Below are 576,716 nucleotides of genomic sequence, written 5' to 3'. Positions count from 1 at the left end.
TATAACGTCCGTGTTGACGGGATGAAGGGGCGTTACATCGTGCGCCGATTGTATATGTTTTACATTGGGTTGCTGCATTTTGGTTGTATTCGACATCTATATTTTTTATGGGCATCTTTTATCAGCCACCTCGTTAGAGAATTTTCCTGTTGTGTCCCTTGTGTTTTATTTGTATTCATTATTACTTTTTTGCTTTTTGCCAGTGTTCAGATTATTTCCTTTACTCCATTGTTTTTGGCCAGTCTGCAAATTATTGTATTGTTTTATGAGAAGCATCCACATTTTCCTTGCGGAGTGATGGGATATTTCTTACATGATGGAATTTGTAATTTATCCTATCAGTCGCTGTAATGGAATGGCCGTTATAACGTGGGGTCATTATAACGAGCGTCGTCTGCATTTGGTCAGCAGATACTTGACCGCATGTTGGATAAAGCCGGATTTATGGTTTTGCCGCTCTGTACCTATTCCAGTCTAATTTTCTTGAACACTCATTCCTCCGAATTGGCTGCCCTAGCACGGCCGACGTTATAGCCCGCTCAGCCCCTTCCCCTAAATAAATAAGCTGCTGAAGTCATTATAATAATTTTTTTTCCTGAACTATTCCCCTCCTCCTTGCCCGTTTCCGAACATCATCCCGAGTCAAAACAGAAAACGTTAATTTCGCTATATTTGAAACTTCCACGAAATCATCAGAATTTTTTTTAGCACAAACAATAAAAAAAGACGAGAAATGAATGCAGATTGCTCAAAACAACAACAACAACAATCCCGAAGATAACAGGAAAAACCAACCAATAGGAATCGTTTCGAACCAATTTCTCTCGAATATACCGTCTATTAATCCTTAACGTGATTCCCAGTTCTCACGCGCTGTAAATAACACTTAAACGGTGCTGGGGGGGGGGATGGTGGACTTCCCCCCTCCCCCTTCTATTCCTATAAAGATATATATATATATATATATATATATCCAAAAGACATACTTCTTTCCGGAATCTCGGACCCACAAGTAAAGATTAAAGACATAAAGAATAAGAGAGAATGAAAATGGCGGAAAATAGCACTCGATTGCATCGGAGGGAAGAAGAAAGGGGAGGGGGGAAAGATGGAGAGCAATAAAGTAGGGAATTCCCCACTTGGAAATAATAAGGTTTAGTACAAAGACTTGCTCTGAAGACATTTATATATAAAAATATATTTTTATTTACTTATTTATTTATTTAAGCTCCATTATCTATCCGCTGAGATTGCCTCCGCCGCCATTTTCATTCTTTCTCTTTTTTCACAAAGGGAATATTCGTTCGTGTTGTTCTCATTTTTTTTTTTGAGAAGTAATTTACAAAATTTGTGGTCGAGGGAAAAAATTGTGGAATTTCTTTTCCCCTTTTTCTCCGCCATCTTGAATTATCGTCTTCATTTTAGTTGGTTGATAGTATTATTATTATTTTTTTGTATTATTCTTTTTTGTTGAGATAAAAAGATAGTGGTTTCGGTGGTATATGGACGATGAATTTTCGTGTTGATTGTGATAATGTGTGGGTTGTTAGTTTGGGTATCGTCCCCTTCATTGTTAGAATAACGATGATATATAATAATGTTATATATTTCTCACTTCAAACGTGTAGGGTTGGTATTTGTTGGCGGTGCAGGACTGAAAATATCGCCAATTTCTCATTTCGATATGTGTAGGGTAGTTGTTTTTTGGCGGTGTAGGCAGAAGCTGTTTTATAGTTTTGCTGTCTGTGGGCTATAAAACTTTCTCCTTACATTCTAATCCAACTTTCTTGATCACTAATTCTTGGAATTTGTCGCACTGGGACACAGCCCGCTAGCCCCGCTTCTGTCGCTAAGTCACTCTTTTGATCTCTCATATGTTTGCAGACTTTCTTGGTCACACTTTTGGTCATTCACTGACCTGTTTCCTTGCTCTGTAGGTCAAATCTTTTTGTCACTACCATGGATAAACACTCGCTAGGTCATTTTTTGTGATTCCCATGCTTAAATACTCTCTAGGCCACTTTTTGTCTACTTCCACACTTATCCACTCTTTCGGTCGATCTTTCTTTTCTTTGTTTCAAATCCAGCACAACTAAAGTCTATCACCATCTATGGGTAATTTACTACCTAGTGAGTTGTGCCGAAAGTGTAACTGTGTGTGTACCTAACAGTCTGAGTGCGTATGTAGTGTTGTGTTTGATTTTTCAGTGTCGCCATCTATATTTCAGAAGTGAAGTGAGTGATGGGTTATTATTGAATCAAATTTGTACTGATTGTAGGTCTGTTGCTCTCTGTGGCGAGACCGGCTCGCATTCGCGTCTTAAAGTTGGGAACCACAGAAAATCAACTTCAGCCAACCACCACTGTGGCGACGGTGGGGTTGGAACCCGGGACCTCACGTCGCGAGTCCGTCACTATGACCACTCGACCACCACACCGGCCTTTCGGTCGATCACTGATCTGGTCCCTTGATGTTTAGGTCATTCTTTTAAACGCTCCTACGTAGCGCCGTCTTAAAACATTGGCCCACCCGGGCCTCACAAAAATGAGATCTGGTTGAAATCTTCGAGAATTTGCCTGGTAGGGCCACATAAAAATCGCTTGGCTGGAGGAGGTGGAAGCCCCCTGATGCTCTTAAGATGGTCCTGCTCCACGCTTAACCACTCTGTAGGTTACTCCAACGCTTAGGCGCTTTTCATGTTACTCTTCTGGTCACTCACGTTCTTCCCTCAAAAAAATCCCTGAACTTTCTGAAAATCGGGACTTTCTGAGAGAAAAAACTCCGTAACCAATTGCTCACTCAATTACTTATTCAGTAGGGTTAGTATATCAGTTACCAACTCATTCACTGACTCACACACTCATTTGCTCATCTGTGCACGGTCTAATTTGGCTCATTGATTCATCATTTTCCTGCTTACTTACTCACTTATTCACTGGCTCACTCACTTGCTCACTCAATTACTTATTCAGTAGGGTTAGTATATCAGTTACCAACTTATTCACTGACTCACGCACTCATTTGCTCATCTGTGCACCGTCTAATTTGGCTCATTGATTCATCATTCACCTGCTTACTTACTCACTCATTCACTGGCTCACTCACTTGCTCACTCAATTACTTATTCAGTAGGGTTAGTATATCAGTTACCAACTCATTCACTGACTCACACACTCATTTGCTCATCTGTGCACGGTCTAATTTGGCTCATTGATTCATCATTTACCTGCTTACTTACTCACTTATTCACTGGCTCACTCACTTGCTCACTCAATTACTTATTCAGTAGTGTTAGTATATCAGTTACCAACTTATTCACTGACTCACGCACTCATTTGCTCATCTGTGCACCGTCTAATTTGGCTCATTGATTCATCATTTACCTGCTTACTTACTCACTCCTTCACTGGCTCACTCACTTGCTCATTCACTCACACATTATGTCACTTTGTCGATGGATTGGTTGTTGGTGAATTGCTTGGCGGTGAATTTTCCGGTGTTGGATTGTTGGCGATGAATTTTCCGCACACGAGAGTCAATTATACGTGCGAGTTCCTTGGAAAACAGCCAAAAAAAGAGTGACTTTTATGAAAGCACTTCCTCATCTAAAATACTACCTAGAAAAAACATACCCGGATGTGTATCCGTGAAAATAAAAAATGGGGAAAAAGGGACACCATTCATCATTTTCTTTCCCCTGGAAAACTCCCGGGAAAAAATGAAAAGGATCGGATACGTTAAGAACATTCTTAGAGAGAAGAAAAATCGGATTAATGCCTTCTCGTTCGAGCAATGTCACGTGATTTTTCATTCATCGCCCATTTTTTTTTCAGGAATGAAAAACTTTTTCCTCCAAAATAAGTTTGGGGGGTGGGGAGGGGAGGAGGAAGATGGTAAAACAGGGGTAAATAAATAAAATAGGGTTCTTTTTCCTGGAGGAAATGGTTTCTTATTGAACAGTTTGGAAGAACACTTCTTTCTTCGATCACGTGATGTGAATGATGGCCGCCATGTTCCCATTTATAACTCCTACCGTTTTTAGTGTTTGTTTTTTAATACACGAAATACACTGGCAAAAAAGGATCGACTGACTTAACCCAGGAAGAAATGTTCCCGGCTAATTTTCCATAAGCGTGGTTTATCGCCAACGTGGTGATTTTTTTTCTCGCGCCAAAGTTGGCAACGCCGACAAGCACTAGTTTTGGGCTTTTTGCCAGTTTCGGCAGCCCTTTTCAACAGCATTAATAAAACATGGGGTGACCATACGTCTCGTATTTCCCGGGATATTACCGCAGTTTCATGCCATTTTGACAATTCTGACTTTTTGGAAAAATGTTTTTCACATTTATTTTCAACGAAGTCAATTCGAGTTTTTACTTTTTATTGAAATCAAATATTGAAATTATATTACGATAATTACAGCTTTTTTAATAAGAATATTCATCTCACATATTTGTCATGGTTAATTTCATTTTAACCGAATTCATTCAAATCCACTGCAATATTGCAGTAGTGCTTCATTTCCCGTACCGGCGATTTTTGAAAGGATATATGCAATATTTGGCCACTTTGCTTAACTTTGGCACCATTTTTGGTGGTAATTGGCGTTGTCCCGTATTTCGAATCTAAATTTACCGTATTTTTCTTGAGGAAATATGGTCAGCATGATTTGTCTGCGTATTTCGTGGATTCACTTTTTGAATACAATTTTTTTTCATACTTATCCGTATTTCCTGCCTTGTTTATATTGATTTTTGCATTTTGCCAAATTGATTAATGTAAAAGTTATCATTTTTTTGTGGAACTTTATGTTCTACATTTATACTTTCTCGGCTATCTTGCATTGTTTAGAGTGAAAAAAAAAGTCGCCGCGTTGGCAGGGCCGTCTTAAGAGCATCATGGGCCCCCCAAGTCAAATGATTTTTCTGAGGCCCTTCCAGGAAAATTTTCGAAAATCTCAACCAGGTCCCATTTTTGTGAGGGCCCTGGCCCATGCCTTAAGACGGCACTGCCCGTTGTGGTTGACCACGAGTACGGAAAATTAACCATACTTCCGACGGTAATGGAACTTCTTCGGAACCAATCGAATCAACATTTAATCCACCACTGTTGTATCGAAAGGCGATGAGTAGATATGGTGGCAGCACCCATCCACAATGGTAAAAAAAAAATTGATCACGTGAACAATTTCAAATATATATATGTCGTACCAATTTCACATATTCATTGGATTAGCACGCAAACTTTTGAGATAGGGTTACCAGATTCAAAAACTGAGAAAGAAGGACGCGTGCACCGTCGGTCTGCGATTGATGACGTCATATTCCCAACTTCCGCAATAGATGGCGCCAGTTTCCTTCCAAAGAAAGAAAGAACACCACTACAAATAATTTGTCCCAATTAAAACAGAACCGCTATATATGTCATAAAAGTCCTGTTATTAGGCATAATCACTGGCTATCACGCATAGTTACTAACCATTTTTGTAAGGTTCATAAATTTCGTTTTTTACGTTTATCGGTGATTACGTACTACCCAGTAGTAAGTAGTAGCTCCGTATTGGTAAATATGTCAATAAATTATTTAAATTTACCGGAAATTTTGCTCAAATTTTAGAATAGGATGATGGATTCGATCATTGATGTGTTGCTTACGTTAAAAAATGTTGATAAATGTGACGAAAATATGCAATTTTATGTATTTGTGTGTGCATTAATACATTGAACATTGCAGGACCGGACACACCCCGCTTCCCATCTCAGAGAGATATCAAAGCTCTCCCGGGGGAAGGGTGTATCCGGAAATTTATTAATTTATGTGAAAATAACAATGATATACATATATACAATAAATAATCTGGAATAAATAATCGTACAAATTGTGATCATATAGCATCATCCACAGATAATCAGTCCGTAATCGTAATAGTCCTTATATAAATAATCAAAGAATAATTTTTGTCTTGTATGTGATAGAATCTGGAAGTGAGTTTATCCAATCTGGAATATACCAATCTCAGCAATCAAGCTGCAATAAGATATAAATTGACGTCTATATGTGGCCGGCATCTCCATTTCATTCACACCCGCCGGAAAAGGATGAAACAGTTGACCCTTGTCTTCTTGGGCGTAAATTGTATCGATTATTAGGTGTCGGTGAAACAACCGATGCATGTCTTCTTGGCCGTAAATTATACTTTTTAATAGGTAACCGTGTTACCTCTCTTGTTGGTACGTAAGACGGGTCCTCCGAGCGCGAATGCCGTCCCCTTGATCCAGCAGCTCGTGTCTTATTGTGGAGTAGATGTAGGTTGCGGTCTAGGAATCGAATCAACCTCTGCAAACGTTGAAAGTTCAGAGCGCTGTCTAGAATTCTCATCTTCCAAGCAAGCAGTCTGGACTCTGGCAGTTGGCCAAAGTGGAAGTCTCTCGTCTGGGGACACGTGGTTATATAGCGTGCATAGTGCGCATTAATACAGAAAAAGGTCAAAATTTGCAAATGCATATAAATTTGCGTATAATCCGGGCTCCAGTTATGAAAAGGTTATTCGAATTCACCCGATACGTTGTCAACAAGTAGAGTAACAAATATTAATGATATAATAGATGTTTACGAAGTAAGAGCTGCCATTATCTGAAAAAAATTAATACTTCGCGTCAAGGTCATTTAATGTTGTCGTCCATTGATTATTCCCCCCCCTTTCAGAATTTCAGAGCAGGGGAAAGGGGGAGTAGGATGATGACGGCCAAAAGGCTATACAGTAGTCTTGGAAATGAAACGTCTCGACATTTTGGCATATGTCTAGCAGAGGCGTTATGAGTTGGAGCAAAATAGTGATCTGACTCCCCCTCGATTTTGACTGCTTCACGATCAAAGGACGTAATATTGCGTCCGAATGCCAGTAAAATGAATTTTCCACAAATTCACTCCGTTTTCTTTCCCCTCTCCTGATCGTCCCGAAGCTTTGTTGGAACCTTATAATTTTTTTCCTTTTGCTTTTTTGTGTACGCTGACAGTGATTTTTTTCCTCACGTATGATGTATCATCTTATGAGAGTGAAAGAGAACTCTTTCATTTGTTCGCCCCCCCCCCCCTTTTTCTGACGTACGGTTAGGTTAGGACAAGGTTACTATATTTATAACCGATTCGGCAAATAGAGAGCATCCGAATTTCTTGCCAATTCGCTTATAAGCGAAGGTGTTAATGAGTTGTGCCCATCGTCTCTGGTCAGTTTTATTACTTCGCCTGGAGCAAGGTGGAGGTTTTCTTTCTATACTCTCAAAAGTTTTTATTTTTTTTTTAGTGTTGTTTTTTTTGCCCGAGAAATCAGCATTGAGTGTTGTTTGCATCCGGACATAGCGGTAAACCAGGTAATGATATCCAATAGTAATCCTGCGATAGCGTGCGATACAAGATTGGTTTTCACGGATGGCTCGAAGACTCCCGAAGGACCGGTAGTGCATTCGTGGTTTTGCGGCAGGATGGCTCTCGTGAAGTATCTTGGATGAGAAGGCTTGCTACTGAGACCAGTGTCTTCCAGGCTGAGGTATATGCAATTTTACATGCAGTTCAATGGGCGCAATCCGAACAGCATCCAGTGCTCATATTTTCAGACAGTGCATCAAGTCTGTGGGCCATAAAAAATCCACGTTCACCGTATTACAAAGTCAGACAAGCTGACCAACTTGCTAAGGAAGCCACTAATCTTCAAACTCTAGATGAACACCCATGGCCAAGGAGCTTTGGCCAACGCTTATTGCGCGAGGATCTGTTGAAGACGCAGCAATATAGTTGGAATTCCAATGCGGCTAAAGACGCCTATAAAGTCCAACGACGGGTCCGTTGGCAACATCATGTTTGGCCCAGAGAAAAGATAATAGTGGCTACAGAGCATGGCCCATTTCCGGTATATTTAGAACCGTTGAAGCGCTCAACTCACTCTGCTTGGAATTGTGGAGCTTCTGGATCCTTATGGCATTATGCAACTCAGTGTCCAAAGACGGTGCAGTTCCACTTTGGTAAGATGCCAGAGTCCCATACCTTAGCCTGGAAGATAAGGACCCTTCGTAGTCCTACGAACTTCCATCGCCTAATAGGTCTTGTCAGATTTCTGGAGCAGAACTTGCATGAAATGCTCGACAAAACCACCCGAACCGAGAAGGGGCACCGACCCGACGTATGTACCTTCGAGGGAGTGCTGCAGTCAGGTGAGGGAGTACGAATTGCGGCCAAGACGGAGAGGAGTTGCTGACTTCACATACCCGCCCTCGCGAGAGTGCAGCAATCAGACGAGGAAATACAACTTGCGGCCTAGACGACAGCGGACCTATGACTACTGCAGACCGATGCCGACAATCGAACTGATGTCGATGCTGGACAATCTAAAAATATGGATGACTGTGATCAGCTGACCCACTGCGATTCGAAATTTTATATTCGTTATTGACAAACCATTAGATTTAGATTATTGACAATCATTCGATTAACTGACGATTACTAGATTCTTTATGAGAATGCCATCGTACTAAGCCATCATCCTATAATCGTCGTTTATGATTTTGATTGCCTATCGGCGTTTGTTGTTTCGATTTTAATTATCTGTTATATGATCTCAGGTTGATCGTTTATATATATGTATATATATATATGAGATGGGAAGCGGGGTGTGTGTTCGGTCTTCAAAGGTCAAAGCGGATTTTTGAGCTATGGATCACGACCAAAATTTGATTCGCAAGAGCTTTTTAGGTGTGAGTCGTCCACTTACAGTCCTGTTATCAGTGCACATATTGCGTCACTGGTTTCACAAATTTTAAAAAAACAGTCCCATGGGTCGTGAAGCTGATATTGTTGTGGATTTCGGGTCACGGCTGAAAAAGGTCAAGAACCCCTGCCCTAGCGCGACGTGATTGTGCAGGGGATTTCATTCAAAAATCCAATATAAATCGAATCTTTCGACACGTTTCTATACAACGAATTGCACTTTAACCACTTAATGGACACTTTGTGTCGTTTCGTCTTCGATCAATTAAAAGACTTTTATTGTGTCTTCGATGTCATTTCGAACAGAATTTTACTTTTTATCGATTTTCCTCCTAACAATACAAGTAATATTCGATTTCTGTGTTCAAGTGGGAGGGGTTCCGAGTTCAAGGGGTAGAATTTTTAGAGAATTGGATTTTTTCCCCCGCTTCGAATCAACGCCACCTAGAGGAAAGTATCTGAGTGGAAGATCCTACGACCAAAATATATTGAACCAAATATTTATAATGCTTAAAGATGAATAATTGCTTTGGTTTTTCCTGAAATTTGATTGGTTTCGCTCGAATTTGAACGATTTTCATTGTTTGGCGAAAGATGACACCCCGTATGTAACGCAGTTTTACGTGTTGCTATCAATGACTTTTGTCACACCAGGGTTAGGGCTTTTCAGAACTGACCTAACTTCTCGTTCGTATTCGCGAATGTTGCCGAATGGCAAGAGCCTATTTGCAAATGTCACCGAATCATAAGTGTCTATTTGCAAATGTGACCGAGTAACAAGTGTCTATTTGCAAATGTCACCGAATCATAAGTGTCTATTTGCAAATGTCACTGAATCACAAGTGTCTATTTGCAAATGTCACTGAATCACAAGTGTCTATTTGCAAATGTCACCGAATCATAAGTGTCTATTTGCAAATGTCACTGAATCACAAGTGTCTATTTGCAAATGTCACCGAATCATAAGTGTCTATTTGCAAATGTGACCGAGTCACAAGTGTCTATTTGCAAATGTCACCAAATTACAAGTGTCTATTTGCAAATGCCACTGAATCAAGTGTCTATTTGCAAATGTCACCGAATCATAAGTGTCTATTTGCAAATGTGACCGAGTCACAAGTGTCTATTTGCAAATGTCACCAAATTACAAGTGTCTATTTGCAAATGCCACTGAATCAAGTGTATATTTGCAAATGTCACCGAATCAAGTGTCTATTTGCAAATGTCACCGAATCATAAGTGTCTATTTGCAAATGTCACCGAATCATAAGTGTCTATTTGCAAATGTCACTGAATCACAAGTGTCTATTTGCAAATGTCACTGAATCACAAGTGTCTATTCGCGAATGACACCGAATTTCAAGTGTTTACTCGAAATGTCATCAAACTATCAGTGTCCATTCGCAATGTCATCAAACTATCAGTGTCCATTCGCAATGTCATCAAACTATCAGTGTCCATTCGCAATATCACCAAACTGCCGATGGATATTCGCAAATTCAACAATCTGCCAGTGTGTGTTTGTAATGCCACCAAACTACAAGTGTCTCATCACCAATGTCACTAAAATTCGAGTCTACACTCTGCAGTATTTCAGAAATCTGGAATGGAGTTGGAAACGTCACGCATATTTTTCTTTCGGGGGGAGGGGGGCCTTCAGCTCTATTTTCGCTTCCTATAAACCAGGGGTCTACGGACACCTTCAATGTGCTTGGAGAAGTTTTAGTAGATCCATGAGCTTTGATGAGAAAGCAATTGATTTGTTGTTTTTATATTATCATGTGCTAATTATTATTCTTAAAATTTGTCGGTGGCCTCTTCATCTTATAAGCAAGGGGGTCCCTGTATCTCGTCTTATTTTGCGAAAGGTCTGTAGAACAAGCACAAAAGGTTAAGAACCCCTGCTGTAACGTCATAATTGAGAACACATAACCGCTCACTTCTACGGACAGGAGGATCCGTTTATCATGGTGCAGAGAGCATAGAGATTGGAGTATGAATCAATGGGCGACCGTTCTCTTCACTGATGAGTCCCGGTTCAGCCTAAGCATCGATTCTCGCCGTGCGTTCATATGGAGAGAACCAGGGACCCGCTACCCACCCTCCAATGTCCGCGAAATCTACCATTATGGCGGAGGAGGTTTAATGGTCTAGGCAGGCATCATGTTGGATGGCCGCACACCTCTCCATGTCCTTGAAAGAGGCACTGTGACTGGTGTGAGTAAAGGGATGAGGTCTTGGAGCCCTATGTTCGCCTTTTCAGGAGGGGTGCGGTTGGCCCTGAGTTCATTTTAATGGACGATAACGAGAGGCCGCATAGAGCTCTTCTGTTCGACGATTTTCTAGAGAGTGAGGATATTCGCCGGATGGATTGGCCAGCCAGATCTCCAGACCTTAACACTATAGAGCATGTCTGGGACGCTCTGGGGAGGGCAATTGCAACTCGCAACCCCCCTCCCGGAACCATCCAGGGAATGAAAACAGCGCTGCTGAACGAGTGGGACCAATTGCCACAGGAAATGATAAACTGCCTTATTTCAAGTATGAAATCACGCTGCGAGACCTGTATATGTGTAAGAAGGGACCATAACCCCTATTAACCCATTTTTTTGTTTATTCTGCAACCGCTGTTCCATACCAATTGCCACAGGAAATGATAAACTGCCTTATTTGTATTGTATCAATGTATGTACGTATCAAATTTCATTAAAATCGGTACAGTAGTTCTAGAGATAATCGACCAAGTCTGCAAATTATCTTAATTTCTTACACCAGTGTAGAACTCTCTATTGCACATTAAAATTAAATTTGATGTCTATGTAAAATTAGTATTTTAATTCTTTATCAGTAGTTCATGATACAACTACAGAGTAATCTCGAACACTTGACGTGGTGGAGGGGCCCTGGGCAGGGAAAAGTAAACAGAAGACCTCAACTTGAGAAAGAATGTCTAATTTTTTTCAAAAAAGATATTTTGTTTAGATTTATACAAATACAACACCACAACAGGCAAATTGCCCAACGAGGTGGCTGACTTAAGAACATCATGGATCCCCGAGCCATTTTTTTTTGGAGGCCCTACCTACTACTGCTACACCGTACATGCACCCGCCCGCGGAACCCCCCAACGAATCGGTACATGCGGGAATGTACATGAGTGAAACCTGACGTGAAGTTTTGTTGTTTCTCTGTAATGCTTGTTATGCGTAGTGCTGCCATCTGCCACTAGTTTTTCTAACTATGAGTGAAGTGTTATGATTGAATGGTTTATCGTTGTAGGACTGTTGCTCTCTGTGACGAGACTTTTTAACGGGGAGATCGGCTCGCATTTGCGCCTTGAAGTTGGGAACCACAGAAAACCAACTTCAGCCGACTGTGGGGTTCGAACCCGGATCCTCGCATCGCGAGTCCGTCACTATAACCACTCGACCACCACAGCGGCAAAGCCTAAATTAGTAGAGCCCATGCTTTCTATGATTATTTATTATCCGTGCCACTTGACTCCGTTGCACTTTGACTTTAACTTGATTAATTTGATTCTTTGATTTACATAATTTTTGATTTCCTTGCACTATGTGTAATCTTTGACGTATCAATAAATTTTGGTTTTGGCGGAGATGCGTTGGGGGGCCGAAGTGCTTACGTTGCTTCTTGCGACAGAGCCTGTTTCTCCAGTAGAGCCCATGCAGAAATGAGATCTAGCTTGAACAGTCTCCAACGTTCCAAATGAACTTCCCCAGCGTAACTTTCGTTACTTAAACTGTTCCAGTTGGGTATATTGGATTTTATGGTGACTTTTAAGCATATGGCGATGCTGTTAACAAGCTCTTTTTTTTTAATGGGAGCCATAAAAATAGTCTGTTTCACTTTCTCAAATTTTTTCATAGTGACGAGTTAACCGAAATTAGCGACGAGTAAACGAGGGTTTAATAACATTGTGGTCTACGAGAGCTGGAAGGGTCTGAAGGAAAATGGCGACTTAACCGGAGTAACGACTTAACGAGGTTTTACTGTATATAGGACGTTTTGCAACCTTAGCACCTCCCAAAACGTTTGCGTGTCGGCGCCTTTGTAAACGGTGGTACCGACTTGGCGACAAAAAAGAATTCACGCAAATGTTACAAACCGGAGAGAATCGATTGTCTTTAACAACGGAACTGATCATATTTTCAAGAGCCGTACTGAAGTCACATCTCATTGCCTATGAACTACAGTCCAACCCCGATTTAAAGCCCCCATTTATTTCGTAGATTTTTGGTGCTATAACGAGTTTGGTGTTACATCGAATCGTGGTTGAACCCTTGTAATCTCTATATGTATGGAAAATTTGTTCACTGAAAATTTCTGACCCCAAGCAAGGTTGGCACGAAATTGGAAGAAGTTGGGGGGGGGGAGAGGTTGCGCTATAATCGGATTCGACTGTATATTCACCAATGTCAAAAACAGCGGATCAATCTCTTGCTGACATTTTCACCGATTCGACTGCAAAATCTTGTCTGATTAGTCGAATTCCTGCAACTATCACCTTCATTGACATTGAGAGTCACAATTTTTGGCGATTTGCTCGACACATGGTAGTGATTCGTCGCCAAAGTAAGAAAACAAAGGATTCAACCAAATATAAGACGGTGGAGAAAGGGTTAAATCATGGGGTGGCCAATCCGTGGCACGTGGACGCTTTTCGAATATTTAAAGGGATTTTATTCAATTTTTCCAACTTTCAAACAACCATTTTCTTATGAATGATGGTTTTGTAGGCTACCAAACCTATATTTGGTATGGTAGGCACCCTTAAAATAAAAATTATGTGATGAGACTTTCTATTCAATGCGTTTCTAGTCGTTTTTTTAATCTTTGGGCATAGTTGCTGGACGTCCCGTGTGTACGAGATTCAAGATCGTCCACATTTGGGGGGGGGGGGGTTGGAGAAACATGCACTGTACAATATTACAATGACAATTCAATTATATTGTATATTGATGAATTTTATGGAGGGAGCAAGCCCTTTGACACAGTTTATTGGGGGGGGGGTGCAAAAGCACATTTGTTCTCATGATTACGGTATCAATGCCCAACATGGTGTAGGTAAAGAAGATGAACCTTTTCCTATCGATATTCGTACATACACAATCTGCGTTGTGTCAATCGAATTTATGACTCGAAAGCAAAAACAATTTAGAACTAAAAAAAAAGCTAAAAACAGAACATTTTTACGAGAACGGGAAGACAGACGACAGCAGTATTTTGGCAGGAACGGCGAGAATGCTCGTGATCCGTAAAAACGGTACTCATGGTCTGAGTGTTAAAACTTTTTAGAGTGGCACGACGCGCATCCAAAATGATCATGATTGCGGCACGACTTGGGATAAAGGTTGGCCACGTCTGGGTTAAACTCTAAAGCCGGGTCCACACCCACAGCGCAAAAAAGCAGTTTTGAGATGCGGCTACGCAAAATTGACCAACAAGATCACCCGCGCTGTGCTTCAACCCCCCCTTCTACAGCAGAAATCCTCCGCGCGAAGCTTTGTCGTCACTGAAGTCGTCCATTTCGCCTGTAGCCGTTGGATATAGCTATCAGAAATATGCGAAATCTTTACCTTTTTTTTTTTGCAGTATATTCAATGACTACGTGAAATGGACGACTTCAGTGACGTCACGAGCCTCGCGCGGAGGCTATAGAAGGTATTGACTGTGCTAACCACGCGTCAGAACCGGTTTTTGCGCTGCCGAATTCTGCGGTTTGTGGATCCGGCTTAAGAAGAAAAGGGAATAAAGTGGTATACATACATACACTGCTCAAAACAATTAGGGGAGCACATGGCTTTAACAAAATTACGCAAAGATGTATACCGATAAGTAACATAAAATGAATCATCCATAATTTAAAGCCTAGCAGGAAACGGAAGAAGAAAACTTCATATGCAAATCAAAGTTCATGACGTCAAAAACCAGAAAAAGGGCAGAAATCGGGATGTTGCAGAAACGTCTGTTTTACTGCCGTAACTGTGAAATTCGATTGCGCAGTACTTTTTTTTGAGACACGGTGACTTGAGGATGTCTCAACAACGTGATTTACCGGAAACCATGGCATGGCGTGTTATAGGCAGACTGGAATCCGGGCAAACACAACGTAGTGTCGCGGACGCTGTTGGAGTCGCCAGAAGTGTTGTTGCAAGGCTGTGGAATCGATTCCAAGAAACAGGAAATGTTAGACGTCGACCAGGGCAAGGTCGGCCACGCGCCACTACAGCAACTGATGACCGGTATGTACGGTTAACAGCCCGTCGAAACAGAACAGAGAATGCTACGCAGCTGCAAAGACGGTTGCTCTTGGCAACAGGACGAAGGGTGTCCAGCCAAACAGTACGTAATCGGCTTCATGAGGGAGGGCTCTATGCACGTAGGCCAATGGTCTGCATTCCGTTGACCCCACGCCACCGTGCGGCCCGAAGAAGATGGGCTGCTGAACATCGGGATTGGGAGCAACATGATTGGAGCCAAATGCTGTTTACAGACGAGTCCCGATTCAGTCTGGAGTGTGACACAAGACGTGTTCTGGTATGGAGGGACAGGGGCACTCGAAATAACCCCGCATTCGTTCGTGAAAGGTCACAATACAGACGAGTTGGTTGGATGGTATGGGGTGGAATCAGCATAGGCGGACGTACGGACCTGCATATCATTCGGAATGGCACTTTGACGGCCCGAAGGTATGCAGACGAGATACTGCGACCTCATGTCATCCCTTACGCTGGAGCCATTGGAGATTCCTTTGTTTTCCAGGATGATAATGCCGACCGCATAGAGCTCGTCTGGTGGAGAACATGCTTGAAGCTGAAACAATACAGCGTATGGAATGGCCAGCGTGCTCTCCTGACCTGAATCCCAAAGCATGAGCATGTCCCAAACATGCTCGGACGACGCATTGCTGCGCGACCAAGGCCGCCTGTTACTGTCCGAGACTTGCAGATTGCACTTCTTGAGGAGTGGAACAGTATTCCCCAAAGTGTGATCGATAACCTCATCGCATCCATGGCAAACAGGTGTGCAGCAGTCTTAGCTGTTCGAGGAGACCACACGCCCTATTAAAACTCATGCATCATGTCTAAACAGTACTTTTTTTATCGTTTACATGTAACCAAATTGTTGCCCTAAATCATCTTTTCATGTCTTTTCCATATTTTCAAAGAATTAAAGCTTAATTCCAAATTTTTTACGTCTTTTTTCTGTATTGCGCATTGATACGCGTGTACTATCCATTGTATGCCAGTACGTGGCTGTCTCGCACGGTTTTCTTCACTTTTTTGCTTGCTCCCCTAATTGTTTTGAGCAGTGTATATATATTTTGATATTCCTTCCACACACACCCCTTCAAAGAATTCTGGTTCCTATTCAAATGGGGAATTTCTCACCATATTGGAACACAAACGGATCGATGTCAATACTAGCATATATTTAAAAAAAATGAATATCTTTCGGACCAATAGCGATCGAGGAAAGAATCCATCCCGCATACAAATGAATCCATAAATCGTTGGCGAACATTATGCAAAAAAAAGGAAATCGGCAGCCACATCTCGAATTATGGTAATGGCTGCTGCATCATCGCCGAGCAATATCCATCCAATCCCAATTCATCATTTCGAGATTCTATTCTTCTCTCTCGCATCGACGTCCATTCTTGGAAAAAAAATATCCCGGATATTTTTTTCTCTCCTATTATTATTACCGACGTGCCTACGAAATCATTTGCATGTTCACTAAAATAAAATCTCTGAAATGTCAGTCAAGGTATTGGCGAGAATCACGGGTTTCTCAAACACCAATCAAAAGCTCAATAACGAGTTTTAAATGATAGCCCATGTCCGTACTCGTGGGAAGCTACATCAGTCACGTCGGAAGGAATGTTCTCTCCCCCCCCTCCACCTTTTGGGGAAATTTTGCTGACATTTTCATACATTTAAGTAGTCGTGATAACAGTCAACGGGTTAAAGCAGTGGTTCTCAAAGTGTACGTTGTGGCTCCATGGGACGTGGCCAAACTTTGCCAAGGGCGTCTGGATATTTGTCAGCATAATGATTGGTTGGCATCAGACTTTTCATGACGCTTCTCACGAGCGTCGCGAGTACATGACCGTTGGGGTGGGGGAAGGATCGTTGGTAAATGATCACTAGAGCGAGAGTGCTGCAAGCAAATGTTGCCCAAGTATGGTGCGAGAGAGCCGCAGTCGTTATTTTCATGTTATCAGTAAAACGGTGGCTAAGTAAGGCGACTGGTAAATGATATGAATGTAAGGCAGCTGGTAAGCGATGGCTAAGTAAGGAAATTGGCAAACGATACCTGGGGGTGTACCACCTTCTGATTCTTAATAACAATCATCCATACGTGAAAATCAGTTCGTAAGAATCGAGCTCCGAATGCAACCACGGTGTGATTGTTAAAAGTTATTCTTAAGGTCACGTGACGATGGACAGGCCGATAAATTTCCCTTTTTGGGGAACTTCGCCATTGGCCAATCAGCGCCCAGCTAAAAATTAACAACTTGCTGTTGACAAGATGGAGAGGAAAAGAAATTTTAGAGCAACGCTTGGCCTGAGAGAGAGAGAGAAAAAATGGCGGAGAGATTATTTCAGCAAATGTGAATACGGTTGAGAAGAAATGATAAATACATAATATTTTTTTTAACATGTTGCAGTAAAAAACAACTTAATACACTCATGTCCATAAATTGAGGATAATGCCAGCTCCGGAAAATAAAGGTTCAGAAACAAAACAAACGTTACTTATTCATAAAGCCCATTTATTAAACAAAAGATAAAGAACAAAAACGATGGTGTATGTATGATACCATTCATAAAAACTACGATTTTTGCTCCCTGGAGCAATTGTAAAAAATACCTCCTTCACAAAAACTTACTATTACATGGTTGGAATGATGGCTAATACAATGTATGTCTCCCATGCGATGAAATACAGTCCGTACAACGCCTAGGCATGCCGAGTATCAAATTATCGATCTGATCTTGGGGAAGATCACTCCACTCAGCAAGCAATGTTCTCCGAAGTTCCGGTACACATGTATGAGGTGGTTGACGGGCTGCAATTCGTCGGCCAAGCATGTCTCACACATGCTCTATGTGATTCAAGTCAGGTGAGAATGCTGGTCATTCTATACGGGTTATATCCTCAGATTCAAGGCATTCGTTTACGATGTTTGCTCGGTGAGGACGGGCGTTGTCATCCATAAACACAAATTCTGCGCCCATGGCACCCCTAAACAAACGTACATGTTGTTCCAGAATGATGTCCCGATAAATTTGGGCTTTCACGGTTCCGGTTTGAACATGCAGATCTGTTCTGGAACCCAGTACACCCCAAACGAGCAATGCTGCACCACCGTAACGGTGTCGTTCAATGATGTTCTCTTGGTGGTAACGGGTACCTGGCGTTTTCCATATGAAAGTCCGACGTGAATCAGACTGCAAGCTAAACCTGGACTCGTCGGAAAACATCACACAAGCCCACTGTGACGATGTCCACATTGCATGTTCTCTACTCCAGGCTAATCGCTGCCGACAGTGAGTTGCCGTGAGCGGAACACATCTGACAGGCCTGCGAGCATATAGACCAATATCTCCCAAACGTCTGTACACGGTTTGCCTTGAAACTGTGGTACCCTTGGCTGCAGATAGCTGACGAGACAGGTCGGATGCTGTGCTCCGTCTGCTTCTTTTGGCAGTTACTGCCAAATGCCGGTCTTCATTCGGCGTTGTAACTCGGGGGCGACCTGTACTGTAACGTCTACTGACATTTCCGTTATCTTGGAATCGTTGCCGAAGCCTAGAGATGACACTTTGGGCAATTCCAAGTTCCTCGGATACTTCCATCTGAGTACGCCCACATTCCAGGCGGCCGATAATTCTACCACGTAAAAAATCATCCACATGCGTCTTCTGTGTCATAACTATTCGCTAATGGCACTGAGAGCCTTACAGAACTCTTGTGAACAATTTCACTTCTCTGCCACCATTCCTTATATACCCCCCTCTTACACTCCTGTCATTGTGACGTACTATCGGCATCATCTGGTGGCTTCCTGAAATTTGCATATCATTCTTGCAGATATGTGTGATAATTCTACAGGTGAAACTTTTACTTTAGATTTCGATTTCCGTGTGATTCTGAATTATCCTTAATTTATGAACATGAGTGTACGTCACTATTAAAAATGGTCATTGCTTCTGTAATGTTGGCTTTTTCACGTACACCGACGCATGAGAAAAAAACAAACGCAGCAGCAGCAGGTTAATAAGGATTTTTAATTTATGTACAATTATATTTCGGCCGATTAGAGAGCTTTATCTCACATATTTTGTGGGCGAAATTCAATTTTCTCAAGTTTCAAACTAATAAAAAATTTCAAATCTACAAGTTCCCATAATGTGAAAAAAAATTGTATTTACGACTCATCGATCACATGATATTTATTGATTCAAAATTTGAGAATTATGCATAATCACTGGTAAATGTGATAAATGTAGCCAAATTTATCAAACTTTATCGAAATAATCCGATATTTTATCACTATTATCAACATATATGTGCTGTATATAGACTCTAACACTGTTTTCAACTCTCCCACACAACCTTCAGATAACTTTTCGATAACTTAAAAAGTCTGACGAATTTCTTATTTGGAATTAAAAATGCATCTGTTAATTTTTTACCCCATTTTTTGAAATATGAATCATAAAAAACTTGTATTAAAGAAAGAATTAAAGTTCTCTCTCGCATAGAAGAAAAAAATTGTTTACTAAGAATCGAGCTAAGAATTGGGTAGCCTTTGGTTCTTAACTCGATTCTTAACTACGGAACAAAAACGATTCTTAGTTAAGAATGTGGTAGCAAAATTCCCTCTTAATTCTTAAGTAAAGATCAAATCCATAGTTAAGAAGCGGATTCTTATTAAGAATCGGAAGGTGGTACATCCCCTGATCAAGACCAGTGGTAAACGACGGCCAAGTAAGGCATGAGGGGGAACGATAGTTATGAACGACAGCTGGTGAACGGTGGCTGTTTAAGACTGCTGGGAAACGATGGTTGTGTGAGGCCAATGATAAACAATGGCTAAGTAAGGCAACTGGGAAACGGTGACTATTCAGGATCGCTGGTAAAAGATGGCTCAGTAAGGCGGGGATTACACTGTAAAAGTTTTACAGAACTTTTATAGTGTAATACCCGCCTAAAGCAGCTGGAAAACGATGACTGAGTAGAACCGCAGTCTAATTATAGCTGTTCAAGACTACTAGCAAACGACAGATAAGTAAGGCCACCTGGAACGCTGCGTATGAAAACCAACTGGTAAACGATAGATGAGCAAAGCCGACAGTAGTCGACCTCCAAGAAAGGCAGCTGGAGAACAATAGGTATGAAAGACAACTGGTAAACAGTGGCTGTTTAAGACCGCTGAGAAACGATGGTCGTGTGAGGCCACTGGTAAACGATGGCTAAGTAAGACATCTGGGAAACGATGGCTATGAAAGACAGCTGGCAAACGATGTCTGAGTAAGCCCACTCTGGCAAACTATGGTCAAGTAAAATCACTAGGAAACGATGGGTATGAAAGACGCGGTTGGGAAATGATCGCTGAGTAAGGCATCTGGGAAACGATGGCTATGAAAGACAGCTGGCAAATGATATCTGAGTAAGCCCACTGGCAAACTATGTCTAAGTAAAGTCGCTAGAAAACGATGGGTATAAAAGACGGTTGGGAAACGATGGCTGAGTAAAGCCGCTGTCCAACGATTCCTGTTTAAAACCGCTATTAAGCGATGGCTAAGAAAGGCCACTGTCAACGATGGCTGAGTAAAGCCACTGTCCAACGATTCCTGTTTAAAACCGCTATTAAGCGATGGCTAAGAAAGGCCACTGTCAACGATGGCTGAGTAAAGCCACTGTCCAACGATTCCTGTTTAAAACCGCTATTAAGCGATGGCTAAGAAAGGCCACTGTCAACGATGGCTGAGTAAAGCCACTGTCCAACGATTCCTGTTTAAAACCGCTATTAAGCGATGGCTAAGAAAGGCCACTGTCAACGATGGCTGAGTAAAGCCACTGTCCAACGATTCCTGTTTAAAACCGCTATTAAGCGATGGCTAAGAAAGGCCACTGTCAACGATGGCTGAGTAAGGGCGCTGTTCAACGATGACTGAGTAAGGCCACTACTAAACCGCACATGCACCTCGTCCACATTACTCTGCTGAACTTTTAACGAACTGGTACATGTTGAGATGTGCGTGTACGTGTTGTGAACCTGACGTGAAGTTTGTTTCTGCGTAATAATTGTTATGTGTAGTGTTGCCATCTCACTCCCGCGTTACTATTCCTATGAAACCTCTAGCGTATAGGTATTGTGCTGGAAACCGGCCAATCCCCCAAGGAATCCCAGAGGTGGACCCACCGCCACAACTCCATCGGCTCCCCAAAGTTGGCACCCACCAGCGATCCACGCCAGAACATCCCCCGCAGACGAGAAGAGACCAGCCCTCAGTCAAGCCTGAGAAAGGACGAGTCCTCCAGGCCACGCATGCCACCGGCGCCAACCACCCGGAAACGAAACACGGAGGGCTATCTATTGAGCTTAACAAAATACCAAGGCCCTCTTCACCGAGGGCAGAAGACAAAAGAAACATGGGCAGGAGCGGACTGGCCACGCATCGCCAGTGATTCACAAGAACCACCAATCTGGGGGTACAATAGAAGCTCTTCTCCGTCATCAGGGAAACGACCCTTCGGCTCCCACCTGGCCGCCTGCCTGGGAGCAACTCTCCTAGCCGTCTGCCAAGGAGAGGGCGGCTCCCTTCCGATGGACCATCAGAGAGCATCTCGCGCTCCCACTCAGGAACTCGCTGAGGAGCCCATGAAGTTGAAGCTCAACCACAGGAAACAAACCTCGGCCGACCACCACTTCGGTGACTAAGTAAGGCCGCTGTCCAGCGATAGCTGTTAAAGACCGCTAGTAAGCTATGGCTGAGTAAGGCAGCTGGGGAAACTGGCTGTGTAAGGCCAATTCTCGCCGATAAAGCCAATTCTCGCATAATGTACTACATTTTCGTTGAAATTGCTCGCATTATTTTTTTTTTATTTATTTTTTTTTTTTATTTTTTTTTTTTTTTTACATAGTTCGGTATTTTTAGGGTGACCATACGTCCCGTATTTCCCGGGACAGTCCCGGTATTTTCTGTATTTTTGGTCGTCCCGACTTTTTCGCAAAAGTGTCCCGGTTTTTCCCGTATTTTACACGACGCTTACTTGAATATTTATTCTTTATTGAAGTCAAAGATTGAAATTATTTTTCAACTAATAAACTCTATTATGATAATTACAACTATAAATGAGAATATTTATCTCCCACATTTGTCTTGGTGAACGTTTTTTTCGTGAAATTCATTTTAATCCACTGCAATTTGCAGTAACGTTTCATTTCCCGCCATTGTGATTTTACCGTAATTTTAATATAATCTGGCAACTTTGCTCGGTTTTGGCGTCATTTTTAGCGATAATTGGCAATGTTCCGGATTTCCCCGTATTTGGAATCTCAATGTCTCGTATTTCTCTCGAGGAAATATGGTCAGCCTAGGTATTTGCGACAATTACACTCTTTCTTTCATGTCTTCTTCCGGTTCCGCAAATTTAACCAAGTTCTACTTCCGTTTATTTGGCTGCAAATATTTTCGTATGATTAGCCGAATCGCTACATGAAATGCTATTAATGATGTCCATATCACGGACATGACATGTCTCGTAGATAAGAAAATCACAGGTTGCAACGTTTCGCAAAGAGAGAACAAATCCCCCTTTTTTGTTTTCTTTTTCAGGTGGATCCGCTCCCTTTAGGGGGAAGAGGATCCCAAAATAAGAAAATTCCGTTTTATTAGTTGTAAAGCTTCCGTTTCCTCATCATTTTTTTTTTTCTAACTGACCCGGATGTCCGTGGATGGTGGTGATGATGAAGCTCATCCACGAGAGAGAGAGAGAGAGATAACGATCTTCTCTGAGATGTGTCAAGTCCAGAAGCAGGATCGGGAAAAGTTTTCTTGGTGAAGGAATATGCCTCGAAGGATAATAATAATAATAATAAAAGAATTTGATGTGTGAGCGAACATCGGTTGAGGACATCCTTTTTACTTCTGTTGATGATTTTGGCCATCTTTTTCCCCAGCTGCTGGTTATCGCGATCGCTGTTAATATCGTGATTTCCTTGAAGTATTAATGGCTACGAGTAATCCTAAGATGACCACATTTCCTCAAGAAAAATACGGGAAATTCGGTTCACAAATACGGGACATCGATAATTGTCACCAAATTATGGCTAAACTGCTAATTACGGAACAAAACTAACCAAAACGTTTCTGAAATACGTACCACAAATAGCGGTTGTCAATCCCCTTGTGGTTCGAAAAGATTCTCAGAATAAGTTTGTCTGAGGTGATTCGAGAAATCCGAATATCTTATTTTTCATTAATCGCGCCATTCAGATTTACATCTTGAATCCGAACCCATTCCGTCAAGTGAGGGGGAAAAGACTGCTACCGCAACATATTTGTTTGCAGTTTCAGTTGTGTTTTCTCTGAATGTGTTCACTCTGCGAATTATATAATTCAAAAATAATAATAATTTTGGTGAAATTCACATGTTCACGTTTTATTTTAAAAAATCAATTTCACGAATAAGATGATAAATAAAATCTATTACAGTAAAGCCCTTCTTAACGGACACCCCTCAGATGTGGTCACCCCTCTTTTACGGCAAAACAATACTTTCCCCTTGTATAATAAAATATGCATTTCGAACCTTTGACTTACGGTTTTTTACGGACGAATTTTCTTGTCCCACCGGTGTCCGCAAGTGAGTTTTTACTGTAAATGAATTAACTTGTTCACAGCTGCCGGTCAAATGCGACAAGCAGCAGGCCTTCTGGCAAATACAATTAAACCTCTCTTTTACGGACACGAACGGGACAAAAAAATTTGTCCGTAAAAGAGGGGTGACCGTTAATCAGGGGTTTGAAATGAATATTTTTATTATGCAAGGGTAAATTATTATTTGGCCGCAAAAGAGGGGGTGATCGTTAAGATGAGTTTTACTGTAATGAGCATGCTACTCTGTATGGTTTATGAATGTTGAGAAATGCGGCCTCACTAAATATTTCAAAATCCTTCACTTTTGACAACTCAAGTGTTGTCAGTACGGGTAATATTCAGACGTATCACTGGAAATAATGTCAACTCATCAAATACAAATACAACGCCACAACAGGCAAAATGCCCAACGAGGTGGCTGAGAAGAAGATACCCATAACAAATATGGATGTCATACATTTCAAAAATACAGCACCCCAATTAAAAACACAATCACAAAAACTATAAACAATATATACACATGATATTCAATGCCCATGAAGAATATTATGGTTGTCTTATTCTAAGTATGGCATTCCCCCGTGTGCCAATAAGGACACGCGTAGCTCTTCTCTGCACCCCTCAACCAAGTCTATGTCCTTCTGTAGGTATGGTCTCCAAAACCTTACAGCTATCTATCATTGTTGTATCAATTGATAGTTATTGATTTATGAAAGTTACACGTGTGAACATTTTCGATGAAAATAACAAATTTAAGTAAACTCTGTTTAAAAAAAGGGAATAAGCCGGGACATTTTAGTAAAAAGGCCGAAAAACAGAAAAAAAAAAAAAACCGTGGCTGTCCCGGGAAACATGGGACGTATGGTCATCCAAGTGATGCAATAAAACCTCTTTATAAAGTTGCTATCTTGAACAGTCGATCCATTTGTACTTACTGTCCAGACTAGCTAGGCCGTAGGGGAGGGTTGAGGGGAACCTAATGGTCCAACGACCCCGGAATGTGTGAAATGACTGATATGGGATAACATTATTATGTCTATTGTTCTATCGCTTTGGTCCCTTTCCCCGAAATACCAGCTGTACCCCTCCGAGAGAAATTTCTGTGTACGGCCCTGCAGACTACAGAAATGTTCTTCTATCGCTGGTCCACAGATAAGTGCCGGTCCGCAAATTATTTCTCTTATTTATGTGTGTATTTTGACTGTCTGCAAATTATTTTTTCTGCATATTTACTTATCGCCGTTCTGTCGAAAATGATTTCTCCTATATTTTTTTGCCGTTCCAAAAATTAATTCCATTATTTCGCACATGCAATTGTTGCCGGTCCGCAAATTATTTCATTTATTTTTCCAATTATTTTGCTGGTTCGCAGCTTTAAAAAAGGTTGAAGAACATCTCAACGTCGGTGAAAGAATCCATATATAGACACACATTATGTATAATATAAACATTTACTACACATAATAAAGTAAAGCGGGATTATAACAAAGATACAAACGTGCGTACGGTACAACGGCCAAAGAGCAACTGACGAATAGTTCACATTACCGCATGAGGGCGCTGTGTTCAATACGGAAATTGCATTCCATAGCATCAACAGAACATTGCATTTAAAGAATAGAAGCAGCGATTTAAATAGCACCCTCATATGCCCCGCCACTTTTCCCATTAGCCTTTACAGCGGTAATGACGAGATACCTGGCCTAACTTCATGCCTTTTATTTGGGCAATTACGAGATATCTCGCGTCATTAAAACCCTATTTCGGCAATTCCGAGTCCAGCTAACTACACTGGTGTAAGAAATTAAGAGAATTTGCAGACTTGGTCGATTATCTCTAGAACTACTGTACCGATTTTAATGAAATTTGATATGCACATACATTGATACAATACAAATATGGCAGTTTATCATTTCCTGTGGCAATTGGTCCCACTCGTTCCCACTCGTCTCCTTGGATGGTTCCCGAAGGGGAGGTTGCGAGTTGCAATTGCCCTCCCCAGAGCGTCCCAGACATGCTCTATAGGGATAAGGTCTTGAGATCTGGCTCGCCAATCCATCCGGCGAATATCCTCACTCTCTAGAAAATTGTCGAGCAGAAGAGCTCTATGTGGCCTCGCGTTATCGTCCATTAAAATGAACTCAGGACCAACTGCACTCCTGAAAATGCGAACATAGGGCTCCAACACCTCATCCTTATACCTCGCACCAGTCACAGTGCCTCTTTCAAAGACATGGAGAGGTGTGCGGTCATCCAACATGATACCTGCCCAGACCATTAAACCTCCTCCGCCATAATGGTCGATTTCGCGGACATTGGAGGGTAGGTAGCGGGTCCCTGGTTCTCTCCATATGAACGTACGGCGAGAATCGATGCTTAGGCTGAACCGGGACTCATCAGTGAAGAGAACGGTCGCCCATTGATCCATACTCCAATCTCTATGCTCTCTGCACCATGATAAACGGATCCTCCTGTCCGTAGAAGTGAGCGGCACGCAAACAGCAGGTCTTCTTGCAAACAACCCTCTCTCATGAAGTTTTTTGGAAACAGTCACCCTTGATACACGGGTTCCTGTGGCTGCATACATGTCACGAGAGAGCTGAGAAGCTGTAGCACTCCTGTTACGCCTCGCTATAATCGACAAATGGCGATCTTCTCCGGCCGTCGTGGCTCTTGGACGACCTTGCCCAGGCTTTTTCTCGATGGATCAGGTATCCTGGAACTGTTTCCATAAGTTACACACGACGCTGGGCGTTAAATTGAACTCTCTACAAATCTAGACTTGAGATTGGCCTGCTTCTAGCCTCCCCACAATTCGCCACCTCATTCCATCATCTAAACGGTGGTGGTTACTCATTTTTACTGTTACAATTTGAAATTAACCGATTGCTGCAAAATAACACCAAGAAATTGGCCGAGGTGTGCTAGCGAACGAAATGCGTCTGAACTTACGCGAGCTTATAAAGCCTGTTTCTCTACTGGCTCTACCTACACACACGTGTACGCTTACGTATTTGACGTACACGATTTGCATTTTTGTCTAGAAGCAGTGGTTTTACATTCAGTTCAGTTCTTTTCATGAAATTCGATAAAATATGCAAATTCTCTTAATTTATTTCACCAGTGTATGTGCAGAGTGCTTTTTCCGGAAACATGTTTTTCATAACCCCCCCCCCCAACCTGTCAGATCAGTTGTCAGCGAGTGGAGTCAGCTTTTGTTTCAAGTTTGATAACAGAAGGAGAGAGATTATGTTTTTTTTCTTTCTCTTCGGGATAGTATGGGTACAGTATAAAAAATAGAAAAAGACATATTATTTTTCTTTCTCGGTTTATTGTTTTCGGAGTAGGGGGGAAAAGCACTATCTGCTGCATAAAATCGGGAAAAATATTCCTCTTGAAGAAAGGTATGACATTTTGCAGAGAGTTTAGCGATTGCACATGCGGCAATTATAATGCGGATCAGGATAACTTTAAAAACCACCTAAAAGTTTAAAGTAATTATTTAAATTATTGTAAGCAATTAACCGAGAGGTATCTGATTCTTTCCTGTTAGTACTGCAAAAGTCCGTCATAACGAGAGCTCACAATCACGGACAACATTGTTGTTACAATGTCTTATGCAAGCACGCGACAAGACGAACAATTTTCGCAATGGAACCCAGGGGGTTGCATCCTACATACCCGAGGGCTACCTGCATTATCCCACTCCAGAAGTTGCCAAAATACGGTAACCTCACTCACATCATGAGAAGCGACAGAGAAATCTCTTCCTTGCAGACGCAGGCAATAACGGATCGAAGAAAAACTCGTTTCCCTCTTTCTCTCTAACGGTATTATGGGTGTGAGTAGTGGTGGGGCAGGGGTACCTTAGCTGCTCCTAAAGCCGGTTCCAAACCAGCAGAACTCTGTAGAATTCCGAACCAAAAAAAACTTGTTTTGTGGTGTGGCACTGCAAAATCGACCATACACCCATGCTGTGCTAGCCAAACCCCAAAACCGGTTTTTTTGCGGAATTCTGCTGGTGTGGATCCGGCTTTAAACAGACGAAGGTTTTCTCACACACAAGCGCCCCAGTATAGATTCTCTTCCCCTACATCGATAGCTTCGAAAGTCAATATTACTTCGTGTTGTTGCTGGTGTATACGATCCATTCGTACATACAGATTAGTTCCATCAACGAACTAATACCCATTTCAATGATTACTCGACGGATATACCGAATCGGCAATTAGGACAACCTGTCACTCTAGGGGAAATAATGGTGATTTTACCTATTAAACGTTGTCAACATTTAACTCACGCTGAATATTCATATATTGTATGTGATATCCCTCTGGCAATATCCGTAAATGCTTGCAGGATCTGATGATTACGTGAATATCCGGGATATTTCCGGCAATCGATTCTGACTTACAGTATGATGGCCGAGAAATGTGTGATTTAGACCATTAGTGGCTTCGGTTGTATTGTGCAAATGGCCAACAATCAGTTTTATTCGTTAACGATATCGTAAAGTTTGTTTCGTAATCATCGTACCGAAATGGATCGATATCACACGGAACGCAACCTATCAACAGCCATGTTTGTGAGGATGTTATTAATCGAATAGATGGATAAATGCGAAAAAAATGTCTGTATTGTGTTTTGATTCAGCTGTTGCTGAACGTGACGGTGGTGAAGCAGTGAAGGATGATGATAATAGTAGTCTTCTTAGGATGAAAACTATCGTGATTAAAATTTCATACAGCACTTATATTCATTGATATGGGAACACACTTATTGATAGGAAAATGCGGTCGATAAAACGTTTGAATATTTGTCAAATGTGATTGATTTACGGCATTCCCGCAGAGGAAGCAAAGAGTGAAGTGCTTAGAGAACAGGGTGGACTCACATTTTCTTCCATATCAGAGCAATTAAATAAATAAATAACCAAAGAATCACTTAAAACGAAATTTGGTTAAAGAATAAACAACTTTACAGAAACCAGTAAAAAATGTTCAAAAACCAATTGAAAACAACGTTACACAAATCGGCTACTAAGAAAAAGAAAGGGAATAGCACAGAAAATAAATAGCTTACAGAAATAACTTAAAAACAATCACAAAAACTCAAATTCACTAATTAATTAATTACAATTCGGTTACAGAAACGAGAGAGCAAAACACAGAGACAGAAAAATATCATGAAATATATATTGAAACCACACTTACTGAAACCACAAAGTGGGATAGATACTTCAACTTTACCGCACACCAACTCCGGCCATATCGTCATACAGCAATTTTCTACCGATGCAGTTAGAACAGAAATGAAGGCGCCGTGTATCGGTGGTCGGCTCAGGTTCGATAGAGAATGAAATTGTTTATATTTTTTCCCAGGACCTAGCTCGCAGACCTGATGGTAGCCTTCATGGTGGTCGATCATGTCACCACTGAAACCATAGATACCGAAACTATAATGGACTTGATGCAGAAACCGAAACCACAATGGGATAGATGCTGGAAACTAAAACCATAATGGGATAGATGCTGGAAACTAAAACCATAATGAGATAGCCACAGAAACCGAAGCTCACAATGTGATAGATACCGAAATCGAAACCACGATGGGGTTGGGAAACTAAAACCGAAATCACAATAGTATAGATGTAGATGTAGGAATCAAAACCACATTGGATTAGATAATAGATACTAAAGTCGAAACCACAATGGGATGGATATTGAAACCGAAACCACAATGGGATTCATAGAAAAACTGGGACTACAATGGGATGGATATTGAAACCGAAACCACAATAGAATTCATAGAAAAACTGGGACTACAATGGGATGGATATTGAAACCGAAACCATAATGGGATTCATAGAAAAACTGGGACTACAATGGGATTGAGAAACGAAACTACAATTGAAAAGATAAGGAAATCGAAATCACAATGGAAAAGATACAGAAAACGAAGCTACCATGGTAAAAAAACTGAAACCGAAACTACTACAAGATACAGAAACCGAAACTGCAATGACGAAGATTCAGAAATCGATATCATTTCTGTAAAAATATATCGATTTTTCAAGATTACTTGAATGCTCCATTCTTTACTGAAATCAAAAGTGAAGACTATTACCATAACATAAATTATGACTACAAGTGCACTAAACGCCAAGTAAACTGTTCTGGTGCCTTTATTGATTATAATTTCCCTTTTTATTTGTTGTTATTTAAGATGGTTGCAAGGCCTTTTATACACACTGGTAAATAATTAAGTAAAATTAATAAATCTCACATATTTGTCGTGTTACGTATTTTTTTCTTCAAATACATTTTTGTTCACTGCGATCGACTGTGAACTTTTATTTTCTGGCTAATCACAATTTTTCAGTAATTTCCGTCATAATTATCGGATTTCTCACGTCTGGCGACATATTTTTAGGGCGAGCAGCAATATCGCGTGTTTTGGATGCCAAGTCAGTTCCAGTATTTTTCTCGATAGAATTTGGTCATATTTAAAAAATAAGAGTTATAGAAATCTCAAAAAAGAGAAAAAAAACACGGAACCAAAAATAAAACACGGTTACGAAAACTACCTAACAAAGAGTAGTCCGATATCAACTCATGTCTATGTTTGTTTGTTTTTTTTATTATGGAGGGACGACGAAAACACTCTGAATCTTGATTGAATCTCTCTCGTACTTCGTCAATTTTCGCAGTATATAGAAAATGCTATCAAAAAACATTAGCGGAAGAAACTTTTTTTTTTGACCGGTTTCAGCATCTTTTGAAATACAAAGAACAAATCTAGTTTTACTTTCCACTCCCCCCTCGACCTCACACACTAACCTTTCCGTGTTCGAGTTTTTTCTCTCCCGTAAATGTGGTTCCACCAACAAAAAAACTTTTGACAAAAAACAACCGAAAAGAAAAATAGTTGCGAGGGCATTCAATCAGTGGCCTGTAGGTTTGAAGATGGATTGCGTTGTCCCCTTCGAACGGAAGAAGGGGGAAAAAAAATCCCTTTCTTCTTCGTGTTTTCCCTCAACCTTCAGGTTCAAGTAAGCGAGAAGAGGGAAAGAAGAAAGGGAGATACAGCGAGGAGCAACAACGGAACGAGTACAAATGGTTTTTTGTGTTTCCCTCTATTTATTTTATTTACTCCCTGGGTCCCCATCGCTGGTTAAAAAAACTATAAAAAAAAATGTTTCTTTGTTTTTCTTTCTATATTTTTTACTTGTTTTAGGTTCGTGATGTGAAAATGACTTCTATTTTCTTGTTGATACTTTGCTCTTTGTCTTTTGATGTGTTCCCGGATGTTACCACCACAAAGGAAATGTAAATGAAATCAGGGAGGAATACCTAATGGTGTTTTATGGGTTTTAAATTGTGGTAAATACTTTTTTGGTTTTTTTGCGTAGAAAAGAATTTTTTTTTCTATTTGGTTTTGTTTTGCTTCTGGAGAAGGAGAGAATGACTTTTTGATATTATCTTTTGTTTCTTTTGTGACGCGCGTGACGTCGCGAATTTGGTTTCTTCCAGGGCTGGACGAATCTCCAAAACTTTACATGCCCAGTCGGGCATGTGAGTTTAAATAATGCATGCCCGAAACATGCTCCTAAATACTACCGGACTTGATTATTTCATTGTAGGAATCATTTCTCATTGTTAAAAAGAAAGCAAAAAAATAGCTTCATATTAGGACGCTGTGGTGGTCGAGTGGTTATAGTGCCGGACTCGTGATGCGAGGATCCGGGTTCGAACCCCACAGTGGTGGTCGGCTGAAGTTGGTTTTCTGTGGTTCCCAACTTCAAGGCGCAAATGCGAGCCGATCTCCCCGTTAAAAAGTCTCGCCACAGAGAGCAACAGTCCTACAACGGTAAATCATTCAACCATAACACTTCACTCATAGTTAGTAAAACTGGGGGCAGATGACAGCACTACACATAACAAGCATTACACAGAAACAAACTTTACGTCAGGTTGCACTACACGTACATTCCCGCATGTACCGATTCGTTGGGGGGTTCCGCGGGGGAGGGGGGGATGCATGTGTGGTGTAGCAGTAGTAGGTAGGGGCTCGGGGATCCATGATGTTCTTAAGTCAGCCACCTCGTTGGGCAATTTGCCTGTTGTGGCGTTGTATTTGTATTTGTAATAGTTTACGATCTTTTTAAGAAAAACATATATCATATTGAACACATAAAATTTCTTATCATTATTGGAATCGCGGATATGATTAAAACCAGCAGAGAGTTTCCTTACTGGCTCTTTTGTCAGAAATGTTTTTAGATTTAGGGTCAAATTGATCAATTTTCGGGCTATCGATCCTATTGATGCTCATAAAAATTAGTGCGGACATTGATTGAAAAATCTAAGATTAGGCAATTATAATTTTCCGCGCTATTGGTGTCTGAAAAGAAGTCGGTGAGTTACTGTTAATTTTGCACATGAAATCATAGTCGATTTGGGTTCCAGAAGCGGACTTGGACTGGTACGCGAGACAAGAGCACGACAGGCCGCAAAATATTAAGGGCCGTAAAAGTAAAATAGGCTAAAATGCAATAACGATTTATAGTGTGTCCTGTAAATGCTGATGCGGCCTTTATTTCATCGCCGTCCGTCGTAGAGGTATGATTCTAAATTTAAAAAAATGCTCAAAAGGTGTTCAAAAATTACCCTGTACCAGTTTTCAGGATGAAATACAGAGAGAATACTGTGTATGACAAAATAAAAAAAAAATAGATATATTTTTTATAATTTTTATACGGTCCCTTGTTGCCTAACTTCCAATCAGAGAGTTGTTGCCCTGTCTTTTCTGAGCCCAAAAAAAGGGAAATCCCATGTTTTCTACTGAAATGTTCAATGAGATATTTTAATTCCAAAATTTTAGAGAAGTTAGGAAATAACAGAAAGAAACTAATAAACTGATTTTGAATTCGAATATCTATGCGAACATTGTAGTTAAAAACATAGGATCCATTTTGTTGGACTCAAAAGAGACAGGGCAACACCTTTCTAATTGGAAGTTAGGGGACAGGGGGGACCGTATAAAACTTTTTAATTTAATTTTATTTTGGGACACACTTTCTTTGAAACCGAACACGGCCCAGGCTCTATCGGTTTTAGCCGATTTTAGAAAAAAGTGATGGCAACAGCACGCGGTGTTCCCAGGTGGTCACCCTCTCAAGTACTAACCGCGGCCGATGCTGCTTAACTTCGATGATCGGACGAGAACCGATGTTTTCAGCATGGTATGGCCGTTGGCTGGGGCACACTGTATTTTCACTCCCAAAAACTGGTACAGAGTAATTTTTGAACATATTTTGAGCATTTTTGAAATTGAAACCATACCTTTACGACACACGGTCGACTACATAAAGGCCGCATTAGAACTTACGGGACACTATAATCCATCGCAACTGCCTAACAGAGTGGTTGCTGGAAATTAAATACGAATAACTAGAGAAGCTTCTAAATAGCAATCATTTGGGGAGTACCATATAAAAGTTTTGTGAAAGCTCTTTGATAAAACGTGAAAAATTCAACCAATAGGATCACCGGTTGGATTTGCTTGAATGCAACCGATGCGCCTATTGGTTGAATTTTTCAACTTTTATAAAAGATCTTTTATAAAACTTTATAGTGTGATCCCGGCCTTAAGCCCGGATTACACTATAAAATTTTTTTTACAAATGCAACCAATAAGCTGATCTTATGAATTTATTGGATGCTTTTTCCAAGTTTTATAAAATAACTTTCATAAATCTTTTAGAGTGAAATCCCATCCTTAGATTAGTCACTTCTGAAATTTCACTTTTTTTTTAGTTTATGGTCTCAATATCGTGTAAAATATACCTGTGGGGGGGGGGCACCAAAACTATTCAAGTGCTTAGGGCTTTCAAACGTCTTAATCCGGCCCTGAGTGAACGCCGTACGTGGAGAACGTTGTTTAATAAAAACATTTTTTTAAAGTTTTTTAACATATATATATACACTCATGTCCATAAATTAAGGATAATTCAGAATCCCACGGAAATCGAAATCTAAAGTAAAAATTTCACCTGTAGAATTATCACACACATCTGCAAGAATGATATGCAAATTTCAGGAAGTCACCAGATGATGCCGATAGTACGTCACAATGACGAGAGTGTAAGAGGGGGGGGGGTTATATAAGGAATGGTGGCAAAGAAGTAAAATTGTTCACAAGAGGAATGTAAGGCGCTCAGTGCCATAAGCGAATAGTTATGACACAGAGGACGCATGTGGATGATTTTTTACGTGGTAGAATTATCGGCCGCCTAGAATGTGGGCGTACTCAGATGGAAGTATCCGAGGAACTTGAAATTGCCCAAAGTGTCATCTCTAAGCTTCGGCAACGATTCCAAGATAACGGAAATGTCAGTAGACATTACAGTACAGGTAGCCCCCGAGTTACAACGCCGAATGAAGACCGGCATTTGGCAGTAACTGCCAAAAGAAGCAGACGGAGCACAGCATCCGACCTGTCTCGTCAGCTATCTGCAGCCAAGGGCACCACAGTTTCAAGGCAAACCGTGTACAGACGTTTGGGAGATATTGGTCTATATGCTCGCAGGCCTGTCAGATGTCTTCCGCTCACGACAACTCACTGTCGGCAGCGATTAGCCTGGAGTAGAGAACATGCAATGTGGACATCGTCACAGTGGGCTTGTGTGATGTTTTCCGACGAGTCCAGGTTTAGCTTGCAGTCTGATTCACGTCGGACTTTCATATGGAGAACGCCAGGTGCCCGTTACCACCAAGACAACATCATTGAACGACATCGTTACGGTGGTGCAGCGTTGCTCGTTTGGGGTTTAATTATACTGGGTTCCAGAACAGATCTGCATGTTCAAACCGGAACCATGAAAGCCCAAATTTATCGGGACATCATTCTGGAACAACATGTACGTTTGTTTAGGGGTGCCATGGGCGCATAATTTGTGTTTATGGATGACAACGCCCGTCCTCACCGAGCAAACATCGTAAACGAATGCCTTGAATCTGAGGATATAACCCGTATGGAATGGCCAGCATTCTCACCTGACTTGAATCCGTTAGAGCATGTGTGGGACATGCTTGGCCGACGAGTTGCAGCTTGTCAACCACCTCCTACATGTGTACCGGAACTTCGGAGAGCACTGCTTGCTGAGTGGAGTGATCTTCCCCAAGATCAGATCGATAATTTGATACTCAACATGCCTAGGCGTTGTACGGACTGTATTTCATCGCATGGAAGACATACAATGTATTAACCATCATACCAACCATGTAATAGTAAGTTTTGTAAAGGAGATATTTTTTACAATTGCTGCAGGGAGCAAAAATCGTAGTTTTTATGAATGGTATAATACATACACCATCGTTTTTGTTCTTTAATAAATGGGCTTTATGAATAAGTAACGTTTGTTTTGTTTCTGAACCTTTATTTTCCGGAGCTGACATTATCCTTAATTTATGGACATGAGTGTACTTGAAAATAATTTTAAATATTTAAAAAGAAAAAAAAATTATTTTTAAAAATTAAATTTAAAAATCATCAAAGTATGTAGTCAATTAAACATTTGCAATGAACAGAACGGCTTATAACTTTGGTCCCGTCAGTGGCAGTTGTTGGCAGGTTTTATTGTGTAAAATTGTAAAGTATGGACAAAAGGCAGTTAAAGTTGCTAAATCTCCTTTATCTCACAAGGAAACGGAGGGATAGACGTGTGTGGGTACATGCTATTGATGAACAGGGACCCTCGTATGCCGTTTTTAAGGGTATTTGTGGCAAATAATTAAAAAAATTTTTGCAAAATCGTCTTTAAAAAGTAGCCAGAGATGCAGATGAATTCGCTCCGCATCGTGTGAATAGCTCCGAATAACCTAATTGTCAAAACTTCTATATGCGTATGCGGAGCCCGCACTTAGGTTTTGACACATGGGGACGACGTCCGGGACCCGCACGAACACTTCGAAGTTGCTGGCGAATTTCGGCTCGTCTGTCAAAATCTCAGTATATTCCAACTGTTAAAACTTCTTCTCCGGACCCGCATCCGATCCGTGTGGAAGGGGGCCTTAGGGGGTGTCTGACAGGTGCGGTAGCACCAAGGCCCCATGTTTGGAGGGCACCGTACTTGCAATATTGATTTTCATCCATTCTGGAATTCTGAATTTTCATCTATATATTTTGAAATTGTGAATTTGCATCCATTCTGCAATTCTAAATTTTTATTTCATACGTTTTGAAATCCAAAACTTTCATCCCTTCTGAAATTCTAAATTTTCATTTCATTCTGAAATTTTAAATTTTCATTTCATTCTGAAATTATAAATTTTCATTTCATTCTGAAATTATAAATTTTCATTTCATTCTGAAATTATAAATTTTCATTTCATTCTGAAATTTTAAATTTTCATTTCATTCATTCTGAAATTTTAAATTTTCATTTCATTCATTCTGAAATTTTAAATTTTCATTTCATTCATTCTGAAATTATAAATTTTCATTTCATTCATTCTGAAATTATAAATTTTCATTTCATTCATTCTGAAATTATAAATTTTCATTTCATTCTGAAATTTTAAATTTTCATTTCATTCTGAAATTTTAAATTTTCATTTCATTCATTCTGAAATTTTAAATTTTCATTTCATTCATTCTGAAATTATAAATTTTCATTTCATTCATTCTGAAATTATAAATTTTCATTTCATTCATTCTGAAATTATAAATTTTCATTTCATTCTGAAATTTTAAATTTTCATTTCATTCTGAAATTTTAAATTTTCATTTCATTCATTCTGAAATTATAAATTTTCATTTCATTCATTCTGAAATTATAAATTTTCATTTCATTCTGAAATTTTAAATTTTCATTTCATTCTGAAATTTTAAATTTTCATTTCATTCTGAAATTTTAAATTTTCATTTCATTCATTCTGAAATTATAAATTTTCATTTCATTCATTCTGAAATTATAAATTTTCATTTCATTCATTCTGAAATTATAAATTTTCATTTCATTCTGAAATTTTAAATTTTCATTTCATTCTGAAATTTTAAATTTTCATTTCATTCTGAAATTTTAAATTTTCATTTCATTCTGAAATTTTAAATTTTCATTTCATTCATTCTGAAATTATAAATTTTCATTTCATTCATTCTGAAATTATAAATTTTCATTTCATTCATTCTGAAATTATAAATTTTCATTTCATTCTGAAATTATAAATTTTCATCCATTCTGAAATTATAAATTTTAATTTCATTCATTCTGAAATTATAAATTTTAATTTCATTCATTCTGAAATTATAAATTTTAATTTCATTCATTCTGAAATTATAAATTTTCATTCATTCTGAAATTATAAATTTTCATTCATTCTGAAATTATAAATTTTCATTCGTTCCGAAATTCTAAATTTTCATTCATTCCGAAGTTCTAAATTTTCATTCATTCTGAAATTTTAAATTTTCATTCATTCTGAAATTATAAATTTTCATTCATTCTGAAATTATAAATTTTCATTTCATTCATTCTGAAATTATAAATTTTAATTTCATTCATTCTGAAATTATAAATTTTCATTTCATTCTGAAATTATAAATTTTCATCCATTCTGAAATTATAAATTTTAATTTCATTCATTCTGAAATTATAAATTTTCATTCATTCTGAAATTATAAATTTTCATTCGTTCCGAAATTCTAAATTTTCATTCATTCCGAAGTTCTAAATTTTCATTCATTCTGAAATTTTAAATTTTCATTCATTCTGAAATTTTAAATTTTCATTCATTCTGAAATTATAAATTTTCATTTCATTCATTCTGAAATTCTAAATTTTCATCCGTTCTGAAATACAAATTTTTTCGGAATTTTCATCCGTGCTGAAATTCAAAATTTTCATTACATCCGTTCTGAAATTCTGAATTTTTATGAATTCTGGAATAATTCGCTTCATAAATTCTAAATTTTCATTTTCATTCTGGGAAATCTGCATTTTCAACTCTTGGAATCAGTTCTCGCATTTATTCCGAATTTTCATGGTTCTGGAGAGAGAATCATTTCTTTCATCAATTTCAAATTTTCTTCAGTTCGGAATTTTCATTAATATATATATATATATTTCAATTTATATTAGTCTTTTCTTTTGTATGGATATTTTTCAGCATTCCTGTATATTTCATATAATATGAATTTTTGTTTTTTGGATGCCGAATCCCTCATTTCCACAGAGTATATAAAATCGGGCCCGAGTGGCCCCGAAATTATTAACGCACCTCTGGCTCCGCTTTTAAGGGCGGCCCTGGCTTTACTCCGTTAATAAAATTTTGAAACAGAATTTTTTACATTCGACTAGCCTTTAATGATCTTAATTGTTCTCATTTGATAATTGCCAGTGATTATGCCAATCTGGGATTATGTAATATTATGATTATTTAATAGCGCTCTCTTTTCCGACCTTCCTGTACATATGCCTTGACCTCAACACGCGCGAACTTCTCCTGACATCCTGCCTCTCTCTACTACTACTACTACTACTACGAGCAAGCCTTTGCGCGCGCGCTCTCCATTTCATCCTCCGTTCTCGGTCGCCACAATCGGCTCTTGATCGCTCCCTCCTTGGCGAGATGCGAGCCGACTGTCGCCAAACTGATTTTCTTATCTCGTCTATAAACGATCCTTAGCTATCCCCCTCCCCTCCGCTCAACGTACACATGGGGGCCACCATTATCGGATGCGAGACCCGGTGTGAAATTATCAGCGGGGACAGAGGGGTCTTAATAGTAGAGCACGGGCCACTTCATTGGTTTGAAAACGTGCCGCGGTCTACTGAAGTGATCTGGAACTGTGCCACGAATGACACAAGTGATGTCAACTGCACCGAAGGTCTTTCAAATGCTTTCAAACTGTGTGTTCCGCGAGTCCCTCAAGTGATCTGGGAATGAGTCGTTGGCCATTTAACTCATGTGGAACTGCACCGCGGGTCACTTGAAAAGTGATCTGCCTAAAATTAGGTTTGAGGTGACGGACCCCATCACTCAGATGCTTCCCACAATCTCTGGATCACTCACATGCGTCCATACTCTCTAAGCCACTCTTATGGTCACACACGCTGACCTAATCCCTTGTTGTCTAGATCAGCGGTTTTCAACCGGTGCTCCACGGAGCCCATCCGTGTGCACCTCCCAGGGGCTCTGCGGCGACTCGAGGGAAATAAAATGAATCAGTAAATTTGATAGATAAGTAAATAAGAGAGGCCTACAAGGTTCTGCCATAAAAATTATGTACAAAAAAGGGCTCATCGAGTCAAACAGGGCTCCGCCATAGAAATTATATAAGGAAAAGGACCCGCGAGTTAAAAAAAAGGTTGAGAACCGCTGGTCTTTTTTGGTCACTCATATGCTAGCACACACTCATGCCACTCTTTCAATCGCTCACCTGGTCCCTCGTTTTGTAGGCAGAGGTGGATATGAGGTATTACTTCCCCTCCCGCATTCTAGTTTATTTTGCTTTACGAATCTTTTCTTAAATCTTCCACCCCCTTCGAACTTATTGCCCTGGGATATAGACCGTTTATTCCCCCCCCCTCCCACTATTAATATGAAATTATGCATATGACCCGTATTTCACGGGACATTTCTGTAATTTAGACCGTCCATACTTATTTTGAGACCCCCCTCCGACTAGAGGGGGCGTCCCCTAACTGCTTACGTGGTGAGACGGCGGTACGGAAGCCCCCGTTGGGCCCGGCCAGAGCTCTCACTAATGTGTGTGCTCTTTTTTTTTTTATTCACAAAAGAGCCCGTCACTCACGCGCGAGCAAATAAAAGCAAAATCGTTAATTAATGAACAGTTAATTCACGATTTCGCTTTTATTATGTCATAATTAATTAACGATTACTAATAGCGATGATTGATCTTTGGAAAAACTCCTTTGAATTTAGTATTCCCCCTAGAAATCGGATACTTAGTGGGAAGGTATCATAAGTATCCGTTAGTAGTTTTATAATGGAAAGTATCCATTTTTTGTGGAAGTATCAATTTCATAGTAGAAAGCATCCGTTTTATAGTTTAAAATATTTATTGTGCGAAGTATCAAGAGGAGAGAGCAAAGTATCCGTTTAATAGAAGAAGGTATTCCATTTTGTAAGGGAAGTATTCGCTTTATAGGATAAAGTATCGGTTTTGTAGTGCAAAGTATCGGTTTTATAGTGGGAAGTATCCGTTTGAGTGGTAAGCATTCGTTTTATAGTGCAAAGAATCCGTTTCGTAGGGGGAAGTATCCATTTTCTGTGCAAAGTATCCGTTTACTACATAGATCCCCAACCTTTTTTTGTCCCACCACCCCCCTTATTCAGAAATTTTTTTCTCCCATCGCCCCCAACGCAATCTCATCCATAGGTTCCTATGCTATACCCGTAGTTTCTACAGCCCCCCCCCTGGAACATTCCACCGCCCCCCCATGGGGCGTTAACGCCCACGTTGGGAATCACTGGTTCAATACAACACATTCACGCCCATTCCAACATTAAACAATTCGTTAGAAGTTCCGCAGAGCAATATGGACAAGGTGCATGTGTGGTTTAATAGTAGTGGAACCTCCTCTAACGGACACTACCCGTGTTAGCGAACGCCTCCCATTAACGGACACTTTTCTGATCCCTGGTCCCGGGGAATAGAGCTGTAATGTATTTCACTCCCAGCCATGTGCGGGGAAAAATAATTAATTGGTTTTAATGAAGAGAAGAAGGGTTATAAATTTTTCTATATTTATATCAGACTTTATTTGGGAATTATGCATAATCGTCGGTAAAAGTGATAATTGTAGTGAAATTTAATGGAACTTTCTTTATATCGGGACGGTTGATGATTCTGCGTAACCAACGGTGTACCATTTTTACATACAGTAACATATGGGAACCAATTGCGACCGAAGCTAAACGTAGTATAAATGCGAAAGCCGTATAAACGAGGTTCTAATGTATATCGTATCTTCCCAATAGCGGACACGTCCCGTCAGCGGACAAAAGTTTTGTGTCCTATGGGTCTCCGCTATCCAGAGGGTTTACTGTAGTAGGAAGTTTTTCCATGTTGAAATATTTTTTTTTCCTTCTTTCATGTCCAAATATATATTTTTAATGTTGAAATTATTTTTCCTTTTTTCATGTCGAAATATAGTTTTTCATGTTGAAATTATTTTTATTTTTTTCATGTTGAAATTATTTTTATTTTTTTCATGTTGAAATTATTTTTCCTTTTTTTCATGTTGAAATTATTTTTCCTTTTTTTCATGTTGAAATTATTTTTCCTTTTTTCATGTCGAAATATAGTTTTTCATGTTGAAATTATTTTTATTTTTTTCATGTTGAAATTATTTTTATTTTTTTCATGTTGAAATTATTTTTCCTTTTTTTCATGTTGAAATTATTTTTCCTTTTTTTCATGTTGAAATTATTTTTTCTTTTTTTCATGTTGAAATTTATTTTCTTGTTTATTCATGTCGAAGTATGTATTTTTTTATGTTGAAATTAATTTTCCTTTTTTCACGTCGAAGTATGTATTTTTTCATATCGAAATTTATATTTTTCATGTTGAAATTATTTTTCCTTTTTTTCATGTTGAAATTATTTTTCCTTTTTTTCATGTTGAAATTATTTTTCCTTTTTTTCATGTTGAAATTATTTTTCCTTTTTTTCATGTTGAAATTATTTTTCCTTTTTTTCATGTTGAAATTATTTTTCCTTTTTTTCATGTTGAAATTATTTTTCCTTTTTCATGTCGAAATTATTTTTTCTTTTTCATGTCGAAATTATTTTTCTTTTTTCATGTCGAAGTTATTTTTTCTTTTTCATGTCGAAATTATTTTTTCTTTTTTTCATGTTGAAATTATTTTTCCTTTTTTTCATGTCGAAATATAGTTTTTCATGTTGAAATTATTTTTCCTTTTTTTCATGTCGAAATATAGTTTTTCATGTTGAAATTATTTTTCCTTTTTTTCATGTTGAAATTATTTTTCCTTTTTTTCATGTCGAAATATAGTTTTTCATGTTGAAATTATTTTTCTTTTTTCATGTCGAAATTATTTTTCCTTTTTCATGTTGAAATTATTTTTTCCTTTTTTCATGTCGAAGTATATATTTTTTCATGTTGAAATTTCTTTTCTTGTTTATTCATGTCGAAGTTTCTTTTTTCACGTTGAATAAATTTGATTTTAGTGAATTCGTTTTTTCTCCCCACGCCATATATTTGTTACGAGTGCGAATTAGTTTGAATCGAAGTGGAATGATCTAAACTATATAAAGAGTGATCAATTCCATCCCGAAAAAATAACATTTCACAGAGTGAGCGAAATTGGCGATATTACGTAATCATTGGCGAGATGTTTTTCCTACATTTTTTAAAACATCCCAGCAACCCTAGCGTGACTGGGTCAAGAAGCCGGTAAAAGAGAAGAGGAGGAGGGAAAAGAGATACTAGGAAATTTCTCGCTGTCGTCTGTTTTTCGTTCCCTTCCTTTCCCCTTCGTCAGAAGACGGAAGGATCGTGTTCGGGTCGGACGCGTACCGAGTCTTATCTTTGTTATCATTCATTACAATTTTTTCGGATTTTTATGGTTTCTTTTTAACACTGCGAGCAACTTTCTTGATGATTCAACATATATTCGGATAAATATTGAACACTTTTAAAAAATAAACGACGATGAAGTTACGTGAAGATCATCTACTTCCGGAGAGAACTCGGGAAGGTGAGAGAATATATTCCGTTTATTTATTTTTAATCTTACACACACGTATATAATGTGGATGTGATCTAGTTGTCCCTTGATTCATTGACGCAAAATTTTAAGACATGATCGAGTGAGGCCTTGACTAAAAAAAAAAGAAGATTAATAATACATTTGTAATCGGACCTGTGGACTTATTGCATAATCGTAGCGGAACCTACAGCAAGTAGTGCTCAACCTTTCGGGGAGGGTGGGCCAATTCATTGGTTTGAGAACGTGTCGTGTGTCACTTCGGTTAGGGATCTGGAAATGTGCCGCGGGTCACTTAATTGAAGTAAGAATGTGTTGTAGGCCACTTCAATGATCTTCAGTGATATGTAAATGGTCTGATAATCATTCAAGTGATCAGAGAATGCGTCGCGTGCCGTTTGAGGGATTTGTAAATGTGCCAAGGACCACTTAAGTGATGTGGAACTGCCTCACGGGTGACTTAAGTGATCTGGTTATGTACCGTTTGGTTCATTTTCAAAAAAATTGGGTTTCGGGTACCGGGCCACATCGGTTGACTCCGAGGGCCACATTTGGCCCGCTGACCATGGGTTGAGCATGTATGACCAAGGGTTAGTTAGTTGAGTTGTAGGCGATGAGAGAAAAAAGTTTCTGAAGAAACGGGAGGGGGGGGGGGGCGATGGAACAAAAATTTTGGAAAACTGTGGTCTAAATTGTAGTTTGAATTCTGATTTGCCCATTAGATTGCTTGAAATGACCGCGGTGTGAAGTGCGACTAAATTTAAATGAGGACTTTTAGTGATGTCTAAATAAGTGTGATATATTATCTGCCAGCTTGATACCAATAGAGCAGGGATTTCCTAGTTTTTTTGCGTGCCTTCCCCCCCCCCCTCTCAAGTTTCAAAATGTCCACGCTCATCTTCTACGCATTCGAAATCCTCATCTGAGTAACCAAAATGATGAACCCAAGTACATCTTCTAAAATACCGTTACCGTCTTCTGAAAATTTTCAAGCTCTTACCAAATGTTCCAGCTCTCTTACCTACTAAATTCCTCACTTTCCCACATTCTAAATCATCACCGAAGTGTCCAACATCTCTGCACGTGTTGAAGCTTGTATTCTACGTGCGCAAACTACTCTAAAATCTCAACACTCTACCGTAAAAATTCCTAAGCACCTCTTATAAGTGTCCCCCCTCTCTTCTCCACAGTGTTCAAAAGCTGATCTTTTGCGTGTCTTCACTCAGCTTTTAAATGTTCACACGCATTTTTAACGTTTATAACGTACCTATTTTAAGTCTTCAAAGCTAGTCTTTCAAGTTTCTACGGTCCTTGTTTAAAATATGCATGTTTCTTTTCTGAAACATTCACCCTCTACTAAATGTCACTCTTCTGAATTAGTCGCTATTCGCTATTATTTTTCGTAAAAAGAAGAGCGTGGATATTTTAAAAATATCCACGCTCTTCTTTTTTCTAAATGCACGTGTTCATCTGACGTGTTTAAACTCCTCTAACAAGTGTACACACTCTTGTAATGATCCATGCTCCTTTCCTAAAGACATGGGCGGAGAACAGAGATACGGGGGAGAGGGGGAAAAGCAGCGTCTATGATGAAGCCAACTGATCTAATATGCATGCGTATATATGATTTGGCATCATCATAATGCTTCCCCCAGCTCGCATTATCGTGCCCCCCCCCCTCACGCCTTCCATGTCTATCTCCGCCTATGCCTAAAGAGCTCAATCTCCTCCTTTTTCAAAGGCTTTTCTATGGGTATAAGCTTTTCTTTTGAGCATCCTACCTCTTCTTGTAAAATTTTCACTGTTCTCCTCTAAAGATGCGTCTACATGTGCGTACTGCGCGTTGCCCTTGAGTGGTTTGCTGAAATTTTTCCCTCAATGTGTACGATTGTCCGGAAACATCTCATTGCGAACCAAGCAACGCGCACTGAACGAACGTCAAACTTGGGACGACCTGCCGACGGTCGGCAGAGACTTGCAGTGCATCTGTTGGATTTTGTATGAAGAAGGCTGTGATGCAACCGGTTTTTGCGTGAGACAAAAAAGAAGAGAATGAAAAAAAGTCTGGCGTATTTCTTTTTATTACCACACAGTCAAAGCGAGTAAGTATACGTAAGCTTACATTAAAATGCCCAAGCTCACCTTCTAAAGGGCGCGGTAGCCCAAGTCGATAAGATACTCGCCTAAAGGATGTTTAGAGGTGTCGCGAGTTCGATACCCAGTTCGTCCTCGTCAGTACGTTCGCCCGACTCTGGAGTTCTGTTCTCAAGTATGGAGCCCTTACAAAATCAAGGACATACAGCTCCTCGAAAAGCCACAGAGGTCGTTTACTAAACGAATACCTGGCATGAGCGGTCTATCTTATTGCCAGAGACTTAAATTTCTGGGTTTACACTCACTGGAATGGCGTAGAATCGCTGCAGATCTGAAGATGTGCTACAAACTAGTCCACCAAATTGTTTATCTACCATCGAGAGAGCCTTTCTTTGAGATCATAGACAGGCAAGTTAACCTACGTAGGCATCGCTTCCAAATAAGAATACCAATGGCTAGAAGGGATTGTTTTTTCCAAGGATATAGATGCCGTGTGGCAAGAATATGGAACAGTCTTCCATCAGAACTTGTATGTGCCTCCTACGCAAGATTTGCTTCCACTATTGGGGATTTCGACCTGGCTCCGTATGCGAAGTGCTTCCCGTACTGACTATTATTTTTTTTTTTCTTCCAGTATAAGTGCATTTCATGCCTTCTGGGGTTATTGTAAATAAATAAATATAAAACTTTCCTGACACGGGTACAACAGAAACGGCGACATGACCGCGGAAAAAATTGCTACCGCAGGAAGTCCTCCATCGAGGGGTTAGCGCACCGACCTCTCGATAAGGATAAAAAACACGCCTGCCATTGGGAATCGGCAATAAATTGCAGGTCCCGGTCTGATTAGCCCTCGTGTGCAGGAAATGACCGTGGTGCGACAAAAAGGATCAAAGGAATCATCTTCTGAAATATTTGTATCGATGCTCTTGTTCTAAATACTTGCGCTTCCCTTAACCGAACTCTTCTTCTAAAACATCTATGTTTTTACCAGGGCCACAACTTCATTAGAGGGGGTTCTGGTACACCACGAAGCAGCTCTCTGACAACTAAAGAAGCCAAAATGCGTGCTTGCCGGGGCTGATCGAGTTGCAGCCTTATGTCTAGATGTTTGGTATCGTGTCTAAATTGTAGTTTCCGGACTAATTTACCCTATTAGAATGCATTAAATAACTGGTGTGAAGGGCGAAAAGATATAAATAAAGACTTTAAGTGACATTTGATAAGTGCTTGATATGATCTCTCAATTGATAACAACAGAGAAGGAATTCCCAAGCTTTTAAATAACTTTTAAAATGTGTACGTTCATCTTTTGAGATGTCCACTCTCATCATCTACGTATTACAAATCCTCGTCCAAGTGTCCGCAATGTCCAAGTTCATCTTCTAAAATGTCCGATCTCTTCGTCTGAATTTCCGCTTTTATTCTCTGCACATTTGAAATCCCCGTCTAATGGGTGTTCAAGATCTTTTTATTTGAGTGTCAGAGCTCGTATTCTAAGGACTTGAATTCCTTTAAAAAAAAAACTCTAAAAATACCCACCGAAAATAATAATAAGTCTGAATAAGCAAAAGTGTTATAAGTCTAGTAAAATGTCTAAGTTTCCCCCCCCCCTTTTTCCAAGTGTCCAAACTTCTCTTCTAAAATATCCAAGCCCATCTTCTGCGTGAATGAGTTCTGCCTTCAAGTTCCTATTTCAAGTGAACTACGATCTTTTCCCAGTATATGTTCATGCTTCTTTCGCAAAATATTCACCCTCTTCATGATGTCACACTTCTGAAATGCCCGCGATTGTTTTTCAAGTTTCTAAGCTCTTCTTTCAAAATAACCACGTTCCTCTTATACGTGTTCACGCTCCTCTTTTCTATATGTACGTGTTAGTTAAACTTACACGTGTTTAAGATCTTCTAAAACGTGTACACGCTATTTTTCTAAGAGTCCGTGAGATAGTCTCATGAAGGGTATAAGCTCCTCCTTCAAGCGCGTCCATCTTCTTCTTTTAAAACGTCTACGCTCTTCTTTTGAGCATCCGCTCTTTTCTTAAAAATTGTCCAAACTCATCTTTCGAAGCATCCATGTACTTCTTGTAAACGTGTTCACGCTCGTCTCACAACTCGGGAATTTCTAATAACTCTCCGAGCTATGTAAGTCCATGCGTCTCTTCTAGTGCCGTGTTCCTACCCCCCTCAAATGTTCAATCTTCTCTTCGTAAATGCCCACGCTCTTCTAAAACGCCCTTCATGTCCAAGCTCCTCTTCTTTAATGCTCCGCTCTTCTTCTGAAATGTCTCTGTGCGTTTCCTCTAATTGTCCAAGCTCCTCTTTCTAAATGCTCATGCTCTTCTTCGAAAATACTTATGTCTCCTTGCAAACGTCTAAGCCTTTTGTTTCCCCTAAATGCTCCCGCTCTTCTGAAATACCGAAATACCCATGTCTCCCGAAATACCTATGCTTCCCCCCCCCCACCTCCACACTTAAGTGGCTAAGCGCCTCTTTATAAATGCTAATGCTCTTTTAAAATGCCAGTGTTTTTCTCCCAGAGTGTCCAAGCTCCTCTACTTGAATGCTCATGCTCCTCTTCTATAATTATCATGTTTTCTCATTGAAACGTCCCTCTTCCCAGATGCTTACGCTCTTCTGAAATATCCACATTTCTCGCTCAGGCTCTTTTTCTGAAATGCCCATGTCCTTCCCATAAGTGTCCAAGTTCCTGTTCTTAGATGTCCACGCTCTTCTTTCGTAACTGCTCAAAATATCCACAACTGTTCGAGGTATACACAACTGTTATCGCCGCGAGGCCCTGGTGCGCCTCCGGCAAAAATATTCGGTTTTTCGAAAATATTCTTTGTTGAACAGCTCCGGGGAGCCGGCGAAGCTCGTTGAAGATAATAAGCATTCAATGGGGGGGGGGATAGGAAGTGGCGCCTCAGATGTAAAAAGTTTGCTAACCCTGGTTTAATGTATGCGCAACTGTTTCGAAATGTCCAAGCTCTTCTAAGTCTCTAGCTGTTCTTCAGGCTTCTCTTCTAAGTGTTGAAGCTTTTTAGTAAGTTTCCTTTTCCTTTTACGGGATGCCAACGCTTTTCTCCTAAGCGTACAAGTCCTTCGTTCCAAGTGTTTGTTTAATTAAGACCAGACTCATCCCTGGCAGATCGTTGTGAAGGAAACGATTTACGCCCATCCAATGTCCAAGTAGTGCGAGATCATCTTGGCAATTATTTGACGTTTGAATAATTACTCCACGTCCTGAATGTATATTGAAAATACGGTTCCTTCGCCAATACACCACAGATTATACAAGCTCAACCCCACGGCCCAGTGGACAATGTGGCGCTCGGAGTCATCTGGTGTGGCCCGCGACCAACAACTAAATCACTCAAATGGCTTACGAAAGATTATCAAATCACTCTTGAGTGACCCCGTAGCACATTTCCATATTACTTCAGTTACTGTCGGCGCATTTAGTGATCATTCAAGCTGCCAACGGTGCATATCCAGATCACTTAAGCGACCCCACAGCACGTTTTCCAAATCCCTGGAGCGACGTGCCGCACACTTCCTGTTCACTAATAGTGGCTGGCGGCACACTTCCAGATCACTCAAGTGCAGGGGTGGGGATTTGGTAACCTCTGGCACTAGACCAGGAAGGGCGCCGAGTTTACTCTTTTCTGTTCAAAATAAAGCGTGTGTGGGTGGCGTCAGAATGGATACCGGGCGACAAAATAAATTTCCATTCCTAGTTGCGGACCTGCTCGGTGGCCCTCGCACGCTTCCAGATCACTTGAGTGGCTCGCAGAATACTTACAGTTCGCTTCAGTGGCCGTGGCATCTTTTTAGATCGCTTCAGTGGCTCTTCGTATATTTCCAGATCACTCAATTGATCCACGGCACACCTTTAGATAATCTAGGTTAGTGACTCGCGGCATATTTCCAGATGACTAAAGTGACCTACAGCATCATCTGAGTGGGCCGTGGCACGTTTCCAAACCGATGAAGTGGCCAGCATTCTCAAAAAACTTGAGCATATTTACACTATACATCATATATACTCAACCCGTGGGCCAAGTGTGGCCCTCGTAGTCACCCGATGTGGAACGTGACTTTGAACCTAATTTTGTAAAAAATGAACTAACCGGTACATAAGAAAATCATTTAAGTAACCTGCTGTGCAGTTCCACATCACTTGAGTGGCCAGCGACACATTCCCAGATCACGTAAGTGACTTTCTGCGCTATTCCAGATTACTGAAGTGTCCCGCAACACATTTACAGATCGCTTAAGTGATTTGCGGAACGACACATTTTTAGCCAACTTCGATTCCGTTTCCCAAATATCCCGCTTTTTCCGACGAAGCCTAGTTCTACATAATTTAAGTGACCCGCGACATAGTTACGAATCACTTGAGCTACCCATAGTATATTTGCAGATCACTTGAGTGACCAACGACGCGGTCTCAGAGCACTTAAGTGGCCACCGGCACATTTAGAGGTAACTTAAATGACCCGAGGCATATTTACAGCTCACTTAAAAGATACTCGGTGCAGTTACAAATCACTCAAATGGCCCGCGGCATATCTCCAGATCATTTAAATAACTCGCGGCACGTTTACAGATCGCCTGAGTGATCCGCGGCATATTTACAGATAGATCTCGAGTGACCCGAGTCACAGATCACTCAAGCGGCCCGCTTCCAGATCACTTGTATGACCTGCTGCACATTTATTGATCACTTAAGCGAAAAATTTACAGATCACTCGGCGCTGTTCCAGATCAACTAATCAAGTGGCCCGCGACACGTTTTCAAACTGATGAAGTAGCCCCGCACTCTTCAAAAGGTTGCACACATTTGTTACATATACTTGTGTCTCTCAGGCCGGCATTAAACTATAAAAGTTTGATAAAAGTCCTTTTATAAAACTTGTAAAATGCTACCAAGGAGATCATCGGTTGCATTTCCTAGAATGTAACCAATAATCTTATTGGTGACATTTTTTCAAGTTTTATAAAATAATTTTTATAAAACTTTTATTGTGTAATCCCGGCCTTAAAACTCGTCTAGGATATCATGTGACCCGTGTAATGTAAATCAACATTCCATTCATTTAACGTAATCAATTTTGTCTTGATTTGGTGTTCATGATGCATGAACATGATGCTCACATGCGAAGATTTCATGGACAAATAAACAAAACGACTCTTGGAAAGTAATCAAATCTGCTTGATCACACAATGCAAGCTTGTCTAGACGGCGTTTCTCCAATCAGCAGCTCCATATGTCCAGCGCCATCTTTAATGAGTTTCTGTTGTTGTTTATTTTGGCGTCTTTTCAAGTGCTTATTGGACCACGAAAAAAGTCTCTTTGTTTTTATACTTCAACACACTATACATTTGGAGTCGCCAAATTAATGATTGGGAAACGTTTGGCGCGTCTCCAATATTGGTAATACGTACATATGACCGTTGACGAAACTGTGAGCATCTTTGGTTCCGGAACACAAGATGGCGTCCTCTTCGACGGCGGATGAAAAAGCACGTGACCAGGTTGAACTATCTCCATGAAGAGATAGAGATGGACGGCTTTTTTTTTCCCCTCAGCCCAATATATCAATGAAACAGATATTTTACGGATTTTATGCCGAGGAAAGGAAAGTCACCTGGTCTCAGCCGAGACTCGAACCCAAGCCCCCTTCCATACCGAGCAAGCATGCTACCATATACACCACTGAAGACACCACCCTGCCTTCCTTATAGACAAAAAAAAAAGGCATCTATCTCTACCGTCCCACCTGGTAGCCATCAGCTGAAGTTAAGAGAGGCTACTAATGCTATATACTACTTCAGTGCCTCGCCACAGTGCATGAAATAAGGAAGGCAGGGTCGTGTCTCTCCAGTGGTGTATACGCGCTCCTCCAAATGATCAGTTTGCTTGCCCCTCACGTCTGGGAGCCAAAGTTCGATCGCCGTGACGACATTTGGCTCACCGTTACTGACAGGGCCGTCTAGAAACGCATAGTCCCATACGGAGGCAGGTTAATTTGCGAATGAAGCCGAGCAGGGCCGGTTCTGGACACTTTTCAAGTGTAAGCAAATAATATTTTGGTGATAAAATAAACGCTCCTCCCCTTCAGTTGGCGCCCTAAAAAAAAATCGTTGGCGCCTTCTGTGGTTCGCAGGATTCAAGATCTGGCCCTGAAGCCGAAGCAGGTGTCTTTAGCTGTGAATGGAGAAGAGAGAGACGCATCTTCACAGCTGTAAATGGAGAAGAGGGAGATATCTTCACAGCTGTGAATTGAACGGAAGGAGACATCTTCACAGCTGTGAATTGAACGGAAGGAGACATCTTCACAGCTGTGAATTGAACGGAAGGAGACATCTTCAACTACGAATGGAGAAGAGGGAGACATCTTTACAGCTGTGAGAGGGAGACGCATCTTCACAGCTGTAAATGGAGAAGAGGGAGACATCTTCACAGCTGTGAATTGAACGGATGGAGACATCTTTACAGCTGTGAATGGAACGGATGGAGACATCTTCACAGCTGTGAATCGAACGGAAGGAGACATCTTCAGCTACGAATGGAGAAGAGGGAGACATCTTCACAGCTGTGAATGGACAGGAGGAAGACATTCTCAGCTGCGAATGGAGCAGAGACAAAAATTTTCAGCTGTGAATGGAACAGAGGGCATCGTCGGCTGAGAATGGAGCGAATGCAAGAGTGTATCTAGATGTGTCATGGGGGTGGGGAACTTATTGTGTAGGTTCTTTGGCTTGTCTGGTATTTCACGGGGACAGGAAAAAGTTTCCCGTTTTACTTATTCGGCTCTTGGGAGGGGCGATCGCCTCATTGTCTTCTCTGGATCCGCGCCTGCCTCGGTGGGTCCCCAGAGCACCCACTTTGCTAGGGTGCCTACTCATAAGATGACCCTACTCATGAATGCCCTAAATTGGGCGTTCGAGGTAAAATAGCCCCAACTATAAGATAGAATTTTCCGTGTTATTCCGAAGTACCTCTTAGGCAAAGACACAGCGAGCATCTCCCCACGAAATTACCTATACGGTATCGATTTAAATAATTAAGATGAAAGTATATAAAGTATTCATTTACACGAGCTCTCGTAAAGAGGGAGGGGGGGGGGCATAATCACGAACCCCCCCCCCCCTTCTGTTCAAGAGACGCATTGTGTTCCTCGGGAGGTTTTCCAACCGTACTACACACGCCTCATATAAGACAACATACTTAAGCAAAATTAAAAGAAACTTATCGTTCCCACCACAACGCACAGATACACGCGCACGCTCGCTGCCGCCCCATTTTTAAGAAAGAAGACGCTATTATTTATGTTTGGCCCCAAAGAAGTTTCGGGGCCTCCGCTTTTAAGACTCCGTAATGGCTTCTCGGGAGAAAATTTTAAGCCTCTTTAAAACAATAATAAAAGGGACGGGGAAAAAAAACAAAGCAAACATTTTTAAAGCTCGGTTATTATTAAAATCGAGGTTACATTCGTGACGTCGGGCAATTCATTAGCCCCCCCACCCCTTCCCCGCAATTTTACCTTCTTCCTCCCCCACTCCTTCAGCGCCCCCTCCCCTCCTTTTTTGAAATTAAAAGCTATGGGGGCCCCACCGCGGCCGTTATTATTATCGTCTTTCTCTTCGACGTTGATAATTACTTTTCCCCCTTGAATTTATTTGGACTTCCGTTTTAAGAAGGCTTTTGTGTTTCCGGGTGTTTACTTGGTTCGAGAAAACATCTGGGAACCTCCACACACCCCCCCCCCCCATCTCTCTTCAACCCCCCCCCCCTTTAAATACCTAATCTTGGTTTTTTTCCGAATTGGTTTGGTTCCCGGAGGTGGGGCGGGAGGCAAGGAATAATTAATTTTTCCAGCGCCCTTGAGAGGTTTCGGGACTTAATTTGGGGACCCCCAGGATGTAAAGAAACGTTTGATTGGAGCGAGAACCTAATTTGAATGAGTCCAAGATGGTGGTATTGTTTTTCGGTTACATTGGGGACTTGAGGGGAGGTTGGGCAGGTTTAAGTTTCGTAATGATGCCCGGGTTGGTCTAGCTTTGGTTTCGATCCCGAGACAAGTGTCTCGTGTCCTAAGATGATGTCACGTTCCGCTGTTATTGCGAAGGTTTCGACAGCTGGCTAATGCGAAGATTAACCCAGGAGAGAAAATTCAACAGCCTTTGTGCTGGGAATCGAATCCGCGTCCCCTCTCACTTGGCAGATGAGAGCGCTAGACCGCTGTTTTGTTGCACGTGGGTTGCATGGTGATTTGTGGTTGTCTAGTTGTGTTGTATCACCCCCCCCCCCTCCCAACGTACACGACATCAGCTTTAACTCTTTTAAGATCACGGACGAAATATCTCGTCCAAACGCCAGTGGAATAAATTCAATCCAGTTCCCGGCAGTTTTTCTCTCGCTCTCTTCACGATCGCGAAGCTGTATTGTAACCCTATGAACCGAAGTTGTTTTTTTCCTCCTCTTTTTTTCTATACGCCTGTTAATGATTCCTTCGCACATATAATGCTATTTACACGTAAAAGCCAAAGAGAACACTTGGGGGGGGGGGGGGTGAGCGTGAAAAGTAAACTTTCCTGCATATTCTCTTATCTACTCATCTACTGTACTGTTTTCCCTCTTCTATTTATTTGTTTTTACTTCCTTTTCTTCTCTTCTATATTTTGCTTCCTCCTCCCCTTCGTTTTTCTAATGTGCGGTTAGGTTAGAACAAGGTTCCCAGATTTACCGCCAATACTTCAAATTTGTTACCAAAAGCCTGCACGTGAGAAGATGGAACACACACTATTACGTAAGCAGATGATTCACTTCACTTGTGGAATATAGATGGCGGCACTGAAAAATCAAGCGCAACACTACATACGCACTCGGACTGTTAGGTACACGCACAGTTAGACTTCCGGCACAACTCACTAGGTAGTAAATCGCCCATAGATGGTGATAGACCTGAGTTGTGCTCGGTTTGAAAGAAAGAAAGTACCACCTATAGCAGAAGGCCTCCTCGCGAAGCTCGTGACGTCACTGAAGAACCTATAGCTATTGGATATATACTACAAAAAAAGGGTAAAGATGACACATGCGGTCGGCCTGTGACATCCATTGGTTATAGGTGAGATGACCTTCAGTGACGTCACAAGCTTCGCGCGGAAGCCTGCTGCTATATATGGGGCCGTTCAAGTATTACGTAAGCAGATTTTCAGCCATTTTTTAACACCCCCCTCTTGTCAGCAAAAGTCAGCAAAACACTGATTCCCCTCCCCCCCGTCAGCAAAATTTCGTCAGCAGCTTAGAATATTTCATATCTTCAAAAAGGGGTGGTTGATGACGTAAGCAACCTTCAACCTCCCCCCCAACCCCCTTTTCATCAAAAATCAGCAAATTCAAAACCCCCTCCCCTCGATGCTGACGAAATACTTGAACGACCCCTTAAGTGCTGTGTGAAGTTAGTGCTGCCATCTATGTTTCGAGTTGTGAACGAAAAGTAATGATTGAATATTTGTATTGTTGTGTGTGTGTGTGGGGAGGGGGGACCGGTCGCTCTTTGTTACGGAGAGATCGACACGAATTCGGAAAAACAACAAAACAATAGGAAAGAAACTTCAGTCGACAGCGCCGCGCGCACCTGCGTGGGTCGAACCGGGATCGTCTTCGCATGTTTATGTGACGAATTTTGGGTAGGCTCGACGTGTATATACTACCATTCATACTTCATAGTTTTTGAGGCCGTGAATTCAGGGACACCATCATTCGATACGGAATTTAGGGTTATGGCGCTAGACCGGAGTTACGCTCGTTCCCCCCCCCCCCCATCCCTCTCGTCATGCACGAGACTTTCTCAACCAACCCCCCGTCCCGTCCCCCCACCTCCATTACATATTTACGTACATGAATATACATCATCGTTTCCAGCTTGTTCGTCATTCGGAGATGTCCTGACATTGATGTATATCCACTCGTTGGAATCTCGCGAATCTTGGAATGTATCCAGGACGTGTTCGTTCAGATATGAAGGGAAAAATTTCCCATCTTCGGATATATATTTCAGAGCCCCCCCCCCCCCCCCGTCCATACTCGTCTAATGTACAACGTAAATTTCGTGCAGGTACATACGAAAAGACGGAGAAGTCGATGGCTTTCGAATTGCATATGCATATATGTGTGCTGTAAAAAAAAATCTCTCTCTAAAGGATTATTTCGTGCCATTTATTATTTGTCGAGGGGAAAAAAACGGGACTCATTTCCGGGACGGCTCTACGAAATAATTCATTTTCTTGGATACTCCTGTTCCATATTCTATTGAGGCAATAACCCCATTCCCTGATCTTTCTAGTCATTCCCTGATAAAAGATTTCTAAACATGTTCCAGAGCTTATGTATCCTCGAATGTGTTGCCAACATCTAATCTGAAGGATTTATTGCGACCGACCCGGGTGACCCAACAGGTCTCAGTTTCTGAACGACGGGATTTGAATGAGTGACCTTCCTCATGCATAACAATCAATGTTGTCGAACAATCGTTGGCATTCCTTCAGATCGGATACGAAGGGATGGGGGGGGGGGCGACTCACTCCTGTTCAGTAAATAAAATTAAAAGTAAGGTTGAACAACTACTTTTTCGGTTGTCCCGTTATTTCACTTGTTTTCAACGAGGATTGAAGATTTTTTTCATGACTTTATGCCTTTGGCAATTTTTTTTTTTTTTTTTTGGTTGTTACTGGCAACCTTCGATAATTTTTTGCATGAATTGGTGGAGTCTAGTACGGATCCCGATTTCTAGTATTTTTGTGAAGGGAATATGGTCAGCCTAGGCGTCTATCGTGTTGTGGGTATTGAAACTTTTCTACCGGAACAATTTCTGCGAGCCGAATTGAACCTCTTGGTGAGCCACATTTGTCTCGCGAGATGGAGGTTGTGCGCCCCTCGTCCAGAGGAAGAAATGACATTTAACTACTGAAAGGTTGTGAGCTGTCAAAATGCCACAAGTGATTTATTGGACTGCCATCTTGCGGTAAGCGAGCGTAATTTCGAAATACAGTCCACGCCGCTTAAGGTGATCACGCCGGGAGAATCAGGGGTTCTGATAGCAATAACCGTTCGAAAAAGTCCCGTTCGCAAGTATGGTGACCATACAACCCATCTAGTCGAACGGGACGTATGGTACAATGGGACAACCATTTTTTTCCCCTACGTAATTGGTTGCAAAAGGTTCAATCGTTCCATTTCTTGTGAAGTGAAACTTCTTTAGGGACGTAGAGTGAAAATTTGTGAAGGGAAAGGAAAATATCACAGAAAGTGAAACGCTTTCTTTCTCCTCAAAACTGGTTTCGTAGAAAAACTGATGTGTGATAAAGTTCCGACAAGTATATGGGTTGGTGGTGGGAAGGATGTTAATAGAGACTCGGCCGTGTAAAAAAACCCCGGCGGGGTGTAATGCTGCTACCTTGCGGTAGCATTTTAAGTGTTCACCTTGTTCCTGAATACAGTAATAGAGCCCTACTTATACGCGATTAGTTTAGGAGATATTTAATGGATTTAAGAACCTAGAACTTTCACTTCTATCGCGCGAGATTCTCACGCAGTTTTTGAAGTGAAACTTCTATAGCAACATAACAATGAAGGCACATAAGAGTGAACTCCTGTGAAGGAAAGTAAATGCATCGCAAAAAGTGAAACGCTTTCTTTTTCCTCAAAAACCAACTTTCCTTTTCCCTTTTTGAGCGATGAAGGTCAGTAGAGATTTGGCCTTGTTAAAAAATAAAGTCCGGTGGGGAGGTGGGTTTGGACGGTTTGTGTCAGACAAAGACAATTTATTACCTTTCCCTACCGCCCTTGACGCCGCACCCTCCTGGCCCACACGAGAGTATATTTCGCACTCCAATGCAAGTTTTGTGACGTCACAGTGCCAGCTGCTAATTGGCTGCGCTGTGACAACGCAATTTCATTTATTTTGAATAAACTTTATTTGAAATTTTTATTTTGAATAAACTTTATTTGAAATTTTTATTTTGAATAAACTTTATTTGACATAATTTATCATTTATTGGGCTAAATTTTGGAAAATTCGTATATCTAATCATGCCAAACTTAGAAGTTTCACTTCTTTCACACGCATATATTTTTTTTCTCTATTCTAAAACGGGACCTCCTTTTTTTCGCCCCCTTTGAGCTAAAATTTTGCATTTTTGTAATGAGCCACGTGAAGCATTAGAATAAAACTGTCTAATGCGGTGGTTCCCAACCGGGGGGGCAGGAGAGTTTTTTTTTGTGGGGGGTGCGAGACGGGAAAAAATTACACGTCGGCTGATTGTTCAGGAAAATTAAAATAATGATTAAAAAAATTGAATTTTTCAATTCCTAAAAAAAAAGTTATATGAATCATACAAATGTTTTGATTTCTGCTCGCAGAAATGTGTCATACGAATTTGGCGTTGTAAAAGTTTCTTTTCCGATTAGCGATCGCATTTGTTTTCTATTTCGATTGAGAAAAAAATTCTATTATTTACTTAAAGTATTTCGTGGTTTGTTTACATTGGTACCTCGTGTTATTAGCATGTTATGCTTAGATTTGATACTGAATGAATGAACGCCAGGGTCTCTGCCACCGGACTTATCCCGTTGCCGAGATCTCTTCCAGTCCAGCTTCGTGGCAGAGTCTGGAACAAAGTGAGTGCATCTAACAGTCAGAGTGTTTAGCGTCTGATATTTCAGTGCTGCCCTCTATTCTTCAAATTGTGAGTGAAGTGTAATGATTGAATATTTGAAACGTTGTGGGCCTGTTGCTCTCTGTGGCGAGACTTTTTTGACGTTTGGAGATCGGCTCGCATTCACGCCTTGAAGTTGGGAACCACAGGAAACCAACTTCAGCCGACTACCACTGTGGCGCCGGTGGGGTTCGAACCCGGATCCTCGCGATGCGAGTCCGTCACTATGACCACTCGACCACCACAGCGGCTTAGATTTGATACTGTCTTGAACACACACGACTCAGGGAAAACATTAAAAAAATTCAGTCAAGTGTCAAAGACACATTAATTTATACAGTAGTTGTTGCGTCTGGAATCAATGAGTGAAGAACTATTCAATGAATCTCATTCATTTTTCCAAATCTCAAGAAAAATGTTTTTCTTTTTAGTTTCGTTTTGGAAACAATTAAAAAAAAAACATCATCATCATCAACCGTTTTCAATCGATTGTTGCATGAAGGTTTTTCCTCTAAAAACTTTATCATTTTACTCTGTCTGACGCTTTTAGTCAGCTTTTTATAGTTGACTCCAGCCACTTTTCCTATCTCGTCGATCCATCTTGCGCGGGGACGCCTTCTTGGACGTTTAACACCACGAGGGTACCAATCCAGACTACTTGTGGTCCATCTGTTGCCATTTCTTCTTGCAATATGTCCATTTCCATTTTAAACGTCTAATTCTTTCCATGATATCATCTACCTTTGTGTGGTTCCTTATCCAAGTGATTCGTTTTCTGTCTCTTCTTGTGATGCCTAACATACATCTTTCCATGCTCCTTTTGCACAGAGAGCAACAGTCCTACAACGATAAATCATTCATTCATAACACTTCACTTTGAGAAACATTCGTGTCTGCAACTAGATGCCGCTGTGGTGGTCGAGTGGTTATAGTGACGGACTCGCGATGCGAGGATCCGGGTTCGAACCCCACAGTGGTGGTCGGCTGAAGTTGGTTTTCTGTGGTTCCCAACTTCAAGGCGCAAATGCGAGCCGATCTCCCCGTTAAAAAGACTCGCCACAGAGAGCAACAGTCCTACAACGATAAATCATTCAATCATAACACTTCACTCATAGTTAGAAAAACTGATGGCAGATGGCAGCACTACACATTACAAGCATTACAGAGAAACAAAAAAAATTCACCTCAGGTTTCACTACACGTACACGCACATTCCCGCATGTACCGATTCGTTGGGGTTTCCGTGGGGGGGGGGGTTGTAGTGTTTTAGTGTTTTTTCCATGTGTTTTGTAGCAGTAGTAGGTAGGGCCTCCAAAAAATGGCTCGGGGATCCATGATGTTCTTAAGTCAGCCACCTCGTTGGGCAATTTTTGCCTGTTGTGGCGTTGTATTTGTATTTTGTGTTGTCCTGCAGCCCTTGTATCGTCTTGCTTGTGAGTGTCTGTGTTTCAGCGAAAGATTATAATAAAAATTTTTAAGCCAAAATTAAATATAATTCATGGCCGAAAAGACATTAAACAATAAGTAAAAGAGTTCATATAGAAATTAATTATTCGATAATTAAGGTAATCAATTACAGAAAAAGAAACCTAAATTGTTTAACAGATAAAAAACGTATCATCTAATGGGGTGCGGGAAGGAAAAAAATATGGGAACCACACTGGTCTCTAATGTACATCACGAATTACGATATTTTTAAATTTAGAGACAATACGTTTCATAGATTCCTTGAGAAAGTCTCTCGGAAAAAGAAATTGGAATCTGATCAACTAAAAGTAATTAAGAATTGAAGGAAAGTGCCTTTTTTTTTGTGATACGTTTGCCTTCGCTATAGGAAGGTTATTGCAAAACCAGCTCCACACGTATATAGATCACAGCGAATACTATGGACTGATTACGACATCAAGTACGGAAATGTTTGTCAGCAAGGGAGTGGGTAGAGACCACCTTTTAGCCTCCACAGTCTTGCAGCCTGATAACAGTAGCTTCCATGAAAAAAAAAATCAAGTGTGTTTCTCGCATTCTGAAGCTAAAATTTAACTACTGTCGACAAAAAAAAAATTGATAGCATTATCCGAAGTTTCGATAACTATGAACGAATTTTTCCCCCATATGGCATAGTATCGGTCCGTTCCTTACAAAAATGATATAAATATCCTAATGATAGCATTATCCGTGATTCTAGTAAGCCGCGTAGACTGTATTGTAGAACTGACGCTCGTTGTGTTGAGATTTTTTTTGTTTTGAGGGAGAACCAAACACGAATTTGAAGTTCGAAGTGTGGTAGACGACTATTTGGCTCAGTTAAAAGTAAATGGGCTTTTACATCAGAGAATGTCGACTTCGCACGAGGATTTCAAAATGTTAAAAATGGACTTTTACAGAATCCAGGCATTTCGAGATTTGTGTGTGTGTGTGTGGCAGCAAATGTTCGTATAATGAACCGACCAAGGAAATTGCTCTGCGTTTCTCAAACGAAAGTCGAAAAGCTTTCTGGACCACAACGAGCCAAACGCAGAAGACTATTAATATGCGTGAAGCGAAATGTGTTCTCGAAAAATCTCCTTCCCGTGACGAGAGACCGTAAAGATTGCACTCAATCCCAGGCATCCGCTTTTGACAAGTAATTTGCTGAACATTACTGTTCCCTCGTTTGGCAACACGGAGGATAGATGTAAACAATTTCCAAGAAGTCGAACACAGAACAAACACACATTCCACACTTTTTCTTTGTTGGTACAGTACAAGATGGCGGATTCTTTAACGACCCCCCGTTTAACAATTTTATTTATTTTTTTTCACTGAGATTAACTCAGTCTTTCCTGAGAAGAAAGAAGTACGTGCTGCTGCTCTCTCTGAAAAGAAATGCGATTGAAGGAGAATAAATTGGAGAGATCTTGAATCTTTTTTACCGATAAGGCGATTCATTATCTCGTTTTAACCTTCAAAGTTACGGACTTTTTGTATCGGAATATTTGTTGTGGAAATCTAAGTGTGTGCGGATGTCTTCAGTGCATTGTACTTGTGTTTTTAGATCATCTGATCATTTTTGTCGCACCACGGCCATTTTCTGCACACGAGGGCTAATTAGACCGGGACCTACAACTTATTGCCGATTCCGAACGGCGGCCTCATCGATAGGTCGGTGCGATAACCCCTTGATGTGGGACTCCCTGCGGTAGCAATCTTTTCCTGTGGTCATGTTGCCGTCTCTGTTGTACCCCTGTGTCATTTTACTGCACACGAGGGCTAATTAGACCGGGACCTACAACTTATTGCCGATTCCGAACGGCAGCCTCATCGAGAGGTCGGTGCGATAACCCCTTGATGTGGGACTCCCTGCGGTAGCAATCTTTTTCTGTGGTCATGTTGCCGTCTCTGTTGTACCCCTGTGTCAGGAAAATTTCTGACGAGGACGAACCCCGGGTATCGAACTCGTGGCACCTCTAAACATATTTTGGTACTTCAGGCGAGTATCTTATCGACGTGGGCCACCGCGTCCACCATCTGTTTTTCATATCGGAAGTGGAAATTTTTCGAAGTGTTGTGAATGATTCCACATCTGCGATTACTACCGGACAGTAACGTTATCGTTCTGAATAGCTCCACAGTGGCAGTTTCTGCCGAATAGTAACGTCATCCTTTACAATGGTTCCTGTCGAATAGTACTGTTATCGTCTTGAACTGCTCTACATAGGTGATTCCTATAGAACGCTAACATCATTTCGAAAGTTTCCACATCGGCGATTCCTACAGGACATTAAAGTAATCGTTTTGAATAATTCTACGTCAGTGATTCTTGTCGGGGACAGTGACGCCATCATCTTGAATGGCTCCACATCAGCAATTCCTGTCGAACAGTAAATTTATCATTTTGAATGGCTTCGCATAGGTGATTCCTGTCGGAAACTAATAGTTATCATTCTGAACTGCTCCAAATCGTCGGTTTCTGTAAGCCAGTAATGTTATCATTTTCAATGCTCCCATATCAGCGATTACTGTAGAGCTCTAACGTTATGATTTTGAATGGTTCCGGTCGCACTTCGGTGATTGCCTTCAAACGGTAACGTTCTCGTTTTAATGGTACCACACCTGTGAATGGAGTCGGACATAAATGCTATCATTTTGAACATTTACACATCGGTGATTCCTGTAGAACGGTAACTTAATCATTTTTAAAGGTTCCATATCGTTACAAAACATTGAAGTCATCATTTCGAAAGATTCCACATCAGTGATTCTTGTCGGATACTAACTTCATCGTTCTGAACGGCTCCAAATCGTCGGTTTCTGTCAGCCAGTAATGTTATCGTTTTGAATGCTCCCACATCAGTGATCAATCACTACAGAACTGTATCGTTATGATTTTTAATGGTTCCGAATCGGTGATTGTTGTCGGACGGTAACGTTATCACTTTGAATGGTTCCGGTCACACATCATTGATTCCCTTCAAACGGTAACGATCTCGTTTCAATGGCTTTAAACCTGTGAATGCAATCGGACATGAACGTTATCATTTTGAATTTTTCCCCATAAATGATTCCTATAGAACGGTAACGTTACGAGTTTGAAAGTTTTTCCATCGGTGATTCCTGTAAAACGTTAATTCTATCATTTCAAATGGTTCCTCATTGATGATTTCTATCGGACACATCAGTCATTCCTGTAGAATGGTAACGCCATCATTTTGAATATGGTGATTCCTGTAGAACGCTAACGTTATCACTTTGTATGGTTTCTCATCGGTGATTCCTGTCGGATGGTAACGTTATCGTTTATAATGGTACCTCATCGATGATTCCTGTCTGCAGTATCGTTGTGATTCTGAAGGGCTCCAGATCGATGATTCCTGTCTGCAGTACCGTTGTGATTCTGAAGGGCTCCAGATCGATGATTCCTGTCTGCAGTATCGTTGTGATTCTGAAGGGCTACAGATCGATGATTCCTGTCTGCAGTATCGTTGTGATTCTGAAGGGCTCCAAATAGATGATTCCTGTCAGACAGTGACGCAACTTGTCACCCTTTCGGCAAAATTGCGAAGGAAAGACAAAAGAACACAAACGGTAAAATTGGCGTTTTTCTGCTCCTCCATTAACCGGGATAACAGACCCATCTGCATACCGTAGTAGTGATCGTGAATACGACTTCTCGCATCCAATAGAATCCCGAGTGGCGCAGTGGTAAGATGCTCGTCTTCTACCATGAAGGTTACAGTCAAGATCCATGGGTTTGAATCCGGGGAGAACATCAAATACAAGTTATTTACCTACTAAGCATAGGGTGACCAACGATAGATGGCACCCTCGTTTCCAACCTTACTCCACTGGTTGAAAATTGCCGTACGGGGATATGACCGGAGTTGGTGTACGGTAAAAAGCAGCAGTATCAAATACTGCACTCATAGTTGGAAAAAGGGACGGCAGATGGCAGTGCTACACGCAATGCCGTAACTGGGCAGGTGCACCCGCACAGGACCCACTTGGAAGGGGATCCAGAATGTGGGCCCAAGAATGGGCATAAATGCAAATTCTTTCACGGGAATGGCTAAATACGGCACTGACTACACATAACAAGCATTACACAGAATCAGACTTCTCACGTTAGGTTCACTCAGGGCCGTAATTAAGATTTTTGCCGCACGGGGAAACATTATTTTGCCGCCCCCACACCTTTAAAATTACATGAGTTTTTTAACGGTGTTCTTTGTTCCCATGTAAAATTGCCCCCCCCCCCCAAATTTTGCCGCCCGGGACAGTTTCCCCCTCCTCTGCCCCTCTAGTTACGGCCCTGGGTTCACTACACATACATGCACAGCTTCCAGTATGGCCGAGATCTTCGACCACCTTCAAAAACTCTTTATTGAGGCAGAGCGGCGGGGCCATGATCTGGTTAGGAGAGAAGAGCATCAGTATCCAATAGAAGCTGCACATCACCGATACTAGACAGCACACTCCACGAAATTCTTAAGAGTTGCACACGAGTGTTATTCATCACTCTGCGAAAAAGCCACATCTTCGCGAAGAACCTTGACATTAAAACTAATTTATTCATAATCGTCATCATTCCGCTCAAATAAAAAGGAAAAACGCACACAAAATTGCTACAAAATTTTTGAATAAAATATTCAAAAAAACGGTCGTAATTAAATATTAAGGAAATGCGCTTTACGCTCGACGTTAAGTTAATTAGTCTTGCTTCCGGCGATTCTAACAAAAAAAAATAAATAAATAAAAACAAATAATGATAACAGTTTTACGTTTCTCGTGGTTGGCAACACTTGATTCCTGGATTCCCCCCTTTCTTTTAAAAGGGAATTTCCAGAATTTTTTTTTTCCCCCACTCTGTTATGTATATATTAACACATCAAAATGGAAATACATTTTTTTTTTTAAAAAAGGGATTTTTTTTCGCCTTAAAAAAATCCCTTAATGCTGTTCTAGAGAAAGTAATTTTCCTTCCTTTTAAAGGGGGGGGGGGAAAAATGTTCGCGTGCGCTTATAATTTTTTTTAATTACCAACGTAATTACGGGGAGAGGTTTTAATGACCGGGAAGAGGTTCTCTCTCTCCACAAAAACTATTAATACGGGGTTGTTGTTGTTTTTTTTTTTTGGAGAAACTAAGATGAATGAGTAAGGGTTTTAACGCCGAGAGAAACCGAACCAGGGGCCCTACCATCCCCCCATGCTTATAAAAGGATATCCGAGAGAAACTGACATATATCTAGCGATTACTATAGGTCAGTGTTTCTTAACCTTTTTCAGCTCATGGCCCCCGAAGGATCACATTTTTTTCTTGTGGCCCCCCTGTCCTATCCAGGGCCCCCCTACCCTAATCCAAGAGTGAGATACTTTCTATTTTTTTATTATGAATGAAATTTTAATAAATCGGACCAATCTCTAGAATCCTGGCTAGGCACGGATTCAAATGATGGATTATCTCTCCCATGATTCAAATTATATGGAAAAAGATGGATCTGTGTATAATACGGGACGATCCAACGAACATGCACAATAAATCGACCCTCCCAACACATCAATCGTTGCTCTGGCAGCCCTCCATACTAAGCAGGTACTAGATTTGGTACTATGATTTTCACATGTACGCTGTTCTTACATATGAAAATCATATAGTACCAGATCCCGTATAGTGCAGTCCCTCTCCCTCCGTTATAGACATGAAGATCCGGGTCATGCCCACATAGACCCAAGGGTTAAGATGACCCTGGTTCTATGAACGGATCTGTGGTGAATTCTGAAAGTATTAATATTTTTTTCAACCATGTTTCACTTTTAAACCTTTTTTCTCTTCACAGCTCTCTGACTCTCTTCACCACCTGTCGTGGATCACCTTTCTTCTGATTTTCTCCCGTGGCCCCCCCTAGAATGTCCCAGGACCGCAAGGGGGCCATATGGCCCCAGGTTGAGAACCACTGCTATAGGTGTCCATTCTGAGAGCGCATGCGCATTAGAGACAAATTCGAAAAATTGGTATGTTTCATCATGAACGGCTAGCAGCAGCTGTTTGAGCAGTTGGTACGACGACGGCGCAGAGTCGAAGATAAACGAAAGGTTCGTGGTTCGAATCCCGCTCGAACCCCCTATTCCTCCCCCCTCTACTTTATTTCTTCACAAAACCTCAAATACTTTCATTTTACCATGCGATCAGTAATGAAACGTGTGTGTGTGTGTGCGAGGGGGGGGGGGCTGATACGCCAACCCCTGCAAACAAGCGCATTGTGACCCCACACACCGCCGGGAATGTCGGGACGTTTAATAACTGCTTCGAGTGCAAGTGAAAAATAAAAAATAAATATACAGTCGAATCCCGTTATAACGAATGCCAAGAGACTGGAGGAATCACTTCGTTATAACGAAATTTCGTTATAAAGGGATTCTAGGTAACCTAGCATTGTTCCTATGTAAACTTATTTGGGGGATTAGAAAAGTGTTCGTTGAAACGAGATTTTCGCTATAACGGTACTTGTTTAAACGGGATTCGACCGTAATTCAAAAAAATTGAGGACGTGAGGTAAAACGGGGGAAAAAACAGCGTTATATCCGGGTGAGATTCTAACCATGAACCTTTCGGTTGCCTTCGATTCTACGTCGTCGACGTACTAACTGCTCAACAGTTACTGCTGGCTGACCGTAATTAAATATATCAGTTCTCGAACATCTATTTGTATCTAATACGCATGCTCTCTCAGAATGGATATCTATAGTAATCGCGGGAGCTAGACGTAAGTTTCTCTCGGATATCCTTCGGGGGTATGGTAGGGCCCCAGGTATCGGTCATCCCTGAGAATTATACAGTTGTTGAGATCTATTACAGTCCAGAGTTGCCTAACCCTTAGGATGCTCCCATCATACACATATGAGCAGAGTATAGTAGCCTGTGATCCTCTGAATTTTTTTCATTTTGTAACATCATTTTGTAAGTTATTGGAGTGACGAATAGATGGCGCACGCATACATACAGTCGATCCCGCTTATAACGTTCCCACTTAGAACGTTTCCCGCTCAATATGAGTCATTTTCGTTGTCCTAACTGTAACTATATAATTCTCATTAATATTCCCCGTTTAATGCATTTCCCCGCTTATAACGTTTTTTCAGGACGGTTTTTTTTTTTTAAAACGTTATAAGTGGAATTCACTGTATTCTAATTATTATTTCCCAAGTTTCTAACATATTTGCTTGTACTGTATAGGATGGGTGTACATTTTCAAATACACTCATGTCCATAAATTGAGGATAATGCCAACTCCGGAAAATAAAGGTTCAGAAACAAAACAAACGTTACTTATTCATAAAGCCCATTTATTAAACAAAAGATAAAGAACAAAAACGATGGCGTATGTATGATGCCATTCATAAAAACTACGATTTTTGCTCCCTGCAGCAATTGTAAAAAATATCTCATTTACAAAAACTTACTATTACATGGTTGGTATGATGGTTAATACATTGTATGTCTCCTATGCGATGAAATACAGTCCGTACAACGCCTAGGCATGCTGAGTATCAAATTATCGATCTGATCTTGGGGAAGATCAATCCACTCAGCAAGCAATGCTCTCCGAAGTTCCGATACGCATGTAGGAGGTGGTAGACGGGCTGCAACTCGTCGGCCAAGCATGTCCCACACATGCTCTATCGGATTCAAGTCAGGTGAGAATGCTGGCCATTCCAAACGGGTTATATCCTCAGATTCAAGGCATTCGTTTACGATGTTTGCTCGGTGAGGACGGGCGTTGTCATCCATAAACACAAATTCTGCGCCCATGGCACCCCTAAACAAACGTACATGTTCCAGAATGATGTCCCGATAAATTTGGGCTTTCATGGTTCCGGTTTGAACATGCAGATCTGTTCTTTAACCCAGTATAATTCCACCCCAAACGAGCAACGCTGCACCACCGAAACGGTGTCGTTCAATGATGTTGTCTTGGTGGTAACGGGCACCTGGCGTTCTCTATATGAAAGTCCGACGTGAATCAGACTGCAAGCTAAACCTGGAATCGTCGGAAAACATCACACAAGCCCACTGTGACGATGTCTACATTGCATATTCTCTACTCCAGGCTAATCGCTGCCGACAGTGAGTTGCCGTGAGCGGAACACATCTGACAGGCCTGCGAGCATATAGACCAATATCTCCCAAACGTCTGTACACGGTTTGCCTTGAAACTGTGGTACCCGTGGCTGCAGATAGCTGACGAGACAGGTCGGATGCTGTGCTCCGTCTGCTTCTTTTGGCAGTTACTGCCAAATACCGGTCTTCATTCGGCGTTGTAACTCGGGAGCGACCTGTACTGTAACGTCTACTGACATTTCCGTTATCTCGGAATCGTTGCCAATTCCAAGTTCCTCGGATACTTCCATCTGAGTACGCCCACATTCCAGGCGGCCGATAATTGTACCACGTAAAAAATCATCCACATGTGTCATAACTATTCGCTTATGGCACTGAGCGCCTTACAGAACTCTTGTGAACAATTTTACTTCTTTGCCACTATTCCTTATATACGCCCCTCTTACACCCTCCTCATTGTGACGTACTATCGGCATCATCTGGTGGCTTCCTGAAATTTGCATATCATTCTTGCAGATGTGTGTGATAATTCTACAGGTGAAATTTTTACTTTAGATTTCGATTTCCGTGTGATTCTGAATTATTCTTAATTTATGGACATGAGTGCAGTAGAGTTCCTATCTGCCTGCCCCCAATCACTCTATTTTGTCGGTGATTGTGGGTTTGAACCCAAATTCTCTGTTTCACACTTTTTTTTTCGATTGTATTATACGGTGTAACCTGTAGGAAACGGAACGTCGGGAGACTGAATATTCCATTTTTGACAGGTTATCGTTTTACAAAGGTGCACATAAAAGCACTAATCAATGAAGGGGCTATTTTATGATTCCGTCGAAGACAGGTTTGATTCCTACTGGATAAATGGGTAAAAGGAGAGTTGCCTGTTAGTTTATGCTGTTCTTTCCCAACCTTTCTCAGATTTTTTTCAATTCAAATGTTTCAACGGATATTGCACTTGGCGGCGTGGAATTTTTTTGTGTTGGCCTCAAGAGAGACAGGGAAACAACTTTCTAACTGGGTTTTTGAGAAGACAGGGTGTCCGTATAAAAAATAATACTCCTACGAGCAACGATTCGTCAGTAAAATGCAGCGGGGGGGGGGGGGGGGTTATGAAATCACACACCGTGTGGGATCTTATAGTCCAAACGGGAATAAGGAAAACGTTCCTCACGCGTTGTCTCGGAACGAAACAGTTTTTCTGCCGCTGGAATCGAACTCTGGTCCTTTTCATCACGAAACAATGATTTTTGCTTCGCTGTTATTATTCTGGCCCATAATTCATTCCACCTGTCCGGTTCACGTCCGGAATCTGAAAATAAAAGATTCTGAATCCGATTTCAATTGGAGAAATAGAAAACCGCTGATTTCGGTTTATTTTTCCATCCGAATCGGCTTTTCTTCGCTTCTCAACTGACCGAACCGATCCATCAATCACCTTTTCCTCGATCCAGGCATCTCTTCTCTCTCCATGTGTCGAAGAATAGGGTTTTGAGCACAATAAAATGTAGATAATGTTTGTGAACTGTTGATGTACACTGAGTGCTCAATGAATTACGATCACTTTTCCAAACTGCACTGAATGGGTTTGGCACCTGCCGAGGTTCGTCAGTCCTGCACTTACGCCCCCCCCCCCCCCAGTGGTGGTAACCTCGTCGAGCAAAATTACCCTAAAACACTTTTCGAATATCGGGAAGCACGTTCCAACCTGTACCATCGAATTGGTACATGTACGTGTTATTTAATCGTGAAGTTTGTTCCTGCGTAATACTTGTTATGTGTAGCGCTTCCACCTGGCATCAGTTTTTCTACCTATGAGTGAGGTGTAATGATTTAATGACTGTGCACTTGCAGGCCTGTTGCTCTCTATGGGGAGAATTTTTAATGGCGAGATCGGCTCGTGCCTCAAAGTTGTGAACCCACTTCAGCCGAACACCACTGTGACGTTCGACCCGGGTCCTCACGATGCGAGTCCGTCACTATGGGCCGAAATTTCTCCGGTCCACTTGGAGAAATTTGAACCATTTTCCCTATGAGTTACCCCCATCCTTGCTTGCGCCCAATATGCCCAATGTCAACCAATCCAATCAATCGGCATTGAGGAAATCAGCTTCCTGAAAATATGCCTTTTTCTGAACAGTCAAGGCTTTTTTTTTACTTAACTCTCCCCCCCCCCTTACGATCACGGACGAAATATTTCGTCCAAACGCCAGTGGAATAAATTCCATACAATTCTCTGTGTTTCCTTTCGTCTCCCGTCAAAAACGTGAAGCTTTATTGTAACCCCATGAACCAACCGAAGTTCGTTTTTTTTTCTATACTCCTGCTAGTAGTTTTTTCCACCACATACAGTAAAATCTGTCTATAAGGGGCCGTTCAAGCATTACGTCAGCAAATTTTTAACCATTTTTGACCACCCCCCCGTCAGCAAAAGTAAGCAAAACTCTGACCCCCCCCCCCCATCAGCAAAATTTCGTCAGCACTGCCCTCCTAACGCATATTGGTGGGATCAGAAACATACGTGGCAGGGGAGGCATAGGGGCCTCGTGTGCCTCCACCCCCCCCCCCGACAAAAAAAAATTTAGTGCAAAAAATTTCTTTTAATTAAAATTTCGGAAGAAAATACCTTTATATGAGTTATTATAATCAATTTCTGTTAATTTCAATGCTATTTGAAGAACTCACAATTTCTCTTTAAGAAATTCATTACATCCCAACTCTTTGAGCCATACATGGTAAATCCTTGCCCCGCAGACTAAATGTGGCCCTGAAGGTTATCTGATGTGGCTTTTGCTCCCTCAAACCCAATTTTGTAAAAATGAACTAAGTGGTACATTTACAGATCGCTTAAATGGCCCGTGGCGCATTTCCAGAGCATTTAAATGGCCCGTGGCACATTCAAATATAACTTTAGCAACCGGTTACACAGTACCAGAACACTTATACGATCCGTGGCACATTTAGAGATCCCTTGAGTGGCATGTGGCACAATTTTAGAACACTTAAGCGCCTCCCCCGCCCCCAGTGCGGTTCTACATCACTCAAGTTACCCGCGGAACATTCCCAGATTACTTAAGTGATCCGTGGCATAATTAGGTACGACTTAAGTGATGCGTTGCACAGTTCCAGAGCACTTAAGCGGCCCGGAAACATTTCGTGAGCAGTTGGAGGATCCGTGAAACATTTAGAGATCATTAAAGTGGCTCTGTAAGTGATTTTTCATTAGGGAGAATGTTAGTTCAGGTGCCCGCAAACTAGCGAAAGATTTTTGTCGTTTTTGGGGCACCGAGTAAGATGTCATTAAGAATATTTTACATTTTCATAAAAGGGTGGTTGTTGACGTAAGCATAATCCACACACCCCCCCCGCCTCCCCCAGTCATCAAAAGTCGGCAAATCGGAAATCTCCCATCGATGCTGACGTAATACTTGAATGACCCCTAAAAATACTGTAGAGACAAAAAAAAAAAAAAAGATTGTTATAGGTGGGTTATAGTTTTAGGCAGATTGAGCATTAGGACTATTTCCTACTGAATAGGAATTCCGCCGGGACCAACAAAAATACTGTTATAGGCAGGTTTATCGTATAGACAGTGTCGTTATACACAAGTTTCACCGTATAACGTATCTCTCACGTAGGAGCGAAAGAGAACACGTAGGTGAGACTAAAAGAGAAATATGCTGGACATTCTGTTATCTCCACTTTACTGGAGTTTTTCTTTCTATCTTTCCCCTTGGTTTTCTTCTACTTTTTCTTTTCTCTTCTCCCTCTTTCTAACGTGTGGTTAGGTTGCGACAAGGTTGCCAAATATATCGCCGATACGTCAAATATAGATCATTCAAATTTGTTTTGCCAAACGCCTGTACGTGAAAGGGTTAACAGTGCGTGAATGTTATGCGTTCAAGTGCTGCCATCTATTGAGTTTGGTGCGAGTGGCACTGTTTTAAGGTGCTCGTCTACCACCGTGAAGGCTACCATCAGGTCCGCGGGTTCGATCCCGGGGAAAGGATATAGATGATTAGTTCTTTCCGTCTCGAACTTGAGGCGACCACCGATAGACGGTGCCTTTCTTCATAGCTCAAGCCTTCATATCCTCCGGTTCTCCAGTGGCTCTTCTTTGCCTCCCCCCCCCCAATAAAGTCCATATCCTTCTGAAGATAGAATCTCCAAACCCGTACGGCGTACTCTGGGCCAGGATGAACTAGGCCTCCGCAAAGCGGAAAGATGTCTCTGAGACATACCTATATATATATTTACAGAAAAAGAGAACAATTATGGAGGAAAGAGGGCGTGAAAAGAAAGGTGAGGGCGAAAGTGAAATATATACTACAGCTGAATCCCGTTATAGCGAAAAATCTCGTTTTAATGAACACTTTTTCTAATCCACCACATAAGTTTGCACAGGAACTATGTAAAAACCTGGAATTCCTTTATAACGAAATTTAATTTTAACAAAGGGATTTCTCCGGTCTCTTGGAATTCGTTAGGGGCCATTCAAGTATTACGTAATCAGATTTTCATCCATTTTTGACCCCCCCCCCGATTGTCATCAAAACACTGACCCCCCTCCCCCCCCCGTCAGCAAAATTTCGTCAGCAGCTTAGAATATTTCATATCTTCAAAAAGGAGTGGTTGATGACGTAAGCAACCTTCTAGCCCCCCCTCCCCCTTGCCATCAAAAGTCAGCAAATTCGAAACCCCCCCCCCCCTCGATGCTGACGTAATACTTGAATGACCCCTTATAACGGGATTCGAACGTACACTAATTGTCCCCTTTCTATTTCTAACACGCGAACGAGGAAACCCCTTTTTCTTGAGCAGTAGTAGGTAGGGCCTCCAAAAAATGGCTCGGGGATCCATGATGTTCTTATGTCCGCCACCTCGTTGGGCAATTTGCCTGTTGTGGCGTTGTATTTGTATAAATACAGGTCATCCGAATTGGTTGCCAAATTCAGCAAAAACATTCCGTTGCACACCTGTAGATACACAAACCAAAGCTATCTCTATTATTTCGACCCGAATCGGTAAAACAGCGATATATTGCCCTTTTGCGAAAAGGTGAGGTTGGAACCGCCCCCCCCCCCCCACGATATCCCATAGTCTTCTGTTGAAACATATTCAGCTGAAATCAACACTCGATTCTCTCGGACCGAGATCAGCCAAAGCAGCACAAGCAATACTTCTCATTCCGGTAATTAAATGCGAAAGCCATTTTTGGATAGGGCGGGAAAAAGTGATGACCTCACGCCAAAAACATACCCAGTTAGGGGAGGGGGGCAGTGTGCTATGTTAATTGAGCGTGTTCGATTCCCTTGGTCTTCGGCCCGGAAAAAAATGGGGGGGGGGGGATCGTCGTAAAACGTTCCTGATGACGACGACGACGACGCCGCCTGGTCTCGCCAACTGTCTGATCCCGATATCGATCCAATGGCGGCTGGTGTTTTGTATTACGAGAGAGAGAGAGAGTGGAGGGTGGGGGCAATCGACGTGTCCGTTGTATTCCGTTCAATTCCAAATTAGATCCCACTTCCAGAGGTCGATGGTCCATGAGATCAAACACCTCATTTTTCAAGTCTCTGCAGATCAAGGAAAGACAATTTTTTCTGGATATTATGCCGAGGTGAACTCGGAAAGAAAAGTCAAATTATCTCCGCCGGGAATCGAACCCCAGTCCTCTTGCAAACCAAGCAAGTGCGCTATCCATATTCATCACTGACGGCGCGACCAATTCACTGAGTTTTCGTGAAAAGTTGCAAGGTAAAAAAAAAACTAATTTGCATCTTTAGGTCTCTCGGTTTCTCTGAGGGTTAACCCCTTTTACGATCACGAACGTAATATTGCGTCCAAACGCCAGTGGAATAAATTCGAACAACTTCTCGTGTGTTTTCTTTTTTCTTTCTTCATCATCTCGAAACTTTGTTGCAACCCTATCACCTGAGAAAAGTTGCCGTTTCTTTCCATACTTTCTTTTTATACTCCTGCTGATGATTTTTTCCACACTAATGTATCTTTCCGATACATACATGTAAGAACGAAAGGGAGCCGTTGAGAAAATATTCTCGTTTGTGGATGATTTGTTAATAGCGAGTGATACTTTAGATGCTCATCTAATTAAGTTGGGAAAGGTTCTTCGTACGCTTAGCAAACAATCTAAAGCTGGCTCCCTCTAAGTGTCAATGTTTGAAAGAAGAAGTATCTTTTCTATGACATAAAGTTAGTGCAGCGGGTGTAAGTCCTAGTGATGATCACCTGAAAGCTATTGAAAATTATCCGCGACCCACATCGGCAAAACAATGTTGACGAACTCACAGATTTGACGAAAAAAGATGCGAAATTTGAATGGGGGTGAACGGGAAGAACAATCGTTTCAGAGCCTAAAACAGTGTTTAATGTCTCCGCCCATATTAGCGTTTCACAGATTTGACCAGCAATTTTTTCTCAGTTCAGATGCCTCTCAAACTGGAATAGCTGCGGTGTTATTCCAGGAGCATGCTTATGGACCGCATGTTATCGGGTGCATGTCTAGGAAGTTGAAACCCCCGGAAACAAGGTATGCAACAATCGAACAAGAGCTCTTGGCAATTATAGAGGGAGTTAAATATTTTATAGAATATCTGATTGGACGAAAGTTCACTATAATTAGCGACCATCGTCCGTTGTCGTATTTGTTGTCTTTGAAGAATCCCTCATCACGATTAACTAGATGGAGTTTGGCCCTGAAAGAATACCATTATGAAATAAAACACAAGCCTGAAAAGGAAAATTTTGTCCCCGATGCTCTCAGCCGATGTTTCCATACAACTGACGTAGACAAGGATCATAATGAATTATATGACCGTGTCAAGTCTTCGCAATATGGTGATCCGACAATAATGGCCATTATAGAAACTCTGCGTGGATCAGTTAATCCCAGGAAGGTTTCTGATTCGTATTTTTTGAATGAAGAGTTATACGACCTACTGAAGAGCATTACATAGAGCAGTTGGTGGTCCCGCAGAGCATGAAGAAAGAAATGCTTGAGAAAATGCATGACAATTTAGGCTCCCGTCAGGGGTTTGAGAAGACATTTGAGCGTTGGAGACAGGATTTGGATAAACTCTTATGCGGAATGTAAGCAATATGTAACACACGTAAAACTTGTATAGAGCGTGGAGGATACAATGCTAAACACAAAGCACCTCCGAACCATGAGGTTGTTAGTTGTGATATTATTGGCCCCCTAGATCTGACGATTGCTGGTAATAGATACATATTTGTCATGGTTGATCAATTTTCCCGTTTTATGGAAGCTGTACCTCTGGCTGATACTAAATCTGCAACGTTAGAAGAAGTTTTTTTCCGGGAAATTATCTGCCGGTATGGGAGACCTGAAGCTTGTTTAACCGATCAAGGTAAACATTTGAATGAGTCAGTTTTTAGAGAAATGCTTGCCAAGCTAGGCATCCGCAAATTAACAGCCAGTGCATTCAGGTCATGCTCTAATGGTATTAATGAAAGGTCCCATGCGTCTATATTACAGATGTTAGCTTGCATGTCTAATAACACGGAGGAATGGGATAAAATGTTTCCTCATGTGCCAATGCGATAGACGCCACTCTCAGGGATTCTCCCTATCGTTGCCTTTGTGCAAGGGATATGCGACTTTTTCCATCAGTATTAAAGGAGAAAATTGCTTGGGGTTATTTCGATTACGAAGATTATATTAAAACCCTTAAGATAAGAATGCAACGTGCTCACGAAATAGTAAGGCAACACCTGGAAGAAGCGGCTGAAAAACAAGAACAACAACGAGCAAAGCATTCCATAGACAAAGACATTCAGATGGGCGATCTCGTATACCTGTATGCGCCCCAAGTGAAGAAGGACCAGGGGCGCAAATTGGCGCGTTATTCTAAGGATCCTTATCGATTTGAAAAACAATTGAGTCCTGTTCTCTTCGAGATAAAACACACTGAAGATAGAAAAGAAACTGTAACACCGTCTGCGTCTCGCGGTGTTACAACGTAGGGTGGGGGTGAGAAGAGACTTTTAAAATAATAACTCTCTTATCTACTTTACCTATTAATACCTTTTCTAACGTGCGGTTACGTTAGGACGGGGTTACCAGATTTATCGCCGATTCGTCAAATAGAGATAATCCAAATTTATTGCCGAAAGCTTGTCCGTGAAGTAGTTAATAGCATTGTTATCAGCTTGAAGTGTGAAGTGATGAGTTTGGTGCACGTTTGAAAAATTTGGCGGTATTTCGAAGTGACGTAATCAATTTTTATCATACTACTGTTGTAATTCCGGAACTATTGGTCAAGGGAAAAAAACTGAAAAGGCTTTCCTATATTAGTTTATGACAAGGAATCACGTGGTGTGGTTTTTCGGTCGGTCTATTGTATCAACCCTGTATATATTTAACAAAAATTTCACGCCGACTATAGTGTCACCTATTGACTGAAGTTGCAACTGCTAATTTTAACTTCACGGTCTGGCTGTTAAACATTCCGCTCGTTTTGCTTTTCTTATCTATCAGCGCTACGTCATTCAAAAATAAGGGAAGCCTCTCTGGAACACCTTTCAAGTATCTCTTGTACGAGGGTAAGTAAATACACGAGGGGTAACAGGTATGGAGGAAATTCTCAATTAAGTGGGAAATCGTTTGAACATTGGCTTTTTGTTTCCAAGAGAGGGGGACGGGGAAATTCCCCCATTCGCTGTCTTTAAGGAAGAGGGGAAATAATGAATGGACGGGAAAAACGGGAAATAGATGTTTCGGGAGAACTTATCATTTATATTGTGAACGGGAAGGGGGGCGAAGAGATAGAGCGAGACATCATCTCATTATGAATCGTACGAACGCATTTAAATCTTTTAGAGTGTGTTTGAGGTGCTTTTTAACTATTCTTTGCTTTTTCTTTGCCCTGGAGCGATTTTCCGGGATTGTCACGTGACTGGGGGGGGTGGTGGCAGAAAATGCTTTATCGTAGATGGCGCCTTGTGTATTGGGAGATAGTTTTTCGATTTCGGTGGTTACCTATCGATACGGTAAAAGAAACCTATCTCCACTACACCTGCCTTTTATCAACGGGTTTAGAACCATGATGTTCATAACATGTTTATTATTGACTCGGTCATTCCCAATCGAATGACAGCGCCCAAATCCTAAAGCTTAGGTGGAATCTTCATAAAGTTGGAAACCACACAGTAAGGATCCAACACACACAAGTGAATCCCCTGTTTACCTCTATAGTTGGAGCAGCATCGTTCGAATCCCAAGACTAGTGTCGGAACATATTCGCCTAATCGTTGAAATAGCAGCTTTCGACCCCCGAGACCACAGTCTACCCATTCAGATCTATCATTGAAATAGCAACATTTAGATTCCTCCGAGACGATGGTTAGAGCGTATTCAGCAAGCACCTCCTAGAGACAGAAGGCCTTTGCAGTGTTTGCCTTAATTTTCCAGGCGTGCCCGACCTTCGGGAACGCTCTGATGTCTATATCGGATGGAGGGCGGGGAGCGTCTGGTATTAAAAATAAAAGTGTTTGCCGTAATCGTCATTCAGACTACCTAGAAAGTTTGCCACATTTTGAAACACAGCATTCTATTACGTTTCTTCTTATTTTGGCGTAAAATCTTCCCGCTTGGCTCATAAATACCGTATAGTGATTTGATGTGGGGCGTAGAAATCGCCAATTCTGAGCCCGGTCATTTCTTTTCCTCACAACGATGATACTGGCCCGAGCAGGAAATTTTTTTCCCTGAGTATTCTGAGGAAAAATGGACTACTTACTGACGTCGCAAGCAGACTGCGGAGGCCTTCTATCTCTAGGAGGTGCTGATTCAGCCCTGCTGTTTGAATAGCAGCTTACGAACTCCAAAAGAACGGAGAGGTTGAATCATTCCTGTTGAATTAATAGATAAGTACAGAGATAAGAGAGTAGGTATACGAAATAGATTTTTTTCACCCTCACCCAACCTGTTCTCTTTTGCTCTTATATGTATATAGTAAAAGGATACTTCATACATGGGGACAGAAATTAGTAATAATTGTATAGAAATATATGAAAGGAAGGCAGAAAGAACAACTTTGCAGGGTTACAATATGCGATGATGGGGAGAGGAGGAAAAGCAGAGTTTGTTTGAATTTATTCCAGAGGAGTTTGGACGCAATATTGCGTCTTTCATTGTGTGGTTAATGTAACGAAAGTGCTGCTGCAATCGAATTTTGGAGTTCGGTCTCGCGTGGAATATGTTTATTAGAACAGTTTTCGAGTCCCTTAAAACTGAAGATCATGGACAAGATATGAGCGTGCTTGGCAACATTTCCCACTATTTGAGTTCGTACCGGAGTATTTCCAGTGTCCAAGTCCCCAATAAAACGGGCAGCACTCAATCGAAAGCAATATTTTCGCTCTGGGATCGCTTGCGAGTCGATATTCAAACTTTGAAGGAGGAATTAGAACTGTTACTACAGTTGTGGAAATCATCTCCAGCGATATTAAAACTCGAAACCACACGGACCCACTGTAAAGTTTCTACTCTATTCTGACCCGAGGCCATCCATCCATCCTCTGTCGCATTTGTCTTGGGGGAGCATCCGCCTCAGTTGTTATCTCTCGGCGATATGCTTTTCCAAAATGAAAAAGAGCCAAAAATCTTCCCAATAAACACACGCAGAAGCAATGGCCGCTGGGCAAACACGGCATCGTCTCGAGAATATCAACTTGACTTCCTCTGAAGGCAATATCGGAGGATAATGACATCACGCTGTACGTCGGTATTTCGAGAAAGTCATTGTGGTGCCTCCGTGACAAAAAAAGCATTGGTTTTTACTAGCTTCCATTCATTCGGCGAAGATTCTTGAAAGATCCGGAGTTTGGTTTGGTGAGATTTTTTGATTGTCTCTTTATAAGTTTCCTCCATAACATCTCCCCCCCCCCCCACTTTTTCAGAAGAAGCATTCCTCAAAGTTCCACGGTATTAAATGTGTCTTGGAAAATGAAATAGCCTTTTGAGTGGGGTTTGTGAGCACTGAGCATTGTAACGAATATTTTGGCGAGTTTTTTTTTTAACTTCACCGCCAACTAAATGAATGAAACTCCGGAAAGGTTGCCAAAAAACAAAGAAACGTGCAATTGTTAGTGTAGAGGTAGGACTTCGCTTAAAAATAAAAGTGAAGCATATTGACAGTTACTGTCTGCAGGGGTCAGCACGGATCATGGCCTCAAAATTAGTGAAAATAGTGACCAAAATGTTTGAAAAAGTGACCAAAATGTTTGAAAAAGTGACCAAATAGTGACCGAAATGTTTAAAAGTGACCAAATAGTGACCGAAATGTTTAAAAGTGACCAAATAGTGACCGAAATGTTTAAAAGTGACCAAATAGTGACCAAAATATTTTTAGAGAGAGAGACCAAATGGACAATGAATTTTTATTACCAAATTGAATGAATTGAAATTGAATTTAGTTTTAACTTTGCATTTCAATAGAAATCATTGAAATTGCTTTTTTTACATAATAGCGTGAAATAATTAAATCAAACTCAAACGCATTCTGCTAACCAGAAAAGTTTTGAATAACTTATCAAATTTATCAACAACTATGTGTGAGAGAATAACTACATTACATCCTTTTTAAGTAACAGCAGCAATGCCTTCCCCCATGTTGCTTTCCACAACCCATCTTAAAATCAATTTAAGCAGGAAAAACTTCAAAGCGGGAAAAATTTTTCCCTTTCAAAGAAGGGAAAAAAATGAAATAACACAAAATTTGATGAGAGAATTTGTCCCATCTACATTCCAGTGGATTTTTCATTCATATTATGCTATGAATGACAGTATACAAAATGTACTCAAACGTTTTTTAACTAGTACAAATTTGATTTACGTACCTAGGTTTGTATAATATGTTCCAACAAATTTTAAGAAATTTACTTAATGATTAAAAACCATAAAATTAAATTGAATAAAATATTTAAATTATTAAATTGAATAAAATATTTAAATTATTAAATTGAATAAAATATTTAAATTATTAAATTGAATAAAATATTTAAATTATTAAATTGAATAAAATATTTAAATTATTAAATTGAATAAAATATTTAAATTATTAAATTGAATAAAATATTTAAATTATTAAATTGAATAAAATATTTAAATTATTAAATTGAATAAAATATTTAAATTATTAAATTGAATAAAATATTTAAATTATTAAATTGAATAAAATATTTAAATTATTAAATTGAATAAAATATTTAAATTATTAAATTGAATAAAGTATTCAAATTATTAAATTAACTGAATTATTTTAATTATTATATGTTGAGGGAGGGGCAATCCACCCCCCCCCCCAGCGTCAATGGCAGAGCCTACTGATGTATACATAGAAGCAACGTAAGATCTTCGGGTCCCCCCCCCCCTGAAAGGGGGAGGTCCAGGGCATCTCCGGCAAAACCAATATTTATTGATACGTCAAAGATATATATGATGTATATCAATTGTCATCGTGCCACACCCCTAAGACCTTAAAGTATCTCCAGCTATGGCTGGACTGAGAAAAGTGGGCGAGTACTATTTTACAGGCGGGGCACCAAAATAATACTGTCCTTGGGTGAGGGAGAAAATAAACCAGTTTTGAAATTGTTTGCTTTTCGAGAGAAAAATTTGTAAAAATATATATTTTCCTTTTTTTTACACACAACATACACCCCTGCAAAAAAAAAAAACACATTTACTCCTTTACCCAGAAACACAGGGGTGGGATGTGACAAAGTCCATTTCGGAGCAGCTTTGAAGCAGCAAAATTCAGGATTCGGAGCAGCAAATTCAGGATTTGGAACAGCAAAATATAGGATTCGGATCAGTTTTGGAGCAGCAAAATATAGGATTTGGAGCAGATATTTATTGGAGCAGGGAAATTAACAAGAATATTTTCGTTAACCCTCATCAAAATAAAACTGCACTGTCTTTTGTTATCAAAAATCTTTTCATCAGCTTGTTTTTTGTTTTTGGTGTTTCAGGCTTTTGACACCTTGTTTGAAAGAGAGGCTGTCATAAAATTTTCCACACCAGTCTATTTAAGATGATTTTTGCTTACTGAGGGCACTATTTGCTGTCTTGAACAGCAGCACTTCAAATGAGCAAAAAATTTTCTATAAGTTTTTTATACTCGGAAAGAAATTGTTGCAAAATGTGGGAGAATTTCGGAAGAATCAACACGACCTTTGGCGATTAAGTACGCATTATTTGGCGAGATTAGCGATCTGACACTCGTTATTCGGCAAAGTTTCTAAATTAACATTCGTAATTCGGCGAAAACACACTTTTTACTTCTGGAATGGAAATTTTTTTTCACGAAACATCTGGATTTGACGCAATGGCGATCGACTGCAGTAATTTCTGCTGCTTCCAGTGGCGACTTTTTTTTAAACGGCAACTGACTCGCATTTGCACTTTAAAGCTGAAAGACCATTGCAAACTATCTTCAGTTGCACAATCGGGGTTTCACGATGGAAAGGCCGACAGTTTAAATAAGGCGTACAGTGGAATATATATATAAAACACGCTCTTAGAAAGAATCGTTTCACGGTAAGCAGGAGCAAAAAATTTTTGGCGTCCTTTAAGAAATTCTGGACATACGAAGCAAGATTAGCTATTTGGCGCAGAAAAATACGAAAACACTACTGGAGCAGGATGGCGCAAGATGTTAATTTTGGCGCAGTGTTCCTACCCTTGAAAACAGTATAATTTTGGCCTCCCCCCGTAATTTTTAACAGAAAAGGAGACCTAGCGGCCTTCCCCGGTAAATTTCCCATGAACCTTTGTAAGCACCAACGTGGCGACTTTTTTTCGCGCCAAGGAATCGCCGTTTTGCGGTAGTCAATTCAAGATGGCTGACAAAGGGCACATAAAAAATTACAAAAAAATATACAATTTATAATATGAATTAACCTAATATGCGGCAATATGCGAAAATCGATAGAAATATATCGGGAAATACGGAAAATTAGGATGAAATGAACAGAAAAATCGAATCAACAACATACGGGGTTTATAAATGCGGTTGATACAGAGTTTATGGATGCTGCTGTCAGGGCTACCTATTTTAGCGCGAAAACAAGTCGCCACGTTAGCGCTGACTCCTCCCGTAACTTTCAACGAACAAAAATAGTGAATTCGTCCCCATCTGGGACACCCGATTTACCATGGCCGTAATACAATTGTTTTTTCTGGAGGGGAAACGAATTTTACTGCCCCTTGACTGTGAAATTCGATAATTTTGCAAAGGAATTTTTATTGCCTTTTCTTAAATATACCATTCCATCAAAAACTCCGTCCAAGGCATTGCCCCCCCCCCCCCCGCTTTTGGATCTGATCACGGTATGTAGCAATCCGGGTCGCAAGTACGAACGAAAATTTACTATCGCTCGGGGCCGGTATCCACTCTTTTTAACAGAAAATGAGTAAACTCGATCATGAATGAACATCAAGAATGGCGCGCAAGATGTCGATATTTCTTGGGGGGCAGAGCGTACCGACTGAGCTGAAGAAAAACAATGATCAGAAGTTCATTTTGAACTCTTTTTCCATAAAAGTTGCAAAAACAAAAAACAAGATCATTTTCGTTCATCAAAAATACGGCCGGCAATCAAAAGGGAGAAACAAATCGAATCCCGACATACATCCATGCGGAAAAAACAGACATCTCACCTATAGAGAAAAAACCAGTCTATATATCCGTGCTCCCGTGAGGGTACGCCGCCGCCGATTTGCATACAGCGTCGGAACAACCGGTTCCCGCACGTGCATGGAGAGGAAAAAAAAGGAAAATCCAACAATATTAAGTCGACAATCAGTATCGTGAAGATGCTCTAAATTAAGTTACGGCCCGGGCATAAAAAAAATTAATATTAGGCCCTTTAAATTAGGAAAAAAATGTGAAGTAGGGGCCAAAGGCGCGCTCGGTGTGCCCATCGTTAAATCCGCCTCTAGTTACGGCTCGCATGCACGTTAACTGAGTTTTTATCAGCCTGATGACAAATTTTAATCTGATTTGGAAACCCTTGTGTTAAACTAAATGTTGAATTGCAGGATTCTGTGATCTTTTCATAAATAGTTCTCCTTTCGATAAAATTTGGGGGTACGGTTTCGTGCTGAGATTTAAATCCAGTTAGAAAAATAGTACGAATTTTATTTGTCGATAGATCGCGATTTTCAATCGGATGATTGTTTTTTTATTGTAAGTAAATTCAAAATACATGCGAGCTTCTTTAACTTTGGCCAGCTACAAGAGTATTCTCCAAAGCGTATTAATAATACGCTTCTTTAATACGCGCTTTGGTATTCTCCCGCTGCGCGTAAGTTAGTTTCTGCACGGGCTCTATAATCGTCATTTCAAATAACATTTAAAAAAATTAACAAAAGTAACGATAGAACAAACAACAAATGTAACTTGCTCGATGCTCAGAGAAAGGAATTTGGCCCCTAGGACTAAAACTTTTTAAAACAAATAAAATAAAGGATCAATTTTAAAATAAGATGAAAATGAAAGAACGAGTGAGCACGTGGGGAAATAAGAAAGAATGGTAGTATAGGGGGGGAAAAATTCTTTGTTGTAAGTACGCCTTTTATGCTAGTTTTTTTTCCGACCGGCTTTTCCATAAAATGACGATTCTTTAACCAAGGAGCTTACTTTTTCCAAGCGCCTTGAAATCAAGTTATGCTGACGTCACACGGTATGCTCCCGGGAAGATAAGATGCCTTCGATCGTGCATTCAAAGAAGGGAGGGAGAAAATTAGCGATATTGAACAGGTAAAGTTCCTCCTTGAAGAAAAGAAAAACACTGACAGCAGAAAAGCGCGCGAGACCGAGGTTTTTTTGCTAAAAAGTGGATAAAGTGACCTGGGCCTGAAAATACGTAATAAAAGTGACCAGTTTCTAAAAAAGTGACTTTTAGTGAAAAAAGTGACCCGTGCCGAGCCCTGCTGTCTGTCATTGGAGGAAAGTGAAACCTTATAGTATAGTGTGTGTGGAGTTGTATACCGTTGTTAAACATGGGCTAATCATTTTAAGCAATGCAATCTACGAACTTGAGTGTCAAGTCCGTCTGAATTCAAAAATTTTTATCCAGCCGCGAAGCAATTTAGAGCAATTACATTTACATTAATTCCGTCAGTGTTTTCAGTTTCTACGTTGCCCTGCCCTCGGAGAAGCGATTACGTTTCAACACAGCCCTCAAAGGAGTTCTTTAGCTTCATTCTACGGTCCTGAAAGAAATTATTCAGCTCTAATGTTTTTCCTCGAAGAAATTAATTAGTTTTTATACGGCCGCTGAAGAAATTATTCAGCTTCATTGTTGCACTCGAAGTTCTTGACTTTTATACGGCCCTGAAATTATTCAGCTCTTACGTGGCCCTCGAAAAAGTTCTTTTAGCTTTTATACTGACCATAAAGAAATTATTCAACTCTTATGTTTAGCGATACGTAAATTTCGTATTTACGAAATAACTGAGATAAATGCGAAATTTGCCAATACTGATGAATAAATGCTAAAATTTTATTATTACTACTTTTTAGTGAAATTTAGGTAATTTACACTTTTTCAAGTGGGAAAGTCGTAATCTTGGTCAGTACTTGTGAGCGTACTTAAAAGGGAAACCACAAGCGTCACTTCTTTCCTCTCTGACATTGTGTTTCGATGTGAATTGTGAATACAGTCGAGCTCGGTTATAACATAGCCCTTAGGTGATTCGAGATGTGTTTGTAATAAATTGACGTGTATGTTATAAGCGAGGCGTTGAAATTAGCTTACGTAACAATAGCATATATGCATTTTTGAGATTGTCGTGGACAAAATACGCTTATGCGACAAATAATTAAAATTGAAATACGTAATAAATAATATAGTATGAAAATATAGTTTTTGACTGACATCTGGAAAGTTTGAAAATTTATTAGAAAACGCAAGATATACTACAACATGCAGACATTTTTGGAAACGTTATTGATTTTTTTGAGTTTATGCAAACAGTTTTACCCTTTGAAGTTGACAGTACTGTACATTTTAAAAATTGAGAATCTGATGTTTATGAAATTTTATATCACAATACATCATACTAGCAGAGCTTTTCAACTGTGACTTAAGTTGATTTACAACAATTGTTCTTTAATCACCGTCACCAATAAAAAGATCACAAAGTAATACAAACAAGTAAAAATTCAATAATTCGAAAAGCATAGACGATACAGTTTTCACAGAAAGACGGGATTTTATTAAATGCCAAAAATTTTACTGCCAAAATAGTTACATTTATAATCGGCAGGTAGCGCTACAGTGTCATATTCCGTGCCATCTGTTGATGAGAAATATAACTGTTCCGCTCGCGCGCTGCAATGAAAAAAATTTAGGTCTTCTTGTGAGAAAACGTCAAAATATCGCCCGCATACAATAAATAATGTTTAAAAAAGTCTGTTTTTGACTATTTTTCCACGAGTTATGTTATAAGTACTCGACTATATACAACTTTTGGCATTTCGGGGCTACAAAAGCATTTGAAAAATAATAGACATTAGATTTCAATCAAGTACTTTAACACTTTCCAGTAATACGGCCGGTTTTTTTTTTTGTGAACGAATGTGAAATTTGTCATTTGGAATTCGTTATTGCGAATGAATGCGAAATTTCTGATCTTAAAACTTTTTTTTTGTGAAATTTACGTATCTCTACTTACGTTGTTTTTAAAGGAACTTTTTAGCTTTTTTTAATGGTCTTCGAAAATTTATGAGGCTGTAAGTAAAGTAATCCAGCACGATACAAGACACGCGAGCAGGAAGGGTTGTGCAGTGCACCCATTCTTCAAAGCAGTGTTTTTCAACCTGTGGTCATCGGACCCCTCGTGTTCTGCGAGTACCGTGTTTCCCCGAAAATAAGCTCTAGCGTGATTTTTCAGGATGACTCTTAATATAAGCCCCTAGTGCATTTTGTGAAGCAAAAATTTATACAAGACCGGTTCTTATTTTTGGAGAAATGCGGTACTTTGTAATGGGTCCGCGGGGTCATTTTCCTTCGATACCATTGCATGAATGACACATTTGTTGCTGGGAAAATTATAATTTATCAGTTAAATTTTTTGATATGCAAATTATCAAAAATACTTGAACTTTAGGCGGGGGACTAGTGTCTCAGAATTGAAATTCGCTACGGGGGTGGAATGGTCCTCTTGACCTGCATCCCAAGTGGTCAGCGATATTAAAAACGTTGGGAAACACTTCTTTAAAGGGCGAGTTGTGTCGGTTGAATTTATATAGAAGTTGTTAGGTCTGAAGACTGATGCCTGTGTGCATTAGTAAATGCAGCAATTTCTCTGTCCTTCAAATTAGTGAGTAAGTGTTTAATAGAAATGTTTTAGGATTTTGTGAGTCTCTGCGGTAAGCTGTGGCAAGACTATAAACGGAGTAACTTGTGCAAAAAACGTCGAATAACATTTTCATTCGATGAATGCTGTGTGGGAGATGGGCACGTGAATGACATCGCCAAACTCGCGGTAGGCAGTCATTGTCACGAATTTTGAAATTTTGAGCCAGTGTCGTCGATGGCTGACCAAAACCTGGCCACTGGGCTTACATTTAGTTAGTTGGGCTCCGGCTGTGCGAGTAATTAATTCCGCTCGGTCAGGATTGCAAAATGCTCGTTCGAGGGAAAATTGGCGAATGTTTTAACGAAGTTAAATCGTGTTGCAGAGGAGAAAATTATCAAATTAATCCGAAGTTTATTTAGGCAGGTGGCGCTCGATTAATTAATGTGGTTGCTCGGACAAGTTATGATGATTGAAGCAAACCTCTTGCTCTGTGAGAGATTAATTTTCCGAGGCAAAATTTCCTTCGGGCGGTTACTATTTTCGCAGTCATGAACTTTATATTCATGGCTTATGCGAGTTTCGAATAATGGTAACGGTAAGCTCTTTTGCCATTGTTTCCTCTTATTTCGGACTCTATTTAATAATAATCTTCGGCAAAAATATTCAATGGTCGGCGTGAATGTTTCGACCCAGTACGATGTGTTCACAAAATCATGAGCAATATTTTTAAAGACGATTCTTTTCAAGTTCCATCTGCTCAAAATTATTTCTTGCAACGAAAATGCTTTTACGAGTTGTTAGTTTCTTACAATTATTTCATTTTAGAAGGCGTTTTGACATTGCAATCTCTGTTTGTTTGTTTTCTTTTTGGATGGTTTCTGTGCAATGCTTTTTGGAGGATCGTTTGCGATGCTTTTTGGAGGATCGTTTACGATGCTTTTTGGAGGATCGTTTGCGATGCTTTTTCTGTTTGAAAGGAATTTTTTTTCTATAAAGCATTTTAGATTACTTTTACGGTGCTTTGTTACAGAATTATTTCACGCATTGCCTTTTACAATGCTTTTGTTTCGAGGATTATTTTCCGCAATGCCTTTTGTTTAGAGGATTATTTTCTACAATGCCTTTTGTTTAGAGGATTATTTTCCACAATGCCTTTTGTTTAGAGGATTATTTCCCACAATGCCTTTTGTTCAGAGGATTATTTTCCACAATGCTTTTGTTTCGAGGATTATTTTCCGCAATGCCTTTTGTTTCGAGGATTATTTTCCACAATGCTTTTGTTTCGAGGATTATTTTCCACAATGCTTTTGTTTCGAGGATTATTTTCCACAATGCTTTTGTTTCGAGGATTATTTTCCACAATGCTCTGTTATACAATTATTTTCCAGATTTTTTTTTAGTGGATGGTCCTTACAATACTGTTTAGAAGATGGTTTTTGCAATGTTTTTCACAGCCTACTTTTTATAATCTTCTAGAGCAGGGGTGGCCAACTTCTTTCTGTTCGCTGGCCAACATAATGGTCAGCTATAGCGTCGCGGGCCGCATCAGTGATGCAACTTCGGTGTATAAGCCCCCCGCTTCATTATTTATTGAATCAGTTAATTATTAAATTAATTTCGTCACTAGAAATAAGAAGTTTGTAAGCAGTTTGTTAATCAAGAAATCTGCTGTTGGAACCCTGATAGTTCAAATAATGATCACAAATTTAATTTTTTCTCTGTACTTTTTTATCTTTTTGGGACGCAGGAGATCACTTCATGGGCCAGCTGTTGGCCACACCTGTTCTAGAGGATGGTTTTACAATGTTCTGTTGGACGGTAATTGTTTACAATGCTTTCTTGGAGGATTGCTTTACACAGTAGTGTTAGAGGACTATTTTACACAATAATTTCTTAAAGGATGCTTTTTAGAGGATGGTTTTATAATGCTGTTCTAGAGGATGGTTTTTTATAATGCGGTTTTAGAGGATGGTTTTATAATGCTATTTTAGAGTATTGTTTTACACAGTACAGTGATAACTCGGCTAACGAAGACGATTCATTCTGGAATCCTGTTCGTTAGCCGATACGTGATTTCCCATTTGATTCGCTCCAGGTTCTGCCCAAAATTTAAAGACAAGTTTTTTAAAACACCAAGAAAAACGATATAAAAAATTGATTGAAGGCTAAAATGAACATCTTGGAAATTGGATAAACGAGAATCTACAGGAACATGAGAGGCATCGAAGATCTTTTTATTTTACCCTAATGTACTCGTACACACAACCAACAACCCAGTGAGTTCGTAGATGTTCCTATCCATTTGGTCATTTCTGTGTCTGATACATTGCAGATAGAAAAGATATTTTTCCTAGAATATCCAGACTATTCAGTTTGATGCTCAGAGTCGAACTGAAAGAAAGCGCGCTTTGAGAACATGGGCTCCTTTTTTTTTTTCGCGTTTTGTATTCGCTGAATCTTTCGTTTTATATGAAATGATTCAAAAATTTTCAGCAAGATAAAAGTAGGTGCTTTTGAAAAAGGAATCCGAGGGGTACATGAGTTAATTCGTAGGCGTGAAAATCCAGCTCAATACGGCTTTGTTAAGTTAGCATGTGCATCCATATCAACGAAAATATTCGTTAGCCGAATCCGCATTCATTAGCCGAGGCAGAAAAATCTCGTAATAAAAATGTTCGTAAGCCTAGGCGTTCGTTAGCCGAGGTAACACTGTACTTTGTTAGTGGACTATTTTCCAAAGAATGCTTTTTACAATGCTTTTCTTCAATACTTTGTTCGACAATTATTAACAACAGCCAACAAAGCTTTGTTACAGGATGGCTCTTGATAAGCGGCAAAAAATAACATATTTTTCAACAATGTCGTTTTCTTCACAAAGTTACGGACAATCTTCTCTGGACAATTCCGATTGAATAAATATTTTTCCATGGCTTCCACGTGAAGTTATCGTTGTCCCTGTATTGTTAAGATAATATCTACAAGATTTCGCCAACAATTTTCTGATTCGACAAATAGCACCTCCCGCGAACAAAATGCCAGAGACAATAAAGGTCTGGCAACAAAGTGGATGGTGGTGATGTCCGACGGCGACCGTTCACACACACAGAATTTTTTAACTGATTTTGACTATAAACTGTGTACCGATTTCAAATATGAAAACAGTTTTTCTCTATCGGCTCTAATGTTTGAGATTCGCCGCTGTGGTGGTCGAGTGGTCATAGTGACGGACTTGCGTCGCGAGGTCCCGGGGTCGAACCCCACCGTCGCCACATTGGTGGTCGGCTGAAGTTGGTTTCCTGTGGTTCCCAACTTCAAGGCACGAATGCGAGCCAATATACCCTTTAAAAAGTCTCGCCACAGAGAGCAACAGACCTACAAACAATACAAATGTAATTCAATCATAACACATCACTCACTTCACTTGTGAAATATAGATGGCAACACGGAAAAATCAAACACAACATTACATACGCACTCAGACTGTTAGGTACATACAGAGTTACACTTCCGGTACAACTCACTAGGTTGTAAATCGCGCATAAATGGAGATAGGCCTGAGTTGTGCTCGGTTTGAAAGAAAGAAAGTGTTTGAGATTCAGCATAGCTCAATTATGCAATAGTTTAACATTGAGTAGTAGTTTTTTTTTATGTGGATTAGTTTTCCTCTGCCTTTTTTCTTCCTGCTCCGTGTGTCCAAGTTGCCCAATGTGTGTTGCCCGGCTTTCGTAAAGCATGGTCGCGAGGCAATCCGGATCTAAATGAAGTCTTAAGGGTTATTTAATCTATTCCAGGATTTTTATTCCGCAAATCAGGAACTACATAAATTATAAAGTTCTTTGTTTTGAGGGCTGAATAAAAGAAAAAATGGCATCCAATCGAAGAAGTTGTAATGGTCACCCTGATGTATTTTGCTACACACGTGGTGCTACTACCCTTTATGAAGATGTGAAATATTCTTAATGGCATCTTACTCAGTGAGCCAAAAACGGGAAAAACCTTTCGATAGTTATTGGGAACCTGAACTAACATTCTCCCTAATGAAAAATCACTTACAGAGCCACTTCAATGATCTCTAAATGTTTCAGGGATCCTACAAGCGCTCTGGAACTGTGCCACGCATCACTCAAGTGATTAATGTATTTCGTAATTATGCCACGGATCACTTAAGTAATCTGGGAATGCTCCGCGGGTAACTTGAGTGATGTAGAACTGCACTGGGAGCCGTTTAAGTGCTTTAAAACTGTGCCACATTTCACTCAAGGGATCTGTAAATGTGCCACGGATCGTTTAGGTGTTCTGTAACTGTGTCGCGGGTTACTTTAGTGATCCTTGAATATGAAAGTGATCTCTCAGGCCTACTTCAGTGATCTGAAAATGTGCCGCGGGCTACTTAAATGCTCTGGAGTTGTGCCACGGGTCATTTAAGCGATTTGAAAATGTGCCGCTTAGTTCACTTTTACAAAATATGGTTTGAGGGGGCAAGCCATATCAGATAACCTTCAGGGCCACATTTGGTCCACGGGCCAAGGGTTTACCATATATGGCTTAAAGGGTGGATCACAATGAATTTCTTAAAGAGAAATTTTAATTTTTTTTTTAAATATTTCTTGCATTAAAAAAAATTTTTTTTCGTCTAGGGGGGGGGTGGAGGCGCACGAGCCCCATGCCTCCCCTCCCGCGTACATTTCTGATCCCACCAATATGCGGTGGGGGCAGTGATGACGAAATTTTGCTGATAAGGGGGGGGGGGGAGTTGGAGTTTCGCTGACTTTTGCTGACGGGGGGGGGGGTGAGGGGCTCAAAAATGGCTACAAATTATCCTACGTAATACTTGAACGGCCCCTTAGACAGAATCATTTCGCTTCCGTTGTGTATAAATCTAGGGTTAATGGAACAGTTCATCAAAGTTCTGATCACAGGACAGCCCTTGCTATGCATACATGGGACAAAACATGCATGGAATAAGCACAGAAACTCTTAAAGCTGGAGTTTTTGATGGTCCTCAAATCAGACAGCTCATAAATGATTTTCATTTCGTAGATTCCATGAATGAGACAGCGTGGATCTCATTTTTCCTTGTTTGTCAAGAAATTTCTTGGCAACCACGAGGCTGAAAACTGTGCTGAACTAGTCAGCAGCATTCTCAACAACTTTACAGACCTTGGTGGCAATATGAGCGTAAAGGTTTATTACTTGCACAGCCACTTAGACCGTTTTTGTTCCGATATTTAAGAAGGGTAGTAGAGAAGCGGTGTCAAATTATCGTCCAGTGAGTTTGACGAGCTCCCTCTCGAAAATTTTGGAAATTATCATCAAAAGGCAGTTTGTGAAGTGGATAGACGAGAATAATGTATTGTCGGATAATCAGCATGGGTTCAGGAAGGGGAAGTCATGTGTAACTAACCTCCTTTGCTTCTATGATCACGTGACTAAGGCTTTGGGTAAGAGCAAAAATGTCGACGTTGTTCACCTTGATTTCCAGAAGGCATTCGATCGGGTCCAACATGGCAAACTCTTGAAGCGTTTACACGAGATTGGAATTGGGGGCAACTTGCTGAATTGGATGGAATCGTGGTTAAGAGATAGGTCGCAACGAGTTATGGTGAACGGGGAATTCTCTGGTTGGACAGACGTCACAAGTGGAGTTCCTCAAGGAAGTGCCTTTGGCCCCCATACTTTTTTCACTTTTTATCGACAAACTCGATCAGGGTATCGATAGGATTACTAGCAAATTCGCAGATGATGTGAAGCTAATGGGGGTAATCGGGAATCAAAGCGATAGGGAGTTGCTCCAGACCAACTCAAACAGGATTGCAGCATGGGCAAATGAATGGGGCATGACGTTTAGCGTAGATAAGTGCATGGTCGCTCATTTTGGTTTGAACAACCCGCGGTTCTCTTACGAGTTGAATGGTGTCACTATCCCGGATTCAACTAGGGTCACCGATTTGGGAATTCTCATTGACGAGCGACTTAGGTTTTCTGAACATTGTTCAGCGGTTGTCAAAAAATCGAATAGAATGCTTGGTCTCATTTTCAAAAAGGTCTCTTCACGTTTTCCTAGTCATTCTTCCGATTTCTCGAGGCTTAGTTCGTCCGGGACTGGAGTATGCTGTAAGGTTTTGGAGACCATACCTACAGAGGGACATAGACTTGGTTGAAGGGGTGCAGAGAAGAGCTACGCGTGTCCTTATTGGCACACAGGGCTTGAGTTATGAAGAGAGACTTCATTTTTTGTATATGTTTACATTGGATGAACGCAGGTGTCGAGGAGATATGATCGAAGTGTTCAAAATTTTCAATGAGATGGATAGGATGGACCATGAACTTTCAGTACACCGCCAATCGACTGCTTTTACACGGGGATACCAGTATCGATTGGTGAGGGACAATGTAAGGTTATGGTGTCGCAGGGAATTTTTCTCTAATAGGGTTGTCAATAAATGGAATAGCTTACCCCCGGAGGTAGTAAATTGTAACACAATTGACACGTTTAAAAAGAAATACGATAAACATGTTGGGGTAAATCGAGAAGCTATCCATTCTTAGAATAAGACAACCATAAGTATTCTTTATGGGCATTGTATAATATTTCATCATGTATATTGTTTGTAATTGCATTTTTAATTGGGTTGCTGTATTTTTGAAATATATGACAACCATATTTTTAGGGGCATCTTTTTCTCAGCCACCTCGTTGGTCTGTTGTGGCGTTGTATTTGTATTTGTATCCGAAAATCTAGGCGATACTAGTGAGGAACAAGGTGAACGGGCTTTCACCAGCGCATAAAAACAATGGAGGGTGTCCGATATTAGGTCAGATGGGATACTCATATGATGGCAGATTAGTGTTGGAATCTGCAAAGAGACTGTTCACTCTTAGCTTCTTTTCAGAATTTTTTTCAGAGTGGAAAAGAATGACTTTTCCTGTCGTTTTTAATCTGATTCTTTTCGTTTCTGATTTTTAATTAAGCTATTGTAGATTTACAAGAGTGTTGCTGCGTTTTTTTCAATAAATTGAAATGTTGAAAACTAATTAAACAATTTTTTCTTCAATTTAACGCCTAATCGTAATTAATGTGTTAACGTGAATAACGCTATTTTCATATCTCACAAACAAGAGCTAATGGGCGAAAAATAATGTCGTATTCGTTTTCAGCACATGAAATACACATAAAGTCAGTTTAAAAAAAACCCGGCAAACCCCAAAAAACCAGTGTTGCGCAGTGTAATCGATCTCCAATGGAGCTTTTCACAGAGGAAGCGAGATATAATCACTGTTCCCGAGGATTATTTTCCGTATAAGCCCCCGAATCTCCCTTAATGGTTACTTATCGCCCGTCTCAATAAACCACAGCGAGGATTTAGGTCCCTTTTGTAATTGGCAGGGCAACAGATGGCGCTCGATTACGCTCTTTAATTCCGTTTGGCACAATAATCACCAACTCGGCCAAATCGATTTGACAACGGCTCTGTCTGAAGACATTCCACACTCTTCACATTTGCTCTTCTCTTTTTCAACTCACTGCAATAAGAATGGGATGCCCTAAAACGCAAACTTCAAAGCATAACTCCGATTACATAGACATGGCCTTCATAAAAAAGAAGCCTAGTTCATGTTTGTTTTTTTTTCCTTTCTTCTGGTCCAGCAGCTGTTGGCAACGCCATTACTGTAGAAGTAGTCGAAATGTGAATCATCAGCAGAAAAAAAAAAAAACAAGACAGGCCCTCTTCTTTTTACCGAGGAAGGCGATCACGTGTTATCTGGAGGGTGAGGCCTGAGGCCTACATACATACATACACACGCGAACATGCGTAGGCGAAAACACTCATCGCGCGTGAGAGAGAGAACGGGCCTCAACTTCGCTGAAATCGGCAAAAAAAGAAACGAAGTCTTCCAACCCATAGGGACGGCCTTGATCGCGATTTATTAACTTTCCGCCCGACGTCATCGGGTAGTTTCCCACGAGAAACGAATCATGTTTGTGAGTAGTGGGGTTACCAGACGTCCACATTCGGTACGTTCAGTACTTAGGGGCCGTACAAGCATTACGTAAGCAAATTTTTTGCCATTTTTGCCCCCCCCCCGCGTCAGCAAAACGCTGACCACCCCCCCCCCCCCCGTGTCAGCAAAATTTCGTCATCAGCTCTGCCCCTCTGAATCCTAACTTATATTTTCATAAAGGGTGGTTGATGATGTAAGCATTATCCAAACGCCCCTCCCCCCCCCCCTTGTCTTCAAAAGTCAGCAAATCGGAACCCCCCCCCCCCCATCGATGATGACGTAATACTTGAACGGCCCTTTATCCGTGTTTGTGTCTGTACCAGGGGCGTACGCAAAAATCGATCTTTGGAAGGGGCATAAATTTTTTTTCTCCCCCGTGTCATTTTGAGTTATCACCGTTCAGAAACCATTTAAATGAACACACACACAGAATTTGTTTAATATAACGTATAAAGGGTATTTCGCGTTTCAATTTTTTCCTCCAAAAAATATTAGTCCCCCCCCCCCTAAATTTGGTGGCTTGGGGCTGTCCCCCACTTCCTAACGCATATTGGAGGGATCATAGACGTACACGGGGAGGGGGCGCTCCCCGGACGATCAAAAAATTATTTTTTAAATGCAAATTACAATTTCGGAAGAAAATTCCTTTATATATCATTATAATCAATTTCTGTCAATTTCAATGCTATTTGAAGGCTAGGAACTCAAAATTTCTCTTTAAGCAATTCATTTCGACCCACCCTCTAAAACATAAATGCTAAATCTGTGGCCCCTCCTCCTCATACCTAATTTTCTAAAAATGAACCAAGCGGCACATTTACAGATTGCTTAAGTGACCCGTGGCGCAAGTCCAGAGCATTTAAGCGGCCCGTGGCACATTTTTAGACAATTCACAGATCAATTAAGTGACCCAGGATACAGTTCCAGAACATTGGTGCGATCCGTGGCACATTTAGAAATCCCTTGAGTGACATGCGGCACAGTTTTAGAGCACTAATGTGCCCCCCATTGCGGTTCTAAATCACTCAAGTTTCCCGCGGCTCATTCCCAGATTAGTTAAGTGATCCGCGGCATAGTTGATGGCACAGTTCCAGAGCATTTAAGCGGCCCTTGGCACATTTTTAGACAATGGCACATTCACAGATCACTTAAGTGACCCAGGATACAGTTCCAGAACATTGGTGCGATCCGTGGCACATTTAGAAATCCCTTGAGTGACATGCGGCACAGTTTTAGAGCACTAATGTGCCCCCCATTGCGGTTCTAAATCACTCAAGTTTCCCGCGGCACATTCCCAGATTAGTTAAGTGATCCGCGGCATAGTTGATGGCACAGTTCCAGAGCATTTAAGCGGCCCTTGGCACATTTTTAGACAATGGCACATTCACAGATCACTTAAGTGACCCAGGATACAGTTCCAGAACATTGGTGCGATCCGTGGCACATTTAGAAATCCCTTGAGTGACATGCGGCACAGTTTTAGAGCACTAACGTGCCCCCCCCCATTGCGGTTCTAAATCACTCAAGTTTCCCGCGGCACATTCCCAGATTAGTTAAGTGATCCGCGGCATAGTTGATGGCACAGTTCCAGAGCATTTAAGTGGCCCTTGGCACATTTTTAGGCAATGGCACAGTTCCAGAGCATTTAAGCGACCCTTGGCACATTTTTAGACAATGGCACATTCACTGATCACTTAAGTGACCCAGGATACAGTTCCAGAACATTGGTGCGATCCGTGGCACATTTAGAAATCCCTTGAGTGACATGCGGCACAGTTTTAGAGCACTAACGTGCCCCCCCCATTGCGGTTCTAAATCACTCAAGTTTCCCGCGGCACATTCCCAGATTAGTTAAGTGATCCGCGGCATAGTTGATGGCACAGTTCCAGAGCATTTAAGCGGCCCTTGGCACATTTTTAGACAATGGCATATTCACAGATCACTTAAGTGACCCAGGATACAGTTCCAGAACATTGGTGCGATCCGTGGCACATTTAGAAATCCCTTGAGTGACATGCGGCACAGTTTTAGAGCACTAATGTGCCCCCCATTGCGGTTCTAAATCACTCAAGTTTCCCGCGGCACATTCCCAGATTAGTTAAGTGATCCGCGGCGTAATTGATGGCACAGTTCCAGAGCACTTAAGCGTCCCCGACAAATTCCCAGACCACTCGGACCCGCGAAATATTTAGAGATCACTAAAGTGTCTCTGTAGGTAATTTATCATTAGGGAGAATGTTAGTTCAGGTGCCCGCAAACTAGGGAAATTTTTTTCTCGTTTTTGACACACCCAGTGAAGATGCCATTCTAAGAATATTTCGTATTTTTATAAAGGGTGGATGACGTAAGCATCATTCAAACCCCTTGCCCCCTTGTCAAAAGTCAGCCAACCCGAAACCCCCACCCCTTATTGATGCTGACGTAATACTTGAATGACCCCTTTACAAAAAATGTTCGGGTGGCCAAAATTACAGGAAACTACTGCAATACAGTACGTATGGTCATCCCAGGTATTATTACCAGCTTCCGTTTCAGAAAAGAGACAGGAGGGAAAACCCACGGTGTCTGGAATGAGCAAAGAAGAGTTCTATCTCCATCCGGACGGCCTGGATCGAGATTTATTAACCTTCCGCCCACCGTCATCTTGTAATTCCCACGAGATACTGATTCTGTCCGTAAATAGGGTCTGCTTCGCTGCGGATTTCCATTTTCATTTGAGAGCCCAAACCATGCTGAGAGGATTGGGCAGGAGGGATAAGTACTGTGCGCCCACAGAATGGTCCGGAAATTTTTACGCGTTTTCCCCAGAAAATGAGAATTCCTAGAAAACGAGCGCCGAATCGAAATGAGAATTCCAAGAAAACACTGCCTTTATCTTCTGGGTGTCCTTTTCCCCTGGCAAATACAGTACTATATCACACACACACACGCTCTGTCTTCGAATATTCTGTCTGTGATACTTTACTCGGGGTTCGTTACTGGAATGGTGTCCACAGCTGACCGTTCCTAGACACTGGATGGAGTAGGAAAAAAAAAAGGAAGTGAAGTAGATAAAACTATCTACGGACTCCCAGACGGAAAAAGAACGAATGAGAATGTATTCTGTTGCGGTGGTAAATGCATTCGCGGGAGCGCCATTTTGATGGGCGAAAACCTTCCCCCAAGGTTGTAAAAATCCCCCGACGACGCCTCGAGAAAACGACTTTTTCCCTTATTTATTTACTTATTTTTGGCGGCGACGACTTCGACTTCCGAACACTGTCGAGAAAGTGTCGTTAAAATGTCGCCGAGAGTCACTTTTATACGTGGGAAGAAAAGGTGTGTAAAAAAAGGAACAGGAATCCATTTTGTTAGATGCAATATCCATTCTGTGGGAAAAAAGGAACGGCAATGCAACCGGCAAAAGTCATGTTCATTTTCCCACGAAACTCTGCCATAAAAGTCCCGGAAAAAAAGGGACTATTTTCAGCATTTTTTTGAAAGGAAAGTGTCTGGAAATATTCGCGAGTGTGTGTATGTGTGTGGTCTTCCTCTAGGATCTGCGTCGTGTCCCGTTTTTAACGTTTTTTTGCAATTTAATTAACCCTTTGACGGTCTAAAAGTGAAAGAGCTGAATCGTTTTTGGCTTGTTGCCAGGATCGTTCCGGAAGCACCTTCGGCTATTTTGTGTACTTTTGGATGAGATGTGAAAAAATTTCGAAACTTTGTCACTGAAGCATAGGCGGAGATACGGGGGAGGGCAATGCCCCAATGTTTAAGTTAAAGATGACTGATCTAACGTATTTTCATATATATTAATTGGCATCATCATCATGCCCCCCCCCCAGACTTTCAGGTCTATCTCCGCCTATGTACTCAAGATGGGTTTTGTGTGTGTCCCGGGCGTTGACGTTGAAGTATTTGATTAATATCTTGCAAGGACCGTTTATGTGCCCGGTACGTTGCATTAATCACACGGAGGTTGATTCCGGGTACACAGGGACTATTACTATTTTTTTCCTTTCAAACCGAGCACAACTTCGGTCTACCGCCATGGGCAGTTTACTACCGAATCAGCTGTAACGAAAAAGTGCATCTGTACCTAACAGTCTGACCTATTCCATTCGTAGCTGAAGATGCCTGCATCCATTCCGCTGTCGTAGCTCGAGATGCCCGCCTTCGTTCTACTCGTAGCTGGAGATGCCTGCCTCCGTTCCACTCGCAGCTGGAGATGCCTGTCTTCGTTCTATTTGAAGCTGATGATGTCTACTTCGTCTTCATTTGCAACTGAAGATACCTGCCTCCACTCCATTCGTACCTGAAGATACCTGCCTCCGCTCCCTTCGCAACTGAAGATACCTGCCTCCACTCCATTCGCAACTGAAGATACCTGCCTCCGCTTCATTTGTACCTGAAGATACCTGCCTCCGCTCCATTCGCAACTGAAGATACCTGCCTCCGCTCCATTCGCAACTGAAGATACCTGCCTCCACTCCATTCGCAACTGAAGATACCTGCCTCCGCTCCATTCGTACCTGAAGATACCTGCCTCCGCTCCATTCGCAACTGAAGATACCTGTCTCCGCTCCATTCGCAACTGAAGATACCTGCCTCCGCTTCATTCGTACCTGAAGATACCTGCCTCCGCTCCATTCGCAACTGAAGATACCTGCCTCCGCTCCATTCGCAACTGAAGATACCTGTCTCCGCTCCATTCGTACCTGAAGATACCCGACACAATTCGCCTCTCCCATCACATTGTCCTGGATCCGCGCCTGCAGAAGGGGGAGGGGCGGTGTTGAAGTAGTTGAATAGTCTGCAAGAAACATAAAAACAAGAAAAAGATCGAATCAGCTGCCGCGCGAACGTTTGGCCATTCGTGGCCTAGCTCTCAATCATCCGACCGCTTTGCGAGCAGCGGCCTGAATCTGCGCGGTGTGTTTCACTTGCTGTTACGCGGCAATTGCCTTCGCGGCTCAGTGAGAGAGAGTTTGCCCTCTCATTACATAGGGCCCATTTCAGTGAAGTAAACATCACTGCAGTCAACCACCACTTCTTAGTAGAGGGGGGTCAACCCCCCCCCCCCCCCCGACGCCGCGAGTGCCCACTTGAGCATTCTCCTACGTCTTCATGCCGTGTCAAGCTTGCTAGCTGGTCCCGAGACCAATTAGTGGGACTTCAATTGGACTTTGGAGCGTACCTCATGAAGATTATGACCACAGAGCCAAGGGAGGCTAGAGTTTTCGTCTTCGGATGGAATTAAGAACTTTCGGAAGATTATAATATTTATTTTATATAGTAGTTAATTTTTTTTATAATTTTATTTTTATCGCATGTTATGATCCGTCCATTGGCGAGTTTTTTTTACGTGTGGGAATCGCGTTGGTTCAAAGGTCAAAGGCCCCCAGTGGTGCTCGGTTGCGCCATGTCTTGCGTCTTCAAGTCTTGCCGGCTGGACCCGAAGTCAACCAATGGGACTTTGGGAATCTCCGCGGCACTTAATCCGTTAGATTTTAAAAACATCACTCGACGAATACAATACTGCGAAGGGGAGTCCCAGCGACAGAGTAAATCCTTGGCGATGTGCATCCTGGGATACGTACAGTTATATTGGATGCCTTCGGTACCTTCCATCGAACATCATTATCCCGTGTCGTGAATCAAGAGACATTTCCTGTCCAAAGAGCTAATCACGACATTGAGGTAACAAAATGTCGCCAAATCGCCCCCTCGGATGATCTCGATTCCGGTCCAGGGGCTCATCTCGTGCGACCTTCGATAAGCCCTTCCATAGAAATCTTGCCCTCGTGTCCGGTCGTCTCCAGGAAATGATGCCGGTGGCCGTTTAATTTCCCGTTTCCGTGCCAATTCACCACAACACACAATTCAAACTATAATCCCGACTCCCTTAATAATAACCTTTCTCCGGGTAGTCGAGTTGCTGTCGAGGAGTCACGCGAGCTGCCCCGTCACCCCCTCCAACTCCATGTGAATCCTTCGAATCATCAACCTTGCAGTAGCTCTTCCAGTTCTGCTACTTGTTAGATGAACGCTACCTCCGGAAAGTTTTGTTGGAGCGCGAGTTAAGGCTGAAACACACTACGCTGACGTGACGTGTTACCACATGTTAATGCGTGTGATATAAAGTTCCCCCAATTAATATTCTGTAGGTACGTTCACACTGTGCTGACGTGACGTGGTAAAGTCAGTGATGATATAATCTGACGTAACACGCAGATTCCGCGTACACTACTCTGACGTGGTAAAGATTGTGATGATGTAATCTGACGTACCACGCAGAAATCCGCGCGCACTACTCTGACGTGACGTGGGACCAAGTAGAAATGCGTGCGATATAAAATTCTCCCTATGCGTTTTCTGTACGTTCACGCTGTGCTGACGTGACGTGGTAAAGTATGTGAGGTTGTAATCTGACGTAACACGCAGAAAGCCGCGCGCACTACTCTGACGTGACGTGGGACCACGTGGAAATGCGTGCGATATAAAATTCTCCCTATGCGTTTTCTGTACGTTCACGCTGTGCTGACGTGACGTGGTAAAGTATGTGAGGTTGTAATCTGACGTAACACGCAGAAATCCGCGCGCACTACTCTGACGTGACGTGGGACCACGTGGAAATGCGTGCGATATAAAATTCTACCTATGCGTCTCCTGTAGGTAATTTCACGCTGTGCTGACGTGACGTGGTAAAGTGTGTGATGATTTAATCTGACGTAACACGCAGAAATCCGCGCACACTACTCTGAAGTGACGTGGGACCACGTGCGATATAAAATTCTACCTATGCGTCTCCTGTAGGCACGTTCACGCTGTGCTGGCGTGACGTGGTCTGTGATGATGTAATCTGACGTAACACGCAGAAATCCGTGCTGCACACTACTCTGACGTGACGTGGAACCACGTAGAAATGGGCGATCTCAGTGACGTCAAAATCTTCGCGTGGAGGCTTTCTGCCATAGGCGTTGGCTCACTACAGCTGTCGTCGATCTGCATTTATGGTAAATCAGAGCCGCACTTTAGGGGTGTGGGACAGGTGCGGTCGCACTGGGCTCTGCGTTTTGGGGAGCGGGCGCATTTGCAGTAGCAATAAAATCCTTTCATAAATTCTGGAAATCTGCATTTCTAAATTTTCCATCAATTCTGGAATCGCAGTGGAAACTCGATATAACGATATTCTACGGACCTAGGAAAAATATCGCTATAGAGGGATTACCGTTATATCCAGATTTCAGCAGTGCAGTTTAACATTCGAGTACAGACATTTCTGAGCAAAACTTGAAAAAATATCGTTGTAGAGGGATTTATCGTTGTACCGAGTGACGTTATAGCGAGGTTTCACTATATTATTATTCTATATTTTCATCAATTCTGAAAAAAAAAATTTCTCCTTGCATTTATTTCGAATTTTCGTGATTTTCATTTTATGAATTTTCGATTCCTCTCTCTCTCTCACAGAAGAAAAAAATCGGGGCTAAGGGGCCCCAGCTATTATCTTCGCACTGGTCCCCATGTATGGTAAAGGCGACCCTATATAGGATGCATCCACATTCCTCTAGAACAATGCTTCTCAACTGGGGGCCATATGGCCCCCTAGTGGTACTGGGATACCTGAAGGGGGCCACGGAAGAAAATGGAAAAAAGGGGGCCATGACAGGTGGTTTGGAGGGCTTCAGAGAGCTGAGAAGAAAAATTAAGGTGTGAAGAAATAAAGCTTTTATATTAGTGACTATACACTTACAGAATCCAACAAAACCACCCATAAAACCAGGGCCGTCTTAGGGCATGGACCTACCCGGGCCTCACCACCTACATTTTGTAACAAGTTCCCTAGGATGAAATTTTTCGCAGGTCCCTGGCTAGATTTTTCACAGACTCCCTTCTCTATATTGAATTATAGTGTGAAAAACAAAAAATGATGAAAACCATATCAGGCCCCGGGCTGCAGCTCTGGTGGCTGTCCCACTCTCTTGAGGGGTCATGCCCGGGGCCCTCATGTCCATAAGTAAGGTGGGGACATTATGATATTTGTACAGCACAATAAATTTCGAAAATAAGTAAGAAATGTGTAGGCTGTTTATTTCCAGCAAAGTATGGGACTAACATAGCATCACTTTGCCTGGGGGCGGGGGGGGGCGTGATGTTGAGACGGTTCTGATAGAACTCGGACTAGTGGGCAGATCAATAAATTATAGGCCAGTGGTGTAGATGCCAATTTTCTTTGCAAAATTTTCGTTCAGTATAAATTCAATGAAAAAATTATTTCAATACGTATAAAGGATCTCGCTTCGAGATGAGAGTTGAAGACTCGGGGTAAGACGGGGGAACCACGAGAAAAAAAATGGTTCAAAGGGGGTCACGGGCAAAAAAAGGTTAAGAAACACAGCTCTAGAATACTTTACTGCAGCGGTTCTCAACCTCTTTTGACTCGCGGAGCCTTTTTCAGTGCATAATTTTTATGGCGGATCCCTGTAGGCCTCTCTTTTTCATTCATCTAGGGGTCATTCAAATATTACGTCAGCATCGAGGGGGGGGGTTCGGATTTGCTGACTTTTGATGACGGGGGGGGGGTTTGAATGTTGCTTACGTCATCAACCACCCCTTTCTGAAGATATGAAACATTCTAAGCTGCTGACGGGGGGGGGGGGTCAGTGTTTTGTTGACAAGGGGGGAGAGGGTCAAAAATGGCTGAAAATCTGCTCACGTAATACTTGAATGGCCCCCCTATCAAATTTACTACAATTTATTTTATTGTCACTGCGGAGCCGTTAGGAAGGGCGGAGTAACGGTTGAGAATCGCTACTTTACTGCAACAATTAATGCAACCATTTGTTCCTCGTCCTCGTCAAGATCATCCAAAACACGTCTCGCATCCATGGGTGTTTAAAAACCTTTTATGACTAGCGGAGAGTGACGCCATCCTCGGATAACTCGCCACCAGGTGGCATCGTCAGCAATTGTGAGCTTTTTGGACTGAATTGCGTTAGACCGTCCATGTATGGTCCCGTTCAGTGCACACTAGTTCCAAGAAAACATTGCGATATTCGTTGCTTCTGTAGTCTAGTGCAGCGTTTCTTAACCTTTTTTTTGCCCGTGTGGCCCCCTTTGAACCACAATTTTTTTTCTCGTGGCTCCCCTGTCTTAACCGCTAGAGTCTTCGACCCTCATCTAGAAGTAAGATCCTTTATACGTATTGGTTTTTTCAGTGAATACGTGGCTAGAATTTATTGAGCTCCCCGCTAGTCCGAGTTCTATTCAGGGCCGTCTCAACATCATGGGCCCCCTGGGTAAAGTGATGCTATGGTAGTCCCACACTTGGTTGGAAATAAACAGCCTACATATTCCCTACTTATTTTCAAAATTTATTGTGCTATACAAAATATCCTGAGGTGGGGTCACTTTTGGACCTGAGACCCCCGGGCATGACGCTCTCACAAGAGTGGGGGGACTGACAGAGCTGCAGCCCGGGGGACCTGGTATGGTTTTCATCATTTTTTTTTGTTTTTTCACACTATAAATTTAATCTAGAGGGGCCTTGCGAATAACCCCCCAGCCTAAGGAACCTGCTGCAGAATGTAGGCGGTGAGACCCGGGTGGGTCCATGCCCTAAAATGGCCCTGGTTTCATGGATAGTTTTGTTGGATTCTGTAAGTGTCCAGTCACAAATATAAAAGATTTATTTCTTCACACCTTAATTTTTCTTCTCAGCTCTCTGCAGCCCTCCAAACCACCTGTCATGGACCCTTTCTCAATTTTCTTCCGTGGCCCCCTTGAAGTATCCCAGTACCCTCCGGTTGAGAACCACTGGTTTAGTGCGTTCACCCGGAAAGTGAAAGGACCTGGGTTCGATTCCCCGCAGGGGCAGTTGAATTTTCTCTCTTTCCAAAAATATATCTTCGCATCAGCCAGCTGTTAAAAACCTTTTGTATAGTAGTAAATATCACGACCAACACATACAATGACTTCACTTTGACTGATGGCGCAGAGGCTGAAACACACTACACTGATGTGACGTGATTTCACGTCATGCCGTAGACGTGGTAAATTCTGATTCGTGGAAGTTCTGCGACGTAGGAATACCACGTCACAGAATTTCCACGAATAAGATTTCATAAATTCATCATCTCGGTGTGTTTCGGCCTTAATGCATCTCTTAAAACATCAGACCAGTGTACACACCGTATAATGTCTGATATGATCCCGCGCCTTCTGACGTGACGTAGTTACACGCCACGTCATAGTAGTGTGCTTCAGCCTCTACTCGCACGTCATTCAAGACTAGGCTTACCATATCTACTTAAATGAGAAACACGTGATTTTGGGATTCCCCACCCTAGTGTCCAGCCTCGCCCAACAGTCATTAGTAGGGCTCAGATGTTTACGTCCTAAAGATGAAACGTCGTTGCCGATAGGTTAAAAAACCTGAATTTACCGATCAGCAACGATCTTTAGAGGCATAAAAATCCGAGCCCTAGTCATTAGCAAACATTTGCTTCCAATGTCTGCCCCCCCCCCCTTCTCCACTGCAATAAAGCACCAGCGGTATAGGCTGGTTACACACTGCCCTAGCTTTGCCCAATCAATGTTCCTTGGCGAGTATCTGCTTCCGGAACACTCTCCATGTTGTGACTGTTCGCGTTCTTCGACCAATTTGTGGCCAGACGGACTACTATTAGTCTGTGGGGAGACTTTTTGAAATGGGGATCAGCTCGAATTCTCTCGCCAAGAAGTTGGCGAATGCCAGAAAACCAATTTCAGCCGACCACCACAATGTCATCATGCGAGTCTCCATAACCATGCCCGGGGTTACGCTCGGTTCAGAGCAAGACGACACAGTAAATGTGTGTCGGAATATATTGCAGTGACGACTTCGAGGCGCGAATGCGATCCGATCTCCCCGGTAAAAAGTCTCGCCGCAGAGAGCAACAGGCCTCTACAACAGTATAATTATTCATTCATTACACATCACTCACTATGAGTTGAGGAAAACTCATAGTTTGAAAAAATTGATTGCAGATGGCAGCACTACACATAACGAGCATTACACAGGAGAAAACTTCACGGACGGTTCACTATACGTACACACACATTCCGACATCTACCAATTCATTAGAAGTTCCGCAGAGGAATATGGACAAGGTGCATGTCTGGTTTAGTAGTAGTAGTAGTATCAACATGGTGCCTTGTAAACGCTAACCGATTGCCACATCAAATCCGTCTTTAAAGGTGGTAAAAATGTCGCCAAAGGAAGCCAAACAGTGTTATTTGGTGTGTGTTATCATCCGATATAGTTGCTCAAATTTTACTTTCTCTTTATTTTTCCAGGCACAAATGAAGATGAAAGTAGTTGCTTCAGACTTCTATCTTGATTCGCCAAAACAGTAAGTCTCACATTATACGTATATACAGGGTGCATAGCTCCCCTTCAAACCGTTGCTCCTAGAGGTATAGGTTCCAGTTAGAAAAGGCATCCAAATTACGTGTAGGTTAAAGGTTCGCCAGTAAATTGCCCCCATACGCCCTGTTACCTATGCACCCTGTACATATTTTCAAATTTTATGAAGAATTCAGGACCCATACAGATGTGTGGGCCTGGATTTCAACTTGTGAAATGTGACGTGGTGTGATATTGATGAAAAGCAGTTCGATTCAATAGAGATCCTCCTTACCGTGGCCGAGTAATTGCCACATGTACTCATTGATTGATGAGTCGCCGTTCTCAAAAAGAATGTACCGGAATTTCACGCAACTACGGTCCAAAATAACACCATTTTCTAGATTAAATCGTCATAAGGGGCCGTTCAAGTATTACGTAAGCAAACTTTTAGCCATTTTTGACCCCCCCCCCGTCAGCAAAATTTTGCCATCACTGCCCCCTATCTCCTAACGCATAATGGTGGGATCAGAAACGGGAGGGGGGAAGGCGTAGAGGGCTCATGCGCCCCCCCCAGACGGAAAGAAATGTTTTTTTTTTTAAATTAAAATTTTAAAAGAAAATATCTTTATATTTGTGATTATAATCGATTTCTGTTAATTTCAATGCTATTTAGAGGGTAAGAACTAAAAATTTCTCTTTGCGACCCACACTTTTAGCCATATATAGTAAACCCTTGACCCGCGGACCAAATGTAGCCCTGAAGGTTATCTGATGTGGCTGCCCCCTGAAACCTAATTTTGTAAAAGTGAACTAAGCGGCACATTTTCAAATCGCTTAAATGACCCGTGGCACAACTCCAGAGCATTTAAGTAGCCCGTGGCACATTTTCAGATCACTGAAGTAGGCCTCAGAGATCACTTTCATATTCAAGGATCACTAAAGTAACCCGCGACACAGTTACCGAACACTTAAACGATCCGTGGCACATTTACAGATCCCTTGAGTGAAATGTGACACAGTTTTAAAGCACTTAAACGGCTCCCAGTGCAGTTCTACATCACTCAAGTTACCCGCGGAGCATTCCCAGATTACTTAAGTGATCCGTGGCATAATTACGAGATACATTAATCACTTGAGTGATGCGTGGCACAGTTCCAGAGCGCTTGAAGGATCCCTGAAACATTTAGAGATCATTGAAGTGGCTCTGTAAGTGATTTTTCATTAGGGAGAATGTTATTTCAGTTTCCCAATAACTATCGAAAGGTTTTTCCCGTTTTTGGCCCACTGAGTAAGATGCCATTAAGAATATTTCATATCTTCATAAAGGGTAGTAACACCACGTGTGTAGACTAAAGAAGCCTGAAGCTTGAAGCCAGATCACTAAAGTAGTCTGAAAGATCACTCTCATATTCAAAGTTCACCTAAGTAACCCGCGACACAGTAACACTTAAACCAGTGATTCCCAACGGGGGCGATGAAAAGTTCGTGGGGGGGGGGGTGGAAGAAGTTCCGGATGTAACAGGATCCTATGGGCTAGATTGCGTTGGGGGGGGGGCGATGGGGGAGAAAATTTCTGAAGAAGGGGGCAATGGGACAAAAGGTTGGGAAACTATGACTTAAGCGATCCGTGGCATATTTAGAGATCCCTTGAGTGACATGTGGCACAGTTTTACAGCACTTAAGCGGTCCCCAGTGCGGTTCTGCATCACTCAAGTTACCCGCGGGACATTCCCAGATTACTTAAGTGATCCCCGGCATAATTACGGATCACTTGAGTGATGCGTGGCACAGTCCCAGAGCACTTAAGCAGCCCGGAAACATTTCCAGAGCACTTGAAGGATCCGTGAAACGTTATTTGGCAAATAACCAGTCTTTCGATCAATCTTGTATTGACAAGTGGAGAGGTTTTTGACAAGTGGTTTCCATATGCATATGGCCACCTGGTTGGCCTTTGTCATTCACGAGCTGTTATTTGATTGTTGACGCCGTCCATGTACGGTGACTTTCAACATATATATACTCTCCAAGGTTGAAATATTCTATCTGTTTCCATAGCTTAGATGGTAGAGCACTCGTCCGGGGTTCGAGTCCCCGTGGGGGCAGCGATGAATTTTCTTCCTTGTAATGTTCATCACCAGAAATAACCAGTCTTTCGATGAATCTTGTATTGACAAATGGAGAGGACGTTTCTATAGGTGGAATGTTAGTTCAGGTGCCGTGTAATTATCGAAAGGGTTTTTCCGTTTCTGGAGCACCGAATAAAATGCCGTTAAGCATATTTCATGTCTTCGTAAAGGGTGGTGGTTGACGTAAGCATCATCCAAACCCCCCCCCCTCCCCCCTTGTCAGCAAAAGTCACCAAATCGGAAACTCTCTTCGATGCTGACGTAATACTTGAATGGCCCCTAACTTCTGTATTCAAGCCATTCAAAAAAAATTTTTTTTTTTTGCTGATATTGCCTGTGTAAAAAGATCAAGCATTAATATTAAACACTTTTTTCATTCCTTATGTAGCTCAAATATGGATTTGTTAAAAATTAAATTTTGTACCATAGAGTTGCGTTATGAAGTCTCAACTATATTCCATCGTATATTTCGTGTTATGAATCGCTTACAAACCATAGTTGGGAGAAGGAACTACAATTATATAATATATCCATCTTTATCCTCTTTGCTAGAAGAAGATGAAGAAAGGGTTTTTCCTCTCTAAATATTCGACCAATAAGGGAGTCACAAGGTAGGGGGTTCATAGAGAAATCACGCCGAGCCAAAACCACTATTGAAACCATGAAATTTGGTCAGAAGTTTCATTTCATGACTGAGTATGAAGGTTTTTTTCGAAATTCGACCACCAGAGAGTCATGGGAGTCCAATAAAGGGTCGTATGGAGAAATCACGCCAAGCCGAAACCACTGAAGCTATAAATATGAAATTTAGTCAGTATTTTTGTATTGTAATATAGAGATTCACTGAGAAGGGATTTTCAAAAATTCAACCCCGTGGGGGGGGGGGGTAGTTCAAAGGTTATATGGAGCAATCATCACTGGACCGAAATAGCTGATGCCATACATACGAAATTTAGTCAATATTGTATTTTATAATGTAAATACCTACACACTAAGACGGGATTTCTGAAAATTCATCCCCCCAAGGAGATCATGAGGGGGTTCAGATGTTGCGTGGGGGGGAATCATCGACGAGTAATTTTCAGGTTACGAAACCCACGCGAGCGAAGCTGCGGGTAACAGCTTGTGGTCCATAAAAATGGTTGGGCCATTGTTGAGAGCAAAGTACAATTTTCTATTATTTTTCCTATAATTATTTTTATACGCACGCAACAATAAACATGTTTATTAAACATATGTAAATACCAAGTTACCTGTAATACGGAACATCAACAGCGCAGAACAGCTTGTTGTAGTAACTTGTAACCGAGAAAGTTTGCACTGACAAGATAACCCCAACTAACAGCTGATTTGCGGGAAAGTATCGGAGGGAGGACGTCCTAACCACATCACACTATCTATGCTCTTTGCTTTAGTAATTAAATAGTCCATTAGATGTTGTTAGCATTTCGATTATCGACGACGCTTTAGTGAGCACGGGCGTTTGGACCATAGTTGTGTGAAATTACGGTAATTTAATTAACAATTCAAAATGAAAATGGTGACGAGTGTTGCGCGAGCAACTACATGCATACTGTGAAAATAACTGACTATGTGATATAACGGGAGCAAATCCCCTTTCCGAAGATGATGTCACGCTCCGCTATTACTACGAAAGTTCCGACATCTGGCTGATGCGAATCCAGGAAAGAAAATTCAAGAATTCATCAAATTCAGATATTTTGTGGGCTTTGGCCTGAGTTAGGTCTGGCTGTTCACGTACGGCACCGCTCAGCACACACGAGCTCTAAGTGAAGAGGATCCGTTGGCTTTTTAGTCTACTGCGCGCATCCAGCACCATAGGGGTCATTCAAGTATTACGTGAGCATCAAGGGGGGAGGGGGTTTCGGATTTGCTGCTGACTTTTGATGACAAGGGGGGGGAGGGTGGTTTGAAGGTTGCTTACGTCATCAACCACCCCTTTTTGAAGATATGAAATATTCTAAGGGCCCTTTCACACGGAGCGGATGCGGATGCGGACGCGGATGCGGATGCGGGTCCGGAAGAAGTTTTAACAATTGGGATATACTGCGCCTTTCAGACGAGCCGAAAAATCTCCGCACCTAGGAAATGTTCATGCGGGTCCGGACGTCGTCCGCATGTGTCAAAACCTAAGTGCGGGCTCCGCATCCGCACATAGAAGTTTTGACAATAGGTTTATTCGGGGCTATTCAGACGATGCGGATGCGGAGCGAATTCGTCCGCATCTTTGGGTACTTTTTGAAGGTGATTTTTCACGGATTTTTAATTATTTGCCATAATGATAAAATGACCATCATAAAACACCATATGATGGTCCCTGCTCATTAATATAATGTACCTACATACGTCTATCCCTTTGTTTCGTTCTGAGATTGAGATATAGCAACTTTAACTGCCTTTTGTCCATATTTCACAATTTTATACAATAAAACCTGCCAACAACGGCCACTGACGGAACAAAAATGATAAGCCGTTCTGTGCATTACGAATATTTAACTGACTACATACTTTAATAACTTTTAAATTTAATTTAAAAATTTTAATTTTTTTCTTTTTAAATTTTTTAAATTATTTAAAAATATAAATATCTGAAATATTATTTTAAATATTTGTTATTTTTTTAAATTTTTAATCTGTTAATTTTTTTAAACTTTAAAAAAAATACTTTTATAAACAACGTTATCCCCGTACGACGTTCACTCAGGGCCGGATTAAGTCGTTTGAAGACCCTAGCACTTGAATATTTTTGGTGGTTCCCCCGATACCTACAAGTTTATTTTACACGATATTCAGTCTATAAACTTGAAAAAATGAAATTTTATATTTCAGAAATGACTAATCTAAGGATGGGATTTCACTATAAAAGGTTTATGAAAGTTATTTTATAAAACTTGAAAAAATCAACTAATAAATTTATCGGTTGCATTAGAGCAAATGCAACCGATAAATTTATTAGTTGCTTTTTTTTAAATAATTGTTATAAAATTTTTATAGTGTAATCCGGCCGGGATTATACTATAAAGTTTTATAAAAGAACTTTTATGAAAGTTGAAAAATTCAACCAATAGGCGCATCGGTTGCATTCCAGAAAATGCAACCGGTGCACACACACAAACACGCACACACATTTTGCATTCAAAAAATTCAACCAATAAGATAATATTGGTTGAATTTTTCACGTTTTATCAAAGAGCTTTTACAAAACTTTTATAGTGTAATCCCGGCCTAAGGCTGGTATTACACTATAAAACATGAAAAATGTAATCAATAAACACATCTGTTACATTCAAGCGAACTTAACTGATCGGCCTATCGGTTGCATTTTTCAAGTTTTATAAACTAACTTTTATAAAACTTTTATACTGTAATCCCGGCCTAAGACAGAATTGTGATGTGAATATTTCTAAGCACAGACATTTTGAACGTCCCCACCCCTCCCCTTTTTTTCTACTTGCAAATTCTTTGATATCTCCCGAATTTTTTTTTTAGGAACATATTAGTTTCGGATGTTTTTGGATTGGATTTTTCGAACATTGGATGTTTTTGGAATTTTTCTTTCATATTTTTCCGGAAAGACAGATTTGTTTTCAAAATCTTTTGAAAATATTTTAAGACATTTTCTCCCATCGACTACTTGTGAGGATCGGAATGAAGATATCTTTATTCCCATATTCTATGTGGCTCTAGACTAAACCACCAAAGAATACCTCTAGGCTGCATATGGGCACTGAATCAGGGGTGAAGGAGAAAAACAGTTATAAAAATTGCGAAAAAATAGTTTTTATGCACGAATTTCAACCTAAAGATGCGGGCGAAACACCCGCATCTTCAGTGCTCGTGTGAAAGGGTATGCGGACCCGCTTCCGCATCCGCGTCCGCATCCGCATCCGCTCCGTGTGAAAGGGGCCTAAGTTGCTGACGAAATTTTGTTGACAAGGGGGAGGGGTCAAAAATGGCTGAAAATCTGCTTACGTAATACTTGAATGGCCCCATATATAACAGAAGGCCTCCGCGCGAAACTCGTGACGTCACTGAAGGTCATCTCACCTGTAACCAATGGATGTTGCAGGCCGACCGCATGCATCATCTTTACCCTTTTTTGTAATATATCCAATAGCTGACCTTCCATAAGAGGACCTTCTTCAGTGACGTCACGAGCTTCGCGAGGAGACCTTCTGCTATAGGTTGTACTTTCTTACTTTCTTTCTTTCAAACCGAGCACAACTCAGGTCTATCACCATCTCTATTACCTAGTGAGCTGTGCCGGAAGTGTAACTGTGCGTGTACCTAACAGTCTAAGTGCGTATGTAGTGTTGTGTTTGATTTTTCAGTGCCGCCAGCTATATTTCACAAGGGAAGTGAATCATGAGTTATGATTGAATTACATTTGTACTCTTTGTAGGTGTGTTGCTCTCTGTGGCGAGAACGGCTCGCATTCGTGCTTCGAACAGGCCCGTCATTTAGGGGGACAGTGCCCCCCCCCCTGGCTTTGAAAATACACTAAAAATGGTATATACATATATATATACATACATTGAGTACATGTGCTTTGCCCCCCCCCCCCGGAAAAAGTTTAAATGACGGCCCTGGCTTTGAAGTTGGGAACCACAGAAAACCAACTTCAGCCGACCACCACTGTGGGGTTCGAACCCGGGACCTCGTGACGCGAGTCCGTCACTATGGCCACTCGACCACCACAGCGGTACTAGGTGGTACAATAGGCTCCTCTAACACACTGCATGTCCCTCATGACGATGACAATGACGAATTGAATTCGGCATCCCAGTCATCTACCATCTAGGTTCTACAGTAACTCCTCGAGGTCAACTATGGAGTCAAGTCATCATATGAAGAAATCCGAGAAGAGGGACTGTTTCTTCGTTCCTGAACCCTGATCTACTTTCTTTAGCCCGGACCAAGACTTGCAAGAAGATTAATCTGCATATATTTTATATTTGTAATTTAATATTGGTACTATAGGCGCCATTATGTTTTTTTGTTCATGGGTCTAGTTTACCACTGAGTGTTCTATTAACTGGGCGCCAATATGGATCATGCGACTTTATCCGAGATTATGTTAAATAAATGCAGACGGTGCTGGGGATGGACCAGACCGGATTCAGTGGTCTAGTGGCGGTTTGCGCGGCCATGTGGGGGTGAGGTTGCTCTCCGGCATACGACCCTTTACGCCTGAAGTTCCGACTGGAATGTAGGCGTGGGTGCATGTTCTGGTTTTCCTGCTAAATATGGTATTGGCTAACCCGGCAAGCGAGAGGATGTGGGTTTGATTCCTCGGAAGGCCAATTGAGTTTTCTTTTCTGAATTTATCTTCGCCACAGCCAGCTGTCGAAACCGTCGAAGTTCCGTTTCTCCTCTTTCTCTTCTTTCGCTCTCATTTCCCTGCGGTGTTTTTCTTCAGGATAGTTTTTCCCTTTGCTTACTTCTTTTTCGTGCATCGTCCTGACAATTTTTTTAGGAACCTTATTGATGCTTTGCTCAGTGTCGCATTTTTGGCATCTCGTCCATTTTGTGTACAGCCTATTTGTCCGCAACACCTAGCAAATTTTTTATAATGTATGATGGGCCAATGATCAAAATTGAATTTTTTCTGCCAGTACATTTTTATTGTGCGATATTTCATGCAGCCCATCACTATGTGAGTTCTAAACCTTTTTTTTTTTTTGCCGTTGCGTGGCTTGACACAAAATGTCGTGGCATGTGGTTCCTTACACAAAATAAAGTGTTCCGGACTCTGCCACGAAGAGATCTCGGGAACGGGGTAAGTCCAGTGGCAAAGTTCTGGCTTTCATTGATTTATTGCCGTTGTAGAGGTCGAGTGGTTACAGTGACGGAAGCGGTTCAACCCGCACCCCAACAATCGGGGTTGGCTGAAGTTGCTTTTTTATGGTTCCCAACTTCGACGAGCGAACGCGAGCCGATTTCCCCGTTGAAAAGTCTCGTCACAGAAAGCAACCGGTCTACAATATGGTACAAATATTCAATCACCACACTTCGGAAATATAGATGGAAGCAGTGAAAAATCAACCACAACATTATAAACGCACTCAGACTGTTAAGTGCGCACATTTACACTTCTGGCACAATTCACTCGGTAGTAAATTGCCCATGGAGACAGACCGGACTTGTACAGCTCGGTTTGAAAAAAAAAAGAAAGGTTTTTTTTTTGAATTCGCATGCGTTGCATCAAATTTTTGAATTCACATGCGTTGCATCAAATTTTTGAATTCACATGCGTTGCATCAAATTTTTGAATTCGCATGCGTTGCATCAAATTTTTGAATTCACATGCGTTGCATCAAATTTTTGAATTCACATGCGTTGCATCAAATTTTTGAATTCACATGCGTTGCATCAAATTTTTGAATTCACATGCGTTGCATCAAATTTTTGAATTCACATGCGTTGCATCAAATTTTTGAATTCACATGCGTTGCATCAAATTTTTGTTGTTGAATCACACGTTTTTCGAATCAAATGCTACTACCCATCTGTAAACTACAAGGAATGATCTCTATTTTCAATCTTAGAATGCAAAAATTGCTCATTGATTATAAAGCAAAATTATCATTTAGCATCAAAAACCGCTTCAAAATGATTAGAGATTTGAAAAATAGTTCAAATATGGTTATCATAAGGAAAGAAAAAAGAATGACATGTCTGAGAACTACACGTTGTATTTGGATACTTTTTTTTGTAATTGAAAGTATCAACGGTTCACCAGTAAAATGCTACGTTTCCTGATGCGGATATAAATCCAGAAAAGGAAATTCAAATGCCTCTGCGGGGAATCAAACCCACGTCCTTTCACTTTCCGGGTGAACGCACTAGACTACAGAGGCACCGAATCTCTCAATCTTTCCTTGGAGCTCGTGTACACTGAAAGGGGCCGTACATGGACGGCCGGACCAGACTCAGGCCAAGCTCACAACTGCTGACGCTGCCACCAGATGGCGACTTATGCAAGGATGACGTCACTCTCCGCTGCTATACGAAGGTTATTAACACAACTGGCTGTTGCGAAGATATATTTTGGAAAGAGAATCCTCTTTAAATGCATAAAAATTCTGTCCCAAATAGTAATAAGCAATTTCTACACAATTTCAAAAAAAAAAAAACTTACGAAATTTTAAATTCGTGCGAAATTAATTTGTTATTTTGAATTGTGATTATTAATCAGAAATTGAACGTGAAATAAAAACTACACATGCGCCTAATTTTACAATCATAATATAAAAATCAATGCACTTTTTAATTTAAAACCACGTGCACTTAACCTATGAAAAACCGAAGTTTATTTCTATTTAGGGGTCATTCAAGTATTACGTCAGCATCGAGGGAGGGGTTTCGGATTTGCTGACTTTTCATGACGAGGGGGTTTGAAGGTTGCTTACGTCATCAGCCACTCCTTTTTGAAGATATGAAATATTCTACGTTGCTGGCGAAATTTTGCTGACAAGGGGGGGGGGGGCAAAATGGCTGAAAAATCTGCTTACGTAATACTTGAATGGCCCCTTACATTAAATTTTTCCCATTGGTTGGTGCAATTATAGGCAGAACACGATATCACCACTTGCGTATGTGCGGATGGACAGCTATACTAATGAAATAATATGAAAACAACTGAAAAAAATACTCAAGATGGAAGTTTTTCCAATAGTTTAGATGCTGACATCTTGAAGATTCTTGCCCGGTGAGCGCACTAGACTATACAGGGTGTTCGGTTAATGGACCGACAAACTTGAAAGGTTGTTGGTAGACATCAAGAGGAACAAAAATTGCAATGGAACATGGTGTCGCAAACCACGTTGAGAGGGTGAAAATCGCGAAAAACGCATTCAGGCTCTGAGTTCCAGAGGAGACGAAAGGTGGATGTCAATTGATCGCTGAATGCGTTCGTGGGTTCGCTCACTATATCTGACGTACGCAGCGTCGCGAAATGCATGCGCTGGGGTAGGATCACGCGCTGCGGACGACGTAAATTAGCGCTATGGCGGTAATTTGCGTAATCACCTCGATGTTACATACCCAAGGAGGTGGAGTTGGACGCGCGGGACCCGTTGCTTGACATCCACGTTCGCCGGATCTCAATCCGTGCGACTTTTTCCTATAGGGTCACCTTAAATCACTCGTTTATGCGACGCCTGTATACACACCGGAGGATCTCATAGCGCGGATTGTCGTCGCTGCGGCAGACATCAAAAGCATACCTGGTATCTTCGAGCGCGTCCGGGAATTGTTTTTACGTCGTTGTAGACTGTGCGATGACACGTCAACGGCCGCCACTTCCAACAACTCTTGTAATAATTAATCAGATAAATCTTTTTGTAGTTATTATTGTACTTTTTGTCGTTCCAGCGTGACGTCGAAACCTGCATGCGTTTTTTTTCCGCGATATTCACCCTCTCAACGTAGTTTGCAACACCATGTTCCAATGCAATTTTTCTTCCTCTTGATGTCTACTAGCAACCCTGAGTTTGTCTGTCCATTAACAGAACACCCTATATGCAAAGGCAACGAATCCTCTCTCTCTCCTTAGAGCTCGTGTGCGCTGAGTACACGTCGGAGTCGTATGGGAGGGGAGGAAGGGTCTTACATGGTCAGCCAGATCTATATGTAGCCTTATACAGTCGCCTTAGCCAGATCTAACTTGGGCTAAAGCTCGCAATACTGACGTCGCTACGAGATGGCGACTTATCCGAAGATGTTGTCACTCAACGCTATTATTAATATTCTAATTTCTAATAGCGAAGAGTCACATCATCTCCGGATATGAGGATGTCCCGTAATATACAGGTCGCGCCCCACATTTCTGGCCTGCGAGAGTCAGAATTACCGCATATCTAGCCCGCGGACTGAAAAGATTATGTACCCCTGGGTAAAAGTAACTATATATACCAATCAACATAATTTTCCTGTATTAATTAACCTCTGATACCCATTCACTCGTGGAAAAAGGAATTGTAATTCAAAATTTCTTTATAAAAGATATCGGGTGTCTCCCTCTCCCCTGCAAAAAGAAAGATCCTATTCTCTCCCCCCCCCCTTTCGACCGCAGGGTGCGCGGACGAACTGAAACATAAATGATAATTCAAATCATAACTTTGACAAGACGCCAAACAAGTAATTAATTATCTCCAAAAAAATCTCAATCCTAAATTAATTAGATACGCCAATCAACGATAATCTAAGAAAAACAACAAATGAAAGTATTCCAGAACATTCCACACGTGAAATAACAAAAAAAGGGACGCACCTCAAAAAAGAGGAAGCCAATCTTTTTGAAGAAGGCACTTGTCGTGTCCCTTATATCCCGTTTTTTTTTCCCTCGTTCAGAATTCAGGAAAAAAAGGAAGAAAAGGAATTACGAACGAGGAAAATTGGAATTTTTCAACTCTTCACGAATACGATTTGTATTCAATTGCATTTTTTAGTTGTTGTATTTGAAGTGCAAAAAAAAAAAACAACGAAAAACGCACCGCGCGATTCCAATTTACCTCCCCTCGAATTGTGTTCGAGCCATTCCATTAACGCCCGTAAATACCCATCTAGAGTGGTTTTAGGTGGTTTTCCAATTGAGGGAAAAAGAATTTTTACATTGTTGTTTTTTTTTAAAAAGAAAGTACGTACTCGTGAGTGGAAAGACACGGGAAACGCTCCTGTTCCTCTTGTGAAAATGATTTTTCTACCTCGGTTTGAAGAGGTTTCGGAACGGAAACCACTTCGGATAGGTGATAAGACCGACCCCCCCCCCCCATTTTTTTTTCTCTTAAAGTGGTTAAAAGAGAATTCATCTCGTTCCCTTGTCCAATTTTCTCATTCTCGGAACTCCTGGAGGAAAAAAAGGAGTCCCTCCTCCCCTCCTGACAATTATTTTGGGAGTTGGTGAGTGAGTACTTGAGAGACAACCATGTTGCCAACAACTGCAACTATTTAATTTTTTTTGTTGTTGAATAAATTCATTGAAATTACGTGACTGATTGCGTTTTGGTCGGCGAAACTAATGTAACTGAGATCGCTGCGGGGCAATGACACTGAAGGAAGGGGGTGAGTTGCGTCGGAATGTCCGATCGAGTGTAACGTTGCAGTGAAAATAGTTTTTCTAGAATGTGAGAATACAGAAAGGGCCCCCCCCCGCCCTTTTCCCTTTCACTATGCAATCGCCCCCAGCCTTTCGTTCGAAGAGCCTGTATCCGATTGTGGTTGCGAGTCTGTAGATTGCTACTTTAGAATTTTTAAAGACGAAATCTCTCATTCTTGCAGTCGTGGAAACTGCAGAATCTTGAATTCAGCTGAACAGCATCGTTAACCTTTTGCGGTCCTTGTGGATGCCATTAGGAAACGTGGTATCAGTAGATACGTTAAGTGCGTTAAGTCAGTGAGAAGAATTCAGAACAAAACACTCCTCTGTTTTACATGATGTCATACCTTTCGTTCGTAAAAAGCGAGGTTGTTCATCGCAACCCATTTTGTTCATGGATAACGTGCGTAAACCTCTATGTTGAAAGGAGAAAGGCACTCAGAGAATACAAAAGTGGATGAGGTGACCTGTTTACTGAAAAAAGAAGGGCGTTGAAGAAAGCGATAAGGGATAGCAAAAAGGAAGTTGAATCTGGATTGGCAGATAACATTGGCCAAAATCATTTTTCATCATCTGACCCAAAATCATTTTTCAGGTACGTCAATAAGGGATTTAAGGGAACAGTTGGTCCCCTCTTGATAGGAAAGTCTGGGGTAGAGAGCAATGTAGAATTGTGTAGTGCTTTCAATGACTTTTTCTCGTCAGTCTTTAGTAATGAAAGCGATATACAAAGTACCGGTATAGCATGAGGGGAAAGTCCTCAACGAAATTCAAGTGGAAGATGTGGAAGTCCTAAAACTTTTCTAAAAAATGTATATGCAAGCAAAGCACCGGGACCAGATGATATCTATCCCAGGGTGCTCAGGGAATGTGCTAATGAATTATCGGGGCCAGTCGCACAAATTTACAAGAGTAGTGTTGCTGAGGGTATCGTCCCAAGGAATTGGAAGCTTGCTAATGTGGTTCCGATATTTTAAAAAGGGTAGTGGAGAAGCTGTGTCCAATTACCGTTCAATGAGTTTGACGAGCTCCCTCTCGTAAATTTAAGAAATTGTTATCAAAAGTGATCACGTGACTAAGGCTTTGGGTAAGAACAAGGATGTTGTTTATCTTGATTTTATCAAGATAACAACGTTGTTGTTTATCTTGATTTTCATAAGAGATTCGATCCGGTCTAACACAGTAAATTCTTGAAGCGTTTTTACTTGGAATTGGGGCTGTTGTGATCTGTGACGTCAAGACTACATTCCGTATGTAAATTATGTATAATTCTAGCGCGCATGTCCAAATCATTGTATAAATATGCATGCTATTCAATGTGTCGACACATTCCATCTCCGACAGAAACAGGATGCCGACTGAGCGCGTCAGCGTGACCTATCTTGGCTGTACGGTGAATTAATGTAAAATCATAGGCATTTATCATTTGTGACCATCGCAACATTTTGGGAGAAAGAATTTCGCTGGAGTTGCTTTGGTTCTGTCGAAGAGACCCAATAGAGGTGGTTGGCCAGTTACCAGAGTGAATTTCCATCTATATAAAAAATTATGGAATTTTTTAATTGCCAATATCACAGATAATGCCTTTTTGTCAATCTGAGCGTAATTGACGTAAGTGTCCTTGAAATGGGTGCCTCGTGTCCATTCGGAAGCTGATGTCTCAACACCCCCCTCCAACTCCGTAGGGAGAAGCATCGCACTTGAGAATTACTGCCAATGACTCATCGAAAGGCACTAGCACCTTTTGAGGAAGAAATCAAATTTTTCAAACGGTTGAAAGGATCAGTGTGTTTTCTTGTCCACGCCCATGATGCTTTATTGTCCAACAACCTATGCAAAGGCTTAGCGATCGAGGCTTTATTTTCCAAAAAAGCTATGGTAAAAGTTTATTAAGCCTGGAAGGACTTGCAATTGCTGCGTGTTCTTTGGAATTTGTATTACCTGAATCGCTTCCACCTTGGAATTTCGCTGGGTGTAGTCCTTCCTTATCAAAACGATAACCCAGGAACTCTAATTCTTTTACACCGTCTGTTTTGTACGACGTCATACCCTTTGTTCGAAAAAAGCGTGTTTGTACATCGCACCCTTTATGGTTCACCGGTAGCGTGCGTAACCTTTATCTTGAAAAGAAAACAGCATTCAGAGTATTGACGGATCATGCTGATCCCTTGGGAATACGTGAAGATCACGTTATTATTATTATTATCATTAAAAGTGGGCGAGGTGACCTATCATTGTTTACTGATAAAAGAACAGTGTTGAAGAAAGCGATAAGGGATAGTAAAAAGAAAGTTGAATCTAGGTTGGCAGATAACATTGGCTCTGACCCAAAATCATTTTTTCGATACGTCAATAATGGATGTAAGGGGATAGTTGGCCCCTTCTCGATAGGAGGCTCTAGGGTAGAGAGCAATGTAGGCATGTGTAGTGTTTTCAACGACTTTTTCGCGTCGGTTTTTAATGGAGATAATGATTTAGGCATCCGGTTTAGGGACCAGTGTGGGGCACCGGTGTGTAGGGTAAATCGAGAAGCTCTATCCATACTTAGATTAAGACAACCATAAGTATTCTTTATGGGCATTGCATAATATTTTATCATGTGTATATATTGTTTATAATTTTTGTTAATTGCATTTTTAATTGGGTTGCTATATTTTTGAAATATATGACATCCATATTTTTATGGGCATCTTTTTCTCAGCCACGTCGTTGGGCATTTTGCCTGTTGTGGCCTTGTATTTGTATTTGTTTTGGCTCGCAGTCCGACTTTTTTTAGTCGCTCGAGAATCACTCTTAACCGACATGCCAATTCACTAAAGAGTTTCTGCCCGAACCCCAAGACATCATCAAAATAGGGTCTTACCTCTTCGAAGTTTTCAAGCAATTGTTCAGTTAAACTTTGAAATAATCCCGACATTTACGCCAAATTGTAATTGATTCACTTTAAACGCACCTTTTTGCGTGATTATTGTTTGGTCCTCTCTATCTACTACTCGAAGCTGTAAATAGGCTTGAGCGAGGTCAATTTTTTGCGTAAAAGCAATCTCCCTTTAAGTTTTTTAACAAATTGTTTATAGCTGGAATCTGGTAAGATGTGCGGCCAGGGCCCTGTTGAGGGTGGTTTTGTAATCACCACATATTCCACCTTAGCAGATGGCTTCAATACGGGAACTGGAATTTGCCCACCTGGAATTTTCGATAGGCTCTATTACATGCTTTTCAAGAAGTTCCTTCAATTCCAGTCAATTTTCGATCTCATCGCGAATGGCTCATTCCTAGCTTTACAACGGGTAGGAAAAACTTTGGACCTATAGGCAATTTTACCTCCTCTCCGAACACTTCCGAATATTCTTCAAGGACATCTTGGATAGGATCAAAAATCGAATGTTTTTTAATTTTATTTATAACGTGATCATCACGTATATTCTCAAGAGATCATTACGATCGGTCTGGGGAATTTTTTAGCTTTAGTAGACATCTGTGCAGTGCCCGAACCGGGATTCGAACCCAGACCTTGCGATTCACGCCACTTAATGAAATTCCCAACGGTTCGAACCATGATAAATCGATGATTTGATTGCAAAATGGAAGAGTCCCTATGAGTTCCAATTTCGGAGAAAATGTTTTGAATTCACCCAGACCTACACATTCTCCTACAAGACCGACCTTGTTTTTTTGGAAGTCAGAAAGTTCGAGAAAGGTAGGCAGTATTTTCAACTTAATTGGATTTAGTCATTTTCTTAAGGTACCTACTGAAATAATAGAATAAAAAATGACCCTGAATCAACTTGCATTTCAATTTCACTGCCTTCAGTTTTGACAGTTACATGCTGTTTACAGAATTGTATTCTAACGAATTTAAACAATAAACAAAATCAAAAGAATTCACGACGCCCAAGCTAACGGAAGGGGTACGAGGATTGTTTTTCTGATCACCTCGTCTCCAGCGGCAGACTATTTGAATATGACTTTCCCTTCCCGCATAATCTACATACAGCATTTCTGAATCTACGAGGAACCGATCATGTTTTTCCCCGCACCCGAAGCATGAATTGAATCCAATAGAATCTAATGTCTTTTACCAATTAAGATTTTTGCTACGATGTTGGATGAAACTACTTCCTTTTAGTTTGATCTACTGCTTCGGCACACGAACTCTTATTAGAATTTTGCAAATGCATTTTCCTCACATGAGAAACTGCGGATTCACATTAGAAAGAGCTCTGGCTACGGCATCGGCAATTGAGAAACTGCGGATTCACATTAGCAAGAGCTCTGGCTACGGCATCGGCAATTGAGAAACTGCGGATTCACATTAGCAAGAGCTCTGGCTACGGCATCGGCAATTGAGAAACTGCGGATTCACATTAGCAAGAGCTCTGGCTACGGCATCGGCAATTGAGAAACTGCGGATTCACATTAGCAAGAGCTCTGGCTACGGCATCGGCAATTGAGAAACTGCGGATTCACATTAGCAAGAGCTCTGACTACGGCATCGGCAAAAGTCAGATTTGCTTTTGATAGCAATCGCATTTTGCTCACTTTCGTCTCTGATCCCGTATACGAGCTGATCTCGCAGTCTCTCTGACAAATTTCCACCGGATTCGCATGCCTCTGCTAATCTAGTCGGCCTCAAAAATCCGCTACATACGCATTTATTCCCTCACTAGAATTTTGAATTCGTCTGTGATATCGGGAATAAATCACACGCGATCGTGGGATTGAAAGGGTCTTTTTTAGGACTCTTAAAATATCCGAGAATGACTTTTTCAGCGATTGTTGCTGGTGACCAAATTATACCGACCGTTTTAATCCCACACGCAGCGATCAACGTAGCACGTGTTTTTTCTTTGCATCATCTGTGATTTCATTTTCTTCCAGGTAGTAATTAAATTGTTCCGCAGACGAATCCCACGAGTCAGTTACCGATGCATCGGATTCTGAAGTTGAACAAACAGTAGGCATTTTTTTCCCCTTAGCAACGGGAACGAGGACTGGATCCAACATTCAATTGCTAAAATTACAATTTCCGCCTAAGAAATTTATTTTTTCTAAAAACTACAACTTAAATGAATATACCTGCTACTAGTAAACCAGAGACACACACACATGCACCTCGTCCATATTCCATCATTGATCATTTTTGTCGCACCACGGTCATTTTCTGCACACGAGGGCTAATTAGACCGGAACTTACAGTTCATTGCCGATTCCGAACGGCGGGCTTGTTTTTTATACTCATCGAGAGGTTGGTGCACTCACCCCTCGATGGGGGACTCCCTGCGGTAGGAATTTTTTCTGCGCTCATTTCGCCGTTTCTATTGTGCCCCTGTGTCAGGAAAGTTTTCTGACAAGGACGAACCTGGCATCGAATTCGCAACACCTTTAAACATCCTTTGGTACTTTAGGCGATTATCTGATCGACTTCGGCTACCGTGCACCTCCATATTCCTCTGCAGAACTTCTAACGAACTGGCACATGTTGGAATGTGTGTGTGTGTATATAGTGAATCTTCTGTGAAGTTTGTTTCTGTGCAATGCTTTTTATGTGTGGTGCTGTGTCCCAGAGCTGCTCTCAGTGTCTGGGGCTGCCTCATGATCGTATACATGTAATACCAATTTCTGCCAATGTATGAATCAGTCATTACGACGGCCTTCATTAAAATTAAGTGATTAGGGTGAATCACAGATTTTAATTAATAGTTCTAAAAAAATTTTGTACCAAGGTAGGGGGCCGTTAAAAGTATTACGTAAGCAAATTTTTAGCCATTTTTGACCCCCCCCCCCTTGTCAGCAAAATTTCGTCATCGGCTCTGCCCCTCTGAATCCTAATTCATATTTTCATAAAGGGTGGTTGATGACGCAAGCAAAATCCAAACCCCCCTCCCCCCTTGTCATCAAAAATCAGCAAATCGGAACCCCCCCCCCCCCATCGATGATGACGTACTACTTGAACGGCCCCTAGCGAGTAGCTTGTTACAACTGCCATCTGCAATCAATTTTTTTTAAACTTAATGAGTATACCTGAGCATCAGGAAAGTCCATCGCCAGCAAAAAGGTTTCCCACGCAGTTCGAAAACTCGTCGCCAGATCTAAGATTTGGATGTAATCGTAATGAACGGAACATAACGCTTGCTATAACGAACGGTTTAATTTCACATAAATTAATGTTGATTAAAACCACACGTTGTAGGCTGATCGGCATAGCCGATGGAAGGCGTTGATACATCAGTAGCTTGCGTATTCATACAATGATCGAGATATGCGACATAATTCACATACGGAATGTAGTTTTGACGTATAGAATCCTGGTTAAGAGGTGGGTCACGACGAGTTATGGTGAACGGGGAATTTTCTGATGGGACAGGTGTCAAAAGTGGAGTCCCCACAAGGAAGTGCCCTTGGCCCCCTTACTTTTTTCACTTTTTATCGATAAACTCGATCAGGGTATCGATGGAATGGTTAGCAAATTCGAAGATTACTTGAAGCTAATAAGGGTAGTCGGGAATGAAAGCGATAGGGAGTTGCTCCAGACCAACTTAAACAGGATTGCAGCGTGGGCAAATGGATTGAGCATGTCTTTTAGCGTTGACTCTTGCATTGTCACTCGTTTTGGTTCGAACAATTAACTTTTCACTTACGAGTTGAATGGTGCCACTATCCCGGATGCAACTAGGATCACCGATCTGGGTACTGTTCCTGATAATGTCCCTCACAAGCATTGACAAAGGATATGGCAAAGCACGAATCAATTTTCAGGGCAACAAAGATTTATTTTACAGAACAGCTGTATACACGTATTTACAAGCAGCTGTTTCGACAAAACACGCTAAAGAAAGAGCGACCTGCAATAAGATCCGTCTTCCAACTAAAATTCAACAATCTGCTCGTAGTTTCGCGGAGGCAGTACCACTATAGAGACGCGAAACCTTCTATAATAATATCGACGATTCTCGTGTGATCTTTAAACTTATTTTGGTGCTATGACATCGCCAAATCATTGTTGTTGCCAAATTTGACTTCAATCTGGCGATATTCAAAGAGTGATGCATTAATGGTTATCTACAGCCGAAAATTAACATAATACATGATAAATAATGATTATTTACATAATTGTAGTAACATTCCCCCCCCCCCTTGTAATTGTTTGTCCTGGCAATTCAGTTCTCAAGTCGGAGGTTCACATTTGAAACCTCCGTATGGTAAGGAGCTGGCCTGTTAAGTGGACCACCTTGCACTTCGAAGACAGCGTCCTTTGAATCCGAACTACGACATCGTTCAGTTTCTTCACAATTCTGTAGGGTCTTTCCCATGACGAGGTTTCGGACGCAGTTCTTTCCGGCACTTCGGGTTCTAGAGCCACGCGAGTTCTCCTTCCTTGAAGTCGTGAGACGTGGCCTTCGTTTTATAGTGGTTCTTCATCTTTCCGGAGCCGATTCAGATCCTGTCTCTGGCGATTCGATGCACATCCCGGAGGCACTCCTGAAGTGCCTTGGCGTAATCTTCCGGTGGAAAAGGAGCATCTGGCGGTCACCTTGCAGCCGAAGATTCTGTCCCGTAAGCATCTGTGCTACTACTTTACCGCACACCAACTCCGGTCATACATCACCATACGGTGATTTCCAATCACTGGAGCTGGGTGGGAAATGAAGGCTCCATCCATCGGTGGTCGCCCCAGGTAAAGAACTTGCTTCTTAGGTTCAATGTGCCAGGATTCAAACCCATGGACCTTGATGGTAACCTTCATAGTGGAAGACGAGCATCTTATCACTGCGCCACTCTGGCTCAAAAAGCATCTGTGCTGGCGAAAATCCGGTGCTCTCTTGGACGGCAGTTCAGTAGGCCAGCAGAAAAAGCGGTAACTTCGAGTCGCGGTCTTGTTGATTCTGCGACACGAAAAGCGAGAGATGATTGAGGATGGTTCTGTTGAGTCTCTCGACCATCCCATCGGATTCCGGGTGGAGCGGGGTTGTTTGCGTCTTCGCCATTCCTAGAAGCTTGCACGTGTGTGCCTAAAACTGCTGAAGTGAAGTTTCTTCCCTGATCAGAATCAGAAATGGGGACTCAGAATCGGGACACCTAATTTTGCACAAAGACTTGAGTTAGTGTCACTGATTCTTGACCAGGAACGGGATGGGACTCCCTGGAGATGAGAGGCGGTGTGTTGTACCTCAAATGGGAGTCGGAGGACGAGAAAACGTTCAGGTGGCAACTCATCCTACCACGGGGCCATTAGGAAGAAGTTTTGAAAGAGTTGCACGGAAGCCCGACCGGTGGACATTTCGGCATAACCAAGACTCTCCAGAAAGTCCGCGAACGGTTTTATTGGGAGAAGTCTAGGACCGACGTGGAAAAGTGGTGCAAGAGTTGCAAGAGCGCCTGCGCCGCTCACAAAGGACGTATTCGCTCCATCTGTTGTAATCACAACCTATGCGCGTAGCAAGGCACCAAAAAAGGGCACTCGCGGGCAGCCGTTTTTCTCAGTTTTCGATTCTGGTAACCCTAATTCAATGCAAGTTCTACGCATGTATGCGTGAAGGTACTGCCATCTATCGCCTTAAGACAGATCAAATACCACACCAGAGATATCTCTATTCTGGTATTGACGGAACTGGGGATGAATGAATGTTCTAACGATCGCAGTTTAAATATTTTGGAGATGGTTGGCTCATTTTGGTGCGATTTTTTTTTTCAACCAGAAGGAACAGAAAAAAAATTCCAGTTGACCTCCTGGAACCGTCTGCAGGTATCAAACTTGACATCTGGTCTATGTGCAGATGCAGATAATACGTAGTGGTGGCGTATAATCCGCACTAAGAAACTCCGATGCTTTTCAGCGCATAAAATAAGTTATTGCCGCGGTTGGTTGGAATGCTTTGGCTCGATTTTGTGCTAACTATTTCCGTGTCTGTATCTTGCAGGTATCACCAGGGATGGCTGGAAAGACACCAGCCACCGCAGCGGGAGCAATATCACAGCGACGCATGGGCCAGGACAGTGAGAGATTTCCCGTTCCGTACCCAAGAATACGCTTCTCGCAGGCCTACTAAGTACGACTTCCATCCGGTGAAGGATCCGGGAGGCCAAATCCGCCATCACGATCACCACTACCAACACAGGCTACCAACGCACAACCCCGAAGACTTCTATCACCATCATCGAGGGCTGCTGACGGATCGGGCCGGAAACTACGCCAACAACAATTACGACTACGACGACTACTACTTCAACAATAACAACAACAATCTACAGGTCGGTCGATTTGACCAATTCGACCGTCATCACCCTAACATGAACTATACCAGAGAGAGGACGACGAGCCTGAACGACAGGAACTACCTCCAACGCGAGGACGACAGCGCCACAGAGGACGAGGAGGACTGCTGCTGGTACGCTCCGCTGAAGGACGACCGCCACACGGCCAATTCCGCCGACGAAGGGTTCTGTTCCTGGAACAGTTCATCCGAGAGGATCTGCGACACGTTCGCCGCCATGGACTACCAGGATCCGACCCAGTTGGGCGACGTCATCATGAACCACCCCGACCAGAGGTTCGTCAACAACAACGAGTTGACGGCGGACACCAGCCACAAACTGGTCCTGGAGGACGACACCCTCTGGCACACGTCAGCGTGGAGCGCGCCACGCAAATCCTTAGTCAAAACGCCCGAGACCCACACGACTCGGAACACGGTATTCGAGTCCAAGTCGTCCCAGAGGAACTTCGACAGCGACATCTGGTGTGAATACCTGAACTCGAGGACCGGAAACTCCAACGACAGATTTGACACAACGGGTAACGGAAACGACAGGTTACAACCGTCACTACCACATCGCGCACAGAAGGTGTCGCCGTACCCGCGATCCGCGAACGCGTACGGGAGGTACCACAAGGCACCTTTCATGAAGGACGTCAGGAGTCGAAGCCTGTACGACACCGACAACCCTTTCGCGCATCATCATCTGTTGATGGCGAGGTCCGACAGCTTGGACAACGTCTTCGACAGTTCCCCGACCGGTGTCGTCGTCGTACCACGCGGCGTCCCTCACTCCTCTAGGTTGAACTATTCCGACTACAGCGGGACGGTCCGCGGTGACAGGCCGGGCAAGCTGGACCAAGCGATCGGAGAGCTCCTCCACAAGAGGAACCAGGACGTCAGGGCAGTCCTGAAGCACCCACGCGACGTCCCGGACTTGGTGCCAAGGAAGCCTCCGGTGGTCATCGACAAGTCATCAGCCGCGACGTCGTGCTCGTCGTCATCGTCATCTTCCGAGACGGACGTCAACATGGTGGGTAGGAGCTTCAACAACTTCAGCATATCCTCGAACAAACAGCAGGAGATCCTCCGGCTGCTGCAGGAGAGGCGCAGGTACCTGGAAGCCAACATCCGGGAGGTCCTGCCCAAATGCTACCCGGAAGCGAAGATCCTCAACACGAGCAGGCTCTCCGGTCAGGGTGGTCCCAGCTTCCAGCAAAGACGCCAACAGAGGTACCGGAGGAGCGAGATAGCGGCCTGGGACGTGCAGGTGGCCGAAGGACTCATCCTCGAGCGAGTCCGGTACGACCCGAACTGGAAGAAGAGGAACAGGATATTCTGGACGTCAGACGAACTGGGCAGGACGTACAGCAGCAACGACTGCCCGAAATCCGTCCCGAACGAGATCCCCAGATCGGGGATCGTAGAGATCGGAAGGCAACTACCGACGATATCGTCGATAACGTCGTCATCTTCGACGTCGTCGTCGTCCGGAGATTCCTGTTCGACAGCTGTCTCGTGCTTCGAGGTGGCGTCCGAGGGAGTGGCCCCATCGTCCGAGATCGACGACACTGACATCAACAGGAACTGCCCGGTTCAGGGCGACGTCCCTAGTGGCTGCGAGGATAGAGCTACCACGGGACGCGACACCACTACCACTGGTGACAAGAACACCGGGAAGTCCGGCTCGTCAAAGACGGTGTCGGATCTGTTCGGGGATTTCGACGTGTACAACATCGAGACTGCCTTGCCCACCATTGACTGGGCCAAGATGGAGGCCCATCTGACTCGCGCGGCCAAGGAGGATGACTGGGTGAACATGGTAAGTGTCTCGATTCGTAATCTGGAATTCCTTTATAAAACGAAGTGATTTCCTCGTTGTCTTGAGTTCGTTATAACGGGATTCGACTGTACTATATAACCATAATCTTTTCATGAGCCGTGTATTATACAGAGTGCATAGCAAACGGGGCTATTATGGCATTTTACTGGCGAACCGTTGATCATAGAAGTCTACTTCCAGTTAGAAAAAGTATCCAAATAACGTGTAGAACTCGGATATGCCATTCATGTTGCAAGGGGTTTGTGTCTGTGGTTATTATAAACTACAGATTCATTATAAGTTTTCATACAGTTCCCGTGTGCCCCAAAATCTAATTAGAAAGTTGTTGCCCTGTCTTTCCTGATGCCAACAAAAAAGAGATATTCAAAAACGGAAGAAATTTGGGAAAAAAACAGCGTTAAAAATGCGGGTAAAACTCTTTTTCCGCATTTAGTGCTGTTTTTTTTCTAAATTTCTTTTTATTTTAATAACTTCACAACCCCTTGCAACATGAATGGCAATGGCATATCTGAGTTCTAAACGTCATTTGGATACTTTTTCTAACTAGAAGTAGACCTCTATGATCAACGGGTTTACCAGTAAAATGCCATAATAGCCCCCTGTTTGCTATGCACCCTGTATAATACACGGCCCATAAAAAAGATTATGGTTGTCTTAATTTAAGTATATGAATAACTTCTCGATACATCCCACTATGTTTATCGTATTTCTTTTTTAAACGTGTCAAGTGTAGAATTCACGACCCCCCGGTGGTAAGCTATTCCATTCATTGCGGCATGTCAGATTGAGAGAAGTTCATCGTGATTCGATGATGATGCAGGGCATGGGGGGGGGGTAGGGCTAACCCCGGGAAGAACTACCCCGGAAATATTTCCTCAGCCTCTGGTTGGATAAATGCAGTTCAGTTCAAAAACAAAACTCCCGATGTTTGGGGGTTTCGATACATTTTATCATATTAAAAGGTTGCTTTCGTTGATTCAAAAAAGAAGACGGTTCCCATCTTTAACATGGGACAAATGTGAAGTTCTGAAATACTTCGGAAAAATTAGTTTAGTTTTCAATCTCTTCGCGGAGCACCCAGGAATCTTTTGGGGAAGCACAGTTTGGGAACGGCAGGGTAAATACGGTTGCGTGAGCCTTTATTCCTTCTCTGGGTAAGCTTCAAGCGGGGGAGGGGGGAAGCGATTGGTAAGGGACAATTAAAGTGCTTATTTCAGAAACACAACAAGTGACAAAAAATTCGAAATTGAGTTAATACTGGTTTCTTGCAGTTGATTGATTGATAGACGCTTCGTTTGGTGCAAAAACCCAAACTGAAAATAACATTTTGTATATCCCCCATTTTGCGTCCCAGAAATATTCGTTTAGTGCAGACAAGGCCGTAACTAGGCAAGTGCAACAGGTGCACCCGCGCAAAGCCCACTTGGAGGGGGAGCAGAAGGGGCCTAAATTCTTGCACAGGGCACAGGAATGGCTATCTACGGCCCTGAGTACAGAAACCCCATAAGCGACATCACTTACGGGATTTCTGCACTAAAAATTTGTAAGAGGTAGTAGTACTGACGTTATTGGCGGGTTTTATCAGATGGTAAAAAGATCGAACAGGTCGTTTCTAATTATTCGGTGCTTTGAAAATTCTCTTTGAGGGTTCTAGTGATTATTGACGTTCTCTGTTTATAAAGTTTGAAAAAAAGTGTTTAGTAAATCGCACTAAGACGTGGAAACTGAAGAAAAGGAGTCGTTAATCCAGGCACGTACAAATGTAATATGATATACAAATCACGAGTTTAGGGCAAAGCCACTTACAAAAGTAAGACAATCACTCAGAAAACTCTTCCAGACAAAAAATTTAATATTCCACCAAGTGTTTCGAATTCGACACCAAAGTAGTTCTGAGTGAAATTCGGAGTAATTTCTACTCACTGTGTGGAAAACAAAAACATACCAATATGAGTATAGTGGTGGCCATGCTCATAACAAGAAAACTGTCAAATCTGACGAAACGTCACGAAGGAGCATTTGAAAGGAGAAAAAAAATCCTATTTCAAATATATATGTACGAACACTTTGTCCTTTGTCATAGTTTACCTGGAAAAGTGAAAGCCAAAACGTCCATTAATGGCTCGACTACGTCAACATTTTCTTTGAGAAAGACCGCTAGCCCTCTTGAACCGCCAACTATGAGAATGCCTCCTACCCTGTTACAAAAATCCCAATCACAAGGAGAAAAAAATTAACAATCTACAAAAGCTTGTTGAATACACACCACGGACTATGCTGAATTTTACAACACGATTGGGAGTTTGCCGTCATCTGAAGTTAAAATAAGAGAAGACTCTGACTACGCACAATAGCAAAAGAGAAATACAAATACAACGCCACAACAGGCAAAATGCCCACAACAAATATGGATATCATACTCTTCAAAAACACAGCAACCCAATTAAACATGCAATTACAAACAATATACATGATAAAATATTATACAATGCTCATAAAGAATAGTTATGGTTGTCTTATTCTAAGTGTGGATAGAGCTTCTCGATTTACCCCAACATGTTTATCGTTATTCTTTTTAAACGTGTCAATTAGTGTTACAATTTACTACCTCGGGGGTAATGGAATAGCTATAGAATTTTCCCCATTAGAGAGAAAAATTCCCTGCGACACCATAATCTACAATTGCTCCTTACCAATCGATACTGCATGTCCTTTTGTCAAAGCAGCCTATCGATGGCGCATTAATGGTCCATCCTATCCATGTCGCTGAAAATTTCGAACACTTCGATCATATCTCCCCGACACCTGCGGTCACCCCCATGCAAACATATTCAAAAAAATGAAGTCCCTGTTCGTAACGCAAGCCCCGTGTGCCAATAAGGACACGCGTAGCTCTTCTCTGCACCCCTTCGACCAAGTATCCCCATCCCTCCGTAGGTATTGGTCTCCAAAACCTTGGGGCCATTCAAGTATTACGTAAGCAGATTTTTAGCCATTTTTGACCCCCTTTCCCCCCTCCTCTTGTCAGCAAAATTTCGTCAGCAGCTTACAATATTTCATATCTTCAAAAAAGGGTGGTTGATGACGTAAGCAACCTTCAAACCCCCCCCCCCCTCCCTCCTTGTCATCAAAAGTCAGCAAATCCGAAACCAGTCCAGGACGAACTGAGCCCCCGCAAAGCGGAAGAATGACTTTAGGAGAACGCGAAGAGACCTTTTTCAAAATTAAACCGAGCAACGATAAAACAGTTTTCTAATTGCATTTTTAATTGGGGTTGCTGTATTTTTGAAATATATGCCATTCATATTTGTTACGGGCATCTTTTTCTCAGCCACCTCGTTGGGCATTTTGCTTGTTGTGGCCTTTTATTTATATATACGGTAAAACCGTCGTCACTCTAATAAGTCGTCGTTTTTCTTCAGGCCTGTCCAGCTTTCATAGACGACAATGTTATTAAACCCTCGTTTACTCGTCGCTAATTTCGGTTAACTCGTGACCACGAAAAAGTTTTAGAGGGGAACAGATAATTTCTATTGCTTTCTTTCACAAAAATAGCTTGTTAACAACATTGCCATGTGCTTAAAAGTCACCATAAAAAAGCCTTATGTACCAAAACGGAACAGTTCAAGCAACGAAAGTCACGCTGGGAAAGTTCATTTGCAGACTAAAGTTTTTGAAACATTAGGGACTGTACGAGCTAGACCCCATTTTTGCGTGGGCCCCACTAATTTAGGGCTTTAAATTTAAACAAATTATCTCTATTGAAACACTAGACATTTTTTTCCAGAGTTGAAGTCTGTTAATGCGTGCTTTTCCTAACCCCGGCCCCTCCACTAGTCCGTCAAAGTGTTCGAGACCCTGTGTTCGAGGTTACCTTGTAGTTAGTATGTGAAAGATTACCTTTTGATAAATTTTACTAAGATTTATCTTAAAATAAATCGTATCTTGCGTAATTTATTTATAATGCCGCTGTGGTGGTCGAGTGGTTATAGTGACGGACTCGCGATGCGAGGATCCGGGTTCGAACCCCACAGTGGTGGTCGGCTGAAGTTGGTTTTCCGTGGTTCCCAACTTCAAGGCGCGAATGCGAGCCGATCTCCCCGTTAAAAAGTCTCGCCACAGAGAGCAACAGTCCTACAACGATAAATCATTCAATCACAACACTTCACTCATAGTTAGAAAAACTGGTGGCAGATGGAAGCACTACACATAACAAGCATTACAGAGAAACAAAAAACTTCACGTCAGGTTTCACTACACGTACACGCACATTCCCGCATGTACCGATTCGTTGGGGGGGGGGGTGCATGTGTGGTGTAGCAGTAGTAGGTAGGGCCTCCAAAAAATGGCTCGGGGATCCATGATGTTCTTAAGTCAGCCACCTCGTTGGGCAATTTGCCTGTTGTGGCGTTGTATTTGTATTACCTTGTAGTTGTTTCATGAACTACTGATATAAAACACTAAAATTAAATTTCATGTATATGTAAAATTGATGAGCAGTATTCTGTTGTGAAGAAAAGCTAACTATTCTAACAGTTGCTTTGATTAGTTTAAATTAAAAATTACTAGTATAAGTCAAAAAGTATCAGCATATTTTAACACAATCAGTTAAGTAATTAATAAGAGCTCTAAAAAGGTAAAAATTTCCATTTTTCTCTTTTGCAATCTATAAATTTGATTAATATGTTGTAATATTTTAATTCATACTTTTATTGTTATATTACTTTGAATTTATACGATTTCCACAATATTGCATATTGAAACTGATGGCACTTCGCTTAAGTCGTCATAATTTTTCGATAACACGAGGTGACGACTTATCGAGGGGTTTACTGTATATATAAACTTGGGGGCCGGAAGATATTGAGCCCTCACATTGATTTTTCGGCGTTTCAACTCCCCTTATCTCTCTCTTTGTGTTGGTATTGTAAAGGCTAGAATCGGACTATAAATATTTGGTAGATAATGCAGAGTTCTTCCGATTCTGCTCCCTTCACCCCCCAGTTTCTTTTTCTCTTCGCTACTTCCTTCCGTGATGTTGGCAACATCTGGCAAGTGTTAGGACCACACGGCAAATAGCAACCCACAGGGAGAAAGTAAGAAGATAACAAACTTATAATAATTTCCTACATATACAGTATTTATTCTTTCGAACGAGACCGTTAACAACAAAGAATTTCCCCGAATACGCATTTTTCTATTTCGGTCGCCAAAAAAAAAATCGCCAAGACTTCTAGACGAGAGAAGGATTACAGATTCCATTCCGTTTTCAGATGAATACTTTGAGGATTAACGTCGTCCTAATTTGAATAATGCGACCGTGACGATGTGGCTAAGTGACTGCCGTCACGTATTTGGCGATCTTTTTGGCGTCTTTTCTTTCCTCGGGTTTTTCTGTTCTTTTTTTTCGTGCATGGGTTCAATTACTGGATGATGGGAGCCGCTTCCTGCTTAAGTGGGAGTTAATGTATTAAGTTTCTCTTCTTGCGGATGACGGTCATCCATGTTGATCCTATCGTATAATGTATTTGGTGGCGGCGGTGTCACTCATGTGACGTGTGTGTGTTGTCATCCACTTGGGGCCCTTCTCCGGTAATGAGTGAAATAACCTTCGAAATTATGTTGTTGATGATGATGATGATGATACATGTGCCCTGATGGATGCCCTACACGATATGATGGCGATGATGGACACCATTGGGGACGACGTAAGTTCCAAGTTGACTAATACTCATTCTTGATTTTTCTTGGGTGGTTAACACTAGAACTACCAGAGCGGTCAAAATGTAAAAATGCATGATGCAGCTGCAAAATTGTGGATCTATTTTTAGATTGAAACAGGCCCCATAAGAACTAGGGTTGCCTGTCTTGAAATGTTGTCACGTGGGAGTTTTCGGGGAACGAGGCCACGTAAAAATATCATGCTCATATTTTTCGAATTAATATTGCGTATTTATTCATTGATTTCGGAATGCAAGTTGCTCCATGACAACCGAGTGACACCCTTCCTACCTCCCCCGCTACTCAGGTTTACTAGGGATGCCAGATATCCGGCATATAAGGGGATTTGATAAAGCACTCAGGCAAGAGTACGAGTATTGCTTTGTATGTTCATGAATTATTGAGGGGCCCTTCATAGAAATTCTTGGGGGGGGCTCAAGTGACTTGAATATTTAGGGTTCGCCAACTATGGTACCCCCCCCCCTCTCTCTCTCCCAGCTTTAACAGTCGAGAGAATTCAAGGAAACAGATGTTTCATGCCAAGGTGAATTCGGAAAGAAAAGTCATCTGGTCTACACAGGGACTCGAACCCAGGCCCTCTTGCATTCCGCGCAAGCATGCTCATCTGGTTTCTACCGGGAGATAATCGAAAATTCTGACTTTGCACCCCCCCGAAAAAATTCTTAACGTGAAAGTTCGTTCTGCTAAAAGTTCTGGTCCAAGGGGCGGCACCCTACAAAAATTCCAGACTTATTGGCTATGCTGAAATTAGGCTTAGAGCAGGGGGTGCACAATCTTTTTTAGTCTGCGGGCCAGATATCCAGTAATTCTGTCGCTCGCTCGCGAGAAATTTGTCTATGGGTGTGTGACCATATGACCCAGAAATTTTACCGGAGATTCCCGTAATTTTCGTTGTTGCAAATTCTTCACAAAATGTCCCGTTTTTTTTCAACGAGGCTTACTTGAATTTTTGAAATCAAGAATTAAGATTGCATGTATGACTTGCATACCTTTGGCAATTTTATTGGCTCTAATTGACAACTTTACTTGCCTTACACAATTTGTTTTTTTTTTTGGCGACTTTATTTGAATTTGGATTTTTTTTTTTGGCTGTAATCGGCAATTTTACTTGCGTGACAATTTCTTCGGCTGTAAATCGCAACTTTATTTGAGTTTGACTATTATTTCGACTGTAATTGGCACTTTACTCTCCTTGACAACTTTTTCTCGCGATATTCCGTATTTTTATGGAAGGAATATGGTCAGCCTAGGCATTTATAGTGTTGTGTGCATTGACACTTTTCTACCAGAATTACTTTCGCGGACCGGATGGACCACCCCCTTTCCCCAGCCTCGACAGACCTCATTCGCCCCGTTGACCGGATGTTGTATACCCCTGTTTTAAAATCCCGGGTCGGGCATGGATGTCTACTAACACTAACAAATTCCCTGGACAGATCGTAACGATCTCTTGGGAATACGTGCTGATCATGTTGTTATTATTATTATTAAAAGGAGGGCTTCATGATAAATCCTTTCCAGGGGCCCGCCAATGAATATCTCATCGGGGTCATATGCCGCCATTCCGATTACATGCTGATTATGGGCGGCATGGTCCCCAGTGTTCAGGCGTGGGTTCCAGCCTCAAAAATTTTCCAATTTCTTTCCTCTCAAACTATAATTTTACTAAGAAATCAGTGCAGGGCCCGCTGAAATTCCTGGTCTAGGGGCTCCTATCGGGTAACCTTGGTCTTTGAATACGGCCGATTTCCCCGCGAATGTCAAATGTAGATGCGTGTCTGACGACAACTCGGTCGGATTACGACCTGACCTTGTTGCGATTGTTTCCCACGGGATGGTCGTCGAATAATCCCACGCATAATTCTTCCCCCATAATCATAGGATCGTGAACATGTAGGATTACAATGACGGAGAAACATAATGATCGTCCCTTCTTTAAAACGGAAGTAGCGTGACATCTTACTGATCGTTCGTTGGCCTCTTTCTTGGAGTGAGTCTCTACCAATGGATGAATCGTGTGTTGAAATTTGCTATCTTGACTAGGGGATGCCCAAATGCGGCCCGCCAAAGATGTTCCAGTGGGAAAATATCTATGCACACCACACGATAAATGCCTAGGATGGTCTACCCTTGTGAGTATCCGCTGATATCCCGCAACGGCCAGTGTTGATCATGTTTAGCTCTGTGTATAACTGTGGCGCAGGTCACTTAAGTGATCTGGAAATGCGGTATTGACCGCTTCGTAATGCTCTGCTAATGTAAGTGATCTATTATACAGTGCCGCTTAGTCGCGGACCACATGCTAAGCTTGTATGACCAAAGGCAACGGTATATACTCCCCAGGAAAAAGATGACGATGACGCTATTAGAAAAAGAGAGCACTTACAGGAGGAGGAGGAGAAATTCTTATATTACGTCACTTACTCCGAAATAGAAACCGCACGCACAAAGAGTACTTGACGGTCGCGTGTGTAATAAGTCCTCGTCATCTTTCTTGAGAAGAAGAGGGTCTCTCCCCCCCCTCCACTCAGTGGCGTATCACTTCCTCTCGCGCAACTTCCGAAGTCAGTGGCGTAATCAGTCCTCTCGCTCGATTAGTTTTCTTTCGCGCGTTTATCATGCACAAACACACTTTTATTCGCAGCAGCAGCGACGACGAGCACTTCGCATTGCGGTAATGTAATTTTTTCGATTATTTCAATAATCTAGGGGGGGGGGCACCCTACCCTCCACCCCCCCCCCTCTTTCCATCCACCGTTTGTATTGCAAAAAAAAAAAATTAATTTATATGAATATAATATAATTCATATTTTTTTAAATATTTACCAGGGCCGTTTCAATGACCTCGCAGGGATTTCCAAGGCCTTTTCGGCCTATTATAAAAATCGTTTATATGTAAATTAAAGAATTGAGATTTTTCGGTAATTATAGGCCCCGCCCCCACCGACGTCATCGGTGTTTCGTTGGCCCATCCGTTTAGACTTGTGTATTTCACAGATCGCTAGTTGGCGTGTGAGTTTTTGTTGAAATGTCGTAGTGTGTGTGTTGAAGGGCCGTAAATACGAATCTTGGAGAGGACGTAATTTTATTATAATCCCCAACCCCCTCCATTACGTTGTTTTTTTTCATTTTACTAAAATTTTCGGCCCGGTCAATATTGCTTACGGGACAAGTGCCCGTTTTACAGTCCCTGAAGATTACCTCCCGGAACAGTCCCCGAAGACTGCCTCCCCTAAAAAGTCCCCGTTTCTCTGAATGTCTCGTAACATGTGCCCGTTTTATAATCACGTGAAGATTTTTGCCGTAACACGTCCCCATTGTACGGTCCCCGAAGATTACCTCTCCGGGTACGTAACCAATTTAACAGTCCTGGGTTATAGCTTCCCGAAACAAGTCCCCAAGCATTGCCTCTCCGACACGTCCCCGTTATACAGTCGCCCAAGATTGCCTCCAGGAACACGTCTTCGTTCCACAATATCCTGAGAATTGTCTCCGGGGCACGTGCCCATTTTACAGTTCCCACTAGTCTCTGAAGCAGGACAGGCGCAAGGCCTAGGGTGTTATGATTGCAGGGGGGCAGCATTTTTTATGACAGATTAATTATGACGGTGCTTTCACACTCGTAAATTTCTACACATAAAAATAATTTTGAAGAGAAAGTGCGAGTGGATAATTAAGCTCAGGTAAATACAATACTTTTCAGTGTTGAAATGCTATTCAACACTCTTTGCTATTCAATGCTTAATTCATCACAACACACCTCCTTCCTTGCACTTCCAAAAAGTGTCACCTGTCTCTAGAGAAGCTGGTTCCTGGAAAAAAAAATTAGGTGCCTCCCCTTTTTTGTCAAGGATCTTTTCTCTCTTAACCACCATTTTTCCAATTGACTTTCCTTTCTTCAGTCGAATCCCAGCAAAATTTTGGATTCCTTGTTCGTCTTCCAGCGAATGCCTTTTTCAGCCAACACCATGCTGAAAGCATCTCTAGTGTGGGCTGTTGAGCGCCCGAGTGTGGTGCAATGCTACTACTACAAAACCACCACATACACCTCGTCCATATTCCTCTGCGGAACCTCTAACGAATTGGTACATGTTGGAATGTGCGTGTAGTGAAACCTGACGTGAAGTTTGTTTCTGTGTAATGCTTGTTATGTGCAGTGCTGCCATCTGCCACCAGTTTTTCTAACTACGAGTGAAGTGTAATGATTGAGTAATTAGAGCGTTGTAGGCCTGTTGCTCTCTGTGGCGAGACTTTTTAATGGGGAGATCGGCTTGCATTTGCGCCTCGAAGTTGGAAACCGCAGGGAAACCAACTTCAGCCGACCACCACTGTGGCGACGGTGGGGTCCGAACCCGGATCCTCGCGATGAGAGTCCGTCCCTTTGACCACTCGACCACCACGGCGGTAAAGTGATGCCAACAGCACGCGGTGTTCCCAGGTGGTCACCCTCCCAAGTATTAACCACGCCCGATATTGCTTAACTTGGCCATGGGGGGCCTTCTTGCTGTGCCCGGTTGAACTCATGTCTGCGACTTACGAGTTTGGAGCCCTGAGTATGAAATCAAGCATCTATCCTCAATTTTTTTTTAAGTGAGCATTATGACTCCTACAACGGTAGGGGTGGCAGGGCTCTGGAATGGAGGCACGGAAACAAACTTCACTGTTTTTTGTTTTTTTACACTATAGAGCAGGCCCAACAAGGATCTCAGTCTTGGGGGCGGGGTGCCTAGCTCCAGGACGAAGGGGGCATGATGAGTGCTGAGATGTTCGCGGTAAAAGGGCAAAATTCTATTCTTATGCGAAATGTGCCCTTTAATTAATTTTTTTTTCCCAGATTGAGGGCACATTGCCTTTTATTTCATCTGCACGGACCTGTTTCTGCGCTCCCGCAATTTCAATATCTGAGTGGAATGATAAAATAACAGGCTGTGCCTTATACAAACAATATAGGAAATCGTTTTCTGCTGTGAACCAACTGTATCAAAGTATTAGAGGTGAAGAAAGGAAACTTTTCAGATTGGCTTGAGGGCGGCAAAATATTATTCCCCTGAGGCAGCAGGATTTCTCGGACCGGCCCTGCTCCGAAAATTGCCTCCCGGAGCACGTGCCCGTCGTAAAGTCTCTGGAGATTGCCTACCAGAACAAGTCCCTGTTATACAGTCCCCGAAGATTGGATCCTAGAGCAAGTCCCACTTTTAACAATCCCTGAAGATTCCCTCCGGGGCACTACCCCGTTTCAAAGTCCCTGAAGATTGCCTCCCGCAGCACGTTCCCGCTAGGCATTGTCTCCCGGGGCACGTGCCCATTTCGCAGTCCCTGAAGGTTGCCACCCAGAACAAGTCCCCGACTTACTGCCCTTCAAGATTGCCCACGTTTCACAGTCCCAGGGCTCCCACACGTCCCGTTTTCCCTACTTCTTAGTAAAATGTCCTAACTTTTGTTCTATTTTTTCTCGGTTTTGTCTTACTTTTCCACCAAAACCTATCAACAGAATTCGTTATAATTGATTTGAATTGAGGAAGGAATCATTGATATAATGCCAAATAATGCAAATGTAACAGATTGCAATTCGTGATTCTGCCAAAGCAGAAATTGTACCGTCCTCCTTCTCGGATTTGTCCAACTTTTCCACCAAAACCTATCAACAGAATTCGTTATAATTGATTTGAATTGAGGAAGGAATCATTGATATAATGCCAAATAATGCAAATGTAACAGATTGCAATTCGTGATTCTGTCAAAGCAGAAATTGTACCGTTTTTAATATTTTTTCTTGGGGGGGTGGGTGTACGTGGACCATTTGGTAGTTTATCAATTTTTCACTTGCTTAGTTTGAGGGATAGTCAACAAGTAGAGCAGTCATTAAAACTTCTGTGTGGATGGAAAAAAATCGTTTTGTATTTTTACTACTTCATATTGTAACTAACTAACAAGTTTGCATAACAAAGCGGGTAGATAGATAGGCATATTCTAGGTTTTGTGACTCTGATGATACCCAATACCATTCAGTTGTCTTCCGTATTTTTAGGGCATGTGCAGAGGCACGAACAATATTTACAATGCTCAGCAAAGAGCTACTACTACTGTACCACACATGCACCTCGTCCATATTCCTCTGCGGAACCTCTAACGAATTGGTACATGCGGGAATGTGTGTGTACGTGTAGTGAAACCTGACGTGAAGTTTGTTTCTGTGTAATGCTTGTTATGTGTCGTGCTGCCATCTGCCACCAGTTTTTCTAGCTGCGAGTGAAGTGTAATGATTGAATAATTTATCGTTGTAGGCGTGTTGCTCTCTGTGGCGAGACTTTTTTTAATGGGGAGATCGGCTCGCATTTGCGCCTCGAAGTTGGGAACCGCAGGAAACCAACTTCAGCCGACCACCACTGCGGTGACGGTGGGGTTCGAACCCCAGCAAAGAGCTGGAAAGTGCTTCATTTGTCAAAAATGATTACACTGGCGTTGAGAGCGCTAAAATTTAAACAAATCCTTTTAAAAAAAAGGGATGGGCGACGCAGTAAAACTATCTGGTCCACTTTGACTTATTTATATCGGACCTTGTAATACATACTTAGCACTGTATGCTCTTGGAAGTAGTCTCGAAAGATTGGCATTCTTGAAATTTTAGAATTCCTACCAACTTACATGTCTTTTATAATTTGCTGTGTGCATTGTCAAAGAGAGTTGCCAGATTGGACTGTGGAAGACTACAAAAAAAAGAAAGAAAGAATAATGCGTATATTGTGAGGAGAGACAAAAGAATTATCTGCGGTTGCTAATACGTTAATGTATTCCATACTCAGGGCACGTGCCCGTTTTGCTACCCCCCCCCCCCGCCACTTTCAGGAAACTACACACTTTGTTCCAAACCGATTTGATTTTATTGGCACAAAAACCATCTACACCAAGCTGCGCCAACTTCCAAACCGAACACGGTCCAGGCTTATCGGCTAGAGATAATTTCAGCCATTGCCTTTGTCAAGGGAGAGGCGTGCCGACTTTAAAGAACTACATACTGCCCGAAATATTTTTTTTCGGCACCGAGCACGACCCCCTGTAGCATAGAAGAAAGTACTGTACACGTTCTGTCTTCCCTGACCGTCCACAACTCCGGCCCATCACCATTCAGAAAACTTTCTAGGACACAGAACGACCAAGACCTCCATCTATTGCCCATTTTTAGATGTGGCCGATCGCGAATTGCCGTGGGAGAGGGAAGAGGGCAATTTTATCGAGGGAGTGACATTGTGCTGGGATCCATTATCCGTCATTGAATTTAATTCTGGAATTTTCAGTTAATGGACGGTTCTCCATCAACGGCAACAATGGGCGAACGAAGTAAACAACTCGACACAATTCAATATGGCTTCCGAGATAATTCGGTTACATCTCGAGATTCTTTCCGGAACAAAAAAAAAAGAAATCCTTAACGTAGTAAAAGATAGAGGACATTGACTCGTATGATAATGTCAATCCGATCCCCGGCGAGGGATCGACGCTGTTGTTCAAAATCCCTGGACTGTGTCTTTTTAAGAAAATGGCAATTGAATCATTTCTTTAAAATTTGGTTTCGTTCCCCTTCATCGTTGTCATGGCGTCCTTTGTGCGCGTGGGAGCAGCCATTTCCTTTTTATTGGTATGGTCGAGCGCATGCGCTTTTCATTCGAGTGACGTCATTTCCGGTGACGATTCGAAATTGCATGTGCGGTTCGCGTTAACTAATGAGCCGCGTGTAGCTATCGCCGATGACGAAAGTGTCAAGGCCAGCAGGTTCGATTCGAGAAAGAAAAATCTGTTACCCTCACACCACCGATAGATGCCGCCACGACCGAAAAACTTTTAACGTTAACAAAAACCAAGATCGAGAGTTTGGTTACGTGGACGGAATGTTGAGACGCGTCACCCTATCCGGTGTCGGTTTTGTGTAGTTTACCAATTTCGAGATACGAATGCGAGCTGATCACCCCACTAAAAAAACACGTTTCACAGCCCTACAACGTTACAAATATTCAACCTTTTTTTTCTCTCAAACCGAGCACAACTCAGGTCTATCACGATCTATGGGCGATTTACTACCTGGTGAGTTGTGCCGGAAGTGTAACTGTGTGTGTACCCAACAGTCTGAGTGCGTACATATTGTTGTGTTTGATTTTCGAGTGCTGCCATCTATATTTAGTGATGTGTTATGATTGAATTGCATTTGTATTGTTTGTATGTCTGTTGCTCTCGGTGGCGAGACGTTTTAAAGGGGATATCGGCTCGCATTCGCGCCTTGAAGTTGGGAACCACAGGAAACCAACTTCAGCCAACCACCACCACCACTGTGGCGACAGTGGGGTTCGAACCCGGGACTTCGCGACGCGAGTCCGTCACTATGACTACTCGACCACCACAGCGGCAAATATTCAATCATTATACCTCGCCAGAAATTTTAAATATAGTTGGCGACACCACACTCATGCCGTAACTTGTTCACCCCTGGAAGGAGGTAAAACGGTAGTTAATTCCTTACATTGGCGATAGACCGGGGTTGTACTCAGTTTAGAAATAGTCGTCAGGTGTAGCTTGTGCTCCAATTTCGAGAAGTAAATAACAACCGGCTCTCATCTTAGAGAAATGTCTTCACGGCAATCGGCAGATTAACAACACTACAAAAATACATTCACTCATCCCCTCCCCCTTTTATAATTTCAGAAGCTGGATGGCAGCCCATACTTATTACATTACTCTGATTTTTCTCGTGGGAAAAACAGTCCCAAGATCCTTTGTGGGATATTTAGTAAAGTTTACCATAATGAACAGATTATCGCTAAAATCTTAGCATGTAAATTCGACGCCAAAAGGCCAATCTTCGTTAATTGCAATATCAAAATCACACCCTCATTTGTCTTGTTAGCGTGTGATATTCGCCGCTGTGGTGGTCAAATGGTCATAGTGGCGGACTCGCAGCGCAAGGCCCCGGGTTCGAACCCCACCGTTGCCACAGTGGTGGTTGGCTGAAGTAGGTTTTCTGTGGTTCCCAACTTTGAGATGCGAATGCAAGCAGATTTCCCCATTAAAAAGTCTCGCCACAGAGAGCAACAGGCCTACAACGGTAAAATCGTCAAACATTACACTTCACTCATAGTCCGAAAAATACGTGGCAGATGGCAGCATTTATACAAACATTACACAGAAAACAAGCTTCGCGTTAGGTTCACAACACGCATATCCCAACATGTACCAATTCGCTAGAAGTTCCGCAGAGCAATATGGACGAGGTACATGTGTGGTTTAGTAGTAGTAGCGTGTGATATGCAATGAAGATTATTACCTCAGTAAGTAATTCATCGCTAGGTTTATCGGCAAGACATTCGACACCAAACGAAAAATCTTCGCCAATTTAAAATGCAAATGCCTTAGCTAGCTGATCCTTCCCTGAAGAATGACAATCTCAACCATACATGCTAACCTTGGGACCACGCCTCTCCGTAGTGGCAATGTTGACCGACTGGAGGGACGGACCCCTCCCCCTTATTTTTCCTTGCATGACTGTTTTAAAAATTTGCAACTTCGCCATAGGGGTCATTCAAGTATTACGTCAGCATCGGGGGGGGGTTGGTTTTGCTGAATTTTGATCACACGGGGGGGGGGGGGGTTTGGAGGTTGCTTACAACCACCCTTTTTGAAGATATGAAATATTTTAAGCTGCTGACGAAATTTTGCTGACAAGGGGGAGAGGGGGTCAAAAATGGCTAAAAATATGCTTACGTAATAGTTGAATGGCTCCATATTGAACATTTACCTAGCCCTCACGAACATTTAATCACTTCACGTGTAAGCTTTTGGCAACAAATTTGGATTATCTCTATTTGACGAATCGGCGATAAATCTGGTAACCTCGTCCTAACCTAACCGCACGTTAGAAAAAGGAAGAGAAAAGGAGAAAAAAAATATATATATAAAACAAGAACAAAAAGTTTTTTAAGAGTCTCTTTTCACCCTAACTCTACGTGTTCTCTTTTGCTTTTACGTAGATAAAGTAGGAAGATACATTATATGTGTGAGAAAAAAATCATTAGCAGGAGAAAATGAAGAGGGAAAGAAAAAGCAACTTCAGTTGATAGGTTTACTATAAAGCTTCGCGATGGTGAAGAAAGAATAAAGAAAACACAGAGGAAACTTTATTCCATTGTCGTTTGGACGCAATATTGCGTCCGTGATCGTAAAGGGGGTTAAAATAGCCTTTTGTTTAAATCCGGGCCAGTTCGCCGTGAATATTCCTCGCGAAATCAATAATTCCTCATGAATCAATTCACTTCATTTCAAATTCAGCTCGATATTCAATCTTTGGAAATGGGGTCTTTGCGTGACATCATTTTGTATCCGATAGGATAACAGAATTCTGAGAAATCTTCAATCAAATACTTTTGAAAAAAATATTCCGTAGTTTTTTTTCGCGATTCACCGTAACTCCGTATTTTATGGTAGAAATTACGGACATTCCGTAGTAGTTGGGAAATATTATGTTAACTCAAAGGATTTGGACGCTTCACCTCATCATTTCGACATCAGAAATTTCGGTTCTGCCACAAAGAATTATGGTTTCGCCGCACTTTTCCCACATTCTAGTACAATTTTCTTGACCACTCATTCCGTCCACTTGGCGCCCCTTCCCCGCCGCCAACCCTGTAAATAGCCTCTGTCTCCAAGTCACTCTTTTGGTCGCTCACTGAGGTGGTCCCTTGATGTTTCTGTTGGGTTATTCACACGCTTGCACATGGTTTTTTGTCATTCACACGCTTGCACACGGTTTTGGTCATTCACACGCTTGCACATGGTTTTTTGTCATTCACACGCTTGCACACGGTTTTGGTCATTCACACGCTTGCACACGGTTTTTTGTCATTCACACGCTTGCACACGGTTTTTTGCCATTCACACACTTGCACCCAGACCCAGTTTTCATCAATTACATGCCTGAAAAAACTCTATTTCACTCTTTTGGCCACTCACATGCTCGCAAACTATTTTGTTTAACCACTATATTGGTCATTCACACGCTTGCACAAGGTTTTGGTCAACTACATGCCTGAAAACGCTCTATTTTACTCTTTTTGCCACTCACGTGCTTGCAAACTATTTTGGTCACTATATTGGTCATTTACATGCTTGCACACGGTTTTTGGTCACTCACATGCTTGCGAACTATTTAAATGAATAACGCGATCCTCGCATATTCCCGAGGGATCCTGTATGATCTGTCCAGGGAGAAGGATCCCTCTTTTGGTCATGCTTGCGGACTGTCTAGGTCATTCATTGAGCCAGTCCTTCGCAGTGCCGTCTTAACTCATGGGCCCACCAGGGCACGGCCCGGGGGGCCTCAAGGGAAGAGGGGCTCAGAGAAATTAGAACCGGTTGAAATTTTCAAAAATTTGCCATGTAGGGCCTCAGAAAAATCACTTGGCCCGGGGGCCCACGATGCTCTTAAGACGGCCCTGGTCCTTAATATATAATTAGGATATACAATTTTTTTATCACCTGCGGACTATAAAAATTTCCGCCCTTCTACTTTAATTTTCTTAACCAGTCTTTCCTCAAATTTACCGCCCTGGGCTATACGTCTCTGATTATAAGTCACAGCTCGCGCCAAGAAATTACACTCGCTTCACGGCAGTCACATTTGTCTCGACTCCTTGAATTATAATTATGAAACGACGCCATTTTCTTCAATTATAAAAGTATAATTACTGGCGGCTCGCAATTCAATTTTCCACTCCGAGAAACACCCCACCCCTAATGAAGATAACAAGATGGCCATGTGTAAAATCCATGTCGTTAACATTTTACAGTTATTAGAAGATGCGAGAAGGCAGAATGATGATAAAATTGTACGAGTGATGATAAAACCACCACGCCCCCTGGATTTCGGACAAAGAGATATCTCTGACTTGACCATTGCGTAAAAAAAAAAGGCGTTGACCCCGCTGGAATGGCGATAACTCACGTGACCTATGATCGGTCCGTCGCCATTTTTGGAATCGTCAGTGATAACAATAACAACAACAACAGTGCTCGTCATCGTCACAATAACGAGGAAGAAAATAATCGGCGATGTTTGGATTATGGATGTCTTTCTGAGATGTACCGTTTCTATTACGAAGACAAAGAAGATGATGATGGTGACCTTGTACCACTTGTACCGGTGAGTATTGTTTTCGTGTAACGTTATTGGTCATGCCTCTGGGCCATCGAGCAGGGCCGACTTAATAACCGCGGGGGGGATGGGGGCTCAAGTGCCCCGGATGAAGCAGGCTCGTGAAAATGAGAATTTTTACTATCATTTTTGAACGTATCTTAATCTTGCGCAACCTTTGGCCCGCAGCCCAAATGCTGCCATCCAAGGGGTGATCCGGTACTAAAGTATCAATACATACAAGACCGTATACGCCACGCTGACTATATTATCCTTCGTAAAAATACGGGGAGAAGAAATCGGGATTCATATGGGATATCGCCAATTATCGCAAAAAAAATTTCAAATGTAAGTTGTGAATTGCATCCAGAATTTGTCATAGGCAAGTAAAGTTGCCAATTACGTCCAAGAAAAAATTGTCAAAGGCCAGTAAAGTTTCCATCTATCGCTAAAATTGCCGAAAAATCGCCAATGGCGGGCAGTAGACGCAAGGGCGTAGTGGGGAAGGGGGGGGGGGGGTTTGGTCCTCTCGAAATGTGAGAAAATTACCGAAAAAAGATGGCAAAATCTATTGTTCTATCACTTTGGTCCTCACACCCGAACGAAATTTCTGGCTACGCCCCTGAGTAGAAGGCTACTGCAAGTCTGTCTCAATGGGTAAAAAATGCAATTTTTACATTTAAAAAAAAATGCACGTTTGAAAAATATGAGCGATAAAGATAAGACGGATATAAGATATTAAATTATAAGTTATAATTATTTAAATAAAGAAATAAATATCATAATTAATAATTATTAAGTCATAATTACCACAAATAGTTCGTAAGTCATGAAAATAACCTTAATTCTTGATTTGAAAAGTTTAAGTAAGCCTCGTTGAATATAAAGGAAAAAAGTGGGAAATATTCTATTTAAAATGTTGGGACGGCCAAAATTACAGGGATGCCCCGTAAAATACGGGTCATACAGTCACTCTCTACATGATTCTGGCCCGCGATCTGAAAATACTGGGCAAGTCTGTCATACAGACTATTGTTAATTTTCCTGCCACACACCGGTTTAAAAAAAAAGTCACTTCATGAATTATAACACATAATTTTTCATTTGTCTGATAGGTGGCAGCACGTGTCTCAGCTCAACTCACTTTCCCGAATGCATAACAATAGAGTATAAATATGGAAATTTATACAAATTATAAAAAGTCAAAAACGGTTAAGAGAAATTTTCCGCCGATTATTATTATTCTTTGTGAGTTGACAAATTATTTCTCTCGCCGGCCCGCAAAAAATTGTTCATTTAATTTCACTGGCCCGCAAATAGGGAAAAGGTTGAAAACCACTGACTTAGAACATTGGAGGGGGTTAAGCAAGATGGGGTCGGCACGCATGGAGGGACATACGAAGTCAATTATCGTCAAATTTGTCAGCTTCTATAAAGCATTATAACGTAGATTAACCTTAATGAAAGCGGGCTTTCTGGGTCCAGCAGGCCTACAGTTTAGGCCACCAAATAAGGAAAAACGAATTACTGGACGGCCAAAAGCGTTCTTGGTCGTTTATTACTCAACGAAAATACACAGGTTTGTAGAAGCAGGTGACTTGGTGGGAGCAAAGATACAACGGTGAAAAATTTTGTCCCGTATTTTAAGGTACAGAAGGATTATTTTCCCTATTTTAAGGGATGGGTTTGTGTGATCATCCAACCACGTGACCTAGGCGTACCCTCTCGTGATAGAAGGGCTATAAAATGATCAGCATCTTACGTCAAGATTTTAATCTTTTTATTCACCCGTAAGATGGCGAAGTTATAGAAAGAAAATCGGATCAAATCTCTGTGAGAGGAAAGGCGGGGGGGGGGGCGCTCGGAAAACAGGGGAGCCTCAAAGGAGAGCCAGTCGATCGAGCAAAAAGCTTTCCGCGAAATAAAGCTTGAATCTTTTATGACGTCTCGTCCCCGAAAACGCACGATTCAACGGCGCCAAAAATGACGCCACATATTCGATTCCACGTTCCGGAAACTTCCACAAAATCGTAGAGAAAAGGAGATTTTCCGCCACATTCCCCCTCCCCCAAATATTTTCTCTTCTGAGGGCACGACGAACCCCCTTCCCGATATTGCTATCTCGCCCCCAACGTTTTAATAATTACCTTTTCATTTGATTTCATCTCTATTTGGCCCTTGAAGAAATTATTCGAATTATTCAGAGCTTCTACACCACGGGTTCTTGATCATGGCGGAGATAGACTTGGAAGTCTGGGGGGGGGGGGTGGCACGATGATGATGTCAATTCATATATGCACATATACATTAGATCTATCCACTCCACTTTTCATGCTGCCGTATCTCTGCCCATGCGCCCCCTGTGCCGAATTTCCGACACTAATTCAGCGTTAGAATTGAAAAATAAACCAGTAGATTCTTGTTCGCTGGTTCGTGGCACCAGTGAACAAGAACCTACTGGTCCGCTAAACGGCCGCTGTGGTGGTCGAGTGGTCATAGTGACGGACTCGCATCGCGAGGATCCGGGTTCGAACCCCACCGTCACCACAGTGGTGGTCGGCTGAAGGTGGTTTTCAACTTCAAGGCGCGAATGCGAGCCGATCTCCCCGTTAAAAAGTCTCGCCGCAGAGAGCAACAGGCCTGTAACGTTACAAATATTAAATCATTACACTTCACTCACAATTTGAAGTATAGATGGCAGCACTGAAATATCAAACTTGGAAGCTCACTAGCTACACACTCAGACTGTTAGGTGCACTCACTTTGTCCCAGACTCTGCCACGAAGCTGGGCTGGAAGAGATCTCGGCAACGGGATAAGTCCGGTGGCAGAGCCCCTGGCGTTCATTCATTGGTCCGCTAAACGAAAATCTGCTCTGAACAATGATTCATTTTCTCCTAAATATATTACAAGTAATACATTACTTGCATTATTTAGAATATGTGCGTGTGATATACAACCAAAGGGTGCAGAAAGCCATAAAAAGCAATTTGAACTGCAGTCGGTCATTCGTTCGGCGAATCTCCCGCGATCGATGCATCATCGCGCAATACCACAATTTTTTTTCTCGGTGGTCCGATTGTTCAGGGGTGGGAAATGACCAAGTCCATTTCAGAGCAGCAAAATTCAGGATTCGGAGCAGATATTTATAAATTGGAGCAACGGAATTAACAATATTTTCGTATAACCCTCACCCCTTTTCAAAATAAAACAACTGCACTGTCTTTTGTTATCGATCATCTTTTCATCAGCTTGTTTTCTGTTTTTGGTGTTTCAGACTTTTGACACGTTGTTTGAAAGAGCGGCTGAGATAAAATTTTTCGCAACAGTCTATTTAAGATGATTTTTGCTTACCGAGGGCACTATTTGCTGTCTGGAACAACAGCCGCCCTTCAAATGGACTAAAAATGTTCTAGTCTTTATATAGATATTATAAATTTTCTATATGAAGTTAATTTTTTTATACTCGGAGAGAAATTGTTGCAAAATGGGAGAGAATTTCGGAAGAATCAACACGATCGTTGGCGATTGAGCACTCATTGTTTGCGAGATTGGCGCTCTGACACTCGTTATTTGGCAAGATTGGCGATCTTACTCGTTATTTGGCAAGATTGGCGATCTTACTTTGTTATTTGGCAAGATTGGCGATCTTACTCGTTATTTGGCGATTTAACGCTCGTTATTCGGCAAAGTTTCTAAATTAGCAATCGTAATTCGGCTCTTTTTACTCCCGGAATGAAATTTTTTTCACGAAACATCGGGATTTGACGCAATGACGATCGACTCTACAATCATTTCTGCTGCTTCCAGTGGCGACTTCTTTTTTTAAACGGAAACTGACTCGCATTTGCACTTTAAAGCTGAAAGACATTGCAAACCATCTTCAGTTGCACGATCACGAATATTATTGAGGTTTCGCGATGGGAAGCCCGATGATGGGCCGATAGTTTAAATAAGGCGATAGTTCAAGTACAGTGGAATAAAACACGCTCTTTTCGGAAAAAATCGTTTCGCGGCAAGCAGGAACAAAACATTTTTGACGTCCTTTCCGAAGTAACGAAACAGAAATCACAGTTCCAACCTTGGTCGCTCGTAAGCCTTTCGCGGTCTCATTACCACCTCATTTCTGATCTTGCCATCCCATGCAACAGAAACTTTCGGTGTTTCGATAGACCGAGGTTTGGAACTGTGATTTGTTTCGTTACCAATACGTCCAAGAAAGAGACTTGGAGTCCATTTTTTTCTTCAAGCCGAGCACAACTCAGGTCTATCGCCATGGGCAATTTACTAGAGTGAGTTGTGTCGGAAGTTTAACTATGTGTACATAACAGTCTCAGTTGTTATGTACACATAGTGTATACTCGTATTTAGTGTTGTGTATGATTGCTGCCATCTATATCTTAGAAGTGAAGTGTAATGACTGAATATTTGTACTGTTTGTAGGACTGTTGCTCTCTGTGGCGAGACTTTTTAACGGGGAGATCGGCTCGCATTTGCGCCTTGAAGTTGGGAACCACAGAAAACCAACTTCAGCCGACCACCACTGTGGTGACGGTGGGGCTCGAACCCGGGATGCGAGTCCGTCATTATGACCACTCGACCACCACAGCGGCGACTTGGAGTACTAATGAACTCTCTTTCTTGGACGTATTAGTAACGAAACAGAAATCACAGTTCCAACCTTGGTCTATCGTAAGCCTTTCACGGTCTCATTACCACCTCATTTCAGATCTTGCCATCCCATGCAACAGAAACTTTCGGCGTTTCGCACTTATGTAGCGAGAGCATTTAAGATCTGTTCAGATCGGAACACATTATACCATGAACTTGAAACCATCAGAGCAACTGCGATAGACAGGGGGTTCAACACCAAGATCGTTGACGAAATAAGTAGAAAATTCTTGAAACCAGCACGAGGAACCACTCAAAGAAAGTGTAGTCATACCCTACGATCCAATACTCCCACTGAAGATCAAACCGATTCTTAAAAAGTTTAATCTAACAACCATAGATGTGCCCCCTAAAGATGCTATACGGCAGAATAAACAATGGGGCATTTATTACATTCCATGTGGCGATTGCTCTCTTGGTTATATAGGACAGACAAGGAGACCCATAAAAGTAAGATTAAATGAACACGCTCGCTGTGTTAAGAATCAGAAATGTGAAAAATCGACCATCGCCGCTCACTGTTGGCAAGAAGGCCATAGATTCAAATTTCAAGAAGCGAGAGTTTTTCACAAAGTCAAGTCCACAGTTGATCTAGATTTCTACGAAGGCACATATATTCGGGCCTTCAAAAATACACTAGTCAACGATAATAAATCTACACCCCCGATCGCAACACCATGGCTAAAATTCATTTCGAGCGGGAATTATAAGAAAATTCGAATAGACCAATCGGATAGCACTGTTCCGCAAGTGTCCAATCAGGACGCTGCATTAGTATCTCACGCAGGCTCACAGCTTCATTCTGACCACGGCGTTTGAAGTGAACAGACGTACTTCTTCCGCTGAGCAACCGAGCGTATTCAACCCAAGTGGGAAACTCGGTCAGCGTGACTAGTGGTTATATTTTCCTCTAAAGATGGCACCCATTGGTGTTGAAATGCATTAGGACTTTTATTCGTTGGTGTCTTCTTAATATTCTTGGGCAAAGTTGATCAACTCTTCTATTACAATATTTAATCAGAAATCAATGTTAATAAATATTGTAATGTTGGAAAATTTCATAAGGTCAAACCTCTGGAACCCCGGGTCGAGTCAGTGTTACCCTCCCTCTACCCAGAGTGGTTCTTAAACAGGGGTCCACGGACGTCTTGGTTAGCCTTCATGTAAAAGCAATCAACTTATTGTTTCTGTTATGGGCGAATTCTCCACTTGCCCATGCAGAAATCTCCCTGCGTGTGGCCCCTCTCAGAACCGTAATATTCTCAGGTTCAGAACCACCGTGTTCTACATGATTTTCCACGCGAGGAGGGATGACAGGGCTCCAGCCTTGAGGCCCACAACGAATATTGTGTTTTTATTTTTCACACTGTATAAATTTTGTATAGAAGGCATCGCAGTCTTGACACATGAACCCATGCGGGCACTGCCTGGCGGGGTTTAGAGGGAGAGGGGTTCTCATGGAAATAAGATCAGTTCATTAAATCGAGAGTAAGCATGCAAATTGGTGGGCAGGCATTTCTAGCCGGGTGGAGGCGCTCAGAAAATATTTTTAGTCGGTGGAAACACAGCCCGGTTTTTCATAGGACAGCCCCGATAGAGGGCAAATCAAAAATCCTGGAATCGAGGCTCCATTATCAGGGGGCAATGCGTAAGGTTATGTGAATCTTATCACAGTAAATATCTTTGAAAACTGTGTTCTACATATTAGGGGTCATTCAAGTAATACGTCAGCATCGATTGGGGTGGGGTGTTTGGATGATACTTACGTCATAAACCACCCTTCATAGAAATAGGAGGTATTCTTAATGGCATATTAGTCGGTGCGCCAAAAACGAGAAAAACCTTTTGCTAGTTTGTGGCCACCTGAACTATCATTCTACCTATTGATAAGTCTGGATCACTCACGGCCCGGTGGTTGAGAAACACTGTTCCACAGAGCCACTTTTCCACTTTTAGTGATCTCTCTAAATGTTCCGTGGATCCTTCAAGTGCTCTAGAAATGTGACGCTTAAGCGCTCTGGAACTGTGCCACGTGTCGCTCACAGGATCTGTAAATGACTCACGGACCGCTTGTGTTCTAGAACTGTGTCGCGGGACACTTGAGAGCTGACGAAATTTTGCTGAAGGGGAGGGGGTCAAAAATGGCTAAAAGTTTGCTGACGTAACGCTTGAACGGCCCCCCTGTACATTCAATATCTTGGAAAGGGATGATGATAGGTTCCATCTAATGCCAAGCCGTGAAAAATCTTTAATGCTGTAGAGTTGGAGGGGGGGGGGTGGTAGGGAGATCAATTGCTTTAAAAATACAATAGAAATAGTGCAATATATATATATACACGTACATTGAGTATATGTCCTTTGCCCCCTCCCCCTTCGGAAAAAGTTGAAATGATGGACCTGCTGTAATCTTTGAATGTTGGCGGTCTGAATTCAGTATTTGTAAAATGCATATTTGGTTATCTCGCGGCACCCTGACGTGCAGCGACAGCCACCGTTTGAGAATCACTGACTTGCGCATTAATTCTTGGTTCTTTTTTCTCCTCCTCCTCAAGCGGAAGAATGACCGTGAAGAAATTCGGCGGAGGTTGGCCCTGGGTTCGGACTCGGAAGATTACTATTACCCGGGCGAGAAGGTAACAAGGAAGCCCAGCCTCAGCACTCGGCTGCAGAGTGGCATGAACCTCCAGATATGCTTCATGAACGACACCAACAGCGACCAAGATGAGTCTTCGCAGTGCAGCAGCATCAACGACGGCGAGAACTCGCCCCTGCCGTCGTCACCAACTACCGCCAACGCCTATTCGTCTGACGACGAAGTCAAGGTGAGTCATCGAGTCACATCAATTCTTTCGTAGCTTTTGGCAACACTTATACTTGAATCTACCACTTGAGATATCACTGTCTCAATTCATTGCTTAACAGGTTAAAGATGGAGACAGCATGTCATCCTCAAAGAGCTCAGACATCATGAGCATCGCGACCTCGGAAGCTAGCGCCATCTCGAACCAAACAAGTGATAGCACCTCGTCGCCAAATGGGACCAAAACAGCTGCAGCAAAAGCCCAAAGACCGTCGTTCTTCTTCGCCAAGCAAAGGAGTTGGCGACTACGATCCAGGCACAAGCACAACCACGTTTTGGACGAGGACGACGCCGCGAAAGCTCTGAAGGCTGCCAAGGAAGTCGAGGACTTCTACACTAGGCAGGCAAGGTTGCAGGCAGAAGCACGATTGGCCCTAGCCCAGGCCAAGGAAATGGCCAAGATGCAGATGCAGCTCGAGAAGCAAAAGAGCAAAAAGTCGCCAATCGCGGATATAGTACGTAATTGGACATCCTTTCTCTAAACTGTCGAGATTTGCCCGAGACAATTGTGTATGTCCATCTAATATCTGTTTTTTTGTTTCCGATTTTGGCTAGATTGGCGTCGAGATTCCAGATAACAGTTATAGGATAAGTCGCCAACTACTGAACAACATGAACATATCTCAGCTTCAGGTTATAGTCAATGATCTTCACACACAAATCGAAAGTGAGTTGCACATAATTTTAAATTGTTACAATTGACAATGACCAGATTGTGGTAGACTTCTTCATGCCATGAAATTACCAAATACAAATACCTGTAGCCATCCCATTAATATTTCAGGTCTCAGCGAAGAGCTGGTTCGCTTACTGATGTCAAGAGACGAGTACAACATGGAGCAGGATTCCATGCTGGTTGACATCGAGGATCTCACTCGTTATCTGTGAGTCATATTCAATCTCTTCAAATGATTAATCGTTAACACATAATTTTTGCAATACACAACAGCAATGATGTAAAATTTTTACAAATGAGCCAGTGCCCAGGCAATGTCTAAAAATTGGTCAAGATCGCGCAGTTCATATCTTGGCCAACTTAAGGACAATTTAGTCATCAAGTTAGAGAGGTGTTTTCCCTCTATTCAATTTAGAATTTTAGAGCTCCCACATGTTAAATAAAAAAAAAGTAGGAGGGGAGAGAGGAGTGTGGCCCCCACCAGGGCCGTCTTAAGAGTATCATGGGCCCCCGGGCCAATTGATTTTTCGGAGGCCCTACCAAACAAATTCACGCAAATTTCAACCAGATCTCATTTTTGTGAGGCCCCTCTTTGCTTGAGGTGCCTGTGTGGGCCCATGCCTTAAGACGGCACTGCCCCCCCCCCCACCCCTGAACAATAGAGCAGCATAATTTAAAAAAGAATTGCTGAAAACGTTTTTTTCATGGCACTATTTCAGTATAATGTAAGATTGACTAGAACTAAAACAAAATGACTTGGTTACAAAAACACTATTTGGCCGAAAAGAATTATCTATGGTTGCTAAATACCCTGTCTCTCCTCACAATATACATTGCATTCTTTTCTCGAGTCTTCCACAGTCCAGTCTGTCAACTCTCTGTCGACAATGCACACAGCTAATTATGAAGACATGTAAGTTTTTTAAGAATATGACACTCTTTCAATACCACTTCCAAAAGCATAGTGCAAAATGTGTAAATTACAAGGTCCGATATAAATAAGTCAAGGTGGATCAGATGGTTTTACTGCGCTGCCATCCCTTTTTTAAAGGGATTTGTTTACATTTTACTGTTCAACATCAGTGTAATCGTTTTTGACAAATGAAGCACTTTCATTTCTAGCTCTTTGCTGAGCATTGTAAATATTGTTTATGCCTCTGCACATGCCCTAAAAATACAGAAGACAATTGAATGCTATTGGGGGGAGCATCAGAATCATGAAACCTAGAATAGGCCTATGTATCCACCTGCTTTATAATGCAAACTGTTGTAATGTGTCACCTATACACAAAATGCGTACCATAATTTTGAACGATGAAATGTTAGTTGACAATGTTACATGACAATGACGTAGTAAATACAAAATTATTTCTTCATCCACACAGAAGTTTTTAATGACTACTCTACTTGTTAAACTTTCAAACTAAGCAAAAGGATACAATTTCTGCTTTGGAAGAATCATTAATTGCAATCTACATTTATAATATTTTGCAATATAGCGATGATTCCCTGCTCAATTAAAACCAATTACACAAATTTTGTAGATAGGATTTGGTAAGAAAATAGGAAAAATAGGGCAAAAACTAGAAAGCAGGACTAGTGGGAGCCCTGTTACTACTACTTTGTTGCCAACTCTAGTCATATACCACCACATGGCAATTTCCAAATAGTGGAGTTGGGTGGGAAATGAAGGCACTATATATCGGTGGTCGCCCTAGGCCTGATAGGTAAAGAATTTTCTCTGATGTTCTTTTGACTGGATTCAAACCCATGGACCTCGACAGCAACTGTCATAGTGGAAGAAGAGCATATTACCACTGCGCCACTCGGGGCGCTCATTATTTACTAGTAATGCATCATAAAATTTATGACTTATTTTCTTATTTTTCCTCTTTAGATGTTCTTTGCCACTTTCCCTTCTTTCAGTAGCTGAATCAGGGGCATCAGAAGTGTTTCAAATCTGTGGGTTCTCATCTTGAGCTTTACATTGGAAATTTTTATTTCTCTATTAATTCTGGGGGTGCTCAGACTTATACCACAAATCACCCGGGTCTGGTATGCCACCGAGCTCAATACTTATCTTGTATAGGTACATTCTTCATATAGTGAATTTGCATAATTCATGTTTACTTCCACCTTATTGCAGGATTCTATTTTCAGTTTCATGTTTTCCTTATCCTAGACATGCACCAGACATAATCTCTTTCGCAGAAAGGGATATACACTAGGGTGGGTCGACAAAAAATGAATTTATTCTCAAATCGCTATAGTGCAGAAAAGTTGCCTCCTTTAATAAGAAGAAAACAGATGTAAAAAAATTGTAAAATCGGTTGATATCTTCCTGTCACACATTGCACTTGAAGTTTATAGAAATTGACAAAATTAAAAATTTTTCTTCAATTTTTTAATATTACTTAAAATTACACGATCAGCACTCTATAGTTTGTTATGCTTAATTTATATTTCAATAACATGAAATAAGTTATAACATTGTTAATAGTTTCAAAGTTTACCAGTTGCGAAATATGTTCAAAAAATGGGAATTGATCGAATTTTTGCAAGTTTCATAGCGCAGTTTCTATAGGTGGCACTACCTCATTCCCACAATTTCCTCTCGTGACTCAGCAGTGATCAGTTAGCCAATGGCTTTGGTGCTGCATTGTTTACAGTGTGTGCGTTTACATTTTAAGTTACTGTGTGTACTTAATAAATTTGTTGCTGGTTTTTAGTCTTGGTAAAAGTCAGCTTTTTTTAGTGTTTGCTGCGTAATGTATTTTGAAAACACTCACAACCTCATGTAATGATGGATGTGTCGAAGAAGATAACTACTAAACAAGCATTTGGATGCCCCATATTTGGTCACCCAAGAGATTTTCTTCAGAGGAAACTACCAACACATGAGTGTGTTCTCCGATGCTGTTTTGAACAGAGATTCAAGTTATCTATTAAGAGCACAAGTTTTTTTAAAATACCCACGACAGAAGCAGAAAAAATTAACAGTTCGTATGACAAAGTATCTATCCCTACGGTGTCCGAATACGGAACAGTTCAACTAATCAATGCTTACAATGATTCCTATTATATGATCAGAAAGTTGTACTATCGTAATAGAAAACTTAATTTAAGCAGAGCATTGACGAGTTTAAACTGAGAGCTCCTTCACTTCATGATGTCGTTGCTTGTAAATGTGGTGTTGCTGTAGACTGCACGTGCAAAAAAAAAAAACTGGATGTGTGTGAATGTGCAATTTCAATCAACTGCTGCTGCGAAAAAGGAAAAAAGATACCTTCCCTTGAGTTGAGATTTATTTTTCTTCGAAGGGAATACGGTTTGGGAAAAATTGGATCTTTGGACTTGAAAGTGACAAGCGAAAGACTTGTGAGCTTCAGTGAGCACAGTGTGAACCCAAATTTTCCAACATTGACAAAACCTGAAGAGCACTATCCTTCTAACGTTTTGGATGATGAGGATGGTGAATTTAAAACGACTACATCGCAGGGTTTAAGCTACTGCCACATTTTTTGCAAAATGCAAAAGAAAATCTTAGTATCCCAACTAGTATCAAAAAGTATCCCAACACACTCAGGCAGTCGAGAGATGTGTCAAACTTGTTACAGAGGCCTCAACATACGTCAACCTGAAGCTAGAGATTTCTACATCAGATCTACGGTGTTATTAAGATCAGTAATGTCTGATTTCTCACAAAAGTCAGAATGTAAATGTGTGCACTTGGAACAGAATCAGTAGAAGTGTGTAACAGTGAACCACTAAATCTAGTTGATTTTGGTAACTGGTTTAAAAATTTAATGTAAATTACACACACACACACACTCGTACTTTGGATGGTTGGTTGGGTAGGGTGTGGGTGGATCTTGATGTTGAGCGGCCATATCATGGTAAGTTCTTTATCACGACAGTACAACTTTCTGATCATATTATAGGAACCATTGTACATTGATTAGTTGAACTGTTCTGCATTCGGACACCGTAGGGATAGATACTTTGTTATACAAATGATTAATTTTTCCCACTACTGTTGTGGATGTTTTAGAAAAACTTCATATATAACTTGAATCTCTCTTCAAAAGAGCATCGGAGAACACACTCATATGTTGGCAGTTTGCTCTATAGAAAATCTCTCGGGTGACTAAATATGAGGCAGCCAAATGCCTGTCTAGTAGTTATCTTCTTTGACACATTCATCATTACATGAGGTTGCGAGTGTTTTCAAAAAACATTACACAGTAAACACTAAAAGAAGCTGAATTACCAAGACTAAAAACCAGCAACAAATTTATGAAGTACACACAGTAACTAATACAAAAATAGTAAACAATACAGCACCAAAGCCAGCGGCTGACTGACCACTGCAGAGTCACAACAGGAAATTTCGGGAATGAGGTAGTGCCACCTATAGGAATGAGAAAACTGTGCAATGAAACTTGCAAAAATTTGGTCAACTCCCATTTTTTGAACACGTTTCGCGACTGGTAAACATTGAAATATTAACAATGTTTTACTTTATGTTATTGAACTATAAATTAATCATAACAAACTATAGAGTGTCGATCGTGGAATTTTAAGTAATATTAAAAAATTGAAGAAAAATGTTCAATTTTGTCAATTTGTATGAACTTCAAGTGCGATGCGGGATGGGAAGATATCAACCGATTAAAATTTTTTTTACGTTGTTTGTCTTCTTATTGAAGGAGGCAACTTTTCCGCACTATAGCCATTTGAAAAAAAAAAATCTTTTTTGACCCACCCTAATATACACCAAACAATAAAATATAATCAGTAAGTTTTTAATTTATGTGAAAAATTCCAATTAACATAATTTTTTAAAATTGGTTGGTTGTGCTTAGATTTACACTGATATTCAGCTGAATACCCAAGAATTATTCAACCAAATATTCTGCAAAAGGGCTGAAATACCGAATATTCGTCCCATCTCTAATGTAAATGGACGATGCACAGCAAATTATGAGAATATGTGTAAGTTCTTTTAAAAATGATGCTTTTTTTTGCAAACACTTCCAAAAACACAGTGCAAAATGCATTTTGCAGTCCGTCCTTTTTTTAAAAAGGGATTTGTTTGATTATTTTTACTGTTCAACGCCAGCATCATCGTTTGAAGCACTTTCATTTCTAGCTCTTTGCAGAGCTTTAAAAAACATAGTTTATGCTTGTGAATGTCCTAAAAATACAGAAGACAACTTAATTGCTGTTGTACCCCAATAGTATTAAATTGTCTTCTGTATTTTTAGGACATGCATCAGAATTCCAAACCTAGAATAAACAGACCTATGTATGCAACTGCTTTGTTACGCAAGCTGTTGTTTCACCTATACACAAAATGTGCACCATAATTTGAAATGATGAATGTTAGTTACTGTGCAACGAAGTCCAAAAAACCTAAATGGTACACATACACTCTCAAATAAAAAAAAAAAAATACAATTTCTGTTTTGGCATTAAATTGCAATCTACTACATTTGTGTTATTTTTCAATATATCGATACAAATACAAATACAAAGCCACAACAGGCAAATTGCCCAACGAGGTGGCTGACTTAAGAACATCATGGATCCCCGGGCCATTTTTTGAGGCCCTACCTACTACTGCTACACCACACATGCACCCCGCCCCCCCCCCGCGGGACCCCCAACGAATCGGTACATGCGGGAATGTGCGTGTACGTGTAGTGAAACCTGACGTGAAGTTTTTTTTGTTTCTCTGTAATGCTTGTTATGTGTAGTGCTGCCATCTGCCACTCGTTTTTCCAACTATGAGTGAAGTGTTATGATTGAATGATTTATCGTTGTAGGACTGTTGCTCTCTGTGGCGAGACTTTTTAATGGGGAGATCGGCTCGCATTTGTGCCTTGAAGTTGGGAACCACAGAAAACCAACTTCAGCCGACCACCACTGTGGGGTTTGAACCCGGATCCTCGCATCGCGCGTCTGTCACTATATAATTAATATAGTCACTTAATAATTAAACAACAAAAATTGTTTGTGCCAAAATCAATATTTTAGTTGCCATGATGACTTGGCATCTGAGATTTGTCCAGCCCTGTCTTAATGCATATTCAGTTGTGAAGCATGATTCTACAATATTTTCTTGTTGCTTAAAAAGAAATTTTGAAAATTGAGTTTTTTGTTTGTAATTTTATAACGCAAATAGTATTGCTGATAATAATAACAGTTGAAATGTGTTTGATAATAATAACAGTTGAAATGTGATCGATGTTTCCTCTTCATTTAAAAAAGTTACACAAATTTTGGAAAAAAGGGCATTTAACCAAAAAGTGGGAGCCCAGAATTTTGCTAAATAGAGATAATAAATGTCTGGTTACCAGGGTATGACTAGTCATCACTTCATGACCAGTTTTATTGTATACATGGCACACACTCATTCTTAATCTATCGATAATAACACTTCCAATCTAATCAAACTTCTTGATAGCCTGATACACAAATTATTTTCTGACTTTTTGCAAATTATACTTCAACCATTCCTTTATTTCATTCTTCTGCCAGGGGCGCCAGCAGCGACAGCGTCAGCTCGACACAACAACAGATTACAACTGCCAGCAGAATATCTTCTAAGTAACAAACGTCGATATAGAAACAGTTCGAGTGTGCCTCTTGTAAAATTGAGGTCATTAAAGTATTATCTCGTCAAAATATGTTCTAAGGAAGCAAGTTGGAAGATTACGATGCTGAAGTTCAGATGAATCTCACGAAGATACGAGTAAATAAACCAGTTGGACTTTCGGTGGAATCAGATCGCCAGAGGTTTTTTTTCTATGCTACTTTTTTCATTTCTGCTTAAGTTATGGATGACACATCGCACAATGCATTCTGACCAGAAATTAGAATTTCGTGTCTGATGTAGAACCTTTGTGAATCAAAATCTGATTGTGGTCCTAGAAGTTCTAGACAACTCTTTTTGCTCTTATATTCATTTACTGTGAATGTGTTTATTGGATTTGGAGGGTACCATACATCAAAGGTGCATCGGGGGAGAAAGAATTAAGATTGGTAACATTCTTTAACTATCTGTTCAATGACTTACCAATAACCTTATCTAGTCAGACAATCTTGTAGGTATAGTTTCTGGTTGCTTGCGTTTATAGTCTATCACTTTGACAGTAAAATTATGGTACATCAGTAGCATTATGGGTGCATTTGTATTTTGTTAGGGTGCCAGAAGGAGTTGTATTGATAGAAAAAGCGAGTTTTGGTACAAGTTTATTCAGACTCAAGCACCTCACTCACCTTCGAAATTGATGGAGAAGGCTGCAATGAATCAGACTTGAATTGCTGCCCTCAAGTCGACAGATTTTCACTCGGTTCCATGGTTATTTTCTGCGTAGAAGGGCTAATAGAAACCAAGACATCCCAGTATTCACATTTAGGCATTTCCAACAGGATGCACAAACTGAATGCAACTGGCAGATTCACAAACTAACATCAACCAAATGGGAAGTCAAAACAATGGATGTCACATACCTGCTTTCATAAGCTCGGCCGACAGGACCCCCCCACCCCCAATTTCTATGCAAGCATACGGGTAATTTGCTCAGGGCCTGCAGGTTGTGCTTGTTTCATCAAAATGATTTGTTATTGATATATTTCAAGTCAATCACATCGTAGTGAGGATAACAATATCAGTTGTTTTAACCTTGGCTGATCTCTACTCCTGCTCATAGCAAGAGTTTTGTGATAGCGCTGATGAAAATTCAGTGCTAACATTGCTGCTACTGCTATTGTGATCCTTTCGTGAGCATATTTGAAAAAGATTCCATGGGGACAAAAACAAATTGTCATGTAAAAGTCTGATACAATCCCATAAAAATTCAACTGCAGCGATTGCTGTAGAAGGAGGGGATAAAACCTTTTGAACTGTGGAAAAATTACCGAATTATAGAGATGAATGGGGGAAGTATCTTGTGTGTTTCATTATAATCAATATATGTGGTGTGGAGATGGGAAGAGAAAAGTTTCTGGCGTGTTCCTATGTTTCGTGCATTTTAGTAGTTTAGTATCGTCACATATTTTTGAGATCGTCATCGAAAGGTTGCCAGATTTTGAACAGAGAAAGCTAACTTCAAGACGTATTAATCAAGAAACGTTCCAATTTTGAAGATTCGATAACGTGTAAATAGTCTTTCGTGTTAATGAAACAAAGGTGAAAACTAGGAAGTAACGTGCAGTCATATTCTTCATTCCTCATTTGCATGCACCATGTATTAAATGCAATAGCTATTTATACATATTAAATAGATCCCTTAGGACATAGTTGTGGCACCTGGGGTTGGAAAGCACCCGGGTAGGCTATTTGATGTCTCTATCGGTATTCAATAATATATAGCATCAGAATGGACGCTCGTTCATCTCACACTGAATCCTGGCAACCCTTATTAGCAGCTTCCATATTGAATGAGTTGTGATCACGTCTCTCGCTCTTTATGTGTGTCTGCGTGTCATTTTGATGTATAGTTTAACAATTTTTTGGTATATACATGATTTCAAAAGTTATGATGTACATAATTTGTTTTTCCCGTTTTCGATGTGGAAAAAAAGTATTTTTCGTGCAGTCGCTGTATGATATGACGCCTCGTGCTTGTTTGTGATGAATACGTGTAAATATGTATGTAAACAATGTGATTTGTGAAATACGAATATATACATCAGTGTCTTCTAAAAAATACCGCTTTGAAAAAACAAATTAATGCATTCTCGCATTTGAGCTTTAATGAAAAGAGAAAAACTTTAAAAAACCCGCCTCCTAAATGCTTAGCAATAATCGCTGTCTGTGTTTTTATGTGTGTGCTCTAGTCATCACCTCCCCCCGTCTGAAATGTTTCACAATAAATGAGTTTTCGTGACACTTCATGAGATAATGAACTGCGATAGTTTTCCCCCGCCTCCCGAAAGCTTGAAATGCCCAATTTTATTATTCTTGCACAAAAGCACCGAAATCCTCAGGAATTAAAAACAATATCATAAACGACTCACTTTTTTTATTGCAGCAATTTTCTTTTTTGGATCTAGCACCGCTCGTTTCAGACTGCGGTTATTAAAATGTCTTCAGATTGTTGTTTCTATGCATTTTTTCATGATAAAAAGTTCTCATCTTTACACATATCTGTCATTTGTGACGAAAAATTGACGCAAGTACGGTAGACTCGTTCCACAATGATCTGCCAATGACATAAAGGATTGTTGAATTGCTTTTGTCTAGTCCGTTTCAATCAAAAAAAATACTATCAGTAGTTGTTAACAGCGAAGAGTTTAGATCAGATGATCAAGAAACATAATTACGATTTTAGAGAGATAGATGGCTTTTTCTCAGCCCGAGATATCAAGGAAACAGTTATTTCCCAGATATTATGCTGAGGTGAACTCGGAAAGAAAATTCATCACGTCTCCGCCGGGACTCAAACCCCCTCTTGCATACCGGGCAAGCATGCCACCATCTATACCACTGGAGACATGACCTCGCCTTCCTTATTTCATGCACTGTGGCGCGAGGCACTGAAGTAGAGGCATCAGTAGCCTCTCTTAACTTCAGGAAATGGCCCCCGGGTGGGATGGTTTTGAGAGAGAGAAATGGATTTTTCTCAGCCTGAGATATCAAGGAAACAGTTATTTTCCGGATATTATGCTGAGGTGAACTCGAAAAGTCTTGAAGTTAAGAGAGGCTACTGATGTCTCTACTTCAATGCCTCACGCCACAGTGCGTGAAATAAGGAAGGCAGGGTCATGTCTCCAGTGGTGTAGATGGTGGCATGCTTGCCCGGTATGCAAGAGGGGCCTGGGTTCGAGTCCCGGTGGAGACGTGGTGACTTTTCTTTCCGAGTTCACCTCAGCATAATATCTGGAAAATAACTGTTTCCTTGATAACTATGATTGTTGACGGGAACTCTCTCATCACTAACAATAACAAAGTTTCCCAGTGTATTGATTTTTTTTTTTTTTCAAATTTGAATATGTGTACGAAAATTTGTCGCAAATGTAAAAAAATACTGTTGTAACAGATTCGAAATATCCCCAGAAATGATCATTGTAGAGGGATTTATCATGGTAAATGATTTTGTTGTATCAAGGAGAATATAACATTAGACCATAGGTCATTTCAAATACAGTTAAAAATATCATTATAGAGGTATTTATAGTTTCCTTCGCAGTAACTTTTGTTTGCAAAATTCATTGTAATCCCCGATTTACCGATTTACAACAGAGTTTAAATTCTGACGGATCAGTGATTTTAGCAGTAATTGATAATTTTTTCACTTTTGGCATCATATTTGACTACAACTGGCCGTTTCCCTGTATTTTTCTTGATGAAAAATAGTCAGCCTGGCTGAAAAAATCGTAAGCATTGGCACTAATGTAATATAATAGTAGCTACGATTTCGCACTCGCTCTGCCCTTAACCATTTAAGTAGCACCCTGAAATGGTGTGACACACCACATGAGAAATCACCACCTCAATGATTACTTTCAGTGTAATTCTATTCTTGAAATATCTTGGGGCGTGTATTGTATCTTAAAGACTACTGCTGTTCTGTGTTCGCTAAGACAGTGCATAAACCTTTGTTACATTATACATTTTTCTGCGGCAAAATAATTGGCTGGGTTTGCTCAAAAATGCAAAAAAAAACAAAAAAACGTTTGCTTAAAGAATCAAACAAATGCGGTAGGTTATTTTGAGGCGAGTCTACGGTACATCAATCGCTCTATTATCTGTGTTAATCCCGCAAAAATTTTTATAAAAAATTTTTTTTATAGAGAAAAGCAGGAAAAAGCATTTGAAGAGTAATCTTGTTTGTAGCCTTGTTGGGTAAAAAGAGAAATGCAATACATTCGATCTCGAAACATTAACATGTACACTTCAAACATAATCAAAACTTGCAAAATCAAGTTTTTTCCTAACTAGTGTATTTTTGCAATCGTTATTTGTGTGAGAGAAAAGTATCGTTGTGTTGTGTTACTAATGCGTGTGAATGTTTCTGCTTCCCATTTCAAATGTACCGCCAAAGAAAAACTAATATCACTCTGCAATTCCTGTGTGTTCTATGTAAGAGCCAATTACTGCCAATAAAGGATATACAAAAATTATTTGAATAGTCATTTTTGTCTCTTTAAAAAAACACTATGCTATACACATTATGCATTACTATGGGTCGAACCAAATATATTTCACACATTGATGCACCCGTTTCAATCGTTAAGGTGATTCTCAGAGTAAATATGCAGAAAAAAACTTTCACATTCAATCAACATTCAGCTTTCCGTCTAGAATACAGAACGTAACTGCCCATACCCAGCGTTTGATCATCTCGGTCGTGTCCAGATTTGCTCTTCAGAGCAGAGAAGCACTGTAAGTTCTGCCACGATCGATCAATATCTTTGATTCCCAGTTTGTCCAGGAGCTGCGAGGTGGTATTCGGAATCACGGGCTGTAGTAGCAATGCACTTATTCTTAACACTTCCATAGAAATATGAAGCACGATGTTGACTTTGGATTGGCTTACAGTGTCTGCTTCTTTAGCAAGTTTCCAAGGTTTCTGGGACTGAACGAATCCGTTAGTCTTCCGCAGAGAATCCATTATCATCTCGATACCATGAAAAAAATCGCCTTCCAAATAACTTTTTGGCACAGTATCTGAAACAAAATTGCAATAAGCATTCTTTAATTTTCGTCGACCAATTAAATGCCATCTCAGTTTAATAACTTGGTCAAGCAATTTCAAAAGCAGTGCAGAAAACTAGCATACCTGGTAAAGACGATGCAGCATCGATGAGGTCTTGAACATTTCTGTCATATATCAAGTCTAGCGCTGTTTTAGAAAAAGCGGGAAATACTTGTAATTTGTTGATCGCCGGAGCGCAGCAGCGACTCAATAGATTGCCCAGGGTATCAGCTAATTCTGCATTCAACAGCCTGAAGATCTTCGTTTCGCTATAATCTGACAATAATTATGATTAAGAACCACTTCATCATATAAACACTGATTCAGTAAACATTTGGATTTCAGACCAATTTACTGTATTTACTCAAATCTAAAGTACCTGCACCTTCTTCCATCTAAAACCAAACCTATTTGTACATGGGTGTGCGTTTAAAAAATACACGTTTTTGCAGCTGAGAATTGAAGCGAGTTTCATAGGCATGTTGGGTTTGAGTAAATATGGTAAATTGTTTTACGATACGTCATATATAGGTTAAGTTCCTAGCACTTTGAAACTGAATAAATATTGAATGCACTTACTCGAGTCAGACGATGCTGTAGATGCCCTTAACAAGAAGTATCGAAGACCATCGGAACCATATTTTTTTATGAGTGCCCAAGGATCCACAACATTGCCTTTGCTTTTTGACATCTAAAGGAGAAAAAAAAAAGACTAGATGAGCATCATGGCACACGATAGGTACGGTCAATGTTCGTTTTTATCAACTCCAGGGTACGCAACAAAAAATTTGATCATTTCCCTCACCAATCATGGGGGCAAAGTGATTTTTCTGAGGCCCTTATCTGGCAAATTCTCAAAAATTTCAACCTGTTCTCATTTTTGTGAGCCCCTCCCCCCTTCTCTTGAGGTGCCTGGGCACCCAGGCACCTCAAGTCTATACATCCCATAACATGTGTTTACAATACAGGGCTACACATTTTGCATCGAATAAGGATATATTCAAAACAGTAAACACAGAATACTAGATGCTTATTTGCGGGTTGAAGCAAGAACTATGTCTATCCTATGCAAGACTATTACTATCAGTAACGGCCGTATTCACCAACACAGTTTAAAATACAATCGCAGGTTAAACGATTAGCGATCGACACGGATTGGTTGAAATCTTCAATTTAACCAATCCGTTTCGATCTTCAATTCTTTCACCTACAATTGCAGTTTAAACTGTGTTGGTGAATATGGCCATAAAAGAGCTATAGTTATATAACTGACTAACTGTATCCTGTGGATTTGATAATCTGAAAATTGTTCTGCAATGATTTCCCCCATAAAACATGAGGACCCTTTTTGGGAGTTAAATTTTCAGAAATCCCATCCTGGTGATTTCTCTTCATTCTAAAATATAACAGTCACCAAGTTTCGTATTTGTAACTTCTGCTGTTTGGACTCAGCGACGATTGTGTCATATAACCTTTGAAATCCCTCACCACATATGACCCTTTCAGATGTTGAATTTTGAAATATCCCTTTTTAGAGAGAGAGCGAATCTCTCTACATTACAAACTGAAACTCTGACAAAATTTTATATTTATGGCTTCGGCAAAGCATGATTTCTCTATATAACCTTTGAACCCTCTTCAAAAAACTCTTAGTGGGTTTTTACTTCATGAAATGAAACTATTGACCAAATTTCATATTAATAACTTCACTGGTTTCAGCTTGGCGATGATGAATCAATGAGTCAGTCTGGACATGTCATTATATATAGATTTGACAGAAGGGGCCATCTAATGACAAACACAATAACATTCTCTCCAAAGAAGGAAATATGATCCCAAATCTCAACCCTTAGACGTTTAAAATGTCAATATATAGTCTTCCCCCGTTTTTCTTAAAATGCAATACCGACTTTTAACCCTTTCAGATCTGATGGTACTTTAAAGCACACACTAACTTTTAATCCTGTACAACCCCTTACATTCGCTGTTGGGATTGTAAAGTATGAAAGCTGTATCACTACTTTACGATTACCAGATCACAGCAAAAAAGTGTGACAACTGGTTCTTTTTGTTTAAATATGACAAAGATTTATGAATAAAACTTCACTTTAGTAGTCATCATTGTAAACAGTTATAGTTGTAACTTCATAGAGGCGTAATAGCTGAAGTGAATGCATAATATATACATTTTTTACAAGATATACAGAAGACTGGATGTTGTGAAGATATTTATTATTTGAGATCTTAATATATATATTTCAAAGGAAGGAAAAAACTCATTTCTGCCTCTACCGGGAGTCGAACCCGGGTCCCTCGATTGCCGGACGAGTGCTCTGACCACTAAGCTACAGAGGAGATAGAGATTTTCCTCTGCTAGAGCGTATATATGCCGAACGGAACCGTGCAATGGACGGTGAAACCGAACAGCTAATAGCTCATGGACGACGAGCCACCAGAGGGCTATATATATGACAAGAATGTCGCTCTCCACTTGTTAATACAAGATATACAGAAGACCGGATACATACATATAAGATACACATACATATCGAGGGACCCGGGTTCGACTCCCGGTAGAGGCAGAAATGAGTTTTTTCCTTCCTTAAAAAATTAAGATCTCAAATAATAAATATCTTCACAACATCCAGTCTTCTGTATATCTTGTATTAACAAGTGGAGAGCGACATTCATGTCATATATACATTTTTTATTCATTATTGATCCATATTTTGGTTCATGTCATCTATTTTTGTAAAATAATACCTACGTTTCAAATTTGCTTGAAAAACATTATCTCTTGCGGAAAAACATTATCCCTTAATACGATTATAATCATATTAAGATAATGTTTTCCCGAAATACACTGAGAAATCGAATTTCCCGGATGCTATGCTGAAACGAATATTTGGAAAGAAAAGTGAGATTCATCTCCTCCAGGAATCAAACCCGGACTCCTCGCATACTGGGCAAGTAAAGTGACCAATATAACCGACACACTTATAACATGCATTATTAGCGTGAAATGCTGAGTGGAGACATTGCAGCCTCTCTTGGCTACAGTAATTTTCGCCCCCAGGAGGTGCTTTTTGTATTAGGAGATGACGATGAAAAAATAATGCAAATTTGAAAAAATATAACTAACATAAATAAATTACTTAAAAAAGAAGTTTTAATTAAATCAACATGCGAAAGCACCACTTCAACATTGGTAGACTGCAGTAGTAATATTGTTTATGATTTGACAAAACTTGTATTATTTTAGTTCTTTTGAAGTCCAACAGATGGCATTGATATTGGATCACATTTACTACAGAGTGATCCAAAAGTCACGCAATACATTCTGAAATATTTCATTTTTGAAATATCAAGAAATAAATCAAAAAACTATATTAATTCGAATGAAACAGCATTTATGGATACAAAAATGAAGTTTCAAAATGTCACAACATGTTTTAAATATGAGTTTTTTACGTGAATGCAAGCACATATTTTTTTTGCCAGGGGTTTCTGACCACTTTTCCCAGGGTGAGTGAACCTTTTCAATCATTTTCTTTCAGTTCATTGATGGAATGGGGATTATTCTTGCACACATTTGCCTTCAGTTGTCCCCACAAGACTCTGGATACACCCATCCTGAGGGAACATTTCAATATCTCTGAGATCAGAAACAGTGGGGGGTGTCCGGTCCTTCAATATCAATGTCTTCACAAGAAAAAAAATCAGTGGTAACAGATCTGGTAATCTTCTTGGCCACAATCCTTTTGAAATAAGGCGGTCTTGGAAAAATGTAAGAAATGCCATTGTTCTGATTAGGCATACGACAGGTTTCTCTATCCTGTTGAAAAAAGCATAGCTGCCAACTTTTAAAAATGAAAATTAGGGAGATTTTCGCCTGGACCCGCACGTATTTTATACTAAAACCACTCCCTAATAACTACGAAAGGATTTTTCCAAATAAAATAGGGATTTTCCACACATGGAAGTTAAACTCTTGGGATTAAAATCCCTACGCAAAAAATAAGTGAAATTAGAGACCAAAACTTCCAAAGACCAAAAACCTTCTTAATAATACAACAAATAAAGAGCCACTGAGAGTATCAGTGTGCATGGAAAATAAAAAAAAAAATGGCTCACCATTTTGAACAGTATAGTGTTGCTTTCTATGAAAAAATTTCGCATTTACAATCAGTAGAATTTGAGAAAAAATTTTATAATAAGTTGCGTGACTTTTGGATCACCCTGTAGTAATGCATAGAGTGATAGAGTGCCCTCCATCGTTTGATAACATTCTCGCGTGGGTCCATGGCAGACACCAAGATTTTCAGCATCCATGACTATTTGGGAACCGCTGTCCTAGACAAGAAATTTTTGGAGAAAACCTTGAAAATTTCAAAAATAAGCTATGAGCTTTCTGGGCTAGAAAACGCAATTGTCATGAGAGCAAAATGGTTAAACTCTCTTGAAAACGGTCAGATTTTTCAAGTTTCAGACCCCCCCCCCTCCCGATTTTTATCAATTTGATTTGTATATTTCCCTGACTCTTAAAGTCGATAGGAATCCTGTCAGCTCAGTGGAGAAACTGTATTTAAATAAGGAAACAAGTTCACATTTTGAACTTCAAAGTTCGAAAATATAAAACTAATTTCAAAATACTGAATGATCTAAAAATTACTCGAGACCTTCTCATGATCGACAGTCCAATGAGAATGGCAAAAGACACAAGAAGGAAGCTCTATTCCTGCAGCCATTAGAAAAGCAGGCCAGTAAATGCAGTGAAATCTGAAAAAGACAACAGAAGTAAAATAATTAAGGGCTAATGTGAGACATTAATGGAATAATATTAATATGTTAAAAAATTTATTCAGTTCACTCCTGAAATCGAGGACGACAACCAGCTTCCTTTCTTGGATGTTTTGGTTACACGAATGGAGCACGGTTTCCAAACTACAGTATACCCTAATCATTTTGAGGAGCAACCCCACCCCCCCACCCCCACATCAAGGGGTTAACGCACCAACCTCTCGATGAGTATAAAAAACAAGCCTGCCGTTCAGAATCGGCAATAAATTGTAGGTTCCGGTCTAATTAGCCCTCATGGGCAAAAAATGATCAAAATGATCATTTTGCGGCATCCCTATCCCACTAACAACAGATCTTCCCACTTTCCTGCTCAGAAACTAGAAGCCTTCAACACATTCCTATCCAGAGCCATAAAGATCTGCTCCACTCCAGATTTATTGCAGCAATGAATACATCAAAGCAGAAAATATTGACTGGGGCCACCTTCATTCTTTGACGGCACAAATTTTCAGCAAACAGCTTATTTGAGACCCAAAGTTAAGTCAAATCCCACTCACAATTTGATCATTCTTCCTTTCCCCCCCCCCTCCTCCCCAAAAAAACCAGCTTCCATATTGCCAAAATTCTCTGCAGATTCCAAATTTCAGTTGTCTTCTCACCCATTGATAAAATTTGTTTCACCCAACCTAAAGACCCTGTTGATAACCTCACTAAACTAAAGCATTTAGAGAATTTCTTGAAAACGCTGTCTCTCATGTATCAGCCAAACCCAACGCTAACCTGAAATTTGGCCTTTTGGAACATCAGCACAGGAGTTCAAGCGTTCTTCTATATCACAACATTTCTGGACCAAAAATAACCACTTTGACTTTAATTCAGCCAAAATCATTCAAAAATTTTCTTCACCTCTCGACTTAGATATCTTTGAAGCACTTCTCATTCATAATAATAATTCTTCTTCAGTTAACGATTTCTCCAATATTTGGGTCCAATTCTTGAAATTTTACTCCATCTAAAAATTGTAATCGTGTCATCTCATCGCTATCAAATCAAGTTTCTTCCTCTGCCATCATCATCACCATCATGCATCGACCTCATATCTACCATGTGTTGTGTTCAAACGAGTAGTCTGCGCTATAGCAGACTTTCTACCACTAAAGAAGGGACTATATTAGCCTCAAAACTGCTGTTTGGGGGTCTTATTTTTTGAGTTATATTCATGGCTTTTCATCTTTCTCGATATTAATATGTGTCTAACATAATGCGAAAAAACCACACATAGATACAAGATATTTTCATTAGAAGCATTATTCCGAATAGGCAGTGTATGTACATTAACCGTACAAAGGTATAGAATGTGTTTTCTTGAAAGGACTGAAATAATTTAAATATTAAAAAGAAAATGCACGTACTTCAAGATGTCCTTCCCAATGACGTGGCAAGCAGCTGGCCACGTTGAGTTCTCCTTAGGGTACCCTCCAGCTGTCAGGTAGTTAACCAGTGCATCGAGCCAGACATAGATCTGAAATGAAATTTTGTAAAACTCATCATCAAGATCAGCAGATGCCAGCGACTTCTAGCACAAGAACATTTGCTCACTTAAAGCTATGCATTACTGTAGATATATAAATTATAAGTTTATGCTGCCATTCAAGTAAAATAAACACAGTTTATGTCTGTTTGCTTAACCCCTTTACGATCAGCGACATAATATTGGGTCTAAACGCCAGTGGAATAAATTCAAACAAGTTTCCTCTGTTTTCTTTCCTATCTCCTCGTCATTGTAAAGCATTGTTGTAACCCTATGAAAAGTTGTTCCTCCATTTATTTTTATACTCCTATTAGCAATTTTTTCCCCCACATGTGATGTTTATACTTCTATTATATACATATAAGATCAACAGCGAATAGGTAGGGCGATGAAGAAAAGAGAAATCTATTTCGTACATACTTTCTTATCAACTTATCTAGCATACTGTTTTTCATTTGCTTTTTCTCCTCCTTTTCCTTTATCTGACATGTGGTTAGGTTAAGACAAGGTTACCATATTTATCTCTGATTTCGTCAAACAGAGATCATCCAAATTTCTTGCTAGTAGCTTGTAAGCGAAGGGGTAAAACAAAGAGGAAAGTATACAAAGGAATAGAACAGCTTAATATTATTTTTATTATCACAGTAATATGAACAGCAAGGAAAAAGCTGAAGAATATTGTTTCATCATGCAGGGCGTCCATAATTAAAAGACCCTATTTTAAAGTAGCCTACAGGCGAAACCATTCATCAGAAAATTGTGAAATTTTGTGGAGGACCTCATGAAGTGATGGGAATTTGTTTCGGGGGAAAAAATTAGTTGCACATGTCATCACCAGAGGGCGTTTCACTTTGAATACCTGTAGTAAGCATGTAAATTTATGTTATGTCACGCAGCATCTGTTATAAAACCTAGAAACATTCGCGGAGATCTTGTTTCTCAATGTAATTGCTGCTCACAATGACGATAAGTTTATGAGATGCGATTCTTGGCTAAATTATTTTACCGAAACAGCAATTCCACAGAAACTGCTCTACGGAAATATCGGACTTGGAAGAGGATTCGAAAAGGTCCAATGAATGATAAGAACCTTCAGAGTACGATAAAATTTGAAACCACAGGATCGTTGGCTGTTCGTCCTGGAAGAGGAAGAAAAACCTGTTTCTATAAATGCAGTACAGGATGTTTCGCTTCAGGTGGAAGAGGACAGAGCTTCAAATTCTAATGGTAGCATTAGTGTCAGGAGTGTAGCACAGGCGTTGGATAGGTAACGTTCAACTGTCCATAAGATCATGTGAAAAATATCCTCTGATATTATCTGTATAAACTTTCACTTGTGCAGCGGTTGCTTCCATATGATTATGATGCTCGACTCTGGTTCTCACTGCAGTTTCTAGCTCATGTTGAGATCGATTCAGAATGGCCTTGGAATGTCCTCTGGACAGACGAAGCACATTTTCACTTGTATGGTGCCGTCAATACTCACAATGAATATGGACGAGGTGCATGTGTGGTGTAGTAGTAGTAGTCAATACTCACAACTGCCAAATTTGGAAACCAAAAAATCTGCACGCTATCTTAGAGGTTCCACTGCATTCACCAAAAGTGACGGTATGGTGTGGATTTACTGAAGCATTTATTCTCTGTCCCTACTTATACAAGGAGTTACATTCTACAGGTTCAGTGACATGTGATTCGATCACTGGGAAAGCGATATGCATTGCTATTACAGAAGGAAATTGTTCCGGCTCTGCAAGCACACCACTGCCTTGCAGACACAATCTTTATGCAAAACGGAGCTCCTCCACGAATGTTCTTAAAACACATTTTACAAAAGAACGTGTCATCAGCCGGCACTTTCCTAATCTATGACCTTCCTGATCCTCAGACCTTAATCCATGCGATTTTTTGCTTCGGGGCATTTGAAACGTCTGGTAAGCCGTGACAATCCAAGAACTTTACCTGACTTTGAAGGCAGCATTTCACGTCACATGCTGAACATTTTCCCCACACACACTTCGGTCAGTTGTGAAACATGCCATTCGGCGATTTCACACAGTATCTGAAAATGATGGCCATCATGTGGAACACGTTTTGTCGCAGTGACAATTGTAAAAGTGTTTAGCAATTGTTAAAATTGCAAGCATTTGCCTAAATGTGTCATTTCTTAATAAAACACCCTCTGGTGGTGGCAAGTGCAACTAAATTTTCCCAACGAAACAAATTCCCATCACTTTATAAAGTTCTCCACAAAATTTCACAATTTTCTGATGTCTGGTTTCACCTGCAGGCCACTTTAAAATAGGGTCTTTTAATTCAAACCCCCTGTACATGTGGGACTATTCCGTGACACAAAATAATTGCTCTCCTGTGAAGTTAACAAATAATTAACATTTTATTAAATGAACTTGAGAGCGAAATTGTACCTGACCAATGGTTACAACAACAAAGACTCTGGAATATTATACAGGTACATGAGAATATTGGACAACAAAAACATGAGCGCGCCAGACGACTTGAGAGGGCATGCATCACAATAACAATTTTGAAGAATATTGCATCGTCACAATGTCACCACCCAGGGCCACAACTAGGAAGGAGCAGGCAGGTCTGGTGTCCCAGGCGCTGAACCAGAAGGGGGCGCCAAATTCACCCTTTAAGTGCTTCTTCTACATTACAAGGGGTGCCAAAATGCTGGCTGACCCAGGTGACAAAATATCTAGTTGCGGCCCTGGTGTCACCTGTTATGAAAATTGATAAAAGTGACACCACCAAAAGTGAGAGAGCACGTTTCCTTTTTTCTCCCAGTTTCGAAATATGGAAACCCTACTCCTAACATATTTATGTTGGAGTTGCGCTTGTTCTGCGTTCTTTCTGGTGCGCTAACCATCTGTCTTCCATATTTTAAATTGAACGTGGTAAATATTCAATTTAAAATATAAAATTACAAAATGTAAGTATGTTGTAGGTATGTCTGCTCTCTGCAAGGAGACTTTCAAATGGGGGACTGGCTCGCATTCAAGCATCGAAGTTGTTTTTCTATGTACTGTAACAAGTGGATTATTAACAAGCTGATGGTTGCAAATATAAAAATTACTGAGGTTGCTAGAGCTTGACTTTTTCGAAAAAGTCTTGTCGCAATATCAGTAGACAATATACAACTTTTCTTTTGTAAAAAAATAAAAAAACTCATTCAAAATACTCACAGTTTGTGAGGGATCGCCAGGAACCGGGATTCCCCAAGGCAAGCGAGATCTTTGACGAGAAACTGATAAGTCATACAGCCCTTCATGTACCCATTTTCTGAGCTGCTCTTCGAACATCTTTGGCTTTATCACTACATCAAAACAATATACAAATAAATGCCAATTGACGGTGTCCAGAAAATTCATCAACAGAAAATTCACAAAAAAGTAAGTTACTGTATTTTTTGGCCTACGGCAATTATGTTTTAAAAACAAAATTTCCAACTCTCTATGGTGCTTACAGTGATGCAGTGTGTACATTTAACTTCTTCATTTAAAAATAATATTCCCAAAATATGACTACGAAAATCATTTTAAGCTATTGAAAATTGCTTCTGAATATTAAGCAAGCATTTTTTTTTTATATAGTGGAAATCCTATATAACAATACTAGCTTTAATACCTGGCGCTGTCTGAGTTTTCTCTATATATACTGGAGCATTCAAGAAATGCTTTCAATACTCATGAAAGGAAATATTTCATCTATCGCAACTTTTACTGCTTGTAGACACAAAATTCAAGTACAAAAATTGTTCAGGATGATCTGTATTATGTTCTACTGGTATGTGCACTTCCCAACCCCTAACGGGATACACAAAAAAAGCCTCCTTACATATTCCATATATATTTTAAGTAATGTATATATATATAAAGAAGCGCTGGAAAAGTTTGGCCAATTAAAAACACTGCACACAGTGAAAACCTGTCTGAATTCTCCCCGTCTAAACCATACATAAAAAATAAGAGAAAAATTTCTATTCATATAAACCATTGTTACATGACGGTAAAAAAAACCAAATAGAATGATCGATTTGATTCTTAAAAAGTCTCTTCACACTCATCCTTCACTTTTCTGAGGCTTAGTTCGTCCTGGCATAGAGCAGTATGGTTTGGGGACCATCAATCTTTTTCAGTCCATGCCCCACCCCTCCCCTCCCAACCTTATTCAAGAGCCAGACCCTGTACACATCAAATTGAATTTAATCCAAAATAAATTTATAATGAAAAAAAATTTTTTTATACGTTTTAAAGCTTTATATGATTAGATTTGATTTTATAATTAAAAAAACCAGAAAGTGGGCGATCATCCCTCCCAAAAGACAAATAATACGAAAAAAATAGGTGTGCATAAAATACGGGATGATATGTTTATAATTAACTAATTGTATTCTATATAATTAGTTTGATAACTAAATCAAACCTCCCAACACATCACCCTGGGGTAGAGTTCAGTAAGCTTCATTCTTGTGAAAGTTTTATGCATGACTGCTTCAACATCGAGGGACCCACATTCAAATTGATGCCCTGGGATCTCATATTTACCAGGAAGAAACAGCTTACATTTGAAAATCATGGTACCAAATCTCATTCTGTAGGCTCCCTAATGGATATGAAGGCCCCGGGACAATAAGATGACCTTGGTTTCATGGGCAGCTCTACTGGATTCTGAAAGAAGTCACATTTTTTCCCCCCACCATATTTCATATGAAAACTTTATTTCTTCACAGCTCTCTGTGGCCCCCACTTGTCAGGACTCTGATTTTCATCTGTGCCCCCCCCCCCCTTAAAATATCCCAGTATCACAAGGGGGCAACTCACTGCTACTGAGGGAAATAAACTTGGTTGAAGAGCCACTGGAGCACTGGCAGGTGTGCAAGGCTTGAGCTATGAAGAGAAACTTGATTCGTTAAATATGCCTTCTTTGGAACAATGTAGCCATAATGGAGATATGATTGAAATATTTTAATTTTCCAAGAGGATCGATATGATGTGGATCATGAAATATGATAATAGGTAATAACTGTGACTGGGAACATACCATCTTTGCTATACCAATGAAGCAGGTCATCTTTAAACTTGGTCAGAGGAAAAACATAGTTTTCTTCGCTCATCTTCTCCAAGAGTTGGCCACCTTCAGCATATGCCTGATATTATGAAAAACATCAAGAAAAGTAATGTTTACAAAGTTTCATGACTGAAATTCAAATCCAATTCTAACGTTCGGCTGGATTCATTGCAATCAAAGAATGTATTGACATGTGTCTATTCGGCTGTTAAAATGAATTCCAGTTCATTAGGATTCATGCAATTTTCAACTCTTGGAATTACTCATAAGCGGCAGAAATTTCGTTCTTGCTAAATTTGATGACTTATGGTCGTCTTAGCACTAGAATGATGGATGCGGTCATTTGGGCAGCGAAGCTACTTTGACATGTGATTGCATCTAAGCCAAGGGTATTCAACCTTTCAGGCATGGTGGACCAAACTGAAACTTTATGCAACACCCACGTACCACCAACTTGAAACTTTATGCAACACCCACATACCACCAACTTGAAACTTTATGCAACACCCACATACCACCAACTTGAGTATAATTTAGTGACATCTCAATACAAAGGGCTAATGAATCCTCCAGCCCCAGGTTTAATACAAATATAACGCCACAACAGGCAAAATGCCCAACGAGGTGGCTGATAAAAAGATGCCCATAAAAACAAATACAAATATAACGCCACAACAAGTGTAATTATCTGGAGGTGGGTGGGTTTGAACCCATGTACCCTGAACTCTTCCCATCTCTAACTCCCTATCTTACCAACCCACCATTACAGTTTAACAGGGGCGAAAATTGATTGAAGACTTATTTGTTCTGAAATTGTTTCTTTTATTAATAATCAATTTTGATCGCTTCTGAAATAATTTTTTTCACTAATTCCGAAAAAGTTTTTAATTACTAAATTAATTAATTCTGAGATTAAACAATATTAAATACATTTGGGACCCTGAGACTAACAACATTGTTCCTGCTTTTCAACCCCAACCAGTTCTAAACCCTACTCTATCCAACAGTATTTCTCATACCCCTAATGACGTAAACTTTCACCTCTCAAATTTTCATACTCTATTAATAATGCCTCTATATCCCAGGTTTCTCAATATAAATGCCTCTGTGTCATTATTTCAGCAGACTTGTGCCGGAATAGGCATAATGATTATTTCTACCAACAAAATGTCTCAATAATCTCTTCTTCCTTCGCCGCAACCTTAAACACTCTACTCACAATGTAAGACTCCTCTGTTATCAAACCTATATTTTTACAGTTCTCTCCTGTGCCTTTGAAATTTGGTACCCCTACACTACTAGCAATATCGAGAAGCTGGAATCAATACAAAATAAATCCACCCGCTTTATCTATGACAGTTGATCCTCCTTTGTGTCTGTTTCCAAACTAAAATGTGAACTTTAACACCTCTGGTATTATCTCCAAGCCAACATATATCTCTAGCAGACTTGACCATCCACTTAAGATAAACCCTATTTCTGCTTCCACCGATTGCTTTTAATTTAGCTTCTTTCCGCATACTACAGTAGAATCCTGTTATAGCGAACTCTAAGAGATCGTAGAAATCCCTTTGTTATAAAAGAATTCCATGTTTTTTGCGTTATTCCTATGTAAACTTCTCTGGAGATTAGAAAGGTGTTTGTTAAAACGAAATTTTTGCTATAACGTATCCGTTAAAATGGGATTTGACTGTATAGCTAACTGGAACTTGCTCCCCTCCACTGCCGTTGATTCACCCACACCATTCAGTTATTTTTTCACTCATTCTGGAATTATTTTTCATTTTATTCTAGAAATATTTTTCATTTACTTTAGAATTCCTTCTTTCATTTTATTTCACATTTGCTATTTGACAACCACTCTCAAACCCCCGTTATCATCATCATTCTATGGTGTCCCATGCAGGAAGAGCTTAGGAAATTTTGCCCATTGCCCTGACACTAAGTAGTATAACATGAATTGTGGATCATGTAGATATGAAGTAGCAACACACTGTGGAGATTTCCCAGAGGTTTTGCAACAGTTTTGGGAATGGAAGGTATGGTCACTGCTACCATTTTGCCGAACCCTTGTACGTGGGATATTATAGTATAACTGCAACCGATAAAGGCCATATCTTAAGCAGATTCTTCCAGACCACCCAGCCTCTTAATTTATTTAGATAAATAAATGAGGAGGCTACTTCTGTCTTCGATACCCTTTTTAAGAAAAGGAGCAGAGGAGGTCTCCTTGGGATATGTCCAGATGAAGTTATTGAAAAAATAACACATGAGCAGAGAATAGTGTGAATTCAGATGTTTGGTATGATTAAGAAAATTTTCCAATAACGTTTTCAGATAGTATGGCTATTGCAAGTACTTCAACTTGGAAGACGGTAGTCATTTTACCAAGATATAAATGAATCTTATGGTGGTCATGATCGACTCTAGATATGCGGAAGATTGCTCCAGCCCCAGTTTTGGTTATCCTGGAGCCATCAGTGTAGCATTTGATAGCTCCAGTTGGAAAATGTTATCAACAAAACCCAGTGAGATTCTCATTATATGCCGCACTTGTTACGGTGAACTTTTACTGTTCACCGTAATGTACAATGGAAGAATTATTGGATGTTTCACAGTTAAAAATAAACTCAACATTTCTTTTGAAAGTTTATTTCAAAGCTAATGATGAACAAATAGCCAAAATCCTTCTGTCAATTTACACAAGTTGTAAAGTCAATTTTCTTTCATTTTTCAGAAGCACCGATCACAAGAAAGCAAAATAGAATTAGTTACAAACCTTATCAACTCCAAAATGGGGCTAAAAATGCCTCAGATAAGGAGTATGTTTTGGATTTGTGAAAGGCGAGGAAGAAAATGAAAAATTTCGTCAGAGGTGGAAACCTGAAAAACAAGTCTAAGTCTCATAGAAGGGTGAGGAGAAGAGTAAAGGGAGAAAAAAAGATTAGTCAAAACTTGGACAAATCTATTTTGAGGAAAAGAGTAAACATGATTGCTACGGTGGACGAGTTAGTTATCTCATTTAAGGGTTTCCCCAGCACCGATTTACTGAAAAAAAAGTTACCCCATTTCCAAAATATTAATTTACTTTTGTTGACCCGTTTACAAGACCAGTTCAAAATTTTGAAACTAGCCGAGTGGAGGCAGCCGACAACTTACTATAGTGGTAGCATGGAATTAATATGTTAATGTAGAATCGTTTAAATCATGCATTTGGTATCCCTCTACCCATGATATTCTACAATTTTTAAGGACTTTGGTCTATGTACAGAATGATTATAAGGTTGTGATTTCAAAATGCTATAAAATAAAAGCCACTAGTCAGACTGATGTGTAAAATTTACATCAATACTCCTGAAAAAAATGTAATTTTGTTTGGCGAAGTAAAAAATTACATAAAATTCACCAATAGGTGGCACTGCACTCATGAATCTCAGGAAATTCACTCATAGAATGGCCATTTCTTCAGGAGTATTCATGCAAATTTTATACGTCATTCTGACCAGTGGTATTCATTTTAAAGTCTTTGAAAGTTGCAACTGAAATTATGGTCAACCTGTATATGAAAATAAAAAGCATGATTTTTTGTCAAAAAATATGAACTTTAACAGCAGAAGAAAAAAAAGGAATACGTACCGTAACTTTCCCAGAAGAATCTTTTACCTCTTTTATTTGAGAAGGTGGAACGAATGTTTCTTCCGTCACGTTGTACCATCCCTCGTATTTTCCTTTGAATATGTAACCATTTCTTTGGAGTCTTTCCTGTGCAACAAAAAACAATTATAAACGATCATGTATCATAATTTTTAGTTAATATCCGATTAGTTATCTTTTCATAACATTATACAATATAATTAATGCAGGGTTTCTGGATGAAGTAGGATTGCATCTGATTTTTGAGAAGCTCCTCCACTTCACAAAGTGTTGCAGAAGATGAGAAAAGTAAATAAATGAAGAGCAATCATCAAGTCTTTGTGGGGAAAAAAATCAGTTTGCATGAGCTTCTACCACTTTTCAGAATGATATCCAATCAGAAGTCGAGTTCCAGTCATATTTGCTGCAACATTTCTGGAGTGACATATACCAGAGACACATTAGTAGGATGATGTGCCATGTGGAGACATTGCAGCATCCCTCAACTACTGCAATAACTGCCCCAGTTAGCAACATTATGCAGAGATATGATGCCGTTATTCTACTAATGTGTGTCATAAGGGAAAAAAAGTTGTGTCTCTGGTATATCAGTGAGCCAACTTGCCCAGCATGTCAGAGGCACTGACTTCTATTCCCAAAGGAGACAGCATGTGTCGTGGGCAGATTAAGAAAAGAAAGAAAAAGAAATAATACTTGTTATTCTGACAAATAAGTCCTTCAGATCATGAATCGTCCTGGTGTAAATACCGTACCAAATCATTAGAAATTTCGCGTGAGGTCCATGTTTGGTTAAGTAGTAGAAGTACTGTCTTTAATGTATACCTGGAACAGGATTCTTCAACCTTTCAGACACCGGGCTATATTGAAACTTCCCACTAGCCCGCCAATTTATGTAATTAGTGAAATCTTAATAGAGGTGGCCAATGAAACCTCAGAGTTTAACAGTGACAAAAATAATTGAAAACATTTATTCCCTGAAATTAGTTTTTTTCATAAATTTCAGTCAGTTCTGAAATAATTATTTTCACTAATTCTGAAAAAAGTTAAATTCGGGAGAATAGTGCTTATTAACTTGAACGGACTCATGAAATATATATTACATCATCTGAAGGAGGGAGGGAAAGGAAAGTTTCTGAGGAGGGAATCAAGTTTGTCATTGATGAGAGTGTAGGTAGAAGCAGTATCTTCACAACAAAGTGAAACTGTCTCCTGTGATAAAACCCTTTTTCCATGTCTGCTCGCAAAAACTGTAGAATGCACAATGACGCAATTATATAATTTGTCTTTTCTTTTGTTCTTTCAAACCGAACACAACTCCAGTTGCCATCTAGGGGCACTTTACTACTAACTGAGTTGTGCTGGAAGTGTGAGTGTGTGTACCTAACAGTCTGAATGCAGATATGGTGTTGTGGGTGAATTAGTGCTGTCCTCTATATTTTGAACTGTGAGTGAAGTGTAATGATTGAACATTTGTAGTGTTGTAGGGCTGTTGCTCTCTGTGGCAAGACTTTTTAACCGGAAGATCAGCTTGCATTTGTGCCTTGAAGTTGGGAGCCACAGGAAACTAACTTCAGCCGACCATCACTGTGGCGATGGTGGGGTTCAAACATGGGTCCTTGAGATGTGGGTCCATCACTGACTACTCCACAACCACAGTGGCTATAAAATTTGTCATAAAACTCTTAAGAGTTCTGCTGCCAAATTTTTTTAGCATCGCCATACAATGGGACATTACCAATTTGCACTTGCCATTTGAAACCGGACACCCTGTATAATAAAATTACAAGCATATTTTCATTACGAACCCAAAAATTTTGAACTGCCACAGCATGAGAACTGTCAGTTGTGCGCACGAATCTTGTGAAAGAAACATCAGTCTCCTCGAATAGATCCTAACATATAAATTATAAAGAAAAAGGAAAGTCAGTTACATAAAGAAAATATAAGAAAAAGAAATAAAAGCATTCAATTGAAACAGGATACATATATTCGTACCTTGAACTGTGTTGATATCTCTCCACAAAACGTTTCTGGGTCTTTACTGGCAGATTTGGCAGCTTGAAAAATCTAACAACGGGAAATTAAAGAATTAAAACTTTTGAGCCTTTGTAGAAAATTAGTTCATATCTGAAAGAGATTTTATTCTATGAATTTTCAAAATAAAACGATCAGCCCACATTGTAACTGTGCGACAATGGTGTGTGAAGTTATGACTATTTGGAGTAAACTCAGATCGGGATAGTACAGTACTTGATAGGGGCAAAACAAAATTGTCTTTCCAGGAATGCTTTGTGGTCATGAAGTTTCCACGACAAGCTTTTTGGTAACTTGAGTTGTGTAGCTTAGCAGCCAACAAATCTCATTAAAATGTCAAAAAAAAGTCAAATGCTTTCATCATACTATCAATCACTTGATCACTCACTCTTCATATGGCCAATTAGTCATTCATAAGGTCACTCACTCATACAGTCAACTGCACACTCACTTGGTCACTCATACTATCATTTTTTTACTAACAAACTTTACGTCAGGTTGCACTACATGTACACGCACATTCCCGCATGTACCGATTCGTTGGGGGTTCGTTGTGGGGGGGTTCCGCGGCGGGGGGGGGTGCATGTGTGGTGTAGCAGTAGTAGGTAGGGCCTCCAAAAAATGGCTCGGGGATCCATGATGTTCTTAGGTCAGCCACCTCGTTGGGCGGTTTGCCTGTTGTGGCGTTGTATTTGTATTTGTATTTGTATTTGTTATGGGCAGTATATTTACATTTTATAATAATTAGTTTTCCATGATTATTGTTCTTTTGTATGTGAGTGTGTGTGTGAGTTGCTGTATTTTAATTACATTTGACATCCATATTTCTCATGGGCATCTTTTTTTCAGCCATGTTTGGGCGTTTTGTCTGATGTGGCATTTGTATTTGCATATATATTCATGTGACCATTGTATTTTTGAAGGAAGAAAACTCGTAAATTACTTTGAGGCCATGTTCATCTGTTCCAGTGGAGAATACAACGTTCCTCCCCATCAACCGATGCATCCTGGCGAAAGCATCTGCATAGAGACATGACTGTAGGTGTCCAATGTGCGGAGCTTTTGCATGAAAACATAATGCATAATTAGTGGTCATGACTAATAATAATTATGGTTATTAACAGTTGGAGAGATTTCTCTGAAAAGTTTATTCCTGCTCAGAGGTATCAGAAATGTTTCAACACTGTGGGTGCTCTTCTGGAGTTTTATGTGGGAAATTTTGATTTATGAATAAATCCTGTGGGTGTTCAGAACCCCCGAAGCAGAATGTGACAAAATCTGCAATGTACATCGCAGAATAATCAGTTCCATTTTAAAACTAAAAATTCACATGACATCATGCTTTTGAGTCATATGCTGACAACGAAGGTGTTGAACAAACTCGAGGGAAAAATCATGGCCTGGCACGGTAATATTAGAAACAAAAATGTAATCTATCACAAGAAGCAAATGTACATTTCAGTGATGTTGAAAAGTAATTTTTCAGAACACTCAAAGAAACGCAAAGGAAACTATGCGGCTTCTCACTTGCTTCATCCCTGAAGCACCAGAAACACCTTTGACATAAATTTATTAATAAAAACCATCTTATTATACATCATCTTCACATAATAAGTGTAAGTGATGATGGCTCATGAATAAATGCAGTTTTGTGGATTGAGTTATCTGGCATAATCATGAATGGTAAAATAATTCTGGACCTATTTTCGTCAGCTTGGACAGGCTTTATTAACCTCAGTTGAGACAGAATTTTCAACACTTTGCAACAGATGGCACCCCGATTCGCATCCAAAGACCACTTGGATGCAGCAAATACAAAGGCGAACTCTCCGAACGACCAAACATAAACATCACCTCTCCACAACTCATTTGTGTAAATTCTGATCATGAGGTCCTGATGACGGCTCTCCATTGTAGAGCCGAAATGCATCGACGATTTGACCAATTAAATTTTATTTGTCTTAAAAATGTGCCAATTTTTATATAAAAAAGAAAAAGTAAAAGTGAGACAACCCTGCTTTGAAAAAACAGAAAATTTTTTTCAAAAGCAGGATGTATGGTCACCCACATTCTCACTTCCTTGGTAAGCAATGGTGCGGCACTTTTTTCTAAAAAAAAAAGTTAATTGAAGGGTCCCTTGGACTATAGCCTTGAAAGCTTCCTGCTGGGGTTGTCATCAGGGGGAGCGGCACATGAAGCTTTGCACACCGTGTGACAGATAAACTTGAGCCGTCCCTGTGTTTTGATAATTCTATAACTATTTTTCATTATAATTGTAGATTTTCATCAATTATGAAAATCTGTAATTATGTTTTTAGCATTTCTGTAAATTCTGTAATTATGTATACTCTATAGATGCCAAATTTGGCCTCTTGAAATATGTAGCCAATATGAAATCATGCATAGGTCTCAAAAACTGGTTTGACTCTGGATCCCCACGAATTCATCATGATGGCAGTTTTGAATGTATCAAATGCACAGCATTATTATTGAACCCGAAAGACATTTCCCAATTCTAAATACAGCAGTACAAATTCCCAGTGGCCAGAGCTCTTTAACATATTTTTTTTCTTGTTTTTTTTGGAACTTAAATCGTTTTTCTATGTAAAGTAGCTATTTCTAAAAATGGTCAGAAGGCCACATTCAGCCCACAGGTCATGGCTGAAGATCCTGGGATCAGAGTATCAGCTACAATTTCCTACTGAAATATTGTGTATGGAAAAGAAATTAAACCTTAAATGCAGCTGGAGTACACCAGTACCCTATGCCAGCATTTGCGTCTCTAGAGCAGAGGTCTTCAACCTTTTTCCAGCCATGAGCACTGCCTGTGGCCATCATCAAAAGAAGAGCACACTTTTCGCAAGTTAAACATACAAATGCATGAAATGACGATTTCATTCCTTGCAATACCTCCAAGATATTTAATTGGAACGTGACCAAGTGCTTGAGAGCACGAAATCGGACATGAGCATCAAACACTTGAGCATCTAGGCACTTTAGGAAGCACCATAGTGCTCACAAGCAACAGGCTGAAGATGCCTGCTCTAGAGACACACACTGGCAAGAGAGGACATGCACCGAGTTAGGTAGATGCCTACTCAGCTAACTCACCTCCGTTGACATAGAATATTGGCGTCGTTACAAAGTAAGGCAAGCTGCTTGAATGGCGGGTTTGGAATCCACAGAATTTCGCCAACCATCTGCTATTCATGTGCATTATTCAGACCTGGATTCAACGAGGCTGTAGAAAAAATATCATAAAGAGAATTATTATTCGAAAACTTCATAGCAAACAAAAAAATTGATTCAACGATTTTTGAGCGACTGTTTGTTTTTAATAATTTGATATCCCTGTTCTGAATTGAAATTCTTGATGCAAGTATCTCTCATTTGGAAGCCTATACATTTTTAAAAGAAGTAAGATGGCAGCCATCAAATATGAGTTACAAGTAGTTTCCGAGCTATTAGGCCATGTTTCTAAGCAAGGCATTTTCTTCCAACATTTCATCCACATCTGTGGCAGGTTTCTGCTGAGGTTAAATGTATACATCTAGGTTTTGCACATCTAGTGTCATCAAGTTGTTCTCTATGTAGACTTTTGCGACTTGATCGGTCACAGAAGAGCTGCGTGTGAGGTCTTTCTTTCAAACTGAGAACAACAAGTCTATCACCATGGGCAATTTATTACCTAGAAAGTTGTGCCGGAAGTATAAGTGTGTGTACCGAGCAGTCTGAGTGGGTATATAGTGCTACCTGATTTTTCAGCGCAGCCATCTATACTTCAGAAGTGATGCAAGTGATTGAATATTTGTACTGTTTGTAGGCCTGTTGCTCTCTGTGGCGAGACTTTTTAAAGGGGAGATTGGTCTCGCATTTGCACTTCGAAGGTGGGGACCACAGAAAACCACTTAACCTTCAGCCGACCATCACTGTGGTGACAGTGGGGCTCGAACCCGGGTCCCCACGATGCAAGTCCATGACTATGACCCCTCGACCACCACAGTGGCTGCATGTCGGGTCTAGTTGTGATTGGCTGCAGAGATCATTACCTCTTTGGCTCTCGTCAGAAGCACATCTCTGCTCTCCGTACAGCTGAAGTAATGGGACCCAAGTGGAATGCCATCTTCAACATCTCCTCCTTTCGATGTTGTGCTTGAGACGATGCAGGTGCATCCACTTGGATCCTGCTACCCCAGTGGCACAGAGAGCCAAGTTGTGCCCCTCCCCCCAACCCCAGAGGAAATAACCTGGATAACCAATCACCACTAGGCACATCCAATCCGAGCACAACACATCCACTCAAGGCAGCCAATGCTCTATGTAGGGAACAACTCGATGACACTAGACGTACGTTTAATCTCAGAAGATGCCTGCCACTGATGTAGGTGAAACGTCAGGAAAAAAATGCCTTAAACTATGTCCTACTAGCCCAGAAATCGCTTGTAACTCATTAAACGCTGGTCACGAAAGCCTCAGACAATACTTTAAGCCAGGGGTTCTCAAACTCTACACCGATACAAGATTCTTTGTTAAACTGCTCTAGAAAGCTGCGGATAAACATTGATTAGGGGAAATGGGCACAGCAGGTGGGAACATTTGAGAACCCCTGCTTTAAGCCATTAAATATGTCTATAAATGATACTGTATTCGCCAGCATGTCATAAAAATAAGGGGGAAATAATTTTAGTGGTTCCCAACTTCAAAGTGTGGATACGAGCCTATCTGGCCATCAAAAAGTCTCGCCATAGAAAGCAACTGACCTACAAAGACACAAATATTCAATCATTACACTTCATTCCAGTGTGAAAAATAGAGGGCAGCACCCAACATTCATGCATGATAATTATTATAACATGCAGGCTTCTGAAACAACTCATTCAGTAGTAAATTACCCCATGTGATAGATTGGAGTTGTGCTCACCTTTAAAGAAAGAGGACACCACATTTTTTCTTTCTTTTTTAATGTTGAAGTTTCGCCTTAACCTTGTGTGCCAAGAAAAGCAACGTTTATCAAGATTTGCTAAATGCATTCAGAAACGCGTGTGTATGATACTAAGTATTAAAAGTAAAGGAAATCGTTTCAAAAAACCCAAATGATTTTACCTTTTTAATGTGTTTTGCCGAGATTTTTTAGAAACAATATTCAAAATGGAACATTCAATGAATTATTTTTACTCACTTAATTTGCTCATTTAATAATTGCGCCAATACGAAAAACCATAATTTAACTCCTGCTTTATTACATTTCTTTTTCAGGTCCATTTGGCCAAGAAGTTGACAAGCTTATCGTTGCAGCTTCATGGAACTGGTCTTTTTCACGAGATATGCAGAAACTTTCACCCAAGCAAGCCTTGTTTTGCTATCATTACATATAGAGAAGAGATACGTTTTCCAGACACTTTATGAAATCTCTCTGCACATTTACAAATCACTCCTTCCATAAACGGTGATTTCATATTTGTTACCACTGCCAGGGCTTTTTCAACACAGCTGCAGGCATCTGTACACCTACAACTTCATTAGCCACATCTACAAAGTAGTAGGGAAAAAAATTCCCGGTTAGTTGATGAGCTGATGTTGCTCACAGTAGGCCTATGTTCTGCAGCCAAACAAGCCAACATTGGCTTTAAGCTCATCAGTAGTGATGAATGTTCAGCTTTTCATGGGGAGAGAGGGTAACCCCCCCCCCCCCCCCCACCAAGGACAACATAATCATTGTAGAATAAAAAATAATCACTCTAATATTCTTATTTTTCATTTTAATTGAAAGTTCATTAAATACAGCACCTCATTGGCAATAGAACCCGGAAAGCTCAGGCCACATGAGCCCCCCCCCCCACCTCCCGAAGCAACTCTATGAGGTCGCAGAGTCCCTTAATAATTCATGAATATTCAATGCAATCCCAACCCGCGTACACCCTTGTGGGCAGTACATACAGATGTTTAGCAACCCTAGACTCACCTCCCCATCTCCATTTTCTTCTTATCAGAGCTCTTATGACAAAACATTCTTTCTGACACAAGTTCATGAGCTTGACCATACACTGGTCCAAATTAAGCTGGGTTGACTGCTGATCCACTGCGAAAAAACCTGTGCACTCCACCATCTTGAATGACTCTAAAACCTGTTTTTAGCCGACAACATGGTGCGATTTTGATGGAAAATGAGTTCTTGTGCATTTGCACATCGAGTAGACAGGTGGATTTGGAGGCGGCTTTAAAGATTGCCTTCCCTGCACAGACAAAACAGATCGGCTTGAGTTTGTCTTCTCTCGAACTCTCACATGCACTTTACCGTTATGATAACAGGGGTAGAAAATCTGATACAATTGCTACAAGGTGATTCAATTTCCGATGTCTGCTACATTTTGCTACGATTTCTCGCATTTGCTACATTCTGCTACAAAAATGCCGAAATTCTTCAATTCTGCACCATCTTGTGCCAAATACAAAATTTTCCCTTAAGAAACTTTGACGTTGTGTCACCATAGAAGCTGACTTTCTGATAACATCATTTGTCTTCCCGGCATGTTTATTTCTTAGGGCCACAAATGGAATTAGCTCTTGAAGCCCCCTCCCCAGGATTCAGCGCCCAGGCTTCCGACAACATATAAAAATGGGGTCAAACTATGTGAATTGCCGCTCATCCACAGAACAACAAAAAAAAAAACTTCAATCGCTGTTTCTAGCTATTTTTTTCTGAAAAAAAGTTTACTCCTTTGATTTATGCATTCCTTACATTAATTATTTCTTTAATTATATTGATTTTCTTTGACTAACTGTACTTGACGAAACATTCATGTATCCTTTAACACAGCGGTTTTCAACTGGTGCTCCTTGTGCACTCTCCAGGGGCTCCGCGGCCGCTCGAGGAAAGTAAAAAAAACAGTAAAATTATAAAAAATTATTATAAATATTTTTAAATAATAAAAATAAATCAGTAAGTTTGATGAATAATTAAAAAATTGGTCTACGGGGTACCGCCATCGAATTTTTTTTACTAAAAAGGGCTCTGCGAGTCAAAAGATGTTGAGAACTGCTGCTGGCCGCTGTGGTGGTCAAGTGGTTATAGTGATGGACTCACGATGCGAGGATCCGGGTTCGAACCCCACAGTGGTGGTCGGCTGAAGTTGGTTTTCTGTGGTTCCCAACTTCAAGGCACAAATGCGAGCCGATCTTCCCGTTAAAAAGTCTCACCACAGAGAGCAACAGTCCTACAACGATAAATCATTCAATCATAACACTTCACTCATAGTTAGAAAAACTAGTGGCAGATGGCAGCACTACACATAACAAGCATTACAGAGAAACAACAAAACTTCACGTCAGGTTTCACTACACGTACACGCACATTCCCGCATGTACCACCCACCGATTCGTTGGGGGGTTCCGCGGGGGAGTGGGGTGTGGGCGGGGTGCATGTGTGGTGTAGTAATAGTAGGTAGGGCCTCCAAAAAATGGCTCAGGGATCCATGATGTTCTTAAGTCAGCCACCTCGTTGAACAATTTGCCTGTTGTGGCGTTGTATTTGTATTTAACAGAATGGAAACGTTTGCGAAATAATATATTATCGCACTGGAAAAACAGCAATGATGAATCCATCTTCGATAAATTCAGGGTGTGTACGATCATGCACATTATATAATGCATATGAGGAAACAAAAATTTCTAACTTTCCTCTGCTTTTGTAACACAGGCTGCGTTCATCTGAAAAAAAAATCATTCACGTCTAACACCATCCAGTCAAAGCAAATTCATGACAACACCAGTGAAAGGGGGGGGGGGATTACTTCCTGATCATAATTAATACTAAGGGTTGAAAAATGTTTTCAAAAATAATTCTTCCTCATTATGGCCTCAGAAATTCACTAAGAAACTTGAAACTATGCTAAAATAAGCACACATCTATTTGTGTGCATTTACATTTTTACCAAAAAAGTTTGAAAATAAGCAAAAAAAAAAGGCATTTATAGCATTTTGCCTGAACTTACGGGTTCAAGTGATTACCAAGTTTTTCAAATTATTTTAAAAAACTGAAATACCATATGTTAAAATGTCTCGTGTTAAAAGCGTCTCATTTGTTGATATTGTAGAGAATGTAAAAGCATAAATATCAAGAAGTCTCTTAATTTATTTAGATTTTTAAAACTAACTATTTCTTCTAGAGGAAATCTTTTATGTATTTTGTTTCTTGGGGGGAGCGGGCATCCACCCCTCCCTTCTCTGAGATAACACTGTTTTTTTAAAGTAAAAAGTATTCTGTGTACACTAAACTGCATATATATGTATATAAAAACTGCATTTTAGACACTGCCAAAATTTTAAAGTGCTACAAAACTGATAAATGCAGCTACAAAAGGGCTCACTTGGAGGGGTGGCCTAGAAGGGGTTTAAATGCAAATTCTTGCACAGGACACACAATGGCTAGTTACTGCACTGTTATGTTTCACATTATTTTCATGCAATCCATCTGCATTACAATTCATATTTGACACATTCACATGCTTATCAGGACATTACATGGTAACTCAGACATGAGCGATCATCATGATTTCGTATTTTCATGAGCAATCATCATGATTTCGTATTTTCAGGATGGAAAAGAATTTTTTTGTCACAAGCAAAAACTATATCCACAAATGACCAGACAACACAGGTGTCGATACAAAAAAAAATTTATTGCATAACATTTCTTTTCGTTACGACATAAACTACATAACTTTTCACCTGTGAGGGTAAGAATCAAATTTAAAAAAACGGAGCAGTGGTTACAATTGGGTTTATTTTTGTAAGAGAGTGCTGACATTTTTGTGTTGAAGTAGAGCGGAATAGACTTGCTCAAGGTAGTCGTTTGAAACCATGATATTTGCTGAAGGTTTGCCAATACCATCAACCATCCTCCGGCATACAATCCGTTTTCTAACCTGTGTCTGTGTAATGTTTGTGAGTAAACAACACGGTGATATTCTTTTTTTAGTGGGAGGAGTTGGAGTTCGTAAAGTGCATATCAGCGAACAAAAGCAGAGTACGAAGAACATGCACTGTTGTTGATTCATGTGCAAGACTGGCATAAGCATTTCAGCTGCGCATTCATTTTCCTATAGTGGAATTTCTGTTATGATGGCAAGAATGGAACCGAAACTCTATTCTTGCTGGTCTTTTATGGTGCGTCACCTGCTTTAGCTGATTATCTGGTCAACTTCTTTCACCAAAGTATGAGCAATAATGAACTGACCTTGACCAGGTTGGGTATCATCACGGAAATGTTTGTGCCAGTCCTGCACATGTGTTCACCAACACTGCCTTTGTTCGCCGATGTACTTCAAATTATAACCACTGCTCCGTTTTCATCTGATCCACCCAAAAAACATAGAAATAAACCATGGAACATATCATGACCAGACTCAACACCGAATGACAAAAAAATGTGTGAAACACTTTGAATACATACGTGACATTCAAAGCTTTGCAGTTACACAAACATAGAAAACAGTTTCCACAATAAATATAGAAAAGAACAAATACAGATGTTACGATACAATAAGTATTTTTTTCTCTGTTATCACATCAACAGCTATTGGAACAGCTGTAGTATAGGGTATATACCCCTAATCCAGAGATTTCATTGCCGATTTTTATCCAACGATAAGTCGTCAAGACTGACATAATGGTACTGTGTTTCTATATGTTTTCTAGATCTTTCTTTCTACCCAGGTGGCACTAGTTGTGCAGGCTTTTCAAAAGAGTTCCTCATTTTGAATATTTGAAACAGCCATTTAGCCATTTCATTCATTTTGTTGTTCGTTTTCCAGCACGTTAGGAGGAATGGATTATTTTCCTGTTGGTCTGGTTGTATCGTTCTTATAGGCTATATTATTATGCTGATGGTTGTTGTTTTTTTTTGTGTCAGTAGCATAGCCTCAGTTACGGCCTTGGTAACTTTTCATCAGGTTGCCAGGTGTGTTCGGCGCTGAAAAAAAAAAGTGCCAAAAAATCACCAATCTCTGGATTACACAACAGCTGTTCCCAGCTATTAAAAAAGGAACATCACAATTAAAAAGTAATGAGCAAATGAAATTGTATCAAGAATCTTTGATATCTTGGATAATGAATACATACACATATATATATATTGTAAGGTAAAATTATACTTTGACAACGGCAAAGTTTGGAGAAAAGAGTTGGAATTCACAAAAAAAGAAGCTTTTATGAGAACGAATAAATGTTTTGGTTGAATTTAGAGGTGTAAAGGATTATTTCAATTTAATATCAAGAGATGTACACAAAATACACAACACACAATTCAATACCACTACGTTCAAAAAGTTCCAGAACTTGCTTTGTTACAAAAGAATGAGAACAGATAAAATCTATTTCGCATTTCCTTCGAAGTAACTATCCTGTGAAACTATATATTTTTGCCATCGTTCCCACAAAGATGTAAATGCAGATTGCAAGCCTCCTTTTGCTACATCTTCCAGTTCCTCTGTCACTGCTAGCTACATTTCTTCGGAACCTGAGAATCAATGCCCCCTTCAAAGCAAATTCTTTATCGTTGGAAAAAAATCACATGGGATGAGATCAGGGAAATAAGTTGGCTGTGGAAGCATCGGGAAATGTGTTAATTTGACACCGGGAGGAGCCAGAGAGCTGATGCTCACAGATCACGATTTTGGGAACAATTATTTGGCACATGTGATGCATGCCAAGTGTCTGTTAAAATGGCATGGCAACTTCCAACTGAAATGCCAAAATATTTGGCAATGGCGATTTGTTCATTCATTGTGGATACTGATGGCTGTTCTGACCTCTCATCATCCTTGATACTCTGCTGGCCCTTTTTGAACCGTTGTTGCCACTCATAAACTCCTCAAACTCAACTCATTGCACTGTAGTTTAACTACTCCCACCTCCGACTTAATCATTTGAAAAGTCTAAGCAAAATATTTTTTTAAGCAAAACACAAAATTTGATAACTTGAGCACTGTTTGAAATTCAACATCTCTTCCCTGCAATGGGAAGTTGTGAATGCCTGTAACGACAAGGTATGCACATGCACTACATATATCTAAACTGGATGAAACAGGTTCTGATTAGCTTGCCACACAATACTCTTCGCTTGTTCAGCGAAAAATGACATAATTCATTCACATTTGGAAAATATTGAAAAAGTTCCAAAACTTTTGAACGTAGCTGTATTTTTATTTTCCTTGTAGAGTAATCTAAAATAATCTTTGCATAAACAAGTAATTTCTGTAATTCACCTCTTTATCTCTTAAAATATAACACCCATATCATCTAAATCTTTGGTTACCCAAAGTAGGTTCAGAACACATAAGCTTGGGTAATAACCAGGATTCTCCAATATACTACATAATGATCCAAAAGTCACGCAACTCGTTATAAAATATTTAATTTTTGAAATGCATAGGTGCCGATTCACAGACGAAATTCTGCACCAAAGGAAACATGTCTTGCAAATAAAAGGGAAAACCCAGGGAGGCTTTTTTTGGAATTGCAATGGATGACTATATATGAATCCTGTTCCCCCCCCCCCCCCAGCGATGCGTTTTTCGCTGACCTGATTTTTTTTAGTCATAATTGGTAACTTTACTTGTTTTTGGCATCATATTTGACAATAATTACCAATATTTTGGTACTGGAAATCCTCATTTCCCCATATTATTCCTGAAAAAAGTGGTCAACTTGGAATTGCAAGGACTAAAAGAGCATTCCCTTTAGGGATTTTTCATTCAAACAAAGCACAATTTGAGAACTTTGAGGGATTTTTTCTATGAAGATACCAAAAATCTGAAGAATCTGATTTCCGACCAGAAGATTTTAATTAATGCTGAAAAACCAGAATGCTTCCGAGTAAATTGGAATCATTGGCACCTATGGAAATACTACTAGTGCTGGGATTTACACTATAAAAAACACCATAAAGCCTGTTGGTTTGCACGTATTGGTTTTCAAGTTTTTATAAATGAACTTTTTTAAAACTTTCACAGTGTAATCGTGTCCTAAGAGATAAATTGAAAAGCTACACTCATTCTAATTAAACAACATTTGCGGCTGCAAAAACATCATTTCAACGTGAAAATGCCACGCATCACAAGTTCAAAATGTTAATCTCCCCCTTTTGTGTGTGTGTGAATATTTAGGATTACCAGACGTCGTCCTTTTTGATGTTATTTTAGTCATCTCCCAGCATTTCAGAAAATTTGTCCTTTCGTCTTATTTTTCAGGTTTCCGGAATTATTTTCTTTTTCCTTGGGGGGGGGGGGGGTGGTCCCACTTTTAAAACATATACAGTAAAACCTTCTCCAACAGCCACCTCTGAACATTGGTACCCTCCCAACAATGGCCATATATTGTGGGAACAATACAAGTCCCATACACTTAACATTAGAAGCAACTTCCAAACAATGGCCACATTGGAGATGGAGTCTAGAAAGAAATATGCATATCACTGTAAGTATGAGAACATATAATTTTCAAACTGATTTTTAAGGGAGTTCTCCCACTCTCGGAATTTTATGGGAAAAAACATTATATAAGCTTTCTTTTCCTGGGTGTAAATGCTAGATGTGTGTATTGAAGACAGTGGAGAGGGAAAAAACTTGGAGATAATATAGGAGAGAACAGAAGAGACCCGTTGTCAGCACTCTAATCACTAGAGGGATATGCAAGTTATCCGATTACCAGAAACCCTTTGTTTATTCGGCACTCCCTACTACAGTGATTATTGTCAATGAATTTCCTGAACACGGGTCAACTTCATTCTGTTTGAGAGCCAACATAGCAGTTCACTCCAGCATTATGGGCCACACCTTCCGACATATTAGCTACACCAGTAAAATGACCCCTCTTTGTATTGGGGGAAAGAGAGAAATGCATTTCATTGAAAGGAGGAGAGAGAAAAAAAATTGGAAGAGTTAAAAATTGTATGCTTCATAAAAGATTGCATGAGGTTTGGATCATCCTGCGTAATTTCGTTACAAGATGTGACTGGTAAGTAGGGTGAATCACCCTCCTTTCGAAAATGTGAACAGCCTGACGTGCTGCCACATGGCCATTATAAGTTTTTCTTTCCATGTTACCTAACATCTGCACTTTTTCCCTGCCCCAACTTTTCCAGCAACATTGTTGCATTATTTTACCGTAAAAGAAACGAAATTAAATTTCTTGGAAGGCGTCTATTTGTGCAATAGCTGTAACGCAAGAGTTGTTAGTGCATTGCATAATGGAGGAGAAAATCAATATGAAATTCTGTTTTGAATCAGGTAAAACTGCAAGGAAAATGCTTGTATGGTGTGTATCAAGATAAAGCTGTATCTAGCAGTACCGTATCACAGTTTGTGGATCATACTGGAAATGCCAAGTTTCATCTTCAGTAACCATTGACTGTAAAAACATAGCATTGTTATCTACGAAGTCAATCCACGACTGCATTCGCTGTTGTTTTTGTTCATCGATTAAGTGATGGACAAACCTTGCACAAAGTTTTCATTTACCCTGCATTCTCTATCACAGTGGTTAGAACAATTTTTGCGAGGGAAGATTCAATTCTTCCACTATAGTTCGGATGGACAAGCGCTGATCTTGTAACAATAACTCTCAAACTCTGTCAACATTTGTCCCTGCTCTATTCATCACAGTTCTTCCACAACAATGCTCATCTTCAACACTTTCATGACCTTCATGGAGAAGAATGTGAACCACTTAAATATCATCTTGAGATACATCTTCATCTTTGTATACATTTCGCAGCATTTTTTGCACTTCTGTTGCAGTTTTATACGATCTGAAGCAGATTTGTATTGACTGTTTGCTCCATTAAGCAATGCACTAACAACTCTTATGTTACAGCTATTGCAAGAACAAAACAACTGCCGAGAAATTTTGAAAAGCAAGCGCAGATGTAAGGCATAGAAAAAACCCATAAAGCTCATGTAAGTGGCAGCACATCAAGCTGCTCACATTTTTCAAAAGAGGGATGGTTACCCCCTTCTTCCAGTCACACCTTGTATTATCAAAATATGAGCTCAGTTCAATGGTAAAATAATGCAAGGTGTTTCAGAGCCCCATACCGAGTACTATACTGGACAATGTACAACAAAATTTGGTAGATATACACATCAGAACACAGAGTTTAGATTTCTGAAAAGGGGGAATTAGTTGCAAATTTTTTATTTTTTATTTTTTTTTGTCAACAGAGACAATTTCTGTCACTGTTTCAAGAATTAGATGCACAGATTTACATAACAACATTTCAGTGCAGGATACTGTCATTTTCGGAGAATGAAAATTAGGGGAGATATCCGTACAGAGACAAAGGGACCCTAGGCGTTCGCAGGATTTTTTCCAAGGGAGGAGGAAAGGTTTCCATAATTTTATTTCTTCACAAGGGGTTTTTTTTGTTTTTTACTGCACAACAATGCTAAAAATTCTGCTCTGCCATTACACCCGCAGCTCATATGCCAATGATCATAAAATCCATTGCCAATTATCAACAAACAACAGGGCGAATCACCTATCATTACTATGAACAAATCAACATCACATCAAAATAAAAAAATAAAAAATTGGCATCAAATTCAAAAACAGGACAGACTTATTAAGACGGGACATATTTTCATTCAACACTTATACCACCTCAACAATTCAGCACTAACGTTTTGGCGAATTTTGTTTATTTTCCCCTAGCCAAAAATTTAAATTTTCACATGATTTGATAATATGGTGAGGACTTTTTCCAGATAAATTCTATGGGAGTAATTTCCAATCCTCAAAAGTAGGGGTTTTTTTTGCGATTCCATTCCCTAAAAGTAGGGATTTTTTATGGACATTCTGGAAATATACTAATTTTCCAGGGGTCTGAGAGATAGAGAAATCTCCAGGAGCCTTTCAAATAATTCAGGAACATTGGCAACTTGCATGACTAAATGTTGCAGGCACAGATGCAATCAGGAGGGTGATCGCCCTTCCCAGGAGCCGGATAATACAAGAAAAATTAGTCTGTCCCGTAAAATACAGGACAATCCTAAGAACCTACACAGTCAGATGTTCCGATGCACCATCCTGGATCCATGCATAATATGCTGTTAGCCAAGCAGAATTCGCCAACATTAATACCAGTCGCCTTTCATGAATCTCAGAGGCTAGAGTCTTTCCTCTACCCTCTTTAGAATTCGAGACTGCATGTGTCACTGCATACACTAAACTATAGAGTTTCACCCAATACATTACTCACCAGAAGGCTCTGAACATGTTGTGCTATCTGATGGTGATAAAATCAGAAAAATAAACCTGTAAAATGTTTTTATATACGCAAACTTTTAAATATCCTGAAAACATGACAACACATTATACTTGAAAGAATATCGGTAGAATCATAATTGAATATTTGTAGCCACATTCAGGGACGACGACATCACCCTATATCCACAAAAGCACAGACGGATTCACCATTTGTGGACACAGTTTCCTCTTTCGCTGAACTATGTTTTCGAGGACAATATTTTGCTAGCACAACATACTCTCATCTCTATTAGCAGCCTGACAGATTGATTTGCAAAGAAAAATAACATTCGGAAAATGCCGTGGTGGCAAGGGCGATCCATCACGGGCAATCTGTTTCCCACCGTTGAGAGATGCTAAAGTGTCTCTAGGGGACATATCTCTGTGGAATTGGTTCTCGGAACCTGACCAAACATACTCTTTGAAATCAGGAACATCTTTGTTACAGAATTTGGCACCTTTCTGGCTTGGATTTTCCTTCTCATGCACCTGGACGTGTTTCTTCAAAGAGCTCAGTCTCATGAACTGCTCGCCGCAATAACCACAAATTTTAGAATTGTGTCGCTCGACATGCTTCTTCAACCCAGAGTTAAGAATGAAAGTTTTTCCACACACGTGACACAAATGCGGCTTTTCTCTTGTATGAATCATTATGTGCTTCTTCATATCGCTCGCCTGCTTGCAGTCCTGCCCGCAAATATGGCAGATATAAGGGCCTTTTCCGGAATGGATCATAACGTGTAATTTTAGATGATGATGGCGATTGAATTTCCTCCCACAGATGCTGCAGCAGAACGGACGGTCTTCGACTGGAACGTGGACGAACTTGTGTTGCCGCAGGTGATTCATCTGACGGAATCTCTTACCACATGTATCGCACGGGTGAGGACGATGATTCTCTTCCATTTTTCTTTTCTACAAGTACGGCTACTGATATCAAACGTTGGAATCTACAAGTAAAATAAAACATATTTAAGTATGTATAACTCTGAAATAATTTTGATAAAAATACAGGTTCAAAAAATCCCCAGTAGGGATTGCCTTCTTTACTCTTGCTCTATCTCTACACAAAAATGTCGCCACTCATACAAAAACAAACCAAATTATAGTCACTGTTAGACAAAACAAAACCTACATAAAAAGGACAGATAATAATCACATCAAGGCCCAAAGGGATGCAACGTCCATCCAGGCAACCTTATGAATAAAATTACTATATTTTGCCACCATTTCCCGAGAACTATATGTTATGTTAATAAAGTTATGTACAGTAAAACCCCTCATAAAAGTCACCCCTGTTTTGGCCAAATAAAAATATTCCAGCAGGAAAACCCCATTTTAATAATGTATTTCGAACCCATGCTCACCGGTCACGGACACCATTTTCGTAATCCGTTCAATTAGACTAAAACTGCTATGGAGACACGAATCACTGCAATTTTAGTTAAAATTATGATCGCTACTTTTAAACTAGACATGCACCTCATCCATATTCCTATGTGAAACTTCTAACGTATTGGTACATGTTGGAATGTGAGTATACCTGCAGTGAACCTTTCATGAAGTTTGTTTCTGTGTAATGTTTAGGCTAAGAACATAGTGAAAGCAGCGAGCAAAGCAACGAATGAGAAGGAAGAGAAGCGAGATGAGAATAGGCCTATAGCTGCAAGCAAGGAGCGTAGCACACATAATGGGGGGGGGCACATTTGATATGGCATAGTATCAAATAGAAACTCGCAATCAGCTTGATTTTTTAAATTAAAGAATGCTTAAAAATTTCATAATTATAAAAACCGTTGTTCAGACAACAATTTAGAAATAATAGTGTTGTGGGAATATCGCTATTTTTAAATATAACTACGGAAATATTCCACTCATGTTTTGGTCCTAGCTTTTTTCCTAGCACTTGAGTGAAAGCACTTTTCAAAAAATAAATTATATTTTCTACTGAATTTATGAGTAAAACATTGAGAAAAATATGAAGTTTATCAAAGCCCCCCTACTGTTTAAATTTGTATTATTGCCGTAGGCGGAAGGGTAAAAGTGAAACCCCCCCCCCCACTCGAATAGCTTTATTTGTATGGGGCCATTCAAGCATTACATCAGCATCGATGGGAGGTGTTTCCGATTAGCTGACCTTTGATGAAAAGGGGGGGAGGGGGGTTTGGATAATGCTTACATCATCAACCACCCTTTATGAAAATATAAAAAAAATTTTATTGGCATTTTGAAATGAATTTTTTTACTCGGTGTGCCAAAAACGAGAAAAACCTTTCGATAGTTTGTGGGCACTTAAAGTAACATTCCCCCTATTGATAAATGCCCTACAGAACCACTTTAGTGATGTTGATGTTAAATGTTTCGCGGATCCAATTGATCTGAAAATGTGTCCGGGCCGCTTAAGTGCTCTGGTAATACATCCAGGCCACTTAAGTGCTCTGGAACTGTGCCACGCATCACTCAAGTGATTCGTAATTATATGCCGTGGATCTTAAATAATCTGAGAATGTGCCACGGATAGCTTGAGTGATGTAGAACTGCACTGGAGGGGTCACTTACGTGCTCCAAAACTACATCGCATTCGACCAAATATGGCCGAATATGTGATTTATCATTATATGGCTTAGAGGGTGGGTCTAAATGAAGCTATTAAAGATAAATTTTGAGTTCATGGTCTTCAAATAACATTGAAATTAACATAAATTGATTTTTTTTTATAACAACATATAAAGGTACATTCTTCTGAAATTGCAATAAAAAAAATGTTTGCATTAAAAAGATAATTTCTTGATTGTCGGGGGGGGGGGGGAGCACGAGCCCCCATGCCCCCCCCCTCCAACCTGTGTACGTCTCTGATGCCACCAATATGCACTAGGATTCAGAGGGGCAGAGCTGATGACGAAATTTTGCTGAGTGGGGGGGGGGGGGGGGGGTCGTCAAAAATGGCTAAAAATTTCCTTAAGTAATAGTTGAGCGACCCCTATGAATATTTGTTGGTTTCTTTTTCTTACACAAGAAACGTAATTATAATACAAGAAAACGTAAAACACATAAAAATCCAGCATAAAAAACATTCGGTATGCTTCTCCAGTACAGACATATTGATGATACACAGAAAATAAACAAAACTTGCCAATTTTTCCACAGAAACATACATGATTTTTAATACAGACTACTCAAAACATTTTCCCACACACGTGCATGATAAATTAGCTTAAAACTCAAAATATAAATCATTTTCAGTTTGGTTAAGCACATGGGCACGAAAAAAGTTTGATGGGAAATATATGAAAATTATTCAGTACTTGCTGTTTCCATTTGATTGTCCACACCATTTTGAAATACATCAAGAACTTATCAACAATTCCAGTGACATTTCTAACCTTACTACTGTTTTTTAAACAGCGAAAAGAAGCCTTTCGATGGCCATTTTGAAACTAGTCACAAGCGAGCAGAGCAGCGGAAACAAAATATCTCTATTCCTTCGATATTATCATTTATCGTGGAGTTCCCATCCTGCTGTGGTGTGCGCCACTATACACAGGCGCATTGGAATCCATGTGTCTGATTTCGCTGCTCGGATTTCTTCCCTCATTGCTTTGCTCTCTGCCTTAGTATGCTTTCAGCCTTATGTGTAGCACTGCCATCTGCCATTCATTTTTCTAACTATGCATGAAGTGTAATGATTGAATAATAGTATCGTTGTAGGTCGCTTTCTGTGGTGAGACTTTTTAACAGGAAGATCGGCTCAAATTTGTGCCTTAAAGTTAGGAACGACAGGAAACCAATTTTAACCGACCACCACTGTGGCAACGGTACGGTTTGAACTTTGATCCTAGCAATGCAAGTCCATCACTATGACCAGTCGACTATCACATCGGCCAAATTATGCTCACTCGATCGCACCACAAGTTTTAATTCATCCTTTTTTTTGGCTACTTTTGAGTGAAATTTTACCTTGAAGTTGTTAATGTTTGCCAACTAAGTTTGCTGGTTGTGCTCCTATATTATACATGATTTTACACTGTTTAATACATATTTTACTAGTATATATATAAATCCTCGCTTTCTATCACTAAGAAAAGAAATTCCAAAGAGAAAAAAATTGAATCATCAAATACAGTAAAATGAATACAAGGTCGGGAGGACACAGATATATTCCGTTTTAAAGCAAAAGGAATATTTGCAAGGAGAATGGCTGAAAGCAGAAAGCAAGCTAGGGAAAATAAATTTCCGAAGACAGAAAAGAGCTCGCCACAGATGCAGTTGTGCATGATTGGTTTGTTTCAACTAAAGAACAAGAATTCATCTGTTTCCAACCTGATTCTACAAGAAGCCGCAGAAGAAATCAGACTGATTGACTTTTAAGCTTCAAATATTTGGTCGGATCACTTTTGTATGCATCTTGAAATTGTATATGAGAAATTTGGCGAATCTGATAATGTCAATGATGAAGTGTGTGAAGAGTGGGGTAAAACAAATTACCTAAAATGATCTAGGGATATTCAACCAATGTTATATACTAGGGGTTGGCCAATGTTAGAAGAGGATTGGAATACTCAGCAAAACTAACCAAACATTGACTGATCAGTTTTTCTAAAAGATGTAAATTCAGTATATGAAATTTGTGTAATTTCTTTTGCAATTTTAATTTTTTATCTATGCAAAAAGTGTGTACTTTCATGATTTAAACGTCTCTTTCATTGTCAGAATTTCATTCGTTTGTAAACAAAGAACCATTTCAAATGTTGCTAATACTGTATTTTAAGCTGGATCTCGTGGTTTGTGATGCAGGGTAAGATAATTAAAGTAAAAGATAGTAAAAGTCTTTGTCAGGATCTAACGTCACCTTTGGGCCTCGGGGAAGCAATAATTTTTATGGCTCTCAATACAAAGGCCATGGAACGGGAGGAACATTTAGCCAACAGGGAATGTTCAGACATTTTGAAAGGGATAGAGAAGGGAGACCGCTCGTCTGCACTGCTACATATTATGCCCTAGTATGTGGCGAAGAATTAGAACGTGTTGAGAAGAAGAAAATTGCAGCGCAACAGGTAGTGGATTATGTCAGTCAATAAGAGTAAAATCATCTCGTCAAACTGTATTTTATTAGTTAAATGCTTTAATCATTGCAAGAAAACCAATTACAATTTAATGAACCAAGTTAGTGACCAAGTGGTTCGCTAAACACTTATGGGGGCGGGAAGTGACGAAGTCCATTTCAGAGCAGCAAAATTCAGGATTCTGAGCAGCTTTAGAGCAGCAAATTGAGGATTCGGAAACACTTATGGGGGCGGGAAGTGACGAAGTCCATTTCAGAGCAGCAAAATTCAGGATTCTGAGCAGCTTTAGAGCAGCAAAATTCAGGATTCTGAGCAGCTTTAGAGCAGCAAAATTCAGGATTCTGAGCAGCTTTAGAGCAGCAAATTGAGGATTCGGAGCAGATATTTATAAATTGGAACAGCGAAATTAACAATATTTTCGTTACCCCCACCCCTTTTCAAAATAAAACAACTGCACTGTCTTTTGTTATCAAACATTTTTTCATCAGCTTGTTTTTTGTTTTTGGCGTTTCAGGCTTTTGACACCTTGTTTGAAAGAGCGGCTGTCATAAAATGTTTTGCACCAGTTTATTTAAGATGATTTTTGTTTACTGAGGGCACTATTTGCTGTTTGGAACAGCAGCACTTCAAATGGCCTAAAAATTTTCTATAAGTTTTAAATTTTTTTTATACTCGAAAAGAAATTGTGGCAAAATGGGAGAGAATTTCGGAAAAATCAACATGATGTTTGACAATTCAGCACTCATTATTTAACGAGATTGGCGAATTGGCACTCGTTATTTGGCAAACTTTCTAAATTAGCATTCATAATTCGGCGGACATGCGCTTTTTATTCCCGGAATGAAAATGTTTTTCACGAAACATTGGGATTTGATGCAATGACAATCGACTACAGTAATTTCTGCTGCTTTCAGTGGTGACATTTTCTTTTTCAAAATGGAAACTGGCTCGCATTTGCGCTTTAAAGCTGTAAGACCAGGACCGTCATTTCCAGTGGGGGGGGGGGGGGGGGCAAAGCACATACAAATACAAATACAACGCCACAACAGGCAAAATGCCCAACGAGGCGGCTGATAAAAAGATGCCCATAAAAATATGGTTGTCATATGTTTCAAAAATACAGCAACCCAATTAAAAATGCAATTAACACAAATTACAAACAATATATACACATGATAAAATATTATACAATGCCCATAAAGAATACTTATGGTTGTCTTATTCTAAGAATGGATAGCTTCTCGATTTACCCCAACATGTTTATCGTATTTCTTTTTAAACGTGTCAATTGTGTTACAATTTACTACCTCCGGGGGTAAGCTATTCCATTTATTAACAACCCTATTGGAGAAAAATTCCCTGCGACACCATAACCTTGCATTGTCCCTCACCAATCGATACTGGTGTCCCCTTGTAAAAGCAGTCGATTGGCGGTGTACTGAAAGTTCATGGTCCATCCTATCCATCCCATTGAAAATTTTGAACACTTCGATCATATCTCCTCGACACCTGCGTTCATCCAATGTAAACATATTCAAAAAATGAAGTCTTTCTTCATAACTCAAGCCCTGTGTGCCAATAAGGACACGCGTAGCTCTTCTCTGCACCCCTTCAACCAAGTCTATGTCCCTCTGTAGGTATGGTCTCCAAAACCTTACAGCATACTCCAGTCCAGGACGAACTAAGCCTCGAAAAAGAGGAAGAATGACTTTAGGAGAACGCGAAGAGACCTTTTTGAAAATGAGACCAAGCATTCTATTTGATTTTTTGACAACCGCTGAACAATGTTCAGAAAACTTAAGTCGCTCGTCAATGAGAATTCCCAAATCGGTGACTCTAGTTGCATCCGGGATAGTGACACCATTCAACTCGTAAGAGAACCGTGGGTTGTTCGAACCAAAATGAGCGACCATGCACTTATCTACGCTAAACGTCATGCTCCATTCATTTGCCCATGCTGCAATCTTGTTTAAGTTGGTCTGGAGCAACTCCCTATCGCTTTCATTCCCGATTACCCCCATTAGCTTCACATCATCCGCGAATTTGCTAGTAATTCCATCGATACCCTGATCGAGTTTATCGATAAAAAGTGAAAAAAGTATGGGGCCAAGGACACTTCCCTGAGGAACTCCACTTGTGACGTCTGTCCAACCAGAGAATTCCCCGTTCACCATAACTCGTTGCGACCTATCTCTTAACCACGATTCTATCCAATTCAGCAAGTTGCCCCCTATTCCAATCTCGTGTAAACGCTTCAAGAGTTTGCCATGTTGGACCCGATCGAATGCCTTCTGGAAATCAAGGTAAACAACGTCGACATTTTTGCTCTTACCCAAAGCCTTAGTCACGTAATCATAGAAGCAAAGGAGGTTAGTTACACATGACTTCCCCTTCCTGAACCCATGCTGATTATCCGACAATACATTATTCTCGTCTATCCACTTCACAAACTGCCTTTTGATGATAATTTCCAAAATTTTCGAGAGGGAGCTCGTCAAACTCACTGGACGATAATTAGACACCACTTCTCTACTACCCTTCTTAAATATCGGAACAACGTTAGCCAGTTTCCAATCTCTCGGGACGATACCCTCAGCAACACTACTCCTGTATATCTGTGCGACTGGCCCCAACAATTCATTAGCACCTTCCCTGAGAACCCTGGGATAGATATCATCTGGTCCTGGTGCTTTGCTTGCACATACATTTCTTAGAAGATTTAGGACCTCCACGTCTTCCACTTGAATATCGTTGAGCGTTTTATTACCCCATGCAACACCCGTATATCGAATATCATTATCTCCATTAAAAACCGACGCGAAAAAGTCATTGAAAGCACTACACATGCCTACATTGCTCTCTACTTTTGAGCCTCCTATCGAGAGGGGGCCAACTGTCCCCTTACATCCATTATTGACGTATCGAAAAAATGATTTTGGGTCAGAGCCAATGTTATCTGCCAACCTAGATTCAACTTGCTTTTTACTATCCCTTATCGCTTTCTTCAACAGTCTTCTTTTATCAGTAAACAATGATAGGTCACCTCGTCCACTTTTATACTCTCTGAATGCTCTTTTCTTTTCAAGATAAAGGTTCCGCACGCTATCCGTGAACCATAGAGGGTGTGATGTACAAACACGCTTTTTTCGAACAAAGGGTATGACGTCGTGCAAAACAGAGGACAGCTTCGTACTAAATTCTTCCCATTGACTTACCACCCCTACTGATTCCAACCGGTCTTTGAAAACTTCCGCTAACCTTCTTCGCAAAACATCAAAGTTAGTTCTCCGAAAACAAGGAACCAATCTTTTGTTATCAACCTTACCCGAGGAAAAGTTACAGAGAAATCTGACGATACGATGATCACTGGAAGAAAACTCTTCCCCCACCGAAACATGTTCAACTAGATCCTCAGAACTAGTAAGAACTAAATCCAAAATAGCAGTACCCCTAGTGGCTTCTGATACATGCTGATACAAAAAATTTTCGAGCACCAACTTAAGAAAGTCTCTTTCATACTGATTTCCAGATGAAAGGTTCTCCCAATCAATACCCGGGTAATTGAAATCCCCTAGTATGAGAACCCTCTTTCGCTTACACATGTAGGAAATTTCATCATGCATTTTGGCGATATAGTTTTGATCCCTATTCGGTGGATTGTAACAAACCCCAACAATAAGCTTATGACGTCTTTTGTTCTCAAGTTCAACCCATATGGTTTCAATATCACTTCTCTGCACGTTACACTCTCTAGCCTTCAAACATGATTTCACGTATATCAACACTCCACCCCCTTTCCTATCAGATCTATTTCTCAAAAAAGTATCGTATCCGGAGATGTGTAAGAAAGATTCATCCCCATCGCTTGCCCAAGATTCTGTAATGGCTATAAGATCCAAGTCCTCCACAACTATCATAGTTTCTAAAAAATCTTTCTTGTTACCCAAGCTCCTGGCATTTATTAACACACATTTTAATTTGCCCGGTGGTTTGTTGTCAATCGAGAAGCCATCCAAGTCAGAGGTGGGTAATTCCCCGTCAGTACTGTTGTGATTATCATTAACTAACCCGCATTCCCGACTACGTGGTCTGGGAGTAAAAAACCTGACCTAAGACTATCGTAAACCTCCCAGACCCCTCTCTTATTTAGATGGATCCCATCCGAACGAAGCCACCTATCGGTAAATGCGGGAAGCTCCAAGAACGTGACCCCAAGTGAGGAGCAAATGTCCTTCAGGCCTATATTGAATTGGTGGATCCTACTCCTATATCCCCTACTACCCCTTGGCAGCACTGGAATCACTGCCACATCTGAACCCCCCTCCCTAGCGGATAATAGTAAATCCCGGTATTCTGACAGAGACTCACTAATATTCGCTCCTACCTGATTTGTTCCCACCCACAGAATCACCCGCAAGGGCAACTTTCGGCGATGAAAAACGTCTCGAACGTTGCCAATCTTCCCCCCAGGAAGACAACAGCGCTCGAAACCCCGAAAATCCCTACACACTCGGTTCCCAAGTTCCCTAACCATAGAATCGCCGATGATTAAACCCCTATCACTATCCCCCTCTACCTCATCCACGACCACCCATTCGCCCTCTAAAATGTCGTTGTTCGTGGAGATTGCTTCTTCATCAACAGGTGGCTCGACGACCAGAGGGTCCGTTATAACCGGACCCTCTAGCACCCTAACTTTTTCCCGTAAAGCTTCGACCTCGTGTTCCAGCCTTTTTCTATCCAAGCACCCTTTACAATTGAAACTATCAGCTACGTACATGTACTCAGACATGTACTCAATGTATGTATATTATTATATATATTTGTATATATACCACTTTTAGTGGATTTTCAAATGCCCTAAATGACAAGCCTGTGTAACAAGGGCGTAGCCGGGGGGGGGGGGGGGACTTGGGGGTCTGGTGTCCCCCCCCCCCCGAAATGTGAGAAAATGACCGAAAAAAGGGAAAAAGATGACCAAATCCATTGTTCTGTCACTTTGGTCTCCCCCCCCCAAAATAAAAGTGGTCCCCCCCCCCGAACGAAATTTCTGGCTACGCCCCTGCTGTGTAAGACCATTGCAAACCATCTTCAGTTGCACGATCATGGATATTACCAGGGTTTGGCAATGGAAAGCCTGATCAGGGACCGATAGGTTAAATAAGGCGATAGTTTAAATACGGCCATAGTTTAAAGTACAGTGGAATAAAACACTCATCTCGAAAGGAATCGTTTCGCAGCAAGCAGGAACAAAAAATTTTTGGCATCCTTTCCGAAATTCCGGGCATACTGAGGCAAAATTTGCTATTTGGCGCAGAAAAATATTAAAATACACTATTGGAGCAGGATGGTGCAAGATGTTACTTTTGGCACAGTGCGGTGCAGAGTTCCCACCCCGACTTGGTTTGAAGCCGCACCCGTATACCTTTGCTTTTTTTCACTTTCCAAGCAAGCTTTTGGTACATTTTCATAAGCAATTCTCTTTTTTTTCTGCAAATCATCCATAAATGTCAAAACTTAAACTACTTTGGATTCTTTTCCAGGTGTTGTACACTTTAAACCTGTCTCTATGATAGCCGTTTCTGGGATCCCATATGATGCGTTCTCCTTTGTACAGATCCAAAAACTTGAAATTATGCCATTGCTCCACTGCATGTTTTATACTCAACAATAAATATGTAGCCTACTGACTAAGTATGGCAAACTGGTCAGCATGGTCACCTGACAAAAGTATAAGTGCAACTAAAAATATAGGTAAAAAATACCGGAAAAATTTTATCACGCTCAGGGATGGACCAATTGGGTTCCCAAGAGCTGTAGAGTGCATGTTTTTTTGTTCTATTGTCTTTATTTTGTATATTAGCGAACTATACCCGGTTGGTGACGGTTGTGTCGACAGATAAAGTGTGTCCAGGGCTATAACTAGGCTGGGGCACTGCCCCGGAATGAATGAACCCCCCACAAAAATATACATTTATTTCACATAATAATAACCCTTTCAAGGGGCCTTCCAAGAAAAAGTCTGACCCAGGGCTCCGAGAAGGCACATTATGCAAGGTGTTTGCTAGTTCTGCTGCGAATGTTAGTGGGTCCATGGGCTGCTCTGCACCCAGAATGAAGACTTCCGTGAGCAACCGCAGTATGGTACCATAGATCAATTCTGCAAATGTGGCCTTGAGTTTGGGTCGATAGGTTGAACGAAGGTCAAGAAGAACAAAGGGTAAGACATCCACCCATTGGTCAGTGTGTGAGTTGGCACTTCAGAGCTGCCTTTAGTGGCTGATAGAAGTTTTCGATTAGGCCTTTGCCTTGAAGATGAAATGATACCATTAGTTTTTGTATAGCAGCTGTGTCCATTCTTGGAATAACTGCGTCTCGAATTGTCTATCTATGTCTGTGGTGATTCCGCTAGGTACACCGAAGTGATAAAGCAAGCTTGACACAGAAGATCTTGCAATGGTTTCCCGGAGATATCCGAGACATACTCGTACAGGCCATACAGATTTTGCCCCATATTCATGTATTTGTGCGTCTTGTTTTACAATTAAATGAAAAAGAAAAAAGAATTTATCGTAACCAAGTATTTTTCCCCATTTAGACATGGAAAAAACGGTGGAATCTGGTTTCCGACCAGAAAATTTTTTAATAAGGCTACGAAATCGGAAGGCTTTTAAGTAAATTGGAAGTATTCCCACCTGTATTTATCAAACTTGGGACATTTCCGAACACTCTAAAGGTTGAATACGCGAGTATCTCATCACCCTGGGATCATATTTCATCAAATTTTAAAAATGAAAAGGAAAATCTAACTATATCCATAACAAAAGAAAAACAAAAAAACGATTTTAGATATTTATACCATACCTTTTCTTATCTGCTTGGGCGCTAATGATGTCCGATGACTTTATCCAGCTCCACTGAAACTCAAGAAATACGCATAAAATTTTTAAAAAAAGTTTCCGCCCTGAATTTCAAGTGCCAATGGCAATTTGTAATGGACCGAAACTCCCGGTATTTTTGCCAAGCCCCAGTAATCGGAACGTGAAATTTTAGGTGTTAAAAGTAAATATTTTTAGTTACCAATAGTTATCTGGAAGGGGGGGGGGGTAGGGGTGGATAAAACATTGATATACTTATTTTAATTAGGCCAGGATTACACTATAAAAGTTTGATAAAAGTTCTCGTATAAAACTTGAAAAATGAAGCCAATAAGTATGTCGGTTATATTTGTTCGAATGTACATCGGTTACATTCGAACGAATATAACCGACATACTTATTGGTTGGTTTTTCAAGCTTTACAAAAGGATAGTGTAATCTTGGCCTTACAAAAGTTTCACTGCTACCGCTGAATTGGCACAAATGCCGGACATATAAGTCGATCATTCAATGCAAGTCGATCTTTTCATCACTGAGAAACTGATTAATCCACAGCCAGTTATTTGTTGCGAACGTGATTACAGATGGTGCCACATGCATATTTTTGTACCATCACACAGACCTGCCAACTTTCGGAAGGTTGAAATCATGTAATTATCTTATGGAAATCCAGTAATTTACTTAAAAATACTCATGTGACAAATAATGATTTTGGTCAAACACCCGAATATTTGGCTACTTTTTTGTTTTTGCCCGAATATCTATTTTCTAAAAAATTAATTGTAATAAAATTTTCTACATTTTAACCCAGAAGAGGAATGTTTTGCATCGCTCTGTAACGAGCCCTCAGCTGACTAGAAATGTTCTGCAGCAAAAATTCTCATAACAGTATAATGTTTTCCGCATTTTTCTTAAAATGTTTCCCGATAGTTCTGCAGTAGTAGCACTGATTGACTGCTGTGGTGGTCGTGGTCAAAGTGACGGACTCGCATCGCGTGGATCCGGGTTTAAATTCCACCATCGCCACAGTAGTGATTGGCTGAAGTTGGTTTTCTGCGGTTCCCAACTTCAAGGCACAAATGAAAGCCGATCTCCCCATTAAAAAGTCTTGCCGCAAACGCAACAGGCCTAAAATGTTATAATTATTCATTCATTACACTTCATGGTCTATGAGTCAAGGAAAAAACTTGTACTAAAAAAAAATTATTGCAGATGGCAGCACTATATAACAAGCATTACACAGAAACAAACTTCACGGAAGGTTCACTATACATACATGCACATTACAACATGTACCAATTCGTTAGAGGTTTCCACAGAGGAATATGGACGAGGTTGTGTATCTGGTTTAGTAGTAGCACTGATTGCCACTGTGGTGGTCGAATGGGCATAGTGAAGGACTCTCCTTACAGAGCAACAGGCTCACAACAGCACAAATATTCAATCCCTACACTTCATTCATAATTTAAAATATAGATGGCAGCACAGAAAAATTTCACACTATATATGCACTCGGGCTGTTTGATACACATACACTTCCAGCACAACTCAATCAGTAATAAATTACCCACAGCGATAGACTGGAGTTGTGCTTGATATGAAAGAAAACATTTTCCAGATATGCAGATTGTGGCAATCTACTTTCCCGATAATGTGGAAAGTTGCCTCCTCATTGAATGGTATCATCAATGTATCATCTATCCCACAAAACTCAAATTTTTCTCTTACAGAACACAAAGCCATACGTGTTGCAGGAAAAGTCCTGCAAGAAAAATGCCAGTTTTAATGTGGAACAGATCACCTTCACAGCTAGGATACGAACGGAGGCGCTGGTGGACACGTCAAACCATTTAATAGCTGTTGTGGCATTTTTGCGGGCGTTGTTGAGGCAACTGATTGACGAGACAACTAGCGGGTTGCACCCTGAGAACTGAATTCGGTATGTATTTGTTGGATATTAAGACTGGAATTCAAAGTGATTTGATAAATTATTTGAATAATCAATTATTTTCTCCTTTTTCAGAATCGTCATGACATCCGACAATCTCGACCGGACCATCTCTACATCACTTGTTCCAGTGGCTTTGCTCACGATAGAGTCGCTACTGGCAGTAATAATGAAAATGCTGCAGAGTAAGAACTCTATATCCCTGGACGACCCTTCCCTGAGGTTTGACGTTATCACAGTCAGATTACCACGAGGAGGGGGCCGATAAAATATCGGCAACATATCCTTCGACCAGTTGACAGGGTCATCATTTCAACTTTTTCTGGGGGGGGCGGGCAAAGTGGGAGGACCGTTGCCTGCCGCCCCATTAAATGATGGGCCTGCCGGTTGACAAAAAAGTCAGTCATATGTACGCCCAAAGACGGACTCTGTTGTACCAGGGTGATAGTTATAGGCAAAGCCATCCTAGACAAACATCCGAAGCTTACAATGATTAGGAATGGACACAAGAATATACATTTTTGGATGAATTTGGACCTGTGTAGAGATGCCAGAGTACCTTGGTTTTGATGCAATCGCCAAATTTGCAGAGGCCCTGGACGTGCAAATATTCGTCAAGTCCCCCGAAGAATTTTACCAGGTAATTTTTCATCACCGAGAATTATACTAATATTATACTATTCAATGTAATATATGTTTTAATGTTTTTAAAAATGTGGAGAGCATCCGACAGTTTCGCACGTAGTCACCAGAAATCCACTTGCAGTGGATGCAAACATGCTCGCAAAAGTTTGGGACAAATTTGACTAACATATAGACATATGCCATGCATCCCAAGGTGGGCATATTAAGCACCTTTAATTTGGTTTGAAAAAAAAGAACACTAATTTTATATGACATGGCTAATCATAATCTTAAGCGTTCAATACTTTTCGTCATAGACGCATTTCAAACTGGGTGATTCTTTTTGAAACGATCCCAAAAGCAGAATGTTTTGCGATGTTCTGCAACAAGCCCTCAGCTGACTGAAAATGTTCTGCGGTAAAAATTTGCATATACATAATAGCGTTTTTCTACACTATTCTTAAAATTCTTCCAGATTGTTCTGCAACAATCATACGTCGCACATTTCGGCACATTCTGCTTTGGGGGAAACGACCCCCAGTACCATGAGTAGCAATAGTTAGGGAATTCCCCAGATCAGAATCTGGGTCGTACGCAGGGAAATTGCACATGGGAAACCAACTTGAGCTGACCCAAAATAACAAGGGAATTACAGCTAAACACGTTTCGGAACTGTATGAAGTTCTTTTTTAGTGAAGGAAAAGAAATGAAGGAAAGCAACTCTCTAAAGTCTCACCAGAATGGTCTCAACCGAAATACATTCCTTTTCAACAAAAGTTGTCAAAAATGGACAAGTGGCGGGTTATACAAAAGCTGTTCCCGTCAGAAAGCCTTGTGTTGGGGACAACACCATTTCATGATGGACACTCACAACACAGTTGATTAGTGTTCGGCACAACTTTTTTTTTCGTGTTATGGGTGTATTTCGGGAGTGTTTGAATATCTGGCGACTTTTACGGTGCTATCACATTCGATTTCTTTTCCAAGATGTTGAAAATGTTCCGCAAACAGAAAAAACAACCAGTTGTCAAGAGGGTGCGAGCACCTTGTCGCAAACGAAATTTGACAATTCAGCAGCAACCTAGCTTATGGAATCTTAACAGAAAGATATCCTCCCCCTCCCCCTTTAAACAAATTACCACACACAAATTAAACGCTTCCCATTTAAAAAAGAAAGAGAAGCGCTTGATAAAATTCTCACACACACACAAACTCACTTTAGATTGGAGCGGCTTTCCTCACGGCCAGGTGAGCGTTGACGGATTCCGGGGACAGGGTCCTGATGACTTGGAATTCGGACACGTTGGCGAACCTCAGCTTCGTCAGGGGATCCGTGTACCGGGCTTTGAGGCCGCTCACGTCGGAGTACTTCTTGACGGGCCTGACGGACGGAGCGGCGTCGATGTAGGCGTACGTCACCGAGCCGGGATGACACCTCTCGGATGCGGACAGCTGCTTCAGCGACTTCCACACCCGGTTTCTCTTGCCGGCCGCAGACGACGACGATGACTTCAAGGCCCTCAGGAACTTGGCGCTTTTAAATATCGGAGCGGCGGCGGCGCCGATCTCGACCACGCAGGAATCTTGTTGTTGCTCGGCGGGATCCTTGTCGGCGCCGCTCAGGTTACTACTGGCTGTGTCCGACTCGTTCACTACAACCACAGTTGCTTCAGACACTGGAGTGACGACGGTCGCTGTAGATCGTTTCTTTTTACCCATTGAACACACACAGAAGCAGAAAGCATCACAAAGTTTTCGGCATCATGGTTCCCGCTGAGTGGAGTTACTTATTTGTCTACAAAATGATGAAAGACTACTTTGTAACTATGGGCTTTAAGCCTGCGAAATACGAAAACCATAGGGATATTTTTGATGACGTCACTTATAGCATCTGGCTTTCCATCATACCTGCTATGACCATATGTCATCCGCAAAAGTACGAGAACTTCAGTCTGCAAATATGGCAAAATACGGGAGATCACCCCCAATTGTACTAAAATCTCCCCACAGCGCAATGCTTATTGTTCTCAATGAAAAAAGTCCCAGAATCCTTTGCGTTATGTTAAAAGATTACCTCAATAACTACACTGGTGTAAGAAATTAAGATAATTTGCAGACTTGGTCGATTATCTTACTGTACCGATTTTAATGAAATTTGATACGTACATACATTGATACAATACAAAACAAATAACCATTCAATAATTGTAATACACAAACATGATCGTGCGTAACACTCGTTGGAGTCGGAAGGTATGAAACAGCGGTTGCAAAATAAACAAAAGAATGGGTTAATAGGGGGTATGGTTCACTCTTACAGATATACAGGTCTCGCAGCGTGATTTCATACTTGAAATAAGGCAGTTTATCATTTCCTGCGGCAATTGGTCCCACTCGTCTCCCTGGATGGTTCCCGGAGGGGTGTTGCGAGTTGCAATTGCCCTCCCCAGAGCACCCCAGACATGCTTTATAGGGTGAAGGTCTGGAGATCTGGCTGGCCAATCCATCCGGCGAATATCCTCACTCTCTAGAAAATCGTCGAGCAGAAGAGCTGTATGTGGCCTCGCGTTATCGTCCATTAAAATGAACTCAGGGCCAACTGCACCCTTGAAGAGACGAACATAGGGCTTCAAGACCACATCCATTTATTTCACACCAGTCGCAGTGCCTCTTTCAAAGACATGGAGAGGTGTGCGGCTATCCAACATGATGCCTGCCCAGACCATTAAACCTCCTCCGCCGTAATGGTCGATTTCGCGGACATTGGAGGGTAGGTAGCGGGTCCCTGGTTCTCTCCATATGAACGTACGGAGAGAATCGGTGCTTAGGCTGAACCGGGACTCATCAGTGAAGAGAACGGTCGCCCATTGATCCATACTCCAATCTCTATGCTCTCTGCGCCATAATAAACGGATTCTCCTGTCCCTAGAAGTGAGCGGGACGCAAACAGCAGGTCTTCTTGCAAACAACCCTCTCTCATGAAGTCTTTTGGAAACAGTCACCCTTAATACACGGGTTCCTGTGGCTGCATACAAGTCACGAGAGAGCTGAGAGCACTCTTGTTATGCCTCGCTATAATCGACAAATGGCGATCTTCTCTGGCCGTCGTGGCTCTTGGACGACCTTGCCCAGGCTTTCTCTCGATGCATCCGGTATCCTGGAACTGTTTCCATAAGTTACTCTCTACAAATCTGGACTTGAGATTGACCTGCTTCTAGCCTCCCCACAATTCGCCACCTCATTCCATCATCTAAACGTTGGTGGTTACTCATTTTTACTGTTACAATTTGAAATTAACCGATTGCTGCAAAATAACACCAAGAAATTCGCAGAGGTGTGCTAGCGAACGAAATGCGTCTTAACTTACGCGCGCTTAGTAAGCCTGTTTCTCTACTGGCTCCGCCTACACACACGCATTTTTGTCTAGAAGCAGTGGTTTTACATTCAGTTCAGTTCTTTTCATGAAATTCGATAAAATATGGCAAATTCTCTTAATTTATTTCACCAGTGTAGCTTATCGCTTGAAGGTTTATCGCCAAGATGGCATTATATACTGTCATCCCTTAAAATATAATTAGATTCGTAAAATGATATGACCAATGAACGATTTCGCTTTTATTTAGTCTGCTCACGCGACAATAATACCATAATATAATTTAGTAAAAATATACATAATGATCATAATAATAGATTATATAATTCCGCAACACAAAAAAACGTTTCCGACTACTTTATTAGTAAAAACACCTGTACTGCGGCCTGCAAACGGCTTCGCTCCTCCGGCCGTTAAAGAGGGCCTCTGCCCCGGACTGAAATTATCAACTCTGTTATCACCACAACCAGAAACCATGCCCCGCCCCACATGGGCAGGGCTGATATAGGGCTCGCGTTCCAATTTTTTTTATTTTTCATGCTATAAATTAACTATAGAAGGGTCCGCCAAAGATCCCAGCCTAGGGGCCCTGCACCAAGATGTGGGGCCATGCCAAAACATGGCAAAACTTATAAGTTCAGACAGAATATTCCAAAAACCGGCCACGGGCAGTACTATACCACGGCCGGAAATGTTCGGAAGTTCCAATTTTTACGAGAAAGATCAGAACCAGAACAATTAAAATTAATTAGAGATCAAGATTTCATGGGCATCTTTTTATCAGCTACCTCGTTGGGCATTTTGCCTGTTGTGGCGTTGTATTTGTATTTGTATAAGAAATGAAGATAGGAAAAGAAGTGGCAGCTCATCTGAGTGGGATTCAAACCCACAACCCCTCCGACGCTAGTCACTTACGTTAACCACTGCACCAATTGCGGTCGAAAATTCGAGGTAAAAGTAAAAAAGATATTGTTAAACGTAGCCAGGTAATATGTTGGCACCAACCAACATATCGTCTTTCGCCAATGCTAAGCGCCAATTTTAAAGCAACCACGTTCATGCATTGCGCTGTAGGGAGAAACTACTCCAATTGTTATCAAATAGTCGCCAAATCACGGCGAAATTTCCGATTATGACACAAAAAACTAATCAAAATTTTCTAAAATACCACGAATAGCTGTTTTCAATCCTGAAGTTTGAAATTAGTTCGTTTGTAGCGATTCGAACATTCCGAATACAATCAACCGTCGATTTACGAATTTAATTGGTTTCTGAACTCCGTTCGTAAGGCGCCGTTCAAGTATTACGTAAGCAAATTTTTAACCATTTTTGACCCCCCTCCCCCCCCCCCTTGTCAGCAAAATTTCGTCATCAGCTCTGCTCCTCTGAATCCTAACTCATATTTTCATAAGGGGTGGTTGATGACGTAAGCATTATCCAAACCCCCCTCCCCCCTTGTCATCAAAAGTCAGCGAATCGGAAACCCCCCCCCCTCCCCATCGATGATGACGTAATACTTGAACGGCCCCCAAGCTGAATTGTGTTCGTGAACCAAAATAATTTTTCCTCTAGGAATCGATTTTAAATGAACTGATCCGTCCCTGGCACCCCCGAAGATTTCTAGTGCGAATTTTTGCCGCAGCTCCTGTGCATAACGTGAAACTATTAAAAATCTTTAAAATAATAAGTTACTGAAACGATAACGATTGTTGGGGCAACGTCCGCCACTTGAGTGGCGCTGTGGTAAGATGCTCGTCTTCCACTATGAAGGTTACCCTCAAGTTCCACGGGCTCGAATTCGGCCAAAGATCAGAATCCAGTTCTTTACCAACCGAATAAGGGGCAACCACCCATATATGATGCTTCCATTTCCCACCTAACTGCAGTGGTTGGAAATCATTATATGGCGATATATAACCGGAGTCGGTAAAGTACTTGTCATGTCTGATTTCGATAACGCTTTAAGCCTGGGCTCGAACGATTGTGATGGTGAAATACTCAACAAACATTCATGTTTTCGAAAATTTCCCGGTCTTAAAGGGTCTATAATCAAGTTCGTGGTGGCGGGAGGGTGTGGTGGCGGGAGGGTATGGTTCCCCCTAAATGTGAGAAAATGACCGAAAATGGAAAAAAATATGGCCAAATCTATTGTTCTATCATTTTGGTCTCCCCCCGAACGAAATGTCTGGCCACGCCCCTGTCTATAATCCCTGGTCCGATCTTATAATCCCAGTTTCAAAAAAAGCCCTCAAAATTGCTGCCCATAGAGTTACCAGACGTCTTCCTTTTTGATGTCACTTCGAGCGTCCTTCTACGTTTCAGAAATTTTGCCTTTTTGTTCCCTTCTCAGGTTTCCGGAATTATTTTCTGTTTTTACTGGGGAATTTTTTTCAACTCTGAAACACGTTCCTTCATTGATGTGAGTGTTTTTGTGTTTTCTTTCCCACACGCATTGACCAATATAGCCGTTGAAATTCCCAGAATTTTTTCCGTTTCCGGTTCTTTTTCTTTTTTTAGCATTTGGCACACCTTATAATGTTGAAGGAGAGGTTAAAGGGTGAAATTTGCGTCCCATATTGTCCAGTGCCTGGGGCACCAGACCCACCTGCTTACCCCCTAGTTGCGGTGCTGACCCGACTTATTCCGCTCCCCCTCCTTCCCTATTTTAATTTGACAGCCCAAAATATCACCAGAAACGTCGACACTATATTTCCGCCGACAAAGTTGGCAACCGACAACAACACCTTAAATATTTTCGTTATTCATTTTCCGTGTCTTTTCTACGGGATCGGACCAGTGTTTCTCAAAGTATGCACCGTGGGTCACAGGGGAGTTGCGAACCTTCGCTAGGAACGTCAAGCCAAGCAGTTGACATTAATGACTGTCTATTTAGTGCTTTGAAGTGGCTCTTTTTTGACTATTCTGGGGAGCCGTGGATATACGTCATCGTGAGAAGGGAGCAACGGTCGGCAAACGTATGGGAACTAGTGCCCTAAATCACCAGTGTGACACGTTCCTCCCCAGGGGGGGGGGGGGGTCACGACGCACACATTGAGAACCACTGTGTCAGGGTAACAAACGTGATAAAAACTCTTTTTAGTTAGACGTATTCAAAGGGTGGCAAAAATTATTCGCCTCAAGCGGAAAATTTTCTAGGACCGGCTCTGCTTACGAGGTATTGATACGGAAACACTCGTGGAAGTCAAACGTCAGGAACTAGTGGTCGTATTGTGTTTTTCCGTGTGATCATGTTAATCTCTTTATAATAAATTAGTTATTTTCGTTATTTAATTAATGAGTAGTTCAAGCTTTAAAACGACATCTCTGCTAAATTCCCAACAATTAACAATAATTAGTTGTCATAAAAACTCCGTTGTATTTGATATGATCATTAATGATCCTTAATTAATTAACGATTAATTAACTATTTCGCTTATATTAGGTCATAACTAATTAACTATTAGTATTAACAGCAATTATCCGTCACAAAAACTCCGTTGGATTCACTATAGTTAATTATCCTTAATTACTCAACGATTTCACTTATATTGTCATAACTAATTAATGATTAGTATTAAGAATTAACCATCACAAAACTCTGTTGGATTCAGTATAATCATTAATCCTTAGAGCCGGAAGAACGTGATTTCAAAAAACGTGTCAAAAAGCTTTTCTTAGCATGTAATCCAATCGAAAATTTCTTAGTGCTTTCCGTAGCAAGAAATATCAATATTATCGTTAATTAATTATTGAATAAAGATTTCGCTTTTATTACGATTAGTAATAACGATAACTAATCGTTACACAAACTCCGTCGATATTTGACTATTGCACTATAAAACGAATACTTACAGGAAAGTATCCGTTTTAAAGTCCAAGCGGTGAGCCGGTCAAAGAGAAAAAAATATATTTTTTTTTTCGGTTAAAACGGGTAAAAGCAGTCTGAGCCTGTGGTAAAAGCAGATAGGCGAGCGCACTATGGCCACCCCAATGAGTTTTCACGATTTTTTTCAGCCCCGATAAAGCGAGAAGCGGTTCACTATGGACGTACCCATAGGTACCGGGGCCGTAACAAGAATTTTTTCCGCCCACGCAACTTTAAAATTCGACAATTTTATGACGGTTTTCCTTGTTTCCACCTAAAATCGCCACCCTTAAATTTTGATGATTAGGACAGTTCCGGCCCTGCTAGGCACTACTAATTTTGTGTGTGAGATGCTCTTATATTTCATTTCTTAATTTTTTTCCCACAAAAAATGATTCCCACCAGCTCTCAATTTTCAGAATAAAAGCTATGTCTTTACTACAGTCAAATCCCATTATAACGAATGCCAAGAGACCGGAGGAATCACTTCGTTTAAACGAAATTTTGTTATAAAGGAATCCAGGTTACCTGGCATTGTTCCTATGTAAACTTATTTGGGGGATTAGAAAAGTGTTCGTTAAAACGAGATTTTCGCTATAACGGTATTCGTTAAAACGGGATTTGACTATTTTTTTTCCCAAATAAATTTATGATTTTGAATATTCTGTCATACACACACACTTATAACATAAATGAGATACCGTAAACATTTTAAATATTGTATTTTGTTAGGCTTCACTTAGGCTTGTTGTAACTGTGATCGATTTCATTAAACAAGCTTATTGTGTTAATCAGTTTGGTTGAATTGCAGAATTACAATCAAAAGCCACTATGCAAAATGTAAAACTTCACAAAACTTTTAAATTGCGACTGGAAAGATAATCTCATCATCGCAAAATTGTTAGCGATACTTTATTCCTATAAGAGGTAACACGAACCCCGAAGTCAATTTTTCAAACAGGAATTTTAAAAAAATATCTCATTCAAATGAGAATCAAATGCAAAATATTTTGTGTCAATCAGGTTAATTTGTTTTTCAAAATAAAATGAGAATAATAATGAATTATAGTGCAAACATGAATAAGTAAAAAACAGTATGAACGAGATTTTCTCAAATTGCCCAATTTTTGAGCTCATCCGTTAAGATTAGGGGGTAAAAAAATAAGCACCAAAAATTCCGAAATTTTGTAAGAATATTTACAGCATGTGTTGGTAGGAAAACTCCGATATCTGATCATTCGTTAGAATTTTTTGAATTTTTAGAAAGTTGTAAATTTGAAAAATCTGGATTCACAACATTTTTTTAAAAGTACTTCCAACATTAGTTAATTTCTGAATCTGAGGTTCAATTTACTGACACTTATGGTAAGAAAACTTTCATAATTTTTAAGAGCAGTCGTTTTTTTTTTTAACCTCATGGATAAATTTAAAAACTGCAATCTGAGAAAATTGTAATAACAATATCATAAAAATTTGAAACTGAATGTTGAATTTCAATCACACACACGAGAAGAAAAAACTTTTTCTTCAAAGTTATATACACCATATTGCTTACCAGTTCCAAAACCACCTAGTTATATGATTGGTGTACGTTTGGTGAATTTGACAGGATTATGAAGTGACGTCATCAATTATAAAAGCTTTATAACTCATTAATTTATGGGGCAAATCAAAAAGACTCTGCGAAAACACTTTTCCATAATAGTTTTTCCGCAAGGAATCGCGTGTGTAATTATTAGGCGGTCGATAGTTACCAACCTGTATAACAATCTATACAATTAGACAATACATATATAAAACAATCCAAATATAATTAGTTAATTATATGGTGAACCCTAACCATGAATTTTTGGGAGCTTTAAAAACAGCATTTTTAGAGCTCCCATAAAAGCAGCCCTTAAAAGCAGCATTTTCAGATGCTGTCTACTTACTGCAGAAAATTCCTCCACGGAGGGGTTAGGGCAGCAACTTCTATTTAAAGGAAGTGTGGACTGCTGCTATTCGGAATTGGCAATTTATCATGGCCAGTGACATCTTAAGGCATGGGCCCACCCGGGCGCGGCCCGGGGCCTCAAGAGAAGAGTGGCCTCACAAAAATGAGATCTGGTTGAAATTTTCGAGAAGTTGTTTGGTAGGGCCTCAGAAAAATCAATTGGTCCGGGGGCCCATGATACTCTTAAGACGGCCCTGATCATGGCTTGATTAATCTTCGTGTGCAGGAAGTGACTGTGCTGTCACAAAAAAAGGAGCTGTTTCGAGACGATTTGGGAGTTCAAAATAGAGCGTGATGGGTGGCCAACAGTCCAATCAGTGGCATTTCGAAACAAGATCGGCTGTGACTCTCAGTCATCCTTGTAATTTCGATTTCATTCAACAGACTTTTATAGATAAGAGATTTTGTTTCACTTTGAAAATTATAATACGAACCGTAGTGTAAAATTTCGTTGCAAAAACCAGTGTGGGGGAACTTTGGTCTTCTTGGATGTTTTTCTTTCTGACATGCTTTTTTTTGTACAGTATTGTACTTTATTCTAACGCGAATTAGATTTGGTTTGAAAAGACAAATTTGTGCATGTTGGACCTAATCACAGTCTGGTTTTGCCGTCGTGACCATGTTACTGAACATGACTACCATAAATACGTTATAACTGTCATATAAGAAAATAAAAACTATTTCCGTTTCGACGTTCTTGGAGACGCTTGTAATGAATAATGTAATTCTGTCTCAACATGAGCATATCATCTGCAATCATAAGATCGGACCTTTGAGTCCGATTTATGAACAGTGTTCTCTCACACTCTCTTCACATAAAGTAGCAGTGACTATGGTGGCTAATAAGTCACTGGGAGGTACTGTGCTAAGGTTTAATTCTCAGTGTGCGGGAGACTTTCAAATTCGATGCTTAAGAAATCACCGCAATGTATTCTTACGGTATTTTAAGAAGGTGTGAGCTGGTTTTTCATTATGATTCCGTAATTCGCACATTCCTACAATCGTTACGCGATGCAAAGTTTCTTGGGGTTGAAAAATTTGTATTTGTTTTCTGGAAAAATAATGCTAGAGAGAAGTCGGATCTCCTGCTCTGGACTGATAGAAATACATATGACTTCCAATGAAACTGACGAGGCAACAGCATTTCATCTGAAGTTGGCTATAAACCACAGAAGAAAATTTTCATTCGCGGAGGAGGTAGGGAATTATAGTAGGGACCAGGCCGAAAAATGACATCGTCTAGAAATGCTGACAGTGTTTGTTGCTTTTCGGATGACACACGCCTCACATCATGACCGCATCATCTAATGCAGTTGTAGATCCCATATCCGAGACCGTCCATCCCTTGAGGAAATAGATCAAACCATCCGAAGATGGTCTCTCTCTGTGGGCGGTAAGCGGTTATGTCTGTCTGTAGAACCCATAGAAGAAGCAAGCATGATATGGAAACGCGATTTCTGGTTCCTTTTCTCTGTGCGAGTTCAAACGAATGGGGTCGATCTTGATGTGAATCAGTTGATTCAGAGCAATGCTTCTCAAACTTTTGGGACCCACGGTTCCCTTGCTGTAGTCGCAGTTCGATCGCGGCTCCCCAGAATTGTCCAGCAGATTTTTCGCATTTATAAAAGAATCACTTCAAAGTACTGACAACAGGAACACACACACACATCAATATCACTGTTAGCATGATCTTTAGTGGTAATTTCGCCACAATAAACATTTACAAAAATACGAGAGATGGTGGTAGTTTGAAACTTCTGCACCATCAGTTCTATTTACTGATCATTCAACTACTCATCAAACAATACTATAGATAGTGTTGGTTTTTTCTGTGGTTCCCAACTTCGAGACGCGAATGCGAGCCGATCTCCCCTTTAAAAAGTCTCGCCAAAGAGAACAACAGATCTACAAGCAGTACAAATGTAACTCAATCATAGCACATCACTCACTTCACTTCTGAAATATAGATGGCAGCTCTGGGTCAAATCAAACATAACACTAGATGAGCACTCAGACTGTGTTAGATACACACACACACACATTTCCGGCACAACTCACTTGGTAGTAAATTGCCAACAGATGGCGATAGACTTGAGTTGTACTCGGTTTGAAAGAAAGAAAATATGGTGTCTGTAGTACTTAGGCATGTCATTCATGTTGCAAAGGGTTGCATAGGCACTGAAATGAAAATGTCAACTTTTTAGAGCCCCCCCCCCTCCCAGTGCAGGGCCGTCATTTCAACTTTTTCCGGGGGGGGGGCAAAGACCATGTACTCAATGTATGTATATATATAATTTTTAGTGTATTTTCAAAAGCCAGACCTGACCCCCCCCCCCAAATGACGGGCCTGCCCCAGTGATCAAAAATTCAATTAGCAAGTTGTTGCCCTGTCTCTCCTGATGCCATCAAGAAATAAATAAAATTCCACGTTTCCAATTGCAATATTGGCTGAGATATTTCGAAAAAACGTAAGAAAGTGGCGATAAAATAGTATTAAATGCGGATAAAACGTCTTACCTCGTTTAAAAGAAAAACCTGTTTTTTCCCAAAACTTTCCTCCGTTTTTCGAATTCAAATATCTCAGTGAATATTGCACTGAGAAACGTGGGATGGATTTTTTTTCGTTGGCAACAGGAGAGAGAGACAGGGCAACAACTTTCTTGTAGAGTTTTGGGCCACACAGAGGCTGTATAAATTTTTTTCCCCATTTTAATAACTATACAACCCCCTTGCAACGTGAATGACATGTCTGAGTACTACTACTACTACACGGTATTTTTCCATACTTTTTCCTAACTGAAAGCAATCCCTCAAGGTTCAACAGTTCGCCACCAAAACGCTATGCACCCCTTGTCACCTATGCACCCTGCATAAGTCATCGAAATAATCTTAAAAATTCAAATCAGCCTCGCTGAAAATAGGGGGGGGGGAATAACAGGATATTTTCTTAATGAAAAAGTTGGGACGGCCAAAAATACGGGAATGTGAAGCTGTGTGTGGACTGATGCGGAGATAAATCCAGGAAAGACAATTCAACCGCCTCTACGGGGAATCGAACCCACGTCCCCTCACGTGCCGGGTAAGCAGCACACCAAAGGCAACGTGAATCCTCTCTCCTTACGCCCCTTTCACGCGCTGCGGATTCGTCGACACGAAGGATCGGAAGTACTGAGACATTCCATTAGTGGCGTGAGCCAGCACCTCTTAGAGATAGAAGGCCTCTGCAGTTTGCTTGTGACGTCAGTAAGTAGTCCATTTCCCCTTAGAATATTCAGGGAAAAAAATTCCTTGCTCGGGCCAGTATCATCATTGTGAGGAAAAGAAATGATTGGGCTCAGAATTGGCGATTTCTATACCCCACATACAATCACTATGCGGTATTTGTGAGCCAATCAGGGAGATTCTACGCCAAAATAAGAAGCGAAATAGGATGCTGTGTTTCAAAATGTGGCAAACTTGCTAGGTAGTCTGAATGACGTTTGTGGCAAACAGTGCAGGGGCCTCCTATCTCTAGGAAGTGCTGCGTGAGCAGTGATGGTAACTCGTGGGAAATTTCCCATATTCGTGGGACAAATTTTGGCCAAATTTTTCCCAAGTGGGAAATTCCTTAGCATTTGTGGGAAATTTTGAGTGTTCATCGAACAAAAGAATTTTGTGAGAAAATAAAGAAGTTAATGCAGAGTGCAATACTTTTCTATTGTAAAATACTTGATTACGTATTTCCCCCGCTAGATGGCAGCACATTTTTCGAAATACACCGGAAAAATTTAGTCAAAAGGGAAATTTTGCTTTAAGAATTTACCACATCACTGGGCGTGCGCAATTAGATGGTAGCTTTCACGTGATACGATTGAGTTGCTGTCCTGCTGCTACTTTAATACGCGACTGAAGTGCCGTTTCCAAGAACACAGTGGCCTACGTGACTAAATGCATGTCTTCACACGCTACGGACAGTCGTACGGAGCTACTCTGTAATAAAGCAAAAAAGCAATTATCTCCGTACGGATGAATCTGTAGCATGCGAAAGGAGCGTTAGAGCTCCTGTGCGCTGAAGGAGGCCGTACATAGACAGCTCAGATCTAACTCGGGCTAAAGCTCACAATACCTGACATTGCCACCAAATTGCGACTTATCGGAAGATGTTGTCACTCTCCACTATTATTGATACCGTAAAACTCCTGTTAATAGTCACCCCTGTTTTACAGTCACCCTCAAGTACTGGAACGAACACCATTTCCATCATTCGTTCCATAGGACTAAAACCCCTATACGGACACCAATAGTTGCAATTTTGGCACGAATTATGCTCACAATTTTTATGTTTGGCTACTTTTGAATAAATTTTGGATTGAAGTTTGTTGATGTTTGGCACGTCTGATGTCCTTTAAGAATCTGAAATCATGTATTGCCCCTCATACGCCTTTTCTAAAGACGACCCTGGTTCGAGCCTGAAAGAGCTTTATCCAAGGGAGTCTGGGATAATTCGGATTTTTTACCCGACTTAAGCCGTATAGGCTTACTTGGCCTGCAAATTGTTCTTGGCCATGCGTGCCGCTTTTGAAGAAACTATCCCGTTTTTTGGTCGAAAGTTATTTTACCGCTTTTAATATTATGACAGATAACTTTTTCCCCATTACATCTTCTATGGTGACCATGCGTCCCGTATTTCCCAGGACATTCCCGGTATTTGCTGTACTTTTGGCCGTCCCGACTTTTTGGCAAAAGTGTCCCGGTTTTTCCCGTATTTTACACGAAGTCTACTTGAATTTTTATTCTTTATTGAAGTCAAAGATTGAAATTATTTTTCAACTCATAAATTATATTGTGATGACTACGACTATAAATGAAAATATTAATCTTCCACATTTGCTTCATAGCCACATTTGCCATATTTGCTTCACAGTAATGCTTCATTTCCCGCCATTGTGTTTTTTCCGTAATTTCAACAATATTTGGCAACTTTGTTCGGATTTGGCGTCAGTTTTGGCGATAATTGGCGATGCCCCGTATTTAGAATCCCAATTTCCCGTATTTCTCTCGAGGAAATATGGTCACTCTAATTACATCTCTTATTGATGAGCCACCATCATATTTTTTCTTCCTTTCAGAAATGAATATTTTAATTATTCTAATTTTTTTTAATCTTGTTAACGCCAAAATATCTACTCCAAGGTTTCCGAGGCGGAAATTAGGCTGGGGTGCGAGGGTTTTTGTTGCTCCAGGCCCCGGAGACAAGTAAAAACCCGAACTCTTTCTTTACCGTTATTTGACCGCTAACGAAAAATTACTGGGCGATGACATATTTATAAATATTAGACTAGAAGGGTGGGGAAAAGTTCATGCAGCCCACAGGCAGCAAAACCATAACTCTGGGTGGGGGTGGGCAAAATGCACCCTTGTCCCGTGTGATAAGAGTCCTATCTTGTTTTTGGTATAACGGCCCCAGGGCCCTCAAGTTTTTCTCAACATTTCACCTGTCAAGGTATCGCTCAAAGAAAAAGAGTGATGGGACGTTGTGTCGCGACTTTTCAGAATTCCGAAATGTAAAAAAATTTATGTTTCCAAACATAAGCTTAGGCTGCCGCCCCTTTTAACCTGCCACCCTGGTGAACTGCACCCTTTGCATTCTCACTTGAGCCGCCCCTGCTCTCTCTATTGTCCAGACTAGGTTAAATCATATATTAACTCCTATTATACTACTACAGAATTTTCAATCGAATTGAATGAATTTATTTAATACAGTAGTCTTTACCGGGGCCGTCTTTACAGCATCATGTGGGCACCCCCCCCCCCCCCCCCAACGGGAAGCAATGTTCAAATCCCCCCTTGCTTGCAAGTATCCACCAAATAGTTTATGTAGTTACTCTCAGAAATTAATTTGTACCAGATCTCATCATTATGGAGACCCCCACGTGAATCTGAAAGAGTGAGGGGCCACATATGTTAAAACGGCTCAATTATTAACTTACGTGTACGCCGACGAGACACCTGCTCAGAGCCACCCACTTCCTAACCGAAGATTGTCGACGTCCTGGGATCTATGGCAACTATTTTGAGAGCAGGGCCCACTTTCAACATGACCAAAAGCAGCATTTGTCCAGGGTTCTGCTATATTAGGGGCCTTAAGATTTGAACAACGCACATTCCCTGTCTCTCATTACACATTGGGGGAGGGGGTGCAGAGTTTATTTAGTGTCCTATAAATATTAGGGCCCTGAAATTTTAGCATTACGCACATTCACTGATCAGGAATGGAGCCAGGGCCCCAAGTATCCGCGAGCAAGGGTCTCCAACACATGGCCCGCAGGCCGCTTCCGGCCGAGATCGTTGATAATGTTTATAGAGGAGTGGTGGGATTTGCGGTCCATTTCCGGTAATTTAGCAAAAAATCATAGTTTCAGAGCCGATTGGTTCCCAACGGGTTTGGTGCCCTCGGGCAATGGTGGTATTGTAGCTTCCCGCGAGGCTTCATTAAAATGGCAAACGCATTCCTTAGCCGTGGCAAAGGTTGAAAATACTTGTCCTAGTGTTCGGGCAGGTGCGTACCCAGGATCCACTTTCGTAAGGAGGTAAACGCAGCAGGCGCGGATCCGGGATAGGCAGAATTGCGCCAGTTCATTAGATCGTCCCGTGCTTTACGGGGCAGACAAATTTACCCATATTATTTGGCTCTTGGAACGGTAATCGTTCCTATTACCCTCCCCCCACTCCCCATCCGTTCCTCTGTGTCCGCTCTTAAGTCAAAGCAGGCCCGTTCAGCTGCGAATGAAGACAAGGTAAATATCTTCAGCTGCTAATGAAGCCGAGGCAGATATCTTCAGCTTTGAATGAAGCTGAGGCAGATATCTTCAGCTTTGAATGAAGCTGAGGCAGATATCTTCAGCTTTGAATGAAGCTGAGGCAGATATCTTCAGCTTTGAATGAAGCTGAGGCAGATATCTTCAGCTTTGAATGAAGCTGAGGCAGATATCTTCAGCTTTGAATGAAGCTGAGGCAGATATCTTCAGCTTTGAATGAAGCGGAGGCAGGTGGATCCATAGCTGCGTGTCGGATAAACGACCTATTGTGTAGGTACATTGGATCATCCCGTATTTCACGGGACAGGAAAATTTCTCTTATATTATTCGGCTGTTATGAAAAGTGATCATCACCCCTTTGGATCCACGCTTGGAACGCAGAAGGAGTTTTAGTTCTTTTTAACATCAATCTTTATTCCCTTTTATGAGTTTACTCTGGCGCTGCCATACCGAGAGAAAAAAATATGACCGTGTTTATCTTGGAGAGAGAGGTGCGGGGTTTTCTCATATACTCCCACGCACACGTGTGTGCTGCGATACATATATATATATATATATTGTGCGACCTATATTTATATTACACACATTCCATTACGAGAGGGATTTGGGGGGTTAGGGTTGCATCAGAGAACATTTCTGTAGAAAATAAAAAGTTACATATAATACAACTGTTTATCTCATTACAAAATTCAGCGTCGGACACCTCTCGTACAATCTGGACCGACCATAATATGAAGGAATGCTAAACGATTGCGCGACAAATGTTGGCGTTCGACTAGCACGCCAGTCGCCAAGTAGCTCCGTTGCGTAGGATATATCGTTGCTAATATCCTAGTGTGAGGTATTCTGTAGAAATGTGCGTGTCGGTCCGCTGGATACCGAGTCTCCTATCAGTTGTCAGACTTTAGTATCCCCGTGTGAGGAGGCTGTAAGTCACAAATGTTTTCATATTGCGACTATGGCATATCCTTTCGATATAACGACCACCCGATATACCATCTGTTTCCGGTGGGAGACAATGGGGTTTTTATAACACAACTGTATATTTCCACTTTCACAAGTGTACATATGTTCACTCTTTGTTCTATAAAATTCTCTCAAATATGTTCACTTTTTTCTCCGAGACCGCCCATCCCTTTGGGAAAGAGCGAAAACCATCCCAATATGGTATCTCTGGACTGTCACGTCTGTCTATATGTTCACCGAGTAACAAAAGATCTTCGATTCTTGTCGGCAAGATTAGAACTAGAGGTGGGGGAAAAGGCAAGGGGATTGCCCCGGGCGACAAACTTCAGGGAAGAACAAAACAATTTAACAGTGGAGAGGACGGCGACAAATCACTCCCCCACAAAAAAAATTATTCCAGTAGCGGCAGTGCCTGTGGTAGGTAGGCTGACCATATTTCCTCGAGAGAAATACGGGACATCGGGATTCCAAATACGGGACATCGGGATTCCAAATACGGGAAAATACGGGACATCGTCAATTATCGCCAAAAACCCTGCCAAAACCAAACAAAGTTGCCAAATATTGTTGAAATTACGGAAAAATCACAATGGCGGGAAACGATGCATTACTGCAAATTGCAGTGCATTAAAATGTATTCCACGAAAAAAAAAAAAAAAAGTTTACCAAGGCAAATGTGGGAGATTAATATTCTCATATATAGTTGTAATTATCTTAAAATAATTTATGAGTTGAAAAATAATTTCAATCTTTGACTTCAATAAAGAATAAAAATTCAAGTAGGCTTCGTATGAAATACGCGAAAAACCGGGGACACTTTTGCCAAAAAAAACAGAAAATACCGGGATTGTCCCGGGAAATACGGGGCGTATGGTCACCCTCTAACGTCCTCCAATGGATGTTGCCGTCACTTGGCAATTTGCCAGCCTTTCTTCTTTTTCCGTTTATACAGACGTACGTTGTCCAGCAGTAGTCAACGCCATCTGCCGTCACACTCAGTTGTGTCTGCTGCGCGCGTCGGTGAACTTCGGTGGCATCCATCTTGTCCGTTTCATCTTTTTCGCGAGAGTGTGTGCGTATCTCTATTCGCTGCAAGTTTTTTTTTCTGGATACCGGTAATTAATCTATATTTCATTATTCTCTGTGCATTTGATAAATTCTATTTTGATTGGTTTTATATTTCACGGGAACCCTACAATAAATATAATTTTATGACCGGGAAGGGGTCGTCTTCAACGTATTGTGCGCCGCAGCCATTTCGGCAATAAGCTGATTTATTGTAGAGTAATAGTAAGCTTTGCGGCCCGCTAGCTTCTTTTAAGTTTTCGATGTGGTCCGTACTGTTAGAAATTGTAAACTATGTTTAAAGATTAAACACGGATTCTGAGGTACGACCCCCCACCCAATACGGTGTTTTCATTTGAGGCTCCCTCGCCCCTGTTGCATTATAATGTCGGTTGCTTTTTTTGTTTGAATTTCATATAAGTGTCGTTTTAATTTATAGAATATCGTCGTGTTTGGTGTTAAATTAATCAGAAAATTACGATACATTCGTAAGTAATGCCATTGTGTACATTCGTCTAAGATTTTAGTGATTATGCACGCAGCGCCGTTTTAACGCACGGGGCCCACACGAGCACCAGTAAAAGGGCCCTCCCAAAAATGAGATCTAGTCTTCTAGAATTTACCAGTTATTGCCTCACAGAAGGCCCGTGATGCTCTTAAGACGGCCCTGTATGCATGTGCCTATCGGAAATGTAATTGACACCAAATCCGATTTATATTGTGAACAAGGTAAAGCTTTTTTTTTCTCTTGGACGTTGAAACTGAACTCGTCGTTATACCGCGATGCCAGAAGACGACGGACGATATAACGTTATCTAGGTTATAATGCTGAATTTTTTTAATCTACGTAGTCGAATCTCGTTAACATGAACTCGGTTAATACGAATTGTATGTTCTTCATGTTAAACATAAATCGGTGCAAATCACTGCTCCTGTCGTAAAACACGAATTCGGTAACGCAACACCCTTTTTTTCGTTTCAGCAAGAAAATGGAATTCTGATTGCGGTTGTTTATTTTTTTCGAATTTGAAATAAATGCCGATAAATGTCGTTTAAATTGATGGAATATCGTCATGTTTGGTGTTAAATTAATCAGAAAATTACGATACATACGTAAATAGTGTCATTATATATATTGGTCCAATATTTTAGTAACTATGCATGCACGTATCAGAGCTGTAATTGACGCCAAATCATATTGTGAAGAAGGTATGTCTTCGCGGGGAGGGTATACACCTGAACTGTTCGTCTTTCCGCGATGTCGGAAGGATGAAAATTAGACGATATACGCTGATTTTTATTTAGGTTATAAGTTTGAATTTCTTGGTCATTTTTTGGTCGTTGACTGACCCGGACCCTCGCTTTCTTGGTCATTCCCATGCTTACACATTTACACACTTTAGGACGCGCTGGTTCACAGATTCTCAGAGTCACTCTTTTGATTACTCACTGATCTATTCCCTCGTACTTAAATCCTGCATTTGGTTTATCACATGCTTGCACATCTTCTTTATCACCTTTTCGGTCGTCCACTGACCCGATCCCTTGATCTCCAGGTCACACATTCGGTCATTCACATGCTTCCACCCTGTTTATGTGGGGACCTAGATTCTTTTGGTCTGCCCCATGTTCACACTATCTGAGTCATTTTTTTGGTACTCACTGACCTGATTCCTCACTCCCTGAGTCACTCTTTAGGCCACTCACTGACCTGATTCCTCACTTCCTTGGTCACTCTTTTTTGGTCATTCACATGCTCACACTATCTAGGCCATTTTTTGGTCACTCACTAACCTTGTTCCTCACTCCCTAAGTCACTCTTTTGGTCATTTACACACATGCTTGCAACTATTGTAGTTGACTCTTTTGGTCTTTCCCATGTTCACACTACCAAGGCCATTTTTTGGTCTCGCACTTGACCTGGTTCCTCGCTCCCTAAGTCGTTCTTTTGGTCATTCGTATGCTTCCACCCTTTCTAGGTCACTCTTTTAGTCTCCCCCATGCTCATACTATCTAGGTCATTTTTTGGTCACTCACAGAAATTGTCCTCACTCTCTAAGTTACTCCTTTTGTCATTCACTTGCTTGCATTCGCTCTATGTCACTCTTTTGGGCAGGGAAACATCATTGAGAGAAGTCGAACCAATTACGGAACAGCTGCTGCCATCTGGTGCTCATATGAAGAAAAAAAATAATAACATCTCAAACCATTCTTGAGAAATAGATGGCAGTAAGGAGTCATTCAAGTATTTCGTCAGCATCGATAAGGTGGTAGGAGGTTTCGGGTTTGCTCATGTTTGATGACGGGGGAGGAGGGGGGGGGGGTTTAATAATGCTTGCGTCATCAACCACCCTTTATAAAAATATGAGATATCCTTAATGGCATCTTACTAGGTGGGCCAAAACCAATAAGAACCTTTCGCTAGTTTGTGGGCAGGCACCTGAATGAACGCCAATACCTTTGCACGTAAGAGATCTCTAAATGTGCCACAGACAACTTAAGTGTTCTGGAACTGTGCCGTGGGTCAGTCAAGTGATCTGTAGATTTGTCACTGGTCATTTAAGTGGTCCGTGAACGTGCCACAGGCCTACTTGAGTGATCTGGAAATGTGTCACGGGCAAGGCCGTAAGGGACTTTGGGGCCTGGTCACCCCCCCAAATGTGAGAAAATGACCGAAAAAAAAAACAAAATTCTACTGTTCTATCACTTTGATCCCCCCGCGGCAATGAAAGTCGTCGTTCCTCCGAACGAAATTTCTGGTATAACGGGCCACTTAAATACTCTGTAATTGCGTCATGGGTCACTTAAGCGATCTTGTAAAGGTGTCGCTTAGTTCATTTTCACCAAAATTATGTTTGAGGTTGCAAGAGAGAGAATTTGTTGACAAGGGTGGAGGGGGTCCGAGTTTTTCTCACTTTTGTTGACAAGGGGGGTGGGTGGGTCAAGAATGACTGAAAAATCTGCTGACGGAAAAAATTGACGGCCCCTAAACTCTTCATCAAGGAGCCATTTCTCACACTGAAAATATATATGTCAAAGCCGTACAGCTATCAGGCTTGAATTATATTTACATAAGTAACATTCGGTGTTTAGAGATTATTTTGTTCTTGCTTGCGATCTAGTCAATCATTTGCGCGGTTTCTCTTTTATTTTTCAATCGCCGCCAGTTTGCTACATAAATGGTGACCTGTATCAGCAATATGGTCAGGAACCTTCCATCGGGCCGCAAATTCATCTTTGCGGGCCGTCATGGATTCTTGACATGTAAATATTTGGGCGGCTTTGACCAGTTCAGAACACGAATTTGTTGCCATCTATAGTGTAGAAATAGCACTAGTTGATAGCTTTTCGTTTGCGTTCTAAGTAATAGGCGGCAGCACGAGGCCTGTTTTTCTGTTTGCGATTCATTCTTGAAGTTTCTCAAATTTCTGGATAGATGGCCACCGGAGCTGCGGTATTTCGCCGTGAACGCAGTACAGTAGTAGGCTGATCATGTTTCCCCGAGTAGCATAGTGGAATGTGGGATCTCAAATACAGGAAAACACGCCATTGTCGCCAAAAAATGATGCTAAAGCTGAGCAGACGACAGAAATGAATCATTTGCAGGCGAAGATGACTAGAAGATCTGAGGAGACGATCTATATAATGAGGCGCGCGGTTAGATTTCCTTAATTGGGGTTGCAGCCAAGATGACGAATTCTCCGTAACAAGTTTGGCGATTTTTCATACTACCCACAATTCCCCAAGAATTATAGCTATGACAACCCTAATAGGACGGAATAATGGTGTTGACTACATAATGATTTTTCATGACGACAATTAACCGAAAAAAATTTTGGTTGTTACATATCATTATATTCCGTCAATCTAAACGGTTGAAAATAATTTATTGGAGTGATAAATTAAAATTGAAGCAGATATCAGTGATTGAACCTGCCGTAACCTGGAATTCTGCAAACGGTCGCCATGTTTGTTGACATCTGAAATAAAGACGGCTACGACCACGAAAAATAGTTGTTTTTTGTTTTTTTTTTGGTCGTGCTTGTACTCAAACCACGAATGTGGTGAGACGAGGGTACAAGCTTAGCCCCCGTGGGTCACCAAATGGCGAACGGAAGGAGCCGACCTGGTCATTGGTTCATAATGCAAATATACACTTGGAAACGAAGTATGAAGTGCGCGTTGCGGTAAAAGCAGCTTCATTTATTACGTGACAATACGTTGTACCCCTCCCCCTCACGTAAATATAAAAATAATGGTATTATCATGTAGTAAATGTAGCGGCATACCGCAATGTTTACTTTCCGAGTGAATATCTTTTAATCATGAACTAATGACCAAGAAATGCGTCGGCTCCCTACGGTCGCCCCCGTACTCCCGCTTCGCCACATTCGTAGTTTGGCAACAATTCCCCTACCCTCGTGTAACCCGCATATAATGGTGAAATATTAATTAAATATTTAATTAATTCATTAAATTTTTATTAATAAATTTTATATAATTAATTTTTAACATTAAAAACATGACTTGTTGCTTTTGAGTGACGTCACGTAGAGCTATTCTGGTACAGCTATTATATAAAGCCAAGCATCGCACGTTGGCGACGGAAAAACTCGCCATCTTGGCTGCGACTCATAGGCGGAGATAGACTTGGAAGTCTGGGGGGCACAATGATGATGATGCCAATTCATACATTAGATCAGTCGACTCCACCTTAGACGCTGAGGGGGGGCATTGCCCCCCCTCCTCCGTATCTTCGCCCATGTTGCACACACACACAAAACTCCTATTACGGAAATCTCTCTCTCTAATGGGGTACGTCTGTATAATAGATTTTCAACTTTCCTTCAATTCTTCAATTCATTGTAGCTGTTTTGAACTTTTGACGTTAGGCCCTTTTCATGATTCGGGCGTACATGGAGATACGGGGTGGGGGGTGTGGGAGCTAAATCAAAGATGGGACTGGGTTATCTGATATACGTCACAGCCAAAACCAAAAATTGGCCATTTCGCGAATTGGCTGATTTTGTTTTAAATTGACTGGCCAATTCGAATTTCGGGCTTTGACCAGGCAGTTCGCGAATTGGCATCGGGTGATCGGCCTTAAGTTCGAAAAGAAAAAGGTATGTTTCAGGGTCATCGCCAACTTGGCGAATTTTTTTGTCGTTCCCCAACCATGAAACGTTGCGGGACGAGGGTGCGGTGGCATGGGCGGCGTCGGAAGTGTGTTAGATCTGTGGGTGCTCAATTTGATCTTTATGCAGGAAATTCTAGTTTGTGAATCAATTCTGGGGGTGCTTAGACTTGTTCTACAAAACAATATAGGTGCTCGAGCACTTACAGTACTTTCACCAGTTCTGACTCCACTGCACTTGGGTCTAGGGCCGTGACTGTAGAGAGCTGCCAAAGATGTCACTATAGTGATTACCTTTGCATTGATTCACAGAAGAAGCAAATCATATCTCGGTCAAGATGCGGTAATCTTATGATGCGGTAATCCAATACAGCTATTTTATATGTGCGCCGGCGTGTCGTGGTAGTAAGATGCTCGTCTACCACCTTAAAGGTCGCGGTCTCGGGTTCGATAAGGGGAGGGTATAGATGAGATATTTTCCCTAACGAGAGGCAAACACCAATAGACAGCGCCTTCATTTCTGGCCATACCGCAGAGTTGGTGTATGGTAAGGTAGTAGTAGTTATTTTATATGGCCAATGTATCGCATATTATTAACGATAAAAAAAAAAGGATGTGGTGCCTGCTAGATCTTTTTACATCGGACTTTGACCAAGAGTCTGGAGCCACTTCGCGAACTGGTCAGCCAACGACCCCTCCCCCCCCCCCCCCGAAAACAAAACTAGTCATTTCTGAAAATGAGACTTTCGCTAAAACTCTCTGCCAATTCGCGAACTGGCCGGACTTCGGACTTACGCTGTAACATATATGCTAATATGCATAGGTAAATGTGATAAATCGGTTATTATATTCATAATAACTGGTTATTATGCGTACTTACCAATCGTCTTGTCAAGTTTGATAAATGTAACACTTTTACCGGCGAATATGCATAATACCCAAGCGTCATTGGTAAATTTGATAAATACGTGAAATTTATCGCCTTTTATCTGCGATTATGCATAATAACCTAGTGTAATTGGTGAATTTGATAAATATCAAATAAATTCCAAATGAGTCCAGTATGTATGATGAAGTCGGACCTCGAAATAATAAATTTTACGGTAGCACCCCGATGTAATGATACATGTATGAATTATCATTATATAGTATATTATTACGAAAATTATGTAAATAGTCTTATATATAATATAATATTTATTATGTAATTTTCGCTTGTAAATAGTGCAAATAGTCATTGTTCCATATATTAACGATTTCTCTGTAAATCTCATCAAATTGGGAGCATTTTTTCACTCGATTTGATTTTGAGGGGCCCCCGTTGGCCCACCCAGTGAGCAGCGAGGCCCTTGCGCATAGGTGGAGATTGACTTGGAAGTCTAGGAAGGGGGGGGGGGCACGATGATGATGATGTCAATTCATCTATACATATATACATTATGGTAGATCAGTCGACTCCACGTTTGACTCTGGGACACGTCTGACCCCGTATCTCCGCCCATGCCCTTGCGGACTAAACCATCAACCTGTATGGTCCGGAAACGCATTTATGGTTTTTGCCCGAGCATTATGGTCTTGCTACACCAATTTTGCGGCTCTTCTCCCATTCTAGACATTTTCTTGACTCACTTTCTTCGAATTCGCCACCCTGTGCTATAATCCACTTGGCCTTCCTCCTGTCCTGCAAGTACACCTATGTCCCTAAGTCACTATTTTGGTCACTCCCATGCTCACACACTCTATATTTCACTCTTTTACTCACTCACATGCTCGCACACTGTTTTGGTCACTTCAATGCTTGCATACGCTCTAGGTCATTCTTTTGGCTGCTCACTGACACGAATCCTTTGCTGCGTCACTCTTTTGAGCAATTACACATGCTGTGGGTGACTCTTTTGGTTGTTCACCGATAGGTGCCTTGTTGGATCACTTACAGGGTTCTAGGTCATTATTTTGGTCATCACTTGCGTGCAAGCACTCTGTCACTCTTTTGATCGTTCACATGTTTTCACGCTCTCTAGGTCACTCTTTTGGTCATTCACATGCTTGTACACTCTCTAGGTCATTCTTTTAATCGTTCACATGCTTTAGGTCACTTTTTTGCTCTCTCACGTGCTTGCAAACTATCTAGGTCACTTTTGTGGCCACTCCCTAGCCTTTTGCTGGCTGGACAGAGGCGGATTTATAGAGGGTTATGCAAATTTTTCCGCCGTTCTCCCATTATACATATTTGTTTGGCCACTTATTACTCAAATTTGCCCCCCCCCCCGAACTCACCGCCCTTGGATATAGCCAGCTAACAGTGTTGCGAACTTGGTTATTTTCCAACTTGATCTGGTCTGTTTTTAAGCCGTCTGGTTGGAGGAAAATACCCATCTATTTGCTAGTGGGAAATCTAGTCTTTTTTTCAAGTGCCATCTAGTTGTTTTTGAAAGTAAAAAAATCTGTTTTTAGAAACGGTACAGTGAAGTTTTTCCATGCATCGTGCTATATGTTCTCGTGTCGTGAGTGTTTTCTGTTCTTGCTACCATGAGGGCGCTAGCGTTCCCTGTATTGAATTATGAAAGGAAGCGTTCTCCCTGTATTAACACTGACCCCCTTCCTTTCATAATTCAATACACGGAACGCTAGCGCCCTCATGTTTTCTGTTTTTGCTACCATGAGGGCGCTAGCGTTCCCTGTATTGAATTATGAAAGGAAGGGGTCAGTGTTAATCATCGAGCTTATGTGGCTGGTAAGAGAATGACGCCGGCGTTGTCCGCCTCGGCAATGCTAAGGCCCCTTTCACACGGAGCGGATGCGGACGCGGAAGCGGGTCCGCATACCCTTTCACACGAGCACTGAAGATGCGGGTGTTTCGCCCGCATCTTTAGGTTGAAATTCGTGCATAAAAACTATTTTTTCGCAATTTTTGTAACTGTTTTTCTCCTTCACCCCTGATTCAGTGCCCATATGCAGCCTAGAGGTATTCTTTGGTGGTTTAGTCTAGAGCCACATAGAATATGGGAATAAAGATATCTTCATTCCGATCCTCACAAGTAGTCGATGGGAGAAAATGTCTTAAAATATTTTCAAAAGATTTTGAAAACAAATCTGTCTTTCCGGAAAAATATGAAAGAAAAATTCCGAAAACATCCAATGTTCGAAAAATCCAATCCAAAAACATCCGAAACTAATATGTTCCTAAAAAAAAAATTCAGGAGATATCAAAGAATTTGCAATTAGAAAAAAAGGGGAGGGGTGGGAACGTTCAAAATGTCTGTGCTTAGAAATATTCACATCACAATTCTGTCTTAGGCCGGGATTACAGTATAAAAGTTTCATAAAAGTTAGTTTATAAAACTTGAAAAATGCAACCGATAGGCCGATCAGTTAAGTTCGCTCGAATGTAACAGATGTGTTTATTGATTACATTTTTCAAGTTTTATAGTGTAATACCAGCCTTAGGCCGGGATTACACTATAAAAGTTTTGTAAAAGCTCTTTGATAAAACGTGAAAAATTCAACCAATATTATCTTATTGGTTGAATTTTTTGAATGCAAAATGTGTGTGCGTGCGTGTGTGTGTGCACCGGTTGCATTTTCTGGAATGCAACCGATGCGCCTATTGGTTGAATTTTTCAACTTTCATAAAAGTTCTTTTATAAAACTTTATAGTATAATCCCGGCCGGATTACACTATAAAAATTTTATAACAATTATTAAAAAAAAAGCAACTAATAAATTTATCGGTTGCATTTGCTCTAATACAACCGATAAATTTATTAGTTGCTTTTTTCAAGTTTTATAAAATAACTTTCATAAACCTTTTAGAGTGAAATCCCATCCTTAGATTAGTCACTTCTGAAATATAAAATTTAATTTCTTCAGTTTATAGGCTGAATATCGAGTAAAATATACTTGTAGGTATTCGGGGGGAACCACCAAAAATATTCAAGCGCTAGGGTCTTCAAACGACTTAATCCGGCCCTGAGTGAACGTCGTACGTGGATAACGTTGTTTAATAAAAGTATTTTTTTTAAAGTTTAAAAAAATTAACAGATTAAAAATTTAAAAAAATAACAAATATTTAAAATAATATTTCAGATATTTATATTTTTAAATAATTTAAAAAATTTAAAAAGAAAAAAATTAAAATTTTTAAATTAAATTTAAAAGTTATTAAAGTATGTAGTCAATTAAATATTCGTAATGCACAGAACGGCTTATCATTTTTGTTCCGTCAGTGGCCGTTGTTGGCAGGTTTTATTGTATAAAATTGTAAAGTATGGACAAAAGGCAGTTAAAGTTGCTATATCTCAATCTCAGAACGAAACAAAGGGATAGACGTATGTAGGTACATTATATTAATGAGCAGGGACCATCATATGGTGTTTTATGATGGTCATTTTATCATTATGGCAAATAATTAAAAAAAATTCCGTGAAAAATCACCTTCAAAAAGTACCCAAAGATGCGGACGAATTCGCTCCGCATCCGCATCGTCTGAATAGCCCCGAATAAACCTATTGTCAAAACTTCTATGTGCGGATGCGGAGCCCGCACTTAGGTTTTGACACATGCGGACGACGTCCGGACCCGCATGAACATTTCCTAGGTGCGGAGATTTTTCGGCTCGTCTGAAAGGCGCAGTATATTCCAATTGTTAAAACTTCTTCCGGACCCGCATCCGCTCCGTGTGAAAGGGCCCTAAGAAATGCTGTCCCAAACATCACCAACTAGATCACGTGACGTGTTTACTGTCTCTCAGAGCAATCGCCTTTATTTTTTGTGCTTTTAATGACATCCTTAAGAAGAAAGGAACTTTATTTTGTTCTAAGATGTGCAATTATTATTCCAGAACTAATGAAAGCAATAATTCCAGAGTCAGTGAAAGAGATAATTCTATAATTAATGAAAGAGATAATTCTATTATCAATAAACTAAATAAATCCAGAAAGAATGAAAAAGAATTCAAGAACAAATGGAAGAGATAATTCCAGAATTAATGAGAGATAATTCCAGAATTGATGATAGAGATTATTCTATAATTAATGAAAGAATTAATTCCATAATTTATGGAAAACTAATTCTAGAATTAATGAAAGTTTATATGCTAAGTATTTTTCTAGTCTTTTTAAAAAATTTTCCTGTTTACTAGAGCAGTGACCATTGAATAACGCGAAATACGGGAATGTCTTGTTATTATAGGCTCAAACTCAATTCTGGTTGTTTTCCAGTTTTGGATGAAGAAACTGTTGCCAACACTGCCAGCTAAGTCCCCCCTGCAAATACGCCACTGGTGGAGTCCCGGGGGGGGGAGGGGGGCGTGACGGACAACCAAGAACCACTAGAATGTAATGTGTAACTGAACGATAACAAACGTTGGCACCCTTCGAATGCTATTTGTTTATTTGCAGTTCCTTATTGCTATAACAGACACACTAGCAAATGATTACGCCAAGGTCATCGCCAAGTTCCTTAAGAACGTGCGCAACTCGAACGTGAAATACCAGGGCCACACTCGTGTCAAGCCTGACCTAATAGTCATTCGCAAATATTTGCTTTCAATATTTGTCTTCCCTGATGCAAAAAAAGAAGCAGCAGCGGCGTAGTCAGGCCGAACCTGGCGCAATATGTTCCTTGGCGAATACTTGCTTCCAGAATACTTCTATATTGTGATTGATGGACGGTTTTTTCCCCTCAGCCCAAGATATCAAGGAAACAGTTATTCTTTGGACATTATGCTGAGGTGAAATCGGAAAAGAAAGTCATCTTGTCTCCGCCGGGACTCACGAACCGAGGCCCTCTTGCATACAGGGCAAGCATCACTTGGAGACACGCCCCTGCCTTCCTGATTTCACGCACTGTGGCGTTGAAGTAGAGACATTAGTAACATCTCTTAACTGGAGGAAATGGTCTATGAAATTGAGGGAGGCTTGGGTTCGAGTCCCGGTGGAGTCAAGATGACTTTTATTCTCGACTTGACCTCAGCTTAATATGTTCCAGAAAATATGTTTCCTTCATATACATTGTGATTGTTGGCGTTCTTCGATCTATATATGGCCGGATGAATTGGGATATCGGGAAGGAAAGCCTTTGACTTTGGTTGGAGGATGGAAGGTACTCGACCATTCTTCCAATATCTACCAGCCTCCAACACTTGACGATCTTTCTTTCAAACCGAGCACCATTCAGGTTCTATCGCCATAGATTGGCATTAGAATTCCAGCACAGCCTAATGAGTTACGCTGGAAGTGTAAGTGTGTGTACCTAACAGTCTGAGTGCGTATCTAGTGCTGTGCTTAATTTTTCAGTGCTGCCATTTATATTTCAGAAGTGGAGTGAGTGAAGTATAATGGTTGAATATCTGTACCGTTTGTAGGCCTGTTGCGCGACTTTTTAACGGGGAGATCGTCTCGCATTCACGCCTTGAAATTGGGAACCACAGAAAACCAACTTCAGCCGACCACCAACCATTATGGCGTCGGTGGGGTTCGAACACTGGACCTATGTCCGTCACTATGACCACTCGACCACCACAGCGGCTAATAATCAGGTATTGCGCGTACTGTTGGTTGAAGTCACTTATCGTGTGGAGGTTGGTGGTTTTGGCGACGGGTTTTAAATAATCACCAAACATTCGGTATTTAGGACGTGTTGGGAAGAACTGGTGACCGAGGGAAAAATATCTCGGGATTTCAGTGATAAGGGTTAGGTAGTTATAGTAAGTATCCGGTTGTTATCCAGTATTGCGGAGAGCGCTTATATGCCCCCCATGGGACAGAGCCTGGGCCATTCATGTCTGGACTACAGTATTACAGAAAAAGCCAAATGATCGCCATATCAAATCGCCAAATCTGGCGTGCACCAGATACTACACATTAACGTGGTATTTTTAACGTGGAAATTTTCCGTTTCTCCTCCACAGGTGGAAAATGGCGCCTCCGAAATGGGCATTCATCCGCGAGCTGTACGAGTCGCCCCCCGATGACGAGCTGCTGTGTCCGATCTGCACGAACGTGCTGAGCGATCCCCACGCGACTCTCTGCAGGCACGTCTTCTGCAAGGACTGCCTGCTCGCCTGGGTGCAGGCGACCCCGATCAACTGCTTCTGCCCGGTGTGCCGCGCGGACGTCAAACGCTCGGACATACGCCGGGCGCCCTACCTGGTGGGCAACGTCATCACGAAGAGCATCATCCGGTGCCACAACAGGGATTCCGGGTGCCCGGACACGTTCCCAGTCCGTTCAGCTGGAGACCACCAGGAGAACTGCCAGTACGAGCAGGTCCGGTGTCCGAACCGTTGCGGAGGGTCGGCGATGACGATGATGCGCAGGGACGTCGCGGAGCACTTGTCGAAGGGATGTCCCGGACCGGCGGAGGATGACCCTCCAGTTGAAAGTCCCGACCCACCCGCCGCAGCAGCCGCCTCATCGGCTAATGATGATGAGTTCACGACCGACGAGTTGACTTACGAAGGCGGTGAGTTCCAGGATCGACGCCATTATTTTCTCTAATTTCCGTTGTCCTCACTTTGATCACCGCACATTCTCGATCCTGATTGGTTCTCCTTATTTCTTTTCAGATGAAGGAGGTATTACCCTTGAATTGCTGCATGACGCCTGCCTTGTCGTAGGTCCTGATGGATCGCTCCAGGTAAATATCGACAGGACTTCGATTTGTGAAATCAAATGACTTCCGGCAATGATCATTTTTGTCTGGAGGAGGGTGGGTGACGCGTTTTTGCCGCCCTTCTCCCATTCTAGTCAAATTAACTTTTTTTGGCCACTCATTCCTTGAATTTACCGCCCTAAGTTATAGCCCGCTTGACCTCCACCCCCTGTAAATACGCTTCTATCGCTAAGGTTAGTGAAAGAATAATTGAAAATTAGGGGGCCATTCAAGTGTTACGTAAACCGATTTCTAGCCATTTTTGACCCCCCCCCCCCTTTTCATCAAAATTTCGTCAGCAGCTTTGAATATTTCATATCTTCAATATCGTAAGTACCCTTCAAACCCCCCCTCGACATGAAAAGTCAGCAAATACGAAACCCCCTCCCCCGCCCCTCGATGCTGACGTAATACTTGAATGACCCCTTAATGAAAGCCTTTTTATTTCAAAGTTAATGAGAGGAATGATGTCAGAGAATAAATGAAAAGCGAAACATGAAAAGTTCAAAAACATGAATTAATGAAAGTTCACGGTTGAGGAAATGAATCAGTATTCGATGATAAGTTGATGGCGTAAATGTTTTTCAGAGTTAATATAAGGGACGATATAGAAATGATTCTAGAATCAATGACGTTATTACAAAATTATATAAAAGTATCCGCATTTTCGGGCTGTTTTTTATGTCGTGTTCGAGGCCTTTTATCAGCAGACGTTTCGTCCAATACTGCGGTCGACATCACCATAGATGGGATTCTCCACGAAATCAGAATCCTTGACGCGATGTTTGGGGATTCTCAGTCAATCAATACACCACTCGATGGTGGATGGGATTCCCCCCCCCCCCGCCAATTAGAAGCCGGCACGTCAGAACGCCGAATACAGGTTCCGCCGCGTCTTCAGTCGAAGCGTCAGTAGATCACGATGAGGTCGTTTCGTCGTCGTCGCCGCCTGCACCGGTGATGTCCAACGCAGTAGTGGGCGAAACGCCAGCTGACAAAGGGGCCTAGAACACAGCGGACCAGTCCGAAAAGTACGTGGATGCTGCTCTTATAAACACGGGCCGTGAGAAGCCTGCCCTCTCATTCAAGAATTTCTAATGAATGAAAATTCATAGCTAATGAACGATATACAGTCGGATCCCGTTATAACGAACTCCAAGAGACCGGAGAAATCACTTCGTTATAAAGCAATTTCAGGTGGTGCTTGCATTGTTCCTATGTGGGGTCATTCAAGTATTACGTCAGCATCGAGGGGGGGGGGGGTTCGGATTTGATGACGAGGGGGGTTTGAATGTTGCTTACGTCATCAACCACCCCTTTCTGAAGATATGAAATATTCTAAGCTGCTGACGGGAGGGGGGGGGGTCAAAAATGGCCGAAAATCTGCTTACGTAATACTTGAATGGCCCCTGTAAACTTATTTGAGGGATTAGAAAAGTGTTCGTTAAAATTAAGATTTTCGCTATAACGGTATTCGTTAAAACGGGGTTCGACTGTAATTGAAAATCCATGGAATTTCAGAACATAGTGAAAGCCTTCAATAGATTTTATTGAGTCGCACCCCTCTACTTGAAAGGCCCCCAGCCGCCCAAGACCGCATTTGATCATTTTTGTCGCGCCACGGTCATTTTCTGCACACGAGGGATAATTATACCCCCGGGAACTACAATTTATCGCCGATTCCGAACGGCAGGCTTGTTTTTCATACTCTTCGATGGGTTGGTGCGCTAACCCCTCGATGGGGGAGTCCCTGCAGTAACAATTTTTTTTTTCCTGTGGCCATGTCGCCGTTTGAAAACACTTCCGACGCCTCTAATTTCATGCCTTCGGGGTGGGTAGGTCAACTGTAGGTCCGTTTCATGAAACCTCGTCTTGCGCGATGTATTCAAATTACATTTTTATTCCTTTCAGATCGAAGCGATGCCATCGTCGACTGGTAGCGGTGGTGAGAAAGCACCCGCCATCTCTCATGGCACCTCTTCCTCAAATCAACAGATTGGCAGCGATGGGCCGAGCACGAGCGAGATGACGGCCATCAAGATAGGTGGTTCCAGCGGCACGTTGCCAACTCCTGGGAACGGAGACAGTACCACCGCCCCCAAGTATGATTATCATGAATCTCTCCCCACAGGTTGGGGGGGCCGTTCAAGTATTACGTAGGCAAAGTTTTAGCCTACGCAAGGTTTTAGTTTTAGAGGGGGGGGGGAGCATAGGGGAGCTCGTGCTCCCCTCCCACGACCAAAAATTTATTTTTTAAATTCAAATTTCGGAAGAAAATACCTTTATATGTTGTTATAATCAACTTCTGCTATTTGTAGGCTTCGAACTCATAAATTCATTGCGACCCACCCTCTAAGCCATATAATGATAAATCGCATAAAGGCCCGCGGACTAAATATTGCCCTGGGGGTTATCTGATGCGGCCTGCCCTCCTTAAACCTAATTTTGTAAAAAATGAACTAAGCGGCACATTTACAGATGACTTCAGTGTTCCGTGGTACAATTCCGGAACATTTAAGCGGCCCGTGGCACATTTTCAGATCGCTTAAATGACCCGGGACACAGTTCCAGAACACTTGAGCGATCCGTGACATATTTAGAGATTCCTTGAGTGACATGTGACGTAGTTTTAGAGCACTTAAGTTACCCGCGGCACATTCTCAGATTATTTAAGTGATCCGCGGCATGTAATAACGGATCACTTGATTGATGCGTGGAACAGTTCCAGAGCACTTGAGCGGCCCGGACACATTTCCAGATCACTTGGATCCGCGAAACATTTAGAGATTATTTATAGGGCACTTATCAATCGTGGGAATGTTACTTCAAGTGCCCACAAACTATCGGAAGGTTTATCTCGTTTTTGTCTGGCGCACAGAGTAGGATGCCATTAAAAATATTTCATATTTTCATAAAGGGTGGTTGATGACGTAAGCATTATCCAAACCCCCCTCCCCCCTTGTCATCAAAAGTCAGCAAATCGGAAACCACCCTCCACCCATCGATGATGACGTAATACTTGAACGGCCCCCTTGTGCGAATCATGAAATAGGCACGAACACTATAAACGAGCTCCAACCGAATTATTATTATTTTTTCTCTACCTAGGATTGTGACCGACGCCCCTGCATCGGCACCTGCTGCTACTGCTCACGGCCCGATGGGATCAGCCATATGGTTCAAAATCTTATCGTTGGGTCACGGTGCCTTAAGCTCTCTCCAGAGCAACGTGGACGGTGCGGTCTGTTCCAAGTGTCCCGCTGCAGCCGCAACAGGCTCTTCAGCCTCGTCGCCTCTTGCACCAGCACCAGGAGGCGCCACCGGCTCTGGCCACCTTAAGTTGGCTTCTCCATTCGTTCTTCCGAACAACAGCTTGAAGGTCAGCGTCGGTGCTGCTGCTGCTGCTGGGTAAGCATCACAATTCTACTTCGGCATTTGTAACCTTTTTCTTTTTCATTCTAATTGGCGAATTCATCATCGTTAGGGCTAGAGTTTTACCCCTTTCCCTACTATATCCGACAGAAATGGGGGGGGGGGTGGTAGGCATTTATTCCGTGGGTGGGACACAGTGACAGAATGACGACGTCTGCTGCTACTTATGAAAGAATGACTATTGACGATGACAATACCTCAGACGAGCTTTGAGAAAGATGTGTGGTTACCATTTTTTGAAATTTCGCCAACATTGAGATTTTCATTGAAAGTTTAATTCGGTATCTTTGAAACTCGTAGATACATAATATCACAGCTGCCAAGTCTTCCGAATTTTCCGGGAGTCTCCCGAATTTTAGCTTCATCTCTCGACCTCCCGAAAAGTTCTTGAATCTCCCGAATTTTTACGAAAATCGCAAAAAGTCCCCAATTGTCCCTAAAAATTCCCTACTTCATTTAAAAAGAATCCCCTCTTCTGAAAACAATCCCTGAGGAATTTCTTGTGGGACAAAAAGTCTTTTGCCCCTCTCTGTTCTTTTTCCCCTTTCGAAATGACGTCACATGTCGTAAATGGGGGAAATAGTGGGGAATTCTTTTTTTTATATTAAGGAAGTTTTACAAACCTTCTGATGATAACAAGGAAAGTTGTTTGTCGTAGCAATACCTTCTAAAGCTTGCTCTAGAAGGTGTTGGTCGTACTGTGCAGGGAAATAGCTTAGTAGCCAATAGTCCTGGATAATAATTGCAGATTGTAGTGACGTGCATGTGGTCATGCTTTGTGGACGTGCATTTTTGGCATACCGAGTAGGATGCCATTAAAAATATTTCATATTTTTATAAAGGGTGGTTGATGACGTAGGTATTATCCAAACCCACTCTCCCCCCCCCTTGTCATCAAAAGTCAGCAAATCGGGAACCCCCCTCCCACCATCGATGATGACGTAATACTTGAACGGCCCCTTACAGAACACCTTGTACATTGCAAAACATAATTATATGATTATTGCTTTTCCTTTTTTCAGCATGATGCCTGACGAAAAAATGTGGATCTCGATTTCAACAACTGACAGCCCTGATGAAGGAGAGGAAGAGGAGGAAACCCCTATCGCGGAGGTGGAGGAAGCCGCTATCATTGAGGCAGAGGAGGAGGAAACCGCTATCATCGAGGAGGAGGAGGAGGCAATCGCCGCTATCATTGTGGTGGAAGAGGAAACCTCCATCATTGACGCCATGGATGTTCATGAGGATTAATCTCATGAGTAAAATCAGTCACAAAAGCAGAATCACTTCGGATGAGTATTTGTTGTAGTAAGAACTTCGTGGTGATGAAGGGACTGTTTCAATTTTCTTTGTAAAAATACCTTCGATTCAGTGATGGTATGCATTTTTCTCTTTCATTTTTTCTTCTTTTTTTGATTAATTGTGGTGAAATTGAAAGCAGCAATAAAATTCAAGAAATAAAACATTCAGTGAAATTTATTTTGAGTGGTTTCCTTTGATGGTACCAGAAGAGGCAAGTATACATTGCACGTGGTATGATAAGTTTACTTTTCAGTATGATGATCCCCATTTCAAGAACTGGTGCTCCTCGGTGAAGAAGCGGAAGAGGAGGAAACCTCTATCATGCTGTTCTCGGTTTGCTGACTGAACACTGTCAGCAAACACACGCGTTACCAAATTTTAATGCGGCCTAATTACCGTGAAACCTGTGTGAAACGATATTTTCTTTCCCGTTGGAATTCCTATTCAATAGATAAAAGCGAAAATGCTCAAACTGTTTGCATTGATAACCTGTTTATAACAATGTTTTTGCCAATTGCTGAGTGACTCCGTTGCTTAGGATATTTCGTCTCCAATACGCCATTGAATATTGAAGGACCAGACACACCCCGCTTCGCATCTCAAGGAGATATCGAAGCGTTCTCGAAAGATGGGTGCATCCGGAATTTTATAAATACAAATACAACGCCACAACAGGCAAACTGCCCAACGAGGTGGCTGACCCAAGAACATCATGGATCCCCGAGCCATTTTTTGGAGGCCCTACCTACTACTGCTACACCACACATGCACACCCCCCCCCCCGCGGAACCCCCAACGAATCGGTACATGCGGGAATGTACGTGTAGTTAAACCTGACGTGAAGTTTTTTTTTGTTTCTCTGTAATGCTTGTTATGTGCAGTGCTGCCATCTGCCACCAGTTTTTCTAACTATGAGTGAAGTGTTATGATTGAATGATTTATCGTTGTAGGACTGTTGCTCTCTGTGGCGAGACTTTTTAACGGGGAGATCGGCTCGCATTTGCGCCTTGAAGTTGGGAACCAGAGAAAACCAACTTCAAATGAGTGTGTACTTATTAAATGAGTGTATACATGTATATGATTACCGGAGTTGAAATCAACGAAATAATTATGATGAATCGTGGTCTAAGAATCGATGTCTAAATTGATATTGTAGCGCCCTTGGCAAGTCTGGACTCGATAACCAAAGTGCCGTTGGTAGCGGTCCGTCCGCGTGCGTTGGATATCACAAGTTGTAGTTGTGTGGGCCGTAAAACGACAAAACGATGTCATGTTTGCGTCACATGGAGTCCTGGTCCAAGTCAGGCAATGTTTTGCTATTTCATTTTTTCCCTTCCTGTCTCTTCTACTTTTTTACCTTTCCCCTTCTTCTAACGTGTGGTTAGGTTAAGGCCGGTTTACACGCACCGTTTTGTCGTCCGTTTTGGGGAAAAGAGGGAGTGTCTGCGATAAGATGGTGTCGTGTAGACGGAAAAAATCGAAGGTCAAGTGGTTCAAGGTCGCGTCAAAAAATCTGGTGGCCGAGCAATAGTTTCCGTGAAATCCTACGATAAAAGGGTGCGTGTAAACGCGTTTCCATTTTGTCGTCAGTTTTTCCCTCCTCGTACCCTTTTTTTTTATCGAATGAATTTTCGTGTACAGTCGATCCCGGTCATAACGTCCCCATTTATAACGTTTTCGCGCTTGATGCAAATAATTTTGGGGGGGGTCTAGGTGATTCTCATTAAGATTTCCCGTTAAAAGCGTTTTCCCGCTTACAACGTTTTCTCATGGCGGTTTTTTGAAACGTTATAAGCGGGATCCCCTGTATTTTATTTTAATTTCCTGAATTTATTTTTCCCAGTCAGACCTATTTATAACGATCGCGGTTTTAATGACAATTTTTCTATAACAACAATTCTTGGCGGAATGACTAATTCCCATACAGAAGAATTTTCATGAACGTTGCTTACAACGTCGAAGAAATTCAACGCCCTCGGTTACAACGATTCATTTTTTTGTCACTCTTTCTTTTGTTTTTATGGCATGTCTTTTTAAGAAAATTCCCCATTTTTCCCAATTTTCGATAATTCTACCTACAATCGGTTATATTTTTAGCAAAAATTGGTGATGCCTCGTATTTATGATCCCAATTCACCGTACTGTTCTAGATCAGTTATGGTCAATGAACACTTTATTTACATTATATTTGATTTCATCTGATTACATTTTTGATCCAAAAAATAAGTACGTCAGCCTCGCTTGTAATGACTAGAGCCCGGAAGTTTAGGCACTAAAGATGGTCGAAATAGGCAGCCAAAAAGGCACTAAAAATGAATAAAATAGGCACAAAAAAAGACATAATTTTAATGGAAAAAAAAACTACAAATAACTAAAAACTAAGGGCCCAAAAAATAGCTGAAAAATCGATTGTACTTAATCCGTCTATTATTTTAATTACAATGTATAATAACTGCATTATTATTTAAGTTAAATGGATTTCAAGCCAAAAATAAAATGTTACTAGACCGTCAGGATTAGGTTACTAATTCCAGGGCCACGATTACCAGACGCGGGGTCGGTAGGGATAATGATCTGTGGAGCTATCTCGAGTTGCGAACGATTCTCGTTTATTTGTCGTATCATTGTGAATAATCATTATCATTTCTATAGTTGAAACATGGCTATCGTGTTCTATTTTTGTAAAAAGAAAAAATATTTTTATATTACTACGTATACAATACTACTTCAAGCCACTATACACATACAACGCAGTCGAATGCCTGAGCGAGACATATGAAGCCTCTGAGGAGAAACAAATTTCTAACTTTCCTCCGCTTTTCTAACACGGACTGCGTTCATCTGAAACAAAATCATTCACGGCTAATATCATCCGGTCAAAGCAAAATTAATACATGCCAACACCAATCTCTCAGATCACTTAGTTGCGTCTAAATGGAGCTGGGGAAGGCGGCTTTCTGACGATAAGTAATACTGAGATTTGTGAAATTTTAAAAAGAGCGATTTTTTTTTGAAGTTTTCAATGCCCGTAATATTCAAGTTTTACAGATTATGCCTCTGAAATTCACTAATAAACTTAAAACTGGTAAAATAGGCATTTATGGCACGATAATTTCAAAAAAGGCATTTTTACCGGAAAAGTTTAAAAATAAGTAAAAAAAAAACATTTATGTGGCATTTTGCCTGAACTTCCGGGCTCTACTAAGGACGAATCGTTTGCACCAAAAAAATTTCGCAGAATCTTCGATATCATTTTAACCGTGTTTGGCTGTATAAATAAAGTACTTTTTTTAATTATAACTTTGCGATCTGCAATTGCTGAACTGGTCAGAAACATTTTTTGATCAGTATTGGCACCTAAAACTTTTTTTATGTAGATACGGAATTTCGGGCTGAGGGCAGTATACGAAATGTTTTGCACGCCATAATCCATTTTGCTTATCGAGAAACTTCTGAAAGTGGTATTTTAACTCAAGTAGAGAGTGACGGCAGTCTCTCGATAATTCGAGGAGGATCGGACCGAGGGCACCTCGGATTAAGTAAACAATTACGAAGAAAACGGTCAAACTTTTTGCACATCTCTCGGCGACCCCCGAAAGTTGAAATGGTATTATAGGCTTTATAGACTTCATTCAAAGGAGTCTATAAAATCCACGTATCAGAAGACATATTTCAGGGCACTTTTTGCCTTTTACCGACCTCAGTTGTACGTATTTTTCTTGCCCTGCGCATAGGCGGAGATAGACTTGGAAGTCTGGGGGGAAGGGGCATGATGATAATGTCAATTCATATATACGCATATACATTATATCTGTCGACTTCAATTTTGACGCTGGGGGGGGGGGGGTGCATCCCCCCCAGGCGTATCTCCACCCATGGCAGTGCGCCAACATTTTTTTGTTGGGTAACTTTCGTTTTTTGTGAATAGTTCGTTTCTTTTTTTTTTTTTATTTTGATTTTATATTATGTTCCCTCCACTTCATCGATTCTTTAATATAGTAAATTATGTCTCTGACCTGCGATTTCTTTTATTTTTCTTCCTGCTCTTCTGCAACTGATACAATTGGTAAAGAGTGAATAGCAAGAGCGCGTCTTCCATTGTGGACATCCATCAACAGTCACAAGCTGGATCGCACGATAAAACGGTTGAAAAATCGTTGCGTGTAGACACCCCCAAAAAATGACACGATTTTCAGACCGGTTTGGTCCCCCCCAAAACGGACGACAAAACGGTGCGTGTAAACCGGCCTTTAGGACGAAGTTACCATATTTATACTTGTTCCTTGTTTTCGGAGAACTAGCTTTGATGTTTTGAGAGAAAGGTTAGCGGAAGTTTTCGAAGACCGGTTGGAATCATTCAGGTTGGTAAGTCAATGGGAAGAATTTAATACGAAGCTATCTTCTGTTTTGCACGACGTCATTCCCTTCGTTCGAAAAAAGCGTGTATGTACATCACACCCCCATGGTTCACGGATAGCGTGCGTAACCTTTATTAGGAAACAAAAGAACATTCAGAGTGTGTAAAAGTGGATGAGCTGACCTGTCATTGTTTACTGATCAAAGACAAGCGTTAAAGAAAGCGATAAGGATAGTAAAAAGGAAGTTGAATCTAGGTTGTCGGATAACATTGGCTCTGACCCGAAATCATTATTTAGATACGTCAATAATGGTTGTAAGAGGCACCCCCCTCTCGATATAGGAGGGCCTAGGGTAGACAGCAATGTACGCATGTGTAGTGCACTCAATGACTTTTTCGCGTCCGTTTTTAATAGAGGAAATGATGTTCAATGTGCGGGTGTTGCATGGGGTAATAGATCCTCAACGATCTTCAAGTGGACGACGTGGAAGTTCTAAATCTTATAAAAAGTGTATGTTCAAGCAAAGCAACAGGCCAGATATCTATTCCAAGGTACTCAGGGAATGTGCTAATGCATTGTTGGGGCCAGTCGCACAGGTTTACAGGATTGTAGCGTTACTGAGGGTAGCGTCCAAAGGGATTGCAAGCTTGCTAATGTTGTTCCGATATTTAAGAAGGGTAGTAGAGAAGCTGCATCCAATTGTCGTTCAGTGAGTTTGACGAACACCCTCTCGAAAATTTTCGAAATTATCATCAAAAATTGGTGGAGTGGCTAGACGAGAATAGTGTATTGTCGGATAATCAGCATGAGTTCAAGAAGGGGAAGTCCTGTGTGACTAACCTCCTTTGATTCTATGATCACGTGACTAAGGCTTTGGGTAAGAGCAAAAATGTAGGTGTTATTTACCTTGACTTCCAGAAGGCATTCGTTCGGGTCCAACATGGTAAACTCTTGAAGTGTTTACACGAGATTTGAATTGGGGGCAACTTGCTGAATTGGATAGAATCGGGGTTAAGATATAGGTCACAACGAGTTATGATGAACGTGGTATTCTCTAATTAGACAGGCGTTTTCTCTCTTTATCGATAAACTCGAGCAAGGTATCGATGGGATTGCTAGCTAATTCGCAGATGACGTGAAGCTAGTGGGGGTATTCGGGAATCCAAGCGATAGGGAATTACTCCAGACCCATTGAACAGGATTGGAACATGGGCAAATGAAGGGCGCATGACGTTTAGAGTTGACAAGTAGCCTACATGGTCGTTCATTTTGGTTCGAACAGCCCACGTTTTTCTTACGAGTTGAATGGTGTCACTATTCCGGATGCAACTAGGGTGACAAATTTGGAAATTCTCATTGACGAGTGGCTTTTTCCTTACATTGTTCAGCGGTGGTCAAAAAAAGCTGATAAAATGCTCAGTTTTCTTTTTAAAAAGGTCTCTTCCCGTTCTCCTAAAGTCACTCTTCCGCTTTTCAGAGGCTTGCTTTATCCTGGACTGGAGTACGCTGTGAGGTTTGAAGACCACACCATTTGTTGAAGAAGTGCAGAGAAGAACTATGCGTGTCCTTATTGGCACACGATGCTTGAGTTACGAAGAGAGATTTCATTTTTTGAATATGTTTGCATTTTATGAACGCGGGTGTCGGAAAGAAATGATCAGTCAATGAAGTGTTCAAAATTCTCAACGGGGTGGATAGGATGCACCATGAATTACTAGTACATCGTCAATCGGCTGCTTTTACAAGGGGACGCCAGTATCGATTGGTGAGGGACAATGCAAGGTTATGGTGTCGCAGGGGGAATTTTTATCTAATAGGATTGTTAATAAATGGAATAGCTTACCACCGGAGGTAGTAAATTATAACTCAATTGACACGTTTAAAAAGAAATATGATAAACATGTTGGGGTAAATCGAGAAGCTCTATCCATTCTTAGAATAAGACAACCATAAGTATTCTTTATGGGCATTGTATAATATTTTATCATATTGTTCCGTATAATTTCTCACAAGTCATTGAAATCAGCAGAGGAACGATTTATTTTACAGAAAAAAGCTATTTACACGACAAATAGAGAGTTCTCACATACATCATTAAATCCAACAACTGACCACCTCTTGTGATCATATCACTTTTTAAAGACTTGTCGAACCTTCGAGAGACAGAAGTTTCCAGGCAATTCTGTTTTGTAGTACCAAGTTGGTGGCACTACTTTCCAAAGGTCAAAAGAGATTTTCTAGAAGCTTCGAGCATATCTTCACATTTCCGGTCAGGTAACAGGAGATTATTCTCCCGAGGGGCTCTCCACTAATTGCGCTACACATAATTTTCGTAACAGTGCAGCTAGCTAGTTTTTGTAATTACGTTTTTAATTAGGTTGCTGTAATTTTCTATTATATGACATATATATATTTTTTCCAGTATAAGTGCATTTCTTGGCTTCTGGGGTTATTGTAAATAAATAAAATATTATAGGCAACTTTTTCTCCTCGTTGGGAATTTTGCCTGTTGTGGCGTTGTATTTGTAAATTAATTGTGTCATCGTCTTCGCTGTTATAGCTTTCAGATCTTTATGCAGCTCTGAAACCCAACATAATACTTGGATAGACGACAGTCGGTGCTATGGTTTTATTGCTATGGTTGGTGCTATGGGATTTTATAGCTGAATTGAGCTGTCGGTGGAAACTCTTGAATTGACCGTTTTCGCTTGTATGGTAGAGTGATGCCTGATGACAAGAAGTACCCAGAAACTCGGTTAATCAACCCGCTGTTCTTCAGAGTCCGCATATTGAGAGCACAAACGTTTTGTTTTCAAATATCGTAAACTGGTTCCCCAGTAGCACAACGATATAGTACAATATCTGGACCATATCGTTATATATCGAAACGTCAGAGGAATATCAGATGTCATAACTATGATATAGAACGATCTCGTCCTATATGGTGCAAATTATTTATGATATTAAATGATCAAGTCTTTAATTTTTCAGTCGAATATACATTTGATTCCATGTGAATAATCTTTACTTTGAAGAACAGCTTGGGACACAATAAATTATTTTAATAGAGTTTGAAATACTTAGATTTATATCGTGAACCTAACAAAAAGATCTATATCAGATTCACGATATAGACCTGATATAGATTTATTTTAGGAGACATAGCTCTATATCCTGAACATGATATAGATCTATATCGTGAACCTGACAAAGATATACATCAGACGCACAATATGCTGATATATCAACATATTTTGTGTGCCTTCAAATAAAAATATTGCCTTCGAATTAAAATTTGTAGAAAATTTAAAGTCGAGTCTCGCCACAGAGAGTAACAGTCCTACAACGATAAATCATTCAATCATAACACTTCACTCATAGTTAGAAAAACTGGTGGCAGATGGCAGCACTGCACATAACAAGAATTACAGAGAAACAAAAAAATCTTCACGTCAGGTTTCACTACACGTACACACACATTCCCGCATGTACCGATTCGTTGGGGGTTCCGCGGGGGGGGGGTGCATGTGTGGTGTAGCAGTAGTAGGTAGGGCCTCCAAAAAATGGCTCGGGGATCCATGATGTTCTTAAGTCAGCCACCTCGTTGGGCAGTTTGCCTGTTGTGGCGTTGTATTTGTATTTGAGTGTACAATTTTTTGTTTGAATGGAAATTAAAAATGTTTCAATGAACGATTGTTCATATGATTTGGATTTTGATAGGATAAATTATGTTGATGTATCAAAATCATTTCATCAGTTATAATTGAATCCTCACTGTGTATGTTTTACATAGTAGATGTTGGTATTTTAGGAGGAGCAAGAACTTATCCACAGTAACTTTAATTGGCACTTTATAATTGCACATAATTTTTAATTTAGAAAAATTTGCTCTTGTTTTTGTTGTATGTGTGTGTGTGTTTTTCTTAAAATTATTATTATTTTTTCTTTGTTTCCATTTTTTACCGTACTTTGAGAATTTTAACTTTTTTGTGTTGCGTATTTTTTAATTTGTATTTTTTGTTCTATTAGTATAAATTAACAATTTTAAATACCGTATATACTCGTGCATAAGCCGAGTTTTTTTTTGTGTGGAAAACTTCGTTCCTCAAGTGGGGGGATTGGTTTATACTCGGGTCAGTTTTTGATGCGAAAATATCGACCCCCCCACAATCAGTAGTCATTTTTGTAGCAGTGTTCGAGAAACCATCATTATTGGTATATGTTATGTTCAAAACCCCGATAATGTCAAAGACGAGTCAAAGAAATCGAAAACATCATTGGCTTTGATACCAGGTGGCTAACGTCGATTGTAAAGCCTTATGTGAGCATCCACAAGTTTTTCAAAGACTATTTGAGGAATCCGTGGATCGAATGGATGAGTTCCGATGATAAAGAAACTACAAAAAGTGGTTTCTGGAGAAACCCGACATTGGCCTAGTGTGGCAAAGGGTAAAGGGTACATGAGGCGTGGAATTGTTTCCACCGAAATTATTATCCGATCCTTCAAAAAGTGTTGCATTAGCAATGCGATGGACGGAACTGAAGATGATATCCTGTTTGAAAGTGACAATGGCGATGAGACAGCCCAGATGAAGATAAAAACTAAGATGCCGCAACCCCCCCCCCCCCCCCCCGATATGATGACGATCAGCTTGGAGACTCAGAAGAAACGGATTAAGGATTAAAAAGTTTGAATCATTTTCTATTACAAATTTCAGTAAGCTATCCATTTTGCATGAAAATGTAAGAATTATCTTTCTCTGAAATGCACGGATTTTTTGGGGTCGGCTTCTACCGGGTTTTCAATTTATTGCGGTTTTGGTGGTCCTGAAGTCGGGGTCGGCTTATGTACGAGTTCTTTTGTCGTTCTTGTGCATATATGAAAATAAATTTGATTGAAAAAAAACCATTACTTGTGAATTAATGTTATAATAGTAGCTTCCAGCCATTGCTGTTGTGGTGGGTTGGTAAGACATGGATTCAGCGATGGGAGGAGTTCAGGGTACATGGGTTCAAACCCACCCACAGGCAAAACTATTTTTTTTTTCCATTTCTTCTATTTGCATATATCACATTCACGATATAGATCTATTTATCTCTGACTATGCCTTTTTTAGTCAGAACGATATTGTGGCCCGATACAGATCAATATTGGATACTGAAATTTTACGATACAAATACAACACCACAACAGGCAAAATGCCCAACGAGGTGGCTGAGAAAAAGATGCCTATAACAAATATGGATGTCATATATTTCTAAAATACAGCAACCCAATTAAAAATGTAATTAGAAACATTATAAACAATATATAATGATAAAATATTATACAATGCCCATAAAGAATACTTATGGTTGTCTATTCTAAGTATGAATAGCTTCTCGATTTACCCCAACATGTTTATCATACTTCTTTTTAAACGATATAGATCTATATCTTTGTGCTACTTGGGTTCTCAAACCTTTGTTACTTGTGGCTCTCTAGCCTATTCGTGGTTCATCTGCGATTCCCCAGACTTTTTAAATGTACAATGTGCATCCATAAAAGATCCACTTCAAAGCGTAAGTAGACACACATATAAGTATTTCCAGCTCGTTGCTACTAAAGTATGCGACGTCCCTAGTAGCCGCGATGTACACTTCGAGAAACAATGGCGTAAGAGTTTGTGGTGGTTGTGCTGATGATGATGTCCCCCAACCGCAGACAGTTCCTCGGGTGGCTGAAGCGCCGAAACGATGTGATGATACCACGATTGTTACTCTTGCCAGGAGAAATTGAGTTTCCATTTGTTAAAACCAGATGTTTGGTTTGGCTCTTCAGAACGGTGGTGGGTTCACAGAAACATGGGCGATGTTTGCTGACTCATTGAGGTTCAGTCCGTCATGATGTTACGTCCTTTGTTCCGAGTGGTCATCGTCACGGACTCGCATTGCGAGGACCCGGGTGTGAACCCTACCATCGCCACAGTGGTGGTCGTCTGACGGCATTACACAAAACAAACTTCACTTTACGTTCACAACACATACAAGCACATTTTCTAGCATGGCCCAAGTCTTCTTCGACCACCTGCTCGAATTTCTTCAATGAGATGGAGCGGTGAACCATGACCTGGTTAGGAGAAGGAGGTCGCCACTATCTGAATTGATTTATTAACGTCGTTTCTCATTTTGACTGTGAGGGTAATTGATTCATTAATACTTCCGGCTTTTGCTCTGCTTCTTTTTTTTCTTCTCCTCTTTCTCCGCCCAGAAATAAACTGGTTGCGATCGCAGCGCCACCAGTCTATTCGACGAACCCTCCGTCGACGTGTCGTCCCGAGTCTGACGTTCGTCTGGTGCGCATTACTTGGCCCGCAATGAAATATTTCCTGACATCCGTACAAATTCATGAAAATTTCTGCAAACCCCTCAAGGACGATGCACAGAACGCGTATGTAGACAGGACTTGACAAGCCACCGACTAGCTTGGTGCGTTGCTTGGTACCACGTACTAGCAAGCTCAACAAGTCCCAAGAACAGTGTGCACACGTCCTAAGGAAATTATATACAGAAAGAAGACCATAAACCGGCCAGTTTGTCTGTAACTTTGAGCGAAACTCTTTTCCTGAGGGATTTCCATCCACGCAAGTTTTTTTTCGCGGTATTTTACTTCGATCGCCACCATAAGAATCTTCAAAGTACTATATCTCCTCTAAGGTGAAAACGTGGAAGGCTCCAAAACGTTGCGTTCCTTTGTCTTCAACTCTACCACTTAGTTATTGATTGACGTTATCACTTGGCATTTTGCCAACTACCGTACGGTATACGTAAACCTGATGGAGTAGCAGCGCCACCTGCCGTACGCCACAGTGGCGGATTTCGTACGCGACTGTATTCATTTGGCTACTGGTTCAATTGGTGACGCTGTTGGGAGAGAACGCTCTTGGTGGTTGTGTATGGTCCGAAGAAGTTTCACGTGTTAATTTTCAGGTAAAATTTCATTTCCTTCTCGAATTTTCGCGTGTCGATCTTTTTTTTTTTTATTACTTGGTGATTTTTATCACGTTTTAGTGACGTTGTAATAACTTTATAGCCCATTACAGTCGTGAAAGTAAATTTGGTAATGTTGGTTCCCCCCACAGTGAATTATTCCACCCAAAACAACGATGCTAATAGATTATCGTAACGATGATTGAACACGAATGAAAGTTTTGACGTTGATATTTTAGAAAAATAGTTTTGATATCGTTGGAGTATTGATATCGTATGTTCAAACAGACTTCGTCTAGTTTCTCATAACAATTTTTGGCACCTGCTTCTGGATGGTACTGAATTTTTTTCTACAATGGTTTCGAACAAAATGTATTGTTTTTCAAAAAGATGCTCAACAATATTCTCCCAATGACGATGGTTTTATTTAAACAACGCTGTGGGTGATCATTTTCTCAACATCATCGGTTAGGCAGACAAAGGTTCATATTTCAACACGATTTCATTACAAAACAATGTCTTGTTTTTTGAATTAATTCTCAACAGTGATTCGGGAGAAAATCATTTTTTTCTGAACATATGATTTGCAGCTCGATGTATCTTTTTTTTCGAAACAGTTTTCAATAATCCTTTTTTTTGGGGGGGGGGTTTAAGGGTTTATTTCATTAAATGGGTTATAAGAACAGGGGTGCAATTTAACGTCCCGTGACTGGTCACAATAAGTGACGAAGGGAAGCAATTCGTCCCTTTCGGTGAAGTTCTTGGAGGAACGTATGTTTTAAAAAAAAGAAAGAGAAAGGCTGATCTCTCTGGTATTAACATTACATTTTGTCTCATTAAGCTGGTTTTCATCATCAATTTAATTTTGTGTTTTCGAGGTTTGTGCGCATCCTTTGTGTCAATAAGACGGAGGCCAGGGACTCTCTCAGAGTTCGGACGGTGCTTTAACTTATTTAACTCTGCTAAGTTGACGATAGCGCACCTGTCTCCGTATTGATGAGACATATTTATGAAAAAAACATGTTCAATGGAGAAGTTATTGAAGATATTTACGGGTACATATTTACCTGAGATTAAGAAAGAAAGGTCACGTGGATGTATCTAACGTGCGAGCTGGAACTTATCTGGCGTTCTCATACACATGGCTCTTCGGACCCTCCGAAGTGGGAATTAGGACACGTGATCATCTCGTGCTTCAGTACAGAATGTACTGAGATTCTTTTACGTGACCAGAGCTTGCTTGGTAGAAGAGCCAATGTGCAAAGTATAATAACAATAAATAAGAATATTGAGGCTGTCCAGTACCCTCTCCCCAGTGTCAATGTTGAGGGTTCGAACCCCACCGTCACCACAGTGGTGGTCGGCTGAAGTTGGTTTCCTGTGATTCCCAACTTCGAGGCGCAAATGCGAGCCGATCTCCCCACTGAAAAGTCTCGCCACAGAGAGCAACAGGCCTACAACGATAAATCATTCAGTCATTAAACTTCACTCATAGTTAGAAAAACTGGTGGCAGATGGCAGCACTACACATAACAAGCATTACACAGAAACAAACTTGACGACAGGTTTCACTACACGTACACGCACATTCCAACATGTACGAATTCTTTAGAGGTTCCGCAGAGGAATATGGACGAGGTGCATGCATGCTGGTTCAGTAGTAGTAGTAGTAGTGTCAATGTTGGACACGATAAAAAATCCGTGAACCGGACTCGACGTCCAGATCGTGTGGTCACTGGTGGTTTCGGTTTGGTGGACGAGTTCTCCGACGTAGAGTCGTTAACTTGCGTTTGCGTCACCAGTGGCTTTGTATCATCCGGAAGAGAGAAGAAGAATACTGGGTTTTAAGCGGTGGATGGAATCCAAAATGGTTTTGCCGTTGATGTCAATCTTGAACACTTTATCATTTTTGTGAATGACAAGGAAGGGACCATCGTATGGCCTCTGGAGAGGTCGACGGACACTATCACGGCGTAGTAACACGTGAGCAGCATTCATCAGTTCTGAATACACGAATGTAGCACGTTTACCATAATGTTTTGTTGGCGTTGGACGGAGCTGCTGCATGTGGCCCCGTAACTTAGTAACATAGTCACAACGGCCAATGTTCATCATTTATTGAGTCGAAAAACTGGCCGGGAAGACGCAAGGGTGCACTAAACACGAGTTCGGCTGGCATACACTGCACTACGGCTTTGAGAGCGGCTCGGTAGCCCAGAAGTACCGTTGGCAATATTTCGGTCCAACGTTAGGTGTTACGGCATTCAGTGACCATTTTAAGTGGTCGATGAAATTCCTCAATCAAACCATTCGCTTTAGGATGGAAAGCGGTAGTTCTGGCTCTTGTTCAGTGCCTAGAAGCTGTAGGAGAGAGTGGAAAAGCTGGGACTCCAATTGTCGACCCTGATCAGTTGTTATAATCGATGGAGCACCATATACCGAGATACTCAACAATTATAGAGGACTTCCGCTACAGTTGGAACTGTGATGTCTTTTATTGGTTGCTCATCTCGCCAGCGAGTAAAACGATCCATTATGGTCAAACAGTAAAAGGCCCTCCTCACACGGGGAAACTAAAGTCCGGCAACTGATAAGAGAAACCGTTTCCAGAAAACCAGCACGCATATTTCAATAGACGCCCTCACACGAGGAAATTGGCTTCTTGGCGACGAAATATCGAACGCGACTCAATCACTTGGCGACTGGCATGCTAGTCGCTGCCAACTTTTGTTGAAGAAACCAAGAAACCGCCTCTAGCATTCCTTCATATTTTCGTCATTCGAGTAAATTGAAAAGCAATCCAGAGTAATATATTATATGTAATAAATTATCAGTTGAAAGGATATGAAATTTTGACAAATTTCAGCTCACAGGTAAATACGATTTCTTAAATTGATACTCTTTTGAAATTATAATAAAATCAGGTGCGTCGGAATTGTTTAGAAACTGTGGGTGCTCGTCTTTAGTTTTATATTGGAAATTTTAATTTCTGAATCAATTCTGGGGGTGCTCGGATCCATGCCACAAATTACCGTGGGTGCTTGAGCACCTCCGGCTATGACGCCACTGAATGAAATAGTAAACCAGGCCTGTCATTTCAACTTTTTCTGAGGAGGGGGGGGGGCAAAGAACATATACTCACTGTATGTATATATACACCATTTCTAGTGCATTTTGGAAAGCCGGGGGAGGGAATCAGTAGCCCCCTTATCCCCCCCCCCAGATGACGGGTCTGTGGTAAACACATGGGCGCACCCTCCCCGGGGGAATTTCAAAAGAAGATGGGGCATCACGAAAGTTAGATCTGGTAAAAAATTTCAGGAGTAACCAAGTGAATTTGCCAAGTCACTTCCAGTGGAGATATCACATATGTCAAATTCTCTCTGAAGTTTAATTTTTTTAATTGTAAACCATAATTTGAATCACACATCAATTTCGATAATTCATAATTCGATAATTTAATTCACAATGTCGATAATTCAGTTCGTTTCTCCCCCCCCCCTCGTTTCCTGTTGCTTGAGCTTCGGCGATTTCATTTTAATTAATTGACTTGACATTGAAATAGCACATATGCGAGATATTATATCGACTGCTATGTTTTCTGAGCCAGGAATATGGCAAATGTCACTTCGTGAATTGGGAAATGAAATCCAAGTGCCTGGTTTGGCGGGGCGAGCATTTGTCATGCTTCTGCCAAAAAGCATAGACCAATGATTTTTGATCAGAAAATAGAGTGAACTCACCTGCATCGAGCATGTGTCGAAAATATTTAATAGAAATTATTCAATATGGGGACACAGTTGTGGGTGAACTATCACCGGTATTGATATGATGTTGAACGAACGGAGTAGGTTCAAATTCCCGGTTTCAAGACATTCTGATGTTTACTTAGCAGGGCGCATTAATGTGAATTTACCAGCACTGTTAACGGAGGCTCTATTTGATTATTCTCGTCGCAGTGCGGGCTCTGTGCGTTTTCTGTGTGTGTAAGGAGGAAAGGGAATCAAAACTGCTCAGCACTGTGGACGGAGGCTTTGTTTCTTCGTTTCCCGTCGCAGTGGAGGCGCTGTATATATATATTTTGTATACATTGTGTATTTAGACCATACTCAAATCTCTCCCACTTCAACATGCCAGCTTCTTCTTCTTCTTTCTTGCCCACAAGTCTTTTCCACACTTCTTTCGATATCCTAGGCTGTGGTCTCCGGCCCTTATGTGCCACTGGGCGCACGTGCAATTTTTCTCCCTAATCATTTGGTTCAGCTGTCCATTTCAGTCAAATGTCTTGTACGTGGCATCGAGTTGATGGCTGTCTTCATGGGGAGATCTTTGCTAACGTTTCCGACACAACTCTGCTTCTTTTGAGGTAACAGAAGTAAGATGCTTTGCATCAGTCCGGGGTTGTGAGCGGTTCTATCTATCTATCCTCATCAGCACGCAATTGATATTAATGCATGAGGTTTACTGGTTTCGGTACTGCACACTCAGCCGTTGGGCCCTATGGTGATGAGAAGCGGCGATGAGGCAAGTCGCTAAAACACCAACACCTTTACTTGAGATCTATTGCGATGCCTGCTGTCGTCAGGAAGTCCAATCCCATTACCCTTTGCTTCTGGCAGCACTAAGAAAAGGTGGTTTCGACAGTTCGATTTCCAACGCGTACTGGTACCTCCATTTCATAGACACTGTTGATAGACCGGGTACCATCAGCCAGAGAAATAGTCGTTGTGGTACTGTTCATTGGTACATTTTTACTTGGTAAAAGCAGCTTGTTTAACAGTTTCCCTGCAACCGAATGCGTCACATCTTTGTCGATGCATATCAGACCACGATCTTTACATACTTGAATTTCCATCAGCGTTAGCGATACCTGAACCTTTGTGGGTTGACTGGTGTGCAAGATAGCGTTGTTGGTTGGCGATTTCACAGCTATCACAGTCGACGAACAATTTGGACATGTTGTCTTGATGAACCCTGGCATTCGATATCCATAGCAGGCAATAAAAGATTCGTCGGGAAATGGTTTGATTGTTGGAGGTTGTATATTTTTCTGCATGCGCTCAACAGCTTTATGACCGAATTCGTTACATCGTAAACATCTCGCGATCTATTTCTACAGTCCTTTGAAAGATGATTTTTTTTCCCCACCTGTAACATCTAATCTCACTCTCTTGAACAACATCTGACACCACACTTGGCCTGGGCAGCTGGTTGTAAAAAGATCTTGGTTTATGCTCACTCTGGCGTTGACACTCACTAAACGGTGTTGGATAGCGACGTCCTTGACTATTGCTAGCTTTCAGATCATCATACACCCCTAACTTCACTTTGAACTCTCTCATTGATGTCGTACCATATAGCCCGATTTTGTGTCTGTCCCCTGGAACGCAGTGCAGGACATACTCGATTATTGCGGCATCCTCGATATTGCCTTTGCTGGCGATCCCTATCATATGTAAGAAGTAATCGCAAGCTGTCTTGTTGTTCAGTTTTCTTTTGGACAACATCTTATGCATTTTAGCACTGCTCAATTTTGAATCAAACTCGGCCAGGAGCGCATCTTTCAAGATCGCCCACGAGCTGATGCCTCGTTCAACTTGGATGAATAATTTTGCAAGACCCCTAAGACACTTCTTTGTGAACACAAACAAATGTAACTCCGACCACCTAAAAATCTGAGCTATGCTTTCGAGCTCCTCGACAAACTGCTCGACTGCATAGTTGCTTGTACCATCAAATGGTTGTATCGAATCTTCGACATCTTCCAGATTCATGGAAAAGTTCATCGTGAGGGAATCTGCGGAACCAGGTCTGGGTGCTATCGACCTGTTGTCGTCGTTTACCGGAAGCACCGTCTCTGACATCTCTTGTAACGCTGAGGTTGATTCGTGAGTCCGAGTCGTCGTCATACATCGTTGACCGTCTGACTTTTCATCGTTACTGGAAATGGAAACTCTGCGATGGTCATCTTCTTCATCGACGGATTTTTCGTCGTCAGACGCCTGAAGTTCTTCATTCAAAGCATACAAGTCCATTAAGAGCTAATAAAATATTATTTGGCAGTTGATCCCGTCTTACATCACAGTCTAGTCACAGCAAATTTGCTAACAGCAAGTGATCTGTTTGCTCAGCGATTAGACCCAACCGGTTTTTGTATTCCTCCGAGAGATTCTCAAACCAAAAACCATTGAAGCTCCTGAGTCTCTTTCGATTTTACTTTATATCACCCTCCGACCTAAATACAAGTTTCTGCAATTTTATAACAATCTTTGAGACGTTGCTTGAGAGGCGCTATGTTAGCGTTAATTTGAGGGATTTCTCCCTAACAAATCGACATTTTGTTCGTATGAAACTGATTAAAACGCACTCACCGTGAACACTTCAAAATCGTCGTCGTTGATTAGCACGGTTCGTCGTCACCGAAAGGAATGGAAACCGTCGTCGTCCTGTAAAGCGGGGAAATCATCATCGTGGAAAGCGCGGTAATCGCCTTCTTGGAAAGTATGGAGATCATCTTCTTTCCTGTTGGGCTCAGCGATTAGATTTGGCCAATTTGTAGGCTCGTACGGTTGAGTATACTAAATTTATTTACAGGGAAGGAATTTAACAGCTGGCTGATGAGAAGATATATTTTCTCTTCTGTGTATGGATAGCGGAGAGTGACATCATCCTCTGAGGGAAGGAATAGAAATTTACATCGTTGGGGAAAACCGTGCCAACAGTAAGCAACACGCACATGGAAGACATCGCAACTTCTTCGTTCGAACAACTCTCAAACTCTACTCGTCGCGAGCGCGAATCCCTGGATCCAAATACGTTTACGGGTGGGGGTGGGGGGGGGGTCGACCTTTACCGTTGTAATTTTTATTTATCCCTCACAATTTCATCCCGAGACAGGGTTTTTTTTTAAAACGAACGTGTCGAACCACGATTATCCATCCAATCTCTCCTTGAAAGAGTTGCCGGAAGTCTAGAAAAATTTATGAAATTAGAGAGAAAAACACTGGTTTTTAAAAAATTGATTTTCGGATTTTCCCGGCAAGTTCCCGAGCTCGATTTTCTCCCCGAAAATCGGATTGAGATAGCCACGGCCCCTTTACTTGAATTATGAGCTCCTCATCGAGCTTTTCATCGCGAAGCCACCCCGATAATATCCGTGATCGTGCTGCTGAAGATCCAATGTTTCTCAACAATTGAATCGCGGCCAAATACCGGACCCTGACATCGGGTGATTCGCAGTGTTTCACTTTTTCCATTAATTTCTCGTTAGTTGAGTGCATGACCGGACTTTTCACTTGCACAAGAGAGATGTACCGGGCCGCAGGCTTTCAAAGGGGTTGAGAACACCACCGCTCTAGTCTACCAGCTTTATAGAGCGTAATTGTGAGGCAGTTTCCGTTTGCAAAAAGAAGAAAAGGGAAAAAGTCGCCACTGCAAGCAGCAGAAATTACTATGGTCGATTGTCATTGTTTCAAATCCCGATGTTTCCTGAAAAAAAAATTCATTCCGCGAGTAAAAGAATTCTCCGCCGAATTGCAAATGCTAATTTGTCAATTTCGCCAAATAACGAGCACTAAATCGCTAAATATCGTATTGAGTCTCCCGAAATTTGCTCCCATTTTGCAACAATTTCTTTCTGAGTATAACTAAAAAGCAAGAACCCCCCTAGAAACCATGCGTCATAAAATTATAAAATTCAATTTTAAATAATTTTTTGTGTATGTGTTGATCCACTTTCACCAAGAAGCGAATACAGTGTGTAGCTGCAAATATAAATAATTTGGTAAAGAAAATCTTTTTTAGCTTTTGGTTGGGAATGAATATGACTTGGAATTTTTATAATTTATGTGATGCTGTTATGAGTTATACTTTCGACCAAAACGTCAAGGTTTTGAAACACTGGTGACAAGAGAAAAGTGTGGATTATCTGTATGTGGATTGATTATTTTATGAATTCTTACAATGTTGGGTAACAAATAAAAAGTTGTAATTTCTGAACCGCTGCTACTTCTGTATTTTTGAGAAGAAGGAAAATTAGCAGATTCGTGTGGCAGATTCAACATAAATTTCCATATGTGCCCCCCCCCCCCACCCTTTTTTTTTTCTTTTGCTATGAAACTCGTAAGTTACGTAGTTCACCATTACTCCTGAAAAACTGCTTGAAAACTCCTTATTTTGTTTTATTTAGAAAATTTTGTATGAACCCTGTCTTTTTACTAATCAGATGAAGGCCATGAACTACTTTACAGAACACAAAATGACGAGAAAATTTTTTAATTTTGTTTCTCATCCACGCGTTCGTAGCCCCTTCCCGCCACGAAATCGTTCCAAGGACCCCCACAGTGGTCTGTGAACCCCCTAGCAATAACCATTTCTGCAAAGGTTGACTTCTGTCAGAAGAAAGTGCCTGTAACCAGGTGAAAAAGTAGAAAATGGAAAATATCGTCATTCTACCTTCCCCTTAAACTCCGCCAAGAACTCCACCAATGTTCTGTCTTCATCATTTCATTGCGACTAATCTCGTGATTTCGAATTTTTCTTCTTAGTGGAATCATTCTAGTTTGGAAAAATGCGTTCAAGAAAACAAAAGGAAAGTGTGTCGCCACTCCACCTTTGCCCTTAAACTAAGAACTCTGCTAATGGCTACTTCTGTCACTTCTTTGCTGCCAACCGCGGGATTAAAATCTTCCTCCTTACTCGTATCGTTGTAGGGTTTGTAAATATGCGCTAAAAAAAGAAAACATCGTAATTTTGAACATTCGTTTTAAAATTCGTCAATAACTCTGGCAATGGTGACGTATGGCTGAATGAATGAACACCAGGGTCTCTGCCACCGGACTTATCCCGTTGCCGAGATCTCTTCCAGCCCAGCTTCGTGGCAGAGTCTGGAACAAAGTGAGTGTGTACACCTAACAGTCTGAATGTGTAGGTAGTGTTGCGTATGATATTTCAGTGCTGCCATCTATACTTCAAATTGTGAGTGAAGTGTAATGATTGAATATTTGTAACGTTATAGGCCTGTTGCTCTCTGTGGCGAGACTTTTCAACGGGGAGATCGGCTCGCATTCGCACCTTGAAGTTGGGAACCACAGAAAACCAACTTCAGCCGACCACCACTGTGGGGTTCGAACCCGGATCCTCGCATCGCGAGTCCGTCACTATAACCACTCGACCACCACAGCGGCGGTGACGTATGGCTACTTTCATCTCTCCAATGCGACCAATCACGTGATTCGAAATTTTTTGTAACCGTATCATTGTGAGAAGTTTGTAAATATGCACTTGAAAAAAAAAAAATATCCCCATTTCACACACACATTCGTCTTAGGCTAAGAACATAGTGGAAGCGGCGAGCAAAGCGACGAATGAGAAGGAAGAGAAGTGACACGAGAATATAGCTGCGAGCAAGGAATATAGTACACATAGTGGGGGCGTTTGATGTAGCAGAGAGTATCAAATAGAAACTCGCAATCAGCTTGGTTTTTTAAATTAAAGAATGCTTAAAAATTTCATAATTATAAAATCATTACTCAGACAACAATTTAGAAATAATAATGTTGTGGGAATATCACTATTTTTAAATATAAACTACGGAAACATTCCTCATATTTTGGTCACTTTCCTCCCTACACATCTTTTCCCGCGGCACTTGAGTGCGATCACTTCTGGAAAGATCAATATTTTCTACTAAATTTAGGAGTAAAAGTTTATCAAAGCTCCCCACCGTTTAAATTTGTATTATTAGCATAGGCGGGAGGGTAAAAGTGGAAAATTCCACACAAGAAACGTAATTATTGACACCCAAAAATCCAGCATGAAAAACATTCGGTACGCTTCCAATATGGAAATATTGACGGTACACAGAAAATGAACAAACAAATAAAACTTGCCAATTTTTCCACATGAATGAATGAACGAATGAACGCCAGAACTTTGCCACTAGACTTATCCTGTTGCCGAGATCTCTTCCAGCCCAGCTTCGTGGCAGAGTCTTGGAACACTTTATTTTGTGTCAAAAAAAATGAAAAAAAACATACAAACTTTTACAACATATTTTCCCCGGACAATTGGGTACTGCTACGATTAACAAATTTTGTAGTGATTACAGACCTTACACCTTATTGGTGAGCAAATGGGTTTGATAACTTGCGGACTAGAAGCCAACATCAGTTTTATTGTGTTGAGTTCACTCGCTCCGGTGGATTTGATGAAAATATGCAAAATAGAAATATTGTGGGGGGTGGGGGGGGGGAAATATATATTGTTCCGGATAATTTCCCACAAGACTTCGAGGTGTTGCAAAACAAGAAGCGGTTCGACGGACAAAAACAGATTTATTTACAGAACAGCAATTTACACGTATTTACAGCCTAATCAGAGAGCTAACAATTTTCTCGCAAAGTTTAAACACAACTGACTGGATCTCCTTGTGCCTGTCTAGCCTGCCATCTTGTGAGCGTCGCACTATTTATAACCCCGGAGAAACTTCGAGAAAAAGAACATTCCACAAAATTCTATTTTACAGTTTCACTGTACGGAGGGGTTGAACCGATGTCTGGAGGGGTGGGACTTTCTGGAATGTTCTCACCAATAGCATCTTCCTCCGATGAACCGAAACCGGCATCAACCGATTTCGATATTTCTGAGAGCCATCGAACAAAGCGCGCCATCTATCGCCTGCAGATCGTAACAATATACAATTAGGGACCACCCGTGCAATCTCGCTTAGCACCTTATTCGGTGAGCAACATGAATACGACAATATGAGTACGGCCAATTTTTCCACAATGAATGAATGAACGCCAGGGTCTCTGCCACCGGACTTATCCCGTTGCCGAGATCTCTTCCAGCCCAGCTTCATGGCAGAGTCTGGAACAAAGTGAGTGTGTACACCTAACAATCTGAGTGTGTGGCTAGTGTTGTGTATGATATTTCAGTGCTGCCATCTATACTTCAAATTGTGAGTGAAGAGTAATAATTGAATATTTGTAACGTTGTAGGCCTGTTGCTCTCTGTGGCGAGACTTTTTAACGGGGAGATCGGCTCGCATTCGCACCTTGAAGTTGGGAACCACAGAAAACCAACTTCAGCCGACCACCACTGTGGGGTTCGAACCCGGATCCTCGCATCGCGAGTCCGTCACTATAACCACTCGACCACCACAGCGGCCCAATTTTTCCACAGAAACATACATGATTTTTAATTCAGACGACTCAAACACATTTACCCACATACGGTGCATGATAAATTAGCTTAAAACTCAAAATGTAAATATTATAAACTCAAAGTATAAATCATTTTCGGTTTGGTTAAGCACGTGCCCACGAAAAACGTTTGACGGTAGATATATGAAAATTATATTCGGTGCTTGCTGTTTTCATTTGATCGTCCACACCTTCTTGAAGTACGTCGAGAACTTATCAACGATTCTGGTGATATTTTTGACTTCACTACCGCTTTTTAACAGCGAAAACTAGCCCTTCGACTGACATCTTGAAGCTACACACAAGCGAGCAGAGCGACGAAAATAAAATATCTTGAATGCGCTGCTATTATCGCTTGTGGCGGAATTCCCGCTATGCTGCGGTGCGCGCCGCTATACGCAGGCGCATTGGAATCAGTGTGTTTGATTTCGCTGTTCTGATCTCTTCTCTCATCATTGCTTTGCTTCGTCCCACTATGTGTTCAGCCTTAATCTTCACCAAGAACTCTGCCAATAGTGACCAATCACGCGATTCTAAATTTCCTCCTTACTCGTATCATTATAAATGCAAATAAAGAGTCCACAACAGGCAAAGCGCCCAATGAGGTGGCTGAAAAACGATGCTCATTAAAATTAAGCTGCCAAATATAACCGAAATACAGCAACCCAATATAAAAGCCCATATCACGAAAGGGAAAAATCTATTAAATAATACTGTATAGGCTAATGCACTGCCCATAAAAGAGATTATGTTATTTTGTCTAAGTATGGACAGCTTCTCGATTTATCCCAATGTGTTTACCGTACTTGGTTTTTAAACGTGCCAATCGTGTAAGAATTCACGAGAGTAAGCTATTCCATTTATTCACAACCCTATTATTGAAAAACTCCATGCGACACCACAACCTGGAGTTGTCTTGTACTGAAAGATACTGGTGTTCCTTTGCAAAAGCAGTTGATTGACATTGCATTAATAATTTATGGTCCATCCTATTCCTCTCCTCCGAAATGTAAACATATTCAAGAAATCGAGTCTTTCTTAAAAGCTCAAGCCTCGTGTGCCAACAAGAACACGCGTGGCTCTTCTCTGCACCCCCTCAACAAAGTCTATATTCAATCAAAGTCACATGTGAAAACGCTTCAAGAGTTTACCATGTTGGACCCGATCGAATGCTTTCTGGAAATCAAGGTGAACAACATCGACGTTTTTGCCCTTACCCAAAGCCTGCATCTCGTGATAATAGAAGCAACGGTGGGCGGTCCTAAATATCATCTGGTCCTGGTGCTTTGCATGCCCATAATTTTTCTAGAAATTTTAGGACTTCCACATCGAGGACTTCATCACCCCATGACACACCCGTAAACTTGATATCACCTTTCTTATTAAAAACCGACGCGAAAAATGTATTGAAAGCACCACACAGGTCCACATTGCTTTTTACCTTAGACTCACTTATCAAGGGGGGGGGGCAACTGTCCTACACCATCCATTACTGACGTACCGGTAAAGTGATTTCGGGCCAGCACCAATAATTCAGTGTTATCTTCCAACCTTGATTCAATTTCCTTTTGAATTTCCTTAATCGCCTTCTTCAACGTCCTTTTTTTCATTAAATGATGACAGGTCACCTTTTTCCCTTTTGTATTCTCTAAATGCCCTTTTATTTTCAAGATAAAGATTAAACACTTTTTTCTGAAACAGAGGGGGCACGAAAAACAAACGCGCCTTTTTCGAACAAAGGGTATGACGTATAGTTTCACTGTAATTCATCGTAGTATAGTTGTAATGGGTGAACATGCATTCAGGTTTTCTTTTACCTATATCGTTAATACCAAACTTTGCTGCTGCGCAGGAGCTGGAATGTCTCGGAAGGTTTTTATCCCCCCCCCCTTCCCCGTTTCCCCAAATAATTCATGTTTAATATACGCCGTGCACCCCTGATACCCGTACACACGGGACGTAGTGTGAATCAAGGTCATGATGATAGGGGTTGGTTAGAAATATGCTAATAAGTTTACAAAAACTAAATATGAAACCAGTTTTTGAAATAAAATTTTCTCGATTATATAAAATTCTTTTTCTTTTGTGATATCCGTATAGGTGTACAATATGGCACCCCCTAAATGGGCATTCGAACCCGTTCTGTACGAGTCCCCTCCGGACGAAGAACTTGTATGTTCGATCTGCTTGCGTGTGTTTAACGAACCACTCATGACCCCCTGTAGACACGTCTTCTGCAAGAACTGTATACTCACCTGGACGCGGGCACGCTCGTCCAGTTGTCCGGTCTGCCGTTCCGGAATCACTTGGGAGGAGCTAAGCCTAGTGCCGCACATTCTCAGCAACATGATCATGAAGAACGTCATCCGGTGCCACAACTGGGATTCTGGATGCACGGAAACGTTCCAAGTGTCCTCGGCTGAAGCTCACCGGAAGCAATGCGAGTACCAGAAGGTTCGATGTCCACGCCGTTGCGGGGCACCGAAGATGATGCGCAGGGACGTCGGCGTGCACTTGTCTACGACATGCCCTTCCGCTCCAAGAACGCACCATGTTTATCGTATTGTTGATCCATGTGGTACAACTGGACACACTTTTTATTTGCGTGAGTTGAGTTTATAACATTCCCACTCCGCCATTATTTTAATTTAACTTTTTTCCATTAATGTTGGATTTTGTTAACTCTCTCCTAATTGACTTTCCTGATTTCTTTCCAGATCCTGTGTCCGAATCTAATGCTGCCCGTCATGTTCCTCTCACGGTAAATAACACAGGCTTTTGTAATTTTGAACCGCAACCCTTTAGCTGCGGGAATAGTCTCAGAGATATACAAATACAAATACAAATACAACGCCACAACAGGCAAACCGCCCAACGAGGTGGCTGTACTTAAGAACATCATGGATCCCGAGCCCTTTTTTACCCTACCTACGAGCCCTACCTACTACTGCTACACCACACATGCACCCCGCCCACAACCCCCCGCGGAACCCCCCAACGAATCGGTACATGCGGGAATGTGTGTGTACGTGTAGTGAAACCTGACGTGAAGTTTGTTCCTGTGTAATGCTTGTTATGTGTCGTGCTGCCATCTGCCACCAGTTTTTTTCTAACTATGAGTGAAGTGTTATGATTGAATGATTTATCGTTGTAGGACTGTTGCTCTCTGTGGCGAGACTTTTTAACGGGGAGATCGGCTCGCATTTGCGCCTTGAAGTTGGAAACCACAGAAAACCAACTTCAACCGACCACCACTGTGGGGTTCGAACCCGGATCCTCGCATCGCGAGTCCGTCACTATAATATATGCTTCTCTCTTTCTGCGGGAGCGAAAAAAAAGAATATTCAGAATAGTATTTTCTTTGTTAAAATGCGAGCATCTTTCACGAAAATACATACAAGCATTTGAAATAAAAGGAGAAATATTTTACAAAACTTATACAAAACTCAGAAATATTTTACAAAATCTAATACAAGGGTTGATTTAAAACTTTTCTTTCTAATTTAATTTATTTTGTTCCCTTAAAAGCTCTAAATTTTGACTAGGTATTACGAGTACAAGCATAGAGTTTACATAGTCAAGTGAATTTCAGAACAATTCATCAAGTATTTTTCCAGAAATTCGAAAAAATCTCTGAACTTCCAAAGTGCTCATTAACTAAGCTATACAGGGTGGATACTGTCGACTGCCTAATGATTACATACATGATTCCTCTTGAAAAACTAACATGGAAAACTGTTTTCAGTTTATTGATTTCATCAATTATTATGGAGTTTTTACGTATTAAAAATTCATGACGTCACTTTGGAATCCTTCCAAATCCACCGAAGGTGCACCAAACGCATAACTTGGTGTTTTTAAGCTGATAGCAATGCTATAACCTTGTGAGCAATCAAGAAAGCTAAAGCTGTGCCAACTAGTTTTTCCCCTTGTGTTTTCCTTTAAAAAATTTGACTTAAAGGAAAGAAAATTACCACACTTTGGCAAAAAAGTATTGATTTCGGGAAACAATTTCTCTTCGGCTGAGAGAGATTAACAATATTTCGAGATCAAATAGAAACAATTTCTCCAATAAATCTCGCTTGGCTACGAGTTATTTTGCATATCTGGTGATAAATTTACCTATATAGTGGGACGAAGGTAACACGTAATAACAAGGTTAACATCACTCTACGCGAAGAGGAAAAAGCACCAGTCGTGAAAGAAAATAACCAAACTTGGCTTCTAACGGGATTAAATATTTCAGTTTATTTCCAATTAGCGGCAACCCGAGGCATTGAGAAATTTTTTTGGTTTTTGGTGCGTAATTGACAGTTAGAAAAATGACCCATTACGAAATTTCAAAGCGTTTCAACTCCCCTAATATTCGCCCGATCCTAAAACGAAAAACTAACTTTTCTATACTAGTTTTTCACAAGGAATCACGTGTATAGTTGTTGGGTGGTCGATAGTATTTACCCTGTATAGTGTGTATCTGCATACTTTGCATACTTACTCTCGAAAATCATAGTACCAGATCTCATCGCGTAGATTCCCCTATGGACATGTGCCCTTTCCCCCGGGTCATGGCCGGATGGGCTAGCACCTCCTAGAAGGCCTCCGCACTCTACTTGTAACGTCAGTAAGTAGTCCATTTTCCCTCAGAATATTCAGGGGGGAAAATTCCCTGCTTGTGCCAATATCCAGACCAGACCAGAATGGAATTTTTAGCCGATTCCCATCCTTTTAGGGACGACTGTCGGCATACGGACTGGCCAAGAAGGCCTATGAAGAATGGAAAATGAAGAAAAGATTTCGAACTAAAAAGAGAGAAAGACTTCAGTATCATCATTGTGACGAAAAGAAATGATCGGGCTCAGAATTTGCGATTTCTATACCCCAAATCCAATCACTATGCGGTATTTGTGAGCCAATCAGGAATATTCTACGCCAAAATAAGAAGAAACGAAATAGGATGCTGTATTTCAAAATGCGGCAAACTTGCTAGGTAGTCTGAATGACGTTTATGGCAAACAGTGCAGAGGCCTTCTATCTCTTGGAGGTGCTGGATGGGCCCCCTTCTTTGATTTGGTTTTATGGGATTTAGTTTCATGGATTGAAATTTTTTTTTCTTTTCTGCCCTTAAAAATAGGACGTCGTTTTGTCGGGTCCGATTAGGTTAAACGCAGTATCGCAAGAGGTATTACGGGTTGATCGTAAAAGATGGCTGCCTGCAGAAGCAGTATACGAGCGATGACAAACTGTTTCCCAAGATGAAAACGAAATTGTTTTAGAATTTTAACATGAATTCATTTGCATGCTGCCCGCAATGATCTTAACTCTTCCATATTTTTCGTTTAGGGTCCCACATTGCCATCGGCTGGTCCTACGGAACATATCACACCCGGGCCAGACGCTCCTGGTCCCTCGAGATCCCATCCGAGTGCGATAAACTTCGGCGGCACTATCTATTCTCCAACGATCAGAATTTCAACAAATTCTGCTGTTGGTACAGTAATCCAGAGTATTGAGTATGGGGGATCTATCGACAGGTATGATTTTACTCAAGATTTTTTCTCGAAAATTTGCACATAAATTACCGTGATTTCACACAAGGCCACAACTATGGTCCAAACACCCGTGCTCACTAAAACATCAATAATCGAAATGCTAACAACATCTAATGAACTGTTTAAGCACGAAAGCAATAGTGTGATGTGGAGATGTGGTTAGGATGCCCCTCTCCGATACTTTTCCACGAATCAGCTGTTAGTTGGGGGTTATGTTTTCACGTTATCTTGTCAGCTGCAAACTTTCTCGGCTACAAGTTGCTACAGCAAGCTATTCTGAGCTATTAATGTTCTATATTACAGGTAATTTAGCATTTACATATGTTTAATAAACATGTTTACTGTTGCATGCGTATAAAAATAATTATAGGAAAAGTAATAGAAAATTGTACTTTGCTCTCAACTATGGTTCAACTATTTTTATGGACCACAATCTGTCTCCCGCAGCTTCGCTCGCGTGGGTTTGGTAACCTAAAATTTACTCGTCGATGATTCCTCCCATGTAACATTTGAACCCCTCATGATTCCCCTTGGGGGGGATGAATTTTCAGAAATCCCGTCTTAGTGGGTATTTACATTATAAAATGCAATATTGACTAAATTTCTTATGTATGGCTTCAGCGATTTCGGTTCAGTGATGATTGCTCCATGTAATTTTTGAACCTTCCCCCCCAGGGGGGGGGGCTGAATTTTGGAAAATCCCTTCTCAGTGAATCCCTACATTACAATACAAAAATACTGACCAAATTAATACGACCCTCTCCCCAATTCTACGCCCTTTTGACCTTAGCGGTCGGATTTCAAAAAACCCTCTCATAGTCATGAAACGAAACTTCTAACCAAATTTCATGATGAGCTGCAGCGGTTGTGGCTTGGCATGATTTCACTATGAAACCCCCTATTTGACCCCCCTTAGGGGACGAATTTAGAATAACCCCTTCTTCCTCGTCTTCTAGCAAAGAAGATGGATATATGAAACCGTTGAAGTAGATCCATCTACTACCAATCCACCTCCTCCATCCATCTACATCCATCTACTATCAATACGAACCATAGTCAACTATGGTTCGTAAGCGATTTATAGCATGGACTTTAATTTTTTTTTAAATTCATATTTTAACTACATAAGGAATAAAAAAAATGTTTAATATCGATGCTTGATCTTTCTACAGGCAATATCAGCCAAAAAAAATTTTTTTAATAGCTTGAATACAGAAGTTTCGATGATTAATCTAGAAAATTGTGCTATTTTGACCGTAATTGTGTGAAATTGCGGTATTTTTGAGGTTTTGTGTTTTCATTGGAATCAAAATCCACTTTGTTCTGTCTCCAGGTCTGCTAACGACGTCGCGTCCAGCTCTGGCAATGCTTCTCCTGGAGCTACAGCCAACTCCCCGCAGTACCCAAGCCGATCGTTGCTCCAGCGTGTCGCTTGCAGCTGTCAAAGTCGTATGTTGTATCTCCGTGGTACTCAGAGCGTTACGGCAAGCATCAGCTGCTCGTCATCCCGATCTACTCAGATGGAATTTAGAGTCGCAGAGGTTTCTGACGACCTCACGTCGAGTTCTTCCTCTGAATCTCTGAATGCAGGTCCCACGAACACGACACACATCCAAGACAGTAGTTCTGCTAGGTGAGCACAAAACGAACCACAAATTCTCTATCGAGTCGGACATCGGAGTCCCCTTTTTCGTCTTGAGACCTCTTTTAACCATATATTCCTCTCATGGAACCTCGTATTGAGTGATATCCCCCTTTCCCCCATTTTCTGCTTCTATACAATTGATTTTTATTCCCTAAATTTATTGTGAACAAAAATTTTATAAATAAGGTAGATCTCTGGACCCCTGGGCAAGAGTTCAATGAGTTTCCCTCTTAGGGGAAAAAGTATATGCAAGACCGTCACAAAATCATGTCATCATCATCAACCATTTTCTACCCACTGCTGGATAAAGGTCTACTCTAAATTTTTCCATTTCACTCTGTCTGATGCTTTTGATATCCAGTTGACTACAGCTACTTTTTTGGATCTCATCGATCCATCTTGCGTTTGGATTCCTTCTCGGACGTTTAACACCACTGGGGTACCAATCCATAATACTTCTGGTCCATCTGTCTGTCTTCTTGCAACATTTCCAGCCCGTTTCCATTTTAAACGTTTAGTTCTTTTTATGAAATCATATACCTTTGTGTGGCTTCTTATCCAAGTGATTCGTTCTCTGTCTCTCCTTGTTTGCTAAGATCTTTAGCATACATAAAGTGTTTCCTAACATGCATCTTTCTTCATTCTCCTTCATGTTGTCTGTAGCTTTTGTATCGTGTTGCTTGTGAGTGTCCATGTTTCAGCTCCGTAAGTCAGTGCTGGTAGCACACACTGGTTAGACATTTTTCGTTTCAGGCATAATGGCATGTTGCTCTTCAGAATTACAGATTTTGCCGAATGTTTACTTCATTAATGATTCCGTTGTCCATGGTGATTTCTTGTCCCAGGTGTACATAGCTTTCCACTTCTTCGATCTCTGTATTGTGGAACAAGATCTTTTTCAAAGCAAAAGAGTTGAACATAACTTTAGTCTTTTGTAGGTTTATTTTCAAACCCACCTAAATATTTGCCTTCGCCAGTTCTTGTAAAATTTCTTCTAGTTCGACTGGATTAATACTGATAATAATAATGTTGTCGGCAAAACGCAAATTATTGAGAAATTCTACATTTATTTTTAATCCTTTCTCATCCGAATCCAATTTTCTAAATACTTCTTCTAAAGCAGCGGTAAAGAGCTTTGGTGAAATAATATCACCCCGTCTGACTCCTTTTCCTTTCCTTTTTATCCAAATGAATGATTGCAGTTGCTTTGTCATATATTTTCTTAATGACATTGATGCAAGTATTTTCTACCTCAATTATATCTAGAGCTATAATACAACAGATGTGAAGACAGAGTCAAACTCTCTCCCAAAATCAATGAAGGCCATATACAATGGTAATTTGTATTCCTTGTGTCTCTCTATGAGCTCCCTGATTGTTTGGATGTGATCCATTGTACTCAATCCACTTCGAAAACCTGCCTGTTCTTTTGGTCGGGCTTCGTCCAATGTGGTTTCAAGCCTACATGTCAGCACTTTGGTGAAGATTTTATACATTACTGATAGGAGACTGATTGGTCGATAATTCTTGATATCCTCTTTTTCGAACTTTTTGTAAAGAAGAACCATCTTTATGTTATTCCAATCTTACGGCACATCGGATTTTGAGAGACAATTTATAAACAAAGCAGCTAACATGGCACATTCTTCTCCTGATTCTTTAACAATGTCTATTCAAATCCCATCTTCACCAGGGCATTTCCCTTTCTTCATACATCTTATAGCCTTGTGGACTTCTTCTTTCAGCACAGGTGCTGCTACTTGTACAAATATTCCGCTCCATTTTCTTTTCTTCCTGCTTCCTTTCCTCTGTTCTGATCTCGTATAGAGAAGTGCTTCCCAAAGTGGGCAGTATTGCCCCCGGTGGGTTATGGAATGGTTCGGGGGGCGATAAAAGCTACGGTTATAATATAGGAGTCTATGCGCTAGTTTGAGTTGAGGGGCGATGAGAGAAAAACATTTCTGAAGAAGGGGGCGATGGGACACAAAAATGTTTGTAAAACTATGGTGTAAAGTATTATAAAATTGCCCAACAAAACTAATATATTTTTTTTCAAATCAAATCAAATCTGTTGTTATCATATAACAGTACAAAAAAAATGACCGATTCTGGTAAATGCTAGTAAAAATTAGAATGGAAAACAGAATAGTCAATTTAAAAAATTCAAATCATTCAAATTAAAATAAAAATTCATAGCAACAGAGGAGTGCAATTTAAAAACAGTTCTACATGCTGTATCTAAAGAGTTTTAATCATCGAAGTTTTTCCTCAGAATAGCTTGTTGTTTGTGCACAGACTTGAATAATCTGTATCCGGCATCTGCTTGATACATATTTACGTAACCAACTTTGCAACTCTGTCATACGTGCTATTTAAGTCTCAACGATGTTATTTTCCACGTTTTATGGAAAAGAGAAACCCTACTCCACTAGTTCTTCCATTACCTGTTCCTCTGTAGAAAATACATATCCCCTGGCAAGTTCAATTTTCTCCTTTTCTTCTTACTTCACAGATGCCTAAGATGTCCCAATTTATCCTTTTTTTTTTCTTTCTTCTTCCAACTCCTGCAAACGATTTTCTGATGAAAGGGATCGTTCGTTATACGTGGCCAAGGTCATTACATTATCTTATGGCAGCCTGGTTCAACACAGTGATTCTTAGCACCCTCAGCCTTTGTATCTTGCTGGTCGCTGCCGTAACCAGGGACACTCTGAGGGCCTTAGTTTATAGACAGACCTCATGATTCTTTTTAGAGTGTTTATGACCGTAATCGTCCACGCTGGCCAGTGTGAGTTAGAGGAAGCCCATCCACATCCGTTCTGTTAAACATGGCTATTTACGGGCTGCACCACGAGAAGGTTGCGATTGGACCTCAAGCCTCTGCTCCTAGTCAATTCTTCAAGTCCTCCTAATGAAGCAATTAAAGAGTCCTCTCCTAGTTAACAGGTAAAGACTAGTCAACAGCCTCAAACATCATGTATCGGTATATATATATTCATATATTTCCCCTCGAACGCATGGGCTTTAATCCCAGTCCCCATATCGACATGAGCAACCCTCGAGCCATTCTTAAGAAGGCCCTGGTTCTATCGACAGTTTTGCTGGATTCTGAAAGTTGTCTTACGTTCCACTGCCATATTTCAGAGCTTTATGTTTTCGCAGATCTCCGTGGCCGCGCTAACCACCCCTCTTGACTCCCTTCCTCCTGATTTTCACACGACACAACTGTCTATCGCCATTGGCAATTTACTATCAAATGATTTGTGCCGGAAGTGCGCATGCGTGCCTAACAATCTGAGTGTGTATTTAGTGTTGTGCACGAATTTTTTAGTACTGCCATGTATTTTTCAAATTATGAGGGAAGTTTAATGATTGAATATTTGTACCGTTGTAAGCTAAGTAATATGTTTATAATAACATACAACATTTGTGCCCTGTTATTGCTCTCTGTGGCGAGACTTTTTAAGGGGAGATCGGCAGTTGAGAACTGCTGCCTTAATCAACATAAGTTCCGTCTAATTCACGAATCGTCCTTAATTATGGGTATTTATTGTTTTTCCCAGCTGTTTTGTTTCTGGCCGTCTATTAACTTGCATATCACATTTTACTCTCTCTATATATAACTTTTCTCCTTTTTTACTTTTAGTACCTCTCCTTTGAATACCCTCAGCGATGCATCTGGAGTGACTACGGCGAGTACTTCATCAGCTTTCAGAATACCGCCTGTACGGTTACCTCCGTGAGTATACCTATATACGCATGTTTCTTACTGTCTTGTTAACCCAGCAGCGCGCCTGTCACAAAGTTTAAAATGCGAGTGAGTGTCATGATTACTAACAAACCAGTGTTGGTAAAAAAAAAACCGGTTTTTTGTTTTAAATAGTATTAACATTAAAAACAATTATAAAATTTCTGAAAAATCATTCAAACTTCTAATAATTAACTAAAATAAAATGTTTATTAATGGTAATTAACACTATTCCCATATTAATTAATAAATATTTCTTACATTTGAACAAAAACTGCAATTTAATTATTTTTTGCTTAACTCAATGTGTAAGGCAACTCAAATTTGGAAGGCAGATTCATGTGTCTCCAGTGGTGTAGATGGTAGCATGCTTGCCCGGTATGCAAGAGGGCCTGGGTTCGAGTCCCGGTGGAGACGTGATGACTTTTCTTTCCGAGCTCACCTCAGCATAATATCCGGAAAATAACTGTTTCCTTGTTAACTCAATGTGTTAGAAAATTCTTTTAATGTTATTATTAATCACATATATAGAGATGTTTTCTCCAGTTACTTTCAGTATGCTTAATTAGGAAGCTATTTTGCAAAAACTATATTAAAAATTAAGTGAATATAATGTATTTAATGAAGCATAAATAATGCAGATTAATTAGCAATGATTTACGATATACAGGGTGATTATAACTAAGGTTCTGATTTCAAAACACTGTAAAAAAAGAATTATTGTCACAATGAATTGAAAATTGACATGAATATTCCTGAAAAAATACAATTTTATTTGGTGAAGGGGAAAAAATACTTGAAAATTAATGACATCATCCAACATGTAGGGAATTTGCTCGCCGAATGGAAACCATAGCCAGCCATGGCAAAATGATAACTTAATTATAGCATTGCACGATTTCATAATTCATGGAAACATCACAAAAAGAGTGAAGTAGTTGAACAAGTAACTACAACTTAAGAAATGTTAAATATGCTGTCCACGGTGTTCTGGCTATGAGGTGAAAGCACAGAAATTCTTGTTCAACAACAGAATCAGAGTATGCCATGGTTATGATGTGGATGTGCTTGCAATTCAGCTTTATTAAATCAAACGCGCCCCCACGTTAATATTCCTGAGGAACTTCTAACATATAGGGGATGTGTTGGAGATTGCAATTCACCAAAGTTTGCAATCTGACCACTGTTTATGACATTTTGAGGTACCCCCCCCCCCCACAGCCAGAAGTTGCAAGGGTTAAGGTGCATCCTGTCAAAATGGGTCTTCAGCTTTGCTGGTATTGCAATATGTATCTTGATAGAAGTTCTGTCAACACACTGATGCTGTGGAAGTGCCGAAATGATGTGGTTTCACAAAATAGATTATACTGCTGGACAAGTACAGCATCATCTACTTGCACAATTTTCACTACTTGCACTTTTTTTTCCTTTTGCGAAAGAAACTTCCATTGCTTCAGGAGTATCCTCGTTGGGCATTTTGCCTGTTGTGGCGTTGTATTTGTATTTTTATTATCTATGCAAATTTTCAAGTCATTCTGACCAGTAGTTCTTATTGAATGGTTTTGGAATCGAAACTTCAAATTACAATCACCCTGTATATAGCTGATTATTTTTCATAAATCTGTTATTATTATACAGTAGAACCTTGATTAACTGGGCTTAACAGTGAGAAAGTATAAAAAAAAACCAACTATTGAATATTAAGACTGGGAGGTATACAGTAGGAGATGTAGCTACTTCTAAGAAAATGAAAATGTATGTGAGGTAATGTAACTACTAGTACACAAGTCTTTGTCCTTTATTGGATGTCCTTAGCTGATGTCTTTATTGGATTATAGGACCATCTGCCCCTAGCATGATGATGTCACTACTGTTTCTGCTTCTTTGTGAAGGGAAAAAGAAACCTGTGAGATAATACACCACTACATTTAGATGTGTAATGCAAGCCTTATTTACATGAATTTGCTAAAGATAGAGCATCAGAATGTAGCCAATGGTTAGAAAATGTTGTAAGAATGAGAAATTTCGGCTTTTGTATATAACTTTAAATAACTAAGAAACTTCATATGTGAAAAAAATATATATATACTGGCCACTTTTATGAGAGAGACTTTTTGAAAAAAACCACTTATAAAATCTTATGTCATTTAAAGATATGCCATCAGAATGTACCCCAAGGATATAAAATGTGGTAAAAATGAAAAAGTTTGGCTAATAATGAACCAATATGATATTTTTCAAGGAAAAAAAATGATATTTAGGCCAATTTTATTTGATTTTTTGAAAAAAAACCACTTGGTTAAAACCAAGCTTTAAACCAAATAGCCCTGTAAAACACTGCATCGCTTACTTTGGCGTTGCCTTTGAGAATTCCTTCGTCTGTTCCATTCTTGTGGCCAAAATGGCCATTTATCGCCACATTTCTCGTCCACGAGATATAGATCCAGCAAGTATTTCAGTACCAATATTTCGAGATGATTTTGAAAATCACGTGAAAACGTTTATTAGGTTTCTGGACACCAAAATCATTGTCCAATAATTATTGAAATGACACACGTTTTTTTTCTTTTAATACAAACAGGAAGGTCACAACAATCATATTGCCCAACGAGTGGCTAAAAGTAGAATTCCTTGAAAAATATGCAGGCCCAATATCACAAAAACAATGCAACCCAAAATATAAGAGCAATAATTACGAAAAAAATTATAATAACTGCCCATACAAAAATTTGTGGTTGTTTTGTGTAAGTGTGGATTGCTTCTCGAGATCGCCAATGGCGTCGATGAACATGGACGCACGTGTTGTTTCTCTGTTTAAAAACAGGTTGGATTATGTTTATCAAGCACTCCGCTCACGTGCCACAACCTGGATACGGCCATACGTAAAGTTACCAATGCCATAGTGTGTGAAATGTTAGGTTATATATAGCTTCTGGACGTATTTTTCGAGGAAAAATGCTCATTCGTGGAAGAAGGATAAACATCTCCAACAAAGAACTGCTCATTCGTGGAAGAAGGATAAACATCTCCAACAAAGAACTGCTCATTCGTGGAAGAAGGATAAACATCTCCAACAAAGAACTGCTCATTCGTGGAAGAAGGATAAACATCTCCAACAAAGAACTGCTCATTCGTGGAAGAAGGATAAACATCTCCAACAAAGAACTGCTCATTCGTGGAAGAAGGATAAACATCTCCAACAAAGAACTATGTAAATTCAGCAATTTCCACCGTCGCCACTGGTGTAAAAGAAACGCCAACTGTGCTAACTATCCCCTGGAAGGGAGTGAACAAGTCTGCGCAACGCTCCATTGTATCCCCTCAGTCTAAACAGGATTCGTCGTCGGCAAACGTCACCACCAACACCATGACTGGAGCTGATGATGATGATAATGATGATGCCCTCATTCATCGAAGTGACCAGAAAACGTCATGAAAGAAATTTACTCAAAGGCTATCGGGAAGAAAATTGTCTTTTGTCTGCAGGTGCGGTGGTCCCTAGGGATGTACTAATCTATCTGGGAAGATGCGAGAAAAGCACTTCAGCTGTTTCAGCTGACGATGTGAAGAACTGCACGAGTTCTGAAAATATTTTTGGTTAAGGATTATGAGTGTCCGAGCTCGGATGCGGCTCCATATGCATCTTTCAGGATATCTGTACCTCCTGATGTCGGTACAAAGTTACTGACAGACAGTTCTTTCTGGCCAATGAGTGTTGTGGTACGACGGTTCTACACTCCCTGCTCACAAATGTCCAAGCAAACCCGGAAACGCTAAATGTAAGGATTAATCAGACGGCGCAAATGAATGTATGCGCAATAAGTCCAATGGTAATAGCAGCTTTATAACACAGCTTTTGAAAGCATGGGGAAGCTCACACACGGGATTGAGAGGACGAGTCTATTTTATAAAGAAGGGAAGAGGGTCTGTTGAATCCCGTTCATAGTGTGGGCAGATGCCCGGTTTTTCACTATTTTTCTCCCTGCCCCGAACAAGGCTTTCTGTTTGTCCCGGTTTTTGCTTGCTCTATGAAATATAACCATTTTCACTTTTATCTACGTTAGACATTATGCTAGGAATTTATTATTTCACCGTAATATTTTTTTTCCATTTTAATATTTCATGTAACCAAAGGACGCCGAATCAGTTTTGAAACATTGTAGGCCCCGTTTAAATGGGAAATTTTGTGGTTTGAATGGGGATGTTTTGGTGAATATGAACCTGCTCGTATTTTTTTTTTCACTGTAGGCCCGTTTAGAAATGAATGAAATGAAAAATGAATTGAGTTTTGGAAAGAATTGATTCAAGGCCTGATTGCAGGCAGAAATTTCGAGGGCTTTGATTCTGAGATTATAGATGACCCAGACATTGCCCGACCTTTGCTCCCATGTATGGGATATAAACACGTTAGCTCGTAAGATTAGGATTATATCTTCTAGGGAAAAGCGTTTTCAGTATTAAAGTAATAATTTCAATCTGTTATGCACTTAAGCGTAAAGCACTGCTGAGAAAGTTCACACTGAAAATAATCGGAGTCTTTGAAACGAATTAATCAGTTTCACGTTGATTCCTATGGGAAATAAGAAACTCTTTCGTTTTCTGAACAATTCGGTTTACGAACGGACATCCGGAACGAATTAGTAAGTTCGTAAACACAGGGTCGACTGTTCTAGAAGCATAAACCCTACAACATGAGACTGAAGTCCCGTTCACATAATAAATAGTAAAAGCGCTTTTTCACCAATGATTGCTCTCCATTTCTTTCCTTACGAAGGAAAAAAGTCGTCAAGCGGGTGCTAGACCACCCAGTAAACCATACGTGTGCCTCGTCCATATTCCTCTGCGGAACCTCTAACGTATTGGTACATGTTGGAATGTGCGTGTACGTGTAGTTGAAACCTGACGAAGTTTTTTTCTGTGTAATGCTTGTTATGTGTAGTGTGATGCCATCTGCCACCAGTTTTTTCTAACTATGAGTGAAGTCCCAATACTACCGCAATATTTGCACATGTGAACGGGGCTTATGAGTACTTCAGTTATCGCTCCCCCCCCCCCCAGTAATTTATGAGTATATAATGTAACGCATGTCACCCTTCATGGCATATGCCCTTCATTCCCGGACTGGACGTCGTCTGGCAAACCATAGCTTCTATATTCTGATGTTTCACTCGTTTTTGCGCCTCTGTTCAGAAGTAATGTGATAATATTTTCGTAATACATTAATAGGTTGCAATTTAACGCTGTAATGCCACTAAATGACAGTTTTTAAAATGACCCGGTTATTATTCATGCATGTCCCGGTTTTTAACAACGATTTTTGGGATTTGTCCGGGATTTGCAGGCATCTCATCTCGTCACCATATTCTGCGTGCGCTGCCGGGTTAAATTTGTTTAGCTTATTTTAATTTAACCAAAGATTAGAGAATGTCTGATGTAGCGTCTATTACAGTGTTCTTTTCAACCGCTGGTCTGCGGACCGGTGCTAATCCGTAAGAATTTAGTGCTCGTTCACGGAATATTTCAACCAATTTGTTTAACCACTATATAATTTTAGATTTGTTGAATATTATGTCATCTGTGTATATTGGTTTTTATTTCTGTCTCAGCCGTCAGCAAGTCTACGAATTATTTCTCCCGTTTATGTTTTACCCCGGTCCGCCAATTATTTCTCCCTTTTAATATCATTTGGTTTATGTGGGTCCTCAAATTATTCCTTTCGGTTTTGCCAGTCCGCATGTGAATTGTTCCAGACTCTACCACGAAGCTGTGCTGGAAGAGATCTCGGCAACGGGATAAGTCCGGTGGCAGAGTTCTGGCGTTAATTCATTCAGTCAACTTATGGTTTTCTCCTTTATTTAGTTTTTAACGCTCCGCAAATTATTTTTCACAATAATTCATTTTCCGTCGGTCCGCAAAATATTTCTCCCATTCATTTAGTTTTTACCGGCCCGCCAATTATTTCCATCATTTTCGCTGGACAGCGTAACTACTCATGCTCAACTGCTTTCACTGGTCCGCAACTATAAAAAGGTTGAAGAACACTAGTGTATTAGAAATGATTCCTGAAGACGGTTGTTCCTGTAAGTTTGAATGAAGTCATTCCGTTCAAATGCAGAACAGTCACTAACTTACGACCTGTTTCATAATGCAATAAGAAAAAAAATGAATTCTGTATCTTTTGTATTTGAAAATAAATGTGAATGACAATTTTTAGCAGAAAAAGGCATGATTGATAACTCATAGTATCTCTTTCAGTCGGCCTGATAGAATTTGCATGAGGCCCCGTCCGTTTCCTCTCAGCGACACAGACGCCACGGACGGTGACGAAAGATCCTCGATTGGAACTACCGAGACTGATGAAGAATCTCATGCACGAACAGGGGATGAGCAACGACATGATGAAGTAGGAGAAATTGATCAGCAACGACCTTCTGAAAGAGGAGAAGGCGATCGGCCGCACCCTTCTCAAAGAGGAGGAGAAGGTGATCAAGAACGACCTCCAGAGAGAGAAGAAGAAGGTGATCAGCAACGACCTTTGGAAAGAGGAGGAGGAGGAGATCACCAACGACCTTCTGAGATGGGAGGTGATCAGCAACGACCTTCTGAAGGCGGACATCAGCAAAGAGGAAGAGAATATTACCGACTACACGAAGTAGGGTGGAGTCAGCAACGATCCGACGGAAGAAGAGGCCATCGACGACTCATTGATGGAAGTCAGCGACGGTTCGGAGAAGGTCAGCATCGACTTAGGCGAGATCAGCAACGGCATCAGAGGGGTGTAGGTCAGCAAGGGAATGAGAGAGGGGCAGATCAGCAAGGCCATCAGAGAGGGGCAGGTCAGCAAGGTCATCGGAGAGGAGCAGGTCAACAAGGGCATCAGAGAGGGGCAGGTCATCAATCGCGTCAAGAAAGCGTAGGTCAGCAATCGCATCAAGGAGGAGTAGGTCAGCTAGGGCATCAAGGAGGGGTAGGTTACCAATTGCGTCAGAGAGAAGTAGGTCAGCAAGAGCATCAAGGAGGGGTAGGTCAGCAAGGGCATCAAGGAGGGATAGGTCAGCAAGAGCATCAAGGAAGAGTAGTTCAACAATTGTTTCAAGAAGGGCCAGGTCAGCAAAGGCATCGAGAAGGATTAAGCCAGTGACGGCCAGAAAGAGGAGGGAGAGTTCAGTGAGATGAAGGAGGTCAGTGACACCAAGGATGGAAAGATCAGTGACATGGAGAAAGAGGGAGAGTTCAGTGAGATGAAGGAGGTCAGTGACACCAAGGATGAAAAGATCAGTGACACCAAGGATGAAAAGATCAGTGACATGGAGAAAGAGGGAGAGATCAACAATGATATACGTGTACAGACGTTCCGGAGGAGAGTTAAATGTTATGGTACTGAAAAAAAAAAACCTTCAGTACTGTATCAAGCATGAATAGTACAGTAGATACACACATAGTGAAAGGTGGAATTGTTGCATGTATCTTGTATCTTATGTAGGGTTGCCAGATGTCTCGTATATACGGGAGTGTCTTGTATTTCATGTAAATTTTCAGAATTACAGAAATATTCTCTGGGACTCAAAATTATACGGCATTTTAAAATTTTTCGTCTAGCAGACCTATTTTCAGGTTAATACGAACTCGTCAACTAATAAAGAAACCGTGTGAACACATCATATAGTTTTACATCTTCAATAACTTGATGAATATTAATTTTAGAATATGGACGTTTTGAGAGTTTTGCACGGATATTTCCCCACGAGTTTTCTAAATGTGTACTTGCTTCCTAAACATGTGCACACCTTCGTTGAGCTTAATTATTTCTAAATGTGTACTTGTCTCTAATGAGCTTGATGTTCTTAAGCATGCACTTGCCTTCGATGAAATCAATATTTTTTAAATGAGTACTCAACTCTCATGGCCTTAATTCTTCTTAAATGTGTGTTCACCTTCCATGAACTTAAACAAACGTTTCTGAATATTGCTCGCTTCTCATGAGCTTAACCTTTTGTAAATGTGTACTCGTCTCTGATGTGAGCTTTCCAAAACATTTTTCGCCCCTCATGAGCATCCTGAATATATACTCGTCTCCCATGAACCTAAACTTTTCTAGATGTGTACTAAACTGTCATGAGCTTTCTCAGTATGTACTCGTTTTTTTCTGAGCTTTCTGAATGTGTATTTGGTTCCCACGAGCTCAATCTTTTCCAAATGTATAGCCTACTTGGTTACCACGAGCCAATCTTTTGTAAATGTGTACTCGCCTCTCAGACATTTTCTCAATGTGCATTAGCTTCCCATGGCCTTTCTCATTATGCCCGAGCCCTCCCATGAGCTTTTTCAATATGCCCGAGCCTCCCATGAGCTTTTTCAATATGTCATTAATAGGTCATAAAAATCTAGGCGTTGATCATCACCTGTTCAAGATACGTCCGTATTTGTATTTTTGTAAGCTGGCAACCCTAACCTTGACTGTCATTTTTGTCAGTGTGAGTTGTTTTTTTTTAGGTGGTGGAATTAAAAATACTGCAGTTTGAAAATAAACGCACCTGTATCGGTTCCTGGCTTCGAGTCCTTTTATTATTTCTTTCATTTCAAAATTGAATATAATACAAGTATATATTCAGAGAAACTTGCGACATGGACACCGTTGAAACAACACAATTAAGGTAAATTAGCCATTGAACAGGTGCTGTCTTGGATGAAGAAATGATTGATTAAAAGGATTGAAAATAATTAATGACGTATCGATTATTGTCTTCGAATTCAAGAAATTGCCGTTGAAATCGCATGGGGAAAATTTCGTCACCCAACAATACGGACAGGATAAAAAAATGAACATTTTTACAGACAGTTTAATTGTACAACATCACTCTCTCTCTCTCATACACGTCATCGGTTGCTTACGCCAGTGCAAGTACAGGGTTTGCTAAAAGTCCATGACAAGTTCGACGTCTTAAGCACACATAAAAGTGCTGTAGTGGTGGGTTGGTAAGATACGGAGTTAGAGATGGGAAGAGTTCAGGGTACATGGGTTCAAATCCACCCACCTCCAAATAATTGCACTTTTCGCCGCTGTGGTGGTCGAGTGGTTATAGTGCCGGACTCGTGGTGCGAGGATCCGGGTTCGAACCCCACAGTGGTGGTCGGCTGAAGTTGGTTTTCTGTGGTTCCCAACTTCAAGGCGCAAATGCGAGCCGATCTCCCCGTTAAAAAGTCTCGCCACAGAGAGCAACAGTCCTACAACGGTAAATCATTCAACCATAACACTTCACTCATAGTTAGTAAAACTAGGGGCAGATGACAGCACTACACATAACAAGCATTACACAGAAACAAACTTTACGTCAGGTTGCACTACACGTACATTCCCGCATGTACCGATTCGTTGGGGGGTTCCGCGGGGGGGGAGGTGCATGTGTGTTGTAGCAGTAGTAGGTAGGGGCTCGGGGATCCATGATGTTCTTAAGTCAGCCACCTCGTTGGGCAATTTGCCTGTTGTGGCGTTGCATTTGTATAAAATCAACAAATTGGAGTATGAAACGGGTTCGCAGTAGTATAGTATTTATTAGGGAGGGAATCGACTGCACTTTAGTTTTTGGATGATCTGCACTTTAAAACGGATGTTATCTTAGTTTTTTATGGTCATTTGTTTTGGTGCAGCTTGACCTAATTGGTACTTGCGCCAGTACAATTTAAATCCAATCCTTAAAACGGATATGCTTTGCACTTTAAAACGGATAATTTCCTCTAAGTATTCGTTTTACAGTGAAATAGCAAATTCTACGGAGTTTTTGTAATGACTTATAATCGCGATTACTAATCGTTGATTAATTATGACATAATAAAAAGCGAAATCATTAATTAAATAATGATAATTAATCATTATATTGAGTCCAACGGAATTTTTGCGGCAGTTAATTATTGTTAATATCAATCGCGAAGGGGCCGTTCAAGTATTACGTCATCATCGATGGGGAGAGGGGGGATTCCGATTTCCTGACTTTTAATGACAAGGGGGAGGGGGGTTTGGATAATGCTTACGAACCACCCTTTATGAAAATATGAAATATTCTTAATTTCATCTTACTCCTCGGTGAGCCAAAAACGAGAAAAAACCTTTCGATAGTTTGTTTTGTGGGCACTTGAAGTAACATTCCTCCCCCCTCCAGTATTGACAAGTGCCCTACACAGAGCCACTTTAGTAATCTCTAAATTTTTCGCGGATCCAAGTGATCTGGAAATGTGTCCGGGCCGCTTAAGTGCTCTGGAACTGTGCCACGCATCACTCAACTAATCCGTAATTATACGCCGCGGATCACTTAAATAATCTGAGAACGTGCCGCGGGTAACTTGAATGATTTAGAACCACACTGGGGGCCACTCAAGTGCTCTGAAACTACGTCAAATGTTACTCAAGGGATCTATCTCTAAATGTGTCACGGACCGCTTAGGTGTTCTGGAACTGTGTCCCGGGTCATTTAAGTGATCTGAAAATGTACCAGGGACCGCTTAAATGTTCTGGAATTGTACCAAGGGACACTTAAGCGGCGTGTGCGGAAAATTCACCGCCAGCAATTCACCGACCAACAATTCACCGCCATGCAATTCACCGCTAGGAAAATTCACCGACCGACAATTCACCGCCATGCAATTCACCGACAACAGTTCAATGCGAGTCAGTTAGCGAGGGAGTGAGCGATTGAGTTACTGAGTGAGTGAGTGACCGAGTGAGTGATTGAGCGAGTGAGTAAGTAATTGAGGAGTGACCGAGTCAGTGATTGAGTGACCGAGTGAGTGAGTGACCCAGTGAGTGAGTGACCGAGTAAGTAAGTGATTGAGTGACCGAGTGAGTGAGTGACCCAGTGAGTGAGTGACCCAGTGAGTGAGTGACCCAGTGAGTGAGTGACCGAGTAAGTAAGTGATTGAGTGACCGAGTGAGTGACCCAGTGAGTGACCGAGTGAGCGAGTGACCCAGTGAGTGACTGAATGACCGAGTAAGTAAGTGATTGAGTGACCGAGTGAGTAAGTGATTGAGCGGGTGAGTGAGTGACCCAGTAGTGACTTAGTGACCGAGTGAGTAAGTGATTGATCGAGTCAGTGAGTGAGTGACCCAGTAGGGACTTAGTGACCGAGTGAGTAAGTGATTGATCGAGTCAGTGAGTGAGTGACCCAGTAGTGACTTAGTGACCGAGTGAGTAAGTGATTGATCGAGTCAGTGATTGAGCGAGCGAGTAAATTGGTTAGTGAGTGAGGGAGTGAGTGAATTGGTTAGTGAGGGAGTGAGTGAGTGAATTGGTTATTGAGGGAGTGAGTGAATGGTCAGTAAGTGAGTGAGGGAGTGAGTGAGTGAATTGGTTATTGAGGGAGTGAGTGAATGGTCAGTAAGTGAGTGAGGGAGTGAGTGAATGGTCAGTAAGTGAGTGAGGGAGTGAGTGAATGGTGAGGGAGTGAGTGAATTGGTTAGTGAGGGAGTGAGTGAATTGGTTAGTGAGGGAGTGAGTGAATGGTCAGTAAGTGAGTGAGGGAGTGAGTGAATGGTCAGTAAGTGAGTGAGGGAGTGAGTGAATGGTCAGTAAGTGAGTGAGGGAGTGAGTGAATGGTCAGTAAGTGAGTGAGGGAGTGAGTGAATGGTCAGTAAGTGAGTGAGGGAGTGAGTGAATGGTCAGTAAGTGAGTGAGGGAGTGAGTGAATGGTCAGTAAGTGAGTGAGGGAGTGAGTGAATGGTCAGTAAGTGAGTGAGGGAGTGAGTGAATGGTCAGTAAGTGAGTGAGGGAGTGAGTGAATTGGTTAGTTAGTTAGTTTTTAACCTAGTAGTGTCACAAATGATTAAAAAATCCGATTGTTCCGAAAACGTATTTATGACGAAGTGTAGATTTGAAGACACTTGGATCGGGCGTCCTCTTCGTCGTGGTGGTCGTCGTCAGCCGCGCTTTGACATCGACATTTGGAACTGCTTTCAAGGAACGCGTAACGATTTACCAACAATTCTATAGAAGGATGGCATCGAGCGTTCCAACAGCAATTATCTGCTCACCACCCAGATATATGGAAGTTCGGATGGAGCAAATTGTAAGTGGACAAAACCATCACATTGATTAGGAGAAAGAAATACCGGGACTCTGCGCAGTGATTAAAGAATTTAGTTGATAAGTATCATCAAGGATGTGACATTAAAGACTATTTGAGAGCTCATAATGTACCATTTTAATTATGATATCAATATTTGTGAGAAGTGAATATTTTTCTCCCGTTTTTTCTTCCATTTTGCGTGTTATCTGTTTTTCTAGATTAGTAGATTGGAACCCTTTAATTATAAATATGTAAGGAAGAAAATCATGTCGAAAATTGTTAAATAAATACTGTATGTTTTGAATGAAAATTATGCCAGATATTACTAATTAAATATTGTAGGTTTTGATTGAAAATGACCAATTAAATATGCATGTAATGAAAGCTGTGTGAAAATTATCCTTCTAAAATACTCCTCTAACATTGCCCAAAAAGAATGCCATTTTTTATATCGTTTCTTGAAGCTGTGGTTCCGTGAGTTTCAGTTTTCGAAAATGTTATTTGTCACCCAAGAGGTTTTATGTCCAAGAATTGGATGTTTAAAACGAGATCATTTCACACGATTTTTGAACTCACGCATATAACTTTAAACAATATGAGGCTATGTCTTTCTTTTACCAGTTTTGCTGATTGAGAAAATTAAACTTATCTTTATATTCACTTTATTTCATTAATTTTTTTTCCAGCATCAGTAGTAGGACATAATTATATGGCCTCTACAAAACGAACTGCGTAGTAGTGAACTAATATGAGGTGGGGATCATACATAATCACCGGTAAATGTTAGAAAATAACTAAAAGAGCTCTAGAACAACATTCTAAAAGCGAAAGCAATACAGACAGACTCGGTTATAACGCCGAAATCCCGCGGAATCTTCGATGTCGTTATAACCGAGTTTAACTGTATTTAAAATACCGGTTTTAATAGGTGTGGCATCATCAACAACCAATTTCAATCCAATGCTGGATGTAGGTGTCCTCCTTAGATTTCCCCTCAAACGAAATGCGATATTTAATGAAATTTTCGGAACTTCTATATGGTAATATTGCAACAACAAATTTAACAACAAATTCAAGAAAACTTCGACTATAAACGAGTAAAACCGTGACATTTTTCAAAAAGTCTGTATGGAGAAGAAAAAACAGAAAAACCGGACTGTCACGGAAAATACGAGACAAAATGCGGGACATGTGGTCACCGATGCTTAGACTAGATTTTTAAAGATTTGTAAAATCACCCCTACCAACAGCGAGCTCTAAATCCACCCCCGTCTTCAACATATAGGCTTGTGTCATCTGCGAATGAAATTATTTTACCGTTCTACTTCATTTTACATAAATCATTAATATAAACCAGAAATAATTATGACCCGAGGGCCGATCCTTGTGGGTTTTAACCAATTATGTTTTAAACCAATATAGTACATTGCCTGCTGAGAAGTGTTTTTATTTGTTAGAATATTTAAATCAACATAATCGAATGTTCGTTTTAAGTCAAAGACTGTAAGTCAAATGTCAAAATTCAATCCCCCTAATAAAGAGGGGGGGGGGGGTTCAAAGGTTATATGGAGTAATCATCACTGAGCCGAAATCCCTGAAGCCATAAATATAAAATTTAGTAAGAATTGTATTTTATTACGAGTTGTTATCCGCGGCTTCGCTCGCGTGGATTTTGCAATCTCAAAATTACTCTCACCTCATAACCCCCATGGGTGATTAACTTTCAGAAATCCTGTCTTAGTGTGTATGTACATTATAAAATATAATACTAACTAAATTTCATATTTATGGCTTAAGCGACTTCGGCTCAGTGCTGATTGCTCCATATAACTTTTGAAACCCCCCCTTAGGGGGGTTGAATTTGGAAAAATCCCTTCTCAGTGAGTCTCTATTACAATATTGATCTAATGTCATATTTATAGCTTCAGCTGTTTCGGCTCGGCATGATTTCAACGTTGACCCCCCCCCCTCCCTTGTTGACCGAGAGGGGGGGCTCTTATGACGCCCTCAGGTTGTCGAATATGGTAAAACCATTTCTTACTGAGTAGTGAGTCTTTACGTCATGAAAAAAACTATTCACAATTCTTGTTTTGTCCTGTACATGTTTGTCTTGTGTCCAACCCCTCATTGTGGACCCCGCTTAGGCGGGGAGGGGTCCTCCCAGACGGGGCGTTGCTTCTAGCGTATGCTCTGTCTGGGACGCTGTCTACCTGCGTGTTTGCCGTGCGTGGAGACCCGTAAGGCTGGAGATGGGGATCCTGGTTAGCCTGATGCGCTAGCTTTGGCCTCGGATTCAGCCGAAACGGGAGGCTTGGATTAGCCCCGTCCAGGTCAATCGGCTGTGGTCGCCTCGGTGGCTGAAGGGGTTACACTACTGGGCAGGTAGAGGGGCCGGGCCTGCCGGACGTCGTTGAGGTTTGTTGGTGCTGCTTCACGACGATCTTGGATCTTGAACGCGTCTGCTCGCCTGCTTTGGTGGTGTATAGCTCCCACCTAACCTGACGTTGCTACTAACCTTCACCGGTTACGTGTGCGCGTCCCCTTGTAGGGCTCCATGGTGGGCATGGTGGGTGGGAGTGGAACCATACCCATTCAAATATGGGAAAAAAACAAAATGCACCAAAACGTCAAAGAACTGCTTCAAACCAAACACATGTCAATGTAACTGCTTCAAATTCATCAACTGTCTCATTTTTCTTTCTGCACTCTTCAGATGCTGAAAAACCGCTGGCCAAAGTATCACCATTTGTAATAGATAAAGCTCTCTATGGCACAGTTGGTACCTTAAAATCGGTGAAGGCCCTTCGTTCAGGAGACCTTCTCATCGAGACTAACACATCCAAACAAGCCGAACTCATTCAAAAGCTCACATCTCTCGGAGACATTCCAATAACAGTCAAAATCCATCCCACGTTGAATTATTCACGTGGTGTCATTTCAGATACTAACTTAATTAACATGGATGAAGAAGAACTAACACAAGAGCTGGCGTCTCAAGGCGTAACATCTGCCAAACATATTATGAGCCGCAAAGATGGCAATCCAGCTCCCACACGAAACATAATTCTCACATTCTCATCACCAACATTGCCGAAAGATATCAAAATAGGTTATTATAACCTCAAAATCCGGCCATACATTCCTAACCCTGTTCGATGCTTTAACTGCCAAAAATACGGTCACTCACGAACGGCGTGCCGCAGTCAACCCACCTGCGCAAATTGCGGTGAGAAGGACCACATTTCGGACAACTGCACTAATTCACCATTCAAGTGCGTCAATTGCGGTGGCGACCACCCCGCATTTGACAGAAAGTGTCCGAAATGGAATGAAGAAAAAGAGATCCAGAAGATCAAGGTCCTCAATAACATCTCATATATCGAAGCACGCCGTCGTATAACCTCTAACCAAACTCCAATAGGTAATAGATCATATTCTAATATGGTAACAAATCCATCATCAGCTAATATGACTAACAATGTCACCAAAGCATCCGTAACAACTCAGACTGAACCAATAGCTGATACATCAACTCAAACATCATCATCTAACCAACCGTGTAATAGTTGTGGCTGCTGTTGCTCTGCTGGATTACGGAGGGAGTCCACTACCTCCGAAGAAGAGGCAGGAAAAGCAACAGTGCACACATTCAAAAAACCTACGGTTACTAAACCCAAGATTAATTCTGGAAATAAATCTAAAAAGACCGGATATTCAAGAAAAGCAATACAGAGAGCAATAAAATGTCCCACCCTCAAGAATATGTCACTAATTGATGACAAGTCAATTGGTGACATGGATCTTGATAATCTATCAGAATCTGGTGGTACTCGCCGGAAACTAGACCGGAATAAATTTAAAGACCTCGAACCGTCTACTTCTACCTAATTTATGGCCAACATAATCCAATGGAACATTCGTGGTCTTAGATCCAATTATGAAGATCTCAAGGATTTGATCAATCACTATCATCCTGTTTGCGTGGCACTCCAGGAAACTTTTACGAAGCCCTCGGAGACATGGAACATCAGGCGACATTCCCTGTTTCGTATTGACTACGATGACGGGAGTAGAGCTTGCCGCGGTGTTGCTCTGCTGGTTCCACATCACGTGTCGTCGCGCGTTCTAACGCTGCGCACGAACCTGCAAGCCATCGCGGTGGAAATTTCTACTGGCCTAAGAATTACCATCTGTTCCATTTATTTGCCACCAAATGACACCATCTTACAGAGAGATCTAGAAGATCTGATTGATCAATTACCTCCACCATTTTTTCTTCTTGGAGACTTCAATGCTCATAACATGATATGGGGTTCTAACAGCAACACCCCTCGTGGGGAAATGGTAGAACGGCTGTTAGAAGACATGGACCTTGCCATCATGAATGATGGCAGTTTCACTCATTTCCATGCCCCAAACAATAGTTTCACTGCAATAGATTTATCGTTATGCTCACCTTCACTCTTGCCCAACTGGTCCTGGTCGGTTGATCCGGACCTCCACGGGAGCAATCATTTCCCTCTAGTGGTTAAGTGCCTTGATCGAAGCCATAGCATACCTGAGGGTCCTCCTCGGTGGAAGCTTGTGGCCGCCCGATGGGCAGACTTCACGGTCAAGGCTGAAATCACGGAGGATATGGTTTCGCAACCCGACGTCGACCATTGTGTCGACCTTGTGACCAGTTGTATGATCTCAGCAGCCAATGAAACAATACCCAAAGTCTCCTCGAAACTTCCTAAATTTCCTAAACCTTGGTGGAACCACGAATGTAATCTTACGATTAAAGCACAAAAGAAAGCATGGAGTAGGTTCCGGCGGTATCCTACCCATGACAACAAGTTGGCATTTTTAAAAGCAAAGGCGATAGCGAGAAGAACCAGGCGCCAGGCTCAACGCGAGTCCTGGCACAAGTTTACCACGGGAATCAATTCATCTACTTCATCTAAAGTCATTTGGGACCGGATCCGAAAAATCAATGGTCATTATCAGTCTCATCCGATCACTATTTTAAACACCAATGGCACTATCATCAGCGATGTGAGGGATATTGCGGATACCATCGCCGCCCATTTCGCCACTGTCTCCAGTGATGCGAACTATCCCCCATCGTTTCATCCCATTAAATCATTAGCCGAACGTACATCGTACACCTTCCGGCCTTTTACACCGGAGGGGTACAATTCATTGTTCACCCTTCATGAACTGACGACGGCCTTGCAGCGAAGTCCTGACTCAGCTGTAGGGCCCGATGCTATTCATTATTCCATGATTCGGCATCTCTCACCAGAATCACTGTCACATTTACTCTTTTTATTCAATCGGATCTGGCTCAGTCATTCATTTCCTGACACCTGGCGAGCAGCCATAGTTCTTGCATTCCCGAAGCCTGGCAAAAATCCTCAACAACCGAACAGTTACAGACCTATTGCTTTGACCAGTTGTTTATGTAAGCTCATGGAACGCATGGTCAACTATCGCCTTATGCACTACCTTGAGGTTAACAATATTTTATGTAAACATCAAAGCGGCTTTAGACGGTTCAGGTCCACAACATGCAATATGTTACGCCTTGAGACATCAATAAGACAAGCATTTGTGAAGAGGGAGCATATGCTAGCCATATTTTTTGACATAGAAAAGGCCTACGACCGTACTTGGAGGCACGGAATTCTTTCCGACCTCTATAATTGCGGCTTGCGGGGCAACTTGCCCATTTTCATTAAGAACTTTCTTGCTCGCCGCATCTTTCAGGTACGGATCGGAAGCACGTTATCAGCTCCCCAAATCCAAGAACAAGGTGTACCTCAAGGTAGCATTTTAAGTGTAACACTTTTTATTTTAAGACTCAACGGGGTGTTGAACCAACTCCCGTTGTCAGTCACTGGCGCACTATACGTGGATGATCTGTTGATATCATATCAATCAGTGAATATGAGGTCAGCCGTGAGACAATTACAAACCGCACTCAACAAGATCAGCAAGTGGGCTCATAATAACGGCTTCTCTTTCTCCGCTGACAAAACCGTCGCTGTGCATTTTTGCCGGCGTCGTGAGCTTCATGATGACCCACAATTATTTTTAAATAATAGTCAAATACCTATTGTAGAGAATACAAAATTCCTCGGCATTACATTTGACAAGAAACTTACATTTAAACCTCATATTTCACAGTTGAGAGCTCGTTGCATGAAGACGATGAACCTCTTGAAGGTCATCTCTTCTACATCGTGGGGAGCTGACCGTAAGTCGCTCCTCCACTTACACAAAGCTTTAATAAGATCGAAGCTCGACTACGGCTCCATTGTATACGGGTCGGCACCTCGGAGCTATCTGAGTGTGCTCGACCCAGTCCACCATCTCGCTCTCCGCATTTGCTCTGGAGCTTTCCGAACTTCTCCCATGGAAAGCCTGTATGTCGAATGCAACGAGCCATCACTGACATCAAGACGCCAACAACTTTCTTTGAAATATTATATCAAAATGAAGTCTTTACCAGGTCATCCACTTCATAATGTCATTTTCAATCCGTCATTTCATAGACTTTTTGCTGCTCGACCTTCATGTGTTCCATCTTACGGTCTTCGTATGAGGGCACTTGTAGAAGAAATACAAATAGACATCAGTCGTGTGGCCCCAGTTGCTTGGCAACTGGCACCATGGGAGCAGTCTCTGCCAGATGTCTCTCTTTCATTATCGTTATACCCCAGAGCCACCACAGCAGATGTTATATATCGACAGATATTCTTCAGGCACAGGGGTAGGTACAATAGGTACTTCCCCATATATACCGATGGCTCCAAGGGCCCTGGCCATGTCGGTTGTGCCTACATCTGCTGTGAGGAGACATCTTTCAAACTTCACGACACATTCTCTATTTATTCGGCAGAACTGTACGCAATCCTTCAGGCTCTACGTCATATACGACGCAAACGCCACCGACGATGCATCATTTATAGCGACTCTCTCAGCGCATTGCAAGCACTGTGTTCCTTCACTTTTCACACTCATCCATTCATTCATGCCATTTTTCATGAACTGCATCACCTCATTCATCACGGTACCACAGTAAAATTTTACTGGGTACCAAGTCATGTAGGAATACCGGGCAACGAAAAAGCAGACAACGCAGCTCGAACAACAACTAACATTGATAATAGCCTTCTGGTACCTGCCAGTGACCACTTCTCAATCCTCCGGGAAGTGATGCATCGCCGCTGGCAGGATCATTGGAACAATCAAAGTAATAATAAACTTCATGCCATCAAGCCCACACTTGGCCACTGGCGTTCGAGCTGCAGAACTAACCGAAAGGAGGAAGTTCTGCTTGCCCGGTTACGCATAGGACACAGTCGCCTCACACAATCATATTTGTTATTACGAGAGAGTCAACCAGAGTGCCCTCATTGTCAAAGTCCATTGACCATTGCTCATGCTTTTACTTGTTCACATCATCGTCATCATTTTACGACCGCTTTTGGTCACAATCATCTTTCACTTCGTGACATTTTATCTGACCATTGCGATGCATCTCGCATTTTTAAATTCATCAAAGCCATTGGTTTTTATGACAAATTATAGTTTTTACAATTCATGTCATTGTTTTATGTTTCACGTTGCTTTTTTATCATGCACAGTTTTTGTTTTGACATGACAAAAGGACATTTTTTTAATTTTTATATTTGTTTTGGCGCAGTTTGACCAAATTGGTCCTTGCGCCAATAAACCCAAAATCCAATCCAATCCTATTCACAAAATTTGATATTTACAGCTTCAGCGGTTTTGGCCACTTCATCAGCGTGCTATGGAAAGGGACACGTGAAAGCACCAGCTTACTGAAGAAGCGAATTTTATAATAATAAAGCAACAAAAAACAAATGTGATTCATCAAGTAACCCCAGAAAACTTCCCCATGGGGGGTCCCCAAACTCCAATTCGTTGAATTTTAGTGGGGGCCCTGACTGGGCATATATATTTCAGAAATACAGCAACCCGAATCCGTATCATCTGAATTTCTTCTCATAAAGTCATTATTTAAACTTTCCGATATATCTTTAGGATATGGCACTTACTCACTCAATAGATCACTCACTCACTTAGCAGCTCGCTCGCTCACTCACTCACGGACTGACTTACTCGCTCATTGAATCAGTAACCCACTCGCTCACTGAATCACTTACTCACTCAGTCACTCACTGGGTCACTCATTCCTTCGATAACTGACTCGCATCGAAATGTCGTCGGCGAATTTTCCTGGCGGTGAATTGTTGGTCGGTGAATTTTCCTAGTGGTGAATTGTTGGTCGGTGAATTTTCCTAGTGGTGAATTGCATGGCGGTGAATTTTCCTAGTGGTGAATTGCATGGCGGTGAATTGTTGGTCGGTGAATTGCATGGCGGTGAATTTTCCGAGCGGTGAATTGCATGGTGGTGAATTTTCCGTAAACCCTTAAGCGGCGATCTGTAGATGTGCCGCTTAGTTAATTTTTTTACAAAATTAGGTTTGAGGAGGGCAGGTCGCATCAGATAATCCACAGGGCCATATTTGCTTCGCGGACCAAGGGCCTTTATGCGATTTATCATTATATGGCTTAGAGGGTGGTCGCAATGAATTTATTAAAGATAAATTTTGAGTTCACAGCCTTCAAATAACATTGAAATTAACAGAAATTGATTATAATAACATATAAAGGTATTCTCTTCCGAATTTTCAATTAAAAAAATATTTTTCTGCATTAAAAATATAAATTTTTGATCGCGGGGGGCACGAACCCCCTATACCCCCAACCTCTGTGTATGTCTCTGATCTCACCAATATGCGTTAGGATTCATAAGGTCAGAGCTGATCACGAAATTTTGCTGACAAGTGGGGAGGGGGTCAGAGTTTTGCTTACTTTTGCTGACAAGGGGGGAGGGGGTCAAAAATGGCTACAATTTGCTTACGTAATACTTGAACGGCCCCTAATTCGTTGACATGTAATAAAAGTGAAATCACCAATTAATCGTCAATGAATTAACTATAATTAGCGATTACAATAAATCCAACGGAGTTTTTGTAATGATCAATTATCTTTTTTCTATTCGTCAATTATTTGTGACATAATGAAAGTTTAATCGTTAATTGGTGATTATTTACGATTAATTAACAATGTTACGGGGGGGTGGTGGAATCCTGTGCGAATCGGTGTAAAGATAATCACTACAGAGCAAGAGCTATGGTCACTCCCTACGGTCGTGATGACACGCCTCTCATGAATTTAATTTTTTCTAAATTCGTACTCATCTCCAAGGAGATGAACCATGTGTCCAAATGTGTATGCGTCTCCGATGACCATTCTATAAATGTGTACTCGTCTCCGATGACCATTCTATAAATGTGTACTCGTCTCCGATGACCATTCTATAAATGTGTACTCGTCTCCGATGACCATTCTATAAATGTGTACTCGTCTCCGATGACCATTCTATAAATGTGTACTCGTCTCCGATGACCATTCTATAAATGTGTACTCGTCTCCGATGATTTTCCTAAATGTTTACTCTTCTCCGATGGCCTTTTTAAATGTGTGCTGGTCTCCGATGATTTTCCTAAATGTGTATTCATCTCCGATGACCTTTTCAAATGGGTATTCGTCTCCGTTAACCTTTCTAACGCATCACCTCCGATGCATTAATCTTCTCAAATGTGTACACCCCTCCCACACATGAACTTAATCTTTTATAATTACGTACTCATCGCCGATGAGCTTAATAATTTTCTAAATATGTACCCAAATCCAATGAGCTTAACATTTTCTATATTTCCCCTTACTCACGATGAGCTTAATTTTTCTAAATGAATATTCATCTCCGATGTGCTTAATCTTTCTAAATGTGTATTTCTCTCCCCAGTGCCGTCTTAGCACATGGGGATCGGGGCCTCATAAAAATGAGATCTGATTAAAAAATTTACTAGAATTTACCAGATAGGGCCTCAGAAAAAACATTTGGCCGGGGGCCCATGATGATCTTAAGACGGCTCTGCCTCTCCGATGAGCTTTGTAAATGCGTGCAAATATTCATTGAGCTTAACCATTTCTAAATGTTCAGGCTACTCGTCTCCGATGAGCTTATTCTTTTCTAAATGTGTACTCGCCTCCAGTGGGCTTAATCTTTCCTAATTGTGTAAAAACACCTCTCATGAGCTTAATCTTTTCTATAAATGTCTAATCATCTCCGATGAGCTGAACCATTTCCAAATGTATACTCGTCTCCGATGAGCTGAACCGTTTCCAAACGTGTAATCGTCTCCGATGAGCATTCTAAATGTGCACTCGTCTCGATGAGCTTTCTAAATGTGCACTCGTCTCGATGAGCTTTCTAAATGTGCACTCGTCTCGATGAGCTTTCTAAATGTGCACTCGTCTCGATGAGCTTCTTATATGTGTACAGAGCTCGCTTGAGGTCGATAATTTCAAAATGTGTGCTCGTCTCCCATGCGCTGAATCTTCTCTAAATGTGTACACGCCTCCTATATGAACTCTTTTCTAACTATGTGCTCATCGCCGGTGTGGTGAAATCTGTTAAATGGTGAGGTTAAATAAAAAAAATGGATTTGTCACCAGAGTGAAGAATACCTGAAAAGAGAGAAGAGGTAAAATGGCAAGACAAAAAAAATACCAAGAAAAATTTCATTCCGGAAACTCGGTGTGGTTATCAAGACTTATATAAAATCACATTTAATAATTCATTACATAGGAGCACCTCGTTGGTACAGCGTCACATCTTGAATCCGCTCACGCTAGGTGCCCGGTTTCACATTTTCACACCTTGGCGATGACGAGGTCGCCAAGTGTACAAGACTGAGCTCGCCGCTGGTGTACGTGACTGTCCTTTCGTACAGTAGCGGTCACTGTAACCGGTGCTTTCTGGTTCTTGCCGTGCCTGTACAATGGACCTGGCCTTGAATTAGCGATGATAGTGCGCCCTGAGTTGGTAGAAGGTTGGCAACCCCTATTTGCTGCGGAGACATGCAGTCTGGTTGATTGTTGCGAGTTTGAGAGCGATGTATACAGTTGAATGACGTTTTGTGCCGACAAAAGGTACCGCTCGTTCTCTGTAGCGACCACACATTTTCTTGGGGGAGGTATATGAGTCAATTTTGCGATCGGAGTCGAGTACGAAAATAAAATAAAAATAATGCAAATTCATGCCTGTGATGGCATGACAGCCTTGTGTGGTCAGCTTTGTGTGAATACGCCTTCATGTCTAAGTGACTCTTTTGGTCACTCACACGTTTGCATAACCTTTTGGTCATTCCCAAGCTCACACACTCTGGTTCACTCTCGTGGTCGCTTACGATCACGGTCCCTCACTTTCTAGGTCAATCTCTCTAATCATTCATATGCTTTAGGTCACACTTTTAGTCGCTCACTGACCTGGTCCTTCGCACTCTAGATTACTCTTTTGTTCACTCACATGCTTGCACGCACTTTTGTTAACTCACATGCTCACAAACAACTATCAGTCACTCACTGACGTAATAATTCGCTCTCTGGGGAGGGGTGGATTTACAGTGAGCTATACAGTTCTTGCCGTCCTTCTCCCATTCTCATATTTTTTTCGGCCACACATTCCTCAAATTTGTCGCCCTTCCGAACTAGTCACCCCCCCCCCGTAAATATGCCGCTACAACTGAAACACCAAGAGACAAGTATTAACTAAAGCTACCTACGTGTCAGTACCTGATTCGTCCGTTGCGAAATTCATTCCACTCTTCCTTTGTTTGAGATTGGATCGATGTAGAAATGTCTCTTAACAGTCGCTTTCGTCAATCTTGATTATTTGTCAATAGCATTTCTTCCCAACGTTTTAAGAAGAAGAATGGGACCAAGCAACAACCACCTGTCACGCGCCGCTGTATAAATTCAAGCGCTCTACACCCATCTAGTCCATTTTGCAACGTCGTCTGATCAAGGAAAGCTGCTTGACTTGCTTTGCTGAACAATTAGCAGGTAAATATAGTTTATTTTTTTTCTTCCTGATCTTGAATGTCTTGATACTGAACCCGGGTTCGACGCAGGGCCCTGGCCAAAAAGTTGAATTATGGGGGTAGGGGGGGTTTCCGACTTGGTTCAATGATTTCCAGTTGGTTCGGAAACATAAACTGTTCTCATTTGCCGCCCCCCCCCCCCCACCCAAATGATGAAACTCGGCAAATGGGATGTGGGACGTTCTGCTAACATTGATTTTCTGTGGCTTTCCAGCTCCGAGAGGTGCGAATACGAGTCAATTTCAAGAATTTTCTACGCGGTGTCAAAATGTGCGAAACACCAAGCAGAAGTTATCGATTTGCGTCCAGTATTAGCTTCTAGTAAAGGCAAACCTCGTTAATGAGCCACTCTTGAGAGACCAGAAATATGACCTCGTAAGCGGAGTGACTCGTTAAACGGAGTAAGCCATGGGCGTGCAGATTCCTGTCTCGCCATTGATGTATTTATGCAGAAAATACCATATTTCAGTTAATCAAACGCGTTCAGTCATAAAATCGATTACTCAAGCTTTTTATAATCAATTAATGTTTATTTGCTACATGATTACGCATTTAAATATCACAAAATATTATCTTCTTCGATTCTTAAAAATTCGCAAAATTGTCCAAATGTTTTTGGAAACCAAAGTATTGTCGTCTTGTATCAACACCACCTGTAGAACAAGGTCTAAGCACGAAGCTCGTAACGTCACTGAAGAAGGCCATTTCACCTATTGCCATCGGATATAGCAGGCCGACGCATGCGATATCTCCACCTTTTTTTTGCAGTACATCAATGGCAATAGGAGAAATGGCCTTCTTCACTGACGTCACAAGCTTCGCGCGGAGGCCTTGCTCTACAGATGGTGTTGCTTGCATGGTAGTTTAATACTTTTGGAACATTATAAATGAAAGTAAAATAACCTTTTTGAGAGCTTGGAAAAAAAATCGTGTTTATTTTTTAACTGAAAAGAAAAGAAAAAACACTGCCGAGTTTTGTTCGTGTTGAAGACGTAGCTCAAGAAGTGATTCTTTTCTCCAAAGAAGATAGAAATTGGAAGTCTCTGTCTGTTGTTCTTTCCAGTCTCTATGCAAATTATCTTAATTGATCATTTTTGTCGCACCACGGCCATTTTCTGCACACGGGGGCTAATTAGACCGGGACCTACAATTTATTGCCGATTCCGAATGGCAGGCTTGTTTTTTTTATACTCATCCAGAGGTTGGCCGCTGTGGTGGTCGAGTGGAGTGGTTATAGTGACGGACTCCCGATGCGAGGATCCGGGTTCGAACCCCACAGTGGTGGTCGGCTGAAGTTGGTTTTCTGTGGTTCCCAACTTCAAGGCGCAAATGCGAGCCGATCTCCCCGTTAAAAAGTCTCGCCACAGAGAGCAACAGTCCTACAACGATAAATCATTCAATCATAACACTTCACTCATAGTTAGAAAAACTGGTGGCAGATGGCAGCACTACACATAACAAGCATTACAGAGAAACAAAAAACTTCACGTCAGGTTTCACTACACGTACACGCACATTCCCGCATGTACCGATTCGTTGGGGGGGGCGGGGTGCATGTGTGGTGTAGTAGTAGTAGTAGTAGGTAGGGCCTCCAAAAAATGGCTCGGGGATCCATGATGTTCTTAAGTCAGCCACCTCGTTGGGAAATTTGCCTGTTGTGGCGTTGTATTTGTATCCGCTAACCCCTCGATGGGGGACTCCCTGCGGTAGCAATTTTTTGCTGCGGTCAAGTCGCCTATTTTTGTTGTACCTGTGTGTCACAGGAAAGTTTTCTGACAAGGACGAACCGGGTATCGAACTCGCGACACCTCTAAACATCCTTTGGTACTTTAAGAGAGTATCTTATCGACCGGGATACCGCGCCCCAATTTTCTTAATAGGTTGATTTTTCACATTCCTCCGCTATAACGTTGCTTTGTCTTTAAAGGTGGTAAGCGACCTTTTTTTAGATTTTGAGATCATTCCGACAGTAGGACGAACACAGGGAAACAGATGCTTTTCAATCGTACAGCTAAGATTTGTTTAAAAAGTCAAAAAACCGACAAATATATATATATATTGAGCGGCTTATAACCTAAACGGTTTTTTTTCCCCTGTGTGTAAAAAAACAAAACAAAAACCATGGCGAATTTCTGCCATGGACACTTTTTCAGCAAAAGCTGCCCAAGAACCGCAACTCGCAAAGAAAAAAAAAACGCCGCTATATACCATTCCTAAATGAGAAGTAGACCAATGATGAAAGATAGATTTTGTGAAAAGCTTGCAGTTAAAGGGGGGGGGGGGGGGAATGGAGGCTACAGTGTCTTCTTCTCGAATTGCTAGGTAGATTTTTGACGTGGTAAGAGTAAACGTTGAACTTTATCGTGTATATTGTGCGAAGAGTTTCTGATTTTAGTGGTAATTTTCGAAAGGGTACTTTCATAAAAATGATCCGGTGAGCAGAGTGACGCATTACCCAGGTGATGCACTAAGGGGGGTTTGACTGTACTAGTTAAACTTTTATTGAGTGTTTGAACTGTTGTTACTGGGTAAGAGAGTCGTCGATACATGACAGCTTGAGACATGGGAACAAACACGACCACTAGGACAAGGGAACTTTTCTAACCACAAGAACAAGGGAACTTATATAATCGCATGAGCAAGGGAAGTTATATAGCCGCACACAAGAACAATGAAATTTATATAACTGCGAGGAAAGAGAACTTGCAAGGACAGGGGAACTTATATCACCACTAGGAAAAGGGAAACTCACAAGACCATTGGGAAAAGGGAACTTATGTGACCGCTGGAACAAAAAAAACTCTCAAAACAGCTAAGACAAGGTAACAAATAAGACTGTTCGGACAAGGGAACTTGTAAGGGAACTACTAACCGTATGATAAGGGAACTGACACGATCGCTAGGACCAGGGTATTTGTATAACCACAAGAGTAAGAGAACTTGAGTGATCGCAAGGACAAGCGAACTTGTACAACCTCTAGGACAAAACGGCTGACACGACCACTAGGATATGGTAACTTATACAGGCTTGTCCTGTAAGTGCTAATGCGGCCTTTATCTTACCAATCGTACGTCGTAGAGGGTATGGTTTCAGCTTCAAAAATGCTCAAAATATGTTCAAAAATTACACTGTGCCAGTTTTGAGAGTGAAAATACAGTGTGTCACAAAATTTAAAACCTTAATTCTTATACAACTCCCTTGTCCTCTAAGTTCAAGTTATAAAGTTGTTGCCCTGTCTTTCCTGAAGGCACCAAAAGAAGTTTCCAAGTGCAATATTCGCTGAGGCATTTGGATTCAAAAAATCGGGGAAAAGTTGGGAAAGAACAGCGTAAAAACGGGAGAAAGGAGTGTTCTTTCATAACTTTTCTCCGATTTTTGGATTCGAATATCTTGATGGATATTGCGCTTAGAAACATGGAATTTTTTTCTTGTTGGCCTTGGAAGATTCAGGATAACAACTTTCTAATTGTAAATTAGAAGACAAGGGGGCCGTTTAAAAATTTAGATTTTTTTATTTTGTGACGCACTGTGTTTTCACTGTCAAAAACGGGTATAGAGTAAATTTATGAACGCCTTTAAGCATATTTTAAACTGAAACCAAACCACTACGACGGACGGTTGGTGAGATGAAGGCCACGTTATCACTTACAGGACACCTTGTATAACTGCTAGGACAAGGCAAATTGCATGAAGCACTTGATCAAGGTAACTTATATTACTGCTTCGGACAAAGGAACAGCGGTTTCTTTGCCCGAAACGGACTTTTTAAACGGTTTTAAACTTTTAGCGGTTGCAAGGACAAAGAGTCAACGACTAAATGATTACTGGGGATCGCAAAGGACCACTGCAAATTTTTAAGGGTGAGGGAACCACTGGTAAAAGATCGATAGGTTTAGCTAGCAGTCGGTGAATTATCTCTAGCGCAAAGGTGTCGGTGCTGAATGATCACTAAGTGCCAAAGGTTTCAGAGCCACTGGAGTAAGTGGAATTCAAATTTAATTTTGCGGCTGTAATTGTGAACACATTTGATAGATAATGTGTATTACGGAAATCCACATTACAGGGAGGATGTAGAATCATATTTGACACAAGGCAGTGGCAACACCTTCTACATCAGAAAGTCTCCGCGCGAAGCTCGTGACGTCACTGAAGTCGTCCATTTCAATTATAGTCATTGAATATACTGCAAAAAAAGTAAAGATTTCGCATACGTCGGACTGCTGTATCCAATAGCTACAGGTAAAATGGACGACCTCAGTGACGTAAAAGCTTCGAGTGGAAGCTTTCTGCTATAGAAGATGTGTTGACAGTGGGGAAGTGGGGACCCTGTGAGAATATTGCCCTTCTTTTCAGAGTACAGGAATCCAACTCTAAAATAACCATTTTCGATTCAAGGGTACAGATGATCGAACGAAAACCCCCATTTTCACTTACATTCATGCTTTATTATCTTCATCCGATGCAGATGATCAAGATGGCACCTCCAGAATGGGCATTCCTCCCTGAGCTGTACGAGTCTCCCCCGGACGAGGATCTCATCTGCATGATATGCCTCCGAGTGCTGAACGAGCCAATCCTGACTCCTTGCAGACACGTCTTCTGCAGGGATTGCATTCTTCAGTGGCTGCACACCCGCGCATCGATTTGCCCCGTATGTCGCGCTCACACCTTCTTCGATATGCTGTGCCGAGCGCCTCACCTGATCGAGAACATCATCCAGAAGAAAACCATCCGGTGCCACAACAGGGATTCCGGATGCACCGAAACGTTCCAAGTGAACTCGGCGGAAGCTCACCAGAAGAAATGCAAGTACGAGATGGTTCCGTGTCCGAACCGCTGCAGCACAGAGTTGATGAGACGAAAGGATGTCGGGCTGCACCTGTCGACCCAGTGTCAAGGACCGTTGAACCTCTCCACTTTCGACGGTCCGTCTGCTTCTGCGACTGGTGCAGCAGGCTACTCTCCTTACAAGTGTGAGTCGACTAAAGTCTTATTTAAATTGTTATCTTGAACGTAATAACCATATTTCATTACTGAAACACACGCTCCAACTTCCCGGTTGAGCATTGTTCTTACTCCAATTATAATAACGGCGTATTTTCAAATTTGCCTATTTTCAAGGCGTGCCTACGGGGGGGGGGGCATAAGAACCTCTGGCTTCGTAAAGCTATGCGGTAATGTCTTTTTTCAAACTCTATTTAGATAGAAATATCGAATAGAAATAGGTGCATGGGAGAAGCTTTCACATTCAGGAACCCCACCGTGAACGAGTCCACATTTAAAGATTCTGGATGACATTGGGACGTCTCAACGTATGGGTACAGCCGGGCCAGGGGCATACCAAGTAGAGCCGGAAGGGGGGGGGAATTCTATGATAATGAGATATGGGACTATGATTTTCGAGAGTAAGTACATGTGAAGTGAAAGGTGTTTCCAGAGGGTAGGGGACCTCCGGAACACTACGAAGGGCTGATGATGCCGTAGATATGGCTTTGGACAGGTTTGTCTAAACAGCGGACAAACATTTCAGTTTGATGAGTGCCCGTTATTGGGAAGTGCAACTGTATTTAGAAGCTCAGGGGGAAAGTGAGCCTTCATGTAGGAAACTGAAGGAGGATAGTTTACATTTGCGAAGCTCATAGGAGGTGAGTAGATGGAGGAGTTCCCTACATTTATATCTGGGGGTTAGCTTTAGTGCCCGTTATCGGGAGGTGCAACTATATTTAGGAAGCTCTGGGGGAAAAATGAGACTTCGTGTAGAAAACTGAAGGAGGATAGTTTACATTTACGAAGCTCATAGGAGGTGAGTAGATGAGGGCAGCGTTACCTTATATTTAGATCGAGGAGGTAGCTTACCTGTATTCAGGAAGCTATGAAGAAAGCAATCGAAATTTACGAGGCTCGTGAGAGTCCTTACGTCACTCGTCCATATTTAAGCGGGAGGTGGGGTTGTTCACCTAAAATTGAGGGAGGCCTTACCTACATTTAGTAAGTTGTGAACAAAAAAGTCCATACTTGAATGTGCGATAAGTACACATTTACGAAGCTGATAGGAAGTAGATTGGGGGGTTCACCTACGATCGGACCGGATAGCGGGAAGGGAGGGCTTTCCCCATGGGGTTGCTCACCTATATTTAAGAGATTCTGAGAAAACCAATCGATATTTACGAAGCTAATGTAAAGTGAGTTCATATTTAAACCGGGAGGTGGTCTTACCTACATTCAGGCCGGGAAGGGGGGGCGGGTACCTGCATTTATTCAGCCGACAGGAAACGAGTCGTAATTACAGAGGTTTGGGGTGGAGAGTTCACATTTAAGTTGGGAGGTGTTGTGGGCAGTCCTTACTTATATTTAAGCCTTGTGGGGGAATAACCAAACCTACATTTAGGAAGCTCTTAAGAAAAACATCAATATCTAAAAATATGTCCACATTTAGGAAGGTCGAGTTAAGCGAGTCAAAACGAGGAGGTCGATCGTTGCAGATTTCGGGGGCTACAGGGAAGCCACTGCAGTAGCAATAAATTTTGCAAACTCTGATGTATACAGAATTCCGTTCTACGAAACACACAGCGACCTTCTCGCCAATCACCAAATATCTACATTACACGATAATTATATGAACCACCTTTTTTTTTTAATTTTCTACGCATTTGTTTTTGACGCCTCTTATGCATAGTTTTTCCTATCTCTTTTCAGATTCTCAGTTGGCCAGTGGTAATACTTCAATCGGTGCGTACTTTCCCCCCGCACCAGCAGCACCTGTGCAACTCTGGGTAAACAACCACAAAAATTAGTGACTGTTTTTTTGTTTTTTTAGTTAGATTTATAGCGTCTACCACATTTATAAAGCAAACTTTCATACTAGTGTGTGGTTTGCACCGAAAATTCATATCATAAATTCATATTTTATCTGCAATCAAAATGTAAATTAGTTCAACATTTTATTGGATAGGTGGCTCTGGTTGGGTCATCCAGGGGTTGGCTAGTGAACGAGACGCGTAGGCGGACGCCCCCCTGAAAATTACGTCATTAATTTAATTCCATAAATGGATTTGATACTAACTAAATAACATTGAATTAATTTTTTTAAACGAATTTAATAAATTAGAAAAGAAAAATTTTTTCGGAAGCATTGATATATAAAATAAGTCCCGTAAAATACGGGTCATATGGTCAAGGTTTGGCAGCACTTTTCATAGAGAGAGCTCTGTATTTTTCTTTCCTCTCTGGCCGCTTTCCGTCGCGTGTCGTATGAGATCAGCACCTCCTAGAGTTAGAAGGCCTCTGCACTAGGGTGGAACGAAAAAGGGTGTTTTTTCACTTTTTTTGGAAATTGATGTTGCCTTAGTATCCAAAAGATGCCTTTCACGATTTTAAGACGTTGTACCAAAATCTAGGAAAATATTTTAATATCTTGAGGTTCCTCACGGACCCTAAATGTCGAGCAAAAAGACTTTTCTAAGTGCACATTATAAAAATCTTTTTAAACATATTATGTATAAGGCTTATTATATATATATATATAATAAACTCTTTTTTTTTGGGGGGGGGAGACAAAACTATAACCATGTTCCAAATTATAAAAACAAAAAAAATAGTAGAATGCCTCTATTGCTTCCTCTGTTATCACACTGTTATTACATTTCACTTTTTTGCAAAATAGTCCGTTTTTTTTTTTCAAACGATGGAAGAGTACTCCTTGATTTTATTCTGGCTTGAATGAAGCCTTCGCGACTTTTGGTTGTTGATACAGCAAGAGATGCTTCAGTTACGAGTCGTACGCACCGTTCAACTGCTTGTGTGTGACACGGAAAATTCGGTATAGATGGAAAAGCACATTCAGATCATTTTTGGGGGTCCATTTCCTGATTTTTTATAATAGGTGTTTCAGTCACTCGCACTTGATCCCATGCACATAGTTCCGAATAATGCTTAGCGGAAAAGTTTATTTTCGGAACATGGAATGTACGGATTTCTGCTTCTGATAATCCTTCATTACTAATTTTCAGAATTCTCTTGATTCCCAGTTCTTTGCCCGTTCTATTTCCACAAGATATCTCTGATCTGCACTTAAAATCACTGTTGTCACTATCCATTATCGGAAGGTTATTAGAGATTGGTTTAAATTTCACAATAGGTAATCTTTCACAATTTTTCAAACTTTTTCCGATATCACCTTGAAGCCCGTGTGGACTGATGGAACATCCATCTAGATGCTTCAAAAGATGCCTTAGAGGTAACACATTGAAGTGAAAAAGACAAATAAGCCATTGCAAGGGTTGGCCTATTTCTTTGTCTATTAATCTGATAACACCATTTTTATAACCAGTATGGGTAACAGTTCCGTCGCATCCGATCGCCATCAATTCTTTCGTATCAAAATCTTACTTCAAAAAGTCTAGGGTTGATGACTTTATATCCCTTGCTCTACTGCTTCTTGGAGTTGTGTGACCGAGATAAATTGGCCCGGGTTCCTGCAATACGGTTACGTGTTCTTCAGATATGGCTCTTCTATGGAAAGAATCACCACCTTTGACATTAGCTAAGGTTTTGTCTTTTCGACCATCAAAATATATTCCTTGCACATTTGTTCTAGGAATTTTATCTTGCAAAAAGAACTCTCTGTGATGCTCTTTTACGCCTTATTTTCATCCAGTCTATTGTCATATTTCGCTTCTCCTTCGTCAATAACCCAACATCTTCCAGCACAGCATTCGCAATAATTGCAGCTGATCGATCAGACACACCAGTTCTATCACAAGCAAGAGCAACATTTGGTAATTTAGTTCTCATCTGAGAGGATGATGGTAGAACTTCAATAGCAAATGAAGTACTTGCTTCGGCACCGATTGATGGACCAGCTTCAGTACTGGTAGATGGAAATGCTAACTTCAGCGGTAAATTGTGTTTTGGCTCATATAGATCACTTTCCTCAGAATCGTAGGATATAGATGAGTTTTCAGTGGTTGATGAACTAGTTTCCGCCGTTTCTTCTTCTTAAGATGACTTCAAACGGGATACCATTTACATTTTCCTTGTTCATTATTTTCAATTTCTTGGTTGTTAGGACATCTACTCGACCAATGGCAATCTTGCGTGTACTTCTTTGATCTTGCAAGAAATCTCGCTCTAAATTTGGGACCTTTGCGTGCTGCAATGTCGAACAATTTCCGTGCTTCGCACTGAAAAGATTTCACGTTCAACTTGAAAGTTTGAGAATCTTTCCTTGCTTTCATATTTTTCTGAAGATTCTTGTATTTACAGTAAAAGTCTTGCAAAAATTTTGCATATCCATTGGTGGGAAACCGTAGGAATTGAAGAAGTTTTCCAAATATTTTCTATCTTTGGCACGATAATTTCAAGAATGTCTGCAATAGCTGGATCTTTTCTTGATTGTTGTGCCTTCATATTGCATTGAGTCGGCAAATAACAAAGCTTAACATCGCCATAGGTAGGCGAAACCCGAGAATCCAACTCTTTGGGATTTCCTAAAATGTCACAATAATAAAAGCTTCTGGTCATCATTTTGATTACTATACACCCTCTCAGTTAAGGGGTAAGATTGCAAATGAATACTGAAAACAAGGAAAAACATCGAGGTCAACGAATGAATCACGTGTTCAGGGGAATAGGAAAGCCTCCTTCGCGGTGTCATGTTACAGAATTCCACACGTGCGTAAAACTTCAGGGGCGATGAGGAACCTCAAGAAGTTTGAATTTTGGGGAAAAAAATTAGGAATGGCATTTCCTCACATAAAGGCATATTTTAAATTCTATTACAATGCCAATTTCGAAATTTTGTTTTTTCGTTCCACTCTACTCTGCACTGTCACTGTTTGCCATAAACGTCATTCAGACTACCTAGCAAGTTCGCCACATTTTGAAACACAGCATCTTATTTCGTTTCTTCTTATTTTGGCGCAGAATCTTCCTTATTGGCTCACAAATACCGCATAGTGATTGAATATGGGGCATAGATTTGCCATTTCTGAGCCCGATCATTTCTTTTTCTCACGACGATGATACTGGCACGCGCAGGGAATTATTTTTCCCTGAATATTCTGAGGGAAAATAGTGTATTTACTGACGTCACAAGCAGACTGCGGAGGCCTTCTATCTCTAGGAGGTGCTGATGAGCTACCCTTCGGTAGTATAAGAACCAGAGGAGGAAGAAAGAAAGGGGATGGTTAGTAGAGGTTATTATGCTCATTTTACAAATACAAATATACAAATACAACGCCACAACAGGCAAATTGCCCAACGAGGTGGCTGACTTAAGAACATCATGGATCCCCGAGCCATTTTTTTTGGAGGCCCTACCTACTACTACTACACCACACCCCCTTCCCGCGCCCACACCCCGCCGCCCCCGCGGAACCCCCCAACGAATCGGTACATGCGGGAATGTGCGTGTAAGTGTAGTGAAACCTGACGTGAAGTTTTGTTGTTTCTCTGTAATGCTTGTTATGTGTAGTGCTGCCATCTGCCACCAGTTTTTCTAACTATGAGTGAAGTTTAATGATTGAATGATTTATCGTTGTAGGACTGTTGCTCTCTGTGGCGAGACTTTTCAACGGGGAGATCGGCTCGCATTTGTGCCTTGAAGTTGGGAACCACAGAAAACCAACTTCAGCCGACCACCACTGTGGAGTTCGAACCCGGATCCTCGCATCGCGAGTCCGTCACTATAACCACTCGACCACCACAGCGGCAATATAAAAAAAGTTTTCCACATTTTGAACCACAGCATCCTATTTCGTTTATTCTTATTTTGGCGTAGAATCTTCCTGGTAGACTCACAAATACCTCATGGTGATTGGATGTGGGGCATAGAAATCCCCAATTCTGAGCAAGATCATTTCTTTTCCGCACAATGATGATACTGGCAAGAGCATATAGGGAATTTTTTTTCCCCTGAATATTCTGAGGGAAAATGGACTACTTGCTGATGCCTTCTATCTCTAGGAGGTGCTGCTCATCACCCCCACAGGTATATCAAATTTTTAGAATATTTTTGTAAGAAAAATTAAAATATCGAAAGAAAAATGACGGGAAGAACCCATATACATTATTCGTGTTCCAAGAGTTGGTATAGTTATTAAAATATAAAAATTAACTTTTTATATGATGCCGTGAACTCAAAAACCAAATTAGAAAGTTGTTTCACCTGTCTCTACTGGAGGCCAACAAGAAAAAAAAATTCAAGCTTCTATGTGTAATACATTCGAATCCCGTTGTAGCCAATACCGTTATAGCGGAAATCTCATTTTAACGAAAGCCCAGAGCATGTGAACGACCCAGTGAGTGACCATGAGTGATCAAGTGAGCTGGACAATTGCCCCAACATTTCACCTGCCCTGACCGAATGAGTGATCGAGTGAGTTAGACGTTTACTCTGTGACATTTTGCCTGCTGGGACCGTATGAATGATAGTCACTCATGTGGTCAATCACTCGGTCCCTCATACAGTTAATCACTCACTTGGCCACTGATACGGTCAATCACTCAGGCACTCCTATGTAAGATCACTCATACAATCAAATTTTGGGCACGCAAAAAAAGCACCGCGGGTACTCATGCTGCCATCTTTCTTTTAAATTTACTACCGTTTAAATCTGTTATATCTTCTACGTTAGAATATATTTGAATAAAAATATATATATATTTTTTAATTTTATCATAGAAATGTATACAAATGTATTTAAATTCGAGTATAATATCGGGTGTCTATACAGACTTTTTTGTAGGGTCCTGTTTTTGTGACAATTTCCCTTATTTTTGTAAAAAGGATCATTAATTTTGTGAAAAATAAGTAGTTTTACAGGAAGCGAAGTATAGATTTAGAAGTTAATCTACAAAAAAAAAAAAAAAATTTTTGGTTTCATTAATTTTTATCTAGTGAAGGCCCGTTTTTCAGGTCCAGAATTTTGTGAATGTGCCAGAAAATGGGCTCAAATTTTGTCAGAGTTCAAACCTGTGATATTGGAAGAAGAGTATGAATTTTCACAATTTGCAAAAAATTATTGCCGATGGCAACTGCCAAACTTAAATGACTCACTGCTCAAACTATTTACGTAAATGTTGCGTTGATAGAGCATCGTTATTTTTGTACTGCATAGGTATACAGATAATGTGAGAAATAATTTGATAAACAAAAATAAAAGTTTTCAATGCAGGTGCAATATTTTACTAATTGTAAATAGTACATGTACTCGATGCCGGAACTGGGGGGGGGGGGGGCAGAGAGGGCGATTGCCCCGGGTGGAAAAGTTTAGGGGTGGCAAGTTTTAGAAAGAAACAAAGAACACCATTACATAAAAATCGAACTTTATATTGGTGGGGGCGAGAAAATCAGGTTTGCCCTTGCGTCAAAAATCCTAGTTATGGCCCTGCATGTACTTGACTACATTTCATCACCGAAAGATGGCGGTATATTTTTGGAAATCTGTGTTCCCCCAAAATATCCGACTACTAGCCGTCATCTACAGGTGTCATCTCATTCTTTGGTTTGCTTTCAAGAAATAAAACTAGCGAGAACGATGTAGGATTTCTTCATCACGGACACCCTTTCACAATATCTGACGTCCCAAAGTGTCTCGCACTCTAGAAAATCACATAAAAAGCATGTTTTGTTGATGGGACAGCTGTTTTTAACGGTGATTTCATCCGCAAATCTATGTTATTGAAAACACCCTCGTATCGAGTAGAAATCAACTAATTATTCTTCCCCATTGCTAAATAGAATCCGAACTCATGACATGGTTTTTGATGCAAACCGCGAACTAGTAGGGCGATTTATTCAATGTTCATTAACAGTTTGAAATGTGTAGGGATTTTTGGATCACCCTGTATGTCGGGTGCTTGAAACATGACTACCATGGGTGCACAAATTTTCTGTTCTCCCAGTCGTATAAAAGCTTAATTTCTTCGTAGAGAGCCACGTAGAAAATAAATAACTTCATAGGAACGCGTAAAGGCTGCGTTACTTCTTCCAGGAAACGTGTAGAAATGAAATAACTTCATGGGTTACTATGAAGAAGTTAAACAGTTAAACAACTTAATCGACAAATCAGGGCTGAATTGATTTTTCTAGGACCGTGTAGCTGAATAACTTCTTCGAGGACACAGTCAAAGCTGAATAGCATCTTCTAGTATCTTTGCTTTTTCCTTCAAGTCATTCTTCCGCTTTTACGAGGCTTAGTTTGTCCTGGACTGGAGTATGCTGTAAGGTTTTGGAGATCATACCTACGGAGGGACATAGACTTGGTTGAAGGGGTGCAGAGAAGAGCTACGTGTGTCCTTGTAGGCAGACAGGGCTTGAGTTATGAAGAGAGACTTCATTTTTTTAATATGTTTACATTGGATGAATGCAGGTGTCGGGGTGATATGATCGAAGTTTTTTAAATTTTCAACAGAATGGATAGGTTGGACCATGAGTTATTCATACAACCGTCAATCAACTGCTTCGACAAGGGGACATCAATATCGATTAGTAAAGGACAACTCCAGGTTGTGGTGTCGCAGGCAACTTTTTATCCAATAGGGTTGTAAATAAATGGAATAGCTCACCTCCGGTGGTCTTGAATTCTAACACAATTCATACGTTCAAAAAAGAAGTATGATAGACATGGTGGAATAAATTGACAGGCTATCCATACTTATCAGGGAAACATTTATTTTCTGGATATAATGCTGAGGTGAACTCGGAAAGAAAAGTCTCCGCCGGGACACGAACCCAGGCCCTCTTACATTCAGGGCCCGGCGGAGACAAGATGACTTTTCTTTCCGAGTTCACCTCAGCATAATATCCAGAAAATAAATGTTTCCTTAATATCATGGGCTGAGAAAAAGCCATCTATTTCTCTCTATTCATACTTAGTTAAGACAAGCATGGCCTTTTTTATGGGCAGTGTATTATATAGCATAGCTGCCAACTTTTGAAAATGAAAATTTGGGGGATTTTCGCGCGGACCCGTATATTTATACTAAAACCACTCCCTAATAAATGCAAAAGGGATTTTTTCAAATAAAATAGGGATTTCCCACTCATAAAAGTTAAAGCGTAGGAAATAAAATCCCTACTCAAAAATTGAAGTCAAATAAAATAAGGATTTTACATACAATAAAATCCCTACGCAAAAAAAAAACAAGTGAAATTGGAGGCCAAAACTTCAATGGTGATGTAAAAAAAATATATATATATTGTGTTCAATCAGAAACGATATGGACAAACATTCTACGCGAATGACCCCAAAATCATCGGATGATGAAGGGAAAAAAGCATCAATTTTTGAAGAACAATGACTTTTTGTGACACTTGTTTGATGTTTTTTGATTTCACGTGGATGATGATGTCAGTCTTGGCTCATCATCACTCCACCATGGCCGATGCTTTCGTCTGTAACACAACTGTGCACAAAAAGAAAACGTCGGCCCTGTTCTGGAACGTTTGATGAAAGCAACAGTATTCATGTTTTGTTACCGCGCGTACGCAACTTCAACAAAATAGGAAGTTTTGACCACAGGCAGGGCAGTCTTAAAAGCATCATGGGCCCCCGGACCAACTGGTTTTTCTGAGGCCCTAGCTTGCAAATTATAGAAAATTTCAATCGGAGTCCCTCTTCTCCTTAGGCCCCCGGGCCGTGCCCGGGTGTGCCGATGCGTTAAGACGGCACTGACCACAGGTGCGTCACTATAATCTTCAATTATTATCCAGGACTAATGGCTGCTAAGCTATTTATTTCCCTGCACGATAAAACAAACAACTTTTCTTGTTACCATCAGAGGGTTTGTAAAACTTCCTTAAAAAGGAAATTTCCCACTATTCCCCCATTTACGACGTGTGACGTCATTTCGAAAGGGGAAAAAACAGAGTAGAAATTCCTTAGGGATTGTTTTCAGACGCGGGGATTCTTTTTAAATGAAGTAGGGAATTTTTACTGACAATAAGGGATTTTTTGTGATTTTCGTAAAAATTCGGGAGGTCAAGAAAATTCTGACCTCCCGAGGAGGAGTTCGGAAAATTCAGGAGACTTGGCAGCTATGATATAGTATTAATTATTAGTTTCTTTTTGTGATATATGGCTTTATATTGGGTTGCTGTATTTTTGCTATGTTGGACATCCATATTTTTTTTATGGGCATGTTCTTTCATCCACCTCGGTGGGAAATTCACCTATTGTGACATTTGTATTTGTATCGAAGCTGAATAATATCATATACAAACAAAATTTCGTATACAGATGATTGGTTTCTGTTTTTAAATTAATTCGCGGATTCTTATTTGTCGGATAAGTATTTCGAATGGGCCTAGGGATCGAAGTTTGTATCCCCACCCATGATCTAAAACGAAGTCATCTCAATGAGAAATAACCAGCCAGAGATAATTTTTATAGAATCTAAATGCTTTCAACTTCCTTTCCAGAGTCACGAACATCCGTCGTTTTTTCCTACGTTGAGTCCCAGGTACTCATATTTGGCCACTACTGGTGCCTCCGATATTCCTGGAGATCAGCAAGGTCCGTTCGATAATTCCAACATGAACCTGGCTGTGCCTCGTTGGAGGATGGGTGAGAATCCCATTGTAGTCCCTGCTAGAATCTCTCCTATTGTGAATCCCAGCAACGGAGGCAGATCCACCAGGTATATTTCACTTTGATTCCTTCTGATGTGACGCGGATCTCTCACATCCTGATCACTTGAAATGAAAATCACTTTTTCTTTTTTCCCAGAATTGACTATTTTCGTGCTTACGCTGACGCCGACTCCAGCGCTACTGTAGCTGCAATCAGCAACTATCAGCAAACTTTGAATAAGTTCGTCCGCATCCCAGCTGCATCCTCGCGTCGGTGCGCAACATGCTCTCGTTATTGTGCTGCTACGGCTGCAAGTTCCACGTCAGCCGCACCAGCTTCATCCTCTACTAGACCAGCAGCAAGAGCCGATGGCAATCCTGGAAACCTTGTGTCAACAACTACCGTAGATAACCGGGAAGATGAGTCCTCCGATTTGACGAGCAACCAGCAGAGCAGTCATGACGGTCAGGATTCTGCTAGGTGAGCCGCCTGAAAAACCACGAATTCTATTTCGAGATCTTCTTCTTTTAATATAAACGCGTTTTACCTTCAAACTCCAGTAGAGTGGCATAGACAGCTGAAGTTGGTTTTCTGTGGTTTTCCCACACTTCCAGATGGTAATGCTAGCCGGCTTTTCTTCAGAATAACTCGCCACAGCTTGCATAACACACCCGTAAGACTTGATTCCCCGCGAGAGGATATTCACTCGATTTGCAAGTTTTATATTTGGAAGCAGGCCCGTCATTTGGGAGGGGGTGGGGGGGTGTTGGTTTTAGAATATATATGTGTGTGTGTGTGTCACATTCACACATTTTGATAATTGACGTGAAGTAGGTTGAAGCAAAAGACCAGCGATATCAGGAGCAGCAGGCGGTGGTTGACTTTATTTCATGGTGACTGTAGTAAAAGGGAATTACATAACGTACATATCTCGATAAAGGATAGATGTGAAAATGTAGGCGTACGAGAGGCAGGTGGATTAACTAATTGTGATTGGCTAAAAAGGGCAGCTGCAGCTTGGAGAGGTATGCATCGGAAAGGAACAGACAGTGGGGACAAGGTCGTCGAACACCTGCTCCAAGTAGTGCCGTCTTAACGCATGGGCCCACCCAGGTACGGCCCGGGGGCCTGAAGAGAAGAGGGCCCTCACAAAAATCATATCCCGTTGAAATTTTCTAGGATTTACCAGGTACGGCCTACTAAAAACCACTTGGCCCGGGGTGCCCATGATACGCTTACGACGGCCCTAGCTCGGAGACAAATAGCCAAGAACAAAGGACAATTTCAAATGTGATATATTAAATTTAAGAATATAATCACATATACCCCCCTCTCAAGATCAGAGTTCGGGAGCCGGCGTACCCAAACGCAGAGCTTGAGAGTATGGAAGTAGGAAACATATTAACCTTGAGAATTTGAAGTGTTTAAAATTCGAGTTTGGTCAGGTGTGTGCAAAATACAATAATATTATACTAAAAACAATATCATACATTCAAAATAAGCTCTGATTGAATAATATACATATTCAAAAATAATGAATTTAATCATATATCTTTGCCCATAGTGTTTTTGGGAAAATCCAAACAATACTCCACTTGGATAAAAATACTTCTGTAATCAATTATACACAAAATGTAATAATACGTCAAAAATCAATGTGAACATCATACATCAAAAATATAAACAATATCACTTATGACTACTCATCTCACATAAGTGAATCCGTTTGTAATGTGTAAAAGTTTAGAGAATCAAAATCTCTCCACTGAGGAGATAAACATGATGATATGTTACTCTATTCATGGGATAATTTGAGATTACATGAGGCAAAAAGTATCTCAACTTACTGGAATGTACAATTTCAGATGACTTTTTAGTAAAAGAGCGTTTGGACGATTAATTTCAAAATTCACATCAGATACTTTTTTTACTATAGAGTATGGACCTGAAAAGGGTGAGGAAAGCTTACGAGTATTAGGATACTGGCAGGGGCGTAGCCAGAAATTTTGTTCGGAGGGTAACCACTTCCATTTCGGGGGGGGCAAAGTGATAGAACAATAGATTTGGCCATCTTTTTACCTTTTTCCGCTCATTTTCTCACATTTCGGGGGACCTGACCTCCCAAGTCGTCGTCCCTTCCGCTACGCCCTTGGATACTGGAACTCGCTTATATTTCACAATTTCGCGGGGTTGAAAAGGGACAGGTTGAAAACGAGCATCATATCTTTTTCGTTTTTCTTATGAAACTCCACAGTTCTAGCTATGGCTAATTTCCTAGCTTCCTCTAATACAAATACAACGCCACAACAGGCAAAATGCCCAACGAGGTGGCTGATAAAAAGATGCCCATAAAAATATGGATGTCATATGTTTCAAAAATACAGCAACCCCATTAAAAATGCAATTAACACAAATTATAAACAATATATACACATGATAAAATATTATACAATGCCCATAAAGAATACTTATGGTTGTCTTATTCTAAGAATGGATAGAGCTTCTCGATTTACCCCAACATGTTTATCGTATTTCTTTTTAAACGTGTCAATTGTGTTACAATTTACTACCTCCGGGGGTAAGCTATTCCATTTATTAACAACCCTATTAGAGAAAAATTCCCTGCGACACCATAACCTTTCATTGTCCCTCACCAATCGATACTGGTGTCCCCTTGTAAAAGCAGTTGATTGGCGGTGTACTAAAAGTTCATGGTCCATCCTATCCATCCCATTGAAAATTTTGAACACTTCGATCATATCTCCTCGACACCTGCGTTCATCCAATGTAAACATATTCAAAAAATGAAGTCTCTCTTCATAACTCAAGCCCTGTGTGCCAATAAGGACACGCGTAGCTCTTCTCTGCACCCCTTTAATCAAGTCTATGTCCCTCTGTAGGTATGGTCTCCAAAACCTTACAGCATACTCCAGTCCAGGACGAACTAAGCCTCGAAAAAGCGGAAGAATGACTTTAGGAGAACGCGAAGAGACCTTTTTGAAAATGATACCAAGCATTCTATTCGCTTTTTTGACAACCGCTGAACAATGTTCAGAAAACTTAAGTCGCTCGTCAATGAGAATTCCCAAATCGGTGACTCTAGTTACATCCGGGATAGTGACACCATTCAACTCGTAAGATAACCATGGGTTGTTCGAACCAAAATGAGCGACCATGCACTTATCTACGCTAAACGTCATCCCCCATTCATTTGCCCATGCTGCAATCTTGTTTAAGTTGGTCTGGAGCAACTCCCTATCGCTTTCATTCCCGATTACCCCCATTAGCTTCACATCATCTGCGAATTTGCTAGTAATTCCATCGATACCCTGATCGAGTTTGTCGATAAAAAGTGAAAAAAGTATGGGGCCTAGGACGCTTCCCTGAGGAACTCCACTTGTGACGTCTGTCCAACCAGAGAATTCCCCGTTCAACATAACTCGTTGCGACCTATCTCTTAACCACGATTCTATCCAATTCAGCAAGTTGCCCCCTATTCCAATCTCGTGTAAACGCTTCAAGAGTTTGCCATGTTGGACCCGATCGAATGCCTTCTGGAAATCAAGGTAAACAACGTCGGATATAACTAGGGGCGGATATAGCTCTCTATTCCCTAATGGAGGATCATAGGGGACTATTCCATATAGCAGGTAAGCTGGAGAAAATTGAGTAACCGAATGTGGAGTGTTATTGTACTCTTGGGTGACTTGATCAAGATATCTCGTCCAAGGGTAGTTTGAAGCTGAAGTGTTTACTTTGCATTTGAGACGATTTACTAAGGATTGATTTACCGCAATTTGTCAGTGGATGATAAGCTGATGTTAATAGTTGTTTCACGTTATGATGTCGTAAAAATTTCTTGAATCTTTTTGAGGTGAAAGCACCATTTCGATCAATGAGTATATTTTTTGGCACTTGTACCTGAAATATTTGGTTCAAGCAGTTTATGTAGGTATCTGTATTTTCTTTTTCTTTTTTTTTTTTGAAGTAAGTAAAGGTCCAAATATATCTAGATAGCGATATGCAAATATCTCTTTGTGGAATTATAGTGGCCAAAACCTCCAATTGTGTCAATGGAGACAATGTCAAAGCTGAGGGTACTGAAGCTAATAAACCAAATCTTTTCTGATGACATTTCTTGTTGAGCTGACATGTTTCACAATGTTTTACAAAATTTTGAACGTCAATAGTTATATTAGGCCAATAGTAGATGGGGCTGATTAAATTTAACGTTTTCTGAACGTCTAGATGACCGAATTGTTCATGCGCATTTTCAAAAATGGTTTTTCTTAATGAAAAGGGGACTAAAATTTTATTGAAACCCTCTCTCTTACAAATTATTACATCATTGATGTTATGATATTTTTTATTATCGACATTATTCAGCTTCTATTGGGTCTTGATTACTTCCAAATTCAGAAGGTGCTTGGCCTCTTTTACAAAATGACAAACTGAATTGCGAGATAACATGTCAGCTTCGATGTTGGTGGTGCCTGGTTTATATTTAATGGTACAATCATACATGCTGAATTTAAATGACCATCTAAAGATTATTTCCGTTAAATGCTTAACCTTTTTAAGCCAAACCAAGCCATGTAAATAGTGATGTAATTTATCTAAAGCATCAACAATAGCTAAACATTTCAATTCTGTGATGGCATAATTTCTTTCATAGTCTTTAAGTGTTCTAGAATGAAATGCAATTGGATATAGATTGCCATCGGGGGTTTCTTGTTTTAGTACAGCACCAACAGCATCTTGAGAAGCGTTAACAATTAAATGGCATGGAAACCTAAGGTTATACAAGGTCAATATAGGTTTAGAAACTAATGCTAGCTTAAATTTTTCAAAACTTTTTTGACATTCAGGAGTCCAATTCCAAACCTGATCTTTTTTTGACATTTTATTTAAGGGAGATATGATCTTTGCATAGTTTGGAATAAATTTATGATATACATTAATAGTTCCGAGAAACCTCTAAAGAACTTTCACATTTGTGGGGCCTGAAGTTTTTGGATTGCAATAATGTTTGCATCGTTAAGTGATATTTTACCGCCATGAATATGGCATATTAAAAAGTCAATATTGGCCTGTGCGAAAATACATTTTGATATTTTTCATTTTAAATTTGTTCCTCCTCACAAATTTTGAATAGAATTTTAAGGTGCCTCAAATGTTCTTCTACTGAGGAAGAAAATATGATTATGTCATCAAAGTAATTTATGGCAAAATTAATTTTATGTTTAGCCAAAATTCTTCGAATGATGCGTTGAAAAATCCTAGGTTCATTCTTCCATCCAAAAGGTAATCTACACCACTCATATAGGCCTGAATTTGTAGTGAATGCCAATTTTTTAGTATCATCAGGGTGTCTTGAAAATGTGCCAGTAACCCAATGCTAAATCCAAAGTGGAGAATATCTTTGCAAAGCTCAATTTGTCGAGCAAGGAATCAATTCGAGGCAGAGGTTAAGCATCTGATTTTGTTATTTCGTTTAACTTTCTGAAGTCGACACAAAAACGCGTTTTACCTTCTCCAGGTTTGTATGCTAATGTGACAAGTGCAGAATATGGGCTACAGCTTTCTTTTATAATATTGTGTTTTAGAAGCTCAGTTATCTGAGAAAATTGATATCTTTCTCATCTAGTATAGATACTCTATATCATAGTTTCCCAACCGTTTTTGTCTTATCGCCCCCTTCTTTAGAAATTTTTATCTCCCATCGCCCCCTCCAACGCAATCTAACCCACAGGATCCTATGTTATACTTGTAGCTTCTACCGCCCCCCTGGAACATTGCATCGCCCACGTTGGGAATCACTGCTCTATATGGTCGTAGTGAGACTGGAATGCCAGAGGTCATGAACACTCGCTGGGGTTCCATTCTCAAGCAACCAACATCATATTTATTTCGGGAAAATATATGATTATAGTTATACAATAGTTTTTCCAACTTCGATTCATTATTGCACATATTTTATACTTCATTCGAATACAATTCCTGATTAATATGCAATGATGTAACCTCATCTCCAACTGGTTTCGTAAAGAGTTCTCTTTTGTTAGTTTCCTGTTGGCACAGTTTATGACTGTTTTGAAATCATGGAGATGAGAAAGTCCAAGAATACCATATGGGAAATTATTATTAATCACATAAAATTTGACGTGTTTCGTTATCTCACCAATAGTTATAGTCAGAGTAATTTTATTTATCAATGAAATGGTACCATCAGTTTGGCTAACGACTACAGGTGAGCAATTTTCAAGTTCGTCTCGTAGATTAATCAATAATATTGAAGATAGTGTCAATAATATTCATTGAGATTAGTGATACCGTAGATCCGGAATCCGCTATAATTAGGAAAGATTTGTTGTAGTTAGTATGCGCGCAATTGAAAAAGTCAACTAGAGCTTTCAGGTCTTGGGACAATTGGTTCGATGACCTGGCCAGGGGCAAGAACCATCCCTTGATCTGAAATACTCTGCTGTAGGACGTAGTTCGGGTTGAAATGGCATGTGCGTGCTCAGTGAAACGCATTTATAATGCCATGATTTTGAAAAAACCTACATGGGCTGGTAGGAAGTCCGTTCATTTGTGTCGCAAAATGGCTTGAGGACCCTGGGGGTAAGGTGGTCAAGAACGTGGTGTCCATTGTCTGAAAGATTGTTGAAATTGAGGTAGAAAATTTTTGAATTCCTCTGGGTTGATAGGTTTGTCTGATTTGGGGTCGTACAATAAAAGAGGTATCAGCTACTCTTTGTTGTTGTTGTTGAGGTGGATCCTGAATGCTCAATTTGGAGGCATTTACAAGCCACTCGTGTGTACTGTAGGGGGTGTTATGACTAGAAATGGCCTTTATTTTTTTGGTAGCCCGCCAGTTAATCTAGAAATAATCAAGCTGTCCGTAAGTTGTAACTTTCTTGTCGACCTTTTTCTGGAAGTATTCTTTCAGATTAGCCATTGTACAAGAATTAAAATCAGTGAACGTCACTGTTTCTGGGGACATGAACTTCTCAATGAAAATATTTTTCAAGGAGGAATAGTCACTGATCTCGAGGCAATTATTCACATAAACCCCGTAAGTGCCTCATTTTTCAAATACTGCTGAAATTTCTCCACTCTGTCCTTCCTGTACTAGGATTGAATTGAATTTTAGTCGAATTTTGGACTGCGAGGTGGCATCATTCCAATGAGTGGAAATATTTCTAACTGTTTAGGTACAGTCTCCGGGTCGGACTGCTTTCGCTTACCTCTTGGCTTTTTTTTAATATATGAAAAATTCTCAAAAAATATATTTAGTATTATGCATAATGCTAGTACACACACCAAGTGAACATATCTGTATTTACACCCATTGGCGTACGCAAAGGGGGGTTTGGGGTTCAAACCTCCCCTCTTGAGCCAAGATTATAGTGTTATTTTAAGGAAAAAACGTATAACCCTCAGAAGGGAAAAAAAATCTGAAATTACCACCCCCCTCGAGAAAATTCTGCGAACGCCTATGTTTACGCCTCTCGCCCTTGCCTCCATCTTTTCATGTTTCATTTAATCTTTCTTCATGTCGTGGCAACGTTATGGAAAGTTCTTTTACGAACTGCACATTTGTAGACCGACATTTCGGAATGGCAGATGATGAGCATAGGCACACGCACACACGAAATGGGGAGGGGGTTTCAAAAAATAAATAAATAAATAAAATAAATCAAATGTCAAAACAAAACTTTCACATAATTTGTAGTGTTTTTGGCAACAGCAAGGAGTGCAATTTTATGAAATACACATTGCATGATTTTCAGGTAAGTATATGCAAATATAAATCAATATAATGTTGCAATGCTTAAGATCAAATAGATTCATAATTTAACTGATTGAGGAGCATAGGCAAATCAAAAGAAACTCTCGATGTCATTGATTGAAAAAAGATATTGCTTCATGTGTCTTTTGAAAGGTAATAAGTTAGTAATGTTAAGGATAGCAGGTGGTAAAGAGTTGCAAAATTTCGGGATGAGGTAAGTAAAATGCTTCTTCAGAGGAGTTTTGTGGATAAGTGGTAGAGAGAGTATATATTAGCGGGCACAGCCATGTGCTTTAGATGTGCAGTTAATGTACATGGTTTTTTTTTTGTTTTTTTTTTTTTAATATATATAAATCAAATTTATTGTTATCATATAACAGTACAAAAAGAAAAAATTTACCAAGGAGTCAATCAAAAAATGACCCATTCTGGTAAATGCTAGTAAAGATTAGTATGGAAAACAGAATAGTCAACTAAAAAAAAAAAAAATCAAAATTATTCAAATTAAAATAAAAGTTAATGGCAACAGAGGAGTGCAATTTAAATCATTGATCATTTTTGTCGCACCACGGTCATTTTCTGCACACGAGGGCTAATTAGACCGGGACCTACAATTTATTGCCGATTCCGAACGGCAGGCTTGTTTTTCATACTCATCGAGAGGTTGGTGCGCTAACCCCTCGATGGGGGACTCCCTGCGGTAGCAATTTTTGCTGCGGTCAAGTCGCCGTTTTTTGTTGTACCCCTGTGTCAGGAAAGTTTTTCTGACAAGGACGAACTGGGTATCGAACTCGCGACACCTCTAAACATCCTTTGGTACTTTAGGCGAGCATCTTATCGACCGGGCTACCGCGCCCTGCAATTTAAAAACAGTTCTACATGCTGCAACTAAAAATATAATTTTTTTTAGATGTTGGAGTGAAAGCAAAAACGACTAGATGCAGCATGTAGTTAAATTAAACTGTTACGTTATTTAAGGATTATATGAGCAAGTGAAAAAAAAACATTAAAACAAATTTTCTATACCATCTAGTGAGAATATGTATTGCTTGACACACTTTTTAAAGGATGATAAATTAGTATTGTGAGTGATTTCTGGTGGTAATGTATTGTAGAATTTTGGGATAAGGTAAGTAAAATGTTTCTTCAACAGTGTTTTATGAGGCAGCGGAAGTGAATACATATTATTTAATCGATTTGAAGATCGAGATGTATTTAAAGGCAAGGAGAAATGACCTTTGAATAGGAGGAGAATAGATTTATAGAAATATAATTGACGTAATGTAAGTATTCCAAGATGTTGATGAAGTTGTATTGATGGTGTAGTAAAGTTATTTGTGATGATTCTAATTATTCTCTTATGGAGGCTGATTATAGGGTAAAGGGTTGAAAGGTAGTCAGAACCCCAGACAGTTAGACCATATAGTAGGAGTGAATGAAGCAAGGAATAATAAAGGGTTAATAAAAACGACTGATTCAAGTAGGATTTGAGATAGTAAAATTTATAAATTGCTAGTCGTAGTCTTTTTTGCAAGTATTTGATATGACTCTTCCATTTAAGATTGTGATCAATATATACTCCAAGGTATTTAATTGTAGTAACTTGTTCGAGACATGAACAATTACAATCAGAATTAATAGTACAATTGCAATTATGGAAAATTAAATTAGGGTGAAAGTGAGTGTTAGATTGGGAAGAGAAATTTATAAACTTAGTTTCTGATGTATTTATCTGAAGGTCGTTAGCAACAAACCACTTTCGGATTTTAATTAAATCAGTATTGATTAGGTTAGTAAGAGATTGAAAATCATCAGATGAGTAAAGTAATACTGTGTCATCGGCGAAAGTTATGATATTGCCATTTATGTTTAAATTACATAAATCATTTATGAATATTAAAAATAATAATGGTCCCAATACAGATCCCTGAGGGACGCCTTTCACTATTTCCAATGGGGTGCTAAGGCTATTGTGAATTTTGACTGATTGTGTTCTATGAGTTAAAAAAGAAGCAATTAGATTCAGAGTATTACCTCTGATTCCGATATATGACAACTTATTGAGTAATATATGATGATTCACGCTATCAAATGCTTTTCTTATATCAAGAAATATTGCAATGGTTTTTTTAGATTTATCAATATTTTCAGCGATAAATTTAGTAAATGTTAGTAGAGCAGTTTCTGTGTTTTTATTAGGAAGGAATCCAAACTGGTTGTTAGAAAAGAAACTGAAATGTGATAAGAAAGAAAAAATTCTATTTTTGATAATTGTTTCAAATATTTTTGAGATAGAGGGTAGAACTGAGATTGGTCTGAAGTTGTTAAAATCATTGGGATCTCCAGATTTATAAATAGGTGTTACGATAGCTGATTTTAAAGAACTCGAGAATATACCATTAGCCATACATATATTTATTAAATCTGAGAGAGTATTCAAAATATTATATGGTAGAATTTTCAAGACCTTGGTATTGATTGTTTCTGCAAAGGATCCAGAAGTGGGTAATTTTTTAATAATTGTCAAGATTTCATCAGCAGTTGTTGGAAAAAGGTATATTGAGTGAGAATTCGATTTCATGTATTGCTTAAAATCTTCATTTATGTTGATATTGAGTGTGGAAATATTAACAAAATGGGAATTAAAGTTTTGAGCCAGAGAAATAGGATCAGAATCGGAGGAAAACAGTTTATTATGACCATCAGTTTTTTTAATTATATCATCAATGAATCTCCAGCGTTTTGTGGGAGTGTTACATTTTGAAAATTGGTAGGAAAAATATTCAAGTTTAGCAGATTTTATTTTGGATTTGACCAGCTTTACAACATTTTTATAGGCTATATTTAATGGGATATCGAATGGAAATTTTCGTGTTTTATAATACAGTTTTTGCTTAATTTTTGTCAGGTGTCGTAATTCATGAGTGATCCAAGGATTCAGCTGCGATCTATTGTTTTTACAATTGATATATCTAGCGTGATTGTGTACTATTGTTTCAAGTTTAAGTAAAAATTCTTCAAAATTATTAGAAGGGTCAATATTATTGAATGAAAAATTGTAATTTTGAAGAAAAATATGAAGTTTCCGATAATCAAGTTTTTTAAACTGACGGTTAGTTAGTTTTGATCTGATAGTTGAAGTGGATATACTAAAACATAGCTTACAAATTATTGCATAATGATCTGTCAAATCAGAGAAAAAAATAGAAGAATATATATCAGAAATATCAGATGAATTCCGTATGAATATGTGATCAAGACATGTGTTTGATCGAGGTCTAGTTATGCCTTCGATATATGGCTGAAATCCTTTACTACACAATAAGTTTAAGTATTCAGTAGTAATATTAGAGTTAGAGTCAAGAAGGTCAATATTGATATCACCAATAATTAGAACATTTATACATTTGATTCGATCAATAGTAGTTTTCAATTCGTTAATGAAATCGGTAGATAGAAATGAATGAGATCGATAAACAGATAAAATAATAAAACTTCAAAGATTGGTGAAACAATACAACAATCTCAGCTGTTTGCATGGTGATTGAAGTTAAATGTTTTAGGCTTAGGAAATCGTTAACATATACCAGTATACCACCCGAATTATTATATTGTCTGCAACAATGAAATATTTCGAATCCGGGAATATTGAAAAAGTTTATTTCGTTGTCAAAAATCCAGACTTCTGAGAGGACTAAAATATGTATGTTTTGAATATTGGTACCTAAAGTTGTTAGCAGTTGATTAAAATTCGATCTAACACTGCGTATATTTATATGGAAAACGTTGAATGAGGAAAATGTAAAGTTAGTATTATTTAAATTTGAATTGCTGGTAGAGAAGTATGTTTTCAGTTCATCCAGGGTGTTCAGGTCAGTGTAGTTTAGATTGGGATTAATAATTAATAAACATTATTTAAGTCATTTACATGAGTAATACTGAACACCCTGGAATCATCGTATTGACGCAAAAATACCTTACCATCTCTGATCCAGCAGTGATTGAAATTCCTCTGTTGCTTGAATTGTTTACAGTGATAATAAACGTTTTTCATATATGGACATAAGTGGCAATTAAAATATACAGGCACCGATTTAAGTCTGTTATCAATTGATGACGCTAACAATTTCTTTGTTTTTGTTTCTTTTAAAAATTTGTCTCTGCTGGATTTCCCATCAAACTGGACAATTATGGGCTTAATTTTGTCCTTTATCTTCGTTGGGACGCGGTGAATGGCTGTGATGGTATTTGACATCTCGGGATCTATTAGAGAAACAATAGTCATTTTCAAATTGTCGATATTTTCCTCTGGTGTCTCTGGCAATCCTTGTATTTCGATGTTGCATCTTCTTGAGTATTGTTGCAGACCACCAATTTCACTTTGTAGTTTTGTGATTTCGGTTTTCAAAACTGAGTTTTCGGATATTATTTCCTGGTGTTTGCTTTGGAGGTCAGCTATTTGAATTTGATATTGATGGTTCTGTTCTGTCAGTGTTAGGAACTGAGTAGAAATGTACGATTTCAGTGCCGTAATTTGGTTTTCGAAAGACTTGTTGATTATGTCAACTATTTGTTTTAGATCGGATGGTAAGTTTTGTAAATACTGTTCATCGCTAGATGGCAAGGCCATTTGGGTATTCACTGAAATTGAGCAATCTGTGTTTTCAGTCACTGTTGGCGGTTGGATGAGCGGAATTGATGATGTAGAGACTAAGGAGTTATTGTTCAATCTAATTGAGAAACGGGAACTGTTCAGAGGTAAAGCAAATTGTCGTTTAAAAATAATTATAGTAGATTTGTAGAAATAAAGCTGACGTAGGGGAAGGATTCCAAGACTGTGAAAAAGTTGTTTTGAAGGAGTCAAATAGTCACTTGTGATAAGTCTTATTGCTCTTTTTTGGAGTTTCATTATTGGTGTAAGATTTGAAATGAAGTCGCCACCCCAGATAGCTAAACACTAACAGAAGGGAGTGAAATAATGAGTAATAAAGTGTTAACATGAACGAGTGATCCATATATGGTTTTAGGTAATATAGTTTGTAAATTACATAGCAAAGTTTACTTTGCAGATATTTTACATGAGTTTTAAATCTGAGGTTATGATCAATATGAATACCTAAGTATTTAATCGTGGAAACCTGTTCGAGAATCTGGCAGTTACAAGTTGAAATGTTTTGGCAATTATTATTGTGGAATATCAGATTATGGTTGAAGTTTATATTAGTCATAGAAGACATATAGTACATAAACTTCGTTTTTGTTGCATTTATTTGTAAGTCGTTGCTGATAAACCAATTACGAATTATTAATAAATCGGCGTTTATCGAATTTGCAAGTGAATGGTCGTCATCAGTTGAATAAAACAATACTGTGTCATCTGCAAATGTTATGATTTTACCAGTTAATTCAATGTTGCAAAGATCATTTATGAATATGTTAAATAATAATAGTCCCAGAACAGAGCCCTGAGGTACACCTTTGATTGTTTCTAATGGATTACTAAGATTATATCCAACTTTAACTATTTGAGCTCTATGACTAAGATAAGAAGCAATTAATTTATGTGCATTACCTCTGATACCAAAAGTATGTAATTTATTGAGTAAGATACGACGGTCGACACTCTCAAATGCTTTTTTTATGTCCAGGAAAATGGCAATAGTCTTTTTGGATGTATCAATTTTTTCTACAATATACTTAGTGAATATTAAAAGGGCAGGCTGTGTCTCTGTATGGAAGAAAACCATATTGATTGATAGAAAAAAAATTTACATGCGAGAGGAAAGAAAACATTCTATTCTTAATGATAATTTCAAAAAGCTTTGAAAGTGACGACAAAACTGAAATCGGTCTAAAGTTGTTGAGATCATTCGGATCACCATCAGTAGTATTGGTAGATGACTTTATTTCATGGTGACTGTAGTAAAAGGGAATTACATAACATACATATCTCGATAAAGGATAGATGTGAAAATGTAGGCGTACGAGAGGCAGGTGGATTAATTAATTGTGATTGGCAAAAAGGGCAGCTGCAACTTGGAGAGGTAGGCATCGGAAAGGAGCAGACAGTGGGGACGGAGGTCAACGAACACCTGCTCCGAGACAAATAGCCAAGAACAAAGTACAATTTTAAATGTGAAATATTAAATTTAAGAATATTATCTCTCTCACACACACACATATATGTGTGTGTGTGAGAGAGATAATGTATATATATATAAAAGTTGAAATGACTGTCCCGTTTGGAAGGTAGATGGCAGCACCTCCAAAACAGATACACAAACATTTCCGAAAAACTTGGATTATCAGATTCGAAAACTGAAAAGGAGGATGCCTGTGCAGACCGTCACTTAGTAATAACGTCACTTTTTCCAATTTTCACAACAAATGGCGTCATTGACCGACTGATAAAACCGGCAACAACAATAATTTTTCTTATCTCTAATACAAAACCGCTAAAGAATGCAAAAAACCGAAAAAAATCTTGGAATTTCAACGTCTGTATTGGTCAATGCGTGTGAAAAAAAACACAAAAACACTCACATCAATGGAGAGATATGTGTTTCTCTCTCTCAGAATGGGAAAAAATTTTCCCTCAGAAAAAAAAATAATAATAATTTCGGAAACCTGAAAAATAGGACAAAAGAGGAAAAAATTTTCCCGAAATTTAGTAGGACACTCTCAAACGACATCAAAAAGGAGGACGTCTGGTAACCCTACGAGAATCTGTTTTCAAAAAGTCATAAGCGTTATCGTGTTACAACATGTTATGTGCGTAAAGTTAGTGCTGCCATCTATCTATATCCTTAATTTGGAATAAAGAGTAACGAGTGAATATTTTTTTAGATATAAAGGCCTGCGGCAAGAATTTTTAAAAACGGAGATCGAGACACGCATTCTCACCCTGAAGTCAGCCACCCACCACTGCATTGAGTGCAGGGGTCGAACCCAATACTTCACATTTTTACCATTATACGTCCACACAGAGCTACTGGAAGTTCCCCATTATATTGACAGGACAACGTGTGTTTCTATGTCCATCGGCTATGACATCATAAATTATGTTTCCATTCTATCCAGGAACTATTGGCCGCATAGATTGTGTGGCTTTTTGGATACATTTTATTCTGTATACTTATCCGCGCAAATAGCCTATTCTTTCTACAGAGTTCAGGCGTTAATTATGGGAAACCTTGCACGAACGTGTAATGTGAATGTGATATTTTTTTCACCAAAAGAATTCATGCATAGCATTCATGATCATTTGTGAATAGTTTATAAGGAAAATACTCATTTTCCCCATCATCTTTATTTTATCAAACTCGAATTTGAATCAACAATCGACCAGAACTGAAGGATCTTCTCGTTTTATATGTTTTCCCCATCGAGCTTATATTATAAACTGAAGAGCCAAAAAAACTGGTGCAGGCATGCGTATGCAAATAAAGAGATATGGAACCAATCAGAGTACGGTGCTGCGGTCAGCAACGCCTATATAACACAACAAGTGTCTGGCATAATTGTTAGATCGGTTACTGCTGCTACAATGGCAGGTTATCGAGATTTAAGTGAGTTTGAACGTGGTGTTATAGTCGGCGCACGAGAGATGGGACGTAGCATCTCCGAGGTAGCGATGAAATTTGGATTTTCACGTACGACCATTTCACGAGTGTACCGTGAATATCGGGAATCCGGTAAAAAATTGAATCTACGACATCGCTGCGGCCGGAAAAAGATCATGCAAGAACGGGACTGACGAGAATCATTAAACGTGACAGACGTGCAACCCTTCCGCAAATTGCTGCAGATGTCATTGCTGGGCCATCAACAAGTGTCAGCGTGCGAACCATCATCGAACGAAACATCATCGATATGGGCTTTCGGAGCCGAAGGCCCACTCGTGTACCCTTGATGGCTGCACGACCCAAAGCTTTACGCCTCGCCTGGGCCCGACAACACCGACATTGGACTGTTGAGGACTGGAAACACGTTGCCTGGTCTGACGAGCCTCGGTTCCAATTGCTTCGAGCTGATAGACGTATACGGGTATGGAGACGACCTCATGAATCCATGGACCCTACATGTCAACAGGGGACTGTTCAAGCTGGTGGAGGCTCTGTGATGGTATGGGGCGTGTGCAGTTGGCGTGATATGGGACCCCTGATACGTCTAGATACGACTCTGACAGGTACGTAAGCATCCTGTCTGATCACCTGCACCCATTCATGTCCATTGTGCATTCCGACGGACTTGGACAATTTCAGCAAGACAATGCGACACCCCACACGTCCAGAATTGTTACAAAGTGGCTCCAGGAACACTCTTCTGACTTTAGACACTTCAGCTGGCCACCTAAATCCCCAGACATGGACATTATTGAACATATCTGGGATGCCTTGCAACGTGCTGTTCAGAAGAGATCACCCCCTCTTACTCCTACGGATTTATGGACAGTCCTGCAGGATTCATGGTGTCAATTACCTCCAGCACTACTTCAGACATTAGTCGAGTCCATACCACGTCGTGTTGCGGGGGCCCTACACGATATTAGGCAGGTGTACCAGTTTTTTTGGCTCTTCATAAAAAAAAGTATATTATAAGTATATATAATATACTTATTACTATACTCTACTTATTACTTTATAAGCTCGATGGTTTTCCCTCCTTCATGGTGTAGAGGGTGAGAGGAGAAGATGACGTAGAGAGAGAGAGAGAAAACAAGTGTATAGATATACGTCACAAGTTTGACTTTATTATTATTTTTTCAGCATTTCCCAGGTGTATAGACCACGTGTCTTGCTAACGACTGATACTACGGATGACGACGAAGTTTCGTCAATGGAACACATCGAAATCTATAGAGGACCTCGTGAACGAAAAGGGAACCATCATCGTCGTGAAGGGAGAGGTGATAAGCCACGACGTGAAGGGGTAGGAAGTCAGAAATGAGAATAATGCGAAGACATGAAACTTATATTACTTAAGGTGGTGGGAACAGTTGAATTCTCGGATCGAATGTCTAACGTACTTCACATTTATTCGATTTCTGTATCCTCAAAAGATTATTCTTGTCATTATCAGTTTTGGTGGCGGAAATAAATAACCTAATTCAAAAACACGACTTTGTATATTATTTTCTAGAGATTCTCAACATGCTTTCGAAACCGAATTCATGGTTACGAGAGTCACTTGCTGCCAAGCAAGGCCATAGTGGGGGAGGGGGGGGGGGAGAAGAACCCCCTTTTCAAGACCATATTGGGGGGACCTCTCCTCAGAAAATGACTTACATATGCGTAATAATATGCATGAGTTTATTGCTTTTATCACTTCGGCCCCCAATCCACTTCTGACATGCAGTGATCCCCTGCGAAATAAATTTTTGGGTAACGCCCTGCTGCCAAGCTTTATCTGTAAGCACTACAAGCAATGTAGAACATTAGTGTTAATTCTGTGTTTGAGGTTATTGCAAAACTGGCGCGGTAGCCCGGTCGATAAGATATTCGCCTAAAGTACCAAAGGGTGTTTAGAGGTGTCGCGAGTTCAATACCCGGTTCATCCTTGTCAGAAAACTTTCCTGACACGGGGGTACAAAAAACAACGTCGACTTCACCGCAGCAAAAAATTATTACCGCAGTGAATCCCCCCATCGAGTGGTTAGTGCACCAACCTCTCGATGAGTATAAAAAACAAGCCTGCCGTTCGGAAACGGCAACAAATTGTAGGTCCCGGTCTAATTATCCCTCGTGCGCAGAAAATGACCGTGGTGCGACAAAAAATGTTATTGCAAAACATCTCTAAAAATGTTTTTGATGTAAACCTTCTCAAAGTTTGTGGAATGAGACATGCTGATCCATGAATTGCATTGGAGGAGTCCTATTTGGAGGAAAGAACTTAAAAAAAAATCGCCATTAATCCGTAAACTTCCCAATTTGTTGTTGCTCTAGATTTGATCTTTTTTTTCCCGACTTACATGTTCGTAAACAAAGACCAGTTCGTAAACCGAATCAATTATTGTTGTTAGTTAATCGAATTTTACGCAAACCGAGACGTTCGTCTGTACTTAGCAACTTTGCTGACATTTTTATGTCACTTTTTTGCCAATTCTTTGATGTTTCGTATCCCAATATTCTATATTGCCTTGAAAAAATATGGTCAGTGATATTTCCCGTATTTTTTTTACAAAAAAAGCATGGTCAGGGTAATTTCCCGTTTTTCTAATAGCCACAATATGGTCAGCGTATTATTTCCCCCTTCAGCTGTTTTTTTTTTTTTCTGAGTCATCAGCTGTTGGAAGAATCTCCCTGGACACACGTTCGTCGCTAGCTCCTTTCTCTCCTTGTCAGCCGAGGTGTGCGGTTGCGGCTGTTTTGTTGCTGTTCTTCCGCGTAGTATAATACAGATTCATTCTATTGTCAGCCAGACGACACTTTAATGATGGCCGCCTCCGCCAATAATAACAATGCCAACGGCAAGAAAAATGCTTCCCAGCAGGAAGAGGACGAGAGGAACGTCAGGACTCTCCGCGAATTGGCCAACTCCGTGCCGTCGAATAGGAATTGCTTCGACTGCCAGCAGCGGGGTCCGACCTATGTCAACGTCACCGTAGGCTCGTTCGTTTGTACGTCCTGCAGTGGAATCTTGTAAGTGCCCTCCTCCCACTTTTGTATTATTTCCTTTCCGAGTGACCCGTAGCAGTGGGTTCCCAACCAGTGGTGGGCGTCAGAGCTGGGTTTTTGGTTTTGCCGAATAAATTCAGTCTCCCTTTTCCCATTCTAGTCGAATTTTCTTTAGCTATACTTGTTCCTCAAATCCGCCTCCATGATAGAGAGCCCACTTAGTCCGAACCCCTGTCTTCAAGTGACTCTTTTGGCCACTCGCATAATTGGGAACTCTCCAGGTTGGTCACTGGCCTGCTCCCTATCCCTAGGTCACTCTTTTGATTACTCACATGTTTAGTTGAATTTTCTCAACTCATTCATTCCTCAAATTTCCTGTCCTGACCTATAGTCTGCACCCCTCTTTCTTTTGGTCACTCACATACTTGCAAACTATCTAGGTCACTTTTTTGGTCTTTCATTTAACCAGGTACCTTGCTCTCTAGGTCACTCAAACGTTTACAAACTCTTTAGGTCACTCTTCTGACTAATTACCAATATGGTCCCTTGCTCACTATTTTGATAACTCTCATCCTTGCGAACTTTGCAGATCACTCTTTTCTGCTGTGGTGGTCGAGTGGTCATAATGACAGACTCGCATCGCGAGAATCCGGGTTCAAACCCCACCGTTGGCGCAGTGGTGGTTCGCTGAAGTTGGGTTCCCAACTTTGAGGCGCAAATGCGAGTCGATCTCCCAATTAAAAAGTCTCCACAGAGAGCAATAGGCCTACAACGATAAATCATTCAATCATTACACTTCACTCATAGTTTGGAAGAAAAAAACTGGTGGCAGAGAGAGCACACTACACATAACAAGCATTACACAGAAACAAACTTCATGCCAGGTTTCACTACACGTACATTCCAACATGTACCGATTCGTTAGAGGTTCCGCAGAGGAATATGGACGAGATGCATGCGTCTGGTTTAGTAGTAATAGATCACTCTTTTGGTTTCTCACTGACTTGGGCCCTTACTCTTTTGGTTGCTTATATGTTTGCCTACTCTCTGGGTCATTTGTTGCTCATGTGGTCCTTTGCTCTCTAGGTCGTTCTTTCGATCACTTACATGCTTGTAAATTTGGTAGGGCAACAGAACCAGATTTATGGTTTCACCACGCTTGGGCTGTATAAATTCAGCTGTCTTTTTTCTATTGTCAATTTTCTAGACCACTTATTCCTCCAATCTGCTGCTCTTACTCAGGGGCGTCGGAAGTGTTTCGAAACTGTGGGTGCTCGTCTTTAGTTTTATATCGGAAATTTTAATTTTTGGATTAATTCTGGGGGTGCTCGGATCCATGTCACAAATTACCGTGGGTGCTCAAGCACCCCCGGCTCCGACGCCACTGCTCTTACTTATAGCCTTTTTAGTCCGAATCCCTGAAGAACAGACTCTATCCCTTGAGAGTCTGAATTCCTGTCTTCGAGTCATTTTTTTTGTCACTCACATGCTTTTAAACTTTCTTGGTCAATCACTGACCTGCTCCCTTGCTCTGTCTTGGGTCACTCTTTTGATTACTCACATGCAGTAATTTAAGGGGAGAGGCTGGCGGGTCTGATGCCTCCTGAAATTAGCACAAAGAGGTGAAAATTTCACCCTTTAACCTATTTTCAAATGTAAGGGGGCATCGAAATGTATGCTTGTCCCAGTTAACCAAGTATTTATTTGCTGCCATGCTCTCATTAAAATTCTAGGTCAGAGGTTCTCAAACTTTTCAATCCATTTTGTCTTTTTCTCCTAATCAGCTCTTATTCACGGCTCCCTAAAGCAGTGTAACAAAGATTCTCTTTGAATAACTTTTGTCAGGGCCACTGTTTGATCATTGGCATGCTTGTAAACTCTGCAGATCACTTTTCAGGTTGCTCGATGACTTGGTATCTTGTTCTTCAGGTCATTCTTTTAGTTGCTTACATGCTTGCAAACTCTCTAGATCATTTGCTTTATGTTGCTGCATGATCTCTCGCTCTCCAAGTCATCGTTTGGTCATTCTGTTGCTTTCACACTGTTTTGTTCACTTACATGCTTGCAAATTCACTAGTTCACTGTTTCAATCACTCATATGCTTGTAAATTTGCTAGGATGCTCTTGATCACTCGCATGCTTGTAAATTTGCTAGGATGTTCTTTTGATCACTCGCATGCTTGTAAACTCTTTTGATCACTCACTGACCCGATTTCTTGCTCTCCTCTTTATGCTTTTTAAATCACTCTTTTAGTCATTCGCTCTCTACACAGAGGTCAATTTATGGTTTCACCATCTGTGGACTATATTCATTTTGCCAGTCTGGGGCTATAGTCCGTTAAGCTGTCCTTTAAATACGCTTCTGGATGTCAGACGTGGATTTATATGGTTTTGTTGCTTGCGTGCCACAGAAATTCAGCCACCCTTTTCCCATTCTTTAATTTTCTTGACCACTCATTCTTTAAATTTGCTGCCCTAGGCTACAGCTATATCTCCCTCAGTAAATATGTCTGAGTCACTGTTATGGTCATTCTCATGCCTGCACTTTCTTAGTTGCTCACTGACTTGGTCCTTTGCCCTCTAGGTGGTTCTTTTGATCACTCATATGCTTGCGTAATTTTTGATCACTCACATAGTTGTACATTCTAAATCAGTTTCTCAACCACCAGGCCCTTTCATCAGTGAAACCGGGCTGTGAGTAATTCATAATTTTATTCCCCCCATTTATTTCCCATAAATCATGTTTATATTTGAGCCTTCCACTCAAAAAGAATTCAACTGGGCCACAGGATTCTAAAGGTTGAGAACCGCTACTCTAAACCTCTTTTTTTAGTTGCTGACCAACATAGTCTCTCTCTAAGTCACTCATTGACCTGATATCTTATTTTCTGTGTCATTCTTTTGGCGGTCGCTGACCGGTTCCCTTGCTTTCTAGGTCACTCCCATGCTCAAACCAGTCTCTCATCCAGAGGGAAGGGGGCGATCATCTCCCCCAAGAGCAGAATAATATAGGAAAATTTGTTCTGTAAAATACAGGACGATCCGATGAACCTATGTAATATATTGTCCCCCCCCCCCTGACACATTGTCCTGGATCTACACTTGACTCGCACACTATTACGATTGCACGGCACCATCAAGACAAATGTTAAAATACAAGTGGAAGAGAGCACAATCGATGCACACATGCAACGATATATATAGGAAATTTCCTGGTCTCACAGGACCATCACAGCGTATCAACTTTGAGAGATGATCGCAACATAAATCCAGCAACAATTAAGCACCAACATTGAAGACTTGGCTAGAGTCTGCAATTTAACGTTAGGCCTATTGTGAAATGAAAAGGATTAGAACTGTGTGGTGGTCGGCGGCCAAACACTGGCGGAACAGTAATAAATTATATTTAACTATTCATAGAAATATACAAAAATATGTAAACTGATGATTCAATGTGGAGTTTTTGCCAGAGGTGACATGTAATGTGTGCCGATCTCCCCGTTAAAGTCTCGCCACAAAGAACAGGTCAACAACAATACAATTATTAAATTATTACACGTCACTCATGGTTAGAAAAATCTATCGTGGCACTTCACGCAACAAGCATTACACAAACTTCATGTCAGGTTCACTATACCTGTACACACATTTCAATATGTAACAATTCGTTAGAAGTTCCGCAGAGGAATGTGGACGAGGTGCATGTGTGGTTTAGTAGTTGTATGTTTTGAAGATCTAAAAAACGAGCAAGTCTCCCATTTATTACTTTGAAGTTGGGAAACTTTTGCGAATTTGTACAGAGATGTGAATAATTAGTCAAATCTTTAAGTCTAATGTGCAGCGGCCAGCAATAAGCTTGTTATCGGAAATTCTTATTTCACAGAGAAAATAAAAGATTTATTAAAATAACAGCTATATTAGCGAATATTGTATTAGTAAAACATTTCAAATGATGAGATGAAGGAATTCAAGAATTTTTTGTTTATTTTTAATCATATCTTGTTATTGAATGAGAGATATTCAAAAATAAATTAGACCTACATATGGTATTATGAAAACAAGCGCATACATGCATTGACGTTACAGTTGCAAACCCTCCCCAAGCCGAGATTATAATGTTATTTTACAGAAAAAAATTTAACCCCCACCACATTGAGAAAATTCTGTGTATGCTTATGCATGTATGATACATTAATTGTAAATAAAGGGCAGCCTGTATGAGATTTTTGACTTTCTCGTTTTTGTTCTTGTTTCATGAGAAAGTCAATCACTTTGTTCACAAGCAGACAAATACATCTTTTGAATTCTATTGGTTAAATGATAAATTCTATATCTTGGCAAAAAACTTTTGGGTTATTCCACTTAGTAGAAATTTCGGAGTGGGAAAAAGAAAGATTTATTAAAATAATAGTGCAATTCTCTAATGTTGAATTTTCTTGCTAAATGTTAACTTTTATTACTTAATACTAAATTATATTAATGTTAAATTCTATTGATAAATTCTAAATTTTATTGCTGAATCCTATTATAAATCTTTTGTTTTCAATGTATCTCATCCGTGAAAACCTTGACTAAAAAGAAAACTTCCAGTTAAGGGAAAATTTTAATACTAAATTATGAAGAAAGTTTTGGGGCTGAGTGAAAACCTTGACTTCAACAGATATAAGAGTTATCGAGATTTGACTGTAGTTAGTGAAATTGAAAGTTCATAAATGGGGGGAAAGGTGTTTATAAAAATACAATATGGTTTTGCACCTGAATTCGAAAAATCGATCGACTGTACATGTATTGTGATAAATCTCTGGTTTTAACTATCTCTTGTTTTTTATCTAGTCAAAATCTAGTCTTGTTTTTTTTTGTGTTTTTTTTTTGCTTTGATAAAAAACTCAAAAACTGAGTTACAGGTGAAACTTTCATTAACTGTCACCGTCCGGATCAGGGCTGTGACGGATAACCGAATAGACGAATAAAAGAAATCTCTTACGGCCGTATTCACCAACACAGTTTCAACTGCAATCGCAGGTGAAAGGATTGAAGATCGAAACGGATTGGTTAAATTAAGGATTTTAACCAATCCGTGTCGATCGCTGATTGTTTAACCTGCGATTGCAGTTGAAACTGTGTTGGTGAATACGGCCGTTAGAACATATGTTACAGTATTGTAGCTTACATGATTTCACTGTGGGCTTGGGATGAAAATGGAAATCCTTTAAAAGTCAATATATACATATTGCATTTAATTTTACAAAACTATCAATATAAGAGTAGTAATGCACAGAAACGTATTGTAATACTATTACTAAACCAGACATGCACCTTGTCCATATTCCTCTGCAGAACTTATAGTGAATTGGAACATGTTGGAATGTGTGTACGTATAGCCTTAACCTTCAGTGAAGTTTGTTTGTGTAATGCTGGTTATGTAGTGCTACCATCTGCAATCAATTTTTTTGATTTTTTATTCTCGTCGCGTAGTGAGTGAAGTGTAATGAATGAATAATATCGTTGTATGCCTGTTGCTCTCTGTGGCGAGACTTTTTTAATGGGGAGATCAGCTCGCATCCGCGTGCACTGTAATACTATAAACCTATGTGATTTTAAAATCTAATCTCCTGTGTCTTAATTCAAACATGTCTGTCTGTTTAAAAAATTTAACGTAAAAAAAATTAAAAAACCATAAATTTTAGACGATGATAGATAACAAACTGATGGTTAACTGAAGTTTTACTGCATATAAGTTTATTTTTTAAACTTGCAGAAGAGGTCTCAATCCACCTCATCGCATCAAGTCGATAACTATGGCTTCTTTCACTACAGAGGAAATGGAACAGATAAGATCTAAAGGAAATGAGGTATTTTGCTCTTAAGTTCTTCTATACTATATATATTGTATAAGTTCTTATCAACTATTGTAAATTATAGCTGGTACCTCCATGTTGTTTTTATATATAAGGTGATTACATAATTCCCCTTGTTGCATTTTACTGGCGAACCCTTTATCGTAGAGGTATAATTTCAGTTCAATGACTTTTATATAAAAGGAATGAAGCACCATTAATTCAAAACTGAGAAAATGTTATTTAAAGTTATCTTCAGTTTTAAAAATAACTCTTTTAGTGGAAAAAAGTATGACTTTAGATACACGTAAGCTGTTTTACTGTTGCACATACCATTACTATTCCCCTTCCCTCATAGCTTCATCATAGAAAATGGCTGTTGGTTTCCTTAAAATAATTTCAAATTATTATTTATGTAAAAGGAGCCAAGTAAAGTTTGAAAATAGATCATTGGATATTAACACGTCATATGTATTGGTTAATATGGAGGAAATACAAGATATAAAATTTATATATATATTGAACAGTTACATAATAAAACTAATGAATACAACTTTTGAAACAATGTATTAGCTTTCATTCATCACCTGTTGTGAAGTCTGCAATTCCAAAAACACCTATGTCATCTTCAACCCGAGTATTGGAATCAAGTTTCTTATAAAAAGGCCAGGCATGATTTGGTATGAGGTGATGAATAGATAGGAAACCCCTTATGCTTTTCCTTGCATGGGTTTCCTCCTTGTTTGCTCTTGAATGAACCTGTCTTGTGATTGGTTAGTTTTCATCTGAAGGATAAATGGTTTGGTCCCCTAAAATTTAGTAGCACGAACTGTGAGCCAGTTGATAATCTTTACCTCAATTTCCATCTCCCTGTTGGTGATAACTTTTTCAGTTTCTTTTGTGTTTTTGAAGTCATCCTTCTACATTTGTGACAGGATAATTTCTTTTTTTTGTTTTTGCAACATTTTTCCATCACCTTAATGCAATCTTCCAAAGTGTACAGTCGTTGTCAGTTTTTTGGGACAGATGCTACATCACTAAAATCAGAATAATTTAGAAGATTACTGTGCCCTGAAATGAGATACTTCAACGTCAAGATCATCAAACAATGTATTCATCGTAAGCATTTTTTATGTTTAGTTCTGACCCCACATGTGTCAAACCATAAAATATCTCTCGTATTCCTTCCAACATGAGTAAGAATGTGTTTTCACAAGCAGGAACCCACTTCCTGGGCACCTCGTCTTGCAGTCCCTTTTACCCAAACATGAAAAACATTTTTCTTTTCCAGAGTGGATCCCAGTATTATATACCCATATTTGCCTCTTGTAATAAATAACATTTGTTGGGATTCTCTCTTGGTGGGGGCAATGTTTTCTCCACATAAGTTTTCCTTTGCAGTTCTCAGGTCATCACTCATTGTTTCTGTAGCTTCTAACTCATGCGTATTTATATCCTCTATTTTTCCCATATTATAAGCAATGTTGTGACTGTTCTGCATATTAGCATGAAAACCGATGCATTTATTGAAGGTATCTTCCTTCAGCTTCTTTCTTTTGATATTAAAATGTGTTTAAAGTATCCTGTAACGACTAAAACTTACTGTGCCATTCTATTTATTTTCTTCATTGTGTAAGTCATACATTGTTAATTTTGTTAGTGCTGTTGACAGATATTTTGTATCACCACTCTTCAAAAATAGTGGGATTTATATCAGGGAAACTTATTGTTTTAACTTTACTTTCTGAATATTTCATCTGGAGAAATTCTAGAGTGTCCTTCCCTGTGAGTTCCTTTCTTGTCAGTTTTCTGTTGACAGAACCAACTGCCAAATATAACCCGGTTCTGTTTAAATAAAATAAGATGATGAAAACTCAGTTTGGTAGTTGGTTCAAGTGCACATAGATGGCAGCCTAGACGTCACTTGGAATTTTTTATTTAAATAGAATTACCTTTTTTTTTCAATAGTTCAGATGTTGGTATATCTCAAAAATATTAAAAATGGGGATTGGTTCCTTTTTATATAAAAGCTGACCAATTATAAAAAAGTATCCAGATAAAATTGAATGATTGCAGCATGGGCCAATGAATGGAGCATGACGTTTAGTGTCGACAAGTGCATAGTCGCTCATTTCAATTCGAACATCCCACGTTTCTCGTACAAGTTGAATGGTAGGATTATCACTATCCCGGATGTAACTAGGGTTCACAGATTCGCGAATTGATTAGTGGCTTAGGTTTTCTGAAGCTTGTTCAGCGGTGGTCAAAAAAATGAATAGGTTTGATAAAAGTTCTCTTTTCGCATTTTTCTAAAGTCATTCTTCCATTTTCTAAGACTTTATTCATCCTGCACTGGAGTAAGGTTTTGGAGACCATACCCAGAGAGGGAAATAGACGTGGTTGAGGGGGTGCAAAGAAGAGCTATGTGCTCTTGTCTTGAGCTATGAAGAAAAGACGTGATTTCTTGAATGTTCATATTAACAAAACAATGTTGGGAGGGAGGATATAACCAAGTTGGTACCCTGTCCTATCCGTGGAAACATACAAGAAATTTTGTTGGTCGATGATGTGAGAGCAATCTCTTATCACGATTTGCCGAAAATCAAAAAGGTCAATTATTGTATTAATTTGAGCTGTTATCCACTGTGTCGTAATTATGCCATTCCCTACTTAAAATTTTTTACAGAATCCTCTTTTTCACCTATGAATTATACACTGGTACCTAAAAACAAAACGAAAAAGGTTGGGGAGTGGCATCATGGCTCCCTAGCCAAAAGTATCTCAATAGCCTATCTATTAGAAGTATTGAAAACAGATTATGTTAACCTGCCAAACAAAAGTCACAATATTCTGTTCTTAAACAATATTAGAAAATGAGGTCCCAAAAGAGAAAATACAATTTGCAGTAAATTTTATACAAATTTACATTTCAAAAGTTATTTCACAATTTGGTAACTGACAGCTATATAATACGTCTTCCTATATAATAATTGGGAGAATTTGCTGAGCACAATCAAATAAAATCATGTACAATAATATCACATGTTGGAGAAAGCACACATAACCGTCATGCTCATGAGCACCAGGCAAAGCAAGCACACAGGATTTGTTAACATTTCTCTGGATTTTGGCGGAAGATTAGATTTTATGCGAGCTTTCACGTTGTCGTGATGTCAATAACTGCTGTTGTCGTTAGGGAAAACACCCATAGAGAACAGCAGTGGTCATTTCCATCAAGCAGCCATAAAAAAAAGTCTTGGTGACCGCATTTAAGCAACTGGCAAAGACGCGACATTGCTTACATAACGTTTATCTGCAATCATTTATCAGGGGCGTGACCTTGGTTGCCAAAATCCCTGTATAATCGTTATTGTATTCCATTAACAGCCGTGCAGTAAACACAAGTTTTTTCATCAGCAACTTTGTATTTTGAAGTTTTTAAATTGTTTCCTCCAATTAAAAATGTCTTTAGAAATAAAATATAAAACTTTAAGCTATATAAAGCTTTTAAGAGTTCATATACCCAAGATAATCACTTATAGCATCTACAGAAGGAAACACTTATGTTTTATGAACAGTATTTGCTCGGAGGCAATGCAGAACCTGCCTTGGGGGGGTGGAAGAATGGACTTTTTCCTTAATTGATTTTTTTTAAAAATTCAAAAGGTTTTTTGTCATATTTTTTCTGAGTGCCGGAGGGCCCCTCTTGAGAGAATCTCAGGATTCCAAAGGTTGGCACGTCTGCTCCAATATAACATGTTTCGCTGGGGTCATAACATTTTGCAGTTGGAAATAACAAAACTCAGTCTTATCAAATAAAAACCAGCTAACAAATCATTTTGTGTTCCCAAGAGTTATTGGGATTCCAATGTGTTACTTGTATACATACAGTGATCATTCCTTATCCTGGAGGTCAAAAAAACATACAAAACACAAAAAACAATATTATGCATGCTTACAATGCAGCAATATTCTAACATTGGAGTATATATAGAGATAACAAAGCATCGTTAGTTTTGTTCTACTAATAGTCAAGTCTAGTTTCAAAATATAAATATGCTTTTGTAATTAGAAAGACACGTCCAAAATTGGACTTTCTGGTCCAGTGCTCCGGATAACAGACCTTTCTGTGCTTCCTCTTAATTGTGGACCTGCCTATAAAGAAGTCTCGCCCAGAAAAATTACCTAAAGTTTTCAGGGAAATGATATGCTTCAGATAAGCCACATAATTTTCGTTCACAGTTTGATAAAACATTAGCAATTAAATAAAATAAAAGATATATCAAACTGAACTTGTAAAGATACTGATCTTTTTGGAAAGAGTGCCGTATCACTAACCCATTAAGTAGAATATTTGTTTCTTGGAGCGTATGTGTGCTTAACTCCACCGTGGGATGACAAAAATAAGCTAATGGCTTATGAATGAAATCAAGGCCACCAGATGATATATGGAGAGAAATATGTCCTCTGTATTGCCAGTTCTCTGTATATCTTGTGTTAACAAACGAGGACTCAATAATTAAATAAAACTCAATTTTGTACTTTTCGCTTGCAATTCAAGTTTTACTCAAAGGTTTTATAATAATACTGATTAAACATTAGACATTGCCATAGACTGAAAAAAATGACAGAAATTAAAATAAGAAAAATTTAAAGTTCATAAAAATTTTAGTCAGAAAATAAGGTTATATTGTCTATGTCGGGGTGGCCAACTTCTTTCTGTTTAAGGGTCAACATAACAGTCAGCTGCAATTGCAACCTCCCTTAGGGCTACGTACCTGATTCGAATTATCCAGTTATAGCAGACAAAAAGGAAAAACAAACAAGTTTTTTCACTTTAATTTATTTATTACATTTTGTAAAGTTTATGCTTTACATCAAAAAATTAATGTTTCGACTTAGAACAATTTTCAATTAACAATTTAGTTCAGAAATTCAGAACAGTCAAATCGCATGGATCTAACCCGAGTAACTGGAACTCTGTACTCTATCGTTTTTCTTGTTAACCCAGTAGACTTGTGTTCTAGTTATATAGACTTGGTTGAGGGGGTGCAAAGGAGAGCTATGTGTTCTTGGCAGGGTTGGTAAAAAAACTGGGTTTTTTTGGTTTAAATAGTATTAACATTAAAAACGATAAAATTTCTGAAAAATCGTTCAACTTCTAATAATTAAACTAAAATTTTTATTAATATAATTAACACTATTCCCCATATTTAATTAATCAATAAATATTTCTTATATTTTAACAAAAACCAACCTTTGCAATTTAATTAATTTTGCTTAACTCAATGGATTACTTTGTGTGTTTGAAAATTCTTTTTGTTATTAATCATATAATATATAAAGATTTTTTTCTCCAGATACTTTCAGTATGCTTGATTAGTAAACTATTTTGCAAAAACTCTAATAAAAATTAGGTGAATAGGCCTATAATGTATTTAATGAAGCAATATATATAATTTTATAGATATATTAAGTAAAGGGGGAAAAAAGACTTTAAAATGTAAAATTAATGACATCCTTCCAATCCTTCCATCATCACAACACATGGGAAATTTGCTTGCAGAATGGAAACAATAGCCAGTCATGGCAAAATAACTTAGTTATAGCATTACACGATTTCATAATTCATGGAAACATCACAAAAAGAGTGAAGTAATTGAACAAATAACTACAACTTAAGAAATGTTAAATATGCTGTCTACCGTGTTCTGGCTATGAGGTGAAAGCACAAAAATTCTTGTTTAACAACAGATCAGAGTATTCTATGGTCATGATGTGGATGCACTTGCAATTCACCTTTATTAAACCAAATGTGGCCTAAAGTTAATATTCCTGAGGAACTTCTAACATATAGGGGATGTGCTGAAGCTTGCAATTCACCAAAGTTTGCAATCCGACCATTGTTCATAACATTTTTAGGTACCCCCTCACAGCAAGAAGTTGCGAGGGTTAAGGTCAAATGAACTGATGGCTGGCCAGGTGTCATGCAATCCTATTATTGTCAAAATGGGTCTTCAGCAGCTGCTTTGCTAGTATTGAAATGTGCATCTTGATAGAAGTTCTTCTATCCACACACTGATGCTGTGGAAGTGCCGAAATGATGTGGCTGCACACAATAGATTATACTGTTGGCCAAGTACAGCATCATCTACTTGCACTACTTGCATTTTTTCTTTCGCCAAAGAAAATTCCATTGCTTCAGGAGTGTCCATGTAAGTTTCTAAGTCATTCTGACCAGTATTAATTGTATAGTTTTTGAATCAAAACTTTAATTACAACCACCCTGTATATAGCTGATTATTTTTCATAAATTTGTAACTACTATATAGTAGAACCCTGATTAACTGGGCCTAACAGTGAAAGTATAAAAAAAAAATACTATTGAATATTAAGACAGATATACAGTAGGAGATGTGCTGCTACTTATGGGAATGAAAATGTCTGAGATAATGTAATGTAACTACTAGTACACTAATCTTTGTCCTTTAGGGACAGCTAATGTCTTTATTGGATTATAGGACTACCTGTCCCTAGCATGATGGTGTCACTACTGTTGCTGCTTCTTTGTGAAGGTAAAAAGAAACCTTGTGAGGTATATAATACACCATTACATTTAGATGTATGATAGTCTTTATTCATGAATTCGGTAAAGATAGAGCATCAGAATATAGCCAGATAGATAACCTGACCTAAACTATGAAACCCATTAAACTTTTTTAGAATTTCATTTAACATTTCAGCCTGACCAACTGGGAACAAGAAAATCAGTAACTTAACTCAAAACATAATTATAGTTGTTAGTGAAGGACTGAAGTTGAAAATGATCAAAGAGCAAAGTATTTATTGAAACAGTTGAGAATGCGATTGTAACAGCATGCAACTGTTATTTATGAGGAAAATTCCTGGCTGCATGTGTCTAAATAAGAGGAATAGTCTAATTTGAATAATTAGTTATTGAGTGATAATTAGTTACCTAATTAATAAAGTGATAAAAAGTGATTACCTAAGTGATAATTAGTTACCTAATTATCACTTAGATAAGTTATAGATAATTAGTTATCTAATTTTAATAAGTTTTCTGCTAGGGGCTATGTATACATTACACAGTGTTATGGGCAGCTCCTGTAAAATGACCCGAAAAAGTTAAACATTTATTTATGTCGAGTAATATGGTAAAACACATGCAATTTAGTTGTTAAACTTTTACCTTGGACATTGTATTCCCTTTCATCTTCATAAAAATATTCATTGTTTATCTGGTTTTGTTCTCAGCCACATGTAATACATAAATTAGTTTCTTCTGCAAAAATTATCCCATCAGATCCATTCATAATTTGAATTTCACAAATGAAACATTTGTTACAATTTTTCTTCAATTGTTATTTTGACAATTAAGCAATTTAACAAATGCTGTGGTGGGAAAAAATTGCTCATGATGAGCATTTTGTGTGTTTGAAAAAGGCAGTATGGTGATAACAGCAGGGTTGGGGTTTGACATGACAAATGTTAAAAACCGGTTTAAACCACCAAAAACAGTCAAAAACCTAAATGAATGTTTTTGGATAATGTTTTGAACACAATGCATATATTGTGTTATAACATGATGAAGACACCTTTTTACCTATTACAATGTTTTATTTTTAACACTAATTTATTACAATAATTAAAACAAAATATCAATTATAATTTGCAATTCTGAATTTTTCAAAGACACAAAGATTCTAGAACAGATAATGCATAATTTTATGGTTCATTTTATCTAAACTATTGATTATCTTAGTTCAATTTACCAAGTCAAATAGAGCGTTGTTTATTCAAAATGTGCGATAACGGTTTTGACTGCAGAAACAGTGAAAAACTTATCGTCAATGTTGTTTAAGTTTTTTTTAACCTGATAAATATATTAAATAAAAAACTTACTTTCAGGCAGGGTTGGTAAAAAAACCGTTTTTTTTGAAAAAAACCAAAAAACCGGGTTTTTTTGGTTTAAACCAGGTTTTTTTGGTTTAAACCGGTTTTTTTGTTTTAAATAGAATTAACATTAAAAACAATGAAATTTCTGAAAAACATTCAAACTTCCAATAATTAACTAAAATAAAATGTTTATTAATGTAATTAACACTATTCCCATGTTAATTAATCAATAAATATTTATTACATTTTAACAAATACCAACTTTTGCAATTTAATCATTTTTTGCTTAACTCAATGGATTACTGTGTGTTTGAAAATTCTTTTAATGTTATTATTAATCATATAATATATAAAGGTTTTTCTCCAGTTGCTTTCAGTATACTTAATTAGGAAGCTATTTTGCAAAAAGTAATAAAAATTAGGTGAATATAATGTATTTAATGAAGCATAAATAATGCAGATTAATTAGCAATGATTTACGATATACAGGGTGATTATAACTAAGGTTCTGATTTCAAAACACTGTCAAAAAAGAATGATTGTCAGAATGACTTGAAAATTGACATGAATATTCCTGAAAAAAATTCAATTTTATTTGATAAAGGGGAAAAAATACTTAAAATGTAAAATTAATGACATCATCCAACATTTGGGAAATTTTCCCCCAGAATGGAAACGATAGACAGTCATGGCAGAATGATACCTTAATTATAACATTTCATGATTTCATAATTCATGGAAACATCACAAAAAGTGAAGTAATTGAACAAATAACTACAACTTACTTAAGAAATGTTAAATATGTTGTCCACCGCGTGTTCTGGCTATGAGGTTGAAAGCACAAAAATTCTTGTTCAACAACAGAATCTGAGTATGCCATGGTCATAATGTGGATGTGCTTGCAATTCAGCTTTATTAAACCACTTAATCTGACCACTGTTTATAACATTTTGAGGTACCCCCACAGCCAGAAGTTGCAAGGGTTAAGGTGCATCCTGTCAAAATGGGTCTTCAGCTGCTGCTTTGCTGGTATTGCAATGTGCATCTTGATAGAAGTTCTATCCACACACTGATGCTGTGGAAGTGCCGAAATGATGTGGTTGCACAAAATAGATTATACTGCTGGCCAAGTACAGCATCGTCTACTTGCACATTTTTCTTTTGCGAAAGAAACTTCCATTGCTTCAGGAGTATCCATGCAAATTTTCAAGTAATTCTGATCAGTACTTATTGTATAGTTTTGGAATCAAAACTTGAATTATAATCACCCTGTGTATAGCTGATTATTTTTCAGAAATTTGTTACTACTATACAGTAGAACCTTGATTAACTGGGCTTAACAGTGTGTGTGTGAAAGTATAAAAAAAACAACTATAGAATATTAAGAATGGGAGATATACAGTAGGAGATGTGCTACTTCTTATAGGAAAGAAAATGAAAATGTATGTGAGGTAATGTAACCAGGGTTGGGTTTTTGACATGACAAGCGTCAAAAACTGGTTTAAACTGTCAAAAACCGTCAAAAACCTAAATGAATGCCTTTTGATAATGTTTTGAACATAATAGGTATACAACATGATGAAAAACTTACTTTTTGGCATATTACAATGTTTTATTTTTAAACATTAATTTATTACAATAATTAAAACAAAATATTAATTATAATTTGCAATTTTAAATTCTTCAACATAAGAGTCTAGAACATATAAAATATAATTTTATGGTTTATTTATCTAAGCTACTCATTACCTGTGTTCAATTTGTTAAGTGGATTAGAGCTGCTTATTCAAAATATGTATGATAGGGCATCAGGGTTAGGTTTTTGACCCCAGAAACTAACTCGGTATTAAAACTATCAAAATCTTACTGTCAATGATGTCAAATAGTTTTTGTTAACTTGTTAGATATGTTAAATAACAAAATACTTACTTTTATTTATATTAAAGGGTTTTATATTCAGAATTATAATTACTGAGGAAAAATATATATTTTGATATTTTAAATTTTCTGATCTGCCCAAAATTTTATTCCATATAAAAATTCTAACGCAGCATCTGTTAATGCACTAACTAAACTCATTTATTTTCTCCTAAAAATTTCTTAGATCAGGGTGTATAAATTCACACAGCTTTAAAGAGTATTTTCAACCAAAGCAGAGCTGACAAGACTTGATACCCAAAGCATTTGTTTTGCACGTTTGAATACAGCTTCAATTGGAAAATCATTGCATTATAAATGCTAGTAAATGTACCATATCATAGTGCAAAAGTAAGAATAAACCAAGTTTGACATATACAAGCTAGCATTGCCAAATTAAATGACATTTTAGTCCTACAATTTAGTATTTTGATCGCCAGATATATTTCAATGTTATGCGCAACAAGAGTATCGTTTTAAGTATCAGTGGTTATCTAGATAATTTAATAATAACAGAAATCAACATTACATACATGATGTAATAAACTTTTATAAACACTTATCTGTTGTAAAAAGAGTACAGCAGATAGTTTATATCAATGCATATATATAAGCAGTTGAAGAAATTTTGGAAGATCAAGAATCATCTTGAATCAAAGAATGTCAAATCGTTCCACAGTTTTCCCTTCAATGTTCATGTTATGCTTTATTCAAATTTTATAAGAAAAAAAAAACATATATTGTCCAAAATAATTCTGTCGGGAGTAGAAAATTATTTTAGAATCTTATTAAATATTTATTCTTTGTATAACATAGTCACTTTAAACATTACATGCAATTAACGTGTGCATTTTCATTGGGAATTTTTATATCGAAAAGCAATATTTGAGGTTTTTGACAGTTTTTGACAAAGGTTTTTGACGGAGGGTTTTTGACGTGACAGTTTAAACTGCGGTTTAAACCGTCAAAAACTGCCATGTGTCAAAAACCTGCCAACCCTGAATGTAACAACTAGTACACTAGTCTTTGTCCTTTAAGGACAGCTGGTGTCTTTATTGGATTATAGGACCACATACCCCTAGTAGCATGATGGTGTCACTACTGTAGCTGCTTCTTTGTGAAGGGAAAAAGAAACCCTATGAGATAATACACCACTACATTTAGATGTGTGATGCAATCCTTATTCATGAATTTGCTAAAGATAGAGCATCGGAATGTAGCCAAAGGTTAGAAAATGCTGTTAGAATGAGAAATTTTGGCTTTTATATATAACTTTAAATGACTAAGATACTTCATATGAAATATATATATATATTCTGGCCACTTTTATGAGACTTTTTGAAAAAAACCACTTATAAAATCTTATGTCCTTTAAAGATATACCATGAGAATGTACCCCAAGGATATAAAATGTGGTAAAAATGAAACATTTTGGCTAATAATGAACCAGTATGATATTTTCAAGGAAAAAAATGATATTTAGGCCAATTTTATTTGATTTTTTGAAAAAACCGAAGTGGTTTTTTTTAAAAAACCACTTGGTTAAAACCAAGGTTTAAACCATGGTTTAAACCAACGTGGTTTAAACCAAACAACCCTGCTTTCAGGTAGATTAAAGTGTATTATATTTTGAATTATAATTACTGTGTATAAAATATATATTTCAATATATTAATTTACTGATAAAATATTTACTAATAATTGAAATATATAAAATATATATTTCAATATATTTTAAATTTTCTGAGCTGCCCAAAATTTTACTCTATATTAAAAGTTTTTGTGCAGCATCTGTCGATACACTGATTAAACTAATTTATTAAAAATTCCTAGCTTAGGTTGCATAAATTCAGAATTTTAAAGAGTATTGTCAATGAAAACAGAGCAGGCAGGACTTGATATTCCCAAAGCATTGTTTTGCACATTTAACTACAACTTCAATTGGAAAAACATTGCATTATATAAATGCCAGTAAATATACCATATCATAGTAAAACTTAGTTATTCTTATTTTTGCACTAAGAATAAGTTACAGGAGTTTCTTAAGCACCATATATATAAGCCAGCACTCTAAATTATAAGACATTTTAGTCCTACAATTTAGTATTTTGAGTGCTAGATATATTTCTTGTTTTGGCCGCAGTAGGGATCGGGCATGTTCTTATCGTGCTTTGCTAGCCGATCAATAGCTGTAGTTTTATCTGAAACCATTGCCAAAGGATTATCTATGGCGTCTGTGCACCATTTTGTGTTTTCTTTGTTCTCGTGAGTTTTATTTAGCATGTTTATTTTTTAGTGTTTTCTTTATTTTTCTAAATTGTTAGTTTAATTATATATATATTCTTGAGTTTGATTTTGTCACTGGATTTTTAGACACTTCCATTGCTGGATTTGTGAGATTTTTTTTTTTATTTAAAGTTATTAAGTTTTTTTCTTATTACTCTGAACTAGAGATGTGAGGGGAACGAGAATATTCTCCTGGATGTAAAAATTGGAGAATAATCAAGAATATTCATTTTTCTTTTAAATAATTTAAATTTTTTACTAATTTTGTTTGTATTGTAAAATATAAATCAGTTTTCATTGCCTGAAACATTTACAACAAAACAATTTTTGGTATAATCACCCCCAACGACAACTTCAGTTTGAGAATATTCTCAGGGTCATGAGAGGTTTTAAAAGTTTGGTTAATAAAGATTTTAGAAACCAAGATTATCTAATTTTAAAATTATTTTTGAAGGTTTTAAATTTTCAGAAATAAGTTCACAACAAAAAATTAAACCAAAGTTGATTGATAAAGGAAGCTATTCTTATACAATCACTTTCATTCTAAGATACAGAACTGTTTTCTTCAATGCACATACACTTAAATTCTGCATCACTCACATTTCTTTAAACGTTGTTGCCCTGTTGGTTTAATTTTCTTGCTTTCAAACTTTAATACTGTGGACTACAAACTTCAATATTGCCATCTTCTTGACGGGAAGAGACAGAATATTCTCTCAAAGGACTACTATTATAAATTACTGGAGAATATTCTTATCAAAAATAATTATTCTCAAGTTATTTATTATAATACATGTTACACATATCTTCTTGATAATACTCTGGAAAGATTTCGGTAACTAAAGAATATTCTCATCGAGAATAATCAAGAATATTTTCTGGAAGGACTATATTATTAATAACTTCAGAATAGTTATTATTTTCTATAAGAATATTCCCCAGTAATTTATAAAAGTAGTCCTTCTAGAGAATATTCTCAAGGATATTATATGCAACTATATTATAAATAATAAGAGAATATTCTCTGTCCTACCAGAGAATATGCTCAAATAATGGTCAAAAATTTAATTTGATATTTTTCTTTTTTTATCAATAGAGTCAGCTAATGTCTATAAGATTAGCTGGTTAAGATAAGCTATTACCACTATTATAGAAAACTAGCATCCATATGAGGTAAAAGCTCTTGGCAGAATGTTTTGAAAACTTAAGTGTGATCAACCGTGTTCTAGTACGCTTGTAATTCATGTTTACACTCTCGATATCATTCTCATAGATGCCAATGCTTCTGATTTTTTAGCCTCATTGAAATCTTTTGGTCAGAAATCAGACTTCTGATTTTTTGTCTTTATAAAAAAATTCCTAAAAAAAATTAGGGTGGGCTGTATAGTAAACAAGGCTGCAAGTTTTGATATTAATAAGTTTTTTTTTGTGCCTTGAACCTTGTGGTAAGTACTGACGTAATGAAGTTATGTCATTATCTTTAGCTTTGTCTTTAGAATAGTTAACAAACGATAACGTCGTCTATCTTCGTAATGAACTACTCAAGATATAGTGGAAAACAATTTGTTACCAATCAGATTAGAGGGCCTGGTGCCTTGACAGGAAGGGATATTGAAACTGGAGTGATATTTTATTGGATTTTTCTTTGCCATGTGTAGTTGACAATGCCACTACTTTTGACTTGTGTTACATGTTTCCTGAGATATGAGTGTTTAAAGAATTTTTTGTCAACTTTTTACAAATGCTCCCAGTATGGTCAAATGATTTAAGACTTATTCATTGAAAATTCGAATTTTGATTCACTTGAAAGGAAAAATTGTCTTTGCTATTCCAAGCTGATCCTGTTTTCAGGGCTACAACTAAGAGGGTAAAGGTGTCTTTGGTGCGCTAGACCAGGAAAGGGGCTCAGATCATTCTTTTTTGGTTAAAAATCACGGAGGGGCACCACCGAAATGAATACTGGCCTCAGGAGACAAAGTAAATTCTTGTTTCTAGTTGTGACTCTTCATGCTTTCTCAGAAAGAAAATAGGCGATTAGGAGTTTTCCAAATACTGGAATTCAGCCATTGTCGCCAAATGTGATATCAAAAGTGAGCAAAGTTTCCAGTTATTGTTAAAATATTCAATGATGGGAAAGATAATGCTGTTGCCAATCACAGTGAATTAAAGGGAATTTTACAGGAAAGAAATGTTAATCATGAAAAATGTATACAATATTCATATTTATAGTGATTTTCTTTTATTTAGTTCTGTGCTCAGATGGCAAAATATCATTGCCACTTTCCCAAAAAATTGAGTTCACATTTCTGAGTTTTGTTTGTAAAAATTTTGTCTTTCTCTTTGTTTGTGAGAAAACAATGGAGGCAAGTTGTAATAAGTCGAAAAGCCACAGAATTGCATTTTGGCAAAATATCGTTTACAAATTTGTTATCGTGAAGTTTTGAAAAAGTGAAATAACATTTTTCCATCGGAGCACAGAATTGTCCTCTCACCAATGTTATTTTTCATTTATATAAACAATTTCAAATTCCATTAATTTATACATCAGACTTGATGATTGTGTCATCTACCAAATAGAATGAATCTGACCAAGAATCTCTTCAGCACAACCTTGACATTATATCCGAATGGTGTTCATTCTGGCAATTTCCCGAAACTCCTCAAAAACAGTTTTTTCTTAATCTATTAACAATTCTGTATTCACAAAGGTTTTTTTTATCTCGTTATAAATGTCTGGGTGTAATAGTTTCAGCAGCTACCAGTGTAACCACCATGTCGATTACATCTTTCATAAGTGTCTCCAAAAACTTTTCTTCTCAGAAATCTTAACTCCACCCGTCACCTCCATCTCTGCTTCCAGACATATCCTTCCAGTACTATCATATGCCTGTGAAATTTGGAACCCACGTACGCTCTCCAGTATAGACAAGAATCCATCCAAAATAAATCTGCCCACTTAATTTTAAATTGCTGGTTTTCCTCAGTCTCTATTACTGAACTCAATCCATTAATGCCAGTTGGTAAGAAAATTTGCCATTCGAAATTTTAATTTTTTTCTTTGCCAATAAATGGTGGGAGTGGTTCCCACTGTGTTTTTTTTTCTTTTAAAAAATCAGTCATCTTTAATGGGTTAAGTGCCAACTCAATATCCAATCACTTTTCACTTGTATTTTTCAAAATCATTCAGAGCCTTTTTCGTATACACTTCTCATACTCTAATCCAACCTTCTTACTTTTCCCAATAGAATTAATCATTCTCAAAAATTGACACCTATCTTTGCATCCACAGATTGTTTCAAATCCGATTGGAAGAACCCATCAAGCATTATTGATTGTACCAGTGCCGTCTTAAGAACAGCATGGGCTCCGGGCCAAGTTATTTTTCTGAGGCCCTACCTAGCCAATTCTCAAATTCCAACCGGTTCTCATTTTGTGAGGCTCCCCCTCTTATGAAGAGACTTCATTTTTTGAATATGTTTACATTTTAGATGAACGCAAGTGTTGAGGAGATATGGTCGAAGTGTTCAAAATTTTCAACGGGATGGATAGGATGGACCATGAACTTTTAATACACCGCCAATCTACTGCTTTTAGAAGGGGACACCAGTATCGATTGGTAAGGGACAATGCGAGGTTATGGTGTCACGGGGAATTTTTCTCTAATGGGATTGTCAATAAATGGAATAGCTTACCCACGGAGGTTGTAAATTGTAACACAATTGACACGTATAAAAAAGAAATACGATAAACATGTTGGGGTAAATCAAGAAGCTATCCATACTTAAAATAACTTATTTTAAGTACGGATTGCTTCTCGATATTATACAATGGGCATTGTATAATATTATATGGGTATATATTGTTTATAATCGTTTTGATTGTTTTTAATTGGGTTGCTGTATTTTTGAAATATATGGCATCCATATTTGTCATGGGCATCTTTTTCTCAGCAGCCTTGTTGGGCATTTTGGCTGTTGTGGCGTTGTATTTGTATTCTCTTAAGGCTACCAGCCCATGCATTAAAACTGCACTGGATTATACAACAGTTTCCGATTTTATTTCTAATATACATCGTCATCTGTCATATTTCACCATCGCATGCTCTTGTATAAGCCTGAGCCAAGCAATATTGTATAAATAAATAAATTGGTAAAATTTTGTTCTTTGATTTTCAGTGAGAGGCAAAAAAATTCAAGTAGGCTTTGGTGCATGGGCGGAGATACAGGGGTGCGTGGGGGTCCCCCCCTCCCCCCAGACTTCCAAGTCTATCTCCACCTATGCTTTGGTGAAAATATATTTTAAAAAAAAACTGGACATTTTAGAAAAATTGGGATGGCAAGAATTATGGGAATGTCCTGTGAAAATTAGGTCACCTTACACAATCCTAAAAGAATCCAGTTTTCCCTTTAATGGTATTGCATGTATTTTTTGGGCACAAATATTTCATCATGGAATAAACTACAGATTTTTCAAGTCTAGGAATTGGCATCTATGCACATATCATGTTTTAAAAATTTTAATGAGGGTTTTTCTTATAAGTGATTTTTCTATTTTTTCAGTATTGTAAGCAAGTGTGGCTTGGTAAATACGACTCTCCCCAATCGCTAGAATTAGAATACCAGAATATCCAAAAGGTCAAAGACTTCATGATAAGAAAATATGAAGACAAAAAGTATTATGTTGATCCAGAGGTTGCTATGAAAAAACCCAAAGCTCGAGCACCAGCCGTTCCAGTCATCCCGTCTGTGCACACATCTCGAAGTCAGGTGGCTCTGATGGAAACTAAAACCCCAGATCCAATCATAAAAGTATGTTTTTTTTTTTTGCTTTTGCATGTTTTTATATTCTGTTTATTTACATTTTGATCTAGAATACCTTTACAAAAAGTGTTACATTGTTTAAGATTTGTATCTCCACCTGTGAATACTATGCATCCATATGAAATATTTTTTGTCAATTATTGTCAAATGACACTAATGTGTGTTGCCCTAACATTTACATTTATGTACTCTAACATTCATGTTATTATAGTTGTGCTTGTTCTGTTGCACTCTGATACTGTTATCTGCCCTCCATGTATCAAAGACAAAATGGTGAATGGTCCGAGTCTGAGTTTGTTAAAAGTCTTGCCACAGAGAGCAACAGGCATACAACAACAAAATTATTCAATCATTACATTTCACTCAGTTTTTTTTGTTTTTTTTTTTAAACCGAGCACAACTCGGGTCTATCGCCATAGGCAATAAAAATAAAATAAAACCAAGAAGCAGTTTTATTCGGGTTTTATTTATGCTTTCTGATTCCAATCAGGAAAGTCAAGTTAAACACAACTATGAGGCAAGTCACTCATAGTTGGAATTGATGGCTGAACTATAACAAGCATTACTCGGAAAACTTCACGTTAGGTTCACAACACATACAATCACGTTTTCCAGCATGGCCCAGGTCTTCAACCACATGCTAAAATGTTTTCGAGAGAGTAGTGGGTCATATTCTGGTTAGGAGCAGAAGTTAGCTTTAGCTCTACACCGATACAGAAGATATCTTCTGTGAATTGATGTCAGAGTTCAACAGGGTTATTTGGTTTAAACGTTGGTTTAACCCAAATGGTTTTTCAAAAAAAAAGTTTTGTTTTTTTCAAAAAATCAAATAAAAGTGGCCTAAATATAATTTTTCCTTGAAAAATATCATATTGGTTCATTACTAGGTAAAATGTTTCATTCTTATCACATTTTATATTCTTGGGGGTACATTCTGATGGTATATCTTTTGATGATATAAGGGTTTTTTTTCCAAAAAGTCTCATAAAAGTGCCCTAAATCTATGTATATATTTTTTCATATGAAGTATCTTAGTTATTTAAAGTTATATACGGAAGCCAGGGTTGGTAAAAAAACCGGTTTTTTTGAAAAAAACCAAAAAACCGGGTTTTTTTGGTTTAAACCAGGTTTTTTTGGTTTAAACCGGTTTTTTTGTTTTAAATAGTATTAACATTAAAAACAATGAAATTTCTGAAAAATCATTCAAACTTCTAATAATTAACTAAAATGAAATGGTTATTAATGTAATTAACACTATTCCCATGCTAATTAATCAATAAATATTTATTACATTTTAACAAAAACCAACTTTTGCCATTTAATTATTTTTTGCTCAACTCAATGGATTACTGTGTAATTGAAAATTCTTTCAATGTTATTATTAATCATATAGTATATAAAGGTTTTTCTCCAGTTACTTTCAGTATACTTAATTAGGAAGCTATTTTGAAAAAAGTAATAAAAATTAAGTGAATATAATGTATTTAATGAAGCATAAATAATGCAGATTAATTAGCAATGATTTACGATATATAGGATGATTATAACTAAGGTTCTGATTTCAAAACACTGTAAAAAAAGAACGATTGTCAAAATGACTTGAAAATTAACATGAATATTCTTGAAGAAATGGAATTTTATTAAGTAAAGGGGGGAAAAATACTTAAAAATGTAAAATTAATGACATCATCCAACACGGGAAATTTGCTAGTAGAATGGAAATGATAACCAGCCATGGCAAAATGTTAACTTAATTATAGCAGTGCACGATTTCATAATTCATGGAAACATCACAAAAAACGAAGTAATTGAACAAATAACTACAACTTACTTAAGAAATGTTAAATATGTTGTCCAACCTGAGGTTGAAAGCACAAAAATTGTTGTTCAACAACAGAATCGGAGTATGCCATGGTCATGATGTGGATGTGCTTGCAATTCAGCTTCATTAAACCAAACGCGCCCCCATGTTAATATTCCTGAGGAACTTCTAACATATAGGGGATGTGCTGGAGATTGCAATTCACCAAATTTTGCAATCTGACCACTGTTTATGACATTTTGAGGTACCCCCCACAGCCAGAAGTTAAAAGGGTTAAGGTGCATCCTGCCAAAATGGGTTTTCAGCAGCTGCTTTGCTGGTATTGCAATGTGCATCTTGATAGAAGTTCTATCCACACACTGATGCTGTGGAAGTGCCAAAACGATGTGGTTGCACAAAATAGATTATACTGCTGGCCAAGTACAGCATCATCTACCTGCACATTTTGCACTACTTGCATTTATTTTTTTTTCCTTTTGCGAAAGAAACTTCCATTGCTTCAGGAATATTCATGCAAATTTTCAAGTCATTCTGACCAGTAGTTCTTATTGAATAGTTATGGAATCAAAACTTCAAATTATAATCACCCTGTATATAGCTGATTATTTTTCATAAATCTGTTATTATTATTCAGTAGAATCCTGTTTAACTGGGCTTAACAGTATGAAAGTATAAAAAAAAACTACTATTGAATATTAAGACTGGGAGATATACGGTAGGAGACGTGCTACTTCTTATGGGAAAGAAAATGAAAATGTATGTGAGGTAATGTAACTACTAGTACACTGGTCTTTGTCCTTTAAGGACAGTTGGTGTCTTTATTGGTTTATAGGACCACCTGCCCCTAGCATGATGGTGTCACTACTGTTGCTGCTTCTTTGTGAAGGGAAAAAGAAACCCTGTGAGATAATACACCACTATATTTAGATGTGTGATGCATTCTTTATTCATGAATTTGCTTAAGATAGAGCATCAGAATGTAGCCAAAGGGTAGAAAATGTTGTAAGAATGAGAAATTTTGGCTTTTGTACATAACTTTAAATAACTAACATACTTCATATGAAAAATATATATATATATTCTGGCCACTTTTATGAGACTTTTTGAAAAAAACCGCTTATAAAATCTTATGTCATTTAAAGATATACCATCAGAATGTACCCCAAGGATATAAAATGTGGTAAAAATTAAACATTTTGGCTAATAATGAACCAATATGATATTTTTAAAGGAAAAAAATTATATTTAGGCAACTTTTATTTGATTTTTTGAAAAAAACCAAACTGGTTTTTTTAAAAAAACCACTTGGTTAAAACCAAGGTTTAAACCATGGTTTAAACCAACGTGGTTTAAACCAAACAACCCTGACGGAAGCCAAAATTATCAGTCTCATTCTTACCACATTTTCTAACCTTTGGCTAAATTCTGATGCTCTATCTTTAGCAAATTCATTAATAAGGATTGCATCACATCTAAATGTAGTGGTGGTGTATTATCTCACAGGGTTTTTTGCTTTTTCCTTCACAAAGAAGCAGCAACAGTAGTGACACCAGCAGGTGGTCTTGTAATCCAATAAAGACACCAGCTGTCCCTAAAGGACAAAGACCAGCGTACACACTAGTAGTTACATTACCTCAGACATTTTCATTTTCTTTTCCCATAAGAAGTAGCACATCTCCCATTGTATATCACTCAGTCTTAATATTCAGTAGTTTTTTTTACTTTCACAGGGTTAAGCCCAGTTAATCAGGGTTCTACTGCATAGTAGTAACAGATTTATGAAAAATAATCAGCTATATACAGGGTGATTATAATTAAAGTTGATTTCAAAACTGTACAATAAGTACTGGTCAGAATGACTTGAAAATTTGTATGGATACTCCGGAAGCAATAGAAATTTCTTTGGAAAAAGAAAAAAGTTCAAGTAATGAAAAATGTGGAAGTAGATGATGCTGTACTGATTACCCAGCAGTATAATCTATTTTGTGCAACCACATGATTTCGGCACTTCAACAGCATCAGTGTGTGGATAGAACAACTTTTATTAAGATGCACATTGTAATACCAGCAAAACAGCTGCTGAAGAACTATTTTGACAATAACAGGATGACACCTGGCCGGCAGTCAGTTCACCTAACCTTAACCCTTGCAACCTGTTTGTGGGGGGTACCTCAAAATGTTATGAACAGTGGTCGGATTGCAAACTTTGAATTGCAAGCTCCGAGCGTCCCCTATACGTTAGAAGTTCCTCAGGAATATTAACATTAGGGCGCATTTTGTTTAATAAAGGTGAATTGCAAGTGCATCAACATCATGACCATGGCATACTCTTGATCTGCTGTCTAACAAGCATTTTTGTGTTTTTCCTTCATATCCAGAACACAGTAAACAACATATTTAACATTTCTTGAGTAAGTTATTTGTTCAATTCATTTTTGTAATGTTTCATGAACTATGAAATCATGCAATGCTAATTAAGTTATCATTTTGTCCTGACTGGCTATCTTGTCCCTTCTGTGAAAAAATTTCCCACGTGTTGGATGAATACAGTGTCGTTAAATCTACATTTTTAAGTATATTTTTCCCCCTTTTCCATATAAAATTCCATTGCTTCAGGAATATTCATGTAAATTTGCAAGTGATTCTGACAATGTTTCTTTTTTTTAGTGTTTTGAAATCAGTACTTTAGTTATAATCACCCTGTATATTGTAAATCATTGCTAATTAATCTGCATTATTTATGCTTCATTAAATATTATATTCATCTAATTTTTAATATAGTTTTTGCAAAATAGCTTTCTAATTAAGCATACTGAAAGTAACTGGAGAAAACTTCTTTATATATTATATGGTTAATAATGACATTAAGAATTTTCAAACGCACAAAAAAAAGTAAGTCATTCAGTTACGTAAAAAATAATTAAATTGCAGAAGTTTGTTTTTATTTATTTACAATAACCCCAGAAGGCATGAAATGCACTTATACTGGAAAAAAAAAATAGTCAGAATGGGTAGCACTTAGCATACAGAGTCAGGTCAAAATCCTCAATAGCGGAAGCAAATCTTGTGTAGGAAGCGCATAAAAGTTCTGATGGAAGGCTGTTCCATATTCTCGCCACACTGTATCTATATCCGCGAAAAAAGCAATCTCTTCTGTCCGTTGGTATTATTTGAAAGCGATGCCTACATGGGTTAACTCACCTGTCTATGATTTCAAAGAAAGGTTCTCTCGATGGTAGATAAACAATTTGGTGGACTAGTTTGTAGCACATCTTCAGGTCTGCAGCAATTCTACACCATTCTAGCGAGTGTAAACCCAGAAATTGAAGTCTCTGGCAATAAGATAACCTCTCATGTGCCTGGTATTCATTTAGTAAACAACCTCTGTGGCTTTTCGAGGAGCTTATTTTTGTTAAGAAATACTTATTAATATGGAAATGTAGTGTTAATTACATTAATAAACATTCTACTTTAATTATCAGAAGTTTTAATGATTTTTCAGAAATTTTGTTTTTAATGTTAATGCTATTTAAACCAAAAACTGGTTTAAACTGGGTTTTTCACCAACCCTGGAATCCAACGATATCGCCTGAGCTGAACGATATCACCATGAGAACTACCAAAGTCCAATGCATACAGTCTGGTTTGTTAAAGACAATGATGTCAGCTGCCAAATCACTTATCAATACCAAACACTGACCCACCACTAAGTTCAATAGGTCTGAGCAGGTGATACCTTGTTCATTCTTCACTTGTAATCTGTGTGATCTTTACTTACAGGAGCTTGTGCCTGAGTAAATGTGACTCTGGCACTCTGTGAACAGTATTCTAATTTTGGTTAGCACAGGCCACTCAACTTCCCTGTATAATAAATAACTTATTATAATGCCTAATAATATAACCTATAATAATAACTTACAAGTATGCCAATAATTCTGCCCTTTTTGTTATTTGCACATTGTTGAAATTACTGTCTTCGGAAAAGCATTTTGATTTGATATTTCACAGATGTGGTGAAAACGAGCAAACTCTAGACTTTTTCACTTTTTGTATCAAGTCCAACAGTATTTATGTTGATACAACATCCATTATTATTTTAAATCAGTAATTGGGGCTTAGAAGTCAAGGTTTTATACAGAAACTAAATTTGTTTTTTCATCTGGGAATCCTAGTTCTCCATTATAATGCGCCAATGCATTGCAAGTACATACTTAGTGCAGTAATATCTAAGTTTAGCTCCCCTATATTTTTTGAGATTTTTTTCATGTGCAAAATCTAGAAATAAAACAGCTATATTTCTACATTGCATGTAGGGATTAGGTTTGAGTCTATATGTATTTACGAAATCTATATTCTTTTAATGAACTTTACCACATTTCAATAATATGTGTGCCATACCACGTTATTTTCATTTTAATATCATTGAAGTTAATACAAAAGAAAAATTAAATTTAAATATTGTGATTTAAATCAATTTGTTTTTTAAATCAAGCTGATTTAAATCTGTGTATCCTGTATTTACTGAAACAAAACTGCATGACTTGTGCATTATCTATTCGTCATGGTCTGACCTGAGATAATCTTTTTTTACTGTGTTGATCAAATCATTTAATCATTTTAATTGGACACATTAAATTTTTTTTTAACCTGTAGGGGTTAGGAAACGATAAAATGAACCTTTACTAACAGTAGCCAAAAAACTCTTTCAATTGAAAACCGGCCATAAAAGTTAAGTTACTGTTTTTTATTTTACTAAATTGTTTTTCTGATATAGAAACCTACGTGGCCTACTCAAGATTTTCCTTGTGGTGAAAGGGCCTCTACAGATACTAATTTATTTAATGATGCCAAGGTTGACCCGTTCCGCCAGAGTTCAAGACAAGGAGGTAAGGAGCTCTAATAGTAGTTATGTGAACATTCTGTGTATCATAAATGCATTTGTTTTGTTTTTTTTAATTTGAGATTTTGAAAAATGACAGCCTTTTATTTTTCTAAGGTTCAATTGTTTTGTTCTTGTAAAACCAACTTGATAATAACCTGTTCTAATTTCAAAATTGACATCTTACTATATTCAGTCGTGGTCTGTTATAATGAACCCCATTGTTCCAAGTAAAATGGACATTATATTGGGCAGTGGTTATATTTAAAGTTTGTAAAGATGAAAAGCTTCTCAAGAGGATTCCACATTTACACAAAATGAAAAGTTATATTTATTTTTTTTTTAATTTAAGAAGTTGTATACACAAAATATATCAGGACAGAGAATATTAATAAAATTGTAATTAACTTTGTATATAAAACAATGCTAAGATTCAAGTGTCATGGTTATTTCATACAGCCACGTTGAATGAATGTAAACAATAAAGCCTGATTTTCATCATAAAAATATCTCTCGTTACCTGAAGAAAAGCAATTTATTTTAAATTTCCAATGGAAGACGTCCTAGTCAGAACCTTAAATACCCTTTCTCTTTGATCCAGATTTCAAGAAACCCAGTTTTTGAGAAACAATGTTTAGTCATGCAAATCACACATAAGCCCTGAAGCAGAATGTTTTGTTCTGCTACGAGCTCTCGTCTAACTGAAAATGTTTGGGTGGGTAAGGATTTCCATAATAGTGTTTTCTACACAAGTTCTTTTTCAAAATTCTTCCCTAGATTGTTCTGTGACATATGTTGCAGTTTTTGGCATGTTCTGTTTTGAGATGCATATAGGTATTTACCAGATTTCCTATTTTCTCTCACCATTCCAAGCAGGTTATATAAAATATCTAATAATTAAAGTCGAACACTTAAAAATGATTTCACTCATTTCTTTGCAGAAAAAAGGGATCTGGCTGAGCAGAGCTCAGATGTTTTATTTGATTTAATGATCTTTCAGGTTATGCTGATACAAAATAAATATCTGATGAATTAGGAAACATTTGGGATTTATTGTACTGGTCGCAATAATGCATTATGTCATTACAAAGAGTGTACTGTATCATCATAATGGACATCAGGAAAAACACAATGAAATGTGCTGATGTGTTGAACCATTGGCTTTTTTTATTTTTTTTTGAAAGCTAGAAGAGTTCATTGGTTTGATAAATTTGGTTTTAGAATTAAATCTGAGGTAATTTCAGGGCTGTTATTGCCCTGCTTGATGTCATACATTGTTTTTGGACACTCTCCCAGGACTTTGACTCCTTTAGTCTGAGTTTCAATTCCAGCTAGAGCATGGCTATTTCTTCTCATCCATTCAAAATTTGCTTTAAACTAGGTTTCAAATAAAACCAGAGTTCCTACATAAGTCTACCATAATTAAAGTTTTGTATCATCTGACACACAACAGCAGCCGTAGCCTTCATATGGCAGAAGCTGATAGAGAACCTTGGAACATCAATTGCAATAACATAGTATAATGCAAAATGATATATATTTTGAAGTTTGGATCGGTTGGTTAGTTTTCTGTTCCTTTAGCTAACCTCTATTCATAATATGGGTTTTTATAGAGAAATCTGGATCTTTTACCCAAACAATTATAAATAACTTAAGATACACAGGCAAAAGGAAAACCATGAAACCTAACATGTTTTGACACGCTATAGTCCTAGAGTTGTCGTCATAAGATAACCTCTATCTCACTGACTTGGGACCTATCCACACCCCAGTTGCTTATCAAATCTTAACTTGCTGCTGCTCAGTATTTTCATAAAGATCAGATGTCAGAATGAAGCTGAATGCCTAGATAGAAAACAGAAGCAACATCCTGACTTCTTGCCTTGTGAAAGTTATTAGATTGGGATAGTTTGGTTTGTGATTAGCAATACCAACAATATGTGCCAAATAACTTGAGTTCAAGAGCTTGATACTAATCCAAATGTCTTCACAACTCAGCTTCATTATGACCACAGTATCTGATCTGTTCATACATTTGTTTCCATTGGCAACCCAGAGTTTATATTTAGTAGCAGACCCACCTATATAGAGGATCTCGTATCTGGTCACTCGTTAACTGTTTTCAAATGGAAAAAAATATTTAAATTAAGTGTGGAAATTTGTTACAGCAAGATCATAAATTCAATATTTGACCGATATTGTTTTCTAGTAACTTCATGATTTTTTTACTTCATCTTTGACAGTTAAAACTTCACTTTTAAATCTTTTTTCCCTAAAAATAAAGCACAACACTCAGGAAAGAAAAAATACCAGTGAGATGATGATTTTCACTCTCAAATACGTGGAGTCTGTATTTGAAGTTTAGCAAAGGCTGAATTGTTTATTTTTCAAAATTCTTATTGGTCAGTTTATCTTCCTTTTACACCCATCCTTCGGGAACACTTTGATATCTCTCCGAGATGTGAAGCAGGGTGTGTCCAGTCCTTGAATGTTTAGCATCTTTATTTTCGATGCTCTTCCCTCTATTCTAAATGAAGTGTTGTTGTTCTTGCACATTCACAATAAACCTAAGGGGTGGTAGGCAACACCAGCTTTAATAGAAGAACTATTATATAAAGCTGGTGTTGTGATAGGCTTTTTGTTGAACCATTTGATTGACAGTTATCTCTCAAGAGCATTATCTCAGCATTATGAGAAAGGTAAAAGAAACTGTTTCATAGTTCTTCATGGGTCATTCCATGTCAAATCACCCAGCCATGACACCCATAGTCTCAGATTTCAATGATTTTTTTTTTTCAGTTGTTGCATTTACCATCTTTATTAACCGTGTGAAATATTATTTGTATATCTCTAAAACACTTTTTGAGAAAAAAAATGTTGAAATTTATGAAAAACTGATGCAGATGACTTTTCCGAGGCTCAATTTTTAAGTTTCATTGTTTGAGAAAATAAATCATTTTTTCACTTTTCAATATATTCACAGACCTGCCAACTCTCCCGATTTAGGTGGGAGACTCCGGATTTTGGCAGAAAATTAGATTTTACGCGAGCTTTCACGTTGTCGTGGCGTCAATAATTACCGTCGTCGTTAGGGAAAACACCCATAGAGGACAGTCAGTCATTTCCATCGAGCAGCCGTAAAAAAGTCTGTGACTACATTTAAGCAACTGGCAAAGACGCGACTGTTTTCGTAGCATTTATCAGCAATCATTAATCAGGGGCATGACCTTGGTTGCCAAAATTCCTCTATAATCGTTATTGTATTCCATTAACAGCCGCACTGTGAACACGTTTTTTCGCCCGCAGCTTTGTAATTTGAATTTTTTTTTATCGTTTCTTCCGATTAAACATCTTCAGAAAGCAAATATAAAACTTTAAGCTATATACAGCTAAATATAAAGCTATTTTTTTTTTGATCGAGTCTATTTGGGGGGGGGGCTTGCTGCCCCCCTCGGGAGAATCTCCGGATTTCTGGATTTCAAAAGTTGGCACGTCTGTATTCAAGTGAAATTTTCACTAAAGTGTTTATAAAAACACTTATTTTATGAAATTTTCACTAAAGTGTTTATAAAAACATACAGAATATGAATAAAAATAATTCATACACTTACATTTGAAATTTACATGCAAAAAAATTATGTAAACTTTGTTTTTGTGGAATTTTTTGTTAGAAAAAATACAATTTTTCAAACGTATTTTTAGACCAGAGGCACAGCAGTTACCAAAACAACTTTTATTTTAAATTTCTCCTAAATGTATGAAGTAAAATACTGGAGAAAAAAATAATGGTTTTTTGACCGTTAATGTTTATTCTGGTTTGCAACACAAAATTCATCGAAATAAGACTGGATCATTCAGATTTCAAATCATTCAACTAGATACTGAAATGCAACCCATCATCCCGGATTCCAATTATTATTTTTTATTTATTGCTTTTGCCATGCTTGTTGACCATGCAAAGTTTCATGTACATATGTCAGAAAACATTTTTTTTTCTCAAAGTTTTTAATTTCACGAATGACGTCTCTTAGGCTAACCCCATTCAAACAATATTATTTGTGAAAATATATCATAGCTTTGCAGATTTTCAATATATTCAAATGAAATTTACACTGAAATGCTCATAAAAAAATGCAGATTATGAATAGAAAAATTGTAAACCTTAGAGGAAAAAAGTCATTTAAATTTTTTTTATTTTTTATTTTTAACACAATTTTTTAAACATTTTTTTTTGGATGAATTTTTAATTTTTTTTAGTTTAATCCTATTAATATATTAAGACTAGAAAAGTAAACATTATTTTGACTGTTAATACATTTGAGTAACAAAACACAATTGTACTTATATGACTACATTAATTATATTTGTACATTTTGACTTAATATAATGATTCAATCTTTGTAGAAAGAAATTTATATTTTATTTTTCATGTACACTTATACATTTATTACAGTATTCACTAAATTAAGTTTAATGAGTAGTTAATGCAATAATTCAAAACAATTAATAAATTTTAAAATTCTAGGATTAAAAGGAATTCATGAAATAATTAGAAATGTTAATGTAATGTGTCAAATGGGAGTTGGTGGGAAAAAAAGGTTTTGGGTGAATAAAATAATTTTTCAAATTAAACCTTCATGTTCAGATTCTTAGACGTGTTCAAATTCCAAATAATTAATTTCACTTTTAATTTATCTATAAATATTTCTTATGATGCAACAAAGACAAACTTTTGCAATCTGGTCCTATTTTTGCATAAAGAATTATTTTGTATTTGATAAATCCAGATAATATTAATCATATATATAGATTAATTTTTGAAGTTTTTTAACATGATTAATTATGAAGTTATTTTACCACAACAGTGTTAAATTTTTTTTTTAAATTACTTTGATCTTTACAGCATATATTTTAATAAACATATATTTAATGTATATGATAAATATGAAATGGTTATACTTGTGTGAAAAAAAATCTACATTATAATATTTAACACAAGCTTCTATATATTTTTCCCAAGAAATAATTTAAAATTGCTGATAAAAAGCCAGAATATGAGCCATTAAATCACAAAGAATGAAATAATTATCAGCTACAACCTAATTGTTGTAGCTGAGGCAGATGGAAGAGAGTAGAATTGAAAACCTAATGTGTGTATATAATGCCTGGTGGTGATATATAAGATGTGATGTTTCTTGTTATGATGATTGTAAAAAATAGCTTCTGTGAAGATATAAACTATGACACACTGGTCTTTGTCCTTCAGAGGGCAGCTGGTGTCTTATTTAATTATAAGACTTTATCATCCCAGCAGGTGGTGATAAAGTCACTGCTGCTGCTTCATTGGAAAACTAAAACAAAAGTGTTAGAACTAAACTGCCCCCCCCCCCCCATCAAATAATGCAAGTCTCAATTATGATCTTGCTGAAGACAGAGAATGTGTTCCATAAAGTAGCCTACTCCAGGGTTAGCAAATTTTTCTTATGATAACACAATTTCCATTTGAGCTAAATATTTTATATCATCATTTTGGAAATAAAGGAAAATGTCAGAAAAGACACTTGAAATTTATAGTGTTGGAAAAAAAACTTGATCTGTCATAAAAAGTGTTATGCAAAAGTGTAAAATCTGTTACCCATTACATAATTGGACCCATAGGACATCAATATTGAGGAGTGGAACAAGTTCTGAACATTTATCTACTGTGTGTTTAAGCATCATAGAGCTTTTTTCTCAAAGTATGAAATATATCCGAAAGCATGCTTCAATCCTTTAAAATGTCATAACAAAAAAATAAAAGGTTTAAGGATAGTAAACTTGTATTTTTCATGTATAAATGAAATAAATGGTTGTACAAAATCAATTCCAGGGCAAACAATATGCCATGCCTGTAGGGACAGTGAATATAAACAACAATAAATTAGGTGAAGAAACTGAATACTGTGAAGAGATGAACAGTGATAGTAATGTAGAGAAGTAACTTGGAAAAATGTCAATTATTAAACAAAAAGCACTTGAAGAAATAAATTCATCTCTACAGAACATAGAAGAGTCACCAATTAAACTTCATAGGGTAGCTCCACAGTGCAAGTCCAACAATGCCAAAAGAAAAGTTGAATCTGCTTGCAACATTTTAAAATCAAATGTTTGTTAAGGTTTTGAAGAATTACCACAAAATGAATCTCAAAGCACACTTAATGAAGATATTAAATAGAAAGCAAATATGATTATTTTGATAAAGTTAATTAGAAATAAGACTCAATTTAACCATCACAACAAGGGGAAAACTGCAAATTTTAACTCTGGCCCCTGCTTTAAGAAATGGGAACAAGGAAAAAAAAGAGTTCAATGTCACTGAATATGCCGTGAGAAAAACAGGAGAGCTTTTGTAAATGAAAAAGCAAAGGTGAGCCATTGTGTTTTTATTATAAAAAGAATCAAAAATTGAATTTCAACGATTTTTTTGCAATCTAATTTTTTAATGCAAAGGTTTAAATTTTCTTTCCTAGTCATAATCTACATTTTTTTGTGAGCATTTTAGTGGAAATTTCATTTTAATATATTGAAAATCTGCAAAGTTATGATATATTTTCACAAATAATATTGCTTGAATGGGGTTAGCCTAAGAGATGTCATTCGTGATGTTAGAAAACATTTTTTTTCTCAGAAAGTTTTTGACATATGTACATGAAACTTTGCATGGTCAACAAGCATGGTAGAAGCAATAAATAAAAAATAATAATTGAAATCCGGGATGATGGGTTGCATTTCAGTATCTAGTTGAATGATTTGAAATCTGAATGATCCAGTCTTATTTCGATGAATTTTGTGTTGCGAGCCAGAATAAACATATTAACGGTCAAAAAACCATTATTTTTTTTCTCCAGTATTTTACTTCATATATTTAGGAGAAATTTAAAATAAAAGTTGTTTTGGTAACTGCTGTGCCTCTGATCTAAAAATACGTTTGAAAAATTGTATTTTTTCTAACAAAAAATTCCACAAAAACAAAGTTTACGTAAATTTCAAATGTAAGTGTATGAATTATTTTTATTCATATTCTGTATGTTTTTGTGAACACTTTAGTGGAATTTTCACTTGAATATATTGAGAATTGAAAAAGTTATGATTTATTTTCTCAAACAATGAAGCTTAAAAATTGAGCCTCGGAAAAGTCATCTGCATCAGTTTTTGATAAATTTCAACAGTTTTTTTTTCAAAGTTTTAGAAATATGCAAATAATACTTCACACGGTTAATAAGGATAAAATGCAAGAAATAAAAAAAAATCATTGAAATCTGAGACTATGGGTGTCATTTTGGCATTTTGCCGGGTGTGACGTAGTCGGGAAATCAGTAGGGGCGGTAAGTAAATGGGGAGAATTTAGTACGAAGCTGTCCTTTGTTTTGCACGACGTCATACCCTTTGTTCAAAAAAAGCGTGTCTGTACATCACACCCTCTATGGTTCACGGATAGCGTGTGGAACCTTTATCTTGAAAAGAAAAGAAGTTAGTTAATGATAATCACAACAGTACTGACGGGGAATTACCCACCTCTGACTTGGATGGCTTCTCGATTGACACTAAATCACCGGGCAAATTAAAATGTGTGTTAATAAATGCCAGGAGCTTGGGTAATAAGAAAGATTTTTTAGAAACTATGATAGTTGTGGAGGGCTTGGATCTTATAGCCATTACAGAATCTTGGGCAAACGATGGGGATGAATCTTTCTTACACATCTCAGGATACGATACTTTTTTGAGAAATAGATCTGATAGGAAAGGGGGTGGAGTGTTGATATACGTGAAATCTTGTTTGAAGGCTAGAGAGTGTAACGTGCAGAGAAGTGATATTGAAACCATATGGGTTGAACTTGAGAACAAAAGACGTCATAAACTTCTTGTTGGGGTTTGTTACAATCCACTGAATAGGGATCAAAACTACATCGCCAAATTGCATGATGACATTTCCTACAAGTGTAAGCAAAAGAGGGTTCTCATACTAGGGGATTTCAATTACCCAGGTATTGATTGGGAGAACCTTTCATCTGGAAATCAGTATGAAAGAAACTTTCTTAAGTTGGTGCTCGAAAATTTTTTGTATCAGCATGTATCAGAAGCCACTAGGGGTACTGCTATTTTGGATTTAGTTCTTACTAGTTCTGAGGATCTAGTTGGACATGTTTCGGTGGGGGAAGAGTTTTCTTCCAGTGATCATCGTATCGTCAGATTTCACTGTAACTTTTCCTCGGGTAAGGTTGATAACAAAAGACTGGTTCCTTGTTTTCGGAGAACTAACTTTGATGTTTTGAGAAGAAGGTTAGCGGAAGTTTTCAAAGACCGGTTGGAATCAGTAGGGGCAGTAAGTCAATGGGGAGAATTTAGTACGAAGCTGTCCTTTGTTTTGCACGACGTCATACCCTTTGTTCGAAAAAAGCGTGTCTGTACATCATACCCTCTATGGTTCACGGATAGCGTGTGGAACCTTTATCTTGAAAAGAAAAGAGCATTCAGAGAGTATAAAAGTGGACGAGGTGACCTATCATTGTTTACTGATAAAAGAAGACTGTTGAAGAAAGCGATAAGGGATAGTAAAAAGGAAGTTGAATCTAGGTTGGCAGATAACATTGGCTCTGACCCAAAATCATTTTTTCGATACGTCAATAATGGATGTAAGGGGACAGTTGGCCCCCTCTCGATAGGAGGCTCTAATGTAGAGAGCAATGTAGGCATGTGTAGTGCTTTCAATGACTTTTTCGCGTCTGTTTTTAATGGAGATAATGATATTCGATATACGGGTAATAAAACCCTCAACGATATTCAAGTAGAAGACGTGGAGGTCCTAAATCTTCTAAGAAATGCATGTGCAAGCAAAGCACCAGGACCAGATGATATTTATCCCAGGGTTCTCAGGGAAGGTGCTAATGAATTGTTGGGGCCAGTCGCACAAATATACAGGAGTAGTGTTGCTGAGGGTATCGTCCCGAGAGATTGGAAACTGGTTAACGTTGTTCCGATATTTAAGAAGGGTAGTAGAGAAGCAGTGTAAATTATCGTCCAGTGAGTTTGACGAGCTCCCTCTCGAAAATTTTGGAAATTATTATCAAAAGGCAGAGTTTGTGAAGTGGATAGACGAGAATAATGTATTGTAGGATAATCAGCATGGGTTCAGGAAGGGGAAGTCATGTGTAACTAACCTCCTTTGCTTCTATGATTACGTGACTAAGGCTTTGGGTAAGAGCAAAAATGTCGACGTTGTTTACCTTGATTTCCAGAAGGCATTCGATCGGGTCCAACATGGCAAACTCTTGAAGCGTTTGCATGAGATTGGAATAGGGGGGCAACTTGCTGAATTGGATAGAATCGTGGTTAAGAGATAGGTAGCAACGAGTTATGGTGAACGGGGAATTCTCTGGTTGGACAGACGTCACAAGTGGAATTCCTCTGGGAGGTGTCCTTGGCCCCATACTTTTTTCACTTTTTATCGACAAACTCGATCAGGGTATCCATGGGATAACTAGCAAATTCGCAGATGATGTGGAGCTAATGGGGGTGATCGGGAATGAAAGCGATAGGGAGTTACTCCAGACCAACTTAAACAGGATTGCAGCATGGGCAAATGAATGGAGCATGACGTTTAGCGTAAATAAGTGCATGGTCGCTCATTTTATTTACTTTGTACACTTACGATATTACTCAGGCTGTGTCACCCATCTCTCTATTGCAATTCGCTGATGACGTGAAGTTATTCTCTCCAGTGGAAAACACTAGGGGCCTAAGAATTGCATGCCAACAACTTTTCCAGTGGAGTTGTCAGTATAAGCTACCTATTTCATCATCAAAAAGTGGATCAATACATTTAGGGAGACGCACCGATCCTGAATATTACCAACTAGGTAATGAAACGTTACAGCAATTGGATACATGCATAGATTTAGGTATTGCAATGAGCCACATTCTGGATTTCACTGATCATTATCATGGCATAGTCTGCAAAGCTAATAGAATTTCGTATATGTTACGTACGGCATACCGTAAGTGTAATGCGCATACGTTGTCATATGCTTTCTGTGTGTACGCAAGTATGGAGCCCTTACAAAATCAAGCACATACAGCTTCTCGAAAAGCCACAGAGGTTGTTTACTAAATGAATACCAGGCACATGAGAGGTCTATCTTATTGCCAGAGACTTCAATTTCTGGGTTTACACTCACTGGAATGGTGTAGAATTGCTGCAGACCTGAAGATGTGCTACAAACTAGTCCACCAAATTGTTTATCTACCATCGAGAGAACCTTTCTTTGAAATCATAGACAGGTGAGTTAACCCATGTAGGCATCGCTTCCAAATAAGAATACCAACAGCTAGAAGGGATTGCTTTTTCCACGGATACAGATGCCATGTGGCAAGAATATGGAACAGTCTTCCATCAGAACTTGTATGTGTCTCCTACGCAAGATTTGCTTCCACTATTGGGGATTTTGACCTGACTCCGTATGCGAAGTGCTTCCCGTACTGACTATAATTATTTTATTTTCTTCCAGTATAAGTGCATTTCATGCCTTCTGGGGTTATTGTAAATAAATATTTTTCATTTTGGTTCGAACAACTCACGGTTCTCTTACGAGTTGAATGGTGTCACTATCCCGGATGCAGCTGGGGTCGCCGATTTGGGAATTCTCATTGATGAGCAACTTGGGTTTTCTGGGCATTGTTCAGCGGTGGTCGAAAAAGTGAATAGAGTGCTTGGTCTCATTTTCGGAAAGGTCTCTTTGCGTTCTCCTAGAGTCATTTTTCCACTTTTTCGGGGCTTGGTTCATCCTGGACTGGAGTGTGCTGTGGGGTTTTGGAGACCATACCTGCAGAGGGACATAGACTTAGTTGAAGGGGTGCGGAGAAGAGCTGCGCGTGTCCTTATTGGCACACAGGGCTTGAGTTGTGAAGAGAAACTTCATTTTTTTAATATGTTTATATTGGATGAGCGCAGGTGTCGAGGAGATATGATCGGGGTGTTCAGGGTTTTCAATGGGATGGACCATGGGCTTTTGGTACACCGCCAGTCGACTGCTTTTACATGGGGACACCAGTGTCGATTGGTGAGGGGCAGGGCTGTGGTGTGACGGGGTTTTTCTCTGGTGGGGTTGTTAATGGATGGAATGGCTTGCCCCCAGAGGTGGTGAATTGTAACACAATTGACACGTTTAAAAAGAAATACGATAGACATGTTGGGGTGGATCGAGAGGCTATCCATTCTTAGAATGGGACAGCCATGGGTATCCATGGGTATTCTTCATGGGCGTTGTATAATATTTTATCATGTGTATATATTGTTTATAATTTGTGTTGATTGAGTTTTTAATTGGGTTGCTGTATTTTTGAAATATAGGACAACCATATTTTTATGGGCATCTTTTTATCAGCCACCTCGTTGGGCATTTTGTCTGTTGTGGCGTTGTATTTGAAATGGAATGACCCTCATGCATTTACTTCTCATTTCATTTTTGTTTGTTTCTTTTTTCATGGTTTTCAATCCCTTGTTAATTCTGAGCTGCGGTGAAAAACCTGCTTGCTATAATTAACAATTGCTATACAGTTAGCATTGTAACAATCAATTTGCTTATGAAATCCAGACATGTTACAAGCCAGCTCGTTATATGCAGATCTGACTGTATATATCTTCCGATTAAAATAACCCGCAAGTCCCATTTACCTGTGAAATATTGCGGTAGCATTGGGAGTTCTAGCACCCACTACATGATTTTTTCCTTGTAGGGAAAGAAATGGAGAGCAGAAATTACACCACCTTTGTGGGGGGGCGGGTGGATACTTGGGGAAAATACCTTGTTTTCCTATAATCCTTTGCACTGTGAATTGAAGCGACCAACCCATGATCTGAAAAGTGGTGTTAGTGTTGGTCGATGTAAACAGGGTTTTTTTTGTGTGAAAATTCTTGATGCGGGTTTTAAACACGCTTTTTCCTTTTTCCCATGTAAACAGGAGTATAGTGTGTTGAAACATTATGATATTCATGGTTTTTATTGTATTAATGTTTTCCTTTTTACAGTCAGTGTTCCCAATCATTAAAGTTAATTCATCAGTTTTATTAATTCAAAAAATTTCTCGTATGAATTTTTTTACATATAAGTGGGAGATTCCAAGTTTTATTTACAATACAAAACCTCCATTTCAGCATTAGCACCATAATCTTTATCCAAAATCACCTATTTCACAGAATTTTTGTTTTTAATATTATAATTAGATTTACAATCTCACCCATGTTTCTGGACGTAGGCATGTCCAGAAATTTTTTTGGGTGAATTTATATGTACCACCAAACTGAAAGATCAGGAAAGGGGAAATGTGGTGTTATTATGAAAATCAGTTCAAATCTAAATTCTGCCCATGAAAGCTTATTTTATTTTCAACCTGTTTCCATCTAGTGTTCTCATTTGAGTACAGCAAGGATTAGGTTTTGTAGTACAATAATATGGCCTTGCAGCAAGATGTTGTATATTTTATCCCGTGTATATGACAACCATACTCAGAGATAGGCATCAAAAACATTTCAAAGCTATTTCTGGTTTAGAAATGAGGGAATTTTTTCCCTCTTGAAGTTAGAAGTATTTTATCTTGTGGGTACTTTCATTTTCCACTGCATGTTATCAACATTGTATTGTTATTTTCAGGCAAATGATTCTTTTGTGATCATTTAGATTTTTTTTTCAAATCATTTAGATTTTTTTTTCAAATCATTTAGATTTTTTTTTCAAATCATTTAGATTTTTTTTTCAAATATGCCATTTTATTTTTGCTGTTTTCAATTGAGGACACTTGTTGTCCAATGTCATAATTTCTGTTGATGCATTTAAAAAAATCTTTTAGATTATTCTTTATTGGTGTAATTTCAACAATATATAACATATCCCAATACTGAAATATAATTCAAGGCAAATCAAGGTGCAGGTGTTAATGGGTTAACTTAGAAATTATATAAATTTATTTGAATTTTTAAGTGGCCTAAAGAGTGACAATAGTTTTAATGAGTTTCAACTGGTTTTTTTTTCTTTATTACCAGTCATCTGGTTAATTTCTTCTTTTCCATTTTTAGTAAGCTTGAAATTAATGAAATGTATTTTTTGATTGAAGTTTAATCATGAATACACACATTGAAACTGATTTCATAATGTGATTTGCTTTTGTTCAAAATCATCAACAAAAACAAATTTAATAATTGAAGTAATTAATTAGTTTTTTAATTTGTGCCAAAAATTGGCATGAAGTATTCCACTGTAGACAGATGACTGGTTAAATTAGATTATTTTTCCTGATTGTTGGTTGATTCTATTGCTCTTATCATTTTCAATGTCTGTCCTTATCATCCAGCTTTTCGAGGTTGTGCTGAGATAGACAGGCTATTAGAAAAATTGTACTTGGAAACCGCAATGAAACGTGAACGAATCCTTGCTTCTTTCTATGGATGGCCATTGTCTCGGGATAACATAGTTATGAGCAATGAACATATATCTTGCCCTACATTTCCAAACTCCTCTCGTAAGTTAGATCTTCACGACTTATGTTGTTGCGTTCGTGTTGTATGCTGTAGATTCAATTATCTCTTGACACTCATTGAATGAGGAGTATGCTGGATAATTAAAATGATTTCGTTTTCTAAGAGCAAAGATTATTTTTTAACATTAATCTTTAAGAGAGATTATTACTAACAGCAGTAAAAGTTGAAAGATGAGATGGAAAACAATGAAAATTCTGCAGATTTTGGTTGAATGGAAACCATGGCCAGTTTAAAGTAAATCTTCATACAGTGAGGGATCCTGGCTTAAATCTGCTGTATATCAACTTCAGTTGACTAGTCACATCAATGCCTTTTATTATGATTGATACAAAAGACCACATTTATTGGTATGTGTTAAATTCATGGGGTTTACGGTTAGCCGAGCTTTTCTCTATCTCAAAACTATCAATCTTATACCCCCATATGCTTGAGGAGATGGAAGTAGTCAAGGTTGCTTTGCATTTGATGAACTAGTGATAAATTTGTTTTGATGCCATGGAATCTTCAGTAAAACACTGTGAAATTCTTTAAAAATTGCTTTTTAAATTGAAACCAAACTTTCCAGATGGAAGAAAATCTGGGGGGGGGGGGGTATTTATGTCTTGTGGTACATCCCTATGCTCTTGTAATAGTAAAATTGCACTTTTTTTGCTCAGTTCAATTCTTAGATGTGAAAATATTGATTTGTGAAACTCACAATTGAGATGTGCAACTCAACAATTATATTTTCCTTTGCATAAGCCACAGTGCAAACAATTCTTCAGTGGGACGTGGTTTACCTGAACAGTCAAGAAAGGAGGAGGATTGAGATCTTGGAAGTTTGACATGCTTGAATTAGGTTTTCAGAACACTTTAAAGGGAATTTGAGGTAGTCTGGTGCTTGACAAATCGAAAAATATTTGAAGTGCCAGCAAAATTTCTTAGAGACAATTTACATGCCGGAGTGGCACGGTGGTAAGATGCTCATCTACCACTGAAGGTTGCTGTCACGGTCCTGGGTTCGAACGCAAGGGAGGGTATGGATAAGATATTTTCCTTAACGAACTTGAGGTGACCACCAATAGACAGTGCCTTCATTTCCAACCCAATCGCATTAATGGCAGTAAATTGCAATATAGCGATGTGGCTAGAGTTGGTGTTTAGTGAAGTAGCAAAATTTCTTGGGTGCCAAACATATTTTTCTTTTGTGAAAGTAGGTAATCTATTATCAGATGGAGTCTTTATATGTTAGTAGATACACTGGCAAAGTTTTAGAATACTGTGCGTTATTCTCAGACTTCAATTTAGCTATAGAAAGTTTTAATTGCCAATTCCAATTTTTTACTCTGTGGCTACTTGCCAAGTCCTGCAATAGTGGTGATAACACGAATGAAATTGTGAATTCTTCTAATTTAGACTGGGATATCTTTTCATTTAACAATGCGCAATAAGACAAACTGAAGTGTATTCTAATTAACTCCAGATTCTCTGGTGATAAAAGGAGTTTTTTAAAAGCTGATTGTTACAGAGTGCTGAGGTTTCAAGCCGTTACAGAAAATTTAGCAAATAAAATGTGTGAAGAAGCTTCATGTGATGGCTAATTGCAGTCAAATCTGTCGAATGCCCAGCGGCCAACAAGGAACTTGGATTGTTAGTTTGAGTTATCAGAAATTCAGATTTCAGAGAGAGGGAATAAAAGATTTATTAAAATAACAACTATTGATGAATATTGTATTAGTGAAACATGTCAAACTGTACTAGGGATGAAGGAATTCAAGAAAAAATTTTATTGTATCTCTTTATTGAATGAGAAATATTTGAAAATAAATTAGGTGTACATACAATATTATGAAAACAGATGCATACATGATACTCATACAAATGAATTGTAAATAAAGTGTACCCTATACAAGATTCCTTTTTGTCAAAAAATGCAGTGATTTTTTTTTTTTTATTACTGTCTTTCTCGTTTTTGTATTTGTTTTGTGCGAAAGTCATTAAGTTTTTGCAAGCAGACAAATAAATCATCTGTATTCTATTGTGACCATAAGACAACCATAAGTATTCTTTATGGGCATTGTATAATATTTTATGTGTATATATTGTTTATAATTTGTGTTAATTGCATTTTTAATTGGGTTGCTGATTTTTTTTGAAATATATGACATCCATATTTTTATGGGCATCTTTTTATCAGCCACCTCGTTGGGCATTTTGCCTGTTGTGGCGTTGTATTTGTATTTGAAATGTTTATTTCTACAGCTAAATTCTGAATTCTATTATTTAATTCTGAATTCTATTACTTAATTCTAAATTCCATTGTTAGTGTTAAATTCTATTGTTATCTGAATTTCATTCCTAACTTCTGAAATCTATTACTAAATGTTATTTTTTTCAAATGTCTCATTCTCGAAAACTTCAAGTTAAACGAAGAAAACTTTGAGTTGAGGGAAAATTCTATCACTAAAATGTGGAAAAGTTCTGGGCCAAGTGATACTTTGACTCGAACAAATATTCGTGTTGAGTTCGACTTATCGTGAATTTCCATTGAGCCTGTTTTGTTTTTGGTTTTTCTATGTCAATCTGTATCAGTGTTCATGTGTGTATTGATATAAAATCTTTTAAAGGCAATTTATCATTTTTTGTAAATGTGTGGTGTTGCAGGGCTCTTTGATTTGTGATGGTAGCTACTGTAAATGTCCTTCACCAGTGTTTCGTTTTCCTCTTTCAGATTCGTCCACAGAAAATGGTTCTTTTGCTGATTTTGGCAGTGCCTTCGGAAAGTCCAGTAAGTGTAGTTATTTCTTTTTGAATCCAGGGACACCAGAAATGAAAATATGATTGGTGTTGCTCGAAGTGTGTATGCGTGCCCCCATATCTTATATCTTTATACATCTTCCGTGATCATACATTAAACTTTTGGTTAAATTAAAAAAAAATTCCTGATCTAATTTTTACTTCATTCTTGTAAAGCAGTTAGTGAGTCTGTAAATTTTAATAAATTAAGCAGAAATTAATTGGCACAAAATGCCTTCGTTGTGTATGATTTTCTATTGAAAAGATTCAACTCTAGCAATATTCTGCTCCAATGAAGACCTTGGGAGGAAGGAGGCTACATGGATCAATCTTATTAATTTTTCATGGTACAAAATTATTAGAAAATCAACATATGATACATGAAAAATATTGATTCAGAGGCATTTCTTCTATTCATAGATTTTAAAGAATGATTATTCTTTACTGCTGTCAGTAAATTATTTTCCCAGCTATGATTTTTCCATTTGGTGAATTGTTGGTCGGTGAATTTTCTGTTGACAAATTGCAAGTGTGAACAGAAACTTCACCGACCAACAATTCACCAAATGGAAAAATCATAGCAGAAAAAATTCACTGACATCAGTTCAACATAAGGGAATGAATGGGTGAATGAATTAGAGTGAGTGAATGAATGAGCCACATCTGCCTGTTACTAGAGCTCACTCAGTTAATCACTAGGTTGTTTATTCTATCACTCACTCAGTCACCAACACTAACCACTATCTTTCACTCACTAACAACTGTATCGTTTACAGACTCTCATTGACTTACTAGGTCACTGACTCATGTCAGTTTGTTTTTTGTGAATTTTTTATCCATGAATTGGTGGTTGGTGAATTTTCCTAGCTGTGAATTCCATGGTGGAGAATTTTCTGTAAACCTATTGCAAGTAAAAAGTATTCTGCAAAATATGATGCGCTACACTTTGTCCTTTTGCATAATTTTTTAAATTTGTACATTCCCATCATTTGTGTTGCATGTGGCATGTATGCAACCACCAAATAAAATAGACAAGTTTCACAATATTGATTCCATCATATAAACAAGTAAAAAAAGTGAAATTCCAATACAGTCCATGCGACTTAACCCATTAGCTGCCACGATCCCCATTTGGGGATTTTGGAATTTTACGTGCTTTGCGTTTTCAACTTTTCGTGCATATATATAATTTATCCAGCCAAAAATTTCAAAAAAAAATATTGGCAGTTAATGGATTAATGTGGTCACATCAAGACTCAAGAGTTCCTGATAACAATAACCGAATAACTACAGTGAAACCTGTTCAGAACATCAACAGACTGAAATAATGTTCCATTTTAGATTTCTGTTTTATAAAGGTGCAAATGAAAGCACTAATCATTGACCAGACTATATTTTGATTTCGTTTAAGACAGGTTTCCGTCTTTGACAGGTTTCACTGCATATCCGAGAAAGTCAATTTTTCAAATACGGTGACCTATATAAATTCTGTTTGGTTGAGTGGGACATGTGGTGAATGGAACAACTATTTTTCTTTCCCACATACAGAGCTGCCAACTCTCCTGATTTAGGCGAGACTCTCCGGAATTTTCATCCTTGCTCCCGCTCTCTGGATTTTGGCAGAAAATGAATTTTATGCAAGCTTTCACATTGTCGTAATGTCAATGATTGCCATCGACATTAGGGAAAACACCCATAGAGGACAGCTGTAAAAAAAAAAAATTATTAGGCTTTTCGAATAGACGTCATAATCATCATCAGCATCACTCCTGAGGGACATACACTGGATGATCTTCTTAGAGATCAATGTTAAAATTGCCAATTTTAGTGTAGAAATACGGAAATTTAGTGGGGTTTTTGAAATATTGAGCTGGCTCAGAGATGATATGAAGCCTAGAAAATTAAATATAAAATGAGCCAGACCCACTTTTGAGGTGGATATTCATGCAATAACATTGATTTCAAGTTTTTATTTATATCTTCTCAAGCGGGAAAATGAGAATTAATATCTCCACTTTGTCTTATATTATCCAATTCCGTCAATCCATGTAGTTTAGGATGTTTTTGTATTAATTGTGGGCCAAAAAAGTTACATCGAAGAAATCCCGTAGCTTTCAATTTCAATTTTTTTATTAATATGTTAGATGAATGATAACAATAAATTAGATTAGTGAAAACCACCAAGGAAACACCAAGGTCCCATACTGGTTGTTACAATGAAGTTAATTCAATAACATTTCAATTATCATACAGTGTAAAATAGTCACTATGTACTGATTTTTGGGTCTAGGTCAATTCGTCGCGATCAACTTGTCGCACGACAATTCGTCGCAATCAATTTGTCGCAGCGTCAATTCGTCGTGCTACAAACTCGTCGCGGTACAAATTTGTCGCAGAGTCAGTTCGTCGCGGTACAAATTTGTCGCAGAGTCAGTTCGTCGCGGTGAAAATTTGTCGCAGACTCATTTCGTCGCGGTACAAATTTGTCGCAGAGTCAGTTCGTCGCGGTACAAATTTGTCGCAGAATCAGTTCGTCGCGGTACGAATTTGTCGCAGAATCAGTTCGTCGCGGTACAAATTTGTCGCAGAGTCAGTACGCCGATCAAATAAATTTTCAAAATTAAATTTTCACCGTATAAGCCGCACTCCCGCTTTCTGGCGGGATCTCCATTTCTCGCAGCGAGGGGCGTTGGGCGAACACACCAAGATGATAAATTACGATAAAATAAATTTTCAAAATTAAATTTTCACCGTATAAGCCGCACTCCCGCTTTCTGGCGGGAACTCCATTTCTCACAGCGAGTGGCGTTGGGCGAACACACCAAGATGATAAATTACGATAAAATAAATTTTCAAAATTAAATTTTCACCGTATAAGCCGCACTCCCGCTTTCTGGCGGGATCTCCATTTCTCGCAGCGAGTGGCGTTGGGCGAACACACCAAGATGATAAATTACGATAAAATAAATTTTCAAAATTAAATTTTCACCGTATAAGCCGCACTCCCGCTTTCTGGCGGGATCTCCATTTCTCACAGCGAGTGGCGTTGGGCGAACACACCAAGATGATAAATTACGATAAAATAAATTTTCAAAATTAAATTTTCACCGTATAAGCCGCACTCCCGCTTTCTGGCGGGATCTCCATTTCTCGCAGCGAGTGGCGTTGGGCGAACACACCAAGATGATAAATTACGATAAAATAAATTTTCAAAATTAAATTTTCACCGTATAAGCCGCACTCCCGCTTTCTGGCGGGATCTCCATTTCTCACAGCGAGTGGCGTTGGGCGAACACACCAAGATGATAAATTACGATAAAATAAATTTTCAAAATTAAATTTTCACCGTATAAGCCGCACTCCCGCTTTCTGGCGGGATCTCCATTTCTCGCAGCGAGGGGTGTTGCGGGAACACACCAAGATGATAAATTAGGATCAATGCCCATCCCAAAGCACAATTTGCCTAAGGGGTCATTCAAGTATTACGTCAGGATCGGGGAGGGAGTTTCGGATTTGTTGACTTTTGATGGCGGGGGGGGGGGGGGTTGAAGGTCGCTTACGTCATCAACCACCCCTTTTTGAAGATATGAAATATTCTAAGCTTCTGGTGAAATTTTGCTGACGGGGGAGGGGATGGGGGTCAGTGTTTTGCTGATTTTTGCTGACAAGGGGGAGGGGGTCAAAAATGGCTGAAAATCTGCTCACGCAATACTTGAATGGCCCTAATTCACTATTGAATATGTATCTGCCATGTAGGGAATACATCTTTGAGGAATTTTTTACCGACAATATATCTAAGGCTAGCATTACACTATGAAAGTGTTCTAAAAGTCCTTTTATAAAACTTGAAAAATTCAACCAATAAGATTATCGGTTGCATTTGCTCGAATGTAACCTATGAACTTTATTGGTTGGATTTTTTGAGTTTTTAACTTGAGCAACTTATCCGGTGCAAATTAAATTTTGAAAATGTATGTGATCGCAATTTATCATCTCGGTGTGCGCCCCAACTCCCCTCGCTACGAGTAATGCAAATCTCGAGAGAAAGCGACAAGTGTGGCTTATCCGGTGAAAATGAAATATTAATTAAATTAAATTATTAATTATTTCAGGTTCTTGTGGAGATACTGTAGTGGTTAATGTTGGTGGGAGTCTCGATTCCACATGGGACAGATACAAGTTTACACTTAAAGACAGCCTCCGCTGTACTGTAATTTGGGGAATATCATAAACACCGACATTTTTTTACAGAATTTTAAAATTTTATCATAGAAAAAATGATTTTTTTAACATTTACAATAATTAAATAATAAAACATTAATATCAATTGTAATTTTAATTTCGATGTAATTTCGATGATTTTTTTCGAAATGACAAAAAAAAAAATTTAGTAAACTGTGTGCATTTCTTGATGGAAAAAAACTTTTCTTCATGTTTATTTTTTCACGTATGAGACAAAAAAACCTACATACAGATCGCGTGACGAGTTGACTCTGCGATAAATTGACGTCCCGACGAATTGGTTACACGACAAATTGTCACTGCGACGAATTTGTACCGCGACGAATTGGCTCTGCGACGAATTTGTACCGCGACGAATTGGCTCTGCGACGAATTTGTACCGCGACGAATTTGTACCGCGACGAATTTGTACCGCGACGAATTTGTATCGCGACGAATTGGCTCTGCGACGAATTTGTACCGCGACGAATTGGCACTGCGACAAATTGATGCGCGACGAGTTGAGCGCGACAAGTTGATTGCGACAAATTGACCGGCTACGCTGATTTTTGAGATTGAAAACAAAAAATCATGAAAAAAACATCAAAATAGGAAGGGTGGGGGGAAATGTGATTACACAAACACATTTAATACATAAAATACAAATATATATAAATAATGAATAATGCAACAGTCACAGGGGGGTGCTTTAGTGATCATAAAAAAAACAACTATAAATCAACATATGATTATGTATGAATTGGACTGGCAGAGCAGAGTTGACAGCAAGGGTATTTTAATGAATAATTCGACAGCTGGAGGTGAAAAGGCAGTAATACACACACAACATGGAGTGATTGAGATTCCGTGGATGAAATCAGAAATAATTTTCAATATTGAAAATTTGTAGTATGTGTTTTTTGAGGTTTTTTCTGAAAATTGAAAATGAGGGGACTGTATGAGATCATTTGGAAGGCTATTAAAAAATTCAGGAATGAGAAAGCTAAAATGTTTTTTGAGGATAGTTTTATGAACTAAAGGCATTGAGTAAATAAAATCGTGTCTATTAGATGTTCTTGACGAGTTCAGAGGTAAAGAGAATTGTTTTTTTTTAATTATAAGTATGGATCGGTAAAAGTATAGATGTCTTAAAGGAAGGATGTTTAATTGAAGAAAAAGTTCATTTGTTGGAGTGATGTAATTGCTTGCCAAAATTCTAAACTTTTTTTTGTAAAGAAATAATGGGTGCAATATTGGTGACATAATCACTTCCCCAGAGTGGCAGACCATAAAGTAAGTGTGAATGAAACATGGAATAATAATAGGTTAACAAGAAAGATCGGTTTACATATGGTTTCAGGTTGAAGAATTTGTATAAAATGAAACGAAGTTTTGATTTTAAATGATTACAATGAGATATCCATTTTAGATTTTGATCAATATAAATACCTAGATATTTTATAGAGGATATTTGTTCTATACGTTGACAGTCACATGGATTATTACTAGTACAATTTGGTTCATGGAAAATTATGTCATAGTCAATATGTGGAATATTGTGTAAGGAAAAATTTATAAATTTACTTTTGGAAATATTGATATGAAGATCATTAGCAATAAACCAATTACGAACTGTTAACAGATCGGTATTTATATTGTTGATAAGTGTTGGGTAGGCATCTCCTGAATAAAGAATTACAGTATCATCTGCAAACATGATGATTTTACCATTGATATTTAAATTACATAGATCATTGATAAAAATTATAAATAATAATGGTCCTAAATTAGATCCTTGTGGGACTCCTTTGATTATCTTCATGGCCTTACTTAAACAATTATTGCATTTAACTTTTTGAGTTCTATTAGTGAGATAAGAATGGATAAAATTAAAAGTATTTCCTCTAATTCCATAGGAGTACAATTTTGAGAGCAAGATTTCATGATTCACGCTATCAAATGCTTTTCTTATGTCCAGAAAGATACCTATTGTTTTTCTAGATTGGTCAATATTCTTGTAGACATATTCAGAAAAGTTTAAAAGAGCGGATTCAGTATTTCTATTTGGTAGGAAACCATGTTGATTATTAAAGAAGAAATTATTGTTATTTAACAAAGAATAAATCCTTGTTTTAATAAGTGTTTCAATTATTTTCGAGGTAGGTGACAATATTGAGATGGGCCTATAGTTGCTGAGGTTATTCTGATTACCATTTTTAAAAATAGGAACAACTATGGCTGATTTGAGTGATTCAGGAAATTCACCCCTTTCAATGCAATTATTAATTAGGTCAGCCAGTAGTTGATACATGAATTCAGGAAAGCTCTTTAGAATTTTAGTAGTCAAGGTATCATAACAAGATGCAGTGTCTTTAAGAGATTTTGCTGTTTTGTAGACTTCAGTTCGATCTGTGGGGGCCAGAAAAATTGATTTGTCACTGTGAGGAATATACTGCTCAAAATTTGCGTATTCGTGAGTTTGTTGTGTAATATTTATGAAATGGTTACTAAAATCATTAGTCAGTACATGCAAATTAGTTTCCAAAGGCAGAGTGTAGTTTTTCTTATCATATCGAAGTATTTTGTTAATTAGTTTCCAACGTTCGGATGATGTTGAGTAATTCGAAAAACAAGTAGAGTAATAATTTTTTTTTGTCGCTCTAATTTGTTTTTTGAGATATGTTTTTGTAAGCATTTTTGACTATTATGTCAAATGGGTATTTTTTTGTTTTCAAAAGAAGTTTTTGTTTAATCTTGGTTAAGTCAACTATGTCAGAGGTAATCCAAGGTTTATTTTTTTTATTTTTCGGTTTGATCTGTAAGTATGATGTATGATTGTTAATTATGGTTTCAAGTTTAACCATGAATTCATCAAAAACCAATCCTGGATTTTCATTTGTAAAAACAAAGTTATAATGTTGAAGATAGGTTGTGATTCCAGATAAGTCAATTTTTTTAAAGCGTTTCCTGTCAGTATCATCAGTTCTTGGATTAATCAATAAAAACTTGAGTTTACATGAAATTGAAATTGGATAATGATCGGTCAAATCTGTAGTAAATATAGATGAAGAAATTTCCTTGATTCTAAATGAGTTAAAAATAAAAATATGATCAATACAGGAGTTAGAGAGAGGTCTTGTTATTTTGAAAATTAAAGGGGTAAATCCATGACTGGATAACATGTCCTGATAATCTGAGTGGGTACCAGAATCAGTTTTAAGGATGTCAATATTTATATCACCAATTAGTAAAACATCTCTATATTTGATATTTTTAAAAAGTGAATCAAGTTCTTCAATACATTGAGTTTGCGGGAATGAATGTGACCTGTACAAGCTGAAGATGGTAAATTTTAATTGATTGTACAAACCCCAACAATAAGATTATGACGTCTTTTGCTCTCAAGTTCAACCCATATGGTTTCAATATCACTTCTCTGCACGTTACACTCTCTAGCCTTCAAACATGATTTCACGTATATCAACACTCCACCCCCTTTCGTATCAGATCTATTTCTCAAAAAAGTATCGTATCCTGAGATGTGTAAGAAAGATTCATCCCCATCCTTTGCCCAAGATTCTGTAATGGCTATAAGATCCAAGGCCTCCACAACTATCATAGTTTCTAAAAAATCTTTCTTATTACCCAAGCTCCTGGCATTTATTAACACACATTTTAATTTGCCCGGTGGTTTGTTGTCAATCGAGAAGCCATCCAAGTCAGAGGTGGGTAATTTCAAGTCAGTACTGTTGTGATTATCATTAACTAACCCGCATTCCCGACTACGTGGTCTGGGAGTAAAAAACCTGACCTAAGACTATCGTAAACCTCCCAGACCCCTCTCTTATTTAGATGGATCCCATCCGAACGAAGCCACCTATCGGTAAATGCGGGAAGCTCCAAGAACGTGACCCCAAGTGAGGAGCAAATGTCCTTCAGGCCTATATTGAATTGGTGGATCCTACCACCGAATAGGGATCAAAACTACATTGCCAAAATGCATGATGAAATTTCCTACATGTGTGAGCGAAAGAGGGTTCTCATACTAGGGGATTTCAATTACCCGGGTATTGATTGGGAGAATCTTTCATCTGGAAATCAGTATGAAAGAGACTTTCTTAAGTTGGTGCTCGAAAATTTTTTGTATCAGCATGTATCAGAAGCCACTAGGGGTACTGCTATTTTGGATTTAGTTCTTACTAGTTCTGAGGATCTAGTTGGACATGTTTCGGTGGGGGAAGAGTTTTCTTCCAGTGATCATCGTATCGTCAGATTTCACTGTAACTTTTCCTCGGGTAAGGTTGATAACAAAAGACTGGTTCCTTGTTTTCGGAGAACTAACTTTGATGTTTTGAGAAGAAGGTTAGCGGAAGTTTTCAAAGACCGGTTGGAATCAGTAGGGGTGGTAAGTCAATGGGAAGAATTTAGTACGAAGCTGTCCTCTGTTTTGCACGACGTCATACCCTTTGTTCGAAAAAAGCGTGTTTGTACATCACACCCTCTATGGTTCACGGATAGCGTGCGGAACCTTTATCTTGAAAAGAAAAGAGCATTCAGAGAGTATAAAAGTGGACGTGGTGACCTATCATTGTTTACTGATAAAAGAAGACTGTTGAAGAAAGCGATAAGGGATAGTAAAAAGGAAGTTGAATCTAGGTTGGCAGATAACATTGGCTCTGACCCAAAATCATTTTTTCGATACGTCAATAATGGAATGAAGGGGACAGTTGGCCCCCTCTCGATAGGAGGCTCTAAGGTAGAGAGCAATGTAGGCATGTGTAGTGCTTTCAATGACTTTTTCGCGTCGGTTTTTAATGGAGATAATGATATTCGATATACGGGTGTTGCATGGGGTAATAAAACCCTCAACGTTATTCAAGTAGAAGACGTGGAGGTCCTAAATCTTCTAAGAAATGTATGTGCAAGCAAAGCACCAGGACCAGATGATATCTATCCCAGGGTTCTCAGGGAAGGTGCTAATGAATTGTTGGGGCCAGTCGCACAGATATACAGGAGTAGTGTTGCTGAGGGTATCGTCCCGAGAGTTTGGAAACTGGCTAACGTTGTTCCGATATTTAAGAAGGGTAGTAGAGAAGTGGTGTCTAATTATCGTCCAGTGAGTTTGACGAGCTCCCTCTCGAAAATTTTGGAAATTATCATCAAAAGGCAGTTTGTGAAGTGGATAGACGAGAATAATGTATTGTCGGATAATCAGCATGGGTTCAGGAAGGGGAAGTCATGTGTAACTAACCTCCTTTGCTTCTATGATTACATGACTAAGGCTTTGGGTAAGAGCAAAAATGTCGACGTTGTTTACCTTGATTTCCAGAAGGCATTCGATTGGGGCCAACATGGCAAACTCTTGAAGCGTTTACACGAGATTGGAATAGGGGGCAACTTGCTATAGCAAATTCGCAGATGATGTGAAGCTAATGGGGGTAATCGGGAATGAAAGCGATAGGGAGTTGCTCCAGACCAACTTAAACAAGATTGCAGCATGGGCAAATGAATGGGGCATGACGTTTAGCGTAGATAAGTGCATGGTCGCTCATTTTGGTTCGAACAACCCATGGTTATCTTACGAGTTGAATGGTGTCACTATTCCGGATGCAACTAGAGTCACCGATTTGGGAATTCTCATTGACGAGCGACTTAGGTTTTCTGAACATTGTTCAGCGGTTGTCAAAAAAGCAAATAGAATGCTTGGTCTCATTTTCAAAAAGGTCTCTTCGCGTTCTCCTAAAGTCATTCTTCCTCTTTTTCGAGGCTTAGTTCGTCCTGGACTGGAGTATGCTGTAAGGTTTTGGAGACCATACCTACAGAGGGACATAGACTTGATTGAAGGGGTGCAGAGAAGAGCTACGCGTGTCCTTATTGGCACACAGGGCTTGAGTTATGAAGAGAGACTTCATTTTTTGAATATGTTTACATTGGATGAACGCAGGTGTCGAGGAGATATGATCGAAGTGTTTAAAATTTTCAATGGGATGGATAGGATGGACCATGAACTTTTAGTACACCGCCAATCAACTGCTTTTACAAGGGGACACCAGTATCGATTGGTGAGGGACAATGCAAGGTTATGGTGTCGCAGGGAATTTTTCTCTAATAGGGTTGTTAATAAATGGAATAGCTTACCCCCGGAGGTAGTAAATTGTAACACAATTGACACGTTTAAAAAGAAATACGATAAACATGTTGGGGTAAATCGAGAAGCTATCCATTCTTAGAATAAGACAACCATAAGTATTCTTTATGGGCATTGTATAATATTTTATCATGTGTATATATTGTTTATAATTTGTGTTAATTGCATTTTTAATGGGGTTGCTGTATTTTTGAAACATATGACGTTCATATTTTTATGGGCATCTTTTTATCAGCCACCTCGTTGGGCATTTTGCCTGTTGTGGCGTTGTATTTGTATTTGTATTAATGTAGGGTCTTGAATAACTATCAATTCTCCTGTTTGCATTACTACAGAATCAAGTTCGAAAAACTGAAGGGATTTTTTTGTATAAACGAAAATTCCGCCTGAACTATTATAATCTCTGCATCTTGTAAATAAATTATAATTTTTCAATCTATAGTGATCAACCTCATCCCCAAAAACCCAAACCTCAGACAATACAAGAATATCAATATAATCCATAGATTCATTCAATAGGACCATCAGTTGGTCAAAATTTGCTCTTATGCTACGAATTTTGAAGTGAACAATGTTAATATAAAATTTATCATACCACTTAATACCACTCGTCCGGCAATCGAGGGACCCGGGTTCGACTCCCGGTAGAGGCAGAGATGAGTTTTTTCCTTCCTTAAAAAATAAACATCTGAAATAATAAATATCTTCACAACATCCAGTCTTCCGTATATCTTGTATTAACAAGTGGAGAGCGACATTCATGTCATATACACTGCTGGCCACCCAAATTGCAACACCAAGAAATACAAGAGATATCGCAACAATATTTATTTTGTAGATAACATGTTGACCAAACATCAAATGATTAAATTTATAGACTTCTGTGAAGTGTGGTTCCTGCCAAAATCAGTAGCGAGAGTAGCCGCCATTGTTGGAGATCACCGCTGCCACACGCCTCGGCATTGATTCAAAGAGACTTTGGATGTGTTCTTGGGGTACAGCAGACCAAGCAGCTTCCACACGTTGCCAAAGTTGACCTGGTGTGGCAGCTGGGGATGTAATCTGGGTCAATCGTTGAGCAACCATGAACCACATGTTTTCTATCGGCGAAAGATCCGGAGAGCGAGCTGGCCCGGGAAGCAATTCAATCTGGCGATTGACGAAGAACCTTTGAACAATACGTGCCACGTGTGGTCGTGCATTATCCTGTTGAAATATGGCTGTGGGCAAGCCCTGAAGGAAAGGAAGGACAACTGGCTGCAACACCTCGGAGATGTAGCGCTGGCTTTTTGAAGTACCGGCAATGCGTACTAGAGGAGTGCGAGAGTGATATCCAATACCGCCCCATACCATAATACCCGGTGCAGGACCAGTGTGGCGGTGCATAACGCAGCTGTTCAGCATCCTCTCTCCACGGTGTCTCCAGACTCGAATCCGACCATCGTGGTGTTGCAGACAGAAGCGTGACTCGTCAGTAAAGACAATTTCATTGTGCCGTCCACATCCTTCTTTCATCCCACCATTGGCGGCGGAGACGTCTGTGGTTCTGCGTCAAGGGTAGACGAAGCAATGGACGTCATGCGGACAGACCACTCTGCTGTAAACGGCGTCGAATGGTACGCGCAGACACTGGATGATGCGGTACAGACTGAATGTGCTGTGCTATGGTTCGTGATGTGGCTGAGCGATCCGTCACTGCCATACGCACAATACGCCTGTCATCACGTGAAGTGGTGCACTGAGGGGGATGCGATCGAACACGTCGGTCCGTCGTACCCTCCTGCATCCAACGATCACATATCCGCATTACAGTTGTTTGGTTTCGTCCAACACGACTACCGATTTCCCTGAAAGATAATCCACAATCTCGGTAGGCCACTATCCTTCCTCTGTCGAACTCGGATACTTGATCAAAAGATGATCGCTGTTTTCTACGAGGCATAATTGATCGTTTTTTTTGAAAAAACCACAAGAAAAACACAATTGCCGTATTTCAAATCGTCGAAATCTCCAAGCCTTAAATAGCGCTTTGAAGTGGCGCCACAGGCGCGCGTGATGTGCGTCTGCGCTGAAATTCTAATCATTTGCATATCTCACCTCCGCTAATGCATGTTGTAAATTTCATATTATTTGCATGCTTCTTTCAGGGTGTTGCATTTACGGTGGCCAGCAGTGTATATAGCCCTCTGGTGGCTCGTCATCCATGAGCTATTAGCTGATCGGTTTCACCGTCCATTGCACGGTTCCGTTCGGCATATATACGCTCTAGCGAAGGAAAATCTCTATCTCCTCTGTAGCTTAGTGGTCAGAGCACTCGTCCGGCAATCGAGGGACCCGGGTTCGACTCCCAGTAGAGGCAGAGATGAGTTTTTTCCTTCCTTAAAAAATAAACATCTGAAATAATAAATATCTTCACAACATCCAGTCTTCCGTATATCTTGTAAAAATTAAAATGTTATCAAGCAAAAAAACGTAGCACAAGTGTACAATTTTAATTGGTAATTTAATTAATTTTAAGTTAGATACTGTAATACCCATATAATATATTAGCAAATAATTTTAAACGATTGGGTATATTTTAGAAATTTGTATATGAATTTTCCAAATTATTTTTTTAATAGAATGTAAATAAAATTGGGAAGACCCCAGAGTGTACATTTCAGTGAGAGAGAGTTCATACATGCTAAATAATGTGATTTAAATCATCAATATGATTGATTTTGTACACTCCGGTGTCCTCCAATTTTCTCAAGTATATTTTTCCATTTCGTGACCAGCAAAATTTGAAATCATTTTCCGTTTTGAATTTTTTAGCAAAATACAGTACCTGTTTCGTATAAGGTGCAAGATGCTCATTAAAGAAAACATTGCTGGGTCTGAGGTGTTCATTAAGTTGTGATGCACACAATTTCAGTTTGCGTGTGGCGTTAAATAATATATCACGTTTTTCCTTTGATTTGAATTGTACGATAATGGGCTTGATTTTATTTTTTTTTGTCATTGGAACACGGTGGATGGTATTGATATCAGGCTCTAAATCAAGAAGATCCAGTTTCATTAAAATTGTGGATTTGATTCTATGTATGTCCTCATTCTCTGATTCAGGGAGGCCAAGAATCTCAATGTTAGTTCGTCGTGAATATTGTTGCAGATCAGCTATGTTTACCTGGAGATATCAGATATGTGATCTCATTGTGGCGTTCTCAGTCTCTAAAAATGATTGCTTATCTTGATATTTGATTAGATCAGATTGTTGTTGCTCCACCATTTCCCTCAGTAAGACCAATTCTTGTGTTTGTGCTGTTATTGTCTGCGACATTAGGCTCGTGACTGACTTTACGTGATTCTCGATGATTGTGGATATACACGAAACAATTTTTGCCGATTCAGGTGATAGAGAGCCAACAATTTTGCTTACTGAGTCCGGGATATTGATATTGCAGTATTGTAGATCTAGGCTGTTATCAGCTGCCACATTGGAAGTACCTGCTGTTTCTGACAAATTTCCAGTAGTTTGTTCATTCGTCTCAGGTTCTGGAGTCGAAGGAGTTGTCAATGAGTTCGCATTCTGTCGAAGTGAAACACATTTAAAACACATCCAGTTGTCTCTACGTGTTTTAGCAAACCTACGGAAACCCTTTTCACTATATCCGGCGCAGAAAAAATTAAAGCATTCCTCACAATTACAACATGCTAACTTATCTTCGTTTTTAATCGGTTCGTTACAACGAAAGCATTTCGGCCAGTCACTTGCAGAGTTCATGTTGATTATCTTAAATTATTAAGCACCTTTTTTACTTATCAGTTCCTTTAAAATATAAATTATATGAAAATATTATTAGTGAAAAAAAAAACCAATAAATCAATAGGATATTACGCGGAGAGCAATCATGTGTCAACACCTCCCTCGCGTTGCCACAAGCAGAGTCAACGCGAGTATTTAATCAAGTATTTTTTGAAGGAAAGACAGGCAGATCAATAACTTAAAAATAAATAAATTTCTAGCTCCCATTAAAAAGAAAAAAAAAAAGATTCATTTCTATGTTTCTTTAATTTAGATTTGTTTCTTTCATGTATTGCACAGTAAGTCGCGATATTGGTTATCTTGTATGTCTCTCAAAAAAAGGGAAATATCACATGATCCAAAAAGTCTCATTGGTGACCGCATTTAAGCAACTGGCAAAGATGTGACTTTGTTTATGTAGCATTTATCGGCAATCATTTACCAGGGGCATGACCTTGGTTGCCGAAATTCCTGTATAATGGTTGTATCCCATTAACAGCTGTGCGGTAAACACTGGTTTTTTTTTTTTTTTTGTCAGCAGCTTTGTATTTTGAAGTTTTTAAATTGTTTTCTCCGATGAAATATGTCTTAAGAAAGGAAATATAAAACTTTAAGCAAGCTATATACAGCTAAATATAAAGCTTTTAAGAGTTCATGTACCCAAGATTATCAATCACTGATAGCATCCATGAAAGGAAACACTTGTGTTTGCTGAATTCTAATGCTAAGGTGGTGACGGTAGAGCAATTGCATCTGACTCCATATGAATGAGACGTAGTTGTAGATACATTATCTTTAATTATGATGCTATATAGAAGATATTATTTACAGGTTACATATATTAAGAGAGAAAGACGACGTTGGTGCATCTCGTGTGAGAGCTGGAGCTGAACTGATGTTCACACACACATGGCCCTTCGGACCCTCCGAAGGGGCATCCGGTCACGTGATCATCTCGTGTTTCAGTACAGAATGTACTGAGATTCTTTCACGTGACCAGAGCGTGCTTGTTAAGAGAGAGCCAATGTGCAAAGTAAAGTAATAGTAATAATACATATAAGAATATATATTGAGGCTCTACAGTACCCCCTCCCCAGTGTCAATGTTGGACACGATAAAAATCCGTGAACCGGACTCGACGTCCAGATCGTGTGGTCACTGGTGGTTTCGATTTCGTGGTAGAGTTCTCTGACGTAGAGTCGTTAGTTTGCGTTTTCGCCACCAGCGGCGTTGTATCTTCCGAGAGGGAAAATTCTGGTTTTAAGCGGTCGATGGAAACCGAAACTGTTTTGCCATTGATGTCAAGTTTGAACACTTTTTCATTTTTGTTAATGACAAGAAAGGGACCGTCATATGGTCTCTGGAGGGGTCGACGGACACTATCACGACGTAGTAATACGCGAGTAGCATTCATCAGTTCTGGATACACAAATGTAACACGTTTTCCATGATGTTTTGTTGGCGTTGGACGGAGCTGCTGCATGTGGCCCCGTAACTTATTTACGTAGTCACATGGGTCAATGTTGACATTCGTTGAGTCGAAAAATTGGCCGGGAAGACGCAAGGGTGCACCAAACACGAGTTCGGCTGGCGTACACTGCTGGTCGGCTTTTAGAGCGGCTCGGTAGCCCAGAAGTATAGTTGGTAATACCTCGGTCCAACGTTCGGTGTTATGGCATTTAATGACCGTTTTTAGTGGTCGATGAAATTCCTCAATCAAACCATTCGCTTGAGGATGGAAAGCGGTAGTTCTAGCTCGTTCGGTGCCTAGAAGTTGTAGGAGAGAGCGGAAAAGGTGGGACTCAAATTGTCGACCTTGATCAGTTGTTATAACTGATGGAGCACCATAACGGGATACCCAACAGTTATAAAAGGCTTCCGCTACAGTTGGAGCTGTGATGTCTTTTATTGGTTGTGCTACTGGCCAGCGGGACAAACAATCGATCATGGTCAAACAGTAAGAATAACCATTTGATGGAGTTAATGGACCCACTATGTCCAGATGAATGTGGTCAAATCTTGCAGATGGCATAGGAAATTCTTTCAAAGGAGATTTGACATGTCTGTGAATTTTACTTTTTTGACAAGCCATGCAAGTTTTTGCCCATTTTGTTATTTCCTTATTGATACCAGGCCAAACAAAGCGAGAACGGATTTGGTGGATCGTTCTTCTGATGCCTGTGTGCGCTAAGTTATGAACGTGATCAAACACCGTTTTCCTATACTGCACAGGAATGTAAGGACGCGCACTTCCAGTGGAGATATCACAAATTAAATCTATGTCAGATTCGGGAAGTTTAATTTTTTTCAATTGTAAGCCACAATTTGAATCACCCATCAATTTTGATAATTCATCATCTGTCGCTTGAGCTTCAGCGATTTCATTGTAATTAATTGGGCTTGGCATTGAAATAGCACATATGCAGGACATTATATCGGCTGCTATGTTTTCTGAGCCAGGAATATGACAAATATCACTCGTGAATTGGGAAATGAAATCCAAATGTCTGGTTTGGCGAGGCGAGCATTTGTCATGCTTCTGCCGAAAAGCATAGACCAAAGGTTTTTGATCTGTAAATAGAGTGAACTGGCGTGCTTCGAGCATGTGTCGAAAATATTTGATAGAAGAATATGCAGCCAATAGTTCTGTCATATGCGCTATAGCGTGTTTCCGCTGGAGTGAGTCTGCGAGAGAAAAATCCTAGCGGTTGCAAAGAATTGTCCACTACCTGGTGTAATGCACCACCAATTGAAAAATCAGATGCATCAACATGAAGTGCAAGTTTTGCAGATGTGGAAGGGTGAGCTAATAGAGTGACATTAGCTAGTTGCTCTTTGCATTGATTGAATGCTGCGAGTGCAGAATCGGTCCATTCAATTTCACGATTATCTTTTTTACGGCGGGAGCCCTTTAGAAAATCGTGTAAGAGTATTTCTGACTCAGTAGCATGTTTTATGAACCTTCTATAGAAATTTATGAGACCAAGAAATTTTCTCAACTCAGAAATTGTGTCAGGTCTCTTGAAATCTAATATTACTTGCACTTTGCTAGGTAATGGTTTAATGCCAAGAGGAGTGATTAAATGACCTAAAAATTCCAAATTATCTACACCTAATACACATTTAGAAATATTAAGTTTCAAGCCATACTTGTGTAAACGCTCAAATATTTGCCTCAGGTGATTTTCGTGCTCTTCAACAGATGATGAATATATGAGGATATCATCTAAATATGTGTAAGAGAAAGATAAACCTCTTAACACCTCGTGCATGAAACGCATAAATGTTTGAGGCGCGTTTATTAAACCAAAACAAAGCCTAGTATATTCTAACAGACCCCACAGTGTTGTCACCGCTGTTTTAGGAATATCAGGTTCAAAAATAGAGATCTGATGATACGCTTTGAAAATATCTAATTTTGAAAAAATTGACTTACCATGAAGTGCATTGCTGAAATCACTTAGGTATGGGATGGGATAGGAATCGAATTCTGTGACAGAATTTAATTTTCGATATTCTCCCACTGGTCGTATAGATGTTTCCGACTTCGGAACAATATGCAATGGTGAAGACCATGAACTTTTTGAAGGACGAATTATTCCTTGTTGTAACAAAAAATCGAATTCCGTTTTCACCTTCTCAAAGTGTTGAGGGTGAAGCCGTCTCGGTCGAGAACATATTGGAGGGCCTTTAGTCACTATGTGGTGAACTGTGTCGTGCGATGCAGGTTCGCCTATTAAGCACGGATTTGTAATGTCTGGGAATTCAGAAAGAATTTTCTCGTACTGAGATGGGCCCACTGTGGAAATTGAGAGATGAGCCATTTGATGCACTGATCCCAGGGAATGAAGTGATGTGCTAGAGCTAATGAGACGACGCTTTTTCAAATCTACCATGAGATTGAAATTGCGCAGAAAATCTGCTCCGATGATAGGACACGAAACCTTGGCGACGACGAATGTCCATGGAAAATTTTGTCACAAACCCAGATCTAGGACAATATTTTTGGTACCGTAGGCCGGTATTGATGTCTGGTTTGCTGCGTAGAGACGAAATGTGGAGCAGGGAGTGGTGGAAGCAATCGCTGACGGCGGAATGACACTAATTTCACTGCCCGTGTCAACGAGATATTTTATTCCCGTTTTACGATCATGGATGAACAACCTGCTGGTCTCTGAGCTCATGTTCGCCATGCCAGCTATGACGGAGCTCCTTCGTTTTTTGGTGCGCTGAAGGTGCACGGTGTAGTACAGCGCTGAGCATTTTTACCGAAACGATGATAGTAGTAGCACATTCCGGGATTTTTCCTGTTTCTGGAACTCGAATGCCTCTTGAAGAAGTTTCGCCCGCGATGTGGTGAACGTCCACGTTGTTGAGAGGAAAGTTCATCCAGTTTTTTGGTGAGCATTGCGATTTGTGCACGCAAGTCCTCTTGATCCGGCGGTGGAGAAACAGCACAAACGGATGTATTTTGGCTTATTTCCGCGATTTTGTCAGCCAGTTCCCAGAGTTTATCCAGTCCATCACTCGATATTGAGAGGACAGTTTGGATTTGAGTGGGAAGACGTTGCAGCCACAATGTCTTTAAGAAATCATCGGTTAGTCGAGATCCCGAGAGTTGGCGCATTTTTCGTAGCAGCTGTGATGGTTTATCATCTCCGAGTTGAATTTCTGTGAGCAACTTCTTGATTTTGGCAGATTCAGTTTCGGCAAACTCCTGTATCAGCCAATCCGAAAAAGAGCCTGGAATTTCCCGGTCGCAGGAGGATTGACGACAATATCGGCAACTGCATGTAGTGTTTCTGAGTCTATTAGTGACGAGAGCGGCGAATTTGGTATCATCACTTGTAATGCGGCTGAGGAAGAAAGCCTGCTCGCATTGCCTCACCCAGAGAGAAACGTTTGTCTTCCAAAATGGGGGTAGGCGGAGAGCGACACTGGAAACTTGGGGAACGGTATTGTCCCCTTCTGCTGCCATCATCCTGTTGCTTGAGAGAGAAGAGAACCAAGAGGTCAAGCGGAAGTGGCCTTACGAGGGAGGATGCTCCGTGGTCCACTGTTGCTGGGAGAAAAATCCTCTGCTGCTGCTCTCACCGTAATGGCGTCTTTTGAAGAATATTCAGAAGGCATCATTATTTGCGTTTAAACATCTGTGGTCACCAATGCTGAATTCTAATGCTAAGTGATGACGGTAGAGCAATTGCATCTGACTCCATATGAATGAGACGTAGTTGTAGATACATTATCTTTAATTATGATGCTATATAGAAGATATTATTTACAGGTTACATATATTAAGAGAGAAAGACGACGTTGGTGCATCTCGTGTGAGAGCTGGAGCTGAACTGATGTTCACACACACATGGCCCTTCGGACCCTCCGAAAGGGCATCCGGTCACGTGATCATCTCGTGTTTCAGTGCAGAATGTACTGAAATTCTTTCACGTGACCAGAGCGTGCTTGTTAAGAGAGAGCCAATGTACAAAGTAAAGTAATAGTAATAATACATATAAGAATATATATTGAGGCTCTACATGTTTTATGAATATTATATATGTAGATGTGATTTCTCTATTCTGCATGGAAAGACTGATATAAAATTATAAATCTGCTGGGAGGCAATGCAGAAGCTGTCTTGGGGGAATGGAATTTTTTCTTAATTGATGAAGAAAAAAAATTTCGAAAAAAAAAATTTGTGAATTTTTTTTGGTCGAGTCTGTGTGCTCGGGGGGGGGGGGGGGGGTACCCTCCCTTTGGGAGAATTTATGGTTTCCAAAAGTTGGCACGTCTGCACATAATTGGTAGCAAAATGTTCAATCTCTACATTTTTTTATTTTATTATATTACATGACTTTTTTCCCCCTATATTCAGCTAAAACCTTGCATTCTTATTATTCAGCCATTGTGAAGCGTTAGAATGGGGTTCCTGATATAACAACCGAATAATAACTATATCCATAAAAAGTCCAAAAATCTAATGTATGTTATGAATTACAATTTTTTTTAAACGTACAATGGCTTTCATAGATTTCCTTGATAAAGTCTCTTGGAAAAAGGAATTTTAATCTGGTCAACTGAAGAAATTGATCAAGTACTGAATGAAAGGGCTTCGTTTTCATTATACATTTGCCTTCACTAGTGTAAGGCCATTGCAAAATCAGCTCCGCATGTATGGATCGTAACAAAAATACTTGACTTATATTAAGTGTAGAAATTTTTATCAACCAGGGAGGGGGGGGGACACCTTCTAGCTTCTAGCCTCCTACAGTCTTGCAGCATGATAATGATTACTTAGAAAGAAGAAAAATCTTACACTTTAAGCTTCAGAATGGAATGTGTAAAAAAAAATTTGACGGGGAAAAAATTAACATTAGCCGAAGTCCTGATAACTATAAAAAAAATTTTTCCTATGTTATGATATTGGTCTGTTCCGTTCTTTGCAAAAGTGATGACAATACTTGAATGATAACATTATCTCTGACTCTAAGCGGTGTCAACTGTATATTAACATATGCAGAGATTAACCAAATATATAGATGGAATTAGGTCTCACCTATAGGGGTCCCTAGTTATGTTACAGCTTACTGTTGGTTCAAACTTTAACTAGTGTTCAAACCAGTCTGATTGGTTAGAATTTTTTTGAATTTTATTCCGAAAAATGCTTATATGCTGTATATGTGCTGTATATCTAAGTAAAGTTTGGATCATATTGCTCAGCAATGCCAGTAAAATGTTTGTTTTTGCAGCGAAGTATGTGTTGACATATCTTGACACTACAAATTTGCTGCATGAATGAATCTTTTACCCTATTGCCTGTATGAACTAGATATCTTGTCAAACCTAATGCATTGTGTTTCAGCATTGATGAAAAGATAGTGTTTCACATTGAATGACTCACGGCAAGCTATATCAAGTATGCAGTTATCAAATGAAAAATAGTTATCAAAATATCTTGCAATGAAAAAAAAAGAAATTGAAGTGCGCAAAGCAATATATGCTTGAATATTCCTAAAAAATTTGGCTTTTTCAAAAAATTTTTTTTTTTTATTTTTCAATCCCTGTATCTATATCAGTGTCTAGAACAAATAGCTAATTATTAAAATCAGCAACATCTGACTTGGTCAAGGTCTGAATCCTAGTTCAAATGTATTTGTAACATTCAAAATACAAGTTATGGTATGAATTATTCTTTTCCATATCAAGTTGATGTGACTTTACAAATGAAAGTAAGCTTAATTTTTTTTAAATATTGGGTTATATGTATTGACATTGCCACTTTTTTTTTTTTTTTTTTTTGTCACTGAAGCAAGTACGTCCAGTCAGTTTGGAAGCAACACAGATATTACACTTTCTTCTACCTCAGTTATGCCCATCACAACAGCGTTTACAAATTCTCCGGCAGCCGGAACTGTAGCCAAGCCTAGCCAAAAAAAGCCTGCTCCACCTCCACCTGATCGTTATGCAGCTTTAGCAGATCTTGATAATGAGTTGCATCAGCAACAACAACAGCATACATTGAAAACGAGTGCAGCTGTGCCGGTAACGAAAATGCCTTCGATTGGAGTAGCTGGTAACTCCATACCTTACGGTACTGTGAACTATCATACAGGTTAATTTTTTTTCTCTATTCTGATACTTAAACTAAAAAATTTGTACTTACACATGTTGATTCTATAAATTTTAAAATAAGTTTGTTCAAGACGAGCATCTAATATACATCAGTCTTGAATCAATGTTTCAGATAGTTCAAATTGCTGTATTTTTTAAATGTCTTTCAAGACTCCCCATCCTTCTTTTTCTTTGAACACTACATAGTTTTTCCATTAATATAAAGTAATGTGGTCTTTTAAACGTGATTGCATCTTTAAAATCAGATAATGTAAGGAAAGGTAGGTGCTATGCAGTTGTAATTGTGTTAAGGTATGGGTGGCTGCAGCCACCCAGGTTGATGGGTGGTATGAGGTATGGGTGGCTGCAGCCACCCATACCTCAGGGTTTTGTTTTGTTTTTTTATTCTTCAAACCTAGATTGGCAGGTTTTAGAAGCATGACTTTTTTGACTGTTTATGTCAAAAACCTTTATCAAAACTGTCGAAAACTTCAAATATTGCCTTCCAATATAAAAATTCACTTTGAAAATACAAACATTGATTGTGCATGTAATGTTTAATATGACTATGTGAGGGGTGGAAACTCTGCGGCAATCGGGCTGCACTGCATCAAAATTTACATCTTGCGCCATCCTGTTCCAATACTGTATTTCATATTTTTTCTGTGCCAAATAGCCAAAATATCGAATTCTGCTTCAGTATGCCTGGAATTTCAGAAAGGACGGCAAAAAAGTTTTGTTCCTGCTTGCCGTGAAACGATTCTTTCTGAGAAGAGCGTGTTTTATTCCTCTGTACATAAACTATTGGTCCCTCATCCAGTTTTCCATCGTGAATCCCTGATAATATCAGTGATCGTGAAACAAGATTGTTTGCAATGGTCTTTCAGCTTTAAAGCGCAAATGTGTCGGTTTCTGTTTTCAAAATAAAATAAGTCACCATTGGAAATAGCAGAAATTACTGTAGTCAATCGTGATTGTGTCAAAAATTTGACATTGTTTAGTGAAAAAAAATTTCATTTTGGGAGTAAAAGAGCATGTCTGCCGAATTACAAATGCTAATTTAGAAACTAATAAAGAGCAGAATAACCAGCGTTAAATATCCAATATAGCCAAATAACGAGTGCCAATTCGCCAATCTCGTTAAATAATGAGTGCTGAATTGTCAAACATTGTGTTGATTCATCCGAAATTCTCTCCCATTTTGCAGCAATTTCTTTCAGAGTATAAAAAAATTGAAAACTTATAGAACGTTTTTAGCCCATTTGAACTGCTGCTGTTCCAGACAACAAATAGTGCCCTCAGTAAACAAAAATCATCTTAAATAGACTGGTGGGAAAAATTTTATGACGGCCACTCTTTCAAACAAGGTATCTAAAGCCTGAAACACAAAATACAAAAAACAAGCTGATAAAAAATATATTTGATAACAAAGTGCAGTTTTATTTCTAAAAGGGTGAGGGTTAATGAAAATATTCTTGTAAGTTAATTTTGCTGCCCCAGTTTATAAATATCTGCTCCAAAACTGCTCTGAATCCTATATTTTGCTGTTCCAAAACTGCTTCAAAATGGATTTTGTCACTTCCCACCCCTGCTATGTTTTACACAATAAATATTTAATATGACTGTGAAGGGATTTTCTACTCTCTGCGGAATTATTTTGAACAATATATGGTTTTTTTCCTTATAAAAAAACCTTTTGTTTCTAAAAATATGAATTCTTACCGAATCGCTAATATTGACGTTTTCCTGCCTATGTCGCAAACTGGTCAGCGTTAAAAAATGATGGTCCGTTGAACGCAATCACTCCACAGGAACCAGTAGCCAAAAATTCCCCCATGCCCAGCGGTGAGTAAAAGTTGAATACCACTGGGAGTTTTTTTACTGGTGCGTTAAAACAGTGTCTCAAGTGGCCTATATTACACAGTATACTCAGTGGCGCCTCAATCCTTTAGCATCCCTTTGATGGATCAATATTTTCCTGAAATTTGCGTGTCATCCTAACCCTTTATGCTTTCATGAATTATATAGCATATAATTTTTTATCCAGGCCAACTATTCTAAATGAACTTGTGCCAAAAATTGAGTTCATAATTCACACATTTTTGATAGATTTAAAATAATAGACAATTGTTTTCTGATATTTGAGTATCGTCATACTTTTTGGATTTCTTTGGATTTTTGGAAATTTTCAACAAAAAATATTGCTCTTTATATAGTTCTATTAATATTGATCATTCGGGTGACTAGAATGTCTATTTTTGAGTTGTGAATATCAGTTGATTTTCAACCCTTTAGCATCCATATAATTTTGGAATTGGAATTTTTGTTTTAACGTGATCGTGAGACTGCATCCCAGTAAGTGAAATTGTATTTGATTTTAAATAAAACATTAGAACTAAAGATAGACACCAGCAATTGATTTTTCATTTAATTTTTTAAAATTAAACCATACCTTTTCTTATGCAGCAATTACTTTTTCTAATTGTAATTATATAACTTCCTAACCAATTTTTAGCAGGCCTATAGGATCCCCCAACCCACCTTTTTTTCCATGAATTTGAAAACGGGCAGTGTTACGCTTTTTATAAATAGAGTAGGATTTTTTTTTTCCTTCAGAGTTTAGCAGGTCTGGTTGTGTGTGTGTGTGTGTGGGGTCATTAACAATCCAATCATTTCGGGGCGGGGGGGGGGGAACTAGATGAATCTCATTGTTGTTGTTTTTTATATATAACATTGTAAATTTTGCAAAAACGGAAGCCCGAGGTAAATCCTATCAGGTGGCCCTGGAATTTATTTGTTGTGAAAGTAATACAAGTGAAAAATTTTCGTGACCCTCACAGGGGGCATGGGTAGTTGATACGACTCTAGCTCGGGATCCTCGATGGGGAAGTTGACAGGTTTCATTTCGGGGGGTGGGGGGGGGGGCTCTGGATGAATCTCAATTGTATTTTGTTGTTTAACATTGTAAAATTTGCAACAGCAGAAGCCAGAGATAAATCCAGTCTGGGGCCTCCACTAAAAATCTGCAAATTGGGTCGAGGGTCCTTGGTTGGGGACTCACATTTGTATTCATTTATTCAAGGAATAAAACTAATTTTTTTTTTGCTCTCACAGGGGCGGGGGAAGTCTGACAGGCCTCCAGTTTGGGGTCCCTGATGGGGAAGTTGACAGGTTCATTTCAGGGGCCCTGGATGGATCTCATTGTGTCTGTAGCTTTAGCAGTAAAACTTTGCTATAAATCCATGTATCGGGCCTATAAAAAAAATCGGCATATTTTCTTCCCACGCCTTGGTTGGGCCCTTGGATTTTAGTCATTGGTGAAATGAATATGAATTAAAATTTTTTGTGTTCCTCATGGGGGGGGGGAGGGGGTTATAACAGGGCTGGGGACCGTCATGGGGGAAGTTGGCTCATTTTCGAAGGGTGCTTGATGAATCTGATTGGTTTTCTTTTTGTTGCTTTAAGATTGCAAAATTTTCCAGTAAGCTGGTGCTTTCACATGCCACTTTTCATGTATATCACTATGACAAAGTGGGACAAAATAAACAAGATACGATGTGACGAGAACAAGGATGTTGTCGCCGAAGTGTGCAAGAAGGCTTTGCCATCCCCATCCCCCAGTATAGCTATGTTCATAAACTTTTCTGATATATAATTTTTAATAAAAAAAATTGATTCATTCACAAATGCAGATCATGTGAAGCTGTCATGACTTGTATAAGAACGAACTGGATGAGTTTTCTTGAAAATACATTTTGTGGTTTTTTTTTTGAAAAACCCCAATGCATATGATAAGATTTGAATGGAAAATGAAGTTGTTAGTTATTTTTTAGCTTATGAATATATTTTCATAAACAGTTTAAAGTGATTTAACTCTTATTTGGTTACCATCTGTTATCTCTCTTGCAGAAATGGCCAAAGTTGAAGCAAGATAAAAACAAAATTTATTGCAAACTCAGTACATCACTTCCAATTTCTTTAAATCATTTTAATATTACTATCGTAACTCTATTCTTTCTTACTGCACTTCTCTACCTAATTCTGATCATGTTCTGTTACTATTCGAATTTGTGTTCTCATACAGTCGCTTGTTACTCGCGCATACAGTCACTGCAAAGCTCTTCCTTTTCAGTAGCTGAAATTCCTACTCGTCATACTTTTAGTTCTGAAAGTCAATCTTGGAACCATTGAAATAGAAATATAAAAAAGACATTTAAATGAAAATCAATCCGCATGCGGGCTGCTTTTGTGTTTAGTCTAAGTCTAGTGGTGTAATTTTTTTTTTTTGGAAAGGTGGCCCCCCATGACTCCTTAAAACTCCTTAATTTCCATTTAGAAAATTTTGTATGAACCCTGTAAACATCTACTGTATTCTTTACATAACAGGTTTTTGAAAAGCTCTTTTGCATCGTATATGTAATGTTTGTTTCTGTTCATTGTTAAATTATCTAGATAATCACTTATACTTGAAACAACTCTTATTGTGCATAACATTAGAATACAGCTAGCAATCAAAATACTGGAGAGGAATATTTAAAGGAAGATGAAAAAAACTGAACAAATTTATATTTTACACTATAACTACATTATGCAGTTTGGTTTGTGAGCCATAGTGAAAAAAAAGTGAGATGGTGTGCTATATATGTAATATAGTCAGTTCATTTCTCTCTCACTTGCAGATGGAGAAGGTAAGTTCCTAGAGTGTCCAGATCGTTCAGTTTGGTATAGAGTGTCTTACCGGATGCACTGAAAATATTTAATGCATGTTCTATTAGTTTAATCATTTTATATGAATTGACTCTAAATCTTTCTGAAAGAGAATGGTGTATTTAAAGAAAGCTAATTTGGAGGTGGAGATAAATTAACCTGGCTTGAGTGACTGTGCTGAATCATTGTTCATTAGCTGAGGTAGAATTATCACAAACAATTCTTTAATAGCTGAAAAATTCATAAGCCGAGTCGTTCGTTAGCTGAAGTATCATTGTATTTTAATTCACGCTCTCACATACTTCAAATGAGCAGTTTCTAGGAATGAAATTCTGTGTTGGAGTGCTTTAGGCATCTTTATTCATTTATATATTAAACTCACTGATTTTATTCTGCAGGCGTAGCTGCAGAGCAGAGGTTTTGAACTGCCTTTTAAACAATTTCTCACCCAATTAAAAGGTAATACTTGTATACAGCGTACTGGTTGTAAGTTTATAGAAATACTTAAGATTTTATGCAGTAAATTGAACTTTTAAAAATTTGTTTTATAAGGACCTCGTCAACTTGCACCCCTGTATTTGAAACGTTTTTATTGTATTTTCTATTTGAACCCTTTCTGTCCAACAAATTTCAGTCTCGTCTATGACTTGTTTTTTAATTCAGGCACTTTTGACACCACTTTTGGCAGAGAACAGTGCAAACCCATTTTCAGATTTTTTTTTTCATTACTAGGATATGTATCGTATTACTGAAATGGTGTTTTGATTTTTCGTTTGAGCTTCTTTAGAAAATAACATTGTTCCACAAATAAAAATGGAAATCTTTTTCCAAAAAAAATAATTTTTTTTAAGTCATTTTTCTTCAGGAAATCTGCCTCCTGAATTCAAATCTAATTTGTTTCCCTGTGTCAAAGCACAGTTTTCAAGTGATAGGCAATTTCAGATTTTTTTACTTTTTTCCCCATGCTGTGCATATTTACATAGGCAAAATTAGTAATCACTATATTCTAGTCGCTTTTAAAATTGTATCTAAATATTCCAAACAGAATAAAACAAAGTAAATACAGGCCTATGAATTATATCCTATGTTAAAAAAAAATTTATGAATTTGTTGATATTTTATATCAGTACATACAGGGTGATCAGCGAATAAGCCCTTATTTCAAAATTAAATATCTCTACAACAAAGATCAATAGAATTATGCGGTAAACAGTACGTTTATTAGCAAAACTGTAAGAATGCTGTACATAAATTTCGAAAATTTAGGTTTTTTTTAATTTTTTTTAATTTAAAAAAAAAAAACAAATTTGGAGATTTTGAGGTTCTGAAAATCCTCATTTGTGTGAAAAGAAACCACTGCATTCGCCTAAAGTTACTGCATGGGCTGCGGTATGCACCATGTGTGCTGACAAATTGTTCCAAAATTGTTTCTTGCACGAAGAAGGGGCCGATAATGCCTCTGGCGCATACCGCAGCCCATGCAGTAACTTTAGGCGAATGCAGTGGTTTCTCTTCACACAAATGAGGATTTTCGGAACCCCAAAATCTCCAGTTTTGTTTTTTTTAATTTTAAAAAATTAAAAAAAAAAAAAAAAAATTTCGAAATTTCTGTACAACATTCTTACAGTTTTGCTAATAAACGTACCGTTTACTGCATAATTCTATTGATCTTTCTTGTTGAGATATTTAATTTTGAAATAAGGGCTTATTCGCTGATCACCCTGTATTTTCCCCAATGATATTTGACTTATTTTTTTCTATGGTGATCACCAAATAACTTTCCAGCAATAGTCAGCAAGCATTGCAGGCATCTATTTTCCCTTCATATCGCTTTTCTATGGTCATTGTCTTCATAAAACCTTTCAGCATGTTCGTCAGAAATATTATTGCAGTTCACAGGAAAATAATGCAGACGTGAATCTAGGAAATGCTCTTTTAGGGACATGCATCTTAAATCCCCTGTACATATTTATCAGCTGTTAAACAAATTTGTCATAATTGTTAGTTTTTATTTTTTAGAAAGTTTTGTGTTACATTTTTGAAACAAATCCGTGCACTTTCTCTTTTTGGTGCCAGACATTGTTCAAAATCTGTCTTTCTGGAATTCTCCAATTTGGGAACCCATCAACACTCCTTCTTTCATTTTTGTGGCCAAAAGACAAAACTTTTTTAAAGGTACATAAACTCCTTTCCAGATGGATTCAGGCTTTGACAAACTGTTTCATAAGACCTAGCCTGATGTGAAGAGGGAGCAGCCAGGGCCGTCTTAAGACCATCATGGGCCCACAAGCCAAGTGATTTTTCCTAGGCCCTATCTGGCTTGAGGCCCCCAAGCCATGCCCATGTGGACCCATGCGTAAAGACAGTACTGGGAGCAGCAGGAAATCATCACTGGCTATCAATTTCTCATTGTGTATATTTTTTTCTTTGACTTTCCAACTACATTAAGGCTGAATATTTATTTTGTTATAGGAATTTGTGTTGGGGCTATCCCACTCATGAAAAAACATCATATTTTAGTCTTGTTTCATACCTAATATCGTAGGAACTGGAGGATTTTTTTGCTTAGCTAAGATGCATGAAATCAATAGGCTTTCTGGATATTATGTTGAGGTCAACAGGAAAAAAATGAACAGAAAAAAAGAAAATCCATCTTTACACTGCCTAGAGGCCATTGGCTAAGTTAGAAAGAGGCTGCAATGTCTGTACTTAACAAAAGTCATGCTACTGTGTGTGTTTTAAGGGGGAAAAGAATTGTCTTTGTGGTATAAAGGTAAAAGCGCTTGCCCAAAATGCAAGAAGTCCTGGGTTCGATTCCCGGCGGAGAGAAACTACTTTTTTCCTGTTCACCTCAGCATAATACCCGGAAAGCTTATTGATTTCGTCATGGGAACTACTTTCAAATCACTATATTTCTTATTTGTGTTCATTGTATTTCATTAATTTGAACATATATTTCAAAATATCATGTGACTCTCTCTAGTCATATCTATCTTTTCTTTCAAACTAAGCATAACTCGTGTCTATCTAGTTATATCTGCATGGGTAACTAGAACAGAAGGCATTACATTCCCAATATGAACTCCCTTTTAGATTATATTTTGAGGCAGCTATAAGTCTCCATTGCTGTATTTTGTTTATTAATTTCAAAGCAATTCATTAAGTTCTAAACATCATTATAAAGCAGGCATCTTCAACTCATTGCTTGTGAGCACTACAGTGCTCTCTGGAGTGCCCTGAGTATTTGATGCTCGTTTTCAATTTCTTGCTCGCGAGCACTTGATCAATGTCTTAAGTAACGAATTCTTGTCCTTGTACAAATTGCATTGAAGGATTAAAATCATCCTGATTTCATGTATTATTGGCGTGTCAAATGTGCAGTAAGATTGCTCTTTTGATGATGGCTACTAGCAGTGGTCGTGACTAGAAAAAGGTTGAAGTCCTCTGTTATAGAGCATCATGCCATTTCCAAAAGAAAAAAAAAATTTCACAAAAAACAGATTACTGAGTAATTTGTGTCTGATTGCAATAGCTTATATAATATCATGTAGGCTATATATTTTTCAGATTTGAATTTCACACACCTAACCTCTTTAGAAACAGATATTTCCATATAAGAAAAATTTCCCTTGTAGTAATTTAATTCTCTGAAATTTTTTGCCAGCACTGGTTGGAAAATCCAATTATATAACGGTGGAATGATTTTTGTAAGTCATTATAATGGATTTAAAATAAGTCAGAATGAATAGGAAAACGTTTGGGACTTATTGCACTGGTTCTTATAATGGAACTGTTTGCAATAATGCAATGATCGTCATAAGCAGTGACTGTATTTTTCAGCTGAGATGAGGGCGCGGTATCCCAGGCCAATAAGGTACTTAAAGTACCAAAAGATGTTTAGAGGTCTCGCTAGTTCGATACCCAGTTCATCCTTGTCAAAAAAACTTTCCTGACGCAAGAGTACAACAAAAACATAACCGCAGAAAAAATTGTTACCACAGGAAGTCCCCAGGGCTCCCACTCGTCCTACTTTTCCTACTTTTTGGTAAAATGTCTTACTTTTCCTACTTTTTTACCAAATCCTATCGGCAAAATTTGTGTAATTGATTTTAATTGAGCAGGAAATTATTGATATAATGCCAAATATTACAAATGTTGGAGAATGCAATACAATTTCTGCTTTGGCAGAATCATTTATCATTTTTAAGGTAATTTAGAGGGGGGGGGGGAGGTATGTGGACCATTTGATTAATTTTTCATTTGCTTAGTTTGAGGGTTCAACAAGTATAGTAGTCATTAAAAACTTCTGTCTGGATGTAAAAATAATTTTGTATTTATTATATTCGTGGTCTTGGACAGTAATTTTCATCATTCAAAATTATGGTGCAAATAGGTGAAACAACATTTCAAAGCAGTTGGATACATAGGCCTATTCTAGGTTTGGTGATTCTGATGCTACCCAATAGCATTCAGTTGTCTTCTGTATTTTTAAGGCATGAACAGGCATAAACAATATTTACAATGCTCAGCAAAGAGCTAGAAATGGAAGTGTTTCATTTGTCAAAAATGATTACACTGGCATTGAACAGTAAAATGTGAACAAAACAGAAAAATTAAAAAAATGATGAGCAACGCAGTAAAACTATCTGATTCACCTTGCCTTATATACGTCAGATCTTCTAATTTACACATTTTTTGCATTGTGCTTTCGAAAGTGATCTCGAAGGTGTGTCATTCTTAAAAAATGTACGTCTTCGAAATTTGCTGTGCCTTGTTGAAGAGAGTTGAGTTGACAAGCTGATCACTTTGGAGCACTCCAAAAAAGAGCGTAATATATATGAGGGGAGAGAGCAAAGAATTATCTGTGGTTGCTAGTGCACTGTTTTGGCCAAAAATTGGTTTTGTAACCGTCATTTGTCATTTTGTCGGAATCTGCATTAAATTGTGGGTCTCGGTCTAATTAGCCCTTGTGTGTAGAAAATGACCATGGTGCGACAAAAATGATCAGCTGAGACGAGATGTTAAATTTACTAAAAAAATTAATTTTAAATCACAATCTCGCTGTCTTTCAATTTGGTTTAGAAAGAGTTAAGATACACTGATGAAATAAATTAAGAGAATTTGTATATTTTATCGAATTTCATGAAAAGAACTGAACTGAATGTAAAACCACTGCTTCTAGACAAAAATGCAAATCTTGTACGTCAAATATGTAAGCGTACACGTGTGTGTAGGCGGAGCCAGTAGAGAAACAGGCTTTATAAGCGCGCGTACGTTAAGGCACATTTTGTTCGCTAGCACACCTCTGCGAATTTCTTGGTGTTATTTTGCAGCAATCGGTTAATTTCAAATTGTAACAGTAAAAATGAGTAACCACCAATGTTTAGATGATGGAATGAGGTGGCGAATTGTGGGGAAGCTGGAAGCAGGCCAATCTCAAGTCCAGATTTGTAGAGAGTTCAATTTAACGCCCAGCGTCGTGTGTAACTTATGGAAACAGTTCCAGGATACCGGATCCATCGAGAGAAAGCCTGGGCAAGGTCGTCCAAGAGCCACGAGGGCCAGAGAAGATCGCCATTTGTTGATTATAGCAAGGCGTAACAGGAGTGCTACAGCTTCTCAGCTCTATCATGACTTGTGTGCAGCCAAAGGAACCCGTGTATCAAGGGTGACTGTTTCCAAAAGACTTCATGAGAGAGGGTTGTTTGCAAGAAGACCTGCTGTTTGCGTCCCGCTCACTTCTACGGACAGATGAATCCGTTTATCATGGTGCATAGAGATTGGAGTATGGATAAATGGGTGACCGTTCTCTTCACTGATGAGTCCCGGTTCAGCCTAAGCACCGATTCTCGCCATACGCTCATATGGAGAGAACCAGAGACCCGCTATCTACCCTCTGATGTCCGCGAAATCGACCATTATGGCGAAGGAGGTTTAATGGTCTGGGCAGGCATCATGTTCGATGGCCGCATACCTCTCCATGTCCTTGAAAGAGGCACTGTGACTGGTGTGAGGTATAGGGCTGAGGTCTTGGAGCCCTATGCTAGCCTTTTCAGGGGTGCAGTTGGCCCTGAGTTCATTTTAATGGACGATAACCCGAGGCCACATAGAGCTCTTCTGCTTGACGATTTTCTAGAGAGTGAGGATATTCGCAGGATGGATTGGCCAGCCAGATCTCCAGACCTTCACCCTATAGAGCATGTCTGGGATGCTCTGGGGAGGGCAATTGCAACTCGCAACCCCCCACCCTCCGGGAACCATCCAGGGAATGAAAACAGCGTTGCTGAATGAGTGGGACCAATTGCCACAAGAAACGATAAATTGCCTTATTTCAAGTATGAAATCACGCTGCGTGACCTGTATATCTGTAAGAGGGGACCATACTCCCTATTAACCCATTTTTTTATTTATTCTACAACTGCTGTTTCATACCTTCCGACTCCAATGAGTGTTACGCACGATCATGCGTGTGTATTATAATTATTGAATGGCTACTTGTTTTGTATTGTATCAATGTATGTACATATCAAATTTCATTCAAATCGGTACAGTAGTTCTAGAGATAATCAACCAAGTCTGCAAATTCTCTTAATTTCTTACACCAGTGTGTATGTCTTGTGAGTTTACATTTTTACATTTGTTTTTCATAAACTTTGGGAAATTTAACATTCTCCTTTGTTTCCTGCAGTCGTACCAAATCCTTTTGGTTCCCATACTATGGCACCATGGATTCAGCCAAATATGATGATAACGACTCCAACAAGTAATCCATTCCAGTCTGCGCCAAATGCTCTACCGATAGATATGCCGAATGCCAGCAATGGAATGCTGAACGGCAATGTCTCTGCAAATCAGCAACAGCTTCAAAATGGGACAGTTGCTGCAAGGAACAACTTCTGGTCTAATGGAAAGACTGCAAATCCGTCTCCATGGGACAGCACAGATCCATTCCAAAGCAAAGATGATCCTTTCGCTACGAAAAGCATCATTCCAATCGACAGATGTAATCCTTGGGCTCAAACTATTCCTAATGAAAGTGCCAATCCATTTGCTGTGAGTTGAAATTGTTTTTTTTCCTTCCAAAAAAGTAGTAGTAATTTCTATAGAATTAATCATAAAGTCAACAGTTCTGAACTTTTATTGACTTGCGGACCCCTTTTCAATATGCAATTTCTATGGCAGAGCCCCTAGGGCTCTTTTTCTTAATACCTTGAGAAATTTGTTGATTTATTCTAATTTCCTCGAACGGCTGCGGAGCCCCAATTGAGAACTGCTGCATTAAGTTAAACAAATAAAGCTAAAAAAGTATAACAAAACTAATAATGTCAGGCTTTGCCCACGTTTTCTCCACACATACTGGCTGCATTAAAGAAGTAACAAACCATTGTAAAGGCATATACATGTCTGAAACGTATTCTGTGGGAACCCCAAAATTCCAAAATATTCCCCAAAGTTTATGAAAATTCCCCATATTCCAAAAGTCATTGTTTAGCCACCATTAACTGTTTGACAGTTTTTTGCCCATTTCGGGCATTTTCTCAGCTCTGATGAGCCTTTAAAGTAACCCTTTGTGTAAAGAGAACACACACACACACACGGAAAATCAATTTTATGTATTGGAAGCATATAGTTAACAGTTGGGCACCACAATTTATTGATGAACTGTTGATCCTTAAAGCATATTTCTGATTAGAAGATATGTCATTCAAGTTGCAAGGGGCTGTATAGTCATTTAAATAAAATTAAACTTTTTATATAGACACCATGTGTTAAAAACCCAGTTAAAAAAGTTGTTGTCCTGTGTGTCTCCTGAACCCAACCAAAAACTCCTCATTTCTAAGTGAGATATTCAAATTTAAAAAATGGAGAAAATTTAGAGGAAAAAAAACAGTATAAATGAGAGGAAAGAAAGCATTTTCTTTTTTTTTTGTTCTTTCTCCCCAATTTTTCTCAATTCAAATATCTTAGTGAATATTGGACTTAGCAATTTATAATTTCTTTTTTTGGTCTCGAGGCAGGGCAAAACTTGTGTGAAAGCTGTCTCAATATGTTCCATGTGCAAATATTGTGGCCACTCCACCATTGGGAATGATTGTAAAATTTTTGGAGCTGGAAGGCTGGTCGAGTACCTTGCAGCTTTCAACCCACGACAAAGGTGCAGCCTTCTTACCCCGATCTTCCAATCCCTTTGGCCGCACATTGGTCAGAGAACACTAACAGTCACAACACCAATAGTGTTCTGGAAGGAATTGCAAAGGAATATTGGATTAAGTTAGAACAGTGTGTAGCCAGCCTTTACATGAGTGTAGCCATGGCTTCAGGAGAGATGGCAATAACTTTCTGTGTTTTTGAATACTGGGTGTCCGTATAAAGTTACTTTTTTTTAAATTTCAATAACTATACAACTCCTTAATAAATGAAGGACGTATTTGAGATCTACATCTTATTTGGATACTTTTTCTAATTTGATTTATTCTGGGATGAACGGTTCACCAGTAAATTTTTCGGTGCCAGCTGTTATGCACCCTGTATATAAATAAGACTCGTCCCGTGAGATACAAAATATTGTGTGCTGACCTTCAAGCTGTTGTAGTTTCGAGCCATCTTTTAGGTGACTTGGTCGGCTGAATCTCCAACTTATTTTTGTCATGGCTAGGGTTACCTAACCGCCTCCTTCTATGTAGTTTCAAGTGTCCTCTTACATTTCAGAAAATTTGCCCTTTTTCCTCCTTTTAAGGTATCTGGAATTTTTATTTTTTTCTGGGGAAATTTTTTTCTCCACTTTTGGAACACATTTATTCATTGATATGCGTTTTTCTGTTTTCCCACACAGGAATTCACCAATAGCCATTGAAATTCCCAGAATTTTTTTCTCTTTTTTTTTTTTTTTTTTAGCAGTTCTGTTTTACAGTTGGAAAAAATTGTTATGGCCAGTTTTATTAGTCAAAATAGTGGTACCATCTGTGGGAAAAATTAGGATACGTGAGGTCATGAAGCGGGCTCACACAGGCATCCTCCTTTTTCAGTTTTCGGATCTGGTAACCCTAGTCATGGTTGTCAAAAAGGTCTTGTGGCACACTTTGTTATGGAGGAGCAAAATTTTGAAACAAAGTATAAAAATAAGCATGAAAACTACTCTCTCGGTTGCAAGTTACATTGAGAAAGAAGGGGGGGGAAACTCCCAGCTATATATTAACATTGATCACAGCGCCACCTATCTCATTCGCATATTTCAATGATCAGAACCACCATGACTTGACTGATGGCAACAGTTTTGCATTTTGTACACTCGTGGCTATTCTGGTAAACAAAATGATGCCAAAAGTAACAATTTGTTACAGTATGCAACATAGCTACACACATAGGTGTAAACTTGTATCTGGCCAGGCCCAAGCCCCCTCAAATAATTTTGAAGGACTGGCTCAGCCCCCCAAAAATTTGCATGAGTACGCTTCCCCATATTTGGCTCTGAAAAACAATTTTTTTGATAAAAAAAATTGCCTCAAAAAAAGTTTAGTAAAAAAAATCTGCTCAAAATTTTATTTTAATACTTTCTTAAATCACAATCAACTTGTCCTTGGCTTTTTTTTGTAACAATTTGTAGTATTTTTCTGACAGTCAACAATGACACTTGATCTCCATTCTCTGTCAATCATAGCTGCCCGAAGGCATGCATCTCTGGATGGTATCAGGAGACAATATGGGATGGAGGTGCTTTGGTTCTTTCTTGTTCCTGCTGTCGGAAAACTCAGAAGCATCTCTTGTTTGAATGTGACCCTTGAAGAAGGAATCTTTCAGACAATGCACCAGAAGGAAAAGAAAGGTTAAAAAATAGGCCAATAATGACCACCGAAACAAGTACACTCCGAGAGCCATATTTTACTTAAGTTCTGGAACCAGGGCCGAAACATTTTTGGCAAAATACTGTATGACTAATAACACAGACAAATAAACAATAGCTAAATGAAATGCAGTGAAGACTCGATATAACAATCGCGGACCAAGAAAAAATATCATTGTGGAGGGATTGTTATATTGAGAGGCAACATTATCACATGCCCTGAAATTTCTGTTGCTGTTAGCATCTTTTCTGATTCGCATTGTTAGTACCACCAAAAAATGCACTTTTCAGTATTTATTCACCGCAAAAATAATTCAATTGATTAATAATATTCTCACTTGGATGTATTGCTCCTGTAAAGAGCTTAGTCGTGATATGCCACGGCATATCTTTTAGCGGGCCCCTAGCCAGACTTTTCACGGCCCTCTACATAGTAAATTTACAGCATGAAAAATAAAAGACAATTATCCCGCGCCACCAGACTGGGGCCCTGTCAGCCCCACTAATATGGGGGGGGGGCATAGATTCATCCACATGGAAACATTAGGGGGAAGGGCTGAAAGTTGCTGGTCGTCCCGAATATACAGGACTCAAGCACATATGCTTGAGAGAGAGGGTGCCATGGCCTCCACATCTTGGTGCAGGGCCCCTAGGCTGGAATATTTGTCAGGCCCCCAAACCAGATTTTTCGCAGGGCCCTTCTATAGTGAATTTATAGCATGAAAAATCAAAAAAATAATAATTATCCCAGGCCCCAGGGCTGAAGCCCTGTCAGCCCTGCCCATGTGGGGGCCATGGAGGGTGCATTGTATTGTTTTTTCAGAAATTATTGGGGGTTCAGCCCCCTCACAAAATTTTTTGGGAGGGGGCCTCAAATGACTCCGTCGGGCCAGGGAATTAACTTCAAAGAAATTAAGTTTTACTTGAATATTAGTATGTCATCAGTCATTACAGAAAAATAACGTGCGGTGTGTGTAAAACGCTGTGATGTTACCACAAAAACTTTAGGCCTTCGGCAGTAATTTGTAGAGGACGGCAAATTTTAGGGGAAACAAACTATCTTTCAAAATCATCGATTTTTACACTGTGGAGGTAGTAAAACTACATTTGTTTCAGCTGCCCCCCCCCCCCACTCAGCAGCAATAATCTACTCTTAGTTACGGCCCCGTCCACAGCACCCAGAAAGTGCTGCAACTAACAGATTGCGAATCACAGCCCTATAAAAATACAGTACAATGTATTGTACATTCAATATAATTCATCAGCAAAGTATCTCTCAGCAATAGGCCCCACGTCATCAAACAAGGCTTCTGGATTGGGATGTTTTGTGGGTACGAGGGCAGGATTTCCCAATCACCCCCCTTCAATCTGTTGTGAAATTATATGGTAAAAAAGTGGGAAAAATTCCTCCCGAGACTCCAGCCAGGAGTACTGTGGAACCTTCCTTCATGGGTGATGGCTCACCCTCTGGGAATCATTCATATACAGTAAGACCTTGGTATAAAGGCCCGTTTACACGCGGTAAGTGATATAGTTGGTAACTAAATTTTAACTTACATGTAAGTGGTTTAGTAGATTCTCATTGGATAATTTTTAAGGAGGCGAGCGCAATTAGCGCATGTACGCTACATTAGAATCTAACCAATGGAGGGAGAGAGATGCAACTTGCGGGAGAATAATGATGATTTTTTATATATCTGGCATTCAAAGAGGTGGGGTTTTTTTTTCAAAGCTCATAGCTTCCGCAACAATGGATGATGATCCGGTAGAACTTACAAATACTGTGATCAGAGCCACATTATGAGATTTTTTTTTTGAATAGAACCATTTTTATTTCACTAAATCACTTGTGCACTTGCCAACTAAAGCCGGGTAAATGGTCCTTATCGTCTGTATACATTGTATCATACTTGGCAACTTAAAATTTAGTTACCAACTAAATCATCTACCGCTTGTAAACGGGCCTTCACTTCAACCACTCTTAACATCAACACGCCTATAATGTCAGTTTCTTAGTCCCGCTATATAGCTTAACTGGCAAAACGTTTACTCGTTAGTAAATCACCCTGTTAATGAAGTTCATATTTATTCGGTCCTCAGGTGTGACATTATACCAAGGTATGTCTGATTGAAATGGCGTAGAACTCTGTAAAGCGGTTCGTTGCAAGGAGCGGAGCAGAGATTCAGAAATAAAAATTTGTTATACACATAAATTTTTAATTGTTTCTGTAAGTATCGAACACACATGGCTCTCGCATGCTAGAGCAAATCCCCTAGGTTGGGATCTTTTGCGGGCCCATTGTGGTGAATTTATAGCGTGAAAAAAACAAAAATTATGTGAATCGCCCCAGGGCTAGAGCCTTGTCAATCCCACCCTTGTGAGGGCCATGATTGAACAAAGAAAGAATGAAAAATCCACGTTTGCCGTCTATGCGTTTTGAATTTCCCCCCCCCCCCCTCCCTCTGGAAACTATTGCCCCTTGTTGAAACTATTGCTTGTCTTTAGCCGCAATAAAGAGGCATTCCCCACACCACCGCTTTCTCTAAATTTTTGGTTGTGTGGAGGCGTTCTTGTGCTTTGCTCCAGGGATACAGTGGGTGCATCAATAGGACAGGGGATCCAGACACACATTTTACATTTGTGCTACTCGTCAGAGGCCAAGCCACATAAGTTCAAAGAATAACTGGTGAGTGATTGGGAATTTTCGATATTTTTGACCAGCCGCAAAACCTCTAAAAATCTTTAGCAGTCTAATTATAACGATGGAGGACGTATTAACCTGTTCTCAGAAATAAACAAAGTAAATGACATGCATGGCAAATGTCAGCGACTAATCAGTGAAGTACCTGCTGAATATATATTATTTTGAATCAGTCATCAAGGTAAACATTACTGGTGATGTACGATACAGTTTTCTTTGCATGTAGTGAATTACGTTGCAAGTTTCCGTTGTGATTTTTTTCCATTGTTGTATTCATTTATTCAAATGATAGGTTCACAAATATAAGTTTTTGTTATGAATTTAGAGAAGTTTTCAAATTTTAGAGTAGAAAAATCACTTGAAATTTATAAAGTTACACAATTTACATGAGCACGTATCGCGAATATCCCGCCACAAGTGTTTCACCCAAAATTTGACAATTTTCTGTTCTTCAGCTGACTTTTATGGTGAGTTACTATGTAGAATTTTTTTATATCATTATATTTTTTCTAGCTAAGATTAAATACAAAAAATTTGGTCATAAAATATAGTTTACACTAAATTATTAACAAAATGTGATAATAAATGTTACTTCGATGTAAGTCAGCACAAATAAATTTAAATATATGGCAAGATTCTCATTTCCCACTGTAAATGAAAACTATGCAAAATTATTCTATTAAATTCAATATTAAGACCTTTCAATTGCTTTGTGATCAATAATATTTTCCAATTAGAATGTTGGCAGTTGCTGATAAAACGCTTTATTCACATGTACCTATTTTGACTTCTGTGTGTTATTAATACAGTACCAAAAACTAAAAATGTTCAAACACTCCGTCAAGACCTTAAGATGATAATGAATTCAACTCATAGATTAAAAGGGTTTTAAATTAATTCATAAATCTCTTAAGTGTTTAAATTAACTAATCAATTAGTTTGTGTAAATGGTTTTAATTAACTAATCAATTAGTTTGCACTGAATTAAAAAGTAATTGGTTGTTAATTTTTTATTACTTTATGAACGAGTAAATTATTGCAGACCAGGCCGTAGACTCGTAGAAATTTAATTCATTGGGCCAGGGTTTAAAAAGATTGAGAACCATTATTTTAGGAGGATTTTTGGGAACTCGTATTATGTCTAGGCCTGCTCATCTCACTACTTTCTTGGGATGGATGCCATGTCCACCCCCTCTTCCCGAGGGTGGTGGTGACAGGGCTCCAGCTTGAGGCAATAACAATTACCCGATGCGTGGCCTACTATGTAGAGAGCTAAGAAGGGTGAAGGGGTACAAATTCTATTGTTTTATTTTTTACATAAATTTACTGAACGGGGGGCGGGGGACATTTTTAATCTAGAAACCCACCAAAAATCCCAGCTTGTGAGTTGCCAACTTTTAAATTTTTTCATCGATTTAAAATTATGATTGCCACAGATCAGTGCTGTCTTAATGCATGGGCCCACTTGGGCACAGCCCAGAAACCACAACATAACAGGGGCCTCACAAAAATGACAACTGTTTGATATTTTCGGAATTTGCCAAGTAGGGCCTCAAAAAAATCACTTGGCCCTGGGGCTCATGATGCCGTCAAGAGGACCCTGCCACAGATATGGATAAAAAATGGAACTAACAAGCAATGCGCTTAAGCACATTTTGAAATAGACTGTTCTTAATTAGGGATCCTTGGAGATCAGTGGAGCTTTAGTGAGAAAACAATCTAATTTTTCTTATACAGTAAAACCCCTCTTAACGGACATCAACGGGTGACAATGCTGTCACCTTCTGTTACGGCCAAATAATAATTTAACCTTGTATAAGAAAAGTATGCATTTCAAACCCCTGATTAATGGTCTCCTTTTTTACAGAAGAATTTTTTTATACCATTGGTGTCCCCAAAAGATAGGTTTTATTGCATTATACACTGAGTGGCCACAGCATTGACTACTTGACAGTTTTAAGCAAATGAAATATAGTGCCACACTGCTGTGAGAGGGCTAGGCTGCCATAAAAAAAGAAAGATTAGTTCCTCAGACAGAGCTGTAACTAGAGGGAAGCAGGTGGGTCTGCTGCCATGGACGCGGGCAATAGGAGGAGCAAATTTCCCACCTATCATTCAACATTAAAAAATGTGTGCTTACCCGTGCTGACCAAGTACCTATCTAGTTGCAGCCTTTGTAGTGCAGTCGCCCCCCCCCCCCCCCCCCGTATTCACGGTTTCCACATTTATGGTTTTTTTTTGTTTATTGGGAATTTTCTTTTGACCACACTCAGCAATTGTCATTCACGTATTATGTTTACAAAATTTGAGTTGTGCTTGTTTAGGATGGCTCATTCTTCTAATGCTACTTGTAAGGCTTTGAAAAGACAAAAGTGAAAACTTGACAAGAAAAATTGGATATATTAACTATGCTTGGTGAAAGTAAGTCAATACCTGCTATGGTCCGCCATTACGAAATCAACGAATCTACTGTGAGATATATTAAGAAAATAGAATCTGAAATTCGTTCAGCCGTAGCTGTAGTTGCACTCTTGGCAGTCAAAACTGTCCACGTGTTTCTCGTACAGAAAATGCTGTTTTTGGGGGTACAATACTGATACAAAAATGTATTCCAATTGATTGTAATATTTTAACAGAAAATGCAAAAATTTTTGCTCTTCCACAAGGCTGGTGAAACGTCTATTTCATCAAAATTTTACGCTAGTAAAGGTTGTTTGATAGGTTTAAGAAACGATTCGGATCATGCAATGTGAAAATCATTGGTGATCAAGTCTCTGCTGACCAGGAGGCAGCTAGAAAATTTCGAAAGACTTTGTAGAAACTTATTGAAGAGAAGAGTTGTGCACATCAGCAGGTGTTTAACGCTAATGAAACTACAGTATTTTGGAAGAAAATGCAGCAAAGAAGTTAAGCAAGAGAAAAGGCGAGCTCTTGGTTTTAAGGTAAGTAGAGATAGACTTACTACGTTGTTTTGTGCAAATGCATATGGTGCATGATAAAGCCCAACATCCAATTTTCAAATCTGCGAATCCGTGAGCATTGAAGGGAAGGATAAGCCAAAGCTCCCAGTATTTTGGATGAACAATAAAAAGGCTTGGAGTATAAAAACACTTTCCCTGGATTGGATTAAACAGTGTTTCATTCCAGAAGTCATGCTGTACCTTGAGAGTGAATACATGCTATTCAAAGTTCTTTTGATACTGGATTGAACAAAGAGGAATTAATGCAGCTGACTGGTCAACAACTGAAGCTGTACCAGATGAAGATCGACATAAAGAACTCAGAAGACAAGTTCAACACAATTAACATAGCTGAAAGGCTTTGCAAGCTCAAATCAGCAATCGATTATTTTCATGACATAGATCCCTATATTTTACGTTCATCACATGTGGAAAAATTAGTAGAGGAAGCCATGTCAAAAAACATACTCCAACATACTTGATGATATGAAGAAGAAACGGCACACAGAAATGTTCTTTCAGAAAATATCGCCAACAATCACTGCACCCTCTTTTGCATTTCCTTCTACCTCTGTGTCACCCTGCTCTTTCTCACGATGGTCAATAAACGAGACATACAAAAAAACCTATGGTTTTGGTTATTCACGGATTTCTGTATTTGCTGTCACCCCGGGAACGTAATCCCCACGAATACGGGGAGACGACTATAGGTCAGTCGTTCTAAACATTTGGAAGCCTGTGGCCTGGTAAGTGTCTTGTGTAAGTGAATGGCCCGGCTTTGCAATGCAAATATAAGCCAATGATAGGCATTTTTAAGACAAATCTGAAATGGTACTACCAGAGCCACAACTATAGAGAGCAGACTGGTCTGGTGCGCCGGGCCAGAGGGGGGGTATCATAAAACATCTGGGGAGCGTGCTTGTCCCGGCTGACCAAGTGTCTAGTTGTGGCCCTGGGTACTACTCTGGTTTAAATAAATAGCTTTCCTGGTCTGGACACCAGGCTCGCGTCCTGCTTTCATAGCAAAATTATTTTGTTCTTTATCTCGAGAAGTTTGCAATGTCAATAGACGATATTGGTATCGTCTATTAGCTATTTCAAAGACAAATCCGATGATACCAATATCATTGTCAGTAGCGACAATGCTGTGTATTGTGTATAAAAGTTTTCTGTGACACGGTTCTGCCCCTTCACAGGGGGCAATGGCTAAAATTGGGCAAATCGGATAGATCCTGGTCAGTGTGTTCTTTTTGAAAGAAAGTACTGACAATGAGATTCAAGGCACAAAAAAAATGTTCATGTTGAAACTTGCGACCTTGATCACGACACACAGCCTACTGCAATTTTTTTTCACAGAAATAGAAACCAATGATTTTGAATTAAAACTTTTAAATTCTTTAAAAAAGAGATATGGCTGGAGAAGAGGAGGGGTCATTTTCAAAAAATTTCAGTAAAACGATTTTTGCATTTGTACGACATTTTGATCTGTATGATTGTACAAACTTCTAATATACGACGCATCATTATATTGAAACTGAGCCCCCAACATTTTGAATAACTTTATGCCTATAGCTACACATCTTTTGGGAGTGTTTCACAAAGTTTGTTTCACAGCTTCTAGGGGTGTCTCCAACCTTTTTCATGTGATTGTGGTGAGCAGACAATATTGATGTGCACCTATTCTGTAATTATAGGTTCTTTCAGAAACTATGTTGGAAAGTCATAACTATGATCAGGTGAACAACTAAATGAAAACTTTGCCTTGGTTTTGAAATGAAATATAGTGTCTTACATGCACCTGATATTTATGCAAATTGGTCAGTTTCATGGTTAAAGTTGAACGTTATTGCCAATCTTGAAAAAATGTGTTCATTAATGAACTTAGTCTGTAACGCGGAATTAAATGGGTAATTTGCCTGTTCTTGTGAATGGGACCTGGTCCCCCATTCGAGAAAGTCTCTTCGCAGAGAGCAGGCGGGCCCTCAACGGGATACTCATATAACATGAAAATTCAAGCATTTACCATTTTTACTGCAAAACATAGAAGACAGATGGCAGGAAGATACGAAACAAACACAACTCTGACAATTATGAGACCCATGCATGCACGCAAGCAAAGTATGTTCCAGCATGTACCAATTTGTTGAAAAGTTCTATGAGGAATGTGTATAAGGTGCACGTACGGTTAAGTATTAGTTGGCCTGTTGTAACTTCAGTATTTGTATTAGGCAAGTTTTTTGACGTAATACAGCAACAACTTTCTAATTTTCTACTTGCTATAGCTAAACATTTTTTGTATTTTCAACATTACCTCTTTGACAACCACTTGCAAATCAATCGTTATACAGTCGGGCCGGATTGACCATTAAGCAAAATAAGCAAGTGGCATCAAGAGAAAAGGGGCATTACATAAAGTTTCCAAAATGTGTTTTTATGTACAATTTTTTTCCAGCATCTGGCAGAAAATCCCAAAATTTTTGATTGATTGTATGTAAGTTGAAAATATTCATCAAAAGGGTGGCACAAGTATAGAAACTGATAATATTGTAACTATAGATCACGTTAATGCTGAGTTTTTGGAATAAGATTTTGTGTAATTTCTATAAATTTAACTTGACTTATTTTGACAGAATCAGGGGGGGGGGGGACTTTGAGAAAATGATTTTTCTGAGGAGCCCTTTCTACCAGTTAAAAATTCCTGCCTACCAATTTGCATACTTACTCTTACCAATTATGGAAATACATAAATGAAAATATTTTAAACAAAAATATTGGACATAACGTACTTCCAAACTTTCAAGATCCAATGGATATGAAAGTTTAATCACACGTAATAATGACTTTATTACAAGGAATTTAAATACTAATGAACAAAATAATTTTTGTACCCAATTGTTTGGAAGAAAATAATGCTACTAACAATTTGATCAATTCCATGTTTCATGCTGATATAAATAAAGAACAATTAAAACATGTTATAATGGATTTAAAGGAAAATAAAGCAAGTGGTTATGGTGGATTGACTCCCAAAAATGATTAAAATTGCAGAATACTTACAATAAAAAATTTAATTGATCATTCTGTATTGAATGGAATATTCTACCATGATTTTACATACTCTCTAGTCCATCCCATATATAAAGCATGATATAGTAATGATTTAACAAATTAAGACCAATATCAATACTTCCAGTTTTCTCAAATAATTGAAAAATGTATAAAAAAAACCAGCTGCTTGATTTCCTAAATAGACAATGAATGAATGAATGCCAGAACTTTGCCAACTGGACTTATCTCGTTGCCGAGATCTCTTTCAGCCCAGCTTTGCGGCAGTCTGAAACACCTTATTTTGTGTCAAAAAAAAAAAAACTAACAAAAATTTTACATATTTCCCCCGGACAATTGGGTACTGTCGTGATTTATAAATTTTGTGATTACAGATGAGATGGGGTTGGGAGGTGGAGTAAAGCTTCTAGGATGAATGTACACACATTAGCATGGAGGTATATTTTAAAAGCAATTGGAGTGGGCCCCATGCCATCTCATGTTATTTTACATTTGCCATATTACATACACAGGATATAAAAAAAAAACGAAATGTATATACTGTAATTAGAAATTTCAGTAACGTAAGTTGCATAGGTATATCTCGTAATGTAGATTACAAAAGAGGGTGTTAGTGGGGAAGGGGGGAAAGAAGAAGGAAATGAAACATTTCAGAGAATCAGAAATATTGTTCAATGTCGGTACTGTAATTGAAAGGAGGTAAGATTTGATTAGTCTTCTATACATGTGTATGAACAGGACCGCAACTAGATGCTTGGTCACCCGGGGCAAGCGTACATTTTTACGCCCCCCTTGTAATGTTGGAGAGGTTTCAGAATAAAATTTGCACCCCCCTCCCCCCGGGTCCAGTGCCTGCAACACAATACCCGCCTGCTCCCCCCCTAGTTGCGTCCCTGTGTATGAATGAAGGCTGACATTTGAATTCATATCAGATGGGAAATTTTTAAGTAAAATAATTTAAGTTCAAATCAGCGCTCGTGTAATCAGTTCTATTTAGCCCAGATCTTTACTTGAAAAATATTAGTAGAGGAATGGGGAAAAGGCGAGTCCACAAAAGCCAAGTATTGTACTTAGGTTGAATTCTTTTATGGGAATACATACCTTTTCTTTTCCTCTCCTACAAAGAAGCATTCAACAGTAGGCGGAACAAAAATTTTAAACCACACAAGACTAAATCATATAACCCGCTGTTTGTACAGGGGGGAAGGAAAAATGGTTAGAATTTTTTGAAGTAGTTTTGTGGCAATTACCTGAACCCTTTTCAAGTAGATTTTCTCAACACCCTAGAACCGCGAGTTGGTTAAGTATTCATTGTCTTTTGTTTTTTTAAAGAATTTACCTCCCCAAATTAATTGAAGTAATTGATTTCCTCCCATTTTATTTATCAACATCTTGAATATTTTGCCTTTCCGACAGTAGATCAATTATTCAAATCATACTTATTATTTCTAATTTTGATATTTAAAATGCACCTACCACGCGTTGCCACAATGATGTTACTATTGTTTTTCCCCTTCACCCATATATTATTTCATATTTAACTATCAATTTTCCTCCCCATTTATATTTGTGTTTATGTACAAGTGGTTATATATAGGTATTTCCCCCCTTCACATATTGTACTTTTCTTAAATCAATAACCCATCATCCAGTATGTGACAGTCATATTCACCTTGGATGAAAAGTTGCCTCTGTTTCTATATGTATGCTTGTACATCTCTTTTGTTAAATAAATTGTTGGATAATGAACAATAGAAGGCACAATTCCTAGAGCTGCTTGAAATCCTAGGCTGACTTATCTGCCATCTTTGAGCACAAGCAGGATTTTGTTATAATTGTTAGTCAATTGCTGTTTTAAATCCAGCTATTTTAATGATTAGACACCAATTTGAACAAAAAGTTGGTTTTGTCACTCGAAAAGGCTGAATGAACGTCATTGGACTTATCTTGTTGCCAAAATCTCTTCCAGACCAACTTCGTGGCTGCATCAAAAATAAATTGTTTCGGATTCTGCCACAAAGCTGGACTGAAAGATATCTTGGTAGCAACATGTTGCCGAAAGTCTAGTGGCAAAGATCTGGCGTTCATTCAGCCTTCTCCATCTTTGAGTGGCAAAACCAACTTTTTGTTCAAATTGTTGTCAATTATTAAAAAAAAGAGGGCGCTGTGTCAGCCCTCGTTTCTTGACATCCTAGCTATTTCGTTGTTCACGGTGGTGCATTTAACTGATATATACAGGGTGATTATAAAAAAAACTATCCTGACATATGGGCCCCTAACTATCATACCATTCACAGAAACTGAATGAAATTTTGGCATAAGGCATTTTGATGTATGCGCTCAAGAATGATATGGAAAACAACAGTGTCACTATAACAGTTACGGTTACAGTGAGAAAATTTCGAAAATATCAAATGGCAACACCAAGTTTTTTGTATTGGAATGCGATCTCCATTGTGAAAAACCCTAAATAGCGTTCGAACGGCAACTGTAGCATGAACATCACCGGCGGTAGATAGGCTAAAAGTGAGGACAACCAATAAGGACAGAGAAGCAGCATAAAATAAAGCATTTTATTGTGTTTTCCACATGACCTTGTGGAGGACTAATCAGGCTGGGATCTCAGCTGAAGAAACTGTGTGACGAATGAAACGAACATTAATGCTCTGGTGCACGGCAAAGTCCTTTTTACTTTTTCCTTGCCTAGCTCCGGGGATTTTCGTGCTACAGGTGCCATTCCAACGCTATTTAGTGTTTTTCAGTATGGAGATCGCATTCCTATACAAAAAAACTTGGTGTTGCCATTTAATATTTTCGAAATTTTCTCACTGTAACCGTAACTGTTAGTGACACTGTTGTTTTCCATATCATTCTTGAGCGCATACCTCAAAATACCTTATGCCGAAATTTCATTCAGTTTCTGTGAATGGTATGATAGTTACGGGCCTATATGTCAGGATAGTCTTTTTATAATCACCCCGTATATATATATATATATATATATATATATATATATATATATAAAATCACTGTTTTTAAATCTTATCAAGCTTTGAGTGAGAATATTCTTTTTTAGTTAATGCCCTGTTGTTCCTTTTCAGAAGAACGACAAAGTTACCAACATTCCACAGAAGACCTCACACACAAGCAACCCATTCCTATAATGTCAAGCACAGAGACGAGTGCAAAATCTCTGAGCACCAAGTGATTCATGTTCAGGCAAAGTTGTTCCAATTTTCTAATCGCCAACATAACGTTGTTGCCAGCCCACCTGTGCTCGCTCAAAAGTGGCTTGTTCGTGTGTTCGTTAATATAAAGTACATGATATATTATATTGTCCATTTCTTTTCAGAACATTTTTTGTTCGTTTTATATAATAAGAATCCGCCATTATACATATACTTCTCGGAAATGTAAAATAGAATATATCATATATATATATTTATGCATATATATATATACAATTAATATATTCCTTTTTTTCACTAAACAATCTCACCGTAGTTCTTTTTTTAGCGAGTTGTTGTAGTTATTGTATATTTGAATTTCATTATAGAAATTTTTTCATTCGTCTTTTCTTTAATCTAGTGTTGTCTACTTCTACATGGACATTTATAAAATGCATTTTATTAGAGTTTCGTTAGTCTTTTTTTTATTTCTTGTTTCTACATTTATATTTTCTTTGATATTTTAGATTGAATCTTGAGGGTGTTCTTTTTTTTAAGGCTAAATGTTATGGTGAAATTCTGTTCATAATTTGTTCTTGATACTGTTGATGAGTTTTAATTGCCTGTTTATATATACAATTATTCCCTGTTTTGATACAGGTTATACCGAGGATGTCTAACCCATGTGTCTAACATTGTGGCCCAATAAGCACTTTCAAACTGACATTGTTTTGATATATTGTTACCACCATTTTGGTAAATTGAAATCTACCATAAAAAAAAAGGAAAATTGGAGCTGTAACTTTTTTTACATTTATAATGGCTTCAAAATTCTCACATCAGCTCTCATTTGCATTTCTAAACAGTTTTTCCCCCAATGAGGCCCAAAATGGGGGATGCACAACCTCCGACCTGCAGATGACATATTGTCCACTAAGGGTTTGCATCCTGCTTGCACATGTTCCCAAAGTATCAGTAATAAAAGGTTGGCCTATATTTCCTTCATAAAAAAAACACTATCGGAATTCATACAAGACATCACAGATTATTGCCAAAAGATTTGTTAAAGGTTGTAAAAATTAATAAAATTTGAAAAATTGTGAATGTGTGCCATTTATAGCCAAAAAAAATTTGTCAAAGGCAAGTAAAGTTGCCAACTATCGTAAAATTGCTGAAAATCAATCATGGGGGAGAGAAATAGAAAGCTACTGAAAGTCGCAATGGATTAAAATGTAGTTCATCAAAAAATTACTTATTAGGCAAATATGGTTGGCAAATAAGCGAGATATATTTATGACTATAATTAATTATGATAATTTTAATCATAATTATGAGTTATGAAAAAAAATCTCAATCCTCAATTTCAGTGTAGGATAAAAATTTTATAAGGCAGTTGAGACAGCCAAAATGATGCCATAAAACATACTGATCATATGGTTACTCTATAGATACCAATTTCAAGCTTGCGATCTTTTCAGACTGAAAAGGTTGCACATCTTTGCCCAAATCCGATTTTGATCTAAATATGTTTTTTCCCTCTTCAAAACACTTTTTTTCCATCTAAATGTGGCCCTAGACTTTTATCTTTAAAATGACTTCAAAATGCTCTCATTAGGATTCATTTCGAAAGTTTTTCCTTCCAACGTGTTCGAAATGCTTTCTCCAAAGATTTTCTAAACAGTTTTCAATATGGCCCAAAAAACCAAAAAGGTTAGACACCCTCGGAGTTGTAACGTCAATTGATATGAATGGAATAAGATGCCACACAATAGTCATGTGGTATTCACGTATAAAATTGAATCAATTTGCAATTTATGTCTGCGCCTAGAATATTCTATTTTATCTTTTTTTTTTGTCTTGGTCAGATGTTTTTTAGCTCAATAATTTATTACCCTGTATAGTGTTGATTTTTAACAAAAATGTATGTGTTACCATTCTTACCTTGTGGAAAATTTTGAATTTTTCTAACTGAAATGCGTTCAAACGTGGAAAATCTATATTTTATGGGTTGAAATATTGTTGAAGGCTTTCATATGTGCTGTGTAGATTCTGGGCTGTTGTCTCATGTTCAAAAAAAGTACTTTTTCCTCCCATTTTACCTGCAGTGATTTTTCAGGGGTATTTTATAAAGATCTTTGTAACTAACAGTGGAGAAGAAAATCACATGTTATGCACATCAGAAAATGTTTGTCCCATTGTACCTTAGGATTAGAATGCTCTTGTTTCAGACATTCTCCTGCAGCACCTCCGAAGATGCCCAACATGACAGTTGCAAGCGAAACATTGCATAATTTTTGCAAACTGTGACCAGAAAGCCCAGATTTTTTTTTTGTTTACTGCATTTCTGTAGGTTGAGATATTCATATTGTTTAATGAAAATTGAGGCTTTTTGCACTCATCATTCAAGAAACAATACATATAGTTTTAAATGTAAAGCCGTCGTAGTCTAGTTTCTTTCAGAAATCTTCTGAACAATGATGGCTTAATATTCCTAAAATTATGTTGTGTTCGTTATAATTCACTGTTAACGACACGTTTGCTTCTCATGAAAAGTGTTTTATATGGCATAGGGTTAGGCAACAGTGTTGTATACAATTTCCAAGTGCTTGTTGAATCTGTTAAAATGCTGCTGATATTGTTGAAAATGTGACTGTCAAGAACGTGTTAATTCCAATCCTTTGTAAGTGCCTTTCTTTTTAATTCGCACATGTATATTTCAAAGGGTGTTACATGAATGGAAGAATAATGTACAGACTTTATTTTTCCGAACTTTTTGCTGGTCAAGTTTCTATTTCATTTTCTATTTTTCTGTAACTTTTTTTGAGTATTTCATTTGCATTCCAGATTTTAGCATTTTGTATAGTTTTAAAAGGAAAAAAATCTATGCAAAGGTTATGACTGGTGTTATATATAGTCTGCGAAACTTCCGAGCTATCAACCCACATGATCTGGGAGAATTATGGTGTTTCCTGTGCTATTGGCAGGGTTTAAGCTAGATAAAAAAATTCCTTTCACAAAAAAGCAAATGGGGAAAAGTCTTAGCAAAATAACTACAATGCTATTGATTGATGGTTGGATATCTACTCGTTTTGTACCTCCTGTATGCATTTTTGCGAAAGTGGCTACTATTACTTTCGCATTCTAAGATTTTCTTTCGCATTTTACGAAAAACGCGACCATAGGTTAAACCCTGGTGATTGGATTGCCACAAGCATGTTCAGATGACTTACATAAGACTTCCTTTGTAGCGAGAAAGAAAGGCGTAATACACCAGTGATTGAGCCAGGGTGCTCCTTATATGTAACATGTCATAGGTCCTGCTGGATTTGTAATAGCTGGTTTTCTAGAGAAATGAATGGATACCCCATTGGAAACAATTTTTTTCAGATCAGTTTTTAAGTTTGCCAAATCAACTTGACACAATTGGGTCATCTTGCAATGTTTTTCTCGTCTGCTACTAAGGCCCTCTCACATTACCTCTGAAAAATCTTTTTGTAGTTTCTGATGGAACATTCTGAAGTAATTTTTATTATTTTTTCAGAAGTAAGGTTTCGGAATAGCGTGGAGCCAGGGGGCCAACTTTACAGATATTGCGGGCCCCCAACCTCATACTGTAGTATTTAGAATTGTAAGATATATACACTATCCAGATGCAGGACTTAATGTCATATACAGTGGCATCTTAATGAGTCCCAATTTATTGAGAATTCTTAATTTTGAAAATTTTCATTAAACATGAATTTTTATTATTTCTAAAATTATTTCTTCCATTGATTCCGAAGGAAAAAATCTTTTCCATATTTTCTTCATTAATTACAAAATTATCATTGACTATGCTAATAATGAACTTTAATCAATTACAGAAATATTTTTCGTTATAATTTTGAAAGCGTCAAGGTTTTTTCAGCATCTCAGCAATTACGTATGCCAACAATTATTGTTGACATACATAATTGCAGAGATGCTGAAAAAACAATTATTGTTGGCATACATAAATGAAGAAATAAAGGGAAATTATTTTCCTTCGCAAAATACACAATCTGTTTCAGATCCAGCTTCTGTAAAAGGACACCTACACACACTACTCTAACGTAATGTGGTCATTAGTAATATAGTGCATTCAGCTTTGTTGTTGTCATTCTCTGACAATTCTCACGAATTGGAATTCACCATGTTATTGACAGGTCAGATTAGTGTGTGGCACCACCTTTAAACATTCCTAGTAATGTATCAAGTGCACAGCATTACTGATGCTGTTGCAGTTCTAAATACCCGTTGAACCAAATGATACTTAGGAAATATTAGCTCATCAGAAACCAACTGGCGATTTTATTTATGTACGGTTGAAATGTGAGTTCCAATACCATAATATGGTTTTTGGTAGAAACACAGTAGCCTGCAGACTTTGTCAAATTCTTTTTAATTATCTTTCTACAGAGGGTCGTGCGTTGAGAGTCATCCTCCTGGCTAGAAGGTGTAGTTTACTGCGTGTGAGAAAATGTTACATATTTATTTGGTGGAAATCTTCACAATATTGAAGGTGGTTGTTATATTTTAAGGGGAAAAGGTGTTATAGCCTACTCAACTTTTTTCTCAATTACTGTAAATCCGAATTTGTGTAAAAACCGTGTAATAGTGTTGTTAAAAATAATTGATTTTAAATTTGCCATTCTTGTTACATCAGCAAACAGTATAATTTTTTTTTCTTTTACTGTAATAGCGCTGAAGAAAAATGTGTTTTTATAATTTTATCTATTATTGATTTTGAATTTCTCATTCATCATATCAGAGCATTAATCTGGTTTTTCTTATACTGTTCTATACTGTATAAAGGCTGAAGAAATACCTATTTTTTAATCTATTTAATTTTCTTGTGCTATCGCTATTCGTCACTCTAGTCTTGAAGATTCCAAGTGATAAATTATACTCTTTGCCAAATACATGTTGTGAATGTTTGGGTTTCGCTGCTTTTATTTATAATTTTTTTAAGAAAGATTTATGTCGTGTCTATCAAATATATATACACAATGTAAAATTATTTGATTTGTAGTGATGGTGAATTTCATGTCAGTAATTTTATTCATGTTTAGTCTGTTTTGTTACCTTTGATATCATTTGTGTTCCTCTCATTTATAATATACTGAACAATAAGACTTTCAACTTCAGATGAATTGGTCATTAACTAAAAATTGAGAACAGTGTTAGTGATGAATAGCTGCAGCATTACAGATTATCTAAATATTATGAAGAAGCAACCTTTCCCCCAATAAACTTGTGTGCAGTTGCGAAAAGGCTGGTTTGGCGCAAGTAAAACCTGTTCTCATGTTGAGAGCGAGGGAGGCAGGTCTATTCCTTCTAGTGGTTGTAGAGTTTGTCTGGAGAGGTAGTGTTCTCCACCGCTTTTCAATTTCAAAAAATTATCAAAGTTTTAAAATGATAAAGGGAAATCATTCTTCCTTCATAATTACCATGCAGAAAGGAATTATCCAATGGGATGTATTTGGATTGAACGAGTGGACATAGACCACCCACAATGTCTTATCCTGGTCACTGCACAATTGTTGTGGATGGCTAAGCTTTTTAACTTGGGGGGGGGGGCACAGTACGGCATCATCATATCTGATATGGTTCAGAGAATGAGATGCTTTTAATGGTCGGTCATTTAAAATATCAGTAACTAGCTATAATACCTGGCACTGCCTGGGTTTTCTTCAATGAGGCTTTTTGGATCGCATGATATCTCCCTCTGTCCAAAAATGTTTAATTAAAGCTGTGCAATTTTCTCGAACTTTTTACGGGCCCATAATTTTTTTTAAATATCCTAACCCACATCAATTTATGCAGTTGAATATCAAAAGACAATACAGACACATTTATTTCAACTTTTTATTTATATCTTCTCAAGCATGAAAATTAATGTTATTGCATGAATATCCAACTCAAAAGTAGGTCCGGCTAATTACTTCATGTTTAATCTCCTGGGCTTCGTATATCTCTAAGCAAACTCAATATTTTGAAAATCGAGAATTCTATAGAATTTAAATTATTGATGTGGCAGAAAACCCCACCAAATTTCCACATTTCTACAGTTAAAATCAGCAATTTTTAACACTGATTTCTATGGGGATCATCCTTTGCTCATTTGATCATTTTCTGCACACAAGGGCTAATTAGACCGGGACCTACAATTTAATGCTGATTCCAAACAGCAGGCTTATTTTTATACTCATCGAGAAGTTGGTGCGCTAAGCCCTCGATGGGGGACTCCCTGCGGTAGCAACTTTTTCTGTGGTCATGTCGCCGTTTCTCATTTTTTGCCTTACCCTTAAAGTGATGCTGATAATGATTATGACATCTATTCAAAAAGTCTCATTACTGGGAGTATTGAAAATGTGGCAAACCATTACGAATGCATAAACTATTATACATATACCTACAGCATTGAAGAAATGACAAACCATTGCAAAGGCATATACACGTCTGAAACATATTGCTAGGGAACCACGGTAAATATTCCAAAAGTGATTGTTGAGGCCCAAAAACCATTGTTGCTCGACAGTTTTTTGCCCTGCTCTGATGAAATATTAAAGTAGCCTATTGTTCAAGTCGGGTCCCATTTAGTATATATGTAAAATTTGGTGGCGATTGATCTAAAATTGTAGATTTGTATAGAGAACATACACACACAGACATACAGAAAATCAATTATATATATAGATTATTAAAACACAGGATGCAATTGGATATAAAAATTATTTCAAAATTCTAAATCCAAAGGGGCCCTTCGAGTTACTTGAGCAGAGGGGAAAATTACTAATTGTTCCAGTTAAGAACATATGTTAGGAATCTGTACTCGTAGTTTTACTCTCTATATATCACGGGAAGAGGAAACACAAAAATTAAGGGGTTTCAGAACAATAAATAAAATCAAGTCATGTGCGATGACAATGAAAAAGGAATGAGTGAATGTTAGAAGCAAGTTCTCTACCTACCCAGCCTGGGGCGACCACGGTGGATGGAGCCTTCATTTCCTACCCAACTCCTGATTGGAAATTGCTGTATGGCGATATATGACCAGAGTTGGTGTGCAGTAAAAAAGTTTAAGCATTTGTGCAAAGCAGATTCTTCAAGGCAAGGTATGAACTGCAACAGTATACGAGCCTGAAAGAGGATGCAGAACAATGTGTGCAACAACAAAGTAATGGTCAAATCCTGTTATAACTAGCTCCAAGAAACTAGAGAAATTATTTCATTGTAATGAAATTTTGTTATAAAGGAATTCCAGGTTTGTTTACATTGTTCCTATGTAAACTTATCTGGGGATTGGAAAAGTTTTCATTAAAACAAGATTTTCGCTATTAATGTATTCGTTAAAACTGGGATTGACTGTATGTGCAGGATGGATAAAAGGCAATGAACATGTGCCGCTGCGGGTGTAGCATAATATATGCTACAGTACTGTGATTCTTGGATCCATGTTAAATAATCGGGCAATAATAGAGAACTACAGCAAGTTTCAAACCAAATCATTTAACACATTATTATTAGCAGAGTTATATTTCAAGTTTCAATTTTTAACATTCAACTTAACTTTGATTTCAACATCAGATAGTTCTTAAATCAAATATAGGAGCGGTCTCACCCAATTCAGCCATAGATCATCGATGAATTCAGCTACACATATTTATATCCACAATGGCGATGACAACAATCAGGCTTCACACATTCAAGAGAGATGAAAGTTCATCTCAGGAACCACGTATGACGAAACGTATTTTGAGAAGAAACATACTAGTTGAGCACACAGGATCGCATCCAATAATCCATCACGATGACGACTAACACATTACACCAAGCTTGGAATATTATGGTCTGCCACCTTTTCTAAGGCTCTCGTATGATTCTAGGTTTCTGGAGCACCCCCTGTTGATCATCCTGTACCTTCAGGAAGTACTTTAAGTTGATTAGAACATATAGCAAAGTAAAAATAAACTGACTAGGAAAACATGACTTATTGACCAACCGGAGTAATAAAACTATGCTTAGCACCAAGGAGTTACATTACGACATACATAGGCGATCGAAACAAGTTGTTAGTGTAAGTTAACTCATTAGATGCATTGAGTCAACTCAAAACGAAGTTGAGAAGAAGAATGCCCCACTTCTGGTTTATCCAGGCCTATTTGTAGTAGTCTAGAACAGGTTTATTCTTGGCACACTGAAAGAACAAGTTCCCTTCTGTGCATCGTGAAAACTATGACGTCAATCTGTTGATTTGCATGTCGCAACACAACAATTATTTCAGGTAGACTGTATTTTTGGTTGTCAACAGTTTAATAATCATGAAGCCGGCCAGACTTTACCCCCGTTATTGGTAAGGCTATTGAGGGTGACATTAAGACAATGAGTTATACATAACCAGCAGAAGTTTGCTGCCCTTTGCTAATTTATTAAGGTATTTAAATACAATTACTTCATTACAATGAATAATCACACATTTTATTAGATATTGTTAGATGAGAGTTGGCATGTTGTGTAGGTTTTCAATGATAGTTCTGTATTGTAGTGCATTGAATGCTCCTCGGATGTCCAGTGATATAAATACTGTTTCTCACTGGGCTTCTCTTTGTCTGTTGATCTCTTCCTTGATTTCCAGGCAGCCTTGCCTAAACCCATACTGCTTGTCACTCTATCAGAGGTTAGTTTCTGTGTGGTAGGTGATGCATTGCATTATTTTCTCCAGGACATTACCTATATTGTGGGAGCAAGGTGGATGGCACTGTACTGCTCGAGTCCTTGTGTGTCTAGAATAAGTATCACCTTTCCAAGCTTGAAGTGCCAGGGGAATATACAAACAAATACAATGCCACAACAGGCAAATTGCCCAATGAGGTGGCTGACTTAAGAACATCATGGATCCCCGAGCTATTTTTTGGGGGCCCTACCTAATACTGCTACACCTCCCCCCCCCCCCCCCCCCGTGGAACCCCCAACGAATCGGTACATGCGGAAGTGTACGTTTAGTAAAACCTGACGTGAAGTTCTTTTTGTTTCTCTAATGCTTGTTATGTGTAGTGCTGCCATCTGCCACCAGTTTTTTTGCTTCTATGAGTGAAGTGTTATGATTGAATGATTTATCGTTGTAGGACTGTTGCTCTCTGTAGCGAGACTTTTTAATGGGGAGATCGGCTCGCATTTGCGCCTTGAAGTTGGGAACCACAGAAAACCAACTTCAGCCAACCACCACTGTGGGGTTCGAACCCGGATCCTCGCATCGCGAGTCCGTCACTATAACCACTTGCCCACCACAGCGGCCAGGTCCAGGCATTTGTTGAACATTGCAAGCATTAGGTGGGGAAAGGATTGATGTATTGTCTTTGGAGTTTGTTATTGATGCTGCCGTGTCCAGGGGCTTTTTTGTCGCTAAGTTTATGATTCTGGATAATTCAGAATGGGTGATTTTGTTTTTTTTTCTCTAATTTTTTGCTTTTATGGATGCGCATACTTTGAAGTTTGGTTCTGGGAGTGTCACCTATGGGGGGGGGGGGGAAAGAAACATCTTCAGTTGTTCTGCTGAGTCCAGGATGAAGTGGTTCTCGCCATCTTCCATGAAGAGCTAGCCAGGGAGGCATTGTTCTTACTGTTGCCTTGTAAGTTGTACCAAAGGTGTCTCAAACTTCCATGCATAATTTCTTTCAGCTGTCCTATTTTGCTTTCTTGACTGCCTTTGTGTACTCTGCCCTATTCCTGCGGAATATTTCCAATATTCTGACCTTGTCCTTTGATTTTTCACATCTCTTTTTATGGGCCCCCAGACTTTTTTTTTTGCATGTTTTCGGGTTCTGGGGTCCACCGTGGTGTCAGGTCTTTCTGTATTTCTTTGTTCACCTTCAAAGTGCCGTCCCCAATGTTTCTGATAGGATTGAAGGTGTTCTCCATGGCTTGCTCGAGGTCTTTGTTGCAAGCTGCTTTAAGTTTCCTGATGAGGTCTTTCGTTGATGGTTTTAATTGATGTAGAAAGTTGTTGATCCATCTCTGGGAATTGGGGTATTTTCTTACGATCTCTGTCTTTGGGCTGTTTTGAATCTGGATGTTGATATACTTGTAGAGACTGGTTTATCTGATGGTCTGTTTGCCTCTATGCAGTGCAGCTTAATGAGTTTGTTTACTAGGGAGTTGTCAGGTCTCTTTTTCTCCTGCCGTGGTTGTACATTGGCTCCCCGCTGTTTAGCAATGTCAAGTTTTCTGCCTGTATAAAGTCGAGCAGTTTGGCTCTTCTAGGTTTTTTTTTGCAGCCGAAGAGAGTTGTTCATTCAGGTCTGCACCAATTATAGCTTTTTTCAGGTTTTTCCCGTCTTCCTGCGTGTAGCTTTTATTTCCTTTGTCTCTTTTAGTCGGTCACATGGAGAGGAGTATGCCGACATGATAATGTGTTCCTGTTGGTTCAGTCCAACTTTAATTGTCACACTGTCATGATTGAAAATGTGGTTTCCTTAATTTGTTTGTTGATTACTAGTATCGCTCCTTTTTTTAGGTTCCGAGATGTTCACTACATCCAGTTACTGGGGATTCCTTTCAGTGACACTTTGTCCACCCATGGCTCTTGCAACAAGATGTCTATGGCTTGTTTTTATGTGTCTTTTTAAACAGCAAATGGCAGCCTCTCTTCTATCAGTCAAATTGTAGAATTCTTGTTGGTTTTTGATTGGTGGTTCATGTTAAAGGTGGATTGTTCTTCTGGTCTTCAGAAATGGTGGGTTATGGAGGTTACGGTGAGGTGGAATTTCAGTTTGAAATTCATGGATATTTCATTTTGGTTCTGGGTGAATGCTGCATTTATGCACACTATAGTGATTCCCTCCTCTGAAATCTTTGTGTTCTGGATATATTTGTCTAGGACAGCGTATGACATCTGTTCGACCAGGTCCCCCTTGGTTCTGTGCCTGTTGGATCCATCTGTGAACACCCTGTGGGTTGGGTGATTCGAAGTGCTGATGACTGCTTGTGAAAACGTTTTTTTTTTGGGGTTGACTGGGCTCAGGATAACTCAAGCTCTTTCGGAGGCTATGCCGTAGCTGCGGTTGCTTTTCCTACTTTTAACGTTATAGGGGGGGGGGGTCTAGTGCCTGGCACATCTTGGAGTCCTGTTGTCTCCTCGTTTTTATGTGTCTGTTCTTTACTCTTGTTGCCTATAGTGGCCAGCTTCAGATTTTCTCCATCTTGAGATGTTTCCCTGCTGCCATTTGCCCCCATAGTTCTGCTTCCAGGATGTCCCTCCTTGGTCGGTTGTTCTGGAATTGGTTTTGGTTCTGATCTTGGCATTCCCCCCTCCATTGCTCTTTGCTGTGGTTTGTTCTGTTCCGGTTGAGATTTCTACTGAATCCTCTCGGTTGCTTGAGGATATGATTTGTGGAAGTCCTTTGTTTTTCTTCTGAACTGTCTGCCATCCTTCCTCCCTCGTCCCATCAGTAATTGTTTGTTCTACCCTATTGGATCCATCTGAAGTGGTGATAGTCATCCAGATGGGAAAGTCTTGTTTGCTCTTTCCAGTTTGGGCCAGCCAGTTGACCCTTGTACGGCTTCTCTTCCCTTTGACTAATCTGTGGGGGAGGTTCCTTGACCTTGTTATGTTTTTAATCTGTAGCTCTGCTTTTCCTCCCTCTCAGATTCCAGCCGATCTGTCCTCTCTGTCGTTTGGACATTGAGGGTGCTTGTTCGATCGTGAAGAGCGTGTCCTTAAAGGCTGCTTCATTTACTTTGTGGCGATGACTCTGTTTAGTCTCAGTTTGGCAACCGTTCTGATCTCTTTTAGGGTTGGTTTAGCCCATAAAAGTTTGTCCTCTCTGCAGCGTTTCTTAGTTAGCACGTCGTGTATTTCACCATCCATATATGATCCATTTATCATCATTTGGCGTCCCATAAGGGAAAAGCCTAGGCAAATTTTGCCCATTGCTCTAACACCAAGTGGTTTAACATGAGTTGTGGGTCATGTGAGAATGAAGAGAAACATTATTCTGTGGAAATTCCCAGAGTTTGGTGGCTGTTCCGGGTACAAAAGTTATGGTATCTGTTACCACATTATATTGAATCTCTGTATATGGGAGATTATGGAAAACCGCAACCGGTAAAGCCGTATCAGAAAATTTGAGGCTGCTCCTGTCTAAGGTGCCCTTTTAGAAAAGGAGCAGAGAAGGTCTCAGAGATATGGCTTAGAACTCAACATGAAGTTATTAAATAGTAATGCATGAAAGCTCAAGTTAAAGCAGAATTGAAACTCACCATGAATTTAGGTGTTTAGTGTAATTGTGAAAATTTACCAGGTTGTAAATGCTGGAAGCATTAACAACTTCCACTCTCGCTTCCACCTCTCCTCCTGGTGCAGGGGTTAGATGCTTTGGGGATTGGCATCCAGCGTTCTTTTCTTTTTCCTTTGTTTTCCAAATTCATGATCTGTTTGTAGAGAGAATGTGCGCACAGTATCCCTGGGTTTTCTCAGAGGGAGATTTCCTAGAGCTAACCCCAGATTCCTTCATGCAGCAGTGGCCTCGGGAGAGCCTCCCACATCGTCGAGCATTACCCCACCCAGGTGCCACCTGGAAATACAGGATGAGCGGGATTATGCACCAGTTGATAAAGCAGCCTCCCTGTTGGCTAGACAGGGTTCGGGCCCCTGTACTACCTTGCGGCCCAGGAAACGCTAAACCCAGTTTTTCACCTGTACCCTCTACTGCAGACATCCTCTGAGACCCCATTCCATCCCCCACAGAGTTCCTCCAGTTCTTCTGATCGCACAAGGAAAAAGCTACCACTTTCTTCGTTCGAGTCTCGTTGCTTTAGCATACAAGATTCCTGGGGGCCCGACGTGGAGGTGAAGTTAAATGGCTTTGACTGAGCAGGGCCCACCGGACTTCATCGAAATTACCCGCACCAGTCGAGGACTGGGTTTAGGGCCAATATCAATTCCATCAGGGTTTTTGACTCAACATTGTCAAGAAATCCCTGCTAGCCTTCTGCCCCCCATCCATTTAACAACCTATCCACCAAGATTAGTCTTTCAGCCTAGCCGTTCGAATGAAGTGTAGTGAAAGACTTTAAAGACTTGCCTGTTCTGCCTGTGTTGTCCCAATGAAGTGATATAAGGACATTAAAACTGTGAGTACAGATTACTAACTACCATGTTTTTAATGACTGAAGCTATTTGTAATTTTTCCTCTTATATGTTCAATTTACAATTTGCCTTCTTTTACTAAACATAACTCGTGGGGGGGGGGGGGTGCTTCAATTCAGAATTTAAGAATTTTTATTTCTGTTGCATCCTGTATTTTAACATTTTCATTTGTTATTATTGCCATTTTAAATGACCATCCTTTAAAAGCATCTTATACTCTGAGCAATATTCAATAATTTTTTAGAGTACTATATTTGTTTTCCCCCATATGATCACACTGTACTTTACCCCCCTAATTGGGAGGCTTAACTTTCCACAATCGCTGAGTTGCCCAAAACTGGTTTTAGAGGGGTGACCAAACCTCAAAACTGGTTTTTCCACAGGTTGAAGGTGTGTTGTGGTTGTGAATCTGGCTTTAGAACCTGTGCATGGTTTCATACTTCTGGGGACAACCCTGTTGTAGAATAGACAAATTTGCCTCTTAAGTCTTTATCGATGGTTTTGATCGTATTTAAACCTTTGTGATGATTGTATTCAATAAGATTTCAAAAGGATGAAGGGTTTTGAATGACTGGGGATAAAAGGAAAAATGATTGAATGAAAACGCCATGCATAGAGAAATTTTTCAAGTTCAAAATGTTCTGTCTGCATCAGTGGTAGATATCTTATGTAGAGTTTGTTTGATCTTTTCTTTGCTCTCTCTGTTGAGAATTATCGTTATCTTTCCTTTCAGTAACCTCGGGACAACCATAAAAATTCAATAAGTTCTGAGCACGCTATTTAAGAATTTTTTGTATTTTGATTTAAAATATTTTTCTATTTGGAAATTGATTATCCTAATACGAGCTGGAATCTCAAGTTTGAAATGAAGGACAATCTTTAATTTCTTGAGGCACTTTTTTTTTAATTTATAGTATGTTTTAATCACGCTCATTTTCACTGATTACATTCCATGTGTGTTTTTTACACGCGCCTTAATGCACAATTATGTTCCTCTTCATCTCTGTAAAAATGTAATTTTTTCCCTCTTGTTGTGAACAAACAAAACTATCGCTGCCTTTTTCATGTATGAAGGTCATTTTTCTATACTGAATATTATACATACATATATTTAAAGACTGTGTTGTAGTATTTTAAAATCTATTTCTGTACTTCTACAAGTTGTCAAATGTATTAAAAAAAACAAAATTCTATTTCATCTGCTGTGTGTAACAAGTTTTTTTTTTCAAATGTGTTATGTTCAAAATCTGCTAAGAATTCATTTTATTTCTGTTTACTTAATTCTCTCATAAACAGGAACTTCAAATGAGGTCTCAAGTATTTTCTATAATTTTGTTAGACTTATTCTAAGAGAATTTCTCCAGGAAAGAGTTTCTTCTGTTTTTCTACCAAAAAAATAGTTTTGCACTTGAAACAAATTTTTACCATAGTACCAAATCATGTCTCATTTGGGCGAGGAAAAGAATCGTATTCAAGTTTGCTGAGGCCTCTCCCTTCCGCTTTAATTCTTGACTTCACCCATATGCTTCACATCATGTGCGAATTCGCTCACTATCCCAACCAACTATACCCTGATTGAGCATATCGAGAAAAAGGGACCGGGGTCATTTCCGTGAAGGACCCCACTTTTAACACCTGTCCAATCAGAAATTTCCCATTCACAATAGCTCGCTGTGACTTATCTCACAACTATGGGAGCAACTTGAATTTGATAGAATCCATCTCATGTAAAAAACTTCAAGAGTTTGCCATGTTGGACCCGATCAAATACCTTTTGGAAATAAAGATAAAAAATGTCAATGTATTTGCCTTTTCCCAAAGCCTTAGTCACGTGATCGTAAAAGCAAAGGAGGATGGTTACACAGGATTTCCCAAACCCATGCTGGTTTTCTGACATCACACGTTATTCTCATATATACACTTCGCTAATTGCCTTTTGATAATTTCCAAAATTTTCGAGAGCTCATCAAACTCACTGGACGATAATTCAACGAGGTTTCTGTACTGCTCTTTTTAAATATTTGCAGACCTGCCAACTCCCGATTTTTCATCCTTCCTCCCGCTCTCCGGATTTGTTAAAATTTCTCCGGATTTTGGCAGAAAATTAGATTTTACGCGAGCTTTCACGTTGTTGTGGCGTCAATAATTACCGTCGTCATTTCCATCGAGCAGCCGTAAAAATGTCTGTGACCGCATTTAAGCAACTGGCAAAGACGCGACTTTGTTTTCTTAGCATTTATGGGCAATCATTAATCAGGGGCATGACCTTGGTTGCCAAAATTCCTGTATAATCGTTATTGTATTCCATTAACAGCCGCGCGGTAAACACGTTTTTTCGTCCGCAGCTTTGTAATTTGAATTTTTTTAAATCGTTTCTTCCGATTAAACATCTTCAGAAAGCAAATATTTTGCTAAATATAAAGCTTGTAAGAATTCATATACCCAAGATTATCAATCACTGATAGCATCCACAAAAGGAAAAACATACTTTATGAACAGTATGCAGATGTGATTTCTCTATTCTGCATGGAAAGACTGGCATGGAATTATGTTATTCTCAGGGGCAATGTAGAACCTGCCTTGGGGGAGGGGAGAGAGAATGTAACTTTTTCTTAATTTATATACATATAAAAAAAAAAAATTTCGGAATCTCTGGATTTCAAAAGTTGGCACGTCTGTATTTGGAACAACATTAACAAGCTTCCAATTCCCTGGGACAATAACCTCGGCAACACTACTCCTGTTAATCTGTACAACTGACTTACACAATTCATTAGCACATTCTGTAAGGACCCTAGGAAAAATATCACTTGGTCCTGTTGCTTTGCACCTACATTTTTTAGAAATTTTAGGACCACCACTCATGAGACACTGGTACTTTAAATATCTCCTTCACTATTAAAGACTGATGCAAAAAAGTCGTTGAAAGCACTATACATGCCTAAATTGCCATCTTGCTCTAGACCCTTCTATCGAGAAAGGGCCAACTGGCCACTTACTTCCAATATTGACATACTTGAAAAATGATTTTGGGTCAGAACCAGTATTATCTGCCAACCTAGATTCAACTTCCTTTTTACTATCTCTTGGTTTTTTTTTCAACGCTCTTTATTTTCCAATAAATAATGACAGGTCACCTCTTCCACTTTTGTATTCTCTTAATGCCATTCTATTTTCAAGATAAAGATTATGCCCGTTATTCATGAATCAAAAGGGGCTGCATTGAACAAATCTGCTTTTTATGAACAACGGGGGGAATGACATGCATAGCAAGAGTTTTGTTCTAAATTCTTCCCACTGACTTACCATGCCCCCTGATACCAATGGGTATTTGAAAATTAACCCTTAACCGTTCCCTCAGAAGTTTCCTTGTTTTTGAAGAACCAAATTAATGATTCTTTTATTGGTCTGTTTATTTGAAATGCTAACAACCTGATCGTCACTAAAAGCAAAGTTATCTCCAACTACCTACCCTCTTGTGTTTACACATGTACAAAATTTCTTCACAAAGCTTTTATTTTTTTTTTCGGATCCTTGCTAATTGATCCATATGTGCACATGGCCATCTAGTAATTGACATACAACTTTTAACCACATATGCTTGGAGATCCATCCTAGGTGGACCGGCCATATTCCCCCAGAGAGAAATACAATAAATTGGGAATGCAAATGCATTAAATTGCCAGTTGCTTCCAAAAATGATGTGAAACATAATTAAATACATGCACACAATATATTTCCTGGATATTATGCAGAGGAACACTCTGAAAGAAAAGTAATCTGGTTTCGACTGGGGCTCAAACCATCACCTCCTAGAGATAGGCCGCCTCCGCACGCTGCTTGTGACGTCAGTAAGTCCATTTTCTCTAAGAATATATTCGGGGGAAAAATTCCCTGCTCATGCCAGTATCATCGTTGTGCGGAAAAGAAATGATCGGGCTTAGAATTGGCGATTTCTATGCCCCACATCCAATCACTATACGATATTTCTGAGCCAATAAAAAATATTCTACGCCAAAATAAGAGGAAACTAAATAGGACGCTGTTTCAAACTTTCTAGGTAGTCTGAATGACGTTTATGGCAACCCGTGCGTAGGCCTTCTATCTCTAGGAAGTGCTGCTCTAACGCAGGTCCTCTTGCATACTGGGCAAGCATGATACCTTCTACACAGCTGGAGACACGACCCCTATATTCCTTATTTCGCTGTGGCGTGAGGTGATAAAGTATAGGAATTGGTAGCCCCCAAGTGGGACGGTAGAGTTAGATGGCTTTTTTTCAGTCCAAGCTGTCAAGGAAACATTCTTTTCCTTGACATCTCGGGCTAAGGAAAAAAAAAATGCTATCTTTACCGTCCCACCAGGGTCTCTACTTCAGCACCTCATGCCACAGTGCGTGAAATAAGAAAGGTAAGGGTCGTTTCCAGTGGTGCTGATGGTAGCATGCTTGCCCGGTATGCAAGAGGGCTTGAGTTTGAATCCTGGTGAAGACTAAATAATTTTTCTTTCAGAGTTCACCTCTCTCGGCATAATACCCTGAAAGTATGTTTTCTTGACATCTTGGGCTGAGAAAAAAGCTGTCTGTCTATAAGTAATGTTGCCAACTATTTCTAAAATTGCTGAAAATTCTGCAATGTAATACAAAACCGTTTTAAATGACAAATACTGTCATCTCACTTTAATGTCGGTGCAAGGAAAAAAAGACGCATAAGAGATGTATAAGTTAATTAATAGATATAGCACAATATAATTCTATGATTTTCCACACTCCCGGTCAAAGATAAGAGAGATCTGTATGCGAAATTAATATTCATATTTCAGCCACCTCGTTGGGCGTTTTGTCTGTTGTGTATATTTGCGTTCATGGGAAATCGCCAAAGGTGAGCCAACTATTACTAAAACACTGGAAATTAGCATCACGAGAAGCGTAATACTATTAAATAATTGTGAATTAATTCCACGAAAATAAAACGTTCAAAACACGACAAATACGCGAAATGAATTACAGACAGAAATGGACCTGAAAGTCGGGGGAGTATAATTCATACACCCCATATATCCGTGTATGAGATGAATATTCTTGCCGCGTAATAAAATTATTTTTCCAACTCATAAATTATAATTTTTGATTTTTAAAAGTTCTCCATTCAAAAGGGGTCTATTTTAACATAAATAAAGTGTCCGCAAAAATTAAGCGAAAATACGCAACGCATGATCAGCTGTACAAGACGATCAAAAATGAGGGCGGTCATTCAAGTATTACGTCAGCATCAATGGGAGGTTTTTGGAGATTGCTGAATTTTTATGGGGGAGAGGGGTTTGCATGATGCTTACGTCATTAAAAACACAGTTTAGGGGCCGTTCAAGTATTACGTAAGCAAATAATTTTTAGCCATTTTTGAACCCCCACCCCCCCCCGTCAGCAAAATTTCGTCACCAGCTCTGCCCCTCTGAAACCTAACGCATATTGGTGGGATCAGAGACGTACACGATGGGGTGGGGGCATAGGGGGGGGGGGGGTTCTCTCGTGCCCCCTTTCCACGATCAAAATCTCTTTTTTTTTTTAAATTGAAATTTCGGAAGAAAATACCTTTACGTGTTATTACAATAAATTTCTGTTAATTTCGATGTTATTTGAAGGCTATGAACTCAAAATTTATCTTTAATAAATTCATCGCGACCCACCCTCTAAGCCATATATGGTGAATCGCGGAAAGGCCTTTGGCCCACGGACCAAATATGGCACTAGGGGTTATCTGATGCGGCCTGACCTCCTCAAACCTAATTTTGTAAACATGAACTAAACGGCACATTTACAGATCGCTTAAGTGTCCCGTGGCATATTTTCAGATCACTTAAATGATCCGAGACACACTTCCAGAACACTTAAGCGATCCGTGACACATTTAGAGATCCCTTGAGTGACATGTGACGTAGTTTTAGAGCACGTAAGTGGCCTCCAGTGTGGTGCTACATCTCAAATTACCCGCGCCACATGCTCAGATTATTTAAGTGATGCGTGGCACATTTCCAGATCACTTGGATCCGCGAAACATTTAGAGATCACTAAAGTGGCTCTGCAGGGCACTTATCAATAGGAGGGATGTTACTTCAATTACCCACAAACTATTGGCGCACCGAGTAAGATGAAATTAAAAGTATTTCATATTTTCATAAAAGGTGGCTGATGACGTACGCATTATCCAAATTGCCCCTTGTCATCAAAAGTCAGCAAATCGGAACCCCCCCCCCCCATCGATGATGACGTAATACTTGAACGGCCCCTTATGAAAATGTGAAATAATTTTAATTGAATCTTGCTGGGTGTATCAAAAATGAGAAAAACCTTTCACTAGTTTGTCGGCACCTGAACTAACATTCAGCCAGTTTAGTGGTCTTCAAATGTTCCGCGGATCCTTTAAGTGATCTGGAAATGTGCCGCGCGTCACTCAAGTGATTCGTAAGTATGCCGTGGATCACTTAAGTAATCTGGGAATGTGCTGAAGTTTACTTGAATGCACTGGAAGCCAGAGCAGCAACTAGGAGGATCAGGCAGGTCGGAACCAGAAGGGCTGCCGAATTCACCCTTTAACTGCTTCTACATGAAAGGGGTGCTGAAATTCCGGCTTGCCCCGGGTGAAAAAGTATCTAGTTGCGGCTCTGCTGGAAGCAGCCGCTTAAGTGCACTAAAACTCTGCCACGTGTCACTCGGGATCTCTAAAAGTGCCACGGATCATTTGAGTGTTCTGGAACTATGATGTCACGGGTGGTGATCTGTGATTGTGCAGCTTGATTCATTTTTATAAAAGTAAGTTTGAGGTGGCGGGCCACATTTGGTCCGCGGGCCATGGGTTTGGCATATATAAATATGCTATTTAGATGATGGGTCCCAATGAATTTCTCAAAAAGAAATTTTGAGAGTTCTTTTCCTTCAAATAGCATTGAAGTTTAAAAAAATTCATTACAATAACATATGAAAGTATTTTCTTCAGAAATTTTAATTAAACAATTTTTTTTGCATTGAAAAGTTTTTTTTTATCGTTTGAGGGGGGCGCAAGCTTAGACAAGAAAAAAAACTTGTATGTATCCTCAATTGGCACAAGCTCCTCCAAATACGTCTCTGATCCCAATACGCGTTATTAGGAGGTACGGGCAGAGCTGACGAAATTTTGCTGACGGGGGAAGGATGCATTGGCGTACGCAAATGGGGGAAGGTCCCCGCCCCTGAGCCAAGATTACAGTGTTATTTTGCAGGAAAAAACCAGAAAAACCCCTCCCTCGAGAAATTCTGCGTAAGCCTATAGAAGGAGTTTTTCTCACTTTTGCTGAGGGAGGAGGGTTGGGGGTCAAAAAGGCTAAGACTTATACTGATATATGACCACATGCGTGGCCCCCACATCCTAAAGCAGGGCCCCTAGATTAGGATCTTTTGCGGGCCCTCCCTCCGACCACACTTTCATGGGCCCCTTTATTATGAATTTATAGCGTGAAAAAGCAAAAAAATGGTGAAAATCGTCCCGGGCCGCAGGGCTGAAACCTTGTCAGCCCACCCCTTGTGGGGGCCATGACCATTAGTCGATAACGGGTCATATGGTTACCAAAGTTTCTTGTTACTTTGTCTTTTTTTTTTTTTGATAAAATATGGTCAATTTCATACCGTGTCACATGATCGTTTTCAAATGACTGTATTTGGCAACAAGTCTCGTCGGCTTGTGATTGATCAGTTTCTCCGTGACGTAGCGTAACGAATTGGAGGGACAACAAAAAACTTTTGTCACTGATCAAGTTAGGAAGTTAGCAAAGTTTTGTGAGAAGCATGGACCTTGTTGAGATAGGTAAGCCACATGCTGAATTGGTTCGCTGTATGTTCGTCTGTTTATGTTTTGATTATTATCGCGGGAGGGTGTTGGCGCTCCATTCGTTTAATATTAGTAATTTTATCGAGTGTCCTCACGTGCGCGTCATCCATCCTATTAAGACCTGGCGGTTTACCTCTGTTACAGTCTCTGTAACTGGAAGCCGCTTGAAAGGTTGAACTCTTAATGCAGCTTTGCTGTAAGTAATCAATATCTCGTGAGAGGAATATCTGGGACGATTAACCAGCTCTTGATAGGGAGTAATCACTTTTGGCTATCTCTAGGCGATTTTTTTTCTTTGGCAAGAAAAATGGAAGACCCGAAAGCATGACGAGAAGTCGCCAAGAGTAAAACGAGGTCGTGCTTTCGGATGTCTCTTGCCAATGTCGAAAAATCGCCAAAACGGGGGCAACTATAGTATAATCCCCCTTTTTTTTCTTTCTTCTGTTGGCGCTTTATTTCTGATTTGTTTTCTTGCTTTGGCATTTTTTTTACCGCTATCTTCTTTGGTTTGTATAGGTTGCCATTTATTTTTCATAAAACTGTTGAAAAACAAACTTTCAAACCTTAGTCTAAATGTTCAACTGCTGAAATGGGTGGAGGCCGGCCTTCCTTATTAACCGTAGCCAGTTTGTCTCTTCTTGTCAAGTCTGGCACACCTCAGGGCTCGGTCCTCTCACAGAATCTCTCCAACACAACCTTAAAATTATTTCCGAATGGTGCTCAACTTCTCAAAAACTGTTATTATGAAAGTTACCTGTAAAAGAATTTCCTACAACTTCCCTTATTCAAAAACAACTTTTTGATCTCTGAGGTTTCCCATTATAAATACCTAAGCATTATAAAATCTCTTCCAATCTCCGCTGGAACCTTCAAGTTGATTATATCTTTAATAAATGTCTCCTAAAACTCTTTTTCCTTCGCCGTAACCTGAAATACTCCACCCGTCACTTGTGTTACCCGACATATTCTCCCTGCCCTCTCCTACGCCTGTAAAGCCTGGGATCCCCACACCCAAACCAACATAGACAAATTGAATCTATCTAAAATAAGTCCACTCGTTTCATTTTTAACTGTTGGTCTTCATCTGTCTCCATAACGGAACTCAAGTGCCAACTCAATATCCAACCGCTCTCTTCTCTTCGACTTATTTCTCGTTTAACTTTTCTTTACAAAATCCTCAAGGGCCTTTTAATATTGACACTTCCAATATTCTAATCAAACCTTCTCGTTTCTTTCTAAGACTCAATCATTCCCAAAAACTACAGCCTATCTTTGTCTCTTCGGATTGTCACAAATTTAGCTTTTTCCCAAGAACTATTATTGGTGGGAACAAATTGCACCACAGTTTCCGAATTCTCTTGTACCATCATTCGTCATTTTCGGAACAGCTTCGGTATATGGGACAGGTTGGCGATTTTCGACAACTTCTTTTTTTGGCACCAAATATGTCCGACGACCCCATCAGAAGTCGCCAAGGCCGTTAGACACATTAAGAGCGCCGAAAAAAAAAATAGCCAGCATAGAAAACAATATGAAAAATATCATGAAACACAAGAGAAACGGAAACATAAATAAGAGCTGAATTGAGCGAGTATAAAAATGCTAAAACCAACAAGCATAATTACAATAAAAAAATAATTATAAATGAAAACCTGGACTCTTTCCGGGAATCCGGGTTCTTATAAATAAACAACGGTCCTGCATGTTGTATAAATAAATATATTCTATGTATTATAAATTAAAACCCGGACTCTCTTTTCGGGAATCCGGGTTCTTTTAAATAAAATAATAACGATGCCTGCATGTAGAAAAGAATAAATACTGGAAAATATTAAAGGTACAACCTGAGGGAAAATATATCCAAAATAATCCCAATTAATCCGACACACACACTACATCATATATACGGAAGGAAGAGAAAATATGAACTATTCCAACGGTTTTTCAAAACGCCGTGGCTATAAGGTGACGTCATTTGGAAGAAAAAAAGAGAGAGAATAGAATAAAAAAAAGAGAAAACCAGTTTGAAAATGGCAGTAAAACCCGTTTGAAAGACGCGCTGGATGCTAAGAACACGGAAAAACAACAGTCAGCGCCACCGACTGGCAGAATTCTGGAACAATGACAACCCAGCAGAACAACAACAAACCAGAGCGCGCCAACGATGGTGACTTATCGCCGGAAAAAAAGTCGCCAGCTTGGCGTGTCCCCTATATCGAAGCTGTTCCCAACTAGATTCCTTTCCGGGAATCCGGGTTCTTATAAATAAACAACGGTCCTGCATGTTGTATAAATAAATATATTCTATGTATTATAAATTAAAACCCGGACTCTCTTTTCGGGAATCCGGGTTCTTTTAAATAAAATAATAACGATGCCTGCATGTAGAAAAGAATAAATATTGGAAAATATTAAAGGTACAACCTGAGGGAAAATATATCCAAAATAATCCCAATTAATCCGACACACACACTACATCATATATACGGAAGGAAGAGAAAATATGAACTATTCCAACGGTTTTTCAAAACGCCGCGGCTATAAGGTGACGTCATTTGGAAGAAAAAAAGAGAGAATAGAATAAAAAAAAGAGAAAACCAGTTTGAAAATGGCAGTAAAACCCGTTTGAAAGACGCGCTGGATGCTAAGAACACGGAAAAACAACAGTCAGCGCCACCGACTGACAGAATTCTGGAACAACGACAACCCAGCAGAACAACAAACCAGAGCGCGCCAACGATGGTGACTTATCGCCGGAAAAAAAGTCGCCAGCTTGGCGTGTCCCCTATATCGAAGCTGTTCCCAACTAGATTTGTCACCCAGGGTAAGTGCGCACTTTGGCGCCCCCTTGTAATGTTAGAATAAAATTTGCTCCCCCTCTGGTCCAGTGCCTGGGGCACGAGTCCTGCTTGCTTCCCCCCCCCCCCGCAGTTGTGGCCCTGCTTCCATGTGTGTAAAATCCCTATTTTATTTGACCAACATTAAAATAGGGATTTTATTCCCTATGCTTTAACTTTTATGGGGAGAAAATCCCTTGCCCCCTTTCTTAGAATTGTTTGTCCTGGCAATTAAGTCCTTAAATCGGCGGGTTGTATTCCCTGTAGTAAGAGGCCAGTCTGTTGAAGTGGACCACCTTGTACTTCGAGGATGGCCTTTTCTGGATCCGAGCTACAACGTTGTTCAGTCTCTTCATGACTCTGCAGGATCCTTCCCATGATGTGTGGAGTTTAGTGCACAGTCCTTTCCGTCGCATCGGGTTCCACAGCCAGACGAGGTCTCCTTCCTTGAAGTCATGAGACGTGGCCGTTGCATTGGAGCCGATGTTGATCTTGTGTTTGGCGATTCGATGCATGTCCTCGAGGCGCTCCTCGAGTCCCTGGATGTATTCTTCCTGTGGAAGAGCAGCATCTATCGGTCACTGAAACATCAGATCACCTGGCTGGCGAAGGCCTTCTCTCATTAGCGATGGCGAGTATACAGTGCTCTTGTAGGCGGTCCTCAGTAACGGTCCCAGGATGTTTGGCGCGATTCTTTCCAATGGCGTTTCGACGTGGTGGTGAAGGCAGTCTCTGGTGCGTCTCGGATGTCCTTTGTGGGCGGCGCAGGCGTCACAATTCTTGCACCACTCTTCCACGGAGGTCCTTGATTTGTCCCAACAGAATCGTTCAGACCTTCTGGAGAGTTAATCGTGCCAAAATATCCACTGGTTGGGCTTTCGTGCAATTCTTTCATGTGACTCCTTGGCAGGACGAGTTGCCACCAGAACGTCTTTCCATCCTCTGACTCCCATTTGCAGTACAGCACGTCATCTCATCTCCAGAGAGTCCCATAGCACCCAGTATCTCTTGGTCACTGGACTGGAAAAGGCACTGTTTTGCCATGTTGGTTTACTCCCGGTGGATTCTTTCAAGTCCATTATCGGCTGTATGTCAAGATCTTCTAGCTGGGCCTTCCTGGTGTTCTTGTCGCTCCAAGAATTGTCACTTGAGACGTTATCTGTCTCACTACAGGGTTCTCCGCTCCTCACTTCTCTTCTGCCTTGAGGTGATGGTGACACGTCCGTAGACCTGACCCTCTCATTAGTGTGTCGGCATGTCCATGTGCTTTTTCTTTACGATGCTGTATTATCTTCTTGATGCCACCTGACTCTCGTGAGAGAACAGTTTTGGTCCTGCCATTGGTCTTCTCTGCATCGGTGATGCACTCTTTTTCAGCTTCTGGAATGTCCAACACTTTCCTTGGAGGTACTTCGTTATGACCACATCCGAATAGGGCCATACGTTCCTTCGGCGTGTGCAGCTGGTCATTCCTCATGTTCAAGGAAAATCTGTGTTTCCTCAAGAAGTCCACTCCGATGATGCACGGATATCTTATGTCTGCCTTGAAGACAGTGTGTCGATAGGTGACCGTGGCCAACTTCACTGAGACTTTCAATTTTCCCGCGCACAGTCATTTTCTGTCCCGTGACTGTCTGCAGCATCAGCGATGGTGGTACGTAGATAAGTCGTTGTTGGAATTTTCAAGCCAGGTCCGTCCTGACGATGCTCAGGTTGGCTCCAGTGTCTGACCATCCTAAACGGCAGTCCATGAATCTTGCCTCTTACGTGGAGTCTGTGGTCTCCTCCGTGCAGCTACGAGACGTGGTAGTTGGCATAGCGCATCTTCTGTACCGGTAGCTGCTACTGAGCATGCGCTCCTCAGGTGGCCTTTTTTGTGGCATTTCCAGCTTCCCAACCCTGGCATTTTTCAGGAGATCTTTCACCATCTTCTTTCACAGCTGCGCTCGTGGCCTGTATCTTTTCTTCAATGCCTGATTTCATCTGGCCCATCAAAGACATCAGTTGGTTCAGCTGTTTTCGCATTTCATCCATGTCCATTCTTCTCATCTTCATGCAAGTCTTGAATTGTCCTCCTAATGACACCAAATTGTTCTGGATAATTTTCTACAAGACTTCGAGATTGCGAAACAAGAAGCGGTTCGATGGACAGACAGATTTATTTACAGAACAGCAGTTTACACGTATTTACAGGCTAATCAGAGAGCTAACAACTTTCTCGCAAAGTTTAATCACAACTGACTTTTTATAGAGTCTCTCTCTCTATTCTGGAATCTGGCATCCCTTATTCTCATTCTTCCTACTATTTATAGGTCTGTCGAAGCTTCGAGAAAAGGAACATTCTACAAATTTCTATTTCATAGTACCAGGTTTATGGCGCCACTGTCTGGATGGACATAACCTTCTAAAAGCTTCTGTACAACCCTTCACCAGTTCTTCGCCAATCACATTCCTTTGCGTAATACCATTTCTGAAAGCCATCAAATAAATTGCGGCATCTATCGTTTATAGATCGTAATAATATTTTGGTAATTCCTATAGTTTGTTTCAGGTTAACTTTGCAGCGAAGAGAAAGGTAGAGAGTGTATTCCTTCGCCGCAAAATATAGTTCCCATACATCGGAGGTTTCTGATGATCATTTATATAGAATATTTCAAATTTTTTTATGATTTCAAAAAAGATACTGAAAAAATACCGTTTTGAACCAATGTATATTCGTTTAAAATTTTTAAATTATAAAAAATATTGGTTACCATTATCAAAAATCCATGGCGAGCTCGAGAACATTTTGGCGCAATTTCCAAGAAATTTTCCCCGTCAATATCACTGTCCTCCTTTTTTTTAGGTTGCAAAATAGGTAAAATTTTTCATTCAGTTTTGCATGTAGTTATAGGCCTACACACCCAGACGAATATTCAGTCAGTTTTTTTTCCTCCCGAAAATAGCCTCCAACGAATTCAGATATTCACTCATAGATTACAGGAAGTGTCCCTCTTTCATGACAGCGCCGATACCGTTGTGAGAGGCTTTCTTTATGGGTGTAGGTTACAGTTCCAGGGCCCCCCCTTTTTTTAAATTATCTATTTCTTGCCGTGTTCGTAGGATAGGGGTGGTTTCTGAATTCCAATAGCCGATAGCGGAGGGTGTTGACATAAGTAATGTCTCTTTTGCACTTACACCAACGCCATCTTCTCCCCCCACAGCAGAGGCTGTTCCTCCAGATGCCCCTTCAGTGTCTCTCCAGATAAATATAAATAAGCAAGAGAGAGAGAGAGACCCACAATGGTTTAGGCTTGCAGTGCATTTTTTCTTTCTGTGACAGTTGTATCTTTCTTTTCCCAGAGATAGACACTCAAAAACGTTCTCCGTTCTTTTTGGCAATAATGCATAAAGCACGTTATTGAAAAGAAGAATTTTGGATTGCAGATGGCCTGATGGAACACATGTTAGAGCAACAACAATTAATAAGTAATAGAGAATCCGGTAGTTCTACAACTTCAAGTGAGGATTCCATAGAATGAAAATCCGTAAATAATGACTAAAACTGTAGTGATAACAAGTGGCATCAACGTATATGCGTTCGGGTGGGTAAGCGACGGAAATTTCGGCAAGAAAAGAGAGTAAAAGAATTCTAAATTTTTCCGTATCATTTTTATTATTGTTATTTGGGGCTATTCCCAAATTCAAACGTGAAAACCGGGTTAATAGGAGTTACTAAGATGCTTTTCAATAAAAAAAAATATTTTTTTTTTCAAAAACCGCATTTTAATTTCTGAAAGTATCGATGATGGTTTTTTTTTCATTAGCTAATTGTTACTAACTGACTGCAATTTTTTCTACAAGCATTACGTTGCATGTAAAAAATATTTTTTTCTGCGAGATTGGCGAGAATCAGCCATACCTTACCGAGGCAGCGCATCGATACATAGCTTAAGAGGCTTTCGTTGTCATAGCAACGAGTGATGCGGTTCCCTCGTAGCTTCCTCTTCACTGCAAAGTTAACCTGAAACGGACTATAGTGGTGTATACTCAGAGCTGTCCGAAGAATATCACGAGCCACTTTTTTTTCCGTGAGGCCATACCTGGCAAATTCAATTGCTTACTCCTGAAATTATTTCTAATTTTTTGGGATGTAAAATTCTCGAGAATAATCTTCCTTGAGTCCTTAGTATTTTACTATTCCTTAGTACTATTATAAGTAACTTGAGAATAATCTTATAAATTCTTGATGAGAATCTTTTGTTAAATTTATAATATAGTTATCATAGCTGCCAAGTCTCCCAGATTTATACTCTATCTCCCGGACTACCAAAAGGTTCTTATTTTTCCAGAATTTCACCCGTGATTGTATAAAAATCCCTACATTCAGGGAAAAAATTATTCCCCAAGAATTTACCCCCAAAAAAAACAATTAACGTAAGCAATTGCTTACGTTAAATCATTGGAAAGGCAGTAGAAAGCTATCAATGTCTCGGCGAAGTTCATCAATCCCATCCCAACCAGTGGTGGATCCAGGCAGGGGGTGATGGGGGTGCGATCGCGCCCCCAAGAGCCTTCAAGCAAACATAATTTTCCGGTTACATCATTTTTTTCTTTATATTAATCCTTAATTTTTTTTTGTTCTCAAATTTCCTTTCGCTGAAATTTGTGCACCATAGAAAGTGTGACCTTGAGCTTTCTTATGGTGATCTTAAGAGAATGAAAGAAGCCATAGCCGGCCTCTTGAGCCCTGCTTCAGAAAGTGGGCTTATGAACATAGCCTCTCTATAATATCTGAATATAGGTTTCGGCCCAATCCAATAATTTGAAGCACTATATAAAATTGATTGTATGGTATCGGATGTTCTGTGGGAATTAAATTTAGCCAGGAGAGGAATCTTTTCGGACAAAAAATCTTAAAATTAATATTGTGCACTTGATAATGATAATAAATTATTATTTAAAAAATGCAAATCGCTCCATTGTGCATTGTGCTCCATTGTGTAAGCGTTTGTTATTTAACGCATCTGTGGCAGAAAAACATGTTTTTTAATAGGTTTTAGACAACCATAGTGTGCACAAAATTAAAAGAGAAATTTGTTATTTTAAATTGTGCTATCAGAATTTTATTATGCAACTTTTTTACTCTTAAAATTTTCTTAATTAAGGAATACCAATGAGTACACACATATTTTATTGAAATATGCGCTAATTATTTGTTGTTATCGAAACCAGTCTGTACTTATTTCTATAACTTCTCAATGTTATATTTTAATACTTATAAAATATTTTCATATTTTATCTGCACTTCCTACTCGCATAAGCCCGATTTACCATTCAGTATTTTGTGTTTCCCATGTTTTGTATTTCCTGATTCATATTTCCAAAACTCGTGCTAAGGTGATTCCCAAATTAAAGTTTTTATCCTTTATGAGTTTATTTTTACGAACGAGAAATTTATGTTTAAAGATTGAGAGTGATGTTAATGTTCTTTAGTCGGAAGCACATTTATGGTTTTGTTCTCTCACTCTGTAGGCCAGTATTTCGGTTATTCACATGCTTACTTAGGCTCTAAGTCACTCATGTGCTTGCAAACTCTCTAGGTCACTCTTTTGGTCACTCACTGACCTATTCACTTGCTGTCTGGGCAGAGGTGGATTTATTGAGGGTTATACAAATTTCACCGCCCTTCTTCCATTCTAATTTTCTTGGCCACTCACTCCTCAAATTTGCTGAATCTCTGAACTGGAATACAGCCCACTAAGCCTCTCTGTAAATAGGACACTGTCTTCAGTGGCGGGACATGCACATTAAAAGAGAGGATAAAAGTTTGGTGTGTTATAATCTTATAATATTTTCTTTGAATTTCTAAAATCATTCACAGAAAGATTAATTGTCTAGAACGTGAGTAATTGGAAGAAGAATGCCCAATGTTCCCTAAACAAATAGCCAAGTCTTCAAAAGCCCCAGTCCCACGATTCTTGGTATGCGACGCAGGGTAAGATAATTAAAGTAAAAGATAATAAAAAGTCTCTGTTGGACATAAATGACTAAAACCACAGCTGGCGCGTTTGTTCCGAAGAAGTGCGGGATTTCCTTCATGCTGGCTATGTTTTTTGCGGTTTATGTCCAACAAAGACTTTATTATCTTACTTTAATAACCTTACCTTGCATTGCATGCCAAGAATCGTAGGACTGGGGCTAAAGTGTATTCGTGAACACCAAAAGTTGCTGAAGTGAGGGGATCTTGGCCGTGGACGCTTGAGTTTTCAGCAGTGGTTTCCAACCTTTTCTGTGCATTCGCAAAGCAGATCAAGGGTAAAGACTAAACAAGGTGCTAAGTGAAACGAGCAGAGACCACAGAAGGCTTACCTGAGGGTTCTTCATGGATGGAAACAAAGCTGCTTTGGTCAGGTCCAGTGCTGGGTGGCAAGTACTGAGCTAATATGAATAGAATATGAGCCAAGCAGAGTCCCTCATGAATGGGCTAGCAAATAAATGGATTACCGAACGAGACAAGCTGAGCCCACAGAGGGGCCCACTTATGGGTCCCTCACTGATGTAAATGAAGCTCGTTTGGCCAGTCTCAGCGGTGACATACAAAATCTGATTCCTATGAAAAACTATGAACAAAACTATCCTGTGCTGTATTGAAACCAAAACTGTCTTACATAAATTTTTCACAAACACAGTGCAACCCATTACGGGTAAGGGATTGCCATTGTGTGTGTGCAGTACATACTTAATTGATAACTGCTTTGTTTTTGTGTGTCAAGGTTTGGATAAATTTTTTTTCTTCAAATATTCAAGGATCGTCTCTATTAAACGAGGTTTCTGGAATCTGAGGTAGTCCGAATTGGTTTCTTCCGGTTGACAGAGATCCTTCTTTTATCATATTGTTTTACGCAATTGTTATCAAAACATCGCTAAGACAAACATTTAATACTTTCACAGGGATCATAAAATTACACTAATAAGGAAAATATCTACCTACCTTGATATGAAAAGTTGAAAAAAATATTTATCGAATACATACAGAAAGAGAGATGTGTATATTGCTTTGTCCGGTTAACTGTCTGCCTTAATTTTTACCAAGCAAAGGAGAAGGAAGTAGGATTCTAGGAAAATTTTAAAATATTAATTCTTCATATGCTTTTGACATTTTGCTCTCTTTTCATCTGCAAAGTATTCATTTATTTGTATAATTATACTTGATACTGTTAATAAAAAAATTTTAGCTGGTAATATGCATCAGAATTAACGTGATCTTCACGTATTCCCAAGATATCTTTATGATCTGTCCAAGGAATTTATTAGTGTTAGTAGACATCCACGGCCGAGCCGGGATTTGAACCCAGACCTACCCAGTCTGAGGTTAGCTCCCTAACCACTCGACTGCAGGCAGTTAAGGAGGCCTTGCAACGTTTAAAATATAGCACATTAATCAGTCTGTCCCCCAAACGTTTTAGGTATTTTTGGCGAGGGTAGTCGGAACAAACGTCCAAATTTATTACCAAAAACAGCATTAATTGTAACATTAGTGGTTACAAGCAATTACTTAAATAAGTGTATTGCTTATTGAAAAAAATATATAATTTTTATTAATATAAATTTCAATTTAGTTTTAGTTTTTAGTTTATATTAAAAATTTAAAGTTTTAAATAATTTAAAGTTTTAAATAATTCTAATTTTCAATTAATTTTAATTTTCAATTTTCAATTAATTTTTTAATAATACCAATTTTTATATTTTAAGCATGTTTAGCATCTGCGGACACTGGGTTGCGCCTCACTGATCGAAACCTTCACTGTAAAAAGCCCCCCAACAGATCACACTAGATCCGCACCTGCCCCCAACTTTATTAAATCACTCTTATCGCTGCACTTTTTTCACAATTTTTTTTTATTACATTATATGGCATCATAATATATATACGGGGTGATTATAAAAAAAACTATCCCGACACATGGGCCCCTAACTATCATACCATTCACAGAAACTGAATGAAATTTTGGCATAAGGTATTTTGAGGTATGCGCTCAAGAATGATATGGAAAACAACAGTGTCACTCTAACAGTTGCGGTTACAGTGAGAAAATTTCTAAAATATAAAATGGCAACACCAAGTTTTTTGTATTGGAATGCGATCTCCATACTGAAAAACATTAAATAGCGTTGGAATGGCACCTGTAGCATGAAAATCCCTGGAGCTAGGCAAGGAAAAAGTAAAAAGGACTTTGCCGTGCACCAGAGCATTAATGTTTGTTTCATTCGTCACACCGTTTCTTCGGCTGAGATCCCAGTCTGATTAGTACTCCACAAGGTCATGTGGAAAATTTGTGAAACACAATAAAATGCTTTATTTTATGCGGCTTCTCTGCCCTTATTGGTTGTCCTCACTTTTAGCCTATCTACCGCCGGTGATTTTCATGCCACAGTTGCCGTTCGAACGCTATTTAGGGTTTTTCACAATGGAGATCACATTCCAATACAAAAAACTTGGTATTGCTATTTGATATTTTCGAAATTTTCTCACTGTAACCGTAACTGTTAGAGTGACACTGTTGTTTTCCATATCATTCTTGAGTGCATACATCAAAATACCTTATGCCAAAATTTCATTCAGTTTCTGTGAATGGTATGATAGTTAGGGGCCCATAGGTCGGTATAGTTTTTTTATAATCATCCTGTACTTTGTATTACTATGTTTGTACTATGGGTTTGTTTGTAATCTCAGTGAGATGATTACAAATTACTTGAAAAATGCAAGTGAAAGAAAGTTTGTTTCTATGCTAACTAAGTTTTTGAACAATGGTTTCACATTGCTACTAACAAAATTTTGATGCTTGGAAAAACCTATTATTGCCAGGACATTTTTACTTATGAAGCTCCATAGAAGAGTACCATAGCATTATAGTCACAGTAAGAAAGAAAAATACAGGTGTTAAGCCGTTATATGGCTTACATAGTTTTCTTACAGGTTTATGTTCTTTCTAAAATTTGGTTCTAATTAATATATATATGTACCATATATACTCGTGTATAAGCCGACACCCCCCACTTGAGGACCATCAAAACTGCAATAAATTGAAAACCTGTGTATAAGCTGACCCCAAAATATCCATGCATTTTAGAGAAAAAAAATTCTTATATTTTCACGTAAAATGAATAGCTTGCGGAAATTTACAATCAAAAATGATTAAAACTTTTTAATCCATTTCTTCTGAGTCTCCAAGCTCATCGTAATCCATCAGATCATCATAGGGGGTGCATCATCTTTGTTTTTATCCGCATCTAGGCTGTCATCGCCATTGTCACTTTCAAACATTATATAATATTCAGTTCCGTCCATCGCATTGCTAATGCAACACTTTTTGAAGGATCAGATGATAATTCCTGCGGAAACAGAATTCCACGCCTCATGTACCCATTGGCACACCAGGCCAATGTCAGGTTTCTTCAAGGCACCACTTTTTTGTAATTTCTTTATCATCGGAACTTATCCATTCAATCCACAAATTCCTCAGTCTTTGAGAGGCTTATTGATGCTCACATCTAAAGGCTGTACAATCGACGTTAGCCCACCTGGTATCAAAGCCAATGATGTGTTAGATTTCTTTGCTTCGGCTTTGACATTATCAGTTCTGTGGGGTTTGAACATATCCCATACCAATAATGCTGGTTTCTCGAACACTGCTACAAAACAGACTACTGATTGCGGAGGGGGGGGGGGGTCGATATTTTCTCATCAAAAGCTGGCCTGAGTATAAGCTGACCCACCCCCATTTGAGGAACAAACTTTTCCACAAAAAAACAAAAAGCTTATACACGAGTATATATGGTATTTCTATGGGAAACTGTACCCTGACTTACACAGTTGTCGCCAATCCGATTTCCACCTACCACATAACTTCAGAGTATTACTGTGCTTTGTCTATTTTAGAAATAATTGGTTTACTTTGGCCACATTTTGCTATTTTCATTGTAAATACAATTGTGTGAACGGTAAATTATTAAATATTTTAAATGCTTTTTTAAAATGTAATTTGTGCTCCTTCTTTGATAAAATTTATAAACATGGGCCTATATATCATGTTAGTATGATGCTTAAACCACAGTTTGAGAGTTTCAAACAATGTTTTTGTATTAAATTTTTTCTGACATGATGCTAGGGGAAAAAAAAATGTATGAAGTATATCAATTTTGAGATGCTTGGAAAAAACCCATTATTGCCAGGACATGTTTTGCTGCAGTTTTTTCCAGCGATCGCAAAAACTCACCAACTTAGAAATTTATTAATTCTTATAATAAAGTTCAGCAAGTCTTATTTGCATTTTTAAAAATAAACAAATGCACAGTAATGCCTCACTTTTGTAATGCATCAATTTTTGCAACTTGGCAAAAACCTATTTTTGCCGGGATGGTTTTTACCACCTATGGCACAAACTTGCCAACTCTGTTACTGAGCACAAAAACATGCCAAACGCTGGACACACACACACAAGCAAACTGTTAAGTATCACAAACAGAAATCTGGCATAGTTCCCCCATATTCATGTGTGAAAATATGTGGCAGTTAGTGACATCAGAGTGGTGGACCATCAGGGAGGAACAGTAAAATCATTCCACCAGGAAATCTATTTGCAAATATTCATATGATTAGTTAATCAGAAGATACTATTGAAAGAGCTGTTTTTCAGAATTGGAAAATCAACCAGAACAGAATCTATACAAATACAATGTCACAACAGGCAAAATGCCCAACGAGGTGGCTGAGAAAAAGATGCCCATAACAAGTATGGATGCTATATATTACTAAAATACAGCAACACAGTTGAAAATGCAATAAAAGAAATTATGAACAATATATATATATACATATATACATGACAAAATATGAATTGATGATAATATTAATATTATTAATTTATATACATTGATTTTTTATTAGTCTAATTTAGTCATATTTGTTTTAGATTTATTATATGTGTTAAATTTCATGTGATAAATTCTCAGTGTTAATGGGTTAGGGGTTTGGACAGGACATGTGGGAAAAACTGTAAAAGTGTCTGAAACTGTCTTATTAGTGTTATGTGGAAACCTTTGGATTTTTTTTTCCATACTACCATATTAAAGAAAAAATACTAGCAGAAAATAAAACTAACTAAATGAAAAATATTTCAAAAAGCTGTCATTTGGTTTTTTTTGTAAGTTAATTGTTTCACCAAATTTATGGTTTCAGGCTGGAAATCTGATAGTAAATTAATATCATATATAACTGTTTTAATAAACACTTTTTCAATTTTTTAGTTTGCTGTAAATGTTATTTCTACTTCACATCTTATTTTTCATGTATGATTATGAAGCAGGTACTGTATCTAGGGCAGTGCTTGTCCAAAACCCTGCAGAATCTTTCCAAACATTTATCTTTAAAAAATACATTATATTGAAGGTACCAAATATGCAATCACAGTTATAATCATTGCATTATTGTGAAACTAAACATAAATACTTTTTATTAGATACCAATATAATGATGTGAATAAATATCAATGCAGTTTAATGCAAATTGTTTAAATTTTCAAGTGAACTTTATATTTTACCTTCTCAATTTTCAAAAACTAATTATAAATAAAGGAAAATATCCAAAGAAAATGAGGCCAATATGTAGCACTTACACATGACTAACAGAACACAATTTCACAAACACTGCTTACGCCTACATGATGGTAAAAGACTTCAAGACCCAAAATTTTTGTTAAATTTAAATTGTTGCTCTTATGAGGCTAGAAGCTAATACAGTCAAACCACGTTAGTGCGTCACCCGGTTAACACGTCACTCCGCTTAACGGGTCACGTTTTGGAAGTCCCAATTGTCCTCAGGCAGGAATTGGCACAGCTATGGCTCACTCCGTTTAATGAGTCACTCCGCTTACTAAGTCATATTTTTGCTCTCCCAAGAGAGACTCATTAACGAGGTTCGACTGTATTTCACCGAATAAATTCAAGCTATATTCATAATTCTATCATATAGGGGGCAACAGCAGTAAGAAAACACTGAAAGAAGGCTTGCTAAAAGACTGTGTTTAACATATTGTTTTTTTATTTTCGTGTCCCCCCCCCCCCAAGTTATGCATCAATTAAAAGAATATTTTCAAATTTTGTTATCTTTGAAATCATCTTGGCACAGATAAGGCAGCTAAATTAGTTATGTGCTATCAAATGTTAAAAGGCGCAGCTGCGCTTGATTATTGATGTTCGATTATTATGTAAGTTTAATTTCATTCTGTAGTCATATCTATTGATTTTTTCTCATTTTCATGTGACAAATTTCTATCCCATTCTTATATCTTTCATGTTTCCATAATTCTAATATCTAACCTCAAGAGAGTTCAGTTTTCAATTGTTTGATAACCTGATATCAGTCATATAACCCTTTACACATACTGTTTTGAATTTCAAAATTTGATTATATTTAATGTAATGTTTGACATGAATGTCGCTCTCCACTTGTTAATACAAGATATACAGAGAAAAAAAAAAAAAATTAACATCTAAAATAATAAATATCTTCACAACATCCAGTCTTCTGTATATCTTGTAATGTAATGTTAATAATGTGATATAATTTATAATATAAAGTTTATTATTTGATTATAGAAGTTAGCTCTTCATCAAATTGCAAAGTTTTTCACTTATAGTTATAAATAGGTGGTTTTGGACAGGAGGGTAAAAATCACAGTATTTACCGTGGTTTTTACCGTACTGTCTAAAACCTTGCCAACCCTGGTTTCTTTGCAAGATATCTCTACTAGTAGACAATGAAAGTGAAATAACCTTAATCATAAACTAGAAAATTTTTTCCTTTTTCAATGTACCTTTGGATTGAACATCTTTTTAGAAACCAATTATTTGATTCACAGGGATTGGGGAGAATGATTGGTGGGGGGGGGGGGGGCGGGCGGCAAACTTTAATTTTTTCAAAAGGGTACCACTTTCACTCAAAGGACCCAGATTTTGACAATCCGGTCCCGAGACCCAGGTAAATCAGAGTACAGTGGCATCTCTGGTGTATATTTGACATATTTAGTATATACAGTGAACGTGAGATAATGAGGGAGATAATTCAGCGAGCTTTTATTTTAAAAATACCTTAAATCCAACATGTGGTCATCCCATTGAGAACAACCTATCCTGCAAAAATATGAAGGAATGGCATATGCTTGAACAACAAATGTTGGCATTTGATTAGCATGCCAGTTGCTAAGTGACTACATCATGGATATTTCATTTCCAATACACCAATATCCTCGTGTGAGGAGTTCTGTTGAAATATTCGTGTTTGTATTCTGGATACGCAGTCTCTTATCAGTTGCCAGACTTTAGTATCGCTATGTGAGGAGGCCCCATATCTGTTCTGATTAAAACTATCAGTTAGTATGCAAAAAATTGATTGAAATGGAGCTATAAAATTTAAAACCTGAAAGAAATATAAACCCGAAACGAAATATTCCGACAAGATAATGTGAATGTAACATTTTGAAAAAACAGTATATACAATACAACTTGTAAACAAACTGAAAAAAGTTTTAAAATAGACTATTCAATATTCAAACATGTACTTTCTATACAAACATGTGGTGAAAACAGTTCAATTACCCTTATGGGCACCATGACCTCGGGTTGCAACTCCATGCATAATGTATAAAAGTTTTTTGTTCCGCTTACCTTTTTTTCCCATTTCTTCACAGCACAGTAATAATCCACATTATAAATCAGAATAATTCGAAGGACATCCACGATAACAGATGGTACCAGGGTATGAAAAGTTCATGATTTAAAAATATAAATAAAATCAGATTTTTTTTCATTTAAATTATATGACTGCTTACTTATCAAAAATGAAATCTTGTCAATCATTAGGAATACATATTTTCATATCACCAGGGTTACCAGATATCAGTGTTGGGTGTCTTCTGAGACAGTGCAAGAAACTGAAAAAAACCAGAAGAAACTGCATTAATTATCACGCGTTTGGTTAAAGTATGCATAATTAATGCTTGTTATTTCACCTCATTGGTTGTGAAATGATATCAGATATGTTTTAAAAACAATTTTTTAACATTTAATTATAAATATCTCACCAAGGTGTGCAATATTTAATTTTCCAGTAAAGCACACATATTGAAACAAATTATTTCAATTACCGCTCAAAATATTAATCTGAGTATAAAAAATATAACTTATTAAGAGCAAAGAGGAATTCCAATTGAGAGAGAAGACGAATTCGATCTGAACATCTGTAAAAAGAGATTCAGAGAAAGAGCTCATACTGATACAGAGGTAGCTCTCTAACATTGTTCAAAAAAAGTTAGAAGGAAATTCTACACATATGTTATACTGACTATGACCTTACTTTAACACAAAAAATTCAATGTCTAAAATCATGTCTAGGAAAAATAAACTAGTAACGATTAACATATTTTTGTTCATGTATTCAATTATGTAAAATTTCAACCAAATTTAAATTTTTTTTAAATATACAGAATTAATTAAGTATACAGAATTTTTATAACAATCTATTTTTAAAGTACTTATATCATTAAAAAATGGACATGTTCTTAATTTTGCATAATAGTACCATTTTCCAAGCCAGTACGGATATAATGAAGTTTTTATATAACGAACAAATTCACTGTTTTTTTTTTTGGATTCATTATAAGCAGGTATAAACAAATAACTTCCAACTTTATAAACAAATCTTGGCTGGACGATTGTTAAGCATCTGTAACCCTTTGTTCACCTTACTGTCTGAACGTTCTCTAAATTTAAAAAAGTTCATTCACCTTTGAACACAAAGCAGCGTTATAGTGGAGAAATATGAAAAATTGACCTATTAAGAAAATTTTTATCAGGACTGAGAAGCACAACAGACAGACTTTAAATTTCTATCTTTGGAGAAAAGAATCGCTTCTTCAACACTTCCACATTTAAATAAAACTTGCCAGTGTTTTTTCAGGGAAAAATAAACACTTTTTTTCCGAACCCATAAAGAATATTTTGTTTCCATTTATGCTGTTTCAAAAGAATTACACTGCCATGTACAAGATGGCAATATTTTGGTTTCCATAAACATGCTGAAAATTTCATGGATTTTTGAAAATTGAAAACGTAATATTTTTTGTGCTGTTCAAATGCTTAATTATTTAGCAAATAAACATTAAGTGATTGAGGAAAAACTGGAGTAATAAATAGTTTTTGACTGAACTTGTTTTAATAACTAAAATTTGGTTTTTTTATGCATGAATAGAGACAGGAATATGTGTAGCCATGGCTCACTCCATTTAACGAGTCACTCCACTTACGAGGTCATATATTTGGTCTCCGAAGAGTGACTTCCTAACACAGAGATGGCGTTTTAATTTACCTGGGTCTTGAGAATTCAAAATAATTTGGGTCCCTCTAGAAAAAAAATCTTGAAAAAAGTATGCCCTATTCCCCCATAATTCACTGGTATCTCTACGAATTTTTTCCCAGCATGCCCCAGGTCTGATCACCTGCTTATATCTCTTCGTTGAGACAGAGTAGCGGGCCATGTTCTGGGTAGGAGAAGGACGTATCTCTGTGAATCAAATAATTCATTTCTAAAAATATTTTCTATCCAGATGTTCATGCACTTTCATTGTCTACTAGTTGGAAAAGAAGCCCATTAATGAGAACTTAACATATGGAATGTAGCACATATAACAAATCTAAAGCAAATATACAGTTGATCACCCTTATAATGTTCCCATTCAGAACATTTTTCCACTTAGCACAACTGATTTTCATGGTCCCAACTTTAAGTGATTCTTGTTAAGATTTCCCGTTTTAACTGTTTTCCTGCTTATAACTTTTTTATGACGGTTTTCTGAAAAACGTTATAAGCAGGATCCACTGTAATTGAAAGTTTGAGGTACACATTTATATATTTACTAATAGATTGATTTATTAATTCCCTTCTGATTGATTTTCCATTTCTTTAAAAAAATCTTAGCTCTTTCAATATTATCTTCTGATTTAAATTTGAAAAGCAAATGAGATTTTCTCTCTCTCAGACACTTATCTTCCGATTCTTTATTGATATGAGCAAGGATTTCATACAAATCTTTTTGAAGCGATTTCCTGGTAGAATGATTTTATTTTCCCTCCCTGATGGTCCACCGCTCCATCTGTCGCTATTTAACTGCCACATATTTTCACACCTGAATACTGGAGCTATGTCAGATTTGTGTTGGTAAAACTTAAGTGTGTTTGTGTGCCCAGCATTTAGTGTGTTTTGTGTTCAGTAGGTGGTGGCATCTATTTAGAGCCACAACTAGATATTTTCTCAAACAGGGAAACACGCATTTTGGCATTCTGTGTAATGTAGGAGGAGTTATAAAGGGTGAATGCTGCGCCTCTTCTAGTCCAGAGCCCAGGGGCACCAGACCTGCCTGCTCTCCCCCCCCCCCCACGGCCCTGCATGTATCCTCCAAATTGGTAATGCATGGATTTGAAATTTGATGTATACATATTTGTGTTGTAGGTTTGTGTGATTGTCATGGCAAAACCAGAGGCTTTTCAAAGGTATAGCAGACTCAAAATTGGAAAACCTTAGAAAATCAGTTTTAGCCGGTTACCATTGTACAATCACGGGTTCCAAACCTGGATTTTCACCAAAGGCAAAATCTGGGGGTATGGGGCCCGAGCCCCCCCCCCCCCCCCCAGAAAATGAAAAATTTAAAATATTTTTGTAGAAAAATAAAATATTGGAAAAATACAGTCTGTCGGGTTCATTTTCAATGACAGATTGAAACACTCATAAGCACTGCCACTTTTATATATAATACTTGGTTTAATCCTAACTTTTCACAATAAGCATTATACTATTGACATGTCCTCCTCGCTTACAGCGAGCCTTTGAAATTACTTCCGAAGTCCACAGGAGCCACTCTCTAACTGAAAACACACCACGCTTCTCTTTCCTCTTCTCCGTTGAGGACCTTTCCCACCCACACTTTCTAATCCCATCATCCTCCTTCCGATGGGGAAAATCCTTACATTACCCCCTTCCTAAGCGTGAAATATACATAACATATTTTAAAAGACAATCTGGTTACATACATTGATACGGATAATAGAAACTAGGATATGATCAAATAAAATGATACTGATAGCAATAAATATTTACATAATTTTCAATAAAAAGCAGGTAACCATTAATGTTCATTATTTTAGTTCACACAGTTCATTCTGTTCGTAAACGTGATATCACGTCTGCGCTTACATTGTTTGTCCCTGGCTTGTCCGCTTCCAGGTGCTGTGATGATGGCCAGCCAGATTGAGTTTTTGTTCTGCCCTGCTAATGGCGTAATTGGAGCTGTCTGAGACTTCATTCTTTCCTCTCAACTGGCAAGCTTCACATGCAAATACAAAATTCCTCCATATCCTTGACGATCAGATCCCAATAAAATGAGTATCAGATTCATTTGTTTTTTAGCAATCTTATGTGTCCCTCAAAATAAGTTTTATGGGCCCTTCTCAAAAAACTTCTAATTTTTTTTATTTTTCTTTTGGTAAAACGAACCCCCATTTTCTCTTTGTGGAAGAGCAAAAAGTCCGCCGTTTCCTCCCTTACCCTTCGCTGCTGACTCCCATTCAGCAACCAGTGGGTCGCTAATGTTTTTAGTTCTTCGAAATTCTTCTTGTGGGGTGACGGTGTACTCTGTTTATGTTTTTCCCTCTCATCCACTCCTTTATCTCTCCCACCTTGCATTTTGTTGTTCATTATATCCTTTTTCACAGCTGCAAACTTTTGGGCCTTCACTTCCCCTTTGAGTAAGCTGATAATTTGTGGATGCAATATGGCCTCCTCACTTATGTGGGGTGTAATAGCGCACAAGATAGCTCTGTGGTGGACTACACTTGTTTTGTCCGTTATGGGAATAGCCAGATTGATGTGTCTCAAACCTGCCAAAATAGGCTTTTCAAATGCAGGTTTCAAGTATGTCTTTGCTTTAGATTCTGTCTTGTGGCGAGGAACCAAATCTTCTCTTAAGACAGAAATTTGGCAACCTGAATCAATCAATGCATTCACAATTTTTCTCTCAATGCTAACTTTCATTCTCTTCAATGCAGTGATAGATTGGATATATCCTGAATCCTGCCTAATATAGTCACTGATACCGATTCCTGTTACTGAAAACGTTTCTGGATCTTGTGGTACACTTTCCGTTTCTATCTAGTTGACTCTAGTATCCAAATTACCTGTTCTTATATTACTTATCTCAACTCTGTTCGTATTTTCAGGACAGTTTCTTATTTACATGGAAGCTTGACGAACAAATGAAACAACCTTCCTCTCGAAGTGGCTTCTGATCAGAATATTTCTTTCCATGGTCACGCTCACGAAAATATCTATTCTGTTGGTCCCCAAAGCAGAATGTTTAGCACTGTTCTGCGACGAGCCCTCAATTGACTGGAAATGTTCTGCAGTAAAAATTCCTCCAAATTGTTCTGTGACGTACGTCACAGATTTTGGCACATTCTGCTTTGGGGCTGTTGGTTATCATTATATCCTTTGTCAGAAAAATATTTCATTTCCTGAATATGAACCACTGTTATTCGTCGCACTTGTTTAATTATCTTTATTACACTATTTCTTTCTCGAATTTGACTGCATCTAACCAATTGTCTGTTTGTTCCAACTGTATATAGGTTCTGATGTTCCGGGACAGGTTTTCTTTAATTTTATCAACGATGACCAATTGTTTCAGATCCTCAAACATGCTAACTTCCCTCGACTTGAGGTATAAATCTACAACTGTTTCCACCCTGACCACATATTGACAATACGTTTCCACCACTTTCCTTTTCATGGTATCTAGCTTCTTTTTATGTTCAATGGGAGTGATTCGAAATTCCTTCAAAACCATCTATCTCTTTGATTCTGTTGTAATAATCTAAATCGGGTTCTGCCTGTCTCAGACTTATGCATCCAGCCTTCCCTTTCAAAGTACATAGTATAATTTTCCCATGGTATTCCTCCGGAACCTCATACAACTTCAACATTGTTTCTGCTTGATGAAAGAAAAAAGGCCAATCCTCTATGTTTTCCGTCTCCTCAGGCATTGCACCTTTCATTAAATTCAAATACCCAATAAAATCATTATTGCCACGTGTTCAACGTCTTTCATTATGTTTTACTCTTTCTACCTCTAATTCGTGGTTTCTTGCTTCTCGCTCTGTTCTTTCATCGATAATACTATTTAGTAATAATTCCTTCACAAATTCTGGTTCATAATGAGGGCTTTTCATGATTAGCTCTTTCAAATCCACAACCTTTGCATCTTTGGGGACTTCCACCCGTAACTCATCTGTTAAAATCAGCAGGTTCTCTTTCCATCCCCTGGCAAAGACAGCCATTTTTAATATTTTTCTTTTTTTTAAATCTATCGAATGAAACTACAGTATGAAAATAGTTCAGTTTCGCCTAACAAAGAAAACGTTACCGCTCACCTCCTCAGTATAGGCGAAAGTCCTGATGCTCGTACGTTTCTGCCGATGGCCGAGCTTTCATATAACTATTCCGATGCCTTGAGACATTGGTGACCACCAAATGTGTCATCAGCTACTCCAAGTGATCAGTTCTGATCCTTCTCTGCTCTCAACTGTTTTAACGATGATTTATTCCTGCAATCACCTTCACACAAAGTAGTCAGTTTCCATTTCTTTTCATTCAGTATAGTTCTACTGACCGCACTGCTGACACCACTATGTCGGGTCTGTTTTCAATGTCAGATTGAAACAATCGTAAGCACTGCCACTTTTATATATAATAAAACAAAGAGCCAAAAAAAACTGGTACAGGCATGCGTATGCAAATACAGATTTATGTAACCAATCAGAGTACAGCGCTGCGGTTGGCAACGGACATATAACACAACAAGTGTCTGGCATAGTTGTTGGATCGGTTACTGCTGCTACAATGGCAGGTTATCAAGATTTAAGTGAGTTTGAACATGGTGTTATAGTTGGCGTACGAGAGATGGGACATAGCATCTCTGAGGTAGCGATGAAATTTCGATTTTCACGTACGACCATTTCACGAGTGTACCGTGAATATCGGGAATCCAGTAAAAAAATTAAATCTACGACATCGCTGTGGCCGGAAAAAGATCATGCAAGAACGGGACTGATGAGAGTCATTAAACGTGACAGACGTGCAACCCTTCCGCAAATTGCTGCAGATTTCAATGCTGGGCCATCAACAAGTGTCAGCGTGCGAACCATTCAACGAAACATCATCGATATGGGCTTTCAGGGCCGAAGGCCCACTCGTGTACCCTTGATGACTGCACGACACAAAGCTTTACGCCTAGCCTGGGCCTGACAACACCAACATTGGACTGTTGAGGACTGGAAACACGTTGCCTAGTCTGACGAGTCTCGGTTCCAATTGCTTCGAGCTGATGGACGTGTACGGGTATGGCGACAACCTCATGAATCCGCGGACTCTACATGTCAACAGGGGACTGTTCAAGCTGGTGGAGGCTCTGTGATGGTATAAGGCGAGTGCAGTTGGCGTGATATGGGACCCCTGATATGTCTAGATACGACTCTGACAGGTACGTAAGCATCTTGTCCGATCACCTGCACCCATTCATGTCCATTGTTCATTCCGACGCACTTGGACAATTTCAGCAGGACAATGCAACACCACACGTCCAGAATTGCTACAAAATGGCTCCAGGAACACTCTTCTGACTTTAGACACTTCCGCTGGCCACCTAAATCCCCAAACATGAACATTATTGAACATATCTGGGATGCCTTGCAACGTGCTGTTCAGAAGCGATCTCCACCCCCTCTTACTCCTACAGATTTATGGACAGCCCTGCAGGATTCATGGTGTCAATTACCTCCAGCACTACTTCAGACATTAGTCGAGTCCGTGCCACGTCGTGTTGCAGCAATTCTGCGTGCTCGCGGGGGCCCTACATGATATTAGGCAGGTGGACCAGTTTTTTTGGCTCTTCAGTGTACTTGGTATAATCGTAACTTTTCACAATAAACATTATACTATTAACATGTCCTCCTTGCTTATAGCGAGCCTTTGAAATTATCTCCTGAGTCCACAGGAGCCACTCTGTAACTGAAAACACACCAAGCTTCTCTTTCCTCTTCTCTGTAGAGGGCCTTTCTCCCCCCACCCACGCTTTCTAATCCATCACGATCCTTCCCGATGGGGGAAAACCTTACACAGTCTTATACTATGTTAATTAAAAATTCTTTTTGAGCATTAATGACAGGACAGACCTGTAGCCAGGAATTTCGTTCTTGAGGGGGGGGGGCGGCACTTTCATTTCTGGGAGAGGGACCAAAGAGAAAGAACAATAGATTTAGCCATCTTTTTCCCTTGTTTCAGTCATTTTCTCACATTTTGGGGGGGGGGGGGGAAACCCTCCCCGATATGGCCTTGATTAGTGACCCACAATTTCTGTGGAAGAAATCCTACTGCCCCTCCAAAAGCCGATTCTTCATACACACCAGTGATTTTTGCGATGAGATGTGGTGACTACCACATAGCAGATAGATGATAAAACTGTGGGTATTCGAGGTAGAGTTTTTACAGATTTACTTGTTTTCTTTTCTGAACAATCGCAGAAAATATTTTACACTTTGAAAAGGCATACCAAATCCTTTGCGATTTTTCAAAAAATGTGCATTTGCAATCTTGTAAGAACAAGGCAAATTTACGCAGTATAGACAGCTGTCTGAATGCTCGCAGATAGCCGCAAAAGTACCATAATTTCTGATATATAATTGGAGGGGAGAAAATCTGCAGAGGAGTAAAAACTCTGACATTCTTTTTGAAAATCCTGTACATGGCCCCTCATTAAGGGAAACTAAATATCTTTAATAACCTGCATGTATATTCTAGAAACCTTGCAGCATGTATATTAGTGCAATACAGTACAGTATACAAAGTGTTTGTACTACTTTTTCAAGGTCGTGCGATCGTAATTGACTGAAAAGAAGAAAAAATGTTGTGGAGGTTTTCTCCTCTAATCTTTTTCATCTTGGAACTAAGAAAGAATGCGTAAACCAAATTTTTATGCGTCCTTTCCCGAAATTTTGGGTATTTGACGTGTTATAGCGTGCCAATGGCATCTTTGCTAACAAGGTTTAATTGTAATTCAACTGTTTAATTCTGTTCAATTTAATAACTGTTCAATTCAAAATCTAGAGAAAAGTTATGAAAGTATATCAAAAAGTAACGAGCAACGCTCCTTTTCCTCATCTCTGCTGTTCCCAACTTTCCTCTGATTTTTCAATGCAAATATATCTGCCAATGCAGCCGTTTGGAAACATGGAATTTTTGTTTTTGTTGGCTTCTGAAGAGACTGGGCAACAACTTTCTAATTGTAAATTAGAGAACGGGGGCTGTTTAAGAATTTGTATATATATATTTGAATTTATGATGCTGTATTTCCACTCTTGACACTGATACAGAGTGATTTATGAATACATTTTGAGAATTTTTTTAAATTAGAACCACACCTCTAATGCAAACGGCTGAATTACGACTTAAAAAACACCCTGTATAATAAAATTTATAAGTATATTAAAATTTTCACTTATAAATCTTAAATTATTTTAGCCCCAAGAAAGGTCAGTGCAAGTTCACATTCTGCACAGAAAACTGTTCCTCCCATAGAAACAACTTGTAAATCCACATCTACAGCAATCGCAAATGAAATCTCAAAGAACGAACCAGTCTCTAAGCCATCTTCTGAAGGCATGGTGAAACCAGTTCCAAATGTACTGTCAGTGAAAAAAAAGAAAACAAGTCGACCTATGAAAAAATACTATGTTTCAGATACTAATTCTGATGATGATAGCGATGATGGAGCTACTGCTACTGATTCACATATAGAAGAATCGGGAAATGACCATGGCAATAAATCAAAACAGAAAAATGGGATGAAATGCCCTCATTGTTCATACATTGCTCAAGGCACTAAACGTTTAGAACAGCACGTCTTTCGAATGCATGCCAAAGATGTTACTTACAGATGTAAAGTATGTGATTTCACATGCAAATATAATAGAGAGTATTATTTGCATATGAAAACCCATTTTCAAGGTCCTCCATTCACCTGTGAAACATGTGACTATACATGTGATAGCATACAGTTCTTATTATCACATCGTATGAGACATACCGATGAAAGACCATTCAAATGTGACAAATGTGATCATAGGTGTAGAACTAAAGCCAATCTGGTCACTCATATGCGCTGTCATACAGGGGAAAAGCCATATCAGTGTGAGTATTGTGAGAGAAGATTTGCCATGAAAGCCTGTCTTGATCAACATGTTGCTATTCACAGCGATGACCGTCCTTTTCTCTGTGACACATGTGGCTTTAGTACAAAATACCAGTCTCACCTAATTTCCCACAAACGAATTCATACTGGAGATGTTTATAGGTGTCATTTTCCTAATTGTGAGTATAGTACTCCTATAAAATGTCAGTTGGGATCACACTATCGCATTCATACAGGTGAACGTTCTCATGTGTGCACAATATGTAGTAAAGCATTCATAGTAAAGAGTCACCTTGTGAGACACGAACGTATTCATTTGAATGAAAAACCCTTCAAGTGTGATCACTGTGATTTTTGTAGTTCGCGTAGCGATAAGCTAAAAGAACACCTTCGGAAGTATCATGGGGAAAATACTGCAACAAAAATACTATGTAGACCTAGAAAACCACGGCTTGATTATAAGCCCAATGCACATACTCCTCTGAATAAAAATCTACCTATTGAAACTGAAAACCAGCTCCAACAACAGCCTCAGCAACATTTGGAACATCAGACAGCTGTCTCTGCTATTGAACCATTTCCTACTGCTGCACCGTCAGTTGTCTATAGCTATGAAACATCTCACCAAGACACCCATGCTGCAGTAACATTACAACAATTGGAAGCTGCTGAGCCCGATTGTCAGGTTGCAATTATGGAGCAAAAACATCCCCATGGCCATCTTGATGTTGCTTCCCCTCCACCATCAGGTGTTCCTGTCATGATGTCAGATGAAAACGGAGTGAACATTGTAGCAATAAACTCTGAGGATGGAGCAAACGTTGGTCAGCCATCAGAATTAAGCCCACGTGTCATTTGTTTGAAGCGTAAACGTGTCATTTGTTTGAAGCGTAAACGTGTCATTTGTCTAAAGCGTGTACGTACCGTTCCTTTGAAGAGCGCACATGTTGTTCATGTGAAGAGTGAACTATGAATTTCATGTAATATTTTGTTACAGGGAAGTTGTTTGGTAAAAAATCAGGCCTGAATTTTTCAGAGGAATATATTTCTGGAAGGAAGAGTAAACTTTAACATCCCTGTGCATATCTTTTTTTTTACTCGTACTTTGTAAAATATGATGCAGTAAAACCTGTCTTTAACGGAATCGCAAGGGGCCGAGATTTTTTCTTTTCAACACAGGTTTTCGCTTAATACAGGTTCAATCAGGCCCGTAGCCAGAAATTTCATTTGATGGGGGGGACCAAAGTGATAGAACAATAGATTTGGCCATCTTTTTTTCCCTTTTTTTGGTCATTTTCTTGCATTTTGGGAAAAATGCAAGGAGGCCAGGCCCCCCCTATTCCCCCCCCCCTGCTGTGACCTTGGGTTCAATTGAAATGTGTAAAATTAGGTAATGATCTAATATGTAATTGAAATAAAATTAAAATAAATTTACTAAAATTATTTACATTAATTTAAATTTACATGAAATAAAGTAATATAAATTATTTACTAAGTATTTATAGGCTTTCACAGCATCTGTATAAAACTTCACCTCTTCACTGTTCATCTGAATTGACATTTACGTTCTTTTTTACTTTTCTGAAATTTTTAATGAGGGTGTCAATATCTGTCATGTCAGGTTCAGTTTGTACACTGTCGTCTATGTTTATGTAATCCTCAGCTCCAGAGCCCTAACTAGGATTTTTGTTGGGGGGGGGGGGGTCATGTTGCCCTTGTCCACTTTGAAATTAGATGATTTGCACCCCTAAATTTTGCAACCTGGGCAATAATACCCCTGCCTTCCTTCAATTCCGATCGTGCTCAGCACTGCGATAATAGAAAGCATTAAATTTTGTGAGTCTTGCATATCATTTAAAAATGCCACCCTTACACTGATTTCTCGTAGAAAGCATGCTTTTCCCAAAAAAATTGTTACAACTGTACCACTACAAATGGCTTTTTAAAACCATAGCATCAAGTATGAAAATGTATTTTGCTAATTCTAAGGATTGGTGAAGTAGAACTTACATTGGCAAGAAAGAATTGCATAAAAAATTTTGATAGAACTCTTTAACATTTTGTATGATCCTTTGGTATATTGGTCGTGGAACACAGTCCACGTAGAAGGGCAGAATTTTCCTTTCCGTTTCCACGTCAGACAGGTTCCATTTAATCCAGGTTTTTTAGTGTGTATTTTGGCATTGAATTCACGGGACCAAGATATTTTCCCGTTAAGGGCAGGTTTCCGCTTAATACAGGTTCCGTTAAAGATAGGTTTTACTGTATATTTTAGTATAATTATGCTATTTATATGTTTAAGTAGTTTTTTAGTAAATATTTGGGAGCAAAGCAAACACCTACTTGTGACCTAAACGTTTTTCCGATTCTGTATTGATTGTTTGTTCACTATCAAATTTGAAATTTATTTCTTTTATTTTTTTTTAAATAAATTTTTGAAATACAATGAATGAATATAAATCATTACTTACAATTGTGCAGATTATTATTTTTGCAACTGAAGATGCAGATGCAAGAACTAGATACCTCCACTTTTTTCTGATTTTCACTTTTTCCTATAAGGGGAAAAAGTCCTCCATCAATCAGTGCAAGAACCATACAGTTCCAAGCGACGGCTATAAAAATATAAAGGAAAAGGAGCTGTACTGGTGTCTCATATGGTGCAAGAAACACCCATTTTAAACAACTGTTTTAAAATGATTCATGATTGTTTTATAAAATTAATATGTACTAAGAGAGCCCCGCAGTGAATGTGTTAATTGAAACAAATCATGTTAATATCATTAAGAATGCATATTTTCATATCAACTAACTGCTTTTTTCTCCTAATTGCTCAAATTCAACATCAATGAATAAACTACGAACTACAAGCAAAAAATACAAACACAAAAAATATCTGTTTATGTAACATGAAAGGTCATTGAGCCCAAATTAACTTCATAGATTAACATTTTTTTAATAGAGAAAAGTGATTTTATTCATGAGTGCCCCCCCCCCGCATTGTTGCTTAATAGTTTACACATTTTTATTCTTTTGCAGATGTAATTTGTTTTGGTAAAAAAATAAACAAACTCAAAATTTTAGCCACATTAATATTTATGTTGGTACAACATCTATTATTATTTTGGACCGGCAATTAGAGCAAAGAATTCAAGGCTTTATACAAAAAATAATTCCTCTGTTTTTAATCAGGAGAACCCTTGTGTCACATTGTAATGCACTGAAAATACTTGGTGCAGTTTAGCTAAGTGCTTAGTTCAACTCCCTATATTTTTCTGCAATTTTTTTCATGCACAAAATCTAGAAATAAAGCAGTTTCCATTTTGCGCTGTATCTAGAGACTAAGTTTGAGTCTATTTATCCCCAAAGATCTTCTATACTTTTAATCGTTAACTTTACCACATATCAGCAACATGCATACCATACTAGTCTACTTTTACATCAATGTCATTGAAGTTATGTAAAGAAAAACAATTTAAATTTTTTGATTTAAATTGCAGCACCCTGTGTGCTAGTTACTTTTAATGTGATAGTACAGTTTTAATGTGTTAATAAAGTTTTTGAATATCTACCAGGATTTTATTGCTAAGGCTGGCCAAAGAATTCCAGTGTTGTATGGGAGGGAAAAAATAAGACAGCTCCACATTATTATTTTTTTTAAAGTGCTTTTTGTTTGCCCTGGAAAAATTTACAAAACTGGAGCTGTCTGGTTCTTGCACCCATCTCTTTAATTTTAAAGCACAAACAGATGTTTGCTAATATTTAAAATGGATGTAGGTACTGATTGCATGCATTAAATGAATAATGATATGAGACACTGATTGTGTGGTGCAAATGTTTACTCATTATAAAGAAAAAGGACATGCTGTCTTAAGGCAGGGATTACATTATAAAATCCCTTTTATAAAACTTGAAAAATCCAACCGATAAAGCTAATAGGTTACATTCGAGCAAATGCAACCTATAATCTTATTGGTTGAAATTTTTAAAATTTTATAAAAGAACTTTTAGAAAACTTTTGTGTAATCCCGGCCTAAAACAAGTTTTATTAGTTTAATCAAATATATATATACTAATTAAATATTGGTAATACTGCGTCTTTGTTTGTATTGTTGAAATGTATTGAAAAAAATCTAATAACTAAAGTAGTTAAAAAAAATTTGTCTCTATTATATCCAAAGATTTGAGATGGGTTTATTTGCATGTTTTTATGTACAATGATACCTTAGCTGACGGAGATAATTCATTGTGGAATCGCATTTGTTAGCTGGAACTTGATTTCCCATGGGTTTCTATGGAAAAGCGTTTAAGGAGGTCTCAGCTTTGAACATGGTGAAAAAGTATGGTCTAATGGAAATGCTAAATATACTTTTAACCATTGATTTATTTAAAATTTTTTACACGTGTTCTTGATTGTATATGCTATCCTATGTCATTGCAAAGTTTTACAAACCTCTGATACTTAATTTTTTGAAAATTTTTAAAAAAATACATTAAAAACAGGTTGTGGGAATGATAAAATATCATGACATCAATGTAGTTGAATAAAAATTGGTTCAAAATATATAAAGGAAACTGTTCAGTTCATGAAATGAAGCAGAAGGTTCAGATTTCATTGATTGACAGTTTGTCTGAACTGAAGTTTCCTTTATTTTGAATCAGTTATTCAATTACATTGCAGGCATGGTATTTTATCATGCCCGCAAACTGTTTTTTTTTTTTTTTTTTTAAATTTACAAAAAGTTAAGTAGCAGAGATATGTGAAACTTTATATAGGACAGCACATACAATTAAGAGTGTGTAAAAAATTTGAAATAAATCGATGGTTAAATAGTATTTTTAATGGTATTTCTATTAGAGCATAGTTTTTCATCTTAAAAGGTACAAGACTTCTGATCTGCCCAAAATTTGAAGATAAGTTTTTTCTTTAAACACCAAGGAGCGCTATAATAAAGACAAAACCTGGCCGAAAATGAACAGCTTCCAAATTATATAAATGAAAATTGATAGAAAGATGACATACTGAAAATCTTTTTTTATTTTACACTATGTACACAGCCAACTGTTCTAAGACAATAAAGTCAAATTCATAGATCCCATCCATTTGTAATTTGCTCAGCTCAGATCTGTCTCTAGCACATGGAAAAGATAAGCTTCTAGAAGTCCATATTGTTTAGTTTGATGTTAAGAGTCTTGCACTGAAAACATAGGTTCCCCCCCCCCCCATGCATTTTTCTCTACACATTAATCTTTCATTTTATATGAAATGCTTTGCAAACCTTCAAAAAGCAAAATGGAGGTATATGTGAAAAAAGACTGAGTTGGACATTAGTTAATCGGGCTTGAGTGACTATAACCCAAAGAAATAAAAACACGAAAGTGTCTGCATCTGCGGTAGACATCTTACATGGAGTCTGTTGGATCTTTTCCCTGCTATGAGGAGTTATCTTATATAGATGTTATCTTTCCTCTTCGTGACATCGAGAGAGACAGCCATCAAGATTCAATAACCTCTGAGGATATATCTATGACTATTTTTTTTGTTGTATTTTTATTTCAATTTTTTAATAAAAAATTTGGAAATCAATATACTGATATGGATCGGAATTTTCAAAATCTTAATTTTTAGATTAAGCATACACAATTTCAATATTCAGTTAATTTCTCAAGACACTGTATTTTTTAATTTATATCATTATGTAAGTTTGTTGGTGTGATCCTTCATTCTATGTATGTATATATGTATTGCTTACATGTTTCTCTTTATCTCTGTGAGTGCTACCCCCTCTTGTTGTGAATAAACAAAACTACCACTGCCTCTTTCATGTCTAAAGGTAATTTTTTTGTGCTGAATATTAATACATTATATTTAAAGACTGCTGTAGTACAGTAGTACAACTTTTGGTTTATAAACGTCTTGGTTTGTATATAATGTGATTTGAACAACAAAAAATGATGTTGCATATTAACTAATCCTGGTTTACAAATATGTGAAATGATATAAATCCCAGAAGAAGCATACTTCACAAGTCTGAGATTACAATTTTTTTCAATGGAATTTGGTTGAAGACATATATATCTGAATAAAATTCTTGCCATCAAATACGGCTCCTGTCATCCAGCCCATGGATCAGGAGGTAATTTCAAACTTTTAAGCTCTGAAGAAAAGAAAAATTATTTTACCATCCTATAATTGCATAGCTTTTATTTATAAAGCTTTGCAGCAATTGATTGTCTTACAGAACAATCAATTTGGCTTGGCATATATTTTGTGGCCAAATAGTGTTGTAAGCTGGGTAGATGATGCATATGCACGGAAATCATATTTTGCCCTTGCATTGCCTTCATTTCATTTGCATTTTATCTCTTCCGAATTATGGTAGTATTTTCAGCGTTAGTTTAATAATAATCACATTGGTTATGCACAGGAGCAGAAGAATGAAAGTTCACATTAAAAATCTTCAGAGTACCAGGAATGAATTCATTTTATGTTGATTACAAATCAACATAAAATTAATTCATTGGGAAAACTTATTTTGGTTTGCAAACAATTCAATTTTTACAAACAGACTTCAGGAACAAATTAAGTTGGTACTCCAATAGTTCACTGCATTTAAAAATCTGTTTCTGTACTTCTACAAACTATCGAATGCATTAAAAAAAGACAGTAAATGCTATTTTATGTGCTGCATCATCAAACAAGTTTTATTTTTTTGGAATGAGTTATACAGCTGCAAAATTTTTTTGTTAATTTCAATTTTCTTCACATGCCTAAAATATATTTTTAATACTAGAAGGACCACACCGGTGATTTCCACTATTTATTTTTATTTTCTTGCTCAAATTTCATGATGAACAAGGTCCAGGGCTGTAACTAGTCTGGGATGAGGCCCTACAATAAAATGTACACTTATTTTGCATATTTCTTAGAAATCTTGATAGTTTCTTGTGTTAAATAATTTGCAAGAGAGACTTTCTTTCAAAATATTTTTGTATTCAGCTTTTTTTTTCAATTTTTGAGAAAAAATAATTTACACAAAGTTGATTCACATCCAGACAGAAGAAGTCATAGCTATCCATTCCTCAAACTTTTTTTTGTCTGTTCTGAAATCGCCTGGGTATTTTGCACTAATCAGTTTTAACATTCTTTGACACTGGACCGGCCGCCAGGGTGGCATCCCCCACAGTGTAACATATAGTTATCAAAGGCTTAGGTACTGTGTCATGGACTTCATAACCCGAGGGGCACATCAATCACATCCAGACAGTTTACACAATATTCTGTTTAGTCTGCTTCTTTTTTTTATGCTTTATGCTGCATCTTTGAACTTCTCAAATCTTTATTTTATTTTCGAGTGAGTTGATACTGAAAAGTGATCTTCACATCGATGCTGTTTAGAGAATCACCGCTGCTGTGCACCTGTTGTGTTAGCTTTGGGCAACTTTAGAAAGAATTACCTTTGACCTTTGAAGACCGGACACACCCCGCTTCCCATCTCATAGAGATATCAAAGCGTTCCCGAAGGGTGGGTGTATCCGGAAAGTTTTATTATAAAAACAAAACATTGTCGCCTCATACGAAGGCAACCAAGAAAAAAAAAAAAAAAAAAAAAAAAATATATATATATATATATATATATATATATATATATATATGAAGACGATCGTCAATCTAAAATCATATAACAGGTGATTAAACTCTAAACATAAAACGCCAATCGACAATCGAAATTATAAAGAAGATTATGCGATGATAGCCCTCCCATAAGAATCTTGCCATCGTCAGTTAATCGAATGATTGTCAATAATCTAAATCTAATGATTGATTGTCAATAATAAATATAAAATTTCGAATCGCAGAGTAAATCAGCTAATCACAGCCATCCATTGTCCAGCTCCCACATATCAGTTCGATTGTCGGTATCGGTCTTCAGTAGTGAATCGGTCTAGTATCGGTCCGCCGTCGTCTAGGCCGCAAGTTGTAAATAATCGCCTGGCTGCCGCTCTCTCGCGAGGGCGGGTGCGTGACGTCAGTAACTCCTCTGAGTCTTGGCCGCAAATCGTACTGTCTCAACTGACTGCTGCACTCCCTTGATGGCACATACGTCGGGTCGGTGCCTCCTCTCGGTTCACGTGCTCCTCTGGTTTTGTCGTGCATATGGTGAACGTTCTGCTCCAGAAACCTGACAAGACCTATGAGGCGGTGAAAGTTCGTAGGACTACGAAGGGTCCTTATCTTCCAGGCTAAGGTATAAGACTCTGGCATCTTACCAAAGTGGAACTGAGCCGTCATTGGACACTGCGTCACATAGTGCCAGAGAGATCCAGAAGCTCCACAATTACAAGCAGAGTGAGTTGAGCGCTTAAACCGTTCGAAATAAACCGGAAATGGACCGTGCTCTGTTACCACTATTATCTTTTCTCTGGGCCAAACATAATGGTGCCAACGGACCCGTCGTTGGACTTTATAGGCGTCTTTGGCCGCATTAGAATTCCAACTACATTGCCACGTCTTCAACAGATCCTCACGCAATAAGCGTTGAGCAAAGCTCCTTGGCCATGGGTGTTCACCTGGAGTTTGAAGATTAGCGGCTTCCTTAGCAAGTTGGTCAGCTTGCTCGTTGCCAGCTACTCCAGAGTGCGCTTTCACCCAGGCCAACCGTATTCTTGGATTCCCACACAGGATGCGACGAATCTCTCTGACGTTGTAATACGGTGAACGTGGATTTTTTATGGCCCACAGACTAGATGCACTGTCTGAAAATATGAGCACTGGATGCTGTTCGGATTGCGCCCATTACCGTATATACTCATGTATAAGCCGAGTTTTTTTGTGGGAAAATTCGTTCCTCAAGTGGGGGGGGGGGGGTCCGGCTTATACTCGGGTCAGTTTTTGATGAGAAAATATCGACCCCGCACAATCAGTAGTTATTTTTGTAGCAGTGTTCGAGAAACTGGCATTATTGGTGTGGGATACGTTCAAACCCCCGAAAATGTCAAAGACGAGGCAAAGAAATCAAAAACATCATTGAATTTGATAGCAGGTGGGCTAACGTCGATTGTAAAGCCTTATGTAAGCATCAACAAGCCTTTCAAAGACTGTTTGAGGAATTTGTGGATCGAATGAATGAGTTCCGATGATAAAGAACCCACAAAAGGTGGTGCCTTGAAGAAACCTGACATTGGGTACATGAGGCGTGGAATTCTGTCTCCACCGAAATTATCATCCGATCCTTCAAAAAGTGTTGCATCAGCAATGCGATGGACGGAACTGAAGATGATATCCTCTTTGAAAGTGACAATGGCCATGACAGCGTACCCATCATAGGGGCGATGCCGCACCCTCTATGATGATCTGATGGATTACGATGAGCTTGGAGACTCAGAAGAAACGGTTTAAAAAATTTGAATCGTTTTCTGTTGTAAATTTCCGTAAGCTATTCATTTTGCATGGAAATATAAGCATTTTTTTTCTCTGAAATGCACAGATTTTTTGGGGTTGGCTTATACACAGGTTTTCAATTTATTGCGGTTTTGGTGGTCCTGAAGTAGGGGGGTCAGCTTATACACGAGTATATACGGTAATTCCAAGAAAAAGTGAGGGGATTGAAATCAGGGTGGGCAGGTTTTTGACACATGGCAGTTTTTATCAGTTTAAACCGCTGTTTAAACTGTCACATCAAAAACCTCAAATATTGCTTTTCGATATAAAAATTCCCATTGGAAATGCACACGTTAATTGCATGTAATGTTTAAGGTGACCATGTTATACAAAGAATAAATATTTAATATGATTCTAAAATAATTGTCTACTCTCTACAAAATTATTTTGCACAATATAAATATATTTTTTTTCCTTATCAAATATACAATTTGAATAAAGCATAGCATAAACACTAAAAGGGAAAACTGGAATGATTTGAGACATTCTTTGATTCAAAATGATTCTTGACCTGCCAAAATTTCAACTGCTTATATATGTGTGCATTGATATAAACCATCTGCTGTACTCGTTTTACAGCAGATAAGAGTTTGAAAAAAGGTTTATTACATCATATATGTATGGTGATTTCTGTTATTAAATTATCTAGATAACCACTGATACTTAAAACGATACTCTTGTTGTGCGTAACATTGAAATATATCTAGCGATAAAAATTCTAAATTGTAGGACTAAAATGTCATTTAATTTGGCAATGCTAGCTTGTATATGTCAAACTTGGTTTATTCTTACTTTTGCACTATGATATGGTACATTTACTAGCATTTATAATGCAATGATTTTCCAATTGAAGCTGTATTCAAACGTGCAAAACAAATGCTTTGGATATCAAGTCTTGTCAGCTTTGCTTTGGTTGAAAATACTCTTTAAAGCTCTGTGAATTTATACACCCTGATCTAAGAAATTTTTAGGTGAAAATAAATGAGTTTAATTAGTGCATTAACAGATGCTGCATGAGAATTTTTATATGGAATAAAATTTTGGGCAGATCAGAAAATTTAAAATATCAAAATATATATTTTTCCTCAGTAATTATAATTCTGAATATAAAACCCTTTAATATAAATAAAAGTAAGTATTTTGTTATTTAACATATCTAACAAGTTAACAAAAACTATTTGACATCATTGACAGTAAGATTTTGATAGTTTTAATACCGAGTTAGTTTCTGGGGTCAAAAACCTAACCCTGATGCCCTATCATACATATTTAGAATAAACAGCTCTATTCTACTTAGCAAATTGAATACAGGTAATGAGTAGCTTAGATAAATAAACCATAAAATTATATTTTATATGTTCTAGACTCTTATGTTGAAAAATTCAAAATTGCAAATTATAATTATTTTATTTTAATTATTGTAATAAATTAATATTTAAAAATAAAACATTGTAATATGCCAAAAAGTAAGTTTTTCATCATGTTGTACACCTATTGTGTTCAAAACATTATCAAAAGGCATTCGTTTAGGTTTTTGATGGTTTAAACCAGTTTTTGACACTTGTCATGTGAAAAACCCAACCCTGATTGAAATTAAAGGCATGTAAAACGGAATATATATATATAGAGAAATTTTTTCTCCCTCAAACACAACTGCATAGAGTGTCATTTGATTTGTCGCCCTCTATTTTTTGAGCCAATCAACTTTTTTCTCCCACTTTTTCACATTCTCTTCCATTTTCCCAATCATGATGTAAAGAGTCAAAATTAGAAGTAATATGTGTATATACCTGTTATATGTATACATATGTTACACAACCTGACAAAGTTATTTCTACTCGATATTCATGAAGACAACATATGAAAGTGGTGTGCCCTAAAGCACAATGAGAAGAGAAAAAGGCATTTCGAAACAATTAGTTCAGTACCCTTAACAGCATGGTTATTTCAGCCAGCATCTGAAACTACAGAATCCATAGCCGGGAATAACAAAAAAAAAAAAGTTACTTTTTTTCTTTATGGATCTTATTTATTATTAGAACCCGAAGTTTAGGCACTAAAAGTGGTTGAAATAGGCACTAAAGAAAAGCCTTTATAATTTATGGAAGGAAGAAAAAAAAAAACAAACTAAGGTATTAAGGAAACAGTTATTTTCCGGATATTATGCCGAGGCGAGCTCGGAAAGAAAAGTCATTACGTCTCTGCCGGGACACGAACCCAGGCCCTCTTGCATACCATGATGACTTTTCTTTCCGAGCTCGCCTCGGCATAATATCCGGAAAATAACTGTTTCCTTGATATCTCTGGCTGAGAAAGAAGCCATCTATATCTCTCTAAGGTATTAAGGTTCCAAAAACTAGCTGAAAAATTGGTTGCATTTAATCCCCCTCCTGCTTTAATTATTGTTTACAATAACTGCATTATTATTCAAGTTAAACAGATTTCAAGCCTAAAATAAAATATTAGACCCTCAGGATTAAGCTAATTCCAGGACTATCATTACCAGACTCGAAGCTTGTAGAGAAAATGATCTGCGGGGTTATAATGCTCCTTCAAGTTGCAAATACTTCTTGTTTATTTGTTGTATTATTTTGAATAGTCATTATCATTTGTACACTTGACACATAGCTACATTGCTCTATTGTGGTATAAAAGTTTTTTTTTTATATTGCCCCATATGCAGGACTCCCTCAAGCGTGGGGCCTTGTGTGACAATAACTGTTGCACACCCCTGAGGGTGACTCTGGTCAGTTTAATTAAATACCAAATATGTATGTAAAAATAAATAGCCATTGTTGCTTGCAGTGCATTTCTGGTTGCAAAAAACAAAATCAGAACATGGGCCCCCAAAGCCCTGTCTGCTCCTACCCCACTTGTGCGAGCCATGACGTTAACTGATGACCTCTTGAGACAGTCATACAATGCAGTCCAATGCCTGATCGAGACCTATTATCTGAAGCATGTGGAGAAGCAAAAATGTTTCATTTTCTTCTTTTCTAACATGGGTTGCATTCATCTGAAACTAAATCATTCACGTCTAACACGATCCGGTCGAAGCTAAGTTAATGCAATCTGTCAGATTACTTATTCACTTTTAAATGGGGCAGTGGAGGAGGGGGCGGCTTTCTGATGAGATAATTAATATTGATTGTGTTGGAAAATTTAAAAAAGAGCAATTATTTTGTTCTCAATGTTCAAAATATCCAAGTCTTACAGATTATGGCCTTTAAAATTCACTAATATATTTAAAAATGTGTTAAAATAGGCCTCTATGGCAGGAAAGTTTTAAAAAAGGCATTTTTACCAAAAAAAGACATGACATTTTGCCTAAAGTTCCGGGCTCTATAATAAATATAAATCAGTTATAAATTTACAGTGAACCTTTGCTACACTACAATCATACTCAATATATATTATAACGGAGGAAATTATCATAAAAGAAAGTATGTGGTTATACGGAATTTTCATTGTAAATTTTTCTTATACAGGCTGCATAGTTAACTCCTTGCACAGCAAATTACTGGCGAGCCGTTGATCCTAGAATAATACTTCCAAATTGTAAAGTAAGTTAATAATGTGTAGACCTCATGGACACATCATTCATGCTGCAAGTTCAGGGCTCCCACTTGTCCTACTTTTCAGTAAAATGTCTTACTTTCCTCGATTTTGTCCTACTTTTCAGTAAAATGTCTTACTTTCCTCGATTTTGTCCTACTTTTCAGTAAAATGTCTTACTTTCCTCGATTTTGTCCTACTTTTTTACCAAATCATATCAACAAAATTCATGTAATTGATTTTAATTGAGGGGGGGATAATCTATTTTTGGTATTCTGACCGTGTTGATTTGATAACGCTCATCTGACTTTACTCTGATTAGAAGACGACTTGTCAACAATCACCAAATTAATTTATTTACAAAAATTCACACACACAAAAAGACAACATGTTATTTACACTGACTCGCAACCACTGTATATTTTTTCTTCTTTTGGTCGCTTGGCACGCGTAATCGGCATAGTCACTTTTAACGCCAAGCGTTGGCGAAACTCCGCCACATATTTATTGGCAAATATTAAAAATGTTGTAGATTGCAATTAATAATTCTGCCAAAGCAGAAATTGTATCATTTATAATTTTTAAGGTGTATATGGACCATTTGATTTATTAATTTTTAATTTGCTTATATAGGTTGGGGTTCAACAAGTAGACCAGCGGTCATTAAAAACTGTCTGGATGGGAAAAATCATTTTGTATTTATTACTTCATTGTAACTAACATTTGTCATTTAAAATTATGGTGCACATTTCATGTAAAGGTGGAACAACATTTTGCATTACAAAGCAGGTGGATACATAGGCTTATTCTAGGTTTGGTGATTCTGATGATACCCAATAGCATTATATTATATTATTTCTTCTGTATTTTTTTTAGGACATGCAGAGGCATAAACAATGTTTACAAAGCTCTGCAAAGAGCTAGAAATGAAAGTTCTTCATGTGTCAAAAACAATGACAATGGCATTGAACAGTAAAATTTAAAAAAAAAATCCCTTTAAAAAAGGATAGACAACGCAGTAAAACCATCCAGTTCACTTTGATTTATATACATCAGACCTTGTAATTTACTCATTTTTCACTGTACTGTTGAAAGTGGTCTTGAAGGAGCATCATATATTCTTAGAAAATTGTCTTCATAACTGTCGAAGAGAGTTGACGGACTGGACTGTGGAAGACCCCAAAAAAGAATAATATATATTGTGAGAGACAGAAAAGAATTATTTGTGTTTCGACCAACAATTGCTTTTGTAACCAAGTCATTTCTGTCATTTTGCTTTGGTTTGAGTCAATCTTACACAATACTGAAATAGTGCTATGAAACAAAGAAAAAAAAAATTAATTTAAATGAAAAAAAAGTTTTTTTCCCAATGATTCTTTTTTATTATAACACGATTATGGTGTCTAAGGTGGTATCCTTCCCATTACTACTGTTTAGTCTGTTTTTTTTTTTCCTACTTTTTCTGATTTTTTGAGCGAGAGCCCTGCAAGTTGTATAGTTATTAAAATAGAAAAAATATTAACTTTTTATACAAACATGCTGTTCTCAGAAGTCCAATTTTAAAGTTGTTGCCCTGTGTCTCCTGAGGCCAACAAAAAAATTCCATATTTCAGACTGCAATATTCACTGAGATATTTGAACTTTAAAAATTGCTGAAAAACTCAAAAGGAATGGTATAAATGAGGTAAAGAACATTGCCCATTGGGGTATGCCAATTCTAATTAGCTTGATTTAAATCATGATTAAAATCAATTGATTTTTTTTTTAAATTACTGATTTAAATCAAAAAATTTAAATTTTGTTTTTCTTTTACATAACTTTGATAATATTGAAGTACAGGGTGATCAGCGAATAAGCCCTTATTTCAAAATTAAATATCTCTACAACAAAGATCAATAGAATTATGCGGTAAACGGTACGTTTATTAGCAAAACTGTAAGAATGTTGTACAGAAATTTCGAAAATTTAGTTTTTTTTTTTAAATTTTTTAAAATTAAAAAAAAAAAACAAAACTGGAGATTTTGGGGTTCCGAAAATCGTCATTTGTGTGAAGAGAAACCACTGCATTCGCCTAAAGTTGCTGCAGTACGCGCCAGAGGCATTATCGGCCCCCTTCTTCGTGCGAGAAACGATTACTACTGAATGTTACGTTACAATTTTGGAACAATTTGTCAGCACACATGGCGCATACCGCAGCCCATGCAGTAACTTTAGGCCAATGCAGTGGTTTCTCTTCACACAAATGACGATTTTCGGAACCCCAAAATCTCCAGTTTTGTTTTTTAAATTTTAAAAAATTAAAAAAAAAAACTAAATTTTCAAAATTTCTGTACAACATTCTTAGTTTTGCTAATAAACGTACTGTTTACCGCATAATTCTATTGATCTTTGTTGTAGAGATATTTAATTTTGTAATAAGGGCTTATTCGCTGATCACCCTGTAAAAGTAACCTGTGATAGTATGCACGTTGCCGATATGTGGTAGAGTTCATGATTAAAAGAAGTATAGAAGATCTTTGGGGGTAAATATAGACCTGAACTTAATCTCTAGATACAGTGTGGAAAGAAATTTATTTGTAGATTTTGTGCATGGAAAAAATTGCAGAAAAATATAGGGAGTTAAACTAAGCACTTAGCTAAACTGCACTAAGTATTTTCAGTGCATTGCAGTGTTGCACAAGGGTTTCCCTGATTAAAAACAGAGGAATTATTTTTTTGTATAAAGCCTTGAATTCTTGCCCTAATTACTGATTCAAAATAATAATAGATGTACCAACACATATATCATTGGGCTTTCAATTTTACTTTTCGTATTAAAATTTTGAGTTTGTGTATTTTTTAACCAAAACTCATTAAATCTGTGAAAAAATAAAAATGTGTAAACTGTTAAGCAACAACATGCAAGTTGGAAACACATCCATTATTGTGCAAGAAACAATCTTGTCTCACTAGAATTTGTTTTATTTAATTGATGCTGAATGGCCTTTTGGTTGTACATCAAGTGAATTGAGATGTCTGCACCATATGTGTGATACTGAGTTCTTAATTAAATTTGAACAATTAGGAGGAAAAAGCAGTTAGATGATATAAAAATATGCATTCTTAATGATTAACAAGATTTGCTTTAATTAATAAGCTTTCAGATAATTTTAATAAAAATCCAATTTTTTTGATTAAAAAAAAATTGTTCATACCTTATTGTCTATGCTGTTTCTTCTCAAGTTTTCCGTGTTTTTTTTAAAATTAATTTTAATTTAATATCTCAACGAATATTGTGCTTAGGAACATGGAATTTTTCAGTTGGTCTTCTGAAACTGGGCAACAAATTTCTTATTACGTTTTCAAGGACAATGTGCTGATATGAAAAGTTTGTTTTTTATACAACACCCTTGCAATATTTATGCATATCTTTATTTGGATACATTTTCTAATTGGATGTATGCCTCTAGAATCAACTGTTCGCCAGTCATTTGCCGTGAAAGAAGTTAGCTATGCACTATATATAATAAAACTTGTAATGCCAAAAAAGACAAATGATATTCTGTTTTAGACAGTTTCCATTTTATCAAACACTAATCATAGAAAGCACAATCTTTTGATTCCATTCAAGACAGGTTTCGCCATATCGGTTTTTCTGTAACTATGACTGAATTACTTGTACAATTGGAATGATGAATAAATTCATCAGGGAGATATATAACAATTGGTTACTTACCATACTTAACTCTGTGAAACCTCTGATCAGCTGCACCTGTTTAAAAATAAAATTTTTTAATAAAAAAGTTCAGTCATCCTTCAGATATTGTAACCATTAAAAAGTCTCGCTGCAGAGAGCAACAGGTCTATAATGGTAAAATATTTAATCATTACACTTCATGCATAGTTAGAAAAATTGATGGCAGAACTACATCTAACAAACATCACACAGAAACAAACTTCACGGAAGGTTCACTACACTCGCACACACATTCCAACATATTCCAATTTGTTAAAAATTCTGCAGAGGAATGTGGACAAGGTGCATGTCTGGTTTAGCAGCTATTGTAACCAGGGGTTACTAAAAAGTATTATTCAAAATCTCTCTCTTCCAAATTCACTGGGTTTGTTTGTGTTTTTTTTACATTGAATTTTTGGATTGTGAGTAACTTGAATATTCGCTGTTTTCAGGGACTAGCAAAAATTTGTAACAAATTTGTTCTGAGAAGAACTGGTGATATCTTACAACGCAAGTGGTATATATATTAAAATCCCAGAAGAGAATTTTTTTATAAGAGGCTTTGCATATGTTCACCTTCAGGATACACCGATGTGAATTAACTTGATCTGGATCCTGATTAAAATCACAATTTATATCGCTTTATTTACAAAAAAAAATTATTGATTTCAGTCACAGAATTTCGATTTCCTTTTTCTTTTATTAAAGTTTAATGATATTGAAGCAGAAATAATCTAGTATAGCGTGCATACTATTGAAGTGTGGTAAAGTTCTTGATTAAAATATAGTGCAGAATTTCTCAATCTATGGTCCGCGACGATGACATAGGTGGTCCGCAGGCAGACTTGATCATTTAATTCTAACTAGATGAGGAAATCATTAAACCATTGTAATTGATATTAGTGATGATGGTACGTGCTAAAAAAAATACATCTTCATACTTAGGTTCACTATACAGCATCAAGGAAAACGTGGTCCTAAATACAGGATATCACTAAATTTTGCCAAAAAATACAATTTATTGACTTGCACGCAATTCGCTAATTATTACTGATAAAATTTCTAAAGGTTGGGGGGAATGAAGGACTGCAACAAATCGCAGTAAACAAATTTGTTTCATTAAAAAATATTCAAATGATCTGATTATTATATTTTATTGATAAAAATATGGTAAACTGGAATATTAACTAGGGTAAAATACAGGACATCATAAATTGTGATCAATGAAGAAAAGGGTCAGAACTTGTAGAAGTAGGCACAACCACCAATTGTTATTAAAATTGGTGAAAAATTGAGAAAAAAAATGTTTAACCTGTCAAATATCTGAGATATGTTTGCCATAATATAATTTATATATTCATAATTTATCATAACCATCATATTATAGTTATATATTATGAAAATACATTGTACTCACAACTTTAGTAAACATTAAAAATTCAAATAAACTGGAAATACAGGACAAATGCACAAAATAAGCGAAACAAAATAAATTACGAAATATGTTTCAGACTTTTGCTGGTCTTTGGGTTAAGAAATGCTGATATAGAGGATCTGGTAAATATAGACCTAGGCATAATCACTAGATGCAAGTGTAGGAAAATAGTTGTTATATATATCTAGATTTTGTGCATAGAAGAAATATAGAGAGCTAAACTCCATTGAAACTGCATCAAGTATTGGCAATGCCTTACTCTGCAATTTCCCTGATAAGGAAACAAAAAATTTGATTTTTATGCAAAACCTTGAATCCAAATTACTGATTTAAAATGATAATACATGTTGTACCAACTTAAATACTGTTGGACTTGAAACAAAAAAAGTGAAATAGTCTAGAGTTTGCTCGTTTTTTCACCAAATCAGTCAAAGAGTAAAAGTGTAAATAAGCGACATCATGCCGGTCTGCAACACATCATAGTAAATGATCAATGTAATGATCAAGGTAATCATCAATTGTGTGAGAAGCAATTTGGTCAATAATATATGTTTTTTGTTTAGTTGATGCAGAATGACCCTTTGGTTGTACATCGAGTTAATCGGGAAACCTGTACCATATGTGATACTGAGTTGCCACCAGGCATTTATTTCAAGCCAGTCAGAAAATTTAAATCAGAAATTCAGTTGAGGGGGGGGGGGAATGATTCGGGGTTTAAGCTAGATAAAAAATTCCTTTCGCGAAAATGGGGAGAAAAGCTTTAGCAAAATGCTACAATGCTAATGTAATGATTGATGGTTGGATGTCTACTTGTTCCGTACCTCCTGTACGCATTTTTGCAAAAGTGGCTACCACCACTTTCACATTCTAAGATTTTCTTTCGCATTTTGCGAGAAATGCAACCGTAGCTGAAACCCTGGAATGATTGAGATGATTTATGTTCTAAGAAGACAAGGGTTGCCTTAGATATTCAGAGAGTGCGATGGCGCAGCAGAAGAAAAATCTCAACTGAGATGTGAGGCGTATATAATATGACAATTTGCAAATTTGGCCTGCTGCCAGTGATATACGAAGTATTGAGATCTACGTTGAGCGATTAAAGGGGAAAGGCTGTCATTAATATAGAAGCACTCTTTCTATGTATATGTACACAAGAGCAATATTAATCTATGAAGTTAATTCATGCTCAACAACCTTTCATGTTGCTTAAATAGAGATTTTTGTGTTCGTACTTCTTGCTCACAGCTCTTTTGTTTATTTTTCATTTGTCTATTCATTAACTAGCTGTAACCTGCGGCTTTGCTCACGTGAATTTGGTCATCTGGAAATTGTTCTGCAATGATTTCCCCTATATATAACGTTTGCACCACATGGGGGGGCGGGGGGGGGGAGTTAAATTTTCAGAAATCCCATCGTAGTGATTCTTAGTATTATAAAATACAGGGTTGTTTAGTTTAAGCCTGCTTTTAACCAAGTGGTTTTTTTCAAAAATCAAATAAAAGTGGCCTAAATATAATTTTTTCCTTGAAAAATATCATATTGGTTCTTACCACATTTTATATTCTTGGGGACATTCTGATGGTATAAGTGGTTTTTTTCCAAAATGTCTCATAAAAGTGGCCTGAATGTATTTTTTTCATATAAAATATTTCAGTTATTTAAAGTGATATACAGAAGCCAAAATTTCTCATTCTTACCACATTTTCTAATTTTTGGCTACATTCTGATGCTCTATCTTTAGCATGTACTTTAAATGTAGTGGTGCATCATCTCACAGTTTTTTTTGGTATTTTTCCTTCACAAAGAAGCAGCAACAGTGACAATGTCGTGAGGAAAAGAAATGACCAGGCTCAGAAATGGCGAATCTATGCCCCATATCCAATCACTATGTGGTATTGGTGAGCCAATAAGGAAGATTCTACTCCAAAATAAAAAGAAACGAAATAAGATGCTGTGTTTCAAAATGTGGTAAACTTGATACGCAGTCTGAATGACGTTTATGGCAAACACTGCAGAGGTCTTCTATCTCTAGGAGGTGATGAGCCGTCCGGACAAAGACCAGTGTACTAGTAGCTACATTACCTCAAAGACATTTTCATTTTCTTTCCCATAAGAAGTAGCACATCTCATACTATATATCACCCAGTCAATATTTTTTATTAATTTATTTTATTAATTCAATATTTTTTTTTTATGCCTTCACCATTAAGCCGAGTTAATCAAGGTTCTACTGCACAGTAGTAACAGATTTACAAAAAATTATCAGCTACATACAGGGTGATTATAATTAAAGTTTTGATTCCAAAACTATTCAATAAGAACTACTGGTCAGAATGACTTGAAAATTTGCATGGATACTCCTGAAGCAATGAAAATTTCTTTGGCAAAAGAAAAAAGTGCAAAATGTGCAAGTAGATGATGTACTTGGGCCAGCAGGATAATACCATTTTGTGTAACCACATTTCGGCACTTCAAAAACATGAGTGTGTGAATAGTACTACTGTAACAAATCTATTTTTCCAGTATGGACATTTTTACTAGCACTCTGTGGCCTTACAGCACATAATGCATTTTATTTGTTTATACGTTGTTAAAAGAAGTTGTGAAGAGAAAATCTATCTTTCAAGAGAAGAGAACATGAGTTGGAATGTGGCTTCCGTCCTGGAAGGTTGTCTGTTTTGAGTGTGCTTCGAAATAAAAGTTTCTTCGTTAAGTTCCGTAGTTTCGTGTATAAATTGGACACCCCTCCAATATCAAGTGTCTGGGATATTCCGCCTTCTCATGGAAAAGAGACGCACCTCCGACACGACGTCCCCTTATACTACAACTTTTATGAAGATGCACATTGCAATACCAACAAAGCAGCTGCTGAAGAACCATTTTGACAATAACAGCATGACATGATACCTGGCCATCAGTTCACCTGACCTTAACTCTTGCAACATCTGGCTGTCGGAAGGCGGGTACCTCAAAATGTTATGAACAGTGGTCGAATTGCAAACTCTGGTGAATTGCAAGCACATCCACATCATGACCATGGCATACTCTGATCTGTTGTTGAACAAGCATTTTTGTGCTTTCACGTCATAGCCAGAACACAGCGGATACATATTTAACATTTCTCAAGTAAGTTGTAGTTTCATTTGTTCAATTACTTCCTTTTTGTAATGCTTCCATGACTTACGAAATTGGTAAATGCTAATTAAGTTACCATTTTGCCCTGACTGGCTGTCATGTTAATTCTGCGAGCAAATTTCCCAAGTGTTTTATGAGTACAGTGTCGTTAATTTTACATTTTTAAATATTTTTTCCCCTTTTCATTTAAAATGCTATTGCTTCAGGAATATTCATGTAAATTTTGAAGTCATTTTGATGATAGTTCTTTTTTTAAAGTGTTTTGAAATCAGAACTTTAATTATAATCCTCCTGTATATCATAAATCATTGCTAATTAATCTGCATGATTTGTGCTTCATTAAATACATTATATTCACTTAATTTTTATAGCAGATTTTGCAAAATAGCTTCCTAATTAAGCATACTGAAAGTAACTGGAGAAAAATATTATATGGTTAATAAAATAACATTAAGAATTGTCAAACACAAAATAATTAATTAAGTTAAGCAAAAAGATAACTGAATCGCAAAAGTGGATTTTTGTTAAAATGTAAGAAATATTTATTGATAAATTAATATGGGAAGTGTTAATTACCATTAATAAACATTTTATATTTTAATTAATTATTAGAAGTTAGTGATTTTTCAGTAATTTTATTGTTTTTAATGTTAATGCTACTTAAACCAAAAAAAAAAAAAATGTTTTAAACCAAAAAAACCCTGTTTTTTTACGAACCCCGATAAAATATAATACTCACCAAATTTCATATTTATAGCTTCTGCTGTTTGGACTCAACAATGATTGTACCATATAACCTTTGAAACCCCACATATGACCTGCCTTAGATGTTGAATTTTGAAATATCCCTTTTTTAGTGAGGCTCTACATTACAAACTAAGGTTACTGACCAAATTTCATAATTGTAGCTATTGCAGTTTCTGCTCAGCATGATTTCCCTATATAACATTTGAACCCTCTTATGACTCCTGACGGGTCGAATTTCAAAAATCCCCATCTTTGTTTTTACATCATGAAATAAAACCCAAAACTAATGCCCAAATTTCATAATTAATAGCTCCAGCAGTTTTGCCTCAGCATGATTTCGCTATGTAACTTTTGAACCCTCTTAATACCCCCTTAGATATCAAATTTAAAAAACAATCCCCTTCTTAGTTAGTAGGTTTACTTGATGTAAAAACAGACCAAATTGTATAATTATAGCTCCAGTGGTTCCGCCTCGGTGATGATGAATCAGCCAGTCAGGAACTTGTAAATTTTTACTGCCTATTTATCAAAACAACAAGAATTGTTTTGATAAATAGGCGGTTAGTTAATCTAAATAAAAAAAAATCAGATTTATATAAACCAAAAAAAAAAAAAAAAAAAAAAATTGACCTTTTTTAAGTCATAATTTTTCATACCCTGTTAACATTTGTCTGCTGAATGTCATTTGATAAAAACTAAGAATCCAATTTCTTAAAAACTAAGATCACTTTCGGGTTCGTTCTATTATTTTTGATACAAAGAAAAAAATCAAAAAATTGTATGCATATTAATGAAAACTTTCAGTTGAGTACAGCTCTGAGCTGTTCTGAGGACAACAAATTTCTTATTAGGTTTTTGAGGACAATGTGCACGTATGGAAAGTTTTTTATTTAAAAAAAAACTAACAACACACCACACACCCTTGCAATATTTATGCATATCAGAGGTATACACTTCATATGGATACATTTTGTGATTGGATGTATGCCTCTAGAATCAAAGGTTCACCAGTAATTCGAGGTGCAAGGAGTTTGCTATGTGCCCTGTATAGTAGAACCTATTCAAAACAGAATGTCAATAGACTGAAATGATATTCCATTTTAGACAGATTTTTATTTTATCAAAGTGCACATCAAAGCAATAGTCATAGAAAATACTATCTTCTGATTCCATTCGAGACGCAATTCCCTTTCTCTTCGCTGTATTAGTTTTTCTCTAACTGCAACTGGATTATTTGTGTAATTGGAATGATGATCAATAAATTTATCTGGGAGATATAACAATTAGTTACTTACCGTACTTAACTGTGTGAAACCTCTGATCCGTCACACCTGTTTAAAGACAAATAAAAATTCTTCATAAAAAATGTATAGAATTTGAAGATCACATTTAAACAATATTTCAGTCATCCTTCAAGTATTGTAACCAGAGATTAGCAAAAGTATTTTTCAAAGTCTCTTTCTCCCAAATTAACTGGATTCATTTTCCTTCTTTAATCAGGTGCTTTGAATTTTTGGATTGTGAGTAACTCAAATATTCAGTGTTTTCAAGAACTAGCAAAAATTTCTGACAAATTCGTTCCGAAGAACTAGTGATATCTTACAATGCAAGTGGTATGTATATTAAAATCTCATAGAAAATTTGTTCATAAGAGGCTTTTCTCATATTCACATTCAGGATATGGCAATGTAAATCAGCTTGATCTGGATTGCGACTAAAATCACAATTTATATCACTTTATTTGAAAAAAAAAAAACCCATGTATTAAATTTTTTTAAATCACAAAATTTTAATTTCATTTTTTAAAATTTAAATTCAATGATATTGAATTAAAAATAATTTTGATATAGTATGCATGCTATTGAAGTGTGGTAAAGTTTATTAAATATAGACGTGGTTTAGTAATAGTCCTCCATTGAGGTACCAGGTACCCCGCTTATCGAGATATCAGAGAAGGGTAGGTGTTCCTAGCTGTATTTATTCACATGAAGAAATGCATTCTACAATCGATGAAGGAATCAATTTCAAAATTATTTTCGAAAAACATTTCATAGCTAATGAGAGTGTCAGAATTAATGAAATAAATTCAGAATAAATGAGAGAAAGTAAATTACACTGAAGAGCCAAAAAAACTGGTCCACCTGCCTAATATCATGTAGGGCCCCCGCGAGCACGCAGAAGTGCCGCAACACGACGTAGCATGGACTCGACTAATGTCTGAAGTAGTGCTGGAGGTAATTGACACCATGAATCCTGCAGGGCTGTCCATAAATCCGTAGGAGTAAGAGGGGGGTGGAGATCTCTTCTGAACAGCACGTTGCAAGGCATCCCAGATATGTTCAATAATGTTCATGTCTGGGGATTTAGGTGGCCAGCAGAAGTGTCTAAAGTCAGAAGAGTGTTCCTGGAGCCACTTTGTAACAATTCTGGACGTGTGGGGTGTCGCATTGTCCTGCTGAAATTGTCCAAGTCCGTCGGAATGAACAATGGACATGAATGGGTGCAGGTGATCAGACAGGATGCTTATGTACCTGTCACCTGTCAGAGTCGTATCTAGACGTATCAGGGGTCCCATATCTCGCCAACTGCACACGCCCCATACCATCAGAGAGCCTCCACCAGGTTGAACAGTCCCCAGTTGACATGTAGGGTTCATGAGGTTGTCTCCATACCCGTACACGTCCATCAGCTCGAAGCAATTGGAACCCAGACTCGTCAGACCAGGCAATGTGTTTTCAGTCCTCAACAGTCCAATGTCGGTGTTGTCGGGCCCAGGCGAGGCGTAAAGCTTTGTGTCGTGCGGTCGTACGTGAAAATCCAAATTTCATCAATACCTCGGAGATGCTATGTCTCATCTCTCGTGCGCCGACTATAACACCACGTTCAAACTCACTTAAATCTCGATAACCTACCATTGTAGCAGCAGTAACCGATCTAACAACTATGCCAGACACTTGTTGTGTTGTATAGGCGTTGCCGACTGCAGCGCCGTACTCTGATTGGTTCCATATCTCTTTATTTGCATACGCATGCCTGTACCAGTTTTTTTGGCTCTTCAGTTTATATTATGTAATCAAAAAAATAACTTCTCAGAAATGATGGAAATTCATATACAAATACATGGCCACCACAGACAAAATGCCCAACGAGGTGGCTGAGAAAAGAATGTCCATAACAAGTATGGATGTCATATTACTTAAATACAGCAACCCAGTTAAAAATTAAACCAAAAAAATTATAAACAATATATATATAATGATTAAATTTCAGAAAAAGTGAAAATTGGTGTTTGACAAAAAATAATTTCAGAATTAATGAAATTCTTATTTAATGGAAAAAATAATTTCAGAATTGATGGAAGTTTTTATATTTCATGAAAATGTTTTATAATTGATGGAAAAATTCATGTTTAATTAAAATAATTTTCATGATTAATGTATATTTTTGATAGTTTTATCAAATTATTTTGATAAAATTATATCAAAATTATACATTATTTTGAAAATAATTTTAGAATTGGTGAGAAAATAATATTAGAATTGGTGAGAAAATAAATATTTTTGATGAAAAAAAAATCCAGAATCGATAAAAATTCATATTTAATACAGAAATATTTTAAAAATTGAGGCTCTCATTTAACGAAAAATAATTTTGGAATTGTGATGGAAATTCATGTTATAAAATAATTTCACAATTGATGGATATTTCGATATTTGACGGAGAAAAAAAAATTGCTCTGAGTTAATAAGATTCATATTCAATGCAAAAAGCAATTTCGGAATTAATGGGACAATCAAATTAAAACAATCTCTGTATAATGTTCTCCAATAATATTGCCCCCCCCCCATCTGTTTGATCGGAAGTCCTTGGGGGGGGGGGGAAAGCCTTCAAACCAACCATAGGCGGAGATAGACCTGGAAGTCTGGGGGGGGGGCACGAGGATGATGTCAATTCATATATACAGTAGATCAGTCGACTCCACCTTTGACGCTGGGGGGGGGGGGGTCCCCCCCATGGCCCCCCCCCCGTATCTCCGCCCTTGAGACCAACCCTTAAGAAAATGCTCATGCAGCAGGGCCCCCTCCAGATTTTTCAGCGGGTGTACTGAATTTAATAGTAAAAAAAAAAATTTAAGTTTCACAGCCTTGAGGCCCCGTGACTTTTTTTAGGGGAGGGGGAAGATAATTGAGACGCCACTGTGAATAGTGTGATTAGAACAAAGAAGCAGTACAGTGCTAGACATAGGGAAGAGAAATCAATAATATAATTACCTTGAGGAGCCCCATCCATGAAAAATGGATTGCATCATTATTATCAAGTATGACGATCGAAATAAAATCCGTTTGGCTCATTGAATTCACATAACTCGAGAAATGAGCTGAAGAGCAAGACGTTGCTTTGACACCTGCGGATATCTTGGAAACAATGGCTGTCTTATGATTAACTTCTAAGACCCGCCAAATGTATAAAAAAAACTCAATATTTTGAGGTTCGCAGATGGCGCCACAAAAATATATACAAAAAAGTACTTGCTTTAAAAACATAGATGGCGTGTAAATATGTATCTAGTTTATTCTCAATCTGATCTGAACATCAGATGGCGCTCGAATTTTTAGATATGATAGGAATCGATGGGTGGATTCTGTGGAAGATTTTTTATTCGATGTAGGTGCAGATTAACGCATTTGCAACATCAGGTGGCGCTCGAATTTTTAGATATGATAGGAATCGATGGGTGGATTCTGTGGAAGATTTTTTATTCGATGTAGGTGCAGATTAACGCATTTGCAACATCAGATGGCGCTTCTAAACTTGATTGAAATAATTTCCCATTAAGAACAATGGAAGACGTCATTTATTCCCTATTTTATTACAGCCACAAGGTGGCGCGTATACTTGGCCTGTTTTAATCGTTAGCCAACATTTTAACCGCCAACGTTCCCAATTAGAAACATCGGTTTTATTCATTAGGAAAAAAAATTTCTTACATGAAAGTACTTAATTATTTTTTTTCCTGAATTCACGAGGTTCCAAACTTAATTTATAAAACAAAAATTTCATTAATTTCGGCACTTATGCCATAAATTTAATTTTTTTAAATCTCCTATTTTTAAGGGAGAATAAAACAGTTTTTTTGTTTTGATTTTAAAGTTGTTTCATAATGTTGTTTATTTGATTTTAATGTATAGACATAGGCAAGTCCAGAACACATACAAGAATTTTTGTTTTTCATGGATTTTATGGTTGATATCTCTTAACTGAAGGATTACAAGAAGAAATAATAATTAAAAAAAAAAATAGAAAATCAATTCAAATCTCTTGATTCGGCTGGTAAAAGGTTAAATCTAGTTCATCCTGGCTTGTAATTCTATTTACGATGTTGCCCAAACTGTGTGCCGCGCTGCCCTCGGTACAGGGCATTATATAACGAATGTTTTTAATGAATATAGGAGCGAATCGTTATAACAGGTACTTGTTAGTTGTGCACTGACAGTTTGGCTAATATCAGTCCACTAGGCCTTCTATCCAATGTGGGACAGTCATGTTGGTGTCTGACGGATGTGGCTGTGCACTAGAAGACCCCATATATCGCAGCAGTGCCGTTTGGCTGAGATCTTTAGTAGGTGCTCCAGACCAGAGTTTTCAAGGGCGAAACAAAAATTTGTAAGAATAATCGCAGACTCCCCCGCCGTGCTTGAACCCCTGTCAGGTCACAGCCATTTAAAGAGCATCGTGGGGCCTCGGGCGAAGTGATTTTTCTGAGCCTCCCTGGCTAAAAATGACTATCTACCGATTTGTGAATGCTTATTCTCGGAATTTTTGATCAGATCTCATTTTTATGGCAAAAATGTTATGAGAAATGTCTAGACGGCACTGCACCTGCTGTAAAAATACTAATTGCATGAAAATGTTTATGAAAAACAAACGCCATGTCAAATTAGTATAAATTATTCATCCCCTGGAAGGCTCCTCCCCCCATTATTATTTTTGCATGAATATCAGGCCCTACTTCTTGGATGTATGTCCTGAGCGGTCTTGATTGTGGGAGTGAAACGTGGCTAGCAAACATCGAGTTCTCTGGGTAGCAAGCAACGCAAAGGAGAGAGGGCAGAGGTGGATGTATGTTTTTGCTTCCTTTCTCCCACTCCGATCTGATGTTTTTGACCATTCATTCCTCATATTTACCGTCCTGAGTTAAAGCCATCTCTTAACCCCTCTACTCGTCAATACGCCTCTTTCGGTCACTCACATGCTTGTACACTCTCTCTTGACCACTTACATGCTTGTACACTCTCTTTTGACCACTCACATGCTTGTACACTCTCTCTTGACCACTCACATGCTTGTACACTCTCTCTTGGCCACTGACATGCTTGCACAATCTCATGATTTCACACTCTCTTGGCCACTTACATGCTTGCACAATCTCATGATTTCACACTCTCTTGGCCACTTACATGCTTGCACAATCTCTAGGTCACTCGCATGTTGCACACTCTTGGTCATTGTTTCTGTAGCTAACTGAGTTGGTCACTTGCTCTATAGATCACTCTTTCGCATAGGCGGACTAGACTTGGAAGTCTGGGGGGGGGTACGATGATGTCAATTCATATATACATTAGATCAGTCGACTCCACCTTTGACGCTGTAGGGGAGGGGGCAGGGGCGCGGTAGCCCAGGTCGATAAGATACTCTCCTAAAGTATCAAAGGAAGTTTAGGTGTCACGAGTTCGATACCCGGTTCGTCCTTGTCAGAAAACTTTCCTGACAAGGGTACAACAGAAACGACGACTCGACCACAGAAAAAATTGCAACCGCAGGGAGTCCCCCCCCCCCCATCGAGGGGTTAGCGCACCAACGTCTCGATGAGTATAAAAAACAAAGTCTGCCGCCGTTCGGAATCGGCAATAAGTTGTAGGTCCCGGTCTAATTAGCCCTCGTGTGCAGAAAATGACCGTGGTGCGACAAAAATGACCAAATGCCCCCCTCCCATATCTCCGCCCATGCTCTTTCGGTAGCTCACTTACCTGGTCCCTCTCTCTGTGTCACTGTTAGCAGCTCGCTAGCGTGGTCCCTAGCAGCTCAGTCACTCTCTTGATGGCGCTGCGGATATATATACACAATCAAGTACTCGCTTCTGAAATGTAGATGGCGTGCAAAAATGTAATTTACTGTGAATCTGATCCGAACATCAGATGGTGCTCGGATTTTAGATGTGACTTTGCACTTTCAGGGTGGAAATGAATAAATGACGCTGCGGAAGATTTGCTACTTTCAATGTAGGCGTAGATTAAGACATTTGTAACATCAGATGGCGCTCCTAAATTTTATTGAAGTAATTTCTCATTTCTCCCATTTAGAACAATGGTTGATGTCATTTATTCCCTACCTAATTAGAGCCACGAATTTGCGCGCATGTTTTGTTTGCCATTAAATCAAGTTCGGCATCCCTCGTAATTTTTATTAACGACGTTTGACAAACTGTGAGACACGGTGGTCCCCTTACTCTGATCAACGCTTTGGGGCCGTTCAAGTATTACGCCAGCAAATTTTTAGCCATTTTTGACCCCCTCCCCCCACCTTGTCAGCAAAAGTAAGGAAAACTCTGACCCCTTTCAGGCCCCCAACTTTTGAAAATACACTAAAAATGGTATATATATATATGAAATTATAAATACATAGATGTTCTTTACAGTGTACATGTTCTTTTTTTTTTCTCCCCGACACCACCTAGCACTTTAACCGGAACAAGGGCTGATATTGACGAATGTTCACAGAGCCTGGGTGGTGTAAGGTTTTAAAAAAAAAAAAAAAATACATATTCTGTTCCCCCCCCCCCGGACAAAGTTGAAATGACGCCCCTGCTCCCCCCCCCCGTTTGCAAAATTTCGTCAGCGCTGCCCCCCCCAGCTTCTAACGCATATTGGTGGGGTCAGAAACGTACGCTGGGGAGCATAGGGGGTTCGCTCGCCCCCCGCCCCCCCGACGAAAAAAAAAATTTTTTTTTGATGTGAAAAACAAAAAAAAAATTAAAATAACGGAAGAAAATACCTTTATATGTTGTTGTAATCAATTTCTGTTAATTTCAATGCCATTTGAAGGGTAAAAACTCAAAATTTCCTTTTAAGAAATTCATAGCGATTCACTCTTTAAGTCATACGTGGTAAACCCTTGACCCGCGGACAAATGTGGCCCGGAAGGTTATCTGATGTGGCTTGCCCCCTCAAACCCAATTTTGTAAAAATGAACTAAGCGGCACATTTACAGATCGCTTAAGTGACCCGCGGCAGAATTCCAGAGTTAATTACGCGGCACGTAGCACATTAACTGATCATTTTAGTGACACAGTTCCAGAGCGCTTAAGTGATCCGTGGCACAATTTAGAGATCCCTTGAGTGACATGGGGTACAATTTTAGAGCACTTAAGCGGCCCTCCAGTGCGGTTCCAAATCACCCAAGTTACCCTGGAACATTCCCAGATAATTTAAGTGATCCGTGGCATAATTATGGATCACTTGAGTGATGCGTTGCACAGTTCCAGAGCGCTTAAGTAGCCCGGACACATTTCTTGAGCACTTGAAGCATTCGTGAAGCATTTAGAGATCGCTGAAGTGGCTCTGTAAAAGATTTATCATTAGGGAGAATGTTAGTTCAGGTGCCCACAAACTAGCGAAAGATTTTTGTCGTTTTTGGAGCACCGAGTAAGATGTCATCAAGAATATTTCATATTTTCATAAAGGGTAGTTTATGACGTAAGCATTATCCAACCCCCCCCTCATCAAAAGTCAGTTAATTGGGAACCCCCCTCCCCGCATCGATGCTGACATAATACTTTAATGACCCCTTTTATCTGAGGCTTCCCAAAGCAGTTTAACTAAGAATATGGTAGTTGAAGTGCAAAAAACTTTGTCACTCTTTTCGCATACATGCTCAGACAATCTCTAGGTCACTCTTTTGGTTGCTCATTTGTTTGCACAACCTCTAGTTCAAACTTTTGGTCCCTCGCATGCTTGCATAATGTCTAGGCCACTTTTTTGGTCACTCACAAGCTTGCAGAATCTCTAGGTCACTCTTTTGGTCACTCACAAGCTTGCAGAATCTCTAGGTCACTCTTTCGGTCAGTGACATGATTGCACAATCTGTAGACTGCTCTTTTGGTCACTGACATGATTGCACAATCTGTAGACCGCTCTTTCGGTCACTGACATGCTTGAACAATCTGTAGGTCACTTTTGGTCACTTACATGATTACAAAATCTCTAGGCCACTTTTTGCCCCCTCCCTCCACATGCTTGTAAAATCTCTTTTGGTCACTGACATGATTTCACAAACTTTAGATCACTCTTTTGGTCACTGACAGGATTCCACAATCTGTAGGCCATTCACATGCTTGTGCATTCTCTAGGTCACTGTTTTCGGTGACTCACAAACCTGCACACACTCTTGTTCAATGTTTTGGTAGTTCACTGAGACCTGGTGCCTTGCTCTCTTGGTCAATCTTTCGGTTACTCACTGACCTGATCTCGCTTTCATCGGCGAACAAAAAAAATTCGTCCATTAAAAGGGGTGACCGTTAATCAAGGGTTTGAAATGCACACTATTATTATACAAGCGTAAATTATTATTTGGCCGTAAAAGAGGGGGTGACAGCATCTGGGGGGGGGGGGGTATCGGTTAAGAGAGGTCTTAATGTGCAATGGAGCACTTGTTTTGAAGATGTAGATGGCGCTCAAACATTTGATTCATCTGAATCTGATCTGAACATCAGATGGCGCTGTAATTTTAGATATGATACGACACTATCAGGCTATAAATAAATATGTGACGCTGCGCGGAAAGTTGTTTTATGTAGACGTAGATTAATGCATTTGTAACGTCAGATAACGCCCTACACTTGATTGAAATAATTTCCCATTTTTCCTATTAGGAATAAAGGATGACGTCATTTATTACTTGATTCGAGCTACGAGGTCGCGCATGTTTGGTTTGCTTAGTGGTTTACAGCTAAATGAGTTCGGCCTCCCGCGTAATTTTGTTTATGATATTGTCCAAACTATGAGCCTTGGCGCCCCTTTACCCTGATCAACGCTTTTATCTGTGGCTCCCCAGAGCAGTTTAACAAAGAATCTGTTAGATGAATTGCAAAAATCTCTAGGTCACAATTTGATCGCTCACATGCTTGGACAATCTCTAGGTGACTCTTTTGGTCTCTCACTTGCTTGTAAAATCTCTAGGTCACTTTTTGATCACTCACATGTGTGCTCATTTTGTCGGTCACTCTTTTGATCCCCCACGTTCTTGCACAATCTCTAGGTCACTATTTTGTCCAGAAAACTTCTTCATGGAGGGCCCCAGACTGGATCCCCGTCGGACCACGAAAAATTTTCACTTGTATTCATTTTACCAACAAATGAATTCTAGGGCCCCCAATCAAGGAGCCGGGACCCAATTCGCAGAATTTTAGCGGAGCCCAGACTGGATTTATCTCGGGCTTTCACTGTTGCAAATTTTGCAGTGTAAAAAAAATAAACAGCAATGCCATTCATCCGGGTTCCCAAATCGAAACCTGCCACCTTGCACACGGAGCCCCGACCTGGAAGCTTGTCGGACATCCTCTCTGTAAGCGCCACGAAAAATTTTCATTTGTATTATTTTTTGACAACGAATAAAATCCAGGGTCCCCAACCAATTTCTCGGGACGCAATTTGCATAATTTTAGTGGCGCCCCAGACTGGCTTTATGTTGGGCTACCGCGATGTTGCAAATCTTATAATGTTAAACAACAAAAAACTGAAATTCATCCAGGGCACCGACCTGAAAGCTTGTCGGACCACGACGTCTGCGAGGGCCACGAAACATTTTAATTTGTATTGATTTCACCGAAGAATAAAATCCGGGGCCCCAATAAACAGATTTTTTAGTGGGGGGGGGGGGGAAGCCCAAACTGGATTTATCTCTGTCTTCCGCTGTTGCAAATTTTACAATTTTAAACAACAAAAATCATTAAGATTCATCCAAGCCCCCCCCCCCTCGAATGAAACCTGTCAACTTTTCCATGGGGGGGGGGGCACCAGACCTGGAGACTTGTCTGAAATCCCTCGTGTGAGGGCAGCGATAATTTTTTATTTGTATTCATTTTAACAACGAATAAAATCCAGGGCCGCCCAATCAAGAAGCCGGGACTCAATTCGCAGGTTTTTTATGGGGCCCCAAGATTGGATAGATCGTGGGCGTTCGCTATTGCAAATTTTTCAATGTTAAAACAGCAAGAAAACAATGAGATACGTCAAAGGCCCTTGGAAATGAAACCTTTTGACTTCCCCAAGAAGGTATATGTGCAATGCCACGCCCTGGGTACCCAACGCTGTGTGTTATACATATACATACCTCTTGGCATGACCCCCACAAGGGCAGGGCTGAAAGGAACCTGAGCGATTTTTACCATTTTTTGATTTTCCACACGATAAATTAACCAGAGGGTCCCCGTGAAAAATCTGGTTTGGGGGACTACCAACTATCCTAGCCGACTCTGACCATATCGCTATATTGCAATTTACTGCCATTAGTGAGATGTGTTGGAAGTGAAGGCGCTGTCTATCGGTGGTCGCCTCGAGTTCGAGAAAATATCTTATCTATATCCTCCCTTGAGTTCGAACCCGGGACCCAGACAACAACCTTCACGATGGTAGACGAGTATCTTACCACCATGCCACTCGGGCACTGTACATTCTCTCTGTCACTCACACGCATGCGTGTTCTAGAGGTCACTTATCTGAGACCACTCTTTTGGTCCCTCACGTGCTTGCACAATCTCTAGGTCACCCTTTTGATCACTCGTATGATTGCACAATCTCTAGGTCACCCTTTTGATCACTCGTATGATTGCACAATCTCTAGGTCAGCATTTTGGTCGTTCGCATGTTTGCACAATCTCCAGGTCACCATTTTGATCGTTCGCATGTTTGCACTATCTCCAGGTCGCTCTTTTGTCTACTCATGTGCTTGCAAGATCTCTAGGTCAGCATTTTGGTCGTTCGCATGTTTGCACAATCTCCAGGTCACTCTTTTGGAAACTTACATGCTTGCACAATCGCTAGACAACTTTTGGTTGCTCACGGACTTCAAAAATATCCAGGTCACTCTTTTAATCCCTTACGTACTTGCAAAATCTCTAGGTTACTCTTTTGGTCGTTCACGTGCTTGCGCAATCTCTAGGTCACGCTTTTGGTCGCTCACTTGCTTGTGAAATTTCTAGGTCTTACTTTTTTGCTAATCTCTATCTTACTTTTTGGTCACTCACGTGCTTGCGCAAACTTTAGGTCACTGACATGCTTGCGCAAACTTTAGGTCACTCACATGCTTGCGCAAACTTTAGGACACTCACATGCTTCCGCACTCTCTACGTCACTCTTTCGGTTTCACATGCTTTCACAATCTCTAGGTCAATGTTTTGGTCACTCACATGTTTGCACACACTTGGTCACTGTGATTGCATCACACTGACTTGGTGCCTTGCTCTCTAAGTTGCTCTTTCGGTCACTCACTGCCCTGGTCCCTCGCTCTCTACGTCACTTTTTTGTTAGCTAACTGAGTTGGTCACTTGCTCTCTAGGTCGCTCCTTTGGGTTTTCACTGGCCTAACCACTGAATTACTGAGTTATTCTTTTGGTATCTCACTGAATTGGTCTCTCGCTTTCTTGCTCACACTTTCGGTCGCCCACTTACCTGGTCCCTTTCTCTCTAGGTCACGCTTTTGGTCACTCACTCTTTATGTCACTTTGTTGGTAGCTCGCTAACCTGGTCCCTAGCTCTCTCACTCACTCTTTTGGTATCTCAGTGACCTGGTCTCTTGCTTTCTAGATCACTCTTTTTGTCGTTAACTGACCTGATCCCTCAGTCACTGAGTCACCCTTTTGGTAGCTCACTGATCTGATCTTTCACTCCTGAATCACTCTCTTGGTTGCTCGTTGACCTAGTCCCCGGCTGTTCAACTCACTCTTTTGGTCTCCCACTTACCCGGTCTCACGCTCTAGGTCACTCTTTCGCCCACTGACCTAGTCTCCCGATCTCTAAGTAAGGGCGAATTCACGATTCTGCCTCCCTTCCCTCATTCTACTCTAATTTTCTTGACCACTCGTTCCTCAAATTTGCCGACCTGGGCTACAGCTCGCTTAGCGCCCCTGTAAATACGCCTCTGAGGGCAGGCCAAGCTGATTGCCCAATTGACGGACGGGGTAGGTACACTAGTTAAGTACACGGAGATGGGCCATAAGGGTAATATCTGCATCTCGAACACGATCATAATTTTCCAAAAATAGATTCCCTGATGTCCCGCACCCCCACAATTCTCCAAACTAATATTCAACACTTTCGCCCATAGCCTCTTTTGAATTTCAGGATCCCGAAAGGAAGATGGGGGACCCTTTCTACCTACTAAATTTATTTCTCTCTGATGGTCTCCAACGCACACTTCACTAAAGGGCCCGATTTCCACACGGGCAAATTTCAATTTTCTCAGGGCCTTGAAATACGTACAGCATGACTGAACAAGCACCTTTGACCCTAGTCGTGGGAGGCTCCTAATTACATCTTTGCCCAGGGCCGCCATCTCGCCATCTTTAAAAATCGGGCCTTTTCCCCCCACTATATTTTACATCTTCACAACCTTTTTTTTTTCCTTCCGAGGTCGTTGTGGCCCCTTATTAATCACCTGCCGCAGTTGCCATTTTACTTATCACCAGTAGGCCTCCTCATAATATCTTGTTGTTCGTGGATCATTGCCGTGAATCGTTATTACATTTCTTCCCCCCCCCCCCCAAAAGGCAGAGCCCACGAATTCCTCTTTTTTTTCTGCCGATCGTTGAGAATCACGAGGAGGGCCCCCTCTCCCTCTGGAATCCAATACTTAGCTTGTGTATACCCTCTTGTATACGAGCTCGACACCATCTGCCATCACTGGTGTTTAGATATCATGTAGGGCCTCCCACCCCCTCAACTGCCACTGGAGATGCTCCTGCCAACGAATTAAAAAAAATGTCGTTATTGGGGGGGGGGGAGTGACAACATTTTCCCGGGTTTCCATGTACGGTTATTAATCGCCATTCTGCACTGAGACACACACGTTGGGAGCCCCTGTATTATACAGCGTAGCCTCTCTTGGCCAGGATTCTTACCCCCTTTTTTTAAATGATTTTTATAACATAAAAAAAAAAGCAATTAAGTTCAAGGGTTAGAGTTCTCTCTGTCAATTTCTAGTCCCCGTGGGCCCCCCCAACGAAGCATATCAATTTTTTTTAGCACTAAAGTGAAGTGGAGAAATTTTCATGGGGGTCCCAAAATAATTTTTTTGACATCGATTTTTTTAACCCGGATCGTGGGGATGCCCATGATCCATGGTTTTTTTCCGTGGCCCCTCTTTAAAATCAAAGTTATATCATCAAGGCTGTCTTAACAGTACCATTGGGCCCCCCAAACTATTTGATATTCTGAGGCTTACCCAGCTGGAAGTGCCTTATCTGATGAGATCCTTAGGCCGTGTTTGGAAGCGCCCATTGCTTTAAGACGGCCAAGCTGAGGGTGAACTTTTTTATATTAAACGTGATGCTCACGTATTTCCAAGGGATCAGCATGATCCGTCCAGGCAATTGGGTAGTAAACATCAATGCCCGAACCGGGATTCGAACCCAGACCTGCACAGTGAGAGGCTAGCTCCTTAACCACTCGATTGCCAGGCGGCATTTCATTTGGTTACGGTTAATTAAGGAGGCTCTGCACGCATAAACCATTTTGCTGGCGCCAAAGTTATTAAGGAGCCCATGCAGAAATCTGAAAGATTCGATTAGGGCCTCATGATCTCTGGGGCGGCCCTCCCCCCAATTAATATATGACCGACTAGACATCTTTCGCCATATTCGGGTTGCGCCGGACCCGATTTCTCAGTAGGGAAAGGTACCATTTGCCAGGTCCCATAATTTGCTCTTAAGTGGCTTGTTTACCCAGGGCTTGGGGCCTGCAAGTTAAAACAAAGTCGGGGACGTTAAATGCCTTCTTCGCCCAGGAGGCCTTCAGGGCCTAAGCCCAGAGTCCCCAAGAAGCCTTAAAGTCAAGACAAAGTCAGGGCCCTTGATTGCCTTTTTCACTTAACGGTCCTTTAAGTCAAGACAAAGTTAGGCTCTTAAATGCTTTCTTCGCCCAAGGCCCGAAGGAAGCCTTCGAGTGAAGACAATATTGGGGCTGTTAGATGCTTACTTCGCCCAGGGTTCCCAAGGGCATTTTCGAGTCAAGGTTGGGGCTCTTGAATGCTTTCTTCTCCCAGGGTCCCCAAGAGTCCTTCAAGTCAAGTCAATGTCGGAGTTTTTTTTTAAATGCCTTCTTTGCCCGAGGGCGCCTTCAAGTCAAGGGTCCCCAAGAGGCCTTCAAGTCAAGAAAATGCCAGGGCTCTTTAATGCCTTCTTAGCCCAGGGTCTCCAAGGGGACCCTCAAGGCAAAGTCTGGCCCTTGAATGCTTTCTTCGCCCATGGCCCGAAGGGGGTCTTCGAGTCAAGAGAAAGTCGCGGCCCTACGTGTGTCGCATACCGTGATAAATGTCATGATCTGTGCTTGGACTGGAACAAAATATTATCCGAGATAATTATATAGTTTTTTTGGGGGGAGGGGGGCTTGACACATTGATTTCCAAAGCATGCGTCGCGATTCCAAAGGGTTTTGCGTGATGTGTGCCCACTACCTTAGACTACTCGTTGATATAATTACTAATGGGAGCAGAGAGCAGGCACAGATGAAGGGCGACTCTTTGTGTAGGATCCTAGGATCCCATATTTCATGGGCAGACAAATTTTTTCCATCGCTACCCTCTGGATTCGTGCTGTAGGGCCTATCGTAAATGGCTGTTTGAGGGGGGGGGGGCTTGGATAAATTAGAACAAAGTTGGGGGGAGGGCATAGGAACAGCTAAGTTATTTTGTTAATGATCTCATATTTTTAGGAGACCAAGATTTTAAGATAATTTTTCACAGGTTCCTGTGCCTCTTTTTCTTTATTTCCACCCTTAAGTCAAATCTTAATATCATGGAGGCCCACGTGAGTCCTTTCCGCTCCTCGGAAAATCACGGGGAGGGGCACCAAAATTTATCTGGCCCAAGCGTCCCAAAAATAGTTAAAAATTCACACTTTTATGAAAATGTATTAAAAATTGTAAATTAATGAAAAATGTTTATAAATTTTGCAGAGTATTCAGGTATCAAAGTATAAACTTATAAATTATAATAATTTTATAATAATACATGAGGTATGAATTTAAAAATCAAAGCAATGAATCATAAAACTTATATAGCAATTGAACTTATATGATGGTTTTTTTTAATTGTATTAATTTGAAGAGATTTCCATATTTAATGCTTTTTTTGGTAAGGCTTCTTGATTTTATCCTATTCAATACGAAGCCGTGTCTCTTCTTTCTCCACACGCACTTTCCAACGCCTCAGACACTGGGCGAATGCGTCTTTCAGCTGCTTGGGCATGGCATGAATATATTTTCACCATTCCTTCCAACTTTTACTATACTGAATCTATATATATAAAATTGATTTTCTGTGTGTGTGTGTGTGTGTGTAGTTCTCTATACAAATCTACAATTTTAGATCGATCGTCGCCAAATTTTGCATATATACCAAATGGGACCCGACTTAAACGATAGGCTACTTTAAAATTTCGTCAGGGTAGGGCAAGTGCCCCAAATGGGCAAAAACTGTCGGGCAACAATGGTTTTCGGGCCTCAACAATCACTTTCCGAACGTTTACTTTGGTTACCGTGGGTCCCTAGCAATGCGTTTAGCAAGACGTGTATATGCCTTTACAATGGTTTGTGACTTCTTCAACGCTGTCAGTATATGTATAACATTTATGCCTTTATAATGGTTTTCAACTTTATTCAATCCTCCCAGTAATGAGAGCTTTTTGAATAGACACCATCATCAGCATCACTTTGAGGGTAAGGGGCCGTTCAAGTATTACGTCATCATCGATGGGGGGGGGAGTTTCCGATTTGCTCATTTTTGATAACAAGGGGGGAGGGGCGGGGTTTGGATAATGCTTACGTCATCAACCACCCTTTATGAAAATATGAGTTAGGACTCAGAGGGGCAGAGCTGATGACGGAAATTTGCTGACAAGGGGGGGGGGTCAGCGTTTTGGTGACTTTTGCTGACAAGGTGGGGGGGTGGGGTTAAAAATGGCTACTAATTTGCTTACGTAATACTTGAACGGCTCCTAAGGCAAAGGATGATGCCCCATAGAAATCAGTGTTAAAATTGCCGATTTTAATGTAGAAATGCGGAAATTTGGTGGGGTTTTCTGTCGCATCAATAATTTTAAAAATTGTATTCAATACTCGATTTTTGAAATATTGAGTTCGCTTAGAGATATACGAAGCCCAGAAAATTAGATATGAAGTAAATAGCCGGACCTACCTTCGAGTTGGATATCCATACAATAACATTGATTTCAACTTTTTATTTATATCTTCTCAAGCATGAGAATTAATGTCTCTGTATTCTATTTTGATATTCAACTGCATAAATTCATATAGTTTAGGTTGCTTTAAAATTAATTATGGGCCCGTAAAAAGTACATCGAAAAATTCCACAGCTTTAATTAAGCATTTTTTGAAGCAGAAATAGCTAACTTGAAGTTCAAAGGGGGGAATCGAAATACCTAGCACCCTTTAAAAAAGGAAAAATATATATATTTATTTTTACATTTCTTTAAATCTAGATTTCTTTCTTTCATGAGTCGCGTAGGAAGTAGCCATATTGGTGAACTTAGACACAGTTTGCATGTCCCTCAAAGAAAGAGGGAGATATCACGTGATCCAAAAAAGTCTCATTGAAGAAAACCCGGTCAACGCCGGGTATTATAGCTAGTAATTTTATACATTTAATAATGAACAATAGATGATTTTTCATTCTCTCTGCCTATACTATTTTCTCTGTGTGAAATCGATTATTTAGCTCTTTTTTTTAATTCAAAATTTGCATAAAAATCGATTTTTGGCAAATATTTAAGTATCTTGGGGCACCGGAAGGAATTAATTGAAGTTGAAAAAAATTTGCATTTATGCTCTAGTATGCTTGAAAGACAACTTTTGCACCCCAAGCCGATTCTTTTATCCTTCATTCATTTGCTCATGCTCCATTCCTGTTTAGGTTGGTCTGGAGCAACTTACTCGTTTTGATTCCCGACTACACCAGTTTAGCTTCAAATGCTCAAAATGCTTTCAAAAACCACCCCATACTAGTTTTGAGAGTAGATACACAATCAATTAATAGCGCGTGAATGACATGGCCCACCGTGGTTGGCCTACGCCGTCCATGTACGGTGCCTTTCAACATATATATACGCTCCAAGGTTGAAATATTCTATCTGCTTCCATAGCTCAGATGGTAGAGCACTCGTCCGTCAAGCGAGAGACCGGGGCTCGGGGGGGGGGCAGTGATGAATTTTCTGCCTTGTAATCTTCATCTCCACAAATAAGCAGTCTTTCGACGAATCTTGTATTGACAAGTGGAGAGGACATTTCTATATGAGACACAATGCGTCAAAAAAAAAAAAAAACAAACCAGATTTAACCATTAAAATTGTCTGTTTCTGCTGATTCGTTAAATCGGGGTTCGACTGTATCTTCAGCTGATTGGAGTGGAGGCTGACACCATTAGGGGTCCATTGAATAATCCCGTGTTTTTTTGTTTTTTTTTACGGGAGAAATAAATTTCCCCTCATTTTCTTGGGAGGCGAAGAAAAATGAGGCCTCTTGGGGAGGGGCGATCGCGCCTCTGTCCCTGTCCCCTGGATGATCCGCGCATGCCCACGAGTAGGATAATATTGCATACAGTTGCCAAATTTCTCGGATTTTCATGGAAGGCTCTAGAGAGAGAGAGAGAGAGAGAGTTTCTACTTTATCACTCGCCCTTTTTTTTTCCGTCTCCACCCTATCAACACAAAACGTCCATCAAGTGACACCATACTTTTTATTCCACTTGAAAAGGGTAAGGGCCGTTCAAGTATAACAACATCATCGATGGGGGTTTCCGATTTGCTGACTTTTAATGACAAGGGGGGAGGGGGGTTTGCATGATGCTTACGTCTTCAACAACCCTTTCTGAAAATATGAAATATTCTTAAAATGGCATCTTACTCGGTGCGCCAAAAACGAGAAAAACCTTTCGATAGTTTGTGGGCACTTGAAGTAACATTCCTCTCTATTGATAAGTGCCCTACAGAGCCACTTTAGTGATCTCTAAATGTTTTGCGGATCCAAGTGATCGGGAAATGTGTCCGGGCCGCTTAAGTACTCTGGAACTGTGCTACGCATCACTCAAGTGATCCGTAATTATATGCCGCGGATCACACACTTAAATCAGCGGTTCTCAACATTTTTTGACTCGCGGAGATCTTTCCAGTATATAATTACTATGGCGGAGCCCCTGCTTGACTCGGGGAGCCCTTTATTGTACACAATTTTTATGGCAGAACCTTGTAGGCCTCTCTTATTTACTTATCTATCAGATTTACTGATTCATTTTATTTTCCTTGAGTCGTAGCGGAGACCCTGGGAGGTGCAGAATGTGCCGAGGGAAACTTGAGTGATATAGAACCGCACTGGAGGCCACTTAAGAGCTCTAAAACTTCGTCACATGTCACTCAATGGATCTGTGAATGTGCCACGGATCGCTTAAGTGTTCTGGAACTGTGACCCGGGTCATTTAAGCGATCTGTAAATGTGCCGCTTAGTTCATTTTTACAAATTTAGGTTTGAGGAGGGCAGGCCGCATCAGATAACTCCCAGGGCCATATTTGGTCCGCGGGCCAAGGGCCTTTATGCGATTTATCATTATATAAATTTTAATTTTTTTAAAAAATGTTTTTTTACATTAAAAAATAAGTTTTTGATCGTTGGGGGGGGGGGCGGCATGAGTACCTCCCCCCGCATGTACGTCTTTGATTCCACCAATATGCGTTAGGGTTCAGAGGGGGCAGAGCTGCGGACGAAATTCTGCTGACGGGGGGGGGGGGGTCAGAGTTTTGCTGACAAGGGGGGAAGGGGACAAAAATGGGTAAAAATTTGCTTACGTAATACTTGAACGGTCCCTAAAAAGCGCGCGATTTTGATCACTTTTTGCTCGATTTAAGCAGATTTTTCTCTAGTGAAAAAAATAGAAACTTTAAAAAAAAACAACTTGTTTCTCAAACAGGTTGCATGTATATGCATTTACGGAATGTATAAAAATGGCTTTCATAATATTGGGGTACTTCCCGTTACTCCGTAGTTCAGTAAAAGTTGAACCTCCGAAACTACGAACGAACCGTAGCAGTTGTGTATATTCAGTATTCGATTAAATTGAGTAGAGTCGCCACTAAATGTATGTTGAAGGCGTGGCCACATCAGTTCCCACACTTGGAGTCCGGCATATGTGGTAATACAAATGAGAAAAAAGTTAAATTTTTTTACAATAATAAACTAGGTAGCAACAGTGTTTCAACTTTAAGAATGATGATGAATATTCCAAATCATATTACAAATAAGGGGTTGTTCAAGTATTACGTCATAATCGATGGGGAGAGGGGTTTGCTGACCCGATTTGCTGACTTTTGATGATGGGGGGGGGGTTTGGATAATGCTTACGTCATCAACCACCCTTAATGAAAATATTAAATATTTTTAATGACATCTTATACTAGGTTCACCAAAAACGAGAAAAACCTTTCGATAGTTTGTGGGCACTTGAAGTAACATCCCTTCCTATTGATAAGTGCCTTACTTAGCCACTTTTGTGATCTCTAAATGTTTCGCGGATCCAAGTGATCTGGAAATGTGTAAGGCCACTTAAGTGCTCTAGAACTGTGCCACGTATCGCTCAAGTCATCCGTAATTATATGCCGTGGATCACTTAAATAATCTGAGAATGTGCCGCGGGTAAATTGAGTGATGTAGAACAGCACTGGGCGGCCACTTAAGTGCTCCAAAACTACGTCACATACCACTCAAGGGATCTTTAAATGTGTCACGGATCGCTTAAGTGTTCTGGAACTGTGTCCCGGGTCATTTAAGTGATCTGAATATGTGTCACGGGTAGCCTAAATGTTCTGGAATTGAGCGATCCGTAAATGTGCCGCTTAGTTCATTTTTATAAAATTAGGTTTGAAGAGGGCAGGTCGCATCAGATAACCCTTGAGCCATATTTGGTCCAAGGGCCTTTATGTGATTATCATTATATGGCTTAGAGGGTGGGTCGGAATGAATTTATTAAATGACATGAATGTCGCTCTCCACTTGTTAATACAAGATATACAGAAGACTGGATGTTGTGAAGATATTTATTATTTGAGATTTCACAACATCCAGTCTTCTGTATATCTTGTATTAACAAGTGGAGAGCGACATTCATGTCATATATATAGCCCTCTGGTGGCTCGTCGTCCATGAGCTATTAGCTGATCGGTTTCACCGTCCATTGCACGGTTCCGTTCGGCATATATACGCTCTAGCGAAGGAAAATCTCTATCTCCTCTGTAGCTTAGTGGTCAGAGCACTCGTCCGGCAATCGAGGGACCCGGGTTCGACTCCCGGTAGAGGCAGAGATGAGTTTTTTCCTTCCTTAAAAAATTAACATCTCAAATAATAAATATCTTCACAACATCCAGTCTTCTGTATATCTTGTAATTTATTAAAGATAAATTTTGAGTTTACAACCTCCAAATAACATTGAAATTAACAGAAATTGATTATAATAACATTTAAAGGTATTTTCTTCCGAAATTTTAATTAAAAAAAATTTTTTTGCATTGAAAAAATTAATTTTTGATCGTGGGGGAGGGGGAGGGGTGCACACACGAGCCCCCTATGCCCCTCGTGTATGTCTCTGATCCCAACAATATGCGTTAGGATTCATGGGATGGGGGCAGAGCTGATGACGAAATTTTGCTGACGGGGGGGGGGAGGGTGTCAGAGTTTTGCCTACTTTTGTTGACAAGGGGGATGGGTCAAAAATGGCTAAAAATTTGCTTACGTAATACTTGAACCGCCCCTAAACGATACGCAACTCAACGAAGCCTCCCCACGATCACTTTCTCTACGGGTCTTGGAATCTCGACATAATCTTTAGGAATCACACACACTCTATTTTTGCATCAAATCCATTTATAATGTGACTATATCCAAGTTAAACTACAATTGCAACGTAATGGTGGAGGAAAGTGGAACCATTTTTAAGCCGGTTTCCGGAACCTCAATATAAGCGCTTTTAGTTATTGTTCAATTAATTGGGTCGTCCAGTTGCAAAACTCATTGAAATTTAAAATTTTAATGGCATAAATTTCGACATTTCAACAAGCGTCAGCTCAAAAAATACAGTATACAAGTGAGGCTTCTACGACTCCACTCAGCGCTTCACGCTACTAACGCGTGCTAAAAGAAATTGAAAAGTGCGTCTCTGATGTATTAGTTAGCGCACTTGCCCGGTATGCAAGGGGACCCGGGTTCGATTTCCGGGAGAAACAAATCACTTTTATTTCCAAATATCAGTTTCGGCATAAAATCCAGAAAAATTCAATTTCTAACTATACAAAAGTTTCTTTTTCTGTAAAAAAGATATGGTTGGCGCTCAAGCAACTGGATTAAACAATTATAACGGCTATTTTGTAAGTTTTTCTAGTTCCTTTTCTTTTCCTGCCTATTTTGACCATTTTTAGTGCCCAAACTCTTTCGCGGGCTGTAGTTATCTTCATTGAAAACAAGGACACGCTTGAGTTAGTTCTCTCTTGAAAGGGCAACCAATCCTCCCTCGCATTTCTCCCCCATGGTACTTGAAGCGTGAAAGCTTTCATTGAAGCTAAACATCCTGACCGTTGGAAACGCTTCCCCCCCCCCGTTTCTAATAATGATAACAGCCAGATCGTGGGGGTGGGGGGGAGAGAGGATGATTCCAACCGCTCATCCCGAGACCATCGCCCGCCTCTGTTTACATATTGTTTCTCGCCCAGGGTCTCCTCTGTATTGAGATTGTACCAGGCCGCAGGAGTTGCTTGTACACCATCGGGAAAAGGTATACAACACAGTGTTTCTTAATTTTTTTTTTGTTCCCCCCATGAAACACGTTTCCTTCTCGTGCCCCTCTTCCCGGAGAGCAAGATAATTTATTTTTATTAACCCATTTTTGACTGCTCTTTCGATTCGTGACCAAAGGGGTCATTCAAGTATTACGTCAACATCAATCGGAGTTCACACTTTTTCTCCCATTCTACCCCCCCCCCCCCACCACACTTTAAAGATAGATACGCCCCTATCATATAACTATATATATTTTTTTTTTAATATTTTTCACTAAATATCGCCTTCCGAACTAATTTTGAATTCCTCATCAGTTATTGTTCTTTTAAGGGGGGTGTTTAATAACAACGGCATTCCGATTTTGTACAAAGTGAGTGCTTACTTTCTTCCGTGTTTTTGTGATATTCTGTGAGGGGACAACTGGTAAAAATCAAGCAGAAAGGGAGAACCATGGGCAGGGCTGAATTAGGGGGGAATTTAGGTTTGGTGCTGGGTCAAAGGGGGGAAGCTGAATGCAGTTCTTAAGCGTTTTCTCAACGTTACACGGGGCGTTGAAATACGCGCTTGCCCGTGTCAACCAAATATCTAGCCGCACTCGTGACCTGAAAGACCTGTGAAACTACTGAGATGTGAAATATTCAAGTGAAATCAGGTGAGAAAAGTGAAGGGTGGGGGTGGTTTAATTTCGCTACTACTACTACTGAACAACACATCACCTCGCCCATATTCTTTTGCGGAACTTCTAACGAATTGGTACATGTTGGAAGGGCTGGAGCGAGGGTAGAAAAAAAGAGGGTTAAAAAACACTGCATTAGACACAAACGGTTTGGGTTAGCCACTATCAGGAAAGGGCCTCTTATTTTTTGTTCATGGAAGAGAATCCCATTTGAAAGGTTCATTCCTGCAATACCGGTCTAATGGGTAGTTGTTGACGTTACGGGATAGCACAGATTTAACCAAAACAAGTGCTGCTATGAAGGAGACAAAATAACCCGCACAATTGAGGCAGGAAGAGAAACACACACACACACACACACACAGAGCTCGCTTAGTACATAAATAACCATCAACTTGAGTGCGAATTGCTTTTTTTTTATACACGATGCGCATCTCCATCATTGGGGCTTTTACCGTTTTGTAAGCAACGTTTCCAAACATTCCTTATTATCACTTTAATGGAACATTAGAAGGTTATCTCTCAAATAGGCTAAGTTGTGCCTAACTTGGAACTCATTTACCGACACGCACACAATAAAATATACAGCGTGACCTCGCCATAACATCACCCCTGTGGGCAGAATAAAAATGACTTCAAAAGAGGGGGGGGGGGTGACCTAATAACGAGTAAGTCCGATTCAGTTGATTTGCTAGCAGTGACCTTTAAAAACTGACGACGTGGACGTTATACCGAGGTATTATTGCAGCAAGATGTATTTTTGTGCTGCATGGCTGGGGCGCTGGAAGTGTTTTGCACCAGTGGGCGCTCTACTTGAGTATGTTAGGGGAGACTTTGATTTCTGAATTTATTCTGGGGTTGCTCCACCGCACAATACAAAATTCTGTGGGTACCCACAGCAACCCTGTCTCCGACGCCACTGCTGCATCGTATAATTAAGATAATTTAGCGTTTCGCAACCTGTGGTTCGCAGGCAGTCTCGGAAAATCTGTTTCTGAATAAATTGGAATTATTTCGTTAATTGGAAGCGACTTCTCCACACATTTGTCTCTTAGTTATCAAGAGTTGCATTTCAAAGATGGCACGATTAATAACTTAGGAATGGATAGATAATCATCTAATTAAGCATCTAATTATTTGTGCAAAAAATATCAATGATAGTCACATAGGCTGAGAAACGCCGATAGCATTCACATACTGTCAACTCGGTTATACCGTCAATAATTGGTGGATCCCGAATGATTTCCATAGAGTATAATGCCAACGAGCTTTACTCATAACCAGGGCCACCCGTACCAGACGCAGGCCAGGATGTCTTCTTCATAATTCCAGTGCCCCCCCCAAACGGGGCCCTCTTTAGTTATTATTTGTGGGGGGAGGGAGGGAAACCGCCTTCCAGAAACTCATACATTACTACAGATTATACGGGAATGAAAAATATTTATACAAAAAATATGAACAAACAATGAAATATAAATTACCACAAAAAGTGAATGAAAATCTCCAGAGAATTTCTGAAAAGAGGAACCGAATTTTTTTTTAAAAGTGATGGAAAAGATGATTCCAAAACTGATGAGTGTGCGTTTATAGAATTACTGAAGGAAATGATTCTCTAGCTTGCGTATGTAGGATGACCATGTGACCCGTATTATACGGGACTCTTTCAAAATCTTGGCGGTCCCCCATTTTTTTTAAAAACATACTCGTATTTTCAACGAAACTTAATTGAATAAAAATTCTTTACTGAAATGACATTATTTAACCCAGGGGTTCTCAAACTGGTCGGAGAGGCGACGGTTCTGACGATGGTTTTTCGAAGAGATTCTTTGTTAAACAGCTCTGGGGAACCGCAGCTAAGCGTTGAATAGGGGCAGGGGCGCCGCAGGTGGTAAAAGTTTGAGAACCCCTGATTTAACTTAGTCATAATTTTCATAACATAATTTATAATTACCATTACTTTCGGGGGCTTTTGATTTTTGAAGAAAATACATCGGTATTCAAAATTAATGTGCATATTATATATATATTACAGGAATGCTGAAAAATACATCAATGAGAAAAATAATTTCAAAGTAAAAGTTTTCAAATATTTGAGCCCTTTTGCTACTCCGGACCCGTCGGTCCTTCTGATGAGACGTCACCACATCACCAGTATCTTTTGGTGTCCTCGGAATTCGTCGGCACGAAGAGAAGAGTGTTCGATACCTAGGGTTGCCAGACGTCTCGTATGTACAGGATTCAAGAGCACGGTGGTGAGGCTAGCGTTGTATTGTGCCTTTACGAATTATTGGGGAGGCCCCCCCCCCAAGATTTGTGTTTTAACTCAAGTAGCTACCTTAAATAAATCTTGCCCTTGTGCTGTGTACGACGGAAAATTCTTAATTCAAGATATACGGAAGACTGGATGTGTTGTGAAGATATTTATTATTTGAGATGTTGATTTTTTTTAAGGAAGGAAAAACTCATCTCTGCCTCTACCGGGAGTCGAACCCGGGTCCCTCGATTGCCGGACGAGTGCTCTGACCACTAAGCTACAGAGGAGATAGAGATATTTTTTTTTCCCTTCGCTAGAGCGTATATATGTGCCGAACGGAACCGTGCAATGGACGGTGAACCGATCAGCCAATAGCTCATGGACGACGAGCCACCAGATGGCTATATATATGACATGAATGTCGCTCTTCACTTGTTAATACAAGATATACGGAAGACTGGATGTTGTGAAGATATTTATTATTTGAAATGTTGATTTTTTTTAAGAAAGGAAAAAAAACTCATCTCTGCCTTCCTTAAAAAAATCAACATCTCAAATAATAAATATCTTCACAACATCCAGTGTTCCGTATATCTTGTATTAACAAGTGAAGAGCGACATTCATGTCACAAATTCTTAGTTATTCATGGCTCCTATGTGAATTGAGGGGGAAACTAAGTTCCACATTGTGGCTCCCCGTTGACTAACCAGTTTGGGACACCACTGTTAATCATTGAAAAAGGATATATGATGGACGTGTAGGCTTAATGATATTACTTGCTCATCAGTGGGGCACTCAGCCATAGGCGGAGATAGACATGGAAGTCTGGGGGGGCACAATGATGATGATGTCAATTCATGTATGCATATATACATTAAATCAGCCGACTTCATCTTTGACGCTGGGGGGGGGGGAGGGAGGAAATGCCCCCCATGCCCTCAGCAAACACGACTTTTCGGGTCTTTATACAGGGTGCTCTGTTAATGGAGCGACAAACTCGGAGGGTTGTTAGTAGAAATCAAGAGGAACACAAATTGGAATGAAAAATTTGCAATGGAACCCCGGATTTTTTACCCATAATTTATCCCGAAAAATTGCAAAAATATTTATTCGATTAATTACAATAGTTGTTGGAAGTGGCGGCCGCTGACGTCATTGCACAATCTACCAACTCGGCGATGACCCCGAATCATAGGGATCGATATATAGGGGCTGGCGAAAATCCGAATTTCGGACATTGGCCGGGTCAACTGGGCCGGCCAACTTGAAACTTCGGGATTTGGAAGTAACATATATATATATAGAATTCTTCGAGGTGCGCAGAGGTAGAAAGGCATGGAGGGCCCTGATCAACTTCCCCCCCCCCCCCAAGACGATTAAAAATATTTGTTAATATTTTTGCAAAAACATTAGGATATCTGAAGAAGATGCCAATGTTAGCATCCCAATGGGTTCCGACATAGACTTAAGATTAATTGGTTATATTATTTATATCTACGGGTCCCTAAAACTTGTGGGCTTTGGGTGCGTTCCCTGTTTGCGCATGCGAGATACAGGCTCTGTGCGCATGTGTGGTGGGGGGGACGGGGGACTTTGCACATCAATTTACATTGAATTTATCGAGCTTAAAAGCATAGACAACGGAATTTGGGTGCTCAAAGTACCCTCCCCCTCATCCCACATACACGCCCCCTATTATTTTCGTTAGGGCGCGGAACTCCTGAAATGATATGAATACAATTCATCTCCCCATTTTTTTTGCATACGCTCTTGAACCCCCGTATGCAAGAGACGTCTGGCAAACTAGGGCACCCCTCCCCAAATGTTTACATCGTTTTGCTCTTGCTTAGAAGTCCCCCCCCCCCCCGATTGTATTGTTTTTCTACAGCAGTAAGTATATATAAGCTTTTCGGAGGGGGGGGGGAAAGACATCCCCAACATGTGAGATAAATATTACATGACATTGTCACAGAAGCGCACGCAGGTTATCGCCCCCCCCCCAACGATTAAAAAAAATTGAAATATTTTTGTAGATATAAAAACAAAATTCATATGCTATTTTTAACAATTTTTGTTAATTTTAAAGTAATTTTCAAAAGCTAATAACTCAAAACTTTTCTCTTAAACCCTATAACGACGACCCCACGGGTCGTACAGCCCTTCGTTTAAGAAAGGCCCGTCATTTGGGGGGGGGGTGCGATTGCCCTCCTTGGCTTCAATACAATAGAAATGTATAAACAAGGTGAAATATATATATTCACATATATTAAATAAATGTTCTTTGCCCCCCCCCCCCCGGAAAAAGTTAGAATGACGGGCCTGCCCAGAGCCGGTCCTGCGTGTGACTCTGCATTATTTATCAATATAAAATTAAAAAATGGAATACGAGACGAAAATAAATAAAAAATGACTCACCATTAATTAAAATAGTTGTTTCATCCAAAGTCCGATTTGCGTAGGAACAAGTGGGGCATTTGCCCAGGGCCCCCAAACTTGAATAATATATGTTCATTATTCACCAAACAACTCTTATCCCTGTCGTCTGCTTTTCTCAGGACCACCACTCTTCCAGTCTCCGTAATTTTTTCCCGCCAAAAGAAATAAAAAAATATACAAAATCAACCGACCGTGACAGACGTCCAAGATTCTGACCAATAGGATTCGAGGAAGTACCTTGCTGGAACTCTTTGAAACCCCGAGACCAACGTTTTCGCGGGAAAATACGTCATTCCGCAGCTGTCCGCGGTCGACGTGAGTTGTCTGTGTTCGCAGCTCCATTTACGTTTCCCCATATTCTTCTTCTAAACAATGTACGAAATGCTAGCTTTGATTTTAATTTATGGGAATATTTAGAAGTAGTCATTTTTCAAGAGCGTTTATTTATTTAGTGAATATTTTTTTGCGATGTTTAGTTTCATAAATTCCGACTTGACCGCAGATTGCATCCCCTTCATTCTGGACCGCTATTCCCGAGTTTATTCACTGAGGACGACGGCTTTCTAGTCCAATCTGGTCGTTATTTTGAGTGGACAGACTGATTAACGCTTCACCTGCCAATATGTTCTTCACCTGCCAATATGTTCTTCACCTGCTTTCGGCTTAATTAACTTCAGCTGATGTCCATTAAATCGCATTGGCTTCGATGTTATGAAGGGATTCAACACTGGAGCAGTTGACGAGACACATTCCAGTCGCTTCGGAAATGGGTAAGTAATTTCCAAGTGGCTGTTCAGTAAAGTTACTCAAATTTGTACTGTGTTGCATGTAGTTAGGGTGACCATATGAGCCGTATTTTACGGGACGTTCCCGTAGCTTCCCGTTATTTTGCCTGTGCCGAGTTTTCTGCAAAAAATGTCGCTATATTTTCTCACATTTTCAACGAAGCTTATTTGCATTTTTGTTCTTTATTAAAATCAAGAATGAAAGATATTTCCGTAATTTCCAAATTGAAGTTATGGTCATATTATTATATTATCGTTAGCTTATAAATTGCAGGATTAAAGAATCATTTTTAAGTTTGAATTATATTATGATAATTAATATTTCAAAGATGATTATCCATCTGCCATATTTGCCATACTTGACTTTTTTTTCCTCGGGAAATTAATTTTTATTCACCACGATTTACAGTATTTCCCCCCTCTTTCTGGCAATTTTTTTGGTAGTTATAGAAGTAGGGTGATCATTAGAAATGGGACGAAAATTCGATTCAGCCGAATATCTGTGTAAATCCAAGTGCACAAATTAATTGAAAAAATATATATTAATTGTGGAATTTTTCCCATTAATTGAAAATTTACTGATTGTATTATATTTTTATTTTTCCCTTGTTAATGTTGTTGATCCCTTTCTGTGAAAGAGGTTATGCCAGGGAAAATTTCTAGGATAAGGAAAACATGAAACTGCAAATAGAATCCTACTGTAATGAGGTGGAAATGAGCATGAATTATATACACAGGTTTTTATAACTGAAAGGTGTACCTAGACAAGAAACATATTGAGCTACTGAAAGAAGCGAAGAACATCTAACGAGAGAAAATAAGTATGTTTATGTTGTATTACTAGTTGAGAATAAATAATGGTTCCCATTTTCTTGTTAAGGGGCCGTTCAAGTATTACGTCATCATCGATTAGGGGGGGGGGTGGTTTCCGATTTGCTGACGTTTGATGACAAAGGGGGGAGGGGGTTGGATAATACTTACGTCATCAACCACCCTTTATTGAAATATTTTTAATGCCATCTTACTCGTGCGCCAAAAAAGAGTAAAACCTTTCGATAGTTTGTTACGGAATGTATAAAAATGGCTTCCGTAAGATCGGGGTACTTCCCGTTTTACTCCGTAGTTCAGTAAAAGTTGAACCTCGAAAACTACGAACAAACCGTAGCGGTTGGCAACTCTGCGCGTATTCAGTATTCGATTTCGATTAAATTGAGTAACACATACGTATGTTGAAAGTATGGCCACATCGGTTCCCACACTGTATGCAGTCCGGCATATGTGGTATTACAAATGAGAAAAAAATTAAATTTTTTTACAATAAAATAAAACAAGGTAGCAGTGTTTCAATTTCAAGAATGATGATGAATATTCCAAATCATATTACAAATAAGAGGCCGTTCAAGTATTACGATGGGGGGGGGGGGGTTCCCGATTTGCTGACTTTTGATGATAAGGGGGGGGGGTTTGGATAATGCTTACGTCATCAACCACCCTTAATGAAAATATGAAATATTTTTAATGCCATCTTATCTTAGGTTCGCCAAAAACGAGAAAAACCTTTCGATAGTTTGTGGGCAATTGAAGTAACATCCCCTCCCTATTGATAAGTGCCTTACTGAGCCACTTTTCTGATTTTCTAAATGGTTCGCGGATCCAAGTGATCTGGAAATGTGTCCTGCGTCATTTAAGTGATCTGAAAATGTGCCACGGGCCGCTTAAATGTTCTGGAACAGTACCACGGGACATATATAATAGCGATCTCTAAATGTGCCGCTTAGTTAATTTTTACAAAATTAGGTTCGAGAGGAGGACAGGCCGCATCAGATAACTCCCAGGGCAATATTTCGTCCGCGGGCCAAGGACCTTTATGCGATTTATCATTATGGGTCATTCCACGTCAAATCACCCAGCCATGACACCCATAGTCTCAGATTTCAATGATTTTTTTTTTATTTGTTGCATTTACCATCCTTATTAATCGTGTGAAATATTATTTGCATATCTCTAAAATTTTTTGAGAAAAAACATGTTGAAATTTATCAAAAACTGATGCAGATGACTTTTCCGAGGCTCAATTTTTAAGCTTCATTGTTTGAGAAAATAAATCATAACTTTTTCAATTTTCAATATATTCAAGTGAAAATTCCACTAAAGTGTTCACAAAAACATACAGAATATGAATAAAAATAATTCATAAACTTACATTTGAAATTTACATGCAAAAAAATTATGTGAACTTTGTTTCTGTGGAATTTTTCGTTAGAAAAAATACAATTTTTCAAACATATTTTTAGACCAGAGGCACAGCAGTTACCAAAACAACTTTTATTTTAAATTTCTCCTAAATATATGAAGTAAAATACTGGAGAAAAAAAATAATGTTTTTTTTGACCGTTAATATGTTTATTCTGGCTCGCAACACAAAATTCATTGAAATAAGACTGGATCGTTCCGATTTCAAATCATTCAACTAGATACTGAAATGCAACCCATCATCCCAGATTCCAATTATTATTTTTTATTTATTGCTTCTACCATGCTTGTTGACCACGCAAAGTTTCATGTACATATCTAAAAAAAATTTTGAGAAAAAAAAAAGTTTTCTAACCTCACGAATGACGCCTCTTAGGCTTGAACCCCATTCAAGCAATATTATTTGTGAAAATATATCATAACTTTGCAGATTTTCAATATATTCAAAAGAAATTTCCACTAAAATGCTCACAAAAAAAGCAGATTATTAATAGAAAAAATGTAAACCTTAGAGGGAAAAAAACATTTAAATTAAATTTTTTTATTAATTTTTTTTAACACAATTTTTTAAACTTTTTTTGGATGCATAGCATGAATTTTCAATTTTTTTTAGTTTAATCCCATTAATATATTAAGAAGACTAGAAAAGTAAACATTATTTTTACTGTTAATACATTTGAGTAACAAAACAATTGTACTTATATGACTACATTAATTATATTTGTACATTTTGACTTAATATAATGATTCATGCTTTGTAAAAAGAAATTTATATTTTATTTTTCATGTACACTTATACATTTATTACAGTATTCACTAAATTAAGTTTAATGAGTAGTTAATGCAATAATTCAAAACAATTAATAAATTTTAAAATTCTAGGATTAAAAGGAATTCATGAAATAATTAGAAATGTTAATGTAATGTGTCAAATGGGAGTTGGTGGGAAAAAAGGGTTTTGGGCTAATAAAATAATTTTTCAAATTAAACCTTCATGTTCAGATTCTTAGACGTGTTCAAATTCCAAATAATTAATTTCACTTTTAATTTATCTATAAATATTTCTTATGATGCAACAAAGACAAACTTTTGCAATCTGATATATTTTTGCATAAAGAATTATTTTGTATTTGATAAATCCAGATAATATTAATCATATATATAGATTAATTTTTGAAGATTTTTAACATGATTAATTATAAAGTTATTTTACCACAACAGTGTTAAATTTTTTTTTAAAATTACTTTGATCTTTACAGCATATATTTTAATAAACATATATTTAATGTATATGATAAATATGAAATGGTTATACTTGTGTGAAAAAAAATCTACATTATAATATTTAACACAAGCCTCTATATATTTTTCCCAAGAAATAATTTAAAATTGCTGATAAAAAGCCAGAATATGAGGCATTAAATCACAAAGAATGAAATTATCAGATACAACCTAATTGTTGTAGCTGAAGCAGATGGAAGAGAGTAGAATGGAAAACCTAATGTATATAATGCCTGGTGGTGATATATTAGATGTGATGTTTCTTGTTGTGATGATGATTGTAAAAAATAATAATAGCTTAGATATGAACTATGGCACACCAGTCTTTGTCCTTCAGAGGGCAGCTGGTGTCTTATTTAATTATAAGACTTTATCATCCCAGCAGGTGATGATACTTGAAAATGTCATAAGAAAAAAATAAAAGGTTTAAGGATAGTAAACTTGTATTTTTCATGTATAAATGAAATAAATGGTTGTACAAAATCAAATCCAAGGCAAAAAATATGCCATGCCTGTAGGGACAGTGAATATAAACAACAATAAATTAGGTGAAGAAACTGAATACTGTGAAGAGATGAACAGTGATAGTAATGTAGAGAAGTAACTTGGAAAAATGTCAATTATTAAACAAGAAGCACTTGAAGAAATAAATTCATCTCTACAGAACATAGAAGAGTCACCAATTAAACTTCATATGGTAGCTCCACAGTGCAAGTCAAACAATGCCAAAAGAAAAGTTGAATCTGCTTGCAACACTTTAAAATCAAATGTTTGTAAAGTTTTTGAAGAATTACCAGAAAATGAATCTCAATGTACACTTATAATAATGAAGATATTAAACAGAAAGCAAATATGAATATTTTGATGAAGTTAATTAGAAATAAGACTCAATTTAACTATCACAACAGGGGCAAATTTTGACTCTGGCCCCTGCTTTAAGAAATGGGAACAAGGAAAAAAAAAAGTTCAATGTCACTGAATATGCCGTGAGAAAAACAGGAGAGCTTTTGTAAATGAAAAAGCAAAGGTGAGCCATTGGGTTTTTATTATAAAAAGAATCAAAAATTGAATTTCAACGATTTTTTTGCAATCTAATTTTTTAATGCAAAGGTTTAAATTTTCTTTCCTAGTCATAATCTACATTTTTTGTGAGCATTTTAGTGGAAATTTCATTTGAATATATTGAAAATCTGCAAAGTTATGATATATTTTCACAAATAATATTGCTTGAATTGGGTTAGCCTAAGAGACGTCATTCGTGAGGTTAGAAAACATTTTTTTTCTCAAAACGTTTTTGAGATATGTACATGAAACTTTGCATGGTCAACAAGCATGGTAGAAGCAGTAAATAAAAAATAATAATGGAAATCCGGGATGATGGGTTGCATTTCAGTATCTAGTTGAATGATTTGAAATCGGAACGATCCAGTCTTATTTCGATGAATTTTGTGTTGCGAGCCAGAATAAACATATTAACGGTCAAAAAACCATTATTTTTTTTCTCCAGTATTTTACTTCATATATTTAGGAGAAATTTAAAACAAAAGTTGTTTTGGTAACTGCTGTGCCTCTGGCCTAAAGATACGTTTGAAAAATTGTATTTTTTATTTTTTCTAATGAAAAATTCCACAAAAACAAAGTTTACATAATTTTTTTTGCATGTAAATTTCAAATGTAAGTGAATGAATTATTTTTATTCATATTCTGTATGTTTTTGTGAACACTTTAGTGGAATTTTCACTTGAATATATTGAAAATTGAAAAAGTTATGATTTATTTTCTCAAACAATGCCGCTTAAAAATTGAGCCTCGGAAAAGTCATCTGCATCAGTTTTTGATAAATTTCAACATTTTTTTCTCAAAAAGTGATTTAGAGATATAAAATAATATTTCACACGGTTAATAAGGATGGTAAATGCAACAAATAAAAAAAAAATCATTGAAATCTGAGACTATGGGTGTCATTTTGGCATTTTGCCGGGTGATTTGAAATGGAATGACCCTTATGTGACTTAGAGGGTGGGTTGCAATGAATTAATTAAAGATAAATTTTACGTTCATAGCCTTCAAATAACATTGAAATTAATAGAAATTGATTTTCTTCCGAAATTTCAATTAAAAAAAAATTTTTTTTGCATTAAAAAAATAATTTTTTGATGGGGGGGGGGGAACCTGGGTACGTCTCTGATCCCACAAGTGGTGAAAAAAAATTGATTGTGTAAATACAAAATATTAAAATAAAATATAGAATTTGATTGTAAATATGTTAATTAAAAATCAATTATCAGCTTTTTAATATTTATTTAAATAATGAATTTCGTAATTAAAATTCAACATATTCGAAATAAGGCTAGCAATAATTTTATTTTCAATTAAAAACTCCAATTTCATTTATAATTGTGATGAATTTTAAGGAAATTGATATTCGGACAAATCATTATTCGTCCCATATCTAGTAATCATATGACCTGTATTTTCAAATACAAATACAACGCCACAACAGGCAAATTGCCCAACGAGGTGGCTGACTTTAAGAACATCATGGATCCCCGAGCCCCTACCTACTACTGCTACACCACACATGGACCCCCCCACCGCGGAACCCCCCAACGAATCGGTACATGCGGGAATGTGCGTGTACGTGTAGTGTAACCTGGTGTAAAGTTTGTTTCTGTGTAATGCTTGTTATGTGTAATGCTTGTTATGTGTAGTGCTGTCATCTGCCCCCAGTTTTACTAACTATGAGTGAAGTGTTATGGTTGAATGATTTACCGTTGTAGGACTGTTGCTCTCTGTGGCGAGACTTTTTAACGGGGAGATCGGCTCGCATTTGCGCCTTGAAGTTGGGAACCACAGAAAACCAACTTCAGCCGACCACCACTGTGGGGTTCGAACCCGGATCCTCGCATCACGAGTCCGGCACTATACTTGGAAATTCCCGTATTTTCTTTTTTTAAAAGTAACCATAATCCTTTTATATATCTGGGAGGGAGGGGGTGGGGTGCAAGTCCTTTTCTGGAAGCAATTCCAGGTACTTTTGAGACCCTCATATCTCTGTATTGAAGTTTGAAGTTGTGCTGAGGTATCTGGAACGTGGCATATCTAGAGCAGCGTTTCTCAACCTACGGTCCGCAGGCAGACTTTATAAAATTATTCATCCGTTGTTATTGATATTAATAATATCTAGGGCTAAGATTTTTACGCTCTAAAACTTCCAAAAAATGCTGTATGAAATATGCATTTATGTTCTTAAAAAACTGTAAATGTGCCCTATAAAACGAAAAATATGTCCTAAAAATTTTTCGTTCCTATCTCAAATAACATTAGTTTTAGCAAAATAATATGGTAATGAGAGGTGTTAATGCAGTATAAATTATTTTGTACCATTACTTATTGTATGAACAAAAATTCATTGGTGTTCTCGAAAATTTTGTGAGCGAGTTTTTGAACAAGTTTTTTCCTACAAATTCAGAATTAATGTGCTGTCATTTATAGGTAAATATAACTAAGCCAAGTACTGATCCCCCCATTTACCAATTTTTCCACCGACACCGATTCAGATGATTAATCTATTTACAGCCACACACCAGTGTCGTTGAAGGGCTAGGACTTTTATGCTCTAACAATTCAATGCCTTTGCTGATTGGTTGAAAAATTGGAATTTTTCATTTTGTTCCTGATTGGTAAAAATTCCTTCGATTCTTACCAATCAGGAATGACGTTTCGCTTATGCTCTATCACGTAAAAATAGCGAAATAGGCAAAGAAAAAAGATGACAAGACAAAAATCCGAGCTCTAGTAATATCCATCAAGATAAAATTGTAACTTCATACTGAGGTTCACCATACACGATCGATAAAAATGCCGGCAATTGGGATACGGAATATCACTAAATTTTGCCAAAAATTACGATTTATTGTTTTGAATGCAATTTAATAACTACCATTAAAATTGCTGAAAGGTGTGGAAATAAAGGGTTGTACAAATCGCAGTAAACAAAAATGAAATTCAAGGAAGAAATACCTAAAAGATCTGATGACCATATATCATTGAGAAAAATACGAGACATTACCAATTCTCATTAAAAACATTAGCAGAAGTAGGCGCAATCACCAATTGTAATTAAAATTTTAAAAAAATGCTGACAAAATGCTAAAGTTGAATGTTAACAAATGTTGCGATATTACCTAATGAATATTTGCGATTTTTTGCCGTACAATATAATTTATATTATGAAAATGCTGTGCGTTCACGACTTATAGTAAATATTACAAATTCAAATAGCTATCGTTGAAGAAACGTGCAAATGTATAAGCAAACATCGGAACACATAAACGAATATTACTCGAATGTCCCGTAATACAGGTCACGAGTATATCAAATTGTTCCAGACAGTTTGTAGTCCCTGTTTTCAGAAAGGTTGAAGAGAACACACTGCTCTAGATCATTCTGCAAACTGAATTAAACCTGTGAATTTCACATTTTTATCATTTGTAGTTCATGAGGAATTTGAAAATTTTTTTTTATATAAAAGCAATTAATACCATGAATTTATTTTCCTAAAATCACTCATTTTCGAAGGAAGAAACGATCTAATTTTTAGTTTAATATTGTCTAATGGACGCGGATGAATCAAGAAAACTTGCATGGAATTTTTGTCCCCGTGAATTTCTTGGATGATATCTCTAAAGTAAGGTGACTGGATAGGCCCTATTGTAGTGGCTATAATCTAAAGGAGCCATTCAAGTATTACGTCAGCAAACTTTCGTCATCAGCTCTGCCCCCCTCCCCCGAATCCTAAAGGCTCCATTACATGCGGTAAGTGATTAAGTTGGTAACTAAATTTTAAGTTGCCAAATACGTTACAATGTATGCAGACGATAAAGGCCATTTACACGGCTTTAGTTGGTACGCATATTGGTGGGATCAGAGACGTACGTGGAAAGGGGGGACTCGTGGCTCCTCCCCGAAAAATTTATTTTTTTAATGCAAAAAAATATTTAAAAAATTTAAAATTTCGGAAGAAAATACCTTTATATGTTGTTACTTTAATAAATTTCTGTTAATTCCAATGCTATTTGAAGAACTCACAAAATTTATTTTTAAGAAATTCATTGTGACTTACTCTCTAAGACATATATGATAAATCCTTGGCCCGCAGACCAAATGTGGCACTGGGGATTATCTGATGTGGCCTCTCCACCATACCTAATTTTGTAAAAATGAACTAAGCGGCACATTTACAGATCACTTAAGTGACCCGTGGCACAACTCCAGAGCATTTAAGCGACCCGTGGCACATTCACAGATCACTTAAGTGACCCGCGACATGGTTCCAGAACACTTAAGAGATCCGTGACACATTAGAGCTTTAGCTCCAGAATGACATGTGGCACAGTTTTAGAGCTCCCTTGAGTGACATGTGGCACAGTTTTAGAGCACTTTAGCGGCACCCAGCAGTTCTACATCATTAAAGTTACCCGTGGCCCATTCCCAGATTACTTAAGCGATTCGCAGGATAATTACGAATCACTTGAGTGAGGCGTGACTTTTCCGGAATACTTGAGCGTCTTGGACACACACACATTTCTAGATCATCTGAAAGAACTGCGTGACATTTGGAGACCACTAAAAGTGGTCCTATAGAGGGGGACATTCTTTGGACATATAGGACATACTCCTATGACTTATCAACATTCTTCCTATTGATAAGTCCTAAAATATATTCCTAGGACTTATGAATAGGAAAAAATGTTGGTGCAAATGTGCCCACAAACTATCGAAAGATTTTTCTCGTTTTTGGCGCACCGAGTAGGATGTCATTAAGAATATTTCATATCTTCATAAATGGTGATTGATGACATAAGCATCATCCAAACCCCCCTCCACCCTCGTCATCAAAAGTCAGCAAATCGGAAACCCCCCATCGATGCGGACGTAATACTTGAATGACCCCAAAAAAGGCACCGGAAGGGTGAAAAATGAAAAACAATCTGAATTCTTGGCCTGTAAAAGGTTAGAATGTACGTATTTGTTATGAAATTTTGTTGTGTGCCGAGAAAATATGAGATTAACATTCACTAATTTTTGTCAGAGTTATCATAATATAATTTACGAGTGATGCATATTTTCTTTGTAGATGACTTGAGTAAATACAAAGAATTCAACTGAAACTACGATGAAATACCAAGACATGTTTTCAAAACTAGGGTTGTGACAGAAAAATTACTTAAGTATCCCTTATATATAAAATGTGGATCATGCAGTCACCATAAGGAGAGGGTCTTTTAACGCGTGTATTTGACTATATGGTCAAAAAACGTACTAAATATAATGTTTTAAAAATAAAACGATGTCCAAAAAGTGAGGAATGTGGTACTTACAAAAAGAAGTGAAATCTCATCAAGAACGTTTCATGTAAAAGTCTCGAGATTTTTTACCTTTAAAAAGTTGTGATATCTAATGTAGAGCCAAGTATAATGTTGTTATTAATTGCGACACTTTGATTCACAAAGCACTCCAAGGCTCCACACCTTCAGTCGAAACATTTTGGGACTTTCAGGTATGCACATGAAAATCATTTCAATTATGCATCACGTGTTGGCCGTGATTAAGTTTTATTATTCACACATTTATAAAATTTTATCAAATAATATTTATACAAATACAATGCCACAACAGGCAAATTGTCCAATGAGGTGGCTGACTTAAGAACATCATGGATCTCCGAGCCATTTTTTGGAGGCCCTACCTACTACTGCTACACCACACATACACCCCCCCCCAACGAATCGGTACATGCGGGAATGTACGTGTAGTGCAACCTGACGTAAAGTTTGTTTCTGTGTAATGCTTGTTATGTGTAGTGCTGCCATCTGCCACCAGTTTTTCTAACTATGAGTGAAGTGTTATGATTGAATGATTTATCGTTGTAGGACTGTTGCTTTCTGTGACGGGACTTTTTAACGGGGAGATCGACTCGCATTTGCGCCTTGAAGTTGGGAACCACAGAAAACCAACTTCAGCCGACCACCACTGTGGGGTTTGAACCCGGATCCTCGCATCACGAGTCCGTCACTATAACCACTCGACCACCACAGCGGTACAACGTATGCAACGATATATGTATTTACAGCTTTTTTGACTTAATTTTAACATAACATGGTAAGGTGTAAGTAATATGTGCTGCGTAATTGCCAAGTCCCAAAATATTTAATTATAGGTGTGGAACCTTGGAGTAATTTGCGAATCAAAGTGTCTCAGTTAATAACAGCATTTGACTTGGCTCTACATCAGGTATCACAACTGTTTATGGTTAAAAAATCTCGACCTCGCTTTATTTTTTTCCATGAAATTTTTTTTGACGGGATACACTTTTTAAGGGCCTACTCTGTGACTTCCCCTCCACCTTAAAGTAACGTTTTCCCTGTATTCTTAATGATGCCTCTTTAATTATCGTTCTTTAGGGGCCATTCAAGTGTTACGTAAGTAAATTTTTAGCCATTTTAAACCCCCCTCCCCACTTGTCAGCAAAATTTCGTCATCACTGCCCCCCACCTCCTAATGCATATCGGTGGGATCAGAAACGTACGTGGGAAGGGGGCATAGGGGGCTCGTGCGCCTCCCCCCCAGACAAAAAATATTTTTTAATGTAAAAACTATTTTTTTTTAATTAAAATTTCGAAAGAAAATACCTTTATCTGTTATTAAAATCTTTTCTGTTAATTTCAATGCTATTTAAAGGGTAATAACTAAAAAAATGTCTCTTTAAAAAATTCATTGTGACCCACCCTTTAGGCCATATATGGTAAACCCGCTGACCATATGTGGTCCTGCAAGTTATCTGATGTGGCTTGCCCCCCCCCCCCAAAACCTAATTTTGTAAAAATGAACTTAGCGGCACATTTACAAATCGCTTAAATGACCAGTGGCAAAATTCCAGAGCATTTAAGTGGCCCGTGGCACATTTTTAAATCACTGAAGTAGGCCTCAAAGATCACCCAAGTAACCCGCGACACAGTTACAGAACACTTACACGATCCCTGGTACATTTAGAGAGCCCTTGAGTGACATGTGGCACAGTTTTAGAGCACTTAAGCGGTCCCCAGTGCGGTTCTACATCACTCAAGTTACCCGCGGAACATTACCAGATTACTTAAGTGATCCGTGACACAGTTCCAGAGCACTTAAGCGGCCTGGAAACATTTTCAGAGCACTTGAAGGATCCGTGAAACATTTAGAGACCAGTTAGTGTGGCTCTGTAGGGGACTTGTCAATAGGTAGAATGTTATTTCAGGTGCCTAATAACTATCGAAAGGGTTTTCCATTTTTGGCGCACCGAATAAGATGCCATTAAGAATATTTCATATCTTCATAAAGGGTGGTTGACGACATAAGCATCATCCAAACCCCCCTTCTTCCTTGTCATCAAAAGTCAGCGAATCGGACCCCCCCTCCCCGCCCCCATAGATTCTGACGTGATACTTGAATGGCCCCTTACTGAAATTATGGATTAAAATTGTTCTTACAACTTACAATAATTGAAGGGTTTGCAGAAGAAAAAAATGTAGCTCCATTTTTCTTTCATCCGACCAAGGAATCAGCTGCCTTTTTAGGCCCCTTCCTTGCGTAATGTTAGGATGGTATTAGCTCTATCTATTGGGAGACATTGGAGCAAACTGCTCCTATCCCAAAACGAAGGAAATACATTTTTTTAAACAAGAAAGTGGATTTGACTCAAAATGAAGTCATCTTTATGAATATACTAGCTATAATACCCGTTCAATAAAGGTTCATTTTCTTCAATGAACCTTTTTCTTGGGGGACATACAAACCGTGTGCAATTTAACCAATATAGCGACTTCGCGATTCATGGAATAATTAAATCTATATTTACAGAAACGTAGAAATGAATATGTATTTTTCCTTTTTTAAGGGGCGCTAGGTATTTTGATAAACCTCAACCCCCCCCCCCCCTCCTGAACTTCAAGTTACCCATCTGCCTATTTCAGCTTCCAAAAAATAATTAAAGCTGTGGAGTTTTTTCGATCTACTTTTACGGGCTCATAATTAATTTTAAAATGAATTTTACATGAATTCATGAAACTAAATATCAAAAGACAATACCGAGACATTAATTTTCATGCTTGAGAAGATATAAATAAAATATTGAAATCAGTTTTATTGCATGAATGTCCAACTCAAAAGTATAGGTCCGGCTAACTACTTCATATTTAAACTCCTGGGCTTCGCATATCTAAGCGAACTCAATATTTCAAAAATTGAGGATTAAATACAACTTTTAAAATTATTGATGGGGCGGAAAACCCCACCAAATTTCTGCATTTCTACAGTAAAATCGGCAATTTTAACACTGATTTCTATGGGAATCATCCTTTGCCTGACCCTCAAACTGATGCTGATGATGATTATGACGTCTATTCGAAAAGCCTCATTACTGGGAGGATTGAAAAAGTGGCAAACCATTATAAAGGCATATACTATTATACATATACCAACAACTAAAGAAGTGACAAACCGTTGTAAAGGCATATACACTTCTGAAACGCATTGCTAGGGAACCACGGATACCCAAAGTAAACGTTCGGAAAGTGATTGTTGAGGCCCAAGAACCATTGTTGCCGACAGTTTTTCGCCCATTTGGGGCACTTGCCCTGCTCTGACGAAATTTTAAAGTAGCCTATCGTTCAAGTCGGGTCCCATTTAGTATATTTGCAAAATTTGGCGACGATCGATCTAAAATTGTAGATTTGTATAGAGAACATATACACACACAGACAGACTGATAGAAAATCAATTTTATATATATAGAAATATGAATATTCATCTCGCATATTAGTTACGTTCAACATAACCTTCGTCGTATAATATGTTTTAAGACACTGCAATTTGCTTGTCTTTTTTGGCATCATTTTTGGCTACAACTTGCGTAGATCTGACATTACTAGTGCATTTGTGAAGTGGAATATTATAATTGTGAGCAAAGAACACTGTTATAAAAATGATCAAATTTTGAAGTTGGGGGAGGGTGTGGCAAATTCGTGTTTGCTCTGGATGGCAAACATCCTAGTTACGGCCCTGATGGGTACACATTTTTTTTTAAAATCAGAGCAAAGCTCATTTTGGAAACTTCAATAATATTTCAGAGAGATAGATGGCTTTTTCTCAGCCCAAGATATCAAGGAAACATTTTATTTTCTGGATATTATGCTGAGGTGAACTCGGAAAGTAAAGTCATCTTGTCTCCGCCGGGACTTGAACCCACGCCCTCTTGCATACCCGACAAGCATGCTACCATCTATACCACTGGAGACACGATCCTGTCTTCTTTATTTCACGCACTGTGGCATGAGGCACTGAAGTGGAGACATTAGTAGCCTTTCTTAACTTCAGGAATGGGCCCCAGATGGGACGGTTTTAGAGAGATAGATGACATCTATCTCTCAAATATCTTGACGAATGTTGCACTTAGAAACACATAATTTTTTTGTTGGTCTCAGGAAAGACAGGGCAACAACTTTCTAATTGGAAGTTAGAGAACAGGGGTGGCGATTTTTTAATTTGTGACACACTGTATTTTCTTTCTGAAAACTGTTACAGGGAAATTTTAAAACGCTTTTTCAGCATTTAAACTGAAATCATACCTGTATAATGGGCGGTTGATATCCGCGGCTTCACTTTCATGAATTTGGTAATCAGAAAATTCTTCCTTGAGACCTTTAGGGAGTGTATTTTGATAAATTGCTTCATAGCGAGTTTTTGCATTGTAAAATGAAGATACTGACCAAATTTCAAATTTATAGTTTCAGCGGTTTTCACTCGGCATGATTTCTCTACATAGCATTTCACCTCTCTTATGACTCCCTTAAGGGTCGAATTTTGAAAAACCTTCTTAGAGTGAGTCTTTGTCATGAAATAAAACTACTGACCAAATTTCATAAATAAAGCTTCAGTGGTTTTGGCTCGGCGGGATTTCTCTGTATTACCTTTGAACCCCCCCCCCCCTTATGACCTCCTTAGGGGTCGAATTTCGATAAACCCTTTCTTAGTGGGTCTTTATTTTATAAAATAAAACTACTGACCGTATTTCATATTTATAACTCCAGTGGTTTCGGCTCGGTGATGATGAATCAGTCGGTCAGGACATGTCATTACATATACATAGATTTTCAACTTTTTTGCAAATATTTACATAAATGAAATCTATTGCTTGCAGGTAATCTTCAGAGAAGTTTGAATTTAAGATTCTTCCCGTCCATCCTAGAAAGAGTATTATCGGAATCCTCAAAATTGAAGTAAATGTAATGTCATTCTGATTACTTTGCTTTGTATAAAAAATGTTGTTTCACATGATGTTGAAGAGAATCCGAAACTCAAATGTAATTATTAAATTTTTGAGTGATGGAGGTTTGCTTACTCTACTTCAAAACTAAGTTTCATTTGTGCGACTTTCACATTTATACAACATTTTTAGGAAGCCTTTCGAATGTTGTTCTATTTTACATGATATTATTGTGTCGTCAAATATGATTGATATTGCAGCTATTCTGGCTGTTAGTGTGCAGTTGAAGAGAGTTGAAAGTGGATCTTGTAGCGTGATATTACAGTCAGGCTTATTGGATACAGCTTCAACTGATGGTGGTGATCTCAAAGTTTCTATGGTCAATTCAAGAAAATAGAGGGAATAGATTCATGTTAAGAGTACATCAAGATGACTGGAAATAGGTAAGTTTTGATAATAAAATTAGAGCTCCCATTGTCTTACTTTATGGTAAAATGTCCTATTTTTGTCTTACTTTTTTTCAGGGTTGTTTGGTTTAAACCAAGTGGTTTCTTCCAAAAAATCATGCACATTGCAATACCAGCAAAGCAGCTGCTGAAGACCCATTTTGACAATAACAGGATGGCACGACACCTGGCCAGCCGTCAGTTCACTTGACCTTAACCCTTGCAACTTCTGGCTGTGGGGTACCTCAAAATGTTATAAACAGTGGTTGGGTTGCAAACTCTGGTGAATTGCAATCTCCAGCACATCCCCTATATGTTAGAAGTTCCTCAGGAATATTAACGTGGGGGCGTGTTTTATTTAATAAAACTGAATTGCAAGCATATCCACACCATAACCATGGCATACTCTGATCTGTTGTTGAACAAGCATTTTAGTGCTTTCACCTCATGGTCAGAACACGGTGGACAACATATTTAACATTAGCATTTCTTGAGTAAGTTATAGTTATTGGTTCAATTAATTCACTTTTTTGTGATGTTTTCATCAATTATGAAATCGTGTAATGCTATAATTAAGTTATCATTTTGCCACGACTAGCTATTGTTTCCATTCTGCGAGCAAATTTCCCACGTGTTGGATGATTTCATTAATTTTACATTTTTAAGTATTTTTTCCCCTTTATTTAACAAAATTCCATTTTTTCAGGAATATTCATGTCAATTTTCAAGTCATTCTGACAATCGTTTTTGTACAGTGTTTTGAAATCAGAACCTTACTTATGATCACCCTGTATATCGTAAATCATCACTAATTAATCTGCATTATTTAAACTTCATTAAATACATTATATATATTCACCTAATTTTTATCAGTGTTTGCAAAATAGCTTCCTAATTAAGTATATTGAAAGTAACTGGTAGGTAATCTTTCACAATTTTCCAAACTTTGTCCGATATCACCTTGAAGCCCGCGTGGACTGATGGAACATCCATCTAGATGCTTCACAAGATGCCTTAGAGGTAACTCATTGAAGTCAAAAAGACAAATAAGCCATTGCAAGGGATGGCCTATTTCTTTCTCTATTAATCTGATACCACCATTTTATAACCAGTATTGGTAACAGTTCTGTCGCATCCGATCACCACCAATTCTTTCGTATCAAAATCTTCCTTCAAAAAGTCTAGGGTTGATGACTTTATATCCCTTGCTCTACTGCTTCTTGGAGTTGTGTGACCGAGATAAATTGACCCGGGTTCCTGCAATATAGTTATGTGTTCTTCAGATAAGGTTCTTCTATGGAAAGAATCGCCGCCTTTGACATTAGCTAAGGTTTTGTCTTTTCGACCATCAAAATATATTCCTTGCACATTTGTTCTAGGAATTTTATCTTGCAAAAGAACTCTCTGTGATGCTCTTTCACGCCTTATTTTCATCCGGTCTATTGTCATATTTGGCTTCTCTTTCGTCAATAATCCAACATCTTCCAGCACAGCATTCACAGTAATTGCAGCTGATCGATCAGACATACCAGTTCTATCACAAGCAAGAGCAACATTTGGTAATTTAGTTCTGTGAGGATGATGGTAGAACTTCAAAAGTAAATGAAGTACTTGCTTCGACACCGATTGATGGACTAGCTTCAATGCTGGTAGATGGAAATGCTAACTTCAACGGTAAACTGTGTTTCGGCACATATAGATCACTTTCCTCAGAATCATTGGATATAGATGAGTTTTCAGTGGTTGATGAACTAGTTTCCACCGTTTCTTCTTGAGGTGACTTCAAACGAGATACCATTTTCATTTTTCTTTGTTTATTGTTTGTCAATTTCTTCGTTGTTAGGACATCTACTCAACCAATGGCCGTCTTACGTGTACTTCTTTGATCTTGCAAGAAATCTCGCTCTAAATTTGGGACCTTTCTCATTTTGTCACACTTAGTCTTCAAAATCACATTTGCATGCTGCAATGTCGAACAATTTCCGTGCTTCGCACTGAAAAGATTTCAAGTTCAACTTGAAAGTTTGAGAATCTTTCCTTTCTTTCATATTTTTCTGAAGATTCTTGTATTTACAGTAAAAATCTTTGAAAATTTTGCATATCTGTTGGTGAGAAACCGTAGGAATTGAAGAAGTTTCCCAAATATTTTCTTTCTTTGGCACAATAATTTCAAGAATGTCTGCAATAGCTGGATCTTTTCTTGATTGTTGTGCCTTCATATTGCGTTGAGTCAGCAAATAAAAAAGCATAACATCGCCATAAGTGGGCAAGACCCGAGAATCCAACTCTTTAGGATTTCCTAAAATGTCACAACGATAAACGCTTCTGGTCGTCATTGTGACTGCTATACACCCTCTCAGTTGAGGGGTAAGACTGCAAACGAATACTGAAAACAAGGAAAAACATTGAGGTCACTGCGTAAAACTTTAGGGGCGATGAGGAACCTCAAGAAGTTTGAATTTTGGGGGGAAAAAGTTAGGAATGACATTTCTTCACATAAAGGCATATTTTAAATTCTATTACGATGGCAATTTCGAAAATTTTTTTTCTTTCCACCCTAATGGACAGCCTTTTACCTTGATACATTTACATTGGACCACATAATTTAAACATTTTGCACTGTGCTATTTTGAAAGTAGTCTCCATGGAGCATCGTTCTTGAAAACCTTAGGCCCCTTTCACATGGAGCGGATACGGGTCCGCATACCCTTTCACACGAGCACTAAAGATGCGCGGGCGCATCTTAGTTTGAAATTTGTGCATAAAAGCTATTTTTCCCAATTTTTTTAATTATTTTTCTCCTTCAACCTTGATTCAGAGAGAGAGAGTGCCCATATGCAGCCTAGAGCCATTCTTTGGTGGCTTAATCTAGAGCCCCGTAGAATATGAGTATAAAAATGCCTTCATTCCAATCCTCACAAGTAGTCGATGGCGGAAAATATCTTGAAATATTTTCAAAAGATTTTGAAAAAAAGAAATCTGTCTTTTCGGAAAAATATGAAAGAAAAATTCCAATAACATCCAATGATGTTCCAAAAAAAAACAGAAAAAAACAGGAGATATCAAAGACTTTGCAAGTAGAAAAAAGGGAAGGAGTGGAGACAGGTCTGTCATTTGGGGTCAGGAGGAGGCCCCCCCCCGGCTTTTGAAAATACACTAAAAATGGTATATATATATACATACATACATACATACACACATACATTGAGTACATGTTTGCCCCCGCCCCGGAAAAAGTTGAAGTGGCGATCCTGGGTGGAGACTTTCAAAATGTCTGTGCTTAGAAATATTCCATCACAATTCTGTCTTAAGCTGGGATTACACTATAAAAGTTTGATAAAAGTTCGTTTATAAAATGAAAAATGCAACCAATAGGTGAATCAGTTAAATTCCTCGAATGTAACAGATGTGTTTATTTATTACATTACACACTTAGGTTTTGACACATGCGGACGACGTCCGGACCCGCGTGAACATTTAGAAGATGTGGGCGAATTTCGGCTTGTCTGTGAAATGCTCCGTATATTCCAATTGTTAAAATTTCTTCCGGACTTGCATCCGCTCCATGTGAAAGGGGTCTTACATGTGTTCATAATTTGCTATTGTGAGGACAGACAGAAAAGAATTATCTGTGGTTGCCAGTACACTGTTTTGTCCTAAAATAAAATAAAAAAATCGTTTTTGTTATCAAGTCATTCTCTCCTGTCATTTTGCTTTAGCTCCAGTCCATAGTACTATGTTAATTAAAAAATAAAATCAAGTTTCTGAGAGATTTTTTTAAATTGGGCCATGATTATTGTCTGCCCCTCCACCCGTCCTACTTTTACTAATTTTTTGGGTGGGGGGGGGGGCTCTAAAATGGCTATTTATGATATATATATTACTCTTGTTATATTATGTGCACATCATTTGGAAATACGGTGAAAATCCTGCATAACAATGATTGCCTGTACAACAATATCATTCTTTGGTCCCGGACATTTCCATTATTGATGACATTTCCCATAGTGCGCTTGTGTACTCCATCTGTAACGATAAATCCTGTATAATGATACTGTTCTCCTGCCCTTAGAGCATCGTTATATGAGATTTTTTACTGCATTTTCATTTTTTTTTAAGTTGTGTGTTCTATCACATGCTTAGAATCACATACTTGGTTCTATCTCAATCTGGGACATTTATAGTTGCTGACACACTATGTGATGATGTGAGAAGTTAATAGTGTATTGTGGCTTGCTATGATTTGGGATTAATTGTTTTTCTCGTTGTCATCACATTGTCTTTCTTGTTCACAATATAATTACGAAATTAGTGAGCAAATCTGTAGTTCAAACATTCTACTGATTTGAAAGCATCTTTTTTTAATGCAAAGTTACGGTCCAAGGCCCTGTCTGTTCCATAGAGGAGGTATAGGAGGAGATATTCTAGGTCTTTCTCAGCCACCTCCTTGGGCATTTTGCCTGTTGTGGTGTTGTATTTGTATTTGTATAAACTATGCATGCCATGTTAACAACAGGTGCGACAGAATATTTAATCATCCACTTAAGTGAGGTTACCTTCATAAAGACCATTATAGGTCTGTTTATTTTATGTCCTTGTCTACATAATATTTTTTGCATTTGTTTATATACAGGTATTTATACATGAACAAGGGAATGGAATCTGTCATGGATATGAATAGCCTTAAGTCAGTGAGGCTAAAGGCCCATTTACAGGGGTTAAGTAATTTAGTGGTCTAAATTCTAAGTCTTCAAGTACGTTAAAATGTATGTAGACGTTAAGGGCCATTTACACGGGTATAGTTGGTAAGTGATTCAGTGGAAAGTAGAATAGCAACTGGCCTATTTGTTTTTTTTTTTGAGTAGGCACTTTGAGCATGGGCCAGTGGGGGGCATAGCCTCATATTATCCAATGAGCATTCGCTTCTTGATTACTTGTGTTGGGACATTATTATGAGAACTTAATAACTTCAAATTTTTCCAACTATGGTGATACCTCGAGTGACGAAGGTGATTTGTTCCAAAATTACATTCATTAGCCAAAACACGATTTCCCATAGGGTTCTGTGTAATTCGGTCCAAAATTTGTAGATAACTTTTATAAAACAATAAGAAGCACTATAAAAAAAAGACAAACTCACCAAAGACAGAGCTGAACAGCTTCATAACTGAATGAAAAAGGATTTAAAAGGGAATACAAAAAAACCAAACAGAAAATCATTTTTTTAAACACTATTTACACAACTTTCATTATCCAACTATTTGCACTTCTCTCAGAACTTCAGTGTCTATTGAGGGAAAGCTTGTCAGAAGCTGGGTTCTGTCTGTTTGCAAGAGGAAAAGTTAAAAATCTGCCCAAAAATTCAATTGAACCTATCTATTTTTTTTTATGTTTCCGAAGGGAGTGATGCATTTTTCTCAAACCAAGGCTAAAAATCTGTTTATTTCCGATTTGTCCGAAGACTGAAATTGCCAGAGTGTAACAAGCTATATTTTATCTGTATCTCCTGTTGGCATTTTTTCTTTCTTGTTGCTTTCTTTCTCTGAACTCTCATATCGTCGATGTTCCTTTCTTGATCTAGTTCTGAACTCTTCCAGTTCTTCTGTCATTAGGTCTTTTGAGTGTTCTTTAAGTGATACTTCTGCATCCTCTTCATCTCCAAATGTCTTTGCACAAGTTCACTATTTTATGTACTCTGTCAACATTTTCAGCAACAATTTCCAGGAAAGATATTAAAACTATAGTGATATAATTTGATTTGTCTTAACAAGATGTATCTGCAAACGTCAAAAACACAAGTATTTTTTGATAAGTTCTTGAGATTTGCATTTCACTGTGCAATTTCTTGAGGATGCATCCAGTATTGTCAGATGATTTAAAAGATGTTTGCATGGCAAAATGTAGGTACTTTTTAAAATGATTATCCGCTAGACATAAATTAATGAGACATGAGTAACATTAATTTAAAGCAGGGCTGGCAGGTTTTTGACACATGGCTGTTTTTGACGGTTAAAACTGTTATGTCAGAAACTGTCCAAAACCTTGAATATTGCTTTTCAATATAAAAATTCCCATTGGAAATGCATACGCTAGTTGCATGTAATGTTTAAAGAGACTATGTTATACAAAGAATAAATATTTAATATGATTTTAAAATAATTGTCTACTCTCTACAGAATTATTTTGGACAAAAAAAAATATATATATGGTTTTTTTATTATAAAATATACAATTTTAATAAAGCATAGCATAAACACTGGAAGGAAAACTACGGATGATTTGACATTTTCTGATTCAAGATTATTCTTGACCTTCCAAAATTTCTTCAACTGCTTATTTATGTGCTTTGATATAAACCATCTGCTGTAATCTTTTTTCAACAGATAAGTGTTTAAAAAATTTTATTACATTATGTATGTAATGTTCATTTATGTTATTATTAAATTATCTAGATAATCACTGAGATACTCTTATTGTGCAAAAATAACATTGAAATATATCTAGCGATCAAAATACTAAATGGTAGAACTAAAATGTCATTTAATTTGGCAATGCTAGCTTGTATATGATGCTTAAGAGCTCCTGTAACTTATCCTTAAGGCCGGTTTACACGCACCGTTTTGTCGTCCGTTTTGGGGGGGACCAAACCGGTCTGAAAATCGTGTCATTTTTTGGGGGTGTCTACACGCAACGATTTTTCAACCGTTTTATCTTGCGATCCAGCTTGTGACTGTTGATGGATGTCCACAATGGAAGACGCCCTCTTGCTATTCAAACTTTACCAATTATATCAATTGCAGAAGAGCAGGAAGAAAAATAAAAGAAATCGCAGGTCAGAGACATAATTTACTATATTAAAGAATCGATGAAGTGGAGGGAACATAATATAAAATCAAAATACAAAAAAAAAAGAAACGAACTATTCACAAAAAACGAAAGTTACCCAACAAAAAAATGTTGGCGCACTGCCATGGGTGGAGATACGCCTGGGGGGATGCACCCCCCCCCCCCCAGCGTCAAAATTGAAGTCGACAGATATAATGTATATGCGTATATATGAATTGACATTATCATCATGCCCCTTCCCCCCAGACTTCCAAGTCTATCTCCGCCTATGCGCAGGGCAAGAAAAATACGTACAACTGAGGTCGGTAAAAGGCAAAAAGTGCCCTGAAATATGTCTTCTGATACGTGGATTTTATAGACTCCTTTGAATGGAGTCTATAAAGCCTATAATACCATTTAAACTTTCGGGGGTCGCCGAGAGATGTGCAAAAAGTTTGACCGTTTTCTTCGTAATTGTTTACTTAATCCGAGGTGGCCTCGGTCCGATCCTCCTCGAATTATCGAGAGACTGCCGTAACTCTCTACTTGAGTTAAAATACCACTTTCAGAAGTTTCTCGATAAGCAAAATGGATTATGGCGTGCAAAAAATTTCGTACTGCCCCCAGCCCGAAATTCTGTATCTACATAAAAAAAAGTTTTAGGTGCCGATACTGATCAAAAGATGTTTTTGACCAGTTCAGCAATTGCAGATCGCAAAGTTATAATTAAAAAAAGTATTTTATTTATACAGCCAAACACGGTTAAAATGATATCGAAGATTCTGCGAAATTTTTTTGGTACAAACGATTCGTCCTTAGTAGAGCCCGGAAGTTCAGGCAAAATGCCACATAAATGTTTTTTTTTTACTTATTTTTAAACTTTTCCGGTAAAAATGCCATAAATGCCTATTTTACCAGTTTTAAGTTTATTAGTGAATTTCAGAGGCATAATCTGTAAAACTTGAATATTACGGGCATTGAAAACTTCAAAAAAAAAATCGCTCTTTTTAAAATTTCACAAATCTCAGTATTACTTATCGTCAGAAAGCCGCCTTCCCCAGCCCCATTTAGACGCAACTAAGTGATCTGAGAGATTGGTGTTGGCATGTATTAATTTTGCTTTGACCGGATGATATTAGCCGTGAATGATTTTGTTTCAGATGAACGCAGTCCGTGTTAGAAAAGCGGAGGAAAGTTAGAAATTTGTTTCTCCTCACAGGCTTCATATAATATGTCTCGCTCAGGCATTCGACTGCGTTGTATGTGTATAGTGGACCGATGATTGTCCGAAAAGGTCTTGAATTGGCAACATGGCTTATGGAAGGCGGAATAGGAGCAAACAGGGCTCTGGGGCCCATGTTGTTTGGCTTTATTTTTTGCACCGTAAATGCACTGCAAACAACCATGGTTATTTATTAAACATGCACATTTAAAATCGATTAAATTGACTAGAGTTCCCCCTCAAGGGTGTGTGACAGATGCGGTCATGCAGGGCCCCCACGCTTGAAGTAGTCTTGTATACGTAGTAATATAAAAATATTTTTTTCTTTTTACAAAAATAGAACACGATAGCCATGTTTCAACTATAGAAATGATAATGATTATTCAAAATGATACGACAAATAAACGAGAATCATTCGCAACTCGAGATAGCTCCACAGATCATTATCCCTACCGACCCCGCGTCTGGTAATCGTGGCCCTGGAATTAGTAACCTAATCCTGACGGTCTAGTAACATTTTATTTTTGACTTGAAATCCATTTAACTTAAATAATAATGTAGTTATTATACATTGTAATTAAAATAATAGACCGATTAAGTACAATCGATTTTTCAGCTATTTTTTGGGCCCTCAATACCTTAGTTTTTAGTTATTTGTAGGTTTTTTTTTCCATTAAAATTATGTCTTTTTTTGTGCCTATTTTATTCATTTTTAGTGCCTTTTTGCCTGCCTATTTCGACTATCTTTAGTGCCTAAACTTCCGGGCTCTAGTCATTACAAGCGAGGCTGACGTACTTATTTTTTGGAGCAAAAATGTAATCAGATGAAATCAAATATAATGTAAATAAAGTGTTCATTGACCATAATTGATCTAGATACGGTGAATTGGGATCATAAATACGAGGCATCACCAATTTTTGCTAAAAATATAACCGACTGTAGGTAGAATTATCGAAAATTGGGAAAAATGGGGAATTTTCTTAAAAAGACATGCCATAAAAACAAAAGAAAGAGTGACAAAAAAATGAATCGTTGTAACCGAGGGCATTGAATTTCTTCGACGTTGTAAGCAACGTTCATGAAAATTCTTCTGTATGGGAATTAGTCATTCCGCCAAGAATTGTTGTTATAGAAAAATTGTCATTAAAACCGCGATCGTTATAAATAGGTCTGACTGGGAAAAATAAATTCAGGAAATTAAAATAAAATACAGGGGATCCCGCTTATAGCGTTTCAAAAAACCGCCATGAGGAAACGTTGTAAGCGGGAAAAAGCTTTTAACGGGAAATCTTAATGAGAATCACCCAGACCCCCCAAAAATTATTTGCATCAAGCGCGAAAACGTTATAAATGGGGACGTTATGACCGGGATCGACTGTACACGAAAATTCATTCGATAAAAAAAAAGGGTACGAGGAGGGAAAAACTGACGACAAAACGGAAACGCGTTTACACGCACCCTTTTATCGTAGGATTTCACGGAAAACTATTGCTCGGCCACCAGATTTTTTGACGCGACCTTGAACCACTTGACCTTCGATTTTTTCCGTCTACACGACACCATCTTATCGCAGACACTCCCTCTTTTCCCCAAAACGGACGACAAAACGGTGCGTGTAAACCGGCCTTTAGTCAAACTTAGTTATTCTTAATTCTGCACTATGATAGGGCATATTTACTAGCATTTATAGTGCAATGGTTTTCCAATTGAAGCTGTATTTAATTTTAAATACGCAAAGCAAATGCTTTGGGTATCAAGTCCTGTCGGCTCAGCCTTGGTTGGAAATACTGTTTAAAACTCTTATGTTGTAAAAATATTGTAAGTTTTTTTTTTTTCTTTTTTGCTGAATAAAGTGTTCCCGACTCTGCCACGAAGCTGGGCTGGAAGAGATCTCGGCAACGGGATACATCTAGTGACAAAAATCTGGCGTTCATTCATTCATCGAATCAAAATGATAGGGAATGAAGAATATATATTTTTCAAGGAAAAAATTATATTTAGGCTAATTTAATTTTTTGAAAAATCACTTGGTTAAAACCAATGCGGTTTAAACCAAACAACCCTGTCTCTTGTGGCACTGAATTCTGATGCTCACTCCTATAGTCTCCAGAGAAGGTGCATTCATTACTTTTGATATTATCTGAACATAACAATGATGTTTCAAAGTTTGTTACAAAAGAAAGAAAAAGGTTTTTTTTTTTTTTGGTTTTTTTACATGCTTACTTTTTTGCATGTTTGCATTTAATGACAGGTGTGAAAAAATATGAGTGAACAACAGACCAGCCACTTTACGAATTGGCCAATTTTGTTAAATATTGACCCAGCCAATGTCTGACATTGACTGGCCAGTTTGCTAAGTGTCCGGTGATCCTTGGTCAAAGTCTGATAGCAAGACATGATTCGGGATCATCGTCAAGTTGGTGTATTTTTTCATCATAATTATGTCCATGTTAGTTATGGCAACCCTTCAAACCGCAGTCATGATGCGGTAATAATTTTTTTCTCCAAAATTTATCAGAAAAAACTATCTTTATATAATTATTTTTGCAGTTTTTCTCTCTCAAATTTCACTTTTTCTTTCCCCCAGCACATGGAGCTAATCCAATACAGCTGCTATATATAGACATGTATCAAATACAAATACAACGCCACAACAGGCAAAATGCCCAACGAGGTGGCTGATAAAAAGATGCCCATAAAAATATGGTTGTCATATGTTTCAAAAATACAGCAACCCAATTAAAAATGCAATTACAAACAATATATATACATGATGAAAATTATACAATGCCCATAAGAATACTTATGGTTGTCTTATTCTAAGAATGGATAGCTTCTCGATTTACCCCAACATGTTTATCGTATTTCTTTTTAAACGTGTCAATTGTGTTACAATTTACTACCTCCGGGGGTAAGCTATTCCATTTATTAACAACCCTATTGGAGAAAAATTCCCTGCGACACCATAACCTTGCATTGTCCCTCACCAATCGATACTGGTGTCCCCTTGTAAAAGCAGTCGATTGGCGGTGTACTAAAAGTTCATGGTCCATCCTATCCATCCCATTGAAAATTTTGAACACTTCGATCATATCTCCTCGACACCTGCGTTCATCCAATGTAAACATATTCAAAAAATGAAGTCTTTCTTCATAACTCAAGCCCTGTGTGCCAATAAGGACACGCGTAGCTCTTCTCTGCACCCCTTCAACCAAGTCTATGTCCCTCTGTAGGTATGGTCTCCAAAACCTTACAGCATACTCCAGTCCAGGACGAACTAAGCCTCGAAAAAGCGGAAGAATGACTTTAGGAGAACGCGAAGAGACCTTTTTGAAAATGAGACCAAGCATTCTATTCGATTTTTTGACAACCGCTGAACAATGTTCAGAAAACTTAAGTCGCTCGTCAATGAGAATTCCCAAATCGGTGACTCTAGTTGCATCCGGGATAGTGACACCATTCAACTCGTAAGAGAACCGTGGGTTGTTCGAACCAAAATGAGCGACCATACACTTATCTACGCTAAACGTCATGCTCCATTCATTTGCCCATGCTGCAATCTTGTTTAAGTTGGTCTGGAGCAACTCCCTATCGCTTTCATTTCCGATTACCCCCATTAGCTTCACATCATCTGCGAATTTGCTAGTAATTCCATCGATACCCTGATCGAGTTTGTCGATAAAAAGTGAAAAAAGTATGGGGCCAAGGACACCTCCCTGAGGAACTCCACTTGTGACGTCTGTCCAACCAGAGAATTCCCCGTTCACCATAACTCGTTGCGACCTATCTCTTAACCACGATTCTATCCAATTCAGCAAGTTGCCCCCTATTCCAATCTCGTGTAAACGCTTCAAGAGTTTGCCATGTTGGACCCGATCGAATGCCTTCTGGAAATCAAGGTAAACAACGTCGACATTTTTGCTCTTACCCAAAGCCTTAGTCACGTAATCATAGAAGCAAAGCAGGTTAGTTACACATGACTTCCCCTTCCTGAACCCATGCTGATTATCCGACAATACATTATTCTCGTCTATCCACTTCACAAACTGCCTTTTGATGATAATTTCCAAAATTTTCGAGAGGGAGCTCGTCAAACTCACTGGACGATAATTAGACACCACTTCTCTACTACCCTTCTTAAATATCGGAACAACGTTAGCCAGTTTCCAATCTCTCGGGACGATACCCTCAGCAACACTACTCCTGTATATCTGTGCGACTGGCCCCAACAATTCATTAGCATCTTCCCTGAGAACCCTGGGATAGATATCATCTGGTCCTGGTGCTTTGCTTGCACATACATTTCTTAGAAGATTTAGGACCTCCACGTCTTCCACTTGAATATCGTTGAGCGTTTTATTACCCCATGCAACACCCGTATATCGAATATCATTATCTCCATTAAAAACCGACGCGAAAAAGTCATTGAAAGCACTACACATGCCTACATTGCTCTCTACTTTTGAGCCTCCTATCAAGAGGGGGCCAACTGTCCCCTTACATCCATTATTGACGTATCGAAAAAATGATTTTGGGTCAGAGCCAATGTTATCTGCCAACCTAGATTCAACTTGCTTTTTACTATCCCTTATCGCTTTCTTCAACAGTCTTCTTTTATCAGTAAACAATGATAGGTTACCTCGTCCACTTTTATACTCTCTGAATGCTCTTTTCTTTTCAAGATAAAGGTTCCGCACGCTATCCGTGAACCATAGAGGGTGTGATGTACAAACACGCTTTTTCCGAACAAAGGGTATGACGTCGTGCAAAACAGAGGACAGCTTCGTACTAAATTCTTCCCATTGACTTACCACCCCTACTGATTCCAACCGGTCTTTGAAAACTTCCGCTAACCTTCTTCGCAAAACATCAAAGTTAGTTCTCCGAAAACAAGGAACCAGTCTTTTGTTATCAACCTTACCCGAGGAAAAGTTACAGTGAAATCTGACGATACGATGATCACTGGAAGAAAACTCTTCCCCCACCGAAACATGTTCAACTAGATCCTCAGAACTAGTAAGAACTAAATCCAAAATAGCAGTACCCCTAGTGGCTTCTGATACATGCTGATACAAAAAATTTTCGAGCACCAACTTAAGAAAGTTTCTTTCATACTGATTTCCAGATGAAAGGTTCTCCCAATCAATACCTGGGTAATTGAAATCCCCTAGTATGAGAACCCTCTTTTGCTTACACTTGTAGGAAATGTCATCATGCAATTTGGCGATGTAGTTTTGATCCCTATTCAGTGGATTGTAACAAACCCCAACAATAAGTTTATGACGTCTTTTGTTCTCAAGTTCAACCCATATGGTTTCAATATCACTTCTCTGCACGTTACACTCTCTAGCCTTCAAACATGATTTCACGTATATCAACACTCCACCCCCTTTCCTATCAGATCTATTTCTCAAAAAAGTATCGTATCCGGAGATGTGTAAGAAAGATTCATCCCCATCGTTTGCCCAAGATTCTGTAATGGCTATAAGATCCAAGTCCTCCACAACTATCATAGTTTCTAAAAAATCTTTGTTGTTACCCAAGCTCCTGGCATTTATTAGCACACATTTTAATTTGCCCGGTGGTTTGTTGTCAATCGAGAAGCCATCCAAGTCAGAGGTGGGTAATTCCCCGTCAGTACTGTTGTGATTATGATTAACTAACCCGCATTCCCGACTACGTGGTCTGGGAGTAAAAAACCTGACCTAAGACTATCGTAAACCTCCCAGACCCCTCTCTTATTTAGATGGATCCCATCCGAACGAAGCCACCTATCGGTAAATGCGGGAAGCTCCAAGCACACACATTGACGATTAAAAATATGGTTTTGGCTTCTACTGACCGTCTTACACCAGTACTTCGAGCTTTGGCCAGGGATCTTTAGTCACTTCGACAAAGTCTGAATCATTTTAGCAATTTTGACTTTGGCCAAAACTCTTGGTCAATTTGCGAACAGGCCGTCCCAGTCATGAATTGGCATCTCTTCATGCCTTTTTTTTTGGCAATAACATATATAATTTTTATACAGGATGTCCTGTAAGTTCTAATGCGGCTTTTATCTCATCAACCATTCGTCTTAGAAGTGTGGTTGTAATTTAATTATTTATTATGATTATGCTGGCATTGAACAATAAAATGTAAATAAACAAAGCCGTCTTAAGAGTGTCATGGGCTCCTGGGTGAAGTGATTTTTCCAATGCCTTACCTGCCGAATTCTTGAAAATTCCAACTAGTGCTCCTTTTTGTGAGGCCCCGGTTGGTCCATGCATTAAGTAAATAATTCCCTCTGAAAAAAACAAAAAAGGGATAGTGCAGTAAAACCATCTGGTTCATTCACCTTGACTAGGTTATGGTGGACCTTGTAATTCACACATTTTGCTTTTGGAAGTGGCCTCAAAGGAGTGTCCTTCTCAAAAAGCATGACATGTCTTCATAATTTGCTGTATATCAAGGAAGAGTTGACTGGACTTCTTAAGAAGAATCCTCAAAAATAGAATGTAATGTATTATGAGGAGAGGCAGAAAAGAATTATAGGTGGTTGCTAGTATGCTTTTTTGGTACAAAATTGTTTTTGTTATTTAGTCGTTTCTGTCATTTTGCTATGACTGCAGTCAATCATATGGGATATTGAAATACTTCTACAAAAATGTTATTTTTATTTTTAAAATTAAAAAAATATTGAGTTTTTTTATTGTGCTACGATTATGTTGTCTGAGGAGGAGTGTACTGTCCCACCCCCACACATCCTACTTTTTCTAATTTTTTTGAGTGGGAGCTCTGTGCTTTGCATCATACATGTCTGAAATAAGAGCTGAGATCCCCCGAGAGAATTTCAATATGATTTCAAATACAGATAGGACAAATATTTAGTCAGTATTTTGCCCTTTTGCCAAGTATATGGTTTGGCAGAATATTTGTGTAAATCTAGGCACAACAAACTACTTTTAAAAAATTATATTAATTGGAATTTTTCCCCATAATTTAAAAGTTTACTGATTATATTTTATTGTGTGGAGTATATATCCGTTTCTGAGAAAGAGGTTATGTTAGGGTAAATTTTTAGGATAAGGGTAACATGAAGTTGAAAATATAATCCTACTGCAATAAAGTGGAGGTGAGCATGAATTACACAAGTTCACTAACTCAAGGATGTACCTCGACAAGTTATGTATTGAGTTACTGAAAGCAACAAAGAACATCTAAAGGGGAAAAATATGAAAACAAGTCGTAAATTTTATGATACCTTACTATTTGAGAGTAAATATAATGGTTGACATTTTCTTGATTGAAGTCTTGAAAAAAATTGATTCCATGAGTAATATTAAAATACAATATATGATTGTTAAATTTGGTTGTCAGTATCATGACAATGAGAGTATTTCAATTGCAAGTTTTTGAATATTCATTTCAGTAATAAATTAAAATGAAATGCCAATCATTTGAAATTACAGATAATATTATTTTTATAATTGAAAACATCAGTTTTATTCATAATTGTGAAAAACTAGTGTACATAATTTCACATAATTGTGAAAAAAGAAAATTGATATTCGGTCGCCTGCTAAATCACTATTCGTCTCATCCCTAATTTCAATTATGGTGATGCTTCATTTTCTTATTATTTTGACTCTGAAATACACACATGAATTAAATGGGGATAAACAGATTATTAGATTTAATGTAAAGTAGGTAAGTGTTTGGTCAAACTTATTGCTATGATGTATGTGATAATTATTTTGTAGTTCCATATATTTTAGCAGTACAGAAATAATTCATCATCCGATGGATTCATCCCTTCTTCCCCTGCCAACATGCGAGTAGCTTGAATTTCTTTATGTACAGTGGCTTTTATTTTATAAATGTTTTTTTTCGAGTTTATTGCAAAAAGTGGATGTAAATTGATCAAATAAAATTTTAGTTTCAAAGGATTGAAATTTGAAACAAGTGGGTGGATGCCTTCACTATCTCTAAGCAAGTTCTATGAAGTTATTTGCAGGAATTTTGGTGCATGTGCGCTCAACCCTATTGTTTCCTGAGAAGGTGTGTTCACTACTTTTGGTGAAATTTGAACTTAACAATGATATTTCTTAAAAAAGTTAAATTTTTTTGTTTTGCTTCCTGCTTATCTTACCATGTGCACAAGCTGATACAAGCTCTTCAAAAGAGGGATCAGATCACCAAGGTTGTGTATAATAAATAGGTAGGGGGAACGATTCACCTCTGTTATCTTACTTACTATGGGAATAATGCAATTTTCAAGTTCAAGAATAAAAATATTGCACCCAAGATAAACATTATAATGCCAAGTAATTGCAGGAAACATAAAATCATGTGCAGTGCATAACAGTGTTTTTCAATGGAAGAGCGTGGGTCTGTGGGATCATTTTCATTTACTATTATTGCATGAAGAACACATTTAGTGTTGTGAAACTGTTATTTACTTCTTCAAATTTTTTTATGATATGAAAATTATAAAAAACAACACATTTTGGATTTCATTGGGAGGAAGTGTGGAAATTGACATTCACTAATGAGGTCCACTACACCAAAAAGTTTGGAAAACATTGCTGTGTACAAATACACACACTTTCAGAATGAAATAAATGAATAAATAAATGTAAAAATAGGCTAAGTTCTTAGGAACATTAGTTAAGCTTATTTCACTGTTCATTGATAAATGATTACACAAATGTACAAAATAATATTGTAAATCATTAATATATTTTTATTTTTAAATCTGGCTGGATAGTTGAGCGTCTACCGTATCTACCACGTTGTTATTACAGAAAGGGGACAAAGGCTAGAGATATACAGATAACAAAAATATCAACTTTTAACTTAGTACAGCACTTCATACCTATCCTCGTAAGTAGAAAAGAAATCGGTCTTTAGTTTTCGTTTTTGTGAATCAAAATGCAAAAGGTCCATTTGTCTTTTCTCATGAAAATGGGACTTACATTTGTAAATTTTATGTATCTCTAATCATGATTTTTCTAACGAACAAACTTTCTTTCCAGGAAGAAGTGAGTTTTGGATTCATCACTTGTTTTTCTACTGTCTTCTGCAGTTTTCTCCCTGACACTTCAATTTATCTTGCCACATAGTGTGTTGCTCATCTCAGTTTCCTGCAAAGTGTGTGCTGCTCGTCTCAGTTTTCTGCAAAGTGTGTGCTGCTCGTCTCAGTTTTCTGCAAAGTGTGTGCTGCTCGTCTCAGTTTTCTGCAATTTGCATGCTGTAGAGTGTATGTTACTCATCTGTGATTTAGTTTTCAAATTTAAGTTTCCATAAAGTGAATGCTTATTCAATTGAAGTGCATGTGCAACAAACAGTGGGTTTGGTAAGAAGTGAAGTCACTAAGTTTTGTTTAATATTGTGTTTGGTTGAAATTCTTTATTCCATCATGAAAAAAAAGGCTTTATATCAAGATTTTTGATGTGAATACAACTCGTAAATAAGCCATCTGACCAAACCAGCTGCATCTATGAAGAATTGGTGGAATGAAAAACCTCATACCTGACTGTCTGAAGAAATGTGTGAAAAGCAAATAAAATTCTTACATCACTGGTGTTAAAATGTATTTTGTGGTTTGGATGCCATACAGAAAGTAAAAATGATGAATTGGTGATTATGCGTATCATCTTCGAAAGTTCACTGCATGCATTCATCTGTGATTATGTGTAATTCTCGAATGAGTTAAATAATTGATGAATATGGTTGACTATGCTTCTTTTGGCGCATTTTTTACATTTCCAAAATAGAGTTATTATCTCACATGATAAAGTTTTCAGCTCCTGTGATAACATGATTAATACTTGATAGACAAGCACTACTTTTCTATCTTAAGTACTTAAATCATGATAAAATTATTTTGATGTCATAAATTTTATCAATATATAATAACATACACTGAAGAGCCAAAAAAACTGGTTCACCTGCCTAATATCGTGTGGGGCCCCCGCGAGCCCGCAGAAGTGCCGCAACACGACGTGGCATGGACTAGACTAATGTCTGAAGTAGTGCTGGAGGTAATTGACACCATGAATCCTGCAGGGCTGTCCATAAATCCACAGGAGTAAGAGGGGGGGGGGTGGTGGACATCTCTTCTGAACAGGTCTGGGGATTTGGGTGGCCAGAGGAAGTGTCTAAAGTCAGAAGAGTGTTCTTGGAGCCACTTTGTAGCAATTCTGGATGTGTGGGGCGTCACATTGTCCTGCTGAAATTGTCCAAGTCCGTCGGAATGCACAATGGACATGAATGGGTGCAGGTGATCAGACAGGATGCTTATGTACCAGTCAGAGTCATATCTAGATGCGTCAGAGGTCCCATATCACGCCAACTGCACACACCCCATACCATCACAGAGCCTCCACCAGCTTGAACAGTTTCCTGTTGACATGTAGGGTCCATGGATTCATGAGGTTGTCGCCATACCCGTACACGTCCATCAGCTCGAAGCAATTGGAACCGAGACTCGTCAGACTAGGCTACGTGTTTCCAGTCCTCAACAGTCCAATGTTGGTGTTGTCGGGCCCAGGTGAGGCGTAAAGCTTTGTGCCGTGCAGTCATCAAGGGTACACAAGTGGGCCTTCGGCTCTGAAAGCCCATATTGATGATGTTTTGTTGAATGGTTCGCACGCTGACACTTGTTGATGGCCCAGCATTGAAATCTGCAGAAATTTGCGGAAGGGTTGCACGTCTGTCACGTTTAATGATTTTCGTCAATTGTCGTTGGTCCTGTTCTTGCATGATCTTTTTCCGGCCGCAGCGATGTCGTAGATTTAATTTTTTACCGGATTCCCGATATTCACGGTACACTCGTGAAATGGTTGTACGTGAAAATCCAAATTTCATCGCTACATCGGAGTTCTATGTCCCATCTCTCATAGGCCGACTATAACACCACGTTCAAACTCACTTAAATCTCGATAACCTGCCATTGCAGCAGCAGTAACCAATCTAACAACTATGCCAGACACTTGTTGTGTTATATAGGCGTTGCCGACTGCAGCGCCGTACTCTGATTGGTTCCATATCTCTTTATTTGCATACGCATGCCTGTACCAGTTTTTTTGGCTCTTCAGTTTTTATAACAAAAGGTAATCATAAAAAAAATGCATCTTAAATGCTCTGATTGTCCTGGAACTATTTTTGATGGGTGCTTTTTCCCTCTAAGAAATAAATTTCGGTTTCTTATAGTTTCAAATAGGTCAAATCATCATTTCCGAGTTTCAGATAATTTGTACGTACATATTTTTATTGTTATTAATATTAATTAACATAAAGTTATAGAAAAGTCAATAATTTTAAGGTTAATGTTACTGGTGACTTTTACTAACTTTTTTTTTATAAAATTAGTTTGAATTATATATAATAATTTTAAATTGCTTGTCAGATTAATTAGAATGTTCATTGTTTTGAAATCACTAACGAATCAAACTTGGATCAGAGAAATTTCAAATTGTTTAGAATGATGAAAGGTTTCATTCAAGTTATCTAAACATTTAATTTTGACATTTTATTTTTATGAATTTGAAACTATTCAAATTTGAATAATTTCTTTAGCTTAAAATTTAAAACTATTTGAACACATGTATTTTAAGATCTATTTATAGATGTCAGAATTATCTGAAGGTTCAAATTGACTTAAATAATTCATCAATAATTATTTTATCTCTTCAAGTGTAAATAAATTTGTAGATGGATGTTTTAGTTTTGTAAGTTTTAAACTGTTTGAGTTTTTCAAACATCAATGTGTTGTTTTTTAAGAAATTTTTTTGAGCTTTAAAATTTTGATTTTAAATATTTGAAATAATTGGATCATGGACATTTTGATTTCAAAAGTTGAAATTATCAGAGCAAGGGCATTTTGATTCTAAAAGGTTTTTATTTGAGCATGGGCATTTCGATTTTAAACGTTTGAAATTATCAGAGCAAGGGCATTTTGATTCTAGAAGGTTTTTATTTGAGCATGGGCATTTCGATTTTAAACGTTTGAAATTATCAGAGCAAGGGCATTTTGATTCTAAAAGGTTTTTATTTGAGCATGGGCATTTCGATTTTAAACCTTTGAAATTCTTCAAATGTTATTCAATCAAATATAAATAATTTTTTTTGGTTTTGAAATTTTCAAGATGTTTGAGATGTAATTGTAAATAAAAAAAAAAAAAATGTTCTCTCTGTTTTCAATTCTGAAGACCACCTGCAAGCAAAACAAGGTATGTGCATTGTATTTTAATATTATTCAAGATTTTAAACAGCAAATTGGTTCAATAAACGAATTCTTAATTAACAAGATTATTTATCTCTTGACATTGCAATCATGCTGTTGACCCCCCCCCCCCCCCACTCGTCCGGATAGCCATTTAGACTGAATTTTTGATATCAGTTACCATTCACTTTACTATCTGTTGAAATTATTATCTGATTTTCAATTTGTTAAAATATTTATTTTTAATTAAATGTGATGTCATTTTTTAAACTGATGCCACATGATTATTTTTCGTATCATTTTATTTTTAATGGTTTAGTTCCTTTGTGTATTGAGTTTTGTTATGTAATAGTTTGCATTTCACCTTTCTCTTCTTCCTGCTGAGTTTGATCTTGCTGCTGCAGAAGTGAGACAGAACACAACAGGAAGAGAAGGCAATCAAATGTAAACTTGGGTTTGTCAGAGAAATGTATCAAGACATTTACTGTAGCATTTATTGAGTTGATGGTAGGTTTTAATTACAGTAAAGTCCTGAAACATCACGCTGACGGTAGATGGGTCGAAAGCCGTTTATTATTCTGGTCCGTATACTCATCACTCAAGTATTGTTCATCCATTTAAAATCCAGCCCGGGGCACTCGAGCCGTCAACGAGGCGAGTTGGGGCCTACGGCTTGCGTGCCCCAGGTTGGGATTCCTGGACTTTTTTTTAACCTTTTTTTTAACCTTTTTTTTAACCTTTTTTTTAACCTTTTTTTTAACCTTTTTTTTAACCTTTTTTTTAACCTTTTTTTAACCTTTTTTTTAACCTTTTTTTTAACCTTTTTTTTAACCTTTTTTTTAACCTTTTTTTTAACCTTTTTTTTAACCTTTTTTTTAACCTTTTTTTTAACCTTTTTTTTAACCTTTTTTTTAACCTTTTTTTTAACCTTTTTTTTAACCTTTTTTTTAACCTTTTTTTTAACCTTTTTTTTAACCTTTTTTTTAACCTTTTTTTTAACCTTTTTTTTAACCTTTTTTTTAACCTTTTTTTTAACCTTTTTTTTAACCTTTTTTTTAACCTTTTTTTTAACCTTTTTTTTAACCTTTTTTTTAACCTTTTTTTTAACCTTTTTTTTAACCTTTTTTTTAACCTTTTTTTTAACCTTTTTTTTAACCTTTTTTTTAACCTTTTTTTTAACCTTTTTTTTAACCTTTTTTTTAACCTTTTTTTTAACCTTTTTTTTAACCTTTTTTTTAACCTTTTTTTTAACCTTTTTTTTAACCTTTTTTTTAACCTTTTTTTTAACCTTTTTTTTAACCTTTTTTTTTAACCTTTTTTTTTAACCTTTTTTTTAACCTTTTTTTTAACCTTTTTTTTAACCTTTTTTTTAACCTTTTTTTTAACCTTTTTTTTAACCTTTTTTTTAACCTTTTTTTTAACCTTTTTTTTAACCTTTTTTTTAACCTTTTTTTTAACCTTTTTTTTAACCTTTTTTTTAACCTTTTTTTTAACCTTTTTTTTAACCTTTTTTTTAACCTTTTTTTTAACCTTTTTTTTAACCTTTTTTTTAACCTTTTTTTTTAACCTTTTTTTTTAACCTTTTTTTTTAACCTTTTTTTTAACCTCGCGTCATTGATTTGGACTCTCAGCCTGTCAAATTCTTGAAATCGATATGAACCGTCAGTAATCGATACCTTGCACAACAACCATCGATTACATCGTATTCATAATCGATTCATCGTTTACTCCACTTAATTCATTTTAACCTCGCGTCAATGATTTGGACTCTGCGTGTCAAATTCTTAAAATCGGTATAAACCATCAGTAATCGATACCTTGCATAACAACCATCGATTACATCGGATTCATAATCGATCAATCGTTTACTCCACGTCCCCGATGGAATACGTCACTAATACATATCGATTGCCTCCCTTATCGATTTTGAAATTTTATTTAAAATTCTCATTAAATACAAAAAATTTTCATTTACATACCTCGGGTATGCAGGTCATGTGGTGCTTCATTTTCCGCCGTTAGCAATTTTTCGGCAGTAATTGGCGACTTTTCTGTTGTAATATTTGGCGAATTTCCTGGCAATTGGCGATGTCCCGTATTTTCTTCGAGGGAATATGGTCATACATTTTTCCTTTTCGAAGAGTTCAATCCTCCGCTATTTGTGTAGCGGTGCTTCATTTTCCGTAACTGGCAATTTATCGGTTATTTTAGGTAATGTTGGCGATTTCGCTCACTTTTAGTGTCATTTTTGGTGACAACGGGCGATTTCAGTACAAAAATTTTTGTGCCCCTTCGATGAGAGAAATGTTTGACATTTAATTTTTTTTCCCTCTGTGAAGGAAAGAAAAGGCCAAGCAGATTCAGTTTCATCCCCTATTTTGCCCATATAAATGACGACTTTTGAAATTGTCTTTTCCACCACCACATTTGTCCAATCAAAAGAGACCTTGTGTCTGTTTTGACGTTCGAATAAGATCCTCTCTGATTGATCAACTTGCGGACTGCTGGTCGCGGAGACGCGCGTGTTCCTGAATTTTTTATATTTATTTTTTTGTGAATGGCAACGTCTCGTTGTGATCGTTGTGGCGCGTTTGTGAATCTTCTGGAACAAAGAAGTTGATTATATTTTCGGAAGGTATTTTCTGCTCCCTTTTTTAATTTTTTTTCAATTCGATTCGTCGGAAAAAGATGCTTATAGGGTGTGTACACGCAACTATCACTATCTGGTGTTCGTTAGATTTGTCTAAGCATCCCGTGATACGGATAAACCTCGATTTAATTTCAAGTTACTGCCTGCCAGAGGGGTACATTTTGTGGAATGTTAATTCATTTCATTTTCTCGTTCCACATTTGTACTTTTTTTTCTGACAGCGTTTTCTTCCGCTGATTTCTACATCCCTGTACATGTGGCAGGTATTTTTCATTTTCTTATAGTGGACTGGTAAATTTTTTGAATTTTCATGCTGTATCTCGATGTATTTGAAATAAGGCTTTTGTCTTATTGTTTTTTTAAATTGGCCATTATTCCATAAGGGAGGTAAACATTGGTGACGTTCGATCGCATGGGCGGAGAGCCCCCAGCGTCGAAGGTGGAACCCACTGACTAATGTATATTCGAATATATGAATTGATATCATGCCCCAGACTTTCACGTCTATCTCCGCCTGTGTTCGATCATGCCATTAAAAAAAGTTGTGGAAATATACAAATTTTTTCACTGAAAAACAGCACAACTGACATTTTTTGATCTAATTAGAAGCGGAACGCATGGTTGGTAGAAATATACAAAAATTCAAAAGAAATGTTTGCAAAATAAAAAAACAGTGAAATCCCTGATTAGAAAACTTGACATTGCAAATTAAAGCACAGAGTTGCCGTTCACCTTGCTTATCAATTAGCCTTGTTTGGTGACACGTAAAAAATTCTGGGTGACCGAAAAAAGTTTTAGGGTCCAAGGATGATCTTAATTTCCACAGAAACTAAATAATGTTTTTTTTTCGGGACTTTTATCATTTTCCTATGTTAAAAGACATACTGCCTTGAAATCAGAAAATAAATTCCAACTTACCAATCACAAAGAAAATTTTAGCCGCCAATACAGATTTTATACTCGCTATGGTGCCTGGGATTTGTTAAGCCTTGTTCGTCATCACTAGGGCTCGAATTTCTGTGCCCTGGCATATTTTTTTTATTTGCATATTTCGTTATTTTTATGTGATGGAGTATATTTTCAAAATTCTAAGGCATATTTTATAAATGTTGATAAAAATTAAATTTTCTTCTCTGCTATTCCAATTCTGCTTCAGGTGTTTTTTTTTTTTCAGTTCCCGCCTCTAACAAGAGTTCTGTATTATTCTTTCCCGATATTCACGAAAGGCTCAAAAACGTCCCTCCACCCCAACCTGGGCCATCTACGTCCATTTATTAAGGGGTCAAACTCCCACCAAATACCATAAATATTCACATTGACTGATAATCTTAGCAAGAGTTTTCATCAAATAGGTATTCGTTTTTTTAATTTTATTTAGTGCAATGATTTTCTAAAGCTAAATACTAGGTTAGATATTTTTACCTATAGATGACAGCACATTAATTCTGGATTTGCGGATAAAAACTTATTTTGCTAAAACCAATGTTATCTGAGATAGGAATGAAAAATATATATTTTAGGACATATTCTTCATTTTACAGGGCATATTTACGGTGTTTTGAGGGCATAAATGAATTTTTTTTGAAGTTTTTAGGGCATAAAAATCTTAGCCCTAATCATCGCACATAGAAAATTTTAAGCGCCAACACAGATTTTTTTTAGTGGTGCCCGAGACTTTTTCAGGCTCGGCCTTGATTGAAACCGACCGAGTTGCCATTGCGTGTGCTTGTAAAATTGTAGCTGCTCTTGGAGCAGCATTTGTTTGCCCAAAGCATTTGTTTTGCACGTTTGAATACAGCTTCAATTGGAAAACCATTGCATTATAAATGCTAGTAAATGTACCATATCATAGTGCAAAAGTAAGAATAAACCAAGTTTGACATATACAAGCTAGCATTGCCAAATTAAATGACATTTTAGTCCTACAATTTAGTATTTTGATCGCCAGATATATTTCAATGTTATGCGCAACAAGAGTATCGTTTTAAGTATCAGTGGTTATCTAGATAATTTAATAATAACAGAAATCAACATTACATACATGATGTAATAAACTTTTTTAAACACTTATCTCAAGGGCGTAGCGGGGGGGGGGGACTTGGGGGTCTGTTCCCCCCCCCCCCGAAATGTGAGAAAATGACCGAAAAAAGGGAAAAAGATGGCCAAATGCATTGTTCTGTCACTTTGGTCCCCCCCCCGAACGAAATTTCTGGCTACGCCCCTGACTTATCTGTTGTAAAAAGAGTACAGCAGACGGTTTATATCAATGCAAACATATATAAGCAGTTGAAATTTTGGAAGGATCAATTCAAGAATCATCTTGAATCAAAGAATGTCAAATCGTTCCATGGTTATCCCTTCATGTCCATGTTATGCTTTATTCAAATTTTATAAGAAAAAAGCATATATATTGTCCAAAATAATTCTGTCGAGAGTAGAAAATTATTTTAGAATCATATTTTTTAAATATTTATTCTTTGTGGTTCATACCCCACTGTTGCCACAGTGGTGGTTGGCTGAAGTTGGTTTTCTGTGGTTCCCAACTTCGAGGTGCAAATGCAGGCCGATTCCCCCATTAGAAAGTCTCGCCACAGAGCAACAGGCCTACAACGATGGTTATTCAATCACTACTCTTCACCCATAGTTAAAATAACACTGATGGCAGATGGAGGCATTACAACAAATTTCACTTCAGGTTCACCACACACGCACATTCCAACATGGACCAATTCGTTACAAGTTCTGCAGAGGAATATGAAAGAGGTGCATATATGGTTTAGTAGTAGATTACAATGAATTCTACGAAATATATAAAATGTTTAAAATGATAAATGTGAAATGAATATTCTTATTTACACAGTTGTAATTATCATATGTAATTTATGAGTTGAAAACTAATTTCAATCCCTGATTTCAATAAATAATAAAAATTAAAGTAGTCTTTGCTGGAAATACACGTAAAAATTGGTCATTTTTACAACAAAAAAAAGTCGGGAGATGGCCAAAATTACATCACATTGCAAGAATGTCTTGGCAAATATTGCGCAAATGGTCACACTAAGGTTAACAAATGCGGCGTGTTAGTGAACAAAAATTTCCATCCCATGGGTGTCTGTTATCAAGAGGCTTTGCTGTGTATAACAAATCCTGTGGAATGATATTTTTCTATGGTCTCTTGAGTAAAGAGGTATCCAGTCCGTTTGGACAATGAGTTGATATGGCCTATGTATCGTTTGGTTTAATGGTCTCTTGAGAATCCTTACATGGGGAGTTTTGCTGTACATCATATTGAAAGCACAAAGTGACATTTTATCATATTTTAATTTGATAACACCGTAACGTTATGATTGAATTTTCCTGCGCTTTTACATAGCCCTTTGTGTATTAAAAAAAAAAGAATTTTTGTAACACAAGTATTTTGATATTTCATTTGTTCATTCTCGTGTTATACAATCAAGATGTTATCTATCACTTTCATCTGTCTGAGACTATCATATGCTGTATTATTCATTGCTGGTTTTTTTTGTTATTTGTAAATATTTGCAATACACTTGTCCTATATAAAGTGTACATTTTATTTGTTTATAAACATCAATTTACTATATGGATTAGATGCATTCCTGTAACTTTTATGTTATAAATGAAATAAATTTTTTATAATTTCTTTTCTCTGACGTCATAGTCCATTTTCTTTGAACTTTGTAATAACGATAAGTAACTTCAGAGGTTTTTTAGCTTTGTAGATATTTTCTACATTTTTTCTCGTCCCTTTATAGTATTTATTAAGTGTGTGCAGTACTATTATGGGCGATTCATGACAATTTGGCTAATCTCATGTGACTGAAAAATGTGTGACTTGAGCATTTGATTTTTTGTTTTTCAAATTAAATGAACGTCTCTGTGTAGCTCATTCTAAATACTTCCATAGCGTGCCACATTTGATTTATAAGGAACATATCTACCAGGGATTCACAAATCTCAAGCGCCAATGGTGACTGAAAAATTGATATTGGCGCCTAAAATTTTTTGTTTGTGATTACTAGTTTGAGCAAAAGAAATGAGCTTTGCTCCTGAAATATTTGGTTGGCGCCTAGATTTTATCAAGCTCCGATATTCATTGAAGGCGTTAATAAAATGACGTAAAACCAGAGGCGGATTTAACGGCGGGTGCCCCGACTTCCAGAAGGCCCCGAAAAACCCAAACTTCAGTTTTTTTCTAATTTAAGGGGCCTCGAGCGACTTTAATCCGCCACTGCGTAGAACAAAATTAAGCGTGGACTTAATTTCCTTATATTCTTTGTATGATGAAAGCATTTCCCGTTACAGCCCACGGAATCGGAAAAGTTTCGAATGCTTTTATTTTTTAATGTTCAAATTTAAAACTATTAAATTTTATTTAAACACACACTACCAACGAAATTCCGTACGAGTGAATTGGACTGGGGTCGCCATCTACCTGGTAATGTTCGAACTGAAAAAATCACGTCCATTTGCCCCATTACTCATTAATAAGAGTTACTCTTATCTCAATAATTATTACATTTCACAACTTGATTGGAGGGACGGTGGTTCGACTATGAATTATTTTTCAGTTTAACGTGGATGCTTATTTACATTGTGTGTTTTTATTTGGATTCAATTCTGAAAAGAAACGTTGAATTTCAGGAAGTTCAAAACGTGTCCATTTTTTGTGTTTGGCCCGTCATCTAGTGTACATTACTCAAACTAAACATATTTTTATTTCTATAAAATTTATTAGTTACAATAAATAATTGAAGAAGCAAACACGAATGAATTTTAAAAAAATTGACAATTCGATGTTTATCCATCCCGACTTTTAAAAAATGTCCCTTTTTTTTTTTTCTAGAAGAAATAAAGGTACAAACGAAATAAGATCCTAATAACTTTTGAAGGAATAAAATAGTGATCTTGGTGTCAAACATTGCGGTTTCGGGTATGCTGAATCCAAATTTGTTTTGTAACCTGAAATTTTAAGCTATTTGCTGCAAATCGCGAAAAAAAAAACAAAATTACAGCTACGTGCATTCATGCAATGTTTCGTATCCATACTTTTGAACTAGAAATAAAACTGATTCTTGTGTGGAAATGGTTTTTAATACAGAAAAAGTATAGAACATTGCTAATAAAGTAAAGACGTGCAAAATTACGTTTTCACATCTTTGTTTCACAACCGGGTCACGGTCGTATATATAGTTTTTGTAGTGATTGTTCTGAACCTTTTCTTTTCATCTTTTTTCCTCTTTCCACACCTTCAGAAGCGATGGGAGAGTGATAAGAAATGGAATTGGATGTTGAGACGAACTTCGAAGCTATGTATGTGAGGTGACGGTCAGAGCAGGGAAGAAATGAAGTCTTTTTTTGGTTTTTTTTCTGTCTTTCTGCTCGTAAAACTGGGGCTCTCGCTGATCTTGGCGACGGCTCCTTTTCCTTTCTGACTCGGCAGTCTTCTTGCTTTTGATGCAAGCTGGACAGCGTGATATGGAGAGAGCGGGTTGCGAATGTGCGTGCCGGTCTCGTTTTCGCAGTTCTCGCTCGTAGCCGTTTCTGGTAAACGAGAGGCTGAGAATCGGACTCTTTACGAGTGCGTGTTCGTACGTGTCGTTCACTGTCAGATCGTGGTCTCTGCCTTGACGGTGGTGCCACAGATCGATCGCGGAATCGACGCTACCTGGTTGATCCTGCCAGTAGTCATATGCTTGTCTCAAAGATTAAGCCATGCATGTCTAAGTACAGGCTTTATAAAAGCGAAACCGCGAATGGCTCATTAAATCAGTTATGGTTCCTTAGATCGTGCCACGTTACTTGGATAACTGTGGTAATTCTAGAGCTAATACATGCAGCGGAGCTCCGATCCCGCGAGGGTGACGAGCGCTTTTATTAGACCAAGGCCAATCCGTTGTCCTCCGGGGGAACGGTGTTCGGTGACGACTCTGGATAACTTTGTGCGGATCGCAAGGGCGCGTCCCGGCGACGCATCTTTCAAGTGTCTGCCTTATCAACTGTCGACGGTAGGTCACGTGCCTACCGTGGTCGTAACGGGTGACGGGGAATCAGGGTTCGATTCCGGAGAGGGAGCCTGAGAAACGGCTACCACATCCAAGGAAGGCAGCAGGCGCGCAAATTACCCACTCCCGGCACGGGGAGGTAGTGACGAAAAATAACGATGCGGGTCTCTTCGAGATTCCG

The 576,716-nt window shown here is 39.0% G+C and overlaps 8 protein-coding genes, 1 non-coding gene and 1 pseudogene across 23 annotated transcripts in view; 7 read left to right on the top strand and 3 right to left on the bottom strand.

Annotated features, from left to right (window-relative positions):
- Window positions 1-160,993, top strand: part of LOC149065016 (uncharacterized) — a 194,484-nt gene extending 33,491 nt beyond the window's left edge. The window contains exons 1-8 of one of the 2 annotated variants that reach the window (XM_089254373.1): window positions 42,341-42,433; window positions 104,539-104,594; window positions 125,758-127,915; window positions 153,076-153,345; window positions 153,446-153,838; window positions 153,939-154,050; window positions 154,168-154,267; window positions 160,603-160,993. In XM_089254373.1, the coding sequence (XP_089110499.1) occupies window positions 104,545-104,594; window positions 125,758-127,915; window positions 153,076-153,345; window positions 153,446-153,838; window positions 153,939-154,050; window positions 154,168-154,267; window positions 160,603-160,675 (3,156 nt within the window). In that variant the 5' untranslated portion in view covers window positions 42,341-42,433; window positions 104,539-104,544 and the 3' untranslated portion in view covers window positions 160,676-160,993. Of the gene's footprint in view, window positions 1-42,340; window positions 42,434-104,538; window positions 104,595-125,757; window positions 127,916-153,075; window positions 153,346-153,445; window positions 153,839-153,938; window positions 154,051-154,167; window positions 154,268-160,602 lie in introns of those variants that run through there. The other variant, XM_089254374.1, reaches the window with a different exon arrangement.
- LOC149065017 (5S ribosomal RNA) lies at window positions 32,822-32,940 on the bottom strand (annotated as a pseudogene).
- Window positions 160,994-165,189: 4,196 nt separating the features above from the next.
- MetRS-m (Methionyl-tRNA synthetase, mitochondrial) lies at window positions 165,190-186,110 on the bottom strand. Its single transcript, XM_089254375.1, has 12 exons — window positions 185,989-186,110; window positions 183,821-183,936; window positions 182,839-182,910; window positions 182,649-182,735; window positions 180,826-180,951; window positions 177,163-177,268; window positions 175,305-175,435; window positions 171,980-172,089; window positions 170,447-170,546; window positions 166,347-166,458; window positions 165,852-166,043; window positions 165,190-165,739 (listed from the first exon to the last, which is right to left on the bottom strand). Exons 1-12 carry the CDS (start codon window positions 186,092-186,094, stop codon window positions 165,351-165,353), a joined length of 1,647 nt encoding a protein of 548 aa, XP_089110501.1. The 5' UTR covers window positions 186,095-186,110; the 3' UTR covers window positions 165,190-165,350.
- Window positions 186,111-187,574: 1,464 nt separating this feature from the next.
- On the bottom strand, window positions 187,575-214,483 carry LOC149065014 (INO80 complex subunit C). Of its 3 annotated transcripts, none has more exons than XM_089254376.1 (2): window positions 213,911-214,483; window positions 187,575-187,637 (listed from the first exon to the last, which is right to left on the bottom strand). In XM_089254376.1, exon 1 carries the CDS (start codon window positions 214,410-214,412, stop codon window positions 213,912-213,914), a length of 501 nt encoding a protein of 166 aa, XP_089110502.1. In that variant the 5' UTR covers window positions 214,413-214,483; the 3' UTR covers window positions 187,575-187,637; window position 213,911. The 3 variants fall into 3 exon arrangements, with proteins under 3 accessions (XP_089110502.1, XP_089110504.1, XP_089110503.1); XM_089254378.1 differs by lacking the exon at window positions 187,575-187,637 and adding an exon at window positions 191,536-192,847; XM_089254377.1 differs by lacking the exon at window positions 187,575-187,637 and adding an exon at window positions 198,994-199,130 and having other exon boundaries at window positions 213,911-214,412.
- Window positions 214,484-230,633: 16,150 nt separating this feature from the next.
- On the top strand, window positions 230,634-248,423 carry LOC149065013 (uncharacterized). Its single transcript, XM_089254465.1, has 6 exons — window positions 230,634-230,802; window positions 242,797-243,350; window positions 243,454-243,524; window positions 245,451-245,641; window positions 246,648-246,947; window positions 247,994-248,423. Exons 2-6 carry the CDS (start codon window positions 242,804-242,806, stop codon window positions 248,220-248,222), a joined length of 1,338 nt encoding a protein of 445 aa, XP_089110591.1. The 5' UTR covers window positions 230,634-230,802; window positions 242,797-242,803; the 3' UTR covers window positions 248,223-248,423.
- A 24,487-nt stretch (window positions 248,424-272,910) lies between these two features.
- LOC149065011 (uncharacterized) lies at window positions 272,911-290,267 on the top strand. The gene is made up of 6 exons (XM_089254269.1): window positions 272,911-273,409; window positions 273,522-273,565; window positions 276,145-276,335; window positions 277,687-277,986; window positions 281,645-281,737; window positions 288,002-290,267. Exons 1-6 carry the CDS (start codon window positions 272,914-272,916, stop codon window positions 288,885-288,887), a joined length of 2,010 nt encoding a protein of 669 aa, XP_089110395.1. The 5' UTR covers window positions 272,911-272,913; the 3' UTR covers window positions 288,888-290,267.
- On the top strand, window positions 282,090-282,163 carry TRNAT-GGU (transfer RNA threonine (anticodon GGU)). The gene has a single exon. It is a non-coding gene; the product is annotated as a tRNA-Thr (tRNA).
- A 15,462-nt stretch (window positions 290,268-305,729) lies between the features above and the next one.
- Window positions 305,730-338,318, top strand: LOC149065010 (uncharacterized). Its single transcript, XM_089254467.1, has 6 exons — window positions 305,730-305,791; window positions 310,296-310,803; window positions 312,527-312,603; window positions 321,255-321,472; window positions 321,562-321,885; window positions 337,969-338,318. Exons 2-6 carry the CDS (start codon window positions 310,296-310,298, stop codon window positions 338,147-338,149), a joined length of 1,308 nt encoding a protein of 435 aa, XP_089110593.1. The 5' UTR covers window positions 305,730-305,791; the 3' UTR covers window positions 338,150-338,318.
- Window positions 338,319-339,479: 1,161 nt separating this feature from the next.
- Window positions 339,480-434,965, top strand: LOC149065009 (uncharacterized). 3 transcript variants are annotated; one of them, XM_089254383.1, is made up of 8 exons: window positions 339,480-339,840; window positions 345,575-345,668; window positions 362,333-362,581; window positions 369,190-369,301; window positions 385,575-385,631; window positions 407,099-407,401; window positions 418,796-419,160; window positions 433,778-434,965. In XM_089254383.1, the coding sequence occupies exons 1-8, from the start codon at window positions 339,632-339,634 to the stop codon at window positions 433,838-433,840; spliced, it is 1,452 nt and encodes a 483-aa protein (XP_089110509.1). In that variant the 5' UTR covers window positions 339,480-339,631; the 3' UTR covers window positions 433,841-434,965. The 3 variants fall into 3 exon arrangements, with proteins under 3 accessions (XP_089110509.1, XP_089110511.1, XP_089110510.1); XM_089254385.1 differs by having other exon boundaries at window positions 407,099-407,380; window positions 433,778-433,978; XM_089254384.1 differs by having other exon boundaries at window positions 433,781-433,978.
- Window positions 434,966-454,715: 19,750 nt separating this feature from the next.
- Window positions 454,716-567,141, top strand: LOC149065008 (uncharacterized). 10 transcript variants are annotated; one of them, XR_016195662.1, is made up of 8 exons: window positions 454,763-454,843; window positions 500,990-502,310; window positions 504,567-504,679; window positions 532,038-532,305; window positions 547,417-547,599; window positions 563,570-563,691; window positions 564,401-564,516; window positions 564,669-567,141. XR_016195662.1 is itself a non-coding variant. In XM_089254347.1 (2 exons), the coding sequence occupies exons 1-2, from the start codon at window positions 454,825-454,827 to the stop codon at window positions 482,008-482,010; spliced, it is 1,662 nt and encodes a 553-aa protein (XP_089110473.1). In that variant the 5' UTR covers window positions 454,716-454,824; the 3' UTR covers window positions 482,011-486,874. The 10 variants fall into 10 exon arrangements, 1 of the variants encoding a protein (XP_089110473.1); XR_016195664.1 differs by lacking the exon at window positions 500,990-502,310 and adding an exon at window positions 532,959-533,141 and having other exon boundaries at window positions 454,764-454,843; window positions 564,669-567,135; XR_016195661.1 differs by lacking the exon at window positions 500,990-502,310 and having other exon boundaries at window positions 454,764-454,843; window positions 564,669-567,132.
- Window positions 567,142-576,716: the final 9,575 nt, after the last annotated feature.

The sequence above is a fragment of the Pholcus phalangioides genome, unplaced genomic scaffold, assembly GCF_987345545.1.
Source record: "Pholcus phalangioides strain wild (caught in Gottingen) unplaced genomic scaffold, Ppha-v1.0 ptg000041l_1, whole genome shotgun sequence".
Lineage (NCBI taxonomy): Eukaryota > Metazoa > Arthropoda > Arachnida > Araneae > Pholcidae > Pholcus > Pholcus phalangioides.
The sequence above is the reverse complement of the archived record's forward strand: the minus strand, read 5'-3'. Positions and strand labels throughout refer to the sequence as shown.

What these genes read in the sequence shown, in the direction of transcription:
- MetRS-m (XM_089254375.1), bottom strand. Translation starts at nt 186,094, where the DNA reads ATGCACATGAATAGCAGATGGTTGGCGAAATTCTGTGGATTCCAAACC. An exon ending in CTGGCGATCCCTCACAAACT is followed by an intron (nt 172,090 to 175,304) that starts GTGAGTATTTTG and finishes ATTTCATTTCAG; the next exon opens with ATCTATGTCTGGCTCGATGC. An exon ending in ATTGGGAAGGACATCTTGAA is followed by an intron (nt 170,547 to 171,979) that starts GTACGTGCATTT and finishes TGTCTTTTTCAG; the next exon opens with ATTTCACTGCATTTACTGGC.
- LOC149065014 (XM_089254376.1), bottom strand. Translation starts at nt 214,412, where the DNA reads ATGGGTAAAAAGAAACGATCTACAGCGACCGTCGTCACTCCAGTGTCT.
- LOC149065013 (XM_089254465.1), top strand. Translation starts at nt 242,804, where the DNA reads ATGGCGCCTCCGAAATGGGCATTCATCCGCGAGCTGTACGAGTCGCCC. An exon ending in GTCCTGATGGATCGCTCCAG is followed by an intron (nt 243,525 to 245,450) that starts GTAAATATCGAC and finishes TATTCCTTTCAG; the next exon opens with ATCGAAGCGATGCCATCGTC. An exon ending in GGTGCTGCTGCTGCTGCTGG is followed by an intron (nt 246,948 to 247,993) that starts GTAAGCATCACA and finishes TCCTTTTTTCAG; the next exon opens with CATGATGCCTGACGAAAAAA.
- LOC149065011 (XM_089254269.1), top strand. Translation starts at nt 272,914, where the DNA reads ATGGCACCCCCTAAATGGGCATTCGAACCCGTTCTGTACGAGTCCCCT. An exon ending in CCCGTCATGTTCCTCTCACG is followed by an intron (nt 273,566 to 276,144) that starts GTAAATAACACA and finishes TTTTTCGTTTAG; the next exon opens with GGTCCCACATTGCCATCGGC. An exon ending in CCGCCTGTACGGTTACCTCC is followed by an intron (nt 281,738 to 288,001) that starts GTGAGTATACCT and finishes TATCTCTTTCAG; the next exon opens with TCGGCCTGATAGAATTTGCA.
- LOC149065010 (XM_089254467.1), top strand. Translation starts at nt 310,296, where the DNA reads ATGATCAAGATGGCACCTCCAGAATGGGCATTCCTCCCTGAGCTGTAC. An exon ending in AACGGAGGCAGATCCACCAG is followed by an intron (nt 321,473 to 321,561) that starts GTATATTTCACT and finishes CTTTTTTCCCAG; the next exon opens with AATTGACTATTTTCGTGCTT. An exon ending in GACGGTCAGGATTCTGCTAG is followed by an intron (nt 321,886 to 337,968) that starts GTGAGCCGCCTG and finishes TTATTTTTTCAG; the next exon opens with CATTTCCCAGGTGTATAGAC.
- LOC149065009 (XM_089254383.1), top strand. Translation starts at nt 339,632, where the DNA reads ATGATGGCCGCCTCCGCCAATAATAACAATGCCAACGGCAAGAAAAAT. An exon ending in CCAGAGTTCAAGACAAGGAG is followed by an intron (nt 369,302 to 385,574) that starts GTAAGGAGCTCT and finishes TTCCTCTTTCAG; the next exon opens with ATTCGTCCACAGAAAATGGT. An exon ending in CAGTGCCTTCGGAAAGTCCA is followed by an intron (nt 385,632 to 407,098) that starts GTAAGTGTAGTT and finishes TTGTCACTGAAG; the next exon opens with CAAGTACGTCCAGTCAGTTT.